The following is a 576,716-nucleotide window of genomic DNA, read 5'->3' as shown; positions in this document are numbered from 1 at the left end:
CGCATCATCATGCAGCATGACATGGGAGCAGTCGGAGAGTCCAGTGGGAACATAAGTCTCGGGCAGTGAGTGACTGATGGGCAAGTGCAAACACGTTTGTTCAAAATGCGTGCACATCTGGCTAATGAAATCTGGTGAGGGGGAAGATCCTTGCCAGCCTGGGGAAGAATAAGTTCCCCAGTAGGACCGGATACTCGCCGAAGACAAATTTGGATATAGTCCCCTGTAGGTCAGATTTATAGGTCGAGCGTAGACCAAGTAGCACCCACGGGAGAGCTTCTGACCAGAGACAATCATGGCATTGACGGGCTGTCTTGAGGGTGCGGTGCCATGTCTCCTCCAACCCATTGCTTTGTGGGTGATAGGCGGTATTGAATATTTTTTTAATACCACAGATATTGCAGAAGATAGTGAAAAGGGAGGATTCGAACTGTCGACCCTTATCGGTGGTGATAGTGGTCAGGCACCCGAAACGAGCGATCCACGAGTCAATGATAGCCCTGGTTACTGTCTCGGCCATAATGTTAGGGAGAGGGACAGCCTCCACCCAGCGACACAAACTGTCGATAGCTGAGAAGATGTATCTATGGCCCTTCGAAGGAGGAAGAGGCCTGATCAGATCCATATGTACATGACGGAATTGTCCTGCAGGAATGTCGAACTTGCCCAGAGGCGGGGAGGTGTTTCAGCTGATCTTGTTGCGCGGGCAAGCGACGCAGCTGCATGCTCAGGTTTGACAGTCCTGTCTGATATTCTTCCAAGCAAAACGTTCTGACATGAGATGCGTGGTGGCTCGAACGCCTGGATAGGCTAGGTTATGCAAAGCGTCGAAAACTTGTCAGCACAGCCCGGGTGGGAGCAAAAGGCGTAGGGTGCCGGTCGAAGAATCACTCCACACCTAGACGGAAACGCCACGAAATTTAGCCTTTGTGAAAACAAGTGATGTTTGTGGGTCTCGTAGGAGAGCCTGAATATCTTCGTCAGAAGCTTGGAGAGATGCCAGATCAGAAAGATCAACAATGTGGTAAACAGCAGTGATCCGTGAGAAGAAATCTGCAGCGACGTTATCTGCACCCTTGATGTAACGGGCGTCCGTTGTGAATTGAGAAAACAGGTCAAAGTGGCGGTAACGTCGAGGGACTGGGTCCTCAAGTTGGTTGCAGAATGCTTCTGCCAGTGGTTTATGATCGTTGAGGACGAAAAACGAACGTCCCTCGACGTCGGGGCGGAAATTTTTGATTGCCTTGTAAGCAGCAAGGAGCTCTCTATCGAATGCAGAATATTTTCTCTGAGCTGTATATAGTTCCTTGGAGAAGCAATGAAGGGAAGAAACCGTGACACCCTTGCGTTGTTGCAACACTGCCCCCACCGTGATGTCACTAGCGCCCGTAGTGATGAATAACTCGGCTGAGGGTTGGGGTGGGCGAGTGTCACAGCGTGAGCTAAAGAATTCTTCAGAGCCTTGAAGGCCTCTAGCATCGGAGCAGTACAAGAGACGGGTTTGATACCGGAACTTTGTTTGCCTGATAGCGCGTCCGTCAGGGGTGCCTGAACAGCGGCGGCGGAAGGCAGATGGCGACAATAGTAATTGATCATGCTGAGAAAACGGCGTAGCTCTTTGTAAGTAGCCAGGGACGGCAGAGACGTGATAGCCTGCACACGAGATTTGGGAGGCTGTATTCCGTCAGCAGAGACGGTGTAACCTAGGAAGGAGACTGACGCCTGGCGCAACTGAAACTTGTCTTTGTTGACCACAATACCATTGGAGTCCAAGGTCTGGAGGACTGTAGACAGATGATTTTCATGTTCCTCCGCTGAGCTGCTGAAAACGAGAATGCCGTTCAGATAAGCAAAGCAAAACTCTAACTGTCACAAGATAGAGTCAATGAATCGTTGCCAAGTTTGTGCTGCGTTCTTTAGGCTGAACGGCATGAAGTGATATTGGAATAAACCGAGCTGCGTGATAATAGCCATGTTAAGAATGTCTTCCAGCGCCACAGGAATCTGGTGGTAGGCGCGGTTACAGTCAATAACACTGAAAATTGTGGCGCATAATAACATATGTGGTAAGTCAGTGATGTTCGGCAATGGGTAATTGCCCATGACAGTACAAGCCATTAAGCGTCTGTAATCGCCACACATTTGAAACGATCCGTCGTGTTTGGGGACAAGGTGGGTTGGTGGGGACCAGTTGCCGTCTGAAGGTTGCAGAACACCTCCCACCAAAAGTTCATTAATCTGCTGCAGGGACCCCACGCAGCTTGATAGGGTTGAGGTGTCAGACCTTATGCCTAATAGGAGGGCCAGCAGTGGTAACTGTCTTCTGTGTCGTTCCATCAGTGATGGAAGAAACTGAGAACAGCACATAAGATTGGTTAACGTCCTGTTGCCAACTCTTCGGACGAGTAGGGCGCGACGAGACGTAATCATTAGCGCTAGTGGGGAAAGGTAGCAGGCAAGTCACATGTCTCTTACGGGAGTGTGGCATGCACTTGTGTGGAGGGGGTGGGTGTGCGCACAGTGCCGAGCGAAGGGGAACGGGCGGCGACTGTCTGCTGAACCTTGCATTGGACAACCGGCGCGGGAGAGAGCAGTGCTGAAGTCGCAGGTGGGGTCACAATGGCCGGTGAGTGAGAGAGGGGGAATGTTTATCAACACTCGCGGTAGCTGTCGGAGAGGTGGGTGTGCTGGCAATGTGCACGCAACTGTAATTAGTATTACTGTTTGAAACTCACGGCACTGGATGAGATAACCCCGACAGGGAGGTTGGAACGTCACACTCATGTGAAGTTTGTGGACTAACCTGGTGAGAGTTCGAGCTAGGTTCGGCTGGGCAATCTTGTTTAGGTGGCGGCGCCATGGACTCGCAGAAGCGAGGTATGAGCCATGATGAGCTCACTGTAAGTGGATGTGATGCGTTGTTTCAGCTTCTCATTGTCCTGGCGGAGTTGCGTCGCCGAGTCATATTCTGACAGTAGGTTGGTAACGTAGGTCACAATGTTGCCCGCAAGGGCAGAGCACTCGCGTATGATATCGTACGTTGCGGTGGAAACAGAGTGTTGAACATAGGTGTGGGTGCATGGTATGCGACTGTTTGTAGGATGGTGGAGCACTGAACCCTGTACGACGTTCAGAGATAGTTTGTAATGAGACAAAAAATCCATACTGAGGATCGGTTCGTCGATGTCAGCAATGTAGAACGTCCACGGAAAATGTAGAGATGAAGATGGTGTCACCGTAACCTTTACTGAGCCTGAGGTAGGTAACGTCATTACGTTGACAGCTCATAGAAGTGAGTTCGTCTGTGAAGAAGCGGGTGGAGCCATCGAAGTAGGTATGATCGACACGTCAGCACCAGTGTCGACCAGAAAAGCTAGACCTGACGCAATGTCAGTCACATAGACACGACCACTCGTCCGGGCGGACGAGTGAATCGAGTGTAATGTAAGAGGATGCCTGTTAGGTTCCCCGCAGGACTCGGCGTCTCTTAGTTCCTGTGGTCAGCGTTTGGGTGTTGGCATAGCCACCTGCTTTTCTTGGCATCGTCGCTGAACAGTTTGTGGTACCAGCAGGAAGATTGAGCAGGGTGAGGAGGAGGTGGAGATTGTGACAGCAGGGGCGACTTGCCCTCATTGACTTGTTCCAGTAAATATACCAGTACGTAAGGTGCGTGGGCGATTCTGGAGGGCTCGGACAGCGGAGAGAGAGCTGACGCTGCCAGGAGAAGCAGATGAGGTTATGGCAGAGTGAGCCCTGCTTCTGACAGCCAAAGGTCGGTATGCAGAGGCGGCTGTGCCGACAAACAGTGTGGAATGAACTGGCTGATGTTGCTGCAGCAGCAAATACAACTGGTCAGCGAAGCATAGGCGGGAGCCGAGCGACTCGAACGAGTGTGGTAACAGATGGATCTGTAGATCGGCAGGTAGTCTGGCAGACCTCACAGCCCATAGCACGGCGTTAGGCATGGTATGCTCGTTCATGAGCAATCGAAGGCGGCGCCTGAGTTGTGAGGGGGTGCATTCCCCCAGGTGCTCCTCGTAGAGAATTTTGATTACTAACTCCTGTGGCGAGCAGGCAAGTCGTTCTATTATAGTCTTCTTTGCAAACTCGTATTTTGGTGCAGGTGGTGGCGAAAGGAGCAGGTCACAAATCAAATCCGAGTGGTGGTAGAGATGTGTGATGAGGCAGAGAAACTTTGAGTTGTCATCAGACACATGATGTAACTCGAACAGATGCTCGACGAGTGCGAACCACGATGCTGGGTTGTCCTCATAAAAGCTTCAGCATGCGGCCAGGAGGGGGTGATGACAGCGGCTTCAGTGTCTCCTGGGGTAGCGGCTGAACTTAGGATTTAAACCAGGCGAGCGAATCCGTAGTAGCGGCAGCTGGTATAGTTGACTGTGAGTCACGAAAACATGGCGTGGCAGGCACGGATGATACCGTGGAAATGGGTGGATGGACGGCACACGAGGGGGGCCTGGAAACTGGACCGAGAGTGACGAGTGCTCGATGGAAACGACCTGCTTCCGGAACAGGGCGAGAGACCAATGTGGCAGACCCAGGCGGTGCTGTGGGAGCGGCAGGTGGTTTAGCAACCAGAAATGGGGACCCCCGCAAGTGACAAGGTGGCGGGGGGAGTTGAGAACGCCACCCACGTGGAAACTATCTGATGCATAACATGCCTGTAGTGTATGCGGTAGCCACTGAGGCGAGGTAAGGGGTCCATTTTACGTGAAACACTGAATTGTGCATGTAAATTGGACACAACTGGAACACCACATGCGCGGAACGGATCCGGTGCGGTTTGTAGTAATGGCGGTGTTGCACACGGCCCTACAGTTACTGATGTAGCATGCCGGTGGGTGGCTAAACACGTGTTCGAATGAAGATCACTTTGTTCTTGAAACACTCAATTTGAAGAGACACAATTCGAAATATTGTTCAGTTCACATTTCACTGTTGGATGGGCATAATCCAGTGCCATGAAGCCTGAGTCCATTGTTCACTCTAATGGCATAGTTGTCAACCGTTGAAAACTAATGAGGTTAGCACACGGCCGTTGGTGAAGAAATGACGAAACTTGGTGAGCGGAGTTGTGCTACCACATCTTCGAACTATGCATTGTTTGGCATGGTCATTGCATAGTGCATTTAACCTGTTACATAAACACCAGCGCGGAAGACGCGAAACACGAACAAACTGTGGAGTCACCACTACTAGAGCGGAATCGGTAATTGGGATATAGAAAACTTAATTCCCATATATGTCGTAGCTCGTATATATTTACGCTTGACACTGTGTCCGTACAGAATGAAGTATAACAAAGAACTGATTAAAGTAAAGTTAAGATGGAGGCTCGACAGAGCACTTAGAGTTCACAGATATTAAATTTCGTGGTCGATACGAACTATCGACGCCACAAACTAATTGAAATTTGCAATACACATCTGTGCTTTCATCCGCAATTATTGCAACATAATTGGCATATTTTATTTCTTTATGAACTACATCATGGTAACTTCCAACGTGCATTGCAGTAGTTCGTTCTGAATAGTCTTACAAAAGCCCTTTGAACACTGATGCTTAAATGAGATGAACTTTTATTTATTTATTTGTACATATAAATCTCTTTTTCAGTACATATATTGTACACAGGATATTGGACAGAAAACCTTTTTAGCTATTAGTTTTTCAAACATCAAACATACATTATTTAAATTTTTACGACAAATTGGATCTATACAGTTAATAATTACAATTTTTTTAAATATTGTATATTTATAACTTATTTCTACAATTAAAGATACAAATTACATTTTTTTGCATAAGATACTGTGAGATTGAATATTAGCAGTTTTTCAGAAGGTAGGCTGTCACAGACTTTTTAAAGCTTTGTAGTTCAGGAAGAGATTTTATATGTCTTGGTAATCTGTTGTAAAGTTTTGTTCCTGCATGATATACACCTTTTTGGCATAATGTGGTGTCACAATGATTAACATGTATGTCACTGTGTGACCTGGTACTGTAATCATGGACACTTTTGTTTTGAGGAAAAAAGGTTTTCTTTTCTCACTATGCCTTTTTTGACATGTGTGACTACTTCCAGTATATAAATGCAGGGAAGGGGTAGGATCTTTAGATCTTTAAAGAAAGGTTTGCATGGTTTTCTGCTGCTCACTTGTTTCATTATTCTTATAATTGCCTCTTGTTTCCTGAAAACTGTTATGGCCTGGTGTACATTTCCCCAGAAAATGACACTATACTTCCGTATTGAATGTACACGAGCAAATTATACAGCCCTAACTGTTTCTACACTAGTATTGTTGCAGAGAATTCTTACTACATTGCTCATTTTTGCTAGTTTTGAATTTAGGGATGTGATATGAGTGCTCCATTTAAGATTTTCCTGGATATGAATCCCAAGAAATTTAGTCTCATTGACAGCACTAATGTTTTGGTTATCTATACATATTACAGGTTGTGCCAGATGTTCATTTTGATCAGTGTGGAAATTCATGAGTACCGTTTTTTGGGGATTAACTATTAGCCTGTTTCTTGTAAACCATTCAGACACCACTGTTGAAATATCTTTTGCAAATACACTAAGATTTTCTTCTTTATTCCCTTCAATCAATAGACTGTTGTCATCTGTAAACAGTACTGGTTCAGAATCCCTAATGTGTGATGGGAAATCATTAATGTAGACCAAAAAAAGGACCTAAAATGGAGCCCTGTGGAACACCATGACTTAGCCCACATGGTTCTGAAAGGTGTAGACTGAAAGTGGCTGTTTCAATTGATCACTGTGGTCTGAAGCCATGTTGACATCCAGAAATAATATTATTCTTGTCAAAGAATGTAATTAATTTTGAAAGGAACACTTGTTCAATAATTTTCGAAAACACTGACAATAGAGACACAGGCCTATAGTTACCCATACATTGATGATCACCTTTTTTATATGGGGGTATTACTTTTGCCATATTCAGCTGCTGAGGGAAGACACCACATGATAAGGATGAATTGCATATGTCCAATAAAGTCGAAAGTATTTTCTTGTTGTTATTTTTATAATATAATCTGGAATATCATCAATACCAGATGAATACTTACTCTTCAGTGAATTAATAGTATTTAGGAGCTCTATTGGGCTTACTGGACTGAAGGAACATGGATATATCATTTATTTTAATAGATGAAAGTTCTTTCCATGTTGTATTAGGTGGATTTCCAAATTTTTCCTTCACTAATTTTCCAGCAACAGTTGCATAATAAGAATTGAAACTGCTTGGAAGTGCCCTAGGGTCAGTGACATTCTTGCCATCATGTGATATTACAATATTTTGTGAGTTGTCTTCTTCCCCGTAAGATCCTGCACAGCTTTCCACATGGACTTAGTTTTATTGGATGACTTCATAATATATTTGTCATTTTACTTAATTTTATGACACGTTTCAAAAGTAGCTTGTATTTTTGGAAATAACTAATAAATTCTGGACTGTTTTGAGTTTAGGACTACAGGAAAAGTTCCCACTTCCTTTTACAAGTTACTCTAGTGCCTGATGTAATCCAGTTTTTGAATCTATCAGTGCTTTTGGAAATCACTTTCCTTTATGAAAAAGCTATGTCAAAGTTATGCTTGAATATATTCAAAAAATTTTCCACCTTTTCGTTGGTAATAGAGGTATCACATACTTCTCTCCAAGATTGTTCACTGATTAGGCACTGGAAGTATTCAGTATTTTTGCTACTATAAATCCTTTTATGGATAACATTTTCTATACTGGTCGAAATGTGATTTACAGGTATTGTCAGTAATTGCGAAAGGTGGTCACTATAGACGGTATCAAAGTTTTCTGATATACACTTGTCCATGTGTACACATACAAGATCAAGGAGAGTGACACCAGTTTTTGTTACATTTGTTGGAGAGCTAACGGTCAGACAAAGATTGTAGGCGTTCTTAATATTTAAAAACGTTTCCCTGTGTGGGCTATGGCACAGAACGTCAATATTAAAATCACCACATAGTACCACTGTCTTCCCAGTTGTCATAAGTTTGCTTAAGGAAAGGTCCAATTTTTGAAAAAAAAAAAAACACTTGTGTTGCTAACAGGAGATCTATACACACATAAAATAATGGTTTTTTTCAGACATTAACTCAACAGCTGAGATTTCTAAGTCTCTTTCACAACCAGGTTTGCAAACAGATGCTATACTCTCATAATCTACATTTTCTTTTACACATATACAAGTTCCCCCTAGTTTTGATTCCATTCTACAAAAGCAGCTTGCAAGGTTAAAATGCAATCCTTTTAAGTACTGAAAATACACATTTTGTAACCAATGCTCACAAAAACAGAACACTGAAACATCTTTCCATTCACTATTGAGGAGTATATTTATTTCATCAACTTTGTTAATGACTGTACATTCTGGTGTACAATCTTCAGTGTGTATTTGCAATTTAATTCTGCATCACATTTTTTTGTGATACAGTCTACTTCCTTAAAAAATGTCTTTCACCCTTTTTATAAGACATCGCATCTTTCTTTATGACCCATCTGTCCAAAGTACGAGGTGCATTCAAGTTCTAAGGCCTCCGATTTTTTTTCTAATTAACTATTCACCCGAAATCGATGAAACTGGCGTTACTTCTCGACGTAATCGCCCTGCAGACGTACACATTTTTCACAACGCTGACGCCATGATTCCATGGCAGCGGCGAAGGCTTCTTTAGGAGTCTGTTTTGACCACTGGAAAATCGCTGAGGCAATAGCAGCACGGCTGGTGAATGTGCGGCCACGGAGAGTGTCTTTCATTGTTGGAAAAAGCCAAAAGTTGCTAGGAGCCAGGTCAAGTGAGTAGGGAGCCTGAGGAATCACTTCAATGTTGTTATCACGAAGAAACTGTTGCGTAACGTTAGCTCGATGTGCGGGTGCGTTTTCTTGGTGAAACAGCACACGCGCAGCCCTTCCCAGACGTGTTTGTTGCAGTGCAGGAAGGAATTTGTTCTTCAAAACATTTTCGTACAATGCACCTGTTACCATAGTGCCCTTTGGAACGCAATGGGTAAGGATTATGCCCTCGCTGTCCCAGAACATGGACACCATCATTTTTTCAGCACTGGCTGTTACCTGAAATTTTTTTGGTGGCGGTGAATCTGTGTGCTTCCATTGAGCTGACTGGCGCTTTGTTTCTGGATTGAAAAATGGCATCCACGTCTTATCCATTGTCACAACCAATGAAAAGAAAGTCCCATTCATGCTGTCGTTGCGCGTCAACATTGCTTGGCAACATGCCACACGGGCAGCCATGTGGTCATCCGTCAGCATTCGTGTCACCCACCTGGATGACACTTTTCGCATTTTCAGGTCGTCATGCAGGATTGTGTGCACAGAACCCACAGAAATGCCAACTCTGGAGGCGATCTGTTCAACAGTCGGAGGAGATAGAGAAGGTCCAAAGAAGAGCGGCGCGTTTCGTCACAGGGTTATTTGGTAACCGTGATAGCGTTACGGTGATGTTTAACAAACTCAAGTGGCAGACTCTGCAAGAGAGGCGCTCTGCATCACGGTGTAGCTTGCTCGCCAGGTTTCGAGAGGGTGCGTTTCTGGATGAGGTATCGAATATATTACTTCCCCCTACTTATACCTCCCGAGGAGATCACGAATGTAAAATTAGAGAGATTAGAGTGCGCACAGAGGCTTTCAGACAGTCGTTCTTCCCGCGAACCATACTCGACTGGAACAGGAAAGGGAGGTAATGACAGTGGCACATAAAGTGCCCTCCGCCACACACCGTTGGGTGGCTTGTGGAGTATAAATGTAGATGTAGATGAACAGTCATTCGGCGATCCCCCAAAACAATTCTCTCCACTTTCTCGATCATGTCGTCAGATCGGCTTGTGCGAGCCCGAGGTTGTTTCGGTTTGTTGTCACACGATGTTCTGCCTTCATTAAACTGTCGCACCCACGAGCGCACTTTCGACACATTCATAACTCCATCACCACGTCTCCTTCAACTGTCGATGAATTTCAATTGGTTTCACACCACGCAAATTCAGAAAACGAATGATTGCACGCTGTTCAAGTAAGGAAAACGTCGCCATTTTAAGTATTTAAAACAGTTCTCATTCTCGCCGCTGGTGGTAAAATTCCATCTGCCGTATGGTGCTGCCATCTCTGGGACGTATTGACAATGAATGCGGCCTCATTTTAAAACAATGCGCATGTTTCTATCTCTTTCCAGTCCAGACAAATAAATTGGAGGCCTTAGAACTTGAATGCACCTCGTACTTTGGACTGCTTCTATATTATGCCTATTGTGACTCAAATTTGCTAGATGACAGATTTCTTCAACTAAAAATTGTTTCCCACTGTGATTTAAATGAAGGTCATGGCTGGTGTGCATTGACCTGTCAAACGTGCTTACATTTATTAAGTTCACATACAGAAACCTATTGCATACAGCATCCATCTCTTTGTTTACTCTTTCTGTTAATTTATTAACACATGTCCAAGGAGGTAGGTCGTATCCATGTGGTTGATTTACAACAGTTACATTTGTGTTGCCTAATTTGGGTAGCGCACTTTCAAGAACAGTGATGAGTTCACTACCTTTATCTCTGGCAACATCATTAGCACCTGCACAAATTACGACACAGTCTTTTGGGTTAAGGTTTTCACACGATTTTACCATTGTTTTTGTCACTTCTGCAATGCCTGCTCCTGGTTTGACAAAGGCTTGGACACTTACTTTAGTTTGTGTATCTGCTGCCTTTTCTGCTATCTGACGTCCATGATTATCGGCTAAAATTAACACTTGTTGTTCTTTTTTTCACACTTTAGGCCAGTCGACTGATTTTATCATCATATTTCTTTGTCCATGGTGCGACACGCGCGAAAAATTTACAGTGCAAGGCTGTTGTTTGTAATTATTATCTGGACTCATATGTTTCTGAGTGACATTGTTTGTGGAATCACGTTTGTTATTATAACTACTTGTTGCACTTACTTTATTATTTCCAAGTTTTGTGCTGGTTTCCACAGTCGTTCTTCCTTTGATCACTGGTAGCCGATATTTCTTCCAGGTTCAGGCGATGCTCTGTTTGTTGAGTTTTATAGCCAAGATGTTGCAGCTGTTTTTCCAATAGGGCTACAGTCATTTTAAGTTCACTAATTTCACTGTTTTTTGCAGTTACAATGATACGAAAATCATCGCAATGTTTACATATCGATGTCACTGAATTTGCATTTGCCACAGTTTTTTCACTAGATTTTGATCTTGTAATGATTTCGTTTGCGGTTTTTGCTCTAACTTCGCAGCAGTAACATTTTCCAGGTCGAACCACGATACTTTTTTTTGCACTGAACACATAAAGACGCATTCTTTTTTACGTTTTTCGCGGAACTCGACTTTCGTGAACCTTTTTTCACCGCCATCTTGCAAGATTGAAAATCTTTATTCTGTCCTGCTCTGAACTAAAATAGCTCACGAAAAACCCCCTTATTTTGAGAGGCATCAGATTTATCGAAGCCCCTGAGAGCCAATTCCGAAGCACCACAGAAGCGAATACAGTTTACAATTAAATTCAATATATATCTATTCTTTTCTACATGTTTGTTGTGGCTGTTAATTGTTTGTCTATCTTGTGAAGCTAATTTCTGCTTAATGTTGGTTTTGCCTAGAAAGGAAAGACCAAGCACATTATTCATGTGTCGCTTTGACATTTCACATACTTTCATTTAGCCCATATATACCCAATATCAGTTATTCCGGTCTTACACCAATGAACGTCACCCTCCAGTAGCACACAAGGAAAACATAAAAACAGCGTTGCTTTCTTCAGAAGGACAAATTGCTCTTTTCGTAAGCTTCTGGATTGAACTTCCTACTGTCACAGTCAAATGAATTTTCCCTTACAGATAACACTGTGCAGACAACTGTATATGGTCAGTTATCTGACCTCACAATAACTACAACGTGATTGTGCAAAACTGTATTACACGAACGTAACGAGTATGAACATAAATACTATATCTTTGAAACTTCCTGGCAGATTAAAACTATGTGCCGGACCGAGACCCGAACTCTGGACCTTTGCCTTTTGAGAGCAAGTGCTCTACCTGGTTCGCAGGAGAGCTTCTGTAAAGTTGGGAAGGTAGGCGACGAGATACTGGCAGAAGTAAAGCTGTGAGGACGGGGCGTGAATCGTGTTTGAGTAGCTCAGATGGTAGAGCACTTGCTCGCGAAAGGCAGAGGGTTCGAGTCTCGGTCTGGCACACAGCTTTAATCTGCCAGGAAGTTTCATAACAGCGCGCACTCCAGTGCAGAGTGAAAATCTCATTCTGGACTACATCTTTGCTTGAAAAACAGATGCTCAACAGGTGGTAAATACGTTAGGTTTTTATTCTGTAGCAACAGTATTCCTGTTGCGAAATATACCAATACTGAAATGATGCCTCTTAGTTTCAAAATCTAAGGGCATAATTATATTCAAACTGCATATAGCTATTTATAACGATATTTAATTGTATTATTTCTGCATTCGATTTAATTAAGCGTTAATTAGCGTTTAGGGGTGCATTAGTACTAACTTGCAGAAAGATTGTAAAACTGGATTACAAGAATTCTGCGACCCAATGTATTCTAACAGGATCGCTAGATGACAGATTATGCTTTTATAGGTTCTGCACTTTTTTGCTCTCTGGCGGAAAGAATGTAAAGCTCAGAGTCAGACTATCTGTGGCTCCACTATGCCATAAGAAGCATGTAGAAACTAATGGCCGAGCCTTTCACACAGCGTATTATTAAGGCAGTGGTGCCAATCTGCAGTTGGCTCTAAGCTTCAGAAAACTACTGAGAGAGCGCGCACGGCAAAACGCGCCTCTTCAAATCAGAAAATACACACTCCGATACAATGTTTTATGCGCAGTTCACATAGATTTCTCTTTCCTTCTTTTTTATAAAAGTGGTGCCACGGCACAGCGGCACTACATGAGAAGCCGCCCCTGATTAATAATTTACATAGAACCTCAAATAACCACCTTTTTAGCTTATATTGTTTTTAGTCCTTTTACGTGAGTTTTCGTTTCGTAACTCGTCAAATATGAACACCATTTCTGTGCACTTAGTTCTTTAGCTACAAGTGTTATGGAAATCATTGTTGTTACTTTGTTTCATGATACAAGTAGTCTTTTGACCTATTTCTTATTACTGAAAATTACGTAGTTTTACGTATTCCATCTCTATTCACAATCTGACTTAACTCTTGTCTATTGCTACTTTTCCTAGTAATATTTCCATCTGCATGTTGTAAACAAATTTAGAAACATTGAACTACTGTGAAATTAACACTCATCATGTTATGGAATATCCTATGCCTTAAATGACCTTGTAAACTTAAAAAATTAAAAGTTTCACTTTTATACTTCGAAAAACAAATTATATACTCCCTACACCACCATTCATTTCTCCTCTGGATCTTAAGCTTCACTACGAAAATTTACTGCTATCCCTGTGTTCACCTTCCTCATTTGTGTTACTCTAACGTTATACAGTTTCAAATCCAGTGTGCTCTTAAGACCGAATTCTTTCTTTGACTTTTGGTGGCTTAAACAGAATGCATTCAAGTGTGGTATACTCGTTATCTCAAACGGACTTTTGTACACACAAAAAAATTTTGATATATCATCATTTGTCTCTCTGGAATTTTTCATACATCATAACTAACACTAAATCTCCCACTTTAATATCAACCTTGTTTACCTTTCATCATATCTTCTCTATCTCTCCTCAGTTTCCTTTCCACTAACTGCCTAACTGTTTGTTTTTTTTCTGCATCCGAACTTAATTCATCTCTAATGGGAAAAGCCAGTTTCTCCTTAACCAAACTCACAGATCTTTCTCCCTTCATAATCTCATAAGGCATAAATCATGTTACATCATAAATTACATTATTTATTGGCTCTTCAACATTCTGTATAATATCTGCCCACAAGTTACGATAGTTGCTACAGTATGAGTGGCACAAATGTCCAATTTCCCTTATATAATGCTCTGCAGAATTCCCTGCCAGATGATATGTTGATGTAAACATTACTGTTATTCCATAGCTAGTAAGACCTTCTTTCCATTTTTACATGTAACCTGTGACCCACTATCAGAAAGTAAGGCTTTTGGTGAACAAATCTCACAAAATAGTCCTTTTGGAGTGTAACCTGGATTTTCAATTGTTTGAAAATAGTCCTTTTCTAACTCAGTCAATAATGCTTTCCCAGTTGATTTACATAAAGGTTAGAGTTTCATAAAATTACAGAATACTTCCAACAATACAAAGACATAGGCAAAAATCTCCTCTCGTCTTGGCAAAGAGCCATAAAAATCCACTGCTAACAATTCCAACAAATCATTTTGTTTCACACTTCGCATAGAAAGCCTACACGTCTGGGTAGTAACCTTGGCTCTCCAACACTTGTCTCACATTTTAACACACTTACTTAAGCTCCTTACCATGTTGTCAAAAATTACACACTTTCATAGTTTTGTATACAATTCTTAGGGTCTACATGTCCAAAACTCAAATCGATGTAATCATTTATGTCAACTATATACTCACTGGGCGAACGTACCTTCCTATCTTCGAGATTTTCATTAAACAAAACCGCATCATGCGCCTTAGTATTTCGACATATAATTTTACCATTTGCTGATCTAGGTCCATTTTTATCATCTACCATATCCCATTATGATTCGGATACCTTTACGTGTATTAACAAATTTCTTCCATTTTCTTGTCTCCTTGAATCCCTTTTATATAAAACAGTTTCGGATGATCCTCATCTACATTTTGTACTATCTTATAATTATCATTTTCTCCCAATGGTAACCTGGATAATGCATCTGCTACTTTGTTCTGTGTACCCTTGACACACTTGATTTCAAATTAATTTTTTTTGCGTAAATACTGTCCATCTCGTCAACTATGAATGTGTCTGTCTAAATTTCTTGAAAAATGCAATCAGTAAGTGATCAGAGTAAATGATAGTTTTGTTTCCCTACAGATAATCTCTGAACTTTTTGAATCTCCAAATTATCACCAAAGTTTCACACTCCATTTTCTCTTGGACCTAGTCAATGATATGCTTGCAAAGGCAATTGTCCTATGATCGTCCTTCTTGCCATTTCCAAAATTTTGAAACAATTATATTCCAGTATCTCATCCATTATAGACTTCGCCACACGACATTTCATTTCATTTATCACGGATGTTTAAGATTTTGAGATTATCCTTTGTAAGCCAGTGTTCATTCAAGCATACAACCTTGATATTCGGTATTTCTGACAAAATTATTTGCAAGTCATTAAGTTCTGTTTCTCTGCCATTTATATGGTTTGAACTTAACGTTTTTACGCTCAAGTGCATTAAGAACCTATCACTACTTTTTTTGAATATTCCAAATGGCATCTGTTTTGAAACGATGCGTATTTTCGTTTCAACTTCGTTATCAATTTTTACACTCACATCCCTGCATACCGTACTAGTTTCTATCAGTAAGTGTGATCTTACAAATATAATTATACATATTACTGAATGTTGCCGATCCTAGTCTGTTTGGATGCAGCCCATTTTGTCCTACACATTTATCACTGATAAATTTATTCGAATCCACGAAAACTGCACCAAGGCTATGGCACTGCTCTCTGATGCGGTTGTTTATCCTGTCTAACGACTTTCAGTTAAATTTGATTCTGGGTACACGTTTTTTGTCGTCCGGATTGGATTTCGTGCATCGTTTATGATCTCTTCTTCGCTGTTGTTTCGCACCAAGTTCGTCCCCACGCGGATGAATACACCTTTATAGTTTTTTTGTGGTTTGCCAGCGGGAATGCATTTTGTTTCGTTGTCTGCATGTCCTTGAAGCGATTATTTGATTGATTATATGTATCCCTGGGCGGCCATCAATAGTAGCATTCGGTATTGCATCGTTTTTGATTAGTGAATCACCAGTTATTAAGAATCCATTTCCGGTGCTTTGTTTACCACTTTCTTGAAGCTTTCTTCCTTTGTTTTTGTACGTTACTGCAATCTATGTATTTATTTCTAGTTCGACGTATTTTGTATTTCTTTCTACACGATTTTCTTCATTATCATCACTTTTTGCGGTTTGCATATCACTTTCAACACTTTGTCTTTTTTCCAGTTTCCTTCATTGATTCACAGTTTCCACGTATCCATAATCGTTTTTCATGTAATAGTTTCACGTTTTCTTGCTTCAAGATTGCTATTTCTTTTCTGAGACTCTCAATGTCACTATTCAGTAACTTGATAATTTCGTCTTTTGAATTTATCGTGTTGAGAATATCTTACATTCATCACTAACACAGTTATGACATGACCCTTAAAATATCGTCATTTATGAACTTGAGATTTACATTTACACACTTTTACGCAACCAGAAGTTACATTTCACACAGAGGATGCCTTTAAGCACACTTTTTTTTTGCATTCTTCTGACGTTGTGTTGTTACTAAACTGCTTTTCTGCTGAGACTGAAGTGTCGATGCACTGTTTTACCAGTGGCATCTTGCTCGCCTATTCACAGAACTTGTGGAAGTCTTCTCACTGACAGTTTCAGAAATCTACCCATCTCCTTCGTCATTATTTTTCTTTAAGCTACCATGTAATAGAAATATATCCCTTTGTGTTTCTTCTTCTGCATTACAACTACTTTCACAACTATCTCCTTTCTCACTATCTTCCTCTCTCTCACCTCCCCACACTTCATAATACTCTTTTAACTCAATTATACATTTGTGAAAACATTTCCATACATGAACCCACTGACTCTACTTCTACAAGTAACTTCAGGCACTCTCTCTTCAGTCACCGAATTCTGACTTCCAATAACCTATCACCATCGGTAGTGTTATTTATCTGTGTATATTACTAAATTTCTTGTCTCACCTTGGCATGTAACGTTAGTATGCTCGAATGTTTGACTTGCCCCAGCATGGATCCTCACTGTTGTGGGGCGCTGTTTCTCATTTGAAATTCTCTTCTGTCGCGACCTCTATTGTTTCACCAAGAATTCATTCACTCTCTTCCTTCTCTGCCTCTCACATTTATTTTGCTCAATCTGTTAGTCTGCTCTCGGTTCTCCTGGTGACACTAAGAATCTCCATTTACATGAAAAGAACAAATTGTTTGCTATCTGTCGACACCCCTCACATTATTATTATTACTATTATTATTATTATTAATTAATTTTTATTATTATTATTATTATTATTATTATGCCCCATTAAGCCACATCTTTTGTTAGTAACATCCCCATTATTATCTATAATGCAGCCCTATCACTCCAAGTAGGATCCAAATGTTTCATTTTATTGATCCACCTCACACAGTAGTCTCACATACACTCCGTGATTCTCCTACCATACCATGGAGCTTCCTTAAAAGTTTCTATAAAATCACTTTCTCTTCTGAGCAGTATTCTCCCAGAAAACTTGAGACAAATTCCTCAGAAGTTTTGTACTTATCAGGTGCATCCACTTCCTACTCCAAACTTTCTCCTTTTAAACGAGCAATGGCCCTCCTTAACTTATATTTCTCTTTATTCATGTGTGTCAATCAGGAGCTGTGACGCACGTTTCAAGAATAGAAATAATCAGTCAATCAACTGCACAAATTTTTATTATATTAACTTCTTCACTAGTTTTGGCAAATTAATTTGCCATCCTCAGAAGACCATATAATTAAGCTTACACCAGAAAGCAATCATTAAGCAAACTCTAGAGGATAGAATCCTACAAGAAATGGGTATAGAATAAGATTGTTGTGATTATCAAGATTGAATCACAATTAACAGCAAATTATTAACAATAATTGTACAGTAATAAATAGATTATAAAAGTACAAAGCTCTTCCCAAGATTCAGTGGCAATCACTGGTCATCCACATACAATATTATTTAACACAGCACTGTCAAGGAATTAAAAAGTAACATAAAAAATGTTAAGATATGGTGACATAAAAAGTTGCGCATCATGAGTAAAATATTAAAAAAATCACAAGACATACGATGGTTAGCACAAACAGACATAGTTTGGCTATCAGAGATTTCACTTTTATCAGAAACGAGCGCTAGTGTGCCTAAAGCTTACAAAGACTATGCATGATGAGGTTACTTGTATCTACAACATAAGTCAAACGAATTTGAACACCAATCTTAAAGAAATGAAACACGATTATGACTGTTTGTCAGGTGCGGATCAGCATATAAATTTCTACACAAACATGCCATAGCTTGTAAAAAAGGGCTGAAGAATGGGTTCAATATTCAGATTTATTTAATAATTAGCTAATGGTAGTGCCATCGGTCGATGAAGAAGTGGAGCTACATTCAACTTTCCAGTATCTTGATGCAGAGGCTGGCCAGTGGATCCTAGTTTTCAGCTGGCTGAGACATCTGAATCAATGGCAAGTGTGAGGTTCAAGTGTGTATTTACAAGTTGTCTTAGGACCTCTACCTACAGATATTATAAATACTAGCTGCAGCACAACATGTCTATGTTAGTAACTTAAAATCTTAGACAGATAATGGCATAATGTGGGAAAATGTATTAGGCACACTGACCTCTATACAGATAGGTGGACTGTGGCTCTGATTAGCCATCACAGTTAAAACATATTTACAAAAATAAATTACGATAAACAGCACCAAGACATCTTGCCTAGATAACAAAAGTTGAGGAAAAAATGAGCAAACAACAGACGCAAACGGTCAATTTTAATATGTAGTAAAAAGCATTAAGCAAATTGGAAGGTTACAAGACATTTGAATCAACACGTACAAATGGCCACTTTTATTGTGTGTTATAAACCACTGGTTAAACAAATAGGCACTTTACAATTTCTTTGCAAAGAGAGGAAATACTATCAAAAAAACAACCAGTTTCTACGTGAGAACTGATCATTCTGCAGATCTTTGCAGCCCGGATGAAAGTGTTTATAAATTTCTCTCTCTTTTAAAAGACTCAGTTTGCTCCCTTTATTCACTGTGTGCAAGATTTCCATATTAAGTAACTAAACCAAGAGGGGGGGGGGGGGGGGGGATGTAAGTACTTTTCAGCTTTAAGACTTCCTGCGTTGACTTATAAGCATTCTCCCTGTCTTTAGAAAAATGTTCATGGAACTGAGTCTTAAAATTTCCTTCCTGTTTGTCCTACATAAAAGCCTGGGCATACATTGCACTGAATTTCGTACATACTTATCAATACAAGGTTGCTCGTTATGTATGACGTGTGTGAGATTATTAGTGGTGAACTCCACATTGAGGTCTTATCTTTTAAATAACCTTTCAAACTGACAGGAAATATCACCTAAGAACAAAATGGAAAAATATTTCTTTGCAGTGGGGCCATCTTTATCAGTAAAGTTCCTGTTGTGTATAGTTTTTCCAAGAGACTGGCTTGATAACCGTTACTGAAAGTAATATACTTGAGGTTATTAAGTTCCGTAAAAACCGTGGATGATATTAAAGGAACCTCAAACATCTGGTGAACCATAGCATGAAAGAATGCAAATTTTAGGCCTATACGGATGGCAGGAAGACACATGAACAATATCGTTAGTCTTAGTAGGTTTTCTTCAGATATCAAAGCTAATTTTCTCATCATCTGTTAGCCGCTATTTCAGGTCAAGGAAGATGAACACTGATTCTCAGATTACTATGTAAATTTGATTTTCGAGTGGACGAAATTCAGTGTGACACCAGGTTCCATTCCCGGCCTTGCCACAGATTTTTGTTTGCCACTTCAGTCTGTATACATAAAATCATATCTGTATGAGACCAGTAAAGTCTCTGAAATTGAGTCATTTCTTTTTTATAAGCACATGCACCTTGGTTTCTGGCTGGATTCTCCACTTACATTTGATGCTGTGGTTCTATTCCAGAACATGGATAGCCTCGACAATCTGTTCATGTTTAAGGGGGAATTTACAGTAAACTGGAGCAGCAGTGAGAATTTGGATCAAGGAGGGAGGCGTGCCACGATAATTCCTGCAGTTGTGTTAACCACTGTGCCAAGGTGGCTTAGTGGCTAACCACCCTGCCTAGTAAGCAGGGGACATGGGTTCGACTCTCAGCCTTGGTACAAATTTTCAATTGCCGCTTCAGTCTATATACACAAATCATCTCTCTATGAGACCAGTAAAGTCTCTGAAATAGTGTCATTATGCTAATTCCAGTTTTGATTTGTTTTCTGTGAGTCATGCATGGTGTTCTTATTACCCACCACCAGCTCCCAACCTGGTAGCATCTGCTATGCAATTTGCAGTGAACAGAATTTCATTTGTAACCTTTTTATTCCACGCAGAAGCAATAAAAATTTGTTATCAATATTATTGTCGTGCTGTACTTGGATTTTCATTGCAGGTGTCCCCACGTGGTCCTGGGTTGAAAGCAGAATATACGAGGGCCATTCAGAAAGTAACCTACGGTTGATTTAAAAAAATACACCAAGTTAAATAAAAATATTTTAATATATACATCTTACAACTACATCTTTGCACTATTTTTCTACATAGTCTCCATAGCGATTGAGGCACTTATCGTATCTCTTCACAAGCTTTGAAATTCCTTCTGCATAAAAATCACCCGCTTGTGCCTGGAGCCAGCCTGTGACCGCATCTTTGAGCTCTTCGTCGTCATCAAACCGCTGTGACCCGAGCCATTTCTTCAAATGCATGAAGAGGTGATAATCACTTGGCGCCAGGTCTGGGCTGTAAGGTGGATGGTTGATAATGTCCCACTTGAAGGACTCAAGAAGGGCCGTTGTTCTCCAAGCAAAGTGAGGACGGGCGTTATCGTGCAAAAAAACGATACCGGAAGTCAGCATACCACGGCGTTTGTTCTGTATAGCCCGTCGTAACTTTTTTATTGTTTCGCAGTACACGTCTTGATTAATGGTCGTACCATGTTCCATGAATTCAACCAACAACACCCCTTTGGCATCCCAAAACACCATTGCCATCAGTTTTCTGGCAGAAAAATCTTGCGAGGCTTTTCTTGGTTTGGTAGGCGAATTTGAATGTGCCCACATCTTTGATTGTTCTTTTGTCTCAGGGTTCACGTACTTAATCCCGGTTTCGTCACCGGTCACGATTCTGTTTAACAATGGTTCTCCTTCGTCCTCATAACGTGACAGAAAGTCTAATGCAGAGGCCGTTCTTTGAGTTTTGTGGTGGTCGGTAAGAATTTTGGGCACCCATCGTGCACAGAACTTACGGTAACCCAATCTTGCTGTCACTATCTCGTACAAGAGAGTCTTAGAAATCTGTGGAAAACCAGTAGACAATTCCGACATTGAGAAACGTCGATTTTCACGAACTTTTGCATCAACTGTCTGAACGAGTTCGTCAGTCACCAATGATGGTCTACCACTCCTCTCTTCATCATGAACGTTTTCTCGTCCACTTTTAAATAAACGTACCCATTCACGGACAACTCCTTCACTCATAACTCTTGGTCCGTACACGGCACAAAGCTCACGATGAATAGCTGCTGCAGAATATCCTTTGGCTGTAAAAAACCTTATGACAGCACGCACTTCACATTTGGCGGGGTTTTCTATTGCAGCACACATTTCAAACTGCCACAAAAACTAAACTAGCGCAGGTACGACGTTCACTCGACCACGGCTTGATGCCGACTGACCTGTTGAGTGCATGAACACACAGACGGCGTCGCTACTCCCCCCACAACCCGCACTGTGACCAATCGGAGGTTACTTTCTGAACCGCCCTCGTATAAGAGTCATCCTATCTGTGACTTCAAATAATGATAAATTTTTTCCTTTTGTTGCATTAGGCAAAAACTGTAGTGGTATTTCTCTTCTGTTGGCCTTCAGAGTTCCATCTAATACAAACATGTGACCCATCAATTTTTCAGCTAGTGGTATGGAAGGGAAAAAAAACTGTAATGATTCCCCTTTCACACTGAAAATATGGTTCAGCACATCCAACATAATATGTTGCTCTTGATTTACTTCTCTTTGGTTGTCCTTGATGCTCGTACATACTTTTAGATTTATACATATCTATCTGCACATACCAAGTTTTTTATTCCATACTTCCCTGTCCATGATTTCATGTATACTCAAAATGGGCAGTTGGCATGAAAATTTGCCAATCATTCAGTAACAGTTAGGTATTTATCAGGACTGTAATTATTGAAGCATACATTCACAAAGATATCTGTTATGGCCTGAAGCTTGTCATTAGTGTCTGCAATTCTAATGCTGCAATTTATTTTGTCATTAAACCTCAAAAAAGCTAATAATTGTTTAAATATGAAACATGACATAAAAAACATGAAAAATGGATATAAAGAAGCTGGGTGACCAATCCATAAATTGGAAGCACAAACGTGATTCCCATGAGCCTTTCCTGCAGCCAGTAGTATGGTAATAAATGCTAACAACTCCTGGTTTGTTATGTCGTGCCATTCTTTAGGTTATTCTGGATGAGTTTCATTGTATTTATCAGAAACTTCTTGACCTTTTTATTTGTATGTCATTTATATGCCTACATATTATTTCAAGCATGTTTTCCAGGAAAGAAAGAGAACATACATGTTTTCAACTGAACCACAGTTTTAACACTATCTAGTAGACCAGGCTCTTGTCAGGGAGTATTTTGATCTGCCCTTCATCCTTGACTGAAGGGTGTACAATGCCATGATAGCCCACTTCTAGATTTGAACATACCTGAAAAAGTTGGACCTTCAACCTCTGTGACACATCCGGATTAATTTTCTGTCCCTGGGGGCTCTGTCATTTGATGCATTTCACTCATTTCTATGACACTATCAACACCTTCGTAACTTCAACACAATTGTTTTCATTTTCATCATACCACAAAATGTACACACCATGTCTTGCATCACACAGATAATCTGGATTACTAGTATTTATAATCTTTTCAAACTCCTGCAGACTCTAATGCTTGTCCACATTTACCCTCAAAAGTAGATGCTAAGAATGGCACAGATCAAAATAACAAGAAAGAATGGTTATAAATTCATTGTTTTCCTAGTTCAAAAATACAGCATGACAATAACAATAAATTACTATTGCTTCTGCATGGAATAACAAGGCAATAAATGAATTTCTGTTTACTGCAAATTGCACAGTAAATGTTCCCGGGTTGGAGGCTGGTGGTGGGCAGTAAGAACACCACACATGAATCATGGAAAACAAATCAAAACTGGAATTAGGATACTGACAGAATTTCAGAGACTTTACTGGTCTCATACAGGTATGTTTTTATGTATATGGATTGAAACGGCAAACAAAAATTTGTACCACGGCCGGAAGTCGAACCTGGGTCCCCTGCTTACTAGGCAGGTGCATTAGCCACTTTGGCACAGCGGGTCACACAACTGTATGGATTAGCCTGGCACACCTCCCTTATTGACCCAAATTCTCACTGCTGCTCCAGTCTACTTACACATGAACAGAATTGCCGAGGAATAGCACCTCAGCATTGAACGTAACTGGGGGATCCAGACTGAAACCCAGGTGCAAGTATTTATAAAAATGTAATGACACATTTTCAGATACTTATGGGTGCCACACACATATGATTTTATGTATGTAGGCTAAAGCAATGAATGAAATTTTATACTAAGGCCAGAAATTGAACAAGGGTCCCCTGCTTACTGGGCAGGTGCATTAGCCATTAAGCCACCTTGACACAGCGGTTCACACAGCTCCATGGATTACCCTGGCACACCTCCTTCCTTGACTCAAATTCTCACTGCCACCACAGTGTACCATAGATTCCCCCTTTCACACGAACAGAATTCCCGAGGCTCTCGATGTTCTCGAATAGTGCCTCAAGCATTGATCGTAAATGGGAGACCCAGCCTGCGACTCAATACAGGTACTTACACAAATGAAATGACACAATTTCAGAGATGAAGTGTCAAATGAAAATTTGTATCAAGGCTGGTAATTGAACCCAGATCTCCTGCTGATTAGGCACGTGCATTAGCCACTGAGCCAGGTCGGCACAGCAGTTCACACAACTGTACAGATTATACTGGCATGCCTCCATCCTAGATCCTAATTCTCACTGTTGCTGCAGTCTACTGTAAATTTCCCCTACCACACGAATAGAATTGCCAAGGCTCTACACATTCTGGAACATCACCTCAGCATACCTCCCTCTTAGATTCAAATTCTCAGTGGCACCCCAGTCTACTGTAAATTCCCCCTTACACACGAACAGAATTCCTAAGATTCTCCATGTTCTGGAACAGCACCTCAGCATCGAACATAAATGGGAGATCCAGCCTGAAATCTGGGTGCGGGTACTCATACAAATGAAATGGCACAATTTCAGAGACTTTACTGGTCTTATACAGATATGATTTTATGTATATAGACTAAAGCGGTGAATGAAAATTGGTACCAAGGCTGAGAATTCAACCACACCTTCCTCCTCGATCCAAATTCTCACTGCAACCCAGTCTACTGTAAATTCCCCCTTACAAATGAACAGAGTTGTGGAACAGTGCCTCAACATCGAACATAAATGTGGAATCCACCCAGGTAAAGGTACTTACACAAATGAAATGACACAATTTCAGGAACTTTACTGGTTTCATACTGATATGAGGGAGACATGCCGGGGTAATCTGTGCAGTTGTGTGAACCACTGTGCCTAAGTGGCTTAGTGCCTAATGCACCTGCCTAGTAAGCAGGAGACCCAAGTTCGATTCCCGGCCTCGATACAAATTTTCATTCACCCCTTCAGTCTATATACATGGAATTAGGATATTTGGAGACATTTAGTGAAAAACAATAACAGATGTATACTGAACAAATGCACAGACTTTCAAATTGTAAACACATGTGAAATCCTAAATAGAAGCAAAAATTTTAACTGGGATCATTCCATTACTCTCGATAACAGAAGGGCTAATCAGAGAACCCTCTTTTTCGGTATATCTGTACCACACATTTTAGTCCTGCCAATGTGCTCATTTGGCTATATTAACATTTGAGCACTGTATTGTCTACAGTTTGGCCATTTTGTGGTATTATGTCAACAACAGTAAAAATGACAGCTTACATAATAGTTCTCATATGTCCTTTTATGGAACAATTGTTCATTATTCAACTATATTTTTTTGTGAACTGTATAGATATAGAAATACTTCCTTGCATCTAGTAATAATGGAAGTGTTCAGATGTTATACATGTTAAAATTATGACTGCATAAAAGGATAATATGTAGCTTAGAATATTCATTGCACTAGATACAGGCAGCTAATTAGCTCATAACCACATTCCTCATCTCAGAGTGCTACAGGGGCTCTTTATTTTTTAATATCATTCTTGATCCATTCTACATACAGGAATGAGATGGACCAAATGGAGCTCCAAAATGCCCTTTTGTGCATTACAGTTGCAGTAATGACACTGATGGAATCAGATCTCCCATTAGTGTTGTCTTGTTCTTTAGGTAGCTGTAACAACTGTTTTGTTCCAAGTACTGTGGTTATTACTTGAATGATTTCCACTATCAGGTGTGCCATTACCTTCTTTAGTTTAAAGGGAGGGAAAACTACCTTTTCTGACAGAGTACTGCGAGAGACTTCTTTTTAAGTAAATAGAATGGGCCCTTTAGTATGTTTAACTTTGCACACACATTTCCAGTAATTATCAGTTTCCCAGATCTTCCATGTCATACTCTTTCAGACTGTGGGGCTTGTAATATTCCTTTTTTCCACTGTGCATTGAAAGCTCTGGCAGTACTGTTACATCTGCTGGATTATTTTGTAATGTTTCTGATATAGTACTCATTTTTTCCAAACATAGTTCAGGTGGATTGTAAGATGTTGCAATATGTGGTGTGGTGTGCTGGGACTTGTGTGTGTGTGTGTTTTTCAGTTCTATTCCATGACAGTTTATGTTCCTAAGAACTCTGACATTAAGAGAACTGCTCAGTACCTGATTTCATCCCATCCCATACAGCATATTGCTTTCTCTTTTATCTGCTGAAGTCTTAATGCCCATCTATCATATAATCATGAAACTGTTCAGTGCTCTTTTGGGCTCAGACTGCTGTAAGAGAGGAGCCCTCCATGCCAATACGAGCACGGTGACCATCAAAAAAGTTCTACTGTCACCTCTGCTAGGGTTAGTTACTCAGATCAAGGAAATTACGGGAGGCAAGACTGTGATACTGTCCATAGATCAGGATAAGATTACCCACTAATATGGGCCCATCATGAGCTTCACAAGGACAGAAACACATGAAAAAATAACATGTTAAAGGCAGAGGGGAAAAAAAAGTGCCATGTGGTAAAAACCTCTGTGATAGTCTCAACGGGTAGTAAGGACAGTAGTGGACTTACTTGCTATTTGCAACAGATCATGCAAGGGTGGATTTTGTTAGTAGTGAGCATCATGCAGCTCGATACCTGTGTCATAGCTATTTGTTCGTCATAAAGAGGTCCGCCTGAATTGACACAGCAGGACTTTGCGCTGCTGTAGAGCTCCCTCTGCTGTGCTCTGGCAGTGGTGAATGGGGGCAGCATCAGGCCCAGGTTGGCTGCAGCTTCTTTCCCACCATCATCCCTATGAGCTGCGTCAAGGCTGGTGGGCTGGCCACCCCCTCACCATCCAGGCTTTGCTGGGGGGGGGGGGGGGGGGGGGGAGGGGGAGCTCTGCTGGCACAATTTTTTTGTTAACCGGTGTGTCCAGCTGTTTGGCCACTACTTCTGCTTACGCTGCATCTTCTGCAAGATGTCTCGTAGAATTTTCCCATAGATGCCTTCCATTTTGCCACACTGACTCCACTGGATATTGGCCGTAGTGACAGTCACGGATTTTGGTGTGTCTTCTACTTCATCAGCCTGAGTGGCCAGGCAACAACGGCAAAGGTCAGTATCTCCTGCTCAGTTGTGCCCTCCCCTTCCTTCCACTCAAGGGCTGTGGCAGGACCAGAGTCCTCTTCTCATATGGCAGCACAGAGGCCACACGAAAGATTCACATGTAGTTACTGCAGCTAGAGGCAGGCCTCCTCCATTTCAGCAGCTAACTTGGCTCAGAATGCAGCCCTCTCTGCCACCATGGTGGCTTTGAAGATCACCGTTGCCTCACCTAATTCACCTAGCAGTGTAGCATTCACAGTACTGTTCCACAGCTTCTCAGTCACAGGCAATGTCTCCCACTGTAACGCTTTCAGCTGGTCCCCACCCCCACTGGTAAGAGATTCTGGCCATTTGCAGATAGGGGGAGCTGCAGCCAATTCTTCTTCCCACTGCAACTGCTTTGGCTTTTCTCATAGGTATCATCTGCCTTCATTAGTGTGGCTTTGCGGCTGGGGCTGCCATCTCGCCACTGGTCTGACTGCACCCTGTAAAAGTCGGACAGCCTCCCAGTTGGCAACATAAGGCCCACCACAGTAGAGTAGATGTACATCAGTTTTTCTTCTTTGCCATGGCTACACCCCTGCTGTCATGCTCACTTGAACTCTCAATGCATCTTGCAGTATTGCGACAGTGCTTATCAACGTGTCCTTTTTGTTGGAACTGGCAACATGTCCTCCTTGTTGGAACATGAAGCACTGGGGCTAATGGTCCAGACCTGGTGTGAGAGCATCCACCATCACAGGGGATCCCAGAAGCTTCCACAGTCTGAAGGTGTCATCACTATCAGTAGCCAGTTGCAAGGCAATGATGCGAAGCGATGACATCATCTTGTTCATTCACTTATGCAGCTTGATTGCTACATCATGGGAGAAGGCAAGAAACAGCCCTTCTCAGACTGCCTTTTTGTTGCAAATCCAAGGCACCTCACGGATGCCTTGGTTGCTTTGGTGTTGTAATCTTCATAGACACTTCTACGATGTGGATGACCACAGCACTCTTGACTGCTCTGTAATTGGCCAACTCACTGCATGCAACTCGACTGTGGCATCATACAACTCCACCCATCCTGTATCTGTGCATTGGATATACAGAGGAAGGACAGATGTACGGTCATTTTCTGTCTTCTGCTGATTGGCAAACACAATAAGCTGCACAACCAAAGGCTCCTTCACTGTGTCGGCTTTCTTCTGCCTGCCTCGTCTGGTCATGCTGTGGTGCAAAGACACAACAATTTGTTAGCATCATAAGAGAGAGACACAATAATTTGCTTTGTGCCAATGCCACAGCACAAGCACACCCCTTCAGCTCTGTCAGTCCAAGCACCTTTAACAGTGCTATCCCTCAGACCATGTAACTGAAGCATTTGCATTTCTAGAACAGTACTGTCTGATTTGTAAATATGACACAGAATGAGGTGAGAAACAGTACCGTAGAATAGCTGTTCCAGTAATGGTTGTTGCATTAGCTAAAACACAATTATAGCAGTCATCTTGATTATTTGAAGAATCTGTGGCTCAGTTCATTGTCCAAATAAACTGCACACAAGAATTGGGTGCTCTTGACTTTGGGCATCTGCCATACTCCATTAAGCACTAATTGAGGTGCGGGTTACCAAATTATACCTTTATAGCTTTCAAAAACTAAGTACACAACAAAACATCATTACAGTCTAGATAGTTTACATAAAAAGAACTGAAATGTCCAACAGGTGTAAAAAACAAAGTTGAAACAATCATTCACCCCATCATCTTCGTGCTCTCCATTTGACTTTGAGAGCTTCAATAATGTATATGCCCTCTGTGAGCATTTATCATTCTCTGACACCTATATGGCATGGCACCATGTAAGTCTATTGAGGTTATCCTGTTGTACCCATTCTCATTCTTCAATGAAAGTCCAGGAGAACTCTTGGAATGTCTAAGGTGGAACAGAATGACCACAAACACAAATAACTTTCAGGCATGTCCCACATATCCACAATGGCGTTTACATTGGGTCTCGCCACTGGCCATTGCATTACTTCAATGCCTGGCTTTGCAAGACATTCCTGCTGACACCCTCCATATAGCCCTTGGCTCAACAGGATCTGTTTGATGTACTGCCTGGCAGTAAGGTGACCAAATGACAATAACCATGTGACTGTCAGCATTGAGGGGGGACCACCCCCCCCCCCCCCCCCCCACTAAAAAAATTGTACCCTGCAGTTCTAATTTCAAAGAGTCACTGTTATTTTTCTTTCCCTTTTTAATGTATATTCTACTCTGAATTCCGTGTTTTCTAATTTAGAACCTAAATGGCCTAGAAATTCTGCCATTTCGGAACTTAAATCCGTCATTTTAGTTGAAACTGCTCTCAGCAAATTTATTGAATCTTCACTCATAGTCATTTTTGTTAGCATGTTTATGAGTTGTTTGGTTTATAAATAAGTAGGCATGGTCCTTTTACACTTATCTCGGTTTCTGCTCTGGTAAGTTGTTTGCAAGTCTGCTTATGGCTTTTTCATTTTCATTTGTCATCTTGATTATTCTTGAAACTAGCATGGTCCACAAAGTTCATGTCCAGCTTCAAAAAATTTTCATGTATTTTTGCTGCAGAATCTCTTTTTTAAATCATATTTCAGAATAAATTATTTTTTATTATCTGCGATACAAAACAAAATTAATATCTTCACAACAAAGGATCCTGGCACGAGACCCCTCATTTAATAGTACTGTCCCCTCAGACCAGTCAATAAGAATATATTTTAATGATGTAAGTGAAGAATTCACATTTATATACCAGTATTGTCCGATTTGTAAATGAGATGGGAAACTACTATAAGAATAGCAGCTTCAATAATGGTTGTTGAATTCGCTAAAAAAACAGCTTTAGCGCTCATCTTGATTATTCGAAGAATGTGTGGCTCCGCTCATTGTCCAAGCATCTGAGATATAATTCTTGAGGTCTGGCGAGTTTCAGTGAAGATATTAATTTGCAATTGAAATAATCTTATAATTTATTGCTAGATCCAACACTTTCAACAATCAGTTTCATGTTTTATACTTTTAGATCTTCATTAAAGACAGCCACATTTAAATATGAACTGATTTTACAGTTGATGAGACTGTTTTCTTTTTTTGTTTCATGTTTCATTAACAGTTTTACTGTTATGTGAAAATGATATTTATGTTATACACAGTGTTCACAGTAACCAGGTCCAAAAAATGGATCCCCACTATATGGCCTCTGCAAGACTCGACTCAACTTGCCACTATTGTTCTCTCTCCACAACTGCTCAAAGCCTTTTACTCAAAATACTAAACAAAGACAATACAACTCTTTGCTGCTGAGCACCATTGATACGTTTCACTGCAAGCCTGAATTAATAGAAACAATAAAACAAAATTTATAAGAACAAAATAATTACATATTTTTGAAAATAATTTTAGAATGGAATTTTCATGACCAAAAATGCAAAATGTTGAAATATCTGTCAGTTATTGGTGAAACAAACAATCGGAATTTTATAGGATCATAAATGTTGTTCAAAGTCAAAGATAAAAATTGGTTTCCAAAAATTTCAGAAAATATGAAAAAGAATGACATGAATTTCAAATTAATGTTCCCAGACAATATATTGATCCCAAAGGCTCCCTTTCTGAACATCATGTTTGTAGTTTTCCAAAAACAAAAATGAATGGAATCATGAATTTCATAAATCAGAAAATGGACCTGGCTGCCGTGTGCTTGCTTTGGCAGCTCAAGCTGGACTGCTCACATGGTTATCTTACCTGCACAATCATACACTTATGTTAATCTCCCTTTCTACATGTGGCACAGAAACATTATTTTCTCTGGTTTTCAATGTCTAAGGATCAGACATGTTAAATGTTCTTAACGCATATGCTATGGGCAGATTGCTACCATTTTGCTTAACTTAGGAGAGCTCTCGTTTATGAATAATAAAAGAATGGATAATAATATTATTGGGAAACTTAACACTTTTCTCTTCAACTGCTAGAGAGCATTTTTCCGTTCCATTTCCCAACTATATGGTACTATACAATTCATATAGTGTTTCCACAATTTTTCTCCAACTGCTTAACGTCTGTTCCCAAACACTCTCCCTCTCTACGAAAAACAGACCTTGCCTAGGTGGTACAGCTTGCATTTATCAGTTAAACATAGAATTGTATCATGGATGTAAATACAACAAATGAAAAGGGCAGTCACCTTATCAGTAGGTGTACAACAGTCTGACCGTTAACATCACCCAGCAAGGCTTTGCTACAATGGTACTGCTAACAGCTGAAAGCAAGGGGAAACAACAACAGTTATCTTTCCTCAGGGCATGCAGCTCTACTGGAAGCCTTTGTGATGATGACATCCTTTTGGATAAAATATTCTGGAGCCAAATTGTCCCACATTTGGATCTCTGGGAAGGCACTACTCAGGAGAACATTGTCATCAGGACATAGAATGTTAGATCCCTTAATCAGGTAGGTAGGTCAGCGAACTTAAAAAGAAAAATGATTAGTTTGATGTTAGATGTAGTGGGAATCAGTGAAATGAGATGGCAGGAAGAATGGTGGGGAAAAAAGATACAACAGAATACAGAGGGGTAGCTTTGACAGATGAAATAATGTAGGCAGCAGAGGTTCAAATATGATGGAGGGGGGGGGGGGGGGGAAAGAGAGAGAGAGAGAGAGAGAGAGAGAGAGAGAGAGAGAGAGAGAGAGAGAGAAGAAAAGGTCCTAACTGACGAAAGCAGAAAATATACAAACTAAACTATAGGAAAATTACAGATGCCTTTGTAGAAATGGGAAAGGCCTGTGCTAAGGCTGAGAGCTCATATGGTAATCCATGAGTAAGAAAAGAAGAGAAAGCTGAAAGGTGGAAGAAATGTACAGAATGGCTATACAAGAGAAATGAACTTTTAAGACAATAATGCAGAAAGGGAAGAGGAAGTAAATGAGGATGAGATGGAAGATATACTGCAAGAATAATTTGATAGAACACTGAAAGATCTAATTCAAAACAAGGCTCCTGAAATATACACCACTCAGCTAAGTGGGAAAAGGGGGGATACATTGCAATCCAACCCAGCAGCTATGTGGGTACACATCCCTAATGATTTCTCACTGCCAAATAATGGTCAAAGTATTTTTCTTTCTTATTTGCATGTGTATTCTGAGGACATTTCAGAATGGTACAATGTTCAGCAGCTAAGTGGTAAAATGCCAGACTACGAATCTTAAGGTCCTGGTTCAATCCCTGGACAGTCTTAGGACTTCTATCTGTCACTCATCACTGCTTTTACTTCCAGAGAAGTATCTTGATGAGAAAAATGCCTAGTTGCACTATAGGCTCCCTATAAATGGATTGGTAAATCAGTTCAAATATCAGAGGAAAGCAATGGCTTACCACCTCTAACAGGACCATGCCTAAAGTATTGTGGTGTTCAAAACCAGTCTTCCGACTAATGAGAGCTTTACCTTTTTACCATCCAAGTTCTGAAGACGACATGTCTACCAGCCAGGCACACCAAAATTCAGTTACCTATGGGCTCCAGTGGTAGAAGCTATGTGCAACATTCAAATGTAGAAGAGCACCAAACTGAGGACATTTGGAGCAATATGAGCAGGGCCCTCAACTAGCTTGAGATTTTGACGATCTAACAAAGCAGCCTGACAGAAGTTGGCACAATATCCCCCAGCAGGACATCCAACAACATTATCCATCAATGCCAAGCTTAATAACTGCTTGCATAAGGGCCAGAGGTGGATCAAGGCACTTGCTCCATTTATGAAGCTCCTTCTCTTGAATAAATCATCCATTTTTTTCTGAAATTGTAATCATTCGTAGGACCTTAGTTTACAATGTTCAAATACCTTACAGGAATGCAGCTAGGTGACATCAACAACCGTCGATATTTCGACAGGAGCACGCCCTGCCATTTTCAATGCAAAACTGCCTTGAAAATGGAAGGGTGTGTTCCTGTTGATATACTGGTGGTTGCTGATGTCATCACCTGTCTGCATTCCTGTAAGTTATTTGAACATTTTAATCATTTGTTTATATTTACATGTACATCACATCCACCAATTTCTGTCCCATTTAGTTTCTTTTCCATGGTGCATCTTTTTATCTTAGATGTGTATTTGTTTCCCTTGAAATTTGATTCACTTTCCTAATTTCTCATTACTTTCCTTCACAGACTGCTCGGTGTAAAGATCAAATAACACCAGGGATATGCTACCCTGTGACACTCCCTTCTCAATTGGTGCTTGCCTTTCATGTTCTTTGATTCGTATAACTGCAGTTTGGTTTCTGTAGACATTGTAGATCTATCATTTCGCTCCCTGTATTTTATACCTGCTGCCTTCAGACTTTCAAAGAGTCAGTAATACTGCTGGTAGTTGTCCTCTTCTTTTCTTGTTTCCTTGTGTGGAGAGCTCATGATCAAATATTTGCTTCTCTGAGAAAATACGTGCTTAAAATTATGCATTGCACGAATAACCAAGTACAATGCTAATGTACTTTGGAACGGTCATCACTGTCTACTAAGTGATCATTACAATATGAATATACACTTGAAATACTGTAAGTATTATCTGAGCTTCCTTTCTACTTTCTACTAATCTCCAGTCTTCTGCAGTGCCCTTAAATAAGTGTTATACAAAAAACTCTATGTAACTGATGTGCAAGAACTTATGGGGTAAGAGCCACAACACACAATGAATAATGAATGAAGATTTTGTATACTCAGTAATGTGGGTTGTTCACATGTACACCGATTTTTTTTTTTTTCTTTTTTTTTTGTACATTCGACAGTAATCTAGGACCTGTGTATTAGTACAGAGCTTTTGCAAAGAACTGCAAAATTTAAGTTCCCAGGAGGACTTTCTAATACCTGCAGTTATCCGTCTATTTTCCTTACTTGCTGCTGTTGCAAGTTGCTTCTTTCAGAAATGACTCCTCAGAAATTAACTTAAACAATGTGCAGAATTAATAGCACTTAGCACCTATATTGTTTTCCATATACACTTCATCCTAGGGCTGATCTGAAAGTGCCCTAGAAAAGTATGTATTTTGCGTTCAGAGTAGATCTTTTTATTGGCCTGCAGTTCTGCGAGTTTTACAAACGGTGTCTTTAGTTCTATTAACTGATAGTGATGACCAGACAGTCCAAGTTCTTTTATAAACAATTCACAGTTTTCCTTGTTATATGCAAGAACATGGTCTAAAACTGATGCTACATTCTTAGATACCCTATTTACCATTTGTGCCATACCAAATGTGATCAAGTCTCCTGTAGCTTTAAAATGTGTTCCACTTCTACTATAAATACACGACCCAGCCATCCTTTAAAGTAGGTCTACAGTAGCAACTTGCGCAATGCAAATTTTCATTACAAATGGATGAATCTAGCATGTAGTTGGGCTTTCAGTATTAGTTATAATAGTTCAGTATCAGGACAAAAACATATTACTAGAGGATCCTCTTTCACGCAAATATCTGCCAACAGTACTACTGTAGCTGCAATATTTGGTCTCCTATACTTTTAATCACTATGTTCCAAATGAAAGTTAAATTAAAAATCTATATGAATTCCCATTCATAGTCACTGCATTTCCTTTGAAGATGTCAGTACAGCACAAAACTACTACTTAACTGGCATCTGATTAACTGTTGAAATAAACTGCAATTAATCCTGTTAGTGGAATTCTGGTGAAGTTCAGGACATCGACTACTCACACTTCGTGTTGGGTGTTTGGCCACCACATTAGGCCAGGCCAGGCACACAACACAGCTCTCTGCTTTGGCCTCCACCAGAGTCAGGTGTGTAGTTCTGCTGTGGCCACACGGCAGTCAAGTGTTAAAAGAGAAATACTCTCAACTGTCACAAAAGCCTATGTTGGTACAGTACTTTTACATTTGCAACTATGTTTACTTATGACATGGGGCTCTCAGCTAATGTATCGACGAAGTATAAATACTGCAACAGACTCAATGTCAAACCTTTCATGAGAAATCAATTTTCATCAATAAAGCTTAATACTAAATATACCTGTGAAAGTAAGAAGCAAAAGCACTCATTTCATTAAAATTTAAATGTCCTGTTTGAGTATGTTACAGTAAATTTTTGGATTAGCATTGAAATCACTTTTTGAAGTAAATATGCAACTGTCAATTTTGTTGCAAAGAATCCATTTACAGAATTTTGTATTAAAAATATACTACAGAAACAAACTAGGAGTTCCACAATAAATGTGGAAATTAAAAAGGGTCTGCTTATCAAAAAGATTTCAGAAATGCTGGTGTAGCTACTACAACCATCTCGCAAGCAATGATTCCAAAGTTATCGTGACAGCACCATATTATTTTCATATCACAGGAAGTGGTAGAAACAGCTCCACACAGAGTAAAACTATTTTTAACTATGTCTAACTTCTAAAATGTTTTAGGTCAGGTCACTTGGTCAGTATAAGTAAAACACAAATGGATAACTATAACCTCTTTTTTCACAAAACCACTGTTATAAATTTAATTTTGAAACTTTTTCTGTCTCTTACGGTGAGTTAAGAAACTCCAAACAGGATCAAAAACTTTAACACAGCGAATACGCATCTAGCAGTATATTAAAATCCTGTCCTGACTTGAAAGGACTAACCTTAAGCTATGTTCATAATCACTCAATGATTTAACATACATTTTTCTGGAAGTAGTATCATATAAGATCACAAAATGATTTCCTTGCAAAACTGAACATGAAAACTGAGATATTCTATTTTTTTCTGATGTTTGATCAAGACCCCAATATTAATTGCATTAATAGACAGTTTCAGCTACTGCCATCATCAGAGTCTGCTAAAACATAAAATGAAAACAGAAAAATAACAGAAATTAACAACTTCAAAAGCTACTGGATATGTACAGTACAAGATACCAGCTTTGTATGGTTCTTTGGTTATGTTGTATCCTGTTGGATGTACATGTGTGTGTTTTATGACACACAGCATGTGCATATTTTTAAAAAACAAGTAGCTACCATTGCTGGAGAACAGTAATGGTATGATTGCGACTGTCCTTAACATACGATAAAAAGAAGTGAGCACATATGGTTAAAACCAGTGTGCTAAGGTTACACCAGCACTTAACAGTGGTTGCTACTTACTTTTAAAAATATGTCTGGTGTCACACACCACTTATACGAGGGCCGTTCAGAAAGTAACCTCCGGTTGATTTAAAAAAATACACCAAGTTAAATAAAAATATTTTAATATATACATCTTACAACTACATCTTTGCACTATTTTTCTACATAGTCTCCATAGCGATTGAGGCACTTATCATATCTCTTCACAAGCTTTGAAATTCCTTCTGCATAAAAATCACCCGCTTGTGCCTGGAGCCAGCCTGTGACCGCATCTTTGAGCTCTTCGTCGTCATCAAACCGCTGTGACCCAAGCCATTTCTTCAAATGCATGAAGAGGTGATAATCACTTGATGCCAGGTCTGGGCTGTAGGGTGGATGGTTGATAATGTCCCACTTGAAGGACTCAAGAAGGGCCGTAGTTCTCCAAGCAAAGTGAGGACGGGCGTTATCGTGCAAAAAAACGATACCGGAAGTCAGCATACTACGGCGTTTGTTCTGTATAGCCCGTCGTAACTTTTTTATTGTTTCACAGTACACGTCTTGATTAATGGTCGTACCACGTTCCATGAATTCAACCAACAACACCCCTTTGGCATCCCAAAACACCGTTGCCATCAGTTTTCTGGCAGAAAAATCTTGCGAGGCTTTTCTTGGTTTGGTAGGCGAATTTGAATGTGTCCACATCTTTGATTGTTCTTTTGTCTCAGGGTTCACGTACTTAATCCAGGTTTCGTCACCGGTCACGATTCTGTTTAACAATGGTTCTCCTTCGTCCTCATAATGTGACAGAAAGTCTAATGCAGAGGCCTTTCTTTGAGTTTTGTGGTGGTCGGTAAGAATTTTGGGCACCCATCGTGCACAGAACTTACGGTAACCCAATTTTGCTGTCACTATCTCGTACAAGAGAGTCTTAGAAATCTGTGGAAAACCAGTAGACAACTCCGACATTGAGAAACGTCGATTTTCACGAACTTTTGCATCAACTGTCTGAACGAGTTCGTCAGTCACCAATGATGGTCTACCACTCCTCTCTTCATCATGAACGTTTTCTCGTCCACTTTTAAATAAACGTACCCATTCACGGACAACTCCTTCACTCATAACTCTTGGTCCGTACACGGCACAAAGCTCACGATGAATAGCTGCTGCAGAATATCCTTTGGCTGTAAAAAACCTTATGACAGCACGCACTTCACATTTGGCGGGGTTCTCTACTGCAGCACACATTTCAAAGTGCCACAAAAACTAAACTAGCGCAGGTACGACGTTCACTCGACCACGGCTTGATGCCGATTGACCTGTTGAGTGCGTGAACGCACAGATGGCGTCGTTACTCCCCCCACAACCCGCACTGTGACCAATCGGAGGTTACTTTCTGAACTGCCCTCGTATATGGTGTATATAACTGATAGGATACAACAGTCTAAAGAAAACACATATAACGTTGGTATATTGCACTGTACATATCCAGTAAAAGTTATGTAGTTTGTTTCTCTAACACTCTGCTTTCAATTTACTTTTACAACAGAATATGATGATGGCAAAAGTCAAAACCAGTTATTAATGAATGGATAGATCAATATAATAAAAAATGTGCAAAAAATTAATGTGAACTCTTACTCTGAATTTAAGTCTTCAATTTATATATACTAAGACACAGCCACTGTCCTTTATGATCTCTCCTCTCATCCTGAACAGCCCATGAAAGCCCAACAGTACCAGCCGGCTGCCATGTCATCCTCAGCCCCCATGAAAATTTACGAGGGTCGTTCATTAAGTAATGTCTCCTATGTTTTTGTTGTGGCTTTGGATGCCAGCGCCAGATGTTCTTGGTGTAGTGCTAATATTTGAACCTTCCTCTTTCATTTACAAGTGATTCCATATTTCTGCGGTTGTTGGTGCCAGCAGATGACTGTTGCAAAATGGACTTTGATATGGACATTTGTATAAAACAGCGATGTGTGATTGGATTCCTCTCTGCTGAAGAAATTGCGCCAACTGAAATCCATTGATGCTCGCTAAAGATGTATGGAGATAATTCAATAGATGTTAACAATGTGGTGAAAAGTTGTTTGCAAAGTTGAATATCAGCTGTAATGCCTTGAACACTATGTTGGAACATCTTGGTTATTGCAAAGTCCGTGCGAGATGGGTCCTGCAGATGCTTACAGAACACCAAAAAACTCATCGAATGGAAATTTGTCGGGACCTGTTGGACCAATGTGAAGCTGGAGATGACAATTTTCTGAACAGCATCGTCAGCAGAGATGAGACGTTGTGTCACTATCACGAGCCAGAATCCAAAAGACAGTCCATGGAATGGCGACGAGCGAATTCTCTGCCCAAGAAGAAATTCAAGACAGCTGTCTGCAGACAAAGTGATGTGCACAGTCTTCTGGGATAGCCAGGGTGTAATTCATTTGGATGTCCTGGAGCCTGGAGAAACTGTCAATTCAGTACACTACAAGGCGACATTGATTAAGCTGAAAGCTCGAATTCCCACGGTAGGGCCAGAGAAGACCAACTTTCACCTGCAACATGGTTTTGCGACCACGCAACTCATTGCACAATTCGGCTGGACTGTCTTGCTACCCGATTTAGTGCCTTCAGACTTCCATCTCTTTACGCCTCAGAAAGATGGACTACATGGCAAGTCAGATGCTGTTGTCAGAGTTGTAAGGAAGAGGTTAGACTAATCTGATTCTTGTTTTTACATGTCTCTGGTTCACCATACGAAAAAAAAAAGCATAATGAATGGTAGTGACTGGAAAAATGACAGTCTGCAGCTGAAATATTGCTCTATCTAGCTGTGCTATTGTAATTTATATATCTCCTGTAGTTTCCATGAATAAAAATAGGAGGCATTACTTTCATGACAACCCTCATACACGGGGAACTAAAATGTTAAGGCATATGTATTGTACGAATGGAATCTTATACTTGTACCAGAATGCCGAGGTTCTGATGTCAAACTTAGAATGGAGAAATAATGGCTATGAAGTTTCAGTACTGGACCATTCCAGTTCTTAATTTTACATAAATCATTCCTGGCTTTAAATGGCAGCTCAAAGCTGCAATATTTGTTGACACAAATATGGTAATGAAACAATCCAAACATGATTCTTTCAATAATATAAATGAATATTTTTCTCTTATAATAAAAGGATTAAGACCCCCACATCAATAATACTTTTTGTAGTTTACAAACTTTGCTTACTGAATGAATAACAAGAACAATAATACAAACATTCGCTCTCTGAAAGTACCAAAGAGGAATGAGAAAAGCCTTATGGCCTCACACTCTATGAAGGTAAAAACGCAACAACCGCCTCCTCATGGTGGAGAGTGGGCAATGCATTGGCAGTGAACATGTGTGGAGATTGGGTGACTTCCAAGATTATGAGTCATCCTACCAGTGGCCTTTCAGTGTGGATGAGCAGATAGAGGCACAAAGCACTCTGCCCTTGGGGCCAGAAATTGTAAAGGTAGAGAAGCCAAGACATTTTAGAGAAAAAAACTATTAAAGCAAGGGTTAATAAAACAAAAACAGTGTAATACCTCACTAAGCATGTATACAAGAAATCAGTATCTCTCAATACTAACTACTTCACAGTAATTTGCCCAGAAGTACTTTACGCAGCAGAATGTTTAATGCCAAACAAACGGATGATGATGGAAGCACTGGAAATCACAGAAATAAAAATAACAGGAAAATTTTGGGATCAGTTTATGAGCAAAAACAATACACAAGATGTCATAATAGTGAACTTCACACACATACTGAAAAAGTTACAGACATGATTAGGAAAAGGAGAATAGATTTCCATTGTCACATCCAAAGGATGAGTCCCAACAGACTGACAAAAAGACTGTTCACTCAGTTCAGTGGTGCAAAGAAGTTGGCAGTGAAAAGGACAAACTCCAAATTACTCCACGTTATAACTGGATAGGTATAAAAATTTACTCAGCAAGTGGAAAAAATTACAAATTCCCAAGGTTTCCATTAAAGAAAACAAGAAGAGGAGGAGGAGATTAGTGTTTAACGTCCCGTCGACAACGAGGTCATTAGAGACGGAGCGCAAGCTCGGGTGAGGGAAGGATGGGGAAGGAAATCGGCCGTACCCTTTCAAAGGAACCATCCCGGCATTTGCCTGTAGCGATTTAGGAAAATCACGGAAAAAACCAAGAAGACTGGAGCCACTTGGACAGCAGAAAGAAGAGAGAAACACTGAGAAATGATGAGAGAAACGTGGAAGAAAATAAAGGAGAAACAGGTTAAATAAGTGTAGTCAGTTGTAGCTCATACACAGATGAAGAATAAGTCGAATATTCTCATTATCATATAGGCCTATTTCATTTTTACATTTTCTACCTAGGATATTAGTATTACTTATTTAATGGCAAGAGTTGGTTCAAATGAAATATTTCGTCCAAAAAGTCAAAGATTATACATAAAAGTCGTTCATGTTCATATATGCGACAGTTAGAATGGCATCCGCACAGTGATAAATTAATGAAGAAGCTTAATACAACATGTTTTACACCTTTGAAAATGTCTCATGGTGTCTACTTGAAAATTTGGGGTGTTTGCTCATTTGCGACATTTTCACTCCTCAATGTTCTGTGGAATCATCACCTGGAACAACAGAACTGAAGTAAATGAATCAGTTTTCCAGTAAAAGTGAGCAATCACATTACTGAGTAAAACAGTAGAGAAGATGTGTTTTATAATATGGGCACTCAATGGTGAGGTCATCAGTGCACAAATATCTAAGTTGTTAACTCACTTGCCTGTTCATCTATTCCTTAATGGTATTCTTGGCTACTAATAAAATAACTTTGGGATGACATGAAAATAATTCCCACAGAAACTTTGACTCCTAGGGAAATATTTATAGAGGATTTCTAGTTTAATAAACTCTAGACAGATATGAAGCAAGACACTGAGAAACACTGCACATTTAAAATGCCTTTTACATCATTCTACAAATTTTACAGCTCTGCTGACTGCAAGAAGATAAAGGTCAGAATGCCATTATCATGAGAGACAAAAAACAAACCTCTATTCTTATAGTTAGTAGATGACATTCATTCCATTGATATATGTAAGTGTACTTAGCAAAGATTAAGAAACAGTAGTTGATATTTAGCGTAACTGACAAACCAGCAGCAGCTCTTATTTTGTTGCCCTTCACAGTACTGGCAGCTGCTTTCGTGCTAATTATATTATTGTCATATATAGACTGTCTTCGCTGACAAATAGACTATTTTAGGTTAATGATAAATAGTAATTAACACATCCCGCAGTATTGTCTTCTGTCAGCTGTGTGAATATATACAGATTTACACCACTTATGTCGATTCTTCCTCATGACACAGTCTAGAGAACGCAATGTCCGAATGTTGTGCAGTCAGATCATTTAGCCTACTTGTAAACTGATATAATAATTTTTCTAATAGCCACGGCTGAAATTCATTTATGAAGATGATGATAGTTTTGAGATGTCAATTCTCATTATAAAATGTGATCAGTAAAACAAAATAATTTGTAAAACAGGAAAGTGTCCAACTATGGAACACTTACACTGTCAAACACCAATTATAGCTAACAAGCGACATGTCCATATATATGTTAGATATCTTCGTATTTTGATGATCCTTGTGGTTTGTCGCACAAGCGACATTTGATAATGAGATTTGGCTATCAGAGTCTGTGACGTTTCCCTCCTATTACTTCCAGATGCTACATATAACATCACAGAATACCATTAGTGAATTAATTTCACTAATTTCAATAGTTCCTTGAATATGAAAGGCTCCTGAACTATCTGCCACATGCAATCTAGGGCATACAATATTGATGAATGCAGGAGTGCCATGTTTGTTCCTAGATCTGTGCATATGACAACAGTATCTCTACTTGATGAAGAGGTCACTTATGGTCTGAGAGGAATAACTTACAAGAGCCTTACAATCACACTGACAGGACATATCAGGTTACATACGTCACACACAAGCTGGACAATAATATGACATACAACTCCAGCCCAGCTAACAGCAGAGCCTTACATCCAACACCATGTGTCTGCTGCTGGCCACAACAGAGCCTCAGGCTTGACACCAAGGCCTGGCAGTAAACATCCATCAATACACATGTGGCAGTAATGTGTTAAGGCTACTACTCAAGTTAAACAGGGGATCCAGGCCACAATCTCAGTCTGTCACAAAATTTTAGTTGCCATGATATAGCAATATAAGGTTATTTTCTTTGCACAGTATAGCCAATGATGCAGCACTGTTGCTTATCAACAGAAATTACAATATCAATCTACAGATTTACTTCCAGAAATTTTTAACTCTGCATGTTATCTCAATTGTGGCAAATATCACCACAAAGAATACACAAACATATAAAAAAAAAAGAATTATAATGTCTGACATCTTTTCTGAATGTACTTCCTGACCAACACTTTCTCTGTACAGTATGCAGTTGCCCTTTTCTCTGATTGTGCATTCCGTCCAGTATTTATCATCTTCATATCAGGAATAATTGTTTTCATTAGGTTATTCACCAATGTTGATAATGTTAACTAATAATATTGAACTTAATTTTTGTCACTTTATCTGCAGAAAGTAATTAACAAATGCTTTGCAATTAAATGCACACCCACTTGTGTCTACTCTTTCTACATCAGACAAAATAAAAGTCTTGCGTTTATGACTACAGTATTTTTATAATTACTCAATTAGAGCCAATATAATTTGAAGCTACAATAGCTACATAATTATTGAGAAAAATATTACATCAGATAAAAGCAATATATTATCATACATTATGAGCACCTAAGTGCCCCTCAACATTGACTTAAATGTCTCTTGCATTCCAGAGAAACAGATACCCAACAACAGAAGGGAATATATATTGCAGCTAATGAGAAAATAGACACTGTCAGAAAAATAATGCAGGCATACACCATAAAACGACAGTCTGTCAAAGTATTACTTGCATTCCCCTCCTCTTGTCACACATTCTGCAGTTTGAAACTACTTTAATTAGATGTCAAATCTTATCTTAACAAAAGTCACACTTGAGGCACAGTCTGGAACATCACCAATGACTTGCATGTATTGCAGGAAAAACAGTTAAAGGCACAAATAGTAACACCAGCAAACACTCGCAACTGTCCAGCTTTAGTGGTTACTACATGCCTAATTCTCACAATGCATCATTCTAATTAACAGAGTTCAAGATTTGTGAAAGGCTGGAATAAATCTATGGGTGACAAATGATTCTGTTGTGTACTGAAATAAAAATAACCTGTTATAATATTGTCATTAAGAGATCAGTAGAGTTTGAAACAAGAATACAATTTAAAATTTTCAAATACACCACTGACAACTGCCTAGAGCCTCCACCTTATTGTCATTCCATGTATGAGCACAAAATTCTACTGACAACTTTTTTTTTTTACTACAAGCTGCTTTGAAGATTCTTACCAGTTAATCAAAAATGCACAGGCAAATTTTTAAAAAATATCAGTGGCGAATACATGGACAGCTTTAAGCAGTCATTATTTAGATCAAATCTAAGGGCCTCAGTAACTGTCTGCTTTGCAAACATGCCATACATTCATTAAATTGTGAAAACAGTTCTAAAATTAAGAAACAGTAACCAATTTTAAATAAAAAATTGAAAGGAATTGAATCCAACAGTTTCACTGAATTTTGAAGCTAGAAGAGAAATATTCTGCAGAATCCATTAAAATAAATACCACACACTGATAATTCAGACAGATAAGAGTTCCCTTACATAGTTAATATCCAGGTGAATCGAACAAACAGTAAACGAATTGCAACATCCCTTATAAACCCCAGGTGTTAGTCTGCTAATCAAGGATAGTGACTCAATGGTGGCTCAACATTTCATAGACCATGTATTTTTTATGTAAGAGAAGTAAGCTTAAATTATCTTCTAGTGTATATGTTTACATAATTGAGCCTATCATATTCTCTCTCTCTCTCTCTCTCTCACACACACACACACACACACACACACACACACACACACGTGCTAGAAATTATGCAATAAACTTGCACCACTCCTGCTCCTAATGTACTGTAGAAATGAATAAGTATTTAATCATGTGCTGTGTTTAGGAAAATCATTTGTCAGAAATGTTACACTAGAAACCACAAATTTTTCAACGAGTCCTTAATCCTTAATGTTTCTTTCAAAAAATGCTTTAAACACAGTATAACTGAGGAACAGCTTTCCTATTCATTACTCACATCAACTGTGGGTTCCAAAAATCATCATACATACGTCCTAAATGGTGATTACATTCACCCAAATATTGACCGTAAACTGGCAGAAGTGCCTGTATTAGTAGTACTAGGCCTACACAGCACGTTAATAAATATTGTGCTAATCACTCTTAGGCTTAGAAATCTTCACGCACAAAAAAATAAATAAACCGTTTTCTCATCACAAATTTTACGGATTACGTTGCACAGTGATAACATAATCGTTTAATTAAAAGTGTGTCAGCAGTCGTAAATGAAACAAAGCTACATACACTAATCCGTCGTAGCACTTTCACTGCATTTGATTTCGGGGTCCTCAGGAGGTTTCAAACCACGTATCGACAAATCGTAAACAACTTCTTCTATCTTCTTCACGTCGTATTTCAAAACATCAAATCGTTTTCTAAGTGAATCATTTTTAAGATTCAGAAGCCGAAAACCGGCACTCAGCTCAGCAATAAAGCGTGAAATCTGAAGAGGTCGAACATAGTCGCCCATGGTTACACTGTTGACTGCTAAGCGTGACAGTTCCGATGAAAGCTGGAGCAGGCCCATCAAGTAATCTTCCAGATCTAAATGAAAACCTGCATCTCTCCGTGTCTTAAGTCCAAGTATTTCAGCTACTGTTTCACGAGTCGCCAAGTCTCCCGTCTCGAGGTAAATTGTCAAGGCTGCAAGGAATGCTAGCCGTTGAACAGCATATCGCCAGTGATCGTTAAAACGATAATATTGTTCGGCAGGGATTGCGTTACCAAGTCGAGTAAATGCGAGCTGCACTTCATTGAACTGCTTTCTTGCAGCTTCACAGCACTTGGGTATTTCACGAATCCCCCCTTCTTGGTGAATAGCTTGAAGAATTGTTAGTATTTCTCTTGCATGTTGTTCTATGTCCTTAACAATGTTACGTATTTCGTCCCTCAAATCTTGTTCATTGTTCAGATATTCCTGATAGGAAGAGAAGATCTCCGTTATTGAGTTTGCCATTACCACGGAAATTGTCTCAGCTCACGTCTGCATCAAGTGAGCACCGAACTCACAAAATACTCGCCTTCTACGACACACCCGACAGTAAAACAAATCAACAGCACTAGCGTCAGAAAACACTACTCGACGTCAAAGAGCATAATACAAAACAACTAAGTACCAGAAATGGAGGTTAAGAAACCTCCTTGGTACCAGACCACTGGAGTCTACTTTGTCTTTGAAGATTTCTTAAGTTAACGTGAATGCCACTTCACAGGGTATGGATGCAGTTCCTAGTCTCCATGCTGACATTAATATATGTAATAAAATACAGAAAAATTGAGACTTTCTGTATTTTCTTCAGTTTTGTAAATAAATTATGGTAGACTAAAATGTTATCTACATACCGCGATGTTTACTAACATTCTCCATGATTTTATCGAAAACTGAATTATTCGTTGATTTATAAAAAACTTTTTCGAAGTCACACGTCGCAAGAGCCCTCTGTTCATTATTAACAGCTACGTACTACTTCAGCCAGGAATGCTGGTCGAAGGAGATACCGCAGGTGATTTTAAGAAGTCGCTAAGCATTTCAAATGATGCCTACCACAAATGCAGTAAAGCAATGGGGTGGGACAGAAAGTAAATATAAGATCAAGATTTCTCGGGAAGACAGTTTTGACGTTGGTGGGAACGGGATCGTCGTCTGCTGACATCAGTAGTTAACCTGTTTTCGAGGCGTTCACTAACGATATGGTTGTGGATTTTGTGTCATTGCGCCTTCTTAATCTTTATTTTGTTATTTTGCTTTGTGTTCGTGACACAAAGCAAATGTTCCACGACAACCTGGGCATTTTTTTCCATTGAGTGTTCTTACGTAAGAAGGTCAGATATCTGGAGTGAAAAATGAGTTCGGTTTTCTGATACCTGAACAGGGAGAAAGCCCACATAGAGTAAAAATATGAACATAAAATGATGAATCAGTTTTAATCAAATAACCTTTTTAACAGTCAGAAATACATCCGTACTGAACTAGAAGAATAATGTTTATTTTTATGTTAGTGAGCACTTTCACAGAAAAACCACAATAAATAAGGTAATCAGTGCATTACAATTTTCGTTTGTATGTATATATTTTTGCTAGCAAGAAAATGTCGACATTGTGTAATGTTTGGGCGACTCTCTTGCTGAACCTTAACTTCCCAGTGACATAAAACAAACTTTATGAAGAACAAACATAATGAAGTTTTATTTGCCGATTAATAAACATTGTCATTGCTAGTTCGTAAGTTCTGGAACTATATTCCGACTTTTGGTGTCACCAACGGTACCTCATTACTTCTATTTTATTGTTTGGTAGTGGGCTAAGCCAAGTAATGTTTTGTTTACATTTGATCTAGTGTGAACACACCTCCATTTGATGGAGACATTGTCTGCCATTGTGTTCTGTTCCATTGACGTCGACCAGTGGGAATCTATCGTGAAGAGCTTGATAGTGAGTATTTCCCATTGTATCAGTTATTGGGGTTTCCTCCTGTTCCATTCATGGCTGTGATCTAGTGGGTAGAGCACTACACTCTGGCCCTGGAGGTCCCAGATTCTCATACATGTAGGTGTGAGGATTTTTCCTCGTCCCAATCGCTCCTGGATGGCCGCTGGTCCACTCAGCCTACTGTCAAATTGAGTACTGTGGCTCTTTCCTGAGGGAAAGAGCGGCCAGGGCGAGATACTCGCCAGCCCTCCCCCTCCTAGGGCTACAACGGATAGAAAGGCTGAACTACACTGGCAGACAGGCCAATAGTCCGCTCACAGGCTTACGCCACATACACTCCTGGAAATGGAAAAAAGAACACATTGACACCGGTGTGTCAGACCCACCATACTTGCTCCGGACACTGCGAGAGGGCTGTACAAGCAATGATCACACGCACGGCACAGCGGACACACCAGGAACCGCGGTGTTGGCCGTCGAATGGCGCTAGCTGCGCAGCATTTGTGCACCGCCGCCGTCAGTGTCAGCCAGTTTGCCGTGGCATGCGGAGCTCCATCGCAGTCTTTAACACTGGTAGCATGCCACGACAGCGTGGACGTGAACCGTATGTGCAGTTGATGGACTTTGAGCGAGGGCGTATAGTGGGCATGCGGGAGGCCGGGTGGACGTACCGCCGAATTGCTCAACACGTGGGGCGTCAGGTCTCCACAGTACATCGATGTTGTCGTCAATGGTCGGCGGAAGGTGCACGTGCCCGTCGACCTGGGACCGGACCGCAGCGACGCACGGATGCACGCCAAGACCGTAGGATCCTACGCAGTGCCGTAGGGGACCACACCGCCACTTCCCAGCAAATTAGGGACACTGTTGCTCCTGGGGTATCGGCGAGGACCATTCGCAACCGTCTCCATGAAGCTGGGCTACGGTCCCGCACACCGTTAGCCCGTCTTCCGCTCACGCCCCAACATCGTGCAGCCCGCCTCCAGTGGTGTCGCGACAGGCGTGAATGGAGGGACGAATGGAGACGTGTCGTCTTCAGCGATGAGAGTCGCTTCTGCCTTGGTGCCAATGATGGTCGTATGCGTGTTTGGCGCCGTGCAGGTGAGCGCCACAGTCAGGACTGCATACGACCGAGGCACACAGGGCCAACACCCGGCATCATGGTGTGGGGAGCGATCTCCTACACTGGCCGTACACCACTGGTGATCGTCGAGGGGACACTGAATAGTGCACGGTACATCCAAACCGTCATCGAACCCATCGTTCTACCATTCCTAGACCGGCAAGGGAACTTGCTGTTCCAACAGGACAATGCACGTCCGCATGTATCCCGTGCCACCCAACGTGCTCTAGAAGGTGTAAGTCAACTACCCTGGCCAGCAAGATCTCCGGATCTGTCCCCCATTGAGCATGTTTGGGACTGGATGAAGCGTCGTCTCACGCGGTCTGCACGTCCAGCACGAACGCTGGTCCAACTGAGGCGCCAGGTGGAAATGGCATGGCAAGCCGTTCCACAGGACTACATCCAGCATCTCTACGATCGTCTCCATGGGAGAATAGCAGCCTGCATTGCTGCGAAAGGTGGATATACACTGTACTAGTGCCGACATTGTGCATGCTCTGTTGCCTGTGTCTATGTGCCTGTGGTTCCGTCAGTGTGATCATGTGATGTATCTGACCCCAGGAATGTGTCAATAAAGTTTCCCCTTCCTGGGACAATGAATTCACGGTGTTCTTATTTCAATTTCCAGGAGTGTATTTTATCTTCTTTTGGCCCGTACCATTCACGAATGTGGTGCAAAAAGAATGATTGCTCAACAACTCTCTGCACATTGTAATTGGTCTGATCTTATCCTTGCCATCCATACAGCAGCAATGTGTAAGAGGTTGCAGTATATTTTAGATTAAGTATTCGAAGCTACTGCCTGAAACTTGGTAAGTAGGTTTTCTCACAATAGTTTGTGCCTATTTTTCAGCATCTGTCAGTTTTCAATTTCTGCTCGATTTTTCTTCGTCTCCGAAGTACTTTTTCCTATCCCTACTTCCTAATTTTGTCTGCTAGCCCAAAGTCAGACCGAGAGATGAATACACTAAGCAGATTCAGAAGAATGTAGGTTTCAGTAGGTACTGGGAGATGAAGAAGCTTGCACAGGATAGAGTAGCATGGAGAGCTGCCTCAAACCAGTCTCTGGACTGAAGACCACAACAACAAGACCCCAGAATACAGTGACATTACAAGGCATTGTTTCTGATCCACATTCACTGCATGCTTTTTGTACCTGAAGAAACAAAGAACACAGGGTGACCAACAGAGCTGCTCTCTACGTGTGTTCATTGTTGTTTATGAGCATTGGAAGAGAGTTTCCAAATATTATTTACTGAAGAGTTGTTCTGCTAATTTATACAATAATAACAATACATTGTGCACCTTATAATTGTGACTCCAGATGTGCTAAAAGCACAAAAGACTAATAAAACATTTTGAAAGGCCACACAGCCACACCGCATTGTCACTGGCACCTGCTTGCCAAAGCTTTAGAATAGTACAGTACCTACACTAATTTAATCCTCATTTCATCCTGGAGAAGTATTATTATGATAGTCATTAAATAGGCCAGATTATATGATAGTCTTAAATAGATCAGATTAAGTGGGCTGAACGGTACAGAGCCTGGAGCATCACACAACAGATAGTTGACAGTCTACCATACCATGTGATGCAGTGCACCTATAGTAAGTGAAGTACTTGTTCAATAGAAGTGAGCAGTGAGAATACTGTGTTTCATAGATAGTTGTACACATTCAGAGATTTAAAAAAATGACACACAAAGTACCTGCATTGATTGACATCAAAGCAGCTTATGGATATAAATAATATAATGAGTTTGCTTTTTAATCAGTAATTGTAAGGGGATGCTGACTCGCTTTTACAGACAGGCAGAACGGAAAACATGAAAGTATAAAACAGAGGCTGTAATGGAACTGGCCTGTCATACATTTTTTTCTTTAGTATACCTCTTGACTCATTTGAATAAGTGTACTAGACAATCCACTGATATTCTCTACACATTACAAAGTTTTGACTTTTATTTATATTTAAATATATGGTAAAAATTATTTGTTTAAATCCAGTTATAAAAACGTCTAATGGGAAATTCTTTCAGACTGAAAATTAAAACATTAAAAAGTTTTCGTAAACATATGTTGATAAATTTTGAAAATACATTCAAATTTGTTATTGTTATTATTTCTATATTTTTATGGTAGTTTGCAAACATTTATAAAGTTAATTATTTACTGTATCACATATGAGATTATCTTTACAAGTACAAATCGATATTAAACTGTATCCTTGTATAGTGAAATATACATCACTGATCTCCTTTGTCTAACTTTTTCACTCATGTTAGGATAGTTCAAAGTGCAGTTCTAAGTTGGACATTGTGATTGGTTGTTTTATAAAGGGTATTGGTTGCCAAAGTGTGTGAAGACAGACATTTTTATGGAAAAGTTCATAACTCGTTATTTATGTGATGTCTTTTATTCTTCTAATTGAAGCCCACTTTACACGATACACTTAAGGTGTATACCTTTGTAGCAGCGCCCCAAGCTTACATGTCTGGAATTGCAGAATCATCGAACTGTCATTATTGGAAAACTTCACTTCTTCTAGTATCATCACTGTGCCCTTCTCAGATAGCTGTGGCTTCATGTTAGCTGCCGTGCTGACAGCTCACTGGTGACCAGTGGTTGGTGTGCATTGCTGCTCCAGGTGCAGACAGCATTAGTAGCAGGTTCATTGTGTTGATTGAGTTCCAGCTGGCTACGCTGCCTGGACAACCAGCGTTACTGCCTTTGAGACTTTTTACAGCTTCTCAGCAATGTGTGACACCCTGTCAAGGACTGCAGACAGTGAGGGAACTAGTGCAGCCAGGTCGTTATTGGTCACAATGGGGATGATTGGGCGCAGAATCAGCGCAGACAGTGGTCGAAGCCTTTACACTCCTGCCACCTTCGAGTTTGTTGTTTTCTCTCAACGTGGCTGCTCTTCTAGTGTGCCGCCTCTAGCACGATTTTTGGTGTCAGAGTGCCTTCTTCTCTCTCTTCTTGTGGTGGAAGCCGTGTAGGCAACATCATTGGCCGGCGTCAGGGCAGTGTTGGTGGCCTCTCTTCTGTCCAAGTGCCTGGGCATGGATGTTGGGCGGAGTAGTAAGCCTTCTTCATGTACAGGATGCCGCACTGGCGAGCTACTGTGGCCCTAAACTTCTCACAGCTATGGTAGATTGCAAATGAGTGTCACCAAAGTTCTTGCACTTAAGACTGCTGCATTTTGGTAGCAGGAAGTTGATGATTGAATGGTCGCCTGTGCACTTCATTCACACCTCTGGGAAGAAGTAGTGACATTTCACGTCTTCACCCCTCTGTTAGGAGGTGCAATTCCCTTCTCCCTCAGAGTTTCTATGGTGACTGTTGTGTTGGCCACCCACTTCAGTTGAAGAGCCTCCTGTTCTTCGAGTTGTCGACAATGATGACCAGGAAAGATGGCATGTCTTTCTAGGGGGACTTGACGCATTACACAGTCTGCTTGTCAAATCCAAGCTTCTCCAGCTCTTCTTTTAGGAAATTAGGGTCTGCCAAACAAGGGAAACCCTTGAATACCACCTTTATGAGATATTCCAGAATGTGGTGGGCTTGTAGAAAGGCAGTGACAGTGCTGTCACCTCACTGGACACCTTCCAGAAATCTTCACAGTTTGAGAGTTGTACTCACACCATGTTGATCCTCACAGCCCTCGCAGCATAGTGTACATGCTGGACTTAGTCAGGGTGGGAAAATAAGCAGGAAGCAGGGCGTTTGGTCGTGTTGGGAGAAAATCATCGAAAGAAAGGACTGTTTCCATTCACCATTGAGGTTTTATTTCTCCAACAGCCCATGCCTAACGGGTACACTAAGCTCAAACTCGCTATGGCAACAGGAGGTTGCAATAGTTAAACTGAGAAGAATTGCGCCCCCAAAGGGAGGGACTATTAGTTGCATCCAGTCGTGGACCGAGTGGCCCACCAAGAGTGCATTCTCAGTACCAACAAACTCTCATGAACCTATCTGGTACACTCCATTTGACTGCTCCCCAGTCCTCCCATTGTGGGCAGAGGGTGCTTCACTGAGAGTCTGTCCAACAGCAGTACTGAGCATAGCGTCCCTAGTCAGTGGTATTATCATGGGACGATGTTCACATGGACTGAGAATGGGTGTTATGCAAAACATCCAGTATTATGACAGCCCAGGCTCAGCCACTGTCTCAGCAATGAAGCACTACCGTATGTCATAAGAAAGACAATTAAAATAGAAAAATTGAAAAAAATTGGGAAACCACTTCTCCCCTCAATAAAACTATTCACCAAGCACATTTCCTCTCTCTTTCATGAGAGCCTTTTTACGTTTCCTAAAAATAAATTTCAAATGATAAAAGTGAATGCAAATTTAAATGGTTCCTGTAGAAAGTTCACCATCATTTATGGTAATATGGGACCTTAGAGATACAGGGGGGATTGAATTACAGCAAATCATTTAAAAAGGGTATGATTTACAAATCATTCGTGACACTTGTTTAAATTGATTTTGGTATTTGTGAAAGTCAAGCCACATGGAACTTGTTACAAAATTAAGCACAATTACAGAGAAGTAGTACTGTCAGTTGGGTCTTCATGTGGGCCTGCTGATGTGATGCTTAAGTGTGATGGCTGTGTCAGGAGGACGACTGCTGTCAAAGCCAATGAAGGGCATGGTTGGTGCAGTCAGCCAGACAGCAGCTGAGCGGTGCATGGGGGGAGGGGGGATCTGGTGGCATAGTGTACGCTGCAGTCGAAACTGATAGGGCTGGTGCTGCCGTAGGTGGGTCGGCCAGCTCATTGAATATGTCTCGCAGATTGCAGGCGATTATAACGCTCAAGGACAGGGCTCGCATCAGTGGAGGGCCCACAGAACAATTCAGGGTCCAGAGACATTTAAAGTAATAGTAGATTAGTTGTTATTAACATAAATGGCACATAACATGCTTTGTTCAACAAATATAGACAATTATGCAGTCTTGGCCACTATGGTTTACAAGAGTGTATAATTATCTACATTTCTTAATAATATTTGCACAATAAACCTTGTGCCTGATGTGCAGGACTGTTTAGAGTTCAGATACAAATAACTTTCAATACACAATTGTCCACTATTGTGACTGTATGACCCCACGCCAGGACTCAGTATTCGACCATTTAAAAGGAACATCAATGTAGTAACACAAACTACTAATCTCTACATCTTAACATAATGGAAGACCATACCTGAAGTGTGCCTAGGTATCAACCATGATGCCTGCCGAGGTGGCTGAGCGGTTCTAGGCGCTTCAGTCCAGAACTGTGTGACTGCTAAGGTTGCAGGTTCGAATCCTGCCTAGGGCATGGATGTGTGTGATGTCCTTAGGTAAGTTAGGTTTAAGTAGTTCTAAGTTCTATGGGACTGATGACCTCATATATTAAGTCCCATAGTGCTCAGAGCCATTTGATCCATATCAACCATGATATTTGCCCAATGGCTGTTGCTCAGGTATTGGCTGAAGTTGTGGCTTAAAAACCTTTACCATGGCCCTGCGTATACAAGATCCATGCTACAAGACAAACAAGGAAGAGTTAAAGAAACAGTCATAGCACTGGGAACAATCACTTGGTGCAAGTAATCTTTGTCGTTCCATTTAATTATGTTCGCGATTGTGCGATGAAGAGTAATTTGTCAAAGCTCTTTATCTAATAATTTGTTAACTGAGTCTAAAAGTCGAGTCTTAGTATTGTTGGGTAACACCAGTAAGCTTTCTTGGTACTGTAACACAGTTGGTACTTCATCCAAGTATAACATAAAAGGCTGAAAACTAGCAGTGTGGGAGTAGGTGAAATGAGCATAAAGCTTAACAGTGGGTGTACTTATGTTGCAAGAAGAAATGTTAAACATAAGTCCACTGTTAGGTATGATGACATGGTAGATCTGAGACATGGTCATAGATTGAGAGCAAATCAAAACTACTGATATAGGTTATGACAAAGAGTACAACAAACAGCCTCTGACAGGGACGAGGTTTGTGTATTGTAAGGATGGTATGAGGGCAAGGAGGGGTTTGGTCTCGGCTAGGAATACTGCATTTCCCCAGTTCCTTACCCCAGTATCAAGTGATAGTGTAGAACAAAGGCAATAATAGGTGTGGGTACAAGGTATGAAGCATTCCGCTTTGGCCCTGCCTTTGTGGCAATGTTTCGCACGCCATTATACGATTGATAATTTGTTGTGATGCTACTTCTTCTTCTTTTAAAACGGCCAAGTCCAAGTCGGCCACTATAGAGGAGTGTCGGCCACTTGGTGAGGAGTGTACAGCACGTTGTCCAACTGCTCAAACATCAAACCTGATGATGATGGATCCCTTAGGAAAGGTGGAACACTCGCAACACATGTAAGTAGAGCAAACGTAATACAGCACCTCATAGTAAGGATAGCCAGCAGTTGATGAGAGTGCGATGGTACTGAAGCGTCTTGGTGAATGGGGTTACCACTTGTTTATGAAGCTTTAGTAGCAGCACCGTCTTGTGTAACATTAGGGCGAATAAGTCCTAGCACTTTTAATCAGATTATAATGCAAAAGATACACTCCTGGAAATGGAAAAAAGAACACATTGACACCGGTGTGTCAGACCCACCATACTTGCTCCGGACACTGCGAGAGGGCTGTACAAGCAATGATCACACGCACGGCACAGCGGACACACCAGGAACCGCGGTGTTGGCCGTCGAATGGCGCTAGCTGCGCAGCATTTGTGCACCGCCGCCGTCAGTGTCAGCCAGTTTGCCGTGGCATGCGGAGCTCCATCGCAGTCTTTAACACTGGTAGCATGCCGCGACAGCGTGGACGTGAACCGTATGTGCAGTTGATGGACTTTGAGTGAGGGCGTATAGTGGGCATGCGGGAGGCCGGGTGGACGTACCGCCGAATTGCTCAACACGTGGGGCGTCAGGTCTCCACAGTACATCGATGTTGTCGTCAATGGTCGGCGGAAGGTGCACGTGCCCGTCGACCTGGGACCGGACCGCAGCGACGCACGGATGCACGCCAAGACCGTAGGATCCTACGCAGTGCCGTAGGGGACTGCACCGCCACTTCCCACCAAATTAGGGACACTGTTGCTCCTGGGGTATCGGCGAGGACCATTCGCAACCGTCTCCATGAAGCTGGGCTACGGTCCCGCACACCGTTAGCCCGTCTTCCGCTCACGCCCCAACATCGTGCAGCCCGCCTCCAGTGGTGTCGCGACAGGCGTGAATGGAGGGACGAATGGAGACGTGTCGTCTTCAGCGATGAGAGTCGCTTCTGCCTTGGTGCCAATGATGGTCGTATGCGTGTTTGGCGCCGTGCAGGTGAGCGCCACAATCAGGACTGCATACGACCGAGGCACACAGGGCCAACACCCGGCATCATGGTGTGGGGAGCGATCTCCTACACTGGCCGTACACCACTGGTGATCGTCGAGGGGACACTGAATAGTGCACGGTACATCCAAACCGTCATCGAACCCATCGTTCTACCATTCCTAGACCGGCAAGGGAACTTGCTGTTCCAACAGGACAATGCACGTCCGCATGTATCCCGTGCCACCCAACGTGCTCTAGAAGGTGTAAGTCAACTACCCTGGCCAGCAAGATCTCCGGATCTGTCCCCCATTGAGCATGTTTGGGACTGGATGAAGCGTCGTCTCATGCGGTCTGCACGTCCAGCACGAACGCTGGTCCAACTGAGGCGCCAGGTGGAAATGGCATGGCAAGCCGTTCCACAGGACTGCATCCAGCATCTCTACGATCGTCTCCATGGGAGAATAGCAGCCTGCATTGCTGCGAAAGGTGGATATACACTGTACTAGTGCCGACATTGTGCATGCTCTGTTGCCTGTGTCTATGTGCCTGTGGTTCTGTCAGTGTGATCATGTGATGTATCTGACCCCAGGAGTGTGTCAATAAAGTTTCCCCTTCCTGGGACAATGAATTCACGGTGTTCTTATTTCAATTTCCAGGAGTGTATATTTCACATAAGAACAGGAAGAATGTCAGTATTTCGTTGAACGAACTGGTGAAGTACAGCATATGGAATGTGGCAGCGTGAAAAGTCGAACTTGGACAACAGCTGATGGCGTGAGCCACATACACAAGTATAATGACAATGCCTTGCGTCAACTCAAAAGTGGAAATGAGGGGGAAATAGGAGGCATCGTGGAGTTTTGAAATCTTGCATATCATATGAGTTGGTGTTCATGTGTAAGCAGTGTAATGTGATGCCTGAAATCGTTTGTCTTGTGACCGAGGAATTCAGTCAACAAAATCGATCGGACAGTGGGAAGTACTGATTGGAGTGGCAAGTAATGGAAAAATCCAAGTAGGCTCTGCTGCAAGTTCGGGTGTGTAGTTAGACAACAGTATATATTTCCTAATAGTGGTTAGGAGAGAAGCAGGAGGCTAATAGGGTAGTTCAGCAAAATGGGTATCAGGTGTGACATGGACACCAATTATTCTGACCCTGAGGCGCCATAAATTCAGTTTTCTTTACCCTGAGCAGTAGAATTATAGCAATAAAGCCTAATTATTCTCCCTGAATAAAATGAAATGACTTATTAGTGTAAATGATGTGGTGTGTACAAAGCATATTTGGTAGTGTACCAAGGAGGTGCGCAGTAATAAGACATAGCAGATAGCTGACGAGTGTGACCGAATGGCACAACATGGTATGTTAGAGAAAATTCAAATGACACTCCCACTTCAGACTGCCATCGGTTCAGCATAGGATCTCGCACAGGTGTAATTTATTACATGGCAACAATGTGTCTTTTAAGATTCACAGTATCAAAAGTAGTCAAGGGGGAGAATGTGTTACTCTACATCTACATCTACATGGATACTCTACAAACCGCACTTACGTACCTTGCAGAGGTTTCATCAAACCACCTTCAGTATAATTCTCTATTATTCCACTCTCAAACAGCGCCTGGGAAAAAATACCTTTCTGAGATACCTCTGATTTCCCTTATTTTATTATGATTATCGTTTCTCTCATGTAGGTTGGTGTCAACAAAATATTTTCGCATTCGGAGGAAAAAGTTGGTGACAGAAATTTCTAGAGAAGATCCCGCCGCAGTGAGAAACCCGTTTGTTTTAATGATGTCCATCCCAAACCCTGTATCATGTCCGTCACGCTCTCTCCCCTATTTATCGTCAGTAGAAAACGTGCTGTTCTTTGAACTTTCCGATGTACTCCATTAATCCTACCTGGTGAGGATCCCACACCATGCAGCAGTACTCCAAACAAGGACTGACAGGTATTGTTTAGGCAGTCTCTTTACTTGATCAGTTGCGTTATTTATCGCGTAAGTGTCCATTATTTACCGTATAAGTCTCCAAAGGATAAAACTGGTGCATGTATAGGAGTAAAACAATAGAGAAGCCCAAGGGACTTTGAGCTCGTACAAATACACTGCGCATTGCACGTGAATACAGGGCGCCGATACGTTGCTGAAGACTGTCCAGCCCAATCCATGTGTAGATAAGAGATGTAGTATATGGCGGCTCGGTCGCTGGTGCACTGTCCATGTTTTGCTTTGCCTTTTACGCCCCATAAAGTGATGAGTTAACGGTCCTTCCCCTTGAGAAAATAGTGCAACTCTATTGGTAAGTTAGGTTCGTGGGAACAAGAGCTCCATTGTTAGATTTCCGACAGTAGAACTAAGGGTTCCACTGAGATATAGAGCTAGCTGGAAGTCTTGGAGAAACTGAGAATATTGTTGTGCATGTGTGTAGTCTCTATCTAGTGGAAGTCATACAGGATAAATTTAAGAACACTATGCAAGGGAATAGACGAGATGAGAGGTCACCTCAGGATAGGTGGAGTAACAGCAAAACAAATAAAGATGTTCTCGTGGGGATATTTTCTGCAATGAGTGGATAAAACAGATACTGCCTTCAGAGCAAATTATGCCCTTTACGGACATTTCCTCTTTTGAGAAACACAGACTAGCGCTTTCTGTGCCCAGAATCAATAGCTGTGTATCAGACTAGGGAGCAACTGAAATAAGTCAGTACACCGGGTATGTATGACTTGACTGGGAGTAAATCATCAATGCTTCTAGAGTACATACGACACATAACAAAAGGTCAATCAGATGTGTTCAACCAATGTATCACATTAGTGATCAATGGGCAGCAGTGACATCTGTAAGTGATGTAAAACACCAGGGATCCAATAAACGCGTAGAGTTGTAATTCTGCTGGTCGATAAATCAAGTTTGAACACAAGCAGGACTGGTCGATTGATAGCTCTTACCAGTGTATAATGCTTGATGATTCTATGAGGACACACTGTCAACTGGTGAGATGGGGTAGTTACCAAATTTCTGGTGGTAATCGAAGGCCTGCAAACAGGGGCAGTGGATGTTATGGCCACCCTAAAGGACGTTAGGCAGCAGAGTGGTATACCATATGTGCATCTATTTGAATACACAGATGCTGACTGTAACTGAAGGGTTGAAACCAGTGAACACTGGCTAACAAGACCAGAAGAGGTAGAACTGAAACTGAGAATCTCGTTTTTCCTTTTAAAATAGACGTGTACAAATTATGTATGTGTTGGATGTGAGTGGGTAGGCATGTGTGTCTCTGTGTGATCAGCAAGGCGACAGAGAACAGATGGGTCTCAGCATGAAGACGAAAGGGAATAAAATACTATGACCATCTCATGCTCTCCGTGGTTGCTAGTAACACCACGCCAGAGCACGTCCCTGTAGGATAGGAGGGTAATCGAGGGTAATCGGCAACCTTCTACTCATTTCGTGTGTAAGTGATTCAGCGAAAAACAGTGCTCTCTTTATCCGTTACTTGAGCTATAACAATTGAGTGGGCCACTAAATTCTCCTCAAAATAAGAGTGGGAAAAGCAGAGATGTGTGACAGACATTGATGTGTAATTGTTAAGGCCAGAAGGTGAGGTAAAAGGACTAGCGTCGGCAGGAGGTAAATGCAGAGGCCTAATGTGGTCCAAAATGAAAGCGTTTTCTCCCTAGAGCTGCACAAACACTTACTGACTGATCATAGATATATCATTTAGTCCTTCAAAACATTGGTCATCGGCTTCGTTGACATAACTAACGGTAAACCAGGGTGAAGCTAAGTATGGAATACTGTGGCAAAGGAGGAGCAATACCTCTTTATTGTTGGATGGAAAAGGCGAGATAGATTGGAACTGTCAGAGCGACTCAGTCCATGTTATTCCAGGATGGCCACTTCTTGACAGAAGAAGAAGGTGGTAATGTGGTGGTAGAGTAAGAAATACAGAGGGGATACTCAAAAATTGACTGTAGCAGCATATGGTAACGGGTAGCCACTGGGCTTTCACTGACAGAATGGACATGTGCACTTCTGCCCTGTCAGTAGCGTGAGGAATAATGTTACCAAAAGTTCTCTCCATTTCACCCTTTTCACCACAGGAACAAATGAACGTTCCCTTGCATGTCAACCAGCAAATGCCGTGTCACCAAAATTGACCATTGCCTCACTATCATGTGTTATTGTCAATCAGTTATATTATGGTAAGCTGATATGGTAAAATTAAAGTTTATTAAAAAATGAAACACTGATAATGATATAATCAAAGAATGACTATAAGCATCAGCAAAGACATTAGTTATGGATGCTCAGTTAAGTGCAGACAAACGACCATAACGCATTATTCACTTTTTTGTACATGATTTTGTTTCACTCTCTGATATGTAGAAGTTTTGGATTCACTGTACTGCTCAGAGTATGACGGGCTACAAGTCATTTGTATCATATGTTTTTCTGAATAAGAGAAGACTGAATAACAGTATTACATATTTATATTAAAATGACTTAGAACAAAGTTAAGAAGAATTCCTTCATAGTTTATATCATCTTGAGAGGCACTGGTGTTCCTTGGGGTCAGCTGCCTGCATCCACAATTGAAATGAAGGAACAGACGTCCATGGTCATATTTTCATAAAATCAACCGAAGGAGAAGCTTTCAGATATATATATATATATATATATATATATATATATATATATATATATATATATATATATAGTGAGAAAAAGAAACGACACAAGGTAAAGTGAATGAACAATAACACAATTTTGTACATGCAGAAAATTTCATAATAATGCAATTGTACTAATATTCTCTTTTCATTGCAAGCGAAAATACAATTACCAATCACTTTCTTTCATTCTTTCTTTTAATTATTTTTTTATATTATAACTGGTGGCCTAAGTGCCACGAATTCAGGACACTGGTTCTAAGTAGGGTTTGAAACTGCTTTTACAATAAGAAATTTCTGTGACACTGTTATCAGTCATAAAAAATAATTCTCTGTATTTTCTGTTGCATGAATGACCAAGGGGGGCAAGTTGCTTGCATGGTTACGTTTGGTAGCGCCTCTTTTCATGTAGATAGAAACATTTTCCTCATTATTCCTTCCTTGTATTTTATTGTGGAAAATTTACATAAATTTTTCAGTGTGATATGCGTTGTTAGTAAAACATAAAGAATTGCAACACAGTAGTTTGCATGTCATAGTAGATGTAAAACAGGCTTTGACATCGCGTAAATTACAAGTATCAAGTCTAATAATTAGCATATAACGTTTTCCATTTTTTGTGAAATGTTTATTTTTGAATATTTATACAACATTGAAGAAAAATATTTATCCATTGTTGACAACAATAGTGGAAACGCAATCAGCCAAGAAGACATGGAATAGCGCAATCGATCAATTGAAGTTCAAGCACCATGCATGCCTAACACAGAAAGTTTAAGTAGGTTAAAGATGAGTGTCAAAGGTGTGGCAAATGATAGCAACGCTCCACAGCAGAATATCCTTGATGACACAATGTTTACAATCGACGCACAATGTCACGCACCTCCCAGAGCCATATACCGCTCATGAATGAAACACTGGAAAAACAATACAAATATGAATCTTGACAACATGTTACAAAACCACTTCTCCACAACACAAACATTAACTTGGAAAGTAGACCTGGCAGCAACCACAGCAGTACAACTGATGCACTGCTACAGCAGTTATTATCTAACATAAACACGAAATTGTATAATATGAACACCAATTTCAGTGATATAAAACAAGATATGAATACCAAAATTAATAATCTGAATACCATCACACAAGATCTAAATACAATGAAACAAGAACAAAAACAAATATTCAAGGATTTGCAAGACATGGTCTCACAGAAGTTCAATGACCTAGCCAAAAGTTTTTGCACTGAAATCAACGAAAAATTGAATGATATGAAAAAACCAGTAAACCATGAAGTACTTTCTAAAGTTAAATGTAACATTAGGGAGCTAAATCAGAAGGTAGATTCTTTTAACGACCATCATGATCTAGCAGAGTAACAGATAACGAAAATCACAGATGAGAACACAAACACTGAAGCCACACAGAACCAGCTGCTACACAGTAAATAAGGTAACTACTGTCGTTAACAAACTAAACAAAGACTATGAAGGTGTACCTCTAGTTGCAGAAGAACTTACTTTAAGGGTAGCAACTGTAAGGGCCTACAGGTTTGCACGTAGCCTTACAGTACGTAACACGCGCTCGCCAGCCGACCTATCTTGGAATGCTGACAATTAGCTTGGTCAGTAGACGTGCGTCCGGCCACAGTGCCCCACAGGAGAGTAAGCCACTGGCCGCAGTCCACAGCAGGCCAGGTAGCTAGTGCGGCTTCGGGCGCGAATACGTCTCTTTTCTTAGCTCACCATGTAGCCTGTCGATACGACCGCAATTAGCCAGTGTTAGGATGTCAGACACAGTGATGATAGGTGCATGTAGCATGCGTGTTTTATAATCAGCCTTTTGTTAATAGATTGTTTAAACTTACTTCTCGGTGTTCGCATATTTCCGTTCCTCAAGGACACGTTGCTTACAAATTCTGACAAACATTTTATGTAATTATCATCTGGGGGCAACAACACAAACAACCTCCTTATAGAGGTGGTGTCAGCATGGGGATAATGAGGAAAATCTACAGCCCTGAAGAGGTGCAGCACAACGCGAACTTCGAGTAGCAGCAGCATGAACATTTTCCGACTATGCGGGGACATCCAACGCTGGAATTCAGGTTGCTCTACTCCAGTGTGGCTAGAGTACAAAAGGCAGTGATGGATTTTTATTTTACACTTGAGTGACTCATTGGCGTTAAATTAGACCAGGGCTTAACAACTGGCCGGTTTTGAGCGCGAGTACTCGCGTATGCTCAGACACGTGCTCGCGAGCAGGTGCAAGATCGCAGAGAAGGGAGGGAGGGGAAATGCGCGCGCACGTTTGGATAGTGCTGCAGCGTGTCTATTGAATTCGCGCCAGCTGTGTAACGTTTAAAGTACTACGATCAGCTCTAACAGTCACTTCGCTGGTTAAGAATCATGTCAAGTCGGTGTTGTGTAACCCCAACCATACTTTCGCAGTTCAACCCCCATTGGGAGGAATTGTATCTGTTTACAGAAAAAGATGGTGTTGCAAAATGTGTAGTATGTCACAAAACGCTGAATTCTTTTAGGAAATTTAATTTGCAGCGACATTATATGTCGTACCACGCGAAAGACTACGGAAGTGGAAAATGTGATGTACCAGATCGTGCACAGGAAGTTATTAAACTTAAAAGGAAGCTATCTGAAGAAGATCTGGACGACGAAGAAAAATCAACTGAGGCAGCTCTCAGAGTGAGTTACAAAATTGCTTTGCTTTTAGCAAAATCCCTGCGCCCCATCACTGATGACGATTTAATAAAAGAATGTTTGGTAGTTGCCGCAGAACATTTGTGTCCATATCAAGTTGAACAGTTTTGGATTGTGCCGTTATCTAACATGACTATTATGCGTCGCATACAGGACATGGCAGACGACGTCCAGAGCCAGCTTGCAAATATCTGTAAAGATTTTATGGCGTATTCTCTAGCTCTGGACGAAAGTGTTGATATCACTGGAACAGCGCAGCTTGCCATATTTATTAGAGGTGTTAATAGAGATCTTCAGGTGAGGGAGGAGCTCCTCGTTGTAGTAGCCATGAAGAACACTACACCCGGGGGTGATATTTTAAGTAGTGTTGAAGAAAGTGTTGAAAATATAGGATCGTCGTGGAATTCTTTAGTTTCAGTGTCTACAGACGGTGCACCAGCGATGACAGGGAAAAAATCAGGTTTCGTTGCGCTGTTGAAGGAGAAAATGCAAAAACTGACCGTGCCGAATGAAATAAGGGGCGTTCACTGTGTGATCCACCAGGAAAACTTATGTGCAAAGAGTATCACTCTAAGAAATGTGATGAGTGTTGTTGTTCGTACAACCAATTATACAAGGAAGCGTGGACAACAACACAGGCAATTTAAAAGCTTTCTTGAGGATGTAGAAAGCCAGTATGGTAGCCTGCCTTATTACAGCGAGGTCTGCTGGCTTGGTCGTGGAGAATTATTAAATCGATTTTTTTGCCTATTAGATGAGATAAATATGTTCATGGATATAAATAACATGTGTGTTCCTGAATTGAAAGAGCCTTCATGGAAATGTGATCTCGCGTTCTTAGCAGATTTAACTAGCCATCTGAATGCTTTGAACATTTCACTACAAGGTAAAGATCTGCTAATTACTCATTTCATAGATCGAATACGAGCTTTTAAAATGAAATTGACAATTTGGGTGAGTCAGCTGGAAAAGGAAATCTAGCTCATTTTCCTAAATTATCATCCATGCAAGATGTTCACAAAGACTGTGAACGTTATTCACATAGTTTAGTTGCCCTTAAGGAAGACTTTGATCAACGCTTTCAAGATCTGACAGCACTAGACAGTGATTTTGATCTGTTCTCCTCTCCACATTCAGCGAATATTGAAGAGATTCGTCCTGAGCTGCAACTAGAAATAATTGAGCTGCAGTGTGACAGAGAATACAGACAAATTTCAGAACAAGAAAAACATTTTGGAATTCTACAGACACTTCCCTCAGGATAGATCTCCTCGTTTGCACAAACTGGTGGCTACAATAATATCAATGTTCGGTTCCACGTATGTTTGTGAACAACTGTTCTCTGCAATGAAATGTAACAAGACGCACCTGAGAGACGCATAGTCTGATCGAAATTTAAACTGCATGCTGCGCCTACAATGCACAAGAACAATTACTCCGAACATAGATGCAATTGTAAAGGGCAAAAAGTACAAGACAACCTAGAATCCCACACTTCAGTGACACCTTTTATTGTGTAACAGTTCACAAATTAATACGAATGGAGAGGCATACACTAAGCTAATAAAATTATGTGGCACATGTACACTCTCCTTTATTTGTTTCATTTGTCGCAGTAATAATTTGTGAGTGATACCCCTGCAGGTTGCCGCAGATTTACATTGACTGACGGCAGCTGTTCTGTGCACCACGTGACGCTCCCCACTCTCTGCTCTGGTCCGGTAGTGGGGGTAGCGTACTCGTGCTGCTCCGTGCTCGCGCCTTGCTGCTCACAGCTTGCTCCATGAGAACGTATGTTGTGAAGCCCTGAATTGGACGAAATGCCTCAATCCAGTCACAGTAGCATTGTCGATCTACAAACTGTTATTAATGAACTGCAATAAGAGATTCGGCAGTTAAAAGCAGAAAGAAGCGAGGGTAGCATTCCGAAAGACTTGTCAAATGATAGTTCATGCAGTACAACTACAATAAAGAATTTTTCATTATTGCCATCAATACCAGTGTTTAACAGGAAACCCGAAGATGATGATAAGCTCTTTTTTCGTAAATTTGAAGGTGCCATCCTGTTAGGATCGTGGACAGATTCCGATAAGCTAGTGGTTGCCAAATTAAGAATTCATGGAGCACCACATGATTTCGTTAACGCGGAGCCTACTTGCGTATAAACAGAATATTACAATGAGTTTAGAACGGTTGTTGTTCCGAGATTTAAACGTAAAAACGCGATCGGATTTTACAAAGAGCACCTTTACAGTTTGCGAATGTGACGAGACGAATCTATTGTGCAGTTTGCCGACAGAATTGGAAACATCAATGCTCAAATGTACGAGTTAGTAGAAGATGAAAACGAAAATCGCAATCAGTTGTTCGAAGCCGACGAGAGAGCCTTGGACACATTTATTCATGGGTTGTACGGAGAGGAAGTAAGCAAAGCTGTTAGATTGGCACGATGAAAAACGTTTCAGGAAGCAGTAGAAGCAGTTGTTGGTTTCGTTGAAGCACTAAGACGACTGAATGAGATGCAGAAACAAGAACGCAGAGTTTTCAACACGACATTACAGTACTACAGATGCAATAAGCTGGGTCACAAGCATAAAGATTGTAAAGAGAATCGAATATGCTATCATTGCGGGGTGCAGGGTCATGTTTCGAGAGATTGTCGCAACAAAAAGAAAGGTAACACGAACAATAGACAATCTGCCAGATCTTTAAACGAGTGCGGGGACGTACGGGCCAATACTCCGTCCGCCACCTGCCAGAGACATTGGTTCTTGTTGGTTCCCGCGAAAATCAGACCGAAAATGACTTCGTAATAGGTGCTGTATACCGTGGGAGAAACATCAAACAACTTATTGAAACACGAGCACAGACCTCATTAATGTAATAAACGGGCTAAATTGAAACCGTCGCTATTAAAAGTGCGAGGTTTAAACGGAGGAAAACTACATAACTATGGAGAAGTTGACGTAGAATTAATTCTTGGCCAAGGCCAAGATGAAGGTGAAAATAAAGATAAATACACAGAAAGAGTACAAGTAGTTTCAAATAACGAAACGCCTTACGACGGTGTACTTGGATTTGATTTCTTGTCCGCTGACGAGGCAGAGATATTTGTCGCACTAAGAAAGATCAGACTAGGCCATTGCAACTACAATCTAGGAAATCGTTCTTCAGATCGTACTCAAAGGAGCAGCAATACTGACGTCTCGGGAATGGACCGCCCAAACGATGCATTAGTTCAAACCGTCCGAGTCGATGTTCAAATTGATCAGCCTCAGCAAATTCGCAAGGGAGCAGGAAGACAATCTACGTTGAAGTTAAGTCACCCTGATGCAAGGAAGGAACTTTGTTATTAATTGAGCGAGCCGAGAAAAGTGAGTTACTGCTTACAATACATTGTTATGTTGCTAGAAGTGTAGGTGTCGCTACAATGGTGAGACAAAATGGCGCAAAAGTCCCAGTTACAATAACGAATATGAGCAATGAGGGTGTTATTTTGCCACGAGAACGAAAGTTGCTGAAGTGTCGAGCGTAAGTAAAAGTGACATAATACAGAGGTAACAAACGCTGCAGTTATAAACACAGATTTTTCTTACAGTAGCGTAAAATTGCAACGAGGAGACGAAGTTAATAATGAACTGAGGCGCAAGATTTGGAAGAAGATAGAACATTTGATAGCTGATGAAAGAAGATTTTAGCACCAGTTTTATTGGAGTATGCAGATTTATTCCGAGAACGTGCAAATTTACCTGTCACTCATTTAGTTCAGCATCGTATTCATACATGGAATGCAGCCCCAATCAAACAGAAACCTTACCCAATACCATACAGTCAGAGAGCGTTGGTAGAAGATGTAGTTAAAGAACAATTAGAAGCCGGAATTATAAAACCAAGAGATCCTTCAGATCCACTGTGATGTTCGCCTTTTGTAACTGTAAAGAAGAAATCAATTTCTGGAGAACCACAGTTCCGTTTTTGTGTTGATTACCGATTTTTGAATGCTGTGACCACACCCTACATTTACCCCTTACCAAATTTAGTGGAAACCTTGGATTACTTGGGCAAATGTCGAATGTTTTCAGTAAGTGATTTAACAAGTGGTTATCACCAGTTAACAGTGCATCCAGATAATCAAGCAAAAACTTCATTTGTAAATGCAACAGGAGTATACAAGTATCTTCATATGCCATTTGGACTTTGTAATGCTCCAGCTACATTTCAATGTATGATGGATTCAGTTTTATGAGGGTTCACCCCAACACAATCACTTGTTTACCTTGATGATGTAATAATTTTTGGTGAAAACATGAAACAGCATACTGAGAGACTACAAGCTGTTTTTGAGCATATAAGAAGAAGTGCAAACCTGTCTTTATCAATAGATAAATGTCATTTTGCACAAAGTAAAGTTAACTACCTTGGTCATGTTATAACCAATGAAGGTGTTCGACCTGATCCAAAATTAATTGAAGATGTAAATAATTTTCTTGTAATTTGATAGAACTACAATCATTCTTGGGATTGTCAAATTTCTACAGACGATTTATAGCCGGTCATGCGAATATGGCACATCTATTGAAGAAAGGAGCCACATTTAATTGGTCAACAGAACGCAAAAAGGCAATGGAAGGACTTAAAACTGCTTTAACCAGACCCCCAGTGTTAGCCTATCCGGATTTCAGTAAACCTTTTATTCTTTTAACAGGTGCATCCAATTTTGCCATAGGTGCAATCTTGTCTCAAGAAGTTGATCGTCATGAACGTCCAATCTCATTTGCTTCCAGACAATTAAACGAAGCAGAATGTAATTATACTACTACTGAGAAGCAGCTTTGTGCTTTGGTTTCTTAACAGGAAGAGAATTTACAGTTATTACTGATCATGCCGCTCTTAAATAGTTACTGTGCTTAAAGTATCCAAGTTCCAGATTAACGTGGGAATGCTGATGCAATAAGTCGAATAGTCAATGTTTGTGTTACAGTAGGTCGAGAAGAAGAGTTAAAGGCAGCTCAAGAAGAAGATCCACACTGCAAATTATGGAGAGATGATCAACATTTTGTCGAAATAGATGGATTATTGTACGAAATCACTAGTAAAGGAAACCGCCTAGTTATTCCAGAAAGCATGAAAGAGCAAATCAAGAGAGAACAACATGATTCTTTATTATCAGGACATTACAATAAAAAAGCAACAAACATTAAAATAGCTCAAATGTTTTAGTGGCTGAGCCATAAAGCTGACGTCTTCGAGTTTGTTTCACAATCTGATTCCTATAACAGATGGAATAATGTAGGAAAAAGTAGAGCAGCATTGCAAGAACTGCCAGAGACAAGTGAACCATTTGAAAGAATAGGACTAGAAGTTGTAGGACAGTTGTCTAAGACTAAAGATGGAAACAAATACATATTGACTATGTTAGATCATTTCTCTAGATACCCTCTCACAATACCAATAACTGACCAGAGTGCTGAGACTACAGCTAAAGTTTTTCTAAAAGAATGGACTATTAAGTTTGGATCACCATTAAATATAATTAGTGATCAAGGAACGAATTTTATGTGTGAATTGCTTAAACAGACTTGTAAGCTCATGCAGATAACTCAGATAAGGACTACACCAGCACACCCTGAAGGAAATGGAAGAGTCGAGCGAGTCCACAGAACAATTATTAAAATGGTTAGCCATTACGTGGGCAGCAAACGCAATTGAGATGCCTGTTTACCGTAGTTGGTAAGTTGTTACAATGCCACAACGCACAGCTCAACTGGCCTAATCCATATGAGGTCGTCTACAGAAGAAGAATGCATTCACCCTTGGACTTTGCACAATCGACTCCCGAAATCAGCAATGAACACATAAGGAATCTAGCATGCAAGCTAAAGGAAGCATGGAGGGGATTGAAACAGCGAAATCATCAAACCTTTCTTCTGCAAGCGAGACAACACGACTGCCAAACAGCAGTGCTACAGTATCGAGTTGGAGATCTCGTGTATCTAAGCAACGTGGTGTTAAAGAAGACTCAAGTCAAAAAGTTTAAGAAGTTTTGAGAAGGACCATATCCAAACTTGGAGGTGTTGTCGCCAGACTCTCTTATGCTCCAACTGCCCTTTCGGTCGATTGTCGTTCATGGCAGTCGTGTAAAGCCGTTTCTGGGTAGATTTCCTGTAGCATAGCGAGACGACGAGGTCCGACCGAGAGGCAGAGCTGCTGTTCTCAAACACAGGAAGCGAGAATCGCGATGTCGCAGTCCAGACTTCAAGGCCGAGGCATCGACACGTTCTGAGCGATCCTGTTCCAGACAACCCTACAATCTATGTAAATGTATGTAGTGTGTGAGAGTGAAATGTGTGTGTTTATTTCAGCCATGTGCGTATGGGACTGAATTGTGAAAATTTAGTATTGGAGCTATTACACGGGTGCACAAGTGAAACTAAAACTTTTATTCCACAGGTTGCCACAAGAAACTCATTTATTTTATGTTCATTGTCAACTCTAGTATTTAGAACTGATTAACCATGTTCATTCTTATTCTATTGTTTGCTATGATAGCGTATTCTACCAATACTGTAGTAATAGTACCACAGAGTACAGGTTTTTTAGACGAACCACGATCAGACATGGTAGTTTCAGCAAGTAATACAAAACTTGTACTCAAGTACAATCTGAGTGAAATCCAGCAACAGTTCAATCATGTAAAGAAGCAAATTGATCTAATTCGTTCTGTTAAGGGTAATGATACAATTTTGGAAATTGGTACACCTTGGTATAATAACTGTATCACAGCCAAAATGCAGGTAGAGTCTACATTTGCTAATTATCAAAAAGAGATCTACTGTTTTTTAAAGCTTTGGCCACACAAAACTTTAATTTGGCGTAAACGTGCCTGGTTTGATTCTGGAGGGAGTACCCTTCATAAGGTATTTGGTAATTTAACTAGTTGGGATCTACTGGGAATTAAAGACAAAATATTATCTCTTGAACAAAGTCCAGCACAGATTCTACTAACAGCTCTAATGAAACTATCGTATTAAAGAATATGCAACGAACCACTACTAACCACACAGTTTTCATTGAACAGATTGTAAAGCAATTTATCTCACATTTCCACGTAATTCGTCATGAAATGAACGCAAATATCCAAGGATTAAATGCTGTGAGTGTACACATAGATTTAAACACTCATTTGTTAACAATTACTAATAGCTCATCAAATGCTAGAACTAATGCCCTTAACTTAAAGACAGCCTTAGAAAGTAGTTCAAATGATTGCTTGAGCAGTGTCCTACTACATGCAGAACAATTTTTACAGATGCTACCAGCAATTGAACGAAAGCTAGGTTCAACATATACTATGATTTACCCTGTTAACTCTTACAATTTATATGCTTACTGCAAGTTAACCACCACACACTCTTTAATGACTGAAGATGAATTAACTGTTATTGTTTCTATACCCCTTGCTAGATCAAATCATAATTTTGAAATGTATAAGATTTATACTTACCCCTTGAAATGGAGACAGGCAGGTATTTATGTAAACTACGTACTAAATGATTATCTACTGATCAGTAAGGATCGCAGATATTTTTTGTCCCTAAATGAAAATGATTTGCATATGTGTAAACGTAATCATAAGTTAATTTGCCCCGAATCGGCAGTATTCTTAGATAGTAGAGTGTACAGCTGTGAGAAAGAATTGTTTATGAATAAAGAGATGATTGCCCTAGAATTTTAACACATCTTTATCACCCTTTTCTTAAACGATGTACTGAAGATATAATTTTATCATTTAACTCCACCCTCGATTTCACTTTTACACAGAAATTCTTCCAATCCATATGTGGCATAAGGCAAACCAGGGCTTAACGGTATTGGTTAAAAACAGTCTTGGTTGCAATGTTTTTTTTCAACAATGTTATGCAGAGACGAAGACACACGTTTTTCCGCCCGGCTAAAAATTCTTCCAGTCCATATGTGGCATACAGCAAACCAGTGCTTACCAGTATTGGTTAAAAACAGTCTTGGTTGCAATTTTAGTTTTTTATTTTCTAACATTGTCTCCCATAAGTCCAACCCCTCGTCCAAGGCGTGGGAGATGGGCAACAGCACAAAGTAGGGGACTGCCTATAGGGGCGATGTACAGCGGGGACTTCGTGTGCCCCAGGACCGCTACGGTAGCTGGGAAGACCCTGTGGGAACCCTGAAACGTGACGGCTAACGGGGCTCTGGTGAAGCTGCGATAGGCCTAGCAAGCCAGTAGTGGATAAATCAACTGCTTTTAAAAAGGGAACATGCCTCGGATCACGGAATGGATTTAAAGGAAACCGACCAAGCAATGGAAAAGGATTACGAGATGGTTTACGACTGGGCACCTTAAACGTAAGGACTCTAACTGGGAAGTTAGAAGAAATTGTAGAAATGATGGAAAGGAAGAAATTGGACATCTTGGGACTTGCTGAGACTAGGTGGAGAGGAGTTGGTGAAAAACCACTAAGTAAAGGATGTAAACTGTACTGGATAGGGAATGAGAGGGGAAGAAATGGAGTGGCAATAGTGGTCAGAGAGGGTCTGCAGGAGGAGGTGGAAGGTATCAATGATCGAATGATAAAAGCCAGAGTACGAGTGAAGGGAAAAAGCATTCAAATCATCCAAGCATATGCCCCACAGGTGGGGTGTACAAAAAAGGAGAAGGAGGAATTTGAAGATGACATGCAAGAGCAGCTAAATGGAGGTAATCAGATTATAATAGGGGACCTCAATGCACATGTTGGCACAGACAGGAAAGGATTCGAGGAGATAATGGGACCAGAGGGCTGGGGGAACCGAAATAGAGAAGGAAAATTGTTGCTGGAATTCTGCAAGAGGAATGGGCTGGCGATCGCAAATTCCAGGTACAAAAAGAAAAGTAGCCACAAAATAACTTGGTACAGTGGAGACTGGTCCCAAACTTCAGTAGTAGACTATGTACTAGTGGATAGGCAGATGATGAGCAGCCTCACAGATGTTAAGGTCATTCCATCTGAGGCCTTAGACAGTGACCATCGGCTGTTGGTAGCCACCCTGAGAGAGAAAAAAGATAGGAGGGCAACGGATATACAGGAGAAAAGGTTGAAGACATGGATGCTGAAAGAGGATGAACGGAGGACCCAGTACCAGACACTGATCAGGAAGAAGCTGCCAAAGGAAGATCAGAGAACAGTGGAAGAAGAATGGGGAGATTTTAAGAGGGCTCTAGTTGAGGCAGCTGAGACTGTGTGCGGAAGAACTAGCACAAAGAGGAGAAGTAAGGAAACCCCATGGTGGAACAACATATGTAAAGAGGCAGTACTTCGAAAGAACAAAGCCTTCAGAGAATGGTTCCAGACCCGAACAGAGGAAGCTAGGGTAAAATATAAGGAAAGCAAGAAAGCGGCACAGACCATAGTAAGGGCGGAGAAGAAGAAGTGGATGGAAAAATGGACAAGAATGTTAGAAGAGGACAGTGAAGGGAACAAAAAAGTACTTTACACCATGGTAAGAAATAAGAGGAACGACAGAAGCGAGTGCCTGAGGATCATGGATAATAATGGAAGAGTTGTGGAGGAAATGCATGAGCTCAAAAAGATTTGGAAGGAGTACTTTGAAGATCTGTTGAATGCCGCCAAGCGGGTAACTAACAGCGATGGAGAGCCTAAGGCAGCAGACGATTATAATAGTGGGGAAATTGATGATCTAACTTGGAATGAAGTGGAAGAAGCCATAAAGAGGATGAAAGGGGGCAAGGCACCAGGTTGGGACGAAGTAACAGTGGATATGATACGAGCAGCAGGAGAAGTAGGAACCCAGTGGCTATACAGAGTGCTGAGGGTGGTGTGGAAGGAGAACAGAATTCCTGAGGATTGGAAGAAAGGAATTATAGTCCCGATCTTCAAGAAAGGGGATAAAAGGAGATGTGAGAACTACAGAGGAATCACCCTGCTATGCCACTGTGGAAAAATCTACGAAAAGATCCTGGAGAAGAGAATAAGAAGCAGTATTGAAAGTAGACTGCAAGAGGAGCAGTACGGTTTCAGACCGGGAAGATCAACAACGGACCTCATATTTGCGGTAAGGCAACTGCAGGAAAGGCACTATGAGTACGGGAAGGACTTAATCATGGCCTTTTTAGATATTGAGAAGGCGTATGACAGTATCTGTAGGGACAAGCTCTGGGATGTGCTGAACGCAAAAGGGATAGATGAAGAGATAACACGAAAAGTCAGAAAAATGTATGAGGGAAGTGAGAGTTGTGTGAAAGTGGGGAGGGAACGTACTGCATGGTTCAAGCTGGAAAATGGGCTGCGACAGGGAAGTGCACTATCGCCTTTATTGTTTATTATTGTTATGGATGAAATCCTACAGCAAGTATCAGATGCAATTGGAGATCATAAAATGAAAGCAGTGCTTTTTGCCGATGACCTGATGCTATGGGGAAATTGCGAGAAGGAGGTGCAAGAGCAGTTAGATGTATGGGAGGCAACGGCAGCTCAATATGGATTGCATTTCTCTGCAAAGAAAAGTGAAATAATTGTCACAACTAGGAAGAAGAATAGGCCAAATGTGGATATAACTTGTGGAGGGGAAAAACTACAAGTGGTAGAGAACTTCAAGTACCTGGGAAGCATGATTGAAAGTAAGGGGGGAAACGCAATGGAAATAAATGAAAGGTGCAGAAAAGCAGGGCAGTTCTACAAATGCATTAGGGGGCTTATTTGGAGCAAGGAGGTGCCACAGAAATCCAAGGGAATTATATACCGAACCTACTTTGTCCCCATATTGGCATACGGAAGTGAGACATGGGTAATGCACCAAAGCGACAAAAGTAGAATACAGGCTAGTGAAATGAAGTTCCAGAGGAGCAGGTTGAGTGTAACAAGAAGAGACAGATTGCGAAATGTGTATGTGATGAAAGGCTAAAGGAGGAACCAGTACAGGACAGGATAGAAAAATCAAGACTGCAGTGGTATGGACACATGAAGAGAATGGATGAGGGAAGAATTCCAAAGAGGATGTTTGATCTGCAACTGGAGGGGAAGAGGCCCAGAGGAAGACCAAGAGATAGATGGGTGAAGGGAGTGAAGGAATGTGTGACGAGAATAGGAGAGAACTGGACGAAGGTGGAAGAGGGGGTATGGTGGAAAGACAGAACACGATGGAGAGGCTTGTGTTCCCGACAGACCCAGCCAGTGGCTGGAAACTGTCCAAGATGATGATGATGATTTTCTAACATCATTGAAACATAAAAAACTAAAATTGCAACCAAGACTGTTCTTAACCAATACTCACTTTTACATGTAAAAATTATGATACACCTGGGCTACTCTTTACACTCAAATTGAATAATAATGGATTAATCTTGAATGCCACACATTGTGATTTATCGTGTGAATTATTTGATATGCCTAGTGCATTACACACTACATTTCAAGCAACTGGGCATTTGCCATTAACGAGAATGTTATGTGTCTATTACAATGATTCATACATATTAACAAATATAAAGCATTCTTTATCAATTTTTTCTGAAGACAATGATTTAATTAAGGATATCCATGAAAATGTAATTTCTTCCAATAATGAGTTAAACTTCATTGAAGCAGCAAATAGAATTAAGTCCTTTGATTCATCCAATAATGTTAATGCATAGTTGATTGTCAGTTTTGTGTTTTTATTGCTTTTCTTAATTTGTCTTTCGTTAACATCATTTGTCATGTATGAAATTGTCATCCTGAAAGCTCACTTCTATGTATTGAACGTTACTGTATCTGCAAAAGAAATACATGTAGCAATGCCTGCTGATGCCTTAAATGGCGAAATTGATTCGCCCAGGAGGTAGTTTTGAGCCACCTATGGTTGCTCTTTCTCTCTGGGGAGAGTGATGTAAGGGTCTACGGGTTTGCACGTAGCCGTACAGTACGTAACACACGCTCACCAGTCGATCTATCTTGGAATGCTGACAATTTGCTCCGTCAGTAGACGTGCATCCGGCCGCAGTGCGCCACAGGAGAGTAAGCCACTGGCCGCCGTCCACAGCAGGCCAGGTAGCTATCGCGGTCTTGGGCGCGAATGTCTCTTCTCTTAGCTCACCATGTAGCCTGTCGATATGACCGTATTTAGCAAGCGTCTGGATGTCAGACACAGTGATAATTGGTGCAAGTAGTGTGTGTGTTTTATAATCAGCCTTTTGTTAATAAACTGTTTAAACTTACTTCTTGGTGTTCACGTATTTCCGTACCTCAAGGCCCCACTGCTTACAGATCCTGATAAATACTTCATGTAATTATCATCTGGGGGCAACAACACAAACAACCTTCTTATACAACATTAGAAGTTGACTCAGCATGTGCTAAGAAGGAGAGAGAGAAGATCAATGAAAATCTCAGTGATATCATTAGTCAAGCTGAAGCAGGTATGTTAGCTAAGAGTAATACCATTGCAGAGCAGTTAGTAACCGATTTTAAATTATACACTGATATAGTAGAAAAAGCTATTCAGAAAAAAGAAAATGAAATAGTGAACAAGATAAACATTAACCTACAAGCCACAGAAGGCAGGATCCTCAATATTTTAGAAGAAAATATTACCGGACCTCGAAATATGCATGTAGATAGTTTACAGGTTATAATGAACAAACCACAAACTGTTGGTATTTATCCACAAATTGTCATGAGTCCTACAGCAGGTAACAGTGACAGTTATAGAGTGCGAGTAGTAGTAGTAATAGTAGTAGTAGTAGTGATAGTACTGTTAGTAGTAGTAGTAGAAGCTTTATTCAACCACAGATCTCTTTTTACAAGTGTATAGGGCATGGCAAAGTATTTGTATGTACATACATTTACAGACTTCTAGTTAGAGACAATGATTAGATTTATTCCTGGTATTCAATACTTTTTTTTACAAGTAACTTATTAAATAATGTAATGCCACACTGTTCACTCATATCTCACTATTGATCACTGCACACACTATACACACGTTGTTTCATAACACTTCACTCTAGAAAAGGAAAAAAAGAAGGAAAAAAGAGAGTGTGAAGGTGTCATGTGAAATGTTGGATGTTTTATAATCGTTATTATCATTTATTTGTATAATCTTTTTACCAAACCCCTACACTGTTTTATCAAAGTAATCCTTCATGGTATAAAATGTATTGCATAATAGGTACTTTTTAGATGCCTTTTTAAGTAAGCGTATTTTTGGAGTTTCTTTAATCTCTTTTGGTAATTTATTGTACAGTTTTATTCCTTGGCAGAAAATGGTGCTTTGAGATTTTTCTTAGTAAATGTAAGTTGAGTCTAGCTCTTGCTCCATGGTCATGGACAAAGCTTGAAATGTTATTTTTTAAATAATTAATAGAATATGCTCCAATTTTTAATTAAGACTAAAATACATTAAGAAATTATTGTTTCTGTTTACATAAATCTGTGAAGTAACGAAAAAAAGTCATGATTCAATGTAAGTAATTTATTTTTTACTGCTATTCTGTAAATGAATGTTCCAAAGAAATGTTTATCTATCGAAACTGTAAAGCAAGTTGAAGGCAGTCGCCTAATTTGCTTTTGGATTATATAAAAGCAGAAGCTGTGAGCTCTCTGTCTCTCTCTCTCGTTTGTTTTCAGTTGCTGTTTCACACATATAAGTGTCGCTCTGTAAATTTGGCAAATAATAACGCTAATTTAATTTCAAAAACTGTGTATTAATTAAGAGTGTACTTTCCTTTTTCATTAATTCCTCATATCAAATTATTATGCTACATTTTAGAAATTTTCCAGGCTGCAGCAATGGGGTGCTGCCAACTAATTATTTGGTGGCCACAGCCGAATGCGACTAGTGTTCAAATGGCTCTTACTTTATCAGACTTTTATTTCAGCAACCCTGAGATATCTTTTCCCAGTTTTTCTATCAGTATCCGGGCAATGTAATTACATAAACTGCGTGATTTTTAGATTGGTCACTGGCCTCTAAACAATGCCGTCGGTCAACATTCTCGTCAGTCTGATGGGAATCTGATGCTGGTTGGTGGAATATAGAATTTCATCATCCACAAGTAAAAATTTTCTATACACCATTACATCATTTTAGAAGCTTGTCGCCAGTAAAAGCAATAAATTTAATATTACATTATTTTTTTAAATACCAGTAATACTAAAAGCTGTTTGTGCAGTTATTACCAATGTTATTTTTGATGTGTACAGCTGACTGGTAATGTATTCACACAGAGCAGTTAAAATCCCCAGTGTTCTGAACAGATCTTTACAATGAGCTTGACTGCAATTTTTGGTTATTATTTTTTTGGCTCTATTCTGGAGTTTGAAAATTGTGGTAATATTTTGAGCATTTGTTCCCCAAAAATGCCATAGCTAAGAATTGAGTGTACATATGAATAGTACGTAATTAATAGACACTGCATGTTACACACTGATGATAGGATTCTAAGGGCATAACATGCTAATGACATCCTGTTTGCAAGTACCTTTGTGTGTTCACACCACTTCAACTGAGAATCGATATTCATTCCTAGAAATTTTGCATTTGTTACACTGTCTATGGAGGTGCCATCTACACTTAATTTAACATTGTTATTTTCCCTCTTCAAACTGAAATTCATGGCATTAGTTTTCTTTATCTTCAGTGTCAGTTTATTGCTTACTGAGCAATCATAAACTTCCTTGAGAGTTTCATTTGCTTTCTCTGAAAGGAGTTCTCTTGTTTTATCAGTGACTATAGTACCATGAGTAACACTACTGGGAAGGTCATTGATGTATATCAGGAATAGAATTGGTCCTAATGTGCTACCTTGCAGAACCCCTATATTAATGTATTTTTATTCTGATAATGTTTAGATCTATTTGAAGTATGTGTTATCTCTATCCTTTGCACCCTATATGCTAGGTATGATCAAAACCACCCATTAGCTACCCCTCTTATTCCTAATCGTATTCCTAATACTTCTAATTTCTTTAATAGAATTTGTGGTCGTCTGTATCAAAGCCCTTAGAAAGATCCAAAAATATGCCTGTGACACACTCATCCTTGTCAACAGCATCAAATACAACTTTCATGAATTCTACTATGACTGACTCCATATTTTTGCCACTCCAGAAATCAAACTGTGATTAGGTTAAAAGATTATATTTATCTAGGTAATTCATTAATCTGTCTTTCATAATTGCTTCTATTATTTTTGAGAATGGTGACAGCAGGGAAATGGGCCGGTAACTTTTTGTGTCTTCTGCTTTGCCATCCTTCAGCAAAGATACAACTCTTGCCTGTTTTAACTGCTACTTGATGTAAAGGATTCATTTATTATACTTGTTAAGGGGCCTTGTATAATCTCTATTCATTGTTTCAGAATGCACATTGGTACTTCATTTAAGCCTACTGACTTATTTTTTAGTTTTTGAACAGTTTTATTGTATTCATTCTCTGTGATAGGTAGTAACATCATTGTATTTAGTGCAACATTATTTACGGGTGTTATATGTGTTTTGGGGATTTTTGTTGTAACTTCTTTGCAGTACTTGAAAAAAGCTCGTTTACATTGTTTGCTAAGTGTTGTGGATCATTTATTACCATATCCCCGTCCCTTAGCAGTATGTTATTCTGCATTGGTTTGCCTCTCCCCGTTTCCTTTTTTATAACATCCCAGGCTGCTTTGATTTTATTCTCTGCATTATATATTATTTTGTCATTAAATGACTTTTTTGCAGCAATCAGCACCTTCCTACAGATCTTTTTGTATCTGTGATAGAAATTTAAAAATTCTGGATTATTGCAGCTCTTTTTCATGGATCTGAGGTATTTAAGTGTTTGGTAGGACTTCTTAATACCTGCTGTTATCCATCTGTTTTTGTGAGATGTTGATACAGAATGCGTACTTTTGGAAATGCCTTTTCAAAGTTCAATTTAAATAATGTGAAGAATTTAGAGAATTCATATTCACGTTGGTTTCCTTATACACTTCATCCCAGATATGTTTTGCTAGTTCTTTTGAAAAATCTTTTATTTTGATTTCTGATAGATGTCCTTTGCAGGGTTGTAGTTTAGGGAATGATTTGATACCTGATTTTACTGTTGTTATTGGACAGAGATGGTCTGATAGTCTGATATCCTTTACAGTTATGTCACATTTTTCTCTGTCCATATTTGTGGTCACATGGTCAATTGCTGATGCAGTCATTATAGTAACTCTTGTTGCACTATTGACCAATAGGAACATGCCAAAACTATCAAGGATATTTATGAGAGTGCTGCTGGATTCATTTATGATATTAGTGTTGATGTTAATGTCCCCACACAGAATTATGTTGACATTTCTACTTGAGACTTTATCTAGTACTTCCGTTCATTTATTGAAAAAGTGTCCACACTACCACTCAGAGATCTATACACACATAAAATGATTAATTTCTTGGTGATATCAAGCCCTGTTAATTCAATAGCTGATATTTCAAAGCGTTTGTCTTCAGTTACTGTACTGAGGTCATTTCTTGATTTGAACTGTATTCCTTTTCTGACATAAATGCATGATCCTCCGCCCCTTGAAGCAGTTCTGCAGTAAGAGTTTGCCCTTTCATACAATGACAATACTACGTGTTGAATTTCTGTGTCTCTACACCGGTCCTCAGTAACACAAACTACTGTCTAGCTCGAAGATTGGAGCCCAACTTCTATTAGTTGTATTTTATTTTTTGTTGACTGCATGTTTTGATGGAAGTCTGTGAAATGTCCTATGTTACACTTTACAGTGGTTTGTTTTCCTTTGTGACATCTGGTATGCATGATATTTGGAGTGTAAAAATCTGTCTTGTGAGTGATTGTTTCAGTATTTTTTAAACTGCTGGAGATACTCTTTAGGCAGGGGAACCTCTTGTCTCCATTTATCCTAAAAATGACTTGCTTTTCCTACATATGACAATCGGTATTTGACCATGTGTGGCCCGAGATCCACCTCCTATACTTTCATGAAACAGCTGTACAAGTCTTCCCTTCCCAATCCTGTTTAAGTGTATTCCATGCCTAGTGAAAAATCATATATTGATAGTCCTAATGGGCACCAGAGAAACATGACCAAAGTTAGCTGTCCTCAGAGCCATCCCCAATCCCACACTGATTCACCTCACAGTTCCATAAAGGTGCGGTCGGTCATGACACAGGAACAGCTCAACAAAGTGTACGTTGGTGCTATGACTCAGGGAAGCTATCTCGTGCAGATCATATGTCATATACCCCATCCCTGTCTAATCACTAGATGGTCCTCTTTCGTAAAGTCCTTGAATAAAGACCCTAAGTCCTCTATCACATGACTTAGCCCTGCATTTGGCTTGAAGACACTGGTGGCCTGGTACGCTGCCCCTAAACTTTCATGTAACTGAGGGCCTACACATCGCCCGTGGCTACTACCTAGCATCAGCACTTCCTTCTTCTTAACACTTTGTGCATTCCTAGGCTTCTTGGCCTCAGTTTAAGTGTGCTGTACATTTCCTGTTCCTCGTTGTACCTGAGGCTCTTCTCCACGTAACTCTAGCAGTGATAGATATCTGTTTTTGGTGTTGATGATAAAATTGTCAGATCGCGTTCTCTTTCTTCCAATCCTCCTATCAGCTGCCAGTTCCCAGCCGCCATCCTCCCTCCTATTTCCCTTGATTCTTATTAGTTCCTTCCTTGCTTCCTCCAACTGTGCCTGAAGGGCACAATTTTCCTTCCTGTTCCCCAATCAAAATGTTCCTACTGCATACTCTGCAGTTCCAGGAGAGAGCCCCTCCTGTTCTCCCGCCATTCTCCCCACTGCATCCCCCTGCAGTGGAAATATATCCTACAAGATAGGCAACAAATCCCTCTACTAACTACCCTGTAACAGCTCCAACATTTCTCATTCATAGTCAGTTTAGAGAGAATAATTAAGTTTAAATACTGTTTTAAATTTGTAAAGGACGCGAGATTCGCTGGTTGTAAACAAAAAACGGCACAAAGGTCGTTGTTCTTTTTGTACTGATTTAGAGGTGCAATGACAGAATGAATTAATAATGACTTTGCTTTTAGAGAATTTACGTTATCAAGCGTGTTTGGTCAGGTTTTTAAACGTTTATAACTCGGAAAATGTATTCCTTTATCGCGTCTATCTAGCTAGTAAACAATACGAAATGTGTTAGTTAAATACGATTTAGAAACTTTTAATTACACTTTTATTGCAACAATTGACACTCATGAAACTAGTAGCTGTATTTTTTAACGAATTTTGCATGTCAAGAAAACTTGAATAAAATTTTTTGTGTTTATGTTACACAAAATTTCGGGTTATGTCGCGAAATGTAAACGTACCCACAACTCCAACACCTGCGGAATTACCATCCGGAGTTACAGGTAAGCACAATAAAAACATGAATAGGACAGAATTTGCCATGTGTCTATTAACTACAGTACTGGCCATTAAAATTGCTACACCACGAAGGTGACGTGCTACAGACGCGAAATTTAACCGACAGGAAGAAGATGCTGTGATATGCAAATGATTAGCTTTTCAGAGCATTCACACAAGGTTGGCGCAGGTGGCGACACCTACAACGTGCTGACATGAGGAAGGTTTCCAACCGATTTCTCATACACAAATAGCAGTTGACCGGCGTTGCCTGGTGAAACGTTGTTGTGATGCCTCGTGTAAGGAGGACAAATGCGTACCGTGCTCGATCCCAACGGCCTCGTATCACTAGCAGTCGAGATGACAGGCATTTTATACGCATGGCTGTAACGGATCGTGCAGCCACGTCTCGATCACTGAGTCAACGTTTGTAAGACAACAACCATCTGCACAAACAGTTCGACGACGTTTACAGCAGCATGGACAATCAGCTCGGTGACTATGGCTGCGTTACCCTTGACGCTGCATCACAGACAGGAGTGCCTGGTGTACTCAACGACGAACATGGGTGCACGAATGGCAAAACGTCATTTTTTCGGATGAATCCAGGTTCTGTTTACAGCATCATGATGGTCGCGTCCATATTTGGCGACATCGCGGTGAACGCACATTGGAAGCGTGTATTCGTCATCGCCATACTGGCGTATCACCCGGCATGATGGTATGTGATGCTATTGGTTACACGTCTCGGTCACCTCTTGTTCGCATTGACGACACTTTGAACAGTGGACGTTACATTTCAGATGTGTTACGACCCATAGATCTACCCTTCATTCGATCCCTGCGAATCCCTACATTTCAGCAGGATAATGCACGACCGCATGTTGCAGGTCCTGTACGGGCCTTTCTGGATACAGAAAATGTTCGACTGCTGCCCTGGCCAGCACATTCTCCAGATCTCTCACCAATTGTAAACGTCTGGTCAATGGTGGTCGAGCAACTGGCTCGTCACAAAATGCCAGTCACTACTCGTGATGAACTGTGGTATTGTGTTGAAGCTGCATGGGCAGCTGTACCTGTAGACGCAATCCAAGCTCTGTTTAACTCAATGCCCAGGGATATCAAGGCCATTGTTACGACCAGAGGTGGTTGTTCTGGGTACTGATTTCTCAGGATCTATGCACCCAAATTGCGTGATAATGTAATCACATGTCAGTTCTTTATAATATATTTGTCCAATGAATACCCGTTTATCATCTGCGTTTCTTCTTGGTGTAGCAATTTTAATGGCCAGTTGTGTATGTTTGCAGACGAAGGTTTGCTGAGACATCGACAGCTGCCTACATTCACTACAGAAGGTAAAAGAATGAAACCAGTAGTAAAGTCTAGTTTTGGTAAGGAGCAAGTCAAATTTTTAGGACGTGTTGTGTCAGAACAAGGTATATTACCTGATCCGAAAAACGTGACGCCATACGCAATTGTCCAGCTCCAAGAAATAAAAAACAACTTAAAACTTATTTAGGAGTAACATCCTTTTTTCGTAAATTCGTACCACAGCAACTGGTTAACAGTGACGCATTACTCAACTTGCTACGAAAAAATAGGCCTTGGTTATGGGACGATAGATGTCAGGAGGAATTTAATAACACCAAGCAGCATTAGTCAATGCAAAATTCCTAACCACCGTGACATGTTCAAGGAATTTTGTCTATGCACAGATGCCCCATCTCAGGAGCTGGGCACATGCTCGTTCCAGATGCGAGAAGAAGGTAAAGAAGTACTCAAGGGTGTCGGAATTGGAAAGTTGAACGGTAATATGGGCATTTAAAAATTCTGAATATTTTTTGTGGGATAAGAATACCAAAGTTTACTGTGACCATCAGTCACTGTCATTTCTTTTAACATGTAAACTATTGCACCATATATTAGCTAGGTGGTGTCTATATTTACAAGAATTCAGTTTTGAGATAATTTGTATTAATGGAAGTCAAAATGTTATTGCAGATTCCTTGTCTAGGTTACCACAAGGTTTAGATGAATTTAGTTAATTAACAGAGCAAGTTGGAGAAATCAAAACGTTATTATGCAAGGTACAACACAACAGTCTGATTAGCACAAGTTTTGTATGCTAATGAAAATTATACAATAGCAAGATCGCAGATGGAGTAAAGTCATACAAAACTTTAAGCAAGATGAAGGTGGAAGGGTAAGTAAATTGTATCAGGACTACACAACAGGTTTGTTTCATAGGAAACATGAAAAATCTGATCAGTGGTGAGTGTGTATTCCTGAAGATTATATCCACGACTTATAAGGCACACACTGAAGTATGGGGACATTATGGAGTTGGCAAATGTACTGAAAAATTGCAACACTTTGTTATTTTCGATATTTGAGAAGGCGAGTGCTACAGGTATTAAGAAAGTGTGCAATATGTCAAAAATCAAAAGAGTCCAATGTGTCAAAATATACTGAGCTACATCCAATAATCACAAAAAATCCTCTAGATATAGTATTGCTGGACATAGCTGGTCCCTATCCAAGAAGTAAAGGAGGTGTAAGATATGTAGTAGCACTATATGATATTTTCTCGAGCATATCAAAATGTATGACATTAAAAATGCAACTGCCACAAATATCAGAAAAAGAATTGAGGAAGACTGTTTGATAAGAATAGGTAAACCAAAGGTACTCTTAACTGATAATGCTTCATACTTCGTTGGGCAAAAGTGGAGTGTATTTTATGATCAAGTAATGTGTATAGGTACAAGTAATTCATATGATTTGTACACGTAAGCACAAAGTCAACAGGAATGAGAAGTAATACACCGCTTCATGTGAAGCGAAGGTATAAACAGAATTAGCTTACAGCTCAGCTGTGCACGCTCAACAATACGTGCTGACATCAGTAGCAAGAGAGGAGGCATTGACCTGTGCGCATGCGTGACAGGCTGGCAGATGGCGCAACCAATTTGGAATATGATATGTACAAGTACCTAACTTAAATACAAAGTGAACGGAAATACGAGGGTTGGAACTTAAATAGTGGCAACTATTTATTCACAACCGATACAAAAGAGTTACATGTTTGCACCTGTTACTGTCCTTCAAAGTAGTCACCAGCGTTGTGTAGAACCCGTTGCCAGCGATGGAGAAGGCGTAGTATACCGTTAGCAGAGCCTGTTCTGTTGATGGTGCGAATGGAGTGGCCTACTGCCCGTCGAATCTCTGGAACAGTTCTGAAGCGAATTCCACCATCAGTTCACAGTCTTACTGTTCGTTTTGGGTCCTCTCTTGCGACCAGCTTTGCAAAACAAGCGGCGACACTTTCTGCACAACCCACCCATCATTTTGCACAACAATGGGCGGGCGCATACAGCGCAAGCTGTGGCTGCTCTGTTCGGTCAATGGGACTGGGAAGTACTGTACCAGCCACCATACTCCCCGGACTTAAGTCATTGTGACTTTGATTTGATTCCGAAGATGAAGGAAGAATTCACTTCAGAACTGTTCCAGAGATTCAACAGGCAGCAGACCGCTCCATTCGCACCATTAACAGATCAGGCTCTGCTAACGGTATACTACGCTTTCCACGTCGCTGGCAACGGGTTCTACACTACGCCAGTGACTACTTTGAAGGACAGTACAGGTGCAAAAACATGTAACTCTTTTGTTTCGCTTGTGAACAAATAATTGCCACTATTTAAGTTCCAGCCCATGTACTAAGCAATTACATCTACTGTCGAAGATCTAAGGAACCTATTGATATATGTACACAGAGATTTAAATATATACTAAGCTATATACAACATATTTAGAAGCAAAAGGAAGCATTATGAAGAAATATACGAGACGTGTAAGCTAAGAAGAAACGATAAAATACCGTAGGAAATGTCAAATAATTCTCTTTGCAGTGTAAATGATCATAAAGTGTAACAGAATAAATGAATGTCTATGAATTTAAACAAAGTATGGAAATATCAGCGGATCGAGGTAATGAGCAAATGTATCTGTGGCCACCGAGCTATGAAATGCAATTAATTTTAATTTTTTTATTTCGGCGACCAGTGCATCATCCCTGCACAGAATAAGAGAATTACATTGAGAGTAGCAGGTACCAAATGAAGAAATGGGCCGTACCTAAAGTAAATAATTTAGTTACAAGGATATTTATACAAAGGTCATAAGGCATATGAAAAATGAAAATATGCATGGTCACAGTATAGCTCCGTGACATTTACCAGTACCTATTCGCTGCAAAGTACACATAAACATTTAAGCATGTGATTTTACAAAAAGCAGTTAATTTTTATAATGTCACATGAAACCATAAATAATGACATTTCCATTGTAACATTCTTTATTTTAATTATTATTATTTGTGTTTGGTAATGGATATACAACACATGACGTTTGTCTTATGGAAATGTACTGTGTAATGTGTTGCTGAGCAAATGGTGTGCTTAATCATTTTTACTGTAATCCAAAGAAAATATAAACAGTTTAATCTGGAAAAGCAGTATGTAATGCCTATAAAGTAGTCAATCCCTCTGAAATTTACTCAGTATTGTGAGTACCGAGTTCTATGGTGCTGTGCAATACACTGATAAAATTCCCTATCCAAATAAACAAATGAAATACATTTTCCTTAGCTCTTGAGTCGCAACAGATGTAATCTTGGTATTCTGTGCTCTCCACACTAGGCATACAAAATATTCAATCTTGGCACAGCGAAGTGCAATGCTGACCATAAAATAGCTTTATACAACTAATGTCAGTAGATTAGTTGATAAATGAATAACCTTGCAAATGTTCCACGATAATTTTGGATATGGCTCAGTGCTGTGTAATGCTGCCAGCATTAAAGCTCTTACAAGCATTAACACTCTTCTGATTCTGCCACATTGAGTTTTTCTCACTTTGACTGAAAAAATCATTTCTTTAAAAAAATACTCATTGGATTTAAACAAACATGACATGGTAGAGTATGTGGTAATGATAACAGGATGTGCTAAGACAGAATTCTTCAGTTCGAAAACTGTATTCAAAATAAAGTTTCTCTTTCGCAAAATCTAATATGAAACATTAACTTCAAAATCACTGAACTTCTCAACTGTTCCACAATTCTCAATTACTGACGTAATTAATAGTACTTGGATTGTTACATGACAAATGGTCTGACATCGTTTGACAAAATAGATACAAAAATTCAGCTTCCTTGTATCATGTTTACAAACTATGCAAAATATTACAAATTGGGTATGTCTAATCAACCTATACATTAAATCTGATGGCACTTACTTGGTTCCTACATTCAAGGGTCAGCACTCTAAAATTTGCAAAATGCACATTGCATTGCTGCGTACTTAAAACTAAATATACAAAATTTCATTACCTTACAAAACTGTATTATGCTGTGTCAATAGGCCAACAGCTGAAGTCTCACAGCTAGCCACTAGCTTTAAGTCTTACATCCTACCTTTGACAGAGTGCAATGGCAACTGCTACTGCACTCTGCGTGCTCCTACTTGCAATTAATTCTGCCACTCAGGCAACATCTTTGATTCAGTGTCGTCAAAGATACAATCTCTCCTACATGTGAGAACCATTTCATGTCATTTTTCATGAAATATATTACAAAATCAGGCTCCACATGCAAGTGGACCCCTCACACCATGTATTTGAGAAAGATAAGTCTCCAATGGTTGAAACTCCTTTACAATTAACACTAAGCTACATGTGAATTGAAGTAAACAGCACTAGTCCATGAAGAAACAACATGAGAGTGCATGGATGATTAGTCAGTACACTTCATTTCCATGCAATAAGAGTTCCTTGGCAACTAGTCCATAATTGTACAAGTAATATTTCCTCATAAATCCTTGAACCAGTAGATGAGTATTTCCTTTCTTCCCTCCCAAACAAAGGAGGCGGTGCCAGTTATAGTTAGGCCAGCAATATGTAACGTTTTAGTCCTATTTTGAACGTTTTTCATCCTCCTCTACCTAAGGAAGTAATGACTTCCCACAAGAGATAAAAGCATGTCTGTAAAATGAAGTATAAATGTATCATTTACATGTATTGTACCACAATAGTATGTTACGCAATTAATTTGTATATGTGATGTGAATGAAGATAAGTTGAAACTATCAAACGAACTATAGTAACCCAAACCAGTTAATGAACAATGTATGACATTTTAAAATTTAATAAATTTGTGTTTGTAGTATAAGCGACAGATGGAATGGCAGCCATAGGTATAAGCTATCATGTTATATGTTGTTATAACTCAATACTTGTATGAATTTTCATTGGAAACCAAACTCCATGTAAAGGAGTAAATTTTAAAGAAAAGCAATTTATACAATGTTTTGGACGACAATATGAGTCTTTCAACTAAGTGGTTGGTGAAATGTGGTGAGATTAACATATGTGTGCAACGAAGTAATCTCTGATACATTAATAAGTGAACTATACTTGTTTGAGCCAGTACTTACCTCATCAATGGATGTTGTCGACCACGGTTCTCTCCACTGAAAATGCGAGTACGATGGCTGATAATGACGACTGGGCCATAAGATTGGACATCTGTCACAGCATAGAATTTTGAACAACAAGCACACACACACTACTCTCAGAATGAAAACAAACGCCACAACAGTTCTTTAATGTGTAATACACTCAGGTGAAAGTGTGACACTCAATGTGAAATTAACACTAAGAAACGAGTGCACCCACATATGACGGTAGCAACTAGCATGTTGACCAGAATGAGATTTTCACTCTGCAGCAAAGTGTGCGCTGATATGAAACTTCCTGGCAGATTAATACTGTGTGCCGGACTGAGACTCGAACTCGGGACCTTTGCCTTTCGTGGGCAAGTGCTCTACCAGCTGAGCTACCCAAGCACGACTCACGCCCCGTCATCACAGCTTTACTTCTGCCAGTACCTCGCCTCCTACCTTCCATACTCTACAGAAGCTCACTTGCGAAACTTGCAGAACTAGCACTCCTGAAAGAAAGGATATTGCAGAGACATGGCTTAGCCACAGCTTAGGGGATGTTTCCAGAACGAGATTTTCACTCTGCAGTGGAGTGTGCTGATATGAAACTTCCTGGCAGATTAAAACTGTGTGCCAGACCGAGAGTCGAACTAGGGACCTTTGCCTTTCGCGGGCAAGTGCTCTACCAACTGAGCTACTCAAGCACAACCTACAGATTTACTTTACAGGCAAAGGTCCCGAGTTCGAGTCTCAGTCCGGCACACAGTTTTAATCTGCCAGGAAGTGTCAGCATGTTGACCGTTAGAATCATGCTTAGCTGTGAAATATACTAGTGTGCAGATGCAAAACCCAGCAATGAAGCTGAAGCAAACTGAACATTATTGTCAGTGCACTAAATTCAAATATGTAATGAACTATCATATTATGTGTATAATCTTTTAATTTCTTGTGGAACTCTAGCATATGTAGAATAAAATGACATATCCATTCTATTAAATAAAAGAGAAGCCGACAAATAAAGGGTATCAATCCCTATCGACAAATGCAAATGTAAGTTATACACATACAAAAACACTGTATGTCTCCATACCATGTCAACATACAGTGTGGGAGCAATTGTGTAGGGACATGATGAAAGACCTCTCAGATATGATAAAGCTAATATTTATTAAAAAATGAAACATGATAACTATATAATCAAAGACCTACAATAAGCATCGGCAAACACCGTAAAGTACAGACAAATGACCATAAAACATCATTCGCTTTTTTGTACAGGATTTTGTTTCGCTTTCTGGTATGTAGAAGTTTTGGTTACACTGTACTGCTTGGAGAATGACGAGCTACGAGTCTTTTGTATCGTGTGTGTTTCTGAATAAGAGCAGACTTAATAACAATATTAAGTTTTTGTATTAAAGGGAAATAGAACCAAGTTAAGAAGAATTCTTTCATATTTTATATCATATTGAGAGGCACTGAAGTTCCCTGGAGTCAGCTGCCTGAATCTACAATTGAAGTGAAGGAAAAGAAGTCCACGGTCATCTTTCGTAAAATTAACAGAAGGAGAAGCTGTCAGAAGACGAGAAACAAAATTAATATACATATAGTGATGGATATAGAAAAAGAAATGACGCAAGGTGAAGTGAATGAACAATAACACAATTTCGTACACGCAGAACATTTCATAATAATGCAGTTGTACTAATATTCTCTTTTCATTGCAAGTGAAAAGACAATTGATAATCAATTTCTTTCATTATTTCCTTTAATTTTTTAATTATTTTTATTATAATACAACATCCTGATGTGAATTGCCACATTATCCTTTTAATGCTAATTGAGCACAAGTTAGAATAGGTTATTCTTACTCAAAATGGAAAAGAGGGGGAACATGAGGCATCGTGGAGTTTTGAAATCTTGCAAATTTCATGAGTTGGTGTTAATGTAGAAGAACACATACTGAACTTTTCTGAGAGAACGTAAATTTAATTTAGTTGTGAGAATGTAAACAGTCAATAACTTTAAACCAAACCAAAAGTGCATGAATGTGCATAACATAAAAACTGAATCTGATGCAACACTATTGATTTGATATTAGCCCTGGTAATAAAACAAAACTTGATCAATTTGAAAATAATGGTCCCTGTGGTTAATGAATGCCGTCCCTGAATAATAAAATTTCTTACCTTTATCTGAACAATAGTAATGCTCTTTGCACTGCTCTCTGTTAGTACTTTACGTTGTATAGTTAGCAAACAGCTATTGTGCAAGGCTGTTGCTTAGCACACATTTTAATTAAATCGTTTATGACTGAGACAATAACTTCCTGAGAAAAATAGTTAACCAAAAATAACATTGATTTGGGAATTGGTATTGACTTGGGATAAGTAGCAATATAGCACTAACTTTCAAACTTCTATTTTGACTCTTTGAAAATTAATAATGCTCACAATTAACACACTCAGTAAACTGATTACACACCTAACAATTAGCTTTACAAAATCATTGCTTGTGAGTGCTTTACACTGCCTCAATCATCACTTATGAGTATGTGCATTTAACAAAACAACTTTCTTTACCTTAATTATTTCCAACTTCTGTTGAGATTCTTTTTACAGTTAGCAAAGATTATGGTATCTCGCAAATAAAATCATTACTGCCTGTAGTAAGTAAGTATACATCCAGCATGCATCAGATACACCACATATTTACTCTTGAGAGTCCTCCAGACACCTCTCAATCTAAAATTACTCTAACACCTCACCTGTAACACCTTGAATCAGCGATTGCTGTTGAGCAGTGATGCTACTACACAATCGGTACTACATTTGATCATCTCTGGTTCAATATAATATTTTCTTACAAAAGTTGAATTAATTTACCCTATGTATATACCTTTCAAGCTTAACTTCTAGCACTAAATTCACCACCTCATTAATCCTTCCATTCTTGACTGGATTCATAGTTTTAGCAGGGACAGTGGTTGGGTGCCAGAACCTGGCCCTCTCTCGCTTCCCCATTCTGTATTGTTCCTCTGGGCCCTCCCATTTATTCCATTATTTTTTGTTGAAGCCCTGTCTGAAAAACTTTATATCTTGTGTTGTGGACATTTGTCACATGGATGCCTGATCATGTGTCATTTTGTGCAACAAGTAGCATATAATTAGCAAAAAGTCGGAGTTATTCATTACTGCATGTGTGGGTCGAAATGAACTGTCCTGCTTCTTCACGTGGTAACTTAATAAAACTGTCTTATGCGAAGAGGTGAGGGAGGCTACTTTTTCCTCACTCTCAATGTGCAGGTTAATTCCCCATATAAATACATCAACTGTCTGGCTTAGGTCTCCTCGATTAGCACAAGATTATAAGTTTCATTCTTCCATAAGGCGTAAGTTTGGCGAGATGCAATTCTGATGCGATCAGAAAATGCTTTCCAAATCTTCTCCATTCTTCTGTTAGAGTATCGACGACTGATCTCGGTAATAACTGACACCCCGTTTGTTGGAGTGGTGCTCCGCTAACCTGCACCTGGAAATCTAAAGTGACTTCATCACTCAACGCATCGACTGACTTCACATGTGTACAAGCATCGGCAGGAAGTTTTATATTGTTATGTTTAAAAGAAAGCTGTCAGGCCAGGAACACGTTTGCCCTACATCACGGACATTTTGGAGGAACACGGTGACATTTTCACTTGGTTTCCATAAAATGGAGATTCAAAAGTGACTGCAGGGAGAATACTGGCAACATTAAGCACATATATGATAAGATCCACTGCAGCAGGTCTGGAAGAGATTGCAGCAGTGCCTATTGACGCCTAACGCTTTTCACAGCGGGTCTCATGTAGAGCTTCATCAAGCTGTCTCTGTAAATCTAATCCGCAAGTGCCATTTGATTAAGATACTTTGCTAAGAGTGTGAGACGATCTGCCTTATCATTCGAAGCAGCAGCGAGTGCAGGAGCCATTTCTGGCTGCTCTGCCAAAGTATGCGAACGCGTATCAGGCATGTTTCAAATTTAGCGAAAAAGTTCTGTTGACCAGTAATGTTACAGAAGAGGGATCTCAACAGCAACCTATGCTAGATTAAGCAGCCACATGTTCCCGTGGCGGAAGCTGGTGAAAAAGAGTAAGGACGCATTGTAGCGATACTTACATTAAGATACCGAGGCGAAGGCGGCGGTGTCGACACATTAGCGGTATGGCGGCTACGGGCGTCGAGATGACGAGGGCTGCAGCCACAGCATCTACATGCGGTTGTGAAGCGGCACGGAACCTCAGCGGCGGGAAGACGTGGCGCGACGTCGAGGGTGCGGTGTGATTGGCAGTGAGCACCAGAGTGCACCAATACCGACGTGAAGATTGTGGTAGCAGCGTGGAGCCGTGCGGACGAGCGCGCCCGCGCAGCAAGGGACTGTCTACAGCCCAATACATTGACAGTATGCTCCACACACATTGACACACAGAGAACACACAATATGGGCGTCCAAGTGCAAACAGAACGTCGACGTTTCCTGTTATTGGCCAGGTTACATGATAACTAATTGACAAACGGCCTCTGCCAGTTCATATCCATTTGATCACACAGAGTGGGCATATTACAAGCGAGACGGAACAGTTCAAGTTCCTAGGTGTTCGGATAGATAGTAAGCTGTTGTGGAAAGCCCATGTTCAGGATATTGTTCAGAAACTAAATGCTGCTTTATTTACCATTAGAACAGTATCTGAAATAAGTGACAGTTCAACACGAAAAGTAGTCTACTTCGCTTATTTTCATACGGTTATGTCATATGGTATTATTTTTTGGGGTAATTTTTCTGATTCAAAAGGGGTATTTTTGGCTCAAAAACGGGCTGTTCGAGCTATGTGTGGTGTAAGTTCAAGAACCTTTTGCCGACCCCTATTCAATAGTCTGGGAATTCTGACATTGCCCTCACAGTATATATGTTTTTTAATGTCGTTTGTTGTTAGCAATATTAGCTTATTCCCAAGAGCTAGCAGCTTTCACTCAGTTAATACTAAGCAGAAATCAAATCTGCATGTGGAATGCACTTCCTTGACTCTTGTGCAGAAAGGAGTGCAGTATTCTGCTGTATCCATTTTCAATAAGATACCACAAGAACTCAAAGAATCTTAGCAGTAGTCCAAATAGTTTTAAGTCTAAACTGAAGAGTTTCCTCATGGCTCACTCCTTCTATTCTGTCGAGGAGCTCCTGGAAGAGCTGAAAAATTAAGCAAATTCCCGTGTTACATTCTTGATTTTCTTTATTTAAACTTACGAATTGTCGCCTGAATATGTTTCTTATATTTCATTTTATCTGTTTCTACTATTGTGTTATAATTTCATGTACTGATTCGTTCCATGAGCATGGGGATTTTTCCTTAATTTAGTCCCACGGAACAATAAATCAATAAATAAATAAATAAAGTGGAAAAGTCCACAAAGGAAGCATGTCCACCAGACGCAATGGCGAGCTAATCTCACTTTAGCTGATACCACTTTGTAAGGCTGAACTTGGTCTGGATGGGAAAATGAACAGGAAGCAGGGCATCCGGCGGTGTTGAGGGAAAACCTTGGAAAGAAAAGACTGTTTCCAGTCATCCATGGAAGTTTCATTTCCCAAAAAGCCTACACCTAAGGGGTACACTGAACTCAAACCCGCTACAGCAGCTGCAGGCTGCTGCAGATAAATTAAGAGCCATTGCGTTCCCAAAGGGAGAACCTAGTAGATACATCCAATTGCAGACCGAACTGACAGGCAAGACAGTGTTCTCAGAACCGACACACTCTCACGAACTAGGACGGTGTACCCCAAATGATTCCCCCCCCCCCCCCCACCCCCTCCAAGTCCTCCTATTGATGGACAGAGGGTGCTCCAGTGGGAGTCCCATCTTCAGCAGTACTCGACATAGCGTCCCTAGTCAGCAGTACTACCGTAGGAAAATGTTCATTTGGACCGAGAGCAGATTTATGTAAATCATCTGGTATTACGCCAGCCCAGACCCAGCCACCAAAGAGGCAGTGCTGTATGTTGTATGAAAGACAACTGAAATAGTAAATTTGACAAAATTTTTAAAACCTTTTCCCAGTCAATAAAACTGTCCAATACGCAACAGTAGTCAGCAGTCATTCATTGCTTGAGGCGTTGCAGGAAACCTCAGTAGTCTTCTTTGATCTTGATGACTGTAGGAGGCGACCTAGCTCAAACTGCCTGGCTTTGGGTGCTGGCTGGGAGGCGGCTATATCACTGTTCGAGTGTGCACCTGGCAGCAACTGATCTGGGTTGCCTTCTTGGACAACAGAAGCGGTGTCCTGCTGTCTGGTCTGTGGCTGTTCTTTCGTCCCCGCGTCTGACAACACTTGAAAGTGATTGCTGATACTTGTCTGTAGTGTTCTGGTTTTCTTGGTGTCTTGTACAAAATGAGCTGTGTACTTGGACTTCACTGTCTTCCAACTGCCCTTGATACTGGTGCCAGCAGCAGGTTGTGCAGGTGGACAGCCATCCATTTGAAAGCCACAGACGTCCAGGCAGGGTCTACGATCCTGTTGTCTGTCACACCTCGCTTCTTTCCACCTACGAGTGGCTACTCTGTTTATTGTTTAGATAGAATGGCATTGCCACTGGCTCTCTTGTCTTCCACACGTCTTTTACAAGCTTAGAGCAGCGATATACTGAAGTAGGGTGGCCCTTTCTCTGGCTGCATTGTCATAGCTGCAAGGCCTGATAGCGCCACCGACAAAGCATGCTCCACCAAACATGCCAGTCTGTTGAGTGCACCTCGAAATTTAGGGCGCACCCACAACATGCCTGATGCTGCAGAATGAGAAGCACACTCCAGGAAGTGACATGTCACATCGGAATTTCTGCTGTTGGCACTTCTAGTCGCGTGCATAGCCGAAACCACATCTGCTGCACTAGTCGCACATATATCTCGCTTTGAATACATCTCCTTACAGTCACGAGATGGCCCGATTGCATGATACACGCGGGATATTCATGGCGTGAATCTGCACTTGATGGCAATAATGCATATAACTCGAAGGGAAATGTATGAGTTTTTGTAAAATCGCTCATTCGAATTACAAACTTCTTACATCTCAATGTTGCTACAATTAAGCAACTGTTATTTGTAGTTTTCTGCTGCCAGTTACATGTATTTATTTTGCGTTTAATCTAATTAAAGATTTTTTTGGTCATCACCAGGTGTTTTAATATACAGGTGTCACTTATGTAGTATAAATTAACCTGGAACTATTTTGTTCACTGTTCTCCTGCAGGAATGGCCGGTTGGGGGGGGGGGGGGGGAAGCATTGGGTGGTCAGAAATCGCTATGCAGTGTTGCCTCCTGCAGATATAGAGCTGTGCCTCATTGTTGTGCTTTATACCACAGCCTGTGCTGGATGCACACAGTTCTGCATCAGTTTTCATGGTGTGATAATCGTGTGATACGCTTTTTATACGTCAGTTGTTCACTTCTATTTTGAGGTCCCAAAACTTCATCTGCATCGTTGGTACACTGGAAGAACTATTGTTCAATATTACACTATTGCACTGTTTAATTTAACACTATTTTTCACATACTTTCACTCCACAGGTGTTTCTCCATAGATGTAAACAGTACATCTGTATATCTCAGATACAATATTCTGCACTTACAGCATGTGGATGAGCATCGACTATCGTTCCTTTCCAGTGGTATTCGCGATACTGACGGTCTGGTAGTCGTTTTGTCCACTCTGGTACATCTGAAATCAATTGTATTAGTACTGGTTTAAGGCTATTGAAGAATTTTGAGGTTTTCAATTCAGTTACCTCATTAAGAATATTACCACCATTTTTCATATTACAAATTAAAATTTCGATTTATTGCATGGGTTATATTCTTCTTCTTTTTTCGATTTAGTGCAAAATTTCGAGATTGTCTTCAATTTGCAAATGGTGGACTGTGTCATTAATGTGTGTTGCTGCTGCTTATTTGTTACATTTCTCTAGTCTGTGGTAACCTATATGTTCTTTAAATCGAGTCCTGAAATTTCTGCCTGTCTGCCATGTTATAATTGTTGTTGCATTGGCTGCAGGTAATTTTGTAAATGCGAGGTCCATCATCATCTGTGTCTAACAGTTATATATTCTGAATAAGCCTCCTATTTAGGCTGCTGGTGGCTCTTAAGTTGATATTTGCATCTGTGTTTTTGAATAATCAAGCTACTTTATCAGACATTATACCCAGATATGGCATTTCGACATATTTCATTATTGGGTTGTGAGTATAGTTTATTGTTGTTTATTCAGTTTGTTTTTATTTGCTGTGACTCTGAATTAATGAATAACTTCTCTTCCAGCAACGAAGTCTACAAGTGAGACCATTTAATGGAAATCTCTCTTAGTGGCCAAGTAGCTGAAATTTTCATCGACTATATCTGTTGTTTACTGCAATACATTTTATGTTTTCTATTTCTCGCTGGAATTCTGTACGATGAAGTGGTGAAGCGGAAATTTGTGGGCTCTGTATAGCTATTTGTAACTATTTTTGTGACAGGTGGGATGCATAGAGTAGTTTGGTGTCGCCATGTCAGTACCAGTGAGTTTTCTATGAATGTGGAAAGACACCTGCTACTTCTGTTTTGATATTTTCATCTCAAGAGAAGGTTTAGTGTTGTTCCTTTCATATTCAAGGCTGAACTGGATATTGAATTTATTAAAAAGGATTCTTATTTCATCACCTATTCCAACAGAATAAGAATGTCACCCAAATACCTCTTATAGAATTTAATTTCGCTTGTAATACTATTTTTTTAGTTTCATTATTTTGTTCTCTATGTTGTTGATCAATATTTCTGTTCCGCGCGACCGCTACAGTCGCAGATTCGATTCCTGCCTCGGGTATGGATGTGTGTGCTGTCCTTAGGTTAGTTAGGTTTAAGTAGTTCTAAGTTCTAGGGGACTGATGACCTCAGAAGTTAATTCCCATAGTGCTCAGAGCCATTTGAACCATCTGAATATTTCAGTTAATAGGCCATTAAGAGGGCTTCCCACTGCAAGCTCTATGTCCTGCTTGTATATTTTGTTACTGAAAGAGAAATAATTGTATGAGAGTATTGAATTAACTGTATTTATAAACTCTGTTATTCACAAGATCAAAACACTGATCAGGCTTTTGTGAAATCAATTAATAGCCACATCTAAAAATTAATGAGAGAACTGCACACCTTTCTAGTTGAAAAGTACTCATTCGAAAAATCTTATTTTATAAAGGAAAGCTATGAACATATTAGCGCTATGAATGATCTGACTGTGTAACTTCAAGCTAAATTTGTAACCCTGGATGCTGAAAGCTTATCCATCAGCATACCTACATCTACATCTACATTTATACTCCGCTAGCCACCAAGCGGTGTGTGGTGGAGGGCGCTATTCGCGCAAAACTCATATTTCCCCCCCTCTGTTCCACTTGCGGATTGTGCGAGGGAAAACGACTGTCTGAACGCCTCAGTACGAGCTCTAATTTCCCTTATCTTTGAATGGTGATCATTGCCCGATTTGAAAGTTGGTGGTAATAATATATGCTCTACATCCTCGGCGAAGATCGGATTTTGGAATTTAGTGAGCAGCCTCTTCCGTTTATCGCGTTGTCTGTCTGCAAGTGTGTCCCACTTCAAACTTTCTATGAGATTTGTAACGCTCTCGCGATGGCTAAATGTACCAGTCACGAATCTTGCCGCTCTTCTTTGGACCTTCTCAATCTCTTGAATCAGACCCAACAGGTAAGGGTCCCGTACAAAAGAACAATACTCTAAGACAGGACGAACTGAAGTATTGCAAGCAATTTCCTTTGTTGAAGGACTCCATCACTTCAGGATTCTACCAATATACCCCAATCTAGAGTTCACCTTACCCGTTACTTGTGTAATCTGATCATTCCATTAAAGATCATTTCGAATCGTTATTATTTCTTTTTTGTGTATGTAAAATGTTATAAATCTGTTTTAGCAGCATGAATGATGCTTGAGTGTGTTTTAAGGTTAATATGAAGATAATTGTTTAACGAGTTATGTAGTAGGAACATTTCGAAGAACTATGGATATAAACAAAGGGGATTTTTGTGGAATAGATTTGTAAAGTAAGTTTATGGTAAAGGGAAAGTTAATTCAGGTATAAATAAAAATAGTAAATAACTTTATGCATAAGCAAAACTTCAGCATATTAGATAATTACGTTGGTAAAAAGTACAGTCGTTAGGTTTACTGTTTTGGTATTGGTTATTGATGAAAAGCGCAGATTGACACGGGAGAATGTTGTTTTTGCTATTGGCTGTTGAGTAAACTGACCAATGGTAAAGCAATATTCTTCGCGCACCTATCTCTGCTTGTAGAGAAGACTGAGAGTATTCTAGAGAAGAAAGAGGAAGCCTAGCCATGAAACAGTTCGGACGTGTGTAGTAGTAGTTCCAATGGAAATGATAAGTTGCCGGATCTAGCAGTGTTTCATACATCAAAAGTGTTGTAAAGTGACGGCATAACTATTCCGATGTGTGTGTAGAAATTTCGGAATTTTTAAGTGAATTTTGTGATGAGAAAAGACATAAATTCCGCGTGGCGTATTGAGCAAGTCGGAGGCTAAAAAACTGTGATTGCATTTGGTACCGACAGACAAAATATTTGGCGAGCATTATCAATCCAAAACAATCAGTATTTCTGTAGCTATTACGTTTTCGGGGAATGCAACACCATAAACTTGCTAACGAGAGTGAAAGGGATTGTGAATAACTGTGTTAAGACTAGCACGGGCTTGGCAGTGATACTTGTTCACCTAAGTTTCAGAATATATTAATTGAGGACAAAATTTCCAACCTTTCATTTGTGTGAAAACTTTCTCCCAAAACGTAGATTAGTGACTTAAATTGCAGCCTGGTCCATGTTAAAGTATAATAGGTTTCACTCGGCTTTCCTACTGATGATCTGCTGAGACAATGTTCACAGGTAGGTGCAGGTCCGTCGTAAAGGGACGGAAAGAACCGCGCCGCCGCAGTTCTACTCTGTTTTCATAAAAGAATCTTTCAAATAATCTATAGAACATTTAACTTACTATTTCAGTGGAATGAAAAAACAGAATAACCAGTTTTGTGATGGACATGCAACTGGAAAATGAGAAATTTGTGGCAAGTTCCTATGGGACCAAACTGCTGAGATCATCGGTCCCTAGGCTTACATAATACTGGATCTAACTCTAACTTACACTAAAGACAACACACACACCCATGACCGAGGGACGACTCGAACCTCTGATGGGGGAAGCCGTGAGAACCATGGCAAGGTGCCTCAGATCGCACGGGTACCTGTGTGGCAAAATGAGAAATTTCAGACTTTGCCAGAACAGACTGAAATTATTTGAAACTGATGATGTTAACAACATGATGTATTTATTTTTTATTAAATTAAAATGTTATTTTTTTATTACATTATTACAATTTGTAAGCAGCTGGCATTTTAAAAATACTGCTGATATCAAATTACAGTGAGGTGACAAAAGTCATGGGATACATCCTAATGTCACGTCAAACCACGTTTTGCCTGGTATATTGCAACTCGATGTTGCATGGACTCAACAAATCATTGGAAGGCCCTGCAGAAATATTTATCAATGCTAACTTTATAGTTAATTGTCCATAGTTGCGAAAGTATTAAAGTATTTTGTGCACAAACTGACGTCTGGATTAATTCCTTTAAATGTTCGATGGGATTCATCTAGGGCGATCTGGGTGGCCAGATCGTTTGCTCGAACAGATCAGAATGATCTACAACCCAATAATGAACAACTGTGTTATCAATAAAAATTCCATCTATGTTTGGAAACATGAAGTCCATAAATGGCTGCAGATGGTCTTCAAGTAGCTGAACATAACCACTTCCAGTCAATGATCGATTCAGTTGCGGCCAGGAGACTCAGTCCATTCCATGCAAACACAGCCCACACTATTATGGAGTCACCACCATTTTGCACAGTGCTTTGGTGACAACTTGGATCCACAGCATTTTGGTGTACGCTCCACACTCAAACACTACAATCAACTTTTACCAGCTGAAATTGGGACTCATCTGAAATGGCCACGGTTTTTCAGTCTTCTTGAGTCTAGCCGATATTGTCACGAGTTCAGGAGAGGTGCTAGAGGGGATGTCTTGCTGTTAGTAAAGGCACTGGCGTCAGTCGTGTGCTGCCACAGTCCATAACGCCAAATTTCGCCACACTGTCCTAATGGATACGTTCGTCGTATGTCCCACATTGATTTCTGCAATTGTTTCATGCAGTACTGCTTGCCTGTTATCACTGACAACTCCACACAAAAGCCACTGCTCTCGGTCGTTAAGTGCAGGCTGTCAACCACTGCCTTGTTCATGGAGAGAGATAACGCTCGAAATTTAGTATTCGCGGCATACTCTTGACACTGTGTATCTCAGAATATTGAATACCCTAACGATTTCCGAAATTGAATGTCCCATTTGTTTAGCTCCTCATTCAAAGTATGTTAATTCCCACTGTGTGGCCATAATCACGTCAGCCATCGTTCCACCTGAACCACCTGAATGCAAATAACAGCTCCATGATTGCATTGTCCTTTTATACCTTCTTTATGTAATGCTACTGCTATCTGTATATGTGCATGTCGCTATCCCATAACTATTGTCACTTCAATGTATTTCTCACTACATTGCTGTGAATGCATCGATGGTGGAAGAGTAAATAAGGGTTTTTATGCCAGTGATTGCGTACTAATCTGATGTTATTATATAATAATATACAAGAGTGTCAATAAATGGCTAGCTTCCAAATGTTTCACTCCCCTTTCTTTAAATGAGAAATGTGAGATAGCGTGAGAGGAAGGTATTTCAGTTACCATTTGAAGACACCCACTGTTAATAAGAAATGATGAATAAATAAAACTCACATATTGTGTAAAAAAGGGTAATTATATCTTCGAAATTGTGGGAAAGAGAAACAAAACTTGATTTTAAATAACTTTACCCGACAATTTGTGGAATTGAGAAGAAAACTAGTGTCACTGTGAGTTTTTCAGCTGCACTGATGGGTTTCTTGAAACAGTTGCATGTTTTTTGTGTACCCCATTCTATAAGTACAAAACAGAGTGACTGACATTTAAACTGAAATAAGGTTTTGATTTTTTGTTGTAGATTAGAAGGCGCCTGTTAGTCAAAATAATGTAACAATCTCCACTTTTGTGTGCTGCAGAAACACTATTAATTTTCTTCTTGCTCCTCCTACTGAGGAGCCACAATAACATTACTTCTGCTGATAAAATATCTATATAGTTTAGTAGTAAAATCCAATTGGTCAGTGCTTCTCTTCTTCATTTTGTTACTGGAAGCCCACTGGGGCTGTGGCTGGGGGTGCACCTTGCGATACAATGGCAGCTGTTACCGAATTCCGGTCATGTCACCATAAACCTGAGCAACCAAAGATGCGCAGGCCCAGCTGCAGTTGCAGGTTACAGCCACAACTTGAGTAACGTGTCTATGTGATGAAATGTGAAATGAACAATGTATAATTATTTTTGATATTATAATGCTAACTTGTTTCAAGAACGTAAAAATATAAGAACATTGTAAGTTATATTCTATTGAAACTGACAACACAAACTTGCACTTGTGTCCTCCCCAGAAAGCACTGGCCAGCCACACGGTCCGTGGAAACATTCTGCTAGCTCTCTGTCTGCCTGATAATCAGAAGCATCAAAAGCCATATGACTTACTTTAGTATATGTAGCTTGCCCCACCACTGTCCAAGAATGTAAGGCATTTGCCCCTAAGTGGCTATGATCTCATTCTGCTTGCATTCATTGGACAACACATGTCTTCAGTCGTTTGTATATGTAAGTCAACACAATTTCATCAAAAAAGCACACTTTATCTTCAGATACATAAATATAAACTTGAGAAGTGCTAAAATGTTCTTCAACCTTATGATAAGAATCTCATTCTTGGCTTCAGCAATTCCTTATGCTCATTGACTTGCAATAAAGTAATACAACATCATTTAACATGATGCAATGAATGCCAAAAGCATTGCATCTGAGAGTATTGTCTTCCTGAGGTTCATATTATTGCAGAATGGTTTGCATTGTATAGTTATATTAACTTCAGTATAAGATAGTAATTTATTAATTTAATCGTTGAGTGTAACTATTAAGATGAAGTGTAAACAGAAAATTTATTTGTGCCTTCAGAGTTTTGAAGCTCCTCTTGACCTAATTAAAATTCCCATTTCAGAACACAGTGTTCTTACTGGTGTAATGATTAATCAAGACTGTTTAGTGCTACAGCACAAAATTTTGTTTCAAAATTAGATAAGGGATACATTATTACTACTGCATCAGTGACCTATCAGAATCTTAACTTACCTTAAATACACTCCTGGAAATTGAAATAAGAACACCGAGAATTCATTGTCCCAGGAAGGGGAAACTTTATTGACACATTCCTGGGGTCAGATACATCACATGATCACACTGACAGAACCACAGGCACATAGACACAGGCAACAGAGCATGCACAATGTCGGCACTAGTACAGTGTATATCCACCTTTCGCAGCAATGCAGGCTGCTATTCTCCCATGGAGACGATCGTAGAGATGCTGGATGTAGTCCTGTGGAACGGCTTGCCATGCCATCTCCACCTGGCGCCTCAGTTGGACCAGCGTTCGTGCTGGACGTGCAGACCGCGTGAGACGACGCTTCATCCAGTCCCAAACATGCTCAATGGGGGACAGATCCGGAGATCTTGCTGGCCAGGGTAGTTGACTTACACCTTCTAGAGCACGTTGGGTGGCACGGGATACATGCGGACGTGCATTGTCCTGTTGGAACAGCAAGTTCCCTTGCCGGTCTAGGAATGGTAGAACGATGGGTTCGATGACGGTTTGGATGTACCGTGCACTATTCAGTGTCCCCTCGACGATCACCAGTGGTGTATCGCCAGTGTAGGAGATCGCTCCCCACACCATGATGCCGGGTGTTGGACCTGTGTGCCTCGGTCGTATGCAGTCCTGATTGTGGCGCTCACCTGCACGGCGCCAAACACGCATACGACCATCATTGGCACCAAGGCAGAAGCGACTCTCATCGCTGAAGACGACACGTCTCCATTCGTCCCTCCATTCACGCCTGTCGCGACACCACTGGAGGCGGGCTGCACGATGTTGGAGCGTGAGCGGAAGACGGCCTAACGGTGTGCGGGACCGTAGCCCAGCTTCATGGAGACGGTTGCGAATGGTCCTCGCCGATACCCCAGGAGCAACAGTGTCCCTAATTTGCTGGGAAGTGGCGGTGTGGTCCCCTACGGCACTGCGTAGGATCCTACGGTCTTGGCGTGCATCCGTGCGTCGCTGCGGTCCGGTCCCAGGTCGACGGGCACGTGCACCTTCTGCCGACCACTGGCGACAACATCGATGTACTGTGGAGACCTCACGCCCCACGTGTTGAGCAATTCGGCGGTACGTCCACCCGGCCTCCCGCATGCCCACTATACGCCCTCGCTCAAAGTCCGTCAACTGCACATACGGTTCACGTCCACGCTGTCGCGGCATGCTACCAGTGTTAAAGACTGCGATGGAGCTCCGTATGCCACGGCAAACTGGCTGACACTGACGGCGGCGGTGCACAAATGCTGCGCAGCTAGCGCCATTCGACGGCCAACACCGCGGTTCCTGGTGTGTCCGCTGTGCCGTGCGTGTGATCATTGCTTGTACAGCCCTCTCACAGTGTCCGGAGCAAGTATGGTGGGTCTGACACACCGGTGTCAATGTGTTCTTTTTTCCATTTCCAGGAGTGTATAAAAACAAAGACTAACTGCTAAGTAATATCTCCATCTGCATGGATACCCTGCAAATCAATTTTAAGTGAGTGGCAGAGGGTTCATCAAACCACCTTCACAATTATCTATTATTCCAAAAACGTATAGCGCGCAGGTAGAACAAACACCTATATCTTTCTGTACGAGTTATGATTTCGCTTATTTTCTTATGGTGATCGTTTGTCCCTGTATAGATGGGTGTCAACAAATATTTTCGAATTCGGAGGTGAATGTTGGTGATTGGATTTTCGTGAGAAGATTCCGCTGCAACGAAAAACGCCTTTGTTTTAATGATGTCCACCCCAAGTCCTGTGTCATTTCAGTGACACTCTCTCTCCTATTTCTCGATAATACAGAACATGCTGCCCTTCTTTGAACTTTTTCAATGTTCTCTGTCAATCCTATCTGGTAACGATCCCTCAATGTGCAGCGGTATTCTAAAAGAAGACAGACAAGTGTACTGCAGGCAGTCTCCTTAGTAGATCTGTTACATTTCCTAAGTATCCTGTCAATAAGACGTAGTCTCTTGTTAGCCTTCCCCAGAACATTTTCTATGTGTTCCTTCCAATGTAAATTGTTCGTAATTGTAATTCCTAAGTATTTAGTTGAATTTATGGCCTTTTGATTCGACTGATTTATCGTGTAACCGAAAGTTAACAGATTCCTTTTAGCACTCATGTGGATGACCTCGCAGTTTTCGTTATTCAACTGCTAATTTTCGCACCATTCAGATATCTTTTCCAAATCATTTTGTAGTTTGTTTTGATCTTCTGATGACTTTATTAGTCATCTGCAAACAACCTAAGACAGCTGCTCAGATTGTCTCCCAAATCGTTTATATAGATAAGAAACAGCAAAGGGCCTATAACACTACCTTTCGGAAGGCCAGAAATCACTTTTGTTTTTCTCGATGACTTTCTGTCAGTTGTCATGAACTGTGACCTCTCTGACAGGAAACCTCGAATCCAGTCACATAACTGAGACGATATTCCATAATCACGCAATTTCATTACAAGGCACTTGTGTGGTACAGTGTCAAAAGCCTTCTGGAAATCCAGAAAATACGGAATCAATCTGAAATATCTTGTCAAAAGCGCTCAACGCTTCATGCCAGTAAAGAGCTAGTTGTGTTTCACAAGGACGATGTTTTCTAAATCCGTGTTGACTGTGTGTCAATATACTATTGTCTTTGAGGTAATTCATAATGTTCGTACACAATATGTGTTCCAAAATCCTGCTGCATATTGACGTTAACGATATGGGCCTGTAATTTAGTGGATTACTCCTACTACCTTTCTTGAGCATTGGTGTGACCTGTGCAACTTTCCAGTCTTCAGGTACAGATCTTATTGTTAAGTTTGGAGATAATGCATCAGCATTCTCTGAAAGGAACCTAATTGGTATGTAGTTGGAACCAGAAGACTTGCTTTTGTTAAGTGATTTAAGTTGCTTCACTACTCCGAGGATATTTACTTCTACATTACTCATGTTGGCAGCTGTTGTCGATTCGAATTCTGGAATATTTACTTCGTCTTACTTTATGAAGGCATTTCGGAAGGCTGTGTTTAGTAACTCTGCTTTGGCAGAGCTGTCTTCGATAGTATCTCCATTGCCATCACGCAGAGAAGGCATTGATTGTTTCTTACCACTAACATACTTCACATACGACCAGACTCTCTTTTGAATTTCTGCCAGGTTTCGAGACAAAGTTTGGCTGTAGAAACTGTTATAGGCATCTCGTGTTGAAGTCTGCACTAAATTTCAGGCTTCTGTAAAAGATCACCAATCTTGGGGATTTTGCATCTGTTTAAATTTTGCATGTTTGTTTCGTTGTTTCTGCAACAGTGTTCTGACCCATTTTGTGTACCAGGGGCCATCAGTTCCGTCGTTTGTTAATTTACATGGTATAATTTTTTTAATTTCTGCCCTCTCAATTTCTGTCCTCTCAATTTCTGCCAATACTATATCTCTGAATTCAAGCCACATCTGGTCTACACTTATATTGTTAATTTGGAAGGAGTGGAGATTGTCTCGTAGGAAGATGTCAAGTGAATTTTTATCTGCTTTTTTGAATAGGTATATTTTTCCTTTATTTTTGGAGGATTCTGGGTTACAATATTCAAGCTCGCTACGATAACCCTGTGTTCGATAATCCCTGTATCCGTTTTGATGCTCGTTATTAACTCAGGAATATTTGTTGCTAAGAGGTCAACTGTGTTTTCACAACCATTTACTATTCATGTGGGCTCATGAACTAATTGTTCGAAATAATTTTCAGAGAATGCGTTTATCACAATTTCGTATGATATTTTATGCATACCTACGGAATTAAACAGGTATTTTCAACAACATATCGAGGCTAAATTAAAGTCACCGCCAACTATGATCATATGAGTCAGGTGTTTGAAATCAGACTCAAGTTTTCTTTGAATCTTTCAGCAACTGTATCATCTGAATTGGGAGGTCGGTAAAAGGATCCAATTATTATTTTATTCCGGATGCCAACAATGATCTCTGCCCGTACTAGCTCACAGGCACTATCTACTTCAATTTCACGACAAGACAAACTACTTCTAACAGCAACAAACACACCACCGTCAACTGTGTTTAACCTATCCTTTCGGAACACCATTCGGTTTCTCGCAAAAAATTCGGCAAACCTTATCTCTGGCTTTAGCCAGCTTTCAGTGCCTATAACGATTTGAGCATCAGTGCTCTCTATTAACACTTGGAGCTCTGATACTTCCCAACACAGCTACGACAATTTACAGCTGTTATGTGGATGGTTCCTGTGTTTGGCCTACACCCATTGTGGCTGAAGTCCTTTTTGTGTTTTCCCGAGACCCTCTAACCTAAGGCCGCCCAGTCCACGCCACACAGCCCCTGCTACCCGTGTAGCCACCTCCTGCATATAGTGAACTCCTGACCTATTCAGCGGAACCCAAAACTCAACCACCCTTTGGCGCAAGTCAAATAATTTGCAGCCTAAATAGTCACATAACCGTCTGAGCGTCTGATTCAGACCCTGCGCTCGGCTCTGTACCAGAGGTCTGCAATTGGTCTTATTGACTATGCTACAAATGGTCAGCTCTGCTTTCATCTCACAAGCGAGACTGGCAGCCTTTACCACTTCTGTTAGCCGCTCGAAACCAGAGAGAACCTCTTCTGATCCAAACTGACACACATCATTGGTACTGACGTGTGCCACCTCCTGCAGTTGGCTGCACCTTGTGCTCTTCATGGCACCCAGGGGGACCCGTTTCACGTCTGGAATGACTCCACCCAGTATGCACTCAGAGTGCACAGAGTGCCCACTGGTTTTCTTCCCCTTCTTGGCAGCCATGTCCGTAAGGGGCCCCATAATGCGCCTAACGTTGAAGCTCCCAACTACCAATAATCCTAGCCTCTGGGATTGTCCAGATCTTGCAGGCTGAGAGGTTTCCTCTGAAATCACTTGATACGGGCAAGTCTTCAGGTCCAGATTGTATACCGATTAGGTTCCTTTCAGATTACGTTGACACAATGGCTCCCTACTTAGCAATCATATATAACCGCTCGCTCACCGATAGATCTGTATCTACAGATTGGAAAATTGCGCAAGTCACAACAGTGTTTAAGAAGGGTAGTAGGAGTAATCCATCGAACTACAGACCTATATCATTGACGTCGGTTTGCAGTAGGGTTTTGGAGCATATATTGTATTCAAACATTATGAATCACCTCGAAGGGAACTATCTATTGATACGTAATCAGCATGATTTCAGAAAACATTGTTCTTGTGCAACACAGCTAGCTCTTTATTCGTACGAAGTAATGGCCGCTATCGACAGGGGATCTCAAGTTGATTCCATATTTCTAGATTTCCGGAAAGCTTTTGACACCGTTCCTCACAAGCGACTTCTAATCAAGCTGCGGGCCTATGGGGTATCGTCTCAGTCGTGCGACTGGATTCGTGATTTCCTGTCAGGAAGGTCGCAGTTCATAGTAATAGACAGCAAATCATCAAGTAAAATTGAAGTGATATCAGGTGTTCCCCAGGGAAGTGTCCTGGGACCTCTGCTGTTCCTGATGTATATAAATGACCTGGGTGACAATCTGAGCAGTTCTCTTGGGTTGTTCGCAGATGATGCTGTAATTTACCATCTAGTAAGGTAATTTGAAGACCAGTATCAGTTGCAAAGCGATTTAGAAAAGATTGCTGTATGGTGTGGCAGATGGCAGTTGACGCTAAATAACGAAAAGTGTGAGGTGATCCACATGAGTTCCAAAAGAAATCCGTTGGAATTCGATTACTCGATAAATAGTACAATTCTCAAGGCTGTCAATTCAACTAAGTAGCAGGGTGTTAAAATTACGAACAACTTCAGTTGGAAAGACCACATGGATAATATTGTGGGGGAGGCGAGCCAAAGGTTGCGTTTCATTGGCAGGACACTTAGAAGATGCAACAAGTCCACTATAGAGACAGCTTACACTACACTCGTTCGTCCTCTGTTAGAATATTGCTGCGCAGTGTGGGATCCTTACCAGGTGGGATTGATGGAGGACATCGAAAGGGTGCAAAAAAGGGCAGCTCGTTTTGTATTATCACGTATTAGGGGAGAGAGTGTGGCAGATATGATATGCGAGTTGGGATGGAAGTCATTAAAGCAAAGACGTTTTTCGTCGCGGTGAGATCTATTTACGAAATTTCAGTCACCAACTTTCTCTTCCGAATGCAAAAATATTTTCTTGAGGCCAACCTAAATAGGTAGGAATGATCATCAAAATAAAATAAGAGAAATCAGAGCTCGAACAGAAAGGTTTAGGTGTTCGTTATTCCCGCGCGCAGTTCGGGAGTGGAATGGTAGAGAGATAGTATGATTGTCGTTCGATGAACCCTCTGCCGAGCACTTACATGTAAATTGCAGAGCAATCATGTAGATGTAGATGTAGATGTAGGTGAACAAGACAGGCGATGGCATCTGGTTCAGCGACAGTGTCAGCCACAGACAGCACATGGAACCTGTTTGCCAGACTAACTGGGGAGGCCTTCCATGTGGCTGCCTGAGAAGTCTTTCACCACCTGCTATGCCCCAGAGCGACGTCTCACTCGATCACAGGTAAGGGGTCAATCTCAGTGCGAGATTAACTGGGCTGGGCACCAGTGAGGACCAATCAGAGGACTTGGTGTCAGGACGTCTGTTGGATCCCAACAGCCGGCTGACAACAGTGGTGCCTATCCACTGCAGCCTCAAGCTGTGTAACTGAAGCCATCACAGCCTGGAGCTGAGAGCGAAGTGTCACCAACTCGGCTCGCAACTGCACACAATAATCACAGTTCATATCCATACTAAAGACCATGAAAAACTAAAGTATCTAGATAAACAGACTATCGGCATGCACTGCAGAACTCTACTGTAGAAACTGACAAAAACGCAGGAACTGTGTCTAATAAATTAGATTATTATATAGAGATTCAAAATCCTAGCTACCGAAGCACTCAGGTGAAACAAAATAAGTCACCCCTGATAGGAACTTGTAATATGTCACAAAATCGGTTTACTTTCCGACACAAACAAAAACGCAAGAACTGTGGCTATTAGATATTAAATTAACAAGCAGAAATTCAAGAATCTAAACTATTAAAGCACACAGATGATATTATAAAATTCGCTTCTGGCTAGGAACTCGTAAAAGTCGCAAAATCGGTTACTTCTCTGTTACTGCGTCTGTCTCGGCCAGCTGCTGCTGCCTGACTGCAAGTAAAGTGCCTTACTTTCTAATGTAGCTCTACCTTTAAGGTATGATAAATAATACCGAGAATTCCAAAATGAACTTGCATTCTGCAGCCCCTGCCTGTGGCTAAACCATGTCTCTGCAATGTCCTTTCTTCCAGGAGCGCTAGTCTTGCAGGAGAGCTTCTATGAAGTTTGAAAAGTAGGAGACGAGGTACTGGCGGAATTAAAGCTATGAGGACTGGTTGCAAGTAGCGTTTGGGTAGCTCAGTTGGTAGAGCACTTACCTGCAAAAGGCAAAGGTCATGAGTTCGAGTCTCGGTTTGGAGCATGGTTTTAGTATACCAGAAAGTTTTTAATAACCAGAATTGGACATAAAAAGCTTGGAATTGTGATTTTAGGAATTCAGTAAGCACACTATAATAATGATAGCGAAGTGTACAGTTTCCAGATATCTCCATGTCACTTGGAAATTATGGTGTGTTGCCATGTCCCCTCAGATAATTGTATGTGACTTCTGTACAGAACCAAAAATATTGCTCAAAACGAATTTAAAAGTAGTTTTACTCATTCATCAAATTTTCCACAGCACTGTTATTAGGGTGTCTGCATCTCCAAGTGATTTCTGTGAGAAATGCATATTTGTGATACAATGTCCTTTTAATTAAAGTTCCTGTGAGCCCTTGAGCTAAAATCTGTTCAACTACATTTACAACTTACATATGTGGACCGAAGCCACAAATGAAAATTTGTGTTAAGACTGGGATTTGACCCCAGATCTCCCACTCCCTAGGCACATGACCAATCTCTACACCATCCTGGCATAGTGGCTTTGCACAACTGCATAGACTACCCTTGCACATATCCTCCCCCAATCCAAATTCCCATTCATATCTCACCTCACTTGGTAATCTCCCTAAACTTGTACAGTATTGCAGAGGCTCTCCAGGTGTATTGGAAGAGACATCAGCATTGAAAGAACTGGGGATCCTGCCTGAAACCCAAGTCTAGGTGCTGTAATCAAATGAAACTATATGGTTGCACAGACCTTTTCACGCCTCAAACATCTATGATGCATGTATGCAGACTAAGGGAATGAATGACAGTTTGGTACAAATGGTAAAATGGAGAACCTCTGCAATGGTGTTCAAGTTTGGGGAAAATACCAAGTTAGCTGAGGAGTGAATGGGGGGAGGCGTGCTAGGGTAGTCTGTGTAGTGCCATTGTGGTGTAGTGGTTAGTGCATCTGCCTAGCGAGCAGAACACCCAGGTTGGAATCCTGGCCTTGGTACAAAGTTTCATTCGTTGCTTCAGTCTGCATATATATATATCATATATATTTGCATCTTGAAAAGGTCTGTGGAACCATATATTTTCATTACGTTTTTGGCTGCTTGACTGATTTCAATTGATGTCATCTGGGATTAAGTGTCAGCAGGAAAACAGATCTCGTTGGTGGAACAATCACTGGTCTTCGAGGGCGACAGTTTGAGTGAATATTTGTGGAAGTTTTTGTTGCCCATGGAAACGCGACTTTAAATAGGACCATATCACGCGACTGGCCTCATTTTTGCAAAGATGGAGGCTCAAGCTCATTCCGATTATTCTGATTTAGGTTTTCCGTGAGTTTTTAAATTACCTCAGGTAAATGCTGGGATGGGTCCTCCGACCGACACTTGTCCCCCGTTCAATAAAGATATGTGTATATTGCACATATGTTTGTATATATTAATCACGTGTTTCTTAGTATTAAATTGAAGAATTGTGTTTCATTGTAAAATGGGTCTCAGTTGACTAAATTACTAATAATAATACCAAAGATCATAGTGGTGGCGACATCTGCAGAAGACGTGTATTATGATTAGGATTATCTTTGTATTCATAGAAGCTTTGGTAACATTGTGCTGATAGTTTATAAACAGAATGTTTGAACCAATTTTGCGCCAAAGTTAACGATTGTTTGGTTTGTATGTTGACTTAAATTACGAAAGACATTCAGTATAAAGAGTGAATGAGTTTGATGATCTACATGGAATGAAGCATTACTGTTGTGTAATACAGATATTATTGCTAACAAAAAAACCGAAGATATTATTTGCGCCCCAGAAATTGTTATAAACTTTTAGTTATCCCTTACCAGAAACACAGATTATTCAGCTTGCCCTTTAGTGTGTAATTAAGTATGAAATGGAAAAGCTTTTTATACAGGATCGCATTGTAGAGTAAAACACATGTAATGCCATTGTAATGTGATGTTGATAATCCACAGCTCGTTTGTAACTTGTATAATCGTGAGTTGTGATTAGGCGGTAGTATTTAAAAACAAAAATGTTTCTGCTTCCTGACTGCAAAAACCCCAGAAAACACACAGTCTGGAATAGAGTCAATGACAATGTGAGAATAACAATGTCTGTATTCGTTACCGTAGTCGAATGAATGAATTCGAATAGAAGTACCATTTGCAGTTTTTGTACGAGACACACTTAACTTAATATTTGAGGGATGTGATTAATATAAAATATTTTGTCGTATCAGATAGATTGTGCTGTGCCCGCTGGCATTGGGTACTTGTTGCTTCCTGTCTTCAAATTTTCGATGAGGACGATTTGTAAATGCTTAATGGGATCTTTTTCAAATGGTTGTCAGTGTTGAGCTGTTAAAAAGTAATTATACTGTATGTAAAAACATTTTCCATTTACATTTTTTAGTTGAGATTCCGCTAAGTGTCAAGTTGTGTCTTGCGTTAACGTTTTTGAGAATTGATATATGATACATTTACATAATATGTGCCAATCACATGACGTTACGGTGATATATAACGGAAAGTGTGTTATATGTATGTGACTTAACATAGATGCTACATCTTGTAGGTATCTGTTAAGAAGCTGGAGATATTGACCACTGCCTCACAGTACTTTTAATCACTTACGAAAGTTGTTATTAATAATCCATCTGAGTTAGTTTATGACAGAGATTGACAGGTACAACAGTAGACACAAAATCAATCTACGTAACCCGTTAATGAATCACACTCATGCACAGAAAAGGGAGAAATGTGCAGCAATAAAACTCTGACAATTTACCTATTGAAATGAAATATCAGCCAGACAGAAGATGTTTTTTCAAATGTAGATTAAATACAGGGTGTTTATAAATGAATATCGGGGTTTTAACAATTTATAATATTTATTATATTAAACTTACAGTTAAAAATGACATGTCAAATGAAAGAGCAACTCAGACAGTTTTACCAAGAATCTTATGAATGTTCAATGTGAGCACCATTTGTCATACCATTTATCGTGAATATGGTTTATGAAATAAATAAGGAACTAACTGCCAGATCAATCTGTCTCCACAACCAAGATTTTGGGGACACCATCTATCATGAGGAGCCTCAAATTTGAGTTAAATAAGAATTATATACCATACAGCTGCAGAGATTAAAGTCTTAATTCCTGCAATTTCACCTTGACTGTAATGTCTGCCCACTGCTTAATTTGTAAAGGGACACACAAATCTGCTCCAGTTCCTGGCTGATTTAGCTGGTGTGAAATGGAGATATGCCTTTTAAGCACTACGTAATTCACCATGTATTGGAGCAGTGTCCACAAATGAAGCTGTATCCTGGCAGGCCTATTACAAATATGATTTAGGTTTCATTGAAATTGTGCTACTTTGCTTCCCAGACACAGAATTTTATCTTGAACAACTTGTTGGAGGTTATCAGTAGCCTGTATTGCATTTATTTTCAGTGATGAACCTACATGTTATGAGTGCCCTGCACACTGCAAGTTTTAACTTTTTTATTGTAGACAGCCAGATGCATCTATTCTCAATCTGATAATCTAGGACTTGCTTTCAGAAGTATCAAGGTTCAAATCTCTACCCCTCATCGTATTTGGTAAGCCTGCCCACATATGTGGTCCTGGGCAACTTTTCCATAACTCTCCCCATTTCCGAAACCTAACCAGTCATTTTCCTTCCCCACTCTTCTTTCCCCTACAACCATTCCACCAGAAGGAGTCACTGGCTCTGAAATCTTGTGTGTTTCCTTAACTTTGCTGTGTGTGGAGGTGGTGGTGGGTTTTTTTTTGTCACCAATATTAGAGTAGATTTTTTATCCATCCAACTACATATTCAAAAATTGATTATTTTTGTTGATATATTAGCTCTGGCAACCATCAGATTTGATATTTTTATACATATGGGGATTACATCATATACATAGCAGAAGTGCAAGCTTAAGAAATGAGAAACATTAGCAAAATAAAATCTGGCACACTGGAGGGAGCTCTCCAGGAATACAGGCTTTGAACCAGCAATTTTGTTCTCATTAACACCGTCAGACATGCTGAGAACTGCAAATCACAGACCGTAGTGGAATAATAGCAGTGTTGATGAGGGACGTAAATAAGGCTATGGTATGCACAACATTACTAAAAAAAAAAGTTTGGCTCAATTACTGGTTTTGTCTCCTCTCAACCAGACTATTGCCTAAGCTAGATCTCAGGCTAGATTACTGTTTAGTCTGCCACAGAAAAAAAATTGCATATGCATTTTTAGTGTATTGCAAAATCCAAAACTTTGTTCCTTTATGTGTTTCACCATTTCCCTAGACCTATGTGGTCTAGTAAACAAGCCACCATCCACAAGAAATGCATGACATATTATGAACAAAACATTCAGCTGTCATTTTCAATCGAAGGGTCGACAGAAGCGTCCGATCCCACACGTCGGCTTTGACCCGTGACGTAAGGGTGTTGTCGTGTGTGACGTCATGACGGCGCGGAGTTTGGTTTGAGTGTGGCTGTCTCCAGTTCTGTTTTATCTTATTTTATTTACTTTTCTGATCTGTTCGTTCTATCTCGTGAGATTTTTTTTTTTTTTTAAATTTATTACTTATTTTAATTATCTGTTTCCTCCAATTTCTGTTTTAGTTTATTATATTTATCTTTCTGATCTGTTTGTTCTATCCCGTGAGGTTTTTTTTTAAAAGACAAAAAACACTAATCAGCTACTGAAGCATCTTTATCTTCTATGGGTTGCAGGGGTTACGACCCCTGGGGAGGTGGGTGGGTGTTCATGCGTGGCTGTCTTCACTTACACGTTGTAGCTACGCAAGGCGTCTAAATTTGTTTATATTTAGTTTGCCCCCCACCCAAAACACCCCATTTCCCGCGCTTGTCCCGTTAGTGTCATTAGGCTTCTTGTGGAAAGTGTGTGTGTTTGTTTTTGTTTCCGCCATATTTGTGACGTCATGGGTCAAAGCAGACGGGCGGGATCGGACGCTTCCGTATTTCCCAACCGAAATAAATGAAATATCCCAAACACCATTTACATTGTTAAGTACGCATCACATTATGTTAAATAAGTGTACGACAAATGTGTAAATAAACATAACTACATCTTGCAGTTGTGCATTGTGGAACTGTGACTGGTCACTGAATTGTAAAAATAATATTTTAGTAGACATTATTTCAATTCATTGTTGATACAGTGTTGACTTCCAAACTTCCCTCCTTTTTCCCCACCACCCAAGCCAAACATCAATAACCTAAGAGTAGAAACATGGGTAATCAGGGAATGGATCTCTTGTGACCAATTCACAGATTGTGAAATTGGACTGGTGAAATATATTTCCACTGATAAGGAGCTCCATCATGCAGAAACAAGGCTAACTGAATAGATGAATGTCGACATTATTAAAAAAAGATGTATGCTTGCCATCATGTAAATTGTTAAAAATACTGCCTAACAGCTCATAATATACCGTGTAAACACTGCACGTTGTTTGAGAAGTGGAAACTTGTGTGTGCAGTTAAAATTGTTTTTTGTGAAATGACACACACTCGTACAGTGTAATACATTTTGCTACTGGTAAGTATACAGTGAACACCAAAATCTTTGCCAGAATAAATTGATATGATCAAGTGGGGTATTTGAAAACTAGGGGTAATTGAAAACAATAGGTATAAAATTTTGTTGGTGATCTATTTGTTGCGACTGTATATTGTTTTCATCTATCCTTTTTTTTGTTATGATGTGACTTCCCCCTTTTTAATTGATCTATATTTTATCAAAAAGAAATATTATTATTTTTGTTGATTTGTTGCCAAGTTGAAACACATGCATGGTTTATTAAGCTATTTTATTGTTCCCAAACATGATTATAATAATGGAAATACTTAATTTCAAGCTAAATAAGAACCACTGCATGTTTACACTCTCCCACTAGAAATTACAGGTTGGGGTAGTTGAGCACAGCTACTAGGTGGAGATTGCAAAACAATATGACAATGTTATTCCAAGCCAGGTTTTGGAAAATACCAAGAACCTAAATGAAAAAAGCATCCAGATTGCAGTCCCCATGTAAATGATGTGTCAACGTCTGTGTATGGTGCTATAAATAAAGTTTGGTCTGTGTATGTTGCTATAAATAAAGTTAAAACATTTAGGGAAGCAAAAGAAGCTTATGATGTCCCAAAATCTGTCATAAACCACCTCATTATAGATAAGAAATTATTATTTATTTATTTTGGAAATACAGAATGAAAAGAAGAAATTAAATCTGACCTTGTCTACAGGATTTGCATAATTTTATTCGAATTTCTTCTTCCTGTCAGAACGACCCTCTGGATAAATTAGGGCCTGAGCATCCTGAAGCTCTTCCTCCATATATTGAAGCTACACTGGTGAGCTGTTCAGTTGTTCGCACTGAAATGGGATGTCTGAGCAGCAGAGGAACTTCAGTCATTGGTGCAACAATATATTAAACAGAATACATTAAAACTCCATTTAAAGATGGTCATCCTGGTGAGAATTGGTATGAAACACGACCCCTGTACTTTTTTAAGAAACCTGAGCACTTTCAGAAGTTGCATAAGAATGCTAGAGACCCATTCGTAGTTTATCCCTTCTAAAATGAAGTGAATAATATGAGCTAAAAGATAATGAAAAATCATTCTTTGTCTACAATTTTAACCAGTCTGGGTTTGGCGTGATTCAACTAGGGTAGGAGCTCATGGCAAAAAGTGAAAGCCACTGAACAATGTGTCTGTTAGAGCAGGTAGGATATCAACAATTGTTTTAGCCTACATTACCACTGATGGCACGTATTTGCGATGACTGATCATATATAATGGTGGTGCAGATCAGAGTCCACGGACTTCAATTAATGCATACCCAGGGGCACTGTATGCTGCTTCAACAAATGGGCAGATGGAGGAGCCTCAGTTTTACCTGTGGTTCACTAAGATTTTCATCCTTCTCTTAGAAAAATGGTGTATAAATCGCCAATCGCTCAGTCATAGTGCCACTTTGTGTTTGATGGGCAGGCTAACCATATCAGCCTACAGTTAGTGGAAATGGCTGTACAAAATAATATTAGTTTAGTGTACTTATTGAGTTATTTAACTGGAACGCTACAAGCTCTCAACAAATGTGTATTTGGCGTCGTTAAAACCAAATGGAGAAAAAAAGCTTGTGGGATTCGGTGAAGAGCAACTGGGTAAAACAGTGTGCTGTTTGAAGGGGGGGGGGGGGGAGAAATCAATTTAGTTAACTCTTTGGGCAGGCTTGGTCAGCTGCACCAACATCTGAAAACATTAAGTGGGTAGTCCTTGCATCTGAAATTTTTCCATTTGACTCCATAAATGTTTTTTAAGATTTATTTGACCCTAAATGCTAGTGACAGTACATATGTTATTCGCCGACTCCAGTCCACCTTCCGATTGCTGTCCCAGTATTGTGTGTGTAACCAGCACAATGTAGTTGCATGGTTATTGTAGGAGGACCAGGTATTGCTGCACGACTGTTTAGGGAAATAATATTGTTTGCAATGTACCAACCACACACATTCGTTGTGTTATTTGAGGTATGTTGTCAGCTTAAACAGAAATGTTTTATGTAATAAGATGTTTCCATATTTTATTTATCCCATCTTGTGTAATATGTCCTGTAATTTCGCTGTTTATTTTGCATTTGATTGTGTGATGAGTCGTTATACTTTTTCTGGTGTCTCTCTCTCTCGATTTATAAATTCATTTTACAACTGATTGGGATTGGACACTAAAGTTTATTTTTGCACTTGTAGGAGAACTACAACTGGAAGTTTTCAATGACAAGCTTTTAAGTACCTACTTCTGCTGAGACCATCTATGCAGTTGTGAGTAGCCAGTATTAACCATTATGCCACTGACACGGAAAAGGAAAGCGTCCAAGAAATTTTCTGAACAATATTACACCATTCTTGAAAGTCAGAAGCACCCTGTAATACCAAATGAACTACTTCAAAAGGTATGTCTTATCAGATAATATGTGAAATGTGTTCATTGCATTTTTATTCAGAATTTCTATGATGAACTAAGTAATGACAACACCCAAAAATCCCATTAAGGAATAAGGTTTTGCAAGTCCCATTTGAATGGTTCCAATTTTATTATGGAGTGATTTACAGCATTTTACTGTTGGATGATTTTATCTCAAATCATACAGTTCATGTCAGCTCGTGGTCATGAATTTCTCTGTAAAAAAATGTGTATTAGACCTCTATGTCGTAAGTGTTAAGAAATAAAGTATTTTTGTTTTATCTTAAGTTTTGTAAATGGTAAGGCCCTTTGAAAAATGTATATTTTGTAAATAACTCTTAAAAAGATAGGGAACAAAAAAAGAAAAAAACTAAGAAACCAAAAGTGCTGGGTACCTGGCAGATGTTTTGCATTAAAGCTCCCTCTTTGTGTGTTGAAATTTAGTTGACACCCATACACTTGTGGGCTTCCTTTAACTTACAAAATTTAAGTCGAGAATACAAAATTTACATTAATTTTTCCTCTTAAAAACTTTTTTTTCTAATTAGGAAAATCGCAGAATGCTGTATTTTCTGTCATATTACCAGATACTACTGATTTAATTATAAATTGTATCTTCTCTGCTCCAGCTATCTGTCTTGTGTAAATATTTATTACTAAAAATGTAAAAAATTGCATTTTTATGAGGTTTTACGAAGTATTTAGGCTGCTCGAAAACCCCCATCTGACTAGTTGTGAGAATTACAGAAAATATTGTTTGGTTGATATGTTAATAGTCAGTGCAAACACAATGGGCAATATTTTTCTGTGTAAAGTGTTAAAAATTTTTCAACATTCTGCATATTTTGCATCACCGAATTTCTAGTGTAAAATATGCATGTTGGCAACACTGTTTCTAGTGCTCTTCTGTTTATAACAAACAAGTGATAACTTGACATAAAGCATTCTGCATTGTTTTGTGTTTGGTTTGAATTTTTTGTTAGATACAATGTCAGTGAGGAAATACAGTAGTATGTGGCCTGCGAAAAAAGACACAAAGGGGTGTTCGAGAAAAGTGGAAACACTTCACAGCTCTTGGAAATCTGTCAGAGGTATTGCAGAAATATCTTGGTCCTCAAGTAATAGTATTAGCATCACAACCCTCGTTCAGGAATTGCTACACTCACCACAAGAAGAAATTTAGTGGCAACTCACCTGAACGATCACCATCACCCGAATGTGAAACTGAAGAAGAGAGTGCAGCTGTTTATATTCCAGGGTGTGAAGTTGTTGATGCATTGAATGTTAGCATTCCTGCAGTAGCCCCTACTATATCCCCCCCTTAAACATCCAGTAAAAGTAAGAAGTGCAAGAAGAAAACTGTGTGTAGAAAGAAATTGAAATACGTTTTACACAAGCAACTTCTTCAAAACTTTGTGAAGTGTATAATGTAGATGTACTTAGTGCAGAACCTGAAGGTAATGACATTTGCATGAAATGTGATGTGGGGTTTCAAAATTTAAATACTGCTATCTTGGGACGCGCCCATACTGAGAAGGTACTGACACCGATCACACATAGCTACTCTAAGCAGCAGCAGACACATCCTCTTATTATTGATTTGAAAAGCTTGTAAAATAAAGAATGAGAAAGGTATTTGGGCATGCCCAGGTTTCTTACTGTGGGCATCTGTTGCAAGATGATATTCTTCCTGTTTCTCTGATGACAAAAATTGCTGCAGGCAAAGTCTTAGCCAGGCTGATGTTATGTCTGTTAGTGAAAATGGTGAAAAAGCTAACAAGGTATGTGACAATATCAATAAGAGAAGCATATTTTCTAATGAAAAAAGGAGAACCTGAATTTAAAAACTGATCTAACAAAATTCTACTCCTTATGACCAAAATGGGTAAAATGCAAGCCAGTGAACAAAGTATGTACACGTATTTACTGCACTAATTTGAAATTTGTTTGTTTCGCCATAAGCAGGGCCACAGGAAAGAAGTAAAAAGAGATGGAACTGATGCTTTCGTGTGTGTCAAGAGCCGCAAGATAAATGTTGCTTGTAGGAGTGTGCAATGTGTTCTCGTGCTAAAGTGATGACTGTTGAAGCTTTACACCCTCAGGATACTGACAATGACATAACTGATGCATTGTGAGAGGGAGGAGAATTTGTGAAGAAGACAGTATAGCCAGAGAAGTTTGTTACAGAGGTTAGGCCTTGAGTCATGAAAGGAATAGGTCACCATCATATCCAGAGAATTCAAAGACAGGCCATAGCAGAAGTAAAATCAGCAACATGCCAAAATACTGACTCATTAGTTCTTCATTTCGACTTTGTTGAGAACTGTTCTGTTGCTTTGCAGAACGAAATTCAAAATTACCACTGGCACACATCACAGGTATCAATATTCACATGTGTTGCTCATTTCCTTGGAACATCACAATGGTTTGCTACTGTCAGTGATCTCATTCATGACAGTGCACATGCATGCTATCAGCATGATAATTGATGATGTGGCATGTAGAGGCCGTGCATTTCCTAAACACTTGTATGCTGCTTTTCATCTTAAAAACCACTTTCAGTTTTATGAGCATGATCAACACTGTAGTACAGAAATTAAGACCAAAAAATGCATATTTTCGGCAACTGGCCATGGAAAAAGTGCATGTAATGGCTACCCTGCACCCCCTCTCTCTCTCCGCCCCCACTGTCCGTCCGCGCCCTCTGTCCCTCCGCTCCCCCCCCCCCTCTATCCGACCTCACCCCTCTGTCCCTCCACCCCCTCTTTCCCTCTTCCCCCTCTGCGCCATCTCCCCCTCTGCCCCCACCCCACCTCTGCCCCCCCTCTCCCTCCCACCCTCTGCCACCTCTCCCCCTCTTCCCTCTGCCACCTCTCCACGCCAGCCCCGTCCCCCTCCCACCCTCCCCCCTGTCCCCCTCCCCCCCTCTGTCTCCCTCCCACCTCTGTTCCCTCTGCCCCTCTCCCCCCTCTCCCCCTCCATCCCTGCTCCCTGCTGTCCCCACTCTCCCTCCGCCCCCTCTCTCCCTCTGCCCCAGCTCTACCTCCACCTACTTATTACCTCCGCCCTCCTCTCTACCTCAGCCCCCCTTCTACCTCCACCCACCACTCTCCCCACTCTACCTCCACCCATACTCTACCTCCACCCACACTCTACCTCCACCCACACTCTACCTCCACCCACACTCTACCTCCACCCACACTCTACCTCCACCCACACTCTACATCCGCCCTCCACTCTACCTCTTCCCCCCGCTCTACCTTTGCCCCCTCACTACCTCCGCCCTCTTTCTACCTTCGCCACCTCTCTGCCTCCGCCCCCTCTCGCCTTCCGGCCAACTCTCGTTCCTCCCCCTGTCTCTCATTCGCCCCACTCCCTCACGTTCGCCCCCCCTCTCTCTCATTTGCCCCACTCTCCCATGTTCACACCTCTCTCTCTCTCTCTCTCTCTCTCTCTCTCTCTCTCTCTCTCTCTCTCTCAAATGCTGTAACTTACCAAACGAAAGCGTTGGTATGTTGATAGGAGACAATAATAAACACACAAACACACACACAAATTTCAAGCTTTCGCAGCCCACGGGTGCTTCATCAGGAAAGAGGGTCGGGTAAGTCTTTCCGGGATTGGAATGACTCCTTACCCTCTCCCTTAAAACCCACATCCTTTCGTCTTTCCCTCTCCTTCCCCCTTTCCTGATGAAGCAACCGTGGGTTGCGAAAGCTTGAAATTTGTGTTGGTGTTTGTGTGTTTTTTATTGTCTCCTATCAACATACCAACGCTTTCGTTTGGTAATTTACAGCATCTTTATTTTTAGATGTATTTTTCCCACATGGAATGTTTCCCTCGCCCATGTTTCCCTCTCTCGTTCACCCCTCCCTCTCCACCCATGTCTCCCTCTCTGGTTCACCCCTCCCTCTCTTGTTCACTACTCCCTCTCCGACCCTTTCTCTGTCGTTCATCCCTCCCTCTCCATCCCTCTTTCTCTTGGTGAAGAAGACAGTATAGCCAGAGAAGTTTGTTGCAAGGGTTAGGCCTTGAGTCATGAAAGGAATAGGTCTCCATCATATCCAGAGAATTAACTTTCTCTTCGTTCCCTTGCCCTAAATTCTCTCGTTTGCCCTCTTTTTCTCACATGCCCGATTTCTCTACATGCCTCCCTCTTTCATTCGCACTCTTTCTCTTGTTCGCCCACTGACTCTCATTTCCCCTCTGACTCTCGTTTCCCCTCTGACTCTTGATCGCCCTCTGCTCTCATTCACCCTCTCCCTCAACTCGCCCTCTCTCTCACCTTCACCCTCTCTCTCACATTTCCCCCCTCCTCTCTCTCTCACTCCCTCTCCCTCCCTCTCCCTCTCCCTATCACTCCCTCTCTCTCTCTCTCTCTCTCTCTCTCTCTCTCTCTCTCTCTCTCTCTCTCGTTTACCCCCCCTCTCTCATTTGCCCCCTCTCAATCTCTCGTTCACCCCCCTTCCTCTATCTCTCATTCACCCCCTCTCTCTATCTTGTTAAGCCCCCTCTCTCCATCTAGTTCGCCCTCTCTTTATCTAGTTTGTCTCCCCCCCTCTCTCTCTCCCCCCCCTCCTCCCGTCTCTCCCGTTTGTCTTCTCTCCCCCGTTCATCCTCGCTCTCTCTTTCTTCCGTTCATCCACTCTCTCTCTCGTTCTCCGTGTTCCCTTTGTCCTCCTCCCCTTCATTCTTCTCGCTTCTCCCTGTCCCCTTCTCTGTTCTCCTCGTCCCCTTTGTCCTATACCCAGTTCCCTTCATCCTTCTCCCCCCTCCTTTTCATCATTATCTCTTCTCCCCATCCTCTTTGTCCATCTCCCTAAGCCCCATCCCCTTAATCATTCTCCCATCTCACCTTCATCCTTCTGCCCTCTCCACTTTGTCCTTCTCGCCTCCCCCCTTCGCCCTGTGTCTATCTCCCCTCTCTCCTTCATCCTCCCCTCCAGTTCGCCCGTCTCCCCTCTCTCCTTCATCCTCCCTTCCAGTTCGCCCGTCTCCCCTCTCCAGTTCGCCCGTCTCCCCTCTCCAGTTCGCCCGTCTCCCCTCTCCAGTTTGCCCGTCACCCCTCTCCAGTTTGCCCGTCACCCCTCTCCAGTTTGCCCGTCTCCCCTCTCCAGTTCGCCCGTCTCCTCTCTCCAGTTCGCACGTCTCCCCACTCCCGACCAGGCATCTCCCCTTCATCCTTTTCCCCTTCGTGCTTCTCCCCATCCCCTTCCTCCTCCTCCCACTCCCTGTCCATTTCATCCTTCTCCCATTTCCCCTTCATAATTCTTCCCTCTCCCCTTTGTCCTTCTCCCCTCTCCCTTTCGCCCTTCTCCCCTCTCCCTTTCGCCCTTCTCCCCTCTCCCCTTCACTCTTCTCCCCTCTTGCTTCTCCCCTTCATCCTTCCCCCTCTATCCCTTCATCTTTCCCCCCTCTACCCCTTCATCCTTCCCCCCTCTACCCCTTTATCCTTCTCCCCCTCTACCCCCTCATCCTTCTCCCCCTCTACCCCTTCATCCTTCCCCTCCTCTACCCCTTCATCCTTCCCCCCCTACGCCTTCATCCTTCCCCCCTACCCCTTCATCCTTCCCCCCTCTACCCCTTCGTCCTTCCCCCCTCTACCCCTTCGTCCTTCACCCCTCTACCACTTCGTCCTTCCCCCCTCTCCCCTTTGTCCTTTCCCCCTCTCCCCTTTGTCCTTTCCCCCTCTCCCCTTTGTCCTTTCCCCCTCTCCCCTTTGTCCTTTCCCCTCTCCCCTTCATCCTTCTCCCCCGTCTATTTTGTTTTTTCCCCTCACCTTCATCATTCTCTCCTCTCTCCTTCATCTTTGTCCCCTATCTTTTTTTTGTCCTTCTCCCCTTCTTCTTCATTTTTCTGTTATCTCCCCTTAGTCCTTCTCCTATCTCTTTAGTGTCCTTCTACTCTCTCTTCTGTGCTTCTCCCCTTAGCCCCTCTCCCCTAAGTCCTTGTCCCTTTCCTTTGGTCTTTCTCCACTGTCTCTTCCAATATTCACCCCTTCACCCTCTGATCCTTTCCCCTCTCCTTCCAGTCCTCACCCCCTTACCTTCCCATCCTTCCGCCTCTCATTCCAGTTCACAATCCCTCACCTTCCCATACTCAGTCTGTCACTTCCCATCCTAACCCTCTCACCTTCATGTCCAAACCCCATCCCCTTCAGATCTTCACCCCATCCCCTTAAATCTTCACCCCATCCCCTTAAATCTTCACCCCCTCACATTCCCATCCTCACTCCCTTACCTTCTCATTCTCACCCTCTCACTTTCCCATTCTCACCCCCTCACCTTCCCATACTCTCCCCCTCTCCTTTCAATCTTGTCCCCTTCACCTTTCCGTAATCTCTCCCTCTCCTTCCAATCTTCTCCTCTTTACCTTCCCTTCTTGCCTCACTCCTCCCAATCCTCACCCCTTCTCCTTCCCATCCTTTCCTCTCTTCTTCCAGTCCGTGCTCTTTCTCCTTCCAATCCTCTCTCCCTCTCCTTCCAATCCTCTCTCCCTCTCCTTCCAATCCTCTCTCCCTCTCCTTCCAGTCCTCACCCCCATTCCTTCTCGTTCCTTGCAATCTTCACCCTCTCTTCTTCCAGTGCTCACCCTCTCCCCTTCCCATACTCTCCCCCTCTCCTTCCATCTCTCCTTCCCATATGCTCCCCCTCACCTTCCATTCCTCACTCTCTCTCCTTCCCATACTCTCCTGTCTCCTTCCAATCCTCACCCTGACTCCTCCCCTCTACCCTTCCAGTCCTCACCCTGACTCCTCCCCTCTACCCTTCCAGCCCTCAACCTGACTCCTCCCCTCTACCCTTCCAGCCCTCGCCCTGACTCCTCCCCTCTGCCCTTCCAGCCCTCGCCCTAACTCCTCCCCTCTACCCTTCCAGTCCTCGCCCTGACTCCTCCCCTCTCCCCTTCCAGTCCTCGCCCTGACTCCTTCTCCCTCCCCTTCCAATCCTCACTCCACTACTTCCCCGTCCTCTCAATTCGCCATTCCTATCCTCACCCAACTTCTTCCCCCTCTTTCCAGTCCTAACTCTCACTCCTTTCGCCTCTATCTATAATTCACTCCCACTTCTTCCCCCTTCCCTCAAAAATTGACTCCCTCTCCTTCCCCCTTCTTGCAAAGACTTACTCCATCTTTCCCCCTACTTTCAAAAATTTGCTCCCTCTTTCCTTCTTCTTTCAAAAATTCACTCCCTCTTTTTCTTTCAAAAATTCATTCCCTCTTTCCCCTTTCTTTCAAAAATTCATTTCCACTCCTTCGGAGCGTGACCCTCTCCCCTTCATCTTCTTTGCCCCTCCTCCTCCCTGCTATCCTTGCACGCTCTCCCTACCGTGTCCTCCACCCACTCCTTCCCCACATCTCTCTCCTTCCCTATGCCTTTCGCCTTCCCTGCATCTCTCCCCTTCCTCCCACTTAACAATTTGTTAGAAGCAGATACAATAGCTTCACATGTGTTACTGTCAACATTAATGTCTGTAGTTTGAGATGTGAGAGGCACAGTGGAAGCCGATTGATTATTGCTCACAGTTGCAGTGACATTTATTATTACATAAATGGCACGATACCAAATGTTACAGACAAGCCGGCCGACTATGTTGTACAAAATAAGTAGGGCAGGGGCTTGCGAAAAATTTTCTGCTGTTGCCGTGTTTGTTTGGAGCATGGTGGTCAGGATTGCTGCACTATCACAACACTTATTTCCAAAGGTATACTAGAATGTATATGCCTCTTACTGCCTTGAGTTCAGAGTGGCTGTGCCAGCCCAAGAATATAAGTGATGGCCAGCTGCATGAGAAGCTTCAAATGCTTGAACTTCTCTTCATAAGGCGGAATCTTCAAACTGCAAAGTCCTTTGGCAGCCACCTTATTTTGTGCGTGGGGGGGGGGGGGGGGGGGGGGGTGAAAACCTGATGATAGCGTGTCAAATCATGGCTTCCTTAGATTGAGTAGTAATGAAATTGCTCTTGAGACTTAACCTCAACAGTCAAATCATGGCTTCCTTAGATTGAGTAGTAATGAGATTGCTCTTGAGACTTAACCTCAACAGTTCTACTGCCCAAGTGTGATATGATTGATGACATTGCTTTTTGCAGTGATTGTACTCCACTCTTGTGAAAATCACACGAGTATGTTTGTTATAAGTTGAAGTCAGTAAATGACACATTTCATTGAATGATAAAGATACCTAATACTAAGGGGAGCTAACTTCCCTAACAAATGGTACTGACAGAGATAGAGCTTTCATGGAGGTAGTGTCCGTTATGGTGCAGGCTGTGAAGTGTTGCTCTGGGTGCTTCTCATACGATTCCCAGTCTACGGTAGCCTCATCAGAGATGGGGAAGGGTGGTGGGTAGGCCGGCAAATTTTTAGGCCGGATTGCCAGTCCCATCAATGCTCTCTCCATCAGGGCCATGTGTTACTGCTGCTGCCACAGGACAGTGGCACACTGAAAAATAATTCTTACTTGTTGCCACTTGTGTAATAACATAGATGTTAAAGAATGTCAATAACTTAACGATCACTGGTACTGTGAATGCGATCAATACGTGGTCCTTGTAGGTACGTAGTCAGATCAGTACCAGTCTACATACAATGATATGCGTGCAAAGTGAGGTAAACAAGAGTATAAACAATTATGGAATGAGGCAAAAGCCACTGTGCTCCAGCATTAAATAGAACAACACATGATGTTTCCGCATGGTAGAGCTGGGCGGCAGCTGCGCATGCCACTATTGATGCACAGTTATCAGTGCTGTCCAATAGTTCTGCCACCTTGCAGCCAAGCTTAGCCACCCTGCGCCATTGCACCTGATTGAATACACGTGACGGGCCAGTGACTAACGTCCTGCTGAATTTTAATGGACAATGAGGTGCTTGTGTGATTGAGGTGATATCTGTGGGTTATCACAGTTGCAGGTTCCAGTTTAGTTTCTGTTTTAAATGTTTGTATGACTATTACCATCCAAAACATTTTTCATCCTGTTCTGAAAAATAAATTTTTGATACCACTAGACAGGTTTTATAAATAGATTACTTTGTCTCTCATCTACTATTCGGTTAAAATTATGTGGACTAAGATCACAAATGAAAAGAGAATGAAAAGAAGTGAAAAATGAGAGCAAATAAAAAAACCTAATATGATGACTAAAATGATGTGGCAAAGGATTAAAAATAAAACTAATTATATTTAAACCAATTAATTGTTTAAAAGAAATAGTCACAGTCCTTTAGTTAAAATAAGTTGTTTCACCTGATGTCAATGAAACTCACAGGCTTCAGTATAACAGCCAAATAACTTAACTGCGACACTACAGTGCTTGTTTGGAAATTAAGTAATATGTTTAAGGCTGTGCTGAAACAAGAAATTCCATAATTTTTTTTTTTTTTTGATTACTTGCAAATGAGGGCCCAACAGGGTGAATGGTTGCAGATTGATACTTGGATCCTAACCTATACCACCACATAAATAAGTTGATCCCATCCTGGAACCTCTCTCCTTGTCAGATAAAAAGATTTGAATGTCTGTTTTGATCAAATGAATTGCATTGCCTGATGATATTTTTTTTATTAATGAATAAGCTTTAGTTATCCCTGTAATATTAGCTTTTTGTGACATTTTATTTTATTCTCTTTGAATGTTAAATAAGGGTTTAGTCACAGAACCTGTTGCCTTCACTAGACAGTAGAAGAAGTAATGAAACTAAGTTAATTTCACATCTCTTCAGATAGAAGTAAAATACCGAGTATTAAATTTTGACTCAGGTTAAAGAAGATGGGATTGCAAATCTTACTCGGGAGGAATCACATGTATTTTGGAGAAGTTTACATGACAATTCTGTTGCTCACCTACAGATTTTGTTTCCTGATGAAGTGGAGGCTTGTACTCAGGTAAGAACTGAAGTTCTGATAAGCGGTATGCTTTTGCATGATTTTGATAGTTCTCATTTGACATGTTTAACAAACCGTGTGTTGCTCCAATAATTTTAAACAGAAAATATGTGGCAAATATGATTAAAAAAACTAAACAAAGAAAGTGAACACCAATTTTTTAAGATTAAATGGTTGCTTATACAAAAAGAGTGAAGGGGGTAAAAAGTGAGGATATGTTTCTGAAGCTTGAATATTTAAAGTAGCACAGAATGGACGAGAACTAAATAATCTGAGAGTGGTTGGGGTGATAACATGTAACTGAGACAGCTTGTGCCTTGGAGGAAAAGCAAAGGAAATGTCTCATATTGTCAATCTTCCAAACAGTATACAGTATTTGCTCTCTAACCAAATGAAGTAGGGGAAATTTGTAATAAGCAGAAAAATTAGTAGAGAAACCAAATGAACAGAGAGGAATTGAATGCGGCAGAGAAGCTTTGAACGCACGAAAAGCAAATGAAAATGCTGTAAATGTAAGCATAATGTGATGAAACAGACAACTTAGAAGAAAGTTTGTATTACAAAATAAGTGACATAGTTTGTAACAATCTCTCTAGTTTGTGACTGAGCAGAAGTTTTGATATAGAGTAACTTTTCTGTCAGTGTCTCTTGAAGGATTATACACATGCACTGTAGAAATATTCTTTTATCTTTATTTTTATGTATTGTTTACTTATTACAATTGAATAAGTAGGCCCCTTACTTGTTTCGTTGTGTTCACTATAATATTTGCCAATTTAAAAGAAGAGTTCTTTGTTTCTTATAATAATAGATGTGGTACATTGGATGTTTAAATCAATTTGCAGATTTTTTTTTTTACAGGTTATTGGATCTGAGTAAAAGGGCGTAACGCAAACAGAACTTGAACGTTCCTTAGGTCTGTTGTTTATCACTGTTGAAAATTGCATTCCTCCATAGAAATAGCTACCAAAATAGAAATCACCCAGTGTGGTTCTCTTGCCGCACTTTTAACTTTTTTTAACTGTGCCAGATCTATTTTTCTCTCAGCTATGTTATTTATTTCAGTGTCCAAACTATAATTTGATAAATTTCAGAACTGTAAGATTCCAACTTCAGATATCTATAAAAGATGGTCAGAGTAATCAAGAACCCACAATTAAAAACTCTCACAAGGAATGATGAAAACATTCACAGATTCTGTATTAAAAACTGGCATGTATGAAGATCACCTCAAAGTTCCATTACAAGTGACAACCTTGATTCAGTTTGTGCAACAGCACACAGCATTTATTGACAAATAACGAAGATTGAAATATCACACATGTTGTCTGTGCAATATCAGTCCTAACTGGGCCATGAATGGTTAGATCAGTACAAGTTTAGAATTTTCACTAGTGTTGAATATCCTCTCCAGACTCTAGCACAAAAATACATGGTCCGATATCTGATAATGAGATGTGGAGTTGATGCAAGAGGACAGTGGTATTCCTAGCTTGACAGTGGTCTGTTTGCTCCAGCTGTGTGGTGATTGCCAGTGCAGGCCAATGGTTGACCGATGTAACCATGTTGGTCATGCTGCCTGTTGTGGCCTATGAAGGTAGACAGAAATTTAACAGTTAGGGCATTCGTGGCTGATAGGCTGCCATTTGACATCACCGGGGAGACAGCAGAGCAGCCAACTTCAGTTGGCTGTTGGGCTATGTGGTACCCCTGATATTATTCCCCTGTGTAATTTTCATACTTATTGTAAACAGTTACATACCTTTTAGCTCTAGAACATTTTAAAACAAACTGTAATTTAGTTAGTCATGCTGTATATTATTTTTATCATTCTTTCCTGTCTCAGACATTATGTCTGGTAAAAAATGGAAAGTGACGCGGACCTTCAGCAAGTGTGACTTCCTTTTAACTGTACGGTATATGTTACATTGCATTTAGGAACTTTCGGGTAATTGAACATTTATCAATAATTACAGATTTCTGTAGTTGTATATATACGTTTGGATGTAGCTGTATTGCGTTGATGTACTGGTGGATATTGTGTGGTATGACTCCTGTAGTTGATGGTATAATTGGCTGAAGCCAGAGATAAATTCTGCCGAAATTTTTGCAAAGTCACAGACGGTGTTTAGAAAGGATACATTGCATGCAACCGGTGGTGGCGTGTTTGTCGCTGTTAGTAGTAGTTTATCCTGTAGTGAAGTAGAAGTGGATAGTTCCTGTGAATTATTATGGGTGGAGGTTACACTCAACAACCGAGCTAGGTTAATAATTGGCTCCTTTTACTGACCTCCCGACTCAGCAACATTAATGGCAGAACAACTGAGAGTAAATTTGGAATACATTCCACATAAATTTTCTCAGCATGTTATAGTCTTAGGTGGAGATTTCAATTTACCAGATATAGACTGGGACACTTAGATGTTTAGGACGGGTGGTAGGGACAGAGCATCGAGTGACATTATATTGAGTGCACTATCCGAAAATTACCTCGAGCAATTAAACAGAGAACCGACTCGTGGAGATAACATCTTGGACCTACTGATAACAAACAGACCCGAACTTTTTGACTCTGTAAGTGCAGAACAGGGAATCAGTGATCATAAGGCCGTTGCAGCATCCCTGAATATGGAAGTTAATAGGAATATAAAAAAAGGGAGGAAGGTTTATCTGTTTAGCAAGAGTAATAGAAGTCAGATTTCAGACTACCTAACAGATCAAATCGAAAATTTCTGTTCCGACACTGACAATGTTGAGTGTTTATGGAAAAAGTTCAAGGCAATCGTAAAATGCGTTTTAGACAGGTACGTGCCAAGTAAAACTGTGAGGGACGGGAAAAACCCACCGTGGTTCAACAACAAAGTTAGGAAACTACTGCAAAAGCAAAGAGAGCTTCACTCCAAGTTTAAATGCAGCCAAAACCTCTCAGACAAACAGAAGCTAAACGATGTCAAAGTTAGCGTAAGGAGGGCTATGCGTGAAGCGTTCAGTGAATTCGAAAGTAAAATTCTATGTACCGACTTGACAGAAAATCCTAGGAAGTTCTGGTCTTACGTTAAATCAGTAAGTGGCTCGAAACAGCATATCCAGACACTCCGGGATGATGATGGCATTGAAACAGAGGATGACACGCGTAAAGCTGAAATATTAACACCTTTTTCCAAAGCTGTTTCACAGAGGAAGACCGCACTGCAGTTCCTTCTCTAAATCCTCGCACAAACGAAAAACTGGCTGACATCAAAATAAGTGTCTGAGGAATATAAAAGCAACTGGAATCACTCAACAGAGGAAAGTCCACTGGACCTGACGGGATACCAATTCGATTCTACACAGAGTACGCGAAAGAACTTGCCCCCCTTCTAACAGCCGTGTACCGCAAGTCTCTAGAGGAACGGAAGGTTCCAAATGATTGGAAAAGAGCACAGGTAGTCCCAGTCTTCAAGAAGGGTCGTCAAGCAGATGCGCAAAACTATAGACCTATATCTCTGACGTCGATCTGTTGTAGAATTTTAGAACATGTTTTTTGTTCGAGTATCATGTCGTTTTTGGAAACCCAGAATCTACTCTGTAGGAATCAACATGGATTCCAGAAACAGCGATCGTGTGAGACCCAACTCGCTTTATTTGTTCATGAGGCCCAGAAAATATTAGATACAGGCTCCCAGGTAGATGCTGTTTTCCTTGACTTCCTGAAGGCGTTCGATGCAGTTCCGCACTGTCGCCTGACAAACAAAGTAAGAGCCTACAGAATATCAGACCAGCTGTGTGGCTGGATTGAAGAGTTTTTAGCAAACAGAACATAGCATGTTGTTATCAATGGAGAAACGTCTACACAGACGTTAAAGTAACCTCTGGTGTGCCACAGGGGAGTGTTATGGGACTATTGCTTTTCACAATATATATAAATGACCTAGTAGATAGTGTCGGAAGTTCTATGCGGCTTTTTGCGGATGATGCTGTAGTATACAGAGAAGTTGCAGCATTAGAAAATTGTAGCGAAATGCAGGAAGATCTGCAGCAGATAGGCTCTTGGTGCAGGGAGTGGCAACTGACCCTTAACATAGACAAATGTAATGTATTGCGAATACATAGAAAGAAGGATCCTTTATTGTATGATTATATGATAGCGGAACAAACACTGGTAGCAGTTACTTCTGTAAAATATCTGGGAGTATGCGTGCAGAATGATTTGAAGTGGAATGATCATATAAAATTAATTGTTGGTAAGGCGAGTACCAGGTTGAGATTCATTGGGAGAGTCCTTAGAAAATGTAGTCCATCAACAAAGGAGGTGGCTTACAAAACACTCGTTTGGCCTATACTTGAGTATTGCTCATCAGTGTGGGATCCGTACCAGATCGGGTTGCCAGAGGAGATAGGGAAGATCCAAAGAAGAGTGGCACATTTCATCACAGGGTTATTTGGTAACCGTGATAGCGTTACGGAGCTGTTTAGCAAACTCAAGTGGCAGACTCTACAAGAGAGGCACTCTGCATCGCGGTGTAGCGTGCTCTCCAGGTTTCAAGAGGGTGCGTTTCTGGATGAGGTATCGAATATATTGCTTCCCCCTACTTATACCTCCCGAGGAGATCACGAATGTAAAATTAGAGAGAGATTCGAGCGCGCGCGGAGGCTTTCAGACAGTCGTTCTTCCCGCGAACCATATGCGACTGGAACAGAAAAGGGAGGTAATGACTTGTGGCACGTAAAGTGCCCTCCGCCACACACCGTTGGGTGGCTTGCGGAGTATAAATGTAGATGTAGATGTGGATGATGTCAACTTTATCCTGATGCCACATGTCTTTGACTTCCTCAGCCAGTTGGATGTATTTTTCAATTTTTTCTGCTGTTTTCTTCTGTATATTTGTTGTATTGGGTATGGATATTTCGATTAGTTGTGTTAATTTCTTCTTTTTATTGGTGAGTATGATGTTAGGTTTGTTATGCGGTGTTGTTTTATCTGTTATAATGGTTCTGTTCCAGTATAATTTGTATTCATCATTCTACACTACATTGTGTGGTGCATACTTGTATGTGGGAACGTGTTGTTTTATTAGTTTTTGTTGTATGGCAAGTTGTTGATGTATTATTTTTGCTACATTGTCATGTCTTCTGGGGTATTCTGTATTTGCTAGTATTGTACATCTGCTTGTGATGTGATCTACTGTTTCTATTTGTTGTTTGCAAAGTCTGCATTTGTCTGTTGTGGTATTGGGATCTTTAATAATATGCTTGCTGTAATATCTGGTGTTTATTGTTTGATCCTGTATTGCAATCATGAATCCTTCCGTCTCACTGTATATATTGCCTTTTCTTAGCCATGTGTTGGATGCTTCTTGATCGATGTGTGGCTGTGTTAGATGATACGGGTGCTTGCCATGTAGTGTTTTCTTTTTCCAATTTACTTTCTTCGTATCTGTTGATGTTATGTGATCTAAAGGGTTGTAGAAGTGATTATGAAATTGCAATGGTGTAGCTGATGTATGTATATGAGTGATTGCTTTGTGTATTTTGCTAGTTTCTGCTCGTTCCATAAAGAATTTTCTTAAATTGTCTACCTGTCCATAATGTAGGTTTTTTATGTCGATAAATCCCCTTCCTCCTTCCTTTCTGCTTAATGTGATTCTTTCTGTTGCTGAATGTATGTGATGTATTCTGTATTTGTGGCATTGTGATCGTGTAAGTGTATTGAGTGCTTCTAGGTCTGTGTTACTCCATTTCACTACTCCAAATGAGTAGGTCAATATTGGTATAGCATAGGTATTTATAGCTTTTGTCTTGTTTCTTGCTGTCAATTCTGTTTCCCGCATTTTTGTTAGTCTTTGTCTATATTTTTCTTTTAGTTCTTCTTTTAATATTTGTATTATCTATTCCAATTTTTTGTCTATTATCATCATCATCATCATCATCATCATCATCATCCTCACTTTTACAATGTGTTTACATTTTCCAGTAACCCAAAATTATAATCAGATTTAATTTTAATTCTCCATTTGTGCCTACCTATCCATAAATTAATTTCAATATTTCTTTGTCTAGCTAATTCCTGAATTCTTTGTATCCATGTGGCTGGTGGTCTACCTGTTTTTTGCTTCCTGGTGGTTCCCACTCCATGATGCGTTTCTCTCTCTCTCTCTTTCTCTCTCTCTCGCCTCTGAGTACCTTTTTGTATGCCCATACCATATTGTCATGTTATAACCACACTCGAGTCTGAATCCAAAAGCAGGGTCATCACAGAAATACAACACGCAGCGCTGAAAGCAAGTTTGTTACGAACACCAAGATATACCCGAAACAGAACTGACCTCCTAGATTGAAAGTGCAGCTATTTAAACATCTATTTAGACAAACACTGAATATTCCAGAATATACCATCATTACAAACATACTGTATTTCAAGAACTTTACAGAAATGATAAATATCACATAACAAATAATTGATGATGATTGCATTTGAACTGGTGATCCACAGCACACCATCCAGCAACACTATCCATTACACCATACTGCCTGCTCCACAGCTCTTGTCATTGCTCCTTTTCCCAGATAAACAGTGACTTGCTGTTTCAGTTCTCATTGAAGCAAGCTACAGCACCCTGGATATAGATTTTGTCTGTAGGCTTGTGTATGGTGGCACCAGTGGATTCTTGCATTGTAGTCGTATTGTTACATCCTCTTCACTGTGATGAACATTGAAGGAAGCTCTTCCCATGAAAGCTTTGTGACTGCCAGTTCTCTTGAACTTTCCATCATCAAGGTGTGCCTCTGGGCAGTAGTAGGGCTTCATATGGAGGATATGAACATCATCTCTGCCCATTTTTTGTTATGATGATTTTGTATGTGATGTGCAACAAGTGACAAAGGATATGGCGTGGCCCAAAGTAGCACTTAAGTACTTTCCGCAGAGGTGTAAAACTCCATAGGAAGTTTTCTGAGCTGTATCTCACTGGGCGGTGCATGGTGTTGGAGTACTCTCAGTCTTTCTCCTTGGTGTCCAGAATGTACGTGAGCAAGCTGCCGTGCTTCTTTGATTCTGGTGATGAGATGTTGGACATAGTCATTCTGAGTATCATCCAGCTGAAATGGGAACAGTGTATCCATTAATGTTGTTGGCTTGCAACCTTGGAGAATGGTGTGAAGCCTGTAATGTCTTGCTTTGTTGTGTTGTATTTGAGTGCCTCATATAGTGTGTAACGAACTAGTAAGAGTTCTGGCCGGGGGTACCTGCATTTGATATGTCTAGAGTCTTCATGAATCTGAGGCAACCAGATGTTGGAGTGATGTGGAAACATTTCAGGGTAGCTGACTGTAGATGAGGTGGAATGATGAGCAACCATTTCTGTCTCATTGGATCACAGTTTATCTTATAAAATGGTCTGTCTATTATTGGAATTCTCCTTTTGTTGGTTCTTCCTCGTTCTTCCTTGACCAGTAGTCGGGGTCCACTGTGACATTGTACTCTTGAAGCTTCAGTGCCTGTTCCGCCAGTTGGCTCGATGAATCCTTCAGATTAGTCAGTCAGCATAGAAAATGGTGCCCTGTCTCAGTGATGAATGGTTTGCTTAATAACTACACCTGGAACTTGTTGATGGTCCAAACGACTCCAAGACACTCTTTCTCAGTTGTAGAGTAGTTCATCTGGGACTTGGAGAGTACTCTGGAAGCATAAACTATCAACTTTTTAGTGCTTTCCTGAGTTTTTATTAGAACTGCCCCTATTCCAAAATCGCTAGTGTCGGTGTGAAGTTCTGTCTCAACATTCTCGTCATATTATCCTAGAACTGCTTAAGGGCAAGAAAAGATATTTTCTTGTGCCCTCTTCCAGGAAAATTTGGGTTCTCCTTGCAGTAGTTCCTGCAAAGGATATGCCTTGGTACAAAATCCTTTATGAATTGCCAGTCGTACAAGTCCATTTGAAGAAAACTTCTCATATCACAAATTTGGTGAGGAGTTGGAAATCTTTGACTGCTTTTATTTTCTCTGGATCAGGTCAGGCTTGACCACTATTCACTAAGTACCCCAAGATTTTTATTTCTTGAACAGTGAAGAGGCACATTTTCAGATTCAGATTGAGGTGTGCAGTTTGAACAAACTTCAACTCACTCATCGGGTGGCTTAAATGTTTTGCAAATGTCTTTGAAAAAATGACAGTGTCATTGAATAGCAAAGACATGTAATCCATTTAAGTTGTGGAAGCAGGTTTTCCATCATACGTTCGAAGGTAGCTGGAGCAGTACACAGTCTAAACAGCATAACCTTAAACTCATAGAGACCATCAGGAGCTATGAAGGCAGTCTTGTTCTTGTCATGCTTGTCATCCTGTCTGCATGTGCATAATTGAGAAGTACTCTGCCTATTTCAAGCAGTCTAGGGTATTATCAATCTGTTGCAGTAGATAGACATCTTTCTTTGTGATTTTGTTCAGTTGTCAGTAGTCGACACAGGAACGTCATGTGCCGTCCTCCACCACAAGGGTTACGGAGAGGTCTTAAGGACCTCCTGAAGATTCAGCAGAATCTTTTCTACCTCCTTTTGGTTTATCCATATAGTTCAACTGGCGAGTAGCTGTTTGAGTGTTGGCTAATTGTTGTATGATCCCCAATTTTGATATAGTGTTTTACTACAGGCTAGTTAGTATGTCCTTTCTCCACTGTGGTTTTGAAAGCATCTGAGAATTGACACAGAATGTCTCTCACTCACCGATATTGTTCCTTGGTCAGGCCACATCCTATTTTCATTTCAATAATAGCTTCCTCCCCTGCATTGTCTGTAGTGGTAGTGGAGGATGATTCTTTTTTGATTACACTAAGCTGCCCTACCTGAACTAGTTTGGCTGTTTCTTTGGAGATATTTGTTGTGTGTGCTTGTTGGAATAGCTCCATCAGTCTAGAATTTTGGTCTTCCACTGCCTATGACTGCTTGTGATGTGTGCAAGAAGTCCCATCTGATAATATTATGACTACATTCAATTAAAATGACAAATTCGAAAGGCCGCGTTATGTTACTGATAGTTGTTCTTGCAGCACATGTTTACGTTGGCTAGGCATATTTCCCCTTGAGACTTTAAGTAGAATCAGTTTCATATCATGAATTGTAGTCTTCTTTAGCTGTTTATGAGAAGTATCTGACATCACAGAAAAGGAAGTCTCAAGAGTTGACTAGCAACTAGGCAGGTTGGTCATATCTGCATTGCTCGGATGCTGAGTTGTTTTTTGATAGTTGCGGCATGAGTCCAGGTTGGCCTAGTCCATCCCTCATGGTGCATTTGGCTGGTGGCAGTGATTGGTGCTAAAAATCGATACATCTATTCTTCATCATTATCTATTATCTCCTGACACATTGGGTTAACATTCAAGGCTGCCATCTTTTGTGTATTTGGTCTGACGTTTCTGTTTGCCATACACAGCTGCATCAGTTTTATTACTATCTGAAGTATGAGAGAGGTGAGGTCATCATGGTCAAAAGTAACTGCCATAGGAATCACATTCGGCAGTTGGTCATACCTTTTTCATCTGACTCTTATCTGTTGCATTTCCTTGATTCACTGGCACCACTTGATTGATTCCTCTGTTGTTGTGACGTCCTTTACCAGAAGAGTTTGGTACATGTCTTCTGTGTCTCTTTTCATAAGTGTGGGATTTTGTCGGCTTCATTTGTATTCTGATTTACGACGTGGCATAGGGCTGAAACATTGTCTATGTATGACTGTGTCATTTCCTCATGACATTTGCCCCTGTTATTCAGTTGTTCCCCTGCCAAGCGGATTTGCTTCTGATTGTCACCAAATGTTTTCTTTGGCTCGGTATGGAATTTGTCCCAGCTGCTGAGCTTCTCTTTGTTGTTCTCAAACTACTGCTGGGCTGTGCTGTCAAAGTAAAAGTATACATTTTCCAAACACGTCATCTCATCCCACCTGTTGTATTTAGCAACTCAGTTGAATCCTTTCATCCATTTCATTGAGTCCTGGCCTGTTATCTCCATTGATGGATAACAGTGTGTATCTGGCATAACTGTTGTGCTGGAATCTGTTTGTCTCCTAAATATACAGACCTTAGGAGTGATGAATAGCTTGTATTCTTGATCCTCTCCATGCAGGCAATGGCTTTTATATTGCCTAATTGGAGTCACAGTGATGTAGACGTTTTGAAGTTCCTGGTGTCTCCACAAAACAGTGTCACCTTGTAACCACATTAAAGTTCAAATCCAAAGCAGGGTCACAATTGAAATACAATACTTAGAACTGAAAGCAAGTTTATTTCTAACAAACAATGGAAACTCGAGGTTGGAATATCAGGAGTACAAGGGAAAGAAAGACTGCAGACAGGAACAACAAAAAGACACGCCTTCATCAGAGAAGGAAACACACACACATTCATTCACACAAGCAAGCACACCTCATGCACACTTAACAGCCATCTCCAGCAAGTTTGGACCAGAGATGCTGGAGGCAGTCTTGTGTGCATGAGCTGTGCGTGCTTGCATGCATGAATACGTGTGTGTTTCCCTTTCTGACGAAGGCTGTGGCTGAAAGCTAATGTGTAAGTGTCTTTAGTTTGTTCCTGCCTGCAACTTAATGTGCCATATTTCTTACAGCAACATACAGCCAGAACAGAACTGTCCTAGGCGGAGGGTGCATCTGTTTACACAGTCACTGAATATTCCAGAATGGTGGTATTTATACGAACATTGAATATTCCAGGATGTGAAACATTACAAACATAAGATATGTCAAGATCTTTCAGAAATGACAAATACTATATAATAAATAATTGCTGCTGGTCGTGTCTGAACTGGCGACCCACTGCACACCATCCAGTAACCCTAAGTTTTTCTTCCACACAGTCAGTAATCGAAAATGTGACATCCGGTTTTTGTACTGATGGATTCGTTTCTGACCCTTTCCCACCTCGATACCTCTGCTGACTATCTCCAAAAGTTCATCTCAGTTTACGTCAAACTTTTCATGAGTTGGGATGTAACTGTCCATATTTCTGATTCAGATGTCATAATGCTAGTAATAATTATATTGAAAATCTTTACTTTTGTTTCCTTTCTTATCTGTTGATCACATAAAATTCCATTTACTATTCCGATAGTAAAATTTCCAGGGTTTTTTTCTTGAACTGATTTCCGTACCTTATTTACCATCTTGTGTGATTTTTATTCCCAGATATCTGTACTCTTCAGTATGTGTAATTATGCCCATCACTTCTTCTGGTATCAAATTTTGATTTGATCTTATTACCATCTATTTTGTTTTATCCGTGTTGACTTGAATCCCCCATTTTTTATTCCTCTATTAATATATTGATGTATTCAGTGTCTCCTTCATCTTGTCCCAGAATTATCTGGTCGTGAGCAGATTTATTCCAATTTTTCAGTGCTTTCTCTGTATATAATTTAAGTAGGCTGCGTCCTTGATGTAGTCCCTCAGTAATTTCAAATATAAGTGAGGGAAAGTTTTATGTTTTTATTGTTACTGTAGAGTTTTATTATAGATTCTGAATTGCTTTAATTATGATAGGATTATTATTAGATGATTTTAAAGCTTTCCACAAACTGCATAAATGTCTATTATCATACACTTTTTCTGTGTCTTCAGATACTGTGTGAAGGGGCTGCTTTTGAATATTTGTCTTGTCAAGTATTTGCTGCAAACAAAATGTATGATCTGTAGCTGATCTGCCCGCTCTGAAGCCAGCTTTTTCTTCAGCCTCCACTTCCTTAAATTCTTTGTCTAAAATTTTTTTAATCATTCTTCCATAAATTCTGCTAAATATAGCATGCACAGTTTCACCTCTATAATTCTGAAACTCATCTTTTTTTCCCTTTCTTACAAATTCTTGGTAAAAAGCCTACTAAGGTTTCTCAAATGTTCATGTAGTTTATCTGTGCCATATTTCAACAGTTCAGTTGGAGTTTCTTCAATTCATTTAGCTCTTCCTTTCTTTAAAGTTTTGATTGAATATTTTACTATTTTCTGTTCTCTGTTTCATTATTAATTTTATGCATAAATTCTTCTTCTTTGGTTAATTTGAAGGCGTGACCAGATGCCCTTCCTGCCCCCACCCCGTACCACCCGGGATGGAATCAGTGTACCCCAGCTGTCTGCGTCTAGTGTAAATCACAAAATAGTGTGAACGTGTTTCAAATGTCTGTGAGTCATGTAACTGAGGCGGGGCGTGGGAACCAGCCCGGTATTCACCAAATGGGATGTGGAAAACCACCTAAAAACCACATCCAGGCTGGCCGGCACACTGGCCCTTGTCTTTAATCTGCCAGGCGGATTTGATCTGGGGCTGGTGTGCCTACTCGAGTCCAGGAAGCAGTGCATTAGTGCTCTCGGCTAACCTGGTGGACCTGAGTCTACGAATTCTATGTTGTGCATATTCTGTATCAGGAACAAGAGGACTGCAGTGGAGCTCAAATATCTCATTCCCTATTAATAAATGTGAAATTGTTTTCCATTTCAGATACTTTAGGATTATTTGATTGATGAATTGGTGTATTCTGGCCATCCTGAGTAAAGTTTTACATCTCTGTAATGTTTGAAGTTCTTGTACTTGTATTTTACTCACAAATTGTCGTGTGTCATCATACCGGTATGCCTTCTTTGTATATACAGGGAATTATAAAAATTGCCAAATACTTGGAGAGGTGGTAGTACTCGTCAAGAGAAGAAAAATAACTGTAATAAACTTTGGTCTGGAAATGCATATTTTCTAAGATAAGTCCAATAAACATGGGTCCGTAAATGCATACTTTGTGTGATAAACACGTGTTCACGGGTGAATGGTGTCCATTCATGACAGTACACCACTGCCCTCCGTCATAAGGAATGATGCACCCTTTGAAGTATACCCGGTTGTTGTTGTAACTGCTGGCATGCGTTGAAGATGCGACCCTATAGCGCCTGCACATAGTTGATTGATGTGGCATAGACCAATTCCTTCAAGTGTCTCCATGTCTATGTTGGATGCTCGCACACATTTTGATGAAAATGTGCTGGTGCGCCATCATGCATGAACCACATTTGTATTTGTTGCTGCAGTGGCACAGCCTCCAGCAAGGTAGGTGATACATTAGTGAGAAAGTCCAGATAATGTGCCCCAGTTAAACTTTGTAGTAGCATGTATGGCCCCATTAATCTGTTGTCAAGTACATGTTTCGATATTTTGATTAAGAATGTGTTGATGCCCTCTTTCCTGAATTTCTTGGGGATTTACACCCGTCTGTATGTGCTGGTTATGGAAATTCACAACACACTATCTTGTGAAACCTGCCTCATCAGTAAAAAGAATCTTGGGTGTGAACAATGGAGCTGCGGACACTTCTGCAACAGCCATTGACAGAACCACTGTCTGCCGTGATGATTCTGTGGCCTTAGATGATATGGGTACAGCAGTTGTTCGTGAAGTACTACCCCCCCCCCCCCCCCCCCCCACTCCCCTCCCCCTCCCCCCTCCCCCTTCCTAGATAAGAGAGTGAGACACACCTTCTGCTGCTACTGCTGCTAATTGTCACACACTGGTCCCTGGGGTTTCTTCCACTGACTGCAGCACACCAAGTCAGGTGTGCAGAATGTGTGGGGCTGTCCACTGTCAGCCCTCTGAGATGCAACGGTGCCTATAGCTCTAATACGCTGGAAAAGTCTGCCGAACAGCTTATCAGAGGGCACTCTGCGCTATGGATATTTTTCAATGTAAAGCACACGGGCTCGCTTGGTACATACATTTGCTAAACCATAGCAGAATATCAAATCCACCTTTTCACTTGTTGAGTGGTAGGCTTCCATTGCTACCATGTGATGGAAGGGAGAATTTGTGTGTACAAACAGTGCAATAACACTAAACACATAAGTGAATCCACATTTGGAAGAAGGTAAAACTCCATGATACCTACCCACGATTGACAGTACTATGCCATAAGAGAAACAAACACGACAAAAACTAATGGAAACTACAAAACGACTCAAACCACACAACTGTCTGCAGAGCACCTAATGGTAGGTAGAGTACTGTGAGTAAGATCCTGCCGACACATTACACAGAATGCCAATGCAATAACAGTGCTAATATCTGCAACCAAGCATTGTGTTGCCCTTCCTATAAACATGTATTTATCTCGGAAAGTATGCGTTTCCATACCCATGTTTATTGAACCTATTTTTCTTGTTTCGATGAGGACTAGCATTTTTCACAGTATACAGCACTTTTTTTGACCACCCTCTATTTTGCATATAGTTTTGTTCTGTATCTCTTTGGTGTATTGAAAGGTTGGTGCCTAGTTTTTTAATCATTTCATGTTTTCCTTCTTTTTTTTTAGGATCGAGAGACATCTGTTGAATTCTTGGACGTAGTTTTTTTTCTTCTACATCAACTATTGGAAGAACGAGAACCCAATGTGGAAAATTTTTCAAGCCAAATTTTTATTGTCCTTGTAGGATTATTAAAAAATGACTGTCTGGATGATAAGGTAGAGCATTTGTTTCTTTATTGTGATAACCAGTGATTTCAGTTGAAACTGATTCCTGTTGTTTTGTATCGTGTTCAGCTATGATAGTTAAAGCATGCTCTCAAAATTTATACCGCAGGAGTGAATTTGTTTGTTGACAGAAGAACTGTGAATAGTGAACTAGAAGTGGCAAGTAAGGCACCTGTGATAATTTTTAGATGTGTTCCCTTTGTTTTGGCCCATAAGGAAATCAGAAACTTGCATTGGGACAGTGATTTCTGACAAAATGTTATTCAGCAGTTAATAAGAGAGGAAAGCTAAGTGCATTGTTTGTGACAGAGGTAGAGGGCAGGGGAAAATAGATGGGTCAGAAAATAAAACATGTAGAAAACTAAAAGGGAATGAAGGAAGGAATAGTTAATGAGAAGAAATGCGGAGACTGAAGAAATTTATATAAATTAATTTGAGGTGGGTGGTGAGAACCAAGGACATGTTGTAGCACCAGTTTCCATCTACAGTTCTGAGAAACTGGTATCTGGGGAAGAATCCATGTGGCACATGTGGTGAACCAGGCAACCTGGTTGTCAAGTTGTAGACCTGCTCTGCAACAGGATAATGTGTGTTGCTGGTATACACCTCCATGCCCATTCACTCTAACTGATAAATTGGTGGTAGTCATACCAATGTATACGACCAATAGTGTAGGTAGCTCTCCCTTTGATAATATATATTTTGCCAGTTACGGGGCAGGAATGGGTTTGGTAGGAGGGTGCAACATGTCAGCTTCACAGTGGATCCATACAGTAAAGATGCCCGGAACCTATAGTACAAAGACTTCCCTCCTATACTAAAGACACCAACCATTTCCTGGATCATCTGAAATCTATGCCAGTCTCACTCCCATCGCACACCTTGCTTGAAGCCACCTTCTTCTATATAGCAAAATCTCCAGTATACACAGTCTGTCTGCTGCTGAACATTACCTCAACCAGTGCCCACCTGATTCCAAACCTACGACATGCTTCCTTCTCACCTTAACCAGCTTTATACTTTACCAACAAATGTTTTGTTTTTGAGGGTCTGATATGCAAACAGATCAGGGGCACAGCCACAGGAACAGGGATGACTCCTTCCAAGGCCAACCTTTTGATAGGTTGCTTGGAGGAGGCTTTCCTGGGATCCATGTCTTCAGCCCCTGGTTTTGTTTAGATACATTGATGACATCTTTGCGTGCCATATGGACTCATGGTGAAATTGACCTGTTAACATTTTTGCAATCTATAATTACTTCCTCTCAATTAAATTTCGCATGGCCTTACTCTGAATCCCCTGCCACTTCCCTTGATGTTGGCCTCATCCTCAGCAATGCACCGCCATTCTCACCTCAGCCTTCACTGCTGTAATGACCCTACAAACCAAGTTCAAAAGCAGATTTCCGGGCCATCACATCTAATATGAGTACTGCCGATCCATCCAAATAACAGCTTAAGAGTGCACCCCCATGTCACTCAGTATTATCCTGGTCTTGAATGTATTAATCAGCTGCTTTGACAATGCTGTGACTTTCTAAAATCATGACCTGAAATGAGGTCCATTCTGTCTGACATTGTGCTCACCACAACTAAAGTAGCTTTCCCCCTCCCAAGCTCCACAATATTGTGGTAGGACCCTGTGCTACTTCTGCACCCATTTTCTCTGTGGCTCTGCCTCTGTGACCATCCCCACTCTAAGACTTGCTCTACACACCTTCCTGCTGCCACTTATACCAGCCATGCACTTAGCAAAGGGAGAGCCACCTACATTTTATGTACTGGCTGTAAACTCTGTTGGGCCTTTTACATTGGTGTAACTACAACCAAGTTATCAGTTACGGTGAATGGACAGCTGGAGGAAGTATACTGGCAGCACCCAATATCCTGTTGCAGAGTATGTCCTACAATATGACAGTCATGACATGGATGCCCATTTCATCACATGTCCTCTCTGGATTCTCCCCCTGACTCCAGTTTCTCAGAACTCCACGGGTGAGAACTGACATTACAACATGTTTTTTTCTCTCTGCCTACATGATCTTAATTTATACTAATTTCTTCTGCCTCAACCCTTCCTTTCAGTAGCTATTGCTTTCTTTGCTCCTTGTTAGTTTTCTATACCTTTTATTTTCTGACATGTCTATTTTTCCCCACTCCCCACCCCACATATGTGCCACATATGATGTACTTAGCTTTCCACTTTTTAACAACTCAGGTTTGATGTGTCAGTAATCTCTGTCTTGCTTATTACCCTATCTTCCACATTTAAGCTCTTAGGTTTTCAAATCTCATCCCGTGCAGTCCCCAGCTAACAGTCTTTCCTCATGTCCTGTCTAGTAAGTCTCCCCTTATCAGGATCCTGGTTGACTTCTCTGTGATGCTTACCAGTCTTTTTCCTTCATCACCCTTCCTTCCCCTTCAACTCGTCTGCCAGAAGAAGGATCCACTGGATTTGAAAATTTGTGCATTTGCATAACCTTTATATATTCTTTGCCCTGCTGCTGTGTGGTGAGTAGATTTTTGTCTATACAGTTACATTATATTTTCAAAAACCGATTATTTTTGTTGATATATTAGCTTATGTGTAATTACGATTTTTAAGTATTTAAATGTTTGAGCTGTGTAAAAGAGGAAAGGGTAGCATACCAGGGCATGATGAAAGGCTGGAAAAATCCAGGGTGGAATAGTTATAATATTATGAAAAAGAAAGATTGCCCATCACTGTATACAGGAGGTGCTGAATTGCAGGCAGACACAACAAAAGACTGCTAAACATGTAAGCTTTTGGCCAAAAGGTCTTCTTCCAAAGTAGACAAAACACATACATTAATGCAAGCACAATTCACACATACATGAGATCTGTCTCTGGCCACTGGCAAGCACAGCTCACACACACATGAGAAGTTTCTCTGGCCATTAAGGTCAGAGATAGTGGTTATGTGTGTACAAGCTGTGCTTTTGTGAATGTGTGTGTGCCGTGTACTTTAGTAAAAAGCTTTTTTGCCTAAAGTTCAGGTGTTCAGCATTTTTTTTTTTTTTTTTACTCATCTGCAGCTCATCATATCTTCTATACGGTGAGTAGCAGTCTTATCATTTTCATAATATTTTCATTATACCAGGGCAAGAATATATCAGGAAGTGCACATGCAGCAGATGGTTCCAACTAAAATGCTTGTGCATCTTCCATATTGATTATGGGACTTATTAACTAATAAATCAAATCAAATCAAATTTTTATTGTTACATTGGATTGTGACATAGGTGAATTGACAATTGTGACACTACACACAGATTAATAAGCTCAATGTAAGGTTGTTCATGACGTGCATGTACTTGAGTGTTAAGCTGACTCATTGCGTTGTCCACATGATAACTCTACAACATAATTTTACTTACTAGTACACCAAGGAATTTCACACAGTTTGTGGTGCCTAATCTTTTTTCCATACAGCTTATTTCACTTATACATTGTGCTGACTGTTTTGCAGCGAAATGAACAATTTTGTTTTTGCTAAGTTTTGTTTCAAATTATTATTTTTGACCCACATCCCTTGTTCCTCAAATGTCTGCTCAGTGTAGTGAATTAAGTCTTCTTTGCTTTTACAGTAGACAATAGCTGTTGATTCATCTCCATAGAGGATGCTATCAAAGTGAATCTGGCAAGGCATATCATAGATGTAATACAAAAAAAGTTGTGGCCACAATAGTGAACCTTGTGGAATGCCTAATTGTATGTTTTGAGCCAGAGAGGAATTTATTGCCACTGTAATTAACAAGTAATCTTTGTTTCCGTTTGCCAACTGCAGTGACAGCCAACTAAGAGTTTTTCCTTGAGAAACATTGCATTTCAGTTTTTAGAGAAGCAGGTCACGATTTACAGTATCGAAAGCTTTGGTAAGGTCACAAAAGATGCTTGACACAGACATTCTATTATTGAGACCTCTGCTAACATTTGTGACCAATTGACTCCATAAAATAATCCTTTTGGTATGAATTATAATTTTCTATCTGATTGCATGCAGCTCTTTCAAATATTTTTGAGAAAATGGTTACCAATGAGATAGGCCTATAGTTTTCTGTTTAACCCTCAAGCTTCTGTGGCTGTGCGCTTTGCATTCTGTGTGGAGGTGGCTTTTGTTATGGCTGTGCTTCTTGTGAAATACTGATGGCTGTGCTGAGAGACAGCGTTCCAGCCAATATGAAATACTTATCATCCAATTATTTGAATGGTAGTAGGTGAAAAAAAAAATTGTACATCTTAGAGTCCGATATCTTGACCCAATATTGAACTTCTTTTCGTTATCCGTCATACTAGTTCTACCGCATCAAATTGAGTATAACATTGCACGAAATTTTAAAGAGGTCACAGAGCACAGAGATAAAAACACATTGCATAAACTTTACATATTATTAATTTTAGCTCAACGTAGCAGTGAGTGAAATGTAGGTAAGTTATCGAAATTTTATTTAAAATTTAGAGTGGATCGATATCATTTCGTTCTTGAATTATTTGGGTTTATAACCGAAGGACGGTCACCTGCGACATATCCATTCATGTCCTTGTGCATCGCGAATCGTGCAGCCATAAACAACCACCATGCACTATGTGATCAAAAGTACCCGGACACCCAAAAAAACATATGTTTTTCACATTAGGTGCATTGTGCTGCCACCGACTGCCAGGTACTCCATATCAGCGGCCTCAGTAGTCATTAGACATCATGAGAGGAGAGTGGGGCGGGGACTCATGTACTTCAAACATGCTCAGGTGATTGGGTGTCACTTGTGTTATACGTCTGTATGCAAGATTTCCATACTCCTAAACATCCCTAGGTCCACTGTTTCTGATGTGATAGTTAAGTGAAAACGTGAAGGGACACCTACACCACAAAAGCATACAGGCCGACCTTGTCTGTTGACTGACAGCGATCGCCGACAGGTGAAGAGAGTCGTAATGTGTAATAGACAGACATCTATCCATACCATCACACATGAATTCCATATTGCATCGGGATCCACTGCAGGTACTATGACAGTTAGGCAGGAGGTGAGGAAATGTGGATTTCATGGTTGAGCGACTGCTCATAAGCCACACATCATGCTGTTAAATGCCAAACGATGCCTCACTTGGTGTAAGGAGCATAAACATTGGACAGTTGTACAGTGGAAAAATGTTGTGTGGAGTGACAAATCATGGTACACAATGTGGAGATCCGATGGCAGGGTGTGGGTATGGCGAATTCCCAGTGAATGTCATCTGCCAGCGTGTGTAATGCCAACAGTAAAATTCGGAGGTGGTGATGTTATGGTGTGATTTTCATGGAGGGGGCTTACACCCCTTGTTGTTTTGTGTGGCACTTTCACAGCACAGGCCTAAATTGACGTTTTAAGCACCTTCTTGCTTCCCACTGTTGAAGAGCAATTTCGGGGATGGCAATTGCATTTTTCAACACGATCAAGCATCTGTTCATAATGCACAGCCTGTGGTGGAGAGGTTACATGACAATAACATCCTGTAATGGACTGGCATGTACAGAGTCCTGACCTGAATCCTATAGAACACCTTTGGATGTTTTGGAACTCCGACTTCGTGGCAGGCCTCACCAACTGACATCAATACCTCTCCTCAGTGCAGCACTCCGTAAGAATGGGCTGCCATTCCCCAAGAAACCTTCCAGCACCTGATTGAACATATGCCTATGAGAGTGGAAGCTGTCATCAAGGCTTAGGGTGGGCCAACACCATATTGAATTCCAGCATTACCGATGGGGGGTGCCACGAACTTGTTAGTCATTTTCAGCGAGGTGTCCGGATACTTCTGATCACATAGTGTATTGGTTGAGTATGAGAGAGAGTGGATGAACAATACTGTAACAAACTGTTTCTATTATTATAGAGGAAACTTCATCCCAAGCCACAGAGTTAAAATTTTTAGGGACATTATAATTTTCATAACATCAGGACCTGAAACAGAAAAACTTAAAACCCTGGCAATTCCTCTCTGCTATACCAGGATTTCTACTTCGTGGTGAGCAATCATAAATTTTATTGCAATTTGTGAAGAAACCATTAACCAATTTACACACAGCATTTGAATCTGTAACAGCTCCACCATTTATCGATAGTTCAGATGAGGAATTTCTCTCCATTGCACTGCCAGCTTCACTCCTTATAACAGGCCAAAACAGCATTGATTTGTGTTTAGCATTTGAAATGAATCTGCATGAGATTTGGTATGTTCACAATTAAGAGGCATGATTAATTAATCAAAAGAGATCTGGTTCAGTTGTACTAATGATTTATTCAAACCACACCCAGTTTTGGGATGTTAGAATCCCAAATTCAGGTGTATAAAAACTGTCGGCTGTTGGGCAGCCATATACTATGAACACCAGTCACAACTGACACCGGAAGATTGGATTTTAATATCTCAAAACTGATTGTGGTTTCAATAAATCAGTAGTACAAATCAAGTGGATTGCTTTAAATTGAAATGAATCTGTTATTTGCAGTAAGCTTGCCACAGTCATGCTCATAAATTAAGGATAATAGCAGGATGTGGTGCCACACAACATGGCACTACACAAAACTGGCGTTAATAGCATAGGCACATAGGGAATGCACATGACACAGATCTATAACTCCACAGTATTGGTGATAAGGTGAGAAAACTGTCCCGAAACGCATTTGCTACAAAACACCACTGTTTCCTGTGCATGTACCCCGACGTCAATATGAGATAATGATCACCATGCACACATACACTGGCCGCACAACGGGTTGGCATACTCTGGATCAGTGGATCAGGTGGTCGAGCAGCTGCTAGGGTGTAGCCTCCCATTCTTCCACCAGTGCCTGTCGAAGCTCCTGAAGTGTCGTAGGGGTTTGAAGACGTGCAGCGATACGTCGACCAAGAGCATCCCAGACGTGCTCGATGGAGTTTAGGTCTGGAGAACAGGCAGGCGACTCCATTTGCGTGATATGTTCTGTTTCAAGGTACTCCTCCATGATGGCAGCTAGGTGGGTCCGTGCGTTATCACCCGTCAGGAGGAAGGTGGGACCCTGGTATCTGGTTCCCGGTTCACGCCAGATGAAAACCCTGTGAGAATCACTGTTCAGGCTATACCTGGACTCGTCTGTGAACATAACCTGGGACCACTATTCCAATGACCTTGTACTGTGTTCTTGATATCAGGCTTTGTGGGCTCTCCTGTGACCAGGGGTCAGTGGAATGCACTTTGCAGGTCTCCAGCCAAATAAACCTTGTCTGTTCATTCGTCTGTAGACTGTGTGTGCTTCCTGCCGCTGTTGGATAAGTAGCTGCCAGCAGAAAGTCGTATGCTCCTAGCTCACTTATTTGTTACATAGTTTAATTCTTAATTTCTTTGCGTGTTTTTGGTACATGCATTGTTTAATTCATAAATTTCGGGCGTATTATAGTATTTGAGAGTTGTAGCATCGTGTTTTAGTACCTGAATAGTGTAAAATCGCGTAGTCTCCTTCCGCCGCCGAGCAGTGTGTCAGCAATGCGCAAGTAGCAGCATTACTGCATTTACTAGGCAATCTTGTATTTTAATAACCGTTTAAATTTTGTGTCGATTTGTTTGTGCTCTCTGTAGATTAGTTCAGACGTTCTTTGCACAACAGTTTTTAGCATGGATAGGGACTGCAACTGCTGTGTTCGGATGCAGGCTGAGTTGGCATCCCTTCACTCCCAGCTTCAGGCAGTGTTGGCTTCGGTCACACAGCTTGAGGCTGTTGCTAATGGGCATCGCTGTGGGGGTCCGGATGGGGGTTTGTCGGGGATGGCCAGCTCGTCCCACGCATCCCCCGATCGGACTACGACTCTGGCTGCCCGGGATACTACCCACATTGAGGCTGATCCCTCACCTGTGGTAGAGTGGGTGGTCATTTCGAGGTGTGGCAGGGGGTGAAAGACATTCCGGAGGGCTGAACGGAAGGCCTCTCCAGTTTGTCTGGCGAACCGGTTTCAGGCTCTGTCTCAGGCTGATACTGATCTTCGGCCGGACATGGCTGCTTGTCCTGTTCCAGAGGTTGCCCCTCAGTGTGCAAGATCCGGGTGGTCGCAGAGGGTGGGCTTACTGGTAGTTGGGAGCTCCGTCAGGTGCGTAATGGGGCCCCTTAGGGATATGGTAGCAAGAGAGGGGAAGAAAACCAATGTGCACGGACAATGTGCACTCCGTGTGCATACCGGGGGGAGTCATTCCAGATGTGGAAAGGGTCGTTCCAGATGCCATGAAGGGTACAGGGTGTATCCATCTGCAGGTGGTCGCTCATGTCGGCACCAATGATGTATGTCGCTATGGATCGGAGGAAATCCTCTCTGGCTTCCGGTGAAGACTGCCAGTCTCGCTAGCGGGATGAAAGCAGAGCTCACCATCTGCAGCATCGTCGACAGGACTGACTGCGGACCTTTGGTACAGAGCTGAGTGGAGGGTCTGAATCAGAGGCTGAGACGGTTCTGCGACCGTGTGGGCTGCAGATTCCTCGACTTGCGCCATAGGGTGGTGGGGTTTCGGGTTCCACTGGATAGGTCAGGAGTCCACTACACGCAGCAAGCGGCTACACGGGTAGCAGGGGCTGTGTGGCGTGGACTGGGCGGTTTTTTAGGTTAGATGGCCTCGGGCAAGTACAGAAAGGGCAACAGCCTCAAAGGGTGCGGGGCAAAGTCAGGACATGCGGGGACCAAGCAGCAATCGGTATTGTAATTGTAAACTGTCGAAGCTGCATTGGTAAAGTGCCGGAACTTCAAGCACTGATAGAAAGCACCGAAGCTGAAATTGTTATAGGTACAGAAAGCTGGCTGAAGCCAGAGATAAATTCTGCCGAAATTTTTACAAAGGGACAGACGGTGTTTAGAAATGATACATTGCATGCAACCGGTGGTGGCGTGTTTGTCGCTGTTAGTAGTAGTTTATCCTGTAGTGAAGTAGAAGTGGATAGTTCCTGTGAATTATTGTGGGTGGAGGTTACACTCAACAACCGAGCTAGGTTAGTAATTGGCTCCTTTTACCGACCTCCCGACTCAGCAGCATCAGTGGCAGAACAACTGAGAGAAAATTTGGAATACATTTCACATAAATTTTCTCAGCATGTTATAGTCTTAGGTGGAGATTTCAATTTACCAGATATAGACTGGGACACTCAGATGTTTAGGATGGGTGGTAGGGACAGAGCATCAAGTGACATCCGAAAATTACCTCGAGCAATTAAACAGAGAACCGACTCGTGGAGATAACATCTTGGACTTACTGATAACAAACAGACCCAAACTTTTTGACTCTGTAAGTGCAGAACAGGGAATCAGTGATCATAAGGCCGTTGCAGCATCCCTGAATATGGAAGTTAATAGGAATATAAAAAAAGGGAGGAAGGTTTCTCTGTTTACGTGGAGATAACATCTTGGACCTACTGATAACAAACAGACCCGAACTTTTTGACTCTGTAAGTGCAGAACAGGGAATCAGTGATCATAAGGCCGTTGCAGCATCCCTGAATATGGAAGTTAATAGGAATATAAAAAAAGGGAGGAAGGTTTCTCTGTTCAGCAAGAGTAATATAAGGCATATTTCAGACTACCTAACAGATCAAAACGAAAATTTCTGTTCCGACACTGACAATGTTGAGTGTTTATGGAAAAAGTTCAAGGCAATCGTAAAATGTGTTTCAGACAGGTACGTGCCGAGTAAAACTGTGAGGGACGGGAAAAACCCACCGTGGTTCAACAACAAAGTTAGGAAACTACTGCAAAAGCAAAGAGAGCTTCACTCCAAGTTTAAATGCAGCCAAAACCTCTCAGATAAACAGAAGCTAAACGATGTCAAAGTTAGCGTAAGGAGGGCTATGCGTTCAGTGAATTCGAAAGTAAAATTCTATGTACCGACTTGACAGAAAATCCTAGGAAGTTCTGGTCTTACGTTAAATCAGTAAGTGGCTCGAAACAGCATATCCAGACACTCCGGGATGATGATGGCATTGAAACAGAGGATGACACGCGTAAAGCTGAAATATTAACACCTTTTTCCAAAGCTGTTTCACAGAGGAAGACCGCACTGCAGTTCCTTCTCTAAATCCTCGCACAAACGAAAAACTGGCTGACATCGAAATAAGTGTCCAAGGAATAGAAAAGCAAGTGGAATCACTCAACAGAGGAAAGTCCACTGGACCTGATGGGATACCAATTCGATTCTACACAGAGTACGCGAAAGAACTTGCCCCCCTTTTAACAGCCGTGTACCGCAAGTCTCTAGAGGAACGGAAGGTTCCAAATGATTGGAAAAGAGCACAGGTAGTCCCAGTTTTCAGGAAGGGTCGTCGAGCAGATGCGCAAAACTATAGACCTATATCTCTGACGTCGATCTGTTGTAGAATTTTAGAACATGTTTTTTGTTCGAGTATCATGTCGTTTTTGGAAACCCAGAATCTACTATGTAGGAATCAACATGGATTCCAGAAACAGCGATCGTGTGAGACCCAACTCGCTTTATTTGTTCATGAGACCCAGAAAATATTAGATACAGGCTCCCAGGTAGATGCTATTTTCCTTGACTTCCGGAAGGCATTCGATACAGTTCCGCACTGTTGCCTGATAAACAAAGTAAGAGCCTACTGAATATCAGACCAGCTGTGTGGCTGGATTGAAGAGTTTTTAGCAAACAGAACACAGCATGTTGTTATCAATGGAGAGACGTCTACAGACGTTAAAATAACCTTTGGCGTGCCACAGGGGAGTGTTATGGGACCATTGCTTTTCACAATATATATAAATGACCTAGTAGATAGTGTCGGAAGTTCCATGCGGCTTTTTGCGGATGATGCTGTAGTATTCAGAGAAGTTGCAGCATTAGAAAATTGTAGCAAAACGCAGGAAGATCTGCAGCGGATAGGCACTTGGTGCAGGGAGTGGCAACTGATCCCTAACATAGACAAATGTAATGTATTGGGAATACATAGAAAGAAGGATCCTTTATTGTATGATTATATGATAGCGGAACAAACACTGGTAGCAGTTACTTCTGTAAAATATCTGGGAGTATACGTGCGGAACGATTTGAAGTGGAATGATCATATAAAATTAATTGTTGGTAAGGCGAGTACCAGGTTGAGATTCATTGGGAGAGTCCTTAGAAAATGTAGTCCATCAACAAAGGAGGTGGCTTACAAAGCACTCGTTCGACCTATACTTGAGTATTGCTCATCAGTGTGGGATCCGTACCAGATCGGGTTGACGGAGGAGATAGAGAAGATCCAAAGAAGAGCGGTGCATTTCGTCACAGGGTTATTTGATAACCGTGATAGCGTTACGGAGCTGTTTAGCAAACTCAAGTGGTAGACTCTGCAAGAGAGGCGCTCCGCATCGCGGTGTAGCTTGCTCGCCAGGTTTCGAGAGGGTGCGTTTCTGGATGAGGTATCGAATATATTGCTTCCCCCTACTTATACCTCCCGAGGAGATAACGAATGTAAGATTAGAGAGATTCGAGCATGCATGGAGGCTTTCAGACAGTCGTTCTTCCCGCGAACCATACGCGACTGGAACAGAATAGGGAGGTAATGACAGTGGCACATAAAGTGCCCTCCGCCACACACCATTGGGTGGCTTGCGGAGTATAAATGTAGATGTAGATGTAGATGTGCGTCTGGAGACAGCTGTTCCAGTGGCTGCAGTAAGGTCCTGCAGTTCTTTGTGGCCGCCTCCGGGCACTGATGGTGAGATATTGGTCTTCTTGTGGTGTTATACGCTGTGGACGTCCCATACTGTAGCGCCTGGACGCGTTTCCTGTCTGCTGGAATCCTTGCCATAATCTTGAGATCACACTTTGTGGCACGTGCTACGACCTGCTGTGTCTGACCATCCTCCAGTTGCTCTAGCATTCTACCCCTCATAACGTCATCAATATGTGCTCTTTGAGCCATTTTCAATACACAGTCACCATTAGCACGTCTGAAAACATCTGCACACTTATTCGCTGCACCGTACTCTTGACGTGCACCAACACACCTTTGTACATGTGGACTGCTGCCAGGCCCACCGTGCGATGTCCGCAGGTCAAATGCACCGCGTGGTCATACCCCGAGGTGATTTAAACCCACAAACTGCCCACCAGAGTGTTGTTTCACCATGTATCAGCATTATCCTTAATTTATGAGCATGAGTGTAGTTCAACTACTTTTTGTAATGTGCTTATATATTTAAGAAAGCGGGACTTCCATTAACCTTTACCTCCATACGCAGTTTCCCCCTCTTAACAGTAGACATTATAATTCTATTCATTACCCTTGATCTACTTTACAGACACTCAGTCTGTACTGTTACAAGAGGGAAGCATTCATTGAATATACTCATGAAGTGAGTTGAAAATTTATTGTAGTTGTCATTTGTTGACTTGTGCTTGCTGACTGACCGCATGGTGAGATTAATTTTTTAATAACTAGCTCCATATTTTCTTGACTGAAATTCTTACATGTTTTTATTGTACAGGCTGAATTTATTTTTGATAGTGATGCTGCATGGTCTGATACTACTAAATCTTGAATAAATTTTTCTGTGGGAACAGTTGCTGTTACTCTTTCATATTGGTCAGACTTAAGATTTAGCCCATTTTTAGCTATCATGTTCTAATGTGAAATAACTTTGTCATCACTTTGTGAGGGTTTTTACATGAATACCTTTCATGTTGTCTTTGGAGTCTCTGGAGAAGTTGTATGTGGAATTACAGTAATAATTGGTTCTTAGAATTTGATATAATAATGTTCACTGTATAATTTTCTATCAATTTGGCATTTTCACATTTCTTGGAGCGTGATGACCAGGTCCTGTTTACTTGTTAAATGAGTTATACGGGCAAGCTCCTTTGGCCTATCAGTCATCAGCATAGTATTGATAGGACAGTCACAATAACAGTTGTCCTTTGACACAATAAACACATGACAACTGGGTTTCAATTTATGTAGACAATGACTATATTACGTCTTTTGATGCACAACTCAGTGGGATGAATATTTGCACTGTCACAGTATATAATTGGCAACCATATCATTCACACATCGATTCAATAGAGACATTAATGAACTACACCACAAGTCACAAGTGGAAACTAATTTCTTAATTGAGTCACATGGGTACATTGTGGGAGTGAATGTGATGATAGACTTCTGTAGGTGATGTCAGTTGATTATTACAGGAGTGCGGTCTCGGAACTGAAATGTTAAAATAGCTCTTATAAATTAATGTTTTCTCAGAAAGTATTTGAGTTAGGAAGTTGAAATTTTTACATATTATTTATTTGAGTATTTTCTACAGCCTAACTCAGGGATTTTTAAAAATTTGAATACAGTTGTTAGAGATTAATTTTTTCTATTATAATGAAAATTCACTACTTTTTAGTGCCACTTTTAGTTTATAAATTCAACAATATACAGGTTTTTGGAAAAAAACGCTGTGTTGCATTATGCAGAAGGGACTGTGTAACATTTCCTGAAAATTTGAAGCAAATTGGTTTTGTAGATCCTGAGAAAACATGCAATTTGTATGACAGAATAAAACTTTCAGGAATTGAGCAACAATGTTTGGATTATTATGAAAAGGAAAGTTGCTACTCACCATATAGTGGAGATGCTGAGTCGCAGACAGAAGACTGTCACAAATAAAGCTTTCAGCCAGTAAGGTCTTCATCAAAAATAGTAACAGATACATACACACACACTCATGCAAACACAACTCACATATACGACTGCTGTCTCAGGCAACTGAAATCACACCGCGAGCAGCAGCACCAGTGTATGATGGGAATGGTGACTGGGTGGGGCTAAGGAGGAGTCTGGAGCGGGGATGGAGAGGGATTAGAAGTCCCTTCCATACTGCCTAGCCACCCGTGGTTGTCACATTTGCAGTGACGAGCGGTCCTTGTCAAAATATACCGAGGGTCTCACTGAAGCCTTCACATACTGTTATTGTCCCCCCAACCTTGTACAAAAACAGATCTCCTATGCCTTATCTTTCCAGTCTCCCATCACCTCCCAAAATCCCACTGTCCGGCCACAGAGTAGGATTCCCCTCATAACTCTGTACCACCCAGGACTGGGGCAGCTGAATTACATTTTCCACCAGGGTTTCGACTACCTCTCTTTGGGCCCTGAAATGAGAAATATGCTGCCCTCTGTCCTTCTCTCCCCCTCCCACAGTGCCACAGTGGTATTCCACGTCCACTGAAGCTACACAATATACTTTTCCATCCCTACACAACACCTGCTCCCAACCTCTTACATCATGGCTCATATCCCTGTAATAGACCTAGATGCAAGACCTGTCCCATACATTCTCACACCACAACCTACTCCATTCCAGTCACAAGCATCACCTACCCCATCAAAGGTGAGGCTACCTGTGAAACCAGTCATGTGATCTACAAACTAAGTTGCACCACTGTGGTGCATTCTATGTTTACTTGACAACCGACAGGCTGTCTGTCCGCATGAGTGGCCACCGACAAACTGTAGCCAAACAACTAGTTGCTGAGCAAGCTGTCAAACATGACATCCCTCATTTCAGTGACTGCTTCACAGCCTGGGCCATATGGATCCTTCCCACCAAAACTAGCTTTTCTGAATTGTGCAGGTGGGAACTTTCCTTGCAATACATCCTACATTCCCATAACCTCCTGGCCTCAACCTTCATTAGTCACTGTCCTTACCCATCCAGCCCCTTCCCTGTTCCCATTCCAGCCCTACACAGCCCTCATTCCACTATCACACCCAGTCTTTTTACTTCACTCCTTTTCTGCTACACCTTGCCCCTCCCACCTCTCCCTTGCCGTCTCTCTAACCTGCACCCCTCCTCCTCACCACCCCAGCAACATGACAACACATGTCATTTATCAGCTGACATGCCTGCACTGCACAGCCTTGTACATCAATATGACAACAACTAAACTGGCTGAGCGCATGAACGGGCACAGACGAACTGTCCACCTAGGATAGGTCCAATACCCAGTAGCAGAGCATGCCGTCCAGCATAATTTTAGGGACCTAGGAACCTGCTACAACGTACATGCCATTTGGCTTCTCCCACCCAACACCAGTCCCTTGGAACTGCGGAGATGGGAACTTAACACTCCAACACATCCTTTCATCCTGCCATCCCCCTGGACTGAACCTACGTTAACCAACCTCACTCCCATTTACTCTTCAGTCTTCTCCTTTCCCCCTCTCCTCTTTAGCCATTCATGCATCTTTTCATCCTACATAGTTGTGTTTATCTTTATACTATATACCACTTTACTTCTGTATGCGTCCTCTTTGGTTTGAAGCTGGCACAGTACTTAACAGTAGAATATCTTTGGCTTCCCTCTGACAACCATGCCTCCATCCTTGCTACCCTCCCTGTTTACCTTTCCCTGTTGCTTCATAACCTGGATTGTGAGTAACTGAATCCACTTTCCCTTCTTCCCCTCTCTCCTCCCTGAAGAAGGAACAAAGTTCCGAAAGCTAGGAATGTAAATTTTCTGTTCTGTTTTGTGAATCTATCGGCTGTATTGAGCTGAGGTAAGTACTGGCCAGCCCCTCTATCTCTTTGTTAGTATTTGTTTCACATCTTAATATGAGATTTTCCATTAATCATTTAAACTGATAGTTAGGTGATTTTCACACCTGCCAGCACCTCCTTCCTTTGGAATTGGAGTTGTTATATTCTTCTTGAAGTGTGAGGGTATTTCATCTGTCTCATACCTCTTGCTCAACAGATAGAACAGTTTTGTCATGACTGCTCTCTCAAGGTTATCAGTAGTTCTAACAGAATGTTGTCTACTCCCTTGGTCTTGTTTTGAGTTAGGTCTTTCAGTGCTCTTTCAAATTCTTCAGGCAGTATCACACCTCACATCTCATCTTCATCTACTTCCTCTTCTATTTCCATAATATTGCCTTCAAGTACATCTCTTGTACAGACTGTCTATACACTTCTTCCACCTTTCTCCTTTCCTTTCTTTGTTTAGGACTGGTTTCCCATCTGAGTTCTTGATATTCGTACAGATGTTTCTCTTTTCTCAAAGGTCTCTCTAATTTTTGAAGGTGGTATCTATCTTTCCACTAGTGACATGTGCTTCTAAAACCTTGCATTTGTCCTTTAGCCATTCCTGCTTAGCCATTTTGCACTTCCTCTCAATCTCATTTTTAAGATGTTTGTATTCCCTTTCGAATGCTCCATTTACTGCACCTTTGTGTTTTCTCATTTCATCAGTTGAATTCAGTATCTCTTGTGTTACCCAACGATTTCTGCTAGCCTTTATCTTTTTGTGTACTTGATCCTCTGCTCCCCTCCATATTTCATTTCTCAAAGCTATCCATACTACTTCTACTGAATTCCTTTCTCCTCTTCCTGTCATTGGTTCTCTAATGCTTCCTCTGGAACTCTGTAACCTCTGGTTCTTTCAGTTTACCCAGGTTCCATCTCCTTCAATTTGTACCTTTTTGCAGTTTCTTGAGGTTCAATCTACTGTTCATAACCAGTAAATTGTGGTCAGAGACCACATCTGCCCCTTACAATTCAAAATCTGGTATCAAAATCTCTGTCTTATAATTATATATATTATATAATCAATATGCATCTTGTATAATGATACATATAACCTTATATAATAATCAATGTGATCAACATACACCTTCCAGTGACTCCAGGCCTCTTCCACGTATACAACCTTCTTTCATGATTCATAAACCAAGTATTAGCTATGTTTAAATTAGGGTCTGTGCAAAATTCTACCAGCTGCCTTCCTCTTTCATTCCTTTTCCCCAATCCATATTCACCTGCTATTTTCCCTTCTCTTCTTTTCCTACTGCTGAATTCCAGTCCCCTGTGACTATTAAATTTTCTTCTTCCTTAACTGTCTGAATAATTTCTTTTATCTCATCATCCATTTCTTCAATCTCTTCTTCGTCTGTGGACCTAGTTGGCATATACACTTGCACTACTGTGAATTTTCATTTGTATGTTGCTGACAAAATTATAAGTGAGCTCCGATAAACGTGCTAGAATTATTAAGAATAGAAGAGAGTGAATGAAACTGTGTTGTCACTGGGTTGATAAGGCCACATGACTTATTTTACGATTTTGTGTAGTAGTTATAATCAGTATTACAGAATCAGTAATTATGATCATACAAAATGATCATGACTACAGAAGATATGCAATTACAGCAGACAGTGTTTTGTTATTGAACATACAAAAGAAGCATTAAAATTAACTGAATCTGATTGTTCTTGTTGTTTGTTGATAAGAAACTAAAAGTGAGCGTGCTGAAGTTGCTTCATATCTATACAATAAAATAACAGATGTCAAGCTAGAAAGGTGAAACAGTGCGTAACTGGATGCACATATGATTACAAACTAGTTGTGTGCAACAAAGCAAAAACTGGTACATGTGCTCACACAAAGTGGCTGCAAGCAATGAATAAAAAAACAATTACAAAAAATTGTATTTTTGTTGAACATGTAGGAGTTAAATTAATTTATACTAAATAATTCCAGTCATTTGTTGACAGTTAAGAAACAGCTGTGTTAGACTTGCTAATATGACGTAGGAAAAGGAAGAAATTAAAGTCGTTGCACATAGCTACATGATTATGTAATAGATCTGTCCATGAGTGAATGATTAAACAGTTCATTGTGACATAGGACATTAACTGAAGGTTGCATCTCCATTATTTGGAATACAAGAATGTAAAATTTAAAAAAAAACCATGTGTTGTTTGCAAGATACATGAAATTGAAAGTGGATCTAGAAGAATGTTGCGTGGTTAACATTATGTGAGTAAAAGCATGAATGCAGGAATTTGTACATAAAACTTGATCATAATCTACATCTACACTCTGCACACCACCGTGAGGTGCATGACAAAGGGTACTTCCCATTGTACCTGTTATTAGGGTTTCTTCCTATTCTATTCATGGATGGAGTGCGGAAAGAATGATTGTTTGAATGCCTCTGTGTGTGTAGTAATTATTCTAATCTTATCCTCACGATCCCTTTATGAGTGGTATGTAGGAGATTGTAGTATACAGGGTGTTACAAAAAGGTACGGCCAAACTTTCAGGAAACATTCCTCACACACTAATAAAGAAAAGATGTTATGTAGACATGTGTCTGGAAACGCTTAATTTCCATGTTAGATCTCATTTTAGTTTCGTCAGTATGTACTGTACTTCCTCAAATCACCGCAAGTTGGCCCAATTGGAGGAAGGTAATGTTGACTTTGGTGCTTGTGTTGACATGTGACTCATTGCTCTACAGTACTAGCATCAAGCACATCTGTACGTAGCATCAACAGGTTAGTGTTCATCACGAATGTGGTTTTGCAGTCAGTGCAATGTTTACAAATGCCCATTTGATGTATGGATTAGCATGGGGCAATAGCCATGGCGCGGTACGTTTGTATTGAGACACATTTCCAGAACGAAGGTGTCCCGACAGGAAGACATTCGAAGCAATTGATCGGCGTCTTAGGGAGCACGGAACATTCCAGCCTATGACTCGCGACTGGGGAAGACCTAGAACGACGAGGACACCTGCAATGGATGAGGCAATTCTTCGTGCAGTTGACAATAACCCTAATGTCAGCGTCAGAGAAGTTGCTGCTGTACAAGGTAACGTTGACCATGTCACTGTGTGTAGAGTGCTACGGGAGAACCAGTTGTTTCCGTACCATGTACAACGTGTGCAGGCACTATCAGCAGCTGATTGGCTTCCATGGGTACACTTCTGCAAATGGTTCATCCAACAATGTGTCAATCCTCATTTCAGTGCAAATGTTCTCTTTACGGATGAGGCTTCATTCCAACGTGATGAAATTGTAAATTTTCACAATCAACATGTGTGGCTGACAAGAATCCGCGCGCAATTGTGCAATCACGTTGTCAACACAGATTTTCTGTGAACGTTTGGACAGGAATTATTGGTGATGTCTTGATTGGGCCCCATGTTCTTCCACCTACACTCAATGGAGCACGTTATCATGATTTCACACTGGATACTCTACCTGTGCTGCTAGAACATGTGCCTTTACAAGTACGACACAACATGTGGTTCATGCGCGATGGAGCTCCTGCTCATTTCAGTTGAAGTGTTCGTACGCTTCTCAACAACAGATTCAGTGATCGATGGATTGGTGGAGGTGGACCAATTCCATGGCCTCCACGCTCTCCTGACCTCAACCCTCTTGACTTTCATTTATGGGGGCATTAGAAAGCTCTTGTCTACGCAACCCCGGTACCAAATGTAAAGACTCTTCATGCTCGTATTGTGGATGGCTGTGATACAATACGCCATTCTCCAGGGCTGCAACAGCGCATCAGGGATTCCATGCAACGGAGGGTGGATGCATGTATCCTCGCTAACGGAGGACATTTTGAACACTTCCTGTAACAAAGTGTTTGAAGTCATGCTGGTACGTTCTGTTGCTGTGTGTTTCCATTCCATGATTAATGTGATTTGAAGAGAAGTAATAAAATGAGCTCTAACATGGAAAGTAAGCGTTTCCGGACACATGTCCACATAACATATTTTCTCTCTTTGTGTTTGAGGAATGTTTCCTGAAAGTTTGGCCGTACCTTTTTGTAACACCCTGTATTCCTAGAGCCATCATGTAAAGCCAGTTCTTCGAACTTTGTTAATAGAGTTTCTCAGGATAGTATGTGTCTACGAGTATATTCAAGAGTCTTCCACTTCTGTTCCTTCTATATCTCTTGACACTCTCCCACGGGGGAGACGAATTGCACTGCATGCTTCTAAAGTATTCCATGTCAGTTGTATACAAGGAATATATTTATACAAATAATACAAATATTGAGTCAAGTATATACAAAGTTTGGTTGAAACTGGTCCAGACATTACTGGATTGTTTTTCTATGCCACCCTGTTTTACACAGTGCTTCTTTTCAGATCCTAAACTATATTAGTACCAAGTTTAGTTGAAATCGATCCAGTGGTTTAGGAGGAGATGGGGAACATATATATATAAATTTTATAATGTGTGTAAATATAGTTAAAAATCTGTGAGCCTGTTACATTATTTTTATCACATGGCTATTTGGATGTGTGCACTATGTGGTCTGGTAGTTTTCTGTCTTTGACAAAATTTTCCTATTACTTTTTCATGCGTTATAGTTATCCCAGTTATAGCAACTGGGGCCTGTTTTGAACGTAACAGCATCATCCTTTTTCTGGACTTGCAAAGCAATGTCACCACATGATAAATTATTATAAACATCATTATTTCTTTTTATGATTGTTAAGTTTTGTAAACGCATAATCACAGTGCAATATATCTTTTTGTTAAACCTAAAACTGTAGCAAGAACATTACTGTACTCCCACACTGTATGACATACATCCAGTGAATCAATGGCATAAGACCTTAGTGAGTTGCTACCACAACCAGTTCCTTGCTACCTACCAGTGAATGTTAGCTCTGTTGCTCTCAGCTGCCTGGTTGTTCATGCAAATCAACAAGTAGCTAACTTTTTCTGTGGATGCAGGTAAACTGTTACATGGATGATGTAAAGTGATTATAGAAAGTTATATTTATTCAGCACCGAATCCTCTGTGAGTGGCTGTATACAATGCAGATGTCGAAACACTCTCAGTAGCATTCTGAACATGTAATCTTCCAGATTATAATTAATTAAAAATGTAGGAAGACCTGACACTGATTTGCAACTTCTAACTAATCTATGCACTTAACTTTGGTACCGGACTTAATAATTATGATGTAGTAAGCTCTACCCCTCTTCTCAGTGTACTCGCATCAGTCTGAGCAGTGGCTTCCGACTTCCGTTGTACGTGCTTCAAATCTTGATTAACAGTTGTTATATTTTCCTGTATGTTCGAGACTGATCGTTTCTTATTACAAAAGTCATTCTTCGTTAACAGTAATATACTAATGTGTGCGTATTATTGTGGCATGACAAATAAATAGTTTGCCTTGAGATTGATAACTTTAATGTTTATTGACCTTCATTATTAATTAACAGTAATGATTAGTGTTTTGGCACCTACATATGTACCTCTTTCCTACCATAGTGCAGCCAGTGTTCACTGTTTCTACTTTGCTTCAGGTATCCCCTTACGATATCTGATAAAATGTACTGAATGGATGAAGTAAAGAAAAGATGTCATTTACATAATGGAGCTGCAACAATAGGTTTACATTTGCCTGATAGCCCTGCAAGTAGAATACAAACAATCTATTCCTCTTTAGCTTAAAGAGTTCGAGCCACTGAGCCCACCCCTGTCAGTGTTAGCCAACCATACTTCAGGGGGGGGGGGGGGGGGGGGGAGAGAGAGAGAGAGAGAGAGAGAGTTTGACTAATGAATTCTGCTGTATCTCTGAATAGTGTACAACTTTTAGTTTAACTTTAATTGTCTTGATGCTATATTTTAATTCTTTCCCTGAAAATAATTTTACATTTGTTTCTTTCCATTTTAGATAAAGCAGAAAATTGTCAAACTCTCAGAAGAGTGGTGCAGAAGAAAGCTGCTACTGTACAATTCAGCAATTGTTGTTACATTTGAATACCTTTTTGAAGTCTCCTTAAAGAAAGGAGCTACGGTAAGTCAATTTATTTACCAATTAGTATGCCCTTATGTTCATCTTCGTCTACATCTGTAGTGTGTAAATCACTGTAAAGTGTGAGGCAGAGGGCACATCCCATTCTACCAAATATTAGGCTTCTTCCTATATCATTCACATATGGAGCATGGGAAGAATGAGTGTTTAAATACCTCTTTGCATGCTGTAATTAATCTAATCTTTTCCTCACAATCCTTAAAGGAGCAATATGTAAGGGGTTGCGATGTATGTTCTTCGACTCATCCTTTAGAGCCATTTCTTGAAACTTTGTAAGTAAGCTTTCTTGGATTTGCTTACGTATATTTTCAAGAGTCTGTCAGCAACCCTGTGATGTTATCCCATGGATCAAACAAACCTGGCATTATTCATGCCGACCTTCTCTGTACATGTTCAGTATCTCCTGTTAATCTTATTTGGTAGTCTTATTTGAGCTGTATTCTAGGATGATAAGGTAAGATAAGATATTTCCAGAATGAGACTTTCACTCTGCAGTGGAGTGTGTGCTGATTTGAAACTTCCTGGCAGATTAAAACTGTGTGCCCGACCGAGACTCGAACTCGGGACCTTTGCCTATCGCGGGCAAGTGCTCTACCATATGAGCTACCGAAGCACGACTCACGCCCGGTACTCACAGCTTTACTTCTGCCAGTACCTCGTCTCCTACCTTCCAAACTTTACAGAAGCTCTCCTTGCAGGTTCGCAGGAGAGCTTCTGTAAAGTTTGGAAGGTAGGAGACGAGGTACTGGCAGAAGTAAAGCTGTGAGTACCGGGCATGAGTCGTGCTTCGGTAGCTCAGATGGTAGAGCACTTGCCTGCGATAGGCAAAGGTCCCGAGTTCGAGTGTCGGTTGGGCACACAGTTTTAATCTGCCAGGAAGTTTCATAAGATAAGATAATTTTATTGTCATTAGGCCATTACAGCAATAGACAAATTTTTGCACAATAGACAAATTTTTGTACAGCACAATCATTACATTAATAAACAGAATAATAAAGAAACTTCCTGGCAGATTAAAACTGTGTGACCGACCGAGACTCAAACTCGGGACCTTTGCCTTTCGCGGGCAAGTGCTCTACCATCTGAGCTACAGAAGCACAACTCTTGCCCGGTCCTCACAGCTTTACTTCTGCGCAAAAGTCCCGAGTTCGAGTCTCGGTCGGTCACACAGTTTTAATCTGCCAGGAAGTTTCATATCAGCGCACACTCCGCTGCAGAGTGAAAATCTCATTCTACAATAATAAAGCATTGCTGACTTACAGTTCAATGTCCCAGTCAAAGAATTCTTTTAATTCATAAAAGGGGTTGGCAACAAGCCACTTATTTAATGTTTTCCTAAATTCACACTCTGGAAGATCTTGTACTGTCTGCAGAAGCTTATTAAATAGTTTATGGCCCACTAGCTCATAGCTATTTACTGGCTTTGCTAGTCTACAGTATGATGTATATATGGACTTGTTTTTCCTTGTGTTGTGACCATGGATATTATTTCTACATTTTACTTCATGTAGGTTATTTTTTGTATAGATTAACACTTGGTATATGTACAGATTTGTAACAGTCATTATTTTGAGTTCGGCGAACAAGGGCTTACAATGTGCTTTATGCTGGGAACATGTAATGACTCTGATTGCTTTCTTCTGCAGAAGTAATATATTTTGAACATGGCTTGAGTTTCCCCAGAGAATAAGTTCATATGACACAATACTTTGGAAGAATGCAAAATACGAAGTCTTAACATAGGCTGCTGGTACATATTTTATAAGACATCTTAATAAAATAAATTACTGTAGACAGTTTGATACTAATATATTTGTGTGTTGTTCCCAGGATAATTTATTGTCTAAATATATCCCCAAGAACTTTACATAGTGGGGTCATTAACAGGGCTTTTGTCCCTTAGGCTAAATAACATTTTTTGTGTCTTGTTCTCATTCAGGAGAAAACCATTTGACTTAAACCAATATTTTGGGGTCACTTGAGCAATTTGTAGCAATTTCCTTTGTAGACTGATTGCATTTCCTTTGTCTCCTATGGATGAACCAAAATCTACCACTTTGTTTACCTACAACTGAGCCTGTGTGATTGTTCCATTTCATATATCTACAAAATGCTATACCCAGATATTTATATGAGTTGATCACTCCCAGCTGTGACTCGTTATTTCCGCAGTCTTATGATATTACGTTTTTTTGTCTTGTGAAGAGTATAGCTTTACATTTTTGAACATTTAAAGCAAGTTGCTAATCTTCCCATCCATTTGAAATCTCGTCAAGATCTGATTGAATAGTTACACAGCTTTTTTCACACAGTACTTTATTATAGAGAACTGCATCATCTGCGAAAAGTTTCCAGGTGGCTATTAATATTGTTTGCAACATCATTAATGTACAATATGAATAGCAGTGGTCCCAAGACACATATTGGGGCACACCAGAAGTCACTTCTACTTCTATTGAGAACTCTCCATCCAAGATAACATGCTGCATCCTCCCTACCAACAAATCGTAAATCCAGTCACGTAGTTTGCTTGACACCCCTTAAGGTTGTACCTTTGATAATAAGCATAGATGTGATACTGAGTCAAATGGTTCGCAGAAATAAAGAAATACTGCCTATACCTGACTGCCTTGATCTGTGGCTTACACGATGTCATGTGAGAAAAGTGCAAGTTGGGTTTCACATGATCAATGTTTTCAGAAGCTGCACTAATTGGGCGCATGGAGTGGCTGCGCGGCCCCTCTCGCCAGATGTTCAAGTCCTCGTTTGGTCATGGGTGTGTGTGTTGTCCTTTGCATATGTTAGTTTAACGACGAGAGGTAATCGATACTTTGGCGGAGAATGTAGTTCAGTTGCTCCAGTCCCGGATGGTACTGAGTTACGAGGGGAATGCTCCTCTGTGGCCGGACTGTGGGACTTTGGAAGGTGGTGGGAGACTGGAAATATAAGGCACGGGAGATTTGTTTTTGTACAAGGATGGGAGGATAATTACGGTCAGTGAAGGCTTCAGTGAGACCCTTGGTATATTTTGTGAGGGACTGCTCATCATTGCAGATGCGATGAACACGGGTGGCTAGGTTGTACGGAAGGGGCTTCTTGGTATGGAATGGGTGGCAGCTGTCGAATTGGAGGTATTGCTGCTGGTTAGTAGGTTTGATATGGACAGAGGTACTGATGTAGCCATCTCTGAAACCCTTGCCCTGCAGGAACTTGAGCAACATGCACAACGTCACCTCAAAAAGCTCTCCATCTTACTCACTTCCTATTCCTGCCTCAGAGTACCACTGTCTACCACTTCTACAACCACCTCCAAACCTCCCCCATGCCCCCTCATAGCTGACAAACCCTGTCTCGCAGACCTACTACATTTACCCCACCCTTCAAAACTCCCTCCCACCACCACACAGAGAACCCAGAACCTAAACACACCCGCAACACAGTTATGAACCTTTTCTCCAGGCACCTCAGTCCCACAGAAGTATCAGTCCTTTCAAAGGCCTCACCTTTTACCCCACTCCCAAATTCAACCATGCTGGACTAATTAAAGACCTTCTCTCCTTCTCCTGGTCCCTACAGTGGAAACACTTTTTCGCTACCATCCCGACCACTCAGACTCAACCAAAGACCAATATTGAACCTTGCATAACTCAGTTCACTCCTCCATCCAACCGTGATCCACCCCCACTGCCTCCAAACCACCCCCTGTTAACTTTCCAGAATTTCTTAACCTTGAACCTTGCCTCAACATCATTCCCCAAATTCCTCAACATGCAAACTAACCTTACATCCGCAGAAAGAACAGCAGTTCACCATCTAAAAACTGATCCCGACCTTATAATCCTACCTGCTGACAAAGGCTCCACCACCGTTGTTTTGAACCGCAAGGATTACGCGGCAGAAGGACTCCGTCAGCTGTTAGATACTTCCACCTACAAACCATGCCACAGTGATTCCATTCCAGTAATCCAGCAGGATCTCTAGTCACTACTCAAATCCTTAGGCCCATCCCAGAACCTCTCCCCAGAGTACATCTCTCTACTTACCCCTACCACTCCCCGCACTCCCACCTTCTACATGCTTCCAAAAGTCCGTAAACCCAACCACCCAGGATGTCCCATTGTGGCCGGTTACTGTGCCCCTACTGAGAGAATCTCTGCTCTCGTAGACCAGCAACTTCAACCTATTACCCGGAACCTATCCTCCTATATAAAAGATACCAACAATTTCCTCGACCAACTCTCCACAATTCCTGTCCCTTTACCACACGGTGCCCTGCTCGTCACTATTGATGTCACCTCCCTGTACACTAACATTCCTAATGTGCATGGCCTTACTGCTGTCGAACACTACCTTTCCAGATGCCCTATGGATTTCAAACCAACAACCTCCTTCCTAGTTTCCATGACCAACTATATCCTCACCCACAATTACTTCTCCTTTGAAGGCATTACCTACAAACAAATCCGCAGTATGGGGCACCTGCATGGCACCATCCTCTGCTAACCTATTCATGGGCCATCTAGAGGAATCCTTCCTAAAAACCCAGAATCCTAAACCCCTTACCTGGTTCAGATTCATTGATGACATCTTTGCTATCTGGATTGAAGGTGAGGACACCTTATTCACATTCCTCCAGAACCTCAACAACTTCTCCCTCATTTGCTTCACCTGGTCCTACTCAACCCAACAAGCCACCTTCCTAGATGTTGACCTTCACCTCAGAAATGGCTACATCAGTACCACCGTCCATATCAAACCTACTAACCACCAGCAATACCTCCACTTTGACAGCTGCCACCCATCCCATACCAAGAAGTCCCTTCCGTACAGCCTAGCCACCCGTGGTCGTCGCATCTGCAGTGACGAGCAGTCCCTCTCAAAATATACCGAGGGTCTCACTGAAGCCTTCACTGACCGTAATTATCCTCCCATCCTTGTACAAAAACAAATCTCCCGTGCCTTATCTTTCCAGTCTCCCACCACCTCCCAAAGTCCCACAGTCCAACCACAGAGGAGCATTCCCCTCATAATACAGTGCCATCCGGGACTGGAGCAACTGAATTACATTCTCTGCCCGGGTTTCGATTACCTCTCGTCATGCCCTGAAATGAGAAATGTCCTGCCCACTTTCCTTCCCACCCCTCCTACTGTGGTATTCCGCCGTCCACCGAACCTACACAATATATTCGTCCATCCTTACACAACCCCTGCTCCCAATCCCTTACCTCATGGCTCATGCCCCTGTAATAGACCTAGATGCAATACCTGTCCCATACATCCTCCTACCACCAGCTATTCCAGTCCAATCACTAACATCACCTATCCCATCAAAGGCAGGGCTACCTGTGAAACCAGTCATGTGATTTACAAGCTAAGCTGCAACCTCTGTGCTGCGTTCTATGTAGGCATGACAACCAACAAGCTGTCTGTCCGCATGAATGGCCACCGACAAGCTGTGGCCAAGAAACAAGTGGACCACCCTGTTGCTGAACACGCTGCCAAACATGATATCCCTCATCTTAATGACTTGCTTCACAGCCTGTGCCATATGGATCCTTCCCACCAACACCAGCTTTTCTGAATTGCGCAGGTGGGAACTTTCCCTGCAGTACATCCTATGTTCCCGCAACCCTCCTGGCCTCAACCTTCGTTAGTCACTGTCCTCACCCACCCATCCCCCTCCCTATTCCCATCCAGCACTACACAGCCTAGTCACTGTCCTCACCCACCCATCCCCCTCCCTATTCACATCCAGCACTACACAGCCGGCATTTCACTGCCACACCCAGTCTTTTATTTTCTCTCCTTTCCGCTGCTTACCCACTCCCCCCTCCACATCTTCTCTCATGCCCTCCGTCTAAACTGCAACACTTGACTGTCCACCACTCCCACCATTCTACCCCTTCCCCTCCCTGCCCCAGCGTCCTCCTTACCCCCATCCAGTTGCCACTCCCATCGTGCACTGGTGCTGCTGTTCGCAGTGTGGTCTTAGCTCTCTGAGACTGCAGATGTGTGTGGAAATTGCTTTTATGTGAGTGTGTGTGTATGCATGTGTGTATGTGTGTCTACTGCTGACAAAGGCCTTAATGGCCGAAAGTTTTAATTGCGTGAATCTTTTTATTGTGCCTATCGCGACTCAGCATCTCTGCTATACAAAGAAATTCTTGTTATATCTAAAGTCAGTCAATGCAACCAAAGTCAGCGTCCAGACACACATTGATAACACAGGCACTGAAATCCAGGGTACCACAGCAAAACCAAAACTGCTGACTCTGTTTCTACTGTGCTTTTGCAAAGCAGGATCTTGGAGTAGTGCTCCAGTTTAATTCTCACACCTTTGCAAAGAAGGTACAGACATTAGTGTCAGTGGTGTTGAGAAACAGGTGAAATCATGTAAAATTGATAAGAGCCCCAGGGCCTGATGGAATCTGTATCAGATTCTATACGAAATTTGTGGATGACTTAGGCCTTCTTTTAGCCTTAATATTCTGCAGATCCTGTGAACAAAAAGATTTCTCAGTGGTTTGAAGAATGCACAGGTCACACCCATTTACAAGAGGCTTAATAGAAGTGCTGCACAAAACTATCCACCAGGATCATTGACCTGTTGTAAAACCTTAAAACATATATTGAACTCAAACTTTTTGAGGTATCTTGAACAGAATGACCTCCTCCATGCCAGTCAGCATGAATTCTGAAAACAGCAGCAATGCGAAATTCGACTCATGTTTTTCACACCTGAAATTCTGTAAGCCATGAATCAAGGCAGTGCGGTGAATGCAGTACTTCTGGATTTCAAAATGGCATGTGACTCAATATGACACTGACACATATCAACAAAAGTATGATTGTATGGGAGACCAAGTGAAATTTGTTGATTGGATTGAGGATTTCTATGTAGGGAGAACACAGTATTTTGTCTTAGATGAAGAGACATTGGCAAATGTAGAATTAACTTCACGTATTTCATAGGGAAGTGTGTTGTATCCTTGCTGTTTGCATTGTAAATTAATAACCTGGTTGATAAGATTAGTTGTAACCTAACTCATTTTGCAAATGATACAGGTAGCTATAATGAAACACTATCCAAAAAAAGCTGCACAAATATTCAGTCAGATTTCAAACTGGTCTAAAGATTGGCAACTTCCTTTGAATGGTCAAAAACGAAAAATGTAAAATTTTGCATTTCACTAAATGAAAAATATAATATCCTTTGACTATATATTTATTTATTTTTGTTCATCGAAGGATCATCTCACAATGGTATAGGAATTGGCTTGGTAATACAATGAAAATTATTATCTCAAAATAAAGATATATACAGAATACATAAGTGTGCTCCATGAGGATAGGACAGGTGGTTTGACCAGTGCCGTGATGAAGGAACCATCCTTACATTTGCCTGAAGTGATTTAGGGAAACATGGAAAACTCAAATCAGGCCATCCTAGTAAATATGACGTCAGTGCCCTAACAGCTGTGCTGCTTTGTTCAGTTGGTTCTGCAATTTACGCACAATTTGCTTCTGATAACGTACAATATAAAATGTTGTTTTGCCCTTCATTGCTGCACATATTAACCTAGGAATATTGTCGCAGAAGAAGCTGAGTAGCACCTTGGTGTAGTGGTTATGATACTAAACTGTTGCATGGAGGGTTTTGAGTTCAAAACTCACCTGGACTGTACAATTTTAATTTCTATATTCGGTTCGAGTACATTCTAGAAGTATCCACAAATGTCAAGAATCATTGAACTGGAATGTTCTGTAGCTGTGTATATACTGTATGTGTTTTGGCTGGAGGCAGCTCGCTCTGCACTCTTGTGTGTGCAAGTGCTGAATAAACCTTCGTTAAGTGAAGTTAGTGTTCATAGTTCATCTAATTACACCTTCTTCTATGTGACATTATTCTGGTGGAGGCACTATGTGTTGGAACTTGTGATGACACACGTTATTGACGACACAGTGGCTCCCATCAGGCCAAGACTGAGCCGCTGTTTATGTGGCAGAAACCAGAGTTCGAGCCATGTTCAACAGATCGCAATGTATCAGAGTCAGAAGAAGAAGAGGACGTTACGATGACAGCAACTGTGTGCCACCACATGAGACATCCTTCCGGGTTCTCTGGTGACAATGGCCAAGATCCAAACAAGTGGCTGAAGGTATATGAGCATATAACCAAATTTAACAAATGGGATGACACCGTGTGTTTGGCTAACATATTTTTCTACTTGGAGGACACTACCAAGTAATGGTATGAGAACAACGAGGAGAAGTTTACAAGCTGGGAAGTATTCCAGGTGGAACTGCGCTAGTATTTCGGCGACACAAAACGACTGAAGTGCAGGGCTGAACATAAAATAAAGTTCAGGGCACAGCGTCCAGGAGAAACTACAGCATCATACTTTCTAGATGTCTTGGAGCTGTGTAAAATAGTGGATCCTAGAATGAAGGAGGAAGATAAGGCTTCACATCTCATGAAGGGTGTTGCTGAGGACATGTATCAAGCTCTGCTCCTGAAGGAGGTTTCGACAGCAGATGACTTCATAAAATGGCGCCAGTATATCAAGACAATGCATCAGAAAAGAAATACATGCAAGAAGTTTGAACGGCTTCCAAATGTATCGATGTCTGTGATGGGGGAAGCAACTGATTTTACAAGTGTTCTTTGTCAGATAGTGAGAGAGGAAGTTTAGAAGGCACTTGGATTGCACGGCGAGCAAAAATCTGAGACGCTTCAAGAGGTCATAAGAGAGGAAGTGGAACAGACATTGAATCCAATCTCTTGTCCTTCATTTCCCTTTAAAATGTTTAAAAAATCGAGACACAGGTGGAGTTGCGTTCCTACAATGCCGCATAAGGAACCTGTTTGGGCACCAAGGAAGACTGACGTCTGGAGGACCCAGGACAACCAACCAGTATGTTTCCACTGCAGATGACTGGGACATGTGATGTGCTATTGTCAAGAAAGGTGGTGGATATTTGATGACGCCCACGCCAGAAGACAGCAGACCGATCTTAGCCGACGCCAACTCTGGGATGACGAAGGTGAACAAGAAGATGTGGGTGCAGGACGACGTAGGTCACCATCACTGCAAGCTAGCCGCTGGAGAGGAAGCTCCCCAACATGCCGATCAAGGTCTCCATCGCCATTTAGAAGCTCCAGCTGATCAGCTAGCCGCCGCAACCTGGAAAACTAAAGGGTGCGACCTTTCTTGGAGGTGAGGTCGCTGAAGAGAAAAATGCTCTGCCATCGATCACTACAAAAATGACAGGAAACTACATTGATATCCTCATGGGTGGCCAACCAGCCCAAGCTCTTGTGGACTCTGGAGCATCATATTCAGTCATTTCAGAGAAGTACCGTCGCCAGTTGCAGAAAACCGTATTCGTCGATAACAAAACATCTCTGCTGAAGGTGGCTAATGGGAAATATGTAAAACCTACAGGAAGATGTACCATTCGTGTGGGTTAAGTGGCCATACACAGCCCTTAGAGTTCATCATTTTACAAGAGTATAGTCGTGACGTCATTCTCGGATGGGACTTTTTAAAAGCTTCTCAGGCAATTATAGATTGTGGTCACTCAAAGATTATGCTAGACGAGATGAGATACTGTGGACAGGAAGATGCGCATCCGAGTGTGTGGAGACTGTGTGCTGGATGAAGTGATCATTCCTGCAGGCAATGCTAGGAAGGTAACTGTCATGTGTCATGCCGTGCATCAACCCATGGATCTTGTAGTGGAATTAGAGATACATACCACTGAAGAATAACTTGGTCATCCTAGCCACTGTCATCTCGTTTAAGAACAGGTTCGGTGAATTGTGGGTGGTTAACTGTTGCCGAGAACCGCAGATCCTTCCAAGATGCATATGCGTAGCAAATGCTGAGCCATTAATTGAAGAACAGCTGAATGTCATAGAAACCTCCCATGCTGAGTTTGGGCAAATTTAGTGCTACCACTATGAGATAAGATCTTCTAGCTCGACTATCACCAGATCTCGCTAAGAAACAACAGAAGAAGCTACTTGCCATTCTTCAAGAGTTCTCTGAATGCTTCAATCCACAGGTGAAGAGCAAATTAAACAAATCGACAGTGAAGCACTGGAGACTATCAACCAACAAGCCGGAGAGCCTACTGTGTGTAAGCAACGGAACGTCGAATAATTCACGATGAGGTAGAGAAAATGATGACATCATTCAGCCTTCGCAGAGCCCATGGTCATTACCAGTGGTCCTCATCAGGATGAAGGATGGCAGTTGGTGCTTTTGTGTTGATTACAGGAACCTTAATAAGATAACTAAAAAGGACGTTCACCCTCTTCCACGAATTGACAATACACTAGATTGTCTGAAGGTGGATAAGTTTTTCTCAGCCATGTACATCTACTCGGGATACTGGCAAATTGAAGTAAATGGGGCTGATCATGAGAAAACTGCATTCATCACCCCTGAGGGTCTGTATGAGTTTAAGGTAATGCCGTTTGGTTTGTGTAATGCACCAGCAACTTTTGAACGGATGATGGATAATCTTCTACGTCACCTGAAGTGGACAATGTGTCTTTGTTATTTAGATGACATTATAGTGTTCTCAGAGACATTTGATGAACATATAAAAAGACTGAGGGCCGTTCTTAAGTGTCTCCAACAAGGCGGACTGAAACTTACTCCAAGAAAGTGTCTCTTTGGAGCAAAAGAAATCAAAACACTTGGACACCTTGTGTCAAACGAAGGTGTGTGGCCAGACCCAGTAAAGGTGAGATTTATAATGGAATTTCCTATTCCTAAAAGTATTAGAGATGTGAGAAGCTTCCTCGGATTATGTTCTTATTACCATTGTTTTATCAAAGACTTTTGTATCAAACCCAGAGTTGTTAAAAGCCGATGCTAAATTTATCTGGGGTGGTGCTCAACAAGATAGCTGCAAAAAGCTCTGACGACTGACCCAGTACTTGGTCTCTATGATGAGAGAGCATCTACAGAACTACACGCAGATGCCAGTGGGTATGGGATTGGTGCTGTTCTGGTGCAAATTTCGGATGGAAAAGAGAAGGTTATAGCCTATGCATCCAGGACACTTACAAAAGCCGAGAGAAACTACTCAATTACAGAAAGAGAATGTCTTTCTGTGATCTGGGCCATGTGCAAATTTTGACAGGATCTCTATGGAAGGCCATTCAAAGTTGTTATAGACCATCATTCCTTTTATCGGTTGACAGGTCTTAAGGATCCAACAGGATGACTCACCAGGTGGGCACCATGACTTCAAGAGTATGGCATTACCATAGTGTACAAAAGTGGAAAAAAACACCAAGATGCCGACTGTCTCTCAAGAAACCCTGTGCAAGACCTTCAAGACTTTGATGAAGATGGTGACTGTCTCACTGCACTCCAGGATCTCTCGGCTGAGCAGAAGTAGGACGCTTGCCTTAAATCGGTCAGAGGATGTGGAAGGACAATTTAAGGTAGTTAATGGATTACTTTGCAAGAAAAACTTTGATCTGTGGCTACCAGTGATTCCTAAAAACTTGCGCTTAGATGTTCTACAGAAATTCCATGACACACCTGAGGCTGGACATTTAGGATTTATTAAGACATACGATAGTATCTGCAAGAGTTTTTTCTGGCCAGGTTTATTTAGGAGTTTCTGTCACTACATGTCGCGCTGTTGAGAGTGCCAGAGGAGAAAGGCAGTTCCTCAGAAACCACCTGGCCAACCATACTAATTCCACCAGCTGACACGCCTTTTCAGCATGTTAGGATTGACCTCCTCAGATGATTTCCAACATCTGGTAGTGGCAATAGATGGATTATTGTTTGCACTGATTATCTGACACCCTACGCCATTACATTGTATTAAAAATTGTGCCCCAAGGTCATTAATTACGGATCGAGGGAAAGTTTTTCAATCGAATATTGTGACAGAGATAAACCGTTGGTGCAACATTATTCATAACATGATGACTGCCTAGCATCCGCAAACTAGCGGGCTTCCTGAATGCCTTAATAAGACCTTGGCTGACATGCTATCTATGTTCATCATTGTTGAGCAGAGCAACTGGGATGAGGTGCTACCTTTCGTGACATTTGCTTACAACACTGCCAAACAGGACAACACAGGACTTACACAATTTTTCCTGGTGCATGGGCGTGAGCAACTACGCCGATGGACACTGTGTTTACATTACATCCTGATGACGTGGACAATAACATTGGCCAGGTTTTAACCAGAGCTGAGGAAGCTTGGCAGTTAGCTTGACTCTGCACGCTGCAGGCTCAAGAAAACGATTGCCGAAGGTATGACACGAGCCACCGTCCTGTTGTCTACCAGCCTGGTGACCTAATCTGGATCTTCAGTCCTGTTCAGAAGGTTGGTCTCTCTGAGAAGCTCCTCAGGTGGTACTTGGACCTTATATGGTTGTAAGACAGTTGTCTTATGTTACTTATGATGTTGAAGATTTCGACCCCAACACAAGATGACGAAAGATCAGAGGTACAGTTCACGTCCTTCAAACAAAGCCCAATAAGGATCCTGCAATCCAGGGTAAATTTGACACTCCAGCGATGGGCAACAAGCAGAAAGGTGACGAAGAGTGTAGCGGCAAAAGAAGTTCTAAGAAGATCACCACCAGGGCGAGCATCAGTCATCAGGAGTCGGAGTATGCAGGACCGATGACTCGTTCCTGGACTAGGAGGACGGGGGTTATGATACTAAACTATTGCATGTAGGGTCATGAGTTCAAAACTCACCTGGACTGTACAATTTTAATTTCTATATTCGGTTCAAGTACATTCGAGAAGTATCCACAAATGTCAAGAATCATTGTACTGGAAAGTTCTGTAGCTGTATATGTACTGTATGTGTTCTGGTCGGAGGCAGTTCACTCCGCGCTCTTGTATGTACAAGTGCTGAATAAACCTTCGTTAAGTGAAGTTAGTGTTCATAATTCATCTTATTACACCTTCTTCTTTGTGACAATGTACCACAGCATCCCACATAGGGATTGTGAAGACAAGATGAGACTAATTACAGCAGTCGATAAATTTAGGCTGTAATTCTTGCTGCCCTCTGTAAGTGAATGGAATAGGAAGAAACTGTAATGCTTGGTAAAATGCCTGGGTGTGTCAAATTCTGCTGTACTGTTCAAAGTGGTCTACAGAATGTAGACGTTGGTGTTGCAGTAAAAATTGAAAGAGTTCATGTAAATATCTTTACAGGATAAATAAGCTGATATTATGAAAACTCTAACTCTATGTGTTGTTTGTTTTTACACATGACTGTAAAAAGTGCACCATTTTTAAATAAAATGAGTAAGACTGTGTGTTCAGTTTCAATTCAGATAGTTTGTGGATTTTAGGCTGATTAAATGCGTTCAACGATAGTGAGGCTTTGGCACAATAGACAAGAGATTCTTAAAATGAGATTAATAATTGGATGAAACTTCAGTTGAAATGCCAGTGAAATCCTTAAGTAAACTTGAATTCTTGGAAAGTCAATGTTATTGGCTATAATGACACTTTGATGCTTAACAATAGGGTGGAACCCTCGGCAAGTCAAGTTTCATGCCAACATTATTGACTATACAGACACTCTGATGCAGAGCTTGAATCTGTGTGATTGTAGTAATATTTATTTGAGTTTAGGATGTACAGGCAACTAACTTTATAAGGGGGGGAGGGGGTAATCAGCAGGTTGTTAACGATGCGACAGACCCACAGAAAGAAATTAGAACAAAAAGGGGTAAGTCCTTTGCCAGTGAAGAAATATGGGAAAAGGGAGGAGGGGGCAGAAGAACTGTTTGGGAATAAATAGAATAATTTGGTGACTGGATAGGATCCTTTTATATGTAATTCCAAATGTTCTGTCCTCCCTGACAATGTTTCTTCAATGTCATTGTGTGAGTATATTCATTTGTAAGTACTAAATTTCTTTTATATAACAGACTACTTCAAAAATGTGCCAATTATATCCTCTCTGTCCAGTATGTGTGCACATGGAAATGAGAGGTTACATGACATGTGGTTTGATGACGACGGGTCCTGTTGCTGAAATACAGTAATTAACACCTTTTTCAGGTGCCTGTCCATAATTGTGCTTCCTCTGCGTGTTCCATGGCCATCTATCCTCATACCCTATGTTTATATGTTTCATCTTGGATTTAATATTATTATATAAGGTATTAAGCGTTAATGAAACAAAACACTGTATGAATTTTTTGTGTATGTAATTGCAGTGTACAGAATCTCTGAGGAAAATAGTAAAACAGATCCCACGAAACCGACAAAACCGCAATGCATTAAGGTACCATAAGCTACTTTTAAGTTTCTTATGTGCACAGACACCAGTTCCATTTGTGGTTCACATTATTTACTTATATAAAAACAAAGATGGTGTGACTTACCAAATGAAAGTGCTGGCAGGTCGATACACACACAAACAAACACAAACATACACACAAAATTCAAGCTTTCACAACAAACTGTTGCCTCATCAGGAAAGAGGGAAGGAGAGGGAAAGACGAAAGGATGTGGGTTTTAAGGGAGAGGGTAAGGAGTCATTCCAATCCCGGGAGCGGAAAGACTTACCTTAGGGGGAAAAAAGGAAGGGTATACACTCGCGCGCACACACATATCCATCCACACATATACAGACACAAGCAGAGAAAGAATACTAGAAATATTTAAGCTTTTGAATGAAGTCCTTCCTCAGAAGTAGAACTCTCACACCAGTACTCACACACATATGACTGCTCATGTCAGACACAATCACAGTCAGGTGGAACAGTGGCTATGTGTATATGAGTTATTATTGTGTAGGCTAAATGTGTGAGACTTCTACTTCTGAGGAAAGACTGTGTCAGAAAACTTAAATATTTGTAGTATTCATTTTGTTGTGAGACACTGCCTGCTCTGTGTGGTGAGTAGCAATCTAACGTTTCCATATTGTTGTTATTCCATCCTAAACTTTCCATTGTTTCACATTTAGTTCTAATGCAGATTATTACTAATTTTACTGATGTTCAATAGAAAGCTGATGTACGGCGGGCATGTGGGCTTCGTAGTGCTGTGAAGCTGGAAAGTAATATTGCAAAGAATCGTCAACTATTTTTGGATGCCATGAGAAACATAAATTATTTGACAACTAAAGAAGGATGCAAATTTCTAGCATTAGTGTTGACTATGGATGAAGAACTGACTAAGGTAATTTGATTTTACATTTGGTATCTTTATTTCATGTTATTTAAAGTGAATGCTACTGAGTGAGGTACATGTGATGTTACAGTTCAACAAAGGCGACCTGTTCTTGGACAGTCGATTGTGTTTGTTTTGTGTTATTTGACTTATTATGTTTAAGTGAGATTTGTTTTTCAAGCTGTGTTGTGAAATTTTCTCTTCGCACTTACAAACAGGAAAGACTTTTGTTTCATTTTGTGTCATATTGAATCTGAGATCTGGTTTCATCCTTGCTTGGGAAATGTGCCCGTAAGCAGTTCACCAAAAACTAATTCAAGAAAGTTGGAAAAAATATTTATATCAAGACAATAACTGCTGAAAATCTCTGTGTAGAAGGGAATGAAGCTCTGTGGCTGGATTTGGGATCTGTTTTGCAGTTTTTTAGAGTTTCCAACAAATGTGCAAAAATTAGAAATAAAACATTAGTGAAGAAAATTGGTTCAATTTAATAGACAACATTTAATATGGATACTCGGATGATGCACAAAGTTTCAGGATGTTGCGCATGAAGAGAGAAGTAAGACAAATGTGTTCAGAAAGTTGTAAGGCTGCTCACATGTTCACTGGCCAAACTGTAAATAAACATACTAAAATTGTGACATTAAAAAGCTGAAAATGTCAAAGAAGAATGGAGAGGAGCACTCAAACAAAAGCTGTCTACCTCGGAAACTCGAATGGTTTCATCTTTACGTACAACTATTTGCATGCCACCCACTCATAAGTAATAGACTTCTTTAGAACCACCCCCTTGTGTAAAAGAAGTTATTCCTTATTCAGAAAATGTGAAAATTGGTAATAAGCGTTTCTTTGTCATCAATGATTTGATTCATACTGGCTTCAGAATGTGCTTACTGATAAAATGAGTGTGATTTTGGACTATCTTCGGTGTTAACCATTGGTACTTTCTGTGCAATCTATCACTTACAATTTGCTGGTGAAACATTTGTTTGACAATGGGAGGGGTAGTTGATTTTAACCAAAATATCAAATGAACATCAAGTGAGTCAGTGACAAATTTCTTCCACAGTTTGTTTCCAAACACACAGATGTCACCTATTGTTACCAAGGAGATGTTCCCAGACTTTGTTCACAGTAAGGTTATTCATATCATTTCTGATTTTCCTGATGCTATTGACATATTAAATAAAAAATCCTGAAAAATTGATTAATTTTTATTTTAACATGACAATTGAAGTTACATTCCTCACTTTTATGGGTTATAGGTTGTAGGTGCAAAATCTTGTAGTGCTCTGTACTGTATTATATTTTATTATTTCTCTATTCTGGGGCCAAATATTCCCAAGTCAGACTAATAGTTAATTAAAAGGGTATTTCTACCAGATGAAAATGGAAGCCAGTGTCAACATGTATGCAGGCTATTTGCTTGTGGTGGACTAGTATGCAGTTGACAATACCTATACCCACTTGAAGAGATGGTTTAATCTTCTTAAAGTTTCTTTATTGAAAGGTGCAAACACCTTCAATATATTTCGATGACGATGCCTTCTTCCAACCTGTTATGAAGAGTCAGGTGTGTATCTGTGTTATGTGGATGACTGTAATGACTGCTTATACAGTATGTACTGCTATTATGCAGTGTAGTGTTGGGGTCGTGCTGTTATGAATGAAGGGAAGGGAAAGAGTGAAACACAGTGCTGGCACGTAGCATAACCTTCTTGAATAGCACCTATGGTGCCACCAAGTTTAATGTCTCCATCTGATGGTTAGCTCACCATCAACAGTGTCACATGCTCTCACTTCTTGAGACACTGTGGAGAGCCTTGGAATTTTGTCCAGGACATTAGCGCAAAGACTGGTGATCAGGAAATTTATGCCACCACCTCTCCGTCCATTGTCAGGGGGACTCAAATCGGCATACCTCTGAGTTGTGCACCGCGTCACAAGGGTGTGGTAGTGACCTCAGCGACAAAGACACATGACATAGATGCTTGTTGTTGTTGTTGTTGTTGTTGTGGTCTTCAGTCCTGAGACTGGTTTGATGCAGCTCTCCATGCTACTCTATCCTGTGCAAGCTTCTTCATCTCCCAGTACCTACTGCAACCTACATCCTTCTGAATCTGCTTAGTGTATTGATCTCTTGGTCTTCCTCTACGATTTTTACCCTCCACGCTGCCCTCCAATGCTAAATTTGTGATCCCTTGATGCCTCAAAACATGTCCTACCAACCGATCCCTTCTTCTAGTCAAGTTGTGCCACAAACTTCTCTTCTCCCCAATCCTATTCAATACCTCCTCATTAGTTACGTGATCTACCCACCTTATCTTCAGCATTCTTCTGTAGCACCACATTTCGAAAGCTTCTATTCTCTTCCTGTCCAAACTGGTTATCGTCCATGTTTCACTTCCATACATGACTACACTCCATACAAATACTTTCAGAAACGACTTCCTGACACTTAAATCTATACTCGATGTTAACAAATTTCTCTTCTTCAGAAACGATTTCCTTGCCATTGCCAGTCTACATTTTATATCCTCTCTACTTCGACCATCATCAGTTATTTTACTCCCTAAATAGCAAAACTCCTTTACTACTTTAAGTGTCTCATTTCCTAATCTAATCCCCTCAGCATCACCCGATTTAATTTGACTACATTCCATTATCCTCATTTTGCTTTTGTTGATGTTCATCTTATATCCCCCTTTCAAGACACTGTCCATTCCGTTCAACTGCTCTTCCAAGTCCTTTACTGTCTCTGACAGAATTACAATGTCATCGGCGAACCTCAAAGTTTTTATTTCTTCTCCATGGATTTTAATACCTACTCCGAATTTTCTTTTGTTTCCTTTACTGCTTGCTCAATATACAGATGCTTAGTAAATGTAAAATTGAAGGTAGGCAAACATCTTACATGATTTCTTAAATTATGTCACTGTACAGAACTGATGTTAAGCAGTAACCATTATGGGCTTTTGTGTGGTGTCCTCTGTCACAGCTAACACAGAAGTTTTGATCTTATTGCACTTTTGATTTGCCTTTATATTATGTTGATATTAATACATTATCAGTGGTCACTACTAAGCCTCTGTCATTTACATTCTGAGGGGCTGTGTTAGGTGGAGTGGGGTGAAAGCGGGAGGGTGGATTGGCGAAGAGTAGCTGACAGCTGGAAGGAAGAGGCAGCATATACACAGGCAAGTAGTGCGAAGTAGAGGTGCAGCTGGTACATGAGACAGGAACGCGGCACTGGAGAATTTGTTGTGGCTGCATGCAGGGGGGAGTTATGTACAACGCATGATGATATGGGGGAGGGGATTGGGAAGGGGGGAAAGACGGGGGGAAGGAGAAGAGGATGTGAGTGCTGGATGAGTGAAGTTAGGGCCCTGGAGCAGGGATAGTGATGGATGTGAGGCAGGGGGCTTGTAGGAACAGAGGCTAGGAGGATTACAGGATCAAAGTATCTGTTGCAAAGACTTATTCAGAGAAGTTTGTGTTTGGAGTGACGGATCCAGGTGACAAATATTGTGAAACAGTTGTTGAACTTGAGCATGTTGGGCATATTAGAGTGCTCCTCCATAGGGTGATCAACTCTGCTCTTGGCTACAGTCACTCATTTGAGTGGGCAGCTGGTTGGTAGTCAAGCCCACAAGAAAATACTGTGCAGAAATTACAGCAGAGATGGTATATGAAATGACTGCTTTCACAGGTGGTCCTGTCTCTGTATGGCTAGGATAAGCTTGCGGCAGTACTGGAGTAGGATGTGCTGAATAGGTGTACTGGACAGATATTGCACCTGGGTCTTCCACAGGGGTGTCACCCATGTGGCAATCATTTTCCATTACTAGACTGATGTTTTGATCATTTATGCTTTACATTTCTTGCTAGTCTACTGTGAGAAGCCTTTGTTTGAAACTTTCAAAATCTTCCGCTACTCTTAGAGAATCACAGGCTTGCCCTGCAAAATTTTGCATGTCCTGAAGTCTTTTTTTGCTACAGTCTCGTATTTTGTAACTGTAAGTGTAAATTCATGCAGTGTGTAGCACACTAGCAATTCATTAGTTTCTTTTGAAAAGCCAGGGGCCGTTTGTTTCACCCCAATAAGTGTCAATCAGTCCACAACTGTCACCCATTACAAACCTAGAGAGTGGCAAGTTATATTTTTAGTTTTTTCTGTGCTGTCTTAGTAGTATATTTCTTAAATTTCATGCATGTTTTTGTATTTAAAAGGTTTAATCTCACGTTTTATAAATGTAGAAAATAGAGTAAGGCAATTGTAGCACAGTTCCCCATATCATCTGAATGGCTAGGGCTCTTTAAGGCATTGCCAGTGGGTGAAACATCAGGAGTGTAGCAAGTTGCACAGCCAGGTTTCTCTGTTTGCTGAAGGTTTAATCTCACGTTTTATAAATGTAGAAAATAGAGTAAGGCAATTGTAGCACAGTTCCCCATATCATCTGAACGGCTAGGGCTCTTTAAGGCATTGCCAGTGGGTGAAACATCAGGAGTGTAGCAAGTTGCACAGCCAGGTTTCTCTGTTTGCTCTCTTGGCTTAGTTTTTCATTAGCCCTGCAAGGATGGACAAGATGTGTGCATGCTGTGTGTGGACACAGAAGGAGCTGCCGCAGTTCATGAACAGCTGAATGCACTTTTGGTCAGCCGTCTTCAAGGTGCTCCCTCGGGGTTGAAATATGGCTTCCCGGCTAAGACACAAGTTCAAAATATGGTCACTATTTTTTATTTACTTAAATTTGCCATATTTCGTGACAGTACCTTTTCCGTTAGACGTTTGTAAGGCGATATTAGTCTTGGCTTCAGTTGTCTAAGTATGATTCCACAATGCATCGTTGTTGGCTGCAGAAAAGACGTGGTTCAACGTGTTTCTCTAATTCAGTTTCTTCAAATGTAGTTTCTTCTTTTTAGTTAATACAAAAATAATAGTAACATAATTCAAAATTATTTATGACGGCGACCTTCACATTGTTCTTCCGTCAACACACACCAAGAGTTAGCTGCCGACTGACTATAGTCAAAGACGACTCCAACGTCAAAGATATTTTACGCAATTCACAAGTTTCCACTTGTAATCAGTCTCTTTGCTATTCTTCGATACATTTTCTAATAGTAATCAATATGCTTTTACTCTCCAAAACAGAAGTAAATTAACATATAATAAGACAAATTATAATAAATTCTGACAAAAATATAAGAAAACATTTACAATTCGGTATCGACAAATACGGTAAAAAAAATAACATCTCCCAGATCCATTACAGGGTCTAGCGGTGGTGGAGAATCAGGTGCGTTGCATGGGACACCTCAGGTATCACTTGTTTCATCCAAGGGCTCTGCTGCTGAGGTTGTTGTTGTTGTTGTTGTGGTGGTCTTCAGTCCTGAGACTGGTTTGATGCAGCTCTCCATGCTACCCTATCCTGTGTAAGTTTCATCATCTCCCAGTACTTACTGCAACCTATATCCTTCTGAATCTGCTTAGTGTATTCATCTCTTGGTCTTCCTCTACGATTTTTACCCTCCACGCTGCCCTCCAATGCTAGATTTGTGATCCCTTGATGCCTCAAAACATGTCCTACCAACCGATCCCTTCTTCTTGTCAAGTTGTGCCACAAACTCATCTTCTCCCCAATTCTATTCAGTACCTCCTCATTAGTTATGTGATCTATCCATCTAATCTTCAGCATTCTTCTGTAGCACCACATTTCGAAAGCTTCTATTCTCTTCCTGTCCAAACTGGTTATCGTCCATGTTTCACTTCCATACATGGCTACACTCCATACAAATACTTTCAGAAACGACTTTCAGACACTTAAATCTATACTCGATGTTAACAAATTTCTCTTCTTCAGAAATGCTTTCCTTGCCATTGCCAGTCTACATTTTATATCCTCTTTACTTCGACCATCATAAGTTATTAGCAAAACTCCTTTACTACTTTAAGTGTCTCATTTCCGAATCTAATTCCCTCAGCATCACCCAACTTAATTCTACTACATTCCATTATCCTCGTTTTGCTTTTGTTGATGTTCATCTTATATCCTCCTTTCAAGACACTAACCATTCCGTTCAACTGCTCTTCCAAGTCCTTTGCTGTCTCTGACAGAATTACAATGTCATCGGCAAACCTCAAAGTTTATGTTTCTTCTCCATGGATTTTAATACCTACTCTGAAGTTTTCTTTTGTTTCCTTTACTGCTTGCTCAATATACAGATTGAATAACATCAAGGAGAGGCTACAACCCTGTCTCACTCCCTTCCCAACCACTGCTTCCCTTTTGTGCCCCTCGACTCTTATAACTGCCATCTGGTTTCTGTACAAATTATAAATAGCCTTTCGCTCCCTGTATTTTACCCCTGCCACCTTTAGAATATGAAAGAGAGTATTCCAGTCAACATTGTCAAAAGCTTTCTCTAAGCATTTGTAAATGCTAGAAACGTAGGTTTGCCTTTCCTTAATCTAGCTTCTAAGATAAGTCGTAAGGTCAGTATTGCCTCACGTGTTCCGACGTTTCTACGTAATCCAAACTGATCTTCCCCGAGGTCGGCTTCTACCAGTTTTTCCATTCGTCTGTAAAGAATTCGCGTTAATATTTTGCAGCTGTGACTTATTAAACTGATAGTTCGGTAATTTTCACATCTGTCAACACCTGCTTTCTTTGGGGTTGGAATTATTATATTCTTCTTGAAATCTGAGGGTATTTCACCTGTCTCATACATCTTGCTCACCAGATGGAAGAGTTTTGTCAGGACTGGCTCTCCCAAGGCCGTCAGTAGTTCTAATGGAATGTTGTCTACTCCCGTGGCCTTGTTTCGACTCAGGTCTTTCCAGTGCTCTGTCAAACTCTTCATGCAGTATTGTATCCCCCATTTCATCTTCATTTGCATCCTCTTCCATTTCCATAATATTGTCCTCAAGTACATCGCCCTTGTATAGACCCTCTATATACTCCTTCTACCGTTCCGCTTTCCCTTCTTTGCTTAGAACTGGGTTTCCATCTGAGCTCTTGATATTCATACAAGTGGCTCTCTTTTCTCCAAAAGTCTCTTTAATTTTCCTGTAGGCAGTATCTATCTTACCCCTAGTGGGATAAGCCTCTACATCCTTACATTTGTCCTCTAGCCACCCCTGCTTAGCCATTTTGCACTTCCTGTCGATCTCATTTTTGAGACGTTTGTATTCCTTTTTGTCTGCTTCATTTATTGCATTTTTATATTTTCTCGTTTCATCAATTAAATTCAATATTTCTTCTGTTACCCAAGGATTTCTACTAGCCCTCGTCTTTTTCTCTCTTTGATCCTCTGCTGCCTTCACTACTTCATCCCTCAGGGCTACCCTTTCTTCTTCTAATGTATTTCTTTCCCTCATTCCCGTCAATTGTTCCCTTATGCTCTCCCTGAAACTCTGTAAAACCTCTGGTTTAGTCAGTTTATCCAGGTCCCATCTCCTTAAATTCCCACCTTTTTGCATTTTCTTCAGTTTTAATCTACATTTCATAACCAATAGATTGTGGTCAGAGTCCACATCTGGCCCTGGAAATGTCTTACAATTTAAAACCAGGTTCCTGAATCTTTGTCTTACCATTATATACTCTATCTGATACCTTCTAGTATCTCCAGGATTCTTCCATTTATACAACCTTCTTTTATGATTATTGAACCAAGTGTTAGCTATGATTAAGTTATGCTCTGTGCAAAATTCTACCAGGCGGCTTCCTCTTTCATTTCTTCCCCCCAATCCATATTCACCTACTATATTTCCTTCTCTCCCTTTTCCTACTCTCGAATTCCAGTCACCAATGACAATTAAATTTTCGTCTCCCTTCACTACCTGAATAATTTCTTTTATCTCATCATAAATTTCATCAAGTTCTTCATCATCTGCGGAGCTAGTTGGCATATAAACTAGTACTACTGTAGTAGGCATGGGCTTCGTGCCTATCTTGGCCACATTAATGCATTCACTATGCTGTTTGTAGTAGCTTACCCGCACTCCTATTTTTTTATTCATTATTAAACCCACTGCTGCATTACCCCTATTTGATTTTTTATTTATAACCCTGTATTCACCAGACCAAAAGTCTTGTTCCTCCTGCCACCGAACTTCACTAATTCCCACTATATCTAACTTTAACCTATGCATTTCCCTTTTTAAATTTTCTAACCTACTTGCCCGATTAAGGGATCTGACATTCCATGCTCCGATCCGTAGAACGCCAGTTTTCTTTCTCCTGATAATGACGTCCTCTTGAGTAGTCCCCGCCCGGAGATCCGAATGGGGGACTATTTTACCTCCGGAATATTTTACCCAAGAGGACGCCATCATCATTTAATCATACAGTAAAGCTGCATGCCCTCGGGAAAAATTATGGCTGTAGTTTCCCCTTGCTTCCAGCCGTTCACAGTACCAGAACAGCAAGGCCATTTTGGTTAGTGTTACAAGGCCAGATCAGTCAATCATCCAGACTGTTGCCCCTGCAACTACTGAAAAGGCTGTTGCCCCTCTTCAGGAACCACATGTTTGTCTGGCCTCTCAACAGATACCCCTCCGTTGTGGTTGCACCTATGGCACGGCCATCTGTATCGCTGAGGCACGCAAGCCTCCCCACCAACGGCAAGGTCCATGGTTCATGGGGAAGGGCTGCTGAGGTACTGTCCAGTATACCTGACATGGTGGATCTGCCCTCACTGCAGGGTGAGTGGCAGTTGGTAAAATGTTTACATCACTCAAAGTGGAGGGCCAATGTGAATTCTGGCCATCTAGCCTAGCCTGTTCGCCCTTGTGAGTGGATAGGTGACTGTTCCTTCAGCAGGATCGAAGCAGACACACGAGGGCAGGGGTTTGCTAGTTATTGGGAACTTCAACTCCTGCACATTATGGAGCCTGTTAGGGAGATAGTGTTGAGGGCTGGAAAGAAAGCAAATGTGCACTTGATATGTCTGCTGGGCAGCCTCATCTGAGGTGTGATGGAAGTCTTGTTTGCAGCTATTGAGTGTGCAGGGTACAGTTGTCTGCAAGTTGTTGCTCTCATTGACACTGATGATGTCTGTAGTTTGGTTTCTGAAGCCGTCCTCAGTTCATACAAGCAGCTGGCAAAAGTGGTGAATGCTGCTGGCCTCACAAGTGGTGTGCGAGCAGAGCTTGCAGTTTGCAACATTGTACCCAGAACTGGTTGGGGTCCTTTGGTTTGGAGCTGAGGGTCTCAATTAAAGGCTTTGTTGACCCAATTGAAAGCTTTGTCGACCCTGTGACAGTCTTGGATGCAGATTTCTGGATCTGCGCTACTGAGTGGAAATTATAGAATGCCCTGTGGTATTTCAGAAGTGTAGAACACAAAGGAAGCAGCTACTCAGGTAGCAGAGCACTTGTGAAGTGCACATGGTCTCTTTCATTCACACACTTGAATCATTCTCGGGATCAAGGGCTGGCTGAAACCTGAAGTACAGAGCTCTGAGATATTTAGCGATTCATGGAACATAAATCAAAAAGATGGATCAGACACCATAGGAGGGGAAGAGTTCATTCCAGTTGACAAAAACATTATCTGTATTGAGGTTGAATTCGCAGGTGTGACAGTGAAGTCATCTGGTTACGTATAACGCTTCTGTGTGAAATCAGGTTAATTGTTGGAGGGTTTTACCAGCCACCTGATCTTGCTGTGACAGTTGTAGAGTCATTCAAATATAATCTATGGTCATTAGTGTGAGAATACTCAGATCATGCCATATCATTTGGAGGCTACTTTAACCTGCCAAGTATAGACTTTGATGTCTATGGATTCTTCGCAGGGGATGCAGACAGACAGTATTGTGAAGTACTTTTGAACATGTTTTTCGAAAACTGTCTTGAGCAGCTAGTTCAACAGCCCACATACAACGGACATATTTTACACCTTGTAACTATAGACAGGCCTAATGTTATTGACGGTATCAGTATAGAGACAGGGATTAGTGACCATAATGTCATCATAATGGCTATGATCACTAAAATTAATGAATCAATCGAGAAGACTCGGAGAGTATTTCTGCTAGAAAGTGCAGATAAGTGGCTGTTAGCATCCCACTTAGACAATGAATTGACATAATTTGTGGTGGTGGATGGTTAATTTGGTAAATTTCCATGAAAGATTGGAATATTTTTGTAGCGCCTTTATGATTGGTAAAGAATTTCAACAACGTACAGCATACAGTTCATTGTTGACATCCATCTGAATTGGTCAGTGTGTTGACTGCAATAGAAAGTGGAGAAAATCTAGCTTCAAGCTGTTGTTAAACATTTTCATTTGAAGGGTCGGACAGCTGCACAAATCAAAACAGAACTGGATTAAGATCACACGGACTCTCCACCATCATTGAAGACCATTTACTTTTGGGTTAAAGAATTTAAACATAGTTGTACAAGCACCAAAGACGAAGCATGGTGCAGCTGTCCAGTTGAGGTCACGACAAAGGAAACCACTGACAAAATTGATGATATGGTGATGCAAGAGTGCCAGATAAAAATTTGTGAGATTACTGAGACTGTTGGCATCTCAGCTGAATGAGTGCATAATATCCTGTGTGAAGAATTGTCTATGAAGAAGCTGTGTGCAGGATGGTGCTGTGATTGCTTGCAGTTGACCAAAAATGAATCTAATACAACATTTCAGCACAGTGCCTGGTTATGTTTAACCCCAGTCTGCAAGACTTTTTACACCAATTTGTGAATGTTGATGAAACCTGGATTCGTCATTACACACCAGAGTCACAACAATGGAAAAAGGCTGGTGAAAGTGCACCAAAGGAGGCAAAGACCATTTTGTCAGCTGGTAAGGTTATGGCTACTGTTTTTTGAGAGTCCCAAGGAATCTGTCACCAAGGTAATGCAGCATCCCACATATCAGTGATAACAATGGCAAAGTGCATGAACTGGGCTTTAAATTGGTTTCTCATCCACCCTATTCACCAGACTTAGCTCCATGTGACTTCTTCCTGTTCCCTAACTTGAAACTTTGGCTTGCTGGGAAGAAATTTTCATCAAATCAGTAAGTGATAGTTTGCAATCAACAAGTATTTTGCAGAGTCATTATCTTCATCTTCTCTACAGTAACAGGCAATTCCTGCCTAATACCTGAAGAGAAGATGAGGATGAGGACATTGTTATCTCCTCGTCATTTTCTTGTGTTCCTACAGTAAATTTTTATTATGTAGTCAGTGTTATAAACATAAACAAGCTAATAGCATAATAATCATAAAACCTGTTCTTACGTTCCCAGATTTTTATGTTTTCCTCCATCTATGTTACTTTCTGTTGGCCCTGTTGTAAGACCTATTCTCTCAATTTGTTTCCTGCCATGAAAAAATTTTGTATGGATAACATTTCCCATATTTTATACTTTTGAACCACTTTTGGTTTTAAAATTGGTTTGTGTGGAAATTGTGTGTCAACTGACTTTTCTCTAAACTGCAACAAATCGTCAGAAAACAGTGTTCTTCAAAATTTATGAAACTTTTTGAAATTGCCGAACAGATGGCTTATGAAAGTGCCATGAGGACTGTCGTGTTGTAGGTGACCACAAATGCACACCAACTTACAAAGTGCACTTTTAACTGCTTTAGAATAAACCAACCAATAATGAAAGCTGTGCAATCGAAATATTCACATTATGCCATCTATGTCATTCTTGAAATTATAGCTTTTTTGTTGGTTTGCCATGGATTAAATAAAATCACATACTTTATAGACTCTTCAGTCTCCTTCACCCCCCCCCCCCCCCCCCCATCCCTCTCCCCCATTGTAATTTCCGACATTGGAAATAATAACTAGGGGTCTAAAATCCTTTCCATCAAAACACTTGAAGTCAGCAGGGGTACTGCCTATACCTAAAACAGAATAACAAAGTTTTTGACAGTGGAGCTTCTAAGGGCTGACGTTGTTGGTTCAAAGCTAGGCACAAGTGCAAACTAGCAGAGAGGTATGACAACTGTGCACAGGGCAGAAGGAGTGACCAAACTCATTATCTGATTGGATGCTGGTAATAGCTTCCGTGTAAACAACTAGCTGTCAGTCAATTTGCTTTTCTGATCCAGCTACAGGTTTATATTTTCTTTGTCAGTACAATTATAATGATCTTTAGTAAAGATATTTCAGTTTAACTCACCCTTTTCTTTTTATATTTCATGGCATGTAGTATGTGTTTCGATTCTATGTCTTTCATTTTCAGTTAAAGAAAAAACGCTACAAATATCGATCATTTTTTTTTCACTCTGTTTATTATACTTTTACAACTCACAGTGCAAAAATTATGAATAAACCATATTCATGCATTACTGCTCACTTGCAACTCATTGTCTATGAGTGCCACCCACTGTCAGATTGCATAGGAAGACAGTAGTTGCAATGACGACAGCTTCCTATTTATATCTACAAGTACATATCAGCCACACAGTACAAATGAGCACCCGTTCAGCAAATGACAAGAAATAGAACACAATATGCTACTTTAAATTAGTGTCTGACAGCTGTTAACCTTTATTTGAATTTTGAAGGAGTAAGCTTTTGTTGGGTATGTTTTACCACACAACAGTTTTGTTATACAAACAGCCATTTGAGGTTTATGATGATGTGTGTGCATACGAGGTGCTATCCAAAATCTTCAGGACTGGTGCTGACATCTGTTGAAAACCTTACCTGTGGACTAATGGGTCACCATCACCCTTGGAGTAGTTCCCATCCATATGTACACACCGGTCCCAGCACTTCTGCCACTGGTCAAACATTTTCTGGAAGTCCTGTTGTTTGAGGGTGTTTATCCCCGCCAGTGAGTTTTGGGAACAGCGTGAAGTTGCAAGGTGCCGAATCTGGCGAGTACGGTGGGTGGGGTACAACCGCCATGTTGTTTTTTGCCAAAAAGCTCCTGGTGAGTAAGGATGTGTGACACGGCACGTCGTGATGCAGCAGTCAGTTCCCTCGATGCCAGAGTTCGGGCCATCGTCGCCACAAGTTTTCACGGAGCCGTCGCAAAATGTCACAGAAGTACGCGGAATTCACTGTTTAGTTGGGTGGGACAAATTCTTTGTGCACGATTCCCTTGGTATCAAAGAAAATGATGATCATATTTTTCACTTTAATCTTCACCTGTCTCGTATTTTTTGGGCCTTGGAGAGCCCTGGCTCTTCCAGTGGGACAGCTCATGCTCTGTCCCCCAGACACTTGTTGAATCATTGCAAGGGTCTCTGTAGCACTTTTCCCAAGATTCACACAAAATTTGATAAACATATGTTGTTCTGTTCGCGGATCCATAGTAAAATCGCCACACACCAAAAACAGAGTATTACGGAAATCACTGTGGACACGCAACATGTCCTCCCAGCTGAACGCCACTCCGCACACTGAATCATTAGATATGCAGCTCTCACCACCTAGTGGTGCAAAGGTCTACTACTCCTACTTTCCAAATGGCAGCACCAGTCCCGAAAATTTTGGATTCCACCTCGTCGTGATGTGGCAACTGAGGGGGTGACTTTTTTGTTCCCAAGGAAGGCAACTTTTCTGAGATGGAACTCTCACAATGGAAATCTTTCATAATAGGACTGCTTAGACATGTAGTATTTTCATCATGCAGTTGATCGACAGCTTCATTTCAGTGTTTTATATCTTATTTGTAACGCTTGAAGTTTGTTGATATGTAATATTTCTTTCTTTTTGAGCTATGCATTGTTCACAGGTATTGTTTTCCCAAATGTTCTGGGACCTATGACCTCGCCGCTTGGTCCCCTCCCCCAAATCCATCACCACCACCAAATATTCTGGCTATAAAAATGAAAATTTAATGTTTCATCATGTAGGCACCGTAGTTTATTCATCCATATTGAACATTTGATGGTTCTAATTGTCATTGTTGTATCACTTACTGGTGATAAGTTGCACAGTGTGTGGGTATTGAAACAAAAATATCGATATTTTGTAGCAATATTGTATGAAAAAAATAATGTCCACTTGGTGCAGTATCGATATTCAAGTGTTGATTTTTTAGATTCATTTTTTAACTAAAGAAAAATATTGAAGTCTACACACCAGTTCTTTCAGCAAGTATTAAAGATGTTTTGGGGGTAAGAATGTTCCCTCACTTTTGAGAAGCTCTGCATGCTGCCTGTCGTACATAGCAGTAGCTTGAAAATATAATAATTTTTGTACATCTTCAAACAGTGAGATATCTTAAAGAAAAACATAGCAATTTTAAATTAATATCCTTTTTGTAATTTCAGTTGCAACCACATAAAGATTTTTGTTGCTCTAGTTCACTTTACATAATATGCTTTATATCATTTTATCGATATTTGCATATCCGTTCCAGGTATTGTAGGTCATAAAAATCTGAGCTTTGCAGTTACAGGGCCTTTTTCATATTCGTAAACTAAATGAATTCTCACTAGGGGCAGTTGTCTCCCACTGACACCTCTCCATGGGCTCCCATGGTACAAGTGACGACAGACAAAAATTGGTAGAGATTTGTGTGTTTGCAAAAAGATCAGTGTTTGATGCATACAGCTAGTCTCATACATAAATCTTGCTGAGAACCCAGGATAGTTCTGGTCATATGTAAAATCATGAAGTAGTTCTAAGACTTTTATCCAATCACTGATTGACCAGTCTGATGTGACATTAGAAGACAGCAAAAGGAAAGCTGAAGTTTTAATTTTCGTATTTAAGAAATATTTCACGCAGGAGAATTGTACAAATGTACTGTCCTTTGACCATCGCACAGACTCCTGTATGAAGAATATAGTAATAGGCACCCATGGCCTACAGAAACAACTGGAATAGTTTAAAGCAATTAAGTCACCATGTCTGGATGGAATTCCAATTTGGCTTTACAGAGAACACTCTACGGCATTGGCCCCACACGTAGCTTGCATTTATCATGAATCTCTCACCCAGAGTAAAGTTCCAAGTGATTGGAAAAAAATACATCTGACTCCTGTATGTAAGAAAGACCAGTCTCTTTAACATCGGTTTGTTGCAGAATTCTTGAACATATTCTCATTTTGAATATAATAAATTTCCTTGAACAGTGGAAAAACTAGGATGGGATAATAACAATATTTTGAGAAGAATAGATTGCTACTCACCATAAAGAGGAGAGTTGTGGACATGCATACCAAAAAGACTACTAAACGTGCAAGCTTTAGACCAAAAGATCTTCTTCTAAATTTGGCAAAACACATACAATCACGCAAGCACAACTCAAAACACACACGACCACTGTCTCTGGACACTGAGGCCAGCCTCATACACTCTCCTCATGCCACGTCATTAGTCTTCCTTTTGTGGGTTATGTCAAGGTTCACATGTACGCAACACCAATGAATTACATGGTTACCTCTTGTGCAGGAGTCAGTGAAGCAGTGAGAACTGTTGATGCTGCAATGCTGAACCTGGCCTCAGTGGCTGAGGAGAGTGGGTACGTGTGTGTGTGTGTGTGTGTGTGTGTGTGTTGTCTATTGTCTATTTTAGAAGAAGGCCTATTGGCCGAAAGCTCAAATGTTTAGCTGTCTTTTTGGTATGGCCGTCTGCTGCTCTTCGTCTGCGGTATATAGTGAGACGCAGTCTGTCCTTTTGATAATATCATCATAAATTTCCTTGAGATGGAAAATCTTCTCTCCAAGAATCACCACAGTTTTAGGAAGCATCACCCATGCAAAACTCAGCTTTCCCTTTTCTCACATTGTTTACTGTGAACTGTCGATGAAGGGCAACAGGCAGATTCTCTATTCCTAGATTGCGGAAAAGCATTTGACACCATGCCCCACTGTAGACAGTTAATGAAGGTAAGAGCATACAGAATAGGTTCTCAGATATACAAATTGCTTACTTACTTCTTAAGTAACAGAACACAGTATGTTGTCCTCAACAATGAGTGTTTATCAGAGACAAGGGTATTGTCAGGAGTGCCCCAGGGAAACGTGACAGGACTGCTGTTATTTTTTGTATACATAAATATCTGATGGACAGGGTGAACAGCAATCTGTGGCTCTTGTTGATGCTTTGATGTGTATGAAGGCGTCATCATTGATTGGCTGAAGGAGGATACAAGATGACTTAGACAGAATTTCTAGTTGGTGTGGCAAATGGCAGCTAGCTCTAAATGTAGAAACATGTAAGTTAATGCAGATGAGTAGGAAAAACAAACTGTAATGTTTCAGTACGGCATTAGTAGTGTGCTGCTTTACAGAGTCACATCAGTTAATTATCTAAGCATAACATTGAAGAGTTGTATGAAATACAATGAGCACGTAACATTGTAGTAGGAAAGGCGAATGGTTGACTTCATTTTATTGTGAGAATTGTAGTAAAGTGAATTGTAGTAGGAAAGGTGAGTGGTTGACTTCAGTTTATTGCGAGAATTGTAGTAAAGTGTGGTTCATTTGTAAAGGAGACTGCATATAGTATTGTTTGAGTGGTGGGGTCTGCATTAAAGAAAGACATTGCATCAGTTCAGAGGCGGGCTGCTAGGTTTGCTACAGACAACACCCAAGTATCACAGAGATGCTTTGGGAATTCAAATGGGAATTCCTGGAGGGAAGATAATATTGTTTTTGAGGAACACTATTGAGAAAGTTTAGAGAATTGGCATTTGAAGCTGACTCCAGAATGATTCTGTTGTCACCAACACACATTTCACACAAGGACCATGAAAGTAAGATAAGAGGAATTAAGACTCATATGGAGGCATATAGAAAGCTGTTTCTCCCTCACTCTATTTGCGAGTGGGACAAGAAGGAAATAATTAGTAGTGGTACAATGTTCTGCCATGCACCGTACAGTGGCGTGTGGAGTGAGTAAGTAGATGTATGTGCAGACATTTGAGTTGCATTGAACTTCAGCAACATTTTACTATAAGGTACCTGAATATCAGTTTGGTATGTTATTGGCATGTGATTAGGGATAGTGCATTTTAACTCTTTCTTCACTTACCCAAGTAGATCATGTACTATAATTTAAAGTGTCCCTCTTAACTGAAGTCTTTGAAATAAATGTAGCTTGCGTGAAGCTTGTGTTCATAAGAAGCCTGTTCTTGAACCAGCAAACTGATGATGGTGGCAGAGTACTGGACTCCGTGTTATTGTCAGATACTTTATATCGTCAGTGAAGAAACAGTATCATAGCAAAATAAGAATTTTACACGAGAGACAGAAAACTGTCTAAAATGCCTAATACATTTCACCGTGGCGCTAAATTTGCATCGTAGCACTGCAAGGAAATATTGGATCAAATAAAAATGTGAAACAAAAAAAATACGCTTTAGAAAGCTTAATTATGGCACATACGCGGAATTGTCTCGGTATTTATGCTCTGTTACTTACGCGGTATTTGTTTTTTAGTCTCCCGGCACGACTTGACACATTTACGTTGGTATTTGGTGCTGAGAAAGCTAGTAAGAACAAGTTTTGGAGCATTAATCATTTTTTATTGAAAAATTTCATAGAAACATTTTAAATAAATATACTGTTTACATAGTTCCGATAATGTCTGCACATTTGTTCAAGAAAAATCCTAAACGTCACTCAAAGCAGCAACAGAGAATTACACTGCACTGATACTCGTCACACACTTACCTCCACGATAATTTTCGTTCATAAGGAATGTTGTCATAATAACTATGACAGTCTTTAGGAAGAACAGATTTAAGTTGTTGTAAATGATCCCGTTTGGATTTCTTGATTTTCAGTCTTTACTTGTATAGTTTCGGAAAGCAATCATCTCCAATAATTTTCCTCGGACGCCTCGGTAATTCTTGCCACACCTTGTTGAAAGAGCACTTGTAGTAAATAATACCATTTGGGCGGTACTGTAGCACCCTCAGATCAGTAACTGTAGGCACATTTTTTATAGCTCTCCCAGGCCTAATTGAGTTGTACAGCCACAAACTTTTCTCTGCGTAGTTGATGAAAAAGAAATAATCTAGGTAATGGACTTCATATGCCTATGGGTTTTTTCTTGCTTCTTTAGATATCAGAGTGTATTGGCTAGGAAGTGTAACTTCACGTCCTTTAAGCTTGCACTCAATGGAGCTGTGAACTAAGTCGCATTCCATCTGAGTATAGCTTTTCTCCAAAAACTTTTGTGTAATCAATACTCCAGTATCAATTGCTAATTTTAAAAGAGCATTTGATAATATCACATTTCTGTTCTGATATGTGCAGCCGTCAGAATACAGAATGACTTGAATGGGATTTTCCTTAATCGTTCTGGATAGGGTGACCATGATGCATGAGGCAAAACATGATGCAACCAAATGACCTTGCACTTCATCGAACCAGTAACATACTGCATCACGACTTTCTAAAGTATACATTGTAAAGTTATCAACAATCAACTTAGTTTTATAATAAACTGCACTTGCACTTAAAAATGGAGCTGCTTTCATGGCCTGTAAGTCCATGGTGTACACTGAGCAGAGCTTCTGCTAGGCTTCTTTCTTTTCAGCATCCTTTTGCATCCTTGCCTGCTCTTTCCGTTCTGCGTGTTGCTTCCACACGTCTTCACTCAAGTTACCAAGCCTATAACTACAACACAAGTCGCACTGGTCTTTCTTGGGGGAAAATAAGCTAATATTACCATTTTCTAAAATCAGGTTAAAGGTAGCCCGACTTAATGGTGAAACCTTCTCCGCATGACATTTTTCGATTCCATACAGCTGTTGTTTGGGTTGTAGAATAGGCTCAAGGTACAACTTCGAGGAGGATTTCGTGCAGTAATGTGACGGAAGTTTCAGAAGAGAGTCCAGGAATTCTTTCATGAAGGTTCTCTCATCTTTCTTCTTCATCTGTTTGATTCGAGATCATGACGGTTCTGTATCAGGACTCATTCCATCTGTGGAATTACCCAGCCAATATTGGACAGTCTCCATTCTTTAATCCCAAGAGTATTGAGAAACATCTTTTTACATACTTTATGTTTCCCCATCTCATTTTTCAAATGATAAATGAGCGTCCCTTTTCTCCTGGATTCGCCAGTGTTCTTCCCTGGATGTTTGGTTGGAATTACATCCACAAGGTTGATAATGTAAACCTTCCTCTGATCCCATGACATTGTTTCCCAAAATGAATTAAAGACTGCCAGCCCCTCATCAACAGAAAACTGATGACACTTCCTTTGAACGGATTTCTGGCACATCTTCGAAGTACATGTTGGACCTAATTTTCGTGCCTCTCTTGGAGTATCATGAGTGATTTTACCAATTCGACTTCTTTTGTATCCAATATACGCCTGTCCATGCATTCTCAGAATATTGGCATTTTTCTTCCAATCTTCAGGATGTGGTTTAGACTTCCTTTTCGTGTCACTCCTTACGTCACCATAAAATTCTTGGCCTTCACTGTCAGCATCATTATTGCTCCCGTGATCTTCCGATAATTTATCCAGTGTTTGGCAGACAATGAGCACCATTGCTTAGCAGTGAGTGTGAAGTACTGTCGTCTCTAGTGGAAACTGTTACTGTGGTTTCATTTTGAGCACTGTTGGATACAACCGCTGAAGTTTCTAGATGGAAAAATATTTATAAATTAATTTAAACAGACAAAGATGAAACTCAAATTCATGTATTTATGAGAATGATGGCATCAGTAACACTATTAACTATAATCCCAAGAAAATTTACCTGCATCATTAGATGTTGCAGGAACAGTAACCGAGAACCCCATATACGAAATTAACTCTCCTTAGGTAAACGTAACTTCAGCATTACGACTTTTTTCGCCTGTTGTTTGTTCTGCATTTACAGGAGATCCTACAAGAAAGTGGACAGTCTAGAAATCTTTGGCAGAAATGAATAAAGCACAGAATGAGTGAAGTGGAGGCGTTCTGATTTATATCACAATAAGGCACTTGCGATGTTACTAACATTCAAAGGTGAATAATAAAACAATTTTCTTACCGCTGTCAGTCATTCTCAAGAATGATTCTCCACTTTCATAAGCTGATTTCAGCTGAGAAACAATTTCTTCTTCAGTAAAAAGATCGTCATTTATATCACTGTCGATTATCGAGAATGAAGCTACAAGCATGGAACCACTTTCGAGCACTGTTAAATACGTAATAAGGCAGTTAGCAATGTGCTGTGGCTGTGCACGCTTTTGTATTTGCGTGGTATTGTTTACAGTGTCCATAGATTGTAGATAAGTGGTATTTAATTCTCTACAGTTCCACGGTATTGCCATCTATTTATTTGCTGTGTCACATACGCGGTATTGTTTTAGATAATTTTTTCATGGTAAATAATTAAAAATTTATCATTACGGCGTTAAGAGCAGATGCGCGTACGGTCAACGACATCATCTGACTGAAAAATGAAAAATCGGAAATTTTTCAGTTATGCGGTATTGTTTCTTCATCGACAAAGAGTTCACAGGAAGGATTTCTTTAGGTGAAATGTCAACAGTTTGTGATGAGAAACAGTACAATATAATTATCTCCTATTCTAGAAGAGTCATCAAGTGAACAGGTACCATTAACTATTTTATTCATTTGATCTGTGACGAATTAAATGAAGCAGATTAAGAGTTCATGCATTATATTTATTTTATTTCATGCTTGGATATCAGTTACATATAGTTTTATAAATAATAATATCTGCTCCAAAGAAACAGAAAGCAGACTATAGAACATTAAAATAATGAAGGATGTGTTAATAATATCCATATTTCGATTTGTATGTGATTTGTTTTCATATTACTGAAAAAAAGAGATACACTTACTTCTGTAAACAAGCGTGAATTGTGAAGATAGAACAAGGACCGAAAAAGCACTATGTATCATCATTACAATTTAGTTTTCATTTTGCCATAAAGAACAGTTTAAAATGTAAATATATAGTGTGTGCCCATAAAGTTCTGCTAATATCTCAAAAAATTGTAACTTGGAAATTATTAGAGACAGAGAACTGTGTTTAGTTGTAAAATGTTTAGCAGCTCTCAGAGTTTCTTTTTCCCCAGTTATAAATACTTTTGGATTAAAGGAGACTACTCACTGGAAAGCAGATTGCTAGCTTTCAGAGTAATCCTTTTTTGAGCTAGAGTAAAAGACACACACATACACATGCACTTGCTTGTGCGCTTTTCCCCCTGAGCTTTCAGAGTGATCCTTTTTTGAGCTAGAGTAAAAGACACACACATACACATGCACTTGCTTGTGCGCTTTTTCCCCTGAGCTTTCAGAGTAATCCTTTTTTGAGCTAGAGTAAAAGACACACACATACACATGCACTTGCTTGTGCGCTTTTCCCCCTGAGCTTTCAGAGTAATCCTTTTTTGAGCTAGAGTAAAAGACACACACACACACACACACACACACACACACACACACACACACGCACTTGCTTGTGCGCTTTTCCCCCTATGTGGTGCCAGCCAGATAAACAGTGCCAGTGCTGCATTTTGGCAGGTTGATTAGGCTGTGGTGGGAGTTGTGTTGTGTGGGGTGGGTAGAGGGAGTGAGAGGCAGGAGACAGGGAGATGGATTGGTGGTGGGCAGCTAGTGGTTCAGAGACAGACAGCTGGTTTGCTGGCTTGGAATGCGAGAGGGAGGGGTGGCAGGTACACGGGCTAGGCGCATGATGCACGACTGCCAGGGCCAGTGGGGAGCAGTGTGGACTGAAGGTGACGTGGGGACGTGAAATGAGAGGGGTTGACGGAAGAAAGGAAGGGAAACTGTTGGATGGAGGGTGTGGTGACAGTGGGTTGATGAAGATAGAGGCCAGAAGCTATGGAAGCAAAGGATGTATTGTAAGAAAAACTCCCATCTGTGTAGTTCAGTGAAGCTGGTGGTGGAGGGAAGGATCTGTACGGCCCAGCACCACTCCCCTTTTTGTCCTTTGATGCAGATTTGACTTGGGGTTCATCAAAATGGCAACAGACTAGAACTGCATCTACATCTCTATGGATGCTCTGCAAATCACATTTAAGTGTCTGGCAGAGGGTTCATCAAACCACCCTCACAATTCTCTTTTATTCCAATCTCGTATAGTGCGCGGAAAGAACGAACACCTATTTTTTCCGTATGAGCTCTGATTTCCCTTAATTTATCGAGGTGATCATTTCTCCCTATGTAGGTCCGTGTCAACAAAATATTTTTATATTCTGAGGAGAAAGTTGGTGATTGAAATTTCGTGAGAAGATTCCGTCGCAACGAAAAACGCCTTTCTTTTAATGGTGTCCCGCCCAAATCCTGTATCATATCTGTGACCCTCTGTCCCACATTTCGCGATAATACAAAACGTGCTGCCTTTCTTTGAACTTTTTCGATGTACTCAGTCATTCCTATCTGGAAAGGATCCCACATCGCGCAGCAGTATTCTAAAAGAGGACACACAAGTGTAGTGTAGGCAGTCTCCTTAGTAGATCTGTTACATTTTCTAAGTGCCCTGGCAATAAAATGCAGTCTTTGGTTGGCCTTCCCCACAACATTTTCTGTGTGTTACTTCCAATTTCAGTTGTTTGTAGTTGTAATACCTAAGTACGTAGTTGAATTTATGGCTTTTAGATTAGACTGATTTATCGTGTAACCGAAGTTTAACAAATTCCTTTTAGCAGAGATGTGGATGACCTCACACTTTTTGTTATTTAGGGTCAACTGCCAATTTTCGCACCATTCAGATATCTTTTCTAAATCGTTTTGCAGTTTGTTTTCATCTTCTGATGACTTTATTAGTCGATAAACGACAGCGTCATCTGCAAACAACCTAAGACGGCTGCTCGGATTGTCTCCCAAATCGTATATATAGATAAGGAACAGCAATGGGCCTATAACACTACCTTGGGGACGGCCAGAAATTACTTCTCTTTTACTCTATGACTTTCCGTCAGCTACTATGAACTGTGACCTCTCTGACAGGAAATCACAAATCCAGTCACATAACTGAGACAATATTCCATAAGCATGCAATTTCACTACAAGCTGCTTGCGTGCTACAGTGTCAAAAGCCTCCCAGGAATCCAGAAATACGAAATCGATCTGAAATCCCTTGTCAATAGCACTCAACACTTCATGTGAATAAAGAGCTAGTTGTGTTTCACAGGAACGATGTTTTCTAAACCTGTGTTGACTGTGTGTCAATAGATAATTTTTTTCGAGGTAATTCATATTGTTTGAACACAATATATGTTCCAAAATCCTGCTGCATATCAACGTTAATGATATAGGCCTGTAATTTAGTGGATTACTTCTACTACCTTTCTTGAATATTGGTGTGACCTGTGCAACTTTCCAGTTTTGGGTACAGATCTTTCGTAGAACGAATGATTGTATATGATTGTTAAGTATAGAGCTAATGCCTCAGCATACTCCAAAAGGAACCTAATTGGTATACAGACTGGACCAGAAGACTTGCTTTTATTAAGTGATTTAAATTGCTTCACTACTCCGAGGATATTTACTTCTACATTACTGCTGTCGGCAGCTGTTCTCAATTTGAATTCTGAAATATTTACTTCATCTTCTTTTGTGAAAGCCTTTCGAAAGGCTGTGTTTAGTAACTCTGCTTTGGCAGCACTGTCTTCGATAGTATCTACATTGCTATCGCGCAGAGAAGGCATTGATTGTTTCTTGCCGCTAACATATTTCACATACGACCAGTATCTCTTTGGATTTTCTGCAAGGTTTCAAGACAATGTTTCGTTGTGGAAACTGTTATAAGCATCTCGCATTGAAGCCCACGCTAAATTTCGAGCTTCTGTAAAAGATCCCCGATCTTGGGGATTTTGTGTCTTTTTAAATTTGGCATGTTTGTTTTGTTGTTTCTGCAACAGTGTTCTGACCCGTTTTGTGTACCAAGAAGGAAGTGCAATGTGTCTTCTGGTGTGCAGAATTCAAATCTGTGGCAATGGTACTGCAGAATTACAAGTGGAGTATGGTAGGGTACCAGCAGCAAAAACAATCAAAATGAGGTGGTTCAAAAATTTTAAAGATATAGGCAGTGTCAAAGACCTTCCTACAGGACGTCCACCTGTTCTGAAACCTATGTTGACAGAGTGCAAGCTTCATTTTAATAGAGCTTCCTAAAGTTATTTGTAGTGCAGGATGTACTGAATGACACTATTCCTGAGAGCTGGATGAGTCCTGATGGTTCCATTACATGGCTGTCGCGGTCTCCCAGTGTCACATCCTGGAACTTCTTTTTGTGGGGTTACGTTAAGGATTGTGTGTGCACACCACCAATGAATGACATTTACTATACTTCATGTAGGAATCATTGACGCAATCAGAATTGTTGGTGCTGCAGTGCTGATGTGTAATGAGCAGAACTCAAATATTGTCTTAATGATCTAAAATGCAAGGCACACATTAAAATTCTGACAAAACAGAAAAAAAACTTTGAGAACTGCTAAATGTTTTACAACAAACCATGATTCTCTGCCTCTAGCATGTCCAAGTTGTGAGACTGGCACATTGGTATCTCGGCAGTGACATGTTGAAATTACATGAATTACTCTTTCAGCAGTGCTGCTTTCCATAATGAATTATCTACTATTTATGTTGGTATCACATTGTTGTTGTTGTTACAGGACATGCATGGAGTCTGTAAAGGATTTCTTCTTGAATGCAATAGAAATATTGCCAAGGCATATGGTGATATATATTATACAGCCTGGTCTGTAGCGGACACAGTTATGAGGAAGGTGAGTCCCATTGATACTGTCATCATACGAGGGTTGACTGAAAAGCAATGTCTCCACCTTCATAACTCTTCAACAGTTGGCAGCATTGGTATGCGGCAGGTACTGGCTTGTTACATAGCCTCTTCTCTACAGCCCCAGTTGGCGGGAAGCCTTAGCATTGAACAGTTGTGTTGTTACAGAGTAATGTAACCCTGCGCAGACGGTCTTTCAATGTGATTTAAGCAATGTGCAGTCATTGAATTCTTGACAGCAGAGGGTGTCACCCCAAAGGAGATTCATCAGAGAATGAAAGCAGTTTATGGTGATTGTGTTGATGTGAGTACTGTGCCTCGTTGGGTGAGTAAGTTTAAAGAAATTGAAGTGGGAACATCTGACCTTCATGACAAACAAAGCGTTGGACGTCCTGTGACAGCAACCACTGAGTTTCACAAGCAAAATGTTGACAGATTGATTCAGGACGATCGTTGTATCATTCAGAGAGAAATTGCAAGCACAATCGGCATTTCACAGGAACGTGTGGGTCACATTATTGCTTTGCCCGGCTATCGGAAGATCTGTGCATGATGCTGACTCCTGAAATGAAAGCTTACAGACTTGAAATTTGCCAGGAGCTCCACTCATGCTGCTCGCCCAGTGATGCACAGTTCTCACATCAAGACACACACCATAAACTACTTTCATTCTCTGATGAATCTCCTTTGGGCTGACGCATTCTGCTGCCAAGAATTCAATGAGTGCACATTGCTTAAATCACATTGACCAGCCTTCTGCGCTGGGTTCCATACTTTACACTGTAACAACACAGCCGTTCAATGCTAAGGCTTCCCGCCAACTGGAGCTGTAGAGAAGAGGCTACAGAACAAGCCAGTACGTTCTGCATACCAATGCTGACAACTGTTGAAGAGTTACGAAGGTGGAGGCATTACTTTTCAGTCAACCCTCATATTTCCCATTTATCTGAGACTGAATCACAAAAGATAGATAAAAATATGTTTCTCAAAAAACATAGTGATGTAATTGACAACAAAACCTTAGGTTTTTGGAATTAATTCTCACTTGCATCATTATAATAGTATTTTAATCTTCTAGTGGAGATTTTAGTATAAAGAAACCAATTATTCTGTCCTGTTAGGATCCACTCAGATGCAGATGCTGTGTCTTTTCACACTGAAGCATAACAACATCAAGATGAATATTTCCCACTTGTCTACCTTTTGCCTTTGCTTTTCACCAAATGTACTGTGATAATTTTGTTCTCTTTCTCTGCACTACTTTGCAATGTTATTTATTTTTAGTCTTAAACTACACTAAAAAAGAAATACTGTTTCAGTTTATTGAAGAGTACTTGATTCAGGACTTCATGGCACGCATTATGGATTTGAAGAGGCAAGTGTTGGAAATGAGCCAATTAGGTCAGAAAGTGCTCACCATACTTCATGCATTCCACACTCATAAATCCAATACCCAAGTCCGTTCCATGCTGGCGACTCTGTACGAACCAATTCTGTGGCGAAACCTTAAGGTGAGTGCCTGTCTTTGACAGAGTAATAAAGAAAGCTAAAACACACCTGGAAATGATAAAAGATTAATTCATTTTCGGGTGCATTTCACTGAAATTTCTTCTTTTTGTACTTAAAATTAGTTTGGTTGGTTTTCAGTAAGTATCACAGGTTGCACATGTTGTTGATTGTGATACATCCACAAATTAAGAATTATTTGTCATGGAAAGAACTGTTACACATTATAGCTTTTGGCCAAGGCCCTCTTTAGCAAAAGAAAACACACACACACACACACACACACACACACACACACACACACACACACTTTCACACAAGCAGGTACACCTGACGCACGCATGGCCGCAACACCAGCAGCTCCAACCGGAGTGCGACTGTCGCATAAATAGCAATCTGGAGTAGGATAGAGAAGGGAGAGGGATAGCAGGATGAATGGGTGTGTGTTTCCTTTGCTGGAGAAGGCTTTGAGCGAAAGCTGTAATGTGTAACAGTCATTGCAGTGTGCCTGTCTGCAACTGAACTGGTCATCTTGAAATTGAGTAACACTTTATCCTTTTAATATAGTTGATTTTCAAACTCGGAGTTTCCATTGTTTAATTTTGCATAACAGCTATTTTCTTTTGTGCATTATTCTTCTCAGTATCCATTCTTCTCTTTCTTCACGTGTTTTTTCGCCACCTTCCAAACCTCACACACTCTGACTTCTGAGCCCCAATGTATCAACAATCTCATCTGTGTACAACAGACAGCTACGTGACCACCCAAAACCTTTATCTTCACATTTCCTACATCATTTCCTGTTTCCCTGATACCATTCCTGCTGCACTAGACCCCTGCTCCATCTTTCTGCACCAGTTCAGAGAAGTATCACTTTCCCTGGCTAAACTCAGTTCCACATTCTGTTCCTTAAATACTGCCTAAACCATGGAACCCCCCTCCAATGGTCCGATAGTAAAAATTCCTTTTCTGAATCCCACCCCTCCTTTCATAATGACCTTGACCTTTTCAGATTCTGCCAGACCCTGTCCTCACAAACCTGGTACTGCAAAAACACATTTCCATGCCACAGGTATTCTAGAACCATCTCTGCTCACTACACAAGAAATAGCTATTGTGCAGTCCCTACTACACACCTCACATCTCTGAAATTGAGTTCCTTGCTCTCGAGCAACTGGAAGAACATTCTAGACCCAAACTCCATATGTTATCCAAGCTGCAAACATCCTGCAGTTGCTTTGGGGCACCTCTGTCCAACCACTATTATACCCACAGTGTTCCTCCTCGGCAACCGCCCATAGCATCCAGATCCTGCGTAGTGTACCTTTTCAACTTGCCATGTCCCCCAAAACTCTTTATCATCATGCCAATCCCAGAACACTGTTGTTAACCTTTCCACTAAAATCCTCAGCCCCACAGAAGTTTCAGTCATATTCAAAGGCCTCACCTTTATCTCTACACGCAAATTTAGCCATGTTCGACTCACCAAAGACCACCTCTCCTTCTTCTGATTCCTGCAATGGGAACACTTCTTTGCCACCAATCCCACCAACCAAAGCTGACCTAATTCTAACATTGAGCCGCGCCTCTTTCAGTTCATAGAACCATCCAGTCATGATTCCCCCCTCCACCTAACCACCTTCCAGGAATTCCTTACCTCTAACTTGGCCTCATCATCCTTCCCGAGGTCCCTTCCTAAGGACACCAACCTTTCAGCAGAGGAAACAACAGCCATACATAGTCTCAAAGCAGATTCTGATCTAATTGTCCTCCCTAGAGGCAAAGGCTCCCTAATCCAATTAAATACTCTGTGATACCTCAGGACATGTCCTGTGTAGCTATGCCTTATTTTTGTCAAGTTCTACCATACATTTCTATTCTCCCTAATTCTATTCAGTACCTCTTCATTAGTTACTGAAGAGTAGGGGCACTCTTCAGGATTCTCCTTGAAACACCACTTTTCAAAAGTTTCTGCTCCCATTTTGTCTTTTCTGTTTAAAATATGCATTTCACTTTGATATAAAGCCACATTTCAGAAAAATACTTTCAGAAAAGAGTTCCACACTTAAACTTTTATAGGATGTGAATAAATTTTTCTCCTTCAGAAATTGTTTCCTTGCTATGGCCACCCTATATTTTGTGGCTATCATCAGTAATTTTGTCGCCTAAATAGTAAAAACTCTCATTTTACTTTTGTTGTAATATTTCTTAACACTTTCCACACTGAGCGGTTTAGACATGGTTTGTCCCTCTGGACTTTTCAAGCAATTTCACTGACTTTTTAGAAAAGTCTTGAAGAAAATATAAAGATAGTAAACCATATACATCAAAGTTTGAAACTACTTCTTTCTAATGCTGTTATACAGTATTTTCTGAACATAAATGACATATTTTTCTAGAATTTTGGAAGTAAAATGTTTTTCCAAAAAAGAAAAAAAATTCTAACTTCTAAAACTTATTATTTTTAATGTTTGAAAGAAATAAGCATGTTCAAAAGAACATATTTTATTGGAAAAAAATGTGCATACAAGAAAAATTTAATACAGAAGTGTAGCTTCTTTTTATCAAGAATAATTTATTCGGGTATGGTACTCTTTGAAACAGTCAGGTACATAGAGACCCACATTACACTGCTTACACCAACCACCATTGTGTTTCTTTTCTTACTCTTTTCCCAGTTTCTTCTTTTGCCTGTATCAACACACACTTTACAGCACCTGCTACATTTTGTTTACATGCTGTACCTGGGATCTTTTCTGGGAAGTGATACCCAAACACTCTGTCTGCACTTGTTGATGTTCCACCTTGTGAATCTTGAAGCTCCTCCACACCACCTTGAGTTGCTAGCTGCTTACCTAAAGCCTTCATGAAGCATGCCAGAGATGATGTTTTTTTGGTTGTATGTTTGTGCACAACGCAACTATCACTAATGTTAAAAGAAACAAGTGAAAGAAAACCTTTTTCCACCATTTCAGTGTCTTCTGACAGAAAGAATACTAGCTTGATAGGAGGTCAACCCTGTCTACTCCAGTTTTACCCTTGTTACAGTGTATTACAACATCTGGTTTACATCTCTCTACTTGCTCCTCTTTGTTTCTAGTACTACCAACTGCTGAAGTTGCTCAATGTTTGGTCAAAAACAGTACACATCCCTGGTTGATTTCCATTTTATTGCAAGTAAATATTCCTACCCCAAAAACATCATTTTCCCCTTCCTAAGCTTCACAGTCTTCATTTCATTAGGTGGACCCTTCCTGGTTTTCATTACAGTTCCTGCACCCAAAGTTTTATCCTGCCACAGGTAGTCCAACACAGCGAGGCTTGTGTAGAACCTATCCATATAAATGCAGTGTGCTTTGCCAAAATAATCTTCACACAACCTCCCAATTACTGACAAGACAGAGTTATCTACATTGTTTGCTTTACCTTTGTAAATATCACAATTCAAAGCATAACCTGTTGTTGAGTCACACAGTAAATAGAGATTGATCCTGCAGTTATTTGGTTTGCTTTTCATATACACTCTGAATCCTATTCTGCCTCTGAAGCAGCACATCCCTTGATCAGTTGTGAGGCTTATGACAAGTTGAAAAAGAGAAAGTTAAAGAGGGTGTGACATATATATATGCCCTGAATGGAGTGCATAAGTTTTAATAAATGTTCATCCACCTGCAGGTCTGCTATAATTGTTGTCCCTGCACAGGAAACAGCATGTAGTTCATGAATCCATTATCTTGATGCTGTAAGAAGCTCTTAGTGAGGAACTGTTATTTTAAAAATAATTAAATTTCCAATCAGTATGTTTATAAGGGATGCCACTTGCTTTTTATGGGCAGAACACGATAAAATGCACATTACATTCCACTTTAGAGTCGCAAATATTTTCTGTTCTTCAACAAAATAATGAACTGCATATGCAACTTATCTGTCCCCCGAGACTGCAGAATCAGCTATCACATTTACAAACTAGACATTGAAAATTAAGTCCTAACTGACACCGCAGTGGACAATATGTCCATCCTCCGAGACTGCTGAACCAGCTCTCACATTTGTAACCCATGCATCACTAATAAGGTCTTCACTGATACCGACCATGGCAGACACGTCTGTCCTGCAAGACTGTCAGTCCAGCTCTGATCTTGCAGCTGAACCACTTCGCCCACCATCCAAGTTGGGCACGATCCGAATATCACCGAAGTGCTTCATCTGCCTTACTGTTTAGCAGTTGTTTATTAGTCTGGTTGTTATTAATATTTGTGAAATAATGGAATGATAGCACACTATTGAGAGATGCTTTAAATATGAAATGCAATTAAATATGCTATATAGTTTGTCTAATATTGTTGTTGTTGTTATTATGGTCTTCAGTCCTGAGACTGGTTTGATGCAGCTCTCCATGCCAATCTATCCTGTGCAAGCTCCCTCATTTCCCAGTACCTACTGCAACCCACATCCTTCTGAATCTGCTTAGTGTATTCATCTCTTGGTCTCCCTCTACGATTTTTACCCTCCACGCTGCCCTCCAATACCAAATTGGTGATCCCTTGATGCCGCAGAATATGCCCTACCAACCGATCCCTTCTTCTAGTCAAGTTGTGCCACAAACTTCTCTTCTCCCCAATCCTATTCAGTACCTCCTCATTAGTTACGTGATCTACCCACCTAATCTTCAACATTCTTCTGTAGCACCACACTTCGAAAGCTTCTATTCTCTTCTTGTCCAAACTATTTATTGTCCATGCTTCACTTCCAAACATGGTTACACTCCATACAAATACTTTCAGAAACGAATTCCAGACACTTAAATCTATACTCGATGTTAACAAATTTCTCTTCTTCAGAAACGCTTTCCTTACCATTGCCAGTCTACATTTTATATCCTCTCTACTTCGACCACCATCAGTTATTTTACTCCCCAAATAGCAAAACTCCTTTACTACTTTAATTGTCTCATTTCCTAATCTAATTCCCTCAGCATCACCCGACTTAATTTGACTACATTCCATTATCCTTTTTTTGCTTTTGTTGATGTTCATCTTATACCCTCCTTTCAAGACACTGTCCATTCCGTTCAACTGCTCTTCCAAGTCCTTTGCTGTCTCTGACAGAATTACAATGTCATCGGCAAACCTCAAAGTTTTTATTTCTTCTCCCTGGATTTTAATACCTACTCCAAATTTTTCTTTTCTTTCCTTTACTGCTTGCTCAATATACAGATTGAATAACATCGGGGAGAGGCTACAACCCTGTCTCACTCCCTTCCCAACCACTGCTTTCCTTTCATGCCCCTCGACTCTTATAACTGCCATCTGGTTTCTGTACAAATTGTAAATAGCCTTTCGCTCTCTGTATTTTACCCCTGCCACCTTTAGAATTTAAAAGAGAGTATTCCAGTCAACATTGTCAAAAGCTTTCTCTAAGTCTACAAATGCTAGAAATGTAGGTTTGCCTTTCCTTAATCTTTCTTCTAAGATCAGTCGTAAGGTCAGTATTGCCTCACGTGTTCCAACATTTCTGCAGAATCCAAACTGATCTTCCCCGAGGTCGGCTTCTACCAGTTTTTCCGTTCGTCTGTAAGTAATTCGCGTTAGTATTTTGAAGCTGTGACTTATTAAACTGATAGTTCAGTAATTTTCACACCTGTCAACACCTGCTTTCTTTGGGATTGGAATTATTATATTCTTCTTGAAGTCTGAGGGTATTTCGCCTGTCTTGTATACCTTGCTCACCAAATGGTAGAGTTTTGTCAGGACTGGCTCTCCCAAGGCCGCAAGTAGTTCTAATGGAATGTTGTCTACTCCCAGGGCCATGTTTCGACTCAGGTCTTTCCAGTGCTCTGTCAAACTATTCACGCAGTATCGTATCTCCCATTTCATCCTTATCTACATCCTCTTCCATTTCCATAATATTGTCCTCAAGTACATTGCCCTTGTATAGACCCTCTATATACTCCTTCCACCTTTCTGCTTTCCCCTCTTTGCTTAGAACTGGGTTTCCATCTGAGCTCTTGATATTCATACAAGTGGCTCTCTTTTCTCCAAAGGTCTCTCTAATTTTCCTGTAGGCTGTATCTATCTTACCCCTAGTGAGATAAGCCTCTACATCCTTACATTTGTCCTCTAGCCATGCCTGCTTAGCCATTTTGCACTTTATGTCGATCTCATTTTTGAGAAGTTTGTATTCCTTTTTTGCCTGCTTCATTTACTGCATTTTCGTATTTTCTCCTTTCATAAATTAAATTCACATCTCTTCTTTTACCCAAGGATTTCTACTAGCCCTCGTCTTTTTACCTATTTGATCCTCTGCTGCCTTCACTACTTCATCCCTCAGAGCTACCCATTCGTCTTCTACTGTATTTCATGCCTCCATTCCTGTCAATTGTTCCCTTATGGTGTCTCTGAAACTCTGTACAACCTCTGGTTTAGTCAGTTTATCCAGGTCCCATCTTTTTAAATTCCCACCTTTTTGCAATTTCTTCAGTTTTAATCTACAGTTCATAACCAATAGATTGTGGTCAGAGTCCACATCTGTCCCTGGAAATGTTCTACAATTCAAAACTTGGTTCCTAAATCTCTGTCTTACCATTATATAATCTATCTGATACCTTTTAGTATCTCCAGGATTCTTCCATGTATACAACCTTCTTTTATGATTTTTGAACCAAATGTTAGCTATGATTAAGTTATGCTCTGTGCAAAATTCTAACAGACGGCTTCCTCTTTCATTTCTTAGCCCCAATCCATATTCACCGACTATATTTCCTTCTCTCCCTTTTCCTACTGTCGAATTCCAGTCACCCATGACTTTGTGACAAAGGAACTGCAGAAAAGCGTAATTTCGTGCAGTGGATCTCATCCTGGCTGACCTCGTTTTATGAATTTTGTGTTGTCATTCAAGTGCAACATAACAAAATTGAACTAAATCTGTCTCTACTCATTACCTTGCTCGCCCACGAGGTATTTATAAATGCATCATTTGACCAATAGTTACTTATTTTTGGCAACTTAGCTGCACTCATATGCAAAATAATTGAGAAAACCAAGTACATTTCTGTATCTTTACTAGAGATGACCATTGCCACAAGTTTTCCATTCATAGACTTCTTATTCATTTCATAAATTTTTAGCGCTGCATACATTTGTTTCAACTTTTATTTTTTATCATCTAACTGTCAAAAAATGCTGAAAAGCATTCAAATTCACTACAGTTTTCATCCATTTGCAAAGTTACACCACTAGTGCTATTGAACACTGGTAAATCAGGCTGGTTGTAAACTCTTGACCAGTTGCTCTCGTCAGTGATCACATTTTGTGATGTATCAGGACAAGCAAAGTACTAGAAACCACATCTTCATCTGTCCATAAATAAATAAATACACATGTAAACTGCCATAAAAAATCAAAATAATTTGAGTCAATATTTGCTATTATAGTAACATGCATGTTATTGTGTAACAATATTTTTCACTATTGTGAATCCATTTCTGAACTGTTGTAAGTGTCAGAAAATATGTCTGAAGGTTCGTAATCAATATCCACATAAGAGGTTTCCTCTTCTGATCCAGAAGAACTATCAAAAATGTCCATGCTCCTTACACAACACAAACACAGAAAGTACACTAGTCCAAAACAGAAGTTAATGCGCCTGTGCCCCTGAAAACCAATCTTTTGTTGGTTACGCTCAAGCTGCAGACTCACAGTGACCTCTGTCAGAAAGTAAATGAACTACTCTTGCTGCCAATTCAATTGACGAAACGTACGGCGTATGTTTTCACATTACAAACGCGTGGGAAACAAAGTAACATACGGCATACAGGCTGCATCCAAAGAGTTGCATTTGCGACTGCGTGTTGCATACAGGCTTAGTGTGGGAAGTGTTTATCTGATCCATCAGTATAAACTGATTTTGTTCGACTGTATTCCATAACTCATGTTTTCCTTTTGATGATGATCACTTTATAATCTCTTTTTAAGACACTTTACGTTCCATTCAACTGCTCTTCTAAGTTCTTTGCCATCTCTAGGGACCATAAAAATTCATATTTGCAATAAATATGAATACAGTGCAAATCTGCCTCAAAATGCGAAAATGCAAAATTACGTAATAAATGCTATTTCATAGCAGTTTGTATCCAGGTGAACCACTTTATCAGAGGTAGTTTCAAATAGCTTTATTTACTGCCTGTAAATAGTGAAAATATAACCAATTTTTGGCTACTGGTCTTGCACGCCATCTGAAGAAGCTCAGTGTGGGAAATACATATCAGTGTGCTTGATGTTCTGGTGTTGTGCCACTGGTGGTCAATTGAATGGTCTAAGAATAGACACACAGCACATGATGCAATGTAGGACTTGGCTGTGTGACAGCATCATGGAATGCAGAAATGCATACATTTGTCTGCCAGCAAAACTTCAAAGGTAGGTATAATGTGACACTTCAACATAGCAGTTTTAGGCAGCAGGTGTTTTGAACTGTGGTTGTGTCAGATACTGGTTGATCTTGGAACTCAGCTACTTCATTTATAATACTGCCAACTTAAGCAAGAAATTTCACAGTAACTGTTAACAGATGTTTTGTTTTGTGCGTTTCTAATCTTTTTCTTTTCTTATTTTGAAACGAGTGAAGAAACTAACTCTTTTCCACCACAGAGTTAGATTGTGACATGCACAGCACTAGAAGGAATCGGTGGTTCCCATGACCATGTGTTGTTACCGCTTTCAGAGAAAAACAGAACACACATGTACACTGCTGCGCAGTGATAGGGAGATGGGCCTTGTTTCCCTGCACCACTTCTCTCACCTAAGGCAACTGTAATTCTAGTTTGTTTACACTTATGGCTGACTACAAGTTCATAGCGTCTTCACTCTGTACTGTAGCAACTGGAAAACAAAATCTATTAATATATTTCTACCATGCTGAGAGTCTTCCCCCAAAGTGCACCTAGATATAGTTTTGGTTCTACTTCTGAGTTAAGCACTGTGTTGGTTCTACTTGTAACTTTGCCAAATATGAGTCACATTGTTGTGAATGCCCATGAAAGGCGAAATCGGTGTTCTGCAACAACTATCAGATTCAGTGGGAAAAGAAAAATGTCAAAAAACACCTTAAACAGAGAAGCACCCATGTCACTGGTATGAAAATGCTGCTGCTCTCAATGGAAACAAATCATATGTTAAAAGCTTAAATAGAATCCAAAGAAGAAAAAAAGCAAAGACCATTTTGGAAGAAAAATTTGTTGAAGTTTTTGCGAAAGCAAACATTCCAGTCAAAGAGCTCCCCAACCACCAATTTCTTTTTTAACAATTTCAAAGCCCCGTAGAATCACAAACTTTAAACTTTTACATCTAATCATTTACACACACCACACCACAGTGCGAGTTTTTCCAAAAATAGATGCTATGTTTTCAGATCCCTGGCCTTCTCTGACAGAACTACAATATCATTAAAAATATTAACATTTTTATTTCTTTTTCTTGTATATAAATTCCCTTCCAGAATTTCTTCTTTTCCTGGACTTCTTGCTCATGTACAGATAAATAATATGTGGGTGGGCAACAACCTTGTCTCACTCCCTGCTCAACCATTGCCTGCCTTTCATGTCATTTGACTCTTAAAACTGAAGCCTAGTTTATGTAAAAGCTGCAGGTGGTAGGTAATCTTTCGCACCTGTATTTTTTCCTTGTTGTTGTTGTTGTGGTCTTCAGTCCTGAGACTGGTTTGATGCAGCTCTCCATGCTACTCTATCCTGTGCAAGCTTCTTCATCTCCCAGTACCTACTGCAACCTACATCCTTCTGAATCTGCTTAGTGTATTGATCTCTTGGTCTCCCTCTACGATTTTTACCCTCCACGCTGCCCTCCAATGCTAAATTTGTGATCCCTTGATGCCTCAAAACATGTCCTACCAACCGATCCCTTCTTCTAGTCAAGTTGTGCCACAAACTTCTCTTCTCCCCAATCCTATTCAATACCTCCTCATTAGTTACGTGATCTACCCACCTTATCTTCAGCATTCTTCTGTAGCACCCCATTTCGAAGGCTTCTATTCTCTTCTTGTCCAAACTGGTTATCGTCCATGTTTCACTTCCATACATGGCTACACTCCATACAAATACTTTCAGAAACGACTTCCTGACACTTAAATCTATACTCGATGTTAACAAATTTCTCTTCTTCAGAAACGATTTCCTTGCCATTGCCAGTCTACATTTTATATCCTCTCTACTTCGACCATCATCAGTTATTTTACTCCCTAAATAGCAAAACTCCTTTACTACTTTAAGTGTCTCATTTCCTAACCTAATCCCCTCAGCATCACCCGATTTAATTTGACTACATTCCATTATCCTCGTTTTGCTTTTGTTGATGTTCATCTTATATCCTCCTTTCAAGACACTGTCCATTCCGTTCAACTGCTCTTCCAAGTCCTTTGCTGTCTCTGACAGAATTACAATGTCATCGGCAAACCTCAAAGTTTTTACTTCTTCTCCATGAATTTTAATACCTACTCCGAATTTTTCTTTTGTTTCCTTTACTGCTTGCTCAATATACAGATTGAATAACATCGGGGAGAGGCTACAACCCTGTCTCACTCCTTTCCCAACCACTGCTTCGGTTTCATGCCCCTCGAGTCTTATAACTGCCATCTGGTTTCTGTACAAATTGTAAATAGCTGTTCGCTCCCTGTATTTTACCCCTGCCACCTTCAGAATTTGAAAGAGAGTGTTCCAGTTAACGTTGTCAAAAGCTTTCTCTAAGTCTACAAATGCTAGAAATGTAGGTTTGCCTTTTCTTAATCTTTCTTCTAAGATAAGTCGTAAGGTTAGTATTGCCTCACGTGTTCCAACATTTCTACTGAATCCAAACTGATCTTCCCTGAGGTCCGCTTCTACCAGTTTTTCCATTCGTCTGTAAAGAATTCGCGTTAGTATTTTGCAGCTGTGACTTATTAAACTGATAGTTCGGTAATTTTCACATCTGTCAACACCTGCTTTCTTTGGGATTGGAATTATTATATTCTTCTTGAAGTCTGTGGGTATTTCGCCTGTCTCATACATCTTGCTCACCAGATGGTAGAGTTTTGTCATGACTGGCTCTCCCAAGGCCATCAGTAGTTCTAATGGAATGTTGTCTACTCCTGGGGCCTTGTTTCGACTCAGGTCTTTCAGCGCTCTGTCAAAATCTTCATGCAGTATCTTATCTCCCATTTCATCTTCACCTACTTCCTCTTCCATTTCCATAATATTGTCCTCAGGTACATCGCCCTTGTATAAACCCTCTATATACTCCTTCCACCTTTCTGCCTTCCCTGCTTTGCTTAGAACTGGGTTGCCATCTGAGCTCTTGATATTCATACAAGTGGTTCTCTTCTCTCCAAAGGTCTCTTTAATTTTCCTGTAGGCAGTATCTATCTTACCCCTAGTGAGACAAGCCTCTACATCCTTACATTTGTCCTCTAGACATCCCTGCTTAGCCATTTTGCACTTCCTGTCGATCTCATTTTTGAGACGTTTGTATTCCTTTTTGCCTGCTTCATTTACTGCATTTTTATATTTTCTCCTTTCATCAATTAAATTCAATATTTCTTCTGTTACCCAAGGATTTCTATTAGCCCTCGTCTTTTTACCTACTTGATCCTCTGCTGCCTTCACTACTTCATCCCTCAGAGCTACCCATTCGTCTTCTACTGTATTTCTTTCCCCCATTCCTGTCAATTGTTCCCTTATGCTCTCCCTGAAACTCTCTGCAACCTCTGGTTCTTTCAGTTTTCCTTGATAAATTAATTTAAAAGAGAGTATTACTTTTCCTAGTTATTCTTATGTAGATAATTCTTGTTTGTTGCGACTCTGACTTAGTGAACTGATGGTCCTGTAGTATTCAAACCTGACAATGCTTGTCTTCTTTAGTATTAGAATTACTACATTCTTTTTGAAGTCTCTGGTATTTTGCCTGTCTGATGTATCCCACATAAGGACACATCAGTACCAGATTCAATACAATGTTCAGTATTGATGCCAATGTCTAAAATTGTACCAATACCTTGATAATACTGTAAGGAGAGATACCAGCAGTACTGAGAGGTATTGATCTCCTGTATAAAATATTCAGACCACTTCTTCAGGGTAGTAATACCTGCTTCATATTATTGGTATATGTCATTGAAATCTAATGTGTTTATTACAGACTTTACATGGTTTGTAATTTTTACTACCATACTTGTTTTCTGCGTATTACATAAGTTTGCAAGTTAAAATATTACACCATCTCCTCCCCATCCAGTAGGTTTCCCCATGTTTGGTGTGTTTCTTCGGCTGCCGTTTGGTGAGTAGCATTTTTAATCTATCCATATTATATTTTCAATCAATTACTTAGGATTGTTGATTTCAGAAACCACTCACTGATGAGTAGATCTCCTGAAGCAACAAAACTGCTAAGATGTTTCACCTTCTGCCCCAAATAGTCCCACTCCTTCTATGGAATTAAAATAAGGTGATTTAGTGGCCCAGTCGAGGTTTGATAGAGTGCCTGAGTGTTTGTTAAAGCAGAAGCATATCCTATGAATACAACTGTTGTCATATTGAGGGAAAAGAGTGTACATAACAGCTTCGTCACAAAGATGCAACACTCCTTGTAGACAAGCTGAAAGTCCTTATTGATACCCCATCAAATCATGTGACATCATCCATGGTGTGATCATCGGCACATCCAAATGCAATAGATTCTTGATGTCATTCTGTCACATCTCCACAGCAACCCATTTTACTGCCTGATTCTATACAGTTGACTGACACATACAAACTGTTTCACTGGGTCAGGGGTAGAGAGTCACTTGGCTGTCTGGTACCAGTTCTGCGCCATCTACAGCACTCCAAAGCAAAAGTGTGTCCTTTTAAGGGGGGAAGATAAACTAATAAGCGAGGCAGAGATTAGCGAAAAGTATCATGAAAAAACAATAACACTGGAAAGCTAAGTGCATTATACATAGTAGACACATGAGGGGGAGGGGGAGGGGGGGGGGGGGGGAGGAGAAAAGACAGGTCAGAAAATAAACAATTAAAAAAAAGTGAAGAATAGAAATATGCACTCAAAAGAAATGCTTAGGTGACAGAAATTAACGGAATTTAGGCCATGTGGGTGATGAGAACCAAGCACATGTTGTGAGGCCAGTTCCCACCTGCAAAGTTCTGGGAAACTGGTGTCGGAAGGGAGAATCCAGAGGGATGTTCTTCCAAGGTCACGACTACCATGTTGTAGAGTGTGCTCTGCAACAGGATATTTTGTGTTGCCATTATACACTGTCGTTTTATGCTCATTCATCCTTACTGATAAATTGGTGGTAGTCATACTGAAATAGAAGAATGAAAAGTGTTTATGTAATAGCTGATACAAAATGTGTTGTTTTGCATGTGTTTCTCTCTTTGATAGAGTCTGTTTTGCTAGTTACAGACTCGCAGGGGTAGGACCCATAGCTTAGGGAAGTGGGTGCAGGAGGAGCATAGGGACTGACCACAATGTTGCAGATATTTAGGAGGGGGAGGGGAGGTGATGAGAAGCTATTCTAGATAGGGTGGGTATCAGATACTGTCGCTTACTTTCCTTTTATTTCCAAGTACTTAAAACAGTGGTGATGAAAAAAGTCACATATATTGGATGGTAAGATAGTAATTTTGTCCCTGTACAACTGTAATAAAGTGGTATCTGTGTACTGTGTAGTGACAATTTTAATTTTAGTCAGATCACTATAACTGTTTTGAAGGACTCTTAACATTTTAACTGTTTTGTGGTACTGTTGCTTTTTATGATGAGGTACACAAAGTCCAGTGAGTCCTCGTTACCACTTTTAACAACTCTGATTTTGGATGAAATGGCAAATAGATTTTTGAATATTGTATAACTTCAGAAAAGACTGTCTTTTTAGTATTTATTGTGCAGCTAGAGGTCCTCGTATTATCATTGATACTGAGGTGTCACAGTGCAGCCAGTTGCACCAGAGCATCATTTGAAAAAAGCTACAATTTTTTATTGTAAAATTTCTTTTCCATCTGACTGCTTTCTTTTTAGTTATGTCCTTAAAGCGTTTCCTTGACCTTCAGTTATAGTTGCCTTCACTTAAATTTGTTGATTTTAAAAATGGCAGTTTTGGCAAGAATTGCTACTTTTCATATACACAGTATCTTGGACCATGAGTACATTTATTTTATCAAAAATCGTGGTGCCACTTTACACACACACACACACACACACACACACACACACACACACACACACAAACACAAACACATGGGCTTCCAATATGGTACTTCCAGTATTGTCAGTCATACTGAATCACTAGAAAACTGGGAATTGAAATAAATTCCGTTAATACTTTCCTGTGTATTAACATAGATGGGTGCAATCTTATATATCACTGAATTCTTAGATCTGGCTCTGTCTTTGTATACAAGATGAAAACTTACATAGACATTTTTATGCCATCAAAGAAGTGTCTTGTGATTAGTAACAATCATTGTAATAATTATAGTCTCCACTGTTAACGACCTGACATTCTTGGTTTCATAGTGTAGGCACCTGGCAGCTCATGTGGTCCAGGTCCGCCTCACTTGGGTGGTGCACAACATATGAAACTTGATAATTGCCACTACATTTTTAAATCTCAAAGGGGAAAAAAAGAAATATTCAGCAACTTGACGTTCTGAGTGGTGGAGATGAAAGCTCCTTCGAAGCGAGTCATGAAAAGGTTAATGTAATAAAGAGCTCTCCTTGTTCCAATGAAGAGCTCTCCTCATTCCTGTGGTCTGTTCTATTTGTACGTGCGCCACTCAGAGGTAAAACAGTTGTTGGTAAGTGTAAAGTTGATTAAGGTGAACAGGAAGGATGTCAAAGGTTTGAAATCTACTGGTTACTTGTTGAGATAATGTTCAGCAACGGACATACCATGTGCTTGGGGAATGTTTGTATAGAGGGAGGGGTCATTGATGGTGACAAACAAAGTATGTGGTGGGAGTGGACAGGCATAGATTTCAGACGATCAAGGAAATTATTGATGTCTTTAATGAAGAAGGAGAGTTTTTTGTTATTGCAGGTGTTGATCAGTGGTTGCTTCGAAGCCAGCGACTGTGGGACTGCCTGGGTGGTCAGTTTTGTGGTTCTTAGGAAGAAGGTAGAAGAAAGCATGATTTGGGTGGGGTAAGATGTTCTGTGGATTATAGTGTTAGTCCTGTGAGGGGCCTGATGTTGTAAGGAGGGACTGTAGGTCAGTTTGTGCCACAGGGGTGGGGGTCTTACTGGCAGATGTTGTATGTAGAAGTGTCAGAAAGCTGACATAGATCCTCACTCAAGTACTCCCATAGGTGGATGACCACATTGATTGATCACTTGTCCGCCAGGAGTATAATGATGGAGTCGCCGTGATAGAGTCATCAGTTTTTAGGGAACAAAGTGGCAGGAATGCTGCATTCAGTCACCTATCTACCATGTAAACTGCACTTAGCTTTCCTCCCTTATGATTGTTTCGTGATGTTTTTTCAGTAATATCTGTCTTGCTTATTACCCTGTATTCCACCTTTTAAGTTTTCTAGTTTTTGAACCGCATTCTGTGTTGATACCAACAGTCAATCTTTTCTTGTCATTCAGCCCAGTAAATGTCCACTGACCAGGGCTTCTGCTTGACATTTCCATAACTCTTCACATTTCCTAAACCTCATCATTAGGGATGGAGGTTATCATTGAAACACTCAGTTTTCGGTTATAATGGTTGTTTTCAATGTCAGTTTAACTGGATTATTAATACTGCTCCAAATAACCAGTTTGTGAAATAATTGATTTTTCGTTTTTTGTTCCTGTCAGTTCCTGTAATAAATGTAGAAATGGAAAAAAAAGATTGAAAATTTTTGATTCTCTCAGTTTCAAGATAAATAGAATCAAAATATTAAATTAAACATGCAAATAAAAGAAAACTTAGTCTGGCCATTGTTCGCTGCTTTTCTCAAAAAGTTGTAAGTGGCTGACTAGAAAAAAATTGCCATTGTTCTCCTATTAATTCCGATTTTCTGAAACTCTGCTAAAAAATCATGTTGGAATTGGAGTTCATATAACATGATTTGGACATTACAAATAACCAGTGCTAATGGGTGAAAACTGAGGTTCAAGAACTCTATTTTTGTGTTACTTTGTACATTTTCAAGGGCTACAAGCATATAAAGGCATGTTACATGGACACAGACAGCAGACAGCTTCTTTTTATTTTTATTGTAAACTATGGCTTAACTGTTATGTCTTACGTTTTCTGCTTATGTTATGTGGTTGTGGCTGCTCCCGTTTTTAATCTTGTAAAGCAATTGGAGCATTGTACTTCATTGATACTGTACCTTCCTAAAATAATTCCAGACTGGGAATGGTGCAATTCTGTAATATAACTGTTATCTGATGATGGCAGTTAGAAACTATGTGCCTCGCCACATGGTAGCCATACAGTATTGTCTCAGTAACGATATTCCATTTCTCATGACCTGTGTTTGTTGCTTGTTTCTGTCGACATTGTTCTTAAAATAGCACTCATCACTTTTCGCAATTTCCATAATAATGCAAATTTCAAAGCAATACAAATTTTATGAGTAAAAATTACTTGTTCTATGAGAAAGGTTTAGTTAAAAGTGAAAAAATTTAGCACTGCTGCTATGGCTAATTGATATTTTTTTTACCCAGTTATTAGTAAAAATTAAAAACACCTATTATAACTGAGACCAAACAAATGTTGAAGAATACCGTTTATTCAGAACTAAAATACTAGTATCAGTTTCAACTGGTCAACTTTTCCCATCCCTACTCACCAGTCTGTTTCCTTCATCCCTTATTCCATTCCCATCAACCATCGGCTCCAAAAAATCATGCCTTTCCACATATTTTTTGTGTTCCTTATGCTACCAATTTATGTGTAGAATTTGTATCGTATGAGTGTCTTCAGCTGGATATGCCATATCTATAAAAACTTGTGGGCTCTCTTCTTCACCAAACTGAGACCACAGTCAAAGATAGAAGCAGTGTTACATGGTATTAGCATGATATCTTTTGAGGGTGACTAATTTTTTTTGTCTGATGTGCTTAAATACTATATACATTTTAGTTCGCATTAAACTAGCAGTGAAAAGCTATTATTTTCCCTAACACTACTCAGTACTCCCAGTACCAATATACTTGTATTTCTGAAGGTACCATGAAACTGCCAAAATCTTGATCTTAAAAACAATAACACACGAACTGCAACAGAAGTACCCACCTTTCCTGATACCAGTGATTTGTAGTACGTGAAAAATAAAATAGAAAAATAAAGTTAAATAAACAATTTTGCAGGGCAGGGGCTCTCCCAGGGATTTTAAGAATTCTGAAGGAATTCAGTCTGTTCCAGGTGTGTTGTTTAGAGTTTGCTCTTTCAGATTTTTCTTGCAATATTACATATTCCCCCCCCCCCCTCCTCCCCTCCCTTTTCCCTTCTCCATAATATTCTCTCCAAGCCTTTCAGTATCCCCTTCTTCACTTAATACTGACTTGCCATCTGAGTTCTTGATGTGCATAAGCTGCTTCTCTTTTCTCCAAGGGTTTCTTTAATTTACTGTACATGGCTTCTATCTTTCCTGTAATCATTCTTCCTTCAACAGCTTTGCATTTCTCCTCTAACCATTCCTTACTTTGTAATTTTGCACTTCCTTTCTGTCTAATTTCTAGATATCTGTTTTTTTCCCCTTTTACTTGCTTCATTTGATGCAATTTTATTTTTTTCCCCTTTCATGAGTTAATTTTAATTTCTCACTGCTATTCAGTGATTTCTACTAGGCCTTGATTTTTTTTTGCCTGGTTGTTCATTTACTACTTCACTGTTTCATTGTTCAAAATTACCTATCATTCTTCTTTTGTATTTCTTTTATCTATTCCAGTGAGTCTGTGCCTAATGCACTTTTCAAGACTCTCAGCAACCTTTAGGTTGCATCTTCTTAACTTCGTCAACTTTAAATTGTATTTATTTGAATAATATGACAAAAAAGAGGCATGTGAAATGGGTGCTAATATATTTATCTGCTGTATAACATACACTGAATAATTGTAGTTATAAGATCAATACTGTCTTTAAGAGAGTTTTCAACCACGTCTCACCCAGTAGGTATAATGTGACATCCTTTTATTCTTTTTATACGTGTAAGACAATTTGTGTTATGACTTGGTACCTGCCACTGAAATAACATTGATTATTAGTATTTTTAGCTGCAATGTTATCATAGATTTTTATGTTTATAGAGTCCAAACAGCACAGTTAGAAGTAATGCTGCTGAAGTGTTCCTGGATGCTTATCCTTTGGAAAGATGTGGAGAAGGACGTGATAAGAATGTAGCATTTGCAGAGAGGCAGCACAAAATAATGACGGAACTTCTGACTGACAAATGGCATGTTGTTCGCATCATTGCTGTTAGGGTAAGTCCACAGAAATTTCATTAGTTCCTGACATGGCTCATCTTAATATATCAGTGTTCTTAAATTTTAAAAAACTAATCAGTAAGTACAGTAAAGCTTTGCTGTATTGTTTCTAGTGGAAAATTGTAAATCATGTGTTACTACTTTTAATACATGCCACTGCCTCTCATTCACTCTCTCCACTCTTATAAAAAAAATACTGTGTTTGTTTTGCTGTTTTTGTATGATAACAAACAAAGATTTACCAATTTCAGGGTCATCCCTTCTTTGCCTGTGACCATTTAAAAAAGCATCCATTTTGACAAAGTCTAATTGACTGATGACTGAAGCACTACAAAATTCCTCTTCTTCCCATCTCCACTTGTCGTGGTTTGCAATTTACATTTGCTTGTCATATTGCTAACGGAAGACATTGATGAACGGTGATTGCAGCATTAAAAATGCAAGATAAAGGGGGACTTGGATGAGGAAAACAACAGAGAATAACACTGAGAAATGCAGCAATGATAAGAGAACAAGAAGTTACGATGCATAGAATAAGCACAGAAAACAGTGAAACTCTTGATCACTATACATGAAATAGTCATGCTTTGCAATTTCACTTAGTGTTCACGACTCATAGCCACAGTTCTCAGAAAACCTCAACAGTGTTTTTAATTAAGACTATCTGCAAGTTCCACATAGACTAATAAACAGCTTTCTTGGCCAGTAATAATGTAAAAAAGCAGTAATAAAGACGGGTCATATGGTCCAGATTATATACCAATTAGTTTTCTTTTGGAGTATGCTGGTAAAGTAGTCCATTTCTAAGAGTCATATTCAACTGCTTATAAATCTGCTCCCTTGAGAAAAGGCCCATACCGGAAGACTGGGAAGTTGCACAGGTAATACCAATACAAATGAGAGGAAATAGAAGTAATCCTCTGAATTATAGACCCATATCAATGATATTAATTTGTTGTAGGATCCTGGAACATGTTTGGTGTTCCAACACTATGAAAACCTCAAAGAAAACAATCCAGTGACACATAACCAGCTCAGATTCAGAAAATAACATTCTTGTGACACACAGCTAGCTCTTTATTGACAAAGTAGTAAGTGCTGTCCACAAGGGATCTCAAATTAATTCTAGATTTCCAGAAAACTTTTGACACTGTTCCTCACAAGTAACTTGTAATTGAACTACGTGCCTTTGAAGTGTTATTCAGTTGTGTGACCGGATTCGTAATTTACTGTCAGAAAGATCACAATTTGTAGTAGTTGACTGTAAGTGATCTAATGATTTTTGGGGTTCCCCAAGAAAGTGTTACAGTCACTCTGCTGTCCTTAATCTATTTGAATGATTGGAGAGACAATCTGAGCAGCCCTCTTAGATTGTTTGCAGATGATGCTCTCATTTACTGTCTAGTAAAGTTATTCAGAAGGAAAATTAAATTTGGATACATAATAAATCTCATAAATTAAAAGGTTGTGAATTCAACTAAATACCTAGTGATTACAATTACAAACAACTTAAATTGGAACGGTAATATAGAAAATGTTGTGGAGAAGGAGACTGTATTTTATTGGCAGAACACGTGAGAGATGCAACAAATGTATTAAAAAGAGTCATGAGTGTCGCTGTGTGGTATGCAGTCCTTATCAGCTAGGATACACGGAATGACTTAGGCGTTCAATTTTCCCTCATGCTATTCGAGAGTGTAACTGTTGAGAAGTAGTCTGCAATTGACTGTATGAACCTTTGCCAATCACTTAAGTGTGAACTATAGAGTAGCAATGTAAATATAGAATTATATAAGTGAAAAGCACTTTCGGACTTGTGACTTATTTTGTACCGTCTACAATCACTGGGATGTGATAAGATATTGACAATATGAAGGCAAGCTTAGTGTCCACTGGATTACAGAAATTCATTAATATTTCTCGTGTGGGAGTCCTTGTAACATTTAACAGCTAAGTTTCTTGCTGCCTGAACTTCCATTAACCTTTGTGATGAAGGAGCGGGCAGGGGGGTGGGGGGTGGAGGGGTTACTGTGTGCCCAAATTTTGAAAATATTGTAATCTGATCATGTACTTTATATTTTTAAAACTTTGAAAAAAAAATATCTATTGTGTTTAATGACTTCTTATAGCAGAGTCCATAATTGTTTTGAATTTTTAATAAAATGTGACCCAGAAACTTAAGTGTTAGTAGTGGATATGACATTTCGCAACAGGTGCTATGTTCATATTCTCAGGTTCAAGGTCCTTCTTACACATCTGTATATCTTTAAAAATATGTTGTGAACAAAACTCAATAACAATTAAGAAAAATCTGTATTTTTTTAAAAAAAAAAAAAATTTGTGGTGGCCATATAGTACACATTACAAAAAATACACTGGTATTGTTAATACTGTGCTAAAAGATATTTTCAGGTTTTGGAGTCTACTTATACATTAGTATCTATTTTAAAAAAGATGTTAATAAACATCAATAACAATTTATTTCTTTATTCATTCTTGTGGGCATAATTTAAACTCCCCTCTTGTAGTTTGTATTATGGAAAATGCTTTGGTAGTGCCAGAGTAAACATGGAAACATCTAATTCCATGTGCATGTTACATTTATCTCTCAAACTGCTACTAAACACCCCAGTGCCAAAGGTGGGGAGAAGACTATAGTCATAAAAAATTGACTCGAGTACTAGGGACATACAGTAAGTAATGCAGCACATTTTTTATTTTTATTTTTTTTTTTTCCTGAAAGCAGGTACGCCATATTATTCCCCAATCTTTTGGCTACAAAACTGAATTTTTCAACATAATCTCCATTCAACGTGACATCCTTATCCTGCTGCACTGAGAGGGCCGGTACCACATGTTTTAGTTTTCTTGGCAATTTTTGATTATTATAAAAAATGGAGCAAAGAATTTGCATTAAATTTTATTTGAAAAAATGGAATCAAGTGCTTTAAAACACTTGAAATGTTGACAGTGGCATACAGTGAGTCTGCTCTAAGTAAAAAGAGCCAAGATGGCCGAAAAGATGCCAATGACGAACCTCGCTCTGGATTCCCCACCACATCAACAACAGATGATAACATTGAAGCTGTGAGGAAAATTGCTATGGAAAATCATTGAATTACCTTGCTGAGGATGTTGGCATATCAGTCGGCTCGTGTCATGCAGTTTTTTTGGACTTTTGGGCGTGAGGCATGTGTCCACGAAGTTTCTTCCAAAACTTCTCAATTTTGATCAGAAGGACCGTCACATGAGCATCACTCAGGAGCTCTTGAATGATGTCAGTGATGATCCTGATTTGCTCAAGAGGGTTGTAACATTGCTCAAGAGGGTCGTAACTGGTACAAAACATGGGTTTACTGTTATGACGTCAAACCCAAAGCCCAATCATCCCAATAAGAAGCATCCGGGAGAGCCAAGACCGAGAAAAGCACGCCAAGTTTGATCAGATGTCAAAGTTTTGCTCACTGTTTTTTTCAATTACTGTGGCGTAGTGAACCTGAATTTTTGCCTCAAGGTCGTATGATCAATATGGAGTATTACCTTGACATTATGTGTCATTTCTGAGAACCAATACGCAAAAAATATCCAGAATTTTGGGAAAACAATTCATGGTGTTTGCATCACAACAGTGCGCATGCTTATTCATCGTTGCTTGTGAGGGATTTTTTGGCCAGAAACAACACAACAATCATGCCTCAGCCATCATACTCATCAAATTTGATCCCCTGTGACTTTTTCCTGTTCCCAAAACTGAAGAGACCTGTGAAAGGTCGAAGATTTTCAGCGATTGAGGAAATAAAAACTGCATTGCAGGAAGTACTCAAGGCTGTATCACAAAGTTCTTATGATAAGTGCTTCGAGGATTGGAAGAAGCATTGGCACAAGTGTGTTGTATCTGAGGGGGATTACTTTGAAGATGACAACATGGATATTGGTGAATAAAGAAATATTTTTCCATAAAAATATAAAATCACCTTACTTTTTGAACATACCTCATATATGTGGTCGACTGGCAGGAGATCTGGTGATCCTGCTGTCCATGGCAATTGTTGTATGCAACGACAAGCACATTACGTTGCAGCAGCCTTAAGTGAACGTGCATTCTGTTGCTATAAAAGCACAGTGTCTGCCTATCGACAAAATAGTAGTTGTATGAGGATTAACAGTCATCAGAAGATTGATTCTGTTATCTTTAATGCTTCTCACTCTTGTTTACAGTTGATGAAAACAGTCTAATATCAAATCTTTCATGTGGAAAAATTCTCAGCAAGTTAGAGCAGCAATGCCATCCTAACTGAGTGGAACGCAAATCCTGGTGTAACTAAGTGAGGAATAGAATAACATCATACAACATGTAGTCACACACACCGTGATTTTACAACTGATTGCTAAGTTCTTAGTGTTCAGCTTAAGTGATATTGCTATATATGGTAATGAGGGATTCCAAGTCTGTTTGCTTGGAGCTCATATACTGCTTTCTCTCATAAGACGTTTGGAGGCTATTTTTGATATTGATCTCATGAAGCTTTTCTAGAGTATAATGTGGCTTCAGAGGTAGTAAAACTAATTATATTAGGTAATCAGCAAAGATTATGCATTTGACAGCAATTCTTTTAGTTTGTTCTGGGGATTTATATCTGCTATGTGTTAATGATTTTTACTTTATTTCACTCTTTCATTCGTATTTCACTCACTTCTCAGCAATATTGGTTAAATAAAACTCCATTTAGTGGTATCTCATGTGCCATGATTGGAGTGCTCTCTCTCTCTCTCTCTCTTTCTCTCTCTCTCTCTCTTTCTCTATCAATAAACACATGGTGATGGCTGTATGGAGCTGAAACTCAGATTGAGCATCTGGAAGGGATGAAAACACCGGTCGACACAAGCAGAACAGCATAGTGTTGCCAAATTGCTCACAGGGTTGTCAGTCTCATGACTTTTCTCACACACCTCATAATTACCCTTTTATTGCAATTGGAATGTGCCAATGACTTCTTTCGATTTTTGCAAAAATGTGATCCTATACTTAAAGGTGGGAGTGAAAGAAGGTATTGTATGCTTACTTTACTGTTTTCTCCACTACAGCAGGGTCTTAGTGAGCAAATAAAGTAGCAGGTTTTACATTCAGATATTTTATATGCTTGTTCATTTTTAAATTACCTCGCTACCATAATTGTAAGAATTTGGTTCTGTACTGTTATCAACTGGTTCATCATTGATAGAGATTAATGGGACTCCTCAGGAGCCTCATGACGTTTTGTGAAAACATGCGTGGTGAATATGGGGCATCAAGCTATTCTAGCACCTGTCTCCTTTCTTGTGCCTCAATCTCCCATCGATGACTAAGTGTTATTTTTCTTACTAACCAACCCATAGTGACAGTTTTCAGTACTGGCCCAGTGAAGTGTTACATGCTGTTTAGGCAAACATTTCACACTTCTGGTGTAGTACAAGGAAAGATGATCTCTTTACAATAATATTAAATAGGGAGGAAGTCATGGAACATATACCACGGAAGTGTTTATTTTTGGTGTGTGGACATTATATTGGAGGTGTGGAATACAAGAAAAGAGCAAGCTGTGACGATAAATAAACAACTTCACCTGTTGTGGGTGGGGCCTTTTACATTTTGACATCACAGCTTAACGGTTGCTTGACCATCAAAGAGCAGCCATACTCTCCAAGAATGAAAACAAAAGACAAGATGGTTTTGTGAAGAATAAAATATATTGTAATCTTGGATGTCATGTTGAGCCTTTGAGGGTATGTTGTATGAAAAGTTGTGTTCTACTCTAGTTCACAAGTCACTCTAATGATCTGTACACCCACTCAAGGAAATATATGTTTGTAAAAGGAAAGTAGCGGACGTACTTTTTCATGATATGAGTAGAAGTTACTTTCTTTTGCTCCAATAACAGGTGCAGAATGTGAAGAAGTCGAGTCTTCCCTTTACTACACACGGGATTTCAGAGGCACTGATTAGTGGGACCCCTACTTCAATAAAATCAACAGCGGCAACCAGATTTTGAAAAAGTAAAAATAAAAAGGTAAATATGACAGATATTACATTGGGCGATAGATCTCATGAAGTGTTCTGACTCAGCTGCAGGTACAAGGAGCGAGCCTGCAGCTACAACAAACCTTAAACAAATAAGAAAAATGCTTATTTGGCACACCGAGCATTGGAGCAAAAAGAAGCAAATAAAGAACTATAAATTTGCAAAACCTTGAAATTCAATGATAAATTACCGCATTGCTAAGAGCAACCAGAATTAAACAAAAGGAGAAACTAGAAGTGTACGGACATAAAAGTCAGTAATGATCCATTAAGAAAAAAAATGAAAGGAAATATTGGAACAATTCACAAATTTGAAGACAAACCAAACTTATACAATTGTGGCACAAGTATTACGGCAACATCAATTAAATTTGCGTGTCAAGTAAACAATGTCGACACATGAATAAAATAATGTTTTAAATATGACAGAGCAATTTCTTGTTGGGTTTGGAGAAGAATTTTTGGTGGGCTCGAGCAAGTCATTACTAGAAAAATGGCCACAGAGTCTCTAGAATGATTTAAAGATTTATTACAACAAATGTCTGACAAAATGAATTCTGACAAAAGTACAGTCTAAAAGTAATGAACTGTCTGTCAAGGTAGAAAATACGAAAGGAGAACTAATTAGAGATAACAGAATACATCACATAGGAAAAGAAACTAAGTTAACTAACATTGCAAGTTCTTTGACCCAGGAGTTGAAGGATGAGATCAGTAACCAGTGTGATTTAGTTCACAAGGAAGTAAAAGAGCAGTTCAAAGAATTAGATGCAAAAATTAACAGAGTAGGTCCGTTTATTGTCAGAGAGTTCAGCCAGGTTAAAGAGCAAATCTCAGAGGTGAACAAGTGTGCAAATGTTTTAGAACAATGCAAAGAAGTTAGAGAAATAGTTAACATACACGAAATGCTTTATAATTTGGAGGAACGATTACACGAATTTGTAAATTTTACCATACAAGAGGAAGATGAATTGCTTAATACAACACACACACACACACACACACACACACACACACACACACACACACACAATACAGAGACTATGGGAGGCTATTGAGAGTACTAAACAGGAAACCATAAGCAGGTAGGCATAAATAACAATGGGTTATCGAGTAGTTTATTAGAGGAGTTACAGTTGAGAAGTAATATGAATTTATCAAAGCAATTTCTGAAATTCAAACCTGATGGAGAAGTTGAGAGTGTTTTCTAGATTTTTACCAAAAACACTGGGAGGGGGATAGCAAAAAGATGGATTTTGCCTTGAGTTATTTGATAATAGACCCTGATACAGGGCAAGATAAAGGATTATACAATGTAGATGTGATTGAAAGATTTAAGCTCCTGTGAGAGTATACAGCCTTGTGAATTCGATGGATTTACAACCACCGGCTGCCCGAATTAAATTGTTTCCGTATTTGCAGCTTAGTTTTCTCGGAGACAAGTTCTAACTTCTTTGATTATTCTGTTATCTTTTATTAATATTATGCCATATAAACCACTTCTTCCAGAAATCAAACTAAAAAAATAATAACAATAATAATAATAATAAATTTACAATCTCCATGCCTGTATGCATAGAGTTTAGTGTGTATTCAACAGTAATTGCATTAGTATGTTCACGAAGATAGCCATGTGCATAATTAATAAACTTAACTATAAATTAATATTTCAAGGAGCATTTTGAAGATGTACAATGTACATGTAGTACATGAAAAGCCAAAAGTTATAGCACTATGCCACTTGTAGAGAAATGCTTTAACTCACAAGCTCTTTGCATAAGCTATGAATATAGTAAGCTAAATATTCTGGAATTTAGGAAAGGAAGTTTTTGGATTTGTACATTTTTTAACAATAAAGAAAGAAGAATAAAATGGTTGGGTTTGTATTTAAATTTAATTTTATTAGGGGAGGTTAATCATGGGTAGGGATTTCACCTCTGTTTAGTGTTGACTGATGAATAGACCGACCACAGAAATTATACTGACAGTTGATGATGAGTTACATGAAAGCACGTACTTATTCAAATGCATTTCATAGGGGTTTGCTAGGATCAATTTTTGGGGTGATGGAGAAGCCGTGGCAGGTCCGTTCTGTAGGGAATGATACTGACATATGTGTCTCTCTATTTCCTTTTCTTACTTCTCCATTAGGAGTACCAACTCTATCTTCCCTCTGTTCACATGCAAAGTTCCTGTCACATGATCTCTTCTTTTTAGAGAATGTATAATTGAATTTACAACCTACAACAGTAGAATTGCTGGTCGGCATTTCACGTAGGATGACAACAATAGCCTGGAGGGCTGCATCAAACCAGTCTCTGGACTGAAGACCACAACAACAACAACAACAATAGACAAACAAGATTTTTTTAGGGTTAAGTAAGTGACACATTAGTCAGACCACACATTGTAAGGGAGAAGTGTCCAGGTGGGAGATGGAAGGCAAGACAAACTTAGCTTATAGTAGAGACAAAAATGTTCCATGCTTGTTGACTAGAGCCTGTACTGAAATTTGACTCTAGAGACTGAATAGTAGACATGTACCCAACAAGCAACTCCTCAGGTAATAATAATGTGAGAAAGGGTAAAAGGTAACTAACTATGTACGTATAAAAGAAGTAAACAAGACATTCTTGAGTATACTTGCTTGAAGGCAGTACATAGTTAAATAAATAGACTATTTATTTATTTATTTACATGTCAAGTTCCATAGGACCAAATTGAGGAGCAAATCTCCAAGGTTATGGAACATGTCAGCACATGAAATTACAACATAAAAGTAATAACAGATAAAAATAAAATGTTTATGAACCCAAAAAAAGTCAATCCATAAGTTTAAGTAAACGCAATCAGCAATACAACAAGAATCAGCTTAATTTTTCAAGGCACTCCTTGACATAATAGAAGGAGTGACCCATGGGGAAACTCTTCAGTTTTGAGTTGAAAAGTGCGTGGATTACTGCTGTGATTTTTGAATTTGAGTGATAGCTCATTGAAAATGGATGCAGCACCTTTCTGCACAAGAGTTAAGGAAGTCCGATCCAAATGCAGGTTTGATTTCTGCTGGGTATTAACTGAGTGAGAGCTGCTTATTCTTGGGAATAAGTTAATATTGTTAACAAGAAATGACAGTAAGGAATACATATATTGAGAGGTCGATGTCGAAATACCCAGACTCGTGAACAGGTGTTGACAAGAGGTTTGTGAACTTGCACCACTTATTGCCCGAACCGCCTGTTTCTGAGCCAAAAATATCCTTTCAGAATGGGAAGAGTTACCCAAAAATATAATATGATATGGCATAAGTGAATGAAAATAAGCAAAGTAGACTAATTTTCATGTCAAATGATCACTCACTTCAGATACCATTCAAATAGTAAAAATGGCAACATTAAGTCTTTGAACAATATCCTGAGCATGGGCTTCCACGGCAGTTTACTATCTGAACACCTAGAAATTTGAACTGTTCCGTTTCACTAATCATATGCCCGTTCTGTGAAATTAAAACATCAGGTTTTGTTGAATTGTGTGTTAGAAACTGTAAAAACTGAGTCTTGCTGTGATTTAGCGTTAGTTTATTTTGTACAAGCCATGAACATAGGCCATGAACTGCACTATTTGAAACCAAGCCAATGTTGCACACAACATCCCTTACTACATCATCAGCAAACAGAAATATGTTAGAGTGACCCATAATACTAGAAGGCATATCATTTATATAAATAAGGAACTGGACTCCCCGTATTCCGTAATGGTCTAACTTCTGGAGCAATATTTTGTGATCAACACAATCAAATGCCTTAGTTAAATCAAAAAATATGGCTAGCATTTGAAATTTTTTGTTTAACCACAGAGAAAAGAGAATATAGCATTTTCAGTTGTTAAATGACTTCTAAAGCCGAAGTGTACATTTGATAGCAGATTGTGTGATATAAAATGATCAATTATCCTTACATACACAGCCTTTTCAATAGCTTTAGCATATGCTGATGGCATAGAAATACGTCTAAAATTGTCTACATTATCCCTTTCTCCCTTTTTATAAAGTGGCTTTACTACTGAGTACTTTAATCGTTCAGGAAACTAGCCATTCCTAAAGGAAAAATTACAAATATGGCTAAATACGCGGCTAACATGTGCAGCACAGTACTTTAATATTCTGCTAGGCACTCCATCATATCCATGAGAGTCAGTAGTCTTCAGTGATTTAACTATTGACTCAATCTCCCCCTTGTCTGTATCACAGATGAGTATTTCAGACATCAATCTCAAAAAGACATTTTGCTAAGAAAGTTAAATGATTCCTTGTAGAAACTAAATTTTTATTTAATTGACCAGCAATGCTCAGAAAATGATTGTTAAATAGTGTACATATATCTGATTTATCAGTAACAGAAATATTTTTAGTACCAACTTACTTTACATGTCGATCTTGTGCTGCTTCCTTCACAACTGACCATATGGTTTTAATTTTATCCTGTGAATTAGCTATTCTATTTGCATACCACATACTCTTTGCCTTCCTAATAACATTTTTAGCACATTACAATACTGTTTGTAATGGGCTACTGTAGCCTGATTGTGACTACTTCTAACATTTTGATATGATTACCGCTTTGTTCTACATGATATCCTTATCCCACTAGTCAGCCACCCAGGCTGCCTATCACTGCTAGTACCCCGTTAGAACATTCTAATGGAAAGCAACTCTCAAAGAGCATGAGAAATGTGTTGAGGAAAGCATTATATTTATCATCTATGTTACTGGCACTATAAACGTCCTGCCACTCTTGTTCCTTGACGAGGTTTAAAAAAACTCTCTATTGCTATTGGATTACCTTTCCTACATAGTTTGTAATTATATATGACATTTGTTTGAGTGCAAAAGCCTTTTAATGTTAAAATTTGTGCATATGGTCTGAAAGGCCATTCACCCTTTTACTAACAGAATGCACATCTAGTAATGAAGAATGAATAAAAATATTGTCTATGGCTGTGGCACTGTTCCCCTGCACCCTAGTTGGAAAAAACACAGTCTGCATCAGATCATATGAATTTAGGAGATCTACCAACATCCTTTTTCTTGCACCATCATATACAAAATTTATTTTGATGTCACGACATATAAGTAATTTCTGGTACTTCGTACAAAGTGAATCAAGAACCCTCTCTAGCTTGAGCAGAAATGCTCTGAAGTTGGAATTAGGGGACCTACAAACAACAACAATTAGAAGTTTAGTTTCACGGAATTCAACTACCCCTGCACAACACTCAAATATCTGTTCAGTGCAGTGTCGTGATACATCTGTGGACTTAAATGGAATACAGTTTTTTACTTACATAGCCACTCCCCCACCCTGCAAGGAACTCCTTGAAAAACAGCCAGCTAATATGTATCCTGCTAAAGGAAGACTCTGAATTGTCAAATTATTTAAGTGGTGTTCCGATATACCTACAATTTCAGAGTCAGCATCTATAAGCAGTTCACTTACTTAATCTCTAATACCTCTCATATTCTGATGAAATGTGCTAATTCCTTGACTACTTGGAAACATTACATTCTCTGAAGGTGAGCCCTTAGTTAGAGGGACTTCCTTTAAGCAAGTATATCTATCAGCTGACTTCAGTCTAAAAAAGGTGGAACTCTAACACCAACTACTAAAGGAATTGTTCCATTAGTGATCCCACCATCACCTACTACACTGTCACCTATAAGATTTACCAGCCTCCCCTTCCCATACCTATTGAGGTGCAGATCGTGCCTTGTGAAACGCGACCTACTGATAGACCCAACTGGCACCACTGAAATGTGACCCATGTCCTCTGTCATCAGTGCCCTCTCCAGCCCCAAGTTAATATGCCTAACTGTCCCATTAAGATGAGGCCGATCATGACGCTGAATCAGTTGCACGAAATGCATATTAGTGCCACCAGTTTGAGTGGCTATCTTTACCAGGTCACCACCTACATCACATTCCCCATTCTTATCAAGACTGTTCTCTGCTCCACTCACTATCACTGCCTGATCCTCCTTTGTAAAATTCATACATAACTCCCCTATGCTGTCAGTTACCTGAGCCAACCCTGCACTAGGCTTCACAATGCTGGTGACATGGTTCTCACTCCCCACATCACACAGGATGTGGAGTACATAAGATGGAGATATACAAAGTACGGTAACACTGTTTAGCACAATTTAACTGAAATGAAACAACAAAATTGAAAAGATTTTTATTAAATTAAGTTTTATTCCTTTTTAAAGAAGGCAATCATATCCAATGTTTTTAAGTAATTAGGTTGTTTATAGTTGTATGTTAATGGTTTTGTGTGTGTGTGTGTGTGTGTGTGTGTGTGTGTGTGTGTGTGTGTGTGTGTGTGTGTGTGCGCGTGCGCGTGCGTGTGTGCGGTCCCAACATCTTTCGTTAAAGTGGGGGAATATGAAGTGTTACATTCTGTTTAGGCAAACGATATTTCACACTGCTTGCATAGTACAGGGAAAGATGGTCTTGATAGAATGATTTTAAGTAGAGAGTAAGTTGCAGAACATTTACTGTGTGCGAGTGTTTGTTTTTGAATGTGCAGATGTTAAATGGGAAGTGTGGAATACGAGAAAATAGCGAGGTGCGACAACAAGTAAATGGCTTCACATGCTGTGGGCAGAGACTTTTATGCTTCGGCATAGTGGCTTCACTGTCAAAGAGCATCCATACTCTCCAAGAATGAAAACAAAAGACAAGATGGTTTTGTGACAAATAAACTATTTTGTAATTTTGGGCGTCGTGTTGAGTCTCTGATGCGTATGTCATATGAAAAGTTGTGTTCTACTCTAATTCACGAGTATATTGTAGAACAAAAGCAAACAGGTGCTTTTCATTTATTATAATGTTGTTCTACCAAGAACCAAATAATTAAATATGTGTTTAAAATTCAAAGCGACATCCAACCCGACATTGCAGGGTCGATTTATACCCTTTTGGTAGAGCCCTCTTACAACACGGGTTCACTTCTGATGCCTGAGCTGCTAGATCCCCATGCATGCCTAAGTGAGATGCCCATGATTTTGGGGCACTGTGATTCTCGGCTACATCCATTGTGCCCAGTGACCTTCACTTTGGCTGGCTGGTGCCTGGTGGTAGAGCCATTGATTGGAGTAGGTGGCACCTGGCTGGGCATCTGACACATCAAACACATGAGGCTTAACTGTCGTAATGGCCATACTGTTCTGGCTGTCTCAACTGATAGGTCTAAATGCTTCAGTCCATACAGTTACAATCCAACTGTTTTCTGTAGCCTAGCTGCTCCATGGGAAGAGGGACAAGCCAGATGACTGGGAATGAAACAATTTATTTAATACATGTTGTGTATGAAAACAGGTGGAGATACTTTTACAGTGATTAAGCTATTATTTTTTGTGGAATAGATAGGAGATAAATTTGGAGAATAGATACATGTAAAAATGTAAAATGGGGTCACTATTGATTAAAGCTTCTCTGCTGCACATTGTAAGGCACTTAGGGGATGTGAAAGACTGGATGGCATACCAGTGACTATTGCTTCACACAAAACTTTGAATATGGTACAAGGAGTTCTCTTTCGCAGAGCCTTAGTCAGATGATGAGCTAATCTAGCACAGTGAGGTGTACATTTTGTCTGACAAGTACAAACAGGTCCATAAGATAACCAAGTAGATACAGCTGCTTTCCTCTTAAGTTTTAAAAGAAATGTCTTCCCAGAGAAAATTAAGAGATAGTGACATAAATTTCTGCTTGATATGTGTATATGTTTTGTGAAAAAGGGTTTTTAAAGGTTGGACAGACAGACGGATGGGCAACAAGGGCTTTGTTTACCAGAATGCTAAAAACAATGGGAGAGATAATATAAATAACTACAGACCCATTAAACTCACTAAAATTTCCACAATAATCTCAAAAATACTGGAAAGCTTTATGTGTGAGAGAATTATGGAATTTATAAATAAAAAGTCCTATGTAATGAACAACACTCGAGTTGGAAATAACAACTGCAGTTTTTAAATGCATTAACTACATGCTGCTCCCAACAGACATGATAACAGAAATCAACATAAATATTTATTGACCATCTAAAGTTTTTCATGTGGTAAGTCATAAGATTCTACTGTGAAGGCTTTAACAGTGTGGCAGTACAGGTCTGTCCAACAGTTGGACGGTTCCTTCATGAATAATCATAAACAAGTGGTAAGTATTAAGCACCTTAAGTCAGTTTTTGACCACTTATCAGAGTATAAGCTAATTAAATATGTTGCACCTCAAGGATCATTAATGGGAGCATTTCTGTTCCTTTTCCACACCAATGGATGGATGTTCATAAAACTATCATATTTCCAGATTACACCACAATTCTATTAAAGGGGGAAAGGAAGAATTACAACAGTCAGTAAACAGATACATAGTCATCCACTGCAGGTTCAGGTGTCAAGAATGGATTGAGGGGCATCTGGGGGGCTAAATTGGTAGTGACAGGTTTCCCCTCCCCCTCCACCCTCTAAGTCAATATGTAACATTGTTGTCTTTAAATCTTGCTGTAGTATCCAGTCCTTCATAGGAAGTGTAGTACATAATATACATCTGTTTCATCATCAACTAGAATCTCTGATAGGTGGTGTCCTGGGATTGACTGACTTCAAAGGTCTTGGGTAGCTTACAGTCTTCGAGGATGTGGTGAACTGATAATGCTTCTCCATAGATGCAGTGTAGGGTTTCTTCTTGTCATAGCAAAAATTCATGAGTTATTTTGGCATGTTCAGTTCTGACATAGCATAAAACATTATCTTCCCTTCTTGAGCATCATTGTGAATTCTAACAAGCCTTTGCTGGTGTTTTTGGTGGTCTGCAGTTCATTGGATTACCTTGATCTGCAGTTTATTGGTTACCTTGGCAATTGTTTTCCATTTCTTCAGGATACAGCACTGAATGTGTGTCCTTACGTCAGTACTAGGAATGTTTAGTTCCGGTGTTTCCATTCCCATTGCTTCTTTAGCTAGTTTGTCAGCCAGTTCATCAGTTTGAATGCCAATGTGACTTGCTGTCCAGAAACAAGTGATAGACACGTCTGTACTGTGGAGGGCATACAGTTGCTCATGAATGGTAGAGACCAGTGTATGTCTCAATAGCACTTTTATATTGTTTGCAATGCACTTAAGGAGTTACTGTGTATAATGAAATTCTGCTGCAGTAAAATCATTATGTTTTGTAGTGTTCTTTTATGGGTATTAATTTTGTGGTATAAATACTTCATTCAATTAATGGAGAATGATGTTCTTAATTCTGGCTATGTATGTATGCATAGCTGGCATTCTCATTATGTTTGGAGTCATCAGTGTTATGGGACATTAAAATGTGGCTACCCTTGGATGGCTAAACAAAATGTACAGCTAAAAAAATTGGGAGTTATATTGACTTTGCTGTCATACCATAGACCCACCCTTACTACTTGTTGGAGAATATACCAAGGAAGAATTTGCAATTGAGACTATTGCAGGAAATCTGAGCAAGTTAAGTTCTCATCAGAGGTCTTGTGGTCATAGTGTGCTGGCATCTGTTCTATGAAGGTTGAGGAATGACCAGGTACTTAGATTGCGAAATACAATGGGATGGCAGGGATGGTTTGCATTGGTTAATTATGATTGTGCAGTTAAATACAGTTTGTTGGCATTGTATTTTCAGTGTTAATATTCCTGCATCTACAAGGTGGCTAACGACTGGACTAGCTCACAAAGCTCCAACTGTCAAACAAATTCGTTGTGGTGGACGCGGTGTAATATTTACAAGATGGGTAGTCCTGCTGACTCATAAACTATGCTTCTTTAGTCCAAACAGGATAAAATGTGTGCTTTATGAAATTTTAATAATGTTGTTAAATTCACACCCCAATAACAGTTAGCAGGAAAACAGAGTATAGAGTATTTTCGTCCAGAAAGTCTTGAATTGTCATGTAAGTGGTAACCATCAAAGTTCATTATCAAAAAAAGTCCTAGAAAATGGTACTGGTCCACTACTTCTAGCAGCAGACAGCTATACAAAAGGACAGAAATGGGCAGAAAAGCATGGCCACCATTTCTCACCAGCAGACTTACGTGTCATGCACGTTTGTAGAATACAGTCTGCCCATCCTCATCCAGAACTACACTCCTGGAAATGGAAAAAAGAACACATTGACACCGGTGTGTCAGACCCACCATACTTGCTCCGGACACTGCGAGAGGGCTGTACAAGCAATGATCACACGCACGGCACAGTGGACACACCAGGAACCGCGGTGTTGGCCGTCGAATGGCGCTAGCTGTGCAGCATTTGTGCACCGCCGCCGTCAGTGTCAGCCAGTTTGCCGTGGCATACGGAGCTCCATCGCAGTCTTTAACACTGGTAGCATGCCGCGACAGCGTGGACGTGAACCGTATGTGCAGTTGACGGACTTTGAGCGAGGGCGTATAGTGGGCATGCGGGAGGCCGGGTGGACGTACCGCCGAATTGCTCAACACGTGGGGCGTGAGGTCTCCACAGTACATCGATGTTGTCGCCAGTGGTCGGCGGAAGGTGCACGTGCCCGTCAACCTGGGACCGGACCGCAGCGACGCACGGATGCACGCCAAGACCGTAGGATCCTACGCAGTGCCGTAGGGGACCGCACCGCCACTTCCCAGCAAATTAGGGACACTGTTGCTCCTGGGGTATCGGCGAGGACCATTCGCAACCGTCTCCATGAAGCTGGGTTACGGTCCCGCACGCCGTTAGGCCGTCTTCCGCTCACGCCCCAACATCGTGCAGCCCGCCTCCAGTGGTGTCGCGACAGGCGTGAATGGAGGGACGAATGGAGACGTGTCGTCTTCAGCGATGAGAGTCGCTTCTGCCTTGGTGCCAATGATGGTCGTATGCGTGTTTGGCGCCGTGCAGGTGAGCGCCACAATCAGGACTGCATACGACCGAGGCACACAGGGCCAACACCCGGCATCATGGTGTGGGGAGCGATCTCCTACACTGGCCGTACACCACTGGTGATCGTCGAGGGGACACTGAATAGTGCACGGTACATCCAAACCGTCATCGAACCCACCGTTCTACCATTCCTAGACCGGCAAGGGAACTTGCTGTTCCAACAGGACAATGCACGTCCGCATGTATCCCGTGCCACCCAATGTGCTCTAGAAGGTGTAAGTCAACTACCCTGGCCAGCAAGATCTCCAGATCTGTCCCCCATTGAGCATGTTTGGGACTGGATGAAGCGTCGTCTCACGCGGTCTGCACGTCCAGCACGAACGCTGGTTCAACTGAGGCGCCAGGTGGAAATGGCATGGCAAGCCGTTCCACAGGACTACATCCAGCATCTCTACGATCGTCTCCATGGGAGAATAGCAGCCTGCATTGCTGCGAAAGGTGGATATACACTGTACTAGTGCTGACATTGTGCATGCTCTGTTGCCTGTGTCTATGTGCCTGTGGTTCTGTCAGTGTGATCATGTGATGTATCTGACCCCAGGAATGTGTCAATAAAGTTTCCCCTTCCTGGGACAATGAATTCACGGTGTTCTTATTTCAATTTCCAGGAGTGTATATAGAACTGTAATAATAAACAAAGATCATTGACATATAATTCTGGTATGACTAACATGTCCCACAGTGTGTTCTGTGTCATTTACTGTAACTGCAAAAAGTGTGCCACTGAAAACTAATTCGTGTGGGACTCTATTGTCCTGGAAATGTTGGTTACTAAGGGTCATGCCCATCCTGGCTCCAAACTATCTAAATGATAAAAAAGATTTTGTATTAAGCTCACTCGTGATCGCATCACTTTTTATTGTATGCCTCGTGAAAACCAAAGCATACTGTGATCAAATGTTGGTGGTGCACAAAAGCCTCTCTAATCACAAACTCCAACTATATAAGATGATTAGTGGTAGTTCAAGTTCTTCAGAAAGGAGCTATAGATTCCAAATATAACAAAGTCGCACTTTATCCATCCTTTCTAATAGTTAACCCAAGTTACTTGTTAGGTTGATCAGTCTGTAGCTATATCTGTTGCTTGCACCTTGCCCTGGTTTTAGCATAGATGTTTTGATACTCTCTTTCCGGCCGTCTTGCCATATCTTGTTGAAAATTTTTGAAATAGAGTTTCTACCAAGTCCACCAAGACGTCGAAGCATTTGATGGTGGATTTTGTCTGGTTCTGCGGACGTATCCCTACATCTTTTTAAAGCATTATTTAGTTCATAGGCTATAAAGGGTACATTGTAGGTTGATAGGTCTGTTGAAATACTGCAATCTTTTAAAAGGCGATATTGAGTGAAATTAGGATGTTAATTCATAGATGCTGACATTTCAGCATAATATATTGCTAAATGTCCAGCAATGTTCAGAGGAACAGGTGTCAATTTTTTCTCCACCAAGAAATCCCTGGATTCTATTAATGTACTGAAGTCCACTAATCCACTATAATTTGAACCCCACTTGTGAAGCAAGGGTATGTAGTGTCATAGAACAAACCTACTGTTCCCAACATTCTTTCTCCCTTTGTTTGCCCTTGGTCTTGTGAATAAAATTAGATTTTTGCTAGAGGAGTTGCTTCTATGTCACCATAGAGCCTGTTGTCATTCTCTGATGGCATCTACGATCTCTTTGCACCATTACAGAACATGTTACCATCTAGGTGAACCTGAAGAGAATGGTACTTTAGTGTTTGCAACTTCGAGAATCATTTCTGTTGCATCTCGTACTACTTCATCAATCCTCTTCTCTGCATTTTTTGTGATCTGCACTTTAGCAATGAAAAAATTCCAATCATCTCTTTGCAGAGACCAACATTGTAAACAATCTGTGTGGTGTAGATTTGAGCCAGTACAATAATCAGGTAATGTTCACTATTGCAAAGATCAATGTGAACATTCCTCTGGATCATAGGATGGCAGATTATAAAATCTGTTGCAGAATATGAGCCATAAGCAGTGCTGAAATGTGTTTGAGCCCCTGTACTTATTAGGCAGAGCTCAATACGTGAGAATAATCTTTTCAGTAGTTGCCCACTACTAATTGTTATGTTTTTGTTGTTTGTTCAGTTTGTTTTATCATGTAATTTACAACACTTGTAAAAACATAATTTAATGTGTTAGCTGCTATTAAGGGATTTGTTACTTTCTTTATTATCCTCTGATAGTGTCATGATGTGACATGATATCCTGTTTTCACCAGTTTCTTTTTTTATAACTCTCTCCACTCCCTTCACTTTGTTGAATAAATATGTTTTTATCATTATGCATTATTTTTGTGTATCTTATTACATTTCTTAGTATGTTGGGATATTTTTTATAATATATGTGTAATTCAAGTAAAGAATTATTCAAGTTACATGTTTTATTTAGTAGTCTCTTTTTCTGGCTTGAAACCCTTATTCCTTGTGATTCAGATGTTCATTTTAAAGCTGCCCTGTATGCCACGATAAAGGAGCAATGGATGTGGTGGATAAGAATACTGTATAGTGAAGGAAGGAGATATCAAAAATCACTTGCAAGAGGTTAACTCCACTTAAAACTTTATCCATTTATTAAATTATGTGTAAAACAATTTAGTGATATTAATACATTGTCTCTTGCAGGTACCTTAACATTGTCAACAAGTTTTTAAAATTGCTATAGTCTTGAATTTGATCTGTCTGTTCTAAGCTCCAGGCTTTTTTTGCCGAATTGCAGAGGTTCTAGAGGCAATTAGTGATGTATTAACATCATATTAGTTAATGAAGATTGAAGTAAAATGTCATTGTAACTAATATGAGTTAGATAATAATAAAATGCATTAATGTGAATGAGTTAATTTTCTATATAATGGAAGGAAACATTCCACGTGGGAAAAATTATATATAAAAACAAAGATGAGGTGACTTACCGAACAAAAGCGCTGGCAGGTCGATAGACACACAAACAAACACAAACATACACACAAAACTCAAGCTTTCGCAACAAACTGTTGCCTCATCAGGAAAGAGGGAAGGAGAGGGGAAGACGAAAGGAAGTGGGTTTTAAGGGAGAGGGTAAGGAGTCATTCCAATCCCGGGAGCGGAAAGACTTACCTTAGGGGGAAAAAAGGACAGGTATACACTCGCACACACGCACATATCCATCCACCCATACAGACACAAGCAGACATATTTAAAGACCATGTCTGCTTGTGTCTGTATGTGTGGATGGATATGTGCGTGTGTGCGAGTGTATACCTGTCCTTTTTTCCCCCTAAGGTAAGTCTTTCCGCTCCCGGGATTGGAATGACTCCTTACCCTCTCCCTTAAAACCCACTTCCTTTCGTCTTCCCCTCTCCTTCCCTCTTTCCTGATGAGGCAACAGTTTGTTGCGAAAGCTTGAGTTTTGTGTGTATGTTTGTGTTTGTTTGTGTGTCTATCGACCTGCCAGCGCTTTTGTTCGGTAAGTCACCTCATCTTTGTTTTTACATATGAGTTAATTTTCTGTTATATTAAGGACAGATTCTATCATTTTCCTTTAGTAACCAGCTGTCATCCTGTATGAATTGTAAACATCTCATTTTCCAGCACATTTGCCAGATAGCATCTGATTTCTGGCAAGTAATTCCACCAGAAGTTATCCAGCAGTGGTTGACTATTGTGATAACACAACTGGCCTGGGACTCTAGCTCTGCAGAAGTACGGAGGAGTGTATACCGGGGAATGCGAGCACTTGTTGTCAATCCACTGTGTGCTGAATACATGCAAAAGGTTTGTCCACTACTTATACTGTGAAAGCAATTTAAGGTGAGACTCATGTTTTCTCCTTTTGAAAATAAGATGTGAATACACATTGCAAGTTCAGCATTTGTTAATTCATGTTAAATCCTTTTTTCCTGTGTTTCTGCTTTGAAAAAAGTTAGTAAGTACATGGTAATAATCTTGTATTTTGTTGCATACAGTTTGTATTTTAACAAGTTTGTTTGTGTGGCCATCCTCCGTAGCAAGCATATAAATACTTGTTTTGTAAATAAAACTGCCTTTTCCTGCTGCCACTTAATTTATTTATCTAAACACATTTTGCCTTTCTCTTGTTTTAAGGTATCATCAGTGGGATCTGTAACAGTACAGTTTTGTTAGTTTTAGATTATTAAACAGTTCACATTCAGCTGTCACCAAAGCTTTCAACCATACGCTAACAGCTAGTGCAACACCATACAATTTAAACCACCAACCTTCCCCCAACACAAAAAAACTCTCTCTCTCTCTCTCTCTCTCTCTTACGGTATAAACATCATGAATAGAAGTTAGTCTTGAAAATATACTTCGTTTGGTTGGCAACAAGTAGGTAAACATGCCAAAGAGGGGGAAACACGTAATGGAGTTGCTATATTTACATTGTGAAAAGCAGTGTCCAGCGAAATAGTTATATCGAGTGGCAAAAGAACAATAGTACACCACAAAAAAGATGGAGAAACATGATGAACAATGTGAAGAAGGTCTGAACACAAAGTTGTGCTTATATGTCAGTAATAAAGTGGTAGTGCGACCTCCAGACCAGATGTGAGGAAACGCAGATCAGCAAATCGTAAGTAATTGCCAAATGTGCATTTGGATAAATAAATTAAGTGGCAGCAGGAAGAGGCAGTTTTATTTACAAAACAAGTAGTTTGTATTTTATTCTAGTAACAGTAGTAGTCGACAATACTCATTGTGTTAGTAGTCCATTATAACTTTATGATTTCGAACATTGTCATTTTGCATACAATCACAGTAATAAAATCATACCACTAATATAGTGAATGTCTATGGAAGTAGCACAGTATATATTACAATTCTGATTACTGTAAATAAATATTTATTGCTACTGATGAACTGGATGTATACAAACAATAGTACTATAGAGAACAGAGTTCACAGATCTATGTACTGACTTGGCAGAAACTCCTAAGAAATTTTGGTCTTATGTCAAAGCGGTAGGTGGATCAAAACAAAATGTCCGGACACTCTGTGACCAAAATGGTACTGATGACAGACTGAAGGCCGAAATACTAAATGTCTTTTTCCAAAGCTGTTTCACAGAGGAAGACTGCACTGTAGTTCCTTCTCTAGATTGTCGCACAGATGACAAAGTGTTAGATATCGAAATAGACGACAAAGGGATAGAGAAACAATTAAAATCGCTCAAAAGAGGAAAGGCCGCTGGACCTGATGGGATACCAGTTCGATTTTACACAGAGTACGCGAAGGAACTTGCCCCCATTCTTGCAGTGGTGTACCGTAGGTCTCTAGAAGAGCGTAGCGTTCCAGAGGATTGGAAAAGGGCACAGGTCATCTCCGTTTTCAAGAAGGGACATCGAACAGATGTGCAGAACTATAGACCTATATCTCTAACGTCGATCAGTTGTAGAGTTTTGGAACACGTATTATGTTCGAGTATAATGACTTTTCTGGAGACTAGAAATCTACTCTGTAGGAATCAGCATGTATTTCGAAAAAGACGGTCGTGTGAAACCCAGCTCGCGCTATTCGTCCACGAGACTCAGAGGACCATAGACACGGGTTCACAGGTAGATGCCGTGTTTCTTGACTTCCGCAAGGCATTCGATACAGTTCCCCACAGTCGTTTAATGAACAAAGTAAGAGCATATGGACTATCAGACCAATTGTGTGATTGGATTGAAGAGTTCCAAGATAACAGAATGCAGCATGTCATTCTCAATGGAGAGAAGTCTTCCGAAGTAAGAGTGATTTCAGGTGTGCCGCAGGGGAGTGTCATAGGACCGTTGGCATTCACAATATACATAAATGACTTGTGGATGACATCGGAAGTTCACTGAGGCTTTTTGCAGATGATGCTGTGGTGTATCGAGAGGTTGTAACAATGGAAAATTGTACTGAAATGCAGGAGGATCTGCAGCGAATTGACGCATGGTGCAGGGAATGGCAATTGAATTTCAATGTAGACAAGTGTAATGTGCTGCGAATACATAGAAAGATAGATCCCTTATCATTTAGCTACAAAGTAGCAGGTCAGCAACTGGAAGCAGTTAATTCCATAAATTATCTGGGAGTACGCACTAGGAGTGATTTAAAATGGAATGATCATATAAAGTTGATCGTTGGTAAAGCGGATGCCAGACTGAGATTCATTGGAAGAATCCTAAGGAAATGCAATCTGAAAACAAAGGAAGTAGGTTACAGTACGCTTGTTCGCCCACTGCTTGAATACTGCTCGGCAGTGTGGGATCCGTACCAGATAGGGTTGATAGAAGAGAGAGAGAAGATCCAATGGAGAGCAGTGCGCTTCGTTACAGGATCATTTAGTAATTGCGAAAGCATTACGGAGATGATAGATAAACTCCAGTGGAAGACTGCAGGAGAGACGCTCAGTAGCTCGGTACGGGCTTTTGTTAAAGTTTTGAGAACATACCTTCACCGAAGAGTCAAGCAGTATATTGCTCCCTTCTACATATATCTCGCGAAGAGACCATGAGGATAAAATCAGAGAGATTAGAGCCCACACAGAAGCATACCGACAATCTTTCTTTCCACGAACAATACGAGACTGGAATAGAAGGAAGAACCGATAGAGATACTCAAGGTACTCTCCGCCACACACCGTCAGGTGGCTTGTGGAATATGGATGTAGATGTTGATGTAGATGTAGATGTAGATCTATAAGTGGTATAACCATCTTTTAATTAATAACTGCTTCTATTGACCCTTAAAAAATTTCCATAGAACTTGCTTTATGGATGTGGCATCCTACTAAAGAAATGTCTATCGAAACAAGTGGACTGAGGTCTGTATTTCTTTTAGTGTTCAGTATCATGTAATGAATGTATTCAGTTAATTCATTATAATAATGAATGTCCGTTTTCATGACGTTATTGTTTTACATTCTCTTTCAGAAAATAAGTGACTTAAGAACATGCAAGGGGAAGACAGTTATTAAATTTAGTTATGTTGGAAATTATTGTTTGTGCTGTGTTCCAGTCTCAAAGTAGCATCTCCATCTAGATTACTGACACTCCATCCAAAACCTCAGTTCCTTGTTGCAAAGGAGTGGATTCACCAATAGCAGCCAACTGTAAGGCTTGGCAGTTTGTAAAGTTTGTTCCCCCTCTTTGGCAGTGCCCATTAGCAGACACATGTCCCACCTCACTAACCTTCTGATCTCTCTCTCTCTCTCTCTCTCTCTCTCTCTCTCTCTCTCTCTCTCTTTCTGTGTGATGAGGTGCATACTATAGTTGAGTGACAAGGTTTGTTAATGAATTATGTTGGGGCAGTGTTACCTGTTTGAGATAAATTTTAGTTTGCATTCACACATACACTGAATTTTGCACTATTGTGAGAAAGTCTGGTAGAAGAGAAGAAAACTTGCTAGCTTGTGGTTAGCGGTTCAGAGGGAGGCGGCTAGTTTTCTGGCTAGGAATGCAGGAGGGAGGGGTGAAAGGTGTATGGGCTGGCACGATTGAGTGGAAAGTACCACATACTGATGGCGACTTGGGGACATGATTTGGGCGTGGTTGACGGGATGAAGGAAGGGTGAATTGTCGGGTGGAGGGTGCAGATACAGTGGCTTACATGAGACTGATTCCAGGACAATTACAGGAGCAGAGGATGTGTTGTAAGGATAACTCCCATTTGCGTAGTTCAGAGAAGCTGGTGGTGGAGGGAATAATCCAGATGGCTCAGGTTTTGAAGCAGTCTTTGTAATTGACCATGTTGTGCTCAGTTGCATGTTGTGCCACCGGCTGGTGAACTTAGTTCTTGACAACAGTTTGCAGGGTGTATACGACCCGGGACAACCGGGAGATCTGGGGAAAACCTGGGAATTTTTTCATCCAGGAGAAAAGCGGGAAAAACCCGGGATTTTTTTAGAATTCTGGGAATTTTTCATTGTTTTAGTTTTCAGTTAAATTTTTGTAATTTTGACTGGTAAGAACCGATACTCTAACAAAGGATATTTCTGTATCCCGCTACTGCAGAATAATACTTCAATAATAAAACATAAATGAGAGAAAAAAACGAAAATAACTTAAATTGCAAAGGAAATGCGCTGTATACAAGAACGACACACAGTGCTCATGCAAGTGTCTGCAAACAGCAAAATGTGTCAAAGGCCTTATGAAGACTATGCAATGCTTCATAAAAACAAATTGCCTCCGATGAGCGTGAAGTCACAACTGTTTACATTAGATTTGTTTTAGCAGTTATGAGAGGGCTCTTGCGCATGCGCAGTTGAGTTACGTTTGAGTTGTAGATTCTCTCGCTTCTGGCTACAGGAATGTGGCTGTTGGCTGTGCAAGCAGTTACAGCAAGCAGCTAGATGCTACCAGGAAAAGGGGCCGCCAAATTCATATTATTGAGGAAAAAAACTTGTTTCACAAAGCACCTAGCATCCTGCGCACGTTTGTCTACCGATTATTCATATGATTTTGAAGCGCTTCCCTGTTTGTTTTTGAACATTTTTGAACACTTTTAAGTTGCTTTCTAAATGAATCATAAGTTGATTTTTGAATGCTTGCATAGTGTATGTGATGTCTTTGTCAGGAGAATCCTTGTCGTATCTAGAAATAAAGTTTCTGCAGACAAAAGGGGATGGGGCTGTACGAGCTGAGCAGAATAAAGCCGAATGGATGAATGCCAATCACTGTCTGATTATGTGGTTGATTGGGTTTGCGAATGATCAACGATGTTATAATTACTAACGAAATCCATAGAGTCAGACTATCAGAATGGAAATAAATGACTGACAGGAATAATAGGTGGTGTATCCAAGAAAATGAAATGTTGGCAGAAAATTTTTGGCCAGATCACTACACTAGTAAGGACCAGTTGTACAGCCCCTGGCTAGCAGCCGCTTTAGTTTTATTCTGGAAGTAATGCGGAAAACATGTTGTACAAACACGTAAATACGCTTAACCGGAAAATAATCACAGGATAACTAAACCTATGATTCTGGCAGGGTTAGTCAAGTTAATCGGCGAACAAATTTTGACAGTGCAGGAATAGCTACAGAATTGGTGATGACAAGATTTTGTTAGAATGAGGAAGGAGAAGAAACGAGGACATCACACAGATTATGGAAGAATAAGACTATTCCAAATTTATATAAAAATTTCGTAATACTACTTTTCGATTTCATGCTTGAGAAACTGGTGCGTTTGAATGAAATGTGAAACTATTTCCTAACATAAAGCTTTTTGCTTGTAGTAGGCCTTATAGGCGTTTGATATTGGCACTTCGTGAATTATATTCTGTGTTACAAAAATGGCCATTTGTGCCAAATCAGTCTCATTTATTTGGTGTGTGTTACAAAACTACTGCAATATTAGAAAGGACTATTTTGTTTTATGTAGCAGACAGTGACAAAATAGATGTAATCAGATCGAGAAACCACACCAGTCTTGGGTAAAATTTGTGTTAACAGCTTTTTCAGTATTAGATAATGACATTTTGATTTTTCATGTAGCAGAGTGTTTGATGAGGTAATAGACTCTTTCGCAGAAAGGAAAGCACGCCATGTAAAGCTGTAGCAAGATTAGAGAGAAGGAAATCCTAGGAGCTAAGGATTGAGGAAATGTGTAATTTCGTGCTTATCTCTTGTCTTTATTGGTTTTATGTATCCTATATTTAATTTTATGTCACACAAAAATGAAGAGTGCAAATTTTCTGAAGAGTTCTTGTTCCCCTGATTACAAATAATTCCATCCACTATTAATTGCGACTTTATATATATAATAGAGGGAAACATTCCACGTGGGAAAAATATATCTAAAAACAAAGATGACAAGACTTACCAAACAAAAGTGCTGGCAGGTCGATAGACACACAAACAAACACAAACATACACACAAAATTCTAGCTTTCGTAACCAACGGTTGCTTCGTCAGGAAAGAGGGAAGGAGAGGGAAAGACGAAAGGATGTGGGTTTTAAGGGAGAGGGTAAGGAGTCATTCCAATCCCGGGAGCGGAAAGACTTACCTTAGGGGGAAAAAAGGACGGGTATACACTCGCGCGCACACACACATATCCATCTGCACATACACAGACAGAAGCAGACATTTGTAAAGGCAAAGAGTTTGGGCAGAGATGTCAGTCGAGGCGGAAGTAAAGAGGCAAAGATGTTGTTGAAAGACAGGTGAGGTATGAGCGGCGGCAACTTGAAATTAGCGGAGGTTGAGGCCTGGCAGATAACGAGAAGAGAGGATATACTGAAGGGCAAGTTCCCATCTCCGGAGTTCTGACAGGTTGGTGTTAGTGGGAAGCATCCAGATAACCCGGACGGTGTAACACTGTGCCAAGATGTGCTGGCCGTGCACCAAGGCATGTTTAGCCACAGGGTGATCCTCATTACCAACAAACGCTGTCTGCCTGTGTCCATTCATGCGAATGGACAGTTTGTTGCTGGTCATTCCCACATAGAAAGCTTCACAGTGTAGGCGGGTTAGTTGGTAAATCACGTGGGTGCTTTCACACGTGGCTCTGCCTCTGATCGTGTACACCTTCCGGGTTACAGGACTGGAGTAGGTGGTGGTGGGAGGGTGCATGGGACAGGTTTTACACCGGGGGCGGTTACAAGGGTAGGAGCCAGAGGGTAGGGAAGGTGGTTTGGGGATTTCATAGGGATGAACTAACAGGTTACGAAGGTTAGGTGGACGGCGGAAAGACACCCTTGGTGGAGTGGGGAGGATTTCATGAAGGATGGATCTCATTTTAGGGCAGGATTTGAGGAAGTCGTATCCCTGCTGGAGAGCCACATTCAGAGTCTGATCTAGTCCCGGAAAGTATACTGTCACAAGTGGGGCATTTTTGTGGTTCTTCTGTGGGAGGTTGTGGGTTTGAGGGGATGAGGAAGTGGCTCTGGTTATTTGCTTCTGTACCAGGTCGGGAGGGTAGTTGCGGGATGCGAAAGCTGTTTTCAGGTTGTTGGTGTAATGGTTCAGGGATTCCGGACTGGAGCAGATTCGTTTGCCACGAAGACCTAGTATATATATATATATATATATATATATATATATATATACGAGAAGTGGCTTATCACTCCCACGCACTATAGCAATTGTTAACCAGGAATTACCAGTCACAACCTCGGTAGTAGTGCAAGAGAAATTAACCTTGCATCCTACAAAAGTCATTGGACCACTCAGGAGCTCTTCTTGTACAACCTCATTTGGTATATATATATAGGAGGGGCAGGCTGTCAAACCGGCTGACTGGGAGCAGGAGAGGCACCGCAGGACATTTCAATTTCCACTGTCCTGAATATAGTTTGATGGCTCCCATTACAAAATATACACATTTCAATTCCACAGAGCGATATACAGTGACGTGCGGTAGAAGAATGCTTTATGAAGAGGCGTGGCACTGCACTTTGGCACACTTAAGACCAAATAATATGTCTTACCTTTCCTCGAACACACATGTTTATGTTTCAGATTTTTCAGAAAGATGTGTGCTACAAGATGAACATATTCTTGAAAATTCGATTTTTTTTAATTATTTATTTATTTATTTATTTATTTTTTTTTTTAGTATTGACCCGGTTCGCAAATATCGTAGATCCAGGGCTGATGCACAGAGCAATCTGAGTTATAGTGGGTAGTCTCCATGTGACCCGTATTTACATTTAGTGATTTTGCTGTTTCCCCTTCGTTTACTCTCACGTCAAATGAAAACAAAACGGAAATCTGTGGCCGGGAGCTATCATGTGAATTAAAATACGTTCACATAATTATGGAAGGCTAAAATATGTCATTAATTTCAGATTTTATTTTATTTCCACATTTCTGGCAGTCAAGCATTTACCACCCTGCGGAACAATGAAGTTAATTTTGTCTGTTTGCTAAAGAAATTTGACTTGTATTAACTTTTTCTGCAGAGGCAGTCAATGTATTTGAAACGAAATGTCTAATTCCACAGTACTGGCTAGTTTCAGCTGTTCGCTGCATTTCAAGTGCACGTTTTCATCTTCTAGCACGTATGGCATTATGCCATAATAAAGAACCAAACATGATATAATACAGTGCTGATGCTCCAAGAAAATTTACGTCCCGAAAACCACACTGAAAAGCTTAATATCAGGTTGAGGTCTACTTCATTGGGAATCTGGACATAAGAATGTGCACTTTAAGTATGCATTTTAAATGTGCACATTTTAATATGCTTCACAAAATATTGATGGTCTTGGAGTATCCTCTGATGTCTTGTTTCTTTTATGACATAATGTATGATCTTTCAATGTTTTACACGTATGTACATACGGGCTTCCTACATCATGATAGCTGCGCAAGTGCGGTGTTGCCTGTTATCTGCGCTCTCTTGCAACCGCTGAAACGAACCTATTTCTAACAGGTCGTGGGAAAATATTGTGAATGATGGTTTGAAAAGCGTTACTTTCAAAGTAAATATCCTTTTACGTAAGTTGAACTATGTGCGAGAATGTACCATGAATTTATTAAATCGCAGAGCGTTTGACTCTCATTTAAAAATCAACTCTTTGATGATGAGCCATTTAGTAGAGTTTTGAACCCTGAAGATCAGCCATTTATGTGATTACTAAAAATTTTACTGGCACATTTTTGTGATACATCTTAAAATGTAACATGTGAAAAAAAGATCAACATTATATGCGAAAGCTTAGCTTCTCTTACAGCTTATTAACCTTAGAGACAATATCATATGTGAAAGCTTTGCTTTTCTTGTAGCAACACTATGTATATTAATTTAAACTATTAACTTTTCCTGTTTGTGTGTTCGTGCTACTTAACGGTGATGTTGCTGTTGGCTGACTGCACCACATGTCCTATGCTCTGAATATCCGCTGTCATCGGCTGGTGAGATTAAGTGGCATGAACTATTGACTGGCTTACAGAAGCACATTTCAATCTCGATTTCAATGATTCGGAAAGTAACATGCGGTGTTTGGTGGAATTCCAATGTATACTTTTGTAGTATGAAAATATGCAGTGTACACGTTGCTGCACATCAAAGATATTTCCAAAACGTGTCTTTTTTTCCCCTGAGTTTCGTTTTCTGAAGTGCCGGGAAATTCTACGCCCATGTATAAAACCATAACCATTCAAAGGGTTGATAAGGGAAAATATACTGTCACTTAACACAGAAAAAGCGTGTTTTCACCCGGGAGAAAGTGTATTTTTAATGAAGAAATCCAGGAATTTTTTTTCCCTTGTCCATGTATACACCCTGGTTTATCAGTGGACATTCATTCTAGTGGACAGTTGGGAGGTAGTCATACCACCATAAAAATCTGTGCAGTATTTGCAGCGGAGTTGGTATTTGACATGGCTGCTTCCACAGGTGACACAGCCTCTGATGGAGTAGGATGCCTGTGACAGGACTGGAGTAGGAAGTGCTGGTGGGTGCATTGGACAGGTTTTGCACCTTGATCTGCCACAGGGATATGATCCCTGTGGCTAAGGGTTAGGGTTCTTGGGTGGCCAATGAACACCACTTTAGGAGGGATGGGAAGGATCTTGGGTACGGTATCCCTGATTTCTATGCAGGATGAGAAATAATAAAAGCACTGGCATAGGATAGGGTTCAGTTGTTCCAGTGTAGGATGATAGTGGGTGACAAGGGTGCATTCCTTTTTAGCTGATTCTTGGGGAATGGTGGGAGGATTAGGGGTGTAGGAGGATATAGCATGGGAAATCAGTTTCTGGACTGTGTTAGGAGGATATTACCTATTAGTGAAGACCTTTGTGAGGCCTTCAGTACACTGGTTAAGGTACCGTATTTGCTCGAATCTAAGCCGCACTTTTTTTCCAGTTTTTGTAATCCAAAAAACCGCCTGCGGCTTAGAATCGAGTGCAAAGCAAGCGGAAGTTCTGAAAAATGTTGGTGGGTGCCGCCACAACTAACTCATGCCGTCGAATATATGTAGTGCTACACAGGCATGCTTTGTAGGCACAAAGATAAATACTGCCACTAAATCCTCTGCGTCAGTAAATGCCTAATAGTGATACAGTCAGAAATGAAGCACAGCAATTGACTAGATTTTTAAATCTAAGATGACTAATTTCTGTGCAGAATGTAATGTACTAAAGAGGTGTCTGCAAAGATTTTCAAACGGAGAAAAATTTTCGCTAAACTCTCGTTCAGAACATCTTCTATCATACGCAGTGTATTATTTGGTTCTTGTTGATCATTATCAAAGAAAGCAGCAGTGTAAGTAACAACAAATTGCAGTCTCTTGCCATTGTTTCGCTAATGAGACGATTCCTCTCTTTTTTTTTTAATTGTAAGTGGCGGTAGTACGCACAAAAGCAAGCCATGCCGCGAGCCGCGACAGGCCGTAAACACACACTACCAGAATGCGACAAACAATGCATGACACAGTACAGTAATGCATTTTCAGCTTAGAGTGACGTAAACACCTATAACAAAGAAAACGGCGCTTATCAGATCAAAGAAAAGTAAGCAATCAATGCAAACCAGACGAAGCAAGTGAAAAAGGAAGGGTACCCGTACAAATACGGACGGAGCGCCTGACGCATAACAATGGCTACCTGGTAAAGCTTAACTGCTAAGGTTACGACTCGAACCAAACTACTGTAGCTGTATCGCCATTCATTCGACCTAAATTGTGTGTCATATTACAGTGGACCAACTTTGTTTCGATTTGGAGATGCGGCCTAAAATTTTTCTCTCCCCTTGAATTTAGAGTCTCAAATTTCAGGTGCAGCTTAGATTTGGGAAAATTTTTTTTCCTTGATTTTGAGTCTCATTTTTCAGGTGCGGCTTAGATTCGAATGCGGCTTAGATTCGAATGCGGCTTAGATTCGAGTAAATACGGTAGTTCTTGTCACAGCATATACATTGTCCACACGTGACTAGGTTGTACGGGAGGGATTTTTTGGTGTGGAAGGGATGGCAACTGTTGAAGCTATGTATTTAATGATTAAGTTCTTCAGTATACTAATGCTGGTTTCTCAATGACTTTTAGTATAGATTTTAAAAAGTTTTCTCAAAATCTGTGAATTTTAGTCTTTGCTCATTCTTAATGTCATTTGTAAGGGTACAAATCCTTAGTGTCAGTCTTAAATACGTATGAGAAGACACACATTTGGTTCTTGGCCCTCAGCATTTGAATATCATTACATATTATGCACTGTGTGTAGAAAGGAATACAGTGACACAGTAGCATATGTGCAATTATGTACTGAAACTGACTGTGAGTTCGACATGGTGTAGAAACATTCACTAGTGTGTCATATTGAGTTTGTACGAGTTGACTGGAGTTGCAGATAAAGTTACGCAGAATGTTTCATAATAAACAGTGAACACTGACGTGAGTAAATACAATAATAAAAAAAGTAAAAGCGTTTCACCAAACACGGGTCTCCAAATTAGCTGTTTGTGAGATTATTGCAAATATGTGTGGTTGTACTGACTTAAGTATGAAGTATTGAGTTAGTTAGTACAGCTATATTTGAAATATGAACTCAAGTCTCCATCCCAGTTGGGCTCAGATTTCAACCCTGATCTATGTTTGGGGAATGTGGTAGGTGCATGAAAGAGCACTGGTACATTTTGCTGGGGATGTTAACACGACGCCTAAAACACCAGTATGGTCAAAGACACATAAATTGAGTACAGCCTGTAGCTTGGCCGCAAAATTACCTGACCTCGATCTTTTTCTGATCTCATCTGAAAAGTGAACTGTACACAACTCCAGTTGAAGAATTGGTGCCGCAGATTGTACAGTATTGTCTAGATACATAATATGGAGAGTTGGTGACGACATGAGAGCCAAATCTAACTATTATGCTCTTCTTGGCAATTTTCGTTTAAAACCTTGTATCCATTATGTGGACAGCCATGATTGTTGATGGCTCTGTAGAGTGGCACCTGGCAGAGTAGCCAGGCCCTCCCTTACTCCTGTTGAGGTGTGGTTGTTAAAACCACAAATAGTGGTAAATGGAAATGTCTTGTGGCTAGGGCCTCCCGTCGGGTAGACCGGTCGCCTAGTGCAGGTCTTTCGATTTGACGCCACTTCGGTGACCTGCACGTCGATGGGGATGAAATGATGATGATTAGGACAACACAACACCCAGTCCCTGAGCGGAGAAAATTTCCGACCCAGCCGGGAATCGAACCCGGGCCCTTAGGATTGACAGTCTGTCACGCTGACCACTCAGCTACCGGGATAGTGGTAACAGTATGCAATTTCCATCAACACAGCTACTAGCTAATCTGATAGTTAGTACCAGAGAGGGGGATGGGGCAAGAAATTTGAGGCTATCTGTTGATGTCACAATACAATCGATGTATAAAAGTAATTCGAGAAGCCCTATTCAAGGAACCATGTGAAACTCCTTGAACTGACAATTTCGATATTAATTGTGCTTGCTCTTACAATAAATAAATATGACTTTCATATTAATACCAGTGGAAGTTATTGAGAAATAATCTTGTGGAATGTTAAATTTGTGGGAGTGAGGGAAAACAAAGGGGGAGGTTTGAGGTTCAGATCAGTACGAGGAATCTGATATCTGGATAAAATTCAGCTGCACAGTGTTGTCGACTGGATCTTAGCACATGTACCCATTTGGTGAATATCTTTTGCATTATGGGGAGGAGGTTGCTAGACGTACAGTTTTTTGTCTCCTGTGAAGCATGTGATCATACTGTGAGAGATTTCAGGAATTGTCTGTAATGTTCTATAAAATTAGTCAAGTCAATGATGGTATATTAGGGGAAAAAATTTGAATAGTCACAAATTTTTGTACAGTGGTAGACAGAAGTGCAACGAGCAATGTGCTAAAAATTCTCTCTGGTAATTTGTGAGTGTGAGGCTGAGAGGTCATTTAGACATCGCTTTTTGTGTTTTTCTGGAATAACTAAAAAAATTGTAGCTTCTACTGAAAATGTTTCCCATACAAAATTACTACATTAAATTTCCTATGAAAAGGCCCTATTCTTTTTTCTCGTGGACTAATGGTTTCCATGTTGCATGGGATGGGGGAACGACAGATTATTAAAAAGAGCTTGACAGTCTGGAATAAGAATGAATATATTTACAGTTTTTGTTTGTTTTTCCAGTCAATCTCAGTATTGTTCAATTGGGGCTTTTGCTTTAGTACTGATGAGTTAATGTGCACAAACACCCCTGCAGGTACTTTCTCTCACGGATTTACTGTGGTACCCACCCCACCTTGAAGATGTGGTATCCCTCAATATAACTCACCATGTGAAAAATAAACAATAAAAGAGCACAATACATACACTCTCCTATAAAATAGTCTGTCATATTGTTTTACTGTTTATGAATATCATTTGTCAGATAGGTAAATGTAGCGTTATACATCGATCATCTGAAGTGATATTTAACACCACAAAACTTTTGGTAGCTAATTTTGCAGGCTTATTTTGTTTTGCTTTTGCTGCAGTCCTAAGCATTTGTGTTTAAACACTATCATCTTCGAGTGTCTACACTTTCCTCGTAATTACAATGGCATTATACATCTCATCTTGTGTTACTTCTGTAATGTCATGGATTAATAATTAACTATTTATGTTTGTGATTGTTCTCATTAACTGTATGTACAATTAAAGAAATGTTGGATGGTTGTACTCTTCACTGATAGCTACTGTGGCATCTAGTGTGAATTAAATATGGAATATGTTCAACATTAATTTCTGCTTTATTTTCTTCATATTCTTATTGTCTTCAATCATTTATCTTACCTAATGTACATTGTATGCCCTGTGGATGTCTCTCTTGAATAGTTGTGTGTAATTCAACATGGTCTATCACCCAAATTTCAACCCTATTGTTATAAAATATTTTCTCAGATTTAGTTCTGATAGCCATTCTGTTGTGTAGTTCAACTTCCAACTCTGCTAACCTGTCTTTGCAGCAAAAAATTCTGCAGTTTATTGACATTAAATAAAAAGTAGTAAAGCTACTTACTTTCAGCAGTCAATGACATAATGTTGTGATTTTGCTCCCATAACACCAAAGTTTCAAGCTAACAGCTTACTTATAATAAGAGTGGCTAAAATGTAAGATGTTTGTATCTTCAGCTTGTTCACATCATTTTCTGTATTTGTGTAAAACATTAAAGTAGAATGAGGTCATCCATATCACACATACAATTCATGTTTTTCAGCAAAGAGGTGCAATCTGGTTGAGAGCTTTTCATTGAATGCCCTGTGCCACTGTCCCTTTGGTTGCTTTGAACTTGACACTGTGACTCATTGGCAACATCTGCTCAATACTACCTGCCATCATAGCCCCTCATAAAATTGAGCCTAATTCTTGTATTCTCTGATGGCCAGGTGATCAGATGTAGTTTGGATGCTCCATGATGATGGGAGGGGAGGGCCATTTTCAGAGATACTTTGAGCAGAAATATACACTGTATAAATATCCAGTGTGTGTAACGTGTCAGGCATGATTTTATATGCTGCCTTACAGCTACTGCTGTGGGATATTTAATTCTGGTGTACGAATGTGTTTACCTTCTTGATGCTGTAAATGTTCTATTTAGTAAATTACCCTCCCCTCTCCCTGGATGCACCTACCAGTCCACTATATTGTCTCTGCTGTGTCCCTGCATACTTTTGCATGCATCATTCACATATCTTTCCCCACCTGTGACTTGCTTACCTCCAGAATTCCCCTCTCCCCATCTCACTTCGCTTCTGTACTACCACTTCTTACACCAGCCGAGATCACTGCTCACTGTAGATGCAGTCATTGTCGGGCATTAGTGCCTTGGATGATAGTGGCTGACTGCACCTCTCTCTCTCTCTCTCTCTCTCTCTCTCTCTCTGTGTGTGTGTGTGTGTGTGTGTGTGTGTGTGTGTTCTCTACATCTGGTGAAGGACTTAGTTCAGTAGCTGATAAAATGTAACATTGTCTGTGTGCCACTTAATGCATTGTCCATGTGTTGAGTAGAAATCTATCTATTTCATATTGTTGTTACAATATCAAATACTATGCAAATATGATATAGGAACGCTGTGTGTATGGGCTTTGTGATGGTGCAGTTCCTGAGCTGGGGACTGGTAAGCACCACCAATTCTCAGTCATCATAAGCTTTAGGCATGCTTCAGTGATCATCAAGCGGTGTGGCAATGGAATTTTGTGTGTCACAGGGAATGGCGATCTTGGCTTGACCAATGGGCAGCCTATGGGAAACCTGTTGCCGCTCAGTTGTATAAGACTTACCAAGGCATGTGGGGCTCTTTCTAGATGGATTTTTATTTCCTTAGCTGATTGTGGGACCAAAGTAGAACTGTCGAAATTCTCTCCTCTTCCTCCCAACAGAATGGGTGGACTGCTGGTAGATACCTGATGTGTTGGTAAATGTGCCAACACCTTGTAGATAGAGGCGGCCTAAATGCACGCTATCTAACGCAGACAGGCGTGAATTCTGGAACAGGATAAGTAGTGAATTGCTAATAAGAAAAGTATGCAGCTCCTCGAATACTTAACTTTATTCGATCCTTGTGGTACATCGCTCTTGATAATACAAATAAGACTATCTTCAGATACGGTTAATGGCACCTTACTAGGTAGTAGCCATGGACTTAGCTGAAGGCTATTCTAACTGTCTCTCGGCAAATGAGAGAAAGGCTTCGTCAGTGTAGTCGCTAGCAAAGTCGTCGTACAACTGGGGCGAGTGCTATTCCGTAACTCGAGACCTGCCTTGTGGTGGCGCTTGGTCTGCGATCACACAGTGGCGACACGCGGGTCCGACATGTACTAAATGGACCGCGGCCGATTTAAGCTACCACCTAGCAAGTGTGGTGTCTGGCGGTGACACCACAATACCAACACCCAGTTGCTTGAGAGGCCTCGTGTGACAGGCTCTGGGTTTGTTCAGGGTAGTTTGGTGTTTAGTAACAGAACACAGCTGCAGAACAGAATGTTTTTTTGGTAAAAGATGAAAGGAAAGTTTTGAGAAGGTTTCATGTTTTTACATTCAGAAGGGTTTACAAGGCATAGCAGGTATCTTAAAACTTGTCAGTCAGTTGTGCAATGGCACGATGTTGGTTGAAACGTCTGGTTCTCAACAAGTAACAAACCTGCAGAAAACAAAAAGCTTTGCAGAATAAGCCATTGAAACTGAGCTCCACACCACATTTAACTACAACAAACGTGATGTGGTGTGCAGGAACTTGGTGGATATCCCGAAAGATGACCTGAAAGTTGCGTGGGTCCAAGGAGGCATTTTAGACTGGCTGAATATCATGAAAATGATGGAAGGTAATCTGATCAAATACAACTCGTTCATCAGTACGAAACTCCCAGAGCCTGTCAGGGCTGGTTTTCTTCACCCAAAAATGTGACCCTATGTCCCCAAGCCATTGCATTGCTTTAAATGCCAGCATTTTGAATACACAACTCTAGGATGTAAGGGAGAAGCCACTTGTGGCAGTGTGGTATGGCTGCCCATAGAGTAGTCGAATGTTCATCTCTGGCGAGACAAAGGAGATGTACACTACTGGCCATTAAAATTGCTACACCAAGAAGAAATGCAGATGATAAACGGGTATTCATTGGACAAATATATTATACTAGAACAGACATGTGATTACATTTTCATGCAATTTGGGTGCATTGATCCTGAGAAATCAGTACCCAGAACAACCACCCCTGGCCGTAATAATGGCCTTGATACGCCTGGGCATTGAGTCGAACAGAGCTTGGATGGCGTGTACAGGTACAGCTGCCCATGCAGCTTCAACATGATACCACACCTCAAGAACCTAAAGTCAAAGGTCCCAAAGGCACTGAACATTTTAAAATGTCTTAGTCACAGGTGTGGAGAGCAGACAGGGTGAATCTGCTCCAGTTTTATAGGGCTTTCATGCAATCGTGGCTTGACTGTGGGTGCACAGTGTACAGCAAGGCCTTTGTGCATCATGAGGGGATCAGGCTGGCCATGAATGCTTACTGGACAAGCCCCACACCCAGTCTCTGTGCTGAGGCTGACGAACCACCACTTACCGTCTGACAGCAGCTCTTCATGATGCAACAGGTGTGTACATTCCTTGCTACTCCTGATCCATCAGCGTACCATAATGTTGCTTGTCCAGCTGAGGCATGCCTTTTTACCAATCATCCACAGTCACTGAGTCTGTTTGAGATCCACGTGAAGTGTGTGCTGGAGTTCCTTTGTGTGGAGTGCAGACAGGCCAAAATCTGGGATTTGAACTGCCTGGTTACTGCAGAGCGCAGAGTAATTTTAGATTTAGTGCAGTACAGTAGAGATTGCAATCCTGCTTCTGTCTTTAATACAGTTTTTTAAATGAGCACTACCACTATGTAACTGCATTCATAGATGGGTCTAAGTGGGAGAATTCCGTTGGCTGCTCTGTTGTTTTTCCAGATCGTGTCCTCAAGATTTGGTTGCCTCTGAGTTCACAGTATTCAGTGCCGAATTATCTGCAGCCTTGAGCGCACAGGAGGAGATGAGCTGTGTCATGTCTGCTAAATTTCTCTTCTGTTCTGACTCCCAAATTGCCCTTCAGTCTCTCTGCAACATATGTATCCAGCCAAAAAAAATAGTTCAGGATATCCATGATACCATTCTCCACATACAGAGATTGGGGAAGGTGGTGTCTTTCTGCTTGGTGCCAGGACACATGGATGTTGTGGGGAACAAAACGGTAGATATAGCTGCCAAGAAGGTGTGTCGTGATCCTCAGTTAGTTCAGTATGCTATCCCCCTGGATGCTATCATCTCACTGTTGTACGGACTCGTGCATCAATTGGAAGATGAGTGGCTGGAAATGACAGGCAATAAACTCCATCTAGTCAAGTCCACATTGCGGCTGCGGTGTACTTCCTTCCAGCTGCACAGACAGGAGGGGGGGGGGGGGGGGGGGTCCTCCTTACTCGTCTTTGCATAGGCCACAGCCTACGGCATATGGCTTCTTGCTCCGGCGAGAGGAGCCTCCAATGTGTGGTGCATGTGGCATACAGATCACTGTGTGCCACGTTTTATTAGACTGTGTTTTATTTTCAGACCAGAGGACAGCAGCAGATTTGCTGACACATCCGCTCTATATTTTAAGTAACTTTCAAACGAATGTGGTCAGTTTTAAGATTTTGTGATTTGTCCAACTTTTTTTAAATTTTTAGGAAATACATACCGTGTGTTAACACCCATGTTTTTGTAAGTGGTCAGCCACTCACATTTCCTTGTGCTGATTTTTTAGGTCCTCTTACTTTTTAGACGTTGTAACCCCAGGTATAGCGCCTTTCACCCTTTCTCTGTTGTTTTAAGGTATCTGATATTGAGTGATTGTGTGAGTCAATGTGAGTGAGGTGAGAGTGAGTGAATATGCGTCATTTTATAGGTTTCCTTGTCACTGTGTGACAGCAATTGTATTCATTTTACCCACTTCATTTCTTTTAATATGTGTAAGGGTGCTGATAACCTCGCTGTTAGTGCCCGTAAGTACCAAACACACCTCTGATCTGTCTGTTCTTGTGTTGCTGTTAAGAATTATTACACCATATTTCTAATCTCTACTAAATAAAGTGTGAGATTTTAGTAGCGTTGACATGAATATTGTTTTCGCAAAACATACCTTAACTTGTTTACAATTAAACTTTCTTGGTTAAATATGTCATGTTCGAACTCTGAATCGGAAAGAATGGAAGAGATTAGGCTTCAATTGCTTCTTCCTATGCTTTGAAACTCAGCAAGTCACCAAGGCTGGCCACGATCCACAGCATTTTTATTCCCAAATATGAGCAGGTATTTCCTCTCATGAAGGTACTGTGATTGCTATACTGTGTGGAAGACATGTGTTGTCCTTTAATAGAGCTCAGCACTTGTGAATCAGAATAACAACCCCACACAGTATCTGCACACTATTGTCTCCAGCATCTGATTTTATAATTCTCCATTGTGTGTATCATTCATCAGTAAGAAGGTATGGGACACACATCACTTCTTTGGAGTGGTATGTGTCAGCACACTTTCCATTTGAAGTTTTAGAGCTCTGTTCATAGTTAAGATTGGAGTCCAAAATAAAAAAATCCTCATCAAAATACTCACACATTTCTTCTAACATGTGTGACTATTTAATGAAACCTTAATGAATATGTAGCTAAGAAAACATATGATACTACAGTGTAGCAGCTACCCCTTGAACTGAATCAACAGAAATGAAAAATGTGTTGAGAAAGCATTAACAGCATTTTCCATTGCTTAGTCTGAGAATGAGGTGTGAAGGAGAGCTAAATCAGAACCTTTTCTTCTGTATTTGATTATTTTGTCATCTACAGCGTGATTCTGTGGTGATGTTACAGACTTCCTAGGGTGAGGGAGATGGGCAAATGTATCAGTTTGAGGTAAGGGATTCTCTTCTGGAAACGAGCAAGTCAAATGTTATAAATGAAAGTTGTTCTGACACATCTGACACTTACTGCCCAGAGATATTGGAATGATTGTTGCTAATAACATTCAACTCTGTTGTTTCTGGAATGGAGTCTCTAACATCAAATGTATACATTTATCCTTCTCCACCATCCCTGAAAGTTTCTAGCATCATCATGGAATGACCCTGTATACAGCTTGTAAGGGCATATAATTGGGAATTAAAATTATGCGCATAGTTTTTTTTCCCATGCTGCTTAAGAACCCCTGTTGTATGCCCTTAACATTTTTTATTAAAAGTTGTGGCATAAATGTGAATGATATATCTAAAATTGTCTTTTCATGTCACAGTAACTTTAAGTGATAGAGAACAGTTTGGAAGGTAGAAGTGCTTGCTTACAAATGATTTCGCATTTAGTGTTCCTTGTTTCTGTATAATCACTTGTAATTTATTTGTGGTCCAAGAGAGATATGCAGTTACTTTTTAGCCATAGGGCCATTATTCTGTTTTATAGATTGTGTTATTTACTTTCATTGCTTTACATATAGAATGTGAAATTTGATTGCAGCATTTGCGTTTTTAGGTGCTTCCACATATGCAAGATGGAATTCATGACACCAATGCAAGAGTCCGGACTGCATTTGTGGAGATGCTGGTTGCCTGTAAAGATGCCAGCTCAATAAAGTTTTGGTTGATTGTACCACTCAACCACCTTCTTGCCAGGCTGGAGGTGATCTCGTTTTCTCAAATATTTTTCATCAAATTACTTCCATTACATCAAAAACAAACACACACACACACACACACACACACACACACACACACACACACACACTGCTTCAGCTATGCAATGTTAAGTCCTATGTCATGTTTTAGTATTAATCATGTGCAAACATTCATACAGAGTTCGATATTAATTTTGTAAGTATTTTTTATTCTCTGTCTCCGTACACAAAGTAAGTCCCTACAGTTGTGAGTTCAAGGTTCCCACCATGTCCAGATGCTCCTTGTTACTTGTTACTCTCTTCCATAACCACATTTTTGTTGCTTGTACTTTTCATCCGTTTCACTCATTGATCACTCTCCTTTCCATAAAGTAGCACACCTAGGTAAAGATTTAGCCAACATCTGGATGTTTAGCGACGTATTCATTTAGAGACTTCTTTTGTGGTGGAATATCTATTTAACAAGGGCTACTTGCTGTATGATTTCAGAGTGTATTTCTTATCATCATAAGCAACGCTCTTTTTCCCATTCAGATAGCTGTGCATATCAAAGCACTGCTTCTGGGATGGGGAGGAGCACTGAGCCCAAGTTGAAACTACCCAGTGGATTAATGACGAGGGCCAGTGTGAGGGTGAGCTTGGATGTAATTTTTAGGCAAATTCCCTCATCCAGCTAGGTGAATACTGGGCTAATATCTAAGTCCCACCTCAACTACAAGTTTTGCAAGCATTTAGAAAACTTTTGCTCACTCCCACATGAGTAACGCTACACGCAGACATTTCGGATATACATGTTACGTCCAAGGGGGTGGCAATAGGGAGGACATCCAACTGTCGCTTGGATTAACCATCCTCGATTCATTGGTAACCATGACAACCCTGCAGCAGTGCAGGACAAAGGCACAAGAGAAAGAGGGTGAAAGATGTTCCTTTAAATGCAGAACTGTTTACCTGTTCAGTCTTGGATTTTGGGTGCGACACAAGCAATGATTTGATAACACTCTTACCCTGTTACGAACAGTTTGATTTTAATCGTGTTTGTTATCAAATTATACAGTTTCATCATGACTGCCATAGTTTTCTGCATTCTGTTTGTATTCGTTATTGAATCTGTCTGTTGTGTATTTTAATTCATTTTGTAAGGTATCCTTTAAGATACAGTAGTAATTCCTTCAATAAACTTGTTGAGTAAGTTTGGTAAATTAGCCAGTCCTGACTCACTCCATTCTTTATTTTAGGTGTTCTTTCACTTTCATTAATAATTGTTAGGAAGTGATGTTCCTTACATAGTGCTCATACTTCTTTATAGTTTATTTCTAATCTCCACTTGATTTCCATTCTCCACTTACAGACTTCTTGTACACCATGCTGGATGTTTTGCAAATCATTAAAAACTGTAACAGCTTTCTTGTTCACGTTTTGGTTTATCCCCAGTTTTGTTTGTCACTTCCCTAGTTCCTCAAGAGTTTTAAAACAGAACAGTTATTTTAAGTAAGTTTCTGTTTGCTTTTTTTCATCAAATCCATTCAACTATGGACTATGCACAACAAATGTTTGTGATTTCTTTCTCCTTGTGGTATTTCTTTTTTTGTTTTCCCACAATATTATTTTATTCTGCCGCTCTACTGTTTCCTCTGTAGTAGTAGTAGTAGTTGTTGTTGGTGTTGGTGTTGGTGTTGGTGTTGGTGTTGGTGTTGTTCTTGTTCTTGTTCTTCTTCTTCTTCTTCTTCTTCTTATTCTTCATCTTCTTCCCAGACCGAGGATTGGTTTGAGGCACCTCTTCCCACTACTAATTTCTATGCAAGCCCCTTCGTCTCTGTATAACTATTGCTGCCTTCATTCATTTGAACCTGCTTGCTTTAGTCAAGACTTGGTTTTTCTCTCCAATTTTTACCTCCCACAGTTCCCTCCATTACCAAACTGGTGATTCTTTGATACCAGGATATTATGTATTTTCTTTACCTTTCTTTTATGCAATAAATTTCCCTCCTCCCTGATTCAAGTCAATTTCATTCAGTTAATTATCTAATTTACCCATATAATCTTCAGCATTCATTCCATATTTCAAAAGCTTCTATTCTGTTCTTGTCTTAACTGCGTATCATTCCCGTTACACTTCCTTATGTGACTAAAGTCAAGATAGATACCTTCAGGAAAGACTTCCTAATGCTTAAATTTATATTCCCCCCTCAACCCCCCCCCCCCCCCCCCCCAACAACACTGGAAACACATTTCTTCCTATTGTCAGTCTATTGTCATCTTATATCTATTTTCGAGATGCTATCAATTCTGTACATAATCTTCCAAGTCCTTTACAGACCATGATGGAATTACAGTGTCATCGGCAATCTTCACAGTTTTCATTTCCTTAATCACTTTTCCAAATTTCTTCTGGTTTTTTCGTTAGTGCTTGTTCAGCGTATAGTTCGAATAACATCAGCGATAGGCTACAAACCTGTCTCAGCTACTGATTTTTATGTCCAAAGAAAGTGCCATTTTTTCCTGAATTATGTGTGAAAGCTTTTGTAGTTTCCTATAGAGATTTTTTGTTACCCTCTGCCTCAAAATTTTTCGAAGTATTTTTCTGATTTTTTCCTAATTTTTTCTGCAGCCTCTTCATTTCTCCTACTTTAAGTCAACCAATACATTCTGCTGTGTAGAGTGCTTGAGTACTTATTACAGTGATATAATTCTTTACTTTTGCATTTATGAAGACTGATTTTCCATTGTAGATGTTCATTATTACATTAAATATTATTATTATTATTATTTGCATGGGATAGGAAGCAATTCAGATGTGTGAATTATTGCATTTCAACCCATTATTGACAATCAGTTGTCTTACTTTTACTGTAATCTTTGAGAATTCTTCTTCCTCAGAGCAGTCTATAATTGTCCAGAGCAAGGAACTGGTAATTTTTTTCTTGAACATCCTTTTGGGATTTTGATGCTATGATGGGATTACCATTCCTTTACTATCCTTCAGACTTTGTAGTGCTTATTGAAATTCATCTTTATCCCATTCTGAGAATTTATTTTATTTTCCTTAAATATTCGTTTGGTTTCTGTATTCTCCAGATTATCCACATTTCATTTATTCCTAATATTTCGAACCCGATTGTACTAGATTTCAAACCATTTTTCCACAGTCATCAATAATTCACTATTTACAACATTCTGCCAATGCTGAGGCAAGTTTTTGATTGCACGGCTGTTGAAATCATGGGGTTTTGAGGCAAAGAATTTGTTGATCCATTTTTAGAGCATGTTTTCATCTGGAAAAGAAGTTTCTTTAAGGTTGTTTGATAGAGAGCAGAAAGGGTGAAAATCTGAGTGCTCAAGATCAGGTGAATAAGATGGATGCAGAATGACTTCCCAACCCGACTCCTGTGTAGTTTTCTTCATCAGTTTAGCACAATGCCAGTGGGCATTATCAAGTAGCATCACTTCACGCAGTCTTCCTGGTCATTGTTCTCGGATTTTGTCTGAAAGACATCTCAGCTGTTGACAGTAAATGTTAGCAATGATGGTTACATCTTGGGGAAGCAATTCATAGTACACCACACGTCGCTGTTCCACCAGATGCGTAACATTATCTTTTGTGGATGTACACAGATCATTGTACAGGGAGTTGCTGCTTCGTTTTGACTCAGCCATTTGTTTCTTTTCCTCATGTTAGCATAGACACCATTTCTCGTCACCAGTAATGATACAGGATAGAAATGGTCGGTGTTGTTCATGTGCCATTTGGTGACAGGCAAGCAGAGGTGTACATATGGGTGCCCGCTGATTTTTGTGATTTTGATTTAGAGCATGCTGGACCCATACACCCTGTTTTTGAACCTTCCCCATTGTATGCAAATGTTGCGCGATGGTGGAATGATCACATATCGTCACATTTGCCAGCTCTTGAGTATACTGATGTGGATCATTGTGGATTAATGCATTTAAACGATCGTTATCAAACCCTGAAGATATTTTTGAATATTGAGAGCCATTAATGTCAAAATGATCCTCCTTAAAATGAGAACTCCATGTTCGTGCTGTGGTCTGTCCAATGGCATTATCCCCATACATGGCACAAATGTTTCTGGCTCCCTCCCCTGCTGTCACCCCCCTATTGAACTCAAATGAAGAATATATTGGAAATATTCCCATTTCTCCACTTGTACTCCATTTCCTAGAGTCCGCACTTCCTTTCACTGTCACCAAATGACAAAATGACTGTATACTAACTCAAATAGTATCAGTGAACTACAAATAAATAATTACAATTGATAAATAAAACGAAAGCAGCTTGAATACCAATATGCAAAACAAAAACGCCACGAACTTATGCACCAACCTAGTATACATCATCGCAAGTATAGTGAAATCAGGTGCTACACTTAGCCAAAGACTTTATGGAAAGTTTTTGATGCAACTAATCAAGTGCCCATAGTGAGAAGAGCAGGAAACAGTAGGCTAATGACTTAGCGTTAAATGAACTGAATGACTGTCACATGTGTAAACAGAGTTGATTGTTACTGACGGCAGCAAAGTCTCTGAATGTGTTGCTGCAATTGGGAAATGGGGGATTTACTAACAGTGGCGTGTACCTTTATGATGGGGAGTGAAGGACAGACTAACCCGCTTTCATGCTGACTGTGCTAATGGGAACATCAGCATATAATGTCAAATCCCTTTGGATAAAGGAGTCAGAAGGAATATATTATTTTGCTCAGTGCAAGGTTATTACGGATTTGCATGAAAGAAATGGAAAGAGAATGAAATCACAGGATAGCTAACAGTTTTCAGAAGAGTAGATTGTTTCTCAGGATACTGAGAGACATAAATGAACTTAAGTGTATTTTGTGAAACTCTGTAGAGATGGTTGAAATGCTGTGTCTGTTCAAACACCAATTTGCCACCAAGGCAAAAAAGGTTAAATGTGTGTGATTATAGGCTAGCACCATCTTCATGTAACTTAATCATCATCTTGGACAGTTTCCAGCCTCTGGCCGGGTCTGCATGGAAATTAAGTATGGAAAAAGGAGGAATTGCCACATTTTTCAAAATTGAACCATCAGAAATATTGATACAAACTGTTTTGTGTAGGGAAGAACTCAGAAAAATGGACATGTGAGTTGTTACTGAAGAACATTGGAAAATTTGTGGAGTCCTAAAAAATTTCTATATTTTTCCCAGTTTTTTCCCAGAGGAAGAAAAGTATATTGTCGCTGAGGAAAAGTACACTGCCATTTAACATAGAGAAAGTATATTTTCACCAGGGAAAATGTTTATTTTCACTCAGGAAGAAGTGTATTTTCTCCTGGGAGAAATCGAGGATTTTTTTTTCCTTGTCCTTGTATACACCCTGAAGGTGCACATGTATTAGGATGACTACTCAGTGCACAAGATCAAAACAGAACAGAATGACTATAACATGACTGATAATTCATAAATTGCAACTATTTTTAATAAGCATTTTCTAAATACAGCAGAAAAATTGTTTAAAAAAATGCCATTAAAAAACAGAATTCTGAAGAGTTGTTCTAACACAACAAATCATGATCTTATTGATGTACACAGTGCTGCACTAAAAGAGAAACTTTCTTGTAAACAGATTAAAATATGCAATTGTTAAACTTCTTTATGTAGTATCCTTGTACCATAAAAGCAAGGGAGAGGATGTTGTTATGGGTGGCTGGTATTGTCTTTCTGCAACACAAATGCTCTCGTGAATTAATGCAGTTCTTTATTTACAAGAAGCTGCTACTTGAATAGAATACATGATCATGGTAGAAGCTCATCTGTAATAGTCCTCTTACTATTGTAACCTGCTATGTGAACTGACAGATGCCAACTGGAATATGAGTTAGTGAGTCAGTGCCTGAGCCCTCTGGTCAGCGGTGGTGGCCTAAATACATGCTGTTGAGAGGGCATTGGCTGGGTGTTTCTTGTTGGTGTGTGTCTCTGGCCTCTCTCGTGATAGGCACGCTCGATCCAACACCTAGTATCGTTCTTTGCACTACGTATTTGCCAACCGGTGTGCAGGCAACACCTTCTGCTGGCACACTTTATATGAAAAGTAATAGGAAAGACTATAATAAATATCGTCCACTTTCTTTTCTGACTTATGTTTTCAAAATATTTGACAAAGTAGTTTTCCTGTTAACAGAATCACATTTATGTACAGTTTGTTTGAGAAGTTCCTGTTCTCGTAAGTCAGAATAGTATTATGTACTAGAGTCCTTACACATAAAACCTATGTGTCCAACAGACCTACTTATGAGGTTAATGTTTCTTCGTGTCATCCTTGACATCTTACAGTGCTCCTCAAGACTTTGCTTAGAAAGGCTACCTCAACACTTGTGCAGTCCCCATAATATGTTGTATGGCATAGTAAGGCCCAGGTGTCATGGTGCCCATTTCAGTGAGGCTGGAGGTGTTGCTGAACCAAGGCTAATCCAGTTCCCTCAAAATTATTAATCAAGGAACTTGCATTCCTGAATAGGAAAGCTTGTTGGAGCCCCACCTTGCTGTAATCACATATGGTCTATCCATGGTTCTCTTATCTTGAAGCATCATAACATGAGACAGATTCCTTTCCAGTCCTTACATATTATGGGGAACTTGTTTAGATCAGAAAATCACATTCCACCTGTATAAACTGTGATGTATCATAAATTCATGGAAAAATAGTGCTCTTGAGTAAGACACATTACTTGATCATCAAAGCACAGCAGGATGCTAGTCACTGCTCCAGGTCATCGTCAGATAATTCATTCACAAACATCAGTCTAAATCTTATCGGTTGTGAATCTTTGTATGTGGTCAAGCATTGTTGTCCACAGTACTTGAAATCCAGTTGCTATACTGCGAATGGATTTCATTGGAAACTGATCAGTTGATTAAGGGATAGCAGATATTTCCTTTCTTGTTCTCTGATGCTCATTGTGCAGCCTGTTATGATTGCATGGGTTGTTTTACAATCCACTCTCGTCATGGGCAACACACAACATAGATAATTAGGTTGACCCACTTCAGTGTCGTATGGTTCGATATTAAATCAACATTAAGGAACTTCTGAATTTCCTAAAGAACTGAAGCATAGACCATTAGAGTTTGATTGGTTGGTGAAGAAATTTAGAAATAAACTGCATAGATAAATCCTGTGGGAATAATAATGTTAACAGAAATAAATAATTCTTGTTTCAATTCAATAAATGTTTATTGTGAATGATTCACACATTTGTGAATGGTAGCCTACACAGTTGCAAATTCAAATGAAAGAAAGCAGAGCAACGTAAATGGAATACATTTGTGCAAAATTTAACAGTGCATTAATCATGAAATTAATAAGCGAGCACTCAAAGGCTGACAACATAGATCCTTACAGTTAATTGTGACATAAAACTAAAGTTCGCTGTCCCAAATGATAACTGGGAAACTAGAAGCAAGTTCATCACATGTGAGTCCTAATATTAACCTCAGGAAAATAGAAAGTTCTCAGTTATCTCAAGTCCCACTTATAAAATTGAAGTTCATGTGGGTGCTCAAGCTCAATCACCAAAAACCACAAAATGGTATTCTTAAGTCCAGTAAAAAGATAAAGTATTTAACTAACAAGCTGCTTTGCCACCCAGCTTATCTCACCTGATAGCTAGCACATCCACCAGCGCAGTACCACTCGCAAAACACAAAAACTCAAACTGTGACAGGCTAAGGACAAAAGACAGCATGCATACTGCCGTTCACCCATAAATATCTTCTGTGATGTCACACTCTACTGAATCAGTGTTAAATGTTTTTAAGTTGGCAGTGCTAGAAGACATTGATATTGTCATATATTAGATTAGATTAGATTAGATTAGATTTTCGTTCCATAGATCCGTGCCGAGGAAATCCTCGTGGATGTGGAACATGTCATTTTTTTAAATAAAAAGCTGAAACAACAATACTAATAGTATGAATATATATAAAATACATCATTTGTTTCTATTAAAAAATTTGTCAATGGAGTAGAAGAGTATGAGTATATATACAATACATCATTTGTTTCTATTAAAAAATTCATCAATGGAGTAGAAGGAGTTGGTCACTAGTAAGTCTTTCAGGCTCCTTTTAAACTGATCTTTATTTGTAACTAAATTTTTTATGTTTGCTGGCAAATTATTGAAGATGAGAGTTCCTGAGTAGTGGGCCCCTTTTTGAACTAAACTAAGTGCTTTTAAGTCCTTGTGCGGATCATTTTTGTTCCTGGTATTGTATGTATGAACTGAGCTGTTGGTTGGAAAAAAAAGATATATTATTTAGGACAAATTTCATTAAGGAGTAAATATACTGAGAGGCAGTACTTAGTATACCCAGTTCTTTGAAGAGGTTTCTACAGGACGTCCGTGAATTTACTCCACAAATAATACGTATTACACGCTTTTGGACTCTGAAAACTTTTGTTTGACTCATAGGGTTACCCCAAAATGTTATACCATATGACATTATGGAATGAAAGTAGGCAAAGTATGCAAGCTTTTTCATTTTATGTCGCCTATGTCTGCTAACACTCGAATTGCAAATACAGATTTGTTAAGGCATTTCTGCAGTTCTGTGGTGTGCTCCTCCCAACTGAATTTATTATCAAGTTGTAATCCCAGGAATTTAAGACTGTCAGCCTCTTCTATCTGTTCTTCTTTATACTTTATGCATATGCTAGGTGGAAACCTCTTACAGGTTCTGAATTGCGTATACTGAGTCTTTTCGAAGTTTATTGTCAATGAGTTGGCTTTAAACCATTTATTAATATCCGTGAAAATATCATTAGCAGATCTTTCTAGAACTACACTCGACGTACTATTTATTGCAATACTTGTGTCATCTGCAAACAAAACGAACTCTGCTTCTGGCAGTGTAACGGATGAGAGATCATTAATGTACAACTTCAGAGCTAGGGAGATGGGGGCAGAAAGGGGTACTCGATTGATGGTACTTATTTTGATGCAAGAGCAGTTGTGTATTAATATTTTTAACACAGGAAATTTTAAAGGACTGATAAAAAATATTGTAAACTGTGGAAAAGTGTTATTTCAGGGAACATGAAAGTGGGGCTATGTCATCCAGCGTAATGAAGGCTGAATAGACTCTGTCCTGCTGTCCTGATTAAGTGGTGTCATGCAAGGGGGGGGGGGGGGGGGGGAGAGAGAATAAAATAAAATAAACAAACTTGACAGTGAAGAATGAGTGAGGATATCGTGCCACTAAAAAGTGCTTGCTAATTCAGAAATTATTGCTTCTAAATGACACAGCTAGTTTATAAAATTGTGTGCTATGTTTGTTGGTAGCATTATCTACTTGCAATGTAGTTCTTCCAAAACTAATGTGCACAAAACTTTGGCAAAAACCATGAACTAGGTATCTAACTCTCTATTAAAGAGAAAATCTTTTCGAAGTAGATGCACAGGAAGAAGGAATCATTGATTAAAACATACCGAGAGGAAGTTGCTATTTATTTAGTATTGCTCCTGAAATATTTTACCTTGAATCCACCCATTGTACTGAAATTGGAATAATATATATGCATATATATCCTGATGAACTCAAACATTATGATCAGCTGCTTAATAGTATGTTAATCCAGCTCTGAAATGCAAGACAGCAGCGATCTGCATGGTACCGGCTTGACAAGTTTTTAGTATGTTTCTGGAGGTATGTACCCCAATTGTCTATTCACAGGCCACACAGTTCCCATAAGTTATGGGCTGTTGGCATGTGGGTGTGGAGCTGTGCCTGATAGTGTCTCAAGTGTGTTCAAATCAGGCAAATTTGTTTACCAATACGTCAGCATGCGTTCACTGTCATACTCCTCAAACCACTGCTGTATGATTGTGACCATGTGACACGGACTGTTATATAGCTTGCAGTTATCAAGCATGAGGGAATGCAGGCAGTTGGCAGTTCCACAGAGAGCATACACAGCTGTTACTGTGTCTTTGATTACTACTACAGGTCCCATGGAAGCCCAGCTAAATGTCCCCTAAAGCATAACACTGCCCCCACTGACATGCAGGTGTGTCATGATGCATGTTTCGAGCAGCGGTTCACCTGGATGAAGCCATATGCAGACATAACTATTGATCTGGTGTAAAAAGAAATATGATTCATCTGAGCAGGTGACAGGTTCCATTGATTCACAGTTTAATCTCGATGATCCTGTGCCCATTGCAGCTGTGATTGATGACATCTTTGGGAAGCATGGTAACATGTAGAGGTCCTCTAATGCGAAGTCCCACATTTGGCAGTGTGCTCTGAACGGAGTGCTCCAAAGCATTTTTGCCTGCACCAGTATTGTACTCTTTCATCATATCTGCCACAAATCACTATCTTTTCTGCTTTACAGAATGGGCAAACATCCTAATTCCACATTCTGTGATTATCCGGATGTCCAACAGCTTGATGCCTGCTCATGTTACACCACAGTTCAGTGACTTTTCTTAGAGATGCTAATGATTTAACGTCCCGACAACCAACTAGCTTTCCCGTTCGTGAGATGTTAGGTGCCATGACAGTGTACCCTTTGTCAAAGTCACTTATGTCCATGGATTTCCCCATTTGTGGCTCATATTGTTGCTAGAATAAATCCCCACTCATCTCTGCTCCATTTATATACTTTTTACACAGTGCCATTTGCCTGCAACTTCACAGGAGGTCTTGAGTCTCATAGTAGGCAATAACCATTATGTTTTGGCTCATCAGTAAATTTCACAAATACATCAGTATGGTGCCAGTTACAAATCTTACTGTAAAAGCACAAGGAGGTTGAATACAATATTAAATTGTTCATAATTTAGTTGCTATTCAGTGTACAAAATGCTGTTCAGTGAGACAATTGGCTTAGAAAATTCCATTAATACTATACCATTTTAACTTTCCTTTGTATTTCTACAGGTAGATGAACAAGCAGTTGCTCAGCGTATTGTCAAGTTATTGTTCGAAAGTTTCTACCCGTACGAGAGAGGTCCTGAAGTTACGCTGAAGAGGATAATGAATATGATAGTGCTGAGCCCAATTGGAAGTCGCAAATTCTTTTTCTATTCAAAATCTGTACTCAGCTTTGAGTCCAGCGTACAGTTAGTACTTTCTATAATGACATATATTTTGAGATATGTTAAGTCAGAGTTCAGTGGAAAGCTAACTGTGTCAAATGGCACAGAGCAAGATAAGCCCACTGTTACTCCCAAAACTTCAAAGGACAATAAAGAAGCTCCAGCTTCAAAAAAAAGAAGAATCAGTTCGCCAGACCCAGTTTCAAGTTTGGGTAAGTGTGTGGTTGCTCTTTTAGTGTAATGACTTGCCACACAATTTTCCAAGTGTTTCAAAAAAATCAGAAAAAGAAATATACATACATCATCATAGTGTGTTTCTACTTGTTTTTTAATGTAAGCTATTGATAAAGACAATGTGTGTGTCTCATAGACTCATTAACTAGGAAAATTTATCTTCATTGTTAATTTAATTTTTGTCACAATATCATTGTCCTCAGTGTGCTTCCTTTCACTTTTGTAATGCTTCAGGGAACAGTATTATATTATCTTTACTGTATCAGTCATACTGTTTAGTGTGAATTTCAGCACACTCCAAAAATAAGTAAAATCACTTTCTGTAACAATCCATAGTTAAAAGTGCTTAAAACCAGACCGTAACTAGATACACGAAGTGAACTGAGATCATCAAATTTTCCTTAAATGCACTGCTGGAAAATGTGGCGGTCTACTCCTTAAAACTGTGTTGACCAACATCAGTACAGGAAATACCCACTACAGTGACACATTGCTTAGTGATTGCGTCACATCATCAGTCAGTTACAATCTTGAGTTCTAATGTAAGTAGCTAGCTGTCTTACTGGTTGGCTACATTTTAATAGCAACCAGGTGTATAATGGTTACTTGTCTATGTGAGGTCGGATTTTGCCTGGGCTATGACAAATGATATCACAGTAGTAACACGTCATATTTGGCATAACAGTTTGCAATATTTCAGTATTTCATCCAGGTCTATGTCCTTATGAGAATGGTCAGTAAAATGTGTTTAGTTGTGTCCCAACAATTAGAGACACAATAGGTATCATGATCCATGTGCTAAATCTGGGAAGAATTATACATCTGCGATAGTCATAAAAATTTACTCTTAACTGCTGCTACCAGAAAGCAAGCACCCAATACCCCATCAGTAGCTCCCAGTGTAGGTTCAAAAGGCATTAGTTTGTTTCAAATACCTGACTTTCAATAAAAGAGGCTTGTAATGAAATTTGATGCGTAAGCAGTGCTTCATGGGACTTTATTTCATCAACTTAAACTTTTCCAATCTCTATCCGGGCTCTTTGTTTTCTTTTGTCCTCCCATTATCCCTCACTCAACTTTTGTCTGGTGTTACATTCACTTTTCATGCTCTCTCTTCTATTTTCTTCAGTCACTTACTCCTCAGTCTTACTATCAGTCTTTTGCCCTCTGTTTCCATTCTGTGCATTATGTTTAGTATCCCACTAGTGACCTGCTGTAGCTGCATGCAGTTAACACTAAATATCTACAGCTGGAAGGTTTGTCTGTTGTAGTGGTAATAAATTATGTACACAAACCTTTCTTGTGAATCAGTTTATTAGTGAAAACTGTATCAAAATCCCTACAGTAGTTCTAAGATTAGCCTTCACATACAGACAGAAAAATGTGGCAGGGGACTTTCATTTGGTAACGTGTACAGAAGTGTACCAATGTCCATACCACTTCCATCCTGCACTCTTCAGTGTTTAATTTTGAAAGTAAAGGGAACTGATATGAAGTGGAGATTCATCATGTATGATGTAGCTGTGTACTCCCTGTTGGATTATAATTGTAGTGTCTGGCATCTGGGTTGCAAAAGTATCATGCAAGAGTTATATTTATGACAGAGACTTACAGATCTTCTGTCTGCAAGTTTTTGGAACACAGGATTTTGAAAAGATTAATTTGAGAGGTTAAACTCGAAAATATTGTTGAAAACAAGAGTTTGAATAACGGGATGCTTTGTAGATAAGAAAGCCTTTTTCCAAACCAGACGCTGTTGCTAATATATTTTTATAATAATGTTGATTTTGTCTGTAAAACTAGATGTACCTGTGACAAACTGTGAAGTAGTGTACCACTGGTAACAGTTTCCAGGATTTCATCAACAGTAGAGGGCGAAACCTCGCATGACCACCTAATGAATTCTCTTCAGAAGAGGGCTGCCAACCATGGTTTTGAAACAAAATATCTTGAGATGACTGTGGAAGACTAGAGATATAGACAACAGAGAATTTTCATGTACAAAATAAGGAAAAGTGGTTTCACATTGCTCTTCAGTGGAGGCATTGTGCAGTGCACTTTAAGTACAAGGTGGATACTGTATCTTGGGTGTCAGCCCAGGTTCATTAATTGAATGATATAGTGTAGAAGAACAAAAGTTGTTTACAGATCAGTAATATCAAAGTGCAAAGGCTCTTTTTTTGTGCAGGGGCAAGATCTCAGACTACTTGCTAGGAAATGATGTATAAACAACAGTGATGGAGAAGAGGCTAATTTATTACATACAGAATTTATGCTGGTAATGTTTTGAAAGTCTATAGTATAATGACAGATCCGTGTAGTAGCTTATACACGTTGCCAGAGTTGGGCAAAATTCATTCAAATGACGAATAACGAATGTACATAAAAATTATTATTCATTATTTGTCAATAACAAATAAAACATTTGTTTGAAATATTAACAATATAAGGAAAAGATAGATTGCTACTTACTGTAAAGATGATACTTTAAGTTGCAGACAGGCACAATTGAAAGACATGTGCACGTTAGCTTTCAGCCACAGCCTTCATCAGAAAATGAACACACATACACATTCTTGAGGGTATTTTTGTTCTGTCGTTGCAACTACTATGTCCGCAGCTCGTGGTCTCGCGGTAGCTTTCTCGGGTTCCCGGGTTTGATTCCTAGTGGGGTCAGGGATTTTCACCTACCCCAAGATGACTGAGAGTTTTTGTGTCTTATTCATCATCATCATCATCATCATCATCATCATCATCATTCATCCCCATTACGGTTGGAGGAAGGCATCGGCAAACCACCTCCATTAGGACCTTGCCTAGTACAGACCCGCATCGTTCTCCTACGCTCTGTCAAAGAAGCATGGGACTTCATTTCCATTGCAACTACAAAAATGCGTGATTTTTTTCACCAGATGCATTTTGCTTTATTGGGATGAAGCATCATCAGTGGCCTGTAATTAAATTATTTACATTTTGATTTGCTTTTAGATCGAGGAACAGTTCGTTAAGAATATGTTGTTTTGTACTTTCAGTGATTTTCGCTTGATATCTTGCTTTTGCTCTGCAGCACTATGCAATTATTATGTTTTTCACAACACACCTTTATGCACACCACTGTATTCCATTTGTTTTCATAGTTCTAAGTATTTGTTGTGGTTTATGTTTTGTAGTGTTGCTAACATAACCTTTTCACTACTTTGTCTTTGACCTACAACCTTTTGTATTTATTTATTATTGTATCTGTGTAATTCTGTTTGATTATGTTTCTGTATATTTAAATACTGTGTAAAGAGTAGGGATAGTGATTGAGGATTCCCTCCAACCCCCCCCCCCCCCCCCCCCCCCCCCCCGCCCCCCCCTTCTTCCACAGTATAGGGGAGGGAGAAACCATGATGAATGGACATAAGTGTATAGCAGTGTGATGGAGTGTGAGTTACAGGAGAAGATGTGGGTCAAGAAGTGAAAGGAAATTGAATTGTGATATTTTTTTTTCCTTCTTGGGGGGGGGGGGGGGGGGGGGGGTTGTCGGTTGTCGGAGGGGGTGAAGAGTGGAAAAGGCTCTTCTGTTTTTCATGTAATTTCATCAATTATTTTATATAGAGTCTGGTTTCCAATATTTATTTGGTCATTGAACAACTATTTATTTTGTGTTAATGCTTTTTGTATGCAGAAATTTACTTGGCAAGGGAGGTGTCTGTCTTTACTGATTTTATGATATTCACATCTGTTTCAATATTGCTTGGCCTATGGTGTTCTTGTTTTAGATGATCTGCAAATGTTGAATGTTTTGTGCTGTATTTAATGCTCTGATGTGTTTTTATATCTTGTGTCGAATGTCCAGCCAGTCATTCCAGTGTATAGCTTTCCACAATCTCTGAAACTGAGCTGAAAGATACCAGATTGTTGGTATCTGTCTGGTTTTGATTTCGGTTTTGGGATGTGCTTCTGTATTGAGTTGTTTGTTTTGTAAGCAATGTTTATGCCTTGTTTTTTTGAACATGTTACCTATTTGTTGTGGTAGGTCCTTGTATGCCATTTTTTTTATTGTAGTGCAATTTGTATGAGCTTGTGTAGTTTTGTTGTTTTTTCCCCCCTATTTGTGTCTTTATTTTTTTATTTAGTTTTTTATCTACCATTGTTTCTTTGTGTCCATTTTTTAATGCTATTTGTTTTACAATGGCTGGCTCTTTCTGATAATCAGAAGTGTTTAGGGGGATCCTGTTCAGCCTGTTTAACATGTACCTGATTGCTTCTTCTCTGTGGTTCTGTGGGTGGTTTGAGGTTGCATTTAAGATAATGTCACTTTTTGTTGGTTTTCTGTATATATCAAATGTGTGTTTATTATTGTCTTTCCTTATGGTTATGACTAGAAAGTTGAGTGAGTTTTCTTGCTGTTCTTCTTCAGTTGTGAACTTTGTTTTTGTGTACAGTATTTATGTCTTTGTGTCGTTGCTGTATTCTTTTTTTTAAGTTCTTCCATGTGTGTTATGTCGTCCATGTATCTGTACCTGTACCTGTAGACGGTGTAGCTTTTCTTTGTTATTATGTCTTCAAATATTAATTTTTCTACATGATTCATGAAAATTTTGGCTAATGTTCCTGAAATAGGTGAACCCATTGGTCAAGTATGTAGTATTCTTGATTGAATTCAAAATAATTTTGTTGCATTATTAACTGTAGTAATTTTATTGTTTCATCTGTGTGTTCATTAGATAGTTGGTTGTGTGTCTTCAGGTTTCCTCAATTATTTTTATCGTTACATTAATGGGGATGCAACCGTACATACTTTCTACATCAAAGAAGAGCAGTGTTGCTGTGCTAGGGATTTTAGTGTCTATTATATGTTCTACCAGTTGAGAGGTGATTCTGATTGTCCTATCATTTTCTAGTTTATAATACTGGGTGAGCTGTGACTGCATTTGTTTTTGTAGTAGGTATGTAGGAGCTGCTCTGAAATTTAGTATTGGATGGACTGGATAATTTTCTTTATGGACCTTTGGTTGACATCTCATGTTGGGAGCCTGACGTTTTTTTGTACAAATCTCTGTTTCTCTCTCTATGTAAATGTGTACTCTTATGTTTTTGAGTGTGTTTTTAACATGTGTTTGAAATCTGTTTGTTGGGTTTCATTTTAAGTTTTTTATGTTGTTTTTGCGGATGAATTCTTCTGTTTTTTCTATGTATTCCTTTGTTTTCATGAGGACAACACTATGATTTTCATCAGCTTTTGTTATAATGACTTTTCTGCTTGCAGTTTTTTCTTTAGATTTTTAAGTTTTGTTTCATCCCAATTATTTTTGAATTTATTGTTTTCTTTTTTAATCTGTGCGGCTATGATTTTAGTTTCTTCTTTTATTAACTCCATAGTTAGCCCTGTGTTTACACTACTGTTTTCATTTTTTCTTCTATAGTGAGAATATGTTCAGATTCCATAATGAGATCTTCTATCCGTTGTTCATTTGCTGGTGACTCAACATTGTGTTTTAGACCTTTTTCTAAGAGCGGTTTTTCATTTTCATCTAGTGTTGTATCTGTAAGATTGACCACCCTAGGATAGAAATGATGTGTGTTAATGTATTTGTTGTTATGGGGTTTTGTGTGGTGCAATTTGAGATTTTCAATTTCCTTTTTATGCTTTAGTTGCATTTTGTTTGTGGCTCTGCATACAGCTTTTGACATTTTCCACAATGGTAGCAAAAATAGCCGAATTATTTAATTTTTGTGCTAGCTGAAGGTGAATTTCATATAATTCTTGGTTTAATGTCTGTTTCTTTGCATATAGAGAATTAATTTTGTGTTTCAGCCAGGCAATTTTAGCGGCCTGTGTGGCAACTTTTGCTACGTTTTTGTACTTGCAGTGAAGAACAAAAATACCCTAAAGAATTGTAAAGCAACTACGGACACTATAGCCACACAAGTGAAGAACATACACGTTCATTCACACAAGCAGGCGCACATCACACACACGGCGTGTGTGTGTGTGTGTGTGTGTGTGTGTATATATATATATATATATATATATATATATATATATATATATATATATATATATATATATAATAGAGGGAAACATTCATATATATATATAATAGAGGGAAACATTCATATATATATAATAGAGGGAAACATTCAACGTAGGAAAAATATAAAAATATATCTAAAAACAAAGATGATGTGACTTACCAAATGAAAGTGCTAGCAGGTCGACAGACACACAAACAAACACAAACATACACACAAAATTCAAGCTTTTGCAACAAACTGTTGCCTCATCAGGAAAGAGGGAAGGAGAGGGAAAGACGGAAGGATGTGGGTTTTAAGGGAGAGGGTAAGGAGTCATTCCAATCCCGGGAGCGGAAAGACTTACCTTAGGGGGAAAAAAGGACGGGTATACACTCGCACACTCACACACATATCCATCCACACATATACAGACATATGTGGATGGAGATATGTGTGTGTGTGTGTGTGTGTGTGTGTGTGTGTGTGTGTGTGTGTGTGTGCGAGTGTATACCCGTCCTTTTTTCCCCCTAAGGTAAGTCTTTCCACTCCCGGGATTGGAATGACTCCTTACCCTCTCCCTTAAAACCCACATCCTTTCGACTTTCCCTCTCCTTCCCTCTTTCCTGATGAGGCAACGGTTTGTTGCGAAAGCTTGAATTTTGTGTGTATGTTTGTGTGTCTGTCGACCTGCCAGCACTTTCATTTGGTAAGTCACATCATCTTTGTTTTTTTTTTATATATATATATATATATATATATATATATATATATATATTCATGCGAATGGACAGTTTGTTGCTGGAAATATAATCATTCCCACATAGAATGCTTCACAGTGTAGGCAGGTCTGTTGGTAAATCACGTGGGTGCTTTCACACGTGGCTCTGCCTTTGATCGTGTACACCTTCCGGGTTACAGGACTGGAGTAGGTGGTGGTGGGAGGGTGCATGGGACAGGTTTTACACCGGGGGTGGTTACAAGGGTAGGAGCGAGAGGGTAGGGAAGGTGGTTTGGGGATTTCATAGGGATGAACTAAGAGGTTACGAAGGTTAGGTGGTCGGCGGAAAGACACTCTTGATGGAGTGGGGAGGATTTCATGAAGGATGGATCTCATTTCAGGGCAAGATGTGAGGAAGACATATCCCTGCTGGAGAGCCACATTCAGAGTCTGATCCAGTCCCGGAAAGTATCCTGTCACGAGTGGGGCACTTTTGTGTTTCTTCTGTGGGAGGTTCTGGGTTTGAGAGGATGAGGAGTCATTCCAATCCCGGGAGCGGAAAGACTTACCTTAGGGGGAAAAAGGACGGGTATACACTCGCACACACACACATATCCATCCACACATATACAGACACAAGCAGACATATTTCACGTATTAAACAACCATTTCGGCTAGTTCTAATAACTTTCACTTTATTTCCACTTCCGTTTTTCGCACATCACTGATCATTTTAGCCGCTAAATCTTTCCTGATGAGGCAACAGTTTGTTGCGAAAGCTTGAATTTTGTGTGTATGTTTGTGTTCGTTTGTGTGTCTGTCGACCTGCCAGCACTTTCATTTGGTAAGTCACATCATCTTTGTTTTTGGATGTATTTTTCCTACGTGGAATGTTTCCCTCTATTTTATATATATATATATATATATATATATATATATATATATATATATATATATATATATATATATATATATAAAAACAAAGATGATGTGACTTACCAAATGAAAGTGCTGGCAGGTCGACAGACACACAAACAAGCACAAACATACACACAAAAAATTCAAGCTTTCGCAACAAACTGTTGCCTCATCAGGAAAGAGGGAAGGAGAGGGAAAGACGAAAGGAAGTGGGTTTTAAGGGAGAGGGTAAGGAGTCATTCCAATCCTGGGAGCGGAAAGACTTACCTTAGGGGGAAAAAAGGACGGGTATACACTCGCACACACACACATATCCATCCACACATATACAGACACATATATATATATAAGGCTCACCGGCCATTTGAACATCTTATTCTGTGCGGATGCACAAACGGTGCCCGAACTCTTATGGGAATCGACAGCAAAGCTGCGAGTAATGAGTATAATGGGCAGGGGCACTATGAATATAGTTTGGGACAACAAGTTGTGAATGTGGGTCTCATGGGAGGTGTGCCAGAGATAAGTAAGATATTTAGATAGAGAGCAATCAGGTAATGTCAGTAGAAATTAATTACGGGAGAAACTGATCATTTAGAGTGAGGAAAGATAGTAAAATTGCTGTAGGAACTGATGAAGCTAAGATGAGGCAGACCCAAATAGTGCATGAAGTGTAGGAGAGGAAAAGGGTCGGCAGATCCATAGGAGGAATGATGTATATTTTGGTCTGGTGAATCTGTGGGAGTAATGACCTGCACCATATAATGTAGGTAGGAGAGAGAGGTAAGGTTAGATGGACCCATGGAAGGTACAGTTTATACTATGGTCAGATTAATCCATTGATAGCAGAAAGATGGATATAGAGGGTCTATACAAGGGCGATGTACTTGAGGACAATATTATGGAAATGGAAGAGGATGTAGATGGAGATGAAATGGAATGAAGAGTTTGACAGAGCACTGAAAGACCTGAGTCGAAACAAGGCCCCGGGAGTAGACAACATTCCATTAGAACTACTGACAGCCTTGGGAGAGCTAGTCCTGACAAAACTCTACCATCTGGTGAGCAAGATGTATGACAGAGGTGAAATATCCTCAGACTTCAAGAAGAATATAATAATTCCAATCCCAAAGAAAGCAGGTGTTGACAGATGTGAAAATTATCGAACTATCAGTTTAATAAGTCAGAGCTGCAAAATATTAACGTGAATTCTTTACAGACGAATGGAAAAACTAGTAGAAACCGACCTCGGGAAAGATCAGTTTGGATTCCGTAGAAATATTGGAACATGTGAGGCAATACTGACCCTACGACTTATCTTAGAAGCTAGATTAAGGAAAGGCAAACCTACGTTTCTAGCATTGTAGACTTAGAGAAAGCTTTTGACAATATTGACTGGAATACTCTCTTTCAAATTCAGAAGGTGGCAGGGGTAAAATACAGGGAGCGAAAGGCTATTTACAATTTGTACAGAAACCAGATGGCAGTTATAAGACTCGAGGGGCATGAAAGGGAAGCAGTGGTTGGGAAGAGAGTGAGACAGGGTTGTAGCCTCTCCCCAATGTTATTCAATCTGTATATTGAGTAAGCAGTGAAGGAAACAAAAGAAAAATTCGGAGTAGGTATTAAAATCCGTGTAGAAGAAATAAAGACTTCGAGGTTTGCCGATGACATTGTAATTCTGACGGAGACAGCAAAGGACTTGCAAGGGCAGTTGAACCGAATGGATAGTGTCTTGAAAGGAGGATATAAGATGAACATCAACAAAAGCAAAACAAGGATAATGGAATGTAGTCAGATTAAGTTGGGTGATGCTGAGGGAATTAGATTAGGAAATGACACACTTAAAGTAGTAAAGGAGTTTTGCTATTTGGGGAGCAAAATAACTGATGATGGTCGAAGTAGAGAGGATATAAAATGTAGACTGGCAATGGCACGGAAAGCGTTTCTGAAGAAGAGAAATTTGTTAACATCGAGTATTGATTTAAGTGTCAGGAAATTGTTTCTGAAAGTATTTGTATGGAGTGTAGCCATGTATGGAAGTGAAACATGGACAATAAATAGTTTGGACAAGAAGAGAATAGAAGCTTTCGAAATGTGGTGCTACAGAAGAATGTTGAAGATTAGGTGGGTAGATCACATAACTAATGAGGAGGTATTGAATAGGATTGGGGAGAAGAGAAGTTTGTGGCACAACTTGACTAGAAGAAATGATTGGTTGGTAGGACATATTCTGAGGCATCAAGGGATCACCAATTTAGTATTGGAGGACAGCTTGGAGGGTAAAAATCGTAGAGGGAGACCAAGAGATGAATGCACTAAGCAGATTCAGAAGGATGTAGGTTGCAGTAAGTACTGGGAGATGAAGAAGCTTGCACAGGATAGAGTAGCGTGGAGAGCTGCATCAAACCAGTCTCAGGACTGAAGACCACAACAACAACAGTCGAGACAAAAGTGTTCTACACTTGTTGACTAGAACCTGTACAGTTGTTTGACTCTAGAGACTGAATGGTAGGCATATACCCAAAAAGTAATGCCTCAGGTAATAATTCTGTGAGAAAAAGTAACAGCAATGTACCTATGCAAGAGGTAAACAAGCAACTCTCGAGTATACTGGCTTGAAGCCAATACATTGTTAAATAAATATAAAAACGATGAGAAGTTTATTTATGTTACATCGTGACACACACACACACACACACACACACACACAAACAAACAAACAAATAAGGTGGAGGTACACAAAGTAGAGTAACGCTGTTTAACAAAATTTACCTTAAATGAAAAAACAAAAATTGAAAAGACATGTTATTAAATGAAGTTCTATTACTTTTCAAGAAGCCAATCATATACAGTGTTTTTAAGTAGGAAGCCTGTTGTCATATACTTCATATATTATTTCCAGAAACAAGTGGACCATTGAATACTGAAGCTGCAGATGGAGAAACAGAGCTCTACTTCAAAACATCTCTTGAAAACCCATTGGTTACTGAAATTTTCATTGATATAGTGTCCACCTTACTTACAATACATGATCATAGAAAACAGGAGGCTGAATACAAGGAGCAGTGGCAGAAGATGTATACTATGTGTAAGATGTGCATCCCAGATTTTCTTCGTTATTTCAAGGTGTGTTGATGTTTGTTTCTTTTAATTAATTTCTGAAGTGTCACAAAATGTTTGTTATCCCAAATCATGAAATCTTGTTGGGAGGAATCAAAACACCACCAGCATTTTGAAAGACAGCTTCTCATTTACAGTTTTAAATTTGAGTGATAGCTGTGGATGACATGCGAAGGAGATAGTTACTTTACAGCTGAATTGACAGTTTTTTTCCAGTGGCTGGAAGAATTAAGAACGTCATTTATGTTGTAGATAACACCAATTGTTGGTCACATTTTGCAACTAAATTTTCTATAATATCATTTGCAATATGTTGCAGTAAATATTAATAATATGCTCATACTGGTTGCTGTTTTGTAGTTCTGTGTGATTTCTGTTTTATGTTGTGTCCCCTCCTTCATTTCTTCCTCCTCCTCCTCCTCCTCCTCCTCCTTCCCCCCCTTCCTCCTCCTCCTCCTCCTCCTCCTCCTCCTTCCCCCCCTCCCCCTTCATACATTTATCTGTGCAACAGACTTGCTTCTCGTAAGTATTCTGTCAGTCACTTTTACTTTTATCTATTAACTTTTGACTGTCAGTTGACATCAGCACATCAGTAATCACTCCGAAATTTGTATCTGAACGGCCACAGCTGGTTTCTCTGGACTGCAACAGAGTAATGAGGAAAAAATTGTACAAGTACTGAGATCACTCTTGTGACACCCCTATGTTATCTCTGAGGTTTTTTTGTCACAATAGAGTGATAGTGTGTGTATAGATAAAATGGAAACAACTACTTGGAAGGACACATGAAGCACGTGTTTTTTACAGTGTGTCTGTTTATTGTTACCTGTATTTTAAATTACGTGAAGTAGTGAAAACTTGGAAAAACTTTAAAAAAATAAACTTAGTTATATGTATCATTCGTAATAGGAACATTTATTGGAATCTGAAGAGTTTTGTGATCTCATTGTGCATATATCCACTATTTAATTGATGAAGAGGCTTTGTGTGTTTACTTATGTAGCTAATAGCGTGTTATATGGTCCTGTATGAAAAAATGTAGGCCAATATGGCAGCATACATATTATTTGCCAAGCTTATCTTTTTTAACTCTGTTATACATATATCACACTTTCAAAATGTGGGAGTTATTTTGATCTCCAAAATGGAAGGTGGGTCATAATAATACAACCAGTGAGACCGTGACCAGGGTCGCCACTACACACTTGTGCAGTGGTGTTCAGCCCGGAGATAAACTGGTTTGAATCCTAGTGGTGGAAAAAATTGTCAGTGCCGGTATTTTGCCAGCGAGGGGAGGAGAGGTGGTGTTGTAATGTTCCTGACTGCCAGACTTTGCGCCAGTGACCTGGTTTAAATACCAAACCTCTTTGCAGTGTCTGATGAAGAGAGGGCATATGACATTGTTGACATGATCCATATGTTGGATGGGGACGTTAAGCTTGGCAGCCACTTTGGTGCTATTTGCGAGAAGTAGGCTGTGTACCAGCACTGTGTTTCACCCTCTCCCTACTCTCATCATCATACCACATGCGCGCGCAAGCGCGCGCGCGCACACACACACACACACACACACACACACACACACACACACACACAAAATACATACATGTAGTATTACAAATAAATAAATAAATGCGTGGAGTGAGAAAAACTGTAATTGAATGTAAATGAGGTTGCCACCGTAGTGCCATTTGTTTGTGCTTCATTGTCATACAAATAGAAACTATGTTTCTGTTTTAATTTTTATTATTGTTGAGAATGACTAAAACTAATTATCTCTTCCATGTTTAGGGAACTCGCACATATGACTCAGTCTTGTACCTGTGCAGTTTGATGCCACAATCTGTCAGGAAGTCAATTCGTCCTGTCTTTCACTTGGACAGCACCTGTTTGTCTCAGTTGAAGGCTTTATCAGCTGATAGTTCAGATGAGGAAGTGTTGAAATTGGTATCACTGCTCTGCTCTTGGAACCGTGGTGATGAACTGCTTGAAATGGCCAAAAATTGGATCGATGAAGCACTGAGAGCTGAAGATTTAAACTCCACTCGTTATGGTGAACCGGTATGTTATGTTCTAGTATGAGGCTATATAATTACTGTGTTAATGTCAGCGCAGATCACAGTAATTTTGTGTGTGTGTGTGTGTGTGTGTGTGTGTGTGTGTGTGTGTGTGTTTGTTTGTTTGTTTTCATTTTTATTTATAGGTGTGAATCTGTTACTAAAGAACTTTCAGAATTTTTCTCCCTCTTTTTTAATTGTTAGCTTTTCATGTATGCCCTTTTTGATGCTTAAGTTTTCTTGATGTTGATGTCTGTTTTTGTACATTTTGCTAACCATTTTCATTTTTCCAGCTCTTAAATTGATAGTTAATATTCACATAAAAAAGTCTTGTATGATAAAACTGCCTATATTATGTTACTTATGAACTATCCATTTGTGGAAATTTCAACTGAATGGATGGAGCCTGATCTATAGATTAACTACTGGGTTCATGGAGACAGATAAGCTTGGACTCAACAGCACTAGTGAATCATTTCTGTATATTTTATGTATCATTACTAAGGAATGTCCAACAGTTTGTATGACCCAAAAACTTTGAGGAAACTGAGTTACTTACAAACTGCCAAATTGCCTTAATCATTTTAGAATGTTATCTTGATGGAGGAAACATCTTATTGATATACATTCTTAATGTTGATGCAGTGTTGATTTGTTCTGCTGTGCCTCAGAAGTAATGGCAGTCAGTAGAATGACAACCTAACATTTGTCAATGAGACTGAAAAAGTTCATACAAGTGGAAGAAATAAGTTATGCAAACTGAGTTAAAGCAGAAATAGTCATTAGATTTTAAATTTTACATCTTGTGAAATCAATAATAATGACATGGTGTGGAACGACAGAGGCATCATGGTGACTGTTTCTAAATTGGCAGAAAGACCTATTTGTAATATATGTAGTTAAAAAAAAAAGGAGGGAAATAAAGATTGAAATAATTGGTGTGTGTGCTTTAATTCAGGGTGTACATGAACCGGGACAACTGGGAGATCCGGGAAAAACTCGGGAATTTTTCCATCCGGGAGAAAACCAGGAAAAACCTGGGAATTCTCGCTTCTGGTTACAGAAGTGTGGCTGGGCGCCACTACTTAATATTGCCCCGGTTCGGAAATATTGTAGATCCGGGGCTGATGCACAGAGCAATCCGAGTTGTGGTGGGGAGGTGGGTCTCCATGTGACCTGTGTTTACGTTCAGTGATTTTGTTGTTTCCTCTTCGTTTATTGCTCTCATATTAAATGATAACAAAACGGATTTTTATGGCCGGGAGCTATCAAATGAATTAAAATACGTTTGCATAATTACGCCAGGCTAAAATATGTTAATAGTTTCAGATTTTATTTCCACCTTTGACAGTCAAGCATTAATCGCCTTACAGAACAATGAAGTTATTTTTGCTGGTTTGCTAAAGAGATTTGGCTTTTATTAATCCTTTCTACTGAGGCAGTCAATTTATTTGAAACAAAGTGTTTAATTTCACACTATTGGCTAGTTTCAACTGTTCGCTGCATTTCAAGTGCACGTATGGCATTATGCTGTAATAAAGAACCAAACATGAGTACTGGTACTCCAAGAAAATTTACATATGGATGTGCATTTTAAGCCGAATTATGCACTTTAGTATGGTTCGCGAAATCCCAACACTCTTGAAGTATCCTTTGATGTCTTGTTTCTTTTATGACATAATGTAAGATCTTTTAATGTGTTACGTGTACGAACGTGTGGGCTTCCTGCGTCATCGTAGCTGCGCAAGCATGGTGATGCCAGTTATCTGGTGCTTTCTTGCAACTGCTGAAACGAATCTATTTCTAACAGGTCGCGGGAAAATATTGCGAATGGTGGTTTGAAAAGCGTTACAGTCAAAGGAAACATCCTTTTACGCAAGATGAATTATGTGGGTGAATGTACGATGAATTTCTTAAATCACAAAGAGTTTGACTCTCATTTAAAAATCAACTCTTTGAGGATGACCATTTAGAGGTATTTCGACCCCAGAAGATGAGACATTTGCGTCGTTATTAAAAATTTTACTGGCACATTTGTGTGTGTATCTTAAAGTGCAATACACGCGAAATAGATCAACATTATATGTGGAAGCTTAGCTTCTCTTCCAACTTATTAATCTTCGAGACCAATGTTATATGCTAAGTATATTAATGCTAAGTATATTAATTTAAGCCATTAACTTTTCTTATTTGTGCATTTGCGCTACTTAAGAATGATCTTGCTATTGGCTGACTACATCACGTGTCCTATTGCTGTCATCAGCTGGCGAGATCACGTGAATGAGCTATGACACTTACAAAAGCGTATCACAATCTCAATTTCAATGCTTCGGAAAGTGACATGCGTTATTTGGTGGAATTCAAATCTGTACCTTCGTAATACGAAAATATGCAGCGTACATGTTGCTGCACATCAAAGGTGTTTCAAAACGTGTTTTTCCCCCTTAGTTTTATTTTCTAAGGTGCCGGGGAATTCTACGTCGGTATATAAAACCATAAACATTCAAAGGATTGATGACTTTTACAGTGCCGAGGAAGAGTATACTGTCACTTAACATGGAAAAAGTGTATTTTCATCCTGGAGAAAGTGGACGGGAAAAATCCGTGAATTTTTTTTCCTTGTCCATGTATACACGCTGTAATTATTCTCCATGCATGAAAGATACCATTCGTTTTCACTTTGTAAGATCCTCCCCCATTATCCTGTAGCTGGATATTATTTCGGTCCTTGTCCTAACATGTGCGCCGCGTAGGGAGCGAACTGACAAGCTTTATTGGTAGGGTCCTGTAATTTCATATTCAGGATAGGTTTCTTATGATCACAGGTTAACAAATAAGTTGCCAAATATCTAACAAAAACTATAATTATTTTGTGGCTTCCACAAGACATCCATTGTGCCAGCTGTTGATGTCCTTAATGACAGTGTTCCACTACCCTACCAAGCCATACAAATGAAGTGAAGCAACTATTACAGGGTGTATATTAGCCAGGACAAGCGGGAAATCCAGGAAAAAGCTGGGAATTTTTTCAACCGGAAAAACCCGGGAATTTTTGGATTTCCGGGGATTTTTCATTGTTTTAGTTTTCAGTTAAATTTTTGTAGTTTTGACTGGTAAGAACTGATACTCTAGCAAAGAATGTTACTATATCCTGCTACAGGAGAATAATATTGCAGCAATAAAACATAAACGAGAGGGGGGAAAAAATCTTTAGTTGCAAAGGAAATGCGCCATTTACAACAACAAAATACTGTGCATGCACAAGCGTCTGCGAACAGCAAAAATATGTCCATGGCCTTAGGGCGAAAGCTATACAATACTTCGTGACAATGAACTGCTTGCTATGTGAGGCCTACGTGTTTACATTAGGTTCGTTTGAGCTGTTGCCAATGGGCTACTGCGCATGCACAGTTGACTCGCGTATGAGTAGTACCTTCTCCCGCTGCCGGCTACTTGAAGTGTGGCTGTTAACTGTACAGGTAGTAGTAGCAAGCAGCCAGATGCTAACGAGAAAAATTTTTCTTGTGTGCCCTAGCTGCCAGATTCGCGCATGCGCAGAGTGTCTGAATCGTAGTGGGGAAAAGGGGGGGGGGGGGGGAGGGTTGTCTCCACGTGACCTTGTTAACATTAAGTGATTTCACTGTTTCCTCTTCATTTACAGCTCCCACATAAAATGAAAATTAAACGGATTGCTGTGGCCAGGAGCTATCAAGTGAATTAAAATACATTCACATATTTACAGAAGGCAAAAATATATTATTAATTTCAGTTTTCTGATTTTATTTTATTTCATTTCCACATTTTTGTCAGTCACGCATTAATCACCTTGCAGAACAATGAAGTTATTTTTGTCAGTTTTCTAAAGAAATTTGGCTTTATTAATCTTTTTCGGTGAGGCAATCAATTTATTGGAAATCAAGTATTTTGTTCCACAGTATTGGCTAGTTTCAATTGTTCACAGAATTTCAAGTGAATGTTTTCTCCTTCTGCCATGTACAGCATTATGGCATAATAAAGAAGCAAACATGAGAGAGTACAGTACTGGTACTCCAAGAAAATTTACATCCCAAAAACCACACTGAAAAGCTTAGTATCAGGTGGGGCCTACTTGATTGTGAACCTCGACAAACCAATGTGTGCTTCAAGCTGAATTATGTGTTTGAGTAAGGTTTACAAAATTTTGATGCTCTTGGAGTATCCTCTGATATCATGTTTCTTTTATGGTGTAATGTGAGATCTCTTAATGCTTTATACATATGAACATGCGGGCTTCTTACATTACTGCAGCTGCACATACGCAATGATGCCTATTTTCTGGCACACTCTGGCAGCTAATAAAACGATTCTATTTGTAACAATCTTGGGAAAATATTGTGAATAGTGGTTTGAAAAGTGTTACTTTCAAAGTAAATTTCCTTTTACGCAAGATAAATTATGTTACGTGTGAGAATGTGAGATGAATTTCTTAAATCGCAGAGCGCTAGACTCTCGTTTAAAACTTAACACTTTAAGGACTAGCCACTTAGAGGAATTTCGAGCCCAGAAGATGAGACATTTATGTCATTATTTTAAATTTAATGACACATTTGTGTGAAGTATCGCAAAGTACAACACATGCAGAAAAATATCAATATTACGTGTGAAATCTCAGCTTTTCTTGTAGCTTATTAATTTTCGGGACCAATTTTATATGTGAGAGCTTAGCTTTTCGTGTAGCTACACTATGTATAGCAATCTAAACCATTAACTTTTTCTCTTTGTATGTTCACGCTACTTAACAGCAATCTTGCTGCTATTGGCGCACAACAACATGCATCCTATGCTCTGTATATCTGCTGTCATCAGCTGGTGAGATCACGTGGCAGATATGACTGACTTACGAAATGACATTGCAATCTTGATTTCCACGCTACGGAAACTAATGTGCTGTGTTTGGTGGAATTTGAATTTATACTTTCGTAATACAAAAATACGCAGCAAATGTGTTGCTGCACATCAAAGGTTTTTTCAAAACTTACTCCTTTTTTCCCCCCTAAAGTGCCAGGGAGTTCTACGTCCGTGTATAAGGGATTGGTAAGTTTTACAGTTCTGAGGGAAAATCTATGGAAAACCTACTGTCACTTAGCACAGAAAAAGTGTATTTTCATCTGGGAAAAAGTATATTTTTTAACCAGGATATCCAGGAAAAATCTGGGAATTATTTTTCCTTGTCCGCGTATACACTGTATTAATTATGATTTCTTATGAGGGTTCCTAATAGTGTATAATTGGAACATAATGGATTGCTCCAAATTGAACAAAACTATTTGTAAATGTCTTTGGGAAGTTTATGTGAGTTAGACAACACAGTTCATCAGTAGGAGGGCAGAAAATTATTTGACAGTACCAAAACTTCTTTAAATGTTTGTGTAGTTAAAGAGATTAAACAGGAACACAAATCGTTAGGAAGTAAAGTAATGACCTCCCTAAGCAATGTCAGATGATGTGTATAAAGTTGATGGATGTATGAAGAAAGTAAAGGCTATGTGAGATGATGGTATTTTAGTAGAAATGGTTAAGTGCAAAGAAAAGTAATACTACAATAAATTGCAAAATTGTTTATGGAATATCAGTGGAGGAAGACAGATCCCTAAAATTGGAACAAAGTTGCAAGTATTCTGCTTGACTACTTTTTGATGGGAGAAAAAAAGACAAAAATAGATTATTGATTTATCAGTCACCTCTCTGCAAAAGATATTCACTAAAATTATCAACAATTTAAAAAAAAGACCATAATACTATAGAGCAAGGTATTTGAATTACAGATTGGTCTGGTATTTTAGTCTTAAAAAGCTATAAGACTAAAATATGTAAAAGCAAATCATTAAAAAATAAATAGATAAAATAAATAAATAAAAATAAAATTACTGAAAACCTCAGAACAACTAGCCCCCCGCTTCCCGCCCAGTTGAAGGCTACGCCTAAATAGGCAATAAAAAAACAGAAGAGTAAATATGACCTGACGTTATTTTATTTATTTAACCTGATCTGATTATGAGCATCAGGCCCTCTCTTACACCAGACCAGGAGAAGTTTTTTCTCTGATGCAGTGAGTTTTGGGGAAAGGAAATTTAAGAATGCTCCACCAACTAAGAGTACTGCAAAATCAGGAAGATCTTGTTGGAAAGAAAGATGTACAAGAGTAACTAGTGCATACAGGGACAGTGGTAATCCTTACTGTTGCATCTGTAGATATGTTATTAACTGCTTTTGGTGAAGATAGAGACATCATTCAGTTCTTTAATGTAATGCAGAAGATTTTTTCCAGAGCCAGGTTCCTGGTACTGTGAAGGGCGTCGAGAAAGTGACTGAACAATGAAGTGGAACAGAAAGGATTTTGCTCTGATGAGAATGGGTATTTCTGCCATATTGTTCAGACAAGAATGTTAAGGTGGAGGAGAGATATGAAGGACAGTGTTCGTTCATAAGACAGTAGAAAAGACAGAGGGTATGGATATCTCTGCATTTGTCTGCTTGCAGCCAGGATAACTGTGCATATAATAGTGAAATGTGATCGAAGAGTCAAATATCACAGATATAACAAATGCAGGCATTAATAACCATTTCCAGGCGGCGTGAACTGTGATGAGAAAGGGCTTGCATGAAAACATCGCTGTAATCAGTAATTGGAAGTATAAGTGTTTCTACAAGTTTCTTTTTCAGGTCAGTCCAATTTAGATTTTCACCTGTTATTACACCTAGACTCTTTGTTGAAGGAGAGAAGTTGATATTTATCCCATTTAGCGTTAAAGATGGAGTGTTTCTTGATATTTTGGGCTAATGAGCCTAGAATGACCAGCCAGTTAATATTATATCCTGCACTCATGTTGATAGTGCCCAGTGATTGGTATTGAGATTCTCATAGCTGTCTTTGGGTTTCTTGGTTTTGCCCTTTGATACAACTGGAAGTCATCAGCAGACATATGGTATTTGCAGTAGGATAAAACTGATGACACATCATTGATGTACAGTGAAAAGAGTGTAGTAGCTAATACCGAATCTTGGGGGACACCTGATACTCCCTGCTTCAATTGTGACCTTATGGTGCTGGACATGATGTATTGCTGGCAATACATCAGGTATGAGTGAAACCATTGCACTTAACTTGGTGAGAAACTTAGGTTGCTAAGTTTGGCAAGTAAAATGTCGAAGTTGACACCGTCAAAGGCTTTACTGAAGTTCCCCCTGCGGGTTCGGGGGTAAGAATAGGCCCGCGGTATTCCTGCCTGTCGTAAGAGGCGACTAAAAGGAGTCTCAAACGTTTCGGCCTTATGTGATGGTCCCCTCTCGGGTTTGACCTCCATCTCTCTAAATTATTCCGAAGAGCAAGCCAATTGGGGAAGGGCACCTTACATGGTGCACTGTATCCTTCGTGCAATTAGACCTATAGCCGTCTTTCTCGTCGTTGCAATGGTGTCCCGCTCGTTTTCGATCTCTTGGGCGATTACCACGCTGCACTCTGCAGTGTTTCTTTTAACTGTGACGACGACCTTGGCCATTTTTGCACCTAAGATCCAGCACGGTAGCCAGTCCGTTGTGGTGGGGTCGCCATGTACCCTCTTGGTTGTAGCCCCCTGACAACACAGGGATCGCTCTACTGATGCCTGCGCCGTTCACTCCCCACGTATGCCAAGGAGTAGATGCCCATCTCCCTGGGGCATCGGGACTCCCGGCAACGGCCATCCTGCCAGGTGGCCTTTGCTGTGGCTGGGTGGCGCCCGTGGGGAGGGCCCTTGGTCGGAGTAGGTGGCATCAGGGCGGATGACCCGCAATGAAGCGTGGTACATCATCTATCGCTGGTGGGCCTCCACCAGCAGTCTCTAAGCGATCGAGGTCTAACCTCAACGGGAAGAAATTGGATCAGAGATCGTTTCCCTCCCTAGCTACTCCATGGGAGGAACGTCTTGCTAAAGAAGGCAGTGGCGAATATTCACCCCGGTACCTTGTGTGTACGCGGGTTGATGGAGAATCGTTCGTGTCAACCAAGCCCCAGTTTTTTGTGGAGCATTTAGAGGACAAGTTCGGGGAGGTGGAGGGCTTGTCCAAGATGCGCTCTGGCTCTGTGCTCATCAAAACGGCATCCTCTGCCCAGTCACGGAGGTTGCTCAATTGTGACAAGTTGGGGAATGTTTCAGTTACCATCACGCCGCATAAGAGTCTCAACATGGTCCAGGGTATTATATTCCATAGGGATCTTCTTCTGCAGTCCGACGATGAATTACGCGCCAACCTCGAACGACGAGGTGTTCACTTCGTCCGGCGCGTCCATCGGGGTCCGAGGGATAATCAGGTGGCCACCGGTGCCTTCATCTTGGCCTTTGAGGGTGATGTCTTACCCGAAAAGGTTAAGGTGATGGTTTACCGTTGTGATGTGAAACCATATATCCCTCCTCCGATGCGGTGTTTTAAATGCTGGAAGTTCGGGCACATGTCATCTCGCTGTACTTCCAGCATCACGTGTCGGGATTGCGGACGTCCTTCGCATCCTGATACTCCATGTGCTCCGCCTCCCGTCTGTGTTAACTGTGGAGAACACCATTCCCCCTGCTCACCGGACTGTCGGATCTTCCAGAAGGAAAGGAAGATAATGGAATATAAGACCCTGGACCGCCTGACCTACACAGAGGCACGGCGGAAATATGAGCGGCTACATCCTGTGCCCATGACATCCACCTATGCCGCTGCTGCAACAGCGGTCCGATCCTCTCCCGTGTCGTCACGTACTGTTGCCTCTCAGCTCTGTGAAAATGACCCGGCCCCCTTGGTTGTGGGGAGCACTTCGCCCTCTGTTGCTCCATCTACTCCAGGAGCGACACCACCCCAACCATCGGGGACATTCGTCCCCCCTTCCCAGCCGGAGAAGCGTAGGGCTTCTTCGGCTACTCTAGCCAGGAAGGGGTCCCTTGGGGCCCTCCCTTCCCAGGCTTTGCCCAGTGTCAAAGCGGATACCCGCAAAGTTTTGAAGCAACAACCGGTCGCTGGTCATAGGGCTTCACGGTCGTCGTCCGTCCCTGAGACTGCCCCAGTGGGGCCCTCCCAGCCAGACCCTCCCAAGGCACAGCGTGCGAAGCCGTTGAAGAAAAAGGCTCCCAAGCATCCTGACGTTGCGGTGGCACCTGTCCCACCGCAACCTTCAACCTCTGCGTCTGAGGACGAGGTGGAGATCCTGGCGTCCGCTGAGGACCTCGATCTCGCCAGTCCCTCCGACGCCATGGAAAGCACTGGCACAGGTGCTCACTTGGAGGCAGCAGGTGACCCAGTGGCGTAATCTGCCTTCCCCGTCCCGTCACGCCTTTCCCAGTAATGGCCAGTACCATCCTCCAGTGGAACTGCAGCGGTTTCTTCCACCATTTAGCTGAGCTCCGCCAACTTATCAGCCGTCATCCTTTCCTTTGCATTGCTCTGCAGGAAACTTGGTTTCCCGCAATGCGAACCCCCGCCCTCCGTGGCTATCGGGGTTATTTTAAGAACCGGGCGACTTACGAAAGGGTGTCTGGTGGCGTCTGTATATATGTCTTGAACTCTCTTCACAGCGAGTTTGTGCCTCTACAAACAGCTTTAGAGGCTGTCGCTGTTCGGGTGTGGACGCCCCAGGCCATTACCGTCTGCAGTATTTACCTTCCACCTGATGGTACTGTCGCGCAGCATGTCCTGGCTGCTCTGATAGCACAACTGCCGCCACCTTTTTTGCTGCTGGGCGATTTCAATGCCCACAACCCTCTATGGGGTGGGAGTGTCTCCGATGATCGTGGTCAGGCCGTGGAGCATGTGTTGGCTCAGCTCGACCTTAGCCTCTTGAACACCGGTGCTCCCACGCATTTCAGTGTGGCCCACGGCTCGTTCTCGGCCATCGATCTCTCTATTTGCAGCCCTGGACTTGTCCCATCCCTCCACTGGAGGGTGCATCCTGACCTGTGTGGTAGTGACCATTTTCCCATCTATTTGTCACTGCCACAGTGTCATTCTTCTGGGCGCTTGCCCCGCTGGGCTCTCCACAGGGCTGACTGGCCAGCTTTTACTTCCGCTGTAACCATTGCGTCTCCCCCACAGGGTGACATTGACGAGGTGGTCTGTGTTTTAACCACGTCCATCATTTCAGCGGCCGAGGCTACTATCCCCCGTTCCTCTGGCCTCCCTCGGCGGAAGGCTGTCCCCTGGTGGTCGCCGGAGATTGCTGAGGCTATTCGCGACCGTAGGCGGGCTCTCCAGCGTCATAGGCGGCACCCGTCTCTGGAGACCCTCATCGCCTTTAAGAGGCTCCGTGCCTTCGCCCGTCGACTTATTGCACGGCGTAAGCAGGAGTGCTGGGAGAGGTACGTCTCCTCCCTGGGCTCCCGTGTCTCGTCCTCGCACGTGTGGTCCCGGATCCGGCGGATTTATGGCTCCCAGACCCCTGTGGGTGTCCCTGGGCTCTCCTTGGACGGCGCTGTCTGCACGGACGCTGCCGCCATTGCTGAACGCCTCGCCGCGCACTTTGCTCAGAGCTCTGCGACTGCATCCTATCCCCCCGCCTTTCGCTCTCTAAAGGAGCGAGCCGAGCGGACGCCGTTCTCATTCCACACGCGTCATTATGAAACATACAATGCTCCTTTCAGCGAGAGGGAACTCCTCGCTGCCCTCGCCGATTGCCCTGATACAGCACCAGGACCGGACTGCATCCACGCGCAGATGCTGAAGCATCTCTCCAGGGACTGCCAGAGCCACATCCTCACCATCTTTAACCGCATTTGGAGCGAGGGCGTGTTCCCGTCGAAATGGCGAGAGGGTCTTATTGTCCCCATCGTGAAGCCCGGTGCGGACCCACTGGCGGTGGACAGCTATCGTCCCATTACCCTCACCAACGTTTTGTGCAAATTGCTCGAACGTATGGTGGGGCGGCGTTTGTGTTGGGTCCTTGAGTCGCGCGGTCTCCTCGCTCCGTCCCAGGGTGGCTTCCGTCGGGGCCGGTCTGCAGTGGACAATTTGGTGCGGCTGGAATCTGCTGTCCGTACGGCTTTTGCCCGACGTCAGCACCTTGTTGCTGTATTTTTCGATCTGCGGAAGGCGTATGACACCACATGGAGGCATCATATCCTCGCCACGTTGCATGGGTGGGGTCTTCGTGGTCGGCTCCCGGCTTTTCTCCAAAGCTTTTTATTGCGCCGCTCTTTCCGGGTGCAAGTCGGTGCCACCTCTAGTTCCTCTTATATACAGGAAAATGGGGTCCCACAGGGCTCGGTGTTGAGCGTCTCGTTATTTCTAGTGGCCATTAATGGTCTGGCTGCAGCAGTGGGGTCGTCGGTGTCTCCTTCTTTGTATGCCGACGACTTCTGCATCTCATTTAGCTCCACGACTACGGGAGTCGCCGAACGCAGGTTGCAAGTCGCCGTTCGCAAGGCAGCATCATGGGCTCTGGCTCATGGTTTTCAGTTCTCTGCTGCCAAGACTCGGGTTATGCACTTCTGCAGGCGTCGGACGGTCCACCCTCATCCTGACCTTTACCTCGACGGCCACCTGCTTGAAGTGGTGGACACTTGCCGCTTCTTGGGACTCGTGTTTGATGCCCGGCTCACATGGGTTCCTCATGTTACTCAGCTGAAGCAAAAATGCTGGCGGCACCTCAACACCCTCCGCTGCCTTAGCCACACGTCTTGGGGTGCAGATCGCTGCACGCTGCTGCGGTTGTACAGAGCCCTTGTGCAGTCTCGGCTTGATTATGGGAGCCTGGCCTATGGGTCTGCATCACCCTCAGTGTTGCAGTTGTTAGACCCCATACACCACTGTGGGGTCCGGCTTGCAACTGGCGCTTTTCGTACGAGCCCTGTGGATAGTCTACTGGTGGAGGCCGGGGTTCCCCCGCTGCGGATTCGCCGCCATCGTCTGCTCGCCGACTATGCTGTTCACGTGCATTGCTCGCCAGGCCATCCCAGTCGTCGCCTGCTTTTCCCTGCCATGGTCCTCCATCTGCCTGAACGGCGACCTAGGTCTGGGCTTTCCGTCGCTGTCCGCGTTCAGTCCCTGCTGTCGGAATTGGGTTCTTTCCCTCTTCCGCCTCCCTTCCGGGTCCGTGCACCTACGCCTCCCTGGTGTTTGTCCCGGCCGTCCATCCGTCTGGACTTGGCACAGGGACCCAAGGACTCGGTTCCGCCTGTGGCCCTCCGTCGCCGTTTTCTTGCGCTCCTCGCCTCATTTCCGGGCTGTGAGCCTGTCTACACTGATGGTTCCCTGGTTGATGGTCGCACTGCCTACGCTTTTGCTCACGCTGCCCATGTTGAGCAACGCTCCTTGCCGGCTGGCTGCAGTATTTTTACTGCAGAGCTGGTGGCCATCTTGCGAGCTCTTGAGCATATGCGTTCCTGCTCAGATGCGTCCGTCGTCATCTGCAGTGACTCCCTGAGCAGCCTCCAGGCCATCGACCGCTGCTATCCCTCTTCTCCTCTGGTGTCCTCTATTCGAGAGTCTGTTTCCACCATTACCCACTGTGGTCGTTCGGTGGTTTTTGTTTGGACGCCAGGTCACGTTGGCATCCCAGGGAACGAACGTGTTGACAGGCTGGCCAAAGGGGCGATAGACGCTCCAGCTTTGGAGATCGGCCTTACGGCTCGCGACCAGCAGCTGGTGTTGCGCCATAAGGTACTTGGGATGTGGGCTGCTGAGTGGCGTGGCGTGACAGCCCCGAATAAACTACGGGCTGTCAAGGGGACGACCGATGTGTGGTGTTCCTCCCTGCGAGCTTCTCGCAGGGACTCGGTAGTCCTGTGTCGGTTGCGCATCGGCCATACCTACCTGACGCACGGCCATCTGTTACGTCAGGAGGATCCCCCCTTGTGTCAGTGTGGGTCCCGGCTGACAGTCGGCCACATTTTGCTGGAGTGTCCTCGACTGCGCACACTCCGGCAATCTTTTAATCTCCCGGGCACTTTGGCTTTGGTTTTATCCGACGATGCCTCCATGGCTGATACCGTTTTAAATTTTATCCGTGGTAGTCCGTTTTATGGTTCGATTTAGGGAGGTCTTGCGCCTTTCCCTTTCTGTGTCTGTTGCTGTTCTGGTGTGCCGTGAGATGGTTGACTCTTTCCCATTTTTGATCTCGTGGTCAGTCAACCAGTCTCCGGCCATCTTCCTTTCTTCTGTTTCTTTCTGTCTGGTGTTCCTCTGTCCTGTTCTTGTCTGTAGTGTTTGTTGCTGCATTTGTGTGCTTTTAGCGCCTGGGGGGACGTCTCCTCCCCCTTTGGTTTTTATCTGCTTCGTAGATTTTCGGCTCGCCTGATTTTGGAATGGGGGACTGATGACCTTCGCTGTTTAGTCCCCCTTAAACATCCAACAACCACCACCACCTTTACTGAAGTCCAAGAAGCGTGTGGTAGTTGCCTCTTGTGCATCCACGGCAAGCTTGAAGTCATCTGTTACCTTTATTAAGGCAGATGGTGTGCTGTGGTATTTACATAAACTTGATGTTATTCGTGTAGTTGGTTGTTTGTTAGCTGGTTATGAATATATATTTTAAGGCCTTGGGCAGTGCAGGAAGAATGCAAATAGGCTGGTGATCAGAGGGTGCTGTGTTAATGTTCTTTTTAGGTAGTGGCTTAGCTAGTCTCTGTTTCCAGGCCACAGAGAAAACACTTGTGATTAAGGAGTGGTTGAAGATATCTCTTATAATGGGCAGTAGTGGACCAATAACCTTTATCATTTGGACTGTGATGCCATTGTATCTGGTAGATGCTGATCTGATGGCTTTTCTGACAGTATTGCAAGTAACATGCTTTAGATAGAATTTATTGTGGCTACAGTTATTTACCCCCTATGAACTAATCAATGAGTCTCTGTTTCACTTTGTGGTTCAGTTGTCTTTGTGGGTGATGTGATGTATTGGTTCATTTCTTTGGCTGGAACCATGGGATCATTTGCAGCTTTTATGTTGCCTATGCCAAGACCATGCACATTTTTCCATAAGATAGCTAGTCTATTTCTGTTGTCAGAGTTTTGCATTTCTCACGTCTTGGCTGACTGTTCTGCTTCTACTTGTGAGTAGCATGATTTTTTTTGTGTTGGCTGAGTTTGTATGCCAGGTATGCAGCATCTCTGAGGTTCAGGAGTTGTTTTAGTTCTTAAGTTAGCCAAGGTGCAGCGTTCCTTCTTACTTTCCCAATCTTTAGTAATCTAAATAAGATTTCCAAAACTAAACCTCTAATGCATATGAAATGTAAAGTCTGCAGTCACTGTGTATTGCCAGGTTTGAATAAATGACAGTGAGACATGAACTTATAAACGAAGACTATTCATAAAAAGAGGGTTCCTAGGAAGGTGGCGGAGAGATCATGATAGCAGATACTAGGAGGGGGGGACAGGGAACAGGGCTTTGTAGGAGATGTAATTACACCTGTAATTAAAGAGAAGTGCAGGTGGGTGGGACAGGGTTTAATATTTTTTTGTGGGATCTAAAATTTAAAAAAAACCTCTCTCACACCGGCCTGATTTAGCTTCACCGATCAGGATAGTAAAAACATGCGTATATTAAGGGAATTTTCATTCACAAAGCAGGCCTATCACATTCACACAGTTCAAAACTGTTCTATCCTGATTAAATTGAGCTTAACTTAAATTCCATAAGGCAGTGAAGCAATTTCGAAGTCTCGGTGCGACGAAAATTGTCAGTCAATCTCCTGAAAACATTTGTAATAATTATTAACTTTCGGTGATCACATGGGGAAGACCGGAGATCTGCCAGTAAGACCATGTTAGCCTATTTTTTGGAAGTAATAAACTGGATATCTTGAGCATACAAAACGGCAGGTTCGTCCAGTGTAAATCAGACGTTCCCCACTGATCCCATGCAACACAGCGTAGTAAGCAGACACTGTCAATAATAATCAGTTAAATAATACCTGAACACACTTACTTTAGTTTAGTTCATGTATTAAATTCCTTCTCATACAGAATCTCATCAAGATGGCGACTCGCTCAACAATACATACATATACACCCTCCTCCTTTCACGGCTAATCGGCAAGATCTCCTTCATTCTTTTCATAAGAGAAAACATGGATAGCAGAGAAGCTATTCCTTGAAGTAAATGGATGCTCCAAGGAATAATAGGGCTTGAAACTACTTTGCATTGATAATCATCGTATATTAAAGTTTAGGAATCGGTAAGATAAGAAGAGATATTTCGAGATATGTACTGGGTTATATAATTTATAAAATTTCTGAAAATATCGCGGAGAGACCGCTGCAAGAGACATTGCAAGGGCCTTAGGCAAATGGATGGAAGATGGGCCAAGAAGTTCAGCAAATAGATGGGAGGTGGTCCAAGGAAGTTCTTGTATGGACTCCAAAAGATAAGAAAAGACCAAGATGACAGTTTAATGGTAGGTGAGTAAGTTCTTTATAAATTGTGCTGGAGCGATGTGGATCTGCATAAGTGAATAACAAAATGAATGGAAAATTCTGTATCCAGCAGTGGATGTCAAATGGCTGATAATGACCGTATTAATAGTTGTCCACCTGGTGTAATAAACATGAAAATTCACCTAAACTTCTTGTCTTTGGAAACCACCATCATCGTAAGAGCTCTGTTGTATTCACTCAGTGTCTGGCTGCCAACAGTGACTATTAGATCAGGGGAACTAGTATGCTACAATTTCAGATAGAATTTTAATTTTGGAGATTAAAGGAAGGGAAAAAAAACAAAAGTATAGTTTGTTGCACGTAAACTTTTGTTCATTGATTCTTTATTGATTTTTGTATTGTTAAATTGAGCATTTGTCAAAAGTTATACATAACTGATAAGTGTTCCTTTTACCTTTCAGAAAGCAGAACGAAGAAAAGTAAAAATTAAGGATGCCCGTGAACCAAATCCACTTCTGGGCTTTCGTGTATTAAATGCAATATTTTGTTACCCTCCAAACAATGCTAAAATTTTGGCAAAACATTATAACCTCATTGTGGAGATCTGGAACTATTTAGAAAGAGTGAAGGTGAGATACGTAGTTACAATGGTTTTATTTTCAGATTTAATCAGTTGAAGTATTCTATGATGCTGAATATGTTTTTATTATTTTATTTTCAGAAACTAATAGAAACACGCATGGAACATAGTTCTGCATTTGACAGTTGTCTGCTGTCAGATGAATTCATAATAGAATGCTTCTCACGTTATTTGAAGCTAATTCCATATCTAAAAATTGGTTCAGAAGGGCACAAATTTGATTCTGAGTCTGCTTTTACTACTATACTGGATTGGTCAGAAAAGTAAGAAATTTTTCCTTTTTTTTGGTTGTAAGCTTTTATCAGATTTTAAATTCCTTTTCAACTACTTTTGTTTTACAGTTCTCAATGTTTGATGCTTTTAGTAGAACCCTGATTCTGTCTTTCCTCTATTAGTTTTAATTAATGCAGGTCGTTTCAGACAAAAACTTTATGCATAAGCTGTCAAGAATTGCATTGGATTGTGTTGCTGAATGTAATCCAAAACAGAGACAAAAACTTGATGCTTAGGCTCTCAAGAATTTCATTGGATTATGTCACTGAAATGTAATCTAAAGCAGAAAGAACTTGTCACCACTTTACTACCCTGCCTGGCTTAGATAGTAGAAGTTTAATAAAGCAAGAAAAGATAGATTATCACTTACTGTAAAGAAGACACATTAAGTTGCAGACAGGCACAGTTAAAAGACACACACACAAAGCTTTTGGCCACAGCCTTCATCAGCAAAAGTGAAACAGATAATCTTCACCATTATACGCACAAGCAAGCACACCTCACACACACGTGACTACCAACTCTGGCAGCTCGGGCCAGAACGTTTCCTGTTTCTCATTTGCTGATGAAGGCTGTGGTCAAAAGCTCTGTGTAAATATCTTTTAATACTGCCTGTCTGCAACTTAATGTGTCTTCTTTATGGTATGTAACAATCTGTCTTTTCCTACATTGTTGATATTCCTGTGCAGTAGAAGTTCAATATTGTTCAGCACATAGTGGCTGATGAAACATGGCTGGTAATGAATTAAATTCATATAGTGAATGGCTGCCCTGAAATAGAATCCAAACCACAGCAAGGTTGTTGTAAGTGTACAAGATCAGTCCAGAGTGAATACTGAAAAGAGAAAACCGTATAAAAACAATAGTGAAACACTCTCTAATGGTGCTGTCTGAAGACTTCAAGAGATAACAGGCAAGTAAGTGTACATGACCACATATTTAAGTGCAGAACTCTACCAGAGAGCACGCACATTGTACCCTCTGCTTGTGTCTTCAATGGAGCAGTGAGGAAATGTTATTACTTGCTAAATGTGGTATCTTGTATACTGTGGCTAAGTGGGGAATTGGAATCGCCATCTTATGTTAAGACCTGCCCCAGGCATGTCCCTGGCCTGCTGAGGAAGTGGGGGAGAGGTGTTGGGATTCCCGCTAAAGATTCTGCGGTATTTATGTTCCGTAATATTCTTGTTCTGGGACAAGTGCCATGGGTATTCACACAGGCTAGTTGTTTGCGCCAAATTGTGGTGTGGTGCTTCGGCCTGCCCCGAAGAGAATGGGTGGCGAAGGGAATTGGGGGGGGGGGGGGGGGGGGTATGCATCGCTGCTGCATGGATTGGTTTCTGCTTCCTAAGTTTGATTCATAAGGTGGGTCACATGTGTCAGTGGTGGGGAGGTTTCTGAATCTACATTTATAAATATATAGGAGTGGCCAGAAAAGTAAGAAACATTTTTCCCCTCGTTTTATTGGTAAGATTTCATACGATTTTAAATTTCCTTTCACCTGATTTTGTTTTACACTTCCCAGTGTGTAACGTTTTTAATAGAACTTTCATTCTGTTTTCCTTTGTTAATTCTGTAAGATATTGCTTGTCTCTGGTATTCTGTTTTAGATAGTTGGAAACCTCTTTTAGATAATCAGGTTTACAATTTACAGAAGATACCCACCCGTGAAGAATACTGGGATACAAATCTATATGTCCCGGGGGAATAAAAATGCAGAGAGAGGCCAGATAGTTTTTTTAGTTCATTACATATCATCCTGATTCCTTTTTAGCACCACAGGTTTTTAATTGCTAACAATAAAATCTAAAGTAAATCCATTGAAATATTCCTGAAGTACACTTTCAGGATCATCATTTATACAGTTCCTTTTTTCGGTATTGCGATCAGTTCTGCCATGGTTTCCACCTTTTCTTCTTCTTCTGCATGCTACTTAAGTTGATCAGCAGTCTTCACAAATTTTTCCTAAGGACCACAATTCTGAGAGATAACTTCATTCCAAATGTTTACATCACATTGTGTGTGACTGACATCTGGTTTACACAAAGTGTTTATTATTTGGATCTCATTTATTTTCTGAAACAAAATTAAAAAATCCACCACAGGCCAAGAAAATAAGAATTCTGTCTTCCAAAAATTTGTGGAATCCTGTAAACTGTTTTAATAATTAATGTAGGTTTCTGATATGAATAACCTGAGTTTGCCCCTATTGGAATTCAGCCATGATGAAAAGGAAAACACCAAAATTTTGAACTTTTCTTGTGTGGGTATCCCACACCATCCTTCAAATTCCATTGAAACTAAGCATTTAATTGAAAAAGCCAAGGCTATCAAGAATGTAGACCATTAAATTCTGCATTGACTGAGTACTGTAACTTTACTATAGAAAAGCTACATCAGTAATATTTCATACTTTTCAAAAAACACTTGTTTCATCACTATAAAACGAGCATCATCTGAGAATTGGTCAGTTGGAAATAAAATCTTACAGGAGAAAAATTTTAGATTGTCAAATTTTGATTTCAAAAAGTGACAAAAAAACATAATTGGTAGGTAAATATCACCATTGTTCAGTTGATGAGAAGGAAATACATAGCTGGGCACTGCACCAGTTCTGTAAATAACTTTTTTTTCTGCTTTTCACTCTGTGATTTCTTCCAGTATTTGCCTTTTCTTGTTGCTGTTACATAATCCCTATCCTACAGGTTTTGAAAACTATGAATTAGAAAAATAATATGAAAAGGACAAGACATTTGTCTACAAGGCTATTAATGAGAAGAAATGTGTTAGGTTTCTGCTTGAAGAAGGAGCCACTGGCTCCGAAAGCTTGCCAATTTCAACCATCTTTTATGTGTGTGTTCTGCCGCCGCTTTGTGGGTAGATGGTTTATCTATCCAATTAAACAATTTTGTCAATAATCGATTGTTTTCATTGAAAATAGAAGTGGGTAGATGAAATATTTATTCACCAAGCGGGGCAGGAGAAAACACATGTACAAGTTAAAGAAATGTGCAAGCTTTCAGAACAAGTGTCTCCTTGTTTTGGCAGAAAGGTTTTAGGGAAAGGAAGGGGTGGGGATGAAGCAAAAGGACTGGCAAGGCTTGGGAAATAGGAAGAACTATGGAGAAATCATCCAGAACCCCTGGTGAGGAGAGATTTACCGGACAGGATGAGAAGGAACGAGTGATTGTTGAGTACTGCACTGTACAAGGTTTGAAAACATGGGAGTTTAAAGGTGGAAGATAGGGTACTAAGTAACACAGAGATTACTGACCAAACATCATGCATGAGTTAATAAGAGCAGAAAGCAAAGTGCATTATGCATGGTAGGCATGTGAAGTGGAACATGGCAAATAATAGACAGGTCAAAAAATAGAAGATAGGAAACTAAAAGGGAGTGAATTAAGGAATAGTTACTGAAAGGAGGGGTTGAGACTGAAGAAATTAACTTAAATTATGGGTAGCTGGATGGCAAGAACCAAGGACATGTTGTAATGTCAGTTCCCACAATGAAAGCTCCGAGAAATTGGTGTTGGGGGAGAATCCAGATGGCACTTGTGGTAAAACAGGCACCGAGGTCACCTCTATCATGTTGTAGAGCATGCTGTGCAGTAGGACATTGTGCATTCCCAGTTTACAACCTCGGTCGTGCCAATTTACACTCCTGGAAATTGAAATAAGAACACCGTGAATTCATTGTCCCAGGAAGGGGAAACTTTATTGACACATTCCTGGGGTCAGATACATCACATGATCACACTGACAGAACCACAGGCACATAGACACAGGCAACAGAGCATGCACAATGTCGGCACTAGTACAGTGTATATCCACCTTTCGCAGCAATGCAGGCTGCTATTCTCCCATGGAGACGATCGTAGAGATGCTGGATGTAGTCCTGTGGAACGGCTTGCCATGCCATTTCCACCTGGCGCCTCAGTTGGACCAGCGTTCGTGCTGGACGTGCAGACCGCGTGAGACGACGCTTCATCCAGTCCCAAACATGCTCAATGGGGGACAGATCCGGAGATCTTGCTGGCCAGGGTAGTTGACTTACACCTTCTAGAGCACGTTGGGTGGCACGGGATACATGCGGACGTGCGTTGTCCTGTTGGAACAGCAAGTTCCCTTGCCGGTCTAGGAATGGTAGAACGATGGGTTCGATGATGGTTTGGATGTACCGTGCACTATTCAGTGTCCCCTCGACGATCACCAGTGGTGTACGGCCAGTGTAGGAGATCGCTCCCCACACCATGATGCCGGGTGTTGGCCCTGTGTGCTTCGGTCGTATGCAGTCCTGATTGTGGCGCTCACCTGCACGGCGCCAAACACGCATACGACCATCATTGGCACCAAGGCAGAAGCGACTCTCATCGCTGAAGACGACACGTCTCCATTCGTCCCTCCATTCACGCCTGTCGTGACACCACTGGAGGCGGGCTGCACGATGTTGGGGCGTGAGCGGAAGACGGCCTAACGGTGTGCGGGACCGTAGCCCAGCTTCATGGAGACGGTTGCGAATGGTCCTCGCCGATACCCCAGGAGCAACAGTGTCCCTAATTTGCTGGGAAGTGGCGGTGCGGTCCCCTATGGCACTGCGTAGGATCCTACGGTCTTGGCGTGCATCCGTGCGTCGCTGTGGTCCGGTCCCAGGTCGACGGGCACGTGCACCTTCCGCCGACCACTGGCGACAACATCGATGTACTGTGGAGACCTCACGCCCCACGTGTTGAGCAATTCGGCGGTACGTCCACCCGGCCTCCCGCATGCCCACTATACGCCCTCGCTCAAAGTCCGTCAACTGCACATACGGTTCACGTCCACGCTGTCGCGGCATGCTACCAGTGTTAAAGACTGCGATGGAGCTCCGTATGCCACGGCAAACTGGCTGACACTGACGGCGGCGGTGCACAAATGCTGCGCAGCTAGCGCCATTCGACGGCCAACACCGCGGTTCCTGGTGTGTCCGCTGTGCCGTGCGTGTGATTATTGCTTGTACAGCCCTCTCGCAGTGTCCGGAGCAAGTATGGTGGGTCTGACACACCGGTGTCAATGTGTTCTTTTTTCCATTTCCAGGAGTGTATTTATGGTAGTTGTGACTTCAATGCCTGTTTTACCACACGTGCCACCTGTGTCATCCCTCCTGACACCAGTATGTCAGAGCTATGCTGGTGGGACCTGAATTTACAACATGTCCTTGGTTCTCACCACCCAGTTATCCTTAATTTATTTTAATTTCATCGATTTCAACCTTTCCTTTCAGTAACTATTCCTGTATTCATTCCCTGTAGTTTCTGTATCTTCTGTTTTATGACCTGTTATTATTTACCACTCCTCACTTCACATGTCTACCACTTATAATGCACTACTATTGCTTATTCGTGCATGATGTCTGGTCAGTAATCTCTGTTTTGATTGTTACCCTATCTTCCCCCAATTATCAGTCTTTCCTTCTCATTCCATCCAGTAAATCTCCCCTAACCAAGTATTCTGGATGACTTCTCCATCGCTCTCCCCATTTCCTAAGCCTCGCCAGTCTTTTTTCTTTATCCCTTTCCTCCCCTTTAACTCTTTTGCCAGAAGAAGGAGCCACTGGCTCCAAAAACTTGCACAAAACTTTTAAATGGTTTTCTCTTGCCACCGCTTGGTGAGTAGATTTTTTTATCTATCAAATTTTATTAGGTTTACTATTGTTTTATTGGGAATAAAGAAACTTAACTCAGTTAACAGTAAATTGAATTACATATGATTACATGTATGTAAAGTAATGTTTAAGTAATACAATTAAATGAAATATGAGGGTCACTCCAAAAGAAATGCACACTATTTTTGTAAAAATACAGTTTTCATTCTGCATGTGTGAAAGTTTTACAGTGTGTAGATACATCCTTCCTGCTTGTTTTCAAACTTAGTTCAACCTGTTCCCTTGAGTGGTGCTGTCACAGCATGTCTTCAAGATGGCTGCTACACTTGACGTTCGTCAGAAGCAATGTGCTGTCATAGAATTCCTGTGCTGTGAAAACGAGACAGTGGGAAACATCCACAAGAGGTTGGAAAAGTTGTATGGAGATGCTGCTGTCGATCGCAGTACAGTTAGTTGGTGGGCAAGCAGGTTATGTGATGAAAGCGAGCACAGCAATATTGATGATTGTCCTCGCAGCAGCAGGCCTCGTACGGCACACACTCCGGACAATGTGCAGAGAGTTAACGAATTGGTGACTGCTGACAGACGCATCACAGTGAACGAATTGTCAAGCTACGTGGGGATAGGGGAAGGAAGTGTTTGCAGAATACTGGAAGTGTTGGCGTTAAAAAAGGTTTGTGACAGGTGGGTTCTTAGGATGTTGATGCATGGCCGCATGTCCGTCAAAAAGCCAAGGAAGCGATCAAAAAACTCGGTTGGACAACACTGAAACACCCGCCTTACAGTCCTGACCTGGCTCCATGTGACTATCATCTCATTGCGAAACTGAAAGACTCTCTTCGTGGAACAAGGTTTGAAGATGATGACTCCCTTGTGCACGCTGCCAAACTGGCTCCAACAGGTTGGTCCAGAATTTTATACAGGTGCTGGTTCCAAGATGAGTAAGGCAGTTGAGAGGGATGGAAATTATGTGGAGAAATGAAAATATTGTTCCTAAAGGATGTATCTACACACTGCAAAACTTTCAAACATGTAGTATAAAAGATGGATTAAAGAAAATAATGTGCATTTCTTTTGGATTGACCCTCATATCTTCAATTAGAGTACAAGATTAATGTTAAGCCATGTACAATCTTTTTCTTAATTTTTTATTTTTGGTAAATTGTTTTTTATCTCCAATGCTTCGAGGTGTTTCAGTTTCCCTTTGTCAAAAATAATGAAGTCATGTCACAGCCATTGAAGTCATGTAGGAACAGAATGTTGTCTTTTGATACTTGAGACAGCTTGAAATTTAGAAGGCTGTTGACTATGTTGCTATGTCGGGCTTTGCCTGATTTCAATAAAAAAAAAAAAATTGTTGCGAGAACAATGGGTCTGAAACAGTCAGAATCACAGGAGATTCACAGCCAGAGTGCTGAGCAGTATCAGCAGCAGTAGCTACAATTACAGTATCCAGCATCCTCAGCATCTTGTGTAATATTGAAGTGCTCACCTTCAAATTGCACAGTCAGTAAAGAAATGTCTTCTTATTTTGTTTTTCAACAGAAACAAAACTTTTTCAATCGTTAATGATGATGTTTCATTAAATGTGACAGTTGGTGTAGTTCTTTTGGTGAGTCTACGCAGCCGCTCAGCTGATTCCGTGCTCTTGTCACGTAACACATCAGGGTATCCATCAAAGATAGTCGTGACCTTTCAACTGTACAAGCACTTAATATAATCTGCATATTTTGTAATTAAGGAAGAAATTAGTTCTTTTGCCTCCCATGCCACTCTGTGCGACAGAAATACTCCATCTACAATGAATTCTGCTATTTTGAAGTCAGCTGGGCGTTGAAAGACATCAAAAAACTTGTAAAACATAGCTTCTTGTGTTTTCTGCATAATTATCTTGTCAAATATGGATAGAGTGCTAATAGTGCTGAAGCTCTTCATTGGACTTTGTGTGGAAAGCGATTCTCTGAAAAATCATTTCGGGGTTGATAGGAATGACCTTGTTGTACAGTGTGATTTTATATGATGTACACTTTAGAGGTAGGACTCAACTTCTTCGAAATTTCAAACAGTAAAAGCTGCTGCTAGTAATCGTTGAAATGCATAAATTGTGAAGTTCATCAGATTTGTGGCAGTTGATCTTTTCATCACTACTGTCCCAGTGCTGATGGACATAACATGCTCATAAATAGGAAAAGGACCATGTGTGTGTGTGTTGGGGGGGGGGGGGGGGGACAGTAGTATAAAATCTTTTGAGGTCTCCTTCATCTCTTTGTATTCTTGCTTTTCTAGCTCCACATGTTGTTCAGTAGCTGCAAATGAAACACCACAGAATTGCCCAACTTGATCATTGGTATCAATTGCATTAAGGCTTGTTCATTTGTAATGTCAGACCAAAAAATTTCTGACGTACGGATTGTAAACCATCCCTAACAACAAAAGGCTCATATTCTTGTAGAGTAAATTTGGTTTTCAGTTCATTGATCTCTTTTGAGTATAAGTGATATGATTTTGTATAAAGATGGCCCTGGCATAAAAATAGGGAGGCATATCCTTAATATATTGCGTATGCAATTGCCAATCTGCACTCCTCTCAGCTCCCACAAATTTCTTAACAGTGGCTACAATTTTGAAGTACTGAACCCACAGTCATGCTGTACCTTCAACATTAGCAACTTCTTCAGATTTTTGGGAAATCTTCCACCCATTGGTGTAAACGACGACACATCTACATCTAGACTGAGACTTCCTGACAGATTAAAACTGTGTGCCGGACTGAGGCTCAAACTCGGGACCTTTGCCTTTCGCGGGCAAGTGCTCTACCAACTGAGCTACCCAAGCACGACTCACGCACCGTACTCACAGCTTTACTTCTGTCAGTACCTTGTCTCCTACCATCCAAATTTTACAGAAGCTCTCCTGCGAAACTGCACAGGAGAGCTTCTGTAAAGTTTGGATGGTAGGAGACTAGGTACTGGCTGAAGTAAAGCTGTGAGGTCGGTGCGTGAGTCGTGCTTGGGTAGCTCAGTTGGTAGAGCACTTGCCCGCGAAAGGCAAAGGTCCCGAGTTTGAGCCTCAGTCGTGCTTGGGTAGCTCAGCTGGCAAAGGTCCTGAGTTCGAGTCTCGGTCCAGCACACGGTTTTAATCTGTCAAGAAGTTTCATATCAGCGCACACTCCGCTGCAGAATGAAAATCTCATTCTGGATACATATAGACTGTTAGTGTCTCAGTCATTGAAGATAATTTTTAGTGCCAATTGCTCTTCCTACATTAGAGTGATCTACAAAATAATGTGGGTCAAACTCAGGTGTGCTGAAACGTAATCCTGCAAAGCTCTTTAAGTGAGAACCTTCAAGGCGGACAATGATAGATCCCGTCTCACTGTTAGGTTTGTTGGAAGCAACAGTATCTCGAGCCTTTACATAAAGTGGGTCATCAAATGAGATAAAGCAGCTTCTAATCTTAAGTGACTTAAATTTTTGTGTTGTGGCCAAAAGTGCAGAAGGTACTGTATCATGATGAGGGACATGAATACACAAATGGCAGACACAGTGTATGTGAGGTCGAGTAATCTCCATGCGAGTGTACTGCTTCCATAAATCCCTTCCAACTTGGGATTCTGTGCCTCAGTAACAGCAACAGTACAGTTCACCAAACCAACTTGTTTACCATCTGCTCTTATCCCCCCTGCTCTCCCCTGCCCCTTCTCTATAAACACTTTCTGCTTCACTATGATGACATCTACTCCATCCACAACACTTTCGCCATGCATGAAAGACTTGCACATTGCACTGGCTTTCACTGATGAATGTAACTAAACAATGAAAAGAATTGAAAATTAAAATGCCTCCGGCAGCCACTTTTGTATTTAACTTATTTATGCAGCCAGTTTCTGTGTTCCTTCATACAATCTTCAGACTTTTAATTTTCAATTCATATTGAACAGCCAAAGGCCTTGTAACAAGGAGCAGGTATCAACAGTATTTTCTCCAGCAAGAACAGCTAAAGGATATGTTTCGAACAATAGTGGAAAAGCGTAATGCAGAGAATGAGTGAACTGATAATTAAACAAACAAGATCGAACATAGGAAGAACCTATTCAACTGAAAGTAAAAAATTGGTAATGGTCTTTTAAGTGTGTGATAAACATATCATTGAATAATGGTGCTATTTACTTACGAGCTAGGTTTTTTGTCACTTCTTTTTTCAAAAAAACAGTTAATTGCTCTAAACTTCTCTCCTATAAAATGTTGTGTCAAAGTGGTCAATTCTCAGATGCCGTATGTTTTATAGTGATGAAATGAATCTTGTTCCAAAAATATGAAAATTACAGTTTTCTAACAAAGCTTTTATATAGGGGTATTTAATGAAATAGCAAAGTTTTGTAACTCAATCCATGCAAAATTTAATTGTCCAAAATGTTTGTAACATTCAGTTTTTTGGTTAAACACTTAGTTTCAGAGAAATTGGAGCAGAAGGGGGACAGAAAAAATTCGAAATCTTGGTGGCTTTTTTCATCATAACTGAAGCTACACTAAGAAATCAGGGCGAACTCCAGGGGACCATCATAAATCATGATGTTGAAATCTTGATTGTCACCACTAAAGTCACAAATGGTTGTCCTTTGGGGTCAATGAAGTGTTCTCTAGAGGGTGTCTGGCTCAAAGCTGTCCTAGAATTAACGTATTTGTAACAGTTTGTTGTGTCACTGTGGTGCCAACTGCATCTCAAATTGCTGCTACAGAGCCATATGCCAAAGACGATAGTCTTTCCTCCTGGCAGTGCCATGTGGCTGTCCAGAACCCGGTCTTTTGTGACCATACATTCTCGTGAACACTGCTGCCATCAGTCATGTACAGTGGCTACTTTACTGCCAAGTCTTTCTGCATCCAACTCCTTGTGGCCCTATTACATGACCATGTTCAAACTCAGTGAGATGTGATAATGGTGTGTTGTTGCCTTAAAGGTATTCTCGACTGAGATCAACTCAACATGTCCAGTCTCGGAGGTAACTAACACTCGCAACTGTTACAGCATGTATTTAAAGCAGACCTGATTTGCGTCCTCATAGTGACCTTACTAATGCCATTCTCATGTGACTGTGCAGAATTTTAATAGAAATCATCATTCAGCTGTAGAAACATGCCTGCCAACTTTCGTTTATGTCACGCAACTCCTCCTTGGTGTTGCAGTTTATTTTTCCGTTATGCAGCCCTTTTTTTTTTTTTTTTTTTTTTGGGGGGGGGGGGGGGGGGAGGGAGAGAGAGAGAGAGAGAGAGAGAGAGAGAGAGAGAGAGAGAGTACTGAGTATGTGTATGTGTGTGTGTGTCCAATCCCACTTGAGATATATACATCTCTGCTGCCTTTTGCCTTAAATTTTTTCTACATTACTTCTTTGGAAGTGTAATTGTCATTATTGGCACCATGCAGATCGACTGATGACCATTTACCCCACTGTGTGTTTTGTAGTGTAGTAGTTGAGGTTAAGTGCCATGTAAACCCACACTAGGAGGAGGTAGTAGCCACCTGTCTCCAGTTCACTACCAGGGTAACAGTGTGTAATATTTACGTCTCACTTCCCCTTATGGACAAATATTTTGCAAAGAGGTAGTATCAAGCCTTGTGGAACAATTACTCGCACCTTTTATGTTATTGGTGGGATTCAGTCCTCACTATTGCTTGTAAGGCAGCACCTCTAACAACAGTGGGCAACTATTAGAAATAATACTGTCTTAATTTGAACTCTACTTGCTAAGCACAGGAGTTTCAATGCTGCCCTTATTACTTACTCAGCAGTAGATCCCACAATGCGCAACACAAGCCTTTCCCATGCAATTACCAGACTGGAGAAATAACAAATTTGTACCAGCTCCTGTCTGAGACCAGCCAGCTGGCAAGCCTATCATCCAAGTGCAGCTTAACATCAACCAGGAGGAAATAATTGGTGAGATGGTACTACTACTATCATGTACTGTGCAGATATAGCAATCCCAGAGAGGAAACCGATACCATGGTGGTATGAAGGAATAACAGAGGCCAGTAGAGAACATGGAAGAGCACTTAAATACCATAAATGCCACCCGTCATTGAACAACTTAAGTATATTAGAATAACTCCAGAAAAAGCAAAGTTCTTAATGAACAAAGGAGCATTGGGAGCAGTATGTCTATTATGTGAGGATAAACACTGTACCCACTGAAGTATGTGCGTAACTTCAACACAGTTTGTGGTAATCATGTGTCAACTGAAATCTGGCATTGCTGTCAATGGAGACATTCTGACCCACAGAATACTGTGGAATATCTAGAAGTACACTGTGCAGAAATGTCTGCATCTAGATATACCTGTCCTACCTTTACAAATTGCCAATGCCTGGCAATTCATCCTTCTTGTCGCAACACCTAGAAACTTATAATGTGTCTTTTTAACAAGCACTTTTACTGTGTTGGAATTTCCTCCCTGTGCCTGAAAAAGTACAAGGTGAAATGCTACACCATCTTATCTGTAGCAGTAACAAGAATATACTAAATGTTTTTAATCTAATATGGCACAAAGGAAAATTTTCTTCTGAGTAGTAGAAGAGCATCATAGTACTTATCTCGAAATCAGGAAAAATGCACAATCTGTACTACTATATAAAGACAAGTTGTTGTTTACAATTGTTTCCAAAAATCTCGAAAAATTCTTGACTGATTAACTTCACATTTTTACACAATACTCTAATAAATATTCGGACAATCGTAGGCTACATTTTTAAAAATACCTAATAGTCAGTATGTCCCTGGAGGGAGTTGGCACCATATCTGCACACGCACACACACACACACGTCAACTAATTCCCGTATAATCCTTGGGGGGGGGGGGGGGGGGATGAACTCTGACACAACGTTCAATCAAATCCCAGATGTGTTTGATTGGGTCCAGATCTGTCAAGTTGGGGGCCTGGCATATCAATTGGAACTCACCACTGTGTTCCTCAAACCACTCCATCACACACCTGGCCTCTCGAAATGGTGCACCATCTTGTAGAAAAATGCCACCGTCATCAGGAAACATAATTGTCATAAATGGGTGTACACGGTCTGCAACCAGTGTATGATACTCTGTGGCCATCATGGTGCCTAGCATGAGCTCCACTGGACCCACGGATGCCCACGTGAATGTTCCCTAGAGCATAATAGAGCTGTTGCCAGCTTGTCTCTGTCCCGTAGTACAGGTGTCAAGGAGCCGATCCCCTGGAAGACGAGGGATTCACTCTCTCCCATCGGCATGATGAAGGAGGTATCGGGATTCATCAGACCATGCAATGCTCTGCCAGTATGTCAACGTCCAGTGCCAATGCTCACATGTCCATTTCAGTTGTAGTTGCTGATGTCATGATGTTAACATTGGCACGTGCATTGGTCATTGGCTGTGGAGGCCCATCATTAAGTAGTGTTTGTTGCTGCTTGTTCAGACACAGTAGTACACTGCCCAGCATTTAAGTCTGATGTTAGTTCCGCCATAGTTTGCTGCCTGTCCTGTTTTACTAGTCTGCCCAGCCTACAGCGTCCGACATCTGTAATGAGGAGTGGCTGCTCAACCCCACGATGCCTGGACGTGGTTTCGCCTTTGTTTCACCACGTGTTGAAGACACTCACCACAGCACTCCTCAAACACCTGACATGTCATGAAGTTTCCAAAATGCTTATCTGACCTTCCATACTGTCACAATATGCCCTCGGTCAAACTCTGATAGATTGTGTGCCTTCCCCATTCTACACACAGACAGCATGCTCATGATACTATGTGCACCGTGTGTGTATCTGTCCAGCAGTCATTCCTCGCCAGGTGATGCTGCTGTTGCCTGGATAGGTTTATATTGATAGTAGGTCGGTGGTCATAATGTTCTGGCTGATCAGTGTATTTACCATATATAGGGGCAATATTATTAGCAGAAATCTCCAAAAGTTCTTTACCCAGTTACTTCAAATTTTTCAGAATACTCTAATAAACCTTTGGACAGACATAGGCTACATAGTTTTTAAATATATATGCTTTATACATATACATGTGTAGTGTTATATGAAGAGAAGTTGGTATTTAAAACTAGTACAAAAATCTCAAAAAGTACTTGACTGATTTACTTCAAATGATACTCTATTAAATGTTTGGTAGGACACAGCGATATATATTAGCAAAAATCTCAAAAAGTTCTGTCTTTTTACAAGATGCTGTAATAGACCTTCAGATTCTCTTCACACACACACACACACACACACACACACACACACACACACACACACACACACAGATATACATAACGTTCATATGGACACAGGCTGCACATGGTTTTAATGTATATCTACACTACAGTATAAAGACAATCTGTGTTTAAAATTGTTACAAAAAATATCGAAAAATACTTGACCAGTTTACTTCGTACTTGTACACAATAGTCTAATAAACATTCAGCCCGTCATAGGCTGTGTATTTTTGCAATATGTATAATACATAGCTGTGTGTTCAACATATAAATAGGAAATCCAAATGTACATAGCTCTCATATCTTTTAATGTATTCAGTATATTAGTATATATGGAATAACTTAAGGGGAAACATTGTTACCAAACGTCTTGAAAAGTTCTTGACCTATTTACTTCCACTTTTTATGAGATATTGTAATAAGCATCCCGACAGATAGGCCATATATTTCTTTGAAAGGCAATGCCCATGTTTTATGTTAAAACTGACTGTGAGACAGAAATGGCTGTGATGTGAAAATGTGTGGTTTTGATTTCTTTGTCTCTTTCAGTTTCAACTATGATAGCAGGTCATGTAAACCATTAGACAAATTGTTTCTCCCATATATATTCTTTCTCGTTATATATATTTTCAAATAAAAATTGTATACACAGCAATGTATGTTTTGTTTTCTCCTTTGCTGTTAGTTTTACAGAAAAATAGGAAAGTCGTATTTAGGGCTTATTGGCTTATGATTAGAGTACTATTGCAGAATCTGAATCAACCAAAACTTTGCTGCATTATCCATTCAGAAATTAAAACTATGCAAAATACTGCCATTGAAACTGCTATCCTTAGAGAGCCAACATCTGGAGAGCTGTCTCTTATACCCAGTATATCAGTGACCCCAACCGATTTACCCATTGATGTGGTTCTTCAGCTCCCAGTGTACTTCATGTCAAAATAGTTTGTGGGTTAACAGCCAGATGTCAGTGTCCAACAGACACAATGTGTCAGCAAACGACCACGTTGCCATCATTAGGTATGCTGATGAACTGACTGATAGGCCACTCCAACAACCGTCTGCCCCCCGTCCCCTTTGCTGCCCAGCGTCCCCCGTTCATCCCACCAACTCTGTGTTCCGTGATATGTTCACACCCAGGAACATGTACTGGTGGCGTCTCTGCTGTTCCTCCACCTGCCTGAAATCAGTTTGATGTCTGATATGTCTTTTCTCTTCTTGACCGTTCTAATAGCAGGGTCCCATGCCTTACTAAGGATATGAGTGCTATCACAGCTTATCAGCATTTCCTGTATTGGGACCTCAATGGACTCCTTAATGATGCATGCCCAGAAATGGTGTGGTCATAATCCATTCCATGTAATTCTGCCAGGCAATGTTCTGTGACTGCTGACTTGTTAATTTACTGCATTCTGGTGTGCCATTGGTGTTCTCGGCAACAGTCTTCGACAGTACACATTGTCTGACCTATTTAAGTCTAACCACATTGGCAGGGTATATGATAGTACCCAGATTTCTGTAGTCCAAGGTCATATTTTATACTACCAAGAAGTTACTGGGTGGAAGACTATCTTCGTGTGATGTTTCTGGAGAATTCATCCTATTCATTTTAAGCACTTTCATTTCACTGTCAAGGTTTCGTTTGCAAAAACAAATAACGGTGCTCAGGGTGAGAGAGAGCAATAAGAGGACACAGAGAGTGGTGAGATGGAAATGAGTATATGGGGGAGGGTGGGGGAGAAGATGAACAGAGAGGGGAGAAGGAGGTGAACAGAGAGGGGTGGAAGAAGTGATGCACAGGAAGGGGGTGGGGTGGGGTGGGAGGAGGATATGAACAAACAGAGAGGACAGGAGAAAATGGGCAGAGAGAAGGTGTAGAAGGAGTTTGAGATGTATGTCGATTGCCCATACATATTTAGTAATTGCGAAGCGTTGCTGGGTTTGCTATTACGTCCATAGTTACTGACCAGTTTGTGTACCAACCAGCTTATGTGACTTACTGGAAATTATGGTTGATAAGTGACTTTATAGGATGTGATGTTTAAAGCTTACCCGGCGTACTGATTGTTCCATAAAAACAAGGGAGAACTGCCGGATATCAGAAACGTTCTGCTACGATATTTCGGCCCAGAGTCTTCTGGCCATCTTCAGTACTACTACAGTGGCATTCACCTGAAGATGGCCAGAAGACTCTGCACCGAAATATCGTGGCAGAACGTTACTGATATCCGGCAGTTCTCCCGTGTTTTTATGGAACGACTTTATAGGAGACTGGAGTCAAAAAACCTTTCTCAATACCAATTCAATTTCCGAGAAACCCAGCCGACAGCTATCTTCTGCACCTCGAATCTGCAATCCATGACAGCTTTGAACATTACAGGTACTTCATTTCTGTGTTCTGTGACATTCAAAAGCTGTGCCCTTGATTTTCAAAAGGTTTACGACATTACCGCATTGTATCCACTTTACGTAAATGGGGATTTTTGATGCTGCCAGATAACTTTCTGTCATTTTGACTGTTTTATATCAAAGTTGGCACAGACTTTAGTACTGATATCTGCAGTGCCTGATTTTCCTGTATGTGTTGCATACTATATACTAACCTCTTTATGATAGCAATAAATTATAACGATGTGAGACTTATTGTCTCATTGGCATTATATGTTGACAAGACCTGCTTATATTACAGGTCTATATCATTGCACACTAGAGAATTTCAGCATCAGACAGCCATAGGGAAGGCACTTGAACGTGAGCAAATACATGAGTGTTGTTTTTCACCAGCAAAATAACATGTCACACATGTCTGTAGACTCAGTTCTGTGCATCCCCTCTCTGAATTCTACTTAGGAATTAAGTGATACATTTACCTGAACATTCTGCCTTTTGCATCCACTGTTTGGTAACAAAGTAAGATGGCTACCTCATATATGCCAACTAAAGGCAAACTGTATGAGGAAACTTAATGCTCTCCATTTTGTTGGAAACACCTGAGAAGCAGATCTGGCAATACCTGAGGAGTGGATCTGAAAGCTTTTCGCACAAGTCCAGTTGCCAATCTCCTTGCAGAAGCAGATGTCCCAACTGTCGGAGTCTGAGACTCCAGCAACTCCTAGTCAGCTACACAATCATGACCAGTTGTCCGATCACTATTGTTATGGTACACAACTGTGTTCTAAATTCAAAGGATCCGACTGCTCGTGAATCACCACCAAAAAAGCAGATCCCATTGTTTAACGGTTTGTATTCTATTCAGTCCTTCATGATTATCTGCACTTTGAAACTGGTGTACACCAAGGATGACCAAGAAATACATGTGGAGCTCTATATTCAGACATAATTGTCATAAGGAGTGTGACTAAATATAAGTTAAATGTTTATTTGACACTTCAATAGTGAAGCCATAGTCACAGTACATAAAATATCCCTTTAAAAAAGGGATTACATTACCAGTTTCAACGAACTGCATCATCATTTTCAAATGTAAAACACTTTGTAGAATATGTAATGGGAATTGTGACAGATGTGTGGTTATAATTCCCATTATGTATTCTCCAACCGATGTTTTACATTTGAAAATGTAGTTTGTTGAAACTGCTAATGTGGTCATAATTCTCACTATATATTCTCCAACTAATGTTTTACATTTGAAAATGACGATGTAGTTTGTTGAAACCGGTAATGTAACCCCTTTTTTTAGAGAAAAATTTTGTGTACTGTGACTATGGTTTCACTATTGTAGTTTCAAATAAACATTTAGGAAGCGGAGGTCTTGCATTGGAGTGTATCTCTCTCATTTGGCTGCACATTACAATGCCACATTGTTTGAGCAGAAAGATAGGGAAACTGGAAATGTGTTGTATTCGGGTGGCAATGCAACCATGCAAGGAATGCTGAATGGCCTGAATACAGGTGGGTTTCGTGTTATAGTAATTGGGAAATTCAGAACTTTGGACTACAACTGATCATGAAGAGCAGTATTATGTACAACTGATCATGAAGAGGAATATTATACGGCCCTGACTGTTGGTACAAGAGAATGCACTTACAGAAATAATAAAAATAAAGGTGAGTTTGCAATTGCATAACACTGGCAGTATTTTGCTTGCCATGTTGTTCCCTGTAAAGTTATGATGATATTTAAACTTTGATATAAAAAGAGAGGCAAAAACAAATAGTCTCTACAGTGTGGAGTAAATGTGTGGAATACATTTTTCTTTCACATGAAGCTTTAATTAGATTTTATTATATGTAACAATTCCATCAATCTTGCAACGGCTGTATTTCCCAGTAACATATATATCACAAACAAAACAAAGTTTTCCCCCTTATTTAATTATTTTTGGTTCACTGAAGACACGATAAAATTTATATCTGGTACAACAAATTGGTACACAGACAGACCAGAAAGCTGTGCAGGTTTTTGTCACCCAAGTTGCCACATAATTGTGACTTATTTAATGTAGAACCATGTAACTCATGGACAGTTGTGACGTAAAATAATTTGCCTCTGAAGTGGGGATTACATTCCAGATTGATTAGTTTCCTCCAACATACCCAGGGGCCCTATCAACTGAAATGGCAGATGGTCTCTGAAATAGCTCAAAAATAGATGCGAGATTGACATTGCCTTGAAAAGTCTAGAAAATTGTTCCTGTATTTCTTCCAACAATGCAATGAATTCTAAAAAATTCACTTTTTTTTTTAATACCAGAGAACTTAGGGAAATGAATGATGTTCTTTGTAAGAAGCCATCACTTCTACAGCGTGTTTTTATTTTTAAATGCATCCACTCATGCCACCAAATCAGAAAGAAGTTGCTTCTCATCTTGCAACATCTTACTAAGTCTGCTCAGATGAACAGTCAAGTTTTCTGAAACTGTGAGGTTTGTAGTCCATTTGGGATCTTCTAATTTTGCTCAGAGCTTTCCTTCTTCTTTCAGAAGTTCAACAGTGGAGGGTCTTAAATTAAAAAACCAATCCAGGCATGCCCCATCAACTTAATCAACATGCATCACAGTAATATACGTTTCCACACTCTTTGTGTAATTCCATCTAAAACTGTTGAAGCAGGTAGTTAATAAACTGTGCGACTTAAGAAAATCTGCTATTCATACCACCAGTTGAATCTCATCTTTCTTACCTGCAAATTTAATCCAAAGTACTTGTTGATGTGAATGTCATACACATCATCTGTTTATCATTGTAATTTTATGCTTGTTCATCACAAACTAAATCTTTAAATTCTGTGTGCATAGTGTTGTAACCATGTAGCATATTTGCAACACCTAGTGATGTGCGACTCCACAATAGGCATTGACAATTCTCATCCTTCTCTTTGAAAAAGAATTGTGGTACCCATTCATTTTTAAAGGATTGCAAAAAAAGGTCATGAGACCGTCCATTTTCGATTGCACATACCATTTCAACAGCCCTTGGACCTTTAAACTTCTTTTGTATCATGAGTAAGTAGGGAGGGATAAACACCATGGCCACTAGTATTCTGTCAAACTGAAGAAAATCATACCAACCGATAAATGCCAGAAGAAACAGTTTTGCTTCACACTGTTGAATGATATGTGTTGTTCTGAGAAGAACCGATGAAAACGGAGGCATACAAAGTAGTATCGAGTCACACTGAGCCCTGGATTTCACATGTACAGCACATTGTACATTTTTTGCACTGTAGTTGACATTGATGTACGCAGATGGCTCGAAGGTCAATTATCTTTCAGTTCAGGCTACACATAAATGTGGGTTACAAACTATGCTCTCCACCAAATGCATGCAGAACTGACAGCCATATCCAGAGCTCTACAACACATCGGAACACTTGCTACCTAGAAGTTTATAATATGCAATGATTCCTGATGTGGACTACAGCTGATAACACAGTACTATTCACAGGAAATACTAGTCTCCAATAGCCACAATTTAGAATATGGGCTACGCAGAGCGGGAACCTACACACTTTACTTTGACCACCCAGCCACATGGTCTTACCAGGAAACGAGCTCACTGACAGACTGGATGATGAGGCAGCTATAATGCCTACATTAGAATTGGGAATACCAGGCACTGAGGACACATTGGTGTCATTGTAATGTGAATTTCTGGGAAAAGAGAATGAAAAACTATGCACTCCCCAGCAAACTGTGAGCAGAGAGACTACTATGAAAATGTGAATTTCACTCCAGGCTTCTCAAAAAGAAGCTATTGTCTTTTGCTGCTTACCCACTGGCCACACCAGCCTCTCACACAGAATCATCCTGCAACAAGCAGACCATCTCATTTTATCTGTGGAGCACCTCCAACAGTACCCCATACTCTCGTATTGGCAGTACCTCTTGGGCTGAACGTGGATACTTCATTATCTCAGATACACTGTCTCACAGTCCAACTGCCTCTGCCTGCATTTTATAACAAAATTTAATGCTGGTCACATCCCATTGGTTCTTGAGGTTGGTGAAGAGGGATTGCCTTTCATTGCAGTTCTAGCCCCAGGAGACCTCCTGTTAAACTTTGTCCCTGAACTAATGCACACAGCTACTTTTTACCTCTGTCAGTCTATATACATTGAGTGTCTTTTACCCTTCTGACATAAACACACTAGCTTTAAATGCACTCTGCAAGCTACTTTACCCATGACATGAGGGGAGAGGGTTGTTGTGCCTCTTCGCACTGTTGCTAGACCTGGCCATCTCTGCACTGGCTTGCAGTCTTCTCTCCCTTTTATTTCATGAGGATGGATGGACTGATAAATTCATAGTGAGTACCTTTAAAACAAAATCTTTATCAACACCAGAAAATACTAAATAATACTTGGAAACCTATAAAATTAACGTTTGTAGCTATTATTCGATTCTGTTATTTTTCCATTGACGCATCACAAGTTTATTTCTTTTAACCTCTGTTGTTTCCTTTCAGTTCCCAGCCATCTCACATTGTCAGTGACATTCCATTTTATGGCATGCCCCCACCTCCCCCCAATCCCACCCTCCTCATCCATCAGCATGAGATAAAAGAAATTCTTGCATTGTCATTATGGTACACTGTACAAGGAAATGAAGAGTAAAGGAAACCCAGTTTTCACCACTAAAGTATGTGATGATTTGATGTTAATGCTCAAAGCAGTTAACATCCTAAGAGTTGCATTCAAGTTATAACACATCCGATATTTTTTTTTCTTCTTCTTAGGCCTGGAAACAGAAACATGTAGTTTGTTTTAAAATATATGTGCATTTTTTCTGAATGCATGATAGAAATGGCAGCACTGTACAGCACACACATCTCGAGCGGCAGTGGTAAGAGTGAAGATGGTTCATTACTTTAAATGGTAACATTATTCTTACAAGAAAGTCATGTAATCATTCTCCATTTATGCTATGTGAAACTGATTGAAGTTCATCGCCAGGTGAGTGAGGCATGTGATGATGGTGTCATGTATCCGTCTAACATGCATTTGTGGATGCAACAGTTCAAACAGGTAGATCATTATTTGTCAACGAACTGGTCTTGCCCCAGTGGTTTGATGACATGATCGAGCGAGTAGACAAAGTTATTTTGGAAGACTGCCAAATGAGTGTGGAATACATCGCCTCCGAAGTTGGCATATTTGTGGGGTCTGTGCACATAAACCTGCATGAAGATCTGAAAATGTGAAGATTGTTCTCCAAATGGGTCCCACAAATGCTGATGGTTGATCTCACAGCTGCATGCATGATGTGTTTCCAGGCAATGTTGATGTTTCATGATAGCATTAATGGGATTTTCTTTCATTGATTGTGACAGTGGATGAGACATGGAGGCTGTTTTTCAATTCTGAAACAAAGTGCCAGTCAACAGAAGCATGCACACTCAAAAAGACTTTGAAGAAGTTGGAAAAATGATGGTAGCCACATTCTGGGACAGTGATGATGTAATCTTTACTCATTGTGCTCCAAAGGGTGCTACTGTGACAGGTACATCCTACCAAAATGTTTTGATGAATAAGCTGCTTCTAGCATTGCATGAAAAAGACCAGAGAAGGCTGCATGTGTGCATGCTCTTTCATTGAGACAATGCACCAGTGCATCAGGCAAATGCTAGCTGCAGTTTTTTTTTTTTTTTCCTTCGTGAACAGCACATTTGAAGTGCTTTTTCATGTTCCCTATTCACCTGACTTGGTTCCTAGCAACTTTTGACTGTGTCTGGCGATGAAAGACACTCTCTGTTGTAGCACATTCACTACCCATGCCCCTTCTGCATCAGCAATTTTCCAGTGGTCATACCAGACTCCTAAAGAAGTGTTCACAGTAGCCTTGGAGTCGTAGTGTCGGCAGTGGGAAAAATGTGAATGGCTGCAGAGAGATTATGTTGAGAAGAGACAAAAGTTTCACAGTTTTCATATGATTAGTTGTTAGAAAAAAATCGGAAGTGCTATAACTTGACAAGGAAACAATGGTTTTTGGATGTGTCAAGATAATGATTTCAAATAAGGTATGAGCCATTTAAGAAAAGAGGAAGATGGAAATTATTGATGATTGAATCTATGATTTGAGTGCATCCTTTCATTTAATATGTATTGTTATGCAAAACTTAAGTTAGTGAGGAGTTATATTTCTTTAGTTTCTTTTTGTACTTTGTCTGCTGCTGCAGAGTATGTAAGTGTAATAGAGCTTCTTCTGTTTCAGGATATTGGTATCGAGTCTCCCAAAAGAATTCCCATTGACAAATGATGACACTGCTGTTGAATGGGTGGTTATTGACTCTGTTGGGCCTCTTTTAGTCAGTTTGTTGAATGAAGTTCTAAAAGTGGGAGCAAATATGATACTCCTTGGACAAGCCTCAGTGAAACTCACATCCAAAGTGATAAGACTATGCAAACTGCTGCTTCGCACTGGTAAGGAGCATGATGACAAGGAAATATCTCTCTCTAGAGTATGAGGTGTAACTGTAAAGTAAGGACAAAAAGATTTATACAGAATCATTTATTAGAATTCTTTTATTTCCATTCCTATTGCACTCACTTTGAACTACTTTTGTGTTTTGTTCCACAACTATCCAGGTACTATGCACTTGATGTTATCATCGCCCTCTGCAGGCTAAGGAAGGGATGAAAGTTACTTGCAACCAGGAAGGACAGTATAGATGACTAGGAAATTTTTCTCACCTAAATGACTCCATCAGTTCCTGAGCTAACTGCAACTGCTATTCCCACTGGGCTGTGACTGGTGGGATGGGGGGGTATTGTCCATCTGCTCCTCCGGGGGTGCCCTGGTGGCACCATCGGGCAGCTGTGACGGCTGCGTGGTCCTGTCAGACAATGAATCGGGGGAAGAAAACCAGCAGAATCACAGGGCAAATGACATGTGCGGAGTTGGTTCTGGTGGTGGCGCTGCAGAACATTGGGACTTGCAGTCAAATACATGGAAGAGCCAATGCGTTCCTGGATCACATCTCTTTCCCACTGCCAACGGTTGCCATAAACCCTGAAGAACAAGATCGCATGGTGCAAAGTAGTACTTGTGGACCATTGGCGGTGCCGGATGCTGTGCTGGGTGTAGCAAGTGTAGCAGTGTCCGACGGCATCAGACGTGCTGAAGATCCGCTGGTGATGGTCTGACTCGTGGGTGGAAGCGATAGGAAGTGAGAAAGAGTTTCAGCACCTGTTCCTGTGTGTGGGGGGTGTGAAGCTTGGCTCGCAAACCTTGGATGCAAAATAGGGAGGACAATGCTTGATTGGTGCTTCCTGATGTGGTAGAGTTCATAGGCACCGCAAATGAAAACTTGCTAAAAGAATCTACCACTATGAGCCAACGAGTGTTCCAGAATGCATCTGCAAAGTCAATGCGCACTCATTGTCATGGCGAGTAAGTCTTAGGCCAAGCTGAGAATGTTTGTGGTTGAGTGGAGTATGTCGTCATCTGTTCAATGTGAGCATCCAGGCTCTGCCAAGTACAGTGCTGTCACACTACTTGTTTTGTGCAAACAATTACCCAATCTCCTTAGTGTAGCAATTGCAACACATCCTTTTGCCACACTTTGGGAATAAGCACATGCAATTGCCCTTTGTTATTTTGAACTAGAATTATATCGTGTTGTAGTGAAAGGTTATGCTGATGTGCAAAATATCGACGCACAACTGAGTTCTGGAGACTGTTCAGTGAACGAGGCCAAGACGTGTGAATGTAATGCAACAAAATCTTGAGATATGGGTCTACTTCCGTGACCTGTGCAATTTTTCTATGGTGCAAGGGAAAAGATTCCAACAAATCAGAGCCCTGCGCATTTATTTGGTTACAAGATGGAGCAGATGCATCAAAATCAGAGGCTGAGCCAATCGAAAGGCGAGATAGAGCGTCTGCATTGTCATGCTTTGCCGTAGGTGTGTACATATCATCATACTGATACTGTGAAAGCAACTAATTCCAGCATTGCAATTTTTGAGCAGTGCGTTTAGGAACTGCCTGTGACAGATGAAAGAGAACTGCAAAGGCTTTTGATCTGTCACTAAATAGAACTTGCGTCTGTACAGATACTGATGGAATTTGGTCACACCATACACAGTACCTCTTTTTCTATTTGAGAATAATTGCATTGAGTTTGAGTGAGCAACTTTGAGGCAAAAGCAATAGGTCTGTCTGGTGCACCAATTTTGTGCGAAAGCGCTGTGCCGATTCCGTAGGAAGAAGCTTGACTTGCAAAAGTACTGGCTTCGTGGGGTCAAAATGCACTAAACATCTGTCACTAAGCAAGGCATTTTTGAGTTTCTGAAATGCATCTTGACAGTCTTTAGTCCACACAAAAGGTACATTCTTGCGATGCAATGGAGCTGCGATCTGGGTGGCGTTTGGTATGAACCGAATGTAGCACGTCATCTTGCCTAGTACTGACTGCAGTTCAGATACATTGTGATGAACAGGCAGGCCTCAGTTGCAAGCAAATGAGGTTGGAGGGGGTGCACACTCTGACTGCTTATCACATGACCTAAGTACTGTAGTTCAGTTTGAAATAAGTCACACTTTTCGAGATGACACATGAGTCCTGCTTCTGACAACACTTGAAAAAGAGTATGCAAATTGGCAATGTGTTCCTCTGGTGTACGACCTGAGACAAGAATATTGTCAGGGTAGTTTGAACAAAACAGCACTTTTGTGGTCAGCTGTTCCAAGTAACATTGAAAAATGGTGGGTGCGGAAGCACTGCCAAAGGGCAAATGCAAATACTTGAACAGTCCTAAGTGTGTATTTACAACAAACACTTTCTGTGATTCTTCATCCAATGGAATTTACAAGTAGGCATCACACAAATCTGTCTTAGAAAACTAATGTCGTGCACCAAGCCTGTCCATGAGTTCCCCGGGGTGAGGTAAGGAATAAGTGTCAACTGCTGCCTGTGGGTTGACTGTAGACTTAAAGTCAACATAAATGTGATTGTGACCAGAAGGCTCAGGCAGCAAAACTACAGGACTTGCCCACTGACTAGTGTGAATGGGAGCAGGTACACCATTATTTTGTAATTCTTTCAGTTCACTGGCTACTTTGTCTCTTAATGCAATTGGAACAGGGCAGGCCCAAAAAAACTTAGGCTGTGCATTGTATTTCAATGTAACATGTGGTACAAAGTTATTAGCTTTTTCCATTCCTTCTGAAAATAGTTCTGGAAATTCTGTAAGCCAGCTAGTGACACTGTCTTTTGGATCACAAGTGGATATGGAAAGTACATTATCATGGATGCTAAGTCCAAACAAATGAAAGGCATCAAAACCGACTATGTTCTCACTGTCTCTTGATTACAACACAGTAAAATTCACTTCCTGGTGAAAGATATGCAAGTGGCAGGCAAACTACGCTGTCCAAGCACTGGAATTTCCTGTCTGTTGTAAGCAGTAAGGTGCTCGCTGGATTTAGAAAGGCATGGTGAGCCTAAGTGTTCACACGTGGCCTGATTTAGCAATGTTACTGAGGCACCTGTGTCTAACTGAAAGTACACACGATGGCCAGCAATGCATAATGAGACGAATAGTTTGTTAGAACATTGTTGCACAGCACTAGGGCGAGAAAGAGGCACAACCTTAGTCTTACTTTTGTCAGAACCTGTTGTTGGTTTGGAAAACACAAGATTCACTGCAGGTGTAAAGGCCTGTTTTTCTGAGAGCGGACAAAATTGGCGTTTTTGTGTCAATGCAAACAAACTGCTTGGACGTGGCCCTTTTTTTTCACATGTGTAACACTTTGCGTTACGTAGTGGGCAGTCTTGTCTTTTATGGTGAGCGAAACGTTGGGCACAAGACTTCACTAAGTTCACAGGCCTGTTTATCTGTCTATGTGGCTGTCCACATGGCTGTGTATGTGCTCGTTGTTGTGGCTAATTGGGGCGGTCGTGAGCAAGGGGTGACTCAAGCCGACAAATCGGAGCCTGGTCAAACTTATCGGCCGCTCTTTCATTCGAATCATACTACTCTAAGATTTGTAATACTTGAGAAAGTGATGGATCAGAGTACTTTAGGATCTGTTCCTGTATTCTACTATCTGGGACATTGAATGTTATTGCATTCCAAATCATTAAGTCATTGTAAAAGTTGCCACAACTACACATAAATTTGCACTCTGTGACCATGCCCATTAATTCTGTGTACCTCTGACAGTACATCTGTTCCGGCTTTTTCTGCAAGCAAAAGAACTGATATCTGGTTGGAGCTACTTGGACTGGCTGGCCATAATATTGAGTTAATGCAGCAATTACTTTGTCATAACTGAATTAATTGGGAGACACAATTGAGAATAGTTTTTGTATTAACCTGAACACTGGGGACTCTGCAGTCGATAGAAAGTATTGTAGCTTCACAGTACCTTGAACTCAATGAACTTCACAATGTGCTTGGAACTGTGTCAAGTATTTGAGCCATTCCTCTTATGTGTTGTGAAATTGCCGGAATGTTGGCATGCTGGTCAGTGGCACTTGTTAGGCTAGTCAGTCAGTCTGTTGTTGTGCGGCCGACGTGGCTTGTGCAGCCAGAGATTGTTGTACCGTCACTAGTAGGGCAACAGTTTGTTGCTTCTGAAACTGAAAAAATTGTATTAGAGCCATCACATTGGCCACCTACAGCTGAGGCGTAGCTGCAGGAGGTGGAGGGGGTGGGGTAGCCATGGTTTACACAAATACGTTACAGAAAAAAGCAGGCAAAGCTGCTGAAAAGAGAAATTTGATTAGTGCTGCGGCTCCCCTCCTGGAATACATGCAAGAATACAACAAGAAATTAGCAATGAGAAATAAGCACCCCTGCAAGCTAAAACACAAGAGAACCAAGCAAAATCTGCACTGAATTATACTTTTTGCCAATTTTTGTCGTCGTCTTGTTGTCCGTATAGAGCTGTACCACCAAAAACAAGGAGAGGATGTTGTTTGGTGGCCGTTATCATCTTTCTCTAACACAAACTGCATGCATGTATTAACTGGGTTCTTTATTCATAAGAATAAGAAAGCTTTTTAACTTAAGCTAGTTATTGGGGTACAATCTCTCCGTAATAGTCTACATTAGCCCCACTATTGGTGACATACAAGTCCGTTATGTGCACTATTCTGGTCGCTATGTGCTGCCTGACTCTGAGCTAAATACTGGCGGCCATTAGGGCTTTGGCGGTGTGTTGTTTGTGAGTCTGTCGTTGGCCTCTATCGATCTGCATCCAGCCATCCTCATTTAGGTTTTCCGTGGTTCTCTAAATCGCTTCAGGCAAATACCAGGATGGTTCCTTTGAATGGGCACGGCTGACTTCCTTCCCTATCCCTCACCAATCCGATGGGAGCGATGCCTTGCTGTTTGGTCCCTCCCGCCTCCCCTCCCCCCCGCACCCCCAGCCCACAATGCCCCACTAAATCAGCCAACCAATCATTATCTATCCCCTTCCCCTCCATTTATACAAAGTGGTATTGATAGATGTAACTTATTTAACTTTGTGTCTGATTTGTCCATTCATCTTCTGTGGACATGCAGCCACTTATTTGCAGATGAATGTTGGGTGGCATGTAAGTACAGTGAAGAGGTCATTTTTCTGGCTATTAAAGAAGATTCTGAGTGGGGAAAAGCTACCCATGCTTTCCATTACTATTGTGGTAAAGTCTTCAGGTTTACTTGAATCTTCAATCTATCCTTGTACGTTCAAACTTGATATGGGAATTTTTTTTTTGCTGTAGTAGTAGTTACACAAGTTTCTGCTCTCCTCCATTGTCAATCCTCACTTTTGCTGTTAAAAGATTAGTGGTGTTATTGAAAGTATTGGGCACATTAATATTGCATTTTTGACTATTGTTTAAAACACTGGTAGACTATTAGACTTGCACTAGTAGTGTAAGCATCACAAATTGCTAGTATTCATAAAATTTACGCTATGCTACTATGGCACAACTTAATTCTTATTTTAAATGTTGGTTGATTTGTAACCTTGCAGGTTGTAGGGTAATGTTTGTCTACTCTGCTTGTGGAGTGATGCATCATATTTCCGACTATTATAAGAAGATCCTGAGTGGAAAGAACTTATCGATGCTTTTCAATACTGTAGCTAATTTACTGGGGGACTGTGTTGCGTCCCTGACAGATCTGGCATTTACCAAAGAAGGCCTGAAATTACATATTGAGGTAATACTTTTGTGTAGCAAAGATAAGTTTCTATTTTTGCTAAGCTTTGTACAAAAAAGAATAATGATGTAATTCCAGTAGTTAATAGAAATTCTCATCTCACCTTAGACGAGCACATTACCACATTGCCACAGTGCTAGGGTGCAAGTTTGTTGTGTGGAGTTCACAACCCTGTAATGTGTGTGACTCAGACATTCCTTAATGTTAAAACACACACACACACACACACACATATTTAGTTTTACAGAGTAATAGTTCCTGTGGAGATTTTGAAATATTGTATGCTAATAATTGTATTAGCTTGACGGTCCTCTCTGACCATATTTTTTATCTTACAGAATTTTGCTGAAACGAGAACAGCAATGATTAATACACTGATGTTACTGTCAAAAATGTTTGGCATTTCGAATGATTTGTTTGTTAAAACGTTCAACAAATTTGTTACTGCAATTTTAGTAATAATGAAGAAAGATGCAGGACTGGTAAGGACAAGTGCACCTAATGATGAAATATGTTTAGAGGTGGTTTCTTTTGTTAGTCAATGCTTAACCATTAATTTGACCATTTTTGCAGCTAGAAAATATAGCAGTCTTGAAGAAGGTACAGGATCTGCCATACGTAGCATCTCAGCTTGTGACATCTTTCTATAACAACAAAATTCTTACAGAAATGATGTTTCAAGTACTTGAGAGGAATATCTCCAGAGAATATCAAGAGGTGAGCCACAGATGACTACATAATAAATAAGAAAGTAATATTAATCTTCAGAGATAAAATGAGGTTTTCTTATTTGTGTGAAATATTGTCAAATTTGCCTATTAGTAAAATAAATCATGATGGCACTTGTTGTTGTTGGGGTCTTCCTTCTGAAGACTGGTTTGATGCAGCTCTCCCTGCTACTCTATCTTGTGCGAGCTTTTTCATCTCCAAATAACTACTGCAACTTACATCTTCTGAATATGCTTACTGTATTCACCTCTTGGTCTCCCGCTACAGTTTTTATCACCCACACTTTCTCCCAAGTTGGTGATCCCTTGATGTCTCAGAATGTGTCCTATCAACCGATCACTTCTTGTGGTCAAGTTGCCCTGCAAATTCTTTGTATTCCCAACTCAAATCAATACCTCCTTATTAGCTACATGATTGACCCATTTAAGCTTCAGCATTCTTCCATAGCACTAAATTTCAGAAGCTACTTTTCTCTTTTTATCTAATCTGTTTATCATGCGTGTTTCACTTCCATACATGGCTACACTCCAGACAGATACCTTCAGAAAAGACTTAGTAACACTTAAATCTGCATTTGATGTTTACAAATTTCTCTTCTTCAGAAGTGCTTTTCTTGTCATTGCCAGAAAATATTTTATATCCTCACTAATTTGGCCTTCATCAGTTATTTTGCTGCCCAAATAGCAAACTACTTTAAGTCTCATTTCCTAATCTAATTCTTGTATCATCACCTGATGATTTAATTCAATTACATTCTATTTTCCTTGTTTTGCTTTTGTTGATGTTCATCCTCTCAAGATATTGTCCATTCCATTCAACTGCTCTTTAAAGTCCCTTGCTGTCTCTGCCGGAATTACAATGTCATTGGCAAACCAAGTTTTTATTTCTTTTCCCTTAACTGTAATTCCTGCTCCAAATTTTTCTTTGGTTTCCTTTACTGTTTGTTCAATGTACATATTGAATAACATCTGGGATGGTTTACAATCCTGTCTCACTCCCTTCCCAACTACTGCTTCCCATTCATGCCCATCTTGTTTCTGTACAAGTTTTAAATAGCAATCCACTTCCTGTATTTTACCCCTGCTACCTTCAGAATGTCAAAGAGAGTATTCCAGTCAACACTGTCAGAAGCTTTGCCCAAGTCCACAAATGCTATAAATGTAGGTTTGGCTGTCCTTAACCTATCTTCTAAGATAAGTCGTAGGGTCAGTATTGCTTCACTGTCCCTACATTTCTCTGAAATCCAAACTGATCTTCCCCGAGGTGTGTTTCTGCCAGTTTTTCCATTCTGCTGTAAAGAATTCATGTTAGTATTTTGAAACCATGACTTATTAAACTGATTGTTCAGTAATTTTCATACATGCCAGCAACTGCTTCCTTTGGAATTCTTGAAGTTTGAAGGTATTTCACCAGTCTTTTACATCTTGCATGTCAAATGGAAAAGCTTTATCATGGCTGGCTCTCCCAAGGCTATCACTAGTTCTGATGGAATATTGTCTACTCCCGGGGCCTTGTTTTGACTGAGATCAGATCTTTCAGAGCTTCATCAAATTCTTCTTGCGTTATCATATTTCCCATTTCATCTTCATGTACGTCCACTTCTATAATACTGCTTTCAAGTTCACCTCCCTTATGTAGATCCTCTATATAATGTATATACTCGAATGATTTGTGCCCTCGAATAATCTGCGCATCCTAATTTTGAGGGAGCGAAAATAATTTTTTTTTTTGCTATGATTTGTTTTAATGTAATGATGGGTTCAAAATGACATATAATGTCAATTGATTTGAAGAACCATGTCATACTCTTCACATGCTGTTGTACAGGTTGATGAATCATTAAAATGCAACCGATTCAGCAGCATACAGCTGGCTGGCCAGCGGGCCTGCCATCTGGCCCATTAGGCGGCCGGGTTACATTAACCCCGCCAGCTGGGGGGGGGGGGGGTCTAGGCCTACCTGCAATAGCAAGAAAAAGAAATGCAAATTACCATGTTTAAGAATGTAATATGTGCAATAAAATATTTTAATCAGTACATATGCTCCCTTACCTCCCTATTCCTCATCACGTTCATTGTCATCACTAGCAGGAGAATAATTGTCATCACCATCTTCCCACAGTGTGTTGTCCTCTGTTCCATCCAGTGGATTTGTGACACTACATTTTTTGAAGGCTTTTCCACCAATGGTTGTGGAATGGAGTCCCACGCCTTTTCACCCACTCACAAATCTGGGACAAATCCAGCCATTTGATTTTTCCATTCAATAATTTTCAGTTTTTCTTTAGCAGTGTATGAGAAATAATGAGAACTTGTAGCCATAATTAACAAGCTTAAAAGACATTGTTAATACTTCACTTCTAATGTGCTACTAACGTGTCACAGACTTTGGCCACAGCAATGCAATAGTGTAATGGGATCTATTGTTGGAGGCAGATCAGTACCAACCTTGTTTCGAATAATCTGCACACCCCAGTTTTTTGCCCTTAAATTCAGGAAAAACATGCGTGGATTATTCCAGAATATATGGTACTCCTTCCACCTTTCAGCTTTTCCGTCTTTGCTTACGTTTTTATCCAGATTTGTCATTCAAAAAATATGAGGTCGAGTTTATATTCGCAGATTACTCTGTTGCTGCTGAGGTCAACATTTTTACATTGTTTAAGAGATTAATATAGGGGTCACCTTTCATTTAAAGATGAAGCTTTGGCTATTGAGGTTTGATACAAATTTATTTCGAACAATCCAGAAGGGTGGGGCTTCACAAACAATGCTTGCATTCAAAGTCAGCTTGAGATTTCCCAGTAAGCTGAAGCGCACAATACGGTATTGACCTTGCTCGAACAATCACGTGACATTTGACTCTTGGTGCTAGTGCAGTTTCACTCTTGGTGCTAGTGCAGGGATATGTGAGAAACTATGTGCAAACAACTACAACAGTCATACTCTGCTTAAAAATTGGCGGTTTTATGAAACAACTGAGGAAATAACATTAAATTCTAACTGGCAAACTTTTGTTGTATTTGAACAAGTTTGGAATAAAAGTTCTCACCTTTTGTGTGTTTAGTAAAACTTGCATGTATTCATATAATAGAGGGAAACATTCCGCGTGGGAAAAATATATCTAAAAACAAAGAAACTGTAACTTACCAAACGAAAGCGTTGGTATGTTGATAGAGACAATATAAACAATAAAAAACACACAAACACACACACAAATTTCAAGCTTTCGCAACCCAAGGTTGCTTCATCAGGAAAGAGGGAAGGAGAGGGAAAGACGAAAGGATTTGGGTTTTAAGGGAGAGGGTAAGGAGTCACGCCAATCCCGGGAGGTGGCACAGTGGTTAGCACACTGGACTCACATTTGGGAGGACGACGGTTCAATCCCCTCTCGAGCCATCCTGATTTAGGTTTTCCGTGATTTCCCTAAATCGTTTCAGGCAAATGCCTTTGAAAGGGCACGGCCAATTTCCTTCCCCATCCTTCCCTAACCCAAGCGTGCTCTCCGTCTCTAATGACCTCGTTGTCGACGGGACGTTAAACACTAACCTCCTTCTCCTCCTCCTCTTCCTCCTCCTCCTTAAAATAACCCTTTGCTGTAAGGTAAACCCACAGAAACATCAACATCTTGTTTTTGTTCTGCCCACAGCTCTCCACATTAATAGTTTATTTTTACAGCTAAGTGTTGAAGTAAAAGCTTTGTGCACATAGCAAGCAGTTTCATTCCCACCGCTGCCACATAGGGCATCATGTCAGAGAAACATGTGACCAGTTTGATTATCACCAACTTGAATGCAAAAGTTGTAATTTGAGAGCTGTCATAAATAGTGCATTTCACTGTGCCTTAATGAAGGAAGAGAGATCACTTTTTGCAAATTCATTGCAGCTGTACATACTTCAAAGTTAGGCCCTTGACTCTCGATTGTGTCACCTTTCATGGAATCCATAGCTTTCTTTGCTTTTCGGTGATGGCGTTCTAGCTGCAGTTTGTTGTCTTTATTATTGGGATCACACCTCAATTTGGCTTTAAGAAGGTCACATGTAGAACAAGTGTCACTTGGCAAATGATGAAATTTTAGCTTGGGGAGTTTGTCTTTAAAGACTTATGCATAGAAGCATTATGTAATGTTAAGTGTCTTCATGTTGCCTTTGAAATTCCTTAAATAAATGATAAACAGTCAGGTTAACTTAAGTATTGTGTGTCACCCGATTTTTCCCTTGAATAGTGGCTTTCTTGTCTTGGTGTGGTGTTAATATGACCAACAACCAGCTTTTCATCTTCTGTATATTTCTGGTGTTTTGTCTTATTTCCTCACTTTTCTTCATATACAATCTCACCACTCTGAACTATTCTTTTGGTCAAAGCAAGAACCTCAATAAGTGATCCTTTACACACGCTACATCTCCCTCACCATCAGGCAATGTGTAACACACAGTTACGTTATTCTTCTTGGAGATGACCAGTTGTCCTGCACCTTCCTCAGTAGACAACTGAGCAGTTTTGTTACTATCATTATATGCTTTTGATCTTCACCTCTTCACTTTACAAACATGTATGTGAGACATTGCATAGTTATTTTGCTTCACTGTGTTGTTTAGTGAGTAGAATTCCTTAAACAGCTTAAGTTAATGGTCATATGAAAGGTGCCTGCACTTAAACTGACATTTACAGGAGACCTGAAAGAGTGAAGCAGTGTATATTATATGTTTAAATCAACATGCCTAGGTATTTGCAGGTAAGTAAATAATTTCATTCAAGTAGTTAACTGTTGTTGTTGTTGTGGTCTTCAGTCCTGAGACTGGTTTGATGCAGCTCTCCATCCTACCCTATCCTGTGCAAGCTTCTTCATCTCCCAGTACTTACTGCAACCCACATCCTTCTGAATCTGCTTAGTGTATTCATCTCTTGGTCTCCCTCTACGATTTTTACCCTCCACGCTGCCCTCCAATGCTAAATTTGTGATCCCTTGATGCCTCAGAACATGTCCTACTAACCGGTCCCTTCTTTTTGTCAAGTTGTGCCACATACTCCTCTTCTCCCCAATTCTATTCAATACTTCATCATTAGTTATGTGATCTACCCATCTAATCTTCAGCATTCTTCTGTAGCACAGCATCTCGAAAGCTTCTATTCTCTTCTTGTCCAAACTATTTATTGTCCATGTTTCACTTCCATACGTGGCCACACTCCATACAAATACTTTCAGAAACGACTTCCTGACACTTAAATCTATACTCGATGTTAACAAATTTCTCTTCTTCAGAAACGCTTGCCTTGCCATTGCCAGTCTACATTTTATATCTTCTCTTCTTCGAGCTTCATCAGTTATTTTGCTCCCCAAATAGCAAAACTCCTTTACTACCTTAAGTGTGTCATTTCCTAATCTAATTCCCTCAGCATCACCCGACTTAATTCTACTACATTCCATTATTCTCGTTTTGCTTTTGTTGATGTTCCTCTTATATCCTCCTTTCAAGACACCGTCCATTCCGTTTTGCTCTTCCAAGTCCTTTGCTGTCTCTTTATAGAATTACAATGTCATCGGCGAACCTCAAAGTTCTTATTTCTTCTCCATGGCTTTTAATACCTACTCCGAATTTTTCTTTTGTTTCCTTTACTGCTTGCTCAATATACAGATTGAATAACATTGGGGAGAGGCTACAACCCTGTCTCACTCCCTTCCCAACCACTGCTTCGCTTTCATGCCCCTCGAGTCTTATAACTGCCATCTGGTTTCTGTACAAATTGTAAATAGCCTTTCTCTCCCTGTATTTTACCCCTGCCACCTTTAGAATTTGAAAGAGAGTATTCCAGTCAACGTTGTCAAAAGCTTTCTCTAAGTCTACAAATGCTAGAAATGTAGGTTTGCCTTTCCTTAATCTTTCTTCTTAGATAAGTCGTAAGGTAAGTATTGCCTCACGTGTTCCAGTATTTCTATGGAATCCAAACTGATCTTCCCCGACGTTGGCTTCTACCAGTTTTTCCATTCGTCTGTAAAGAATTCGCGTTAGTGTTTTGCAGCTGTGACTTATTAAACTGATAGTTCGGTAATTTTCACATCTGTCAACACTTGCTTTCTTTGGGATTGGAATTATTATATTCTTCTTGAAGTCTGAGGGTATTTCACCTGTCTCATACATCTTGCTCACCAGATGGTAGAGTTTTGTCATGACTGGCTCTCCCAAGGCCATCAGTAGTTCTAATGGAATGTTGTCTACTCCCGGGGCCTTGTTTCGACTCAGGTCTTTCAGTGCTCTGTCAAACTCTTCACGCAGTATCGTATCTCCCATTTCATCTTCATCTACATCCTCTTCTATTGCCATAATATTGTCCTCAAGTACATCGCCCTTGTATAGACCCTCTATATACTCCTTCCACCTTTCTGCTTTCCCTTCTTTGCTTAGAACTGGGTTTCCATCTGAGCTCTTGATATTCATACAAGTGGTTCTCTTTTCTCCAAAGGTCTCTTTAATTTTACTGTAAGCAGTATCTATCTTACCCCTAGTGAGATAGGCCTCTACATCCTTACATTTGTCCTCTAGCCATCCCTGCTTAGCCATTTTGCACTTCCTGTCGATCTCATTTTTCAGACGTCTGTATTCCTTTTTGCCTGCTTCATTTACTGCATTTTTATATTTTCTCCTTTCGTCAATTAAGTTCAATATTTCCTTTGTTACCCAAGGAGTTCTACTAGCCCTCGTCTTTTTCTCTCTCTGATCCTCTGCTGCTTTCACTACTTCATCCCTCAGAGCTACCCATTCTTCTTCTACTGTACTTCTTTCCCCCATTCCTGTCAATTGTTCCCTTATCCTCTCCCAGAAACTCCATACAACCTCTGGTTCTTTCAGTTTATCCAGGTCCCATCTCCTTAAATGCCCACCTTTTTGCAGTTTCTTCAGTTTTAATCTACAGTTCATAACCAACAGATTGTGGTCAGAGTCCACATCTGGCCCTGGAAATGTCTTACAATTTAAACCTGGTTCATAAATTTCTCTCTTACCATTATATAATCTATCTGATCTCCAGGATTCTTCCATGTATACAACCTTCTTTCATGGTTCTTGAACCAAGTGTTAGCTATGATTAAGTTATGCTCTGTGCAAAACTCTACCAGGCGGCTTCCTCTTTCATTTCTTAGCCCCAATCCATATTCACCTACTATGTTTCCTTCTCTCCCTTTTCCTACTCTCGAATTCCAGTCACCCATGACTATTAAATTTTCGTCTCCCTTCACTACCTGAATAATTTCTTTTATTTCATCATACATTTCTTCAATTTCTTCGTCATCTGCAGAGCTAGTTGACATATAAACTTGTACTACTGTAGTAGGCGTGGGCTTCGTGTCTATCTTGGCCACAATAATGCGTTCACTATGCTGTTTGTAGTAGCTTGCCCGCACTCCTATTTTTTTATTCATTATTAAACCTACTCCTGCAATACCCCTATTTGATTTTGTATTTATAACCCTGTATTCACCTGACCAGAAGTCTTGTTCCTCCTGCCACCGAACTTCACTAATTCCCACTATATCTAACTTTAACCTATCCATTTCCCTTTTTAAATTTTCTAATCTACCTGCCCGGTTAAGGGATCTGACATTCCACACTCCGATTCGTTGAATGCCAGTTTGCTTTTTCCTGATAACGACGTCCTCCTGAGTAGTCCCCGCCCGGAGATCCGAATGGGGGACTATTTTACCTCTGGAATATTTTACCCAAGAGGACGCCATCATCATTTATCCATACAGTAAAACTGCATGCCCTCGGGAAAAATTACGGCCGTAGTTTCCCATTGCTTTCAGCCGTTCGCAGTACCAGCACAGCAAGGCCGTTTTGGTTAATGTTGCAAGGCCAGGTCAGTCAATCATCCAGACTGTTGCCCCTGCAACTACTGAAAAGGCCGCTGCCTCTCTTCAGGAACCACACGTTTGTCTGGCCTCTCAACAGATACCCCTCCATTGTGGTTGCACCTACGGTATGGCCATCTGTGTCGCTGAGGCACACAAGCCTCCCCACCAATGTCAAGGTCCATGGTTCATGGTTCATGGAGAAGTAGTTAACTATAACCTCATAATCAAAAAGATGATTTTTGTCCACACGAAATTCGTTTCAATAACAAATTAAATGCATTAAAATACTAGAACATAACTTATTCAGATTCCAACCCTTGTAATTAAAATTAAAACGGCAATCAAGGCCTACCTGGTGCTTGGGAGCCTCTTTAGCTGGAACCACAGTGCTGTCTTTTCGAGTATATTCCATTCCTTCACTGCGTAATTTCTTCCTTTCAGTTTGAACACTACCTTCACCTCTCTTCCTCCGTTTTGGTGGAGTTATATTTTCCATTTTTCAACATTGTGTATTATGTATCTGTAATAATTACTTCAGCAGTGTCCTATTGTTGCAAACAAACCACAGAGCTACTTCAACTGTCAACAATTCACGCAAGTATGCGCCAAGACAATAACAGATAACAGAGGGCGCATGACTTGTTCTTTGAACATCGATGTCGGTGTTAGATGTGAATGCCACTTTGTGACAGCTGTAAATACTGTTTGCACTGTTCTGGCGTTTGTATCAGAATAGATGTTATTGACATTAGGGTTACAGTGGAATTTCACCTATAACTCAAATTTTCATTTTTTGGCGCTTGACCCGTTATTTACTTACATGCCACAACTATATTTTCATCCAACAATTACTTCTCTTTTGAATGCACTGTCTACAAACAAATCTGGGGCATGATGATGGGCACCTGCATGACACCATCCTATGCCAACCTGTGCATGGACCATGCAGGGGAATCCTTTCTAACCACCCAAACCCGTCATCTGGTTCAGAGTCATCTTCGTGATCTGGATCGAAAGTGAGGACACCCTATCCACATTCCTCCAGAACCTAAACGTCTTCTCTCCAATTCACTTCACCTGTTCCACCTCAATCCAACAAGCCATCTTCCTCGATGTCGATCTCCACCTGAAAGATGGTTACATCAGTACCTCCGGCCATATGAATCCTACTAGCCGCCAGCAATACCTTCACTTTGACAGCTGCCACCCATTCTGTACTGAGAAGTCCTTTCCATACAGCCTACCATCTATGGCTGTCACATCTGTAGTGATGAGCAGTCCCTCTCGAAATTTACAAAGGGTCTCACTGAGGCCTTCACAGACCTTAATTACCCTTTCAGTCTTGTACAGAAACAGATCTCCTGTGCCTTATCCCTCCAGTCAGCCCTCACCTCCCAAAGTCTCCCCCCCCCCCCCCCCCCCCTCCCATCCAGTCATAGAAGAACATTCCTCTGGTAACTTGGTACCACCCAGGGCTTGAGGAACTGAATCACATACTCTGCCAGGGTTCCGAGTACCTCTTGTTGTGCCCCGGAATGAGGAATGTCCTACCCACTATCCTTCTCACCCATCAAACTTACACAATATCTTCACCCATCCATACATAACCCATGCTCTCAACCCCTTGCCTCATGGCTCATATCCCTGTAATAGACCTATATGCAAGACCTGTCCCATTCATCCTCCCATCACCACCTACTCCAGTCCAGTCACAAGCTTTACCTATCCCATCAGAGGCAGGACTACTTGTGAAACTAGCCAATGATCTACAAGCTAAGCTGCAACCACTGTGCTGCGCTCTATATTTGCACGACGACTAACAAGCTGTCTGTCCGCAAGAATTGCCACCGACAAACTGTGGCCAAGGAACATCTGGACCACATAGTTGCTGAGCATGCTACCCAACATAATGTTCTTCATTTTAAAGACTGCTTCACAGCCTGTGCCATCCGGATCCTTCCAACCAACACCAGATTTTCATAATTGTGCAGGGGGGATTCTCCCTGCAATATAAGAACGTTCCCATAACCCTCCTGGCTTCAGACTTTGTTAGTCATTGACTTACACCCACAAGCTACTTGATGTGCATGGAATAAGCTGTTTCAAAGATAAAGTCCTTTAACTAAAATAGGCTTGTGCCATTGAAAAACTGTTGATCTAGATAAAATTCGCTGCAGATTGATTCAGATAAACGTTTTGCTAAGCTGCTCCTTTTTCGAAAGTTTCACCATCTCTTCAATTCTGAAGAATTAATACAACTTCTTGAGGAAGGAAAGAATGATGTGCTGTAGGCTATAGAGAATATCACCTTCAGATTTTGTAAAGGTCATCACATTTTGTGACACAAAAATGTCCCTCTTACTGTCATCTATATCAATACTAATAATAAATCCATAAAACCTTCATGTCTGTCTGTTTGAACATGCTAATCTCCTAAACTAATATAACAATGAAAATAACCAATTTTTGACAATATAATGTAGTTGGATAGTAAAAAGAAAAAATCTACTCACCAGGAGAACACACATACAAAAAACTCTTTTAGGTATGCAAGATTCCGGAGCCAGTGGGCTAGTCCTAAACCTCTCCAGCCCTTTTCCTTCACTCCTTTTCCTTAGGGTTCAAGTCTTCTGCCAGAAGAATGCTTGCATACCTGAAACCTTTTTTTATATATGTGGTCTCCTGCTGCCGGTTGGTGAGTAGATTTTTTGGCTATCCAATTACTTTATAATCTCCTAAACTACTAGACGAGTTTTCATAGTGTTTTACTAGTAATTTGAGCGTAGCTTGGGGTAATGTATAGGCTTTACTTCATCAAAATTGGATCATGGAAACAAATATATCATGATTTAAAGTTTATCTAAAATTATTGCAGCCGTCTGTTTGTCTGAACATGCTAATATCCAAAACTACTAGACAAATTTTCGTGGATGACTTGAGCTTCGCATGGGGCAACATATATAATTTAAAGTTTTATTTTAACTTCGTCTGCTCAGCTTAATAGTTAGGAAGTTCAGTCATCACCACATAGCACACAAAAGAACCAATAGATGGCACTGTTAGTTTTTTTTTAACTCAATGACAGAGGTGTTTTTGGAAATTTACGCCAGTGACAGAATTAAGCGCTGTAATATTATCTTTGTGAATACAAACTAACGGCAAATTTACTTGACTGGAATACCGGGATTTACCAATTTTACATTGTGCATTAAAAACAAGGCAGTGTTGCTGTGCTAATTGTGATAGGTTTTATTTACATTTGACTTCCTTTCCAAGGAAGTCTTTTTTGCCTCAAGGCCAGAAGTATTTTCGGAAGTTTATGTCAGTGAGAGAATTAAGCACCACAGTCTTATCCTACAAATACAAACTAGCACTGAATTTACTTGGCTAGAGTATACAGATATACTGATTTCAATTTGTGTGTTAAAAACTTAATGGCACTACTTTGCTTCTTTCAGTAGATTTTTGTTATATTCTTTGCTAGGTAAAATGAATTTATTAAGTTTGCTTTGTGATGTGGTTGCCTACTCACTACATTTTGCTATCATTTTGTTTACAAATAAAAATGCCTAGGGAACAGTCTTTCTGAATAAACCAGAATGGCTAAAAGACCTCGACAATGTGGTCTCAATTATACAATGAAGCGAGACTTGCTGCATCTCGAGAACATCACTTCCCTCCATCATAACAGTACAGAAGTGCAAATGTTGATGGGAAGTGGCACACGCTAGCGAGTTTTTATACCCCACATCCTGCTTATTCCTGACAGTTTACCATTTCACTTTAAACGTGTAAAATTCGTAGTGAGTTTATGTTCTGCCGTGACCATAAACAAGGCCAGAGGCTGTGTGTTACGGGTGTGGACCTTGGTGTCAGTTTCTTTTCACACAGCCAGTTCTCCATGGCTCTCCCCTGTGATAATTAAGCAAATAAGTTCTTCATTCATATTCCCAATCGTAGTATCCCAAACATTGAATACAAAGTCAAAAATAAATTCCACACATAGAAAGTCCGGGGCACAGCTCTAAACAAATACCCAGGCAATGCTGGGTTTCTAAGCTAGTTATTGCTATGATATTTGCTACTGTGCAATAATGCCAGTTCTGAAGAATAGCCAGAAACTTAAAGAGAAACCAAAAATGTCAAAAGGAGACCCCAAGAACAAATGCCCCCACATATTCCAGCTAAACAACTGAAACTCTGAAGAGCCACTGGGTAAATAGGGCAGAAACACAGCCAGAAGTCGGGCATTATGCAAGAAAGCCGCATGATATGTGTTGAATGTGTTATGGCATCTACATCCCACAGGTAACTGAGTAACACCGCTTCTAAATGTGTCTTGTCATTTATAGGGCCTATCTGTACCATAATTACATGTATCTACAGTACTTTGAAAAACATGGACGGTGTACATCAAGTTGTCTACAGCACCTGGGGAAAGCTCTGGCACTGTGTCTTTTTTAAGGCACCTGCAGCAACAAAAGGGTCAGCTGAAAATTGCAAAAGAAATTTCATTTGGGGTGATTGAGTGGAGCAGGTGAAGAATTCTTACTCTGTTATGAAATGGGATGAAACCTGGGTAGCCCACCACTTAATGGAATTGAAAATGCAGGTGATGCTATGGCAGCTGTTTGACTTTTCTTGACGAGGGACCAATTCCATAGTCATGACATAGTGAAGAGTAACTTCTTCCTTTTCACCATTTTGAAGGAAAACACTTTCAACAAAGGAGGTTAATAGCCAATAGGAACGTGTGCCACGAGCATACAGAAGCTTGAAGTGCAATGATGGTCACATGAAACACAGCAGTATACCTGTGTAGTATGGTAGTATACTTGTGTATATGCCAAGTACTTTTCTTGAGTAAGTAGGCATTTATCTGTTGATGAAATATGTCATAACCTTACTTTCCAAACACATCTCTTCTTGGGGTAGATATGTATAAATATACTTTTATTCAATTTTATTATTGTGCAGGATTCTTCAAAGCTACTAGCAGCGTTAGGGTTACTGCTCCTTTTTGTACGCTACCGGAGGTATGTGTCAGTTGAAAGCCTGAAGAGTGCGCTTAACAGTGCAGAGTCTGCAGTAGTCAGTTACCATGCACAGATTTCCAAGGAAGCAGATATGGAAACTGATGATACGTAAGTGAAATTTCATTCTATTAACAATGAACTTGACTCATTTGTGTCCTTGTGTATCTTCTTGGCTTTTACGTTTTTCTATCACCCACCTGAATTTGTTAGTATGATGGTGTGCTGAAAAGTAATGCTCTGAATTTTTTATGTGAAAACTCTTAAAGCTTCTTAAGTACAAGAAATCTTATTAACATTCTACATCTTGAATGAGATTTTCACTCTGGAGCGGAGTGTGCGCTGATATGAAACTTCCTGGCAGATTAAAACTGTGTGCCGGACCGAGACTCGGACTCGGGACCTTTGCCTTTCGCGGGCAAGTGCTCTACCATCTGAGCTACCCAAGCACGACTCATGCCCCGTCCTCACAGCTCTACTTCTGACAGTGCCTCGTCTCCTACTTTCCAAACTTTACAGAAGCTCTTCTGCAAAAGTATCTTGTGGAATAAAAATAACATAATACCGAATTTTAAACAATGGAAAACCGAGGATGAAATAATGACAGTATTATGAAAAGGATAGATAGCTACTTACCATGTGGTGGAGATGCAAAGTTGCAGATAGGCACAACAAAAAGACTGTCAAACAAGGAAGCTTTTGACAATGTGTGTGTGTGTGTGTGTGTGTGTGTGTGTGTTTTTCTATGAATGTGTGGGTATATGTTGTCTAATTCCAGTGAAGGCCTTTTTGCATGAAAGCTTACTTATTTGGCAGTCTTCTCCCCCCACCCCCCACCCCATCTTTGTATCTAAGGCTCAACATCTCGACTTTTTAGTGAATGGCAATCTATCCTTTTCGTAATATTGTAATAATACTAAATTTTGTTTGACTGTTGGCCTGTTTTCATATGAAATACAACTACACATACGTTACACAGGCCTGCATTTTTCAGTTGTATGATGTTTTTGAAGTTATGATGATGGATTCCTGTGTATTTTTGTGCACTGAATCCATAAAGATCTTAGTTTTTTTTCCATCATGTCAGAATTTTTTTGCAAATCACAGTTTCTCAGAATGTTATACAAATCCTCCCACTCTGTGACACCAATGAAACAACTGTGATATGTTTTCAGTAGGAATTTAGACTATTTTTTCCTACTGAAAATTATCAAAATGTGTTATATATAAAAAAAAATCAAAAATCTAAGATGTACTATGAGATTTAAACAAATAGGAAAGGCTTCCATTTGTTGGCTTACGCTGGAGACAAATAATTGACATCATAAACTGGCAGATGGCAGCACTCTCATCATTAAATGTGTTCTACACCTCAACTGTCAGTGTTGACACAGTGTCAAGAAGCTGTAAAAAGTCTGCGGATTCGTTTTGTTACATTTGTGGTGAGTTAATGGTGTCAAAGCAAAAAAGACGTGTAACATCATTCTATGCTACCAGAATGCTAAATTGAAGTAGATGATTCAGGAATTGAATCAAGTGAAGAAACTGAAGATAACGAAGAGTAGTACGAACCTGGCAATTCTCCACCCCAATCATTTACACAAACTGAACTGAATGTTTTGATATTGCTCGATTCAAGGCTTAAAGATTAGAATTTTCTTGCTTCTTGCACTTCATTTTCGTGCTTCATGTACAGAGAAAAAGTTTTATTCCATACTTTTTGGCAGAAGGAGACTTAGTATTCTGCAGTTATGTGTGTGGACTGTTTAAAACTCTGTTTGATAGCACTGATTGGAGACTATTAATTGATTCGTTGAAGCGAAGCTTTAAAGTTGCTGTGCTTCATAACAGAAACAGGTGCATGTCAACACCTATAAGGCATTCTGTACACTTAACAATATGACAATTTACAATTTGTTATCTAGAAAATTGAGTACGATGGTCAGATGAGGGTGGTTTGAAAAGTTCTCGGAATCGCCACGAGAGGTCAATGCTAGCCCGATGAGTTGTTCACGTGATATTCATTGTATTGTTGCCTGTAAACATGTGCCATGTCAGTGCTCTTGGAAGGGAGCTGTGGCGTTGATGTGGCTCTGTTGTTGTTCCCGCATAGTGATTTGCAAAGATGGAAAAAATGGAGATTCGAGTAGTGATTAATCACTTCGTAGAGAATGATATGAAAGCAAAGGACATTCATGCCAATTTCCAGAATACACTGGGGGCTCTGCTCCTTCATATTCAACTATTGCCAAGAAGACAAATGAATTTAAATTTGGTCGGGAGAGCTTAGATGATGATCTGTGCAGTGGTGGACCAAGATGTGTCACTACTCCAGAAATCATTGCAAAAGTGCACAAAATGGTCATGGAGGATCACCGATTGAAAGTGCATGAAATTGCTCACTCTTGACAGATGTAATCTGAAAGGTATATCACATTTTAACTAAAAATTAGAAATGAAAACATTATCTGCAAGATGGGTGCCACGACTCTTGACGTGCACTTGCACACGTGCCGTTGCCATGGCAACCACCTTATTCACCTGACGTTGCTCCACCAGACTTCCATCTTTTCCCAAACCTGAAAATTTTTCTTGGTGGATGAAGATTCACTTCAGACGAAGAATTGATAGTCGGAGTTGACAACTATTTTGTAGGCCTGGAGGAAACTCATTTTTGAAATGGGATCAAGGCACCGGAACATCGTTGGACCAAGTGTATTAATCTACAAGGAGACTACATTGAAAAATAGAAAAAAGTTTAGGGGGTTGTAAGTACTTTTTTTCTGTTCCATTACGAGAACTTTTCAAACCACCCTCATAAGTGGATCATGTGTGTTGATCTCAAAGTAATATTGATGGATAGCAATGCATTTACACCAAGTTTCCTGTTTTCTTATATGAGTGGGATGGCAATGACAGGGAAAATCATTGAAAAAGAAAGATTGATCACAACAAGCTTCATTGGAACCTGCAATAAAAAATGTGTTCCAGAAATCTCTCATTGAGTTGACAAAAGTTCTCCTTCCACCTCTATATATTGAATTAGGCTTGGTGAAGCAGTTTTGTGAAAACCTTACCAAAAGGTGGTAAAGGTTTTCAGTATATTTCTAAAAAATTCCCAGCCTTATCAACCGCAAAACTAACAGATGATGTCTTAAGGGTCTGGACGTTGGGGGAGGGGGAATAAAAAAATAAAAATTGAAGTTATTGGAAGAGACACAGTAACCAAGTGTATGTGCAACAAAAAGGATCAAAATTTCAAGTCTGTCATTGAGGCTATGCTCCATAAGTACCAAAATTTAGGCTGTTCTATAACTTTGAATATTCATTTCCATTGTTCACATTTCGACTACATTCCTGAGTATCTGGATGCTGTTTGTGAAGAGATGGGTGAGAGATTCCATCGTGATATCAAAGACTTTGAAAAGTGTTACCAAGGAAGATGGAATGCTACAATGATAGTGGCCTGTTGCTGGATCTTGCACAGAGATGATCCCAGAGGAGCACATGCACAGAAAGTCCTGAAATAGAGCATGGCTGGTCCAAAGAGATGTTGACGCAAGGACTAGAATCACGAGTTTCATATTTTCTTTATTGTATTTTGTTATTTCCTATTGTAAGTCACAAAATAATACTCTTTATATGAACCAAACCTGTTACACTCAGTCATTAAGCATCATGTTTGTGATATTTTTTGATATATACTACATTTGGCAAACTGCAATTTGCAAAACAATTCTGATGTTATGGAACAGAACTAAGGTCTCTTTTAAGTTCAGTGCACCAAGATACATAGGAATCAATCATTAAAAGTTACAAAACAGAACCATCACAGGCTAGTGTTACGCTGGAGTCAAAGCCATTTTGACTTTGTTAAACCAACAAATCTGAGAAGACACTGGACTAGGTACCTGATAAGAGTAGCTGAATCAGTAGAAATAGATTGACCTTAATGGTTATAAACTTCTTTAACCTGACATATGCCTTTCTTGGATACTAAAAATGTAGGAAAATACAGATGCTACGTACTGTAAAGAAGAGACATTAAGTTGCAGACAGGCACACTTAATAGACACTTACTTAGAGCTTTCAGCAACAGCCTTTATCAGTAAAGAGAGACACACACCATTTGCACACACACGCAAGCACACCTCACGCACAAACAACTGGCAACTCCAGCATCTCAGTCCAGAATGCAACTGTCATGTAAGATGCAAGCACCAATCTGGAGGGGGTGGGGAAGGGGAAGGGATAGTAGTGTATGGCTGCAGAGAAAGATGAATGCTGTCTGGTAGAGTGTGCAGGGACTAGAATGCCAGCAGGTGTAGCATCAGGAGATAGTGGGACAGGAAGGTGGGGAAAAAGGAGCAAAAAAGGAGAGTAGCGGGGAAAGATGGGCGGATGCATTGGCAGAGGGCTGCAAATAAACAAGGTGGGAGATGAGAAAGGGGAGGAGGTTGTGGAATTATTTCAGTGGGGACACAATAACCAGCCACAATAGGTCATCAAGGATTGTTGGGTTTACGGATTTTGGAGAGCATGTAGATGGATATGTGGGGTGTCAAAGGGTTGAAGAGGGAAATGTTCTGGGAAGGACCTAAGGCTTAAAGCAGGGATTGGAGGTTGTGTTGGACTTCTGGGATGGGATCATTGTGGCAGAGTTTATTGGTGGAGGAGTCAGGTAATTGGCTTGGGGGTGGGGTGGGGGGGGGGGGGGGGGGTTGAAAGAACCAGAAACCAGATAATTGACAGAGGCCTTCTGCCAGGCAGTCACTGCAATTCATAACAACTGTAGTGGAACCTTTTGTCTGCAGGTAGGATGATCAGTCAGGATTTGTTTTTTGTTTGTGTATGGCTGTTCTTTCTTTCACTGGAAGGTCACAGTATTCTGAGGAAGGAATCTGGGTAAGGATGGTGAGGCCAAATTGAGGGTAAGGAATTCCTGGAAGGTGACCAACAGGTGGTTAGGTGGCAGAGGGGGAGGATCACAGTTGGATGGTGGTATGAACTGGAAGAGGCAGGGTTCAATGTTGGAATTAGGATGGTTTTGGCTGGAGGGATTGGCAGCAAAGAAGTGCTTCCATTGCAGAGATCGGGAAAAGGAGAATAGGTCTTTGAGAAGTCTAACATTAAATTTGGGTGTATGGCTAAAGGTGAGACCTTTGGACAGGACTGAAACTTCTGTGGAGCTGAGGGTTTGGATGGAAAGGTTAACAACTGTTTTACAGGAATGTTTTGGCTCTGGATTTGGTAGAGAGTTTTTGGGATGTGGCAAGTTGAAAAGGTCAGCTAGGCAGGGTTTACCAGCTATTTGGTGAGGGGGGAGGGAACAAGCAGGAACACTGTGGGTACAATAGGAATTGGATAGTGGTGTCCTGAGACAGTACTAGAATGTTAGCAGGTTGAATAACTTATGGAGGTGGTGTCTGGAAGCAAGGAATTCAGTTTCAGAGATGTGATGCATGGGGCAGGGACTGCAGAATAGTAGTATCTTACAGAGGGAGCAGAGGTGGTTGTGGGATCCCTGTGCCATGGAAATGCGTTTTTGAAGTACCAGGTTTGTGGGAGCCAGGAATTGGTGGAATCTGAAAAGGTGTAAGTCATTATGAAAGGAGGGATCCAGAGAAAAGAATCCTTACTGTCAGCATGGTTGGGGGATTCCATTCAGTTTCAGAGATGTGATGCATGGGGCAGGGACTGCAGAATAGTAGTATCTTACAGAGGGAGCAGAGGTGGTTGTGGGATCCCTGTGCCATGGAAATGCGTTTTTGAAGTACCAGGTTTGTGGGAGCCAGGAATTGGTGGAATCTGAAAAGGTGTAAGTCATTATGAAAGGAGGGATCCAGAGAAAAGAATCCTTACTGTCAGCATGGTTGGGGGATTCCATGGTTTAGGCAGCATTTGAGAAACAGGATGTTGGACTGGGTTTTAGCCAGGGAAAGGGATACTTTTCTGAATTGATGCAGAAAGATGGATCAAAGGTCCATTGTGGCAAGAATGGTGTAAAGGAAATGGGAATGATGCAGAAATGGGCAAAATAGTTGTTGATGGTGGTGAGAGGAACTGGATAAGCCCAAAGGTGGATGAAGATGTCCATATACGTAAAATACATAAAAATATGTGAAACTGCATGACACCACACAGAAATATGCACAAATGTGTTAAAAAGGCACAGAAATGTGAGAGAAAAGGATACTGATGTATTTCAATGAAAAGTTTCTCAACAAGCAACAATACAAAAAAATTTTTTCATTGGACTTCACATAATTTAATTTTAGTGACAAGCTTGCATCTCAGTGTTGGTGGAAAAAAATTTCTTTTACAGAACACTGTAAGGTGCAGGTAAGTTGATAATTCTGAAAAATTATAGATATTTAAATATACCCCCTTTAGTAAGAAAAATGTGGGGTACATCAGACCAGTGAGCATATTGGGTGGTGTCATTGTTCAGTGATGTGTGACAATCAGTGTACATGGAAAATTATGTAAGATAATGAAACGATTGGCATATTTAATCTCAGAAGGGTTCTGTCTGCCGACAAAAGTTACACAAATGCAACGAAAATTATATTCATGACAATGAAATGAGGAAGATAATTGGTTTTGCAGTAATGACAATTATGTGTAATGAATGAGTTAATTGTTGTCAGAAAACATGAGTACACAACATTGACATTCAGTATCTTTGAGCTCCCACAAGAAAAGGGTACAAGAGTGTTTATCGGACCAATGAAGTTACAAATTCACTCGTTAAAACAACACAGAATAGCAGTTGTACAAAATTCACAAGAAGTTTGACATATTTGACAAAAATAAATCTCTGGTTTTCTGTATGTTTTTGTTGTACAGTGTGGTTTAAAGGGTACTTAAAAATGTAATGTTTCATCGCCCCCTTGAATGCTGGAAGTTATGGCGTAAACAACCTACACTTCATGCTTTCAGTCACATCATTCAGTCATAATAACTTTCAATCTGATATACCATAACAGTTTTAACAGAAATCCTAAATCATGGGTGAGACAGAATTTGTTGGAAATTTGCAGTGACAATAGTTGTTTGAAATTGATTTTGACAGGTGCTGTTATGTCATGCATGTTTGTGTTGGCACAACGTTCACATAATTTCAGCATTGGACGAGAATTTAGAAATGAATTTCTCTGTGTGTCTTAAAATTTCAGCATTGGACGAGAATTTAGAAATGAATTGCTCTATATGGCTTATAAGTTCTCTCCTTCCCCATTTGGGTGTAGCTCACGGGAACAAGAGTCAGAAAAAACTCTAGCGAGGGATGTAAGTCCTCATGTCTTATCTCTCTGGGAAGTGAGGTCAACCTGGAACCAACAAGGGGCGGCAGGCATTGTCATCCCACATGACTGCTGGTGGCTAATGTCCAGTAAGAGAGCAGTATGGTGCCAAGTGCAGGAGTTGGGGGTGCTTCTCCGTGTTTTATGACTTATTTTGAAGATATGTATCTGGTGCTTGTAGAGAGCAAGGACCACGGGAAACAAACTCTAGCCTTGTAGTGATCCTCTCTGAATTTCTTGAACCCTGTTGTGAGGCTATGAACATTGGCGGGAGAACTTTCAGGTGTTATAAAGATGTGTGATGTCATATCACAGGACTGAAATGAATACTTCTTGGTAGTAGAAGAGGGTTGCATTTTGTCATTGGAGGCTGAAGAAGGTGCGCTATTTTTGTGGAATTCTCTGTCAGATGGAGTCCTTGTGATTGGATAGCAGTTTTGTGATTGGCAACTGGTACCTTTGTGGTGAAGGGGGAGAGGCAGGGCGTGAGTGAATGCTGCAAGGGAAGCAGATCGGGGTAGGACACAAGAGTGCACTTATTGAATTCAGACTGGAATGCCTTGGTGTGCTAATTGACTTGGCGTAGCGGTGCAGTAGTTGCAGCCACATCTTAGAGACCCACAAAGGTGCTAATGACTCTTCACAAAGGGGCAAGCACATCTGCAATGCGTGGCTCAGCACAGCACAGTCGTACTTATGGTAAGCATAAGTCACAGCATCAGCAGAATAGTTCAATTTGATTTCCCACTTGTGGAATGTAGGACAATCATCTGTCTCATCTCCTTTTCCACTGGTAATGAATGTGTGGACTTCTGAGTTTTAGTCACTGACTTCCAGTCACTGTTCCAATCAGGAATTACAAGATTACGTAATTGTCAGTTATCGTTGAACTTTGGAAGAGAGTAAATTATTAAGAGGAAAAGATTTAATTTAACTGATGTGAGAGTGGTGCTGCTTTCCATTTAATCTTCATGCAAATTAGGGTGGATATAATTGTCATAGGTTTTTGATTACTTATCTTATATTTTGATCCTATAAAGGTGTTTATGAAAAAGCATTAGTACTGAGTTTAAGCTGTGTTTCTGTTTGACCCCTTCACTTATGTTAAGTTGTAGACTTTTAGTATATATCCACAAAGAATTTAGCAACCAGCTCAAAATCATAACCAACAAACTACTGCAGTCACATAATGTTAGAATGAAATTTTGTGCCAATTCTCCTCTTCAACAGAGTCTTAGGCCATAATTTTCACGTTATCCATTTAACTTTGGGCTCAAAAATTTAGAGGTTAGTTCTTAAAAAGGTTGCCTACACACAGTTTGGGAGGGTTAAGGGAAATTCTACACTGTGCGGGGTTTTTCAGAAACTGGTGGTGTACATATAAACACACAATTATGTGATAGATGAAAAGTTACTTAGTGAAATTCTGTGAATGAGTTTATGCTTTTTGTTGTTTATAAAATCATTCTTAAGTTTTCACACATTTTAACAAATGTATTTGTGAAATTTAATGAAATATGTTTCACATTCCAGGTCTTGGGTAGGATCCCTCTAAAAGCTTTTAAAAAGCCACAGGATGGGGTGACATTTTCTCTAGAGAGGAGATTTGAAATTGACAAAGCCATAGATTTTCTTCTAATAGCACTGCCATCAAAATAGGTGATGCAGGTCAGTGACTTGGGTAGTTGCACTCAGGAAGGCCTTACATTAATAGACACTTTATGTGCCCTAATTGGTCTCAGATACATACAACTTTATAATATGGCAACTATAGCCATTGAAATTCGTGTGGAATTGAACTTGAATAAACTGCAAAGAGTTATGATTTACTAACGAATGGTTTCGCTGTGTTAAAACAGCATCTTCAGATTGTTAGTTGTGTCACATTAATAAAGGAGACACCCCCAACCTGTCACATAATCAAACCCCATGAATAGAGGAAGTCTCAGCAAATAATAAATAGCAGAGCATTGGTGCGAATAGTGCTGGGGATGAGACATCTGCTTTAACCTCGCGATAACCAACTACAGGTGCCTCATCCTCTGTCCTATTCGCTGCAGCTGTATACAGGTGACCACCTCCAATGCTTTACCCTTGTGGTGATCAAATACAGGTGCCTCATCTGCTGCTCTCTTCACCCCAATGATCTGCCACTTATTATTTGTTGATTAATTCCCCTCTTCATAGAGTTTGAATACGTGACAATGAACGTTGGGGGCGTCTCCACATCTTTATCTATGTGACATTGCTAACAACCTGTAGACGCTGCTTTAACCCAGCGAAACAGATTGTTAATAAATCATCACATAACAGCTGTTTGCAGTTTACTGAATTTCAGTTTACCCTGATCTCAGATAGTTCCACCTGAAGTACTTGGTTCTAGTGAGACTTCTGTACTAACAGACTGTACCACTGCAAGAACATCTGTCTCAAATTTTCCGGCAATCAGAGAATCCTTTTCATTTATCCATCTGTTAAATTCTTCTGGAAACTTCGTTCCTTGTGCAGCCAGGGTTTCATTAATTTTGCATTGCTGTTTAGTGGCCAAATCATTAAATTGCTCAGTCAGCTGTTTGACATTAGTTTCTAACAGAACTTGAGCCGTTTTTAATCCACTGATGTCATCTGTTAGCTTTTTAACCATTTCCAGTATTTCTTTGTTTGCTTGTTTTAAATTGGATATCTCCATCTTAATCTGTGACATTCATTCTGTAGCAACAAGACCAAGAGCAGTGTTAATTTGACTGGCCACCTCCCATCCTACTCAGTCAAAATTAGCGTTCGTCATAATGGGTAATTTGTCAAACATCTCTGTAAATGGATCAGTAGTTTTACTAGCTAGCTGAACTTCCTCATCAGATTGAAATTGTGCATCCAATTCGCGTTCAGAGGTGGCGGAATTCACAGCCTGCATAGTTGGATCATTAACACTACCGCCGTCAGCCTTAGGTTCAGTGTCTACATCATTCATGGTATACATCTTCAATAACTTCCCAAATTTAGTCATACCACACAACAAGAATGGCTATTATTAAGTCAACTAAATTACTTGCAGCAGAGTTAACTTAATACGCAAAATGACAAGATGGATGCCACTATATAAAACAACAGAACAGCATCTTCAGTCTGTTTTTAAAATGGTGAAATTTTCAGTTTGAAATCTTTTGCAAATTAAAACTTGTAATGACCAAATATGGATCATGAACCATTTATTGCAATGTTCGAAAAATCATAACATGCAAATAGAAGCGAAAAAATCGTGAGATGCAAATGCCAGCAATAGAATTATGTTATCTTTATTTCTATTTATCGTTGTTCTTGATATATGTCATCTAAATATTAATGTGGATTTTCCATTGTTTCATCTAAATATTCATTTGTTATTCCTCTCCAATGTTGGTCATTGAACGTGCAACAGAGAAACCACACAATTTTTATTAAAGGTAACAAATTTGGTGTTTTTTTTGGGGGGGGGGGGGGGGGAGGGGGCACTGGGTACGAGATGTATTGAGATATTTCAGTGAGAAGTTTCTTAGTAAGTGACAATACATAAAGTATAGTGAATAAAAATATTACTTCGTATAAGTTAATTATCACAGAAAGAAAGTACATTCCAATGATGGTGAGAAAAAATCCTTTTATGAAAGGGCCATGAGGTGCAAATTAGGTTGATAATTCTGAAAAATGGAAATTATAGACATTTAAATTACCACCATCAGTAAGAAAAATACGGATGCACATCAGGCCAATGAACATGTTGGGTTGCATCATTGTATGATGACATGTGACTGATCAGTTGATAACAATCTTACACTGAAGATTATGGAAGATAAAGAAAATGATAGGCATATTAATCTTGGAAGGGGAAGGGTTCTGTGTTGATTAATGAAGAGCTAACCACAGAAACAAAAAGTGTTGTGTCGTTTTATCATTGAACAGTCCACTTCTGATTTCACACCAAGGGCCTGTGAATATCATACGAATACAATGAAAATTCTATTCATGACAGTGGAAACAAGGAAAGTAATTGGTTGTACAGCAATTACACAGAATTGATTATAAGGAATAGAGTAATTATTGCCACCAAACTGGAGTGCATAAGACTTACAATCAATCTCTTCAAGCCCCACAAGAAAAACGGTACAGGAACATTTATCAGACAAGTGAAGTTACACGTTTGCTTGTTAAAAACAATGTAGATTAGCAGTTCTACAAAATTCTCAAGAAGTTTGACGTCTTTGATAAAACTAAATCTCTGGTTTTTAAAATATTTTTCTTATACAGAGTGGTTTAAAGAGTACTGAAAAAATACGTTGTTCCAAAGCACAACCCATTTCAGCTAAAAGACAACATTGCCTTTTAGTTCATCTAACATGTTATTTCAATTTATTTTAGTGATCATTAACTGGATTTCAAACTTATTAATGATCAAAACTATGACAATCTCTTTTTCTTCCCAGGGTGAAAAAACTCTGCAGACAGTGTTCTCTTCTACCAAATGATCTTAGTATTTATATTGTATTGCATATTTTAAAAATTACAGGGTTTTGGAAAAGATGATGGATGTCCTAAAGGAAGCTCGTACTGAGCTGACAAATCCACAAAAGGAATCCGAACAGGATGCTGAGCCAACAGATCTCCAAATGGAAGAAGAACAGGATGTTGAACAGCCAGAGAGAGTAAAACAAAAAAAGAGGGCAAGACCAGACACTCCAGTCCATAAAAACAACAATCAAAGTCCTGTAGATGTAAATAAAACCAGCAGTAGGAGAAGAAAATTGAGGACTGGTAAAAGACGGTGAGAACTGTTAGTCCTCATAATATTCTTTTGGAAACATTCTGAAGTATACATTCTTCGAAGGCAATCATTGTATCTTTTGAATTTTTAAGAAAATGATTTTAAAGTAATACAGTGTAAGTTTCTACTTTACAATTATCATTATGGGGTTTGGGAGAGAAATACTCTTCACAACCTACTCATTACCAATGGTGGTCATTCCACAATTGTGAATGACCAACAAACATTTATTTAGTTTGTTGTGAGGTTGTATCCTTGAGTCATCCAAACATGTTAAGTTTGTTTCATTTTCATCGAAGGCTATTAGTGTTTACATAACTATAAGTGTTTACATAACTATCCATTTACAAATTTGGTGCTACATTGCAAAACTCCCACCTTGGTGGTAAACACTTGTTTTACATAGAGCGAGAGTGAAGAGGGGGACTACTATATTCATAGCCATTTATTCCAATAGGAGGAACAACCCAGGGATCCAGCTAATGGTGTGACATGTGTTGCTTCAGATTTTGTTTGGCTGTTGTACTGTTGTCATGATGCAGAAACATATTACACACTTTTCTTTACATAGGTGTCAGAGCCGTTACCAATTCCTTACACCAAAAAGCCTAAGAAATTACTTGGTTAGATGGCTGTTGGGAGTAACTAAATCTATGTAAATAATTGATATTGATGGCTGTCCCTTGCCACATTTTATGTCCATGTGAAGGCTAATCTTAGGAACTACTTTAGAGATTTTGACAGATTACTAATACGTAAATATTCATGAGGAAGGCTGCAGTATATAATTTATAAATATTTTTTTGGAAATTGGCTGAAGTATGATGAATTAATGCCATCACTGTGTTTCGTGTCTGTATATAATGGCAAATCTCAGAAACGACTGCAGGGATTTTGATAGGATTTTCACTGATAGATAGACTGATTGATGAGAAAATTTGATGTGTGTGTTATATTACCGATACGCCAGCCAAGTCCTCAGATTGTAGATACTTGGTGCTGCCTAGGTGAACTGGGACCAGTTGCTAGTTTGTAACTATTTCAGTGATCATGAACCAAAAGTGACACTTTTCTTAGGTATAAACTGTCTAAATATTGTGGTCTTTTCTAGAAAAGAGCTTTGTTTTTATGCTGTCTTGCATATTTTTAAAATTTCAGTGGTTTGAAGAAGTTGGTGGACGTTGTAAAGCTGACTAGCAGTGAGGTTACAAATCCACAAAAGAAATCTAAAACAAGAAACATAGAAAGGGAAGATGAACAAGAAGTTGAGCCACTAGATAATGCTAAACAAAGTGAATGTGAAACATCAGCTTCATCAGTCAATAAAACACCAGAAGATGCAAATGAAACTAGCAGTAGTGGCAGAAAATTGAGTGCCCGTAAAAGACGGTGAGAATTGTTGGTCACTATATTATTCATTTTGAAGCATTCTGTACTTTGAATCCTTTGAAGGAACTCATTGCTCATTTTGAATGGTAATAAAATGAGTTGTAAGTATGTATATGTATGGTTCTACTCAATAAATACTATTGGGTTTGGGATCAAAACCTACTCATAATCATCAGCACTAGTTGGATTCCAAATTTGAGGGCTATCAGTCAGTTCTGTTTGTTATATGGCGTGATATTAGATTCATATTGTAGTTGTATCTTTAAATCAACTTGATGCCCTGTTTTCATACAAATCAGCAGTAGAGTATACATTGGCTTACATTCATGGTTTTCTTTGTCAGGCTGCAAAACTTGTATCATGATTTAAAGCCATTTCTTTCATGTGCTCAAAGAAAGATGACACTATTCTTACAGTCACCTTTTCTGGCAGGAGGAGGAACTTAAGCTATTCCTTTGGTTCTCATTTTGTTTGTTATCTTTCCTTTTTTGTGACACAAACGATGGCTTACACAGTTTCCTTTACATTGGGTTCAAAGCCATTGTGATGCTGATAAACTGAGAACTCTAAGAAGACATAATTTGAAAAGGCGGTTGATGGGAGTAGGTAAATTGTAATAGACTGTTCTTGATGCCTACTGGCTTCTTTGGCTACCATCAACTACATCTACCTGACAGCATTGTGTTTAGTGCATGTTAAGTGTGAATAAATAAGAGACTTCCAAACTATTTCAGTGATCATAAACTAAGTGTATCTCTTATTCATTCTTAGGTGTAAAACACTAAAGCATTCGCTCTCCTCTAGCAAAACAGCTTAGTAATCGTGTTACTTTGTGTGTTTTCAAAATTGCAGTGTTTTTGAGAAGACAATGGAAGTTACGAAGGATACTTACAAGGAGATGACAAATGCACGAAAGCAAGTTGAGCAGGATGCTGAGCCAACCAGTATACGAATGGAAGAGGAAGAAGAAGTTGAGCCTACAAATAGTACAAAACAAAAAGAATTTGAAACACCAGAGCCACCAGTCAATATAAACAATAATCAAAGTCCTGAAGATGAAAATAAAACCGGCAGTGTTGGAAGAAAATTGAAAAACAGAAAAAGACGGTGAGAAATGTCAGTCTCCATAGTATTCATTTGAAAGTGTTCTGTAGTTCACATCCTTTTAAGGCACTCGTTGCGTATTTTGAATTTTCTGAAAATGAATTCAAATTAATACGGTGTGAGTTTCTGCTGTATATCAAATGTTTTAAACTTTGGGAGAAAAATACTCATCACAACCTATTCATTATTAGTGGTGATAATTGCACTACTTGTTTGGGGGTGGGCGTGGGGGGAGGACTATGACTTACATAACCATCTTTTCTGATAGGAGAAGCAACCTAATGGTCTTGCCAAAGATGATGTAACAGATGTGTTGCTTCACATTTTGTTTGATTATTGTACTTTTTTAATGATACAAAACACACACTTTAATGTTACATACACGTACTTACCCCCCACCCCCTGCCTCCCAGCGGGTTGGAGCCAATTTCACCAGTATCACTTTGTTACACCAAAAAGTTGAAGAATTTACTCATCTAGGTGGCTGTTGGGGATCACTCAGCCTATAGAAATAATTGACAATGTTTATTAATTTCTTTAATCACTACCAGTTTCAGTTAGCATACAACATTTTGTTTATTACATCTTACATGCTACTAATTAAGAGGATCTATAGTATGTATTACATAAGACCTAAAAATTCTCACCTTGCAATAACTGTGAATTCTGATTCAAAGTTATTTCATAGTTATTTGTATCCAGTGAACTATTTTTTGCATAGAAATATCGAAACTGTAATGACTTGTCGGTTAGTGGTATTTAATATCATCTGGAAAAGCCCAATTTGCAAAGATAATATGCTTAAGAATGTGTATGCAAAACAGAAACTGCACAAATGCAACAGCATGTCAGTGCACTCGATGCTCTGTTGCCACTTCAATAAGGGTGGTTAAATGGTCTCTGTACACACTGTGTAATGCAGTGTAGTACTCAGCCATGGGAGCTATCATTCTTAGAATAGAGAAACACGTACATTTGGGTGCTAGCTGAACAGTGATTGCAGATTCTTTAACATGGCAGTTTGAGGTGATGGGGGTTTGAACTGTGGTTGCATCAGATACCAGTAGAGTTCGGGCTTGAACTACCTCTTTTAAAAAACTGGAAATCTATACAAGCAACTTCGCAGTATCCAGTACTGGATGCTTTCCTTTCTTATTTTGAAATGAGTGAAATGACTAATCCTGACCTACAAGGAGTTTGATTACAACACTCACAGTGCCAGAGGGGATTGGTGTTCCTATCACTTTCTCCTCTGGTGGTCATAATCCTTTTTTGTTTACGATAGCAACTGACTGTCAGTTCATAGTGCCCACATTCTGCATTACAGCAACAAGAAAACACAACATGTCAACATGTTTTGAGCTTGCCGAAAGTCTTCCCTTAATGTATGAGTAGAACTATATTTGGTTGTACTTCTACATGAAGTACTTTGATGGTTGTATATGTAGCATTGTAAAGTATGGGTCAGACAAATGTGAATGGCCACAAAAGGTTGAAATCAATAATCTGCTGATTTTGTGATTATGGAATTGGGGTGAGAAAAATAAATTGGAGAAGCAGTCTGTTCAGTGGTGGGAAAATGCTGCTGCTTCTCAACACAAGCAATCATTTGTTGGAAGCTTAAATACAGCAAAAAGAAGAAAGCAAGGATAGGCCATTCTGAAAAAATAGTGTTGAAGCTTTTGCAAAAGCAAACAATCCAGACAAAAGACTCCCCCATCACTCCCTTTTGTTTCCCTAGACAGTCAGTTTCAGCACACTAATGCTTTGTCTTCAGGCACATAGCATGACAACCTTTTAAATTTGTATTTCTAATCTTCTAGCAAAAATAGAGCTATAGTTTCAGGTGCATACACATAACTATATTGCAATCCCCTGCCACATTTTTCTGTATGTTATGTGAAAACTAATTTCAGGAACTACTGTAGGGATTTTGGAACAGCTTTCACTAATAGATAAACTGTCACAAGGTAGTCTCTGGTATGTAATTCATAAATATTTCTACGGTCGCAGGTTCGAATCCTGCCTGGGGCATGGATGTGTGTGATGTCCTTAGGTTAGTTAGGTTTAAGTAGTTCTAAGTTCTAGGGGACTGCTGACCTCAGATGTTAAGTCCCATAGCGCTCAGAGCCATTTTTTAGCCATAAATATTTCGTGCAGGTTGGCTAATTAGGATGAATTAAAGCCAACATTATGTGTTTTTGTCTGTACATAAAGACAAAGCTCAAGAGCAACAGTAAGTATTTTAATAGGATTTTTCACTAATAGGTAAACTGATTGATGAGTGAAAGGTTCAATGTAAGTTATGAGGTTTGGGAGCAAAATTCTTCAATACAATAAGTCAGTATAGTCAGTAATTGTTAAATTCCAAATTTTTTACTGCCAATAAGTATTTGTTATCTAATATGCTTATGATATTCATATTGTAATGCTATCTGTGACACAACTTTCAATGTTCTGTTTTCATACAATTCACTAATAGCGTTTGAAATACATCAGCTTCAATTTAAAATTTTCTTTTGTTGTTTGCAAAAATATAACCCCGATGTCATTAAAGTTTTTTCCCACAGAGAGAGAGGGTTGGGAACGGGGACACTACTATCATTGACATCTACTCTTTCAGAATGAGCAGCTCGAGAGTTCTGCTGATGGCATAACAGTTCTGTTGGTTCACATTTTGTTTGCTACCTTCTTTTTGTAACATTAAACATGGTTGACACAGATTTCTTTGCACTGGATTCATAGCTATTGTGACATTGTTTAACCAAGGTGTTTGAGAAGACACTTGACTAGGTGGTTTATGGGATTAGATGAAACAGACTAACATTGATGGCTGTTTACTTCTTTGGCACTACAAATTTCAGCTATGAGGCAATATTGTGCTTAGCGCATCTTATATGTTAATAAATAAGGGAATTTCGAACTCTTTCAGTGATTGTTACCTAAGTGTCACATCCTCTTTCTTATTTGCAAGCACACATAACGCTGTATTCTCCTCTAGTAAAACAATGTTGTATTTATGTTATCTTTTGTACTTTTAAAATGCAGAGTTTTTGAGGAGACAGTGGAAGTTCTGAAGGAAAAGGAGATGACAAATGCACAAAAGGAAGTTGAGCAGGCTGGTGAACCAACAAATATACAAATGGAAGAGGAAGAAGTTGAGTCTCCAGATGAATGTGAAACACCAAAGGCTCCAGCCAATAAAACACCTGGAGATGTACATAGAACCAGCAGTAATGAAAGAAAATCGAGTACTCGTAAAAGACGGTGAGAAATATTGGTTGCCATATTATTCGTCAGGAAGCATTCTGTAGTTTACATCTTTGTAAGGCACTCGTTGCATACTTTGAATTTTCAGAAAATAAATTCAAGGTAAGGTAGTGTAAGTCTCTGCTTGATAATAAAGGTTATGAGGTTTGAGTTCAAAATACTCATTATCAGGCTGGAACATAAAACATTTTCATTCAACTTGTGCTAGAACACAGACGTTCACAGCTTTGGACCCCAACCTTATAGCCATGAATGAAATAACAGCAGTATTTTGCTACAACATTCATAGAGCTGTGATGCTATGGAATGCCACATAGAGGCCTTGCTGACAGCTGCAGAAGCTGGCTGCTGACAGCACCGCTGGCTGTGACATCCACGCCTAGTCATGCTGACTGTATAAAACCCCCATCCTCTCTGGGCGGTAGACTAAATAAAAAATTACCGTGTTGCTAATATTTTGATGTTAGTTTGGGATAAGGCATCAAATCCAAAGTGAAAGTATTACTTGGAAGAAGTCGTCTGCTGTCATAACTTGATCGTTATTGTGCAGTTTACTTTGCACCACAACGATTGAGAGAAATAAAAAAAAATGTGTAAAATAATATGAAACTAGCTAGTGAAATTTAGATCTGAAATAATGAATTAATTTTGACTCTGTTTGGAAATTAGTGTAAATGAATGATCAGCAGCCCACTTGGTGTGAGTGAAATCAGTTAGAACTCTTGACTTTGAAAATAAATCACGTTACTATCGTAGCAAGGTGGCAGGCGTGAACATTTGCAGAGGCACTGACTTGCACTTATTATCAAAACACAGTGATCACTCAGAAAAATTTCAGTCATGGACAAAAGCACTTCACGGAATTAATTACTAGTTTACACTATCAGTTACATAACAACTGAACTGCATTTTTCACTGTGATGCTACTGCTATTAAGCCGTTTTGCAAAAGGAAGACTTTTCGAAAAGAATAGTTTTAGTATTTAAATTGACTGTTGTACAATAGTAACTGGCTTGTTAATGCAGTTACAGTGTTGGCTACATTGATGTATTGTTACATAAATTACTTCTTGTACAAAATTGTCTGAACATGAAGTATTGTTAAATATATTGCTTTGCCTAATTACTTGGCAATAATCAGCACTTGATTAGCAAGTACAGAAAACTAACTTTTTGTTACATAAATTAATAAATTAGTTCACACAATTTTGTGTTAGAACATGAAATATTGTTAACTGTACTCCTTTGTCAAATTACAATGAAGTGCCAAAGAAACTGGTATAGGCTTGAGTATTAAAATATAGAGAAATGTAAACAGACAGAATACGGTGCTGTGCTCAGCAGCGACTATATAAGACAACAAGTGTCTGGCGCAGTTGATAGATGAGTTACTGCTGCTACATTGCAGGTTATCAAGATTTAAGTGAGTTTGAACATGGTGTTCTAGCTGACGATGGGACACAGCAGTATCAGTGTAGTGATGAAGTGGGGATTTTCCCACACGACTATTTTTCGGGTGTACCATGAATATCAGGAATCCGGTAAAACATCAAATCAACGACATCGCTGCAACCGGAAAAAGGTCCTGGAAGAACGGGACCACCGATGACTGAAGAGAATCGTTCAGTGTGACAGAAGTGCAATCCTTCCACAGATTTCAATGATTGATCTCCAACAAGTGTCGGCGTGTGAACCATTCAACAAAACATCATCAGTATAGGATTTCGGAACTGAAGGACCACTTGTGTACCCTTGATGACTGCATGACAAAAAGCTTTATGCCTCACCTGGGCCGGTCAGTACCGACATTGGACTGTTGATGACTTGAAACATGTTGCCTGGTCGGACGAGTCTTGTTTCAGATTGTATTGAGCAGATGGACTTGTGTGGGCACGGAGACAGCTTCATGAATCCGTGGGCCCTGCATGTCAGCAGGGGACTGTTCAAGCTGGTGGAGGCTCTGTAATGGTGTGGGGTGTGTGCAGTTGAAGTGATATGGGACGCTTGATACGTCTAGATACAACTGTCACAGGTGACACATACGAAAGCATCCTGTCTGTTCACCTGCATCCATTCATGTCCATTCTGCATTTTGATGGTCTTGGCCAATTCCAGCAGGATGGAATTGCTACAGAGTCACTCCAGGAACACTCCTCTGAGTTTAAACATTTCCGCTGGCCACTAAACTCTTCAGACATGAACATTATTGAGCATATCTGGGATGCCTCACAATGTGCTGTTCAGAAGAGATCCCACCCCCTCATACTCTTATGGATTTATGGAGAGACTTACATGATTTGTGGTGTTAATTCCCTCCAGCACTACTTCAAATATTAGTCGAGTCCATGCCATGTTGTGCTGCAGCACTTCTATGTGCTCGCGGGGTCCTTATACGATATTAGGCATGTGTACCAGTTTGTTTGGATCTTCAGTGTATTTGTCAGTAATGAGCACTTAACTAAAAAGTCAAAGAAACTAACTTTTTGTTACATAAATTACTTCTCACAGCGGTGCGGTGAGTGTGGCGAGGTCCATTGTACTGTGCTAATCTATACAAGCAACTTTGCAGTAGCCAGTACTGGGTGCTTTCCTTTCTTAATTTCAAATGAGTGAAAAGACTAATCCTGGCCCTCAAGGAGTTTGAACACAATACGCACAGTGCCTGAGGGGGTTGATGATCCCTATTACTTTCTCCTCGGCTGGTCATAATTCTCGTTTATTTACCATAGCAACTGACTGCCAATTTGTAGTGTCCTCATTCTGCATTATAACGACAAGAAAACACAACCTGTCAACATCTTTTGACCTTGTCGAAAGTCCTTCCTTAATGTGCGAATAGAACTATCTTTGGTTCTACTTCTACACAAAGTACTCTGGTGGCTATATTCTTAGTGTTGTGAAGTATGGGTTGGACAAATGTGAATGGCCACAAAAGGTTGAAATCAATAATCTGCTGATTTTGTAATTATCGAATTGGGGTGAAAAGAAAAATAATGTTAACAAACACCTTAAATTGGAGAAGCATTCTGTTCAGTGGTGGGAAAATGCTACTGCTTCTCAACATAAGCAATCATTTGTTGGAAGCTTAAATACAATGAAAAGAAGAAAGCAAGGAAAGGTCATTCTGAAAAAATAGAGTTGAAGCTTTTGCAAAAGCAAACAATCCATACAAAAAGCTCTCCCATCACTCCTTTTTGTTTTCTCAGTCAGTCAGTTTCAGCACACTAAGGCTTTGTCTTCAGGCACATGGCATGACAACCTTTTAAATTTGTATTTCTAATCTTCTAGCAAAAATAGAGCTACAATTTCATGTGCGTACACATAACTAAATTAAAAACCACTGCCACATTTTTCTGTCTGTTATTCGAAATCTAATTTCAGGTGCTGCTGTAGGGAATTTAGTACAGTTTCCACTAACAGATAAACTGTCACGAGGCAGTATCTGGTGTGTAATTCCTAAATATTTTGTGCAGCTGGCTAATTAGGATGAATTAAAGCCAACATTATGTGTTTTTGTCTGTATGTAAAGACAAAGCTCAAGAGCAACAGTAAGAATTTTAATAGAATTTTCGCTAAACTGATTGATGAGGAAAGTTTGTGTGTGTATTCTATTACTGATATGTCAGCCAAGTCCTCTGGCTGTAGGTACTTAGTGCTATCTGTGCGATACCGGGACAAATTGCTAGTTTCCAGCTATTCAGTGATCATTAACCAAAAGTGACACTTATTCTATTTTAGATGTAAGCTCGCTATATACTGTGGTCTTCTGGAAAAACCACTTAATTTGTATGTTATCTTGCATATATTTACAATTCCAGTGTTCTGAAGAAGACAGTGGAAGTCATAAAGCAAACGAGCACTGAGACTACAGATCCTCGAAAAAAGGAAGCCAAGCCAAGAAATAGGCAGTTGGAGGACAAAGTACAAGTTGAACCGCAAGATGGTTTGAAACAAAAGGAATGTGAAATATCAGATCCGCCAGTCAGTAAAACACCTGATGATACAAATGAAACTAGCAGTAGTAGAAGAAAATCGAGCTCTCGTAAAAGACGGTGAGAATTGTTGGTTTCCATATTATTCATTTCAACCCTTTCTGTAAATTACATCCTTTGAAGGAACTCATTGCTCATTTTGAATTTTCAGGACATGGACTGTACATACTTCAATGTAAGTGGTGAGGTTTGGAAGCAAAATTCTTCAAAAAATAAGTCACTATAGTCCCTGAAACTTCCTGGCAGATTAAAACTGTGTGCCGGACCGAGACTCGAACTCGGGACCTTTGACTTTTGCAGGCAAGTGCTCTACCATCTGAGCTACCCAAGTATGACTCTCACCCCATCCTCACAGCTTTACTTCTGTCAGTAACCCATCTCCTACTTTCCAAAATTTACGGAAGTGAACCTTGCAGAACTAGCACTCCTGAAAGAAAGGAGTGCTGGTTCTGCAAGGTTCTCAGGAGATCTTCTGTAAAGTTTGGAAACTAGGAGACGAGGTACTGGCAGAAGTAAAGCTGTGAGGACGGGGCGTGAGTTGTGCTTGGGTAGCTCAGATGGTAGAACACTTGCCCGCAAAAGGCAAAGGTCCTGAGTTCGAGTCTCGGTCCAGCACACAGTTTTAATCTGCCAGGAAGTTTCATATCAGTGCACACTCTGCTGCAGAGTGAAAATTTCATTCTGAAGTGTAGTCCCTACTAGCTATTTTCCAAATTTTTTACTGCCAAGAAGTATTTGTTTTCTGGTGTGCTATTAGATTCATAATCTAGTTGAACCTCTGACACAACTTACAGTGTTCTGTTTTCATACAATTCAATAATATGGTTTACATACGTCAGATTCTATTTACACAGAGAGAGAGGTTGGGGAGGGGACACTATTGTCATAGCCATCTTTTCTGGCAGAATGAGCAGCTCAAGGATTATACTGATGGCGTTAACAGTTCCTTTGGTTCACATTTTATTTGTTACCTTCTTTTTGTAACATAAAACATGGTTGACAGCTCTCTTTGCACTGGGTTTACAGCCCAGTGACATTGTTAAACCAAGATGTTTGAGAAGACACTTGACTAGGTTATTTATGGGATTAGATAAAATCTGTAGAAACAGACTCACATTGATGGCTATTGACTTCTTTAGTACTACAAACTTCAGCTACGAGACGACATTGTGCTTAGTGCATCTTACAGGCTAATAAATAAGGGTATTTCTAATTTTGTTAGTGATTGTTAACTAAGTGTCACATCCTCTTTCTTATGTGTAAACACACATAACACTCTATTCTCCTTTTACAAAACAATGTAGTATTTATGTTATCTTGTGTTCTTTTAAAATGCAGAGTTTTTGAGGAGACAGTGGAAGTTCTGAAGGAAAAGGAGATGGCAAATGCACAAAAGGAAGTTGAGCAGGCTGCTGAACCAACAAATATACAAATGGAAGATGAAGAAGTTGAGTCTCCAGATGAATGTGAAACACCAAAGGCTTCAACCAATAAAACACCTGGAGATGCAAATAGAACCAGCAGTAATGAAAGAAAATCGAGTACTCGTAAAAGACGGTGAGAAATATTGGTTGCCATAGTATTCGTTAGGAAGCATTCTGTAGTTCACATCTTTGTAAGGCACTCGTTGCATATTTTGAATTTTCAGAAAATAAATTCAAGGTAAGGTAGTGTAAGTCTCTGCTTGATAATAAAGGTTATGAGGTTTGAGTTCAAAATACTCATTATCAGTTATGGTAATCCTGCAGTTGTGTACAACCAGCTAGTATGTATCTAGTTTGCTATGATGTTTTCATTATATATATATATATATATATATATATATATATATATATATATATATATATATATATATATAAGATGATGTGACTTACTAAATGAAAATGCTGTCAGGTCGACAGACACACAAACATACACACAAAATTCAAGCTTTCGCAACAAACTGTTGCCTCATCAGGAAAGAGGGAAGGAGAGGGAAAGACGAAAGGATGTGGGTTTTAAGAGAGAGGGTAAGGAGTCATTCCAATCCCGGGAGCGGAAAGACTTACCTTAGGTTGAAAAAAGGACGGGTATACACTCGCGCGCGCGCACACACACACACACACACACACACACACACACACACACACACACACATCCATCCACACATATACAGACACAAGCAGACATTTGTCTGCCCAAACTCTTTGTCTTTAAATATGTCTGCTTGTGTCTGTATATGTGTGGATGGATATGTGTGTGTGTGCGAGTGTATACCCGTCCTTTTTTCCCCCTAAGGTAAGTCTTTCCGCTCCCGGGATTGGAATGACTCCTTACCCTCTCCCTTAAAACCCACATCCTTTCGTCTTTCCCTCACGTTCCCTCTTTCCTGATGAGGCAACAGTTTGTTGCGAAAGTTTGAATTTTGTGTGTATGTTTGTGTTTGTTTGTGTGTCTATCGACGTGCCAGCGCTTTCATTTGGTAAGTCACATCATCTTTGTTTTTAGATATATTTTTCCCATGTGGAATGTTTCCCTCTATTAATTTTTATATATATAAAAAAAAAAGAAAGATGATGAAACTTACCAAACAAAAGCGCTGGCAGGTCGATAGACACACAAACAAACACAAACATACACACAAAATTCTAGCTTTCGCAACCAATGGTTGCCTCGTCAGGAAAGAGGGAAGGAGAAGGAAAGACAAAAGGATATGGGTTTTAAGGGAGAGGGTAAGGAGTCATTCCAATCCCGGGAGCGGAAAGACTTACCTTAGGGGGAAAAAAGGACAGGTATACACTCGCACACACACACATATCCATCCACACATACACAGACACAAGCAGACATTTGTAAAGGCAAAGAGTTTGGGCATTTTTTGGGCAGAGATGTCAGTCGGGGCGGATGTACAGAGGCAAAGATGAAGTTGAAAGACAGGTGAGGTATGAGCGGCGGCAAATTGAAATTAGAAATTAGCGGAGATTGAGGCCTGGCGGATAGCGAGAAGAAAGGATATGCTGAAGGGCAAGTTCCCATCTCCGGAGTTCTGACAGGTTGGTGTTAGTGGGAAGTATCCAGATAACCCGGACGGTGTAACACTGTGCCAAGATGTGCTGGCCGTGCACCAAGGCATGTTTAGCCACAGGGTGATCCTCATTACCAACAAACACTGTCTGCCTGTGTCCATTCCCTATATATATATATATAGGGAAACATTCCACGTGGGAAAAATTATATATAAAAACAAAGATGAGGTGACTTACCGAACGAAAGCGCTGGCAGGCCGATAGACACACAAACATACACACAAAATTCAAGCTTTTGCAACAAACTGTTGCCTCATCAGGAAAGTGAGAAGGAGAGGGAAAGACGAAAGGATGTGGGTTTTAAGGGAGAGGGTAAGGAGTCATTCCAATCCCGGGAGCGGAAAGACTTACCTTAGGGGGAAAAAATGAGGGGTATACACTCGCACACACACACATATCCATCCACACATATACAGACACAAGCAGACATATTTTTATATGTAGGCACTGCATTGTTGTGTTACACCTGTGTTTTGCCCATTTAGCAACCAGTGTCCCATTTTGCGCAATGTGGCATCAAGCGGTAAGTGCCAGTTGGTATGACTGCTAGAATTCTTATGGTGACGGCCATGATCTGAAAGAAGAGATCGACCCAGTGGGGAATAATGACAGATGCTGGAGCAGTCACCCTATGTTGATATGCGGGCAGCCACATCTCCCTGGAGATGAACCACTGGCCTGCTAGACAGAAGTTCAGCTGCTGCTATAAAAGAGCCAGGAAATGGCTTACCCATCGCAAAGCAGTAGTTCCCAGGTAATGGACTTAAAGGAAGCCCTTGAGTGTGATGTCATAAAAAGTCAAGAGATTTATACGCTTCATATACTGTCTACCATGCAACCATAATATTGGCTGCTAATGGCAACAGGGGTGAGACTGGAGGTATCCAATGGTGAGCACAGCATGAAGCTACAGGGCTTAGTTGAACTGTTTAGTCGACAAGTAACTCATAACAGTGCTAGTGATGTTGATAAAGAGCTGAGCATTGGCAACGATAAACAAAGCAAAAATTGTGTTATATCTGCAACAACAGTTGCTGCAGTTGACAATTTGCCAGAAAAAAGCCCAAGGAATTTCTCAGTGCGAGAAAGAAGTGGCAAATGAAATATTAGCGTTTCTGCAAGATGAGTTAGTGGAATGTGTGGTGTTGTATACACTAGACTGTGCGGAAAATTTACACGAGGAGTACAAGGATTACGACATGTGCTTAACAAATGAAAGTGATACTGAAACAGGTGGTGAGCCATGTCGTTCATCATCCTTCTCAGTTAGGAAGCCAGAAATCCTGTCTCTGGTGAAACATAGTTCAAGACAATCATTGTCCTAGGAGTGGGTACTAAACGTAATTATGTACTTGGAAGATCATCCACAGCATAGTAAAAAACAATTATGAACAGATTTCGAATAAGTCCACAGCTATATGACCTCGTAGTACATAAGAAAAACTACGGATATTCAAGGCAGGACAAGGTGCACTTGTTACAAAAACTAGTGTTTGTGCATTTCAAGCATGCTCGAGGTAATTTATAGGATGTACATGATAGTGACCTACTAAGTTATGCACATTAAATTGCATGTGGCATAGATTACTGCGATTCCAAGGGAGGCAGTGGGTGGTTGCATAACTTCAAACAGTGCTACAGGAATGATAGATCTAAAATAATGAAATTTCAAATAAAGCGTCAGTTTGACGATGTACAACAAACTGTGGAACTGGCCCAAAAATATATATACATGATATAAACAAACTTACTCCATTGTTCAGTAAAGAATTTGTTTTCAACTCCAACCAGTCAGGATTTGAAGGGGAAATGCATGTGAAAGGAACCCTGGAAATTAAAGGTACCAACAGAGTTGTATTGAGATCAACTAACATCAGTGCCTTAACACATTCATAGACAATTATGCCAACTACTAATCTGGATGGTAAACTGGCTGGAAAGGTATTTATTGTTCTGCAACGAGAAGTTCATTGTGCTTTGCCCCCTATGATTCTTTTGCGTGTGCATGATCTTGCAAGGTCAGTAGGGAATATTTACATCACAGCAAGCAAGAGTGGGAAAATGACATAAGAGAGTTACAACTATGGTGTGATCACTGCTGTTGGGGAATAACTGGCTAAATAAATTGCTTTTGCTTGATTCCTAGTCTGTGTATAAAGATCATACTCCTTTAGAGCAAACTATCCCTCCTGAAAAGTGTGTGACATCACAGTTCTCACAACCTGAAACCACTAGACAAATTCAGATTCTGGATTTTTTTATGTGCCTATAGTTTTTTTTATGTGCCTATAGTTTATCACACCATCTGCAACTGCACCTTAAAGGGTAGCCAGTTTCATGATAAGCTCCTCGACAGACTTTTTCGCTTTCAGTTGCATGCCATCACATCCCATCAGTTCGCATCACCCTGTTACATCAGTATGATTCGATATGCATTCTGAAAGAGTGTATAGCTAGCTGAATGTCCTGCACAGTTTTTAACTCCACCGAGCGAGGTGGCGCAGTGGCTAGCACACTGGACTCGCATTCGGGAGGACGACGGTTCAATCCCGTCTCCGGCCATCCTGATTTAGGTTTTCCGTGATTTCCCTAAATCGTTTCAGGCAAATGCCGGGATGGTTCCTTTGAAAGGGCACGGCCGATTTCCTTCCCAATCCTTCCCTAACCCGAGCTTGCGCTCCGTCTCCAATGACCTCGTTGTCGACGGGACGTTAAACACTAACCACCACCACCACCAGTTTTTAACTCCCAAGGAGTCCACCTTCAATCTTGATAGACCGAACCATTGTGATCACTTGGTATGCCATTTTTCATTCAGTGTTTGTGGTGCAAATTAATGGTTTGTTTTGAACATTTCTTGAATGTTGACAATGTCCATTTTGTGAAGTGTAATTCATACTTCCCATAGAAGGTTGATCTCTGCACCTCGTTGACACTCATTTTCTGTCACTCTCCTGATACAGATGGTGAATTACTAGCAGTTAATGTTATTCCTGTCATAAGTGTTAACACAACACTTTCAAATAAGCCTTACTAGAGATTGAAGTGCAACCTCACACTCAATGGGTTCCTTGTTACTTCTGGGATCTGGTCTGGTAGATGTGTCGGACCAGACCAGCATTGCCTGCTTTTTGATCCATAACCTGGTTATCACTGGCATGGCCCTCACATTGTAGTGGGTGCTGCCAGACTGCTCATATCACTGCTAAAACCAATGAGTATTTATGTGGGTTAGTAGGTCATTTGTTACACTGATGCAATGCTTCTAACCATGTATGAATCAACACCTACGTAGCTAAATGTAACAGTAACACCCAGTCCAGCCCCACATCTGCGCTGCACTTCTGCTATGTCACCAGGATCACAGGGCGGAACCTGGCCCACCTTCTGGCGGGAAAACAGGCCTGTTCATGAAATCAGCATGGCAGTTACTCATCACCCATCAGCTGTCCAGTGCTTTCAACACAGAGTTAGCAGAGCTGCTATTTTCTCAATGGTGCCCAAAAAATAGGCGTGGTACTACGTGGCTACCAACTTAGGGAAAACTCAGCCCTGGGTATCTCCTGTGACCGGTCTACAACAAAAGATTTCATTTACATGGCAAAAACATATATTATTTACTGTTTCCTTCTTAACATTACATAGCTTGAACTGCAAAGTTCAGAGGCTTTACGGTTACTCTACATTGCTTTCTTGACCATCTGTACTCATTCATCCTTCCACACATCATTACGTCAAACTTTCGCTCTCATTTTTAACTGCCCAATATGTCTTAATTGCTTAAAAAACAACAATTATTATAATCTGATTACTATTACTTGTCAGTTGAGACTTCATGTGTGGAACTGGTTTCCAGCAAGCAGAGCACTCAGCATTGTACCCGAATTGTTCGCTGTTACTGCACCACAACTGTCCAGTTCCTTGTCTGGCTTTCTTTCTTGGTGTGTCTGGATCCTGAATCCTGGGTCCAGTGCTTTTATTTCGCATTTTGTCAGACATGATAACCGTACCAAAAAGACACATGCATAACAATGGTATTGAAATAAGCACATATCATGTACAGCACTAGCCAAACTCTGGTGGTTCATATAGCACAAGACAGCTGGAGGATAAAACACTTGTATTCAGCATTTGCTACAATATTCATAGTGCTGTGATACCACAGACAACCCTCTCAGGTGTGGAGGCCGTGCTGACAGCTATGGAAGCAGGCTGCCAACAACTGCCAACAGTATTGCTGAATGTGATGTCAGTGCCCAGCAATGGTGACACTTATTTAGTACGCTTAGCAATGCATCCCCGATTTTGCACAGTTTGACATTATGTGGCAACTGCTGATGGTCAGAATTCTTGAGAGGGCCACCAGGACCCAGAAGACCTGATCATCCCTGTGGGTGGCGATGGCAGGTGGTGGAGCACTTGTCCGTTTGTTGATGTGAAGTTGGCCCTTCCACGCCAGGCACAAACTGCTGCCCTCCAAGGCAGAAGTTTAGCTACGGCTTTAGAGAGCCTGGAGGCAGCTTATCCACTGCACATCGCTAATTCACCAGGTGGTGGACTTGGTACTGGGAGATGGTCTGGCAACTGCTTGTTGACCCATAATCTGGTGGTGACTAGCATAATCCCTGCATTGTGGTGGGTGCTGCCAGAATGCTCATATCTCTGCTAAAATCAGTGGCTGTTTGTATTAGTCAAGGGCATGTTTGTTATGCAGGTGCAGTGCTTCCAATAACATACAAATTGATGCTTCAGTGACACAACAATGTAGTAACCCCTCCCACAGCTGCACTGCATTTCTGCTTCACTGCCAGGATTGCAAGGTGCGGCCTGGCCCACCTTGTGGTGGGTAGATGGACCTGTTGGTGAAATTGACATACCAGTGCCTCAGAGCATGTCAGAGCTTTCAACACAGCTGCTGCAGAACTGCTGTTTCCCCAGTAGGGCCAAAAAATAGCTGCAGCACTACAGAGTATACATAACATAAATATCCATTTACAAATTTGTTGTGAAGTTGCAAAACTCCCACCTTGATGATGTTAAAATCGCTTGTTTCACACACACACACACACACACACACACACACACAGAGAGAGAGAGAGAGAGAGAGAGAGAGAGAGAGAGAGAGAGAGGGGGGGGGGGGGGACTACTTTCGTGGCCATCTTTTGTGATGGGAGGAACAATCCAAAGGTCCTGCTAATGGTGTAAGAGGTGTGCTGTTTCACATTTTGTTTCGTTGTTGCAGTCTTTTCACGAAACGTAGACATTTTACACATTTTTCTGTACACTGGTGTCAGAGCCATTATCACTTTGTTTCACCAGAAACTCTAAGAATTTTCTTGACTAGAACACTGTTGGGAGTCACTACTGTATTTACTCGAATCTAAGCCGCACCTGAAAAATGAGGCTCGAAATGAAGGAAAAAAAATTTACCGAATCTAAGCCGTACCTGAAATTTGAAACTCGAAATTCAAGGGGAGAGAAAAGTTTTAGGCTGCACCTCCAAATCGAAACAAAGTTGCTCCATTGTAATATGAGACACAGTTTAGGTCGAATGAATGACGATACAGCTACAGTAGTTTGGTTCGAGTCGTAAGCTTAGCAGTCAAGCTTTACCAGGTAGCCATTGCTATGCGTCAGGTGCTCCATCCGTATTTATACGGATACTCTTCCTTTTTCGTGTACTTCGTCTGGTTTGAATTGATTGCTTATTTTTCTTTGATCTGATAAGTGCCGTTCTCTTTGTTATAGTTGTTTACGTCACTCTAAGCTGAAAATGCATTACTGTACTGTGTCATGCATTGTTTGTCGCATTCTGATAATGAGTGTTTACGACCTGTCGCCGCTCGTGGCATGGCTTGCTTTTGTGCACGCTACCGCCGCTTAAAAAAAAAGAGAAAGAGAGAGAGAGAGAGAGAGAGAGGAATCGTCTCATTAGAAACAATGGCAAGAGACTCCTATTTGTTGTTACTTACAGTGCTGCTTTCTTTGATAATGATCAACAAGAACCAAATAATAGACAGTGCATGATAGAAGATGTTCTGAATGAGAGTTTAGCGAAAATTTTTCTCCGTTTGAAAATCTTTGCAGATGCCTCTTTAGTACATTACATTCTGCACTGAAATTAGACATCTTAGATTTAAAAATGTAGTCAATTGCCGTGCTTCATTTCTGACTGTATCACTATTAGGCATAAGAATAATACGAATATAAACATGACATGATATGTATATTCTTCCGCATCAGCTGTTTCCTCACTCTAGTTTCGTAGTTTATTAGGCACACAGGTTTTAAATGAGTTAGCAGCAAACATAAAAGAATACATGGCAAAATGTTTGTATTCGTATTATTCTTAAGGCCCGTCCACACGCAACGATCTGTCTGCGCAAATGTCTGCGCACATCACATCTGCGCAGACAGATCGTTGTGTGTGGACGGAAGATTTGCACCAACCTGACGTGTGTGCAAACCTGGAAGTTGGAGTTGGAGGTTTGAGCGAAACCTCTCAAATCTGTGGGTTCAAACTACATCCGCGCAGACAAGTTGGAGCGTGTGGACAGGAGAGCGCCGCAAATCTGGCGCGAAACAGCTGTTTGTTCAGTCTAGTGATTATTTACATTTATGTATGAGAAAGACTTTTTACATGGAATACACAGTTGATATTTAGAAATAACACATACAATTCTAGCACTTTTGTACATATTATTTATTTATATCATAGCAACAGTCAGATAAAAAATTACTATTGGCACAGAGTACATAAATATAATTGTTTAGTATGAAACTATTTCAGGTATTCTTTTGCACTATAATAGCAGTTGGTCATTAAAAATTTGAATACTGCTTCTTTAAATGAAGACAGTTTTTTTATTTCTTTTATCTTTACCGGTAGTTTGTTATACAATCTGCTTCCTTCTATGTTTTGTTTGTTTCTGCGCCAAAGCCTTGTTAACTCTTTTTATATGAATGTCATTGCACTTTCTTGTGTTGTAAGTATGTTGATCCAAGTTGGATTGGTAATTGTTAATATTTCGTTTTACATTAATTACGCTTTTCTGTATATAGAGGCACAGTAGGGGTAGAATATTCAGCTGTTTAAATAATTGCTTTGAAGGAGTTAGCCTTGAACTGTTGGTAATTATTCTAACAGCTCGTTTTTGTAGAGTGAAGATGGTTTTGAGATTTTTCTTACTATGACCCCAGAAGATGAGGCCATAGGTAACAGCAGAATGTATATAAGCAAAGTAAACAGCTCTGCTACATTCCCTACTACATACAAAGCTAATAACGCGTAAAGCAAAGCAAGCAGAGCTTAACTTATGCGAGAGACACAGGATATGGGATTTCCAGTCTAAATTTTCATCTATATGTACACCTAAGAATTTTGTGGTAGCAACTCTCACAATTTCTTTATTTTGTATTCTGAGATCTAGATCAGAGTGTGACTTTGCTTTCCTGTAATGGATATAATTAGTTTTAGAGATATTTATGGTTAATTTGTTCACTTCAAACCAATTTTGCAAATATTCTATAACTCTGGTTGCAGATGTTGGCAATACCCGGTTTATGTCAGTTACTACAATGTTTGTGTCATCCGCAAACAGGGTTATATGAGTACCATTTACTGGAATCTTGATATCATTTATGTAAAGAAGAAATAGGAGAGGTCCTAGAACACTCCCCTGCGGTACCCGAATTGGCACAATCTGAATATCCTATCTGTAAACAATACTTTGGTTTTCACTGTTTGTTGTTGCAATTTCTACTACCTGTTTCCTATTATGGAGATATGACTGAAACCACTTTTTAGCTACTCCTCGTATACCGACATATTCTAATTTGTCTAGCAGGATATCATGTTGGACAGTATCAAATGCCTTTGAGAGGTCCAAATTTATTCCTATTGTACTGTTGTTCTTATCTAGCCCCGTTACAATATTTTCAATGAATTGGGTGACGGCTGACTCTGTACTCATTCCTTTGCGAAAGCCGTGTTGGTTTACAGACAGTAGATTGAATTTCTCGAGGTAATTTGTAATTCTGTTTTTCATGACTGTCTCTATTACTTTTGAAAATACCGATAATAAAGCTATTGGTCTATAGTTTCCCACTTCATGTATATTGCCCTTTTTATACAATGGTTTTACTTTTGCAATTTTTAATCATTGTGGAAAGACACCTTCTGAAAATGATATGTTTATGATGTGAGAGAGTGGGTCTGATATGACACTAGCACATATCATCATGACTGAGCAAGGTATCTTGTCAATCCCTGAGGACATTTCATTCATCATTGTTTTTATTATTCGATTAACTTCCAATTTGTTCGTGGGAGGTAGCAATAATGAATTAACACTTTGTTCTTCTGGGATTGATGTTCTACTAATCTTAGAACAATGATCTGCTTGGCTTTCTTAGTGATCAAGAAACGCCAAGACCAAGCAGGAGTACAATTGAAGATGAAATTAGAGTGTCAATGTGCCAGGAAATGGAACACGAGGTGTGTAAAACAAAACAGGTTCGCCCTGCAACTCTCGCAGTAAATGTACGTGAGAAAACTGCTTCCGCTTTAGCAACCACTGTCTACACCATTTTGACCGTCTTCTCTGTTTCCTGCGGTTGGCCTGAATGTTTTTTGCAACACAAGTTGCGAACACAGACCACAACAGAACTTCCTCCATTTCTATATTTCAAAATAACAGATTTAAATTTTTGACGTTTACGGGGAGCGAAGTCGCTTGCCACGGATATTTCTTTTCTACACCGACAGATGGCGGGCGAATAGTAGATTGGGGTTTGTGTCGTGTGAACACACCACATTTGCAGCGATCTTTTGCATGTACAGACATCTGCGCCAATGTCTGCGCAGACCGATCGTTGCGTGTGGACCGGGCTTTATGGTGAAGAGAATACTGCATGCGATTCACAATTCATAAAAGTTCCTGTAAGGAACCATCTCTTCGCACAGGTAGGAAAAAATTCAGAACGTAGAGTTGGCCATATTGACAAACATCCCTAACAGTCTTGCCAGTCGGATTTTCGTAGTACACTGAAATGCTGCTACATTCGAAGATGGACAATACGGAATTTGTATTTACTTCGTTGGATAATGCGTGAAAATGCAGTGGTCGAAACTCGAGGCGGAGAAAAAGGCTCGTCTTCCACCTTTTTTTAAATTTATTTACTGACGCAGAGGGTTTGGCGCCAGTATTTATCTTTGTGCCTACAAAGCATGCCTGTGTAGCGCTACATGTATTCGACGGGAGAATTTAGTTGTGGCAGCACCTACCAACATTTCTCAGAACTTCCGCTTACTTTGCACTCGATTCTAAGCCGCAGGCGGTTTTTTGGATTACAAAAACCGGAAAAAAAGTGCGGCTTAGATTTGAGTAAATACGGTACATCTGTAGAAATAATTGACATTGATGGCTGTTAATTTCTTTTATCGCTACAAATTTCAACGAGCAGGCAACATTGTCTTTAGTAAATCTTGCATGGTAATAAATAAGCAATGGGACTTTGAGTTTACATTCTCTGATTTTAGGTTTTTTGCCATTCTGTGCCATAAATTCATAGCCCCTGTGAAAAACCCATAAGGTCAATGCTAAAAATTCCCTGATTTTACGTTTTTTCCTGTTAAGGTTTACCTCTATTGTAGGTTGAGGGTAACGAGTCATTCCAATCGTGGGAGCAGAAAGACTTACCTTAGGGGGAAAAAGGGTCAGATATACACTCGCACACACACACACACATCCATCCGCACATACACAGACACAAGCAGACATTTGTAAAGGCAAAGAGTTTGGGCAGAGATGTCAGTAGAGGCGGAAGTACAGAGGCAAAGATGTTGTTGAAAGACAGGTGAGGTATGAGCGGCGGCAACTTGAAATTAGCGGAGGTTGAGGCCTGGCGGATAACAAGAAGAGAGGATATACTGAAGGGCAAGTTCCCATCTCCGGAGTTCTGACAGGTTGGTGTTAGTGGGAAGTATCCAGATAACCCGGACAGTGTAACACTGTGCCAAGATGTGCTGGCCGTGCACCAAGGCATGTTTAGCCACAGGGTGATCCTCATTACCAACAAACGCTGTCTGCCTGTATCCATTCATGCGAATGGACAGTTTGTTGCTGGTCATTCCCACATAGAAAGCTTCACAGTGTAGGCAGGTCAGTTGGTAAATCACGTGGGTGCTTTCACACGTGGCTCTGCCTTTGATCGTGTACACCTTCCGGGTTACAGGACTGGAGTAGGTGGTGGTGGGAGGGTGCATGGGGCAGGTTTTACACCGGGGGCGGTTACAAGGGTAGGAGCCAGAGGGTAGGGAAGGTGGATTGGGGATTTCATGGGGATGAACTAAGAGGTTATGAAGGTTAGGTGGGTGGCGGAAAGACACTCTTGGTGGAGTGGGGAGGATTTCATGAAGGATGGATCTCATTTCAGGGCAGGATTTGAGGAAGTCGTATCCCTGCTGGAGAGCCACATTCAGAGTCTGATCCAGTCCCGGAAAGTATCCTGTCACAAGTGGGGCACTTTTGGGGTTCTTCTGTGGGAGGATCTGGGTTTGAGGGGATGAGGAAGTGGCTCTGGTTATTTGCTTCTGCACCAGGTCGGGAGGGTAGTTGCGGGATGCGAAAGCTGTTTTCAGGTTGTTGGTGTAATGGTTCAGGGATGGACTGGAGCAGATTCATTTGCCACGAAGACCAAGGCTGTAGGGAAGGGACCGTTTGATGTGGAATGGGTGGCAGCTGTCATAATGGAGGTACTGTTGCTTGTTGGTGGGTTTGATGTGGGCGGACGTGTGAAGCTGGCCATTGGACAGATGGAGGTCAATGTCAAGGAAAGTGGCATGGGATTTGGAGTAGGACCAGGTGAATCTGATGGAACCAAAGGAGTTGAGGTTGGAGAGGAAATTCTGGAGTTGTTCTTCACTGTGTGTCCAGATCATGAAGATGTCATCAATAAATTTGTACCAAACTTTGGGTTGCAGTTTTTATACATACAATTTATTGGAGAGGATTACGATTTTTAATCTTATGTGCCAATTACATATGTTCTTGCTCATATTTTGGAGTTTTAAAGTTTAACTTCAATCCTGCATTATCCTCAGTATCGCATTTTTTCTGTCTGGACCGCACAAAAAAGTAAAGTAGGGGTTTCACTAACTTTAAAAAATTCCCTGCCACATTTTTCTGTCCATATTTGAAGGCTAACCTTTAGATTTTGAAATGGTTTTCCTAATAGATTAACATTCACAAAGAAGGCTTTGGTGAATAATTTATAAATATTTTGTGCAAATTGGCTGAACTATGAAGAAAGAAAGCCACCACTGCATTTTTCTATCTGTATGTAAAAACACATCTCAGAAACAGCTGTAAGGATTTTGATAGAATTTTCACTAATATATTGACTGATTGACAAAGAAAGTTTGTTTATACCTTCTATTACCAATATGCGAGTGAAGCCCTGTAGCCATAGGTACTTAGTGCTGTATGTGTGATATTGGGACCAGTCGCTAGCTTCCAATTATTTCAATAATCATTAACTGAAAGTGACACTTGTTCTTTCTTCAGTGTAAGCTATCTAAATACTGTGATTTCTTCTGGAAAAACTACTTAGTTTTTATGTTATTTTGCATATATTTAAAATTTTAGTGTTTTGAAGAAGACGGTGGAAGTCATAAAGCAAACTATCACTGATATTACAAACCCACGAAAGGAAGCTGAGCCAGGAAATAGACAAACAGAAGATGAACAAGAAGTGGAGCTACCAGATAGTGTGAAGCAAAAGGAATGTGAAACACCAAATCCACCAGTCAGTAAAATACCTGAAGATGCAAATGGAACTAGCCATAGTGGCAGAAAATCAAGCACTCGTAAAAGAAGGTGAGAATTGTTGGTGAGAAGTAGTTTTGAATGAGAAGTAGTTTAGTGTACATCATTTTGATTTTTAATGTTTTCAAAGTTTATTGACTTATTTGGTTTCAACAACTGACAAACAATACAAATACTTCCAGAATGAGATTTTCACTCTGCAGCGGAGTGTGCACTGATATGAAACTTCCTGGCAGATTAAAACTGTGTGCTGGGCTGAGACTCGAACTCGGGACCTTTGCCTTTCGCGGGCAAGTGCTCTACCATCTGAGCTACCCAAGCACGACTCACGACCTGTCCTCACAGCTTTACTTTGCCAGTACCTCGTCTCCTACTTTCCAAACTTTACAGAAGCTCTCCTGCGAACCTTGCAAAACTAGCACTTCTTTCTTCATGATGTAACAAAACAGCGTAAACTACTTTTAACAACAATAACAATTAACTGTGCTTTAGCTATGACTTAGCCACCACTGGCCGAAAGTAATTCTTCGTGGAGTGATCTCACTGCAGCAGGCACATTTTCAACGACTTTTTTACATCTTCCATCTTCATTGTGGAAATAGGTATTTGGTAAATTGGGTAGGTCATTGGAATACTGTCCATTAATCCTGGTATGATGGGCATGTGCCTTTTTCTTAAACAGAATGTATGCCATGCTAATCATCAACATATAGTAGCCCATCCACCTCTCCTTTCTTCAGGTATTATACAGATAGAACGGTTTGTACCATACAATGACAGAAAAAAATTCGCAAAGGAGGAATTGTATGACATAGACTTGTAGACATCTGAAACATGATGTCTATTCAGATTTCACATTAGTCGCATAAGGCTGACACAAGTAGCACCGTTATGAGGATGCAAATTACATTTGCGTTAAATACACACCATAACGGTCATGAGTGTTAGTTACCTTTGAGAAGGATGTGGTGAGTTGATGTTAGCCAAGAGTGTCTTTAAGGCGATAAACACGCCACTATCAACACTTCACCGAGTTTGAATGAGGTTGTGTAAGAGGACTACAAGCAGCTGGATATTCCTTGTGTGATATTGCAGAAAGACTTGTCAAAAATATAGCTGTTGTACATGTGTACTGTCAATGGTGGTCACGAGAATGTACGATCGTAAGAAGACTGGGCTCTGGATGACCATGCAACACGTCACACTGCCAAGGGGGATGACCATTGTGTTCGACATGGGGCTCTGGCACATCATACTGCATCTGCAGCAGCAGTTTGAGCAGCATTTGGCACTACAGTGACACAATGAATTGTTACAAATTTGTTACAACCAGAACAGCTCCATGCCAGAGGCGCTGTAGTGTGCATTCTTCTAACCTCAAACCACCACCATTTTCAACGTCATTGGTGTCAAGTGAGAGCTCATTGGAGGGCAGGGTGTTGTGTTTTCTGATGAAAGCTGGTTCTGCTGCCTTGGAACCAGTGATGGTCATATGTTGGTTAGGAAAAGGATGCTTGAGGACCTGCAGTCAACCAGTGCATGCTAGACACTGGACCTGCACCTGCACTGGAGCTGTGGTCTGAAGTGTGATTTCATATGACAGCAGGAGCAGTCTCGTGCTTGTCCCACACACCCTGACTGCAAATTTGTACATCACTCTGGTTATTTGACCTGTTGTACTGACATTCCAGGGGTTTTTCCAAAAGGGTAACGCTCATCCACATACCACTGTTGTAACCCGACATGCTGTACAGAGTATCAACATGTTGCCTTGACCTGCTCAGTCACCAGATCTGTCTCCAATTGAGTGCACAGTGGATGTCATTGTACAACATCATCATCCACAAATAGCATTTTGACTGACCAAGTACAACATGCATGGAGCTTCGTCTCATAAACTGACATCCAACACCTGTACAAAACAATGTATGAGCGTTTGCATACTTGCATCAGACATTCTGGCACTTACACCGATTATAAACGTACCAGTGTTTCACATTTATAATAGCTTATCTTGCACTTTCATTAATCTGTGATCCTGCAGTTTAATCACTTAAATTTGTTACCTACACAAATGTATTCCTGATAAAGTCCATTGCTCTACATTAATTATTGTTCTGTGTTGTGATTTTTTTCCGTCAGTGTATATTTTTGAAGGTACTGGGAGCAAACAAGATATTTTTTTCCCCATTCTCTTATCTTATAACAATCAGCATTTGTTCTAACATATTTGAGCCACCAGTTGTCAAAATCTAGTATTTCCTGTCAATTAATTAATTTTACAGTCACATTCCTTTTATGGTTGCTGTTAGTTCCATGCATTCATGAGGGGTTTAAATGTGATCATGAGTTTTTATTTTCCTCTTATATTGCGATTACATGGAGGAAATATATATATAATGTTTGTAGTACAAATGTAGTTTGGCTATATTTGTAGTAGTTTGGCTGTATTTTTACTGAGATCATTTATTATGTAATAAAATATATAGGCATTACTTTGTTAGCAACTTTCTTTGCTAAACTCTGTTGATACAAGTACACGGTAGAATGTCCTGGGTTTTCATATCATGTGTGCTGGAACATGCCACGAACCCGCTCTACTGTGCAGGAAAAGTTATCCCCATAAGGACACCGTTACGGTGTGGCTGATGGCTGTATAGTACTTTAGTAGAGCTGGCCATGATGTCTCCTTTGTTGATGCTGCAGAGTCTGCGTTGTCCATATGGCTTCTCGTTGTCTAGGCGATGATTCCTTTGCTGCTCTGGGTCCAAGAAAAGGTGCGGGTTTTTTAATTATTACTGGACTATCGAAAAATGACGCAGTATTCCACGGTTTCTTTGTATCAAAAACACATTTATTGCCAAAACTATATACACAACTACACTGAACTGCGGCCAACACTCAAGTGCCCGAAAACCCGTTGTAGACCAAAGATCACGGTCATAAGCTACAAAGAACATACAATTCCAATATCGATTATTGATCGCAACACCTAACTTAGTGTTATCTTAAGCAAAAGCTTTTTTAACACGACTTTAGTGTATAATAAAATAAAATGACGTCTATTTGTCAGTTCCATTACAATAGCCCCCCAAGAATTTTGTAAGCATGAAAATGCGAACAAAATTCTGACACCAGAGTAATGGAACTGCCAAGAATATGTTTTTAAATAAATTAAAATTTTTAATAGGACTGTTTCCTTTGAATTATGCTAACACTGAAATTGTTATACTCAGTAAAGGAAAACATACAATTTTTAACCTTAGAGTAAATGAAATACGAAAGAAGATTCACAATTTTCACTTAGGAGAGTCCATAATGTTGTAGCACTTCACATGAAACCATTGAAAGACTGTAACTTTTAACTGCAGGCTTGTTTTATTTTCTTTTGTTGCCCACTTTTCACACTACTCGCAGTCTGTCCCACATTGTCCATCTGCACATAGGTGGCTTCCGGTAAAAGGTCTGATTTCTGCTTGTCCTGCAGTGCGTCTGTTTCCAAAGCTTAGCTGTTTGTATCGCCTCATTGACTATAATGCCATGTTATCTAAAAATCGCATACAGAGATCACCTTTTGGTTACATAATATTTATATGTAAGTACATGGTTAGGATACATAGTTAACCTTCTGGTAATGTTTATCTAGTGGGAGAAGTTTACAGTATCTGTCTGAGTAATACTATACAGATATGAACTGGTCAAAAAAAAAAAAAAGATTCTTTAAATACTAATAAATTCAATAAACATGTAATACAAATGCATTAACATATTGGGTGTAAAATATCTTATCACAGAGACATTACTCCAAGGACAAAAAAATTCAATTGTTTCCAAAAGTAAAGTTACAGGCAGTTTGTTATGAGGGTTCATATTCACAGTAAAAGTGCAAAGGTAGAATCATGGATGAAAGTTTTGGAATGGTATGTATTTATCAAAATTAAAAAATATTACTGCCTTTGCATTTGCAGTGGTTGAGAGAGAAATATACAGTAATTCATGTGGTTTACTGAAAATGATTGTCTCCTTGTAGAGTTGGACATTTCAAGCACTTAAGTGTGTAGTAATTAGGACTCTGCCTTTAAGAGTAAAAAATTTAAAAAACTTAATTGTTGCAAGACAGATTTAGTGCTGATTAGTGGCTTGCATTTTAAATGACGTCTCAACAAGTGTGGTGTGAGCGTTACACAAACTAAAATTACACAAATTATTAAACATCAATCAAATTGCATAAACATACAGAAATATCAAAAACTAACATGGCTAGCATATTACACAGAAAATTCATTGCAAATACTTCATACAGTGAATACATATTAAACAAATAATAAACATTTTCAAGGGCACAAAACTGTATCAAAATCAGACAATTTTTTTATATACAAAATTTCTAGTGAAAAACTTTTGTTTGAGTCACCTTTTAACTTTCTCAGACTAGTCTTATCCCTTTTGTTTATACAATTTCAACGAAATAATATTCCTCAGCCCGAGAACTTTCCTGGATTTAGGATACACCAACCGGTATGCATTTGGGTGTGGATGCTCTACAATCTCGAATGGACCCATGTATGTATCAAAGAATTTCTTTATTTCAGAAGTTAGAATTTTTGATTTCTCATGTGATTTTACTAAAACATAATCTCCTACTTTAAACTTGGATGGTTTGATCTTGCCATCATGTCGTCTTTTTCTAATTTCCCCCTGTTTTATCATTGTTTCTTTGACTATGGCTTCACGTTCATACATAGTCATCATTGTGCATGGTGGCAATTCTACGAGTTCAGTGATAATGTTGTCTGGTTTTAGATGAAACATAATTTCATAAGGTGAAAATCCTGTGGAAGTGTGCTGCAAGCTGTTCATAACATCTTCAAAGTCTCGTACATGGTCGTACCATGTAGGATGTTTATGACTGCAATATGTACGACACAAGCGACCAATCTCGCACATATACCTCTCAGCTGGGTTTGACAATGGATTATATACAGATATTTGAACATGTTTGATTCCCAATTTATCAACAAAAGCTTTCCAAACTTTTGACAAAAACTGAGAACCGTTATCCGACAAGATTGCTTTTGGTTTCCCAACATTTAAGAAATAGTCTTTTTCAACTTTTGTAACTATCTCTTTACCTGTGGCTTTTCTGACAGGATACAACTTGATTAGTTTAGAAAATACATCCACCATGACAAAAATGTAGCAGTGGCCACTCCTACTCCTTGGAAGAGGCCCATAGAAATGAACCGCGACTAAGTCTAGAGGTTGTGCAGGAATAATGTTTTGCATTTCACCATGACATTTTCTGTTACTTACTTTGACTCGTTGGCACTTATCACAAGTTGACAATTCTTTTCTAACTTTCTTGGCCATATTGTAGAAGTATATGTTTTCTTGTAATTTCTGCATACACTTCTGTATGCCACAGTGACCATAGCTCTCATGAGTATATCTAATTAACCTCTCAGCTTCCTCCTCAGGCCAGCATAGTTTCCAATTGTCCGAGTCTTCGTCAGTTCTCCTAAACAGAGTACCTTTAAACACCTTATAGTACTTATCTAATTTTTCATAGTTCTTTTTCCCTAAACAGCTCTTTACTAATTTCCAATTTGCATCACGGTTGTGGTTCCTCCTGATTTTATCACACAATGATCTAACAACTTTTTCATCTGTGACCCCTTTAATATACCTCATTTTAAACTGTTTTTCTTCATTCTGATCAAAAATTTCTGTTTCCCCTCCTACTGGTAGCCTTGATAGAGCATCCACAACTATGTTGTCAGTGCCTTTAATATACTTAATTTCAAAGTTGAATTGTTGTAAATACAATGCCCATCTTGTAAGCCTATCATGATAGAGCTTGCATTCGTGTATATAGCTTAAGGCTTTATGATCAGAGTACACTATTACCTTATGTCCAAGTAAATAGGTCCTGAATTTTGAAAATGACCACTGTATGGCTAATAGCTCTTTTTCTGTTACTGTACAGTTCTTTTCATGCTTCAGTAACATTCTGCTTGCAAATGCAATTGTAGCATGAACTGTCTCCCCATTGACTTCTTTTACTTGAAATAATTCAGCACCTAGCCCATAATCACTGCTGTCAGTATGTAAACAGAAAGGTAAATTGAAATCTGGTCTGTGTAACAGGTTCTGGTTATTCAGTTCCTTTTTTATTATGTCAAAAGCCTCTTGACAATCTTTACTCCATATCCAAACAGTGTCCTCCTTTAACAAGTTACTTAGACAGGGTGTGTTTAAGCTTTGTTTACTTACAAATTTTCTGTAGAAGCCACATAGCCCATAAAATGATTTCAGTTGTTTTCTGTTACGGGGTATAGGAAACTCTGCAATAGCTTTAATTTTGTATGGATCAGCCAAAATTCCTTTTTCTGTTATGACATGTCCCAAAACTTTTAACTCAGGTACTGCAAATTTGCACTTTTCTAGTTTTAGTGTCATTCCCCCTCTTGTAAGTTTCTCACATGCCTGTCTTAAAAGCCCAACATGCTCATTCCAATCTTGTCCAGTTACTAAAATGTCATCTACATAAATCACTAATTTGGATACAAGTTTCTGCCCAAGCACATGGTCTAAAGCTCTAATGAGTTCAAGCCAAACGGGACTACATAATACTGATAGCAACGGCCGTTGTAAAGAAAAGCAGTGTATTTCCTAGATTTGGATGCCAGGGGTACTTGGTGAAAGCCTGAGGTTAAGTCTGGACTTGACATTAATTTTATGTCCTTGAACTTGTGCAACAGCTCATCAGTGTTTTCAGGGTGGTCTGTTTCCCTGTATAAGATCTTGTTTAAAGGCCTGGAGTCAAGAACTATTCTCACTCCCCCATCCGTCTTTGACACAACTACCAGAGGGTTATTATAAGCACTGATACTCCTTTCAATAATGCCACACACTTCCATCTTATGTAATTCTTTCTCAACTGCTATACGTTTTGCTATGGGCACACCATATGGTTTTATGAAAAATGGGTCATGTGGTCTTACTTGCAAAATACATTCGTAACTCCTAACTTTCACTGGAATGTTGCTAAAGACATCACTGTATTCCCATAACAAAGACTCTAGTTCCTGTTTTTGCTCATTGTTTAGACTGCTAGCTTCAGAAATCTTTGTGTTTACCAGTGTGTTGAAATCTACTTCACTTAAATCTAGCTCTGTTATGTGTTTGTCAACATATCTTTTCTCCTTTACAAGATTTATCGTGTTAAATTTATCATTACACAAAACTGTATTTTGATCTGACAAACTCGGTGGAGATACACCCCCCATTTGGTGTTGTTATGATAAGTTTTTGTCCTGCCCAGTCAAATCTTTCATCTACACTCCGAATCCATGACATCCCAAGAATATAGTCCTCACTGAGGCCTGGTATAATTAGGCATCCATGTGTAAATGTGACTCCCTCAATTGTAAAAGATAACAAAGTTTGTCTTTTCACAGTTTTACTATGTTTTCCTGTAGCCCCTCTTATTTTCACCCCAATGACTGGCATTTCAATGTAATCTTTCTCCCACTTCAGCTTTTTGCTTAGAATTTCAGATATTCCTGACACCTGACTCCCTGTGTCTATAAGGCACTTGCCTTCCCAGGTACCAACTTATGCTCTAATGAACGGACTACCTATATCATCACCTTTTTCAGGCTGAACATATTCATACAATAAATCATTTTGAATTTCACTGAAACAATGACTTTCTGACTTACAAGTACCTATATTACTGTCACCTTTATTATCTACGGTCATTACATTAACACACACATCATTAGCACTGTCGCTTGCATTGATAATTTCATTGATCCAAATATTTTCACCCATATAACATTGCTCACCACTAAGGTGTTTATCCTTCAGTTGTTCAACAATAATATGTTTGGTGTTTTGCCACCAATCAGGATATAATATTTGAGACATATTAAGAATCATTTTCCTAAAATTGCTATCATTTTTAATTGCATCACTATTTAGCCACATATTATAAAGAAATAATTCACCTTTGTTCATTGCAAATGGTAGCCTACTTGCACAGTCAGTTTTACTGTTCAGGGAATCTTTATCAACTGCCCAGGTTCCTTCATAGGATGTTGGATTACAGAGCCTATTGGTTGTGACACTGGCATTAACACCACTTAAACTGTTAATAACGTCCTTGGGTACATCTACAACATGCGTATCAGTTTCTCCCACAATACCTAATACCTCCATTTCCTCTTTCAAGCAAACAAAATATTTTTCACCATCATCATGTATCATTAAATCTTCATTTTCCCAAATACTACAATCATCAACCTCTCTCTCCCGAAAACTTAAAATGTTGCTTTCACACCCAAGTTTGCTCGTTAAATCAGTGTCAACAATTTGCTCACCTGATTCCTGCATCAGTGCATCAATTCCTAAATCATTTAAATCGTTAACCTGCTGGTCCTCTGACAAACTACAAGCTTCTGCCCATTCATAAAATTCAACTAAGTCAGTTAATTTCTCTGGCTCTTTATTATAACCAGTGTGTTCATTCTTAACAGGTACTGTGTTTAGAGGGTAGTTCACATTCATAAGATAACTACTCATTACTAGAGACGTATCTCTTGGTGCAACGTAGTCACTGTTATTGGTCCATCTATTATCTATGCTTTTCGCCCCTACCTTGTGGACCGACAATGGAGTGCATGCTAGTTTTTTACTTCATGACTTCCCACAGCATTTTGACTCCTGGTGTCACTGTGTTCACGCCAATTCCTGTTTTCAGACTCCCTGTTATTACTTCTGTTCCAATTGTTCCCAGATTGTCCTCTTGAATGGAAATTATAGTTTTCCCTTGAATGGAAATTATTATTAATATTGTGACTATTTTGTTCCCTATGATGAAAACTATGGTTGTTGGGCCTACCGTTTTCCCTCCTGTTAAAATTAGTGTTTCCTCAACTATGATCCCCACCTCTTTGTGCGTGATTGAAATAGTTTTTTGGTTTCCCCACTTTGTCTATAATCCTGTCAAGTTTGTCCACATAGTTTAAAAATTGTTCAATGTTGTCATCTGGTCCATACACTAGGTCCCATTGCACATCTGTTGGCAACCTTCTCTTTAAAGCATCTATCTGTGTCAGCTCATCAAAGGGTTTACTCAAATGTACAAGTTTCTTCAGTTGATTCTTACAAAACTGTTTCATAGTCCCCTGTGTTTCTCTATAATTTGATCCATTCAGGAACTCGCTATTTATCCTGGCTTGTTCAGTTTCTGACCAGAACCGTTTTAAGAACTCAATTTCAAATTCTGCATAAGATGTGTCCATAAAAAAATTTTGATTCCCCCTCCAAAATTTTTTTAACAAACTTAATTTTGAAACTTTCACTCATATTGGGCAAAAAATTGTCTCTACAACTCTGCAGAAAGTCAACAGGATGCAAACTACACTCATTAGAAAAGTTTTTAACTGGAATATTGGATAATAAGGTACATGTGTTCATAGAAAAATTTTTGCTAGCTACATCATTGCTAAATATTTCAAACTTTTGGTTTAACTCCGATACTGTACTTTTTAATTCACTAACATCTGTCTTAGTTTCAATCTCGTGGAGTTTTACTGTGTTACTGACTGTTTCCACTTTATCATTCACAACATTTAGTTTCGAGCCTACTCTACTTTCAAGATCTACTGCCATAGCTTTTACATTTACACAAACTGTATCTATTTGACTATTAACATTAACAAAACACTTTGCATTTTTCTCTCTGTCTGTGACCAGTTCATTTTTTACATACTGAATTTTGTTACTCAGACTAGATTTTACTTCTCCCACTTTAGATTCTACCGCCAAAATCTTTGTTTCTGCCTTGCTAAGTTTCTTGTCTATCTTTGATGTATCGTTGCGAAGTTTATTACCCCAAAGTAAGACATTATCAAATTTTTTGTTCATAGCTCCCTCTAGACGCGACACTTTCTGATTTATAACACGAAAACTGTCCGCGACCGTCTGATTCATGCTTTGCAATTGTTCTTCATTAGCTTGTAAGCGGGCTGCAACAGTCTGATTTAAAGCTAACGATTGTTCCATCATTTGTAACAGTGATTTAATGTCCAACGTCTCACGTTCTGATGAATTAAGATTTTGATCCGCTTCTTTGACTGACTCATCTTCCATTTTTATCGGCATGTCTACGTCCCCAAAGACTAACAAATTTTCACAATCCTGCTCGGATTCAGCACCACTTTCCTCTTTCACAATGGTCATTTTTGTGAAATTTCACACACAAAATAATAAAAGGAATAAACAGCACTACACAAATGTACTTATCTTTTCAGTCTGGGTCCTCACATGTGTGGTCAGTCCACTTTACTGCTTCGTTTCGTCTCCCTTGACTTCCATGTATAGCACTTCTTCGTACCACATGGTCATTAGACTTCTGCACAACAGATTTCGTCAATTCAGTACATATAAATGTCTTAAACCCGGCAAAGAGCCCCCAGTTGTCACGAACCCGCTCTACTGTGCAGGAAAAGTTATCTCCATAAGGACACCATTACGGTGTGGCTAATGGCTGTATAGTACTTTAGTAGAGCTGGCCATGATGTCTCCTTTGTTGATGCTGCTGAGTCTGCGTTGTCCATGTGACTTCTTGTTGTCTAGGCGATGATTCCTTTGCTGCTCTGGGTCCAAGAAAAGGTGCGGGTTTTTTAATTATTACTGGACTATCGAAAAATTCCACGGTTTCTTTGTATCAAAAACACATTTATTGCCAAAACTATATACACAACTACACTGAACCGCGGCCAACACTCAAGTGCCCGAAAACCCGTTGTAGACCAAAGATCACGGTCATAAGCTACAAAGAACATACAATTCCAATATCGATTATTGATCGCAACACCTAACTTAGTGTTATCTTAAGCAAAAGCTTTTTTAACACGACTTTAGTGTATAATAAAATAAAATGACGTCTATTTGTCAGTTCCATTACAAACAGTACACCCACAGTTGACACAGGGAGAATATCTGTTGGTTTGGGGTATGCAGACATGGCAAGTTTTGCATAAAATCAAAAACTATTGATCCCACATAATCAGTAGATTGGCATCTTTTGTTAGCATCCCGAAATGAGTTGTAAAATTATAACTATGGTACATAAGGAAAGTTGATTTCACTCTGCCGGCAAGCTTGGCTGTTTTATTTAAATGTGACCTTTTAAATTTGAGTTCGATCTCTTGACATTTACAACAGACATGGAGTAACTAAAGTTGTCCCAATAATAATGATAAACATCATACTCTACAATCGGCATATTTCTCATTGATCATATTGTGCATGATCCATATGTTTAAATCAGAATTTAAATATGTCACCTTCTTTTGTGAATAATGTGAGTTTTTGTGGGGAAAGATATTATATTGCTCATGAATTTGTGCAATGGTCTAATCTGGTGTGTTTTTATTGTTCAGATTTTTCCCACTTTTATCAACAGGTGACATTCGCTTCATTAATATACAGGTACGAAACAGACACAATTTCGTCACTGGACGTACATCCGAGAACACTTTCTTGCAAATCTGTTTTCTTTCACTTCCGTGCTTTACATGGTAAAGAAACATTGCATATCTACTCTTGTCACCACATTCTGGATCAAATTTCCGAGGATGCCCCTTATTTACTTCCTTTGCTTCAATAAGCTGCTGCAGGTGTAAGTCCTGGGCATCTCTGGTAGGGCAATGACAGACAAATTTTGCCAAAATATCATTTTGATGATTTACGTCAACATAACCATAAATTTTACAGTCTGTAGTTGAAAGAAAATTGTAAATGAAGGACTCGTGTTGCAGATAAAAACCAATATTATAGCTATTTACATCTCTCACATTTTCATACTATTGTTCCAAGTAAGATTAAATTTACCTGCATAATTCTGTGACTGCTTTCCCAGGAACATAATTTTCTTTGTAATTTTGTTATGTAGTTATTTAGTATGCACTGTCTTTAACTTATTTCTGTTATATTCTACACTGCTATTCTTCCTTTTTGGAGCCATAGTAATACTTCAGCTGCCATTCAAATGAAAGACAGTCAACACTAACAATGACTGTTTGTGCCACAAGAAGGGAAGAGGGCAAGTTTATCAACAGAGTGTATAGTATTGCAACTGAACAGTTTCCGTGTGGGTATGAGAAATATTTGTTGAAACAAAAGATTGCAGTGACATATTTGGTGTCAACAACAAACAGCGTTAAATACAACCCATTTCTATCATTTCAAGTACCATGACATGTCTCATTTTAATTCCAAATGATTGGCTATAGACTTAAATGTAGTATTCAGTGAAAAAATGAAAACTGAACATTTTCACTAATTTGATTTCAACAATTGACAATTCAATTGCTACTGCCAATAAATTTTGTTATCTAGTTTTCTATTTGATTCCTATTGCAGTTGTATCTCTGAGTCAACTTACTGTGATCTGTTTTCATACATTTTAGCAATAGTGTTTATATACTTGAGCTTTAATTTAAAATTTCTGTTGCCCGACTATCAAATTGAAGTTGTTAAAGCCACTTCTTCTTTCATGTGCAGAGAGAGAGTGAGAAGAGAAGGTGGAGGAGGGGGAGAGAGGGTGGCACTAGTGTAAGAATTGGCAGATGGCATAACAGCTGCTGATGGCATAACAGCTGCTGATGGCGTAACAGCTCCTTTGGTTCACATTTTGTTTGTTATCTTCTTTTTGCAACACAAAACATGGTTTACACAGTTTTCTTGTCATTGTGTTCAGAGCCATTGTGGCTTTGTTAAACAAAGATGTCTAAGGAGACACGTGACTAGGTGGTTGATGAGAGTAGCTAATATCAAATACATTGACATTTCGATGGCTTGGTAGTGACCTTGGTCGCTACCAACTTCAGCCATCAGGTGACATTGTGTTTAGTGCATCTTGCATGTTAATAAATAAGGTGCTTTCAAACTATCTGAGTGATCATAAACTAAGGTAAAACTTTTCTTAGCTGTAAAGCACTAAACACTGTGTTCCCTTCTAGCACAACAACCTAGTATTTCTGTTACCTTGTGTATTTTTAAAATTGTGAAGCTGTCGAGAAGACTATGGAACTTATATACAAATGGAAGACGAGTGAGAACTTGAGTCTCCAGTTAGTGTGAAACAAAAATAATGTGAAACACCGGAAACGATATATCCCTTGAAGGAACTCATTGTGCATTTTAAATTTTTGTAAAATGAGTTGTAAGTACTTCATTGCAAGTTTCTGCTTATAATAGATATCCTAAGGTTTGAGAGCAAAATTGTGCAACAAAACCCACCTCTTTATAGTCAGTGGTGGTTGAATTCCAAAATTTTGTACAGCCAAGAAGTATTTGTTTATGGTCTGCTGTTTGATTCAGAGTCTACTTACCATTTTATGTTTTCATACAAAGCTCCAGAATAGTTTCACTTGACAGCAAAACTGTCACCTTGATGTTGTTAAAGCCCACTTCATTCTTGTACAGAGAGAGCACTACTCTTACAGTCATCTCTTCTGCCAGAATGAGCAGCCTAAGGATCCTGCCGAAAGCATAATAGTTCGTTTGGTTCACATTTTGTTTGTTATATTCTTTTTATAACACAAAACTTGTTTTACACAGTTTTCTTTTCATTGGGCTCATAGCGATTGTGACTTTGTTTAACCAAGAAGTCTAAGAAGACGCTTGACTGGATGGCTGCTGAGAGTATCTAAAATCAAACAGACTGATTTTGAAGGCTGTTGACTTCTTTGGTCACTTCGAATTTTGGCTACCAGGTAACATTGTGTTTAGTGCATCTTACTCATCAATAAATAAGAAGCTTTCAAAGTATTTCAGTGATGTGGTGTGCTAATAGATTCATATTGTAGTTGCATCTTTGAGTCAGCTCAATGTTCTGTTTTCATACAAGTTAGCAGTAAAATATACATTAGATTAAATTCACAATTTTCCTTTTTGGGCTGCAAAACTTGTGCCATGATGTTGTTAAAGCCACTTGTTTCATGTCCTGAAAGAGATATGACACTACTCTTACAGAAATCATTTCTGGCAGGAGGAGGAACCTAAGGCTCTTTTTTATTGCATAACTGTTCCTTTGGTTCACATTTTGTTTCTTATCTTTTTTTCTGACACAAACCATGGCTTACACAGTTTCCTTTACACTGGCTTCAAAGCCATTGTGACTCTGATAAAACGAGAACTCTAAGAAGATGTTTAAATAGGTGATTGATGGGTGTAGGTAAATTAAAATAGACTGTTCTTGATGCCTACTGACTTCTTTGGTCACTACTAAGTGAATCTACTAGACAGTGTTGTGTTTTCTTTGATCACTACCAACTACATCTACCAGACAAGTTGTGTTTAATCCATCTTATGTATTAATAAATAAGAGACTTCCAAACCATTACCATGATCATAAACTAAGAGTATCACTTATTCTCTCTAACATGTAAACCACTAAACATTATGTTCTCTTTGAACAAAGCAACTTAGTATTTATGTTATCTTCTGTGGTTTTAAAATTGCAGAGTTTTTGAGAAGACGGTGGACGTTCTAAAGGAAGCTCACACCGAGATGAAAAAAGCACAAAAGGAAGCTGAGCCAACCAATATACAAATGGAAGAGGAGGAAGAAGTTGACCCTCCAGATGGTGCAAAACGAAAAGCATGTGAAACGCAAAAGCAACCAGTCAGTGAAAACAATAATCGGAGTCCTGAAGATGCAAATAAAATGAGGAGGAGTCAAAGAAAATCGAGAACTTATAATAGGCCATGAGAAATGTAGTCTCCAAACTATGAATCCACAAGCATTCCATAGATGGCATGCATTGCCCATTATGAATTTTTATAATAAGAATTGTATATAAAACAGTGTAAGTTTCTGCATTTTGATAAAAGTTATGATATTGGGAGACCAGAACTCTTCATCCCTCTCTACTCATTATCATTAGTAATAGTTAATGTTATATATTCGACAGTTGTGCTCTACCAACACTTGTTACATTCTGTTTTCTGTTAGTACTGTTATCCTATCAGTTAGAAGTATAGTGAGTTTCTTGCAAAATTGTGGTTTCGTCTAGGTACTTCACTTGTTAGGACACAGTGAATGCCACATAAAAATCATGTGGATTTTCAATTACAAAATTGTTTGTCATGTAAAGGTTGTACTATCAAAGTAGTTAATGCCCATGAAAAAATAAAGTTTTAAGTACAACAACACATTTTTTTAAAATACTACACCTCATTAATGACTCAAGTTCTGGTGAAATTGTTGTATGAAATCATGCATTCATTGTTGCTCAGAGATGCGTTTTCATGGCAGTTTTGACATATGACATAACCAAAAGCCATGATTAAACAACACTTTATCATTAAAAAGCATTAATTTTGACATATTTAACTGGGAACGAAAAATTAGTTTTATTTTTTCACACAAAATCAAGTACATAATTTATAAGTGGTGTGAATGTGATTATTTTTTTAACAGAATTATTTTCAGATGTATAAAAAATAAAAATATAATTTGAAATTTGTACAGAGAGTGTATATCCCATACATAAAATTGCCGTACTTTGTAATCTTATAGTGTTTTCTGTGTAAAAAATAAATAATGTTATGTGATATGTAAATAAGACTTAATTCTCATTATTTATTGCGAGAAAAATTTTATTGTGTGGATTAAAATCTGTCATAGACATTTCACTATTCCATAATTTGTTATTTTGGTTTTAATTTTTTAGCTATTATGTTTCGCTGTCATTATACACGCGTTAATACCTATTCATCAGTGTTATGTTTTAGTAAATGAACAATGTTCTTTACTCACATTTGTTTTAATATCTTTGTAAAGTTGAAATATTTATGAAATAAATTGAAAATATAGTTTAAATTAAAATTTTGAAATATATTGAAGTTCCTAATAAGTGGCTTTCATTTATGTGAAAGTATTGCCTTTTTTATGAAGACAATTCATGTATTACTCAACAGATTCATGGTTTGATCTCTGATGATGAACATTGAGCTGAATCTTCTTGTCTTAAGAGTATCCATTAAAATTTGGTAATCAACAAAGAATCTTAGAATATTTGCGTAATCATTTCTGGCTTTTTCTCTCAGGATGAATCAAGATGATGCCCACAATAAAGTGCTCTGCTCAAATGACAATATATTTGGCAACCTCTACACTGAATTCCTTTGCCATTTGCATTCTAGAAGCGTCTGCACATAATGGAAGTGTAAGATTTAAAAGTGTGTTCCTGAAATATACATTTATACAGGTTTACATCACAGAGAAGATTGAGTAAAGCATCACTGTTCATAAGTTGGTTAGGGGTAAATTTCCTGGAAAAAATGAGACTAGGCCTAAGTACGCCTTTAACTGCCTCTTGTTTTGAGGGAAAGGACAGTTCATAATGGCATCAAGTTTTGTAGGATCTGGCAGTATGCCTTCTGAAGAGATTGTGTGTCCTAAAAATTTTACCTTTTCTTGTACAAAATTAAGATTTCTTGAGATTTGCTATAACTCAGTGTTCGGAATAGTGGTTCAATACTTGTTCAACTAAGCTTAAGTCTTCTACCCAAGTGGGTGTGGCAACTAAAAGCTCCTCCACATATACTGTTACCTTACTGAAAAGTTCGGGTCCTAGCACTTTGTCCAGAGCAGAGATAAATACACCTGCACTTTATGTTCAATCCAAACGGTAATACTTGAAATCTGAAGCTCCTGCACCCACATACAAAGGCAGTATATTTCCGACTTTCTTCATGTAGTTTTATTTGCCAATAAGAGGACTGGAGATCGATTACAGTAAGAAATTTAGCATCATGTAATTTCATAAGCTGTTCCTCTAAATTGTCTGGACATGTTTGTACTGATACAAAGATCTTATTAATGTTACGTGTGTCAAGGACCAAGCTCACCGTGACATCTGGCCTACTCACAGCCATATACGACTACAATAAAGGGAAAATGGTGGTTGCATTGCACCTCATTCAAGCATCCTGTTAATATCTTTTCTTACTGTTTCCCTCTATGTCTATGGTACAGGGCATGAAGTAGAACAAAAACTTCCATTTTGTACATAAAATTCTTAATGAAACCTAGTCTTTTTTCAAATACACATATACGAGCAAGTATCAGTTCCCTAAGTTCCTCTTGCTGTTCTTGAGACAAGCATTTTGATTCACTTACCTTCATGTTTATTGTGTCGATGTTTACCTCTTCTGCTGCCAACTGTTCGTTGTTGTACGTGCTGATAAATATGACCATGGGATTCACCAATTGAACCTCAAAGTCGTGAGTAACTTCAATTTTTACGTCTGTCAGTACTTCCCCTGATTAGGTCTGCTGCAAATAATAGGTTATTTACTGTGAAATGACTTTGACCCTTGCCAATGTCAATTTGTTCTTGGACTGTCCTAAATGTATCCATATCGATTGAATAGTCAACTATTAATTTCTGTACTAATCAAAAAATTGCGTCGTACAGAAAACGGCCCTTATTGGACGGGAATTAAAGCTTGTATTTTGGCTCCTTTCAATTTCTGACCAGTTGCAGTTTGTACCTTGCAATTTTGCACCGGTAGTCTGGGTATACGCCCACATTTCTTCAGTTCTTGAAAGAATCCCTTTGATATCAAATTAGTCATAGTACCTGTGTCAAGGACAATGGGTACGCCTAAGTAAAATATTTTGGCTTTAATAGTAACTTGTATCTTGTCCTCTGTGAAGTTTTCCTGAGTATACTCATTACTTTGATACAGGTCACCTTTTACGTCACTACCTTGACCATATCTGATGCAGCAAGTGTTGATGAAGCTCGTGCCCCCACTCTCCTCCCAGGTCACAGAACGTCATGGTGGCGTTAGTCTCCGGGTTAGGCGTAACTTCTACTATATGGACTGTTGGTGTTTGATTATGCCAGTTAGTATCCTGTGAGGCTCTCAGCTCAGATTCTCTTTGCCTTTGTGTGTTATTCGGCATATGTGCATTACTTTGCCAGCCGAATTCCGCTGTCTGTGGATTATTCGGCTGTCTGGCATTGTCGTGTATTTGCCAAGCAATTGGCTGATTATTGCCGGTACCTTGTATCTGTACATATTGTACAGGCTGGCGGAATGCTACTTGCCCATTTAGTTGTTTTTGTCAAATTTTTGCCCATATCTTTTACATCTACCCTTGAATTTACTGCTTTTGCTTTTGCCATTGCAATTACCGTACCGTTACCATAGGTCTGTGTAGATTGCCGTCTGTGTTGTACTATGAATACGTTGTTCACTTGTTAGTCCGTGAATCCATATGGCACTATCTGCATATTAACAGGCTTGGGTTGCACTGGTCTCTTTTCGTATATCAAACCTATTGAGTCCAGTACAGGTAGAAACTATTTGGTGTCGTGTTTCGGAATGGTAAGGAGTTTTTCCTGGGCAGGTAGACAGCTCTTTAAAATTTTCAGCACTTCTACTTGAGATATCAGTATCTGGTTTTATTCAAATATTTTTCAAAATAGCCCCTTAAGCTTCCATGTTTGCTGTTGAATGGAGTTGGGTTGAACGCTTAACGTCTGAGCCTCTCTTGTATGGTCTCAGACCACTATATATCCAAAAAGGCTCTCCCAAACTCTTTATAGTAGTTGCAACGTTCTGCCATGTCCGTAGCCCATAGCAGAACATCACCCTGTGTGTATCCAATAACAAATCTAATTTTTTGGGCTTTGGTCCAGGTACGAGGTAAAACATTTCGAAATGCTCCAGACAACAGGGTTTGTTGTTTTCCCTTCAGAGGTAAATACCGGAAATTGTCGATGCCTAAGTAATCCCTCGTCTGCAAGTAATGTTGACAAACACGCCGCACTGTCAGTGACAGGCATGTATATGTTCGTTTGTGACCTAGCGCATGGCAACTGCACTTGGTCGACAGGTACAGCTGCTGGCAACTGTTTTTGCATTCTGCAACCGTCGCTGTTTTTCTTTGATGGGCCAGCCACGTATTGTGGGTAAGCAGTGAAAGTATCTAACTTCTCTAAAAGCATGGGTTTGTTTTCTGCCAATTGTTTTGGAATGTCAGCAGTTTTAGGAATACTGCCTCGTAACCTTTCCTCTGCTTCCTTCAAACCTGAATCTATTGTAGCTAGAAATTGACTTTTTTCTCTTTTAGAGCTGCTTCTACTGTATCTGCATAAATCTTGCACTCTGACACTATCTTTTCAGCAAGGGTGCTGCCCTTATCCAGCATCCCGGCTTCAGATTTTTCTGTTATTTCCTTTACATCTGCACATATCCCTTTGTTTTTTGGCAAATTTTGACTCGAAACTTAACTGGTCCACTCTTAGACTGAACTTTTGTACTTCTGTAGGTAATTTTCTGCACACGTCTTGCAGCTCGCTGAGTGCGTCCATCACATTTTTCACCTGGATAGCGCGTCTCCTGAATTTGGTAATATGCTTCACTAAGGTTTTGTAACTCATCTGCAAGTTGCACATGTTTATCATCTACGGATAATACTCTTTGCATTAACATATATCGCGGGATATGTTGGTAATTATTTCTTGTTTTAGTTGTTTGCTAGCTCTGTCAACTACCCAGATAGTTCATCAGATAATGAAGTGCATATAGTTTTTCTTATCTCACTGAACTGTTGACTAATACTGTTCTTGAAATTGTTAAATGCCTGATCTTGCTGTGTAAACTGTTGTCCTATACTTTCCTGATGTTTTGTGAACTGCTGTGTCATACCCTGTAATTTATGTTACACTTTCCTGAAGTTCCTGTTGTTTTGTAAACTGTTGTGTTATTTGTTGCGTGAGTTGTGTCAATTGTGTAACTCACTAGTATTTACATTGTTTTTACGAACTGTTTCCTATTCTTGCATTCGCAATGTTGTGAGCCGTAATCAAAGGAATTTTCGCTGTCATGCCCTTCAGTTTCGCTATTTAACAAAATGTTTCCCGGTAAGAACTGAGAAATTGTCTCATCGAGTGTCATAAAAGTGACATCATGATTGGTTGTATTACCGGTCCCCCCTTCGGGTCCGGGTGTCAGAATAGGCCCGAGGTATTCCTGCCTGTCATACGAGGCAACTAAAAGGAGTTTCACACGTTTCGGCCTTTATGTGATGGTCCCCTGTAGGGTTTGACCTCCATACTTCAAAATTTTCCCGAAGAGCGAGCCAATTGGGGAAGGGCACCTTACACGGTGCATCGTGTCCATCGTGCATTGAGATCTTTAGCCCACTTTTTTGTCGTTGCATTGCCCATTCTCCATCTCTTGGGCGAGGACACCTTCCTTGGTGCGTTTTCACCATGCACTATGCTGTGTCGATTTCTGCGTTGACGATGACCAAGACTTCTTTGCACCTGATGTCCAGCACGGTACCCAGTCCGTTGTGGTAGGGCCGTCATGTACCATGTTGGTTGTAGCCCCCTGACCACATACGGATCGCTCAACTGATGCCTGCGCCATTAACTCTCCACGTATGCCAAGGGGTAGATACCCATTCCCCTGGGGCATCGGGACTCCCGGCAATGTCCATTGTGCTAGGTGGCCTTTACTGCGGCTATGTGGCACCCGTGGAGAGGGCCCCTGGTCGGAGGGGGTGGCATCAGGGCAGATGACACGCGATGAATTGTAGTTAATCATCTCTTGCTGGTGGTGAAACACCAGCAGTCTCTAAGCGATCATGAGCTCAATTCAACGCACAGAAGTACAACCTCAAATTGTTCCCCTCCCTGGCCACACCATGGGAGGAATGTCAGGCTAAGGATGGCAGCAGATCTTATTCGCCCACTACCTTGTATGTTGAAGAGCTGATGGGGAATCTTTCATGACAATGAAGCCGCAGTTTTTTGTTTAGCATTTAGAGGACAAGTTCGGCGAGTTGGAGGGCTTGTCCAAAATGAGATCTGGGTCAGTCTTGATCAAAACAGCTTCCTCTTCCCAGTTACAGGAGTTACTCACTTGTGACAAGCTGGGGGATGTTTCTGTAACCATCACATCCCGTAAGAGCTTAAATATGGTCCAGGGTATCATTTCACAGAGACCTTCTTTTGCAGTCCGACTATGAGCTGCCAATTTAGAACAGCAAGGTGTACATTTCGTCCAGCGTGTCCACCGGGGTCCAAAGGATAATCAGGTTGCCACCAGTGCCTTCATCTTGGCCTTTGAGGGTGATACATTGCCCGAGAAGGTCAAGGTGATGGTGTGATGTAAAGCCCTATATTCCGATGCGGTGCTTTAAGTGCTGGAAGTTCGGCCATATGTCTTCCTGCTGTACTTCCAGTGTCACATGCCAATATTGTGGATGCCCATCACATCTCAATGCTCCGTGTGCCCCGCCTCCCATCTGTGTCAACTGCAGAGAGCACCATTCACCCTGCTCGCCTGACTGCAAGATTCTCCAGAAAGAAAGGAAAATCGTGGAGTACAAGACCCTGGACAGACTGACCTACACTGAGGCTAAGAGAAAATTTAAACACCTGCATCCTGTGCGTATGACATCATCTTACGCCGCCACTACAACAGTTCTGGCACCATCAGCTCCGCCAACCCAGGTCACCTCTCAGAGCTGGAAGACTACACCTGCCCCCTTGATGGTGGGGGCATTGCCCCCCCCCTCCCCCCATTGCTCCTGCACCATCCACTTTGGGAGCAACAAACCCCCAACCATCGGGGACGTCCGTCCCCACTTCTACGCCAGAGAAGCATAGGTCTTGTTTGGCTTCTCTCGCTAGGAAGGGGTCCCTTGGGTCACTCCCTTCCCAGGTTTCTTCTAGTAGGAAAGACGACACCCGCCAGTGGCTGAAGAGCCCAAAAGCAGCTGGTCGCAGGACTTCACTCTCAGTCTCAGAGATTGAGCCAGTGAATTCCTCCCAGCCAGGGAAACCCAAGGAGCAGCAAGACAAATCCAAAAAGAAAACCCCTAAGACCAAGGAAATTGCGGTGGCGCCCACACCACTGCTACCTACAAGCTCTGAGGATGGGGTGGAGATTTTGGCGTCCGCTTAGGACCTAGATCTCGCCAGACCCTCAGGCACAATGGATATAGACTGCTCAGGCAATAAATCGGTGGCAGCAGGTGACTCTGAGGCGTAAACTGCCTCATTGAATGTTCCATGCCTTCCCAGTCTCACGATGGCATCCTCCAGTGGAATTGCGGCGGTTTTTTTCGTCGCCTGGCTGAGCTACGGAAACTGTTAAGCTTTACACCTGCTATATACATTGCGCTCCAGGAAACATGGTTCCCAGCAATGTGGACCCCTGCCCTCCACGGCTATAAGGGATATTGCAGGAACTCTAGCGACTATAATCGAGCGTTAGGTGGAGTTTGCGTTTATCTCCTAAACTCGGTCTGTAGTGAACATATGACCCTTCAAACTCCTCTTGAAGCTGTGGCTGTCAGAGTATAGACGACACAGGAAATAACTGTCTGCAATGTATATCTTCCTCCAGATGTTACAGTACCCCTGAATGTATTATCTGCACTGATTGATCGACTCCCTAAACCGTTCTTACTTCTTGGAGATTTTAATGCCCATAACCCCTTGTGGGGTGGTACCATGCTTACTGGCCAAGGCAGAGATGTCAAAACTTTACTGTCGCAATTCGACTTCTGCCTCTTAAATACTAGGGTCGCCACACATTTCAGTGTGGCTCATTGTAGTTACTCGGCCATTGATTTATCAATATGTAGCCCAGGACTTTCCCGTCTATCCACTGGAGAGCACATGACGACCTGTGTGGTAGTGACCACTTCCCCATCTTCCCGTCACTGTCCCGGCCTCAGGCGCACGGACACCTGCCCAGATGGGCTTTGAACAAGGCGGACTGGATAACTTTCACCTCTGCTGTCACCGCTGACTCTCCCCCACACGGTAACATTGATGTGATGGTTGTCCAGGTGATTAGCACAACTGTTTCTGCGGCATAAAACGTGATCCCTCGCTCTTTAGGGTGCCCGAGGCGTAAGGCAGTCCCTTGGTAGTCGCTGAAGCAATTAAGGAGCGTCGGCAAGCTATAAAGTGGCACCCTTCCCTGGAGCACCTCATAGCCTTTAAACGGCTCCACGCCCGTGTTCGCTACCTTATCAAACAACGGAAGGAGGAGTGTTGGGAGAGATACGTCTCCACCATTGGGTGCCACGCGTCACCTTCCAAGTCTGGGCAAAGATCAAACGTCTTTTCGGGTACCAGGCCCCAACAGCTGTTCCCGGTGTTACCATAAATGGCGTGTTATGTACTGACGCAAACGCGATTGCCAAGCACATTGCTGAGCACTTTGGTTGAGCCTCTGCATCGAAGAATTACCCCCCAGCCTTTCGCACACTCAAACGGCGGCTGGAAGGGAACGTCCTTTCATTCACTACACACTGCAGTGAATCCTATAAAGCCCCATATACAGAGTGGGAGCTCCTCAGTGCCCTTGCACACTGCCCCAAAACAGCTCCTGGGCCTGATCGTATCCACAGCCAGATGATTAAACATCTCTCATCTGACTACAAGCGACATCTTCTCGTCATCTTCAACTGGATCTGGTGCGATGGCATCTTTCCATAGCAATGGCGGGAGAGCACCATCATTCCGGTGCTCAAGCCCAGTAAAAACCCACTTGATGTGGATAGCTATCGGCCCATCAGCCTCACCAACGTTCTTTGTAAGTTGCTGAAACGTATGGTCTGTTGGGTTGGGTCCTGGAGTCAAGTGGGTTGCTGGCTCCATGTCAGGGCGGCTTCTGCCAGGGTTGCTCTACCACTGACAATCTTGTGTCCATCGAGTCTGCCATCCGAACAGCCTTTCCCAGATGGCAACACTTGATTGCTGTCTTTTTTTACTTATGTAAAGCATACGACACGACTTGGTGGCATCATATCCTTGCCACATTGTATGAGTGGCGTCTCCGGGAACCACTCCCGATTTTTAACCAAAACTTCTTGTCGCTCCGTACTTTCCGTGTCCAAGTTGGTGACTCCCATAGTTCCATCCATATCCAGGAGAATGGAGTACTGCAGGGCTCTGTATTGAGTGTTTCTCTATTTTTAGTGGCCATTAACGGTCTAGCAGCAGCTGTCGGGCCCTCTGTCTCACCTTCTCTGTATGCAGACGACTTCTGCATTTCGTACTGCTGCTCCAGTACTGTTGTTGCTGAGCGGCGCCTCCAGGGAGCCATCCACAAGGCGCATGGGCTCTAGCCCACAGCTTCCAGTTTTCAGCTGTAAAGTCGTGTGTCATGCACTTCTGTCGGCGTCGAACCGTTCATCCAGAACACGCAATTTACCTTAATGACGATCCACTCACTGTAGTGGAGGCATATCAGTTCCTAGGACTGATTTTCGACGCTCGATTGACTTGGCTCCATCCTCTTCGTCAGCTTAAGCAGAAGTGCTGGCAGCACCTCAATGCCCTTCGTTGCCTGAGCAACACCAATTGGGGTGCATATCGCTGTACACTGCTGCAGCTCTACAGAGCCCTTGTCCAATCCCGAATTGGCTATGGGAGTGTGGTTTATGGTTTGGCAGCGCCTTCAGCATTGCATTTACTCGACCCTGTGCACCACTGTGGGGTTCGGTTAGCGACAGGAGCTTTTAGGGCGAGTCCGGTGACCAGCATACTGGTGGAGGCTGGTGTCCCTCCACTGCAGATCAGATGTGCCCAACTGCTCGCCAGTTACGCAGCACACATTCATAGTTTCCCTGAGCATCCGAATTACCATCTCCTTTTCCCGCCCACGGCAGTCCATCTCCCACTTCGGCAGCCCAGATCGGGGCTAACAATTGTGGTTCGCGTGCGGTTCTTTCTCTCCGAACCTCTTCTTGTGGTCCGTTCACGTACGCCTCCATGGTGTATGCCTTGGCCGCAGCTTTGCCTGGACCTTTTGCATGGCCCTAAGGACTCTGTTAACCCCACCGCTCTCTGCTGTCACTTCCTCTCGACTCTTGACATGTTCCGGGGCTCTGAAGTGGTTTACAGCGACGGCTCAATGGCTGATGGCCAGGTAGGCTTCGCATATGTTCATGGAGAACACACTGAGCAGCACTCCTCGCCAGTTGACTGCAGTGTTTTCACTGCAGAGCTGGCGGCCATATCTCGTGCTCTTGAGTACATCCGCTCATGCTCTGGCGAGTCATTTCTCCTGTGTACTGACTCATTGAGCAGCCTACAAGCTATCGACCAGTGCTACCCTCGCCACCCTCTGGTAGTGTCCATTCAGGAGTCCATCTATGCCCTGGAAAGTCCCGCCGTTCTGTGGTGTTTGTGTGGACCCCAGGACACGTCGGAATCCCCGGCAACGAATTTGCCGACAGGCTGGCCAAACAGGCGACACGGAAACCGCTTCTGAAGATAGGCATCTCCGAAGCTGACCTGCGTTCTGTCTTACACCGCAGGGTTTTCCGGCTTCGGGAGATGGAATGGCATAACAGCACGCACAACAAACTGCATGTCATCAAGGAGACTACGAATGTTTGAAAGTCTTCCATGGAAGCCTCTCGCAGGGAATCAGTTGTCCTCTGCCGGCTCCGCATTGGCCATACGTGGCTAACCCATGGTTACCTACTCCATCGCGAGGACCCACCTCAGTGTTGCTGTGGCTCCCAAATGGCAGTCGTCCACCTCTTGTTGGACTGCGCACTTTTAGCCGCTCTGCGGCAGACTTTTAACTTTTCCCAGCACCCTGCCTTGGTGCTGGGCGACAATGCGTCCACAGCAGCTTTAGTTTTACGTTTTATCCGTGAGAGTGGGTTTTATACTTCTGTGTAGGTTTTAGCGCATGTCCTTTGTCCCTCTGTGTCCACCACTCTAGTACTTTTAGGGTGGAGGTTTTAATGTATTGCAGAGTGGCTGGCTTTCCCTTTTTATTCTCGTGGTTGGCCAGCCACTATAATCTGCTTTCATGTTTTACTCTTTTCTGTTTCTAGCGCCTCTCTGTTGTCTTCTTGTCCTCTTTTGTTCCTTTTAGTGTCCGTTGCCTTCCTTTCGTTCTTGTGACTTTTCCTTTCTTTCCATTTTGTGTTATATGTTTCATCCGTTTTATTCTCACACTTGTAGCATTGTTTTATTAGGAACAAGGGACCGATGACCTCATAGTTGGTCCCTTGTCCCGCCTTTAAACCAACCAACCAACAAACCATATTACTAGTGTCGTCATTTATTGATAGTGGGACGCCAAACTCGTTGTTTTGGTAGCCATCGGCCAGTTCCAGAGTTGGCGCGTTACCTTCACCTGCTGCCAAGCTCGGATTTCCGACATCTTGGCATACTGGTATTGCATTTTGTAGTGAATTTTCAACAATGATCATTTTCTGTGACTCCATTGTGAAAACAAAATTATGAACGAAATTTTGTCTTTATCGGTACTTTTCAATTAAAGTAGGTTTAGCTGCGTATTCACTAATGAACATGGTTATTATCTGACACAGTCTTATAGTGTTTAAACTACTTATCTTGCACTTTAATGACTTTGTACAAAATTTCGTCTTTTTTGTAGAAATGCACTTTCCTTGAAGGATATTAATTGGAAGGAAAAGTGGTTATCTACTGCCAGAGAGAAGGCGCCAAGCACGCCCATATACGCACAACAGTGTAGTAGCTTCCTACCTTTACCGCAGAAATCAGCATTCCCAACTCGTCTCGTTTGCAGTAAGAATTTAATTTTAATTTGCTCTTTCAATGGCTTTATCCTTCCCAATCTCGTGGACATGTAATAAATACAATGAAAGTTCCATTAGTTCCTTGAAGGTAATTTATGAATCTGTGCACAATTTTGTGTGAACTTTAACTGATACCAATATCAACAGACCTTGTATATCATGACATTCAAGGTCAATAAACATAATTTGCATTTCGTACTGCTGCTTCCAGTAGTGCGCGAACCAAATAATCACCGCAACCAATGAAATTGTCGATCTGTCTATAATTTCTTAAACACACGAAGCTCACTATTTTTAGTATAAGTAAATCAAGTTCAATAGGCGCCTATCAAATCTGAGTCATTACCTCCACATTAATTTCACTGTGTTTAATCTTGAGTGTGAAAATGTCGATGCAAGAACGCTTCTCCAGATACGGCGTTATTATTCTTGTCAGCAACGTAACTCTTGTTGCATGATCTCGACGGCGAGTGAAATGATGGACAGATAGGAGTTGAACTTATAAACCCGCGAATAAATATTCCTTTTCTAATAACTTTTTATAATTCTCTTAGTAAACGGTTAAATACCCATTTTTAACAATGCTGGTACGACAGATCCAAGCATACGTCCGTAAGCTACCACTCCCGAACAAAAGGGTGAAGATACATGCGTTAATAAATTGAAGAGCGAATTTCTTACTGTGTTTAATACAGATATTTAACAATGTATCAAAACATTGCCCTTGCAAAACAACTCGTTAATTTACTTTTGGCGGTGTCTTTGGTTTATAGCTCATTCAGTTTACATATAGCTTATATATAAGGAAAGAAAGAAAAATAATATGACTGAATACAGATGTCTTACTCCACCTGCCTTTTTTGACAGACAATGCAACTTCTAATTACCATTTATTTCAGTGCATTAAGTATGGTCTTTCTGAACAGCATGTCACATCCTTTAATGATCTTAAAAACTGGCTCCGTGAGTGGTTCTGCTAAAAAAAAAAAAAAAGAAACTGACAATGAGAATTAATTGAAGGACTCAAAGGAATGAATTTTTGTGTTAGTCACATTGTTCTTATATACATTGATTAATTAAGTAGTCATAATTACATTTGCAAATAATTGTACAGTAACTGTTTATATTTCTGTTTTAAGTAGTATTATTTATTTTACTGTAAGAGTTTGCACGTATTGCTGCCATTGGTGTAGAGTAGGATGTAGTATCACCCCCTTTAGTGCTAATATTGACCAGTTTACTTGAATGTGTCATATGTTGAAATATTATACAACTTATGCAGACTGGCATCATAAGGACAAAATGTCATTTTCAACCTATGGATGGGCTCTTTGAACAGCCCACACCTGCTTATAATGGTATTTTTTTACTTCAGAATCCCTTTCTTGTCTAATCCACAATAGCTTCGCAGTTATCTTCCGTTCGACGTAATTTAACTCGACCAATTCTGTTCTTTATTCTTCCAATTTCCAGGCTAAAATATAAAGATTTGCAAAGCCTTATTAAGTGTTGCCATCCTGATGCTGTGAAGTTCTTCAGTTAGACGCCCAACAGCTAAGTATACGTGATGTAAAAACTGTCGCTGTATTATAGCAAGCAGAAATTCGTTTAGTCGTGATTATTGGGGAATTATTTCGTCTGTTTCGCTTGCCTTACCAGTTTCTTTCGCCATACAGAGTGCGGTTTGACTGCACTTTGAAAAATGTTTTCGTTCTGGGAGTACAACGGGTGCCAATAACAATATTTCTACATTCAGTGCAACCAAGGAGGAAGTACCATGGTTCTGAGTTGCATGAAATTTCATGTACAATATGAATTTTGTAACGTGCATCAAAAGTCTGATTTATGTTTAATTTCTGCATCAAAAGTTGTTCTATGAATACTGATTTGAACTTTAAGCACATCTGAAAAAATTAGTAATGTATGCATGGAAAATATATGCATGATATTTTTATAGCTATAACAATAAACAAGGCGTCATCAAGACATTCAGCATCAGAGTAAAATGTTACAGTAATTATTCCGCAATATTTTCCAGTCGAATTAACATAAAAAGGAGATTTTCTGGAGCTCTGATTAATCTGATCGGAGAAAAACAAATTGTGATGTTCAAGGACAGGGTGTAGTGGCTTTCAACACTGATGCAGCGGCGATATGCAACACTATCTGCATACAGCTGGTGCTGCTGCCAACTATCTCTGGTTCAGCTGACACAGGGTGTATAGATGGACAGCAGACATAGCCCGAATGAACTCGACATTGGACTCCTTAATTCAAAACGTATGGATTCAATTTAGATAGGAAAGCAAATTTTAGGGGTGTATTGTTACCGTGCTGTCAAATTCATACAGTGTGTTTTTGAAGTCGGTTTGATGGTACAACTTCAATAAGAAAACCTGGTATTCTTAACTGTTATCACCTTCTTAACTTTTGTCCTTATCTCAATTTTGTGAGGATTTTAATTATTGTGGCGGGATTCACAAACATGGCTTTCAGTGTAGCGAAAGCATTTACACACACCTGGCCATGCATAGCATTAAAAATTAAACAAACGAATGAAAAATTTTCTCAAATGGATGAAGTATTTTCTCAAATAGATGATAAATTGTTTGCTTTAGGTTCTCAGATAAATGGGAGAATAGACAAAATAGAAAAGAGAGTAGAATTAGGATTCAGGCGTGTACAGGACTTAGTTGATTGTTTAGAATGGCGGAAGTAACGTGAAAACGAAGATGAACATGTACATAATAGAAAATCAATACAGGATACTGAAGCAAATAGAGTGCACGTATTAGAAAAACAGTCAATGGAGACAAAAATTAATCTAGAAGAAGTCACAACTAGAAATGTTGGAAGGCCTTAGCAATCAAATCAAACCGTGGCTAGGGAAAGTAGTTGAAAACTTCTATCCATTGCATGATGGACCCTGTGTAGTTATTAGTATGCAACATCCTAAGACAATGGTGTTGGCCAGATCCACTATTGGTAAGATAAGGAGAATGTTTGACATGCAGGATGTTCATTTATTTGTAAATGAGGAGACTGAAGAATAAAGACAAGTGAGGAGCTAATGTCAAAATTTGGGATAGTGAAGTATCCTTGTGATCAATGACAAGGCACATTGTCTTCGTCATCTGACCAATGAAATACATTTTATTCCGTGTTACGGGGAAGTACAAGGGTAATCCCAAAAGTAATGTCTCCTATTTTTTTTATAAATACATAGACCTGTTTATTTCTACAATGGTTTACATCAGTTCACAGCTTGAACATTTAGCTATTTTTCGACATAATCACCATTTCTGCCGATGCATTTTTGTAGACGCTGTGGCAGTTTTTGTATGCCCGTGTCATACCAACTTGCCACCATGCTGTTCATAAAGTTATGAACCTCTTCTTTCACCTCGTCGTCGCTTTCCGGCCAAATGTTCTTTTAACTTAGGGAACCGGTGATAGTCTCTGGGCGCAAAGTCAGGACTATAGGGTGGGTGGGTGATTATGTTCCACTGAAACTATTGCAGGAGAGCAACGGTTTGCCGAGCGATGTTTGGGTGAGCGTTGGCATGGAGAATGTGCACACATTCATCTTTCCCGGTTCTGAATTGCCCGATTGAGTTTTTTCAGAGTCTCACAGTTCAAGCTGATTTAAACCATTTTAGAAATAAGCAGGTCTATGTACTTATAAAAAAAATAGGAGACCTTACTTTTGGGATTGCCCTCGTACTAATTTAGTGAGTGTAATGTAGTATGTAAGGAGCAGTCGCCAGCGTGGTGATGCAAGTGTTGACAATACTGTAGGAAGAAGAAAATGACCAGGGATTCTTTCATTACGATGCTTGGACAGCAGGAAGTCAGAGCATAAGCAGTAGTTTTTTTTTAAAAAAAGAGGGCTGGATCGGAAAGCCATTGGAGTTTTAAGGCGATGTTTTTTTCTTGGCGGGATATTTGCGGAAGAAGCTATCAAGCCATTGACTGTCTTGAGTGCTATTACTCAGATTTTGGTGGTCATGTCTTGTTAGGTGGGAAGGAAAGAGTAGGCCGCACAGGTCAGTTAAAAAATCTGAAGTTTGTCCGGAGACGGAGACAGGGCAGATCTGGTGTGCATCTTAGCAGCCGATCAGGGCCAGAGTTGCTCTGGGCAGTAGCACGGCCCTCGCCCAGTGCTCCAGAGGCAGGCACGCCAGCAGTCTTCTGCACCTCTCATGCTGATTACTTTCGGTGAGAATTATTAGCAGCACCGCCATGTTAGGACAACTCTTGATCCGTATTAAGTCAGATCACTGCAGTTATCTGTCTCAAATCCAGCATCGCTTCAGCAGATTTCTCAATTCCATCTGTCAGTCCAACTGTTACTACAACCGGCCGCTGTGGTCGAGCGCTTCTAGGCGCTTCAGTCCGGAACCGCGCTGCTGCTATGGTCGCAGGTTCGAATCCTGCCTCGGGCATAGATGTGTGTGATGTCCTTAGGTTAGTTAGGTTTATGTAGATCCAAGTCTAGGGGACTGAAGGCCTCAGATGTTAAGTCCCATAGTGCTTAGAGCCATTTCAACCATTTGAAGTTACTGCATTTTTTTACTTACAAGTCCGCGAATTTTTTTTCTCTGTCAGTTGCATCTAAAGGGCACAAATTCATTCACCTTCAAGCATCTCTGAAAACCAGTAGGTCCACTTGGCGTAATTCTTGCAGAATAGATGTGCAATATCTACTGAAGTTCTTCATACTCAGTTGCGGTTTGTGTTTTAGTTGAATAAATTAATGTGTTCATTATGTTAACATCTTCACTTAATATCATTGTTAATGGTATGCATTCCTCCACCTTAGAATCCAAAACTAGGGTCATACATTCGCATTGGTCATTCCCTTGCGCACAGTATTTTCAGCTTGGGTCTTAAAGATATGTCCTGCTCTTAATTTTCTGGGTCATGGTAACCATTTCAGACGTACGTGGGGTTTTGCAATTTGGCACATAAATATCTTACATATTTAAATATGAATATATTTAGGAGAAGGGTACAGGTATAGGGTAATTTTGTTCAGTACTTTGAGCTCTGGTCAATTTAATTGAGTAGTGTTGATCGAAATCTTTGCTACTCTGGATCAAGTTAAGTTCCAGATGAATTAGGTTCATACGCGTTTACTGTACAGTTCAGCTCCAGTTTAACATATCGCTTATGCACATGGCAGTACTGGTTTTGCCAGTTGTATAATTTAAAGTGTTTGTTCAAATATTGCTTATAAATAACAGTGTTAATAAAGAAACTAGAGTTCGCACAGCGACGCGCTATTCTGCATTGAATCAGCGCCGTGAAGAAGAACAATTTGCTATCTTCATTTACTTTGAAGATCATCTCCGGGAAACCAAATCCTGCGTCCGCCCGCCATTGTGCTCGGCACTGCCCACGCTTTTGAAGGTCTACTTCGTCACTGCATTATTCTCCCAGGACTAGTCAACACCCAGCCGGACTTTTAAACTAACAAAATGAATGAACTTTCTAATGCATCTTGCGTATTTCCACTCAAAAGTACTGACTGCACAAAAGAGAGGACTAACAATAATATGTGATGTTCACCTACAGGTATCTTCAAAGAATTAGGCATTTTACGTGTCACTGCATCTTCACAATATACACGGTGATTCAGCTGCAGCTATAGCTGTCGATTTTTGCAGACCGCAATGTTAGACTTGGCCTTCGCAAACCACTCGCGAGAATTTTATACTGTCTCGCTCTCTGCACACTAACTACTAGTGATACAGAAAAATTGAGCAGCACCTTTTTGTAGGAAATTTAATGAAGTTTCATTTTATTTACTGGGCTACATCTCCGCTGATGGCCATATTTTTTGAGCTATTCAGGAAGAACTGAAACGTCCCCTTAGAAATATTAATGAATTACTGTGCTGGTAAACGTCTTACATTATTTTGTTTTCAAACAGCTGAGCAGAACGGAACGTACTCAGACATTTCGCTCTTTACTTATTCTGATCAACACTAAACTGACACACAATATTTTTAGCGTAACGCAATCTGACCTTCAATAATCTCTACAAAAGAATGGCCCTGACTAACAATAACCTATACCTTTCATGAATCACTTACCTCACAAAAATCTTCGTTATTCGAACTACTGCAATACAGCGAGCGCCAATGCTGCCAGCTAAATAAAAGATTCTAACTACTGAAGGCACTAACTACTGATAGGCATACTTAGCAAATGAAAGATTTTGATAGAGAACAAACAATGTATTTACCTTAATAGTGATCAAAAGTCATAATATATATATATATATATATATATATATGATGGACACACGTGCAGATCATCCGCTCTCAAAACTCTGCCATCTCTCTCCCGACATCCACCACTGCTGGCGGCTCACCTCCAACTGCGCAACGCTACGCGCTGTTAACAGCCAACTGCCCAACACTACAAACCAGCCACAGACTGCACACAGCACAGTCAGTGATTGTCATATAGATCGCTACATGGCGTTACCAGCATAAAAACCTAAACAGCCTAGTTACAGAACCTGTAAAAGAGACCTTCAAACACACGTCCAACGCACACTCCTCAATCACCAGTCAGGATTTCTAGTATTTTATGTATGCGTGATAATCCCTCCTCCCTTTGTACAAAAATTTCCGAATACACGAACTATAGATATTCGGTCTTTTTTGGTCTATTGATTGAGCTATTTCGTTAATCTTATCAGTGTAAACGTGCCCATGAGGGTAATGAACGAAAAACGAGTTTTGTAAACGTTTCACTAAAACTAATTACGTTGACAATTCGATCCAAATTTAACGCATACAAACATGGTGGTTTCGAAGTTAGAAGGCCTGAAGATTACAACGATATAACTGTTTATTTTATGCTGATAAAATTCACAAAACTGTGAGGTAAAAATTTACGCAAACGTCAGTTTTACAATTTGTAAGCGCTCGAGTAAGCCGGTGGAGTAATAAGGCCAGCCAATGACGAGCAAAATGACGAATGTGGGAAATGATTCGTGCAGTCGCAAATATTTGTATAGTGGCGAGAAGGAGTGCCGTGAACAACATGTTAGAAATCCTGACTGGTGGGGGCTGAGTGTGCGAGCGAGCGTTCGTTTCAAGGTTACTTTTGTACGTTTTTCTTAAACAACTTCAAAACTACGGCATCTAGCGAAGACATATCCCAGTACAAAATTTAATTAAATTAAATTTCCTACAATAAGGTCCTGTCTATTTTTTTCTATAGGACTAATAGTCTGCACGTGGCGAGTGGGAGAAAATGAAAATCTCACAGTGGTTTGTGAAGGCCAGCTATAACACTGCGGGTTGCATAAAACGACCAAGGCAGGGGTAGCTGAATAAATGTGTACACCGGATGTGTCGTCAGGCGCATTTTCTCTCGTATTTCGGCAGATACTCGCAATTCCGTTTTTACGTGGTGCAGCTGGAATCATACCAAACAAATGCTGCTCCATCACGTCTTCAATACGACGCCCAGTGTCGACGGAAAGCGTCGATTTGTTTTCCTGTTGCAAATAAAATTATTTTAAAAGCTGAATTTTACGTGCCCATGCGTTAGAGCGGGCCGAAAGTAGTCTAGTGCGATATTTGTTTTATCGACATCTACAGGGCTATTACAAATGATTGAAGCGATTTCATAAATTCACTGTAGCTCCATTCATTGACATATGGTCACGACACACTACAGATACGTAGAAAAACTCAAAAAGTTTTGTTCGGCTGAAGCCGCACTTCAGGTTTCTGCCGCCAGAGCGCTCGAGAGCACAGTGAGACAAAATGGCGACAGGAGCCGAGAAAGCGTATGTCGTGCTTGAAATGCACTCACATCAGTCAGTCATAACAGTGCAACGACACTTCAGGACGAAGTTCAACAAAGATCCACCAACCGCTAACTCCATTCGGCGATGGTATGCGCAGTTTAAAGCTTCTGGATGCCTCTGTAAGGGGAAATCAACGGGTCGGCCTGCAGTGAGCGAAGAAACGGTTGAACGCGTGCGGGCAAGTTTCACGCGTAGCCCGCGGAAGTCGACGAATAAAGCAAGCAGGGAGCTAAACGTACCACAGCCGACAGTTTGGTAAATCTTACGGAAAAGGCTAAAGCAGAAGCCTTACCGTTTACAATTGCTACAAGCCCTGACACCCGATAACAAAGTCAAACGCTTTGAATTTTCGGCGCGGTTGCAACAGCTCATGGAAGAGGATGCGTTCAGTGTGAAACTTGTTTTCAGTGATGAAGCAACATTTTTTTCTTGATGGTGAAGTGAACAGACACAATGTGCGAATCTGGGCGGTAGAGAATCCTCACGCATTCGTGCAGCAATTCGCAATTCACCAAAAGTTAACATGTTTTGTGCAATCTCATGGTTTAAAGATTACGGCCCCTTTTTCTTCTGTGAAAAAAACGTTACAGGACACGTGTATCTGGACATGCTGGAAAATTGGCTCATGCCACAACTGGAGACCGACAGCGCCGACTTCATCTTTCAATAGGATGGTGCTCCACCACACTTCCATCATGATGTTCGGCATTTCTTAAACAGGAGATTGGAAAACCGATGGATCGGTCGTGGTGGAGATCATGATCAGCAATTCATGTCATGGCCTCCACGTTCTCCCGACTTAACCCCAGGCGATTTCTTTCTGTGGGGTTATGTGAAAGATTCAGTGTTTAAGCCTCCTCTACCAAGAAACGTGCCAGAACTGCAGGCTCGCATCAACGATGCTTTCGAACTCATTGATGGGGACATGCTGCGCCGAGTGTGGGAGGAACTTGATTATTGGCTTGATGTCTGCCGAATCACTATAGGGGCACATATCGAACATTTGTGAATGCCTAAAAAAACTTTTTGAGTTTTTGTATGTGTGTGCAGAGCATTGCGAAAATATCTCAGATAATAAAGTTATTGTAGAGCTGTGAAATCACTTCAATCATTTGTAATCACCCTGTATTAACAGGTACAGGAAAACACGAAGAATAACCAGTACTCCAGCAGTGACTGATCAGCGTTGCTGCATGACGGTAGCAGTCAGCCCGGACCAGGACAGTGCTGATATATATATATATATATATATATATATATATATATATATATATATATATATATATATACACACACTCCTGGAAATTGAAATAAGAACACCGTGAATTCATTGTCCCAGGAAGGGGAAACTTTATTGACACATTCCTGGGGTCAGATACATCACATGATCACACTGACAGAACCACAGGCACATAGACACAGGCAACAGAGCATACACAATGTCGGCACTAGTACAGTGTATATCCACCTTTCGCAGCAATGCAGGCTGCTATTCTCCCATGGAGACGATCGTAGAGATGCTGGATGTAGTCCTGTGGAACGGCTTGCCATGCCATTTCCACCTGGCGCCTCAGTTGGACCAGCGTTTGTGCTGGACGTGCAGACCGCATGAGACGACGCTTCATCCAGTCCCAAACATGCTCAATGGGGGACAGATCCGGAGATCTTGCTGGCCAGAGTAGTTGACTTACACCTTCTAGAGCACGTTGGGTGGCATGGGATACATGGGGACGTGCATTGTCCTGTTGGAACAGCAAGTTCCCTTGCCGGTCTAGGAATGGTAGAACGATGGGTTCGATGACGGTTTGGATGTACCGTGCACTATTCAGTGTCCCCTCGACGATCACCAGTGGTGTACGGCCAGTGTAGGAGATCGCTCCCCACACCATGATGCCGGGTGTTGGCCCTGTGTGCCTCGGTCGTATGCAGTCCTGATTGTGGCGCTCACCTGCACGGCGCCAAACACGCATACGACCATCATTGGCACCAAGGCAGAAGCGACTCTCATCGCTGAAGACGACACGTCTCCATTCGTCCCTCCATTCACGCCTGTCGCGACACCACTGGAGGCGGGCTGCACGATGTTGGGGCGTGAGCGGAAGACAGCCTAACGGTGTGCAGGACCGTAGCCGAGCTTCATGGAGACGGTTGCGAATGGTCCTCGCCGATACCCCAGGAGCAACAGTGTCCCTAATTTGCTGGGAAGTGGCGGTGCGGTCCCCTACGGCACTGCGTAGGATCCTACGGTCTTGGTGTGCATCCGTGCGTCGCTGCGGTCCGGTCCCAGGTCGACGGGCACGTGCACCTTCCGCCGACCACTGGCGACAACATCGATGTACTGTGGAGACCTCACGCCCCACGTGTTGAGCAATTCGGCGGTACGTCCACCCGGCCTCCCGCATGCCCACTATACGCCCTCGCTCAAAGTCCGTCAACTGCACATACGGTTCACGTCCACGCTGTAGCGGCATGCTACCAGTGTTAAAGACTGCGATGGAGCTCCGTAAGCCACGGCAAACTGGCTGACACTGACGGCGGCGGTGCACAAATGCTGCGCAGCTAGCGCCATTCGACGGCCAACACCGCGGTTCCTGGTGTGTCCGCTGTGCCGTGCGTGTGATCATTGCTTGTACAGCCCTCTCGCAGTGTCCGGAGCAAGTATGGTGGGTCTGACACACCGGTGTCAATGTGTTCTTTTTTCCATTTCCAGGAGTGTATATATATATATATATATATATATATATATATATATATATATATATATATATATATATATATTCGCTAATGCATTTTGTAGTAAATGATCTTTCATAAGCTGAAGAGAACAATCATGTCCATACTTGCACTAGAAGAAAAAATGAGCTTTTTTACCGATCACTAAAACTATCAGTGGCTCATTATCGTAAATTAAATTTTTTTACCAGCTGTCCAACAACATAAAACGTCTGACAGGTAGCAAATCAAGTTTTAAATACATTGTAAAAACTTTGAAAGACCTTATGATTTGCCCCAAGAGCAGCTGATAAAATTTCTTTATTGAACAATTTCAGTCCACAGACCTTCATAATGTTCATAAAAGTATTTACGTCTCCATATTAGATGACATAAAATCATTCGTGTCAGATAATGAAAGCCATGAATTCGTCATTGTTGTTATACATCAATACAAATTACGTCTTCAGTCTAAACTGTGCCACACAGTCCACTCATTCATGCTACACCAACAGTTCAGCTCCAGTTTGACAAATCGTTTATGAGTCTGGCAGCATTAGTTTGCCAGTTGCATTATTTAAAATGTTTAAGGAAACACTGTTTATAAAAGTCAGTGTTATTAAAAAACTAGAATTCAGTGCTGACGGTTGATGTATGTACTGTGTGGTACAGTTTATGACTGGTGATGTAATTTATACACTGACGAAAAAAATCGCAACACCAAAAAACATTTCATGTAGAGTAGCGAAATTTTGGGAATACAATTGTCTAGGTAACACATTTAAGTGATTAACATTGTAAGATCACAAGTAAATGCAGTGCGAGAAGCCATTGCAAATGTGAAATACTCATACATCTGTAACCGGTGTAACAGCCAGAATTTTGAATGCAAACGTCCATTCATTGTGTTGTGCAGGTACCAGTTCTCAGTTTGTGGGGTACAGTTGCATCCCTGTTGCACTTGATCGGTCAATACAGGACTTTTAATGCCGTTTGTGGATGACGTTAGAGTTGTTTATTTATTTTATTTATTGTTCTGTGGGACCAAATTAAGGAGAAGTCTCCATGGTCATGGAACGAGTCAATACATGAAAGTATAACACAATATTAGAAACAGATAAAATGAAATATAAAAAAACATATTCAGGTGACAAGTCGTGAGTTTAAATAAAGAAAATCTCTTCCTGGAGCTCCTCGACAGAATAGAAGGGGTGAGCGATGAGGAAACTCTTCAGTTTAGACTTAAAAGAGTTTGGGCTACTGCTAAGATTTTTGAGCTCTTGTGGTAGCTTATTGAAGATGGATGCAGCAGAATACTGCACTCCTTTCTGCACAAGAGTCAAGGAAGTGCATTCCATATGCAGATTGGATTTCTGCCTAGTATTAACTGAGTGAAAGCTGCTAACTCTTGGGAATATTGCTAACAACAAACGACATTAAAGAAAATATATACTGTGAGGGCAATGTCAGAATTCCCAGACTACTGAATAGGGGTCGACAAGAGGTTCTCGAACTTACACCACATATAGCTCTAACAGCCCGTTTTTGAGCCAAAAATACCCTTTTTGAATCAGAAGAATTACCCCAAAAAATAATACCATACGACATAAGCGTATGATAATATGCGAAGTAGACTACTTTTCGTGTTGAAGTGTCACTTATTTCAGATACTGTTCTAATGGTAAATAAAGCAGCATTTAGTTTCTGAACAAGATCCTGGACATGGGCTTTCCACAACAGCTTACTATCTATCCGAACGCCTAGGAACTTGAACTGTTCCGTCTCGCTTATAATATGCCCATCCTGTCTGATCAAAATATCGGTTCTTGTTGAATTGTGAGTCAGAAACTGTAAAAACTGAGTCTTACTGTGATTTAGCATCAAATTATTTTCCACAAGCCACGAACTTATTTCATGAACGACATTATTTAATACTGTTTCAATATTACACACAAGATCCTTCACTATCAAGCTGGTGTCATCAGCAAACAGAAATATTTTTGAATCACCTGTAATACTAGAAGGCATATCACTTATATAAATAAGAAACAGCAGTGGCCCCAGCACCGACCCTTGGGGAACGCCCCACTTAACAGTGCCCCATTGGGACTGAACATCACTACCACTCTCAGTATTGCGGAGAATTACCTTCTGCTTTCTGTTCTTAAAGTAAGAGGCGAACCAATTGTAAGCTGCTCCCCTTACTCCATAATGGTCCAACTTCTGCAGTAATATTTTGTGGTCAACACAGTCAAAAGCCTTCGTTAAATCAAAGAAAACACCTAGCGTTCGTTATTTAATCCGTCCAAAACCTCACAGAAAAAAGAGAATATAGCATTTTCAGTTGTTAAACCATTTCTAAAACCAAACTGAACATTTGACAGCAAATTATGTGAATTTAAATGCTCCTGTAACCTTGTATATACAACCTTCTCGATAACTTTAGCAAACACCGATGGCATAGAAATAGGCCTAAAATTGTCAACATTATCAATGTCTCCCTTTTTATAAAGCGGATTCACTACCGAGTACTTTAATCGCTCAGGAAACCGACCACTCCTAAAGGAAAAGTTACAGATATGGCTAAGTACTGGGCTAACATACATAGAACAATACTTCAGTATTCTGCTAGATACCCCGTCATATCCATGAGAGTTCTTGGTCTTTAGTGATTTAGTTATTAACTCAATCTTCCTCTTGTCAGTATCATGGAGGAGCATTTCAGGTAACAGTCTCGGAACACTTTTTTCTAATAGCGCTATATGATTCCCTGTTGGGACTAGGTTTCTATTTAGTTCACCTGCTATATTCAGAAAGTGACTATTAAATACTGTACATATATGGGACTTATCAGTAACACGGACATTCCCACTACGCACTGATTCTATATCCTCGACCTGTCTCTGCAGACCAGCCACTTCCTTTACGACTGACCATATGGTTTTAATTTTATCCTGAGACTTAGCTATTCTATCTGCATACCACATGCCTTCCTAATAACATTTTTAAGCACCTTGAAATACTGTTTGTAATGGGCTGCTGCATTTAGATTTTGACTGTTTCTAACGTTTTGACATAATTGCCACTTTGTTCTACAAGATATTCTTATCCCTCTAGTCAGCCACCCAGGCTGCCTGTTTGTGTTAGTACCCTGTTTTGAACGTTCTAACGGAAAGCAACTTTCAAAGAGCACGAGAAAAGTCTTGAGAAAAGCATTATATTTATCGTCTACTGTATCAGCGCTTTAAACATCTTGCCACTCTTGTTCCTTGATAAGGTTTACAAAGGTCTCTACATCGACTGGATCAGCTTTCCTAAACAGTTGATAACTATATTTAACACGTGTTGCAGCACAAAAATCCTTTAGAGTTAAAATTTGTGCATCATGATCTGAAAGGCCATTCACCTTTTTGCTAACAGAATGCCCTTCTAGTAATGAGGAATGAACAAAAATGTTGTCTATGGTTGTTCTACTGTTCCCTTGCACTCTCGTTGGAAAGAATACGGTTTGTATAAGATTATATGAATTAAGGAGGTCTACCAGCATCCTCTTCCTTGCACAATCACTTATACAATTAATATTGAAGTCACCACATATAACTAACTTTTTGTATTTTCTATAAAGTGAACCAAGAACCTCCTCTAGCTTTAGCAAAAATGTTGTGAAATCGGAGTCTGGGGATCTATAAATAACAATAGTTAGAAGTTTAGCTCCATTAAATTTAACCACACCAGCACAACATTCAAACACCTTTTCAGTGCAGTACTTTGAAACATCAGTTGACTCAAATGGGATGCCGTTTTTCATATACATGGCTACTCCCCCACACCGCAAAGAGCTCCTCGAAAAGCTGCCAGCCAACCTGTATCCTGGTAAAGGAAGCCTCTGAATTATCTTCTTATTTAAGAAGTGTTTAGATATACCAAGTGTACCACTTGGCCCTCCAGGCCCTATTTTCTTGGACAGTACATTCTCGTCATCACCGTTGTCAGCAGTCATGTACAGTGACCACATTACTGCCAAGTCTTTCTGCAGTGTTGCAGAAGGAACATCCAGTTTCTTGTAGCCGTATTACACGACTTCTTTCAAACTTAGTGAGGTGCTGATAATGGCATCTGTGTCGCCTTTGGCTAACATCAACTCAGAACGGTCAGTCTAAAAGGTAACTACCGCTCACAACCGTTACAGCGTCTAGATAAAGCAAACCTAATTGCATCCTCATAGTGGGGCTTATCATATGCAACGTGCTTGAAATTTGAATAGACATGATCTTTCACACGTAAAACGCACGCCCATCGACTTTCGTTTATGTCGCGACAACTCCTTCTTGGTGTTGCGATTTTTTTCCCATCAGTGTATTAGTATGAGACAGCAGTGACGACTTCATGGATTTTATTATCTGGTTGCATGCCACCTAATATTATGTTGTAAATGCTTTTATGAACCGATGGTGGTCCTTGGAACGAAACTGGTTGTAAAATAAAGAAATTTTCTCAGCAGTTCTTGGCAGTAATGATGGCGTTCTTCGAATATTTACGAGCTGTGGAGCTCCACCTTCTGAAAATACACTACCGGCCATTAAAATTTCTACACCAAGAACAAATGCAGATGATAAACGGGTATTCATTGGACAAATATATTATACTAGAACTGACATGTGATTACATTTTCACACAATTTGGGTGCATGGATCCTGAGAAATCAATACCCAGAACAACCACCTCTGGCCGTAATAACGGCCTTGATACGCCTGGGCATTGAGTCAAACAGAACTTGGATGGCGTGTACAGGTACAGCTGCCCATGCAGTTTCAACACGATAGCACAGTTCATCAAGAGTAGTGACTGGCGTATTGTGACGAGCCAGTTGCTCGATCACCATTGACCAGACGTTTTCGATTGGTGAGAGATCTGAAGAATGTGCTTGCCAGGGCAGCAGTCGAACATTTTCTGCATCCAGAAAGGCCTCTACAGGACCTGCAACATGCGGTCGTGCATTATCCTGCTAAAATGTAGGGTTTCGCTGGGATCGAATGAAGGGTAGAGCCACGGGTCGTAACACATCTGAAATGTAACGTCCACTGTTCAAAGTGCCGTCAATGCGAACAAGAGGTGACCGAGACGTGTAACCAATGGCACCCCATACCATCACGCCGGGTGATACGTCAGTATGGCGATGACGAATACACGCTTCCAATGTATGTTCACCGCGATGTCGCCAAACACGGATGCGACCATCACGGTGCTGTAAACAGAACCTGGATTCGTCCGAAAAAATGACGTTTTGCCATTCGTGCACCCAGGTTCGTCGTTGAGTACACCATCGCAGGCGCTCCTGTCTGTGATGCAGCGTCAAGGGTAACCGCAGCCATGATCTCTGAGCTGATAATCCATGCTGCTGCAAACGTCGTCGAACTGTTCGTGCAGATGGTTGTTGTCTTGCAAATGTCCCCATCTGTTCACTCAGGGATCGAGACGTGGCTGCACGATCCGTTACAGCCATGCCTGTCATTTCGACTGCTAGTGATACGAGGCCGTTGGGATCCAGCACGGCGTTCCATATTACCCTCCTGAACCCACCGATTCCATATTCTGCTAACAGTCATTGGATCTCGACCAACATGAGCAGCAATGTCGCGATACGATAAACCGCAATCGCGATAGGCTACAATCCGACCATTAACAATGTCGGAAACGTGATGGTACGCATTTCTCCTCCTTACACGAGGCATCATAACAACGTTTCACCAGGCAACGCCGGTCAACTGGTGTTTGTGTATGAGAAATCTGTTGGAAACTTTCCTCATGTCAACACGTTGTAGGTGTCGCCACCGGCGCCAACCTTGTGTGAATGCTCTGAAAAGCTAATCATTTGCATATCACAGCATCTTCTTCCTGTCGGTTAAATTTCGCGCCTGTAGCACGTCATCATCGTGGTGTAGCAATTTTAATGGCCAGTAATGTATATCCTATAACCATTTCTTCTGCACAACTCCCTCTGTTCCACAGGGGAAATATCATTTAATACCTGGTAGCCTGTTAAAAAAGAACCTAGTTTTTAAGTGTTTTACATAAATAGGCTAAAAATAACATTTTCATTAGTATTAAAAGTATACATGTATAGAATGCCTGTAAACTGACTCATTCCACATAATTTAGACACCAAAAATCGTTCATCTTGTCTACGGAACATGTCACTAACTAATTTAGTGCGACGGTATTAGCGCGCTCTTCTTCCACCAGGGGTTTTCATCTGTGGTACAGCTGCCGGCCACACTGCCGCTGCAGAGACCCGACACCTCGCCCGCCGCAACCGGAGACGCGTCGCTCGCGATAAGCGTCGAGTGCGCACGCGCCGGAGCCGCCGACGCTGCGCTGGGCACTGTGCTAGCGAAACGTTGCCAGCGCAGTTTCCGGGTCTGCTGCACCACTTATAGCAGTCTTAGCTCGACATGGCGAGCACACCCGCAGGAGGCGTCACACTAGTACCGTTGAACTCCGCTCAAAAATGGTTCAAATGGCTCTGAGCACTATGGGACTTAATATCGGAGGTCATCAGTCCCCTAGACTTAGGACTACTTAAACCTAACTAACCTAAGGATATCACACACATCCATGCCCGAGGCAGGATTCGAACCTGCGACCGTAACAGCAACGCGGTTCCAGACTGCAGCGCCTAGAACCGTTCGGCCACAGCTGCCGGCTTGAACTCCGCATCTGGCTTTGATAATGTTCGCATGTCGGCGAGGAAGAGAGACCAGAAGATACATGTGACGATTATGTCCCTCACAACTACCGGACTGCTAGTATTTCTATTGCCGCTTTTCACATGCTTTTGCAAATAGTCTCGGATTTTTTCTGTTGGATAACATCGGGCGATTTAGCGGGCCAGTCGAGTGCGATAGGATGTCTGAGCGGTCGTCGCAGGATCGTATCCGTGCAGCTGTGTCAACAGTGCCGTTGTCAGCTTGTAAGACGGAAGTTCTATAGCATACTCGTGATGGAGATGTAAAGAACAGGATGTAATTTGTCACGTAGGAAAAAAAATACCCACGCACACACAGAAACCTCCGACTTGTACTATCCCCTACACACGCTCTGGTAAATGGTCTCGATGCACTCGGCGCCTTGCGGCACTTGAAAAGATGCAAAATCGTGACTTGTCGTATCACACTACACGCCTCCGGTCTGCCAGTGTTTGCTTTCCTGTTGTTTGGTTCACTGAGGTCTTACAGTTTTGTGTGCTACTGCGAACAATGTCCTTTGCGAAGTACCTTACCTCTGGTTGACACTAAAACTGCATTCACTGACAGCACGGAATCCTTTCAGGTTTGAAACCGATCGTCATTGACACTCGTCACCGCCCCCTCTCACTTTCTATTTTTTTACAACCACTGTTCTTACGCCGTGTTGCGTCACTGGGACTCGTACACCATTCCTTCTACATGCGTTGTACAGACCGCACTGGCACACCAATAAATCGTGTAATTTTATTCGCGGTATGATCATAGGCATATCCAAAAACGGAAGTTCCTTTCTGCCATTCTGCAACGTCTCCACGTCGTCCTAGCTTACTGTGCTGATTCCGTACAACCGACTAGCACATACACACTAGCTTACTGTCAGGAGTGGAGCATTACATGACCTCCTGGTACCTATACTGCACCATCTACAGTTCGCCAATGCAATCAGTGTGCTCTGTTAAGGGGTCCACTAATACTTCGTCCGGATGCGTTCTTATCAGCAAATCTGACTGGCTATGTCAACTGCACTCTCTGCCTACAAAACTTTGAAACATGAAGAAAAAACGTAGTCCCTAAGCAAAATAATGTTCAGCGACCGATTTTTATAATGAAAATAGCTGACAAACCCGACATCGCCCGGGTATTCATTTTGCCATTTTTCTGTTAGAAATGAAAACCAAAACTGAATAGCCTATTTGTAGTGAAGTATCAAAAACTTTCATTTCCATGTAGGCCTATTCGTGAAAATACGTCTGTAATTATGAAACAGTCCTACAAAGAAATATGTATAAGGTACAAATGTAGAACTACTGTATGCAAATTAAGATACTTGATCTCAAGCAGTTCCTGTACGCTGGGCGTAGCTGCTTCGCGATTCTACAACGCCATATATTAAACGTTTCTATGGCAACACCTCTATCGACTGCGAATTTGTAAACACCTCTTCATAGCTCTATAGATGGCTACTATTTACGCCTACAGCCATTTGCGTTTCGCAATTGAAAGCTGTTACACGCTGCCAAATGTCGGCGACTTAGTTAATTTGACTCGACTCTACAAATATTTTAAGAGTAAAGAATAAATGTATTAAAACTTCATACATGACACAGCAACTTTTGTCACATTTCAGTGTTTATGAGGTCTTATCTCTTGAACTATGTGTTATACTATGACGTATTTGTGTAGATACAGCGACATGTGTGGATACTGTCTGCGTAATATGTTGCGAATAAAGTTAGTAGCAAAGGAGTAATAAATTTAAAAGTCTAGCATTTGCGGCAGTTTTTCACGCATCTCAATGCTTATGACGTCATATCTTCTGATCCGAGGCCCACGAGAAAGACAGGCTGCGGCGCATAGGTCACGAAAGTAGGCCTGAACTCGCTCGCTCGTTCAGCTCAGCAGACAAAATGAGTTTCTGAACGTATTAACTCGCAGCTGGGCGTGTCCGTACTAACGAGAACTGCATCTTCTTCTGGAATCTGCTGTTATGAAGTCATGCTGATTAATAGTGCAATAACAAAACTTAATTTAAGATCAATACCCGACATAAATGGTTTATAGCATTTAGTGTCTTCAGCTTAACAGTCCTCATTTCATACAGGAAGTGGTGCCTTATGCAACTGATAATCATTTTGGCATGATTTTAATTTAATTGTACCCCAGTACTGCCGTAACAAATTATAAGTAGGCTTATGGACTTGTGATCATTGTAGGACTAATGACAGTAAGACTCCATAATAACGGATTGCAGTAGCGGATGCCATTCCCGTTTATACGTACACACCTAGTTACGAGTTAACAGGTGTAGAAACGTTGTTTGTTGAGTTGAGCAAGCGCAGGCCAACCTTGGTGACTTATGCGCCGCGGCCCGTCTTTCTCGTAAGCCTCGTCCTGATCTATGTATGTGTCATAGAGTGATGTAATTTTGCAAGTATATTCGGCGGCATATGTGGCTACTGTCCGCAAAGTGTGTTGAGAATAGAGATTATAGAAAAGAAGTAATAAATTTAAGCGACAAGTACAATATGACAATTTTTCACGCATCTTATTGACTTCATATTTACTGAAATATGTTAGGTAGGTGGTCCTTATCCCTACAGCGATTGTTGCTGGACAGTAAAAACTATGAATACCAAGTTAAGTTGAAATCGCTGTATTGGTAGAGGGGGAAATGTGGAACACACGCACACACACACACACACACACACACACACTCACACACACACACACACACACAAATAAATTAATTTTCATAATTTGTATGTATGACAACGATTCAACATACCACAGGAACACTGTCTCAGGATACATCGTCAGCGCCATACAATAATGGTAACAAACCAGATACAAGATATTGTGTTCTAAGCAAGACCGTTTTTATATTAAATGCGTGTAAGAACATTTTTAAACAGTCTTCTTATTATATGATAGCCTATAGTACTTTGATATATTCTTCAACGTAGTTTCTCCAATATTATGACCCTGAGCGTAACGAACGACTAGCTTCCGAACTTCATTCTCGTAAAATTCTGCCGCCTGATGTGCCAGTAACTGCTGAACGGTCTTTAGAATTCCAGAATTGAATTTGCGTGCATTGAAATTTGTAATTACGTAACACGTAAAGGTTTTCTAGTCTTAGTTCATGCGACAGGCACGAGAAGTCCCGAACCGGCTTAAGGTGGAAAACCAGGGTGACGCTCAATTTATTTTCAAAACTGCCAAACACTCGTCCAAAATTAGTCCGAAATTCACGCGAGATTTTCAGTCATCAAAACGAGTAATAAATTCAGCGAAATTCGAAACACACGAATATATTTTCTATCTGTTGAATTTGTACGTCCTCGTACTGTACGTCATATATTTATGTCGTTTCATTTCTTTAACAGTGCAGAGCAACCCATCGCCTTGAAATGGACTTCTCATTAATACAGTTTTATTGGTATACAGTTGTTAATGCTTTTTTTAAAGTAACAGAAAGATATCACATATAAAAATTTCTCAAAGGTTACAGAGGATTGAATGCTTGACATTGCAAATGTCAAAGAAAAAATTTAAAAAAACACCTAATACAATAAGTGTGGTGAAAATAAGTTGCAATATATAGAAGGAAATGATATATTATATTTAGATGTGTAATATAATCCAAGTAACTTGTTGGTTGATAATAGCCTATTTCTACCTATTTCAGGTGAGAATGTCTCGACAGAACCTCGAGCTATTCTCATTTGAAATGGTTTGTGTTAATGTATGTTTATTTTCTTTGATTTTATTGATATATTACTTTTAGTGTTGCATGTCAGGAACTACATGATATTTAGTAATTGTTTGTCTCATTATTGGTAGTTGTGGTATATCTATGTGATACCTTAGATACATGCACCTGGTATTATACACATTAAATACTGATTGAGCATTTGATCCAGGGAAAACATGAATTTTAGTTTTACATGAGGAACACAATTATGGTTGTAAATTTATTAGTAGAAATAGAAGGAAGACTATTGCTACTTGAATGCAGTATTCCTTAAATAACTGAATAGGTTACATTTTTAGTTTTGTACACACATAAAAAAAAGTTTTGCATCACCTCGGTTCCGAGAGTTCCGAAACCTGTACATAAAATTGGAAAAGAGATCAACATAAACATCTTTTCCGCCCTTTTTATTGCTCATAAAAACCACACATTGCATGTTGCACCACAATACAGCGACACCTCCAGAGCTGATGGTCCAGATCGCTCTACATACCGGTACCCCTAATACCTAGCAGCATGTCCTCTTGCGTTGATGCATGCCTGTATTCGTCGTGGTATACTATCCACAAGTTCATCAAGGCACTGTTGGACCAGATTGTCCCACTCCTCAACGGCGATTCGGCGTAGATCCCTCAGAGTGGTTGGTGGGTCACGTCGTCCATAAACAGCACTTTTCAGTCTATACCAGGCATGTTCGATAGGGTTCATGTCTGGAGAACATACTGGCCACTCTAATCGAGCGATGTCGTTATCCTGAAAGAAGTCATTCACAAGATGTGCACGATGGGGACGCGAATTGTTGTCCATGAAGACGAATGCCTCGTCAATATGCTGCCGATATGGTTGCACTATCGGTCGGAGGATGGCATTCACGTATCGTTCAGCTGTTACGGCGACTTCCATGACCGCCAGCAGCGTACGTCGGCCCCACATAATGCCATGCCCAAACATTAGGGAACCTCCATCTTGCTCACACGCTGGACAGTGTGTCCAAGGCGTTTAGCCTGACCGGATTGCCTCCAAACACGTCTCCGACGATTGTCTGGTTGAAGGCATATGCGGCACTCATCGGTGAAGAGAACGTGATGCCAATCCTGAGCGGTCCATTCGCCATGTTGTTGGGTCCATCTGTACCGCGCTGCATGGTGTCGTGGTTGCAAAGATGGATCTCGCTATGGACATCGGGAGTGAAGTTGCGCATCATGCAGCCTATTGCGCACAGTTTCAGTCGTAACACAGCGTCCTGTGGCTGCACAAAAAGCATTATTCAACATGGTGGCGTTGCTGTCACGGTTCCTCTGAGCCGTATTCCGTAGGCAGCGGTCATCCACTGCTGTAGTAGCCCTTGGCCGGCCTGAGCGAGGCATGTCATCGACAGTTCCTGTCTCTCTGTATCTCCCTCACGTCCGAACAACATCGCTTTGGTTCACTCCAATACGCCTGGACACTTCCCTTGTTGAGAGCCCTTTCTGGCACAGAGTAACAAAGCGCACACGATCGAACAGCGGTATTGACCGTCTAGGCATTATTGAACAACAGACAACACGAGCCGTGTACCTCCTTCGTGCTGGAATGACTGGAACTGATCGGCTGTCGGACCCCCTCCATCCAATAGGCGCTGCTGATGCATGGTTGTTTACATCTGTGGACGGGTTTAGTGACACCTCCGAACAGTCAAAGGGACTGTGTCTGTGATACAATATCCACAGTCAACGTCTATCTTCAGGAGTTCTGGGAACTGGCGTGATGCAAATTTTTTTTGATGAGTGTACATACTTTACACAGAAAATGCATTTGACATATACACTCCTGGAAATTGAAATAAGAACACCGTGAATTCATTGTCCCAGGAAGGGGAAACTTTATTGACACATTTCTGGGGTCAGATACATCACATGATCACACTGACAGAACCACAGGCACATAGACACAGGCAACAGAGCATGCACAATGTCGCCACTAGTACAGTGTATATCCACCTTTCGCAGCAATGCAGGCTGCTATTCTCCCATGGAGACGATCGTAGAGATGCTGGATGTAGTCCTGTGGAACGGCTTGCCATGCCATTTACACCTGGCGCCTCAGTTGGACCAGCGTTCGTGCTGGACGTGCAGACCGCGTGAGACGACGCTTCATCCAGTCCCAAACATGCTCAATTGGGGACAGATCAGGAGATCTTGCTGGCCAGGGTAGTTGACTTACACCTTCTAGAGCACGTTGGGTGGCACGGGATACATGCGGACGTGCATTGTCCTGTTGGAACAACAAGTTCCCTTGCCGGTCTAGGAATTGTAGAACGATGGGTTCGATGACGGTTTGGATGTACCGTGCACTATTCAGTGTCCCCTCGACGATCACCAGTGGTGTACGGCCAGTGTAGGAGATCGCTCCCCACACCATGATGCCGGGTGTTGGCCCTGTGTGCCTCGGTCGTATGCAGTCCTGATTGTGGCGCTCACCTGCACGGCGCAAACACGCATACGACCATCATTGGCACCAAGGCAGAAGCGACTCTCATCGCTGAAGACGACACGTCTCCATTCGTCCCTCCATTCACGCCTGTCGCGACACCACTGGAGGCGAGCTGCACGATGTTGGGGCGTGAGCGGAAGACGGCCTAACGGTGTGCGGGACCGTAGCCCAGCTTCATGGAGACGGTTGCGAATGGTCCTCGCCGATACCCCAGGAGCAACAGTGTCCCTAATTTGCTGGGAAGTGGCGGTGCGGTCCCCTACGGCACTGCGTAGGATCCTACGGTCTTGGCGTGCATCCGTGCGTCGCTGCGGTCCGGTCCCAGGTCGACGGGCACGTGCACCTTCCGCCGACCACTGGCGACAACATCGATGTACTGTGGAGACCTCACGCCCCACGTGTTGAGCAATTCGGCGGTACGTCCACCCGGCCTCCCGCATGCCCACTATACGCCCTCGCTCAAAGTCCGTCAACTGCACATACGGTTCACGTCCACGCTGTCGCGGCATGCTACCAGTGTTAAAGACTGCGATGGAGCTCCGTATGCCACGGCAAACTGGCTGACACTGACGGCGGCGGTGCTCAAATGCTGCGCAGCTAGCGCCATTCGACGGCCAACACCGCGGTTCCTGGTGTGTCCGCTGTGCCGTGCGTGTGATCATTGCTTGTACAGCCCTCTCGCAGTGTCCGGAGCAAGTATGGTGGGTCTGACACACCGGTGTCAATGTGTTCATTTTTCCATTTCCAGGAGTGTATAATACAATGACTGTAGGTTTACATAGAGAAGAGAATATACTTCTGTCTATACACGATAAGACGAATAATACGCTACTCCTTGTTCGCAGTATTCTTTAAATAATATGCAGTGTGTCGTTCGGGAGGAGCTGCCTCTGAATAAATGTTCTTCGAGCCTTCTTCTCCCAAGCGACGTTACCTTATTTCCGCAGTCTTAGTATGTGGTGTCGGTGGTTGTTTGTTTTACGATTGTTATGCCTGTTGTGTAGTTTTTGATCGTGTTATGGCGTGTAGTGTCATTTGTTGTTGGTCTGGGTCCCTTACATGTTGATCCCTTGTGAGTCATGTTGACTTGGTGTGCTGGTAGTCGTACTTGTGTCCTTATGTGGCTTGTTGTGATGTTTGTGCTTGTCTACGCCTCCTTCCATATGGGTTTTGGCGCTTGTATTCTTCATACAGTGTATTCGGTACAACATCAGCTACACTGTTAATTGTGTTCAAATCGACGGGATTACGTATTATTCTGGCGATGTCACTGTAGTTTTGTATAGGTCTGACTTGTGCTAGCGTGTTGCGTAGCAGTGTGACATGTTTTGGTGTCCCAGTTTCTCCGCAAATGCATATTTCATCGTTAGTTTGTCCCACGCTATTTAAGGGTACCGGGTACGGCCCGTGGCTTGTCAGGAAATGGACCATCCTCCCTCTTGGACTGACATATTTCAGTTGTAATCTTTCGCGTACGTCAGGAAAGAAAGAGTGTACTGGGCTAGCTTTGTCGGATGCGTCCCATTCTATCTGCCACATCTGAATCCACCACTGTTTCATTTGTGTTTTGTTTATATTGTTGGTTCCTGTAATTTCGGTGACTTTACCGACCCTGTCTCTCTTAAGATAGTAAAGTGCAGCTCTATAACGTATTGTTACGTCTATAGGTCAGGTTCCCATCGCAACGCAAAGTGTCTCTAGTGATGTGGTGTTGAAGGCTCCGCTCATTCTCAGGAGTACACTACGTTGACCTCGTCTTGAAATTGTCTTGTTAGTGTGTATATTTAGTCTGTGAGCCCAAACACTTGTAACAAAGCATGCGATGGATTCAAATACCGCAATGTAGTAGGTCCTTGGCGTCTTAATAGGTAATTTGTGCTAAGTTGTGTTGAGTCGTGCATAATTTTGGAGGCTTTGTCAATTGTCAGTTTGATATGATAGTTGAAAGTCTGTTTTTCGTCAAGATGCAGACCTAGATAACGTGTAGCTTGCTTTCTCTGCATGCTAGTATTGTCTAATTTTAGAATTGGGTTCCTCTGTAGTGTTCATCCGAGCAGTAAATGTACGGTTTTATTGGCTGCTATTTTTAGTTTATTTTGTTTACTTTTGTCTCTAATGCTGCTCTCGAGTTGGCTGACACCACTACGAGCAGGTCATCTGCGTACGCCACAACACCTCTTACCCTGTCGTCATCGTCCAAGGTGTTCAGCAAGGGCTCGATTGCGATAACCCAAAACACTGGTCCGCGGATCGAGCCCTGTGGACATCCCTTTGCTATTCTCTTGACAACCTTGCATGTACCAGCCCTCCACTCCGCCACTCTGCCTCTGCTGTAGTCGAGGAGGCTATTGTAGAGGGAAGCTGATAGCCTCATTTCCCTTAACCTTGCGAAGAGGGACGGCCACCACAGGTTGTCAAAAGCCCCGGCTGTGTCAGTTATTATGGCAGCCACGTATTTGTCGCTGATGCTATTAGTTACTGTCAGTGCTTGGTTGACGGCGTCTTCTATTGATCTTCCTTTCGTGAAGCCTAATAGATGGGGCGTTAGGCCGAGGAGGCCTCTGCGCGATTGTAAGCGGTCACACAGGAGCCTTTCCTGTACCTTGGCGAGTGTTTTTTAAGAGGCAGATAGGTCGGTGCGCTTTGGGATCTGTTGGCTCTTTGTCTTGGGATATCTTGATTGTTACTACATTAGCATTTCTCCAGAGGTTTGGAATTCTGCCATGCTGAATATGTTAATGAGAGAAGATGTGATTTATGTTACTGTTTGTTTTAATGTTTCTGAAATTATTTTGTGTGGGCTGTGTGCTTTTTTGCTTTTAAGCCTGCTGATTGCCGTCGCGACTTCTTCTTGTTATGGTTACACTGTCACTGATGTATGGTTGCCTCGTCCTCTCTCTTAGGTCAGCATTCGTCTTGTGTGGGGTCGTCATCTGGGAGGAGCCTGTTCAGGAGATAGTCTGCTATGCTTCTCTATCCTCTGGTCATTGTGCCGTCAGCTTGTTTTAGTGTTGGCAGAAGTGTCGGTGTCTTAAGTCGTTCTATTTCTATCTTGAATGGTTGTCCCCAGATGTCGTTCTGTAGCTGGCTTTTGACGAAATTGGTCCAGTAATCTTGCCTTTTTGTCTCTAGTTGTTTTTGGTATTTCTGTTTGGCGTCACTGTACATGTCGAGGCTTATCTGTCTTTCAGGAACTGTCTTTGCCTGTTGGTAGTACTTTCTTTGGTCCCGTGAATCCTTCCTTAATTTTGCCAGTTCTGTCGACCACAGTTGTTTCTGTCCCCGCCCATTTTTTCCTGTGGTATAGTTGCTTCCTGTGCTCTTTGTAGGACTTATGTCAGTACATGAGTTTTGTAATCTATACTGCCTTGAACAATATGTAGTGACGACGCCTCAACAATATCTCGAACTTTTTTCCAGTCGGCCCTTCCTACTAGTAAATGCCTGTGTCCATGGTCTGTCTTATGTGTATTTACATATCTGTCAGTGGTTATGACGACTACGTTGTGCTCGCTGTGTGTGGCTCTATCTAATACCCTCCATGTGTTGACTAGTGGAAGAGACTTTGCATTCCCTAGAGAAAGATCTGCGTTACTTACGTCACCGGTCTCTCCGCGGTAGGTAGGTGGCTGTCCCTTCCTATTCAGTTTGGAGAGGTTGCATTCATTTACCGCGTCAAGCACTAGCTGTCCTCTGGCGTCAATTCTATCTTAGTTCCACAATGGGTATTTTGTGTTGATATCGGTTAGAATGAGCTGGCCCTTTCTTTCTGAGTGTCGTGCAATGTCTTTTATTTTGTCTAGGAAAGGTTCTATATCATACGAGTACTGAGCGTATATGGACGACAAAAGCCAAATATCCTGTCCGTCTGTTATTTCTGCTCTGGCGATGTGTTCAGAGCACAACCGGGTGATCTGTGTTACTATGATGTTTTTATTAACTACTATTATCGCGGCTTTCGCCCATCACATATGCGTCTCACAGACTGACTATTGCCGGCTGCCCCCGTAAGAATGACCACCAAGACTGACCCAGAGTGCCCGGCTGACGACGCGCGCTGGTTTCCCGCTACTTATACAGCTTCGTAGCCCAAGAATTCTCTCTAGCGCTTCAGAAATACGTAATTTTTAAACACTATTTAAATTCATCACTCTAAAAGTGTGAGTAATATTCCTCAAACCATGCACGTCTTTTAACATTGGCCACCCACCGACCTTTCAAGTCTACGTACTATACCCGACGTTTAAATAAGCATAAAAACTGCAACTCTCACAACATCGCAAGAGACACAAAAAAGCAAATAACAAACCTTTTACGACATACATGGTCACATCAGCTTGTGCATCTTTCTCAACCGCACCCGCTCCTGCCATCATATTTGTTCTTTGTGGCAACAGATTTAAATAACGAGCAGTGTTATTATTATTGCATAATTAATTCATGAATAATTTCATTAATAATACTAACTTAGAGCTGCTATTCGGATATGTGAGGATGAAATTTAGACATAGATGGCTCTGAGCACTATGGGACTCAACTGCTGTGGTCATAAGTCCCCTAGAACTTAGAACTACTTAAACCTAACTAACCTAAGGACAGCACACAACACCCAGCCGTCACGAGGTAGAGAAAATCCCTGACCCCGCAGGGAATCGAACCCAGGAACCCGGGCGTGGGAAGCGAGAACGCTACCGCACGACCACGAGATGCGGGCTAGACATAGATGGTTTATTAAATGGCTTTCACTCAGTAACTGGACATCATGCAAATACACTTCTAGTAGCCATTGCTGCAACTATCTACTATCAGTCACCATTTAGACCCAGTTCGTAGCTATATGCATTTGCGCACAGCAACGCTTTTAGGCTGGAGATTTTAGTGCGTTGCAGAGTGGTTGGCTCATCCATTTTTATTCCAGCGATCAGCCACTGTGACTATTTGCTCTACTAATTTAATTCTTTCATTTTGCTATATAATAGACAAGCTCAGAATGAATTCTTTACCTATGGCCCACTTTATGGAAAATTACAGAGAGACCCCACTGATAGGATAAAACGTAAGACCGTCTCGCTTTTGTAAAACAGGTTGTTGTTGTTGTTTTTGTTGTTGTTGTTGTTGTTGTAGTTGTCGTTGTTGTTGCCTGAAAATGTGATGAAGAATATTCATCGCGTGTGGCTGTTCCATCGAGATTGTGTGTTGTGCCGAAAAATCCACAAAGAAGGTGCACCAATATGTCACACTGTCAGTTCGTCAATAGCCTAGATGCATCCACCCATAACTCGCTGAAGTATTTAGCGGGAGTTCTTCGGCCTTTCGTTGGAAAATGTGATCACAACATTTGTAACCCTGTGGAGTTTATACGGCGACTGAAATCATTAGGCCTGAATCTATCAGATCCTCTGGTTATGCACATTCTAACTGAACAGTCATTGATTTTAGTTAACGAAAAATTGGATCTGGAAGTGATGAAGCTCTGCTGTCACTTGCTGGATTTGGCGTACTTTTTAGCTAATCATTGGGTGTCCAATCTAACCATCTGAGTGGCTATCTCCCATGCTTGTAAACTCATTTATGGAAGATTCTGAATATGGATGCTGAGGATAGTAGCCTCGACACCTGTTTTTAGAGGTATGTGGGTGACGCATTCATAGTCTAGGCACATGGAGTGGATGCTCTTAATTTTTTTCTGGAATACTTTAATTCACGTGATCCATTGTGAACTTATTTCCAGGAGGAAGTGAATTAAAGGTCTCCGGTAACCAGCTAAGGCAATATTATTGACTTTTATCGAGGGTATAAACTCTTCATTCGTGTTGGAAAGAAAGGGGAAAAAAATTGCTTTTCTCAAATTATAGTACCCATATCTGCATCTTAAACCATTCAGAGCGTTTACATAAAAAGTATAAGCGTTATTAAACCAAAAAACAGTTATTCTTAGTTTGGTTTGTTGAATTACAGCAAATCCAAAACTAGTCTAGCAGCACTTGGATTAATACTGATCCCATAGAACAGAAGACCTACATCTTCCACAGGAAAGTCACCAGGAGACAACAAGGCAAGTTGTATACAGTCTGGATATAACTGTAAGTTGTCTCAATTAAGGAAAAAAAAAGAAAAACGCACGCCGTCATTGACTCTGAAAGTTCTTTATTTTCAGGATGTATTCGATGTATCACAGCCGTCGGATACTGATCTGTGCTCGTCGACTCATGATAAACAGGAGTTGAAAGTGATGGAAAACTCCTTTCCTTCGATGTGCTGTTTATAAAAGGCGTGATGGAACTACAGGTCACAGTTTCTACTGTAAACCCGCACGCACTGACCGGCGTTTGCATGCAACGAGCTGTCAACTGCCGCGTAAATGCAGTAAAGTCCATAGGGCTCTGTCACGAAAAGTACAGACCATTTCTAACGTTGACCGCTTGCCAAAAGAAATTTAACATCTGAAGTCTGTTTTCAAACAGAATGGCTCTTCCGATTAGTAGGTTTGCCTCGCCTTGGAAGTTGAACCATCGCAGGAAGCACAGGAAGATGGATGTAAAACAGTTGCATTCCTTTCTTATACCAGGAACGTGTCTCCAAAACCGGGAGAATTTTAAAAAGAATTAACGTGAAGACTTTGTTCAGTCACTCGTCCAAAACTAGAAGCCTCCTTAGCTCTATTAATGATAATTTGGAACTAAGGAATCCAGACGTGTATGAAATGCCGTGTTCCTGTGGCAAAGTTTACATAGGCCAGACAGCTTGTGGGGCACATGGTGCATGCGTGGGACATCGTCGCCTCACAGGACGTCGCCGAGCACTGGATGAAGTATAAGGAATCATAGGCAGCTGCTGACACGTCCCGGTATTGGGACGGTGTCCTTAGGGAGAGGACAGAGATTAGATTTTCAACTGAGACGAGGGGTTTGCATTAAGAAAGGCGTGGAACCCCTTTTAACGCGTATCCTGTCACAACGTTTGTGATGTGGTCGCCAACAGACTTAGTGGCAGTTTTCTTGTTTTTGGTGTGTCACTTCTGCCAACATTAGCCACCGACGACGCTGCATGTGGTCCCTGCTAAGGGGCGGCTCTGAGGTTTCTGGCGCACCCGCCGTGTGCTTCCTCAGACACGTGCAGGGGCTTTGGCGTCTTCAGCTGAAGGCGGAGGTCGCTTGAAGCACCGAAACATCATTTCAAAAATGATTCAAATGGCTCTGAGCACTATGGGACTTAACATCTGAGGTCATCAGTCCCCTGGAACTCAGAACTATTTAAACCTAACTAACCTAAGGAAATCACACACACCCATGCCCGAGGCAAGATTCGAACCTGCGGCCGTAGCAGAATATCATTTCAGTTTGAATTTTGGATCCGGCTGCTAACCCGACAAGCATAACATATGTCCAGTGCACTGCGGCCAGCGTCAGCTACCTTGTTGCCCAAACAACACAACTCATCCACTACTTTCAGTGTCTTATTTCCGAATATACACTCCTGGAAATGGAAAAAAGAACACATTGACGCCGGTGTGTCAGACCCACCATACTTGCTCCGGACACTGCGAGAGGGCTGTACAAGCAATGATCACACGCACGGCACAGCGGACACACCAGGAACCGCGGTGTTGGCCGTCGAATGGCGCTAGCTGCGCAGCATTTGTGCACCGCCGCCGTCAGTGTCAGCCAGTTTGCCGTGGCATACGGAGCTCCATCGCAGTCTTTAACACTGGTAGCATGCCGCGACAGCGTGGACGTGAACCGTATGTGCAGTTGACGGACTTTGAGCGAGGGCGTATAGTGGGCATGCGGGAGGCCGGGTGGACGTACCGCCGAATTGCTCAACACGTGGGGCGTGAGGTCTCCACAGTACATCGATGTTGTCGCCAGTGGTCGGCGGAAGGTGCACGTGCCCGTCGACCTGGGACCGGACCGCAGCGACGCACGGATGCACGCCAAGACCGTAGGATCCTACGCAGTGCCGTAGGGGACCGCACCGCCACTTCCCAGCAAATTAGGGACACTGTTGCTCCTGGGGTATCGGCGAGGACCATTCGCAACCGTCTCCATGAAGCTGGGCTACGGTCCCGCACACCGTTAGGCCGTCTTCCGCTCACGCCCCAACATCGTGCAGCCCGCATCCAGTGGTGTCGCGACAGGCGTGAATGGAGGCACGAATGGAGACGTGTCGTCTTCAGCGATGAGAGTCGCTTCTGCCTTGGTGCCAATGATGGTCGTATGCGTGTTTGGCGCCGTGCAGGTGAGCGCCACAATCAGGACTGCATACGACCGAGGCACACAGGGCCAACACCCGGCATCATGGTGTGGGGAGCGATCTCCTACACTGGCCGTACACCACTGGTGATCGTCGAGGGGACACTGAATAGTGCACGGTACATCCAAACCGTCATCGAACCCATCGTTCTACCATTCCTAGACCGGCAAGGGAACTAGCTGTTCCAACAGGACAATGCACGTCCGCATGTATCCCGTGCCACCCAACGTGCTCTAGAAGGTGTAAGTCAACCACCCTGGCCAGCAAGATCTCCGGATCTGTCCCCCATTGAGCATGTTTGGGACTGGATGAAGCGTCGTCTCACGCGGTCTGCACGTCCAGCACGAACGCTGGTCCAACTGAGGCGCCAGGTGTAAATGGCATGGCAAGCCGTTCCACAGGACTACATCCAGCATCTCTACGATCGTCTCCATGGGAGAATAGCAGCCTGCATTGCTGCGAAAGGTGGATATACACTGTACTAGTGGCGACATTGTGCATGCTCTGTTGCCTGTGTCTATGTGCCTGTGGTTCTGTCAGCGTGATCATGGGATGTATCTGACCCCAGGAATGTGTCAATAAAGTTTCCCCTTCCTGGGACAATGAATTCACGGTGTTCTTATTTCAATTTCCAGGAGTGTAGTTCCCCATTTCACTTTTATTGCTATCTGTCTTACAATCTCTTTTCAAAACACTGTCCATTCCGTTCAACTGCTTTTCAAAGTCCTTTGGGAGAATTACAATGTCACTGAAAAGCCTCAGATCTTTCTTCTTCTTCCTCTTCGCAGATGGATCACTTAGGACCACGCGTAATCAAAATTTATTGGCCTTCCTTTTCGCCCAGTATTCCTTCATACGCAACGAATGGGCTAGTTTTCGTTGCGCAGATCAAGTATGTCGGTTAGTTTTTCTCTTCCTCAAAATCCCGTGCGTTGTGATTTTTCTGATTTCATTTCTCTCATGTACATTTGGAAACCCTAATTCTCTCAGGTCTTTTACCGTCTGTTTGTACCAGTTCGGTCTTGTAGTTTTGTTCTTTAAAAATATATGGATTTTGTGCGTTAACCTATTTGAGTCCATTCTTTCTAAATGCCCCCTGAATTGGATTCTTCTCATGCGCATTGGGTGTTTTATTTTTGAGATATTTTTATATATTTCTGCACTGGGTTTTGGGTAATGGTCACCATCTATAATTCTTGGTCCTAAGATTTTCCCCATTATTTTACGTTATTTCACTTCTAATTCCCCTTTTAGTGTTCTGTGTTGAAGATTTAGTGTCTCAGATGCGTAGAGAGCTTCGGGTTTAATTACTGTTGTGTAATGTCGTATTTTGCAGTTCGACGAGAGACTCTTTTTGTTGTAAACGTTTTTTGTTAATTGAAACGCCGTCTCCATTTTCTGGACTCTTGATCTGACAGATTTATTTTATTACAGTTTTCTGCAAATCATTCACCTAAATATTTAAATTCTTTTACTCGAGAGAGGTAGTTATTACCAATTTAGAGATCATAAGGTGCATATTTGATGTCAGTCATAAATTTTGTTTTTTCAAATGAAATTTCTAATCCTATTTTTGCTGCCTGCTCTTGTAATAATTCTAGCTGTTTCTGTGCGTCGGTAATGTCTTGGGCGATCAGTGCCATGTCGTCAGCAAATGCTAAACAGTCTAATTCTATGCCCTTAAGTTTTGGTCCCAGTCTGTGTGCTGGTGCACCTGCGTTTCTCCATTCTCGAACAACTTTTTCAAGAGCACAATTGAAGCAGTCCATCCCCTTGTCGTACTCCTGTGTCTATTTCAAATTCTGTGCTCAATACTCCCATAAATTTTACTTTGGATTTGGTCTCCGTGAGTGTTTCTTTTATGATGTTTGCTGTCTTTTGATCTAGTCCAAGTTCTGCTAACACTTGAAAAAGGGATTCTCGGTCTATACTGTCATATGCTTTTTTTAAAGTCGACAATCGTGATGACATAACATTTGTTTGAAGTACTATGCAAATACTTCATCGAATTTTTCAAGTTAACGATTTGTTCTACGCGTGATCGACCTTTTCTGAATCCACCTTGGTATTCGCTTAGTTTTGAATGCAGCTGAGGTTCTGCTCGGTTTAGTAGGGCTTTAGACAGAATTTTGTATGTTATTGACAATAAAGAGATTCCACGATAGTTGTTGGGGTCTTTTTTAATTCCTTTTTTATACAGAGGATGTATGATTGCTGTCTTCCAATCTTTGGGGATTTTTTTCAGTTTTCCAGATTTCATCTACAATTTCTTTGAGTTTTGCAATAAGATTTTCTCCTACATGTTTCCATAATTCTGCGGTGATTTGGACTTCTCTTGATGCTTTGTTATTTTTCAGTGACTGAATTATCTCTTTAATCTCCTTTAAACTTGGTGGTTTTGAGTCTGGGTTTCGTTGTGTATGACGGAACTCAAATTTTTCTGCAGGCTTTCCACAGTTCAGTAATTTAGAAACGTATTTTGCGAGAATTTCACAGTTTTCGGCGTTGGTATGGCCAATTTCTCCACGATCATTTCTGAATTAGGGTGATGGGGGAGAGTACTTTGTTAATTTTTGTTTGAATACTCTGTAGAAATTTCTGGAGTTGTTTTTCTTGAAATGATCTTCTATGTCTTGCAATTTCTTGTCTTCGTGTTGTTTACAGGTTGTTTGTATTGCTTTTGATCTTCCAGGATCTTTTGATTTTTGTTGCACAACTAGTTTTTCCATGCCTGTTGTCTGACATTTATTAGTTGGTTACACTCATCTCTCCACCATAGGTGTTTACGTGTTCTCGTTTGCGGTGCTACAGTTTTAGCTGCTTTTAAAAGTCCTGCTTGCAGCTGTTGCCAATTTTGTGGTTTTAAATTTTGTGTTTCTTTTGCAAATTGTGCATTTTGTACATCATATTTACGGTGTGGAGATTTCTTAGTGAATTTTCTTTTTTCTGGAATGACATCTAGGGAGAATATTGTTGGGCAATGGTCGGAATCTAGGTCTAGCCCGTTAAGTTTCATGGTTTCTACTGCATTAATGCGGGAGATCTTTACATGATCCAACTGATATCCACCCAGTAATGGATTAGATGACATCCAAGTTTTGGTTTTCCATGCTCTTTTCTTGAAAAATGCCGATTTGAAAAATAGGTCGTTGTTTTTCAGATTTCGATGAGTCGCATGCCATTGCTATTGGTCTGTGTATGTCCTGACCATTTACTTACCCAATATCGATATTTCTTTTCTTTACCAATTTGTACATTGAAATCGCCCATAAGGATTTTGACAGGGTTATTTGGAATTTTTTGGAGAATATTATCTAATTGGTTCCAGAATTCTTCTACTTCTTCTACTTTGTTTTTGTTAGTGATGTTAGTTGGTGCATGTCCGTTGATTAGAGTGTATATTTTATTAGCTGATTTTATTGTCATCGTGGAGAGCCGACCCGAGTAAGATATGAAAGTGGTGACTGAATCAAGTATTGATTTATCTACTATAAATCCAGTTCCAAATTGTGGACAATTTGCCATGGTTTGTTTTCCAGGTTTTTCTTTGTATATCCTGTATCCTTCTGAATCAAACGGATCTTCATCTGTATATCGTGATTCCTGAAATGCGATAATTTTGATTTTACGTTCTCTGGATTTGTCCAGGATGTTTTTTAGTTTTCCCATTTTTAAGAGAGAATTCACATCAAATGTCATTAGCCAAATTCTCGATTTTGATTTGATTTTGTTATTAAGGGGTTTTGAGGCACTCCGATTTACCACCATGCACATTTCTGTGGTCTTCCCAGAATCCGAATAGACCACTTGCGGGTTTTCAACCGTGGGATTTGACCCACTGGGGTAATTTGTCTTTGAAGGTGCTGTATCCATGTTGATTTATTTGGACTGGGTTTGTGACTGAAATTGAGATTTCAGTCTGGTTAAGCCCAGAGTTCCACTTCTGAATTTTATAAATCAACCGCCATTAACATGTGGAACAGACGCTGTAGGGGTACCGCCACTAACCTGCGGAACCGTCGTGCCCTTTGTCCAAGTAACCTTGGACGATAGCTTTTATAGCATCCCAAAAAGCAAGGTTGCCTCTTCCGCCAGTTTCGCCGTATCGATGATCTTCATCTCCGCCTTCACTGCCGTTGAGGTTTTTTCTACGAGGTGCTACTCCTCCCCATCTTCCTTTTTCAACTGGGCTTGGGGCTGGCTATGGCGGAGTTCTCAGATCTTTCAGTTATTTTTCCTGAACTTTAATCCCGTTTCCAAATTTCTACTTGCATTTCTTTACTGCATGCTCAGTGTAGAGATTGAATAACACGAGGAACATACTATAATCCTGTCTTACTCTCTTCTCAGCTACTGATTTCCTTTCGTGCCATTTCACGGTCATATCTACAGTCTGGTTTTCGTTCAAGTAATAAAAACATTTCCCTCTCTGTATTTTATCTCAGCTGCGTTAAGAATTTCGAAAGCCGTATTCCAATCAACGTTTTCAAACTCTTTATCTAACTCTATAAATGTCATAATCCCACCTTTATCTACCTATTAAGATACATTGCAGTGTTAGTATTGACTCACGTGTTCCTGCAGTTCTCCGAAAGTGAAACTGGTCTTCCCCGAAGGTGGCTGCACCAGTTTTCCATTGTTCCGTAAATAATTTGCTTTAGTATTCTGCAAACAAGACATATTAAACTAATGATACAATAACATTACGCCTTTCAGCTTGGAACTGAAATTATTAGATGCCGCATTACACCCTCCATAAACATAACACTCTCAATTGATGACGAACATGCTGGTTTTAGAAGAAATAAATAGACAGTGATCAATATTTTTATTTTACGAGTCCTATTTGAAAATAAATTTGAATGTGCTTCGAATATGGACATGCTTTTCATAGACATTAAGGAAGCATCTGATAGTATTAACTGAAACCATCTTTGGATGGCTATGAAAATAACGTAGCACATCATCAAATTTATACAGCTAGTAGAAATGTGCACTCAAAATTCAAACCTTAGAGTTAAAATACAAAACAGTCTGTCGCAAAATGTATCATGTGACTTCCGCAACCAAACAAGGACCTGTTTTGCTGCCATCACTCTTGAACCTCATTGCGGAGCAGATCGTCAGCAAAATAAAATCATCGCAACTTACAGCAAAACAAGAGCACAGTTTGAACACACTGGCAATTGCAGATAATATCGTAATCTTAGGAGAAAGTACACAAGAAATCCACCACAATATTGTGCAACAGCTTATATGGAATAGGTCTAGAAATTATTAACAGTAACACAAAATTCTTAATTGTCTCGCGGCAAACTAAAGCAGATGCAGAGAAAATCGAAACAGTGATTCAGTTCACCTATCTTCGCACCTTGCAAACTACAGATAGCAAAGTAAAAGAAGAAATATTCTAGAATATACGGTTTATCGTATCGCGACATTGCTGCTCGCGTTGGTCGAGATCCAGTGACTGTTAGCAGAATATGGAATCGGTGGGTTCAAGAGAGTAATACGGAACGCCGTGCTGGATCCCAACGGCCTCGTATCACTAGCGGTCGAGATGACAGGCATCTTATCCGCATGGCTGTAACGGATCGTGCAGCCATGTCTCGATCCCTGAGTTATCAGATGGGGACGTTTGCAATACAACAACCATCTGCACGAACAGTTCGACGACGTCTGCAGCAGCATGGATTATCAGCTGAGAGACCATGGCTGCGGTTACCCTTGACGCTGCACCACAGACAGGAGCGCCTGCGATGGTGTACTCAACGACGAACCAGGGTGCACGAATGGCAAAACGTCATTTTTTCGGATGAATCCAGGTTCTGTTTACAGCATCATGATAGTCGCATCCGTGTTTGGCGACATCGCGGTGAACGCACATTGGAAGCGTGTATTCGTCATCGCCATACTGGCGTATCACCCGGCGTGATGGAATGGGGTGCCATTGGTTACACGTCTGGGTCACCTCTTGTTCGCATTGACGGCACTTTGAACAGTGGACGTTACATTTCAGGTGTGTTACGACCCGTGGCTCTACCCTTCATTCGATCCCAGCGAAACCCTACATTTTAGCAGGATAATGCACGACTGCATGTTGAAGGTCCTGTACGGTCCTTTCTGGATATAGAAAATGTTCGACTGCTGCCCTGGCCAGCACATTCTCCAGATCTCTCACCAGTTGAAAATGTCTGGTCAATGGTGGCTGAACAATACGCCAGTCACTACTCTTGATAAACTGTGTTATCGTGTTGAAGCTGCGTGGGTAGCTGTACCTGTACACGCAATCCAAGCTCTGTTTGACTCAATGCCCAGGCGTATCAAGGCCGTTATTACGGCCAGAGGTGGTTGTTCTGGGTATTGATTTCTCAGGATCTATGCACCCAAATTGCGTGAAAATGTAGTCATATGTCAATTCTAGTATAATATATTTGTCCAACGAATACCCGTTGATCATCTGCAATTCTTCTTGGTGTCCGAAAGAATAGACACCATATCAATATAATTGTATTGTTTTGTGGTTAGAAGATTAAAGACGTGTAGGGCGAACAGGGAGACGTGCAGCTGTGTAATCGTGCAGTGAGTTGAGTGGTACGGTGACGTGTGACACCGGACACCGCAGGCCACATCTGGCGCAGTCGGTTTGGGGGCTAACCGTAGCGGCCAGTCTGCAGTCTGCAGTCTGCAGCCGGCATGGCGACAACACTGCGAGCTCCGCTGCCGGGGACCGCCGGTGAGTGAGCGTGGGTGGCAGCAGCGAGCGTTGCACGCCAGTCACTGAAAAATCTCCAGCAAACCATTGCTATTGTACAGACAAACCGTGCACAGAATCTTACTCGATAGATGTTCCTGTCGTTTTTAGGGTTTCGCACCTCAGCCGATAAAAACGGGTCCATGATAGGATTGCTTTGTTGAAGGTGTGTCTGCCTGTCTGTCCGTCTGTTGAGACCTCTTTCTCTCAGGAGCGGCTAGAGATATTTATATCAAATACAAAGTTCTACGGTTCCTTGACGGTATAAACAAATTAAGCTTCTGAGTCACTGCAGTCAAAAGATAAGGCCATTTATCTCTAAATGTACTTGTAAAAGGGAACGTGTTGACTGACTGACTCGTCACCGCCCAGCGCAAGCGGCTAAGGACAGAAACTTGATATTCGGTGAGGGTGTTTACCTCATACTGTAGGCGTCGTTAAGAAGGGATGTTTCTTAATTCCACCGCTCAGCGGGTCAGAGGGTAAAACGTTTTTTGAAAACATGTCGCTGCTAAGGCAATTTTGAAGCTAGAATTACGAAAATTGGTGGTCATTTTTTTCTGTTTTCCGTCTTTCCCTTAGTCGCTCTAGATTTGTGGAGGTATATACCGTCTATGCAACTAAGTAATTGCAGTTTGTTGCCCATCGCTCGGTGTTACTTACGATTTTCAGTGCTGTTAACTCATGTGAGTGGTCCTGTAGATGTATTGGTTGGTTTCCATCCTCCAACTGGCTGATTTCTGTTGCTCTTTCACCTACATTTGTCACATCGCACTTTCCATTTTGTGATCAACATGCGTGTGTTTTCGGTTGGCAACACTACACACCGAAAACACACATATGTTGTTCACACAATGGAAAATGCAAGCGAGGTATGCGATGTGACAAATGCACTTGAAAAAACGTCTGGAACCTGCTGTTGTGAAGTCATGCTGATTAACAGTGCAACAACAAAACTTAATTTATGATCAACACTCGATATAAATGATATAACGGCTTGTTTATAGCATAGACGTCTCCGCAGTATCCTTTCTTTCAGGAGTGCTAGTTCTGCAAGGTTCGCAGGAGACCTTCTGTAAGGCTTGGAAAGTAGGAGACGAGGTACTGTCAGAAGTAAAGCTGCGAGGACGGGGCGTGAGTCGTGCTTGGGTAGCTCAGATGGTAGAGCACTTTCCCGCGAAAGGCAAAGGTCCAGAGTTCGAGTCTCGCTCCTGCACACAGTTTTAATCTGCCAGGAAGTTTTATACAGCGTGTTCCAAAAGTAACGAAACCTTATGGGAAAATGAGTAATTTGCAAAAGTTATCGAAAGTGGTCCCTATTATGCGATTCACATAACTGAATAAATGTTCTTAAACATATGTCGCGATGCCTACGGCCTTGGTTCGTTGAACACACTGTTCTCGTCAAACCAGCGAAGATAAGCAACGACTGACGTGTAGGGATGGCCGCTATCGCTGAAACAATAATTTTTTTCCGTCTGTATTTTAACCTGACTATTAAAACCGTTCAAAATATTGGTTTCCGAAATAACCGATTTTCGATTTTTTGCTGCCGTTATTTCCAGTAATAAACGTTGACTTCGGCCAAAGACTGAAAAATTCTAAGAAGGTGAAGGAATAGGAGCTCTCGATCAGTATGGGATTTAGGCTGTGGTAGAAATCGGTCTTAGTTTCTGCAGCACTGTCGGCGAACGTGAAGAAGACGGGCGCGGCGACGGCGAGAGGGAAATGTCACAAGCTGATGACCTTCGCGCATCACCAATTTTTGATGGTATCGGTGTTTCACTCTGAAGAAGTCACAAAATTAAGGCTTCAGTTATTATACCATGTTTATAGCACGTCAGTACAATTATAGGTACATCGATCAAAGTTGGTTTCTCTTTCATGGAACTTGTGGATGTTTTCTCCTGATGTCGCAAATTTCTTGTGCCTCCTCCTTGTTTTTAAATTTTTGAAGCAAGTGTATTGTGCTTTATTGTTGCTTCATGTAGTAAAATAATTCAAAACTAGGAATGATTCCATTCCGCAAACAACAGATATCTCAGGACAACGAGAAACTACCGTATAGACCAGGTGCGGGGGAAGTTTTGCACGCTGCATGTGCAGTCTAGCGTCTAATAGGCGACACTACCCGGCAGTACATACATATTGTCTCAGCAATGCTGTACCGATTCTTACACGTTTGTTGCTAGTTGCTAACTGTCGGCGTTGTTATAAAAACTACACTGATCGGTTTTCCTATTTTCTGCAACAGTTTAATATTCCAAAGCAAATACAACTTTACAAATAAATATTGCCCATTAAAAAAAAGTTTTATTTAAAACATTATAGTACTGCTGCAATAGCAAATTGATATACTGATTTTTTTACCTGGTTGTAGGTAAAATATGAAAAAAAATCCTGTTACAGTTGAGATCAAACGAATATCGAAAAATACCATTTAATCGGAACTAAAATACCGGTATCGGTTTTAACCGGTCGGTTTTTCCCATTCTTATGGGCATGGTCGGTAGTTGGATGGGTAACCGTCTCGGTACGCCACGCGTTGTTGGCAACTTTCCCTTTACCTTTCCGGCCAAGCAGAGGAGTGGTGGTGGCGCAAAGTTCCCGATCACCAGACTTGGCAGCCAGCCCTGGATTAAAGCCCAAACCTCTTTGCAGTGTCTCGTGGAGCGACGGCATATTACGCTGCTGATGGTGATCCGTCCGTTGGATGGCGACTTAAGCTTGGCGACCTCCTTGGTACTATTCGAGAGGAGTAGCCATCATGTAACGCAAATGTGACACTACACTACAGACGTTTCCATTATAGTCATTTACATTTATCAGATACCCTTAAAAATCAATTTTTACACTTCGCGAAGGAAAGGAAAAATCTTTCCAATTAAGTGGCAGAGCTTGGGATTACCCAGCCAACCATGTCATACCACTTTTACTTTTACGCATGTCATAACGTTTATCGAGGAACTACAACAACGCATTGTTAATTGTCTTTTTGCCATTGGGAATAGATCGACGATCAGTTCTGCGGGCAACAAACTTACAATATTCTCACTATAAAAAATTTCATTCACAGTAACACGTATGTCTTTCCTAATGAGCTCGTCGACCTTTCCCTTGTGCACCGTGGAGGCAGTTCGAAGGTGATCTACGGAAAAGCTTAACTTGAATGCTCGAGTTTCCACAGTGGAGGTGGTCACCCGTCTCCCAACAGTACAGTTGGCCAACGAGCACATCTCTACATGCGCGATAAACACTGAGATGAATCTCCTCCTTCACAAGGTATTCGACGACTGCACGCTGTCCAAAAGAAACCTTGATGTCTGTCATTTTGTAAATGTGGCCTGTCGTTACGCCATAGACATTTATGGCGTTACAAGGAATGACAAATGACGTCGAAAGAATTTTGAGCTGCGATGCTAGATCCTAACAGGTCGGTGTAGATCACACAAGTGTGTAACTGAAATGTTCGGGAAACTTATACGGGAATCTTTTGTAGAAAAACAACATAGTTCTCGCGAAATCCTATTGTGTAAGTTTACGGGAAGTATATTCGAAGAGGACAGTGCATCATTATGCTACCACCATCGTGTATCTCGTTCAGAGACCATGAGAATAAGATGAAAGAGGTTAGCGCAGTCTTTTTTCCCCGCTCAGTACGCAACTGGACTAGGAGAGAAAATCTATACTATTAGTGAGATATACCTTCGTGCATCCGACAATGACTCGTGACGTATATATGCAGTGTAGAATGCGTCAACACACGGTGTCAAGCCTGCAGATTATGTTAAAGTTGCCTTTTCATTACATTGTTGGAATTTGCTGTTGTAACAAACGGTTGTTCATGACTTTCAGTATGGCCCTCGAGCGTATGTATCATATTTCTTCTCCTGTACTATTTTTACTACACTCCCTCTAGATACGGCTGTTCGTATGACTACTATATTGATTTCAAACCTTAATAAGCCACTGCGGTACAATGGTTATTATTTTTTTGTCTTGACACGGATCCTGACATTTTCTCAGTAGTAAGTCGCTCCCTGAATATGTAGTTTCTTTTTATTCCTCGTCCATAGCATCACTGCCTCTTAAAATTGAAGGTAACGCCTAATCAAATTTAATTTCACTAATTTACGTACTAACATGTGCTAGCCACCTTCATTTTTAAACTGTTATCTGAGAGTCATAGACAATAGTATTCAATACACTAAAACTACCCGTGATAATAACTTCATTGATTTAGGAAGGAGAAATCACCATGACCGAACTTCGACTTTGGGTGCCGGTGTTGATCTCTCGGTCAGCGTCAGCATACCTGTAACAGTTAGGTTCATCATCGTTTTGTGTCCGATAGGTCAAATACCAGATGCACAGTGTAAGGTGATGGTGGCGATTTGTTTGTGCGTCAGTGGACGAGTTCGTCGGTTTCCCTGCTGTAGCCTGTTGGTCGGTTTTAAAAGCAGCTGGCACATCCAGTCAACGTTGCTGATATGCAGGGGCTTGCCGACGTTTGTCGCTTGTTGGTGTGTGTTAGCTTGCCATATGTGGTTATGCCCTAGCTAGTAGTGTCTGGCCGCTTATGCTCCCACCTATGTTTGTGATCATAGTTTCCCCGAGTAAGGATGAAAGGATTGTTCGAGTACAAAATTGTTAAGGCTTTCGTGGCCACCTGTTGACAAACCGCTTATTGACTTCTGTCTAGGGTTCTTCGGCCGACGTTCGTCTGATGATTTTACTGACGTTTCGCCAGCACGAGTGGCTGGCATTGTTAAAGCTTCACCCTCTATTGCCGGTGGTGAACTGGGGCCGAGCTCGCGGCTGCAGACTATATGTCTTTGACAATGCCAGCCACACGTGCTGGCGAAACAGTAAAATCATCAGACGAACGTCTGCCGAATATCCCGAGACACAAGCCAATAGGCAGTTTGATTGTTCGAGTGTCTCGAGTTCCTGTATAGTCATGTGGGGTGTTTTGTGCATTCTTCCTTGAGGGTTTCAAGGCGGTATTCATTGTGAAGATCCACGGTGTGTGTGTGGCGTGGAGCGTTGCTAATGATGCGTAGCACTATGTTCTGTATGATCTGCAGGCGGCGCAGGCGTGTAGAAGCTGCATATCCCCAGGCGGGAGCTGCGTACGTCATCAGAGATCGAACCAGTGTCGTGTATATGGACCTCGACACCCTCTTATTCAGTGTGCTTTCCCTGTTGAGCATTGGGTAGAGTTGTTTGAGCCTCGCGTGTGCTCTGTTGGCAACGTATTCGATGTGGTCCTCACATGTAAGTTTCCGGTCCACCTAGACATCTGACTTTCTCTCGGAAACATAATGGGCGTGTATATAGTGTTATCTGTCTACAGTGTCGATGTTTGCGCAGTAGTTTCGGTCTGCGTGTGAACAGAACTGCTTTGCACTTGTCGACGTTTACTTTAATACGCCATCGTTCAAACCAAGGCTCGGCAATTCTGACTGCCGTCTGTATTCGTGAAGCCGGCCGGTGTGGCTGAGCGGTTCTAGGCGCTTCAGTCTGGAACCGCTCGACCGCTACGGTCGCAGGTTCGAATCCTGCCTCGGGCATGGATGTGTGTGATGTCCTTAGGTTAGTTAGGTTTATGTAGTTCCAAGTCTAGGGGACTGATGACCTCAGAAGTTAAGTCCCATAGTGCTCAGAGCCATTTGAACCATTTTTTGTATTCGTGAATTAATGTTAGACAGTTTCCAATCTTGCGCAAGGATGGCTGTGTCATCCCCGTAGATGGCTAACGTCGTGTTCTGTGTTGCTGGGAAGTCGTTAATGTGCAGACTGAACAAGATGGGCCCCATGATGCTTCCCTGGGGTACTTCACTTTCGATACCGTGTTGTGTCGATTGTTTGCCCTGCACGTCAGTGTTGAAACATCTTTGCGTGAGATATGAGTGTATGAGACGTACGAGTCTGTCCGAGAAACCAGCTTCGCTTAGTTTGCGTATGAGTCCGTTGTGCCAGAGACGATCGAAAGCTTTTTCGATGTCCTGGAACACGGCCCCTGTGGTTTTATTCATGTTGCAGCCGTGTGTTATATGTTCGACTATGCGGAGGAGCTATTGTTTTGTTGAGTGGTGATTCCTAAAGCCGAATTGCTCCTGTCATAGGGTGTCATTGGCGATGCAGTGCCTAGTGATGCGTTTTAGTATTACCTTCTCAACAATCTTTCTAAGCCAGTATAGTAAACTAATGGGTCGGTAATTCTGTGGGAGGGAGTGGCCTTTCCCTGGCTTCCTGAACATCAGGACCGTGGCCCCTTCCAAAAGTCAGGGAAGTGTTGGTGTTTTAGGATGGCATTCGTTATGTGTGCCAGGTATTCTGCGGCTGCCTCCGTGAACTCCTGCAGGACACGGTTCTGAATGCCATCAGGCTCACGTGCTTTCCTAGCTTTGGTATGCTTGATAACCTATGTCATTTCATTTGTACTAGTGCGTCTAATGTCGTCGCGCGTGGGCTGGGATACAAGTCACGTAACCTCCTGGTCCATTTCAAGTGTGAATTCTGGATGTGAAGGAGCCATATTCGGCATGAAAGACGCTGCAAGTTTTGTGGCCATAAGCTCTGCCTTCTCTGTCGCGGAGTAAGCTGGGCCGTTTGGTCTTTGTAGAGTGGGAATGTAATGTTTATCCCTGGTGAAGTATCTGGCTAGCTTCCACACTCCAGGGCGTGTGGTATCTAGCCCTGCGATTTTCTGTCCCCATTGTTCGATTCGAAATGTTTGTATTTTGTCCCGTATTGTACCCTGGAGCCTGTTGACGTGCAGTTTAAAGAACGGGAGCCTGGTACGGTGCCAGTATCCCCTAAGGCGGTTCCTCATTGAGATAAGGCCCAGGTTTTCCTGGGGCAGCGCCGTCGAGTGTTGTTTTGGTGTTGTATGTGGAATGGCGTCAGTCATTGCGTCTTGGACGGCAGTAGTAAGAGCCTCCACATTCTCGTCAATTTGTTGCGTGTTGTTAATTTTGTGGGTGTGCGGAATACGACTATCAACCGTTTCCTTGTACAGTGTCCAATTCGCGCGCTTGTAGTTCAGTATCCTGCGCGGTTTTGTGTCCTGCAGTGTTTCTTCCGTGTGCAGTATTACAGGCATGTGGTCTGAGTCCAGATCGTTTTCAAGCATGAGATTGAGCGTGCATGTGATGCCTTTGATGAGGGCTACGTCTAGCACGTCTGGACTATGTCGGGCCTGTGTAGGAACGAACGTGGGGACGTCCGGCCCAAGTATAATGTAGTTTCGGCCTAGTGCGTCCTAGTATAGCTTCCTGCCGTTGGAGGTACGTATTCGTGAGTTCCAGTCGGGTTCTTTCGCGTTTAGATCTCCAGCAGCGATTACCCGCGGTGCTCTGTTGAGAACTGTGGCGATATCGCGTGTTACTGTGTTTCTAGGAGGATTGTACAGCGACACCAGAGCGGTGTTGGCTCCGTTGAGCTTGACCCTGACGACCGTGGCCTCTAGTCTCTCAAGCGCAGGGAGCTCAAAGTTCGTGTGTTCTATGTCTTTGTGTATGATGGTTGATGTGCCGCCTCCCCTCCTGCCATCCGCTCGGTCGGTACTATAAACACAATAGCCTTGCATGTTTAGCTGTTTGTGAGGCGTAAGCAGTGTTTGTTCACTAGGGCGGTTAGGATACCATTTTTCTCCATGAACGCAACCATTTAGGGTCTTCTGTTTGCGGTCCCGTTGGCATTCCAAAACAGGATCTGTGAGTTTGTGTTGGCGTCAGCGTTTCGGGGCTGGTGTGACATATTATCCATGTATTAGTGTAAATAGTGACGTGATAATGGTTTGCATGCTAGTCCAGTTGAGCGAGCCCGACATGAACTGCGTGAAGAGTTGTGAGACACACCCCATAAACTTCATGACTACTTCGTTGGTCGTGAGTCCGGGAAATAATGTCTCCATTATCCTTCGGAGTGTTGAGGTAATGTTGGATGGTTCAAATGGCTATGAGCACTATGGGACTTAACTTCTGAGGTCATCAGTCCCCTAGAACATAGAACTACTTAAACGTAACTAACCTAAGGACAACACACACACCCATGCCCGAGGTAGGATTCGAACCTGCGACCGTAGCGGTCGCGCGGTTCCAGTCTGAAGCGCCTAGCACCGTTCGGCCACACCGGCCGGCAATGTTGGATGTGTCGGCCTGTGGGTTGTTGGTTGTGTTGGCGGCCGCTGGTACTTGTGTTGGCGTCTGGTGTGTGCTGGCTTGTGTGTCAGCTGATTGAGTGACGCTTGTGGGCGCCTGAGTGGTCTCTGTGGTGAGTGGGTGTGTTGCGTGGATCCTTGTGTTAGTGTTCGAATTGTGTTCGTGTGTATTTCTGTCCTGTTGTCTGTGTGATTGTTTGGTGTGGTCGTGTCTCTCCTGTTCCTGTTGTTTCTCCTTTTCCTTCTCTGGCGTTGTGGTTGTCCTTGTGTTAGTGCGTCTTCTGTAGTCTGTGGTGTGCTGCAGTCCGCGATCTCAGGGTGTAGGGTGTTGTTGTTATTTATGTTGTGTAGTGTATCTGGTGCGGGTGTGGTGCCGGGTGTTGTGTGTATTGGTTGTGTGTCTGTTGCTGGGGATATTTGTTGTGCGCGTGCTGAGCCCTCAGGTTCCTCTGACCGCCCTGCGGTGCTGGGGCTGCCAGCGACCACTTCAGCAAAGAATATTCCACTCCTTACTGGGCGCGGGGGCGATATCGTAGCTGTGATGGCGGTAGTTTTTGTGTTTTTTGCTATTTTGCGCCTGAGGGCTTCTTTGTACGCTATACACCCCAGCGAGACCGCATCGGATACGCGAGTGCGCGAAGCGCTGGCAGTTGTGGCATTGTTGAGGGCTGAGCAGCGTGTTGTAGATTCCTACATTTACGCCCATTTGAAGGTCGCGGGACTTGGCCGTGTCGACCAACTCCGCCATGTAGTTGTGAGATGATCTCACTGTGCCGAAATCTGTCATTGGGATTACACGAAAGCACTCCCATCCGAGGGCGATGAGTTCCTGTGTACTGTCTCGATCGGGGTTTGTGACTCTATCCCCTCGATGACGTACTTCTGTGTTTCTTCCAGGACTGTACTGTACGTGAAATGTTCTACCTTTCTTTCTTTAAGGAAGTCCAGCAGATTCGTGTCGTCTGATTTGTTCGACACGTACAGTGCGGCGTGGTTCCCAGTGAGATTGGAGTAGAATGTTGTGGGGTTGTGTTTCTTATTAAATTCTTTGTTTAGGACACTAAGGTCTCTGTAGTTGTGTATAATGACAGGTGGGAAGCCATTCGAGGACTTGTTCCGAATCTGCGTAGCTGCTTGTGGTTTTGTATGTGCTGCAGTCTCGCGTTTGTTCGTATTGTTCCCTGTGTTGCTGGTGTTGTTATTCAGCGATGTAGTTGGAGTTGGCAACAGCACTCGGCGGTTGCCTCGTGAGTTTGTGGACTCACTTGTTTGTGTGTTTTGGAGCGGTTTTCGTCGTGGACCGACCTGCTGCCACGGTCCGTATTCGGAGTTGTTGGTGTCTTCTGTCGGCTCTAGCTCCGATTTTGCGACAGGCGCTTGTGTGTGTGGAGTGTGTGTGTGTTCATGTATGTTCAACCCCCCCCCCCCCCCCCCCCCGTACCCATTAGCAGCTCTCTTGGAACGCAGAGAGTGGGACAGAGATGCTGGCGGGAACAGCCGGCATTCCCGCCTCTTGTGCTGGAGCTTTGCTGCGGGTTATTGGAGGGTATATGCAGGAAGCATCGGACATCTTTCCTGCATAGGGACGTTTTATTTGGATAGGTTCAAGGGAGGGGTGTACGACAGCATTGCTCTTTTCGAAACGACAACTTTTGCTTCTTTGGCGAGAGTGCAGTATATTGTGTACCTATCTGCGTGAAGTGCAAGCGCAGCGCAAGAGAACGCGGGTACAGTGCGCGGGGTTACCCGACGTGAAAGGGCCGCTGACACAGACAAAACCCTACCAAAGAACGGGACAGTCCTCTGAGGGGGGGTTTGCAACCGAGGTTGCGGAGAGTTGAGCCGAAGCTCTTGCCGCTTAGCGCTCGGAAGCGCTTGCGCTGGTTCTCGGCGCTCAGAAGAGCGTCACCGGCTGCTAAGCCTGCTGCAACCTGTTACAGACCACTCCGAAGAGCTACCAGCGGGCAGCTACGCCAGGTGCAGAGAGCAGCGGTCCGCTCGGCTCGGCTGCTCGACTGCGAATTATTCACCGTACACTCGTGAAGTGGTCGTGTGGGAAAATCCCAATGTCACCGCTACTTCTGGGATCCTGTGTCCCATCTCTCGTGTGCCGACGCCGACTGTAACACCACGTTCAAACTCACTTAAATCTTGATAACCTGCCATTGCAGCAGCAGTAACCGATCTAACAACTGCGCCAGGCACCTGTGGTCTTATATTGACGTTGCAGACCGCAGCGTCGTATTCTGCTTGTTTACGTATCATCTCTGTATTTGAATACGCATGCCTATACCAGATTCTTTGGCGGTTCATTGTGCTATTATTTTTTCCTACCGGCTCCTACTTTCTCCCCCCTTTTCTTACTGGTAACTGACTAGGGTGTTCTTAGTCTTGTTGTAACTAAGTAGAAAGATAAGGCAGTGGCTTCCAGATATTTATCACCGTTCGAGGTGGTGTAAAAAAGAACCGACAGTTGTCCGCCTTTGGGGGCAGTGACTTATGCCTACTGTCTCTATATCGAATACGGGTTACTATCGCTTGCATTAAAAAGTAAACTACGATGTGTGTTACACTCATATATTCAGTTCTCTAGATAGAACAAATTTAGCGACGCATTCCATTGGACTGCTCCTAACTGTAAAACCAGTAAGGGACGTCTGGTATACGTTTTGCGCAGTGGTGGAAACCGGAAACTTAACGCTACGGCATCGGTGGAAGTGAATGGGCACACCTGCATATATGGAATGGTTAAACTTAAATCATCCACGGAACATTTAGTTGAATATGTTGAAAACTTTTAGACAAACACAAAATGAAAGTACATAGTCGCTGATTTCAAAACTAGTTGTACGAACGTAAGACAGAAAAGTAAAACAAACTCAGACTGAGTTAGATCATCACCAACCTTAATTTAAACGAACAGCTGTCTGACCATAGTGGAACAGGACACATAAGTAAAATTCTTGTGCGAATTTGTAATACGTAAAATGTGGTTTAATAAAGAAGAACTATGTCGAACATATTCTTCAAACGTTCCAAAGCGCATATACACAAACAAAAAAAAAAGTTTTGCATCACCTCGGTTCCGAGAGTTCCTGAACCTGGATAGAAAATTGGAATAGAGATCAACATAAACGCCGGCCGTAGCGACCGAGCGGTTCTAGCCGCTTCAGTCTGGAACCGCGCTACTGCTACGGTCGCAGGCTCGAATCCTGCCTCGGGCATGGATGTGTGTGATGTCCTTAGGTTAGTTAGGTTTAAGTAGTTCTAAGTTCTAGGGGACTGATGCCCTCAGATGTTAAGTCCCATAGTGCTCAGAGCCATTTGAACCATTTTTGAACCATCAACATAAACATCATTTCCGCTCTTTTCATTGCTCATGAAAACCACACATTGCATGTTGTACCACTATTTACCGAGACCTTCACAGGTGGTGGTCCAGATTGCTTTACAAACCGGTACTTCTAATACCCAGTAGCACGTCCTCTTGCACTGATGCATGCCTGTATTCGTCGTGGTATACTGTCCACAAGTTCATCAAGGCACAGTTGGTCCAGATTATCCCACTCCTCAACGGCGGGAGTCGTTGGTGGGTCACCTCGTCCATAAACAGCTCTTTTCAATCTATCCCAGGCATGTACGATAGGGTTCAAGTCTGGAGAACATGCTGGCCACTCTAGTCGAGCGATGTCGTTATCTTGAAGAAAGTCGTTCACAAGAAGTGCACAAGTGGGGAGCGGATTGTCGTCCATGAAGACGAATGCCTCACCAATATGCTGCCGATATGGTTGCACTATCGGTCGTAGGATGGCAGTCACGTATCGTACAGCCGTTACGGCGCCTTCCATGACCACCTGCGGCGTACGTCGGCCCCACATAATGCCACCTCAAAACAGCAGGGGAGCTCCACTTTGCTGCGCTTGTTGGACAGTGTGTCTACAGCGTTCAGCCTGACCGGGTTGCTTCCAAACACGTCTCTGGCGATTGTCTGGTTGAAGGCATACACGACACTCATCGGTGAAGAGAACGTGATGCCAGCCAGTCCTGAGCGGTCCATTCGGCATGTTGTTGTGCCCATCTGCACTGCGCTGCATGGTATCGCGGCTGGACCTCACCATGGACGTCGGGAGTGAAGTTGCGCATCATGCAGCCTATTGCGCACAGTTTGAGGCGTCACGACGTCCTGTGGCTGCACGAAAAGCATTATTCAACATGGTGGCTTTGCTGTCAGGGTTCCTCGGAGCCATAATCCGTAGGTAGCGGTCATCCACTGCAGCAGTAGCCCATGGGCAACCTGAGCGAGGCATGTCATCGACAGTTTCTGTCTCTCTGTATCTCCTCCATGTCCGAACAATATCGCTTTGGTTCACTCCGAGACGCCTGGACACTTCTCTTGTTGAGAGCCCTTCCTGGCAGAAAGTAACAATGCGGACGCGATGGAACAGCGGTATTGACCGCATAGGCATGGTTGAACTACAGACAACATGAGCCGTGTACCTCCTTAGTGGTGTAACGACTGGAACTGATGGGCTGCCGGATCCCCTCCATCTAATAGGCGCTGCTCATGCATGGTTGTTTACATCTTTGGGAGGGTTTAGTGACACTTCTGAACAGTCAAAGGGACTATGTCTGTGATTCTTCCGTGGGGAAATCAGGTGGTACACTGTCTTGTTCGTAGTAAACCATTCCATCTCGTTCATTTTCAAACATATCTAGATACACAAGACCAGTGACAGTTTGCTCCATGAAGAGGAAAGGGCCGTACACTTTCAATTTGCCAAGGGCAGAAAACACATTGATTTTGGGGCCGCCAGGAACGTGTTTCGAGACTGCATGTGCATTTTAGCCGCCTCAGTTCTGCGGCTGTGTGTGTTCACCATGCACCGATACGAAATGTCGATTCATTGCTGAACCCAAAACACACAGCGAGCACGATCCGCACCAGTGAAAGTGGCCATTTTTACCGTGTGCTGGCCCTGGAGGCCCTGTAGGCCCATCTTCAGGTGCTTTTTAGTGATTTACATCGGGTTTTTTAGTTGTTTGCCTGTTGATATTACATTTTTGTGTTACAACATGGTTTATTGTAGATATAAGTTTAACAGCGTTAATAATATGAAACTAACTTACAGTTTAACATTGTATGATGTCTACTTCTGTTGTGCAGTTGGTATACACAATACACATCTTTAATTTTACAGTACATACTGGGATATATACATAGTCACACATTTTTTCGCACATTGTAATAGCAGAACGTAAAAATGTCAAAGATTCTCGTTCATACAGATGTTCTACTTCTAAATATAATCGATTTTCTTGTTTCACAGAAGATAATATGGAATAGTATTACTAGTACACAGGTATTATTAAAATAATTATTTGGCACCATGTTGTAGGTTGTCAGCTGTTTGTACTGTTATAGATTTGATTCCTCAGGAAAAAATAAACTTTTAAAGGTGTGGAAAAAATTGTGGCTGTTAAACTCAGTTTGTTCATTCAACAAGTTTTCGGAATATTTTACTTCGTGTAGCATTATTTCTAACTGTTCTAGTAGATTAAGTTTTTTACTGTTGGGTTCTGTGTGAAGTACAGTTAGGCTGTTGTGGATGTCGTCAAGTCTGTGTTTATTAATATACATGTGGTTAGCTATTGTAGATTTGTAGATTTTTCAAAATGGTTTAGTCGATAGGCGTCGGTGTGTTATTTATACCGTGTGTGGAAGGTTCTTCCAGTTTTTCCTATGTGAAATGCTGGGCAACTGTTACATTGTAATTTATATATTCCACTGTGTTGTATTATTGGTTTGTTTGTGTTCACTGTGTGAGGTAAGTGGTATCCAAGTTTGCTGTTTGTGGAGAAAGATATATTAGTATTGGTTCTTTTGAATAAGTTAGCTATTTTTTGTGATACTGTGCCTAAGTATGGAATGCTTGTGAAGATTTGTTTTGTGTCGGGTGTTTTCTTTTCAGTGTTTTTGTGAGTGATGTTGGTCTGAATTTTTCTAGATAGTTTATCAATTGATTTTACAGAGTAACCATTATTTACTGCAATTGTTTTGATAGTATCGATTTCTTGTGTTAGTGCTTTGGGTTTTAAAGGTAATGTATATGCCCTGTTCAACATTGATCTAAATGCAGCATACTTACCTGTGTTCGGGTGGTAAGAAGATTCATGTAATGTGATGTCAGAGTAGGTTGGTTTTCGGTAAATGTACAAGTTATGTTCTTGTTGTTCATTCACAATTGTGAGGTCTAAGAAATTTATGGATTGATTTGTTTCATGTTCTATTGTGAACTTTATTTTATTGTGAAGTGAGCTGAATGATGTGAGTTCTTCAAGTTCATGTTTAGTGCCACCAAATAAGAGTAGTGTGTCATCTACATATCTCGTGTAATACACAATTTTTTGAACAAGTGTATTTTCTCCTTTTAAGAACTTATTCTCTAAGTGGTTGATGAAAATGTCAGCTAGGAAACTTGACATGCAGTTACCCATAGCTAAGTCTGCTTTCTGTTGATAGATTTTATTATTAAATGAAAAGTAGTTGTGGGACAGTACTAGTTCAAGTAGATCTACCAACTCTGTAATCTCTGGTATGGTTAGTTTTTTGCGTGTGATGAGGTTCTTTCTAATAATTTCAATTGTCTCTTTAACAGGTATATTTGTGAACAGGTTGATGTGGTGTGCATACTGTAAGACCTTTGGTACACACACCATCAGATTGACTCATCGCTCTAACGAAGTAGGCGAGTGTCAGCAATGTGTCTCGTGGTCTTATCGTGGCGTGTTTATCTTCTGCGTTAGGTCAGACGATAGAAATGCCACTTGCAAGCTTAGAGTAGCAGATTGAGAGTGACCAACTTTAAACAGAACTTGATTAATTTTCACACACATTTATTAAAATAGTAACAAGCATAAACCTTGCGTAACTTGATTCTGGATGCTATTTACAACTGACAATCTGAAATTCCTTTGGTCTTGGTACGTTAATCTTATTCTCACATATCTCTGATACTTGAGAAAGTGTCTATACATTTATCTTCATGGCTATGTACAGGAATATGGTAATCTTATTAGATGCAGACTGAAACTTGACTATAGACTGGTATAGACAAATGTAGACTGGTACAGACTGGTGCAGACAAATGCAGACTCGTACAGACTAATGCAGACTGACTAATCGGAGGTCTGTACACTCGTTATAATACCTCGCGCATTCAGGTATCACTGCGTGAGTGTGATCCGCGAGGAGAAATGGTTCTACGTTGGCAGCAATCTCATTAGCTGCGTTACATATTAATACGCGGATCGGCGGAAGGAGAATTTGGTCCGTTTCTAAGGCAGCGCCATCTCGTAGTGCAGAGACGGACGAGCGCTGCGCCCGCACTGTTGTGCTTAGCAGGGCGCGCTCTAGTATGAAAGTTGTGTACGCGCTGACTACGCAGAACTATGTACACAACAGTTGATAATGTCAAATGAGGCAAATCTAGCTTCTCCGGGGATTTTTACATCTTTGATGAATGTTGTTAACTCGTGTGCATTTTTTATTGTGTATGTGGCTTCAAAAGTGTAAAGTTTTCTGAGGATATTATTTGCCAACTGTGAAAGTTTTTATGCAGGTGTGTTCTCGAGTTAACAGTTGGTCTAATTGGAGAGTTCTGTTTATGGATCTTAGGCTGTGCTCTGAGTTTGGGGGCAGTGGGATTCATTAATGTGCAGTCGCGGACGAAACACTGAAAAACAATGGATAAAATTAAGCTAAATGCTTGTTGCCAGTGACGAAGGCGCATACGACACGAATGCTGTGAACCGTTTGTAGTTCCGAGTATGTTGCATGTTCTTGCCTGCAGTCCCGTACTAGCGTATTACGCAGACGTGATGTACTGTAGTAAAGTGAAGTACAGATGTTGTAACATTTTACTCCTAATTAACAGTGTATCCCGTCCATATTTTGGACTGTCTGTCCACAGGCTTGCTGCTGGTGGTGGTGGTGGTGGCTGCTGCGCCGGTGTCGGCGACGAAGACGTGGCTGCGCAACACGGACTGGGCGAACGCGGCCAACTGGGAGGGCGGGCGCGTGCCGTGCTCGCGGGACCGCGCCGTGCTGCCCGGCTGGCTGTCGGCGGCCGTGCGCCTGCCGGAGGGCGACACCGCCGTGGCCGAGCTGCTGCTGCCGCGCTCCGGAGAGCTGCTGCTGCCCGCCGACGGCGCGCTCCTGCTCGCCGGCGACGCGCACGCCGCGCCCGACTGCCCCGGCCAAGGTGAGCGCCAGTTTCAGTCCGACTGCAACAGCCGTAGCGATCGAAACCGAAGGGAAAGGTACGTCGCTGTCATCATGCGGAGGTGTGTTCACAATAGAACGACAAGTCACTTCGCTTAAGCCGTCGGTGCACGGACCGTGCTGTCGAACGTTAAGCCGTCGGCACACGGACCGTGCATCCGAACGTTGAGCGTTGAGTGTGCCGAGTTTCTGACGTCATAGCGCGGAAACCACGTTCGGGAGACTTTCCGAACTTGAAGAGCAATATCAGGCATGTCAGATATTCTGAGCGTGCGTCTGAGCGTTGACCAGTGAGATGGCACAACGCCACCTACGCCACACGCACGCCGTCTCCCTTCAGCACTGTGTTGAGGCGCCATATTGGCATTCATTTCAACCCTATATGTATATATATGCCGTTTCTGAGCACCAGCAAATTGAGAATCACTGGAAAATCCGTTGTTAGTGGTGTGATTCGTTCCAATAAAATAATGAGAAACATCATACTCGTGGCAAAAGAATTACTGTAACTTGCATATTATGAGAGTAGGCTATTTGAAGGCAGTGACACACTGAAGATCCACCCAAAACGCATTGTTCTTGGTACAATTTGTTATAATTAAATTTGAATTAGTAACATAATTATCTACGATTAACGTTTTTAGTAACACGTAAGTATTTGTTGAGGCGGTGGTTCTCGTCTTAACACTTCCCAATTTTTTTTCCTAACGTTCGCGTTTTTATTAGGTTCTGATACTTTATTATTAGTTTAATATAAGTATATGCTATAATATTTGATGTTATGTAGATATAAGTGCACCTTTTTTTGAGGGGTGACTTTGTTCGATTGGCTTAATTGAAACTACAGGACAGCTTGCACTACTTGTATAAAGATATTTTGCTCCTTTTTCTTTTACGCTTCGTAATTCACATGTTGCAAGGATTCTGCTACTGGGTAGGAACAGTGATCAAGTAAGACTGCCTGACCTTGGGGTTTTACTGAAATGTGGGAATGGTGAAATAATGTTTATCTTATGCAGAGAAGTATTCCAAATTAGTACCGCGCTGTTTGTAATGGAAATTTTATAAGCCTGCGTCCTTATTGATTGGACACGGTACTTTCCTTTTCGTGGACGATGGAGGAAATGTGCGTTTTAATTGAGCTAACGTGGGAATTTTACACGCGCCCGTTGAGTGAACAGTGTGATTTACGAACTAGAAACATCCCTCAAACTGCCGCTGGAGTGCATTGCGTGTACGACGTTGGGGCCCACGTACCGTATGCACAAGTCGCATCGTTCCTGGGCGTTCAGCAGCACGTTGAACTTGGCACGCTCAACGTTAACATTCGACAGCACGGTCCGTGTGCCGACGGCTTTAGTGAAGTTCTGTTGACAGCCGCTTGGCGTGCCAGATGGGAGGAGACTTCCCGTTCTCGACCAACTGACTGGACTCCAGGTACTCCGCGCGCAGTCCCCGGATCTGGATGGAGTGTCCCGCGTGTTGCACTCAGCGCGTCAAATACGGCGCCTGGTGGCCACAAGACTTCTGCAGGAGCCAGCTGAATAAAGTCCACAGTGTGCTGCCGCTCGTAGTCCAAGACACAGCTGTTCTGTTTGGCCATCTCATTGGTCAACGCTCAGACGCACGATCAGAATATCTGACATGCCTGATATTGCTCTTCAAGTTCGGAAAGTCTCCCGAACGTGGTTTCCGCGCTATGACGTCAGAAACTCGGCACACTCAACGCTCAACGTTCGAATGCACGGTCCGTGTGCCGACGGCTTTAACGGTAAAATCCGGGTTATGAGACACCGTATATCATGTAATAAGTCGAAATTTGCGTAAAAAAAGCTGAGGCACACAGGAGTAATGGTCGGGTATCAATGTAACTTCGTAAATGAACACCCCATCGGCCGGTATTGCAACGATTAAGTTACCTGTGACAGGTAGAACTGCAATCAAAAGGCATTAGTGTTGTTCGCGTTTAATGTCTTGCCATTCTGGTAGGGAATACAGGGCGTCTCAAACCTTTTGGGTCAGATTGAAGTAGGTGATAGTGAATCCACAACCGATTGTATTGAGGTAGGGAACCAATGGTCGGAAATCCGTATTTATTGTATTATGGACATACACAGTGTACATCGCGTAGCAACAACGTACCTCATAGTAATCGTTCAAAGCGACGACTACCAGTCTCAATGCATGCGTGAGAATGGCGTTTGCTGTTATGTCACACTCTTGTGGTCGGACACCCTCCAAGGTTACCTACTAGGACGTTATTGGTTAGTTCTCCGTTTGAAAGATCCACGTTACCTGCTGTTCCTGCTGCCGTAGTTCTCAGAGGCTGTTTTTTGTTCGGAAAGGATGTGGTTTCAACACGACGGTGCACCAGCCCACTTGGATGTTAAGATCCACGAGCACCTGAACAAGAGGTAGCCTCATCGTTGGAATGGAAGAACCAGGACGATTCCCGTATCTCACACCTCTAGATTTTTTCCTCTGAGGCTACATCACGACATTGGTGTATGAAACCCCCGTAGAAACGGATGAAGATCTTCTTTCTACGGTCCAATGCCTGTCTCCTGGTACAACACACACTAGCGTGCGGTAGAAATTCACGTGCCATTGCCATGCATGCATTGAGACTGGCGGTCGTCACTTAGAACAATTCCTATGAGCTACGTTGTTCTCATGCGATGTACGCTGGGTATATACATAACACAATAAATATGCATTTCCGACCATTGGTTCCCTATCTCAATATAATCGGTTGTGGACCTACTATCCGCTGTTTCAGTTTGACCCAAAAGGTTTGAGATAATGCGTAGAAGGGGCGTTAATAGCGGCAGATGTTGAGCGATCACTGTGAAGGACACAAGACACCAGGTACTCACGTGAAACAACACCTAACCGAGACTGAAAGGGACCTCGTTGTGGGCTTCCATTTGGATGCCAAGTCGAATCATGTAGTATCCAGAGTAGTGGGGCATTCGCATGTAAGTCTGGTCCGATATTGGACTGCGTGGGAACGTGGAGACAGGCACATTCGTTGTAAAGTGTTCACTCGACCACCTCTGACCACCACAATGGACGATCACCGTATTGCGCACCAAGCACATTGTAACACTCTACGTCTGCTCCTGCCTTCCGAGGACTTCCTGCAACATTCTGTCATCCCACACCATTGGTCAGAGACTAACAGCAACTGGACTAGAAAATTAGCATCCCATGAGTAGGCTGCTGTAAACACAAGAACACAAACGGCTGCACTGGCAGTAGTTCCGTGACCAGAAAGCATGCACTACTGCTGGATGGTCTCGCATTGTGTTTAGTGACGAATCATGATTCTGTCCTATCCCAGATTACCATCATCAGCGAGTATGACGCCGATGTCGAAAGAGATCCCAGTCTTCCAGTCTATTAGAAATGCACAGCGGTGTTACTTCTGGTGACAGGGTCCGGAGAGCCAACGGGTATGACTTCAGGTCATGTCTGGTAGTGATCAGAGAACTCTGATTGCACAACTGTAGGTCACATACATCCTGCCTCCTCATGTGTTAAGTCTCTCGTGACAGGATTGTACTGCCATTTTTAGATAGGACAAGGCTCGCCCACACATGGCACGCGTCTACATGAACTATCTGCGTGTAGTTGACGTACTCCAGTGGCCACTAAGATCTCCGTATCTGTTCCTGATGGAACATGTGTGGCAGTATCTCGGACGTCAACTCTGCCTTAGTGTCAGTATCCAAGATATTAAGAACCAGTTACAATTGTGGGCAAAATTGCCTCAGGAGGGGATACAACGGCTTTATCACACCATTCCTAACATGCATCCAGGTCATAAAAGGTGCAACCCCATACTGACGAGTGCGCTCTTTCTGCCAAATTCTCTGTAAATTTGCCTCGATTTTGTGATCACTGAAATAAGTTCACTTACTTTCTCAACCAGTGTAGTTTCATTTCGTTTCTTCGTCTTCTTCTGGGTGCTTCACTTTTTTTGTCAAGCAGTACAGCATCAGGATTAAGGAACTACAGTGATGAGCCGAAGCATTACGACCACTGCTCATCCCAAATACTGCCTTGCGGCGTTGCGGACCGAAACAAACAGCGAACCATATTGCTGATGGTACGGGTCGCAAATATGGAAATCCACTGACATTAGGACCTTGACAAAGAACAGATTGTTATGATCCAGCGACTGTAGCGAGTATCTCGGAAACAGCGATGCTTATCGGCGGTTCGCGTGTCCTGCTGCATCTATGGGAAGTGGTTGACGGACAGTGAAACCACAGAACGTGGAGGTCTGAGGCATGACAATCTGTAAAGCAGGATAGGCGACGATCCGCGCCAGAGATGACAACAGAGTACAGCGCTGGTGAAGGCACGAGTGTTTCGGAGCACACCGTTCAGCTCACATTTTGCAACATGGCGCTTCGCTGCAGACACTGCGTGTTCCCACGCTGACCCAATGACGCTGTCAGTTACGATTGCAGTTGGCAGAAGATCCTAGAACTTGGGCTGTAGATCAATGGAAAGGTGTCGTCCTGTCAGATGGATGGCGGTTGATGTTACATTATCTAACATTCTGCGTGGTGTCTGTTTGTTCTAAGTCGTGTCTCCCTACCACTTTCGCGTAACGACGCTCTGAGCGTGTGTTTTAGGGAATTGACTAGTTTGAATCTGGAACCTGTTGCTGGTAAGGAGACGCCAGACCACACATGACATGTAGAATTCAGAAGAGTTCAGTGAGACTAACGATGATATAATCAAATACTTAATGATTTCAGTGTCAGCTCGACTGCACTCCCTGTAAAAGAATCTTAATCCTAACTAAATTTAGTGGAAGGGGTTTCTAGGCTTTCCTATTTTTAGTTAGCTGGTAAAATAACGTCGAAAAGCAGTTAAGTTTACCATTGGAATTTTTATTCTACTCACAAAACATTGTTTATAAATTGTATGTTGTGGGTTGGCAGGAGAGCCAACACCGTGTTACTAGAGGAAGCCGAAAGGCACGCGTTTTAGCTCACGCAGGCTGGCGTTAGGTCTGGAACAGGACAAGGAAATTAGAATTTAGAAAAACGGACGTAGCTGGTGGAATACTTAACTTTAATCCATTAATGATGAGCGTCGCTCTTCACTGTACATGATTCAGTATCAGTAGTAACTGGTAATGGCGCCTTGCTAGGTCGTAGCAAATGACGTAGCTGAAGGCTTGCTAACTATCGTCTCGGCAAATGAGAGCGTATTTTGTCAGTGAACCATCACTAGCAAAGTCAGTTGTACAACTGGGCGAGGGCTAGTAAGTCTCTCTAGACCTGCCGTGTGGCGGCGCTCGGTCTGCAATCACTGATAGTGGCGACACGCGGGTCTGACGTATACTAACGGACCGCGGCCGATTTAAAGGCTACCACCTAGCAAGTGTGGTGTCTGGCGGTGACACCACATTCTTCCCCCGCAAATCGGCGTACGGTTGTGGCATAAGTGGCATAAGGCTTCCGCCCGCCATGGGGAGGACTCCATGTTGACGTATGCGACGAGGTGGGGAGCCTAACAACAGGCGAGGCTGTGCCACCCGCACCCTGCCATTCGGACCGCGGGGAGCTAGGAAACGCCTGAAAACCTGCTCCAGGGTGCACGCCAACATGCGGTGTATGCGCGCGCAGAGAGACAGGAGGGGCCGAAGGGTCGACCTTCATCGGGCCGGGGCACCCGACGGGCGAAGACGACATACGGTCCGGAGCGGGCAAGAGTTCCATGTCGGAGGACAACTGGTCACGGGAAGCGATCGTCGGCGCGTGACCCAGGGAGGCGCCCGGCGGTTGCAGCGACGCGTCCACTGCGGGCGTCGCCGGCGGGAGAACAGGCGGCGGCGGCGGCGGCGGCTGCGGCGGCGCGTCGCCATGGGGCAGAATGGAAGGCAGCGTTGGCAACACCTGGGGCCGAGGCGAGCCAGTAGATGGGTCCCCAGGGCGCTGACCGTACGGCACCGTCGCTGAAAGCAGACGGGGAGCGGCAGATCCCGTGCGACGACAGAGGCGCAGCTGATTGAGATGCCGACGCACCTCACCAGAGGCCCCCAAAACCAGATACATAGCGCGGCCGAGGCAGCGAAGAATGCGCCCTTCGAGCCAACGCCGTGAACCTCGATAGTGGCGTTAGTAGACAACGTCGCCTGGGGCAAAAGCAGGTGTCTGCCGCTGCACAGGAACCTGATGCCGCGGATGTAGCAAAGACATCAAGGTTCGATGAGGACGACCGTGGAGCAACCCAGCTGGCGAGCGACCATCTCGGGGCTGAGAGCGATACGAGGACAAAAAGATCAACAACGCGTCCTCCCGAGAATGCGACTCTTTCAACATCTGTGACTTGAAAGTCCTGACCAATCGTTGAGCGGCACCGTTTGACTGTGGCGAAAACGGCGCGGACATCAGATGTTGAATACCATTGGCCTTACAGAATGACTGAAATTCTGCGGACATGAATTGTGGGCCATGTCGGAAACAATAGTCTGTGGAAGACCTTCAATGCAAAAGATAGTAGATAACGCTTGGATGGTGGCAGATGACGTCGTGGAAGACATCCGGACAACAAAAGGAAAATTACTAAATGAATCTACCACAACCAACCATCGAGCATTCCAGAATGGACCAGCAAAATCGATGTGTAAGCGTTGCCAAGGGGAAGTTGCTTTTGGCCATGCAAAGAATTTCCACGGTGGTGCCGATTGTTGTTCGGCACACACCATGCAAGAAGAGCACATATTCGTAATCTCCTGCATCGATTCTGAACCAAGTACAATGCTGACGAGCAAGTTGTTTCGTTCTCACTATATCCCAATGTCCTTGGTGGAGAAGCTGTAAGACAGAGGACTGTAACGAACGTGGGACCACGACCCTGGATTGATCATTATCAGAACGCAACAGCAAAACACCAAGTCGTACAAAAAGTCTCTCCTGGTGAGCAAAAAATCGGCGAACCAACGCATCCCCGATCCGTGACTTTGACAAGGGCCATTGCGTAGCAACAAAACGCAGAACGGTAGCAAGGACAGGGTCGGCAGCTGTGGCTGTAGCTACACGACGAAAATCAATTTGGAAGCGATTCGACCACGTCATCGGTTTCCGAATCAATGAACATGCAAGCAAGTTCGGAGTAATCGAATGCTCTATCCTCAGCAACAAGCAAACGGGACAACGCATCGGCGTTTCCGTGCTTAGCAGTGGACCGATACAAGATATCGTAGCGGTACTGCGAGAGGAAAATAGACCAGCGAATGAATTTCTGCGCTGTACGTGGAGGTAAAGGCTTGGTCGGATGAAAAAGCGATGTCAAAGGTTTGTGGTCTGTGATGATGGTAAAGTGACGACCATACAAGAAATCATGAAACTTTGTAACACCAAATACGAGAGCCAATGCTTCTTTCTATATCTGTGAATAATTTCTTTGCGCAGACGAGAGCAATTTGGACGCAAAGGCAATAGGGCAATCGTGCGATCCATCTTTATGCGCAAGCACAGCACCGATCCCGAAATCCGATGCATCCACCATCAACAAAAGGGGCTTCAGGGGATCGAATGGCGTAAGGCAAGTATTGGAAAGCAACGCCGATTTCAACTGGCGAAAGGTGCGTTCGCATTTCGTCGTCCAGACGAACGGAACACCTTTACGGCGTAAGCGATGAAACGGAGCTGAAATGGAAGAGGCATGTTGAACATATCTGTGATAATTGGTAATTTTTACCAGCACACTCTGTAGCTGCTTCAAATTCTGCGGCGAAGGCAAGTCTTGTATGGCACGGAGGTGCTCGGGACTGGGATGTATGCCTTGGGCATTGAGTACATGTCCCAGGTAGGGCAAGTCACGAGCAAAAAACACACTTTTGTCCTTCCGCAAGCGAAGACCATTTTGTCGCAAGACCTGAAATAAGGTTCTGAGATTGGCTAAATGTTCTTCTTCCGTCTTTCCAGAGATCACAATATCGTCCAGATAGTTTGCTGCAGTAGGGACCGATGCACAAACAGTTTGTAGATATTGCTGAAACAATGCAGGGGCGGATGCACACCCGAATGGCAGTCGTTTGAATCGATACAAACCAAGATGCATGTTAACCACCAAAACGCGCTGGGATTCTTCGTCCACCGGTATTTGCAAGTACGCATCTGCTAGGTCCAACTTCGAAAAATATTTACCCAGGCACAGTTTGTCAAAAAGCTCTTCCAGGCAGGGTAAAGGAAAAGTTGCAGTCACTAGTTGTGGACTCACTGTTGCCTTGAAGGCCACACAAAGTCTCAATTGTCCCTACGGTTTTGGCAAAATTACTAAGGGTGATGCCCAGAGAGAAGCCTGCACACATTCAATTACACCTTGTGATTCCAAATCGTGTAATGTTTTTGCGACCTCATCACGCAATGCGTGGGGAACATTGCGCGTTCTGAAAAATTTCGGTTGCGCATTTACTTTCAGTTCCAAATGTGCTTTATAGTTCTTAGCGCAACTGAGGCCCGGCGCACAAATGCAGATTCTTCACATAGGCGAGAAACACTGTCGGAAGGCACAGTCTGGTTCACTGATAGGACCTGATTTATTATAGACAAGTTAAACAACTGAAATAAATCGAAACCAAACAAGTTCACTGCAGAAGAAGAATGAAGGACGTAAAATGACACAAGTTTTGTTTGTCCCTTGTATGTTGCAAGAAGGCTGCACTGTCCTAACACAGGGATCTCTGGACCTGCATAGCTAGATAACTTAACATTTGCGGCACGCAACGGAGGTGTGCCCAGCAGTTTGTAAGTGTCTTGATTGATCAATGAAACTGCTGCCCCGGTATCGAGCCGGAATGGTATCACTTTGCCGTTAATGTCCAAGTCCACAAAAAGTTTATTGCCCTGCTGACGACAAGAGCGACTGTCTCGTGCAACGTGAACTGACACTGGAACAAAATCACTTGCGACTTGACGGGAGTTACGGCGATGTCGACGCACACTATTTGTGGGACGAACACAGTCACTGTTAGAGAGAGAGTGGCACTGGGCGGAGTGGAATGGACTATATGAATTTCCATGGGCGAAGTTTCATGAGCCTGAGTATCCTTGGTTCGATTCCGATTCCGGCGTGAAGCAAAGGGCCTGGAATGGTTTTGAGTGTCCAGTCTGAGCTTTTTCTGGCAAACACTTTGAACATGTCCTTCTTTATTACAGTAAAAGCAAATAGCTTGGCGTGACGGCAATTCTCACGCGCATGTCTAGTAGCACACCGTGGGCATGATTTTAGCACTGCATTTGCTTGCCGGCGCGGTACACGTGGCTGAGAGCCTGGTGGCAGCGGCGCGGCCGGCCGCGAGGGCTGTTTACTGTACCGTGCAGCTCACCCGGCGGGATGGTTAACCTGACACATGGGTGGCGAAGTTGCAAAAGATTCCTGAGCAAAGTCAAGTGCGTCCTGCCGATCCAATATGTCCTTCACTTGTTGAAGGGAGGGATTGACTAGTTTCAAAATCTATTCCCTTATACGAACATCAGAAACGTTCTGTGCAATTGCATCACGTACCATAGTATCTGAATAAGGGAGTCCACATTGACACTCAAAAGCACAATCCCTAGTAAGGCCTTGCAAGGTTGCAACCCACTCCCGATTAGTCTGACCTGCCGTATGTTTTGTACGAAAGAAGGTATACCATTTGGCAACTACATTGACTGATTCTTTTAAATATGCATCTAATGCAGACAAAATTTCGTCGTAGGACAGAGTTGCTACGTCGCGTCGGGGAAATAATTTGACTATCACATGGTATGTGTTCACCCCTACTGAGGACAACAAAAAAGGCTGCCGCTCGTTACCTGAATTCTGTAGGCGGCGAGATGGAATCCAAATTGGCGTGACCACTCCGTCCAGCTTTCCAGTGCAGCATCAAAAGGACGAAAAGTTGGTGCAACTGCGTGTTGTGGCTGCGTTAGCGGTGGAGCGGCGTGCATCGCACGCTGACCCTGGACGAGCTGTCCAAGGGCATCCAGTAAGGCCTGCGTCAGCTGGTTCTGTAAGCGATAAAATTCGGACAGTACATCTGGAGATGGTGGCGAAGCCATTACACAAGTAAATCAGGGCAGTATAGTTAAGAACGCGGTATTGCCTCGTCGCCAATGTTGTGGGTTGGCAGGAGAGCCAACACCGTGTTACTAGAGGAAGCCGAAAGGCACGCGCTTTAGCTTACACAGGCTGGCGTTAGGTCTGGAACAGGACAAGGAAATTAGAATTTAGAAAAACGGACGTAGCTGGTGGAATACTTAACTTTAATCCATTAATGATGAGCGTCGCTCTTCACTGTACATGATTCAGTATCTGTAGTAACTGGTAATGGCGCCTTGCTAGGTCGTAGCAAATGACGTAGCTGAAGGCTATGCTAACTATCGTCTTGGCAAATGAGAGAGTATTTTGTCAGTGAACTATCGCTAGCAAAGTCAGTTGTACAACTGGGCGAGTGCTAGTAAGTCTCTCTAGACCTGCCGTGTGGCGGCGCTCGGTCTGCAATCACTGATAGTGGCGACACGCGGGTCCGACGTATGCTAACGTACCGCGGCCGATTTAAAGGCTACCACCTAGCAAGTGTGGTGTCTGGCGGTGACACCACATTGTACTCTTGATAAAAGGAAATATTTTAATACAGGATGATAAAAACCAACTGCGTTTAACAAAAATGTGAACGAATATTCCGTGAATGGGTTTCCAAGTTCTATAATGGATCGAAGGATGACCTATGCCATATCACATCTATAATCTAGGTTTAAATTAAGTTTCATAAAAGAGAAAACTATCAAAAATGGTCTACAGTGACCCTCAATTATCTTTAACTACTTATTTAATTTGTCTTAAATTACAGTGGTTGATGTGGTTTCTTAGTAATTATATAACAGAAAAATCATCGCGTTTCAGTTTTTCACTTCAAGTAGCAAATGTGAATACCATGAAGTTTAATTGACGATCGACACTAGTATTACGTAAAAAGGGGATGTAACAGATGAGACTTCTGCAGTTCTGAATGGAGCCTTATGCAATCTTATGCGGCATTGCGTGCGTTCATTACCTTGTCGGTGGCTAGGCAGCGTCAGGGATGGCAGGCGGCGCACCTCCACACATCTCACCGTCTCGGTAGCAACTCTCTCGAACTTATCCTTACTACTGTTTACCGAAGTTGGTTTAAGAAAAAGGTATCTGGCTGTGTTGTCAACTGACCAATCAGCGTCTCAATGTTAACCTTAAGCTCCGCCTACTAAAATTCTGTCTATTCAATGAGAAACGTTATACTTTTCGTGGTGGGGCAATGTTTTTAATGTTTGCTACATAACAGAGACGTGTATAGTCTCACATTAAAACTTGCAGCTGGTGTGACCCTTTTAGTGTTATCGTAAGATCTATAATGTTCTTCTGGAGGGCTCTATCTTTTAACATGGGCTGGGGGATGGACCTCCCGGCGGTCAGCCGGCGATGTGGGTGTCCCATTGTCCCGCTCTTATCGTAGGGCCTTATAGCCTACATGGCTCTGCTCTCGGCTTCTGTTCTCGTTTCTCCCCTCGGAACTGTGTCTGTTTAACGGTGGGAAGGTATGACATACATTTAGGCATTCTTGTGTTAGTCTGTGGTATTCCATTTGCTCACTCGTTGATTATATTACTTTGGTTAATTTAATGTCAGGATTTATTCAGAGCTATGTGACATATTGCCGGATTTGCTATCATGTCAGGGTTTTCATGGAAGGTATTGGATTTGCCTGACACCATACAATTAGATCGATGGTCACAGGTAAATGCCTGCTTTAACCATGCACCACACTATGGGCGTGGGCCATCGGGGCAGTATTATGCTATGGGTGACATTCACCTCGACTTCCACGGGACCTGCGGTAGTAATCCAAGCCACCATCATTCATTCATGTCTTCCCAGACGGCGATGGCATCTTCCAGCAGGATAACTACCTCTGTCAAAAGGCCTGTATTTTGCTACGGTACTTCGTGGAGCGTAATATCGGACTGACATTGATGTCTTGACCACCAAATGCACCTGATCTGAACACAGTGGTTTACATCTGGAACGCTATTAGGCACCATGTCAGCAACCACGAGGCACTGGCACGTAATTTATACGAATTATGTGACGTGTGCATAGACATTTTGTGCCACATACCTTCGAAAATCTACTAAGGACTTTTCGAATCGATGGCACACGGAATCGTTAATATATTGCTTTCCAAAAATAGATCAACTCTCTGTTATGCAGTGGTCATAACACACACACACACACACACACATACATTCAAAATCAGTGCCATAACACACGCGATGAACAAGTGAGTAACGACATTAACATGACACATCTCAATGAGAGTATTGCCAGAAGTGTCAGACACATTTCGCCACATTTTGAGTAAGTGCATGCAAGGTGCAGTAGTAAGCGGAAATTTATGAAGAACTGAGTAAAATCAATGCACTAAATTGTAGCTGTTTGGGACACCAACCAGGGACACGGAAAATGTAAGTACAGAAACGTACATAACCTCTAACCTCGAAACAGCTCTCCACAAATACGCAATAATTTTCCTTCATGGCTAGTTTGCAGATGACATGCTGTCAAAAAAATTACGAAAACGAGCACTAAAATCGATGTTTAATAACATAGTTCAATTAGCGATGTAATTGTAAGGTGAGTGTCCAAACAAAGCGAAGCAAATTGCAAATATTGTATTTCTTAGGCCTACAGTAGTTAAATTATTACAAATGTGATATTATACTTTACAGAAAATAAAAATTTAACCCACAGAAGATGACACATTGGCGTCAAAACATGCCTGGGGAAATATAAAAATAAACTAATTGTGTTTGCATAAGGCTGGTTCCCAAAATAACCCAGTTTTTGGATGTGTGATGGCTGGAGAAACATGTGACTCTCTTCCTCGCAGAACTGAGGCCTTTATCATGGCTAGAGTCAGTGATAGACGTATTAGCGCAAGGTCTTCTAGGGTGAATACTCTTTTGCCTCGTGCGTCGGTCGACTTTCCGACAAGAGAGATCATATTGTCTTGCTGGCAAGTTAGATGGTAAGTAAACCGTAAACCTGAAAATGGTCTTTATTGAAAAGTGTGGCCATTCCCTTATAGTTCAAAAAATCTGTGGTCATCAGTCCCCTAGAACTTAGAACTACTTAAACCTAACTAACCTAAGGGCATCATACACATCCATACCCGAGGCAGGATTCGAACCTGCGACCGTAGCAGTCGGGCAGTTCCGAACTGAAGCGCCTAGAACCGCTTGGCCACCGCGGCCGCAGTGGTAACACCGATTCCCGTCAGATCACCGAAGTTAAGCGCTGTCGGGCTGGGCTGCACTTGGATAGGTGACCATCCAGCCTGCCAAGCGTTGTTGGCAAGCGGAGTGCAATCAGCCCTTATGAGCCAAACTGAGGAGCTACTTGATCGCGAAAGTAGCGGCTCCGGTCTCGTAAACTGACATACGGCCAGGAGAGTGGCGTGATGACCACGTGCTCCTCCATTTCCGCATCCAGTGACGCCTGTGGGCTGAGGATGACATGGCGGCCGGCCGGTGCCGTTAGACCTTCATGGCCTGTTCGGGCGGAGTTAGTGTATCTTCGCCTGTGGTAGGTTGCAACGTTATCACATCCGTTCGCTTTGTGCTTTTGGTATGTAAGGATGGCCATGCTACTCTCTGTTTATACCATAGAAGAATTCGTTTTTAGTGGTTTGAAGGTGTACCAGAAGCGGTAATTCATAGAAGACTTTCAGCAGAATACGGGTACAATGTAATGTCACAGCAAATTGTTTACCAGTGGACTGAAGGGTTCTAAAGTGGTCGAACGAGAGTGAAGGAAGAGGAAAACTACAGCCTCAACTGACGACAACACTGCGTAAGTCCGTGACTTAATCCTAAATAACAGACGAGACACTGCTGATGATGTGGCAAACAATATGCAGATTAGTCATGGTTGTGCATATGAAATCACGCATATCAGACTTTCACAAAGTCTGTGCGATATGGGTTCCAAAACAACTCGATGAAGAGCACAAGCGTAACGATGAAAATCTTTCAGCACTTACTAGAATATCATGCTAACCAAGATGAAACGTTTCTGAAAAAGAGTCATCACATGGACTCATCACATCGAACCAGAAAGCAAGCGCAAGAGCATGAAAGGGAAACAGTCGGAATCTCAAGTCAAACAGAAATTCACGAGTCAACCTTCTGAAGGAAAAGTGATGCTCGCAGTTTTTGGACCTCAAAAGGGGCACTCCTGGAACGTTAACTGGAAAAGGGGTCATTAGTCAAATGGTTCAAATGGCTCTGAGCACTATGGAACTTAAAATATGAGGTCATCAGTCCCCTAGAACTACTTAAACCTAACTAACCTAAGGACATCACACACATACATGCTCGAGGCAGGATTCGAACTTGCGACCGTAGCGGTCGCGCGGTTCTAGACTGAAGCGCCTAGAAGCGCTCGGCCACTCCGGCCGGCTGTCATTAGTCAACGTTGAACGTTATAGTGAAATACTTTTAAACAAGTTGAAACCTTCAATTCGCAATAAACACAGAAATCCGTTGGCGGAAGGCGTCCTTTTGTTACATGACAATGCGCGTCCGCATTCCACCGCCCACTCCGTTTAAATTCTTCAGACGCTGAGTTGCGAGGTGTTGAAGCATCTTGTATTCGGTCAAGATATGGTCCCGTCGGTTTACCATCAGTTCGGTTCACTTAAAGATGTTTTAAGGGTCGTCGATTCAGCTTCGATGGACATGTGAAGAAAGCGTTGCATACTTGGCTTGTTGCGCATTCGAAAAGTTTTTTTGCAGAGGGCTTCGGAAAGCTTGTGCAACGATGGGTCAACTGCATTGAAAAGCGGGGTGACTATTAGAGTAATGGCATCAATAAAACTGCGTAATCTGGGTGTAATAAATTATAAAAATCGGTTACAGATACTTATTGACTTACCCCTGTCGCTCGTAAACAGCAGGGTCAAAAATTTCGAGTGGTTAAATTTCCTGTCTCTCAAAATTAATTATGGGCAGGCCACGTCTTTAAGATCTACCTTTTAAATTTTAATTATGAGCAAAGTTATGTTCATAACGCGAAATTACGGCCCTGGGTACAGATCCTAAAGCAGGGAATTTGCATAAAAGCTTAGTCTGATTGACGCTATCTGACCGGAGTTACAATTATTTGCGTATGGTATAATGTGACTGAAAGTATCTGTCTGAAAACTGGTTGACTGCGTATAACTTAATGTAAGTGAAAGCAGCAAACAGAAACACTGATTAGTTAAGTACTCAAATTTATTCAAAAACACCTCTATAAAAACAACATCAAATTCAACAACGAAAAATGTGACAATTTTGTTTATCGAAATTCATGTGGAAGGTTAATTGGATAGCCTCCGGCATCTTTGTATTTACTGCTTGTCCACTTGAGAATTTACACTCTAATAAAGTACAACGATAATTGTAATCTTTGCAAATTCCTGACTGAAAGTTGTTGACTATTCCCAGAAGTTCACACAGTCATACTAGTGCGATGAACCTGAGACAGGCGATTGTCCAGGCTTTCAGAAATGCGAAATCGAATTAAGCTAGCCTGCGGCAGCTGCGTTTTATGCTCATCGTAAATGGACAGTGGTGCACAGAGCTGTACGCAGCAGATGTGTTGGCCCCTTCGAGAAGGCGTTGTCATCAGCATCTTGTAGCAACTGGTAGATGTTGCGGGCTCAACCGCGATGCAGTGGCAAGTCGATCTGTCCTCTATTGCTACTGTACCCGGATTCTATGTGGACACTTCCTCGATCAAAGCACAAGTCGATGCGGACACCTTCACGTCCTAACGTCAAGTCGATGGGGACACCTCCGTGATCAAACCCGAAGTGTCTTTCTTGTGGCACTCAGTTACATCCTGCTGATTTCTTACCGCGAAAGCTTGTCAGTTGGCAATAGCAGAATTAAGAAGCACTGAGGGGCCAGTCGCGAGGTTTCCCTCCAACTATAGAAACCCCACAAAGTAGCTCGTCTCCTTCAGACGCCTATCACAACGTGAAAATCTCCCCTACTGCCAAAAACACTGACTTCAGTGCTGCGCTCTTGACGTCACACGCAATTACATGAATTGCGCCTTTTCCCACCTACGCTGTTTGCCTCGCAAATAAGGCTTGAGAAATTAAGAAAGAGCCGCTATGAGCCTAGACTTAGTTCCCTGTAGTCCACGCTTTCCACAAGCGAGAGATGGTCACCATCAAGGTGGTCCGCAAACAAGGAAAGGCGTCCCCGGGTCCTGCAGTCGGCGCCACACTGTTCTCAAAAAATGGTTCAAATGGCTCTGAGCACTATGGGACTTAACATCTGAGGTCATCAGTACCCTAGAACTTAGAACTACTTAAACCTAACTAACCTAAGGACATCACACACATCCATGCCCGAGGTAGGATTAGAACCTACGACCATAGCAATCGCGCGGTTCCGGACTGCAGCGCCTAGAACCGCGTGACCACCACGGTCGGCACACTGTTCTCAAGCTGGACCTTGGGCTGTGCAGCAGTATATGTGGATGAAAGCTTTCTGCCCACTGGGGTGGTAGAGCCGGCCTCAGTTCTAAGAATCCACCACCTGGGTCGTCGGTCTTTGGTCGTAGCGTTCCCTGCTCGCCCGTCTCAAATACAACACACTACACAGAGTTAACATTAATAGAATCGACAAACTGCAGGGACGGAATCCTGGCTGGAAACGGAGGGAAAAAAGTCCTATGGACAAGTGTCCGGAAATGCATCGTTGCTATGGTAGATGGCGCCGATAAATGAAAGTTGCTCTGACCAAGTGCCTTGTGTTCCTCGTGTGTTGCAGGCTGTGTGATTGGTGCAGCGTATTGTAAGCAGTAGAATAGTCCAGTGTTCGTGTCGGCAACAAGCCGAGATGGTGTTTGTGTACGGTCAAGCAGAAACGGTCGAGAGGCAGCACAGCTACACCAAAACAAGTGACCCCCACAAACACAAACCACATCACACACCATTTCAAACCCTTTTTGGGCGTTTGTGTTCGGGTCCTTTCAGACTGATGAACGCGCAGGGAGGTGGCGGACTGTTCGAACAGCAGATTCAAAGGTCTGTGTTCTACGGATATTGAGACGAATTCTAGCACAAACTCGTAGCACGTGGCCCACCAACATAGTGTAAGCGAAACTGCGATTATGTGTATCCTTCATGACAACTGCTACTATCCTATCGCCTGCAACGAGTGCAAGGATCGTCAGCAGGGGATTTCTCTCTACGGGAAGGATTTTGTCGATTGTTTTTGCACCGGTACGATTTGTTGTCATTGCATGCACACCGTTGTAACCTCCCAACAGAAAAATTCCGAAACCTCCCAACAGTAAAAATATAGTTATTTATATCATTCACATTCAGCGTAACCTCCCAATAAATAATTCGGTAACCTACCAATAATACAATGTGACTAATCTCTCAATAAAATTGCGGCTCACGTATAACCTTTCAATAATTGACTGTGAATCTAAACTGGTAAATTTTGGACGTCAGGAGTGCTGCGTCATGGCCCTGAAAGATCATACTGAATAAATTGAAAATTCTTACCTCAATAAGGTCGCCGGATAACGCGTATATATCTGCTCCTATAAGAAATTTTTTTGCTACAGCCCAGTGCAATGCTGGCCGACAGATTTGTCATATATAAAAAGAAACAACTGAATTTCCTTTACAATAATCGGGATGACCATGGATTGGAGAAATTAATAAATTCATTAATTGAGATGTATGATCGTCAAAAGTTAATTTTTATAAGAAAGATTATTATTAAGAAATTTTTTTAAAACATTTACATGGGACTTTATATAACAATAGTACATATTCGCGAGGCTGCTTTTACCTTATAGTACATCACTCAGGCACCGCCATCGCTCCCCACGACCGGCCGATCCAACTCCATACACACATCTTCTAGCTACTTCTTACTCCTACTGCCACACAGTTCCTACTGCAGCCAACACTGCTCTTTGGTTTGAGATTCTCTTATAGCTTACATATCGCAGGCAGCGCGTGAGCAATCCATCGAAATTACATCTGCTCGAGTGCGCTAGCAACAAATTCCTTAGTCATGGAACTCTTACACCGTCCATTTCCGGACAAATGTTTGTTTTTCCTCAATTTCCAGCCAGAAAGCCGTCCCTGCAGTTTGTCGTTTTTATTAATGTTCGCCCTAATATTGGCAAGCACACTAAAAACATTCACAAATCAGTGACCCTGTCACCGTGTTAATAAAGGAAGGAAATGAAAATTACACAGAGCACCTTGCTGCCAGTCACTGTGATTCCACATCATCAGTAAAACGTTCCCACTCCGATTTGCCCTGTTGTCAGTCTCTGAATCTGAAAATCACACTCTAATTTTGATGAAAATGGCTTTGCCATTCTTAATTTTTCAGTTTTGCTATTAGATTCGTTATCAGCAAGGTTAGGATCACAGTTATAATGACTTCTGGTCACGTTTGTTTTGAGGTTTTCGCATATTTTCGCAATTGAGGGGTTTGGCGCAAGAAGGAGGCAGCTCCACTTTTTGGCTCTATTGAGTTGAACATTCTATCACATACAAAAAAAAAGTCCCTTCGTTTGGTGCAAGAAAGAGGCAGCCCCACCCACTAGTTTCAGAGAAATCCAACAGCTGGAGCTGCCTGTACTCCGAGTTTTCATAAAAAAAGAGGCAGCTCCGGGAGCTGCCTCGTTCTTCCCCCAAACAATAGCAGGGAGGTTGTGTTACGTATTGTTCAGCAGACCGGTGTAAACATCGCGCGTTCTCTCTGAGGGATATTTTTTATCAGGTTTACGATCTGTTTTGTGACTTCATCGTCATTTGATTTCACGGTTTCTGTCAGTATGAGTGAATCAGAAGAGGAAGGAGCGTTTCTTCAGAAAACTACTAGCCTGGTGGAGATGAGATTTCTACTGATACAGAAGAAGATTCAAGAAACAGAGACGTAGTTCTTGGACCACTGAAGAGGAGAAAAGCGTCGCGCAAGGAACAATGGGAACGGAACATAAGAAAACACCGGAAGGTTGGCGGAAAGAACTACAAGAGCACTAGTGGAAAAAACATGCCTATCCGGACTACAGGTAATGATTGCAGTTGCAAATACAAGTGTTTTACTAAATTTGACGTTGAAGCAAGGCATCGTATTATTAATGCTTTTAATGGCCTAACGACTAAGCATACCCAAGATGTGTATTTGGTTGGTTGCATTCAAGTTTTACCTGTTAAAAGAAATAGGCCAAAAAGTGGAACAGGAAAGCCCAGGGCGTTTTCAAATGTTTTATACTGTTCGAGTCGGTGAAACATCGCAAAGCAACTTTCTTTTGACGGATCTATCACACCAAAACCAGGTGGTAGGGGAAAACATAATACAAGACCCAACAAATTTCCAAATGAAACTGTGCAAAAGGTCCATTGTCACATTGACAGTTTTCCTAGGCGAGAATCGCATTACAGTCGACGAGACAATGGCAATAGACAATACTTGCCTGCCGACCTCACTAACAAAGCAACGCATCCTTTGTACATGGAGAAGCACTCTGAATCTCCAGTAGAATATGATTTTTACTTTTGGTACTTCAAGACACACTTTAACATCCGATTCGGGCACCCAAAATAGGACACGTGTCAAAAGTGTGACAACATACAAAAGGAACTAGTAGAATATGATTTTTACTTTTGGTACTTCAAGACACACTTTAACATCCAATTCGGGAACCCAAAATAGGACACGTGTCAAAAGTGTGACAACATACAAAAGGAACTCAGTGCCTCTCCTATCTCAGATGAGAGACGTAAGGAGCTCCAGGATGCCAAGCTACTTCATCCAAGTCGGGCGGATTCATTTTATCAAGATATTAAAGACAAGATGGCACTTGCACAGTGTAATAATGACACCGAGATGTTGTGCTTCGACTACCAACAAAATATGCCTCTCCCCGAAGTTCCTTCTGGGGACGCATTTTATAAACGGCAGTTGTGGGTCTATAACTTTGCGATTTCGTCTGATAAGACTGGAAAACATCATTTTTATCTCCATGATGAAACCATCGGAAAAAATACGCCCAATGAGCCAATAAGTTTTATACATCTAAAAGATTATATCAAAATACTTTACCTATTTTCCGATAACTGTGTCTCACAAAATAAAAATCATTCGTTAACGCAGTACCTGTTTTACCTTGTGCAAAGTGGCCGCTTTGTGAAGATCGTTCATCGATTCCCAGAACCGGGCCACAACTTTATGCCATGCGACAGAGCGTTCGGTAATATAGAAATGTGTTTGAGGGAGATGGAAAGAGTTTTTCTTCCAGTGGACTGTGCTCGCATTATCAGAAGAACCAATGCCAAATTTCATGTGACTCAAGTGGACCAGAGATTTATTTTCCACTTTGTTGACACGCTGAAGAAATTTTTTGTAAAGGACCGTTACGTATCATTATCGAACAAGAAAAGAGGAAAATATTTAATCACTAAGTACAAAATATTCCTTTATGAACAGCCATAAATCAGTTAAGGGATTATTCAATGCAGTGCGACCGTAGGGATGACTGTCTTCGACAGTGCGCAAATTTGCAACCAAGGACCTGCTAGTCTCATGACAATGGATCACCTTCATCAAGCTTATGATTGTCTCCTCCCACTTAAAGGCCAAAAGTTTAAAGATGTAAAAGAGCTGGCCAGAAACTATGTTGGGCAAAACGAAATGTGTTTTCACGACCAGTTGACGTCAAATGCTTCAAACGATCCTGATGTGACTGAGGGGGAGCTAGAAGACTGAAGAAGAACTGTAGAATTAATGTATTACGCCAATAATGTTATACTTCCTTTATTAATAAATGTCTTTTAAGCTGAAATATGGTTAATTGTGAAGAAAATGTTCCTACAAAGAGTTTTTCATTCACTTTGGAGCAAAACGGCGGCAGCTCCAAAATTCAAAACTCTATTGCACGTACCTGAGTGCATGCGTTTGTGTGTATTCTCGTCAGCAGTATTAGATACACCATAGCGTAAAACAAGGTTGACAATTTTTTCGTTTTGGTGAAAACTGAGTTTTTAAAACTTTTTTTTAATTTGCCACAAACTGGAAAAAGTGGAGCTACCTCCTTCTTACACCAAACCCTTCAGTTATGGTCCATTGCGGAACTTGCTGGATCCACCTGAGAGTGTAGCCTCTGTTGCTGTTTGGCAGTTAGTGTTTATCGTCAGTCGTTTCGGTGGCAGACGTGGTGTTCTCGCGGGTGGAGGCGGCGGCGTGGCTGGACGAGAAGAGCTGGAGGCAGGAGGCGAGCGTGGCGGCGGCGCTGGAGGCGGGTGCGCTGCCGCACCTGGAGCGCGTGCCGTGCATGCTGGAGCGCGCCGTCTTCCCCGCGGGCAGCAGCTTCCTCGTGCGCCTGCCGGAGGTGCCCGTCGGCGTCGGCGTCCTGGAGATCGACGGCGAGGTGAGCACGGGGGCCAGCTCCCCACTCCCCGTCCTCACACTCGCGCTATTAAGTTCTCCGGCGCGCTGGAGGCAAACAGTACACTGTGTCCGGAATAAATCTTCCAGCCGAGTGCGCACTATTTGGGAACTTCCTGGCAGATCGAAACTGTGTGCCGGACTGGAACTCGAACCCAGAGCGCACCCTTTCGTGAGCTACAGTGTTAATGACTCAGCTATCTAGGCTCTGAGGGAGGGCTGTGAATTGCATCTGGGTAGCTCAATCGGAAAGACCGAGCGTGCGAAGGGTACGATTCTCGGTTCGAGTCTCGATTCGACCGATAATTGCGATTTGCCAGCAAGTTCCCAAACAGGGAAAATTCTGTTACAGAATGGAAGACTGCCACATAGGCAAGTACATAGATAATAAGGCCGGTATGCATCGTAAGTGATATGAATAGTGGCGGTCATCGGGGAGAGTGTTCCACATGGTCGCACGATTACCCATTTCCGTAATTGGGCCTGTCTCACACGAACGACGAAGCACTGATATGATGCAGCTTGTATCAGCGAGGATACCTTTCCTGGTAGATTCGTGCTTTCGCTCGGCCACTACCATATGCCGGTGCGTATGTAAAGACCATGTCCGGCCTTTTACTGTTTGGTAGACTAGGCTTCACAACATAGACTCTCATAGCTGCTTTCTGGAGTGCTGTCAATACGTCATCGATTCTATTTCCCCAGTCTGAATCACCTTCCTTAGTATTGCTCCAGTGTGTGGGACCCATACCAAATAGGAGCACTCCGTCTTCAGCCCACGATTGGTCTACCGGGACCCTCCGACCGCCGTGTCATCCTCAGTGGAGGATGCGGATAGGAGGGGCGTGGGGTCAGCACACCGCTCTCCCGCTCGTTATGATGCTTTTCTGTGACCGGAACCGCTACTATTCGGTCGAGTATCTCCTCAATTGGCATCACGAGACTGAGTGCACCCCGTAAAATGGCAACAGCACATGGTGTCCTGGATGGTCACCCATCCAAGTGCCGACAGCGCTTAACTTCGGTGATCTCACGGGAACCGGTGTATTCACTGCGGGAAGGCCGTTGCCCATATCAAATAAGACTAACAGGATTTAATTGAGATCGGAGTTGTCTGACGTTCGGGAATCTTGTGGTCAGAGTAGAGGAGCGTTGTTTCTCGTGATAATTCCGTGGTGTCCACATATCCCCCTCCCCCCCCCCCCCCCCTACATGGTCCCCCACAATTACAGATATATTTCAAAGTGATGAATCTAGGAATACATTACAACCCCTTCCAAACGTTTTCATAAGGATCGCGAAGACAAGATTAGACGAATTACAGCATACACGGAGGCATTTAAGCTCTCACTCTTCACGCTATCCGTACTTGAATGGAATGGGAAAAGTCTGTAGTAACTGGTACAATATGACATAGCCTCTGCCATACGCTTTACGGAGGTCTGCAGAATACAGATGTAGATGTGTAGTAGAGACTTCTCCTCTCCTCACATTGCATCAAATGCCACCATGACATTATCAATAAATTCTGTTAAATCAGTTTTCTGCCATCAAAAGGTATATAAAAAAAGTACTGCGGCTTATTTCGCACTGACTATAGTAATTTCTACGAAACTGCGTTTGCTACTTGTTGGCGAAGAGGAATTTTAGATACTTTTAAATTTAACAACTCTTAATGATTTCTTACTTTCTGTATTCTTCTTGACTGGGCGCTGCTCAACGTTGTCTCTACGCGGAACGCTCGAACGGCTGCTAGCGTGTGCGCTTAGTAGACTGGTCGGCACCGCGGCATATAGTAGTCCTTTGACGCTCCACATCGTTCCGCGTAGTCTCCCGTTAAGGTAGTTAATTTAGCGTTTCCTTCCACTTTATCTGATAGTGATTCGGATTCCTTCGTCTTTTTTAATTTTATATCGTTTCAATATTAATTCTTCACTTCACCAAAACCCCACATCCCTGTGACCATTTTTTCAACTATTGTGACCCTCTGCTGCGAATCACTATGTTGTTGTTGTTGTGGTCTTCAGTCCTGAGACTGGTTTGATGCAGCTCTCCATGCTACTCTATCCTGTGCAAGCTTCTTCATCTCCCAGTACCTACTGCAACCTACATCATTCTGAATCTGTTTAGTGTATTCATCTCTTAGTCTCCCTCTACGATTTTTACCCTCCACGCTGCCCTCCAATGCTAAACTGGTGATCCATTGATGGCTTAGAACATGTCCTACCAACCGATCCCTTCTTCTAGTCAAGTTGTGCCACAAACTCCTCCTCTCCCCAATTCTGTTCACTACCTCCTCATTAGTTATGTGATCTACCCATCTAATCTTCAGTATTCTTCTGTAGCACCACATCTCGAAAGCTTCTATTCTCTTCTTATCCAAACTATTTATCGTCCATGTTTCACTTCCATACATGGCTACACTCCATACAAATACTCTCAGAAACGACTTCCTGACGCATAAATATATACTCGATGTTAACAAATTTCTCTTCTTCAGAAACGGTTTCCTTGCCATTGACAGTCTACATTTTATATCCTCTCTACTTCGACCATCGTCAGTTATTTTGCTACCCAAATAGCAAAACTCCTTTACTACTTTAAGTGTTTCATTTCCTAATCTAATTCCCCCAGCATCACCCGACTTAATTCGACTACATTCCATTACCCTCGTTTTGCTTTTGTTGATGTTCATCTTATATTCTACTTTCAAGACACTGTTCATTCCGTTCAGCTGCTCTTCCAAGTCCTTTGCTGTCTCTGACAGAATTACAATGTCATCGGCAGGCCTCAAAGTTTTTATTTCTTCTCCGTGGATTTTAATATCTACTCCGAATTTTTCTTTTGTTTCCTTTACTGCTTGCTCAATATACAGATTGAATAACATCGGGGAGAGGCTACAACCCTGTCTCACTCCCTTCCCAACCACTGCTTCCCTTTCATGTCCCTCGATTTCTATAACTGCCATCTGGTTTCTGTACAAATTGTAAATAGCCTTTCGCTCCCTGTATTTTACCCCTGCCACCTTCAGAATTTGAAAGAGTGTATTCCAGTCAACATTGTCAAAAGCTTTCTCTAAGTCTACAAATGCTAGAAACGTAGGTTTGCCTTTCCTTAATCTATCTTCTAAGATAAGTCTTAGGGTCAGTATTGCCTCACGTGTTCCAATATTTCTACGGAATCCAAACTGATCTTCCCCGAGGTCGGCTTCTACCAGTTTTTCCATTCGTCTGTAAAGAATTCGTGTTAGCATTTTGCATTCATGACTTATTAAACTGATAGTTCGGTAATTTTCACATCTGTAAACACCTGCTTTCTTTGGGATTGGAATTATTATATTCTTGTTCGCCTGTCTTATACATCTTGCTCACCACATGGTAGACTTTTGTCAGGACTGGCTCTCCCAAGGCTGTCAGTAGTTCTAATTGAATGTTGTCTACTCCCGCGGCCTTGTTTCGACTCAGGTCTTTCAATGCTCTGTCAAACTCTTCACGCAGTATCACATCTCCCATTTCAACCTCATCTACATCCTCTTCCATTTCCATAATATTGTCCTCGAGAACATCGCCCTTGTGTAGACCCTCTATATACTCCTTCCACCTTTCTGCTTTCCCTTCTTTGCTTACAACTGGGTTTCCATCTGAGCTTATGTTATACTACACTTAGTATAGGTTTATGATTGGGCAGCAGTGTTCTGGAGGATAGTACTTCAGTCAAGTCTTCGGTGATGAGATTAAGTGGAGAGTTTCCTCTTACTGAAATGCTTGATTTTATTAGGTGTAATGGCTTCTGCAGACCTTGGTATCACACTTTTATTCAAGTAAGCAATTAATACTTGAATATACCTCTTTCAATGTCAGACTAGCTCTAATGTAAAGTACTTCTTCAGAGAAAGTGCAATTTCTTTTCTCTAGAATATATTTCTCGATTTGTCAGAGCAAGCAAACTTTATTACTGACGTGTATGAAGACAGACAGCATAAATGCCTCTTATCTGTATTAAGTCAAACTCTAACTCGGGTATCTTTTCAGAACCGGGGGTGACTGGCAACTCATTCTGAATATAATTCAGAAATTCTCAGTGATGGGAAGTTTTAAGTAATTAACTTCGATCTTCGACAAAATCCTGTCTACAATTCAAAGGGATTCCAGTTTTAATGAGTATTGGAGACTTTTATACATACCGTCTGTCTGTAACCTGATTTCCTATCTCGTACCACGAATTAAGTGTCAGCTGAATTCTCGTCGTCTTCCTCAGTGGTGATGTTGGTACTGGGAGGCTTCCCATAAGCCTTCTCAAAACGCTCTCTCCCTGTTGCGTGCAGATCATTTTTTAATGGAGTGATTTGGTGGCAATGTTTAACGGTAACGTACACTGTTCTTGAGTTCCCTGTGCTTCTCCCCTCTGAGTTAGACAAGTTTTTGAGGTGGGAGTACCCTCGATTAATTATGACAGTATTAACTGTGGTATGTGTGAGGATCCTCTTTCCACTAGGCTCAGAGAAATTACCTACCTGGAGGGCAACCGATTCCAGTTTTACTTGGAATGCTTTTGTCTCGAGTTATAGTTCACTTGGTTCCGGCTGTCCTAGTGCTCCCTGTTTCCTTACAGACTCCAGTTTCATATTACTCATAGGTTCAGTAAAGCTGGGGTCATTATATGTAAAAATTAAGAAAACATCTTGGACTGAAAAATTCCGTTTTGACTCTTAAAGGTCTTTACAGTTACAAAGCCGCAGCAAATAAATTCCATGAAATGAATGAATGACTGAAAATAGCCTGTGTTGTCCCATTGAGGGACATTACATAGTGAATAAAAGCTTGAAAATAGTAATACAAAGTAACAGTCACAGTAAGAATCAATATTTTGGAAATTATAACAAACTGCATATCAAAAAGTGAAGTTTATGAGAGATTTACAGGGTGTTAGGTTTGTAAGTGCAGATGTTTCTATTGATGGCTGAGGACAGTGTACTGAACAACGTTACATGAATATTTACTTAATTTGCAGACTAATAATGTTTTTAGGTTGGCACAGTCATGTGTTGATTTGTGGATGCGTGGACTCCAGATGGATTGTCTACACTGACAGATGTAGTCCACTTTACATCGCAGTTACGACCGTGTAAAAAACATCAAATAGTAAATTATGTATCTGGGGGAAGACTGTAAGAGGCGGAGAAAAAACAACTTACACATTAAAGTGGGTACATGTTAAGGTACCAATTATCACAGTAACTGTGCCTGTACCCCTAACAACCAATATATCAACCATTTTCAGTTTCAAAATTTTTGTGATATACGAGGATTGCTTATCACTTTTACTGTTTAACTGTGCACTAGAAGATAGACGTAAATGTCTCAAACATAGACCTCAATATTTAGAATATTAAACGAATCATTGCAGGAAGGGACTCAGTTGGAACCGAGGTAACAGGCTTTTGCTGTAGTTTTACAACATATTCTGGATGAAATCATTTTAATAAGTCTTTTAAAAAGAAATAATCAACAGTACAAACTTAGAATTTCAACTACAATACAAAGTACATGTCGAATATACACCGATGGAAAAAGAATCGCAACACCAAGCAGTTGTGCGACATGAACGAAAGTTAGTAGAAGTGTGTTTACATTTGAAAGATGACGTCCATTCAAATTTCGCGTCAATCACGTAAGTGGCGCTAATAGCGCCACTGCGAGGGTGCAAAATCAAGTTTACTTTAAATACACGCTGTAACCGGTCGTGAACTTCAGTTATCTTTCAGAGTGGACGTGGTAGGCTGACGTTAGTCAAAAATGCCTTATAGGCGACAAAGTCGTCATTTCCAGCACCTCACTGACTTTGAACAAAGTTGTGTAATACGGCTGCGAGAAGTTGGATATTTCTTCTGCGATATTGCAGAAAGACTTCGCAGGAATGTAGCCACTGTACATGATTACTGGCTGCAGCGATCACGAGAATGTATGGTCGCAAGAAGACTGGGCTCGGGATGGCCACGTGGCAGCACGGAGAGACAAATACCTCTGGCGCATCGTACTGCGTCTGTAGCATCAATCTGAGCAGCAGCTGGCACCGCAGTGACACAAAGAACTGTCACATCTGTTGCTTCAGGGACAGCTCCGAGCCAGGCGCCCCGTAGTGTGCATTCCACTGACCCCAAACCACCGCCATTTGCGACTAAAGTGGTGTCAAGGGAGAGCTCATTGGATGGCAGAGTGGAGGTCTGTTGTTTTTTTCTAATGAAAGCTGTATCTGTCCCAGTGACAGTGACGGCCATTTGTTGGGAAGGAGGAGGCCAGCTGAGTGTGTGCAACCAACCTATCTACATCCAGAATGATATTTTCACTCTGCAGCGGAGTGTGCGCTGATATGAAACTTCCTGGCAGATTAAAACTGTGTGCCGGACCGAGTCTCGAACTCGGGACCTTTGCCTTTCGCGGGCAAGTGCTCTACCAACTGAGTTACCCAAGCACGACTCACGCCCCGTTGCTTGGGTAGCCCAGTTGGTAGAGCACTTTCCCGCGAAAGGCAAAGGTCCCGAGTTCGAGTCTCGGTCCGGCACACAGTTTTAATCTGCCAGGAAGTTTCATATGAGCGCACACTCCGCTGCAGAGTGAAAATCTCATTCTGGAAACATCCCCCAGGCTGTGGCTAAGCCATGTCTCCGCAATATCCTTTCTTTCAGGAGTGCTAGTCCTGCAAGGTTCGAAGGAGAGCTTCTGTAAAGTTTGGAAGGTAGGAGACGAGGTACTGGCGGAAGTAAAGCTGTGATGACGGGGCGTGAGTCGTGCTTGGGCAGCTCAGTTGGTAGAGCACTTGCCCGCGAACGGCAGAGGTGCCGACTTCGAGTCTCGGTCCGGCACACAGTTTTAATCTTCCAGGAAGTTTCAACCTATCTGCATGCTAGACACTGGCTGTGATTTCAGTTGACAGCAAGAGCACTCTGGTGGTTATTCCGCGCACTCTGACTGCAAATCTATAAGTCAAGATGATGATTCGACCTGTTGTGCTGCCATTTATGGACAGCTTTCCCGGGACGCTCGCCCACATACCACTGTCGCAACCCAACGTGCTCTACAGTGTGCAGACGTGTTGCCTCGGCCTGCTCGATCACCAGATCTGTCTCCAATCAAGCACATATGGGACATCATCTGGGGACAACTGCAGCGTCATCCACAACCAGCAGTAACCGTCCCTATACTGACCGACCGAGTGCAACAGACATTGAACTCCATCACACAAATTGACATCTCGCAGCTGTACAACACAATGCATGCACGTTTGCGTGGTTGCGTTCAACATTCTGACGGTTACACCTGTTATTAATGTACCAGCATTTCACATTTGCAATTACTTATCTCGCGCTTACATTAACCTGTTATCTTGTAATGTTAATTAGTTAAATATGTTACCTAGACAAATGTTTTCCCGAAAGTTCATCACTCTACGTTGATTATTTTTTGATGTTACGATCTTTTTTTCCGTCAGTACACATAAAAATGCACTTAACCAAGCTACAGTGCAATGAAACTGCCGCCGACGTGAATTGATGTTTAGCAAGCTCGCCTCGGTAATCGATCCAATATCGACAAATTCATAGGTATGTTAGCACAAAACAGATAAGAACAGGGCGCTCCTTGTGCACTGTGCTGGACACATGGGAATTGCTGTCGACTTGTCTGACTCTGCAATAGAGCCTATTTGAGCCTTAGTCCTGTTCCTCTGATTACAACGACATGCAGATATTTGTCCCATATGAACTGCTAGGGACATTCTTGCAAAAAATAGTCGCAGTATTTATACTATAAACTCTGCCAGTCAGTTTTGTCTTAGGGCAGACATTTACAGCGTGTAAGTATGCATAATACTGTACGTTGGGGTAGTGAATTATGGGCAGACTCTGCGGCAACTATATGTTGGGGTGGTGGGTTACCGGCAGACTCTGCCGTCGCATTGGTGGGTAATCCTGCCCGAAAGTTCACTAGTTGACACATGTATCGTTAGCTGTCACCATTTGATAGCCACACACCTGATACTGTGTTGGCAAGAGAGAATACCATACAGACTTAACAGCTAATGCAATAAATTCTACTGTAGTGATTTTTTGGGCAAAAGCGAAGTATATATGTTGCGTCCAGTCGCAACAAAACGGTCTCTTAGCTGAATACCAGTGGAGAACAGAGAAGCAACAGAATGCTTCTGGGCTTTATGTCACTTAATCACTTCTACTACGGCCAGTTTCTTGCGAAGTACAACACAGAAAAATTTAAAGCGCGTAGTCTTAGCCATCGTTCCGCCTCCGCAGCTGAGTGGTCTGCACGGTTGACTGCCATGCGGAGGACATGGATTCGGTTCCTGGTATTGCCAGGGGTTTTTCTTGGTGTGAGGGCTGACACGCGGTGTACTGAGTCTCGTCAGACCAAATGAAGGGTTACGCTACCGATTACGGGTTCAATAAACCCGACGACGACCGGCAGAGCATTGTGCTGACCACATGCGCCTCTATACCGCATCTGACGACGCCATTGGCAAAGGGTGACACGAAGGTCGATCAGACCCGACAAGGAACTTTACCTATCCTTATAAAAACTTACACGTTGTATATTCTTAGCAGAATTTGCCTTATACGACAGATACCACAGCAATTTTTATTTGATAATTAGCTACACTACTGGCCACTAAAATTGCTACACCACGAAGATGACGTGCTACAGACGCGACATTTAACCGACAGGAAGAAGATGCTGTGATATGCAAATGATTAGCTTTTCAGGACATTCACACAAGGTTGGCGCCGGTGGCGACACCTACAACGTGCTGACATGAGGAAAGTTTCCAACCGATTTCTCATACACAAACAGCAGTTGACCGGCGTTGCCTGGTGAAACGTTGTTGTGATGCCTCGTGTAAGGAGGAGAAATGCGTACCATCACGTTTCCGACTTTGATAAAGGTCGGATTGTAGCCTATCGCGATTGCGGTTTATCGTATCGCGACATTGCTGCTCGCGTTGGTCGAGATCCAATGACTGTTAGCAGAGTATGGAACCGGTGGGTTCAGGAGGGTAATATGGAACGCCGTGTTGGATCCCAACGGCCTCGTATCGCTAGCAGTCGAGATGACAGGCATCTTATCCGTATGGCTGTAACGGATCGTGCAGCCACGTCTCGATCCCTGAGTCAACAGATGGGGAAGTTTGCAAGACAACAACCATCTGCACGAACAGTTCGACGACGTTTGCAGCAGGATGGACTATCAGCTCGGAGACCATGGCTGCGGTTACCCTTGACGCTGCATCACAGACAGGAGCGCCTGCGATGGTGTACTCAACGACGAACCTGGATGCACGAATTGCAAAACGTCATTTTTTCGGATGAATCCAGGTTCTGTTGACAGCATCATGATAGTCGCATCCGTGTTTGGCGACATCGCGGTGGACGCACATTGGAAGCGTGTATTCGTCATCGCCATACTGGCGTATCACCCGGCTTGATGGTATGGGGTGCCATTGGTTACACGTCTCGGTCGCCTCTTGTTCACATTGACGGCACTTTGTACAGTGGACGTCACATTACAGATGTGTTACGACCCGTAGCTCTACCCTTTATTAGATCCCTGCGAAACCCTACATTTCAAATGGATAACGCACGACCGCATGTTGCAGGTCCTGTACGGGACTTTCTGGGTACAGAAAATGTTCGACTGCTGCCCTGGCCAGCACATTCTCCAGATCTCTCACCAATCTCAATGGTGGCCGAGTAACTGGCTCGTCACAATACGCTAGTCGCTACTCTTGATGAACTGTGGTATCGTGTTGAAGCTGCATGCGTAGCTGTACCTGTACACACCATCCAAGTTCTGTTTGACTCAATGCCCAGGCGTATCAAGGCCGTTATTACGGCCAGGGGTGGTTGTTCTGGGTACTGATTTCGCAGGATCTATGCACCCAAATTGCGTGAAAATGTAATGACATGTCAGTTTAGTATAATATATTTGTCCAATGAATACCTGTTTATCATCTGCATTTCTTCTTGGTGTAGCAATTTTAATGGCCAGTAGTGTAAATACCCGGCGTTGCTCGGTTATGTATTTATTTCAGTCTTCTATTGGTCCATCTGCTTCTTCCCCTTTCTCTGTGGATCTCCATCTTCACCCCCTCTCTGTCCACCTCCTCCATCCCCTCTCTTTGTTCACCTGCTCCACCCCCCCCCCCCTATTTTCTCTCCAGCTCCTCCTGCCCCATCTCTGTTCATCCCCCCTCTTTCTGTCCATTTGCTTCTCTCCCCTCTCTACACCTGCTCCCTACTCCTTTGTCCGTCTTCTTCTCCCTCTCTCACTGTCCATCTTCTCCTTCTCGGTCCTCCTGCTCATCTCCTTCTCTCTCCTGCTTCTGTCCATCTCCTCCTCTCCCCTTTCTCTGTCCATCTCCCCCCTTTCCATTTCTGTGTCCATTTCTCGCTCCCCTCTCTCTGTTCATCATCTTCTACCCTCTCTGCATATCTCTTCCTCTCCCTGTCTGTCCATCTCTCCTCTCCCCTCTCTCTTTGCCTACCTCTTCCTCTCCCTTCTCTGTCCATCTCCTACTCCCCCTCTCTCTATCCATTTCCCCTTTCCCTCCCTCAGTCGACCCCTCCTTCCCCAATCTATGTGCATCTGTCTCCCTCACTGGCTGTCCATCTTCTCCTCTGGCCGTCTCTCTCCACTTTATCACGATCACCCCTGTAGGAGGCTGGTGGTTCTTACCCCCACAGTATTTCTTTCCAGATCGTAACTAATATGTGTACCAAGTTTGATTGAAATCGTTCCAGGGGCTTAGGATGTGCTTTTTACCCTTGGATTTGTTCACGTACACAAATGATAAATGCATTTCACTCACATTTAACACGTATTTATGCACATATTTCACCTGAGTTTCTAGCAAATTTCTTCCTTCAGTTTTCGTTTCAGGTAGCTCAATGTTTATAACGTTTTATCCACTGAATTATACGCTGTACAACGATATAATTTTGCAGGTACATCCAGCAGTGTATGTGGTTACTGCTGCGAAATATGAATGGAGTTAATAGCAACGAAGTAATAAATTTTAACGTCTTGCATGATGCGGCAGTTTTTCACACATCTCAGAGTTTATGACGTCATATCTCCTGAACTATCTGCTGTACATTAACATAATTATGCTGGCGCATTCGGTGATATACGTGAATATCGCCTGAAAAATGTGCTGCGAACACGGTTAGCAGTAAAGAAGTAATACATTAAAACGCCCTGTTTCATGCGGCAGTTTTACTGCATGAACAGCGAAAATATAGCGAGCGAAAATATAGCAAGCGATAAACTTCTGTAGGGTTTGTCAGTGAGAAAAAGTTTCGTAAAGATTTGAAATTATGTGTAAAGTTTGTTGCACGTCACTGAATGCTCTCATTCTCAAATACTGGATGACTAAAATGTGGGTATTGCATTGTGCATTTCCTTTCATCCCCACCTTCACCCCTTAGATAGTGACGTGGTTTTTACTACCATGCTGATTCTTCCAGACATTAAGTGATAGGTGTACAAAGTTTGGTTGAAATCAGTCCTCTGCTTTATGAGGAGATGTGGAACATATATACATCGAGTACATATACAGGTAGAACATTAATAAAACCGACGAACTGCAGGGACAGATTCCTGACTGGAAATGGAGGAAAAAAGGTCCTACGAACATGTGTCCGGAAATGCATTGTTGTCATGGTAGATGGTGCTGACGAATGAAAGTTTCTTTGACAATGTGGCGTGTGTTCCTTCTGTGTTGCAAACTGTGCGATTGACGCAGCATACTGTAAGCAAGCAGAATGGCTCGTTATTCACATCGGGAACTAACCGAAATAGTGTCTGTGTACAACCAAGCAGATGGAAGCGGTCGAGAGGCAGTACGACAATACCAAAAAAGGTCCGCCCGGTTAGCCGTGCGCTCTAACGCACTGCTTTCCGGGCGGGAAGGCGTGCCTGTCCCCGGCACGAACCCGACCGGCGGATTAGTGTCGGTGCCTGGTGTGCCGGCCAGTCTGTGGATGGTTTGTAAGGCGGTTTTCCATCTGCCTCGGCGAATGGGGGCCGGTTGCCCTTATTCTGCCTCAGTTACACTATGTCGACGATTGCTGCGCAAACACCTTGTCCACGTACGCGTGCACCATAACCTTTTTTGGGCTTCTGTGTGATCATGGGTCCTTTCAGACGGACGAACGTTTAGGGAAGCGGCGGACTGTGCAAACATTCGGGTTACACTCGTCTGCTGTGAGACGTTCCCGGGGGGAGGGGGGAGGGGGCAGGGGGTCCACTGGGGGCCAAACCGCACAAAAACCTTGGGTTCGGCGTGGGGCGGCGGTGTGGTGAGTGGACTGCTGTAGCCTGTTGTGGGGTTGTGAACCACTGAGGGCTACGGCGGGGAGGAAGCCTCTCCATCGTTACTAGATCACCAGTTCCAACAATACAATACCAAAAAAAGTACCCTCGCAGACACCAACCACATCACACATTTCAAACCCTTTTTTGGGCCTTTGTGTGATCATGGGTGCTTTCAGACGGATGAACGTGTAGGGAAGCGGCGGACTGTGCGTACACTAGATTTGGAGGGCCGAGTTCTACAGGATATTGAGACAAACCCTAGTAGAGGCTTGAGGCAAGTGGCCCGACAACACGGTGTAAGCCAAAGCACAATTATGTATATCCTGCATGACAACCGGTGTAGCGCCTTCTTTTCTTTCCTCCCAGTAACTCACCGAAAAATCTTAACCCAAGCTTTAATACAAAAAATTAATTCTAGCACTACTGAGGATGAGGAACCGAGGAATATGAATCACCCACAAGCTTCACTTTAAGTTTGCATTTATTGCAACACAACCAGTTAAAACACCAACAATTACGTGTTGCCGTTGATTACATAGATCACAGCTGTACTGACAACAATGTACAGCAAACAGATTAAGGCTTGAAAATTTAGAAGTTTTAAATTCCACGAAAATTAGGGAATAAACAGTTAAACTGGAGAACAACTTGGTTCAGATCTGACTGGTATACATTGTAGCACTGAAACACTTTTCGACGAGATAAATCGTAGAACACGGAGAACTAAGCAAATTCACGTGTTACAGAAAGCCAGACCAGTTAGTTTAATTTGTGAGTGATATTTGTTGGGCTTACTTAAACGCTAAATGAGACAGGATAAATCTAGCAACCATTAAAAGGGGTATATACATTAAATCATGGAAGCAGTACAATAAATTTAAAGATATCACAAATATATATAAACAGGCTTCTAACACAACTCTGTTTCAACCTGAACAGTTCAACATATAAAAGGGGTTTCAAATTACTCTCAAAAACCCTCACTTTGGGATCACACTGGCCGTGTAAAACCAACTTAATAAACTCGACCACAATAAATTACTCTCTAGAGCTATATAAAACTGCATATAAGATCAAAGGAATCCTAATGGACCAGACCTGGCCTAAAGGTAGCTTGAGGAATTAAACCCCTGCCTAAGGCTGAGGAAAGGGTAAGATTGGCCTCCACAAGGTGCTAAACTCATTAATTGACGCGACTGGCTGAAGAACAAACAGGTCACGATAGAAATCGTAACAGCCACCAGGAGCCAGGCAAGTGTAACGGCATATAGGAAGAGATCCGCCAATAAATATTTGCCGATTACGGGCATTCACACTTTCGGAATAAGGGTAGAAAATACAAGACTTGTAGTTATTCAAGAAATCAGAGGACTGGAATCAACCGAATAAAATTACTATTAATTAACCTAACTCAGGGAACAACTTGGCATCAAATCAAGGAGTAATGGCCGGCCGGGGTGACCGAGCGGTTCTAGGCGCTACAGTCTGGAACCGCGCGACCGCTACGGTAGCAGGTTCGAATCCTGCCACGGACATGGATGTGTGTGATGTCCTTAGGTTAGTTAGGTTTAGGTAGTACTAAGTTCTAGGGGACTGATGACCTCAGGAGTTAAGTTCCATAGCGCTCAGAGCCATTTGAACCATTTTTTTGAAGGAGTGATGAATTAGATATACCCCATATGACTGTTGCGAGTGCTGAGGCACTTAACAGACCATTAAGACGACATAACGTGGACATGACCAGAACCCAAAAAAGAGAACATCGCTTGTCAAAACCTCATTTCATGGGCGGGACAAGTTTTACAAAATTTAAAGTATAAAATAGTTATTTAACTAATTAACTGAAACCTCATAGAAAACTGGATAAACAAGTTACACAAAAGCAAATTTAAGTCACATTTGTCTTGGTTGCTTGACGTGCGTCGTGAGTGGTATGGGACGTGCTGTTTATCGATTCAGACAAACCCAGGACTCAACCACAAGACAACAAGAATTCATTTCCAATACATTGGGCTGAATATTAACACTGAAATGAATCCAACAGCACGCAGCAGAAGAAACGGACGAGAATACTAAAGCGTCTGACAGGAACAGTCAACAGTAGTCACGACGAATAACTTCGGCAATATGGCCAGGTTACTGAATCACCGTTTTAGTGGATTGTGAATGTCAACCACCGCTGAACAAATGTGTATGATAGGTCTTACTCTGATTGATGCACACTCCGACGAAAAGCTACCGGTACCGGGACAAAGTCTTGCTTGATAGGTCTTACTTTGATTGATGCACACTCCGACGAATAGCTACCGATACCGTGACACAGTCTTGCTTGATAGATCTTACTTTGGTTGATGCACACCCCGACGAATAAACTGGGACACAGTCTTGCTTGATAGGTCTTACTTTGGTTGATGCACACCGCGACGAATAAACTGGGACACAGTCTTGCTTGATAGGTCTTACTTTGGTTGATGCACACCCCGACGAATAACTACCGGTACCGTGACAGAGTCTTGCTTGATAGGTCTTACTTTGATTGATGCACACCCTGACGAATAACTACTGGTACCAGCACACAGTCTTGCTTGACAGGTCTTACTTTGATCGATGCACACCCCAACGAATAACTACCGATACCGTGACAGAGTCTTGCTTGATAGGTCTTACTTTGATTGATGCACACCCTGACGAATAACTACTGGTACCAGCACACAGTCTTGCTTGATAGGTCTTACTTTGATTGATGCACACCCCGACGAATAACTACTGGTACCGGGACACAGTCTTGCTTGATAGGTCTTACTTTGATTGATGCACACTCCGACGAAAAGCTACCGGTACCGGGACACAGTCTTGCTTGATAGGTCTTACTTTGATTGATGCACACTCCGACGAATAGCTACCGATACCGTGACACAGTCTTGCTTGATAGGTCTTACTTTGATTGATGCACACCCCGACGAATAAACTGGGACACAGTCTTGCTTGATACGTCTTACTTTGATTGATGCACACCCTGACGAATAACTACTGGTACCAGCACACAGTCTTGCTTGATAGGTCTTACTTTGGTTGATGCAAACCCCGACGAATAACTACCGATACCGTGACAGAGTCTTGCTTGATAGGTCTTACTTTGATTGATGCACACCCTGACGAATAACTACTGATACCAGCACACAGTCTTGCTTGATAGGTCTTACTTTGATTGATGCACACCCCGACGAATAACTACTGGTACCGGGACACAGTCTTGCTTGATAGGTCTTACTTTGATTGATGCACACTCCGACGAATAGCTACCGATACCGTGACACAGTCTTGCTTGATAGGTCTTACTTTGATTGATGCACACTCCGACGAATACCTACCGTTACCATGACACAGTCTTGCTTGATAGGTCTTACTTTGATTGATGCACACCCCGACGAATAAACTGGGACACAGTCTTGCTTGATAGGTCTTACTTTGGTTGATGCACACCGCGACGAATAACTACCGATACCGTGACAGAGTCTTGCTTGATAGGTCTTACTTTGATTGATGCACACCCTGACGAATAACTACTGGTACCAGCACACAGTCTTGCTTGATAGGTCTTACTTTGATTGATGCACACCCCGACGAATAACTACTGGTACCGGGACACAGTCTTGCTTGATAGGTCTTACTTTGATTGATGCACACTCTGACGAATAGCTACCGATACCGTGACACAGTCTTGCTTGATAGGTCTTACTTTGATTGATGCACACTCCGACGAATAGCTACCGATACCGTGACACAGTCTTGCTTGATAGGTCTTACTTTGATTGATGCACACCCCGACGAATAAACTGGGACACAGTCTTGCTTGATAGGTCTTACTTTGGTTGATGCACACCGCGACGAATAAACTGGGACACAGTCTTGCTTGATAGGTCTTACTTTGGTTGATGCACACCCCGACGAATAACTACCGGTACCATGACAGAGTCTTGCTTGATAGGTCTTACTTTGATTGATGCACACCCTGACGAATAACTACTGGTACCAGCACACAGTCTTGCTTGACAGGTCTTACTTTGATCGATGCACACCCCGACGAATAACTACCGATACCGTGACAGAGTCTTGCTTGATAGGTCTTACTTTGATTGATGCACACCCTGACAAATAACTACTGGTACCAGCACACAGTCTTGCTTGATAGGTCTTACTTTGATTGATGCACACCCCGACGAATAACTACTGGTACCGGGACACAGTCTTGCTTGATAGGTCTTACTTTGATTGATGCACACTCCGACGAATAGCTACCGATACCGTGACACAGTCTTGGTTGATAGGTCTTACTTTGATTGATGCACACCCTGACGAATAACTACTGGTACCAGCACACAGTCTTGCTTGATAGGTCTTACTTTGATTGATGCACACCCCGACGAATAACTACTGGTACCGGGACACAGTCTTGCTTGATAGGTCTTACTTTGATTGATGCACACTCCGACGAATAGCTACCGATACCGTGACACAGTCTTGCTTGATAGGTCTTACTTTGATTGATGCACACTCCGACGAATAGCTACCGATACTGTGACACAGTCTTGCTTGATAGGTCTTACTTTGATTGATGCACACCCCGACGAATAAACTGGGACACAGTCTTGCTTGATAGGTCTTACTTTGGTTGATGCACACCGCGACGAATAAACTGGGACACAGTCTTGCTTGATAGGTCTTACTTTGGTTGATGCACACCCCGACGAATAACTACCGGTACCGTGACAGAGTCTTGCTTGATAGGTCTTACTTTGGTTGATGCACACCCCGACGAATAACTACCGGTACCATGACAGAGTATTGCTTGATAAGTCTTACTTTGATTGATGCACACCCTGACGAATAACTACTGGTACCAGCACACAGTCTTGCTTGATAGGTCTGACTTTGATTGATGCACACCCCGACGAATAACTACCGATACCATGACAGAGTCTTGCTTGATAGGTCTTACTTTGATTGATGCACACCCTGACGAATAACTACTGGTACCAGCACACAGTCTTGCTTGATAGGTCTTACTTTGATTGATGCACACCCCGACGAATAACTACTGGTACCGGGACACAGTCTTGCTTGATAGGTCTTACTTTGATTGATGCACACTCCGACGAATAGCTACCGATACCGTGACACAGTCTTGCTTGATAGGTCTTACTTTGATTGATGCACACCCCGACGAATAAACTGGGACACAGGCTTGCTTGATAGGTCTTACTTTGGTTGATGCACACCGCGACGAATAAACTGGGACACAGTCTTGCTTGATAGGTCTTACTTTGGTTGATGCACACCCCGACGAATAAACTGGGACACAGTCTTGCTTGATAGGTCTTACTTTGGTTGATGCACACCGCGACGAATAAACTGGGACACAGTCTTGCTTGATAGGTCTTACTTTGGTTGATGCACACCCCGACGAATAACTACCGGTACCGTGACAGAGTCTTGCTTGATAGGTCTTACTTTGATTGATGCACACCCTGACGAATAACTACTGGTACCAGCACACAGTCTTGCTTGATAGGTCTTACTTTGATTGATGCACACCCCGACGAATAACTACTGGTACCGGGACACAGTCTTCGTTCCACACTGGGAACATAGAACTGATAGAATTTCCATAAAGCCTTGAATTGGACACCTCTATTACGACCCGAAGGCTGTAACCTTATCGAGGCCACGTCCACACCGGGTATCAAGCGTCGACAACCGTCGCACTACTCGCGACCACTCGCCACTCCGGCCGCCATCCGCTCCCCCGTGCTGCACGTGCCACGAGGAACCGCCCCGCGCAGAGCACACAGCGTCCCCTTGGAATCGCTGGCAAGCAAAAGATGGCGCGTGGCGGGAATTGAAATTAACGCTGCAAGCGACATTAAGAGGGAGAAGAATCGAACTGTGTGGGTCACACAGTTCAACGGGTACCATCCCTATCACGTGCAACGAGTGCAAGGATTGTCAGCAGAGGATTTCTCTCTACGGGAAGGGTTTTGTCGATGGTTTTTGCACAAGGCCGATTTGTTGCTCTTGCATGTTCACTGTCCATTCGCAGACACACGTTCATTGGACCTTTTTTCTTCTATTTCCTGACAGGAATCCGTCCCTGCAGTTTGTCGTTTTTATTCAAGTTCACTCTGTATACACGCATCCATTTTTATGATACACTACCGGCCATTAAAATTGCTACACTAAGAAGAAATGCAGATGATAAACGGGTATTCATTGGACAAATATATTATACTAGAACTCACATGTGATTACATTTTCACGCAATTTGAGTGCATAGATCGTGAGAAATCAGTACCCAGAACAACCACCTCTGGCCGTAATAACGGCCTTGATACGCCTGGGAATTGAATCAAACAGAGCTTGGATACCACAGTTCATCAAGAGTAGAGACTGGCGTATTGTGACGAGCCAGTTGCTCGACCACCATTGACCAGACGTTTTCAATTGGTGAGAGATCTGGAGAATGTACTGGCCAGGGCAACAGTCGAACATTTTCTGTATCCAGAAAGGCCCGTACGGAACCTGCAACATGCGGTCGTGCATTATCCTGCTCAAATATAGGGTTTCGCAGGGATCGAATGAAGGCTAGAGCCACGGGTCGTAACACATCTGAAATGTAACGTCCACTGTTCAAAGTGCCGTCAATGCGAACAAGTGGTGACCGAGACGTGTAACCAATGGCACCCTATAGCATCACTCCGGGTGATACGCCAATATGGCGATGACGAATACGCGCTTCCAATGTGCGTCCACCGCGATGTCGCCAAACACGGATGGGACCATCACTATGCTGTAAACAGAATCTGGATTCATCCGAAAAAATGACGTTTTGCCATTCGTGCAGACAGGTTCGACGCTGAGTACACCATCGCAGGCGCTCCTGTCTGTGATGGAGCGTCAAGGGTGACCGCAGCCACGGCCCCCGAACTGACAGTCCATGCTGCTGCAAACGTCGTCGAACTGTTCGTGCAGATGGTTGTTGTCTTGCAAACGTCCGCATCTGTTGACTCATTGATCGAGACGTGGCTGCACGATCCGTTACAGCCATGCGGATAAGATACCTGTCATCTCTATCACTAGTGATACGAGGCCGTTGGGATCCGGCACGCCGTTCCGAATTACCCTCCTGAACCCACCGATTCCATATTCTGCTAACAGTCATTGGATCTCGGCCAACGAGAGCAGCAATGTCGCGATACGATAGACCGCAACCGCGATAGGCTACAATCCGACCTCCATCAAAGTCGGAAACGTGATGGTACGCATTTCTCCTCCTTACACGAGGCATCACAACAGCGTTTCACCAGGCAACGCCGGTCAACTGCTGTTTGTGTATGAGTAATCGGTTGGAAACTTTCCTCATGTCAGCACGTTGTAGGTGTCGCCACCCGCGCCAACCTTCATCTACATCTACATCTACATTGATACTCCGCAAGCCACCCAACGGTGTGTGGCGGAGGGCACTTTACGTGCCACTGTCATTACCTCCCTTTCCTGTTCCAGTCGCGTATGGTTCGCGGGAAGAACGACTGTCTGAAAGCCTCCGTGCGCGCTCTAATCTCTCTAATTTTACATTCGTGATCTCCTCGGGAGGTATAAGTAGGGGGAAGCAATATATTCGAAACCTCATCCAGAAACGCACCCTCTCGAAACCTGGCGAGCAAGCTACACCGCGATGCAGAGCGCCTCTCTTGCAGAGTCTGCCACTTGAGTTTATTAAACATCTCCGTAACGCTATCACGGTTACCAAATAACCCAGTGACGAAACGCGCCGCTCTTCTTTGGATCTTCTCTATCTCCTCCGTCAGACCGATCTGGTACGGATCCCACACTGATGAGCAATACTCAAGTATAGGTCGAACACCTTGTGTGAATGCCCTGGAAAACTAATCATTTGCATATCAAAGTATCTTCCTGTCGGTTAAATTTCGAGTCTGTAACACGTCATCTTCGTGGTGTAGCAATTTTAATGGCCAGTAGTGTATGTGTGGACTATACACCTGTGGATTTGCACGAGCTGCTAGAGAGTAAGTCAGGCTGGCAGCAGTTCTCCACGGTCAGTGTGGTGGGCGATAGCTGCCCCACCCTGATCTGGTGCGTAGTAACACACTGGTCAACCGCAGTAGTTTCGTTGCGCCTGATGGCAATCTGCCTGGACGTGGCCGGTGGTGGTTCGTCAGCCCCTAGCGCTAAACGGAGGACGCAGGTATTGTGTCTGGCTACACGTAGCGCGTGTGTCGGCAGGAGGTGGACCAGGAGTGGTGGCGCTTGCTGGTGGAGAGCGAGCCGGGCCGGCGGCAGTTCCGCAGCCCCGAGGGCTGGCTGTCGGAGGCGGTGAGCGTGGCGGGCGACTCGTGCCGGCTGCCCGCGGGCTGCCCCTGCCAGCGGCCGCAGGTGCTGCCCGCCGTGTGCCGCCACGCCGCGCCGTGCGCGCCGCCGCACCTGCTGCCCTGCCTGCGGCCCGTCACGCCGCGCGGACACTGCTGCCCCATGTGCGGTACGTAACACCCCACTCCCTATCCCACGTACTGCTGTGGTGTGCGTACTGTAAGACCTTCGCTACACACACCATCAGATTACTTGACTTGTCGCTCTAAAGAAGTAGGCGAGTGTCAGCAACATGTCTCGTGGTCTTATCGTGGCGTGTTTATCTTCTGCCCTTAGGTCAGACGATAGAAATGCCACTTGCACGCTTAGAGTAGCAGATTGACGGTGACCAACTTTAAACAGAACTTGATTAATTTTCACACACATTTATTAAAATAATAAAAAGGATAGACATTACGTAACTTGATTCTGGATGCTGTTTACAATTGACAATCTGAAGTTCCTCTGGTCTCGGTACGTTAATCTTATTCTCACATATCTCTGATACTTGACAAAGTGTCTATTCATTTATCTTCATGGCTATGTGCAGGAATATGGTAATCTTATTAGGTGCAGACTGAAACTTGACTATAGACTGGTGCAGACTAATGCAGACCGGTGCAGACAAATGCAGACTGACTAATCGGAAGTCTGCACACTCGTTATAATACCTCGTGCGTTCAGGCATCACTGCGCGAGTGTGATCCGCGAGGAGAAAAGGTTCTACGTTAGCAGCAATCTCATTGGCTGCGTTACATATTAATACGCGGATCGGCGGAAGTAGAATTTGGTCCGTCTCTAAGGCAGCGCCATCTCGTAGTGCAGACGGACGAGCGAGGCGCCTGCGCTGTTATGCTTAGCGGGGCGCGCTCTAGTGGGAAAGTTGTGTACGCGCTGACTATGCAGAACTGTGTACACAACAACTACTTATCACGAAACTAGCCGCGATGACTCTCGTGAGCCTGTGTGCCCAGACCGCTGACCCGTATCCTATGATGGATGTAAGAATGCTATTGTGATACAATTTGATTAGATCAGGTGGGAGATGGAATCTTTTGTGTGCAATTCCGATTGAGGTGTTTAGTACTGTTAGTGATCTTTGTGTTACTGTGTCAATATGTGATGCATAGTTCCACCTCTCGCCGACAATTACACCTAGGTATCAGGCTTCGTGGCGCCTGAGAACCGGCAAGCCGTTAATTCTGACTGTAGGGTTTCTTAGTAACTGACGTTTGAGTAATAGGTAAGTGGACTTGTTAGGTGCAATAGTCATATTTGTTTTGGGCCACCCGCCCTGTCTTATCGTTATTCCAAAGATCCTGCAATAATTCAGTCCCCCTTCTTTTAATGCTTGGTTTACCTCCTAGGTATAGCCCCATAATTTCTTCTATTTTATCTCTTCTGTCCTTCTTTATCCAGTACCAGGTGGCCTGTTCCCTTATTTTTATGTCCAGTGGACATAACCCCATTAGTACTAAAAGTGCCCCTCCCGGAGTTGTTCTATATGCGCTTACTGAACGTAGGAGCATATTCCGCTGCGCTCTTCTTAAGGCCATCGCCTCTTTCCATATTGAGGGGAATTTCCCAAGCCATAAACACTACTTGTACAGCTTGGTGAGAGGTGCCACCAGCTGGGGGGCGAGGAATTGTATTACTTCCGCTCCTGGTCCTGACGGCATCACTGCGGAAGTAATACAATTCCTCGCTCCCCAGCTGGTGGCACCTCTCACTAAGCAGGGAACAACTACCAAACAACGACACGCACCACCTGCTCAGGCAAGAGGTCACATTTAATGTCCTGAATAAACTAGCAGATGCGATCTGTAGCAAAGTCCTCAAAGAATACCTAAGAAACACCAGACAAAGACTCCGTACACCCTCCCTGTTCCGCCAGGCTGGAACCCGCCATGTTTTAGGACTTGACAACGCACCGATCATGAGAGTAGATATAGAGATAGATTAATTATAGGCTCAGAATTAGCATAATTAGATTAGCATAGAACTGCAGCGATAAAGTCATCGGCCAGCCTAGTGCCAGGGGCACTCCCACTGGGATTAGTTCAGTGGGAAAGGCCAGCAAAATTAGGTTTGTTTCTTCTGGCACACCTGTGACGCTGCAGGTAGAGTAGTCATAGTAATTTGTTAAAAGTAGTATCAAAGTCTAACAGTTGTAGAAAATTCAATCCAATTCTCATAACAACATGCGTAGTAAATAACAGTAGAATACTCTCCATAGTGGTGAAGGCATTATAGTATTAACCTGTAGTGTTAGAAAGTAAAAGCTGCAGATTGTCAATCGTAATAGTTAGAAATAGGACCTACCAATGTACTTAGGTAGTAGGATAATTTGTATAATTATAATGATTTGAATAAAGATTTAAAAAAAAAACACCCACTCAGCGTTGCAAATACGAGGTATGTCCGTAAAGCAAGCACCGATTTATATATTTTCATAAAAACATTTTTTCGAAGCAGAATTTATTTCTGCAGGAAAGAGCGTATCTTAAGCTATTTTTCTACGTAGTTGCCACTATTGTTCAGACATCTGTCGTAGAGGGAAACCAACTTTTTTATGGCCTCTACATAAAAAGATGCTGCCAGTGAATAAAACAAATTTTGGTACGCGCCTTGAGGCGCCGCAGCTAGTCGCCAATTTGTCTTTAAAGCTTTCTTGTATGAATGTATGTGGGCTCCAGTGTAAGCAGTCAGAATCTTATACGATCTGCAGACTTGCGTCATGACCATATGGCGTGACTGCAGCGTGTGAAAGTAGCGGAGAGGCGCTTACAGAGTAGTTACATTCTCTGGAACTATAAAAATTAATAACTGATCTAGAAATAGCCTGAGGAACTTCATATTAGGTACATAACCTTCTGTTGTGTAAAGGAACAATCTGTCAAAATCTGAAGTCAATAACTGTCATGATTTGGAAGTTGAAAAAAAAAAACCGAAAAGTCAGAAAAAAACGTAATTATCCGACACTTAAAAAACTAAATCAATATAGTTCACCAACTGTGACTATCTGAAAAGATATGATAACAACTTCAGTATTCAAATTTGGGAAGTTCTCATTTTAGAAAACCTTTCGTAATTTTGCTGTAGTAATAACTTTAAGAATTTCAAGTAGATATTTATGTTTTGTGTTAGGGTGAGTGTGAAAGAGAGTGTATGTGGGACATTCGCCAATATTAAATTTTCAGTCTGTAATTCTCTATAGGAACTTGCAAGTGTTCCAGCTTTGTATCGTGGGAACGAATCCACCAGTGGTTCTCCTACTAGTGGATGATGGATGTCCAAACATGTTTGAATACGTAAGAGACAGCCAGAACGTTCGCGACTATATAGTCAAATTCCAGACGTAAAGTACAGCTTAAAGTTTATTTCATTTTATTTGTTTAATAACAGAGTTTTGAGTTGCTTATTTTAATGACGTCATTGAGCTGAGAGCAGTGGTTGGTTCTTGCTAGATTTTGGCGCGAGCCGCGCCCTGAAAGTCAGTTCTGATTGGCCGCAATTCTGTACAGCCAATAAGAAGTGAGACGGTTTGCCACCTAATGCATGAGAGAGAGGTGCTTGTAGAGGCAGAGAGAAGAAGGAAGTGGTGGACTAGCTTTCAAAGGAGCCGGTCATGCTGAAAGTGTTCGAACGCATTACGTGCACAATGAAGAGATATTGTGACTTCCGCGTTTCGGTACAGTGATAAAGGTAGCTGGTGTTTACCATCAACTATTTGTGAAATTTTAAGAGTCGAGAGATATTTTGTTCTGGAGAAAATCGCGTGTGTAAACTTTGCACTAAAAGCTTGACGGTGCTAAGTAATCTTTTTTTACTGAGTATTTATGGTGAGCAAAATCTTTATTTAAAGACAACCACTGAATGCCGAGTGCAAAAGTAAATACCAGTTTATTGCCTGTGTTACTCTCGCAAATGATTTCGGAATTGGATAGGAAAAGTTCTGGCTGTTTGAGGGTGACGAGGACTGTGATCACGAACTTTAATGGTTTGAACACATGTGGGCTGATGATCTTGCTTAATAACAATAAAAAAATCCTAATGCAAGTTTAAAAGGACCTTTGAACTTAGAAATTTGAACAGCAACCCATTTCCGAATTATTCTTTAGAGTTCACAAGACTATTTTCAGCTTTTTGTACTTATAGCGGCCTCCGACGTGTAGTTATGAAATCTCAGTTTCTTCAACACTGCTTTTCTGTGATCTCTTAAGCAGATGCAGTCAGAAGTTACGTGTGCAGATCTGCAGCAGTATCGAGGAAGGTGGACAATTTATGTTGCAGAACCGCCGTCGATGTGCGAAAGAGCGCGTTACGTCGCAGCCTCGTACGACATAGTTCGTACTCTGTCGACCATTAAAATTTGCAACATCAGATCAAGTAAAGAAATTTTACTTATTATGCGTATACAATATAGTAGCAAGACTATATGATTAAATTTGTAGGTGATACGGGGGTGCACAGGGCGCAAAATTTAGTATACTGAGGTGCCAACACTGGCAGCTATAATGGCTCTAAACTGGACAGTCATAGAGTCCAAGTCACCTTGGGTGACAAATACGGATACTTCAGTATACTCTGCCTCCACTCTGCTGCAGAGTTCATCAATCGTAGTGGCTTGTGAGTCACGGATTGCCAAATTCTCGACAACCCGTGACAAAATATTTTCACTGTGTGGGAGATCTAGGGAACGTCCTGACCATGCCAACTGTCGATCAGTCTATGTTTCGAGGTAACTCATAACGACACGGGCAACATGTAGTGTTGCCTTATCTACTTGAAAGATCACGTCACAGAGACCTGGAATATGAGGCACGGCCTCTGGCCTTAACACGTCTGCTCTCTAAAGTAGCCGCTGTGTGAATCAAAGGTGACTGTGTTGTGTGCTCGATATCATCACTCCAGGTGACGGGCCAGTACGACGATGAGGAATGCTATGTGGCAACGTTCGTCCTTCTCGCGGCCTCCACACATCCATCCTCATCTACACAAATACTTCGCAAGTCATCGTAGGGTACGTGGCAGAGGGTACCTTATACAACTACTGGTCATTTCCTTTCCTGTTCCAGTCGCAAACAGAGCGAGAGAAAAATGACTGTCTGTATGCCTGCGTCTGAGTTTTCATTTCTCGTACCTTACCTTCGTTGTCCTTAGGCGAAATGTATGCTAGTTGCAACAGAATCGTTCACCAGTCACCTTCAAATGCCGGTTGTCTAAATTCGCTCAATAGCATTCCTCGAAAAGAACGCTGCCTTCCCTCCAGGGATTCCCACTTGAGTTCCCGAAGCATTTCTGTGGTACCAGAGTGTTTCTCGAACCTACTATAACAAATGTAATAGCCCACCCCTGAATTGCTTCGATGTCATCCTTTAATCCAGCCTGGTGCCAGATACCAAGCGTGTTAGTAGCTATCCTTTACAGATGAACCACACTTCCCTAAAATTCTCCCAATAAACCGAAGTCGATCATTCGCCTTTCCTGCCACGATCCTCACACGCTCGTTCCATTTCATATCGCTTTGCGAATTCACTTTCAGATATATGAACGACATAACTGACTCAAGCACGACACTACTAATACCGTATCCGAATATTTCGGATTGTTTTTCCTACTATCCTCACTGACTTACATTGTTCTATATTTAGATCTAACTGCCATTCGCCACACCAAATAGAAATTTCGTCCAAGCAATCTTGTGTGCTTCCGAACGTCGACACCTTCCCGCACACCAAAAAATCATAAGCAAACAGCCGTAGATTGTAGCCAACCCTGTCCGCCAGTTCATTTGTGTATATCGAAAATAATAGCCATCCTATCTCACTTCCCTGGGATATTCTTGACGATACCTTTGTATCTGATGAACACTCGCCGTCGAGGACAACGTACTGCGTTCCATAAATTAAGAAGTCTTCGAGCCACAAGCTCGTGAAGCTGTCTGTACGAGGGTGAGATAAATGAAAACCTTAAATTTGTAATAACAAATCGAAATTTCGCGCCGTTATCCTGTAAGTTGGTAAGCGTGCTACAAACAGCGTGCAGAATGGCCTGAAGGTGGCAGCATAGTGCAGATGCACACATTCGTCGCAGTATCAGTACAAAGATGGCCGCCCCACTTGCGACTTGCACCAGGGAATAACAACGTTCTGTTATTCGGTTTTTGCGTAGTGAAGGAGTGAAACGTACTGAAATTCATCGACGAATGAAGGTTCAGTACGGTGGTGCTTGTTTGTCACAGCAGCAAGTCTACGAATGGAGTAGGAAGTTCGCAAATGGTGTGGCTTCAGTGAAAGATGCTCCTCGTCCAGGTCAGGCACAGCGAGTTGTGACTCCACAGAACATTGCAGCAGTTGAAGCCATAGTGAAGGAAAACCGCCGAGTGACACTGAATGACATTGCAGCATGTTTACAGATTAGTCATGGGTCAGCACACCACATTGTGCATGATGTGCTCCAGTTTCACAAAGTGCCTGCAAGATGGGTGCCACGGCAGCTGACTCATGAAATGAGAGAACGACGTGTTGATGCTTGTGAAGAATTTCTTTGGCGCTGTGAACGAGAAGGTGTTGGCTTCCTTGCAAGAACCGTTACTGGGGACGAAACCTGGGTTCCCTTCCACCAACCGGAAACGAAGAGAGCGAGCGAGGAATGGCGCCATTCCTCATCAATAAAACCAAAGAAGTTTCGAACAGAACCATCAGCAGGGAAGGTTCTGCTGACTCTCTTTTGGGACGAAAAAGGCGTCACTTTGGAGCATTACATGCCTAGAGGGACCATTGTCAGCAGTGCGTCATACACAGATCTCCTTAAAAATCATCTGCGGCCTGCAATCAAATAAAAGCGACGTGGATTGCTGTCAGCAGGTGTCCTTTTGCAACATGACAATGCAAGGCCCCACACTGCCCGTACAATAGTTGCAACAATCACAGACCTGCATTTTGAGTGTCTTCCTCATCCACCATACTCACCAGACCTTGTCCCAAGTGATTTGAACCACTCAAAGACGCAATGGGAGGAAAGAAGTTCCGTTCTGATGAAGAGGTACGCTACGCCGTGCATGAGTGGTTGCGCGGACTACCAAAAGAACTTTTTCTAAAGGAAGTTATGCACTTTGTAAGCGCTGGAGGACTTGCATTGAGCGTGGAGGAGATTATGTTGAGAAGTGATACAGCTTTGTACCACTTCTGCAGAATAAATAATATTTAAAAAATATTTAAGTTTTTCATTTGACTCATCCTCGTAGAACCAAGTGCCCGATGTACAGTGGCGTCGTTGGAAGCGCTGCTCTCCTCTGCCAAGTAAAGGCAGGTGGCGACTGAGTCACTGAGCTGAGAATCCGTGGACGTCGTCGCACTGTCCCTGTCGGTACTTGTCTTTCTGCAGTAAAGCGCATTTTCTGACACGAGATACGTAACGCAGCTCTACTATCTTGCATGGCTGATCAAACCATGCGTGTGTCCTGTCAGCTGCACGTCGCGTGGGGCAAATGAAGTTCTGCGTAGCGTTGAGCAAGGCTCTCCTGATCTCACTAATTCCATAAACCTCAGTCTTAATAGGCGTCGATTCTACCACTATCGAATGTCAGTAAGTGCTGGCAAGTGTTTTTCCTTCTTATAGGAGGCTTAACACGACCTTCTCACAAACAAGACTGAAAAGTGGTTTCTGGATGAGAAATCCGCTGTGTGTCGTATTTTACGAACTATAAGACGCAATTTTTTCTTCGAAAAATTGCCTCCAAACTTCACGTACGTCTTACACTCGAAATTAATATAAAAATGTCAAGTATTTGATTTAAAATTCCCGCCAGTCTTATGAATGGGCATAAATTTGACGCTGCGGGAAACATATCTCTATCTGACAACATTGGATTCAAGAGGCAGCAGCAGTGCACCGATGCGACGAACGTGAGTTGCGGGAATTCACAAGCTTGCTAACACTGTCTTCCTTCCACCCTGCCATCACAAACCGAGAACACTGTCTAGCCTACGATGCGTCATTGCAGTCTACGGTGCCAGTGAACTTGAATTGAAAGTGATTTGTGTTATCGGTAACAGTACAATATTTTCGTTAGTAGCCAGATTCTCAATGGAAAAAAAATGAAAGGTATTCGTATGTCGCTGGTATAAATTGAAAGTAATAGCATATGCAGAAGAATATGGAAACAGAGCAGCTCAGACGCATTTGCTGCCCACCAACAGAAAAAAGAATTCCCGATTGGCGGGCTAGAAACGAAAAACTGAAAAAAATGAGGAAAAATAAATTTGGAAATAGAGGACTGAATGCAAAATGGCCAAAACTAGATGATGACATACTGAAATGGACTCAAGGGCTCCGCCAAAATAGCATAGGAATTAATACAAAAATCATTCAAATACACGCTCGTAAGCTAGCGCTTCAATGGAACTTAACAGTTGGTTGGTGCTACAGGTTTACGAAGCGTCATGGCACCGTAGACTGCAAAGTGTAGGATACACGAGGAAGAACAATCCAATGAAATGTTGTGAGTTCCTCCCAGGTACGCAGACTTGTACGAGCCTTTGCGTTGTCATGAAGGAGGAGTTCGTTTACACTTTTGTGGCGACGAATATACTAAAGTCGTTTCTTCAGTGTCCTCAATGCAGCACAATACACTTCAGAGTTCATCGTTGCACCACGAGAGAGGGCATCAAACAGAATAAGCCCTTCAGAGTCCCAGAAGATCGTTGCCTTGACTTTACCAGCTGAGGGTGCGGCTCCGAACTTTTTCTTCAGAGGAGAGGTTGTGTGGCGCCACTCCATGGATTGTCGTTCTGTTTCCGGTTTGAAGTGAAGAACCCATGTTTCATTGCCTCTGACGATGTTCGACAAAAAATTGTCACGATCAGTCTCGTAACGCTCAAGCAGCTCCGCGCAAATGGTTCTTTGTTGCCCTTTATGGTCTTCTGTCAGGTGGCGAGGAATCCAGCGGCCACACACCTTTGAGTACCCCATCTGGTGGACGAGTGTGTCAGCACTGCCAAGAGAGATGTCTAGTTGAGCATCCGTGATCCGTCATGGTCATTCCATACAACCAACTGGCATATATGCACACTTCAGTGCACTGACATACGTACATGAAGGACGGTCACATGACTGTTATCTACCAGTTCTCGTCTACAGAGCTCCAAAAGGACCAATGTGCCAATCCCTTGGTGCAACAATAAGGTTACACCAAGGGATTGGCTCCGTCGTCGACCACGGAGTGATGTCTCCTCGTGAAAAGAGCACATTGGTCGTTTTGGAGCTCTGTAGACGAGAACTGGTAGATAACAGTCATGTGATCGTCCTTCATATACGTACGTCATTGCACTGAAGTGTGCGTATATGCCAGTTGGTTGAATGGAATCACCATGACGATGAGGGTCGGCGTGAAGACATGACAGAATGGCAGGCAGAAGCTATCGTGCTTGGAGCTGCCCCCGAACTGCCCACTTTGTTGGTGTGTCGATGAAGATTGTGCAACATGTATACAAGGAATAGTGTAGCTATCGCAACCATCTAACGTGACGTAACAACGGTGGTGGTATAAAGATCCTAACTGACATGGAACAGAGACGAGTGTCACGCCTTGTCTGTGGGTTTCAAGCCCGATAGTAGTTGCTACTACACTCCTGGAAATTGAAATAAGAACACCGTGAATTCATTGTCCCAGGAAGGGGAAACTTTATTGACACATTCCTGGGGTCATATACATCACACGATCACACTGACAGAACCACAGGCACATAGACACAGGCAACAGAGCATGCACAATGTCGGCACTAGTACAGTGTATATCCACCTTTCGCAGCAATGCAGGCTGCTATTCTCCCATGGAGACGATCGTAGAGATGCTGGATGTAGTCCTGTGGAACGGCTTGCCATGCCATTTCCACCTGGCGCCTCAGTTGGACCAGCGTTCGTGCTGGACGTGCAGACCGCGTGAGACGACGCTTCATCCAGTCCCAAACATGCTCAATGGGGGACAGATCCGGAGATCTTGCTGGCCAGGGTAGTTGACTTACACCTTCTAGAGCACGTTGGGTGGCACGGGATACATGCGGACGTGCATTGTCCTGTTGGAACAGCAAGTTCCCTTGCCGGTCTAGGAATGGTAGAACGATGGGTTCCATGACGGTTTGGATGTACCGTGCACTATTCAGTGTCCCCTCGACGATCACCAGTGGTGTACGGCCAGTGTAGGAGATCGCTCCCCACACCATGATGCCGGGTGTTGGCCCTGTGTGCCTCGGTCGTATGCAGTCCTGGTTGTGGCGCTCACCTGCACGGCGCCAAACACGCATACGACCATCATTGGCACCAAGGCAGAAGCGACTCTCATCGCTGAAGACGACACGTCTCCATTCGTCCCTCCATTCACGCCTGTCGCGACACCACTGGAGGCGGGCTGCACGATGTTGGGGCGTGAGCGGAAGACGGCCTAACGGTGTGCGGGACCGTAGCCCAGCTTCATGGAGACGGTTGCGAATGGTCCTCGCCGATACCCCAGGAGCAACAGTGTCCCTAATTTGCTGGGAAGTGGCGGTGCGGTCCCCTACGGCACTGCGTAGGATCCTACGGTCTTGGCGTGCATCCGTGCGTCGCTGCGGTCCGGTCCCAGGTCGACGGGCACGTGCACCTTCCGCCGACAACTGGCGACATCATCGATGTACTGTGGAGACCTCACGCCCCACGTGTTGAGCAATTCGGCGGTACGTCCACCCGGCGTCCCGCATGCCCACTATACGCCCTCGCCCAAAGTCCGTCAATTGCACATACGGTTCACGTCCACGCTGTCGCGGCATGCTACCAGTGTTAAAGACTGCGATGGAGCTCCGTATGCCACGGCAAACTGGCTGACACTGACGGCGGCGGTGCACAAATGCTGCGCAGCTAGCGCCATTCGACGGCCAACACCGCGGTTCCTGGTGTGTCCGCTGTGCCGTACGTGTGATCATTGCTTGTATAACCCTCTCGCAGTGTCCGGAGCAAGTATGGTGGGTCTGACACACCGGTGTCAATGTGTTCTTTTTTCCATTTCCAGGAGTGTATTAGTGAGAGCCAATCTCAACCAATTTCCAAGCGAAAATATAGAAAGAAACTTTGTGCAGTGGACATTTGGAGTCAGGCATTTCGCAAAAGGCAGTTTCTCGCAGCAACACATAAAGCTGCACACTGTCAATGTTCCGGCCGGCCGATGTGGCCGAACGGTTCTAGGCGCTACAGTCTGGAACCGCGCGACCGCTGCGGTCGCAGGTTCGAATCCTGCCTCGGGCATGGATGTGTGGATGTCCTTAGGTTAGTTAGGTTTAAGTAGTTCTAAGTTCTAGGGGACTGATGACCTCAGAAGTTAAGTCCCATAGTGCTCAGAGCCATTTGAACCATTTTTGTCAGTGTTCCAAACAATACAAAATTTGGAGTGCAGTGTGGTCTGACAAGTAATAATTTTTGCTTCTTTTCATATGATGCAAGGCGTCGAGTGCACCGACAGTCGAATGAGGCGCGTAACCTGGGGTGTGCTGAGGTCGTATTTCGGGCTGTCGGTGGTTGTGTGAAGCACTGGGAATGGTTTTCGTAGCGTGAGTTCGGCTCACTCACTCGTGAAAATGAACCAGGGTGTTTATTACAACAATCTCGGTGACCAGAGATGTCCATTTCCTTTATATTTTCATGATGAGCATGCTGTGGATACTCTCGTCTTCCAAAACTACAAAAGCCAGGTTCGCAGACCTAGATAGATAGGTTCTTAGTATGACAAACACTAAAGCATTCTATCGTACCTCGACAGCCTCGCTAAGCCACCCGATCCTACGATTTTAGAACAGGGGGTGAGATGTAGGAGTTACTGTCCCGGCAGTTTGGTAGGTCTACATCATCATGGAATGGCTTCAGCAGGACATGACGTACTTTAAGGAACTTGACGACTCTCTGCCCCACGAAACTGAGATCCTTATCAGGTTAAAGGCGACGTTAGACGATATTAGGGTGACTCCTTTTTTTCCAGATATGCTTACCTCGTATTACAATGAGGTGGCAAAAGTCATGGGCTACCTCTTAACGTCGTTTCGGCCCTCCTTTAGCCTAGTGTAGTGCTGCAACTCGATGGAAGTCCCCTGCACAAATACTGCGCCTTGCTGCCCTCATGTTGTTGTTGTTGTGGTCTTCAGTCCTGAGACTGGTTTGATGCAGCTCTCCATGCTACTCTATCCTGTGCAAGCTTTTTCATCTCCTAGTACCTACTGCAACCTACATCCTTCTGAATCTGTTTAGTGTATTCATCTCTTGGTCTCCCTCTACGATTTTTACCCTCCACGCTGCCCTCCAATACTAAATTGGTGATACCTTGATGCCTCAGAACATGTCCTACCAACCGATCCCTTCTTCTGGTCAAGTTGTGCCACAAATTTCTCTTCTCCCCAATCCTATTCAATACTTCCTCATTAGTTATGTGATCTACCCATCTAATCCTCAGCATTCTTCTGTAGCACCACATTTCGAAAGCTTCTATTCTCTTCTTGTCCAAACTATTTATCGTCCATGTTTCACTTCCGTACGTGGCTACACTCCATACGAATACTTTCAGAAATGACTTCCTGACACTTAAATCAATACTGGATGTTAACAAATTTCTCTTCTTCAGAAACGCTTTCCTTGCCATTGCCAGCCTACATTTTATATCCTCTCTACTTCGACCATCATCAGTTATTTTGCTCCCCAAATAGCAAAACTCCTTTACTACTTTTAGTGCCTCATTTCCTAATCTAATTCCCTCAGCATCACCCGACTTAATTCGACTACATTCCATTATCCTCGTTTTGCTTTTGTTGATGTTCATCTTATATCCTCGTTTCAAGACACTGTCCATTCCGTTCAACTGCTCTTCCAAGTCCTTTGCTGTCTCTGACAGAATTACAATGTCATCGGCGAACCTCAAAGTTTTTATTTCTTCTCCATGAATTTTAATACCTACTCCGAATTTTTCTTTTGTTTCCTTTACTGCTTGCTCAATATACAGGTTGAACAACATCGGGGAGAGGCTACAACTCTGTCTTACTCCCTTCCCAACCACTGCTTCCCTTTCATGTCCCTCGACTCTTATAACTGCCATCTGGTTTCTGTACAAATAGTAAATAGCCTTTCGCTCCCTGTATTTTACCCCTGCCACCTTTAGAATTTGAAAGAGAGTATTCCAGTCAACATTGTCAAAAGCTTGCCATTGCCTTCATAGCCGTCCGTAATAGCGGAAGTGTTGCTGATGCAGGAAGTTGTGCACGAACAGATCTCTCGATTCTGTCCCGTCAGTGTTCGGTGGGATTTACGTCGTGCGATCTGGAGGCCAAATCATTCTCTACAGAATGTTTTTCAAACCAATTGTGAACAATTGTGGCCCGATGACACGGCGCATTGTCATCCATAAAAATTCCATCGTTGTTTGGGATCATGAAGACCATGAATGGCTGCAAATGGTCTCCAAGGAGTTGAGTTGGACCAGAGAACCCAGTCCATTTCATGTAAGCACGGCCCACAGCATTATGGATCCACCACCAACTTACATGATGCCTTGTTGGCAGCCTGGGTCCATGGTGTCGTGAGGTGTGCGCCACTCTAGAACACAACCATCAGCTCTTGCCAACTGAAATCGTGACTCATCTGGCAATACCACTGTTTTCCAGTCGTCTACGGTTCAATCAATATGGCCACGAGCTCGGTAGAGGCGGTGGAGGCGGTGTCGTGCTATTATCAAAGGTACTCGCGTCGGTCGTCTGCTGCCGTAGCCCATTAACGCTGCATTTCGCCGCACTGTTGTAGTGCTTCGAGAATTTTGGGGTAAATTCTAGAAACACTTGGCTCTCCGCCGTCTCGAACACCCGATATTTTAATGACGAGGGTGAGCGAGCCTATTTACTGCGCCACACTTATCTGTGTGTGCAGGAGGGACAGCTGTCACGAGAAGCCAGGAGCTGCCTCAGACGAGCGGCCTCGACAAGTCGTTACCAGCAGCGCCTTGGAATTTATATCAAAAAAGTCAAAGAGTGTTTTTATAATGTTCCGTGGTTTGTGGTGTCATGTGGATTGTTACAGAGACAGATGAAGAGTATATTCTATTGAGACTCTTACTTCATGTCTTGGCATGAGGCAGCACATATGTAATTGTATGGGTGTTTTGTCGATTCTGACATTTATCTTGGAATCAGTTGGCTTGCTGGAGCTTGTACAGAATAATTGTTACTTTGGGGATGAGAGTTGAAAATATATTGTTGTTGAACTGAAAAGATTCTACGAGTACATGATTTATTTCAAGAATAGAGAGTTTGTTAATATTATTCCCTTTAACCTGATACAGTCTTCAGAGAAGAACTAAACGGTGAGAGTGACGTAGCTGATGACCCAAAGAAGAGGATCGGCTGCAGGCACAACATATGAGTCGACTGGAAGAGACATATGAGTCGTGCAACCCAACACAGCTGTCTCTTGTCGTCCAAGAAAGCGTTAGACTGTCTAACAGATACGTTCATCGTACGTCCCACATTGATTTCTGCGGTTATTTCATGCAGTGTTGCGTGTTTGTTGTGATTGACAGCTCTAGGCAAAAACCGCTGCTCTCGGCTGTTAAGTGAAAGCCTTCGGTCACTGCATTGTCTGCGGTGAGAGGTAAAGCCTGAAGTATGGTGTTCTCAGCACACTGTTGGCACTGTGGATCGCGGAATACTGAATTCCCTGACGATTTTCAAAATGGAATGTCCTATGCGTCTAGCTCAAAGTGCTGCTCTGCATGCATTGTCTTTTAATTCCTATTGTGCGGCCTTAATCACGTCTGAAACCTTTCCACGTGAATCTCGTGAGTTCGAGGGTCACTCCAAAAGAAACGCACACAATTTTTGTGAAAATACAGTTTTCATTCTGCATGTGTGAAAGTTTTACAGTGTGTAGATACATCCTTCCCGCTTGTTTTCAAACTTAGTTCAACCTGTTCCCGTGAGTGGCGCCGTCACAGCATGTATTCAAGATGGCTGCTACACTTTACGTTCGTCAGAAGCAACGTGCCGTCATAGAATTTCTGTGCTGTGAAAAGGAGGCAGTGGGAAACATCCACAAGAGGTTGAAAAAGGTGTACAGAGATGTTGCTGTCGATCGCAGTACAGTTAGTCGGTGGGCAAGCAGGTTACGTGATGAAAGCGGGCACGGCAATATTAAGGATTGTCCTGGCAACGGCAGGCCTCGTACTGCACACACTCCAGACAATGTGCAGAGGGTTAACGAATTGGTGATTGCTGACAGACGCATCACAGTGAACGAATTGTCACCCAACGTTGGGATTGGGGAAGGAAGTGTTTGCAGCATACTGAAAGTGTTGGCATTAAAAAAGGTTTGTGCCAGGTGGGTTCCCAGGACGCTGACAGTGGCTCACAAAGAAAAAAGAAAAATTGTATGCAGCGAACATTTGGAACAGTACGAGAATGGTGGAGATGAATTTCTTGGAAGAATTGTGACAGGTGATGAAACATGGCTCCATCATTTTCCACCACAGATGGCGAGGCAGTCAATGGAGTGGCATCCTACAAATTCACCCAACAACAAAAAATTCAAAGCCACAACTTCTGCTGGAAAAATTATGGCTACAGTGTTTTTCGATTCGGAAGGACTCTTGCTTGTGGACATCATGCCAAGTGGAACAACCATAAATTCTGATGCATATGTGACGACACTGAAGAAACTTCAAGCTCGATTGAGTCGTGTTCGACCACATCGGCAAAAGCAGGATGTTTTGCTGTTGCACGACAATGCACAGCCACATGTCAGTCAAAAAACCATGGAAGCGATCACAAAACTCAGATGGACAACACTGAAACACCCGCCTTACAGTCCTGACCTGGCTCCATGTGACTATCATATCTTTGGGAAACTGAAAGACTCTCTTCGTGGAACAAGGTTTGAAGATGACGACTCCCTCGTGCACACTGCCAAACAGTGGCTCCAACAGGTTGGTCCAGAATTTTAGTGTGCGAGCACACAGACGCTGGTTCTAAGATGGCGTAAGGCAGTTGAGAGGGATGGAAATTATGTGGAGAAATGAAAATATTGTTCTTAAAGGATGTATCTACACACTGTAAAACTTTCAAACATGTAGAATAAAAGATGGATCTAAAAAAAATAGTGTCCATTTCTTTTGGAGTGACCCTCGTAAAAATGGCAGCTGCACCAATGCATTGGCCTTTTATGCCGTCCGCTGTGGCCGAGCGATTCTAGGCTCTACAGTCTGGAACCGCGCGACCGCTACGGTCGCAGGTTCGAATCCTGCCTCGGGCATGGACGTGTGTGATGTCTGTAGGTTAGTTAGGTTTAAGTAGTTCTAAGTTCTAGGGGACTGATGACCTCAGAAGTTAAGTCCCTTAGTGCTCAGAGCCATTTGAACCATTTTTTGCCCTTTTATACCTTGTGTACGCGATACTACCGCCATGTGTATATGAGCTTGTCGCTACCCTACGACTCTTGTCACCTCAGTATAGGTGGATTTTCGTGTTAGTATTCCCCCTGGCAGTAGAGAATTCCAGGCATATTGTGAGTTCGACTGTGTTTGCAGGGGCATACCTGCTGCTGGACGTGGACATCGGCACGTTCTGGCTGCAGCGGCTGCGGCGCACGCTGCCGCGCTTGCTGCCGGAGGGCGTGGTGCCCTGGGCGTCCAACGTGGACGTGGACGCCCACAGCCTGCTGGCGCAGGTCGTGCTGGCCGACGCTCAGGGGTTCTCCGGCGCCAGCGCCGACGCCGCCGAGGACCTGGCCGACGCCCTGCTCGCAGGTGCCCGTACAAACTAACTGCTCGCCACGCTTCCTGTTGTTTTTGGCCGGAAGCCTCTTCCCCAGGAATTACAGGAATTCGTTACGTACGGCCAACTTCGTATCAGAGATAGAAGTAAACTTGCATTCTCACTGTAAACCAACCAGCTCAACGCCCGCTGCTTCGCATGCTCTGCACAGATATTTTTGTGTTGCTCTAATCGATTTTTTGTGTTGTTCACAAATTGCTACACCTTCACTCTAATTAAGGCCATAAAAGTGTAGTCTTTTCCAAATGTAATTCTGTCCAAACGGCGAGTCTGGTAGCTGGAGCCACAAGGTTTTTGTTAATCATAACTTTTGCGTTCTTGTGGTGATACACTACTGGCCATTAAAATTGCTACACCAAGGAGAGATGCAGATGATAAACGGGTATTCATTGGACAAATATATTATACTAGTTCTGACATATGATTACATTATTACGCAATTTGGGTGCATAGATCCTGAGAAATCAGCACCCAGAACAACCACCTCTGGCCGTAATAACGGCCTTGATACGCCTATGCATTGAGTCAAACAGAGCTTGGATGGCGTGTACAGGTACAGCTGCCCATGCAGCTTCAACATGATACCACAGTTCATCAAGAGTAGTGACTGGCGTATTGTGACGAGCCAGTTGATCGGCCACCATTGACCAGACGTTTTCAATTGGTGAGAGATCTGGAGAATGTGCTGGCCAGGACAGCTGTCAAACATTTTTTGTATCCAGAAAGGCCTCTACAGGACCTGCAACATGCGGTCGTGCATTATCCTGCAAAAGTGTAGGGTTTCGCTGAGATCGAATGAAGGGTAGAGCCACATCTGAAATGTAACTTCCACTGTTCAAAGTGCCCTCAATGCGAACAAGAGGTGACCGAGACGTGTAACCAATGGCACCCCATACCATCACGCCGGGTGATACGTCAGTATGGCAATGACGAATACACGCTTCCAATGTATGTTCACCGCGATGTCGCCAAACACGGATGCGACCATCACGGTGCTGTAAACAGAACCTGGATTCGTCCGAAAAAATGACGTTTTGCCATTCGTGCACCCAGGTTCGTCGTTGAGTACACCATCGCAGGCGCTACTGTCTGTGATGCAGCTTCAAGGGTAACCGCAGCCATGGTCTCCGAGCTGATAGCCCATGCTGCTGCAAACGTTGTCGAACTGTTCGTGCAGATGGTTGTTGTCTTGGAAATGTCTCATGTGTTGACTCAGGGATCGAGACGTGGCTGCACGATCCGTTACAACCATGCGGATAAGATGCCTGTCATCTCGACTGATACGAGGCCGTTGGGATCCAGCACGGCGTTCCGTATTACCCTCCTGAACCCACCGATTCCATATTCTGCTAACCGTCATTGGATCTCGACCAACGCGAGCAGCAATGTCGCGATAGGATAATGCGCAATCGCGATAGGCTACAATCCGACTTTTATCAAAGTCGGAAACGTGGCGGTACGCCGCCTTACACGAGGCATCACCACAACGTTTCACCAGCGCCAACCTTGTGTGAATGCTCTGAAAAGCTAATCGTCTGCATATCATAGCATCTTCTTCCTGTCGGTTAAATTTCGCGTCTGTAGGACGTCATCTTCGTGGTGTAGCAATTTGAATGGCCGATAGTGTATTTCCATAGAAACTTTCACCCCCTAACACAAATTTCTGTATATTTAACTGAGAAATGAAATACCAGTTTTCATAGATTTAGCGTTTTTTTTTTAATTTTAGGAAGTATTTTCTTAAAAATTTTCATTCCCTATTTCACACTCTCAGGGGTTGAATTTACAAAAAAACAGTCAAACGTGTATATTTTCCTGATAGGGATAGCAAATTTTCATAGATTTAGCGTTGAAAATGCTTTCATAATGAAATATTTTCACAAAGCATTTCATCCTCTATTCCACTCGCAAATGGAGCTGAATTTCCAAAACCACTGAAACAAGTATTTTATATTTCTGAACGAGGAGTCATATACCAATTTTCATAGATGTAGCCGTAAAAATGCCTTAGTTATTCTTTAATAACGAATTATTCTCAAAAAAACCTTCACTATTGTACTCCTTAATGGCTGAATTTCCAAAGATCCTGAAACACACATTTTTTAAATTTCTAACTGAGGAACCAGATACCAATTTTCGTAGTTTTGACTTCGAACTTCACCCCCTTGGGAGTGGAATTTGTAATAATCCCTTCTTAAACTATGCTTACAGTGTAAGATCCACATCCGCTGCAAATTTCAAGTTTCTATCCTTGGTGGTTTTGACTGGGCAGTGATAAGTCAGTCAGACATTGCCTTTTATACAATACATATATACTATTTGAGCAAAAGTATCCGGACACCACCAAAAACGTACGTTTTTCATATTGTGCTGCCATCTACTGCCACGTACTACATATCAGCGACTTCAGTAGTGATTAGACATCGTGAGAGAGCAGAGTGGGGAGCTCCGCGGATCTCATGGACTTCCAACGTTGTCAGGTGACTGGGTGTCGCTTGTGTCATACGTCTGTACGCGAGCTATCCACACTCCTAAACATCCCTAGGTCCACTGTTTTCGATGTGATAGTGAAGTAGAAACGTGAAGGGACACGTACAAAAACATACAGGCCGACCTCATCTGTTGACTGACAGAGACCGCCGACAGTTGAAGAGGGTCATAATGTGTAATAGGCAGACATCCATCCAGATCATCACACAGGAATTCCAAACTGCATCAGGATCCATTGCAAGTAGTGTAGTGCCACTGTGTAGTCCCAGCAATAAAATTCGGAGGTGGTGGTGTTATGGTGCTGTCTTGTTTTTCATGGAGGGGGTTCGACCCCTTGTTGTTTTGCGTGGCACTATCACAGCACAGGCCTACATTCATGTTTTAATCACCTTCTTGCTTCCCACTGATGAAGAGCAATTCGAGGATGGCTATTGCATCTTTGGTTCAAATGGCTCTGAGCACTATGGGACTTAACAGCTGAGGTCATCAGTCCCAGCTGAGGTCATCAGTCCCCTAGAACTTAGAACTACTTAAACCTAACTAACCTAAGGACATCACACAACACCCAGTCATCACGAGGCAGAGAAAATCCCTAACCCCGCCGGGAATCGATCCCGGGAACCCGGGCGCGGGAAGCGAGAACGCTACCGCACGACCACGAGCTGCGGACGCTGTTGCATCTTTCAACACGATCGAGCACCTGTTCATAATGCACGGCCTGTGGCGGAGTGGTTAGACGACAATAATATCCCTGTAATGGACTGGCTGCACAGAGTCCTGACCTGAATCCAATAGAACATCCTTGGGATGTTTTGGAACGCCGACTTCGTGCCAGGCCTCACCGACTGACATCGATACCTCTCCTTAGTGCAGCACTCCGTGAAGAATAGGGTGTCATTCCCCAATAAACCTTCCACACCAGATTGAACATATGCCTACGAGAGTGGAAGCTGTCATCAAGGTGGGCCAACACCACACTTAATTCCAGCATTACCGATGGAGGGCGCCACGAATTTGTAAGTCATTTTCAGCCAGGTTTCCGGATACTTTTGATCACATGGTGTAGATAGATAGCCGACGCTGTGTCTCCATTTGTGAGTTGGGCAATGCTGTTTGCATATGTTCTCTATTCTGCCAACATACCCGAAGGGTCATTACAAGCTTAGACTTTGGTGCATTCTCACTTAACGGCAAGAAGGGCTGCCAGCGCGGTAAGATGACCGCCAAAGCGACGTACACCTCAGCGACGTCACCAAAATTTCGACCGCTACCTTGAGACACCGAAACACTGAAGAGCTTCCTCTTAGCGATAATCCGCGGTCAACATGAGCTGATTTTCTATGCCTACAAATCATGGCTCGTAGGTACCCTGAAGAGGATGCACGTTTCCTTTTTAGGGTCAGCTGGGAGGGCTGTTACTCAGACAGTAACTAAACGCCGCCAGACCTGCAGTTTGGCGTCTAGGCGTCCACTACGAGCAACAGTACCGTTTAGTACTACGCTGCGGATAAATTTTGAGTTGAAGAAAAACCAGAATGGAATGTGATCAGTGGTACAGGGTCCTCTTCACCGTTGAGTGCAACACTTTTCTGTCGCCTGATGATGATTGTGTAATGAAGGCATCATCGTATATAAGAGACAAGCAGGACTAAGGGTTCAGCGGGGAGGTGAGTCTGCCGTGGTCTGGGGCAACATCATGTGCGGATGTTCCCTTTATAGCCTAATGGGGGTTGTTTACCGGGCAGCTTTCTTATAAAGTATAGTTACATGTTGTCAAACCAGTCGACTGACTTTGTACCGTCAGCTCCCCTATATTTACGGCTGCGACATACTTTAGACGCCTTCTGTCCGACCATGGGAAACCCTTACTCAGGTTTTCTTAAGTTCTTTTACGCACTTTAAGAGCTAGCACAGATGACCAAGTAATAAAATGTGAACAGAAACATATTCTTCCAATGTTATACACGTAACACTTCTGCTACTTTCGTTGTATTTGTGCCACCTCACCAGCCAAGAGAGAAGTACCATTGTTCTTGTATTGTTTCTATGCTACTGCACACTTCGGTGAAAACTTTTTACCTGCGCACAAGGTTTCGCTATACAGGCTCATAATCATCTGGTAGTCCAACATCCACCGCTGCCATATCTCGTCCACCGAGCCTGCCGCCGACACCCCTGGGGTCCCATGTTGTCTCCACCCACCAAGAATGATCTAAAAGATTCAGAAAACCTGCAGTTTATGGAACTAAACTGTAGAGGATGATTTTACAATGTTACAGAATGTCAAACGATGTACAGACAAAACTTAAAGGTACCGAAAAGTTATGAAAACTTTTTCACAAAATCACCGGCCGCGGTGGCCGAGCGGTTCTAGGCGTTTCAGTCCGGAGTCGCGCTGCTGCTACGGTCGCAGCTTCGAATCCTGCCTCGGGCATGGATGTGTGTGATGTCCTTAGGCTAGTTAGGATTAAGTAGTTCTAAGTCTAGGGGACTGATGACCTCAGATGTTAAGTTCCATAGTGCTTAGAGCCATTAGTTTCAGGTAAACCAATATTTATAGGGCTATGGCTACTTTTCCGTAGCTCATAAATGACAAGTTAGAAGAACATTACAATAATTCATTCATACATATAATGTTTGCATTGTTGAGATTTCGTGGAGTTGCTTCGTCCAAACGAAGCATGTTGGCCGCAAGTTCCGGGACTGCATCGAGAAAAAGCCAGTCACAGGTTTGGAAAGTGTACTCTCCCGGGCTTGGCCAGCAGAGCTTCTATGCGATTGTGGCGCAGCTTTGCTTGTACCTGTCTGCCACCTATTGTAAACACTAACCAAGAAGTCTTCGAAGCGGCTGCTTGTTTTGTCGTCCGCTCATGGCTGCACGTTCAGGCCACAGGCGACTTCCATAGACTGCGCTTGTTAACAAAAAAATCTTTGACGTGATTTATTGACTAAACCATAGGGCAGTATCGTCTGTAAATTATTTGTACTTTCTTGTGACGTCGTTACTGGACACGTCGTAAAAACAGCCTGTATACATCGAGGTGACAAAAGTCATTGAACACCACCTAATATCATGTCGGACCTCTTTCTGCCCGGCGTAGCGCAGCAACTCCACGTGGCATGGACTCAACAAGTCGCTGGAAGTGACCTGCAGAAATATTGAGCCACGCTGCCTCCGCAACTGTCCATGATTGCGAACGTGTTGCCGGTGCAGGATTTTGTGCACGAAATGACCTCTCGATTATGTCCCATGAATGTTCGATGGGATTCATGTTGGTCTATATCGATGGCCAATCCATTTGCTCGAACTGTCCAGAATATACTTCAACCAATTGCGGACACTTGTGGCCTAGTGACGTGGCGCACAGTCATCCATAGAAGTTCCATTTTTGTTTGAGACCATGAACGGCTACAAAGGATCTCCAAGTATCCGATCATAACCATTTCCAGTCAATGACCCAGTCCAATTCATGTAGGCACGCCCACACCATTATGGAGTCACCACCAGCTTGCACAGTGCCTTGTAGCCAAGTTGGGTCTATGGCTTCGCGGGGTACGCGCCACACTCGAACCCTACCAATTGAAATCGGGACACATCTGACAGACGATGGTTTTCCAGTCGTCCAGGGGCCAGTCGATATGGTCACGAGCCGAGGAGCGGCGCTGTAGGTTATATCGTGCTGTTAGCAAAGGCACTCGCATCCGTCGTCTGCTGTCGTAGCCCATTAAACACAAATTCCGCCGCACTTTTTTAACGGATAAATTCGTCGTAAGTATCACATAGATTTCTGCGGTAATTTCACACGGTGTTGCTTGTCTGTTAAAGCTGACAACTGCAGGCAAACACCGCTGCTCTTGGTCGTTAAGTGAAGGTCGTCAGCCACTGCGTTATCTGTGGTGAGAGGTAATGCGTGAGATTTGGTATTCTAGGCACACTCTTGACGTAGATCTCGGAATGTTGAATTCCTTAACGATTTCCGAAATGGGATGTCCCATGGGTCTAGCTCTAACTAGTATTCCGCATTCAAAGTCTGTTAACTCTCGCCTTTCGGCCTCAATCAGATCAAAAACCTTTTCATATGAATCAGCTGAGTACCAGTGACAGCTCTGTCAATGCACTGCCCTTTTATACGTTGTGTGCGCGACACTACCGACCTCTGTATATGTGCAAATTGTGACTCCACGACTTCTGTCATCTGAGTATATACTCTCCAGAGAAGGAATATACAGATGGATGGAACGATGAGATCCTGCACTTAATGTGGTTCAAAAATACCCTGTAATATTTATAGGACACGCTTTGCTTGGTCAGCCTATGCTGGCTACTTCAAATCCGATAGAGTCAGGCAGGCCACCTGTACTCTCACCCTACAGAACTCTGCACCCTACAGACAGCGACACATAGGCAGTCACGCCCATGGCGTCGCGTGACGTTGTCAGATCCCGTGGCCAGCGGCCCAGCTCTTAAGTCACCAACAAGCAGCCTCTCTGCCCGTAAATCTTTCGTATGTACAGAACCGGGAGAATCACCTTATTTCCTGCCTAGACCTCCATGGTTTGCTGTACTGGATTGATCTGACTTTTCCTTGTGACAGTCACGTACTGTATCCCTGGACTTGACTTACAACGGCTAGGCTATTCTAAGTTGTCACCTTACTTTTTATACGTGTCTGCTCCATTTTGGGTGTAAACAGTGGTGTAATAAATTCCTTTTTTAAACGGACCTGTAACAAATAAGCATCATTAGTCAGCAAGAGAAGTCCCCTCTGAGTGCCGTCTACATCTACATCTACATCCATACTCCGCAAGCCATCTGACGGTGTGTGGCGGAGGGTACCTTGAGTACCTCTATAGGTTCTCCCTTCTATTGCAGTCTCATATTGTTCGTGGAAAGAAAGATTGTCGGTGTGCCTCTCTGATTTTATCCTCATGGTCTCTTCGCGAGATATACGTAGGAGGGAGCAATATACTGATTGACTCCTCGGTGAAGGTATGTTCTCGAAACTTCAACAAAAGCCCGTACCGAGCTACTGACAAGGGAACCTCCCCATCGCACCCCCCTCAGATTTAGCTACAAGTTGGCACAGTGGATAGGCCTTCTAAAACTGAACACAGATGAATCGAGAAAACAGGAAGAAGTTGTGTGGAACTATGAAAAAAATAAGCAAAATATACAAACAGAGTAGTCCATGCGCAACATAGGCAACATCAAGGAGAATGTGTTCTAAGCAGTGCCGTGGTCCCGTGGTTAGCGTGAGCAGCTGCGGAAGGAGTGGTCCTTGTTTCAAGTCTCCCCTCGAGCAAAAAATTTAATTTTTTATTTTCAGACAATTATTACCTGTTCGTCCCATGCGAGGTAACTGCGCCGTAGTATAGGGACGCTACACCTAAACAAACATCGAAACACACGTCAGTCGACTACAGCGCACGGAAGAGAGAGCATTCCTGCTAACGAGGCTCCCTGGCTGGCAGTTGACTGTTCGCTACTTTGGACGAGAGTGCATTAAATGCGTGAGATGTATTCCGTGGGCAATATGAATCCAGCAAATATAGCTCGCGACTTCAATAACAAGGTCAATGAATATTTTCCGAACCCATACTACGGCGCAGTTACCTCGCATCGGACGGACGGACGGACAGATAATAACTGTCTGAAAATAAAAAATTGAACCGTTCACTCGAGAGGAGACCTCCAGTTCCGCAGCTGCTCACGCTAACCACGGGACCACGGCGCTCCTGAGCTCGCACTGTCCTTGATGTTGCCTATCTTGCACGGACTACTCAGTTTGCATATTTTGCTTATTTTTTCATAGTTCCAAATAACTTCTTCCTGATCTGTGTTCAGTTTTTCAAGGCCTATCCACTATGCCAACTTATAACTAAATCTGAGTGGGGTGCGATGGGGAGGTTCCCTTGTGAGCATCTCTCTTGCAGAGTCTTCGACTGGAGTTTATCTACCATCTCCGTAACGCTTTCGCGATTACTAAATGATCCTGTAACGAAGCGCGCTGCCCTCCGTTGGATCTTCTCTATCTCTTCTATCAACCCTATCTGGTATGGATCCCACACCGGTGAGCAGTATTCAAGCAGTGGGCGAACAAGTGTACTGTAACCTACTTTCTTTGTTTTCGGACTGCATTTCCGTAGGATTCTTCCAATGAATCTCAGTTTGGCATCTGCTTTACCGACGATTAATTTTATATGGTCATTCCATTTTAAATCACTCCTAATGCGTACTCCCAGATAATTTATGGAATTAACTACTTCCAGTTGCTGACCTGCTATATTGTAGCAAAATGATAAATGATCTTTCTTTCTATGTGTTCACAGCACATTACACGTGTCTACATTGAGATTCAGTTGCCATTCCCTGCACCATGCGTCAATTCGTTGCAGATCCTCCTGCATTTCAGTACAATTTTCCATTGTTACAACCTCTCGATATACCACTGCATCATCCGCAAAAAGCCTCAGTGAACTTCCGATGTCATCCACAAGGTCATTTATGTACATCGCGTTGTTCATTAAACGACTGTGGGGAACTGTATCAAACGCTTTGCGGAAGTCAAGAAACACGGCATCTACCTGGGAACCCGTGTCTCGTGGACGAATAGCGCGAGCTGGGTTTCACACGATCGTGTTTTTCGAAACCCATGTTGATTCCTACAGAGTAGATTTCTAGTCTCCAGAAAAGTCATTATACTCGAACATAATACGTGTTCCAAAATTCTAAAACTGATCGACGTTAGAGATATAGGTCTATAGTCATACACATCTGTTCGACGTCCCTTCTTGAAAACGGGGACGCTGCAAGATGGGAGGCAAGTTCCTTCGCGCACTCTGTGTAAAATCGAACTGGTATCCCACAGGCCCAGAGGCCTTTACTCTTTTGAGCGATTTTAATTGTTTTTCTATCCCTCTGTCATCTATTTCGATATCTACCAATTTGTCATCTGTGCCACAATCTACAGAAGGAACTACAGTGCAGTCTTCCTCTATGAAACAGCTTTGGAAAAAGACATTTAGTATTTCGACCTTTAGTCTGTCATCCTCTGTTTCAGTACCATTTTGGTCGCAGAGTGTGTGGACATTTTGTTTTGATCCACCTACCGCTTTGACATAAGACCAAAATTTCTTCCCATCCACAGCGTTGGCAGCACCTGTTCAGTGTTTCCATTTTTGCTCTGCACTGATCGCATAAGTGTCGCCGTACAACGGTACTAGTCAGCCAGTGTCCTATACGCCGTTGTGCTATGGGGGGAGGGGAGTTTCTTTTGTACTCATAGATCGAGAAGGCACGCCTACATTTATTGCAGTATGCACACAGCTTATCATTCCTCTTTCCTCGAGTGCTTCGAATGGCCTCGAATCTAGTGAGCAGAATTTTACAGTAGCCTTATCTTAATTCCTTCTTCCATTTCAGGTGGTACTATGGGAAACATGTAGGTCGGGTAGTTACTGCACAAACTTCAAGACCTATTTTTCCTTTACGTAGAGGTATCTTCCTTAAGGACGCTATTATATAACGCTTAATTTTTTTGCAACTGCTGCTGTTTCTCTAACTGATTGCTTTGCTACGTGATTTACAGCATATGAAGCACTGGTGGAATATGCAGTATCCCAAGATAGCTCATTATATTCATTCTAGATCTAGAACTGCAGCAGTACTTTAAATTGGCATTTTATGTGGGTACGATATGCAGCCAGTCGCTTTTAGAACTCGATAAGATTTGTTGCACCACTAACCAGTGTTCTAGCCACCGCAGGCTCATAATCAGATAGCAGTATTACGGGAACATGCACTGTCCATCGCTTTACGATGCAGTCCGAAAATTTATTTTCAGTTCAGTGATGCAGTTTACATCACGGTATTTCTATCTGTGTCGTAAGAACACCGACGACACAATTCCTAGATTTCATTAGTCGTAAAATAACACTGGCCGATGTTTGGGAAGAGGGCGGGGACATAAGGAAGGCTACTGATGTGTTGCAGGGCTGTCAGCACCCACGTAGAAGACTATGAACGCTATGTTGGATTTGGGCACCACAATAGAACGGCATTACCGGAGTACTGCTGCGATTGTGGGTAGCCTATTAATTTTCAGAGACGATGAGTAGACAGGATCTGTATGTGCTAGACAGCAGCGGTTGTGCACCTGCAAATCAAGAGAGGCAACTGAAATCGTTAGGCAGACTACATAGCGGCATTACCAGAGAAATGTCACGCGTGTGGGCAGTCTATTAATTCCAGAGAGGATGAGAACAGAGTACCTGTACTAGTAGTTAGCTGTGGCTGTGCACGCACAAATTAAATAGGCAATTGAAATCGTTAGGCAGCACAACATAGTACCACAGATATGCCACGATTGTGGGCAGCCCATTAATTTTCAGAGAGGATGAGTACAGAGTACCTGTACTTGCTAGTTAGCAATAGTTGGGCACGTGTAAATTAGGAGAGGCAATTGAAATTGTTAGTGATCGGAAAAGAGCCTCATTAGCAGAGCGCTGCAACGATTGTGGGCAGCCTGTTAACAGAGGATGAGTACAGAAGTCCTGTACTTCCTAGACAGCAGTGGTTGTGCGGAGAACTGCTGCTGTTGTGGACAGCTTGTTAATTTTCAGAGATTATGGGTACAAAGAACCTGTACTTGGTAGACAGCAGAGGTTGTGTTCATGGAGTTTAGGAGAGGCAATTGTAATCGTCAGGGAACGGAAAAGAGCGGTACTAGAGCACTGTCACGGTTGTTGGCAGCCTATTCATTTTCAGAGAGGATGAGTACGAGGACTTGTACTTGCTAGATAGCAGTGGTTGTGCACGTGGAGATTAAGAGAGGCAACTGAAATCGTTAGGCAGCACATCGTAGTGGCATTACCAGAGCACTGCCACGATTGTGGACAACCTATTAGTTTTCAGGAAGGAGGAGTAGAAGGGAAGGGTACCTGCATGATGGGCTCTGAGCACTATGGGACTTAACTTCTGAGGTCATCAGTCCCCTAGAACGTAGAACTACTTAAACCTAACTAACCTAAGAACATCACACACATCCATGCCCGAGGCAGGATTCGAACCTGCGACCGTAGCGGTCGCGCGGTTCCAGACTGTAGCGCCTAGAACCGCTCGGCCATCCCGGCCGGCACCTGCATGATGGCACTGGTTGCGCTCGTGCTAATTAAGAGAGACAATAGAAATCTTTAAGCAGCTTAACAACATCGACAGAGAGGATGCTACAGGCTGCCGATATCCTGGTTGCTGGTCTTCCAAAATGACAGGCCGTGTGTGTTCGAAGGCCAGTCGCGTCACCAGACGCTGCTGTGACCGGTCAAACAAACAGCATAAGCGGAACGAGCGTCGTTTCTCCTCTACTAACAGCAGGAAAACGCGGTGTACACAAGCTTATCGCCAATTCGCCTCGGGCAATCAATAGCAATAGCCTGCATGTGCTACCTCCATGCTGTCTCTCGTAAGGCCGATCGATGATATTTTATAGTCAATAAAGTACAAGAACTGCGACGCTGGCGATCTTGTGACATCGTTAGGAATGCAGGGGACTGAAGTAGTTACATTCCAGCTAGTTAGTCACTGCCCCGATGAATGTAAATGCAACTGGCCGGAACGTCACTTATTATAATATTATCATTGTAAGTATTTTATAAGAAATCACGACAGTCTCTCTCTCTCTCTCTCCCTCTCTCTCTCTCTCTCTCTCTCTCCCTCTCTCTCTCTCTCTCTCTCTCTCTCTCTCTCTGTGTGTGTGTGTGTTCGTGTGAGCACGAGCGCGCGCGCGCGCGGTTTGTGTCATGGCGGTTTCCCGCAAGATGCAAGTCTTTTTAGTTGACACCTTCTAGGGAGTTACGTGTCAGTGGCTATGAAATAATTAGGAAAATACATCACCGACTCAGCGATCGAAGAAAATCCCCGACCCGTCCGGGAAGCGAACCGCGGCCCCTTCGGTTTGCATCCAGCCATGTTGTCGTCACACCCGGAAGGATATTTATGAGACTGAAAACGGCCAAGAAAGGCTACATACACTCCTGGAAATTGAAATAAGAACACCGTGAATTCATTGTCCCAGGAAGGGGAAACTTTATTGACACATTCCTGGGGTCAGATACATCACATGATCACACTGACAGAACCACAGGCACATAGACACAGGCAACAGAGCATGCACAATGTCGGCACTAGTACAGTGTATATCCACCTTTCGCAGCAATGCAGGCTGCTATTCTCCCATGGAGACGATCGTAGAGATGCTGGATGTAGTCCTGTGGAACGGCTTGCCATGCCATTTCCACCTGGCGCCTCAGTTGGACCAGCGTTCGTGCTGGACGTGCAGACCGCGTGAGACGACGCTTCATCCAGTCCCAAACATGCTCAATGGGGGACAGATCCGGAGATCTTGCTGGCCAGGGTAGTTGACTTACACCTTCTAGAGCACGTTGGGTGGCACGGTATACATGCAGACGTGCACTGTCCTGTTGGAACAGCAAGTTCCCTTGCCGGTCTAGGAATGGTAGAACGATGGGTTCGATGATGGTTTGGATGTACCGTGCACTATTCAGTGTCCCCTCGACGATCACCAGTGGTGTACGGCCAGTGTAGGAGATCGCTCCCCACACCATGATGCCGGATGTTGGCCCTGTGTGCCTCGGTCGTATGCAGTCCTGATTGTGGCGCTCACCTGCACGGCGCCAAACACGCATACGACCATCATTGGCACCAAGGCAGAAGCGACTCTCATCGCTGAAGACGACACGTCTCCATTCGTCCCTCCATTCACGCCTGTCGCGACACCACTGGAGGCGGGCTGCACGATGTTGGGGCGTGAGCGGAAGACGGCCTAACGGTGTGCGGGACCGTAGCCCAGCTTCATGGAGACGGTTGCGAATGGTCCTCGCCGATACCCCAGGAGCAACAGTGTCCCTAATTTGCTGGGAAGTGGCGGTGCGGTCCCCTACGGCACTGCGTAGGATCCTACGGTCTTGGCGTGCATCCGTGCGTCGCTGCGGTCCGGTTCCAGGTCGACGGGCACGTGCACCTTCCGCCGACCACTGGCGACGACATCGATGTACTGTGGAGACCTCACGCCCCACGTGTTGAGCAATTCGGCGGTACGTCCACCCGGCCTCCCGCATGCCCACTATACGCCCTCGCTCAAAGTCCGTCAACTGCACATACGGTTCACGTCCACGCTGTCGCGGCATGCTACCAGTGTTAAAGACTGCGATGGAGCTCCGTATGCCACGGCAAACTGGCTGACACTGACGGCGGCGGTGCACAAATGCTGCGCAGCTAGCGCCATTCGACGGCCAACACCGCGGTTCCTGGTGTGTCCGCTGTGCCGTGCGTGTGATCATTGCTTGTACAGCCCTCTCGCAGTGTCCGGAGCAAGTATGGTGGGTCTGACACACCGGTGTCAATGTGTTCTTTTTTCCATTTCCAGGAGTGTATTTATAAGAACGGTATTCTCAACCTTCTCTGCCAATCGCTGGAATGGATGAAGTATGAACTTGGAGTCCAGAAGGCAGGTATCGTTCGTTCCAAAGTGTACCAGAAATCGTCGTTGCTTGTACCCTGTTCTTTCAGTAAGTGCCGGAGCAGCCTCTCCGACACGACAAGTGAGGTCATCAGCGATATGTGGTGAAGCGAGAACTAAACAGGATCAGTTTCCTCTGTTAAAAGAAAGTGCGACTGATAGCCTTAGCATACGATGAACCTCCAGCTGGGAAGGTGAGGTGTTCGTGACCTGACAAACTAACTTGCCAGAGTGGGGGGCTTCGCGTGTTGCAGATCCGAATCTGGGAGTGCTGGCGGCGTCGGTGCAGGCGTCGGGCCCCGAGCTGCGCGGCGGCGCCGCCCTGGCTTTATTCGCCTTCATGGTGGGCGCACTCGCCGCCGTGCTGCTGCTCATGGCCGGGCTCTTCTTCCTCTTCGTCTACCGACACGGACAGTGAGTACCGCCGCATATACTCCTAACACCCTCTTTGCATTGCATGCTCTGGCGAAGTAAGCTATCCCACAGCTGTTGTAGCTGGTCCTCGATATATTGGATATTGGCACTGGGACGGAACTGACGTCCGAACTGGTCCCACCTACATCTACATCTACATACACCGCAATCCACCATACGGTGCGTGGCGGAGGGTACCTCCTACCACAACTAGCATCTTCTCTCCCCGTTCCACTCCCAAACAGAACGAGGGAAAAATGACTGCCTATATGCCTCTGTACGAGCCCTAATCTCTCTTATCTTATCCGTGTGGTCTTTCCACGAAATGTAAGTTGGCGGCAGTAAAATTGTACTGCAGTCAGCCTCAAATGCTGGTTCTCGAAATTTCCTCAGTAGCGATTCACGAAAAGAACGCCTCCTTTCCTCTAGAGACTCCCACCCGAGTTCCTGAAGCATTTCCGTAACACTCGTGTGATGATCAAACCTAATAGTAACAAATCTAGCAGCCCGCCTCTGAATTGCTTCTATTTCCTCCCTCAATCCGACCTGATAGGGATCCCAAACGCTCGAGCAGTACTCAAGAATAGGTCGTATTAGTGTTTTATAAGCGGTCTCCTTTACAGATAAACCACATCTTCCCAAAATTCTAACGATGAACCGAAGACGACTATCCACCTTCCCCACAACTGCCATTACATGCTTGCCCCACTTCATATCGCTCTGCAATGTTACGCCCAAATATTTAATCGACTAATGGAGTATTCAAACATTACGGGACTCTTTCCTATTCATCTGCATTAATTTACACTTATCTATATTTAGAGTTAGCTGCCATTCTTTACACCAATCACAAATCCTGTCCAAGTCATCTTGTATCCTCCTACAGTCACTCAACGACGACACCTTCCCGTACACCACAGCATCATCAGCAAACAGCCGCACATTGCTATCTACCGTATCCAAAAGATCATTTATGTAGATAGAAAACAACAGCGGACCTACCACACTTCCCTGGGGCACTCCAGATGACACCCTCACCTCCGATGAACACTCGCCATTGAGGACAACGTACTGGGTTCTATTACTTCAGAAGTCTTCGAGCCACTCACATACTTGGGAACCAATCCCATATGCTCGTACCTTAGTTAGGAGTCTGCAGTGGGGCACCGAGTCAAACGCTTGCCTACGTTCTGTCGGGGACAGAACTGGCGATCTCGCTGTCCGCTGGAGTACCTTAACAACCAACAGACAATTCATAGAGGTACGTGCCTTGTGTGGCCTAGTACTGTCCAGTGGAAAAATCGAATCATTGCACTGCCGCACGATAGATAACATGTGAGGACTCAGGATATCCGTGACTTACGGTGTGCCGTCGCCATTCCCTCAGTCACCACCAACCATGATCTAAAGTCAAGTGTCCCCATATCGTGACACTAGGAGTGTCCCTCCAAAAATGTAGGGACTACGATGAGCTTAGTACACAATACGGCGATCCTCCCTGGTAGGGGTCAGACGCAGTCGACCAGAACCTTGACGACTACAACGCCTGCCCTGACGTTCCCATGCAGTCAAAATCGGGCCACTGTTATACCCGACTGCATCACGAATCTGGATATTGCAACGTTAGACTAGCGGGCCAAATGGAGACCCACAATGAGCTCACTTTCAAACTCTGTCAGGTGCTGACAACACTCACACGAGTACCTGTCCTCCTCTGTGATCACGCCACATCTGACGCTCTTCAAGGCCCTGACGTACCGTACCAACATCGGTAACAACACTAAGCACGAACAACACTAATGCACTCCAGTGACCATTCCATCCGTTATAGAGAAGTGCAACTCTTATCATTTACAAGAAAGGCAGAAAATGATTGAGCTATTACAAAAGATATGTAGATAATATTGTATTGTTGCAGCTAGGATCTAATGACGACACTGATCTGTTAGCTCTTATGATGAACGAACTTTAGCCTAACATTCACTTCACCATAGAACATCAGCAAAATATGCCCATTGATTTTCTTTATTTATGCACTGCTAAAGTCAAAAGAAATCAATCGTTTTGAATTCATCGCAAACCTACAACAACTGATGTCATTATTTCTCAGAACTCTTGCCACCCAGAAAAGTGAAACAAAGCATTTTTCCAAGAAATGATAAGCAGCTGACTTAAATTAGGCCTTAATAATTCAGAAACTATAAAGAACTGAATATATTCCGTCAAATTGCCTCCCAGAACGACTATCATTTTTCCGTGGCAGTTCTGATAAGATACGTAATTATATAATTCTAAACTTGACGTTCTTCAAAATCGAGGCAACACAGTTAGTGACGATGCAGTACGCAAGGTAAAATTTATCTCATTTCACTTTTACGGGAAAGTTTCTTATGAACTCAGTGCATTGTTTCGCAGTGTTAATGTTAGAATTGACTTCGAAACCGGTAACACACTAGTTCAGGTTGTACCAAACATTAATATTCAAAACAACAAATTTACAACTGAAACAAATACTAACAAAGAGATAGAGGGGCTGGCCAGTACTTACCTCAGCTCAGTACAGCCGATAGATACACAAAAAACAGAACCGAAAATTTACGTTCCTACCTTTTGGATCAAATGTTCCTTCATCAGCGAGGAGAGAGGGGAAAGAAAGGGGAGAAGGGAAAGTGGATTCAGTTACTCACAACCCAGGTTATGAAGCAACAGGGAAAGGAAAACAGGGAGGGTAGCAAGGATGGAGGCATGGTTGTCAGAGGGAAGCCAAAGATCAAGATGTACAGATGTGTACATTTTTGAGGAAATTGAAATCTATAATCAAACCGCAATAAGAACGATATTCTTAATGAACGAAAAAGCCTAAAACATTGTTTTCTGAATACCTTTCAGACTGTTTGCACAGCAGGCCCATTTCTTGTACACACAGACCATGCTCAGTTCCTTATGGCCACATGTTGTATCAACATCATGTCTGCATGCAGAGACATCCTCTGCTGTTTCCATTTGTTTACTGTCGGTGCTTTCCAAATGGAGGTTTCGTTCATCATAGCGTCTCTGAGCGTCATCTGTTGTGCTTTCTCTTTTCGTAATAATATTTTTACACGTCTTTTTATTATGCAACCTTGCCAGTATTTTAAATTCAAGTTCGTTTTGTATTTAACTTTAAAAGCATTATGTCAGTTTTTATCTCATTACTTGCTTCTGCGTGCTTGCCTACCTGTCCCCTTCTTGTGCTGCTAGTAACTTTCGTCCCCCCCTATTTACTTGCGATCTCCTTGCACGCCTCAGCAGTCTTCCTCTGTCCTCTGAGGGTGCCTGACATATGTCGATTTCCTAGATAACTATCGTGTTTTTATGGTGTTTGCTACAAGCAATTTTGACATTATTTAGTTTACATAACATATATTCTTTTTAATGGTAGACGAGTTCACAACACGTTAGTTTTTTAGTTTTTAATTTATTTCTTTTATGAAGTGTACGGGCGAGTTCTTTTGAAAATTTATGTATTTGATTTGTTGTTGATGATTATTGCTACATTCTTCGCCATTTGACTGATTCTTCCGTACTCTTTTGTTTGATACTACGTAGATACCACTAGTAATTGCCTCAGACACCGAAACTCGTCGTGGTGTAAAATAAAAATAAAAATTGTGCAAACGCTGCTGACATTTTCTTCAAAATTATTATCCCAGTTGCGGAACCATCACCAAGACGTTCCACATGCTGGTCACGGAATGTAATCACTTACATACTAGCCGACTGAGTGCATGTATACGAAGTGAGATTGACATCTGGCCATGTCTTCTGGGTGTTTAAAAAAGTAGATATAATTCTTATAATTATTTATTTATACAGGGTGTAATGGGTAAAAGCGGAGACGTTTTTATGGGTGACTGAGAAAAGTGTACTGAACAAAATTACATCAGTATTCACTTCATTTGCGGACTATTAAAAATGGTTCAAATGGCTCTGAGCACTATGGGATTTAACATCTGTGGTCATCAGTCCCCTAGAACTTAGAACTACTTAAACCTAACTAACCTAAGGACATCACACACATCCATGCCCGAGGCAGGATTCGAACCTGCGACCGTAGCAGTCGCGCGGATCCGGACTGAGTGCCTAGAACCGCTAGACCACCGCGGCCGGCACGGACGATTAAGTGTAGCTATTAGGAGTAGTACGTTTTTAGATTGGTTAGTACTTCCAAGTACATATGGCAAGAGCAAACCATTAATGTTTATTTTCCCTTGGGCAGCATGTCATATTCTGAAGTGTGGACGTGTGGATGCAAAACAGATAGCCTATACTGAGAGGTGTAGTCAACATAGTGGTGCAGTTAGAGCCGTGCAGAAAATATCAGGTAGCAAAAGTATGTGCCGTGCTTGCGGTAAGACTGTTCAATGCAGAGGAAAAACAACCACACCGATGTGTGTACATATTAAGGTTGTTGTTGTTGTTGTTGTGGTCTTCAGTCCTGAGACTGGTTTGATGCAGCTCTCCATGCTACTCTATCCTGTGCAAGCTTCTTCATCTCCCAGTACCTACTGCAACCTACATCCTTCTGAATCTGTTTAGTGTGTTCATCTCTTGGTCTCCCTCTACGATGTTTACCCTCCACGTTGCCCTCCAATACTAAACTGGTGATCCCTTGATGCCTCAGAACATGTCCTACCAACCTATCCCTTCCTCTAGTCAAGTTGTGCCACAAACTTCTCTTCTCCCCAATCCTATTCAATACCTCCTCATTAGTTATGTGATCTACCCACCTAATCTTCAACATTCTTCTGTAGCACCAAATTTCGAAAGCTTCTATTCTCTTCTTGTCCAAACTATTTATTGTCCATGTTTCACGTCCAAACATGACTACACTATATACAAATACTTTCAGAAACGAATTCCAGACACTTAAATCTATACTCGATGTTAACAAATTTCTCTTCTTCAGAAACGCTTTCCTTGCCATTGCCAGTCTACATTTTATATCCTCTCTACTTCGACCATCATCAGTTATTTTGCTCCCCAAATAGCAAAACTCATTTACTACTCTAAGCGTCTCATTTCCTAATCTAATACCCTCAGCATCACCCGACTTAATTCGACTACATTCCATTATCCTTGTTTTGCCTTTGTAGAGATTCATCTTATACCCTCCTTTCAAGACACTGTCCATTCCGTTCAGCTGCTCTTTCAAGTCCTTTGCTGTCTCTGACAGAATTACAATGTCATCGGCGAACCTCAAAGTTTTTATTTCTTCTCCATGGATTTTAATACCTACTCCGAATTTTTCTTTTGTTTCCTTTGCTGCTTGCTCAATATACAGGTTGAATAACATCGGGGATAGGCTACAACCCTGTCTCAGTCCCTTCCCAACCACTGCTTCCCTTTCATGTCCCTCGAGTCTTATAACTGCCATCTGGTTTCTGTACAAATTGTAAATAGGCTTTCGCTCCCTGTATTTTACCCCTGCCACCTTCAGAATTTGAAAGAGAGTATTCCAGTAAACATTGTCAAAAGCTTTCTCTAAATCTACAAATGTTAGAATCGTAGGTTTGCCTTTCCTTAATCTAGCTTCCAAGATAAATCGTAGGGTCAGTATTGCCTCATGTTTTCCAATATTTCTACGGAATCCAAACTGATCTTCCCCGAGGTCAGCTTCTACCAGTTTTTCCATTCGTATGTAAAGAATTCGCGTTAGTATTTTGCAGCTGTGACTTATTAAACTGATAGTTCGGTAATTTTCACATCTGTCAGCACCTCCTTTCTTTGGGATTGGAATTATTATATTCTTCTTGAAGTGTGAGGGTATTTCGCTTGTCTCATACATCTTGCTCACCAGATGGTAGAGTTTTGTTAGGACTGGCTCTCCCAAGCCCGTCAGTAGTTCTAATGGAATGTTGTCTACTCCCGGGGCCTTGTTTCTACTCAGGTATCGAGTATAAAATGTTTGAACTTATAATCGTTATACCCTGTATGTTCTTGGTGCAATATTTATAGATATATCCTGCAGTGGTTGGTTCTGTGAATTGATGTATAATTTGAATTATCCAACATTCTAAAGTTGTCCTTTGTGATGGAATTTATGGAACACATTGTGTGAGTGAAGAAGACGCGTTATTTCACATTATATTGTGCAGTGACACATCTATCATAGCCAAAGACACGCACACAAGTGCTGTCACCAGCAAACCTAGTGTGTAAGTACATATATGTTTTATAATATACAGATATTCCGAATATTTAATGCCACACTTATTATTGTGAACATGGTGTGTTGTCTGAACGTGGTAGACCGGAGGGCAATGGTTCACATACATGCCTCTCATTATTTCCGTAATGATACCTCATTTGAGTGACTACGTTTCTTACTGCTTTCTTACCCCAAACAAAAGTTCATTTTCGTACCTCATCAGCTAGGGATGAGGACTTTATGAGCGCCTATCCCTCAGTGCGTCTGCGACGAGCTGTTGATGGATGACTCGCGCTGTTGCAGGTCTCTGCAAGGAGACGGCCGGCCATTCGTGTTCGCTCGCTTCGAAAACACGGACCAGGAGGACAGCCACGTCTCTGTGGTGGCACCGCCGCCCCCAGAGAAGGCCTTCGACAACCCCATGTACGGCAAGGGCGCCGCCGGCGGGGACACTGCCGTGTCACAGGTATTTTTGTGGCCAACATATCGATTTACAAGACTGTCCAATAACACGGTGAGGATTATACAGCTACGTCCCATGCAGCAAACATTAGATTTTAAGCAGGCAAACGAAAAAAGACTTTAAAATGGACCTTTTGTAAGTCGTGGAAAAAATTATACAACGAAGCAACGGGATTGCGTTACCACTTTGTCATAGCTTCTAAGAAAGCATTTGACTTGGATACACCAAAATCTGTACTAACAGCATTTGAGAAAGACTGAACTGATGAGGCCTACGATAACATACTAAATTATATCCACATTTGAGCTACATTTTCTATTTTAATCCATCAGGATAGTAAAAAATTCAAAACTGAAGATGATTCAGCAAAGGAGACCTCATATCACGAGAACTATTCTCAGCATTATTACAAGAAATAAAATGAAAAAGGAATGCATATGGTATTCCATATACCATCTTACGGTTCCTGATGATATTGAGTGATTTGCCTGTAGCGCAGATAATTTCTAGAATAAATTTCTAGCAATTCAAGTTTGACAGTAGACCTCAAACAGAAAAAAGATAAAAATAATTATAGTGACGGTTTTAGTGGGGTTGGGTTCGGACTGGGGGTTGTGCAGATGTGGACTCACTTTGGCAAACAATATTTATTAAACCTAAAATACCTTCCCCAGTAATTAACAAAATAGCAAGTTGACAAACTGAATTTTAGTATGTGGACCAGTCATAGTTCCTGAAGCATGGGCGACAGATTAATACAATAAATGAATAAGAATTTCTTTAGCACAGTGATGAAACAGTTTCAAATTAACACCGCCCCAACAATACTAAATTGTGTGGCAACAACAAGAACTCAGACAGTTCTCAATATTCGCCCTTTCGGCAAAAAAAAAAAAAAAAAAAAAAAAATACGAAATGAAAACAACTTCCATACAGAACCACTTAAAAAAAACAGTAGATCAGAAAAACAGCCCTCAGATTTAATTTGGATTACATACGTTAAGACTTGAAAACCCGCCAGGTTAGCCGAGAGCGCTACTGCGCTGTTTCCTGGACTCGGGTAGGCGCGCTGGCCCCGGATCGAATCCGCCCGGCGGATTACCGATGTCGGCTGGTGTGTCGGCCAGCCTGGATGTGGTTTTTAGGCGGTTTTCCACGTCCCACTAGGTGAATACCGGGCTGGTCCACACGTTGCGCCTCAGTTACACGACTCGCAGGCATCTGAACACGTTCGCACTATCCCATGGATTACACTAGACGCAGACAGCTGGGTTACACTAATTCTGTCCTGGGAGGTACGGGGTGACGGCAGAAAGGGCATCCGCCCACCCCTTCCAAACTAACCTTGCCAATCCGTTCCCAACCCTGCCGACCCTGCGCAACCGCGGGACAAGGCACCAGCAAAAGAAAGAAAGACGTACGTTAAGACTTGAGCTAGATCTACCAACCACGACCTTCACCGCTGCCACTATTAGCAACACTACTACGAAACAACTGAATATTATCTAGGCAAAGTTGACAATTACAATTCTCTGTACAACAGCATATAGAATTCTGGTTACACTCACAGCATAATAACAACAGACGGGTAAACAAAACTCTCGTTCCGAGGAAACAACCGTACACCCAGTGCGCAAGCAAGCACAGTAAGCTCAACACACCACACTGAGCACACGGCCCTGTCATGTGGAACGTGACTGGGAAATCGTTACACCCGGTGTACTCTGCTTGTACACTAAATACCGTGTGAACGAACTCAACCGACCAATATTCGACTGTCAGTCACCAAAGCACACTGTCAATGTTCCTCTTGTAATACGGAAAGCCCCTGTCTGCTTATCTTCTGACATCGCCGTCCTCTCACCCGGGAGGGACACCAACCGCCCCCCTGGCCTGTTGAGTCCATACTCTGCGGCCCAGCACAAAGTCAATCATTAGTGGAGTCCCAGTTTCGGCTCCTCGGCACACCAGCTGTGCAGTAGGCTGCGTATTCGTTGGCTGTCCACCGAATGATTGTGTGTACTTCCTCTCTAACCGCCGCTACTCGGCCACCGCGATGCCTTCGGCTTGCTACGCTGCTTCAGACGAGTCGGGTCAATGCCTCAACTCAGTCAGACTCAGCTCCATCCCTCGACTCGTCAGCCCATCGAAGCACGGCTACCAGTAGAGGCTTTCCTTGATGTCTCCGTATCGCCCTCTCTGCTGCCCACATCTCCAGGCACAGCCCGGTTCATGAACCCCGGTCGCCGCCACCCAGAACAGGCACGCCCGGCGTTGACTGTTGGCTGCCCGACCACTCCCTGTGGCCACGGCTCTGACTTCCGGATGATGTTTTCTCGTTGTGTCCAGAGTACTTCCGTCTCCCGCCGCCCGACGTCAACCCGGAATGGCAGTAGCTGCAGCTCAAAAGGCTGTTGACCCCACCCTTCGGCCAAAGACGTGCGCCAGATCAGCACTCCTGTGATCGGCTGGACGAGCAAGAAGTACAGCATGCCGCGAATCTAACTAATATATCGAAAATAAAACAGCACACGTTTTGCAATGAATTCGTAGCACCAGTGGTTGATTTTGTGTACGCAGAACAGCTAAGAAAACGATTATAGGCAGCCAAAGAAATAAACACGAGAGTAAAACTGGTTAGTATTGTTTTTTGTAAACTAAATACGATTTTCAAATGTAAGCCTCCGGTATGCCTCAGAAGGGACGTTTACAATGAGTGTGGTTTGCAGACTATTTGGTCGGGGAGAAGAAGGGACCATGACCACAGGGCATCAAAGGTAAAAGACCTAACAGGAGATGGGCAGATACCTTGGAAAACATTTAGGAGGTACATGGATAATTAGAGCTCATCCTTATGCGTGGAAGAGTCTAGAGGAACTTATATCCGGTAGGGGATGTAAAAATGAATTTTTTTTTTTTTTTTTTTTTTTTTTTTTTTTTTGTTAAAAAATTGAATACTATGGCTAGGGCCCCCCGTCGGGCAGACTGTTCGCCGGGTGCCGGTCTTTCAATTTGACGCCACGTTGGCGACCTGCAATTGATGAGGATGATAGGATGATAAAGAGGACAACACAACACCCAGTCCCTCGGCGGAGAAAACTCCCCGACCCAGTCGGGAATTGAACCCCGGCCCAGAGGATTGGCAATCCGTCACGCTGACCATTCAGCTAGCGGGGGCGGACTAAAATAAATGATGAGCAAACGACTATACCAGTCGACCACAATGCTATTTCATCTAAGAGCGAGGTTGCTTAAGTGTGCTCATGTGTTTACCAGTGCACTTGAAGTCCATCAGCCGCCCGCCGTGGCCGAGCGGTTCTAGGCGCTTCAGTCCGGAGCCACGCGGCTGCTACGGTCGCAGGTTCGAATCCTGCCTCGGGCATGGATGTGTGTGATGTCCTTAGGTTAGTTAGGTGTAAGTAGTTCTAAGTCTAGGGGACTGATGACCTCAGATGTTAAGTTCCATAGTGCTTACAGCCATTTGAACCAGTTTGAAGTCCATCAGACTGACGTCTACTGTACTTTTGAAGTCCATCAGATTGACGTCTACTATACTAACAGACAACTTTTTTACTATAACGTCACCGCGTGTCTCCGATAATGTCCATGGAACGCCAAGTGCATTCGCACCGTGGTTCCGTAGTACAAGCAAAGGAGATCATAGATACAAACACAAGTAATTGTAGATGAAAACAATATGAACTAACGAAACGGAGTACACAAACAGCAGAAATAAAAGATGAGAAAAATCCATATAAAATAAAGACAGATTTGAAACTGACAGTACAGCACTAAATTTTGGTGCATGGATAGTTCTTTCATCCTCTTTCAGCAGATGGTTGATTGTGTAAGGTTCGTGATGCCTGCGGCAGACAAGGTGAGTTGCTCTTTGAGGCCCCCAACAGCTACCGGGTGACTCTCCAGTGATGTTTGTCCGCTGCTCCAGGTTTTCCTTGGACCATGTCACTCCAACCCTCCATACGTTCAGTGTCATCCACGTCCCATAGGGTATATCGTGGCCAGCATGAAGTTCCCATTGATATCCTCAGACCAACATCCAGTAGCTATATTTCGCCACAGCTCGATGCAACGACATCTGTGATGTAAAGGACTAGCCTCCGCAATCTTCAGGATTTCTTTTTCAGAACTTAGGCGGATGCCTAGAGTAAGTTTCTCTGCTTTTTCATGTCGATCTCTCGCATTGTTCCTCTGCGGGTATTATTCTTATGAAGTATATGCAATTTTGGCTGCAGTTGCTGCAGACGGCCTGTTATGATCATAGTGCATGAATTCGTAGCGCTTTTGTTTTGCATGTTGTTATTCCGGTTGCTATGGATTTATTTATCTATTGTCATTTTCTTAGTCGTAGTACATTGTTACTATTTGAGTTCACATGCTGTCACTTGGAGATTGTGAGTGGAGTTGTGGATGCTGTGAAATCGAGTTCCAAGTGGAGAAATAACATTTCCGACATATTCTTCTGTTTGAGTTCAGTGGAGGGGTAACAGGAGTGGAAGCAGCCAGAAACATTTGCACCGTGTACGAGGATAAAGTCTTCGGACAGAGCACGGCAAGAAAATGGTTTTCTCGTTTTGAGGAGGATCGTTTTGACCTTAGTGACCCTACAAGACTTTCTGGGCTTGATGAAGATCGTTTAAACGCATTAATCCACAATAATCCACGTCAGTGTACTCGAGAACTGGCAAATGTGATGAACTGTGACCATTGCATTATCGTGCGACATTTGCTTGCAATGGTGAAGATTCAAAATTCGGGTATATGGTTATCGCAAGCTCTGAGCCAAAATAACAAAATCAACGGGTACATCTCTGCTTGATCGTCATCAATTGGCTCGTGAAAAACAACGACCATTCCTATCGTGTATAGTCACTGGTGACGAGAAATAGTGGCTTTATGCTAACATAAGGAAAAGAAAGGAATAGTTGAGCGCAAACAAAGCAGCAACTCCCTGTACAAAGACCTACGTGCATCCACAAAAGAAAATGTTATGCTTCTGGTGGAACGACGCTAGTGCGGTGTAATACGAATTGCTTCTCCGAGGTGTAACCATCATAGCTGACATTTGTTGCCAACAACTGAGACGTCTTTCAGACGCACTCCAAGAACAACTCCACGATAACGGACACCCGCATTCTGCCAGTCTTCCAAGAAAGCACTATACAGGAGTTGGGTTGGGAAGTCATCCCTCACCTATCTTATTCACTGATCTTGCGCCCTCAAATTTTCCCCTTTTCCGCTCTCTATAAAACAAACTTCAAGAAACTTCCTTTCCGGATGAAAATTCGCTCCGAATATGACTCGACGAGTTCTTCGCCTCAATATCACTTGATTTCACAATCACAGAATCGAAAAGTTACCACAGCATTGCCAGACTGTTGAAATCTTCTTTCTTTTAGTGTTCAACCTTGAGGTTGGTTTGCAGCAGAGCGCCATTCCTCCCTTCTGTCTGCCTTCCTCCTCATTTACACGTATGTGTTACATCCAACGTCTTTCATGATCTGTTGCATGTATGATATCCTTGGTCGCCCCCGCCGATTCCTTCCCTAAATAGCTCCTCCTGCTGTTGTTCCAGTGATGTTGTTGTGTCGTAGGATGTGCCCTACAAGTTTGTCTCTTCTTGTCTGGATGTTCCTTCACAGAGATCTGGTTTCCTGTAATCTTCTAAGCACCTCTTCATTTGTTACTTTGTCTCTCCAGCTGATCTTCATCATCCTTCTATAGCACCACATCTCCAGGGCCTCTAGTCGTCTTCTCTCCTCTTACAATTGTCCAAGTTTCACATCCGTATAGGGCCACACTCCAAACGAAACCTTTCATGATACGTTTCTTTATTTTCAGACTGATGTTATTGCTGGTGAGTAAGTTCCTTCTCCGATTAAATGCAATTTTGGCCTTTTGTATCCTGGTCGCAATTTCTTTGCGCCTTCTTCCATCTCTTGTGATTTTTCTTCCCAGGTAAATAAATTCCTTTATCACTTCCAGCTCCTCTTTCCAATTCTGATTCTCAGAGGTTCATATTCTGCTCCTGTACTGCATACCATCACTTCAGTGTTTTCCTTGTTTATTCTCATTCCATACTGATTGCATAGAATTTTTTCCATTGTTCTGACGACTTCCTCTAGATCTTCTTTTGTCTCCGTGACTATAACAATATCATCTGCATAACGTAGCATGTCTGTCTTCTGCCCATTAATTTTGATCCCCACCTCAGTAGTTTCTCGAACTTGGTCTATAGCTTCCCGGATGTAACAATAGAATATGAGAGGAGAGAGAACACACCCTTGCTTTACCCCTTTTCTAATATTTGCTTCTTGTTCATGGTGACAGTTCCTAATCACTGCCACCTCATTCTTATAGAAACTGAGTATCACACGGATGTCTTTGTACTTTATTCCACTTTTCCTCAGCACTCTGAACATCTCTTGCCAGATAACGTTATCAAATGCCTTTTCCATGTCTACAAAGGCAATATAAGTTGCTTTAATTTTCTGTAATTGCTTTCCGATAACGAATCTCAGTGCCAGAATCTCCTCTCTTGTTCCCAACCCCTTCTGAAACCAAACTGATCTTCACTCAGCATATCCTCCACCTTCTCTTCAATTCTCTTCAAAACTATTTTTATGAGAATTTTTGATGCGTGTGATATTAGGCTTATAGTTCGGTACTGTTCGCATTTTGTAGCTGCTGCCTTCTTTGGTATAGGAACAATGATACATTTGTGGAAATCTGTCGATATCTCTCCTCTGTTATAGATGGACCTAATAAGTTTTAAGCAGCATCATTTTATTGTTGTTAGCAGCATTCTTTATTAGTTCTGCAGGGATGTCATCAATATCCGTTGCTTTGTTTTCCTCCTAACTCTTTTAGAGCTCTGTCAGATTCTTCTCACATAATGTCATCTTCCTTGTCATCTTCGTCTAATTGCTCTTCTCTTCCTATTACGACTTCCTCCAAAAGAGGTGTTCCGGCATACAACTCTTCTATGTATTCTTTGCATATCTTCACCATGTCTTCACCAAACAGCATTTTCTCCTCTTTATTTTCTATTGTGCCTGAGAGTGTTGATTTACGTTTGTTAAAAAATTTTCTCTTCTGTAGGCTAAATCAGTTCTCCCGTTTTGCATATTTTCATGCACTTCTCTGCATATTTCTACAAGAAATTTTCTTTTGCTTTCCTAGCTTCTCTATTAACTAAATTCCTTAGTCTTCTGTACTCAGCTTTTCCTTGTTCATTAGTTGCATTTTTGCATTATCTCCTGTTTTCTATAAACTCAGTTATATCTGCTCTAATCCATTCCCTCTTTTTTTGGGTTCAGTCCTTCCATGTATCTTTTCTGCTGCTTTGAATATATCAGATTTAATTTGATCCCCGTCTTCATTTACTTCACCATGTTGAAAATTCTTAGCTAGGTTGTCTGTTTCATGAGCATAGCGCTTTGCCAGAACCTCAGTTTTTAGTTTTTCTAGTTCCCATTTAAGTTTTACTGGCTTCTTCTTCAAACGTTTGAATCTCAGTGAACTTTTCATCAGGGCCAGGTAATGATCACTGCCTATGTCTGCAGGTGGATAGCTCCTGCAATCTTTTATCAAGTTCCTAAAACGTGCTTTCACTAGAATGTAATTAATCTGTTGTCTCCTCAGGTCTCCAGGGGCATTCCATGTGTATCTTCTTCGTTTGTGATGTTGGAAAAGTGTGTTTCCAACAAGTAATTGGTTCCTCGAAGCGATAAGTTGATCTCCTCTTTCATTTCTTCTTCCAAGTCCATATTTGCCAACAAGTTCTTCCTCCGGTTCTTCACCCACAATCGCATTCCAGTCCTCCATGGCAATCAGGTTTTCATCTCCCTTAACATTTCTCATCGCATTAGTTATTTCTTCGTATATTTCGTCAGTGACTGCATCTTCTTCTTTGGATGTTGGCATGTATATTTGAAATTATCGTAGTGTCCTTTGGTTTAGTTTCATGTTTGACTAGTATTATTCGAGAGCTATATTGCACATATCCCTTGACACGTGAGCTATAGTTTTTCCTTAAAATTATTCCAACTCCTGCCATTCCTGGTCTATCTTGGTCAGTTCCGGTGTGAATGACTCTGTATTCTCCAGACCAGAAATCACCTGGATGGGGCCATCTCATCTCCTATAAGCCTAGGATATCGATTTTCAGTCGCTCCATTTCAAGTTTTACATTTTCTAACTTACTACACTGAAGCAGTGTTCTCACATTCCAAGCGGCTATGTTAAAATTGGGATATTTTCCCTTCACGTTGTCTGTATCTTTTGCAGTCCCCACCTGGAGATCCGATTGGGGGACTATTTTATCTCCGGAAAATTTTACAGAAGGTACTGATATGATTTACTGATGATGCTTAGGATAACCGTAGTTCTTTAATGTGGTGGTTTCCCGTTGCCTTCCACATCCTATGCCGTTGACCATCAGCTGGTTCCTCTGCCTTTGGAAATGATTTTCATTTTCAGGGCAAGGGGGTGCCCTGTCCAGCAGATGCTGGGGTGGTGACTTATCCTAGTCATCCCTTGGTCCCTGTCTACGTTAGCCATCACATGAAGTGACGTTGCCCACTCTCTACCGCGTGGAGGTGTAGATCAGGGGTTTACCTTCATCGGGTCTAGGACCTTAACGGCATTTCCTAGTCCCCTCCAGTACTTTAGAGAGCACTGTTGAAACAGTGAAGGAGAATATGTTATAGATGTTGATTGATTAAGTCTCTATTATGTGTATATGTTGTGTTTATTAAACTAATGGAATAGCGCTACGAACTTATGCACCAACCCAGTACAGTTCGCTCTGTCAGAGCAGTGTAAATCTTTTTTATGAGCGAAATTCCTCCCGAATCGTACAGAGTATTCCGCTGCGGAGCAGAGGCTAACTTGCGGAGAGCAACAGGGTGGGCAACTCAGGTGCTACTAGCTGCAGTGCTGAAGATGTTATTTCGGGATTACACGATAATTTTCGTGGGCTTCGGAGTGGAGGCTGCCATCGTGCTTCACCCTCACGTACTTTGATGCGTCACAATCAAGAAACAGTTGATCTCCTCAAATTATCTTCAGCTTCTATTAGCTTCTGTTCCTCAATTGATATGTGCAGATTTGTGTTACGCTGGGGCTGGACTTCGGGTGATTCACGTAATGATACTTTTACTCATCTTCAAGTACTGTTGACAACTATACTTACATTTCCTCAAAATGGGGAGATCTTGTGCTGACTCCCACTGGATGGCTGCTCACGTAGATGTTACACAACAGTGAGGATGGAGTATCGCCTCGAAGAAGGGCGTTTTTCTGATTCCTTTAGAAACTCTTTTTGTTGCTCAAAGTGGCTTAGACTCTCTTACTTTGTAGCAACCATTGGACGAAAGTGTTAGACGGCAATTTCGTGTGGTTGCATATAACTTCCCAACCAATTTTGTATGGCTGCCAGTAACGCCGTCTTTCGGTCAAGCCTATGATCTGGGCCCTTTCCGATCCATCCTCAATATTTATGTATCCTACTCGGACGTAACTGCTCTGGGGTGCAGAACTAAATGACAAATGTACAAGGGTGAGTCACATAAAAACCTTAAATATTTTAAAATGATATTTACTGTGCAGAAGTGGTACAAAGCCGTATCACTTTTCAACATAATCTCCTCCACGCTCAATGCAAATCCTCCAGCGCTTACAAAGTGCATAAATTCGTTTAGAAAAAAAAAATCTTTTGATAGTCCGTACAAACACTCATGCAGCGCGTAGCGTACCTCTTCATCGCAACGGAACTGCTTTCCTCCCATTGCGTCTTTGAGTGGTCCAAACATATGGAAATCACTTTGGGCAAGGTCTGGTGAGTATGGTGGATGAGGAAGACACTCAAAATGCAGGCCTGTGATCGTTGCAACTGTTGTACGGGCAGTATGGGGCTTTGCATTGTCATGTTGTGAAAGGACACCTGCCGGCAGCAATCCACGTCGTTTTTATTTGATTGCAGGCCGCAGATGATTTTTTAGGAGATTTGTGTATGATACACTGGTAACAGTGGTCCCTCTAGGCATGTAATGCTCCAAAATGACGCCTTTTTCGTCCCAAAAGAGAGTCAGCAGAACCTTCCCTGCTGATGGTTCTGTTTGAAACTTCTTTGGTTTTGGTGATGAGGAATGGCCCCATTCCTTGCTCGCTCTCTTCGTTTCCGATTGGTGGAAGTGGACCCAGGTTTTGTCCCCAGTAACGATTCTTGCAAGGAAGCCATCACCTTTTCGTTGAAAGCGGCGAAGAAGTTCTTCACAAGCATCAACACGTCGTTCTCTCATTTCAGCAGTCAGCTGCCGTGGCACCCATCTTGTAGACACCTTGAAAATTGGAGCACATCATGCACAATGTGGTGTGCTGACCCATGACTAATCTGTTAATATGCTGCAATGTCACTGAGTGTCAATCAGTGGTTTATCTTCACTATGGTTTCAACTGCTGCAATGTTCTGTGGAGTCACAACTCGTTGTGCCTGACCTGAACGAGGAGCATCTTCAACTGAAGTCACACTATTTGCGAACTTCCTACTCCATTCGTAGACTTGCTGCTGTGACAAACATGCATCACCGTACTGAACCTTCATTCGTCGATGAATTTCAATAGGTTTCACACCTTCACTACGCAAAAACCGAATAACTGAACGCTGTTCTTCCCTGGTGCAAGTCGTAAATGGGGCGGTCATCTTTAGACTGATACTGCGATGGTATGTGTGCATCTGCACTATGCTGCCTCCTACAGGCCATTCTGCACACTGTTTGTAGCACGCTTACCAACTTATAGGATAACGGTGCGAAATTTCGATTTGTTATTACAAATTTAAGGTTTTCATTTGACTCATCCTCCTAATTTTCGCATGTAGTATCTCTGTCAATTAACATACTCGTGGCTCGATGAAACTTGGACCGTACATAGAAAGAACTGCTGGAGTGTAATACAGAAGGTCATCAAAAGAAATACGCAGTGAGACGAACGGAAATAAACCTCATTCAAAGGCAATAATTGCTCTGAAGTCCAGTGAAGTTTTGAGATGGTCCCCTGGACATTACAAACGGCGGGACGTGGTTCTTAGTGGGGTGTGTAAACACCACAGGCAGCAACGCATGCTCTGAAATGCGGCCCGACATTGTGGACAGAGTTGGTAAGGAGAGTGGTATGGTGCCCCACTCCTCCACCAGTGCGGTTGGCCACTGCTGGATGGTCGATGATGCATGTGGACGTGCTCCAGTACGCCTCCCAACCCATCCCACACTTGTTCAAGCCGATTTAAGTCGCAGGAGCGGGCAGTCCAGTCAGATCGCGAAATATCCTCTTGTTCCGAGAGCCCATCTTCCTGAGCTGTTCGATGCGGTCGCGCATTGTCTTTCGTAAAAATGAAGTCAAGGCCGAATTGGACCCTGAAAAGACTTACATGGGAAGGAAGTACAGTCTTGCAGTAACCTTGACCGGTGAGTGTACCGTCTTAAGTGATTTGGAGGTCAGTGCGCCCACGCAACATTATACCTCCACACACCATAAAATCTGGACCACCGAAATGACCATTTTCGACAGTGCTGGACGTAGCCTCATATGACGAGAGGTGGGAACACCGAATGCATCCAGGAGCAATATCGAACTTGATTCGAGCACGTAGCAGAGCTTGCATTGCCGTCCGAGGTGATCAACACTCTTTCTATGTACGGTCGAGCTATGTTATTTGGCAGTGACTCGTCATGTGAAAGTAACTTTCGTCCTTAATTTTATACACAACTGTAAAAACAAAATTTGTGGTCTCTTGTACGGTGTCACAGATACTAGTGGATGCAAAGGACAATTGTGTTTGGTTGTTGGCGTCAGGCTTGGCTTGCTGATTAGAAGCAAAATCCAGAATACAGAGAAGGTTGCCGTAAAGCGTGATAAATCTACCCAGAGAGTCGAGAAACGTAAATAGACAACGCTGAGTTCAGAGTAATCGCGTGGCCCGTAGACAAAAAGCTTCACAGGACAGACGAGAGAGCGGCTGCCAGGCGGCCAGCTGTGGTACTTATCAGTGGTATGACGTCAGCGGCTACGCCCACCTCACATGCTGTCTTCACCCTGCACGGGATCGTGCGCCAGCTCCGTTGTCACACAGCCAGTGAGTCTCTGGCCGCAGCTGGGAGCGGAACGTAAATGACTGTCACGCACAAAATGTATGTTGTGTCAGGATAAATATGTGAACAGAGTACAACTTTCCTAGATGGACCGAGCGAGGTGGCGCAGTGGTTAGCACACTGGACTCGCATTCGGGAGGACGACGGTTCAATCCCGTCTCCGGCCATTCTGATTTAGGTTTTCCGTGATTTCCCTAAATCGTTTCAGGCAAATGCCGGGATGGTTCCTTTGAAAGGGCACGGCCGATTTCCTTCCCAATCCTTCCCTAACCCGAGCTTGCGCTCCGTCTCTAATGACCTCGTTGTCGACGGGACGTTAAACACTAACCACCACCACCACCACCACCTAGATGGAATTCACAGTGATCCTTTAAAGAGTCTCAAGGTGTTAGTTATAATCCTATTGAAGACCCTAGAGGGATGCATTTGGTTATCATTCTGTACAAGACCTTGTAGAGGATCTAAAGACTATGTAAATAGAAGAGCCGCGCATGAAGATGGGGTTTTTGCCACTGCTAACGATTTCACACCTCCGTAGTCCTTGAGTTTCCAAGGCGTCAGAGATACATTGAGAAAACCTGATGCAACTTTGAAATGATATATCGTTCTGCGAGTATTAAGAACATCGCTCTTACTTTTTCTTATATTTTATGGACTCGCATTTCTTGTTACATGACAAGTGTCCAGAGTGCCTATCGTTTGCAGCCTACTCAGCAACTAGACCGACGCCGACCGTTGTGGCCGAGCGGTTTTAGGAGCTTCAGTCTGGAACCGCGCGACCGCTACAGTCGCAGGTTCGAATCCTGCCTCGGACATGGATATGTGTGATATCCTTCGGTTAGTTAGGTTTAAGTAGTTCTAAGTTCTAGGGGACTGATGACCTCAGATGTTAACTCCCATAGTGCTCAGAACCATTTGAACCAACTAGAACGGCTGGTAGTGTTGGCGGCTACTGATACATCTCACGTCTCTGGAGCTACAACGTCGATAAAGCTACCTGCTAACGAAACTTGTTCAAGGATGCGCTGAGAATGATACACGCAGTGGAGACTATAATCGAGACGTTCACACAGATGTTCAATTACTTTACAATCTGGGGGATTCTCAGGCCAGAGAAGTCTGTACAGTAGTTTTCCCATTATTTGAAGACTCTTCTAGCAGTGAGGCAAAGCGCCCCTTCCCCCATAAAAGCAACAGTCGTTACAAGGAAAGGGATCGCCTGGAACGGATTCATAGCCACATCGTCCAAAACAAAAAGCGCGTCCTACGTAGGTTTATCGCACAAGAGAACGCGGCGGGAACATTTTTCGTAATATATCGCTACTTGAACGTCTTGTGTTCTATCGACAATGGTTGCTGAGTGTTCATCAACATTTCTCGGTGGACATTCGATGTCCATCCGTCCGATACGGTAACTAGTACGACTCTTTAGAGACGAACATCCCCAATTCTTGTTCTATTTGCGAATCTTTCGTTGCAGGAACGACTATTGCTAAGACTTTGTATGAGCTCAATTATCTCTGATTGTACCGCCATGGTCGTTTTGCGTAATGTATGGAGGAGGAAACAAGATATTACCTAAGTCGTTTTAGAACGTCTCCTCTCAGATTTTCAGTAGTAAATCTATCCGTAATGGACTAGGTCTCTCTTATAGCGTTTGTTGTTAAAATTTCATGACAATTTCCGTGACATTCCCGCGATTACTAAACGAACCAATTACGAAATGATTCACTCTCCATTGAATCTTTTCTCCATTATTATTACTACCTGGTAAGGATCTCCCACATGTTGAAAACGCGAATGACTCGTCTTTCCAGTCGCTTGGAGCACTTCTGTACTCTATCAATCTACAATAAACTGGCGGTAGAAGGGGAACAAGTTCTTTCGCGCAATTTTATTTAAAATACTACAGATAGTCCATAATTTCCATAGCCTTTCCCCCTTTGAGCGGTTTTAGCTGATTATCTGCTCTTTGGCTATTTGTTTCAGTATGTGTCATGTGACCCGACGGAAAGGAGGAACCCTAGCACTAACTTCCTAAAGAAAACAGTGTCTGACGGCGGAATTCACCATGTCATCCTTCTCTACGTCGGCTTCCATTTTGGTGCTAATATGGGCACTGATGCTTTTCCGTTACTACTCCGACGTTCACTTGAGTACACCCACCGATCATCTTCAGTGTCCCATCGAACAAGTTGGCTGAACTGTTTTTGAACTCACTAGTTTGGTTCTACTTATTTTTCTAGGCCCGTAGCATGTCGGTTCACTCAGTACTATCCCATGATATGTCCTCCCCTGGTAGCTGAGTGGTCAGCGCGACGAAATGTCATGCCTAACGGCGCGGGTTCAATTCCCGGCTGGGTCGGAGATTTTCTCCGCTGAGGGACTGGGTGTTGTGTTGTGGTTATCATCATCATTTCACCCCACCGACACGCAAGTCGCCGAAGTGGCGTTAACTCGAAAGACTCGCACCAGGCGAACGGTCTACCCGACGGGAGGCCTTAGCCACACGGCATTTCCATTTTATCCCATGGTATAATCTTCCGAGGCAATGTAGTTAAGGTCAAGAAATAATTTTTTCTACAGATGAGTGGATTAAGTTCGTAACCTGAAGACTCTTCGGGAACGTTGGGATCGTTACATTTACGTGCCAATGTATTGTCGTCCCTCTAATCGTATTTGTGCAGTATCATAAGAGTACATTTAGGATGAACTGCGAAATTCACGACCACAATACTGTAAGTAAAAATAATTATTATATGTTCGAGCTAATGGCGTAGGGATTTTGATACAGTTTTCACTAACAGACTGATTCACGAGGAAGGTTTGTGTATACAGGGTGTAAACGGTATGATGATGAAGTCCCATACTCCGTAACAGAGCGTAGGGAACGATGCGGGAGACCCGCACCGCCGTACTAAGCAAGGTCCTAGTGGAGGTGATTTGCCATTGCCTTCCTCCGACCGTACTGGGGATGAATGATGATGATGAAGATGACACAACAACACCCAGTCACCCCGAGGCAGGTGAAAAATCCCTGACCCCGCTGGGAATCGAACCCGGGACCCCGTGCTCGGGAAGCGAGAACGCTACCGCGAGACCACGAGCTGCGGACTGTAAACGGTATAGCTGCCAAAAAAATACTATTAGTAGAACAGAAGTAATTGATTTAAAAAGTCTAGTAACATGTTCGTCTATTTCCTACGGTTGTCCCAGAAAAAAAGCTCCCTTTGGGACAATATTTTCGGACAAGTAGACCCTGCACAGTGCACCCAGATTAGATTGACTTGTGCAGAAATTGTGCACAGCAGACCAGGAGAATTCATTACAAAGAACCAAAACACAACGGGGTCTTGCTCCGTCTCCTCCCCCAAAAAGAGGTGCACTTACGTAAGCAGTCGGTTCGTATTATTTCCCGCTGCGCGTATTGATATCACGAACGTGAGACGCAAACACACAGACAACTAAGGCATGCGTGCTCGAGTCATTGTAACACGCCTGTCGTCAACAGTCGTCGAGTTACCTGTGCAAAAGTTATTACAATTCTGTTAAACGTTAGGATGGAAGGGAGACTTACTATTGCTAAACTATGCGATATTCACTTAATTTACGGCGAGGCAAAAGGTGTTGCAAGAACAGCAGTACAAATTTATCGGGAACACTTTCCACAACGAAGACTTCCTATACGATCGACATTTGTTGCCGTACACCTAATGTTTGTATCATGGTATTTCTCTGTTTTCAGTCGATTATTTTTCAATTCATTCGTAACGAAGCACAGCAGTTATCTTTACCTTTTTGCATTTAATTCCGTATACGAAATGTATTCTCTATTCCGATATGCTTTCATTTTATTATTAAATAAATCATAACATAATACGACTTAAGAGTACTATTTAATTTACGTAGATCGAGAGATACTGTCTCTTTACTGAGCCGCGTAGTAGACAGAGGCCACAACGCGAAGAACGTACATTGGAAGCTGAGCAACAGATTCTGGACCGCATCCACGAAGATCCTACTCCGAGTACCAGAAGCATCGCCCGACAAGTGTGTGTACCGCACAGTGTCGTTCATTGCACTTTGGAAGAGTAGCGCCAGTGGCTTTATCACACTAGAAGCGTACGAGCGCTCCAAGAGAAAGATATCGCTCCGCGATGAGAATTCTCAGAGTGGTTTCTGTCAGAAGGCGCGCAGCATAGTTTTGTAAACAAAATACCCGTCTCAGATGAAGCAGTTTCACTAGCGGCGGAATAACTAATTTCTATAAAATGCGTACGTGGAGTGTACACAATCCGCTCCACACATTTTCACCGCCGCTTTTTCGTAAATGTATGGGAAGGCATAATCAATGATTAGTATAATCGATTATTACATTGAAACGTCCCCTTTTTAAAATTATACCTGACTGTGCTTAAACTGACACACAATATTTTTAGCGCAACGCAATCTGACTATCAAAGATCCCTGCAAAAGAATGGCCCTGAGTAACATTAAACTATACTTTACTTTTACTTTACTTTACACGTGGCTAAGGCCTTATCGACCATACACCTGCTCTACGAGCCTCTTCCAATTATTTCTATCCAGGGAAATTGTTGTCCAGTCAGAGTTGATGCCCATCCTAGCTGCATCTTCCCGGATATTCTCCATCCACCTAATTCGAGGTCTTCCTCTTCTTCTCTTTCCTTCTAATTTCTTAGTGGATGCTATTTTGGGTAGTCTGTTCTCCGGCATCCTTGCTACATGACCAGCCCAGTTCAGTCTTCTCTTCTTTAACATTTCCACAATGGTACTATGTTTGTACAGCTCCCGTAGTTCTTCATTTTTCCTTATCCTCCACTCCATGATATTTTCATCGAAGATTGGTCCAAATATTTTTCTTAGTATTTTTCTTTCAAATATCAACAGTTTTTCTTCATCTTTTTTCCTGAATGTAATAGCTTCACATCCATATAATGCTACTGGTACAATAGTTGACTGATAAAAACGGATTTTGAATTCAGTACTAAGTGATCTCATCCTTAAAATTTTGATACAGCTGTAAAAAGTTCTATTAGCTGCTGCTAGACGGGCGTCTATTTCTATTTCTGCTCTATTGTCTCTGCTAAAAAGACTCCCTAAGTGCTTGAAGTGGTCAACTGCCTTGAAAGTGAGACCATTTACGGTCAGTGGTGTATTCTTTTGGAGTTTTTTACTTATGACTAGATATTCTGTCTTTTCTTCATTCACATGAAGTCCAACTTTCTCAGCTATTTTGTAATAATTTTGCATCATCCTGATTAATTCAGCTTTTGAAGTGCTTATTAAGGCTACATCATCTGCATAAGCAAGTCTAGTAATGTTCTGTCCCTGCAGTTGGATCCCTTGTGGATTAGTTTTGGTGAATTCTCTATCAATCTTCTCTAAGATAATATTAAATAGAATAGGTGAGATGGCATCCCCTTGTCTCAGTCCAGTGTACACCTTAAAATTTTCAGTCTCTCCTGCAGGTGTCTTAACTTTGCATATGGTTTCTTCCAAACACATTTTAACTAATTTGATTAATTTTAATGGTATTTCAAATTCTTTCATGGTGTTTAAGAGTGTCTGTCGGTGTATGCTATCATAGGCCTTCTTGAAGTCTATAAATAGAATATGGATATCTACATTAAATTCCCATGCCTTCTCATTTATTTGTCTCAATGTGAATAAGTGATCCAAAGTGGATCTGTTAGTGCGGAAACCACATTGGTAGTCCCCAATCAGTTCTTCGGTTATGGGAATAAGTCTGTGTAGTATACACATCGACAAAATTTTATACGTGACATCGAGTAGGGCAATTCCTCTGTAGTTATCACAGACAAGGGGATCATTCTTCTTAAAGATGGGGCATATAATTGCAGTTTTCCAATCGGCCGGTATGTTTTCTGTCTCCCAAATTGTTTCAATTAACTATATCTTACCTTTCAGAAATCACTTACCTCACAAAAATCTTCATTACTCGAACTACTGCAATACAGCGAGCGCCACTACTGCCAGCTAAATAAAAGATTCAAACTACGGAAGGCACTAACTACTGATAGGCATAGTTAGCAAATGAAAGATTTTGATAGAGAACAAACAATGTATTTACCTTAATAGTGTTGAAAAATCATAATATACATAGCAGTTCCTAATATCCAGTATTACAAATTTCAAAACTCCGCCATCTCTCTCCCCACATCCACCACTGCTGGCGGCTCACCTCCAACTGCGCAACGCTACGCGCTGTTCACATCCAGCTGCCGCTGCCCAACACTACAATGGCAGACAACAACGCAAACCAGCCACAGACTGCACACAGCGCAGCCAATGATTCTCACACAGACCGCTACGTAACGTTGCCAATAAGAAAACATAAACAGCCTACTTACAACATTACTGGGTCTTATGTTTTACCTGAACGATTGACTGGAAACAACTACCGAACATCTCTAGAGGAAACATTGTTGCCAACTGTATTAGAAGATATTCCGTTAGCTGTACGTCATAAAATGTGGTTCCTCTCCGATGGTGTTCAATCCCACATTCTTCAGAGTACGAAGGTTTTTGATTAGACGATTTCCAGGACGATAGATAGCGCGTTTTGGTCCACATCGATGGCCAGCACGCAGTCCTCAATTAAATCCACTGGAGATTTACTTTTGGGGCTATATGAAGGAACTTTCTCATTCTCAGCAAGTAAATAATGTGGACCAACTTACGCAGAGGATTTTCGATGCTGCCAGTATCATAAAGGTAAATGTGCATGTGTGCGAACTAGTGTCGCGAAACTGGGTTCGCCATAATGAAGCATGTATCAAATAGAATGATAGGCATTTTGTAGTATTAGTGTAAGAGGAAACAAAATAATATGAGTTTCATTTTCGTTACGGTACTGTTGTACAAAAGAATAATAATCTGAATTTAATTTTCGTTATGGTATTGTTGTAAAAAGAGAAAACAGTTGATTTTAATTAATGCACAACGAATTACGTGCTAATTGATTGATTTTGTACTATGGAAAACACATTTTATTTGATGTTAGCTTTTCATTGCTACCACGACCTTCTTTATGATAACGTCGTAAAAGAGAAAGCATCTGATTCTACGTAATTCATTGCTTACGTAAAACGAATTACACGTGGTTGAAAAACCAATGACTATTGACGTTGCTTATATGGGTAGTACCTGACCACCGCACCGCGTCGTTATAACCGTCCAACGTTTACATTGCTCTGATTCGTCCGTTACCTTTCTCTGACTGCCGCGTCGATGTCGGTAATACACAAAGAAGGTTGTCTACGACCAGTTGACAACGTGAATGAATACAAGTGCATTCAAATGGCTCCGAGCACTATGCGACTTAACATATGAGGTCATCAGTCCCCTAGACTTAGAACTACTTCAACCTAACTAATCTAAGGACATCACACACATCCATGCCCGAGGCAGAATTCGAACCTGCGACAGTAGCAGCAGCGCGGTTCCGGACTGAAGCGCCTAGAACCGCTCGGCCATACCGGCCGGCCCTGGCAAGGGACCAAGTTAAATTGCGCGTATAGTAAGCTCACGCCTCTGCCAATCGACTACGCCTTTTTTAGTGTCTCCTCCAACGCGAGGGTAAAAATAGCTCGTTTCGATGTAATCTTCTCCTTTACAACCGTCTCTCTAACGTAAAACATTCCGATTTCTTGTCTTTAACCCTCTGAGTCCCAATAATATGAAGAAAAATTTCATTTTAAAATGTTTCACAAAATTCGTCTTCATCATCATAGTAAGAAACGAATATATGAAGAAATTGGCAAGAACTAAACATTCAATTGTATTAAGGAGTCGGTTTCACTTTGGAACCACTGGGACATACAGTTTTCAACTGCTCATAATTTCATGAGATATATTTACAAAAGATTTATCTTTTTTCCTAGACACAGTCCCACATCTCGAAAATTCAATGAACTCATAGTGACTAAAATAAATAATAAGCCTAAATAACAAGCAAAAATGGGCCTAAAGTTTAATAAATTTATATTTTTAATTTTTCGAAATTGCTCATAATAGCGCTAGTATGAACACAAAATTCGTTACAATACCTTGAGATATAGTTACTTTCTCTGTCAATGATCGTCTCAACATGATCACTATAAAAAAAAAAAAAAACACACACACACACATCTCAATATCTTCTACAATCACGTAGCACAATCTCCTCGACGACTTTTTTGAACGTTTTAAGTGACTGCTACAACACACTACATTCATAGAATTAGTTCAGTGTACCACTAGATGTCTCTGCCTTGAAATATCATCGGTAGTTTCGTGCGAAAGGCATTGGTACTTAAAAAAATTAATGAAATGGTGGTTTCATACAGAGACCACTGCTGCTGAAAGGATTAAACTATGCACCCAAATTGCGTGAAAACGTAATCACATGTCAGTTCTAGTATAATATATTTGTCCAATGAATACCCGTTTATCATCTGCATTTCCTCTTGGTGTAGCAATTTTAATGGCCAATAGTGTAAAGTGTCTGGCGGACGGCAGGAGCGTTTTCAAATGTAATTTAAAGTTATTTTCGCCTGACAACTGTATCTATACCGTGTAGAAATTGCTGAATGGGAATACAGAAACAGCTACAACTTGTAAATGATTAGCATGTAGCCAGACGAACACATATTCGTCAGTTGTCCCTGCAGGTTTGACACATTCCTCGTGGTGAGGTGTACAATGAAAGTGTTGTTACCCCGCAGGAGGAGCGCAAGTCGGCGCTGTCGGCCGCCACGACGTACACGGAGCTGCAGAGCCGCGTCGACACGCAGGAGCTGGTCGACGTCGACATCGGGGCCGCCGCCGCCGCCGCCTCCTCGGACGTCTGACCGCGAGCCGGCTCCACGTTCTCTACTGTCTCTGCAAACTTGTAATAAAATCAGGTCCTACCTTAACAGTAAAATAAAAGGAGTAGCCCACCAGCAGCATTCCTTCATTATACCTGCAGCCATTTTCAGATCTAAATATACAAACCAAACTTGTCCTAACCCTTTCCTCTACTGTGTTTATCACTATTTCTGTTTCACGGTATAAGGTTTCGATTGCCTTCGTGGGTGTGGTTCCCTGCGCACGAATTGTACACGGTTTTACGTGTATTTCTTCCATAAGACACACGTGTATAACAACCACGTTTACGCGGAACAGTTATCACATCTCTTCGTTGAATCATACTCTTGAAGTCACAGAATCTCGCCACAAACGTAAAGAAACTACACAGACATGTACGAGGGGCGTGTGAAAAGTCTGTGCAAAAATAAAAACTACTTATGTGTTAGGGGTAAGCATTTTTTATTTTTCGACATAGTCTCCTTGTAGACTTATACACTTCGTCCAACGCTGTTCTAATTTGTTGATCCCTTCGAATATTAGTTGCTGCAATCGCCTCCTCGTTTGAATAAAATCTTTGTCCCATCAGCCATTTCTTCAAATTGAGGAGCAAATAGTAGTCCGAGGGAGCCAAGTCTGGAGAATAGGGGAGATGTGAAACGAGTTTTAATCCTATTTCCATTAATTTTGTTACCACAACTGCTGAGGTGTGTGCTGGTGCATTGTCGTGATGGAAAAGGATTTTCTTGCGGTCCAAACGCCGGCGTTTTTCTTGCAGCTCGGTTTTCAAACGGTCCAATAGCGATGAATAATATGCACCTGTAATAGTTTTACCCTTTTCCAGATAGTGGATGAGGATTATCCCTTGCGAATCCCAAAAGACAGTCGCCATAACCTTTCCGGCCGAAGGACTGGTCTTCGCCTTTTTTGGTGCAGATTCTCCCTTGGTAACCCATTGTTTAGATTGTTGTTTCGGCTCAGGAGTATAGTAATGTATCCATGTTTCATTCACAGTGCCGAAACGACGCTTAAAGTCCTGCGAATTCTTTCTGAAGAGCTGCAAACCGTCCTTGCAACACCTCACACGATTCTGTTTTTGGTCAAGCGTGAACAATCGCGGAACCTATGTTGCGGATAGCTTTCTCATGTCCAAATGTTTATGCACATTATTACGTAGCCATTCATTCGAGATGCCCACAGCATTAGCAATCTCACGCACCTTAATTCTTCTGTCATCCATCACCATATCATGGATTTTATCAACGATTGCTGGAGTCGTACCCTCCACAGGGCGTCCAGAACGTTCAGCATCACTTGTGCCCATATGGCCACCCCGAAAATTTTGAAACCATTTATAAACGGTTCTAATAGAAGGTGCAGAGTCACTGCAATGTTTATCAAGCTTCTCTTTAGTCTCCTGAGGCGTTTTGCCTTTCATAAAGTAATGTTTAATCACCACACGAAATTCTTCTTCGTCTATTTTTTGACAATCACTCGACTTCTTTGATTCACACGAACGCCAGACACAAAGAAATAGACCAATATTGCTGAAACTTGGTGTGCGCTCTTTCCAAAGATGCTACTAACTAAACATGACCTCGATACGCGCCGGTGGTGCCATCTCTCGGACTTCGCACGGACTTTTCAAACGTCCCTCGTATTACTTGTGATATGGACTGTAGCAGGAAACAATGAGGTGTGTGCGCGAAATTACATTAAATCTACTTCTTGTAGCTATTACAGCATGATACGCACCAGCATACAATCTTCCAGTTATTTCGCTTACTCGCGAGTTTCATAAGTATATGTGCATGATTTCCGCAGAAGAGTTGTCTATTTTTAGTTATGTCGTCTGTTACTTGACCAAATGCGGGTAGTAAGGAAATAGGAAGGTAAAATTTTCTAAGTTCGAATAGGCAGCGTTATTCAGTCACGCAGAAGTATCAAAATCTGCTAGCTAGGAAACGTAAACATTTCAACACCGTTACTCGGGCAGGAAGACAGCGACCTCAACACTCTTGAGCGAAACTGCTCGTGAGCTCACCATCAAATCGTTAGAAAAGTGCAGATCGAACTGCTTCGTAATGTTATGTAAGAGACATTACATAGGGCGCACCACAGCCCACAATTATTTGACCAAGCAGTAAAGACACTGTAACAAATTCTTTAAGCAAATGTATCGGAACTGAAGAGCGCTGACGACTCGTGAAGAACAGAGCCGCTTCGATCATTACGAATGAGTGGAGCCACCCCCCATTAGCTTTTGGCACTTGACCAGTTGGATCGATTGCCTTCATGTCGTTCGCACTCGATTCTCTGGTTAATGTATGTAATATCTTGTGAGATTATTCTACGGTCGATCTTACACTTGCTGCCTGACGAGAACATCAGCAGTCAGAAGCCACGAATAATGAAATCCAGCATCCAGTCTGAAGGCAGCATAGCAGCTAGCAGTGGCAGGCAGTCCAGGGCTCTAGTCCAGGGCAGAAACTGCCCTAAAACCCTAGCGTCGCACGAGTCTGACGGCAAACTCTGCCGGTGGGTCAGGTTCAACATTCACATCACAGTTCCCGACATCGCGGTCCATCTGATGGGACAACGCAGGCAGTGATCTGGGAGGGACTGAATACTCCCCGAAATGGCGCGTGAATAAAACACACACATCGCGGTCACCGCCATCTCTAAGCAGGACTACCGAAGGTGCCTGCCCACCTAGCCAGGGGGCGGCAAACTGCCGCACCATGTTGTCATCGACTTCCACTACGAGCTCATACGGCGTCTTCGGCAGTCTCGAGTCCGCTGTGAGTTTCGGCGAATTCTTCTCCCTCTTTTATATCCAGCAGCCGTCGCAGAAGACACGGCAACGACTTATATTCTGTGTAATAAATGGAATGATCTTGAATATTGTTTTATTGCGTCTGACGACGCCACACAGGTCTTCGTTCTGCATCCTGACAAAACAGTAGCGGTTTCCGGCCTGGCAGTGGACAGCCCATACAGTTCTATTAATTACTGTGGAATATCCACATTTGTAGCTGAGCTACTTAATTCTACAATGTCGTTTACTGATGACAGAAAGTTTTAGTTATTCGTATATCTAAATCTTTACTGCACCCACTGATAAACAGTATCAATAGTCTCGATCTCAACACACATACATTCTACATTATGCTTCCCTAAACACACACACACACAGATATATATACATATATATATATATATATATATATATATATATATATATATATATATATATATATATATGATGAACTGATGACTGAAAGTTTTAGTTGTTGGTGTATCTAAATATATATACAGAGTAACCCATTTTAATGTTTCAGTGAAGATATCTCTGGAACAACAATAGATATTAAAAAACGACTTTCGCGATTATAAATGATGAATGTGAGGTAGGGGCTCGTGAAAGTAAATACTATGAGACATTATAAGACGGAAGGAAATATTTTTTGCAACACAGACTTTTTTTTAAATCGACACTCCGCATTATTTCTTTCAAAGTCTGTAGCGTGAAACATCACAAAAAGAATGGTGTTGGTTGCATGGCGATAGGTCAATTACATCCCGAAAAACGGCAAGCGAAATTGACGCTGGAAACAAACGAAAGGCACCGCAATTTTAGATCGCGAGATGCAACCGTGAACCGCAAGTCGGCCTCAATGGCTGTGTGATTGACATACTGCGATGTGACAAACGCTGTACTTATCACTATTTACTGTAAACTGTATTCTGGTTGGGCATAGTGTGGATATGAAAGTCATACCAAAACATGAAAATTTTACTAGAAGCCATCAAGTATTGACTCTCAATGGCAGATTTGTGGTGACTTGAAAGTGGTTGCACTGCTATTAGGTATGCAGTTAGGGTATACTAAATATTGCTGCTTTCTCTGTGAATGGAATAGCCGAGCTCTTGCATCTCATTACAGTAAACATGAATGGCCCACCAGAAAACCTCTTCAAACAGGTATAAAGAACATTAAGAGTGAACCTCTAGTAGCCCCTAAAAAGATTCTGCTCCTGCCCTTGCACATCAAGTTGGGTCTCACGAAAAACTTTGTTAAGGGAATGAACAAAGATGGTGACGCATTGAAGTACTTAAGGCAAAAATTCCCTTACTTAAGTGATGACAAAGTAAAGGAGGGCATCTTTGTAGGCCCACAGATTCGAGAGCTTTTTGGAGACCATAGTTTTGATGGAATTATACAAGGCGATGAGAAGAATGCATGGGAATGTTTTAAGACAGTCTGTTTACAGTCCTTAGGGAATAAACGAGCAATAAATTACAAGGAGATTGTAGATAACATATTATCATCTTATGAAAAACTTGTTTGCAACATGTCATTGAAAATGCACTTCTCACATAGTCATCTTGAATTTTTCCCGAAAGATTGTGGTGCAATAAATGATGAACATGGGGACTGATTTCTTCAAGATATTGCCACATTTGAGAAGAGGTATGCCGGAAAGTGGAGCCCTACTATTTTAGCAGATTACTGCTGGACTGTCATAAGGGGTATTCCCGAGTATGTGTATAATCGTCAAGCCAAGCGAAAACGGCCATCTTCTGAATTTATCTCTGATCAAAATATGTAATTGTATATACTGTACATATGGATATTTAACATTTGTAATCCTTTATATACATTTGTGACCAGTTAATATATATATATTTTCTTTTGTGCTTTACATAGTTCTGGTACAAAGTAGACTTACAAAGTATTTTCATTCATGTAATATTATCTTCATTTTTTCTTAATATGTTGCATTTGTACTTCCAGAATGGCACTAAAATTTATCAATGCATAACACATAACATAATTCAAATAATTATTCACTTAAAATTTGTTATGCTGAATCTTGGAACATGAATGCATATTTAGTTAGTGAGTTATTAATACAAAAATGTAGATTCCTTTTTTAAAAAAAACTAGGGCTAAATGTTCATGAAGATGATGATTTTGGATCATTTTATACTGAAATAAACATGACTAACTCAAAATCATGCAATTTAGACACTTTCACTTCAAATTTGTTGTTCAATTAATCGTCAGTAGCACTTTGTTTAAGAATCATAAAAGAAGGTTGTGTACGTGGAAGAGACGGGGAGACTCCAAAAGATTTCAGATTGATTATGTAACGGAAGACAGATTTTCGGAACCAGATATTAAATTGTAAGACATTTCCAGGGGCAGATGTGACCTTGGACCACAATTTATTTGTTTTGAACTGTAGATTAAAACTAAAGATATTACAAAAGGGTAGTACATTATGGGCATGGGACGTGGATAGGTTGAAGGAACCAAAAGTCATCGAGAGTTTCCGATGGAGCATTAGGCAACGTTTGACTATAACAGGGGAAGTGCATACAGTAGAAGATGTATGGATACCTTCGAGAGACGAATTAATGAAGGCAGCAGAGGATTAAATAGATAAAAAGACATCTACGTCTACATCTACATTGATACTCTGCAAATCACATTTACGTGCCTGGCAGAGGGTTCATCGAACCACCTTCACTATTCTCTATTATTCCAATCTCGTATAGCACGCGGAAAGAATGAACACCTATATATTTCCGTACGAGCTCTGATTTCCCTTATTTTATCGTTGTGATCGTTCCTCGCTATGTAGGTCGGTGTCAACAAAATATTTTCGCATTCGGAGGAGAAAGTTAGTGATTGGAATTTCGTGAGAAGATTCTGTCGCAAAGAAAAACGCCTTTCTTTTAGTGATTTCCAGCCCAAATCCTGTATCATTTCTGTGACACTCTCTCCCATATTTCGCGATAATACAAAACGTGCTGCCTTTCTGTGAACTTTTTCAAATGGCTCTGAGCACTATGGGACTCAACATCTGTGGTCATCAGTCCCCTAGAACTGAGAACTACTTAAACCTAACTAATCTAAGGACATCACACACATCCATGCCCGAGGCAGGATTCGAACCTGCGACCGCAGCAGTCACGCGGTTCCGTACTGAGCGCCTAGAACCCCTCGGCCACCACGGCCGGTTGAACTTTTTCGATGTACTCTGTCAGTCCTATCTTGTAAGGATCCCACACCGCTTAGCAGTATTGTAAAAGAGGACGGACAAGCTTAGTGTAGGCAGTCACCTGTTACATTTTCTAAGTGCCCTGCCAATAAAATGCAGTCTTTGTTTAACCTTCCCCAGAACATTTTCTATGTGTTCCTTCCAATTTAAGTTGTTCGTAATTGTAAAATCGAGGTATTTCGCTGAATTTACGGGTTTTAGATTAGACTGATTTACCGTGTAACCGAAGTTTAACGAGTTCTTTTTAGCACTCATGTGGATGACCTCACACTTTTCGTTATTTAAGGTTAACTGCCACTTTTCGCACCATTCCGATGTTTCTTCTGAATCGTTTTGCAGTTTGTTTTGATCTTCTGATGACTTTATTAGTCGATAAAAGACAGCATCATCTGCAAACAACCGAAGACGGCTGCTCAGGTTGTCTCCTAAATCGTTTATATAGATAAAGAACAGCGAAGGGCCTATAACACTACCTTGGGGAACGCCAGAAATCACTTCTGTTTTACTCGATGACTTTTCGTCAATTACTACGAACTGTGACCTCTCTGACAGGAAATCACAAATCCAGTCACATAACTGAGACGATATTCCATAAGCACGGAATTTTACTACAAGCTGCTTGTGACAAGGCGTAATTGAAATCCTTGGATAATACAGGAGATACTGGATTTAACTGATGAAAGGAGAAAATATAAAAATGCAGCAAATAAAACAGGCGAAGGGAATAAAAATGCCTAAAGCATGAGATTGACAGGAAGTGCGTAATGGCTAAGCAGGCATGGCTAGAGAACAAATATAAGAATTTAGAAGCACGTTTCACTGGGGAAAAGATAGATATCGCCTACAGAAAAAATAAGGAGGCCTTTGGAGAATGCAGATGTATGAATATGAACAGGTCAGGTGGAAAACCGGAACTAACAAAAGAAGGGAAAGCTGAAAGGTGGAAGAGGTATATAGAGGGTCTGTGCAAGGGAGAAAAACTAGGAGGCAATATTATGGGAAGGGAAGTGGACGTAGATGAAGATGAGATGGAGATATGATACTGCAAGAAAAATTTTACAAAGCGCTGAAAGATCTAAGCCGAAACAAGGCCACGGGATTAGACGAATTCCGTTGAGTTACTGATAGTCTTAAGAGAGCCAGCCATGCCCAAACTCTTCCATTTGGTGTGCAAGATGTACGACACAGGCGAAATACCCTTAGACATTAAGAAGAATGTAATAATTCCAGTTCCAAAGAAAGCAGTTCCTGACAGGTGTGAAAATTACCGAACTATCAGTTTCATAAGTCATGGCTGCAATACATTAAGGCGAATTGTTTACAGAAGAATGGAAAAACTGGCAGAAGCCCACCTCAGGGGAGATCAGTTTGGATTCCAGAGAAAAATAGGGACGCGCGAGGCGATACTGACCCTACGACTTATCGTAGATGGTAGGTTAAAGAATGGCAAACCTACGTTTATAGCATTTGCAGACTTAGAGGAAGCTTTTGACAAAGTTGAGGCTAAAACACAGGGATTGCAAGGCTATTAATAACTTGTACAGAAACCAGTTGGCAGTTATAAGAGTCGAGGGGCATGAAAGGGAAGCAGTGGTTGAGAAGGGAGTGAGACAGGGTTGTGGCCTATCCTAAGTGTTATTCAATACGCATATTGAACAAGAAGTAAAGGAAACCAAAGAAATATTTAGAGTAGGATTTAAAGTTAAGCCAAGCGGTCTATGGCGCTGCAGTCATGGACTGTGTGGCTGGTCCCGGCGGAGGTTCGAGTCCTCCGTCGATCATGGGTGTGTGTGTGCATGTCCTTAGGATAATTTAGGTTAAGTAGTGTGTAAGCTTAGGGACTGATGACCTTAGCAGTTGAGTCCCATAAGATATTACACACATTTGAATTTTTTAAGTTCAGGGAAAAGAGATAAAAACCTTGAGGTTTGCCAATGACGTAATTCTGTCCGAGACACTGAAGGAGATGGAAGAACAGTTGAACGGAATGGACAGTGTATTGAAAGGAGGATATAAGATGAACATCAACAAAAGCTAAACGAGGATAATGGAATGTAGTAGAATTAAATCCGGTGATGCTGAGGGAATTAGATTAGGAAACGAGACAGTTAAAGTGGTAGCTATTTCGGCAGCAATATAACTGTTGATGGCCGAAGTAGAGAAGATATAAAATGTAGACTGGCAATGGCAAGAAAAGCGTTTCTGAAGATGAGAAATTTGTTAACATCTATTGTAGATATAAGTGTTAGGAAGTTTTTTCTGAAACTAGTGTGTCCCACGAAAGATGCCCGGGAGGGGTCAGCGGTTCGTGCGGCACGGCGACCGGTCGCTGCCACCGCATCCGCCAGCCGCCGCCGCGCCCGGTTCTCGGCCACCAGCCTTTATTTACAGTAGGCGCTCAAAATGATGTCCCCCTGCGGTAAGAGCAGCCTGACATCTCCTGAACTCGTTAGCAAACACCCGGCGAATTTAGGCTCCCGAAATGTGGGAAATGTCTAGCCGAACCCTGTCTTCCAACCCTTCGAGCGGGTGGGAATTGGTTGCATACATCTTGTCTTTTAACATTCCCAAAGATAAAAACAACATATACGAGTATTTAGATCTGGAGGACGAGGAGACCAGTTAAACATCCTGTCATCAAAAACACTTCGTATTGCTCTCATAGAAGCATTAGCGATTTGTGGTCTTGCATGAAATAACTGTACATCTTTTCGTTAGGTGTTAGTTCTCGAAAAAAAAAAAGGATGCAGTATATTGTTCACATACCTGTCACAGCATATTGTTGCATGGAAAAAGATTGGTCCAATAATTCGTCTTGCACTAATTGCACACCACACTTTGTTGTAGCATCATGCAGAGATTGTTGATTTAATTCATGAGGATTTTCAGAGCTCCAACGTCGCTTGTTCTGAGAATTTACGCCCGCCGACAAATTCAGCCATGTTTCATCGGAAAAAAGCATCTCAAGAGAAAAAAGCATCTCAAGATCAACTTCCCCATCGTGCACAGACTGTAACAGCCAGTTGCAATAACGAAGTCGAACAACAATATCTGAGTTACTCGGCTGATGCACTACCGTTACTTTGTATGGTTTCAACTTCTGTTTGTACACAGCTCTGTGAGCAGATGCTATTGACACACCAATCTGAAGTGCCGAACGGCGCAGTTTTTCTCGGACTTCTTTCCGAGGCCTCCCCTGTCTCACCTATTTTATTTTCGGTTAAAATAGTAGATTCACTAGGTCTTCGTTTGTGTAGCACAGATCCACTCTCTTGAAATTTCTTTATTAATCTACGTATCGTCGAATCCTTGGGAACATGCACACCAAGAAATTTTCATATGAATTCAAGAGCCGGCCGCGGTGGTCTCGCGGTTCTAGGCGCGCAGTCCGGAACCGCGCGACTGCTACGGTCGCAGGTTCGAATCCTGCCTCGGGCATGGATGTGTGTGATGTCCTTAGGTTAGTTAGGTTTAAGTAGTTCTAAGTTCTAGGGGACTGATGACCACAGCTGTTAAGTCCCATAGTGCTCAGAGCCATGAATTCAAGACGAGATTCCACGTACGACTCTATTTTTGCATAGTTCAACACAAGAAACACTCGTTGATCCTTCATGTATACCATTACCGAAGAAAAACTCGACAGGGAACTCAAAAAAAAAAAAAAAAAAAAAACACCCGAACACTCAGGTGCACATTATAGAAGGCAAGCGAACGGTATTTCTATCTGAGGACCGGGCCCAGCCATATATGGACAGGGAATAATGCAATAACGACGTCTAGCAACAATATCTGAAGCGATAAAACTTGACAGAAAACAAAAGATAACACCAGTACACTCAGTCGCACAGTGTAGGGGGCACGCACAAAGTGTTGGAGTCCGAGAACTGCGCATAGCGGCAAGCGGCAGACGCAGCGGTAAAAGCCGACAAACGCACTGAGCGACTCGCAGACCCCTCCCGGGCGTCTTTCGTGAGTCACCCTGTATTTGTCTG

The 576,716-nt window shown here is 41.6% G+C and overlaps 3 protein-coding genes across 4 annotated transcripts; 2 read left to right on the top strand and 1 right to left on the bottom strand.

The window, feature by feature from the left end:
* Window positions 1-42,807: 42,807 nt before the first annotated feature.
* On the bottom strand, window positions 42,808-45,513 carry LOC124612391 (translin). Its single transcript, XM_047140569.1, has one exon. The coding sequence runs from the start codon at window positions 45,379-45,381 to the stop codon at window positions 44,671-44,673; it is 711 nt and encodes a 236-aa protein (XP_046996525.1). The 5' UTR covers window positions 45,382-45,513; the 3' UTR covers window positions 42,808-44,670.
* A 65,541-nt stretch (window positions 45,514-111,054) lies between these two features.
* On the top strand, window positions 111,055-398,554 carry LOC124612601 (condensin-2 complex subunit G2-like). 2 transcript variants are annotated; one of them, XM_047140890.1, is made up of 29 exons: window positions 111,055-111,124; window positions 117,257-117,459; window positions 127,228-127,353; window positions 141,679-141,828; window positions 163,334-163,456; window positions 178,501-178,674; window positions 203,221-203,334; window positions 204,665-204,856; window positions 223,139-223,312; window positions 243,942-244,124; window positions 264,316-264,462; window positions 275,381-275,750; window positions 286,317-286,540; window positions 288,326-288,595; window positions 304,419-304,586; window positions 304,679-304,860; window positions 327,426-327,634; window positions 333,183-333,370; window positions 333,709-333,852; window positions 333,944-334,087; window positions 346,926-347,092; window positions 358,829-359,083; window positions 360,242-360,472; window positions 361,325-361,579; window positions 364,625-364,843; window positions 368,664-368,897; window positions 370,176-370,394; window positions 383,551-383,781; window positions 398,271-398,554. In XM_047140890.1, the coding sequence occupies exons 2-29, from the start codon at window positions 117,352-117,354 to the stop codon at window positions 398,515-398,517; spliced, it is 5,448 nt and encodes a 1,815-aa protein (XP_046996846.1). In that variant the 5' UTR covers window positions 111,055-111,124; window positions 117,257-117,351; the 3' UTR covers window positions 398,518-398,554. The 2 variants fall into 2 exon arrangements, with proteins under 2 accessions (XP_046996846.1, XP_046996847.1); XM_047140891.1 differs by lacking the exon at window positions 370,176-370,394.
* A 50,285-nt stretch (window positions 398,555-448,839) lies between these two features.
* LOC124612602 (protein amnionless) lies at window positions 448,840-566,748 on the top strand. Its single transcript, XM_047140892.1, has 8 exons — window positions 448,840-448,886; window positions 465,042-465,332; window positions 486,642-486,859; window positions 507,561-507,813; window positions 524,269-524,487; window positions 538,797-538,956; window positions 545,450-545,612; window positions 566,530-566,748. Exons 1-8 carry the CDS (start codon window positions 448,847-448,849, stop codon window positions 566,653-566,655), a joined length of 1,470 nt encoding a protein of 489 aa, XP_046996848.1. The 5' UTR covers window positions 448,840-448,846; the 3' UTR covers window positions 566,656-566,748.
* The last annotated feature ends 9,968 nt before the right edge of the window (window positions 566,749-576,716 follow it).

Source organism: Schistocerca americana, chromosome 4, assembly GCF_021461395.2.
Source record: "Schistocerca americana isolate TAMUIC-IGC-003095 chromosome 4, iqSchAmer2.1, whole genome shotgun sequence".
NCBI classification, from domain to species: domain Eukaryota; kingdom Metazoa; phylum Arthropoda; class Insecta; order Orthoptera; family Acrididae; genus Schistocerca; species Schistocerca americana.
Note: the sequence above shows the minus strand (reverse complement) of the source record. Positions and strands in the feature narration are given on the sequence as shown.

Excerpts from the sequence above, each read along its gene's own strand:
- LOC124612602 (XM_047140892.1), top strand. The coding sequence starts at position 448,847 with ATGGCGACAACACTGCGAGCTCCGCTGCCGGGGACCGCCG. Across the intron at positions 486,860-507,560 it reads TCCTGGAGATCGACGGCGAG|GAGGTGGACCAGGAGTGGTG; the intron begins GTGAGCACGGGG and ends GTGTGTCGGCAG. Across the intron at positions 524,488-538,796 it reads GGCCGACGCCCTGCTCGCAG|ATCCGAATCTGGGAGTGCTG; the intron begins GTGCCCGTACAA and ends CGCGTGTTGCAG.
- LOC124612601 (XM_047140890.1), top strand. The coding sequence starts at position 117,352 with ATGCCACTGACACGGAAAAGGAAAGCGTCCAAGAAATTTTCTGAACAA. Across the intron at positions 117,460-127,227 it reads CAAATGAACTACTTCAAAAG|GTTAAAGAAGATGGGATTGC; the intron begins GTATGTCTTATC and ends ATTTTGACTCAG. Across the intron at positions 334,088-346,925 it reads TCTCCAGAGAATATCAAGAG|GATTCTTCAAAGCTACTAGC; the intron begins GTGAGCCACAGA and ends ATTATTGTGCAG.
- LOC124612391 (XM_047140569.1), bottom strand. The coding sequence starts at position 45,381 with ATGGCAAACTCAATAACGGAGATCTTCTCTTCCTATCAGGAATATCTG.